This window comes from Electrophorus electricus, unplaced genomic scaffold, assembly GCF_041902795.1.
Source record: "Electrophorus electricus isolate QZ-2024a unplaced genomic scaffold, ASM4190279v1 Scaffold51, whole genome shotgun sequence".
Classification (NCBI taxonomy): Eukaryota; Metazoa; Chordata; class Actinopteri; order Gymnotiformes; family Gymnotidae; genus Electrophorus; species Electrophorus electricus.
In genome coordinates this window covers 438,218-1,014,933 of record NW_027658769.1, presented here as the reverse complement: position 1 = coordinate 1,014,933, position 576,716 = coordinate 438,218, and the positions used below count along the sequence as shown (strand labels likewise).

The 576,716-nt window shown below is 39.4% G+C and overlaps 1 non-coding gene across 1 annotated transcript; it reads right to left on the bottom strand.

Annotated features, from left to right (window-relative positions):
* Window positions 1-558,134: 558,134 nt before the first annotated feature.
* Window positions 558,135-558,208, bottom strand: trnai-aau (transfer RNA isoleucine (anticodon AAU)). The gene has a single exon. It is a non-coding gene; the product is annotated as a tRNA-Ile (tRNA).
* Window positions 558,209-576,716: the final 18,508 nt, after the last annotated feature.

The window sequence follows — 576,716 nt, the reverse complement described above, 5'->3', positions numbered from 1 at the left end:
AGGCTTATATTCACATGCACGGAAGCCTCTATTAACAAACAGCAGCTGGACTTACAATAAATAGCAACAAGACTAAACTAAAACAGGGCTTAAAAACATGGTCAAATGAGCATTAAACCAGACACAAGTGCAAATTATGAGGGGTGCAGAAAACGAAACGAAGGAATGGAACCACAACAAGGGAGTAAATCAAAATAAAGACACTAGACAGGGAAACCGTGGAGACATGAACGCTAGGAGGGTGGTCAGTGGTGACAGGAAGCTTGTTTCAGTCATGGATGTCTTTGGCAAAATGAATGCAACTAAAATGCTTTCCTCATGTGTTCTAATAACCAAATAATAACCAAGTTCTTCTTTATTTCTAAATAATATGCCTTTCGGAAATTGTATAACTGCTTGTGTTATATTACTTTCTTTTATTCAGAAACACAGGAGACTCAGGTGAAAAGTGTGATGGAAATTATACACTTATTATTATATCCTAAAACTTGTCTCACCTAATCGTAGTCATCAGTTTATTAGATAAATGCATACCTATTTTTATGTTTGTGTTTCACATGTTCCATCCCTTTTCTCTTCTTTGAAAGAAAAATTCCTTAACTTAATCAAAGACTAGGATTAAAAAAATAAAATAAAATAAAATCATAGACAGGTCAGCTGAGCCCACTCCCTTGTCGTAATGTCCCCATATTGACAGTTAAATACCACATATTAAATACAATAGAGACTGGAGTGTCTTGTTTTTCTCTGAACATTCCACAGTGCATCTAGAATTTTAATAGTTGTTTATTTCTGCTCAGTTTTTCTGCTCTTATTTGAATTTGTTTTTGTCTTAAGGAGAAAAAAAAGGCGACAAACGAGACCTGTGACCCCAGGGGGAAATCATGGATCAGATGCCTCACACCAAGTCACTGTGCAAACAACACCAGGTTCATGTTTTAGTGTGAGGAATGAGTGCAGGAGTGTTTTGAAAGAGCAAATACAAACACTAACAAGAAGAGAACAAAGAAAACAGGAAGGAGAAGCTCCTTTCCTTTTTGAGTTACTTACTGAGATCATTCTCATAGCAAGTTCATTACACCTTGTGTACTTGTTGTAGTGCAGTTTGCTGTTTCTATATTGGCTGAGAGAAGGAGCAGACCTGTTCCATTTACATTTAAACAACAGAATCTTGTCAGTGGAGGATGTACTTTCTCAAACCTTTTTAACTGGTATCTCGCCTCTGTGTCTCTCTGTGTTCGCAGGACAGGGACCACTGCACGCCTCGCACCAGAACACCTTTCCAGTGATGACTCCCCTCGTGTGGAATTAGTTCACAGCTGTTTAGTCTTATACTTATCCACAACTAGGATTAGTCCATTTACTATTTCTTACAAGTGGGGATCAAGAACATTGGAAGATGTGAGTAGTTTTTTGGAGCAATACAGATCAATACATAAAAACAGGCAAATGACCTGGTTATACTCAAATACATCCATAAACATATCAAACAAAGTAATGCTTAGGTATGAATTTTCTTGACTTCGTGACCTATTATGAAGCTTAACTTGTTATGAACTGACACGTGATAATGTTCACACATTTAGCTGCAATTCTTTGTTTAACTTCAGAGGGTTAAATGGAGCTCACCCAGATGATGGTGTTGACTGCTTCAAGGATTTTCACTAGAAGTTATATAACTGCAAGTTATATTACCGATGTCTAAGTGTATGCAGCGCAGAATTCTTTATTCGTAATGTAATACATGTCCTATTTAATTCTACAAGATAAACAGGTTGGAAAATATTTGTGTAAAATAGATTATGATTATTTTTGGAACATAAAGCCATGCAAACATTGTAAGTGGACATCAAGGAAAAATATAAAATAAAAGAATAGTATAGCATACAGTTACAGGGTATGCCTGTTTTCATTGATTACTAGGGAAGCTCTTTGTCTCCCTCTTGTGGCCATGGTTGTCTTAGCCAACAACCATATCAGCATAAGTGACATGAAGTTACAGAAATTAATTAAAACTAAAACGTATTTTTATAAACACGATTTGACAGTGTGTTTTACATATTCTGGTTGAATATGACATTTATGTGTACAAGATTATAAAAAACACAATCATACATTTACCTGATACTTATATCCAAAGTGACTTACGAGTGAGTATAACTTGAGCAATTGAGGGTTAAGGGCCTTGCTCAGAGAACCAACAGTGGCAACTTGGCAGCAGTAGGGCTGGAACTGGTAAGCTTCTGACTACATGTCAAGTATCTTAACCACTGAGCTACCACTGATCACTGCTGGGGGTAACCATAAATGTTAGAATTTAAAATGTTGGATACAAAACTATTTAAAAAAACATTTTGGAACATTTATTTATTTCATTTCCCCTAACCTTTGACAGCACAGCTAGTCCAGACCTCTGTATATGCATCTTCTTACCCCTTCTCTCTGCACACAAAAAATAAAACGCATTGAGAAGAGACTAATTGCCCAAAGGATAAAAAATAAAATGACATATATAATGATAAAAGGAAAAGGTAAATAGATAACAGTAGATGTGTTAATATAAAATCAAAAGTCATCTAAACAGAACTCAATGCAATAAGTGTGTTTTGAGATGTTTTTGTTTTGCTGTTTTTTTTTGTTTTTTTTTTGCTTTCAAGTGCTAATGCCATCATGAGTTGCTAGACCATGAAGACATTTAAAGACATTTAAAGAATAATAAAATAATTTGATTTTGCTGTAAAAGACAGATGCCATGTTCACACTGCACAACTGCACTGCTTAATGTGAGCAGACATCTGGCAGACACGCTTATCTATAGCAACTTACAGTTTCAACTATATTACAGAGCTAGGTCCATATAGCGGTAGGAGTTTGATTCAGTTCAGTTCAGCTCACTCAGGCTTTCATTTCTGTTTTCTTGTCTTCAGGTTTTGTTTCATTGTCCCTAATAGGTCCAACTTGTGCTTGTCTACTCATGTCTCACTGTCCTCCTTTGCTTGATGTCACAACTTCATTGATACCTAAAGTGAATGTTGGAAATATCACATGTTCTTTGAGTAGGAATCAAACATCATTGCGCTAATACACTGGACTGATAGTGGACTCTGCCGAGGTACACCTACCCCTGATGTTGTGATGTTACTGAGCCTCATCCTGTCTCAGATGCCTTGGCTACTCCCATCATCCCCTGATGTCCCCTGTTGTAGGCCACACCACCTCCTCCCCAACCAGCTACTCTCTGTTGCCCTTAATGGACGTTCTCTTGCGACTTGGGTCTCAGACACATGCACACAAGTCTAGAACCTCCAGAAAGTTGGACTAAACATTAAATGCTTATTTCATTTTTTAATTTATGTCTCTCTTTAAACAGCCAGAGGAGGATGGGACCCCCTTTGAGTCTTGGTTCCTCTCGACGTTTCTTCCTCATGCTCTAGGGAGCTTTTCCTTGCCACTGTCACCCTTGGCTTGCTTACTGGGGGCTTGGACTTGGACATTTGAAAAGCTGCTTTGTAATAGCACCTGTTGTAAATAAAATAAAATAAAATAAAATTTTAAAAAGTACTTTATAAATAAATTTTGAGTATTTGAGTATTATATGTAATCTTAAAATGTATAAGATAACTAAAATTTGTTTTTTAATCATTACATTTTTTCACTTAAAACAAAAATATAATTTGGATAGTCCCAATAATCTAGAAAAATCAAATCTCATCATTACAGTGCCAACAACACATCAACATCACCAGACTTCAAAGCACTTGTCTGAGAGGAAGATTTGTATGCCTGTAATTCTGTTGTTGAAGAGCCTATAAAATCAAAATAGGCTTTTAAATTTGAAATTTTAAACTCAAATAAATACAGCCTTATTTTAAATGCCTAAACACACACACACACACAGTTACCTCACAGTGTGAATATTGTTGTTGGTGGAGAAAGTATCATAGATCCTCTTTGCTGACACATCAGTGATGTCATTGTGACTGAGGTTGAAATTAGATGGATTATAATTACCACATTGTTCAGGATTCCCAAACACACCTCCCTCTACTAAATCACCGTGTAGTAGTACAAACACCTGTAGATTTATAGATCAATGAATTAAAGTAATGAACGAATGAATTAATAAACGAATGATTGAATTAGCAAATGAATGAATAAGCAAAGCAATAAATAGTATATTTGTGTCAGTGGACCTGAGTCATTAATGGCCAGATAATTATGCATTTTGACATTTTAAACAAAATATCATTTCTTTCAGTTCTTGTACACATGACTTGTTATCTATCAGGCATGAAACTGTAAATCATAAAGAGTCTGTTATGCCTTATTTCTCTTTTTAATGAGAACATGTGTTTCTACAAGCAGTCTGGATATTCTGTAGACCACAGAGATCCATCCTGCCAAGTACAGGCAGTGATCAGTGATCCAGGCAGCCAGTGAGAGAGGTCGTCATTTCCAAATAAAATCACCAAGAAAATCAAGCTTTTTGCTGTTTGCTTTTGAAAAATAAAGTCCTTGAAGGAACACAGGATATGACTGAATGAGCAAAGTTACATTTATATAGAGCCTTTCAAGGAACATACAATGCTTTACAATGAACACACACAGCTTCTACATTCAGTCACCCTGCCGGATTTTGTGTTAAATTGTGAGAAAAAGAGTAAAATGTGTTATATCTATGTTAGTGTTCACTGTGCACTCAACAATCAAGACTCTCTACACATCCCTCCTCCCGCTTGTCCACTCACTGCAGGATGTGGGCTTTGTGCTGGTGTGCGAACAGCAGCTGCAGGCAGTGGTCAGTGAGCTGACAGTGGCTAAGGTCCATTTCTGAAAGCCCTTCAGAATGTTCCAGAAACAGTGCCAGTGACCTACAGGCCTGGTCCAGCCGGGTCTGACTGAGGATCACCATCTTACCCAGAGCCCGGGAGAGAACCACAGCGCGTCTCACACACTCCACATCAGTCCCCACACAGACAAGAGACAGGAACTGGAGCAGCATGGCTTTATTGCAGCTGAACACAATCAACGTTCACCAACATGTAGAGTCACAAAACACTAACACACTCACATAACTACTAACATTAATGCTATTTACACACATTTTGTTTCAAATGATAAAATTATTTTCCTTTTTCCAGAATGTTTCCCTACTTTGTGTGGTGTTGAGTCAGTGGCTTACTGAAGGGTGACTGTGTGTAAAATGGGGAAGAGTTGCCCTCACAGCCGTGTAGAGTGAGATGTGTGTGTGTGTGTGTGTGTGTGTGTGTGTGTGTGTGTGTGTGTGTGTGTGTGTGTGTGTGTGTGTGTGTGTGTGAGAGCTCGCTCTCTGGATGACCATGGAGACGACTCTGCAGTCCTCAGTGCTCAGAGTCAGTGTGTGTTTCTGTGTGTCTGCTGTGAAGTCCAGAGCAGAGCAGCAGGAGAAATCCAGTCTGTGCTGCAGAGCGAAGAGCAGATCTGCTGCTGCTGCCCCCTGCTGTAGTTCAGAGACACTGTAGCAGTGGAGCAGCCTCAGCAACAGCAGCCTGTCAACATGGAGAAAACAAAACACACACAGACAGTGGCAGGGCAGTTAATTTCAGGTTAATATAAATATTTCACCTAAATTTAACAATTTCCTCCAGAAAGTCATTTTATTCTGAAGTAAATATTCATGGATATTGCTGATTACCTGACAGGAGTCTCAGTAAAACCTAAGTGATGCTGGCACAAAATGACTTTTGAGGAAACTCGTGAAAAACACATAAACGTACATAAACGTTTATATAACACTCCCTAAACAGACCAGTTCTGTGTTAAAATTCTGATTGTGAGAAAAGTTCAAGCCTGAGACGGGAGACGTGTTAGAGCAGTGGCTCAATGCTCTCCAGCTCCGCCTTTGGTATGGAGGTGAAAAGCAGGCTGAGAGAGACTGCTGTGCAGTGCTGGAGGGTGAAGCGCAGGGCAGCACAGTGGACAGAGTCCAGCTCTCTGCTGTTCAGGTTGATGCAGTTCTCTGCTGAATTCAACAAGCTGGACACACAGTGAGCAGAGCCAGTCTGATAGATCTCTCTGATGATGGACAGTACAAAGCTGGAGCACAGCCTGGGGAGAAGGCACACACACACACACACACAAAAAAAAACACAGACACAGACACACATTTCCAGGTCTCATACTGTACAGTATAATTAAAGTGTTTGGACTGTTACTAACTGTGTGAACAATCTGAGCCACACAACACATGAATGTATTCTCTAACCTTCTGATCTGAAGTCTGGCCAGTACAGGAAGAAGGTCTCTGGGATTTTGTTACTTAATGTTGGGGATGTGTAGTGGTCCCATGAGCTGGTGGAAGCTCGTCTACTTTGCCGTAACGTCACCCTTTCGCCTTGCTGTCTGGATGCGTACTGTCTGTCAGACTAGCAATTCATCTACACTTCTCACAGATAAAACTGCCACTAATGACGAAGAATAAACATGCTGCATTCAGTGCTCTGAAGCAGAACATAAGTCATGATGAAAAAGCATAATGTTAACATTACTTATGTTTGTGGTAGTTCCTTAGATATAGTTTGTGATGATAAAATAGTTTTCCATGGAAGTTGCCAGTTTCCAGGTAGAAAGTAGTTAAATCCAACAAAACATTTGTTAAACAGATAGAGAGCAGTAAGAGCTAGTATGCTGAAACTACCTGTTTCAAAAACAGGAAGCTTCCTTATGAAGGAAAGAGGTTCTTATGAACCTCAGCATTTTGACAGCAAGTATTAACCATGGCTATAAAACCATGTGAATAATTCAGTTATGGGATTAATCCACAAAATAGAACATCAAATCTAATTATTTGGCCAGTACAGGGTTATGCAATATTCCTTCATCTCAGCAAAATGGAATAGCTTGACTTCCTTAACTGATTAATAATTTAAAAATATCTTTCTTGACTATAAGAATATAGCTTACCCATTAGAAAGATTAAACATCCAGTCAGTTTGTATCCTGGCATGTTAATGTAAAAGGCAGCTCCTACTGGATTTGGGGAAAGATTAGTAAAAGATTTCAAGTATCTGCAAAGCAGAAAACTGCCTATTCAACAGGCATGAATGATCTGCTACCGAAGTAGTTGTGTTATTTGCATAGCCTAATTAATATCATTAGATCATGTTCTATATTACCTATATAGTTATATTAAAATTTTGCTATTGCTTTTTTGCTTCACAATTGTTACACATAATTGCTGCACCTGATACAAGGATAGGAATTTCAATTTATTCATACTGGATATAAGAATCATTAATGGCTGCTGAGTGAAGCACTTTCATTGAAAATTCATCCACCAATTTTTTTTTTTTTTTTTTTTTTGGAACTAGAAACAGGGCACATCAACCAGGAATACATTCCAGGTCTGTTTTAGAACACTGGCTGTGATTCATTACATTTTGGCAATTGTGAAAAGAAACTGGATGATACTTCTAAAAGTAATTGTGTTTGCAGTTTATTTGCACAGTTACATGAACAACACTGGTAGTATAGTCAACAGGCTTGATGGTTTTCCAGTGCACGACACTGTGATACCAGGGCTGGCCCAAGCCTGTTTGGGGCCCTATGCAGAAATCTGAGCTGCCACTGACATAACATAGGTAAAAAACAAATAGAAATAAATACATGGTCTTTGGCACCCTCTTGGCGGCCTTAGCAGGCTCTCATTTTGCTTATACGGCGGGACAATTGTTCTGCTGTTATCCTAGCTATTGAGCAGTCCTACCTAGATTTAATGTACTTATGTACATTACCCTTAGTCCAGGTTTCTGGTGTTTATTTTAGATGGATTTTTGGTTGTATATATTATAATTAGGCTACTGTGGACAATTGTATACCGTATAGCTACAGCACCTGTACTTCACACACATGTAGTAATTGGAACTAGAAAGTTGCCAACCCTATTAAAATATTAGGTTTATAGTATAATATTTGAATTAAACAGACAAAGCATTAATCACAATAATTTGCATGATGATTAAATCTTGAACCAAAAATGTATCAGAGAGCTGTAGTGTTTTTTACAGTCACACACCCAATAAAACTGTGCTTGACCATTTCTTGCCCTCTATATCATTCTCTGCAGTTTACTGAGAAAGACCTGACACTGGGTAATGCCATTGTCTATTCGAAGGCCAAAACAACAACAATCTTGGTTATCAAAGACTCACTCCACCCTGACCACAGCCTCTTCTTTTAGAAGCCATGAGAAGACCACCATCGCAGCTTGAGAGCACAAATGTAGCCTCTTAAGAGGTGTTATGTTCCACAGGCAGATCGATATCTCAATGAGGTCCACATGAAAGCAATTTTCTTTCCATGAGTGCAAATTGCACTTTTAATGCCTGATATTTCAGCCACTCATTTCTCTCACTACATGACAAAACTCTCGAAACTTTTCTCCAAAAGCACTGAATGTTATTCTAACCATTTATGGCCTTTCTCCAATCATGTACACAAAGTCCAGTATGATTCCAAATGTCATCAAAAGATATATCTGTTTGTAGCTGAACAACTTATACAATACGATCTTTCTTTTTTGTGTCAAATGAAATTAACAATTGAAATATCCAAAACTGGCTGTGTTTCTTGCCAACATACTGGTGTTTGGACATGTGGGATTACTTGCATGTCGCTTTCAATAACTCAGTTGGTAGAGTAGAAGTTAAAACTGTCATCCTTAGGCTGTCGGCTCAACTCCAACTCACACAAACTTTATGTTTTAATGCAGAATCTGTCATTTTATATGAGCATAAAAAAAGGCTTTTTCCTGACCGGGAATCGAACCCGGGCTGCAGCGATGAAAGCTCCGAATCCTAACCAGACAACCAGGGACAAAGCTACTGAGTTTATATGACAAGACCATTTTTCAAAGTCTGCACTCCTACTATTCTGACAATGTTTGGATGCATACTGGACTTGGTATGCATGAGTGGAAAAAGGCCATAAAGCGAGTTATTCATCTTTCTCTTTGTTCTACAAAAAAATGAAGTTTGCAAGAGTCAGGGCTCTTTTTTACCATCTGGGAAAAGAGGGAACGCTGGTATCACTAACACATGGAAAGAGCTGTTATATATTCCCCATTTGTCTCCTTAAAGCTTCTGACATTTTAGCCACTCATTTCTCTCTCTACATGAAAACACTCTAGAAAATTTTCTCCAAAAAATACGGAATGTTATTCTAACTACTCAGAAAATAGTATTTTCCTCCCCCTTCTGACGCGTGAACTTATAGACGCCCTTGATTGCACGGTGTCTCTGTAATTGACAGGGGAGAGAGCGTATGCCACTCCCTCTCTCCCTAAGAGTACAGCCAATTATGCTCTTCTAGACTCTTGGCCACAAATGGCTGTGACACCATCAGTTTCAAAGTTAAACACAACTCCTATAGTACTAATAAAAGCTTCACACTCAGCTCAGCTGGGGCATGGCAGACACTGAAGGAAACTCCTCACTTCACTCTCTTCATCTGACCAGTCATTAAGCTCCACTGGTTTCTTCACTGTTTGGAGTTTCAGCACTTCTAGCACTTGTAATATTAGAATAGAATCCCTTTATTTACTAAAGGTACACAGAAATGTACACCGGTACACAGAAACTTACTGTATGTAAGAGTGCAATAGTTCAAAGCTGTATTAGTGCAGATAAATACAACTACAGTGCCATTGCAGCTTTTAATGCTGTTTCAGTATCAGGGTCTTCAGGAAGGCTCCACCTGGCAACCCTGAAGTGCCTTGCTATGCTTAAAACTACACACACACACACACACACACACACACACACACACACACAAACACAAACACTTAACAAGGTGAGTTCTGCTTATTTGTTATTGGAGATTTGTTAAGAAGGCTGATCGCCATTTAAAATTAGGTTTCACAAACTGTAATTGTTACACTGGTGAGTTTGAGGTAGAGATGCACTTTCATTAATACTGCTTACACTTTGTTTCTTTACAACACGCATGGACGTGTTGAAGCATCTCATAAGCATGGAACACTAATACTCAGAGGTTGAAAACAGAAGCTATCTGGCTCACACAATGTTTTAAATGTGCCAAGGGAAATTCCAAGTGTGGCCATCCTTGAGTGGAGTCGAAGATAAATATGTTTTTTTTGTATTTCAAAGCGGCTGTAAGAGTATAACAGGCAGTTTAGAACATGTCAGTCCCTCCATGTAATTTGAGAGAAAATATCCTATGAAGATTGGACCAAGATTCCTGCAGAGTATTTTCAGCACATAGTGGAAACTATGCCAGAAAGAATTGCTGCAGTTCTGGAGGCCAAAGAAGGTCCAACATGCTATTAAATGGGTGTACTTAAGCCCACTGTGTCCTATAATAGGATGTTGCTGGAATGTATGTGGATGTTGTTGGAATGGCCGCAGAGTTGCGGCAGCAGTACAGGTAGTCTGTGATCCTTTCCCCCATCCGAGTGAGTTTGCCCTATTGCACGGGGTCGAGTTATGATGTGAATGTTTAATTACACAGGATGGATTGTGGGCGACAGAAACGAACAGCCTTCAGGATTCAAGTAGAGAAAGGTGAAACTTCTCCAGCCTTTGAGTTAATCACAGGACTATTGCATAGCAATTAGAGATAACAGAACAGCTTTCGGGGGGGTTTGGGTGGGTTGCCTTATCCGCCCCTTTAACAGAGTAGTCACAATTCAAATTTCCCTTGTTCCATTGTTTACAAGGCATTATACATGTGGTTTATTTATAGTGCACGGAGTAATATGCAGCGAGTCTGGTCTGTCTGCTTTGGAAGAGAAACATTTGGCCAAAAGAGCAAGACACAGCCAGGAGGATGATTGCTAAGAGCACATCATAATATGCACCTTAAAGCTGTGCTCTACAGCTAGGTCCTGTTCCATGACTGCATATATAAATTTACTACTGACATTGCCATTTATATCTGGCCATTTACAGTGCACTCTTGCTCAGTGCAGCACTTGAAGCTGATTTTCCATTGTGTAGTTATTATGTTCAAGAGATGTTTGACCCGGTCAGGGTGACACACTTTAGTGAGGGCAGCAGTATCCTAGAGGACACTACAGACAGTGACGGAGACATCTCAGAGCGCGAGGTGAGAGGTTGAGTTTTTTGTTACTCTCTCTACGACATACTTTTCATGCCAGGTACTATTGTCCAGTTCAGCCAAATTTAATTTACTGCCTTGTATTATCATATATAAATTGCTGAACATCTTATCACTCAGTTTCAAACATCCCCTCAGCTGTTTTAAGCCATTTCGGTTATTCAGAAGTACTGCTAAATGGATGTGGTGGGAAAATGAGAGCACATCAAACACAGACAGCTTTATGCATTGAGTAGTAAAGAGTAAAATTTTTTTTGAGTTCTGTCCCCTGTATAACAGAGTAAAAGGACTGACGCGCAGTACGGTCCCCCTCCCCTTATACAGAGAACAGAAGAAAGAGAAAAAAAAGAAAAACGACTCCTACAGAGTATCGGCTAATTCATGTTTTGGTTAGCCTGAGCGCTGAAGGCTTCTTCTATCTCTATGGTTAGAACGGTATGTGAGCAGCTGGTGTACCTGACTCACATGCTTATCTGCAGACTGTTATGCTGTGACTATAGAAACATAAAGCAAAGTAAAATAAAGCAAAGTAAATTTCCACAAAATGAAGTAAGGTAAAGTAAGGTAAATTCCCACAACATTTCCCCCCTTTATTCTATATCACACATTATCACACATTTATTCAGCAAATAGCACTACGATGTCTTCATGTGGATCACCAGCACCGCCCATCTTGGGGAGCAGAATGTCTTCACTGAGCTGCGGTTGGTCATTGGCATGGCCGCTGAGTGCTGGCATGGTGAACACACTAGAAAGACGTCTGACACGCAATGACAAAAAAGGAGGTAAACACAGAAGAAGAAGAAAAAGAAGAAGAATGAGTAGCAGAATGGGCAACGCTACAGCCGCTACTGGAACTGTAGGCTGCGGAGTGAAGGCAGATCACATAAGATTCATATAATCAGTAATATTAGTGCTGAGATCTGGAATGTAAAAACAGCAGGAAGTGTTAATCATTTTGCACACTCCTCCTTCCTTCATGGTTAGGAGATCTAATACCATTCTATGTTGAAGCACTGCTGCCCTTATCACTTGTTGTTCTATCTTTAAGGCACCTATTGCTGCTAAGGTGTCATTAACTACTTGCAGTAACTGATTAGCTAAGCCAATGATCTTTTGCAGGGCTGCTACTGTGCCACCGCCCAGGAAAAGGGACCAACCAATGGTTTCACCCAGAGTGGTCCATGGGTCCCTCAGAATTCTACCACAATAGTCTGTGCTGGTTATGTCTCTCCTCACCCTGTGCTGTTTGGCATGGGGAAGTGTATACACCTGCGTCCTTGGGCGCACTACAGCTGGATAACAACAACCAGTCCAGTTCTGTGGCAATTCACCATAGGCCACCGAACCACCGACCCACATTACATTCCAATACCCCTGCAGGGTTGTCATGGAGCAATTCCACAGGGAACTGCTATTGGAGTCACTGCAAGTGCCATTGCTGTGTACCTGCACATAATCGATGCATCTGGACCAGACTTCCGGCACCTGCTGCTTCATCTGCTATACAAATATCTCACCCTTACTAGCTGCCACATGCAGCATCATTTTCGGTGGTGCGGGGTTAGTGGGACTGGGACAGTTTGAGGTCTGGTTAATAACCTGGCACATAGAGATTGTCATATTCACTTCTCCTTCGTCTGCGTTTTTCAGAGGGATTACAGTCCTTGGAACACTGGTGTGCTGGCACACCAGGTACTCTTGCTCGATATGTTGGGCATGCACAAGGGCTGACATACACGCTGTATTTTGTTGGCATTTAGCTGCTAATCATTCTGCTTCAGTGGCGTTGGGACCCTGAAATGGTAACAAGTCTTCTCATAAGTCATGGGATTCTTCATCCATATTAATATTCAGTCTATGTTCTGACTGTGTTAGCTGTGTCTGATTTTCTCTACCGTCTCTTGACGGTTCCGAGTGTCGAAAGGGTAGGCCTTGCCTTTAACACCCTACTCAACACAGTTCCGACCTAGTCTGTTGGGTGCTGCTGCTTGGAGTTGGGGCTGGTGTCGGAGCCTTCTTACAGTGTGTGTGATGTACCCAGGTTCCTCGTCCTTCTATTTTGACAGCAGTGTGGGTTGTTAACAGGAGGTTCTAGTTGTCTCCACCTGGTGCCTTCAGTGGCGGTAGCCCCTGACTGAATTTCCCGTAATGTGGCCTGCGGGGTAGCAGCGGTTTCCTGTATTGCTTGCACAGCGGTTTTAGTTGCAGCTGCCTTTGCTACTCTATCTGCAAAAGTATTCCCCTTGCTGATTTGGTCTTCTGTAGTCCTGTGAGCTGCACACTTAACAACTGCAATTGTCTTTGGCAGCGAAATGGCTTCTAGCAAGATGGTGATGTCTAATATATTTACCCGAGCTTGTCAGGAATTGCCTATGTTTCCATATGGCTCCAAAATCATTAACAGTTTTGTCTGCAGCTAGTTTGCATGCTTCCGTCAGTGCTACTAGTTCAGCAGCCTGTGCTGAATAGGAGGATGGTAATACTTCTGTTTTAAGTATTTCATGATCTGTTACTACCGCGTATGCTTCCCTATTGACCCCTGTGTCGTCCCTGCATGCTGACCCATCCACATAGAGGCATAGGTCTGGGTTACTTATGGCTTCTTCAAAGAGATCAACCCGCGGTATATATACTTCAGCTAAGACTGCTGTGCAGTCTTGTGGATCTCCATCCTCCTCCGTAGGAAGGAGTGTATCTGGGTTCAGTGTTATACACCTTTTGACAGTTATATTAGGCATATCTAAGAGGGTGGTGTGGTATCTCAGCTACCACTGGGCTGATAAGTGTGACACTCTTTGGTCCTGCAGTATTCGGTGTAATGCGTGTGGGACTAAAACAGTAAGAGGGGAGTATGCCACTATGGTTTAGGTAGCGAAATTATGGCTTGTGGTCGGTTTTGAGACAGCTTGTGTGTATTTCCCCCTTTAATGATATGCCGCAAGAACGTCACTTCCTCCTTACAATTCTGTAATTTTGCTCTACTAGGTCAGTTACATGTATGTTACATCTGAAATATTTCCATGAGCTTTTATGCAACATACTAAACAAAGGTTAGGAACAGGCTAAGCCAAATCAGGCTAACTCTCAGCAGGTCAAAAGTACTTCAGACTGCAAACTATGATCTAGTATTTTATCAAATTTTATCATAATTGTAACGCAGGGAGGTCTGGCAGGATACAAAAGAGGAGCAATGATGCATACAACGATGTTTATTTAGAGACATGGAAGACAACGTAGCACTAAGGCTATCGTGGGATCAAACACTGACAACGTTAACGTTTACACAAAGGACTTATATACGCAAACAATAACAACACAATGAAGGGCAGCCGTGAAACACAAGGGAGCATGGCCACACGGATGAACACACACACACACACACACACAAGCAAACACACACGGGGAGACGTTTAGGGGGGGGCGTACCGTGACAAGAATATGTTCACACATGCTCGCTCGCTTGCTCTCTCTCTCTCTCTCTCCCCATCCTTTCAGCCTTTGGGTTTCAATAATACCCCCAGGGCAGACAGAGCCACTATTCAAGCAATGTAATATTCTGTAATATTCTACTCTGGCTCCTCCTACCTCTGCAATGACATCCTCAGCTTTTATTTCAGTGGGTGGCGTGTGATGTCATAATGCAGCCGCATCAATTAAGCGATTATGATGTAGTCAAAGAACAGATTTTTCAAATGAACAATTTCTGTGACCCATTTTTAGACTACAGATCACAGATAACAGGTACACTAAATTTATTATGGGTCAGTGCGGTAGTTACAATTGCAATCCAAGACGCAAGGAACATGTTCCTTCTGAGATATATGAAAAGGAAAAGCACGGGATATTTGGTAAATATGGGAAAAAGAAAAACGAAAAAACACGAGCCCAGATCCCTTCCAGAATAGAGGATGACTTCTTGGATGAACTGTGTGTGTGTGTGTGTCTGTCTGAGAGAGAGAGATCTACGTCGAAGTGTTCTAAGTATCTATACAACGCTAATAAGACATTTTCTGTTACTTTTTAAACAGATACTAGACCAAAGCGTTTAATGAAGAAGGACTTCACTACCGAGAGAACTCAATCAGCCATAGTAAGTAAAGTAGAACCAAGACAAATGATTTAAAGCCATACTGTGGCAATGGACAAAAGCCACAAAAAATGGAAAAACAGCTATGGTGAACAGTGATGCTAATTGAATGCTTGTATTTAAGTACACTGAAATGTCTCTGAATATAAATTACAAATGCATTTCAACAAATGTTCGAGAAATTAATTAAAAACACTAATGTAAATGTATTTAGAATATATTTAGGACACATACATTTAGCATATGCAATCTTTGTCAGTTACAGGAAAAAAAAATACTGTTGGTGGGTTTTTTGTTTGTTTGTTTTACATTCTCCTTACTATAGAATTAACAGTCGACTGTTCGGTGACTTTGCATGCTGAGTTGTAACACTGATTATTAGTATAATTGTGGCAAGAATCAAAATCAACACTAGCTAAAATGACTGAATGCATTGGAATTTATTATTCCAACAGCACAGTTTGAATGGGTCTACGGTACCTTAGTGTGTCAGGTCGTGTTATTTCTGTTGAACATTTGATGTTTGAGGGCACATTTTTACATCATTAGACCTGCAGGCTATGTGATAACGGCTATGCGATAAAAATTGTATTTGTTTCCTTTCCAGTCCAATACAAATTATAAATTACAAATGTATCAAAATGTAATTAAAGTCATATTTCAATTAAATGTATTTAAATACTGTTCAACAATATTTCTACTCATATCTACAGGTGGAACCTAAAGATATGAATATCATTGAGAGGGATAAGTGTATTGAGGACCTGGAAGCCGTGTTTGCTAAAGTGAGAAAGTCTGCAGTGGAGCAGAGCAATCCTAATGCTTGTTTTCCATAAATTCTCACAATGCTATGAACTATGCATTTCAAGTAGATGTAATTAAATATTGCTTAACACTGTTTCTCTTCATAGTTGGAGGTGAAATTGAATTATTTCATAAAGATGCAGTATGATACCTGTGAACATGATATGGGCCAACTGATTGAGGAAATGGAATCCACAGTTGTTAGAGTGAGAAAGTCTGCAATGCAGCAGAGCAATCCTAACACTTGTTTTCCATAAATACTAACAATGCAATTAAATATGCATTTCAAGTAGATGTAATTAAATATTGCTCAACACGGTATTTGTGTCTGCAGGTATTAGACGCCGTACTTGCTAGGGAGGATATGGCTGCATAACCTCTGACGACAGCAATAAACAGCATTAAAAATACTCTGACATTTTTCAGTCTAATCCTTGCCTATGTTGTCTGCAACACAGTCAATTATACCATGGATAGTAATTATATGTTATTTTTTTTGTCTCAGAAACATTCTGAATGTAACATTTCCTACAGCCTTTAAGATACAATCACCATACTTGGCACCCACACTATTTTTTCCCTCGATGTCCACTTACATCTGTGTGGCTTAACAATCACAATTCATTTTTACACAACCAATTTCCAACTTCTATATATATATATCGCTCGGAATTCAACAGACACCTGTTGCTACTGCACCTTTGAGACGGATGTAGGATAAATGAGCTCCTTTATGATTGGCTGCCCTGTATTGTGCTTCATTCAAAAGGTACTCAGAGCTGAAATGCCTGAGAAAGGCAATTTAAGTGGGTGTGCTAAACCTCTATAGGCTGAATAGGCAGAGATACGTAAATAAAGTGTTCTTGTGACATTAGAAATACAAATTTCAAAAGGGGCATTTTTGGCAGCTTAACTGACATAGTTAAGAATTTTAACATTTAAAATATATATATTAAAAGGAGAATGTTACTTATTTCACTCTGACTGTAAAACAGTGCATATTTTGTTAAATGGGATTTCCATCCCATGTTTTTAAGGCTGCCTTATGTATAAATAAATATGCAAGAATGCAGAGCATGAATAGGTCAGTCTTCCATTCTGTATCACATACCTACCCTTGATAACACCGTGGTAACTGGAAAAAAAACAACCCTTTTTACTCAGTTGTCACTACTTCCAATAGACTTCACGCTAATCTCATAGAAGTCCGCCCCTTTCCGTGTCCTCCGGAAACAGCACTACCGTTGTGTTGTGACGGGATTTGTTCCTGAAGTTGTATGCGTTTTCTGAATTTGCACCGCATTTCTAAAGTGTGTTACCACTTTGATGAATATGCTTTGTGTATTTGCAGCACGATGGGTTTTCCAGGACACCGTAATTTATGCATGTTTAATTCCATCTTTTATTCACGTACTAAGCCCAACCCTATAGGCTAATATTTATAAAACCGAGATAACCATAGAAACGTCTTCATCTGTGCTTGATACTTTCACGGAAAAACGGAACTGCTGCTTGTCAAGCTTGTTTCATCAGGTTTTATATCATCTGTAGTCATAACACTGGGTTTCTCTCTGTGCTCAGTTGTCTTATTCCTATGCCAGTAACATGTTAGCGATATTGCAGTAGTGTGAATTTTTATGTTGCCCGTGATGAAAGGTGACAGCGAATAAAAATCCAAACATTTTTTTGGTTCAGGTCTTTTTAACGGTCATAACCGACATATTTATCTAACAAAAAAATCAGGTTCGTCTAAATGTGTGGAAGAACTGCTGTGTATATTTTTGTTTCCAGTGGCCTGAGTACCTAAAATATGTCACCATTTTAGGAAGCAGGAAAGCACGGCTGCTTACAAACATGACATTAGTAAATTATTTTTGGGATATTTTCATTTATGATTTTCCCCTTTTTGTTGTTTGTTTGCTTTTTTACTTTCATTTTTTGTAGGGACTGTGATATATATTTTGTTATTCGAATGCATAATATAGCTTTGGGGCTCCCACAGACACTTGTGTATATACACATATTAGGGGAGATTTTTTCATTGGTTTGTATATGTTTGTGAAGGAATGCCCATAGTTCTTATGTTTGAGCCACTTTAAAGATATTTTTTGACTTGTATCAGAAAGGAATGCAAGCATTTATTCATATCAACATTTTCCTTGCAGAGTCATTTCAAAGACGATGCAACAGAATAGTTTTGCTTTTCTATTCTGTACTTTGTTTATTGACAGGTAATTCCACCCTCAACTTTTTAGGGGAATATAAATATTCCCCTGCCTGAGCTCCTGAAATTACTACAGCTTATTAAAAAAAAAACCTAATGAAATATGCAATTGCTTATAGTAGATTGTTCAGCCTTTTATATTCCGTTATTCATGACTGGCTAGGCACCCCTGTATGCAATGATATCCGTATTTCAATGATTGTGCTCATTTTTGAGTATCATGTGAGCAAGTAACATCTCAGCAAAAGAAAGGATTCCAAATACGCATTAGTCTTTACAGTAACCTAAGACAACCCTTTTGCATGAAGGGAACTGGTAACTATGCACACCCTCCATAACGTTCAGAAGATATTTAAAGTGCATGACAGTCGAAGCATTATGTGTGCGTGTGCGTGATGTTATTACCGTGACAGTAAAAGCTTACCATTTTTAAACGGGGGCTGATCGACTTTCCATAGGTTCATAGGTGACTAGCTTTTATAATGTCATGTGTAATTTGAGCATAATGGTGGAAACTACAAAGAACAATATGGAAAAAAAGGAGGGTTGTTTCCATAATTGCCCTTGAAAAAATTTATAAGAATTAAACTCTTGTGTACCCCTTAGACGTTCTCCGGAGGGTCCGCGCATTGGGCTGCATTGGGCTCCGGAGGGCTGCGCATTGTGGACCGCTACGTGACACTGACAGAATGGCAGAAGCAAAGCTTCCTCATTCCAGGCACCGTGGTCTTTCTCTTCATGCTGTGCCGTGACATCATTTCAGCTGAGGTGGCCGCCAAGGAGGAGCTGCAGGCCGTGCTGCTCACATGCTTGTACGTGTCTTGCTCCTACATGTGTGAGGAGATCAGTTACCCAGCCAAAGCTTTCCTGGTGGAGGAAAACAAAGGGGCCTTCTGGGCCCGATCCCTGGACATTGCTAACCGCATGAGTGGCAAGATGCTGCAGATTAACAATGACCCGCAGTATTTTTGGCAGGTCTTCACTGACCTGAAGAACATGATGGTTCATTAAAGGATTAAAGAATAAAAGATTTTATTAATTAAACATTTTGTTAAAATGTAATTTAATTTTAGTTAAAAAAAACAAACAAACACATAACTGCAAAGTCAGTTGTTATAATGTGTGATGTAATTTCTCCCCACCTAGTGTTATTACATCTCCTAATCTTACCAAAAATGTGCCACTAGATTTAGTTAGGTTAACTTGATATCAAAGATGTCAAAAGCAGCTTTTAATGTCAGCTGATGCTTGTTGGCATAAGCATTTATAAATGTTCAAGTATGTTTATGTCAATTGTCATTAAGGGCTTATGTGGGAGTCATCTAGCACTCTGAACAGTGCCCTTCAGTAATGTTACCCAAATTTCTTATCTGCACCATCAAATGAGCTCCACTAGACCTAATCTATATGACAGCACTCAAACACAGCCAGTTTGAAGTGGTTCTGCTGTGCCCCACAACTCTAGATATGTCTCCCTATTCTGAGGGAAAACATTTATTTTCACAAAATGAATTCTATACTCAGCTCAGCAGTGAGAATACTGTGAAGTAAGAACTGAAGCCTGAACCAGGCCTAAAAGCTATTTAACTTTGTGGTTCAAGGTGAAGATGCACTGACATGCAAAACAGCTCTCTGATGTATTGTGGTTGGGTGGAATGAGTCTTTGATAACTAAGATTGTAAATAAGATTGAAACTGCTCACTGCACTACAACAAGTACACAAGGTGTAATGAACTTGCTATGAGAATGATCTCAGTAAATAACTCAACAAGGATAGGCTCATCATGAGGCATTAGCTAACATTCGGCACTCATACACAAGGGTGAATGTTCAATTTTCATTCAAGCATCTCATGGTCACAGTCTGTAGTGTGTACAAAAGGAATCTAAAGGAAAGGTGTGAGCAAGTGCATCTTCCACTGATAAGAGATGTAAATTAAGACTCAAATTGTAACGTTAGAAAAAAGATGTACAGTTCTATCAATTTATTTAAGATGCCACACCTTAAACATTTAAAGTTATTGTTATTTACAGTAAATTTATTATAATGCAAAATAATTTTAAAATGTTATTACAATGACATCTCATGAACTATTACACAATTATTTTACAAGGGACAGACTGATTGACTAAATTTAAAATTAAGAAAAGCTTAAACAAATTTTAAACAATACAGAAACTCTACATATAGAATATAAATAGTTAATAACACCAAACACAATAATAAGAAGAATAATAGTAGTAATACAAACAAGGATGACAATAACAATCACAATAATAATAATAAAGTCAGTGTCTTCGGCTTTTCTTCTTAGGCTGTTCAGGCATGGGTTCTCCACTCATGTCCACTTCAAAGTGCGGCACGAAGCTGTTGAAAGTTGGAGTAGAGAAGCTCTCAGTCACGTCGAACTGTCCATCAGGCTTCACTTCCTCTCGCAGAGTCGGACAGAAGAGCGCTTCCCACAGGCGCTGCTTGATCCTGCGGCCCAGTACAAGGCTGTAGGGCTTGGCCTGTCTGGTGGGACTTTAAGTTCAAGTTCAATTTCAAGAGGTTTTATTGTCATTTCAGCTATATACAAGTACACAACAAAAACGAGACAATGTTCCTCCAGGACCATGGTGCAACCTGAAAACAACAGTGCAACAGACAACATGCTACACAAGTGCAAACAGTCCAATATAGTGCAAAATATCATTAAATAAACATTAAATAAACAATAATAAACACAGGACAGGACAAATAAAAAATAGAAAATGAGTAGACAGTGCAATTTAGTACAGTACACAGTACTGGGCATATGTAAAGCGAGTTGTGCATAGCAATCAGTGATATGCTACAGTGAACATAGCAGTCACCGGTAGCAGCCAGAACAGTTCAGAGTACAGTGCTGGTTTAGTACAGTACTCTAGCAGCAAGTAGGATAATGTGCAAGACTGCAACAGGAGTGCATAGTTTATCTGTGTGACGTTTGACTTCAGCACTAGTCCAATGAAAAACAATGTGTGAGTGTGTGTATAGATATGTATTTATGTATGTATGTATGTATGTACGTGTGTGTGTGTGTGTGTGTGTGTGTGTGTGTGAGTGTGAGTGACTGTCTATAAGCATGTATAAAAGTGCCCATTTTGGAATCTGAATTGGAATTGGAGTTAGCCAGAGTTCAGGAGTCTAATGGCTTCTGGGAAGAAGCTGTTGCACAGTCTGGAGGTGCGGGACTGGATGCTGCGGTACCTTCTTCCAGATGGCAAAAGGGTGAACAGTTCATGTGAGGGGTTTGTGGGGTCTTTCACAATGTTGGTGGCTTTCCGGATGCAGCGTGTTAGGTAGATGTTCGTGATGGAGGGAAGAGAGACCTCAATGATCTTCTCAGCTGTTCTCACTATTCTTTGGAGGGTCTTGCGGTCAAAGGTGGTGCAGTTCCCAAACCAGGTAATGATGTAGCTGCTTTTGGCCAATGTTTTTTTAAAAAGAGATAAGGAGATACCAGAACAAAATAGAAAAGCAAATAATAGAGGAAGATGGCATGGGATGGAGGGATGGAGGGATGATAAAAGACAGGGGTAGCAACGGATAATTTATTCTATTCCCTCAGCTATTTAACTAATTCTGAAGTCTGCATTTTTATTTTCTATTTGAATGTTAACTTCACGACTAGCTGATTGGGGATTTAGGAGTGACACTGATTTTGATTCTAGCCACAGTTCTAGTAATAAGCAGAGTTACAACTCTGCATGCAAAGTCACTGAACTTTTGACTGTTAATTCTGTAGTAAGCATAATGCAAAAAATACAACAACATATTTTGTTGTGATTGAAAAACTTACATGTCCTAAATGCATGTGTCGTAAATACATTTACATTAGTATTTTTAATTAATTTCTAACATTCAGAGACATTCAGAGGTGTTTCTATTAGGCCCAGAGTCAGCTAGGTCCCCACTCTCTAATTACTCAATGAACCTCAATGGTCTCCCAATCACATCTTATCTAACGGTTAAAGATCTTGGAGTTATGTATCCCTCCCTCTCGTTCGAAGCTCACGTAAATAAATAATGTTTCTAGGACCACCTTTCTCCATTTTTAAATTGACTTTATTAAGAAAATTCAATTCAATTCAATACAAACACTCCATCACAAAAACCTCACAAACAATATCTACCAGAGGACACAGACTACCTTCACTCTATACATTAATAATTAACAACACAATTTACATCTGTAAATTAGGTATACATCATCCATTTATATGTCCAAAAGAGTCCAGGGAATTTTTCCTCTCATATCAAACGTCTTTAACCTTTTTAACTCACATACAATCTGTTTAAAAACTATTTCTGCAGGTATTATACATTGCTCAATAATCATCTTACATCGTGTTTTCCAAATCTTCGAATTTGTCACATTTGTCCTTCACATTCTCAGTCAAATTCTTATTAAACACTCCATACCTAATACTTTTCCTGTTACGATCCCATTTAAACCCAATACCTTTCATTTTCTCCCAAATTTCAATAGTCCTTGTGCACTGCAGTAATAAATGTTCTATCGTTTCATCGGCTATGCAATTATACATCGGACATTCCTTTGTTGTAACAAAACAACTCCATTTGACAATACATCGTACAGGCAGTCTTCCAACAGATATAAGCCATGCAGTATCTCGAACATTTTCCGAGGTTTCACACATTTTTAACACAGGTTTCACATTCTGTCACTGTCAGACCCTTATAATTGACATTCCCCCAAAATCACGGTCTTGTATTGTTTTACCTATCATTTTATTTGGGGACTTATTCCAATCAATATTAAGATGCCTATATTTAAACAAAAAATCTCCATATACTAATTTAAAATAAGGAGCATGTTTCCTTGACTTGCCTCTTTTCTTTCCACTGATTTACATCTCCTACCCAAATTGCTTTCCGAAATATAGCTTTCGTTACAATTTTGCAAAAGGCATTTTCTAATTTCCGAGTTAACTCAACTCCCCCTAATCCGCCTTTATCTTTCGACTTGTACATAATTTCCCGTTCTGTCACTTCTCTGTTATTTCCCCAAATAAAACGAACACACATTTTATTCAACCTCTTAATACATTTCTCATTCGGAGGGAAAACCGTAGTCAAAAACAACAATTTTGACAAAACAAAGGTCTTAACCTCCTGTTTTCTAGTCTTATAGTTTGACACCCTCCATTTTCCCAATTCTAGTTTAATTTCACACTCCTTCTTCTCCCAATTCCATTCGCTAAATCTACCATTTACTACCATCAAACCTAATATTTTAATTTCAGTTTTTATTTCTACATTTATTGGTACAGGTTGTCCAGCTCCTATCCATACCCCTTCACTTTTACTTTCATTTAATTTCGCTTCAGCCACAACTTCATACTTTTCGAAGTGTCTCTTAACTATATGAAACTCATTTTGATTCTTGACATAAACCGTCACATCATCTGCGTACGCAGATATTTTCCATCTTTCCATAACTAACATTTGAACACCTTGTAATTGCTGATCATTTTTAATTTTATATAATAGTGGGCTAATAGCGATGACATATAATGCAGCAAGACATATAATGCAGACATATAATCCTTCAGTAACCAAACTCCTTATTACTCCTAAACTATCCCACATGTATCTTCCTCTATGATATCATTCAATATTTCTGACATCCTATTAACAATGTGTAGTATAATGTACTCTGTATTATTTTGTACAGAATGCATTGTAGGTTAGTGTTGCTGTCATGTGGTAATGATTATTACACATTTTAATCCAAACTGCGGCGTCGGGGGCTGGTAATAAATCTTCCTCCCATTGTCTCGATGGGAGGGTAACTGTGAGATTTGATTTCACTATTATTTTGTATATCTTAGATTAGGTTTTTTGTATTAAGAATGTTTGTTTATAAATTCTGATATGGATGTAGGTATCGGAATTGATTTTTGAACACATAGGTGATCTTAGCTGATGGTATTATAGGAACTGGGTGCTTTCTATAGCATATTTTGGGGCTAGTTGTGGGCGTGACATGAAAGAAGGCTTATGATAAATATGTTTAAGGTGTGTAATGCCCTTTTCTATCCAAGATGTAAAGTTTAATATTTTTGTTCATGGTAAAGCCTGGATTGTTCCAAATGGGAGAATGACTAGTTTGTGTGAGTGTGGAGTTTGATATCTTGTGGAATTTCCACCAGACTGTTAGTGTCATGGCCACCTTCAAACTGTTGAAACATGGATATTTTTGAATATGAGTCTGGGCACATTTGAAACACCTGCCGCAAACATTACTGACATTATATCTTGTTTATGTGATTGACTGTGTTCATCTAGCCACAAGTACTTTTTGATTTATTTATTTTTTAATTTGGTAATTTTATATATAACAGCAACAACTGACATCTTAAGTTTTATGACAAAATGTGCAAACAAGCTGGCCTGAGAGGTGTGTAGCGGGATATGACTCAGTGCATCTCTGGTGCTGCTTTTGATGAGTACAGTGTCATAAGTGTGTCTGTCCAGCAGCGCAAAGAGGGGATACAGCTTCTTCTCCCAGAGGTTTCCGATAAATATGTAGATATGTTAGTATGTAATAGAAAGACAGCTGTCCATCCTCATAGTCTAGGTACATGCCCACATTCCTGGGCAGTTGTGTCAGGGGCAGAGGGGTCTCAGGCATGGTGCAGGTGTACAACTTCTGGGTGTTCCTCCAGAGCACCCAGAAACCCTCACAGTGGCTTTCTCAACTTGCTCAGACTCAAATCTGAATATCGGCGTCCGAAAGGTCTTAGAGAAGAACAAAAAACACAACACATTTGATTAAATCGTTCCAGTATAAATATGGTTATCAAACATGCTTTTAAAAATATACTTCCATGGAGATGGTGCCCTACAGGGTAGTGTCATGTTGTGGCCCCGCCCCCTCCTCAAAGATCTTGGTGTGTGTGTGTTCGTCTGTGTTGCCACACCCTCTCGTGTCGTTCGCCTGTTCTCTGTTATGTGTAATCAGCTTGGGTGTATATATGTCTCGTGTGTCATAGTACGTGTGTTGGTGTTTGAGATGTGCATAGTGTTTGAGCTTTGTTGTATGTTTTGCATGTTTGCAAAAATAAAAGTGCGTTTCATCGTGCCTCGTCCCCGCATCCTGCTTATCCTCGCAACGTCACAACTGGACCACTTTAGATGTAACTTAGAACCTCCAATGACCTCTGTATGTGTTTCTTTAGTTGTATGAGCTCCCCTGGAGGACTCTGAATAGTTGACAATGGAAGAGGGGTATATCAGATTCACCCCTTCTGCCTCGGTGTGACAGATTAACACACTGCAATAACGTTTAGAAATAAAAACATATGGTAAACACAGTCTAGAAAATATTACCTTGTAACAATTCATTCAGTATATGAACTGTTTTCTGTGTCCTTATGTCTATAAATTAAAAGTAATAAAACATTTAAATGATAAATAAATTACAATAAATGTATAAATGTTCACAAATAAGAAACTACATTGGTCTGCACTTTTCTCCACAGATTCAAGGAACTCATGAAAGTTGGAAGCTATAGAAACACATAATACAGAATTATAGACTGACTGATGTGTGAGCAGAAAGATCACTGTGATGTTCTCATATCTAAAGCACTCAAAGCATTGATGTTATGTAAATGAACTGTGATCTGATTGGTTTAAGGAAATAGATTCACCTACTTTGAAGTTCAAGTTTTTATCAAAAGGTTAGAACTGGTTGACTATACTTTGTCTGTCCTGCAACAGGAAATTTAAACATTTATATCCAAAATATTACGCGATAGAAATCAGTTCAAGACTACCCGTTATTGACCGCTAGATGGGGAAAGATACGAAGAAATAAATGAGTCCAGCTCCTCCTGCCCGACTTTACGGTGAGACTCTACTTTTACGTCATTAAAACGCTAAAGAAAAAAGGCCGCCATATTTGTAGTTCCAAACGTGAAAAGGCGTCATTTTGTATGCCGAAGAATGAATAAACACCATGCCATGAAGACGACGAAATTGCAATTTATTTAGCTAGCCATAAGAATAAGAATAGCTGTTTAATTTACATAATCACAAATATATTGCATGTACATACAGCTACATTTCAGTCGATCAAAAATGTTTCACGTATTTATAACCGCAACTTTATGTTACAGTGGTCATATCAGAGATTTACCAATATAAAACGCAACAGGTGTCGTGTTCTGTAATAGACCATTTTAACATTTATATCCATATTACACATAACCAAGGTGTAATATAACCATATGTACTGAACAGACATAAACAGCCTGTGTATTGTGAAAATACATGTATGTGTCTTCTACAGCAATTACTGTGCCGTGCACACTTTAAGTTTAGCATGAAGTGTTTGCTTTTTCCAAAGCAAGTAATATTAAATTATTCTCATAGAATAAATTTCACAAAGACATGGGCTTCTCGGGTGACCGTAGAAATATGTTTTTTTTTTGTATTTAATTTCTTTAATGCTAATCGTATGTAGGTTACCACTGCTAAGCTTCACCAATGTCAAGGTAAGACCTCGAAAGGACGCAGAAAATTATTTTAATAACAGCTTCTGCTGATTTATTCAATAACTGTATGACACCGTTTGAGTGTACGTACCGACTGAAAACAAACTCAAATTATTAGGGACACTCTTACTGCGTCTCCACATTGAAACATATCAGTTAGTTAGCTAGGCTGGCTAACTAGCTTAGCTTTATTAGCTAGCTAAGCTAATGGCGAAGAGGATTACGTTAAAGAACCCCCGGTCTACAGTTGTGCACATACAGGAAAATTAATGAATAGCATGGTAATACACGCATTTATTTGAACAGTTATGTAGCTAATATGCATTTGTAGTATGTGCGCCTGGCGTAGAAATGAGTCTTTGTTAGCCCATTAAGGCTATCTTAGCTAGGCTAGTCCGAGCAAGCTAAGTGCTGGTTGCTATGACAACGGGCTTGGTGTATTTTGCGAGCTTGTCAGCTACATAAGACAAGTGTTTATCGCTTTACTGCTGCGGTGAACTGTTATTATTGTAACACTCTGCTAATGCCAGATGTGTAGAATAACTCACTAGTGATGTTTACTTCGAGACTTTGGCAGTTTTAAGATGGATAGAAAGCGAATGAGCCAGCTAGCTGTCCTAGCTAACATGCAACCTTCTGTACATCCCGGGTACTCCCAGCCCTTATCAGGACCTCACAGTTCCCTTTGAGAACTCCCTGGTATCACGATCATAACTTTGGACAACCAGTTGTCATTCTCAACTCATGTTTCAGATTTCCCCTTTGTAACATACGAAGGATTCGGCCCTTTCTTTCGCAGGAAGCTACCCGGGTGCTTGTGTGGTCTCTTGTGATCTCAAAGCTAAACTACTGCAACTTACTACTTGCTGGTCTAGTAGTACTCTAGTACTTATTGTTTATTGCACTTATCAATGTTTAAGGTAGACTTTATGTATTTTGTACTTCTTGTTAGGAACTGGTTCAAAGTGACAAGTCCTTCAGTTTCGATCTCCTCCAAGTTACCCTCTGCCCTCTGTCCTCTGTAGCTGGATCTGGGGAAGTCAAGAGACACTGACACCAAGGTAGTGAATGAAGAGAGTTCAACTTTATTGAGGAAAGCACAGAGTATATATGTGTCCTATATCTACTATCTAAATCTACAGAATGACGGGGAAAAGTGAGGCATGTTCTAAGGGTCTGTGTAGAAAGGAAAGAGACAAGGTTATTAAAAATTAGATGTTCTTGGCATGAACGACCCACGAGCTGTTCCCGTACCCGCCATGAGGTACTCCTGTGCTTAAAGAGAGACAGGGAGAGAAAGAAAGAGAAAGGGAGGGGTAAAGGAGACAAGAAGAAGGAGTGGAAGACCTCAGGCGACCAGCTCGCGGTCAAGCCGCCATGTCATGGCTGATAGGCAGAGACCTTTTGTTGGATGCCTGAAGACAGAAAGGCTCCAGTATCTAACAATAATAATAATAACAATAGATGTAATATATATATATATATATATATATATATATATATATATATATATATACACAAATAAAATGTTTCTCTCATACTCAAGGTCACAGAAACCCTAGAGACAGGAGTCACTGCTGAATAAAAACAAACCATAGAGGGCATGAGTTCATGCTGGATTTATATTTATGGCATTTAGCTGACACATTTTTATCCAAAGCAACTTACAATTATGACTGAGTACAACTTGAGCAATTGAGGGTTAAGAGCCTTACTCAGGGGCCCAGCAGTGGTAAGTTGGCAGTGGGGGGGCTTGAAGCAGCAGCCTTCTGATACCTTAACCACTGAGCTACCACTGGAGAAAAAAAAAAAAGAAAAAAAAAAAAAAGCTAACCCTAGCAGACCAGCTGTACTGTCCATCCTGCTCTCCAATGTCTGTTCCCTGGTCAACAGGTCAACTCTAGCATAGCACCCAACGCGAGTGTAGAGACTGTTGTGCTTTAGTTTTCATAGAACTGTGGCTCAGTGACAGAATTCCTGACACTGAGGTAACAAAATGAAATTATTTATGTAATAACATGATGGAAGGAAGTGTAAAAGACCAAATTAGGCTGCATGTAGACATCTGAAAATCAGTAAGCAGGTAATTGTTTTATTCCTAAGAAATGTTATCTCGAAAAATGTACTGTACTTTAAGAATATTGGATGTTATAAAGTGATTTATTTGAGTATGCCAGTGTGGATTCTCCCGCGGGCCCGCTAGGGGGCGAAGTGCAGCATAAAGTTGGCCCTAAGATGCAGTAACCGTTAGTGAGCAAAGATAGCCATCAAGCTAGGATAGCTAACGTTAGCTAGTTAACTATTCATCCCATTAAATCACGCTTTTAATACTGTAAATGCTGTAATAATGTAAATAATTGTATATTTCCTCATTTATACATTTTGTAGCAGAATTATGATCGTAGCTAGTCCATGCTAGAAGCCACTGAAGCAACGCTTAGCTTCCAGCGCATAGCTGCCCCCAAACAACTCCACACACACATCAGCTAAAATAAGCCTCTTTTATTCCATGATGTCTAAAGGTATCGGCGATCAAATCATTTATATGGCTGCATAAGTTTCACCAAACGGCGTCAAACTATCTGCCTAACGGAAACGCAGTTTGACAGTTCAGACCTTTAAATGGTTAAAGGGTCTAACCTAGGTTAGCTATTTTAGCTACCTAACGAGGTAAGATAAGGAACGGGGTGTTTGCAGTTGTTCATTTTTAGACCTTCCTGTGTGGTCCGTTTTCAGATATTACAGTTACGTTAACAATATTGTGAAAATTGTAAAGGATACTTTATTCATGTCCTCATTGTTAAAAATTGTATCGCTTTATCACAGCGATAAGCTGGTTAGCTAGCTAATAGTTGAGGTCAGTGAGTGTCTAACTCGGGGCTATAAACCCTTCCTTGTGGAACCATTTCATTGTTCATCTTTCAACTTTGATCGTTTAGGTGCTGGTAGTTTGTTAGCTAGCTAACTGTTCAGCAATAGAAAACCTACTTTTGTATGATTTAGAGACCCAAATTCACAAACCTGTGGGTTTTCAAATTTATCGTTCTCTCTAAATAAGCAAAATGAGGTAAGCCATTACTACAGCTATCGGACTGTTTGAACTACAATATTCGACTGACATTTATTGTTAGTTAGATTAAATTAACTTTCATAAATATTCTTAATTAATAGAATGTAGTTTTTAATGACTGATTAACTGTATATTTAACAGGAAGCTATTTATATAAAGTTTCAAGTTTGGTTTATTTGTCACATACATTTATTTGTCACTTTCATTTTTAGGCTGTAAAATGAAAGATCCTTGCTCACAATCATTGCTACAGTTTGATCAAATTCAGTTATATATATAAACTCCCTATTCAATAGGAAGAAACCAGTTCATGTCATTGTGAATTGCTTTTTCTGTAATCAAAACACTGAGGTTCCATATGGGAACAGAAACTGCTGGGACTGTCCATTCTGTGTGCAGTACAATGGCTTCTAAGAGGTATTGCTGTATTTGAGACATGGTGAGGACATATTTTAGTGAAAGTCTTCCAATGATGCACCCTTAACTGAACCATTTTATGCTGTTGCTGCTGTTAAAAAATGCGGAATGGTGATTATAACGAACCGATCCTTGCACAATATATGGAGCACCTCAACCATGGGGTATCAGCTGGTGTCCCTGTGCTTGATGCATCCAAGACTCAACCAGACACTGAAGATCAAGCAGCTGGCTTCCTTCACTCCCAGAGAGGAAGTAGGTTTTCCATTTGAACTGTTGCCTTCTTAGTTAAGACGTATGCATTGTTGATTGCAGTGCCAGAGCTGTGAAACTGTGCAAGGTAATGCATGTCCAGTGCTGGAATTAAGATAATAGCTCTAAATAGTCTCTGACTTGGGCAGAGATTGTGAGTGGGTCTTCAAGGGCAAACAGGATCTGATGGCCCACATGTAGTTTGATGTTATTCCTAAATAACTAAGTTGACTAAGTTTACATGGCTATTTGAAAGAAGCTGATCATGTAAGCAGCAAAGACAGAATATCATTCTCTGACTAAGGATTTAGTTGACTCATGTTTAGCCCAACTAAACTGTGGTCCTGGCTGATTTTAGTTGGACTATTGAGCCACTGACTCATGCACAGAGTTCTCTGAGTATTTTGCAGTTTCTTAGTCTACTGAGTTCTTACTGAGTATAACGCCAACTTTGATGCATTTGTTTTCTTTTTTCTTGCAGTGTTAGGAGGTCATAACTGCTGATCAGAACTTTGGACAAGAGGGCTTATCCTCATAGCTGACTGACTTTCATGTACAACAAACAATCTTTTCTTATTTATTTTTTTCCAGTTGTAACAAACCGTTCTGCTGTTTTTTAACTTCTGTCAAATTTTTAATGGTTGTATAGGACAATTACGATGGAAATTGAGGTGTACAAGCACCACCTTGAACAGACCTACGAGTTGTGCGTGCCTGTCAGACCGCTGAGCAGTATGACATCCAGCACCAGAACTGACAGCTGCGGGCCCTGCTTTTCAACCACCAGCTCAGATGCAGCCAAGATGCGGACAAAGCATTCATTAAGGTGAGTAATTATTGTCAATGGTTGTCTTAGAATGGTGCTAAAGTGCTTAAGATACTTTTTGGCGATTCCATAGCCAAGAATTCTCAAGGTCACAACTAGCTGCATTCCTGTTGGGTGTGAATGACAGTTGCTCCTTCCCGGTTGATACAAAGTCACGATAGAAAAAAAGGCGTACACAGAACTGCAGTGAACACTGTCCTTCAAGTGCATACAGTGTTTGAGCCTGCAATCCAGTTCATTACCCTGTCCAACAGCCTCCCAGGTTCCCCTCCACATCTTCCTTGTCAGAGATGAAAATTGATATAAAAAAAATGGGGAACAGTTGAAATGACTGAGCCAATACACTGCACATTTCATCTTGAATACTTTTGGTTACTTTTTTGTTCCTGGGTACCATGCTTTTTAAAGCATTGATTATTTCAAACATTGATTTATCTAAGATAAGCAAAGACCTGTTCTCTCTTGCTGCATTTTGTGGGGGTTTTTTTTTGTTTTTTTTTGTTTTGTTTTCTTTCCAAATGAAGCTGTTGTTTTCATTTTTGGTGGGTTTCATACTATCCACACCAGCTTCCAGGTTTCTGTCCTTTTACATACCAAGCAATCAGCTTCCTTTCTCTTTGCTACAGAGCACCTCTTTTCTGTCCACACCTGCTTGGCTGGTAGCTCTCAGAAGCCTTGCCTTCCTCACCTGTGCTTTTCTGGTTGCGCTGGCCATATGTGGGTCTGGATGTGACTCTTTCCCACACAGTTCACATGAGTCTTGATTCGTCCTGCTGGTTCTTCATGTCTGTGAATGTGAAAAATCTAACTTTTTTGCTTGGCTTCAAGCAGTGATCCTTTGATTGTATCATTCATGATTCATTTAGGATTACAACCAAGTGGTTCAATATCCAGCTAGAGGTGTACTCAAGTGAGGTAATAAAATGAAATTATTAATGTAATAATATGATGGCAGGAATTGTAAAAGACCAAATTAGGCTTCAGAAGTAAGCAGGAAGTGAGAATGACCAAATATGGCCTCTGTGGCAAGTCCAGGATTGAGGCCAGGATACCACCTAAAGGTACAATTTAAAAAAAAAATGGTTTTGTAACTTGATGAAAATGTATAAATATTGAACCCACCTGAGACTGTTAGACATTCTGTGGTCAATACCTCGTCTGTATGCAACATTGAGCTCAGAATAAAGATGGCACCGGCTATTCCCTTCAATTAATTACTTTATTTTCTATTTAAAGTGTACTTGAGAAAAGGACTGGAATGTGGGAAAAATCTAGGAACCACACAAGAATGTCTGGAGATAAAAATTCATGGCTGCATAGCCATACCTTAATGTGAGAGATCCTCCATTTCAGAGTCTGCTGTGTGAGAGTCCTGTGCCTTTTTTCTCTAGCTTGGAATAGGACTGTTGCTTCTGCTTCTTAAAGTTTTCAATCAACAAGGACGGTGGCTCCACCTGCAATGAACCATGAGCTTGTTATATTGAACTGCACAAGACAGTAAATTAACTCTTGTATTCATTCTGTATGAAGTGCGCCTCACTTGAGATGTCAGCCAAAGTTTAGCAGTAAATATGGTTATCTGCAGTTAAGTGTGTTGCTATTGATAGACATCTTCAGCTAAAAATAAGTCTTCCTTGACCCTAATCCACCAAGCCCAGATACAACACAGACATGCATGTGCTGTAGTTGGCTTCAAAACATTCAATGAACTTGTCAGCAACATGGTCCAGATTCCTGCAGCATGTGACATGCGTCTGCACGCATCCTGCCCCCACAGTCTCTGCCTGGCTCCCCCCACCCTCCTCCACCCCCAGTTTGCTCTCTCATCCTGCCCACCAGCAGCTAATGTCCGCCGCCGCAGCGCAGCACCTCCCACTGTATGCTGCATGCTCCTCTGTGTGCCTGTGGTAAAACCTCGCCAAGTTTAGTGTTCTAGCCACTGCACTCCCCTCCCCAACTCACACATCAATCTCAGAGGCAGATGGATTCCTGTCTCCCAGCCGCATCCCAACTTTTTGACCTGTACACATACTTGGATAAATGTTCTCTGTGAATACAAAACAGCAAAATTTGTCTAGTGTACCGGAGACCGCTTGGAAGTTTTGTAGACAGATGAGGCCGGGCTGTGCTAGCTGAGAGAGACGATATTTGAGCTTGAATCTGACTAGCACATGCACAGAAGCATAGGGTATTATGAAGGCTCTGCATGATATCGTGACCCAAGGTTGAGCTTACAGTAGGTGGCCATATTGCCTCATATCAAGGGCAGTGTACGTTGGAAGACCATAGCAGAGACGTGTGACCGAACTATGTGCACGAGCGCATAACATGCCGCATTCCTTGTTTTCTCCCATTTTTGAGTGAAGCTAATTGATAGTGCCATCTGCCATCTCCTTTTAGAAAGGCAGTGCAGTGCCTTGGCTGTTGATGTGAGTTGTTTTGTCAAAGGAAAGAATTGAAAATGTGAGCGGTGATCTCCATGTAATACTTAGGCTTTAATGCCCTTTACCACTCATTCAGTGCTTGTCTGTGTTTATGTTTTCAGTGTTACAGTGTGATTTTATTTAGGTGAAATTTGTTTTCAGTCTATCTGCAGTAGTGCACTTAAAGGGCCAGGAAGGTTAGTGGAACACATTTGCTCTGCCTCTGACCTCACAATTCCACTGTAACAACAGTGTTCAATTCCATCATTTAAAAAAAAAACAAAACTTGGTTTGGTTTAAATTTGTTTAAAGATTTGTTTAAATTGTGTGTGCCAGTGTATGTGAGCGTGTTACAGTCTCTCTGACCCTCCACACCCATTAGTGCGTTATTCCACTAGCTTCTCTCTCGTTCCTGCTTCAATATTCAAGGGAGGATTGAGATCCATTCAGGTAATTTTGCAGTCTTCAAAAAATGCATTGAAAGACATTCCAGTAGCTCAGTGGTGCACCTGCGCTCCACTCTGCTCCCCAGTTCGGAGGATGCCAGCACCTATGCTTAGTCTTTTATGTTTAGTCTTTTTTAGTCTGTTTCTCTATATTTCCTTTGGACTCCAGTGCTTTTTAATAATCTGTTTTGGACATGGTATGGCTGCTCCATTACCCAGGAGCCCATACAAAGGTTCATTTCTGCCTGCCTGCATAACTGCTGGAGGGAGGATTTTATGTCCAGAAAATGTTAAGATGGCAACAGCTCGGTGGGAGACAGTATGTGAGAATCACCTCTTAGGCTCATTTTACTGTTTCTCATGTAGAAGGAATTCCCTCACTATGTTCCCATTCTGAGCATCAAAGCCAACTGGGATGGGGGTTTGTCACATTCTGAATTCTAGCTCATGTCATATTTTGTCAGCATTGGCTTTGATAGACTCAGGTTATCGGTACAAATTTACATTCAAGATTAGTTGTCTTTTACATATATATCCCCTCTCCTGCAATCATGGCTAATTAGCTGCATCCATCATTGTAATTGTTTAATTTTTCATGCTAGTTCATTCACCCTTGTATTAGTGCCATGCATGTGAAACAGACTCTTGAAAGATTTTTCTTTTTGTATCTTGCATGCCTAGCATAACAGGACATTCAAAATCCCTTGAAAATGTTAAACTTTTTTTTTTATGTATATATCTCCTCAAAATTCCCAGTACAACTGCTGTAGAGTCCACGACTCAACTCTTGACTAAAGTCTTCACTCCGAGCGTCTGAGCCGGCTGCTGCGGCATACGCCACGCTGCTCTGTGACCCTCACTCTCCACTCCTCTCCTCTCCCAGCTTTTCCAGATCCCTCAGATGCGGACAGCCCAGCCTGCCATTCCAATTAACAGCGCTTCCTTTCGACCCGTGTCCGGCCAGCCCATCATGATGTTCCTGACGCCCATGCCCTTCACCTCATCCCAGACCGGCCAGTACTACGTACTCCAGTACTATGTGCCTCAGGTACCCAGAGCAGAGAAAAACGCCTGTGCAAATATGTACACAGTGTAGCAAATGGGTTGAAAATCTGTCTATAAACAGGTTGGCCAGCAATAAATAAACTGCTTCTAAAATGTGTAGATAAAAATATGTTTTATCTTGGAAGCAGAAATGAGAAGTTCTAGTTTAGTTTTTTTTCAGTGTAAAAACTAAATGTTTTTGTATTTTTTGTTTGTTTACTGCTTTGAATATCTCTTTTAGGAGTGTCCTATATGAATGGCCATGTCTGGTGCTAGGCCCTTTACCTCTGCTGTTCTGTTTCATTCTCAGTATCACCACAGTGGCCTTCCTTACGTGGGACATCCCCAGCAGTACTCCGTCCAGCCCACAGGACCCAGTACATTCTACCCTGGGCTCTTTCCTGCAGACTGCCCACTAGCATATGGTGAGTTTGGACTTCGCTTTCTCTACCCCCACCTGGGAAACCTACATGCGTGCTCTCACTGATAAAGAGACCTTTCTTCTGGGTATTCCTGCTGGCTGAAACTGGTTTTTCTTTTGCTCTCTAACTGAAACCAGTGCTTTTTTTTGGTCACCACTAGTGGCAGGGCCTTCATACTATCCTGGCCAGATCATATACACCAAATCTCCATCCATAATAGTGCATACAGCTCAGCAGCCTCCACCCACTAAGAGGGTAAAGAAAACAGTGAGTATTCCCCATGCCTCAGATGTGAAATTAATTTAATTGTGGATTGACTAGATGCAAATAACTTGCTGTTCGCTAAGATCCGTATCCGAGACCCTAACCAGGATGGCAAGGATATCACAGAGGAGATCATGTCAGGAGTAGGCATTAGCCAGAACACAAGCCCACCAGTGGGACGTCCCTGCACTACCCCTACTGCTCCACAGGTAAGCCGTTCAGTCCCACAGCCCGAGCCCCTGATCGGCTGCAGGCCGCTGCTTCGCGTCATCCACTCCACAGGTCAAAGTTCTCTCTCATCTAGTCCTCCCTCATAATAAGCTCTGAGCTGATTGTTTGGTTGTTTGGCTGGCTTTCATTGTCTTGTCCTATTAAAAGCATACATTTAGCATATGCAATCTTTGTCAGTTACAGGAAAAAAAAATACTGTTGGTGGGTTTTTTGTTTGTTTGTTTTACATTCTCCTTACTATAGAATTAACAGTCGACTGTTCGGTGACTTTGCATGCTGAGTTGTAACACTGATTATTAGTATAATTGTGGCAAGAATCAAAATCAACACTAGCTAAAATGACTGAATGCATTGGAATTTATTATTCCAATAGCACAATTTGAATGGGTCTACGGTACCTTAGTGTGTCAGGTCCTGTTATTTCTGTTGAACATTTGATGTTTGGGGGCACATTTTTACATCATTAGGCCTGCAGGCTATGTGGTAACGGCTATGCGATAAAAATTGTATTTGTTTCCTTTCCAGTCCAATACAAATTATAAATTACAAATGTATCAAAATGTAATTAAAGTCATATTTCAATTAAATGTATTTAAATACTGTTCAACAATATTTCTACTCATATCTACAGGTGGAACCTAAAGATATGAATGTCAATGAGAGGGATAAGTGTATTGAGGACCTGGAAGCCGTGTTTGCTAAAGTGAGAAAGTCTGCAGTGGAGCAGAGCAATCCTAACGCTTGTTTTCCATAAATTCTCACAATGCTATGAACTATGCATTTCAAGTAGATGTAATTAAATATTGCTTAACACTGTTTCTCTTCATAGTTGGAGGTGAAACTGAATTCTATTATAAAGATGGAATATGGTTCCTGTGAACATGATATGGGCCAACTGATTGAGGAGATGGAATCCACAGTTGCTAGAGTGAGAAAGTCTGCAATGCAGCAGAGCAATCCTAACACTTGTTTTCCATAAATACTAACAATGCAATTAAATATGCATTTCAAGTAGATGTAATTAAATATTGCTCAACACGGTATTTGTGTCTGCAGGCGGCCAAACTGTTAGGATTAGAAGCCGTACTTGCTCGGGAGGATATGGCTGCATAACCTCTGATGACAGCAATAAAGAAATACTCTGACATTTTTCAGTCTAATCCCTGCCTATGTTGTCTGCAACACAGTCAATTATACCATGGATAGTAATTATATCTTATTTTTTTTTGTCTCACAAACATTCTGAATGTAACATTTCCTACAGCTTTAAAAATACAATCACCATACTTGGCACCCACACTATTTTTTCATGTCCACTTACATCTATGTAACTTAACAATCACAATTCATTTTTAGACAACCAATTTCCAACCTCTATATATATATCGCTCGGAATTCAACAGACACCTGACTCAAGTATTTTTATTTTAATTTCCTCCATGTTGTTTATAATAGGCCTACAGTAAGAAATCCTTTTAAAGGTGATCGCCATTTCTACCACTGTATACTGTTGAAGCATACAAGTTTTTATTCATTGAGAGATATGTCATTTATGGGGATTAGGTACAGCGTGTTTTGTTCAGGACATTCACGACGATATATGTTCTAAATGGGATTGTAAAATAACTAGCTAGCTAGCCATGTATTTAGACAGAACCTGAATTGTGTTACATGGGGATTTTTATCCTATGTTTTTAAGGCTGCATTATGTACAGCCTAGCATAAATAAATACGCAAGAATGCAGAGCACAAATAGTCCATAGTTTATTTTCCCTTCTATATAAGCCCGCAGGTTCATAGGTGACTAGCTTTTATAATGTCATGTGTAATTTGAGCATAATGGTGGAAACTTCAAAGAACAATATGGAAAAAAAAGGAGGGTTGTTTACATAATTGCCCTTGAAAAAGTTTATAAGAATTAAACTCTTGTGTACCCCTCAGACATTCTCCAGAGGGTCCCTCAAAAGCATGTTTATATTTAAGTTGCAATAAAGGACAGGACCAGCTATTCTCTTCAACTAATTCTGATATCAAGTGGAAACAAGTTGTCAGGTTCTGGTCCGCACCGAACCAGGAACGCAGACATAGACACGTACACACATATCCGCACAAATCACCTACCACGACCACTGCTCGGTTCACAATCACACACTTATCAACCATCACGATCACCTGCTTCTAATTAACTCTCTCCCTATTTAAACCCCTCATGTACCATCCTCCAGTGTTTCCCATTTAGCATACTGTGGACTAAAGCTGAGCCTGTCTTCATGAGCTTCCCCACATCTGTGTTTTTAAAACTTTTTGGCAGTGCTTTGTGTGACTAATATCCTGCCTTTTTATCCCTCACCCATGTCTTGCTCAGGTGTCAATATGTCACATAACTAAATTAGTGTTCTATTATTTTCTTAGTTTGTACAAGAAGTACAAATATGTAGCTATCTAACATTTATAATGTGTATTGTATCTTATTTTGTTAACATTAAAATGTAAAACCAAGTGAAAACATTTAAATGTAAAAACAGGTTTGACACTGCTTTGGATCTAGTGAAAATACTAGAAGCTGTCAAAACCATGACCTGAGCAGTTTGCATTTAACACATAGAGAGAGAGACAGAGACGATGTACGACAACAACCAAAGGTATTCAGATCTTAAGGGAATCCTTTCACTTAGTCTTCAATTATGCACTCCATAGATGTCATGAGGGACAGCCTCACAAGAAAGGAGGCCTGGTGCATGGCATGCAGTGGTGCCTATCATGCGAACACAGAGAGAGACAGAGACAAGGTAGCAGACAACAACCAAACGTGTTCAACTGCTGTCAGGTCTTTCTCAGTAAACTTCAGAGAATGAAGTACAGGGCAAGCACTTGAACATGCGCATGTTCTTCCCTGGATACAGACACTTTGCCTCAAAGACAGTTGCCTCACAGGTTTGTTCCAAAATGACTTCCCTTGTCCCTTATTCCCTTATGCAACAGGAATTGAAAAGAAAGGTGTGAGCAAGTATACCCTCCACTGACAAGCTCCTGTTGTTTAAGTGTGAATGGATTCTGTGACTTGAACAAGTCTGCTCCTTCTCTCATCCAATATAGAAATTGCTCACCGAACTACAATGAGTGAACAAGGTCTAATGAACTTGCTGTGAGAATGATCTCAGTAATTAACTCAAAAAGGATAGGCTCAGAAGTGATTTTTTTTTTTTTTAAGTAGGAAGGATTTTGATATTTCAAGCTTGCCAGCAGAACTAGCTAGCCTAACCTGGGATGACAGCCAATGCACAGCATCACAGCTGGGGGAAACGGATGTGAAATGTCAGTTTAATCGGCAAGGCTCAAGGCAACAGGGTCCTGTCCCTTGACTGAGGTTGATCTAGAGGTATTTCAAGAAACTTATCAAGCGCACTTTAGTGGCAAAGAACAATATTTTCACTTGAACAGGGACCACAGATTAAAAGTCTGATGCTCTACTGACTGAGCTATTCAGGAGAGAAGCAATATCAGAAACATTACAAGTGCAATGTACATGTATGCAAAGAAAATTGAGTTCATGTGTATCGCATTAAGATGTCAATCTGCCTATGGAACATAACACCTCTTACGAGGCTCGATTTTTGCTCTCAAGCTGCGATGGTTTTGTCATGTTGTCTAAGAGAAGAGGCTTTGGTCGGTGGAGTGAGTCTTTGATAACTAAGATTGTAACTAAGATTGAAACTGCTCACCGCACTACATCGAGTACACAAGGTGTAATGAACTTGCTATGAGAATGATCTCAGTAAGTAACTCAAAAAGGATAGGCTCATCATGATGCATTAGCTAACAATCGGCACTCATACACAAGTGTGAATGTTCAACATTCATTCAAGCATCTCGAGGTCACAGTCTGTAGTGTGTACAAAAGGAATCTAAAGAAAAGGTTTGAGCAAGTGCATCCTCCACTGATAAGAGATATAACTTTAGACTCCAATTGTAACATTAGAAAAAAGATGTACATACAGTCCATTTGTTTAAAATGTTCTTTGATGTGAAGCTTATATTATTTTGCCCCCACTTACGCAGAACTTGATTGTTGGAAGAATACAACAGGGGAACTTTCAGTTGTACTTCACATGACTGACACTGTGTAGACTTTAACTAATGTACAGTTGTGTAGCTTTAGAGTTGTGTACAATTGGAGCAAGTGACCTAAGCAACATGTATTGCATACACAGTTTGCCTTAACAAACCTATCACTTCATCATGGTCAGAATATTTGTTATAGATACATGTAATGCTTCAGCATTGCTACTAGTTCTAATACACTCAAACTAGTGCACCAGAGTGGGTGATGGTAATGGTACTGTTAGAAGCAAACCTATATGACTGGGGTTGGGCTTCCACACACTGTCCCTTTCTCCCAATTCACAGAGCGGAAACGACTCGTTTTCAGCCTGTTTTTTTTTTTTTTTACACAACCAATTTCCAACCTCTCTATATATATCGCTTGGAATTCAACAGGCACCTGTTGCTACTGCACCTTTAAGACGGATGTAAGATAAATGAGCTCCTTTATGATTGGCTGCCCTGTATTGTGCTTCATTCAAAAGGTACTCAGAGCTGAAATGCCTGAGAAAGGCAATTTAAGTGGGTGTGCTAAACCTCTATAGGCTGAATAGGCAGAGATAGGTCAATAAAGTGTTCTTGTGACATTAGAAATACAAATTTCAAAAGGGGCATTTTTGGCAGCTTAACTGACATAGTTAAGAATTTTAACATTTAAAATATATATATTAAAAGGAGAATGTTACTTATTTCACTCTGACTGTAAAACAGTGCATATTTTGTTAAATGGGATTTCCATCCCATGTTTTTAAGGCTGCCTTATGTATAAATAAATATGCAAGAATGCAGAGCATGAATAGGTCAGTCTTCCATTCTGTATCACATACCTACCCTTGATAACACCGTGGTAACTGGAAAAAAAACAACCCTTTTTACTCAGTTGTCACTACTTCCAATAGACTTCACGCTAATCTCATAGAAGTCCGCCCCTTTCCGTGTCCTCCGGAAACTGCACTTCCGTTGTGTTGTGACAGGATTTGTTCCTGAAGTTGTATGCGTTTTCTAAATTTGTACCGCATTTCTAAAGTGTGTTACCACTTTGATGAATATGCTTTGTGTATTTGCAGCACGATGGGTTTTCCAGGACACCGTAATTTATGCATGTTTAATTCCATCTTTTATTCACGTACTAAGCCCAACTCTATAGGCTAATATTTATGAAACCGAGATAACCATAGAAACGTCTTCATCTGTGCTTGATAGTTTCACGGAAAAACGGAACTGCTGCTTGTCAAGCTTGTTTCATCAGGTTTTATATCATCGTCATGACGTGTTTGAATTGATCCCAGGCATATGCAGTCCTCATCAAAATCCATGCATGTCCTAGGCTGTGAGTAAGGTATGTTCTCTCTCTGGTCACAGTTGGCAAATAAATTATGCATATAGATTGTGGGGAAAACACTTTAGCACGTGTTCTCCAAAGAAGTGTCTTAATATGAGCTATCTAGCTAGTTCCAATGTCAACTGTAATCATAACACTGGGTTTCTCTCTGTGCTCAGGTGTCTTATTCGCATGCCAGTAACATGTTAGCGATATTGCAGTAGTGTGAATTTTTATGTTGCCCGTGATGAAAGGTGACAGCGAATAAAAATCCAAACATTTTTTTTTGTTCAGGTCTTTTTAACGGTCATAACCGACACATATTTATCTAACAAAAAATCAGGTTCCTCTAAATGTGTGGAGGAACTGCTGTGTATATTTTTGTTTCCAGTGGCCTGAGTACCTAAAATATGTCACCATTTTAGGAAGCAGGAAAGCAGGGCTGCTTACAAACATGACATTAGTAAATTATTTTTGGGATATTTTCATTTATGATTTTCCCCTTTTTGTTGTTTGTTAGCTTTTTTACTTTCATTTTTTGTAGGGACTGTGATATATATTTTGTTATTTGAATGCATAATATAGCTTTGGGGCTCCCACAGACACTTGTGTATATACACATATTAGGGGAGATTTTTTCATTGGTTTGTATATGTTTTTGAAGGAATGCACATAGTTCTTATGTTTGAGCCACTTTAAAGATATTTTTTGACTTGTATCAGAAAGGAATGCAAGCATTTATTCATATCAACATTTTCCTTGCAGAGTCATTTCAAAGACGATGCAACAGAATAGTTTTGCTTTTCTATTCTGTACTTTGTTTATTGACAGGTAATTCCACCCTCAACTTTTTAGGGTGCCTCCCCATAATTGCTCAGCTCTTCTGTGTAATAAAAGCAGGATTGGTTTGTATATCACATTGGTGTAGGTCATTTTCACTTGTTATATAAAGAACATTCTAATGGCTTTGGGGGAGACAAACCAAATTAGTCCTTTATAATTGTAATTATATATTACTTTGCTTCATTAGAAGTTTGTGATTATTCCTGTTATTCATCAACTTAGATACCGTGATTTACTGGGGTAGGTCAAATTAAAAGATAATTGCCTGCTTATATTAGGTAAAGAAAGTTTTTTATGTCATAGTTTTCACTTACTATGATTGGGACAATACATCTTTTACATGAGGATGGATTTTATCAAAGCATGCTACATTTGTTACTGTTTTCACTTGAACAAGGAAAATCATACTCAAAACAGATATATAAGTGGACAGTCAGGGTGAAATAAGTAACATTCTCCTTTTAATGTTATATTTTAAAAAAATATTAAAGGTCTTAAGTATGTCAGTGTTTTCGTTAGTCTTTTGGCCAATGTTTTTTTTAAAAAGAGATAAGGAGATACCAGAACAAAATAGAAAAGCAAATAATAGAGGAAGATGGCATGGGATGGAGGGATGGAGGGATGATAAAAGACAGGGGTAGTAACGGATAATTTATTCTATTCTCTCAGCTATTCTCTTTAACTAATTCTGAAGTCTGCATCTTTATTTTCTATTTGAATGTTAACTTTACGACTAGCTGATTGGGGATTTAGGAACGACACTAGCGTTGATTTTGATTCTAGCCACAGTTCTAGTAATAAGCAGTGTTACAACTCTGCATGCAAAGTCACTGAACAGTTGACTGTTAATTCTGTAGTAAGCATAATGCAAAAAATACAACAACATATTTTGTTGTGATTGAAAAAATTACGTCCTAAATACATGCGTTGTAAATACATTGACATTAGTATTTTTAATTAATTTCTAACATTCAGAGACATTCAGAGGTATTTCTATTAAGCCCAGAGTCAGCTACGTCTCCACTCTCTAATTACTCAATGAACCTCAATGGTCTCCCAATCACATCTTCTCTAACAGTTAAAGATCTTGGAGTTATGGATCCCAGTCTCTCGTTCGAAGCTCACGTAAATAAATAATGTTTCTAGGACCCCCTTTCTCCACCTTAGAAACATTTCAAAAATTAGGAGCATGCTCTCCACACATAATGCAGAAAAGGTAGTCCATGCATTTATTGCTTCAATATTGGACTACTGTAATCCCTTACTATCTAGCTGTGCTATTAAGTGCCTAAAGTGCCTAGCGAGTTCAAAATGCAGCAGCCATAGTTCTTAATAGAGCTAGAAAATTTGATCACATCAATCATATCTTAGCTACTTTACTTTGGCTCCCAGTAAAATTTCGTATTGATTATAAACTACTTTTAATAATTCCAAATGTGCATTAGACTTTACAGTAACCTAAGACAACCCTTTTGCATGAAGGGAACTGGTAACTATGCTCACACTCCATAATGTGCAAAAGATATTTAAAGTGTTGGACAGTCGAAGCATTATGTGTGCGTGTGCGTGATGTTATTAACGTGACAGTAAAAGCTTACCATTTTTAAATGGGGGCTGATCGACTTTCCACTTATGCAAGACTTATGTCAAGAGTACATGTCAAAAATTAGAGACGAAATGAGGTGCTAAATGCCGCAATTAGGCATACAGCAGTCAAAGGCAATTTGGAAACACACTTAGAAAACAAAGATCATGATCTTTGATCATGATCAAACTTTCAAAAAGCTTATCAACGTGACGAGAATGTGAGGTTTAGGTTCATCTATAGTGTTACAGTATCAATGTGAAATATGGATATCGAGGTCAGCATCACGTAAGAATGTATGTGTGAAACATCTTTGTCGCCATAAATGTTGTGTTGTTACATAATTAAGCAGTCCATCCAGTTTCATTTACTTGATTTATTAGCAACCTGTGTCCACTGTCTAACTCAAGTATTTTTATTTTTATTTCCTCCATGTTGTTTATAATAGGCCTACAGTAAGAAATCCTTTTAACTGATTAATAATTAAAAAATATCTTTCTTGACTATAAGAATATAGCTTAACCACTAGAAAGATTAAACATCCAGTGAGTGTAATCCTGGCATGTTAATGTAAAAGGCAGCTCCTACTGGATTTGGGGAAAGATTAGTAAAAGATTTCAAGTATCTGCAAAGCAGAAAACTGCCTATTCAACAGGCATAAATGATGTGCTACCGAAGTAGTTGTGTTATTTGCATAGTCTAATTAATATCATTAGATCAAGTTCTATATTACCTATATTGTTATATTACAATTTTGCTTTTGCTTTTTTGCTTCACAATTGTTACACATAATTGCTGCACCTGATACGAGTATAGGAATTTCAATTTATTCATACTGGATATAAGAATCATTAATGGCTGCTGAGTGAAGCACTTTCATTGAAAATTCATCCACCAATTTTTTTTTTAATTTTTTTTTATTTTTTTATATAACCAGAAACAGGGCACATCAGCCAGGAATACATTCCAGCTCTGTTTTAGAACACTGGCTGTGATTCATTACATTTTGGCAATTGTGAAAACAAACTGGATGATACTTCTAAAAGTAATTGTGTTTGCAGTTTATTTGCATTTAAATCTTATTTAAATCTTGAACCAAAAATGTATCAGAGAGCTCTAGTGTTTTTCACAGACACACACCCAATTAAACTGTGCTTGACCATTTCTTGCCCTCTATATCATTCTCTGCAGTTTACTGAGAAAGACCTGACACTGGGTAATGCCATTGTCTATTCGAAGGCCAAAACAACAACAATCTTGGTTATCAAAGATTCACTCCACCCTGACCACAGCCTCTTCTTTTAGAAGCTATGAAAAAACCACCATCGCAGCTTGTGAGCACAAATCTAGCCTCTTAAAAATACTCGCCTGGAATTAAACCTAGTAGAGTTCCACAACGAGGTGCAATTTGTAAAAGGACGTCTTTTTCTCTCAGAGTTAGAAATCTGCAGAAATAAATACATCAGTTAAATTTTTAAATATGTAGGTTAGAAATCCAAGTATAAAGAGCAGATATATTATCTGTGCTAATTAATAAATGTATTTAAAGTATACATTTAGTAGGCCTAAAAATATAACTCGTATGTAAATCATATCTAAATATTTTTATTTAGAGTAAATTACATGCGACATTTTGAAGATTTTGATTTTTTGGCCTGCTACCACCACACCGCCTCATCGGGAACTGTTAGACTTTATTTTTTATTTATTTTTATTTATAACTTAAAAATAATCACCTGGAATGTAAACCTAGCCGAGGTCCACAACGAGGTGCAATTTGTAAAAGGACGTTTTTTTTCTCTCAGAGTTAGAAATCTGGAGAAATAAATATATGAATTTATTACCCCCCATCAGTGGACCTTTAGAGCTTTATTATTAAAAATAAGACAGACAGATGAACAGACAAACGCAAAATGTATATATAATATTTTTAAGTATTCGCCATCTGCACCATTACAGGAATAATGTGTGTGTGTGTGTGTGTGTGTGTTTGTGTGTTGTGTGTGTGTGTGTGTGTGTGTGTGTGTGTGTGTGTGTGTGTGTATGTATGTATGTATATATCTATGTATATGGTTATGTGTTTGTACATGTATGTTGGATTGTATATGTACACGTATTAGAATGTGATATTTATCGTTTATGGATTGGCTCTGTATGGATTTTATCAAAGGTGTCCAGTCTAGATTATTGGTTCTGTTATTGATTAATTCTGAGAATTATTCTATTGATATATATACTCTATCAATAGATTTTTCTATTGGGTGACACTAATATTATTTTTTGTTTTCCAGTTCATGAGTATGTTTTTTTGTTTGTTGTTTTTTTGCAAGAATATTTTTATTATATCAATATAATAATGTTATACATAGTATCCTGTCATATTGGTTGATGATATGTCTCCTAGGAGACATAAAGATGGTGTTGGATGGATATGGTTATTTAAAGCATGGGATATGTTGGTGATGCACTATATTGGACTGTTTGCACTTGTGTAGCATGTTGTCTGTTGCACTGTTGTTTTTATGTTGCACCATGGCCCTGGAGGAACGTTGTCTCGTTTTTGTTGTGTACTTGTATATATACCTGAAATGACAATAAAACCACTTGAACTTGAACTCGAACTTGATGACGACTTGCCAAAATTGCTTGATAGGTGTGCTCTGCCACGTGGCGTGAATGTAATCGTCAACTGTGATTTGAGTAAAGTATGTACAGATTGCTGAGCTTGTGAAACCAATTTTAAACATCCAATGTGTAGTATAATGTACTCTGTATTATTTTGTACTGAATGCATTGTAGGTTAGTGTTGCTGTCATGTGGTAATTATTATTACACATTTTAATCCAAACTGCAGCGTCGGGGGCTAGTAATAAATGTTCCTCCTATTGTCTCGATGGGAGAGTAACTGTGAGATTTGATTTCACTATTATTTTGTATATCTTAGATAATAGGTTTTTTGTATTAAGAATGCTTGTTTATAAATTCTGATAAGGATGTAGGTATCGGAATTGATTTTTGAACACATAGGTGATCTTAGCTGATGGTATTGTAGGAACTGGGGGCTTTCTATAGCATATTTTGGGGCTAGTTGTGGGCGTGACATGAAACAAGTCTTAGGATAAATATGTTTAAGGTTTGTAATGCCTTTTTCTATCCAAGATGTAAAGTTTAATATTTTTGTTCATGGTAAAACCTGGATTGTTCCAAATGGGAGAATGAATAGTTCGTGTGAGTGTGGAGTTTGATATCTTGTGGAATTTCCACCAAACTGTTAGTGTCATGGCCACCTTCAAACTGTTGAAACATGGATATTTTTGAATATGAGTCTGGGCACATTTGAAACACCTGCCGCAAACATTACTGACATTATATCTTGTTTATGTGATTGGCTGTGCTTCTCTAGCCACAAGTACTTTTTGATTTATTTATTTTTTAATTTGGTAATTTTATATATAACAGCAACAAATGACATCTTAAGTTTTATGACAAAATGTGCAAACAAGCTGGTCTGAGAGGTGTGTAGCGGGATATGACTCAGTGCATCTCTGGTGCTGCTTTTGATGAGTACAGTGTCATAAGTGTGTCTGTCCAGCAGCGCAAAGAGGGGATACAGCTTCTTCTCCCAGAGGTTTCCGATAAATATGTAGATATGTTAGTATGTAATAGAAAGACAGCTGTCCATCCTCATAGTCTAGGTACATGCCCACATTCCTGGGCAATTGTGTCAGGGGCAGAGGGGTCTCAGGCATGGTGCAGGTGTACGACTTCTGGGTGCTCCTCCAGAGCACCCAGAAACCCTCACAGTGGGTTTCTCAACTTGCTCAGACTCAAATCTCAATATCGGCATCCGAACCGTCTTAGAGAGGAACAAAAAACACAACTCATTTGATTAAATTGTTCCAGTATAAATATGGTTATCAAACATGCTTTTAAAAATATACTTCCATGGAGATGGTGCCCTACAGGGTAGTGTTGGAACAGTGTGTACAGGCTTAGTGTCATGTTGTGGCCCCGCCCCCTCCTCAAACATCTTGGTGTGTGTGTGTTCGTCTGTGTTGCCACACCCTCTCGTGCCGTTCACCTGTTCTCTGTTATGTGTAATCGGCTTGGGTGTATATATGTCTCGTGTGTCATAGTACGTGTGTTGGTGTTTGAGATGTGCATAGTATTTGAGCTTTGTTGTATGTTTTGCATGTTTGCAAAAATAAAAGTGCGTTTCATCGTGCCTCGTCCCCGCATCCTGCTTATCCTCGCAACGTCACTACTAGACCACTTTAGATGTAACTTAGAACCTCCAGTGACCTCTGTATGTGTTTCTTTAGTTGTATGAGCTCCACTGGAGGACTCTGAATAGTTGACAATGGAAGAGGGGTATATCAGATTCACCCCTTCTGCCTCGGTATGACAGATTAACACACTGCATTAACGTTTAGAAATAAAAACATATGGTAAACACAGTCTAGAAAATATTACCTTGTAACAATTCATTCAGTATATGAACTGTTTTCTGTGTCCTTATGTCTATAAAGTAAAAGTGATAAAACATTTAAATGATAAATAAATTACAATAAATGTATAAATGTTCACAAATAAGAAACTACATTGGTCTGCACTTTTCTCCACAGATTCAAGGAACTCATGAAAGTTAGAAGCTATAGAAACACATAATACAGAATTATAGACTGACTGATGTGTGAGCAGAAAGATCACTGTGATGTTCTCATATCTAAAGCACTCAAAGCATTGATGTTATGTAAATGAACTGTGATCTGATTGGTTTAAGGAAATAGATTCACCTACTTTGAAGTTCAAGTTTTGATCAAAAGGTTAGAACTGGTTGACTATACTTTGTCTGTTCTGCAACAGGAAATTTAAACATTTATATCCAAAGTATTACGCGATATAAATCAAGTCAAGACTACCCGTTATTGACCGCTAGATGGCGGAAGATACGAAGAAATAAATGAGTCCAGATCCTCCTGCCCGACTGTACGGTGAGACTCTGCTTTTACGTCATTAAAACGCTAAAGAAAAAAGGCCGCCATATTTGTAGTTCCACAACGTGAAAAGGCGTCATTTTGTATGCCAACGAATGAATAAACACCATGCCATGCCTTGAAGACGACGAAATTGCAATCTATTTAGCTAGCCATAAGAATAAGAATAGCTGTTTGATTTACATTCTCACAAATATATTGCATGTACATACATCTACATTTCAGTCGATCAAAATGTTTCACGTACTTAGAACCGCAACTTTATGCTACAGTGGTCATATCAGAGATATAATATAAAATATAAAACGCAATAGGTGTCGTGTTCTGTAATAGAACATTTTAACATTTATATCCATATTACACTGCAGAAATCAATTCAAGACTGTAGAGTCGTCGTACCAAATGACGTAAACTCAATATAAACCGCTGACTTAATTTAATGAACAGTATTAAGATAATGAGTGAGTACAGCGAGTATTGTCTTACTGATGCCTGTTCTAACTGAACATAGGCAGACTCCTGCGGGACCTAGGCATCGGCTGCCAGATCGAACATAGCTCACATTTTATAGTGTTTGCATAGCATATCAGAATTTGGTATGATCTCCTAGAGAATTGCCATTCCACTGTGTCTTCAGCTTTTGTCCGATCTGCAAACAAGTCCCACTCTAGGAGAACTAGCTCAAGTGGTAGAGTGCTCTTTTAGTATGTGAGTGTTACTGGGATTGATGCTCACATTCTCAAGTCTAGAATTTGTAGTTTTTTTCTATGATGAAATCATTTCTGATAGCAAATGTTTTTGGGACCTGCTGATATGCTTATGCCATGCACACATTACGTGACTTTCAAATTTTCAAATTGATGTATGGCTCACACTGCACAACTCTATGTCTTGGAATCTGGAGTCCTTAATTTGTGGTATCTCAGTGGCAGGCATAATCAGTGATAAACCACTGATTTGTCAACTGGTCTTAACACAGACAGATTTAACTTACTCTGTGGAGACTGTGTCTAACTTAAACCTTTCCTTCAAATAGAAGAGATCCTTGTTGCAGAGGTAATGTTTTTACCTTTATATGGTTTTTCCACTCATAGTCATGCAACACACACAAATGCAAACCTCTCACAGACTGTCTCACACACATCCAGTTATTCATCTGAACACATGATGTTTCTGTCTCTGTACCGCTATTAGTTATGCAATGGTTCGTCAATACTAGCACTAACTGAACAGCGTTCTGTATAAATATGATCTTTATAACAGCTGCCATAACAGCAAAAATGTAATGTCTGATTCTGTGAGCCAAGGAATTATTATTGATATTGTGAATATTTAATAACCTCCAATGCCAGCAAATTAAATTTTCACAATATTGTGAAAATTGTAAAGGATACTTTATTCATGTCCTCATTGTTAAAAATTGTATCGCTTTATCACAGCGATAAGCTGGTTAGCTAGCTAATAGTTGAGGTCAGTGAGTGTCTAACTCGGGGCTATAAACCCTTCCTTGTGGAACCATTTCATTGTTCATCTTTCAACTTTGATCGTTTAGGTGCTGGTAGTTTGTTAGCTAGCTAACTGTTCAGCAATAGAAAACCTACTTTTGTATGATTTAGAGACCCAAATTCACAAACCTGTGGGTTTTCAAATTTATCGTTCTCTCTAAATAAGCAAAATGAGGTAAGCCATTACTACAGCTATCGGACTGTTTGAACTACAATATTCGACTGACATTTATTGTTAGTTAGATTAAATTAACTTTCATAAATATTCTTAATTAATAGAATGTAGTTTTTAATGACTGATTAACTGTATATTTAACAGGAAGCTATTTATATAAAGTTTCAAGTTTGGTTTATTTGTCACATACATTTATTTGTCACTTTCATTTTTAGGCTGTAAAATGAAAGATCCTTGCTCACAATCATTGCTACAGTTTGATCAAATTCAGTTATATATATAAACTCCCTATTCAATAGGAAGAAACCAGTTCATGTCATTGTGAATTGCTTTTTCTGTAATCAAAACACTGAGGTTCCATATGGGAACAGAAACTGCTGGGACTGTCCATTCTGTGTGCAGTACAATGGCTTCTAAGAGGTATTGCTGTATTTGAGACATGGTGAGGACATATTTTAGTGAAAGTCTTCCAATGATGCACCCTTAACTGAACCATTTTATGCTGTTGCTGCTGTTAAAAAATGCGGAATGGTGATTATAACGAACCGATCCTTGCACAATATATGGAGCACCTCAACCATGGGGTATCAGCTGGTGTCCCTGTGCTTGATGCATCCAAGACTCAACCAGACACTGAAGATCAAGCAGCTGGCTTCCTTCACTCCCAGAGAGGAAGTAGGTTTTCCATTTGAACTGTTGCCTTCTTAGTTAAGACGTATGCATTGTTGATTGCAGTGCCAGAGCTGTGAAACTGTGCAAGGTAATGCATGTCCAGTGCTGGAATTAAGATAATAGCTCTAAATAGTCTCTGACTTGGGCAGAGATTGTGAGTGGGTCTTCAAGGGCAAACAGGATCTGATGGCCCACATGTAGTTTGATGTTATTCCTAAATAACTAAGTTGACTAAGTTTACATGGCTATTTGAAAGAAGCTGATCATGTAAGCAGCAAAGACAGAATATCATTCTCTGACTAAGGATTTAGTTGACTCATGTTTAGCCCAACTAAACTGTGGTCCTGACTGATTTTAGTTGGACTATTGAGCCACTGACTCATGCACAGAGTTCTCTGAGTATTTTGCAGTTTCTTAGTCTACTGAGTTCTTACTGAGTATAACGCCAACTTTGATGCATTTGTTTTCTTTTTTCTTGCAGTGTTAGGAGGTCATAACTGCTGATCAGAACTTTGGACAAGAGGGCTTATCCTCATAGCTGACTGACTTTCATGTACAACAAACAATCTTTTCTTATTTATTTTTTTCCAGTTGTAACAAACCGTTCTGCTGTTTTTTAACTTCTGTCAAATTTTTAATGGTTGTATAGGACAATTACGATGGAAATTGAGGTGTACAAGCACCACCTTGAACAGACCTACGAGTTGTGCGTGCCTGTCAGACCGCTGAGCAGTATGACATCCAGCACCAGAACTGACAGCTGCGGGCCCTGCTTTTCAACCACCAGCTCAGATGCAGCCAAGATGCGGACAAAGCATTCATTAAGGTGAGTAATTATTGTCAATGGTTGTCTTAGAATGGTGCTAAAGTGCTTAAGATACTTTTTGGCGATTCCATAGCCAAGAATTCTCAAGGTCACAACTAGCTGCATTCCTGTTGGGTGTGAATGACAGTTGCTCCTTCCCGGTTGATACAAAGTCACGATAGAAAAAAAGGCGTACACAGAACTGCAGTGAACACTGTCCTTCAAGTGCATACAGTGTTTGAGCCTGCAATCCAGTTCATTACCCTGTCCAACAGCCTCCCAGGTTCCCCTCCACATCTTCCTTGTCAGAGATGAAAATTGATATAAAAAAAATGGGGAACAGTTGAAATGACTGAGCCAATACACTGCACATTTCATCTTGAATACTTTTGGTTACTTTTTTGTTCCTGGGTACCATGCTTTTTAAAGCATTGATTATTTCAAACATTGATTTATCTAAGATAAGCAAAGACCTGTTCTCTCTTGCTGCATTTTGTGGGGTTTTTTTTTTGTTTTTTTTTGTTTTGTTTTCTTTCCAAATGAAGCTGTTGTTTTCATTTTTGGTGGGTTTCATACTATCCACACCAGCTTCCAGGTTTCTGTCCTTTTACATACCAAGCAATCAGCTTCCTTTCTCTTTGCTACAGAGCACCTCTTTTCTGTCCACACCTGCTTGGCTGGTAGCTCTCAGAAGCCTTGCCTTCCTCACCTGTGCTTTTCTGGTTGCGCTGGCCATATGTGGGTCTGGATGTGACTCTTTCCCACACAGTTCACATGAGTCTTGATTCGTCCTGCTGGTTCTTCATGTCTGTGAATGTGAAAAATCTAACTTTTTTGCTTGGCTTCAAGCAGTGATCCTTTGATTGTATCATTCATGATTCATTTAGGATTACAACCAAGTGGTTCAATATCCAGCTAGAGGTGTACTCAAGTGAGGTAATAAAATGAAATTATTAATGTAATAATATGATGGCAGGAATTGTAAAAGACCAAATTAGGCTTCAGAAGTAAGCAGGAAGTGAGAATGACCAAATATGGCCTCTGTGGCAAGTCCAGGATTGAGGCCAGGATACCACCTAAAGGTACAATTTAAAAAAAAAATGGTTTTGTAACTTGATGAAAATGTATAAATATTGAACCCACCTGAGACTGTTAGACATTCTGTGGTCAATACCTCGTCTGTATGCAACATTGAGCTCAGAATAAAGATGGCACCGGCTATTCCCTTCAATTAATTACTTTATTTTCTATTTAAAGTGTACTTGAGAAAAGGACTGGAATGTGGGAAAAATCTAGGAACCACACAAGAATGTCTGGAGATAAAAATTCATGGCTGCATAGCCATACCTTAATGTGAGAGATCCTCCATTTCAGAGTCTGCTGTGTGAGAGTCCTGTGCCTTTTTTCTCTAGCTTGGAATAGGACTGTTGCTTCTGCTTCTTAAAGTTTTCAATCAACAAGGACGGTGGCTCCACCTGCAATGAACCATGAGCTTGTTATATTGAACTGCACAAGACAGTAAATTAACTCTTGTATTCATTCTGTATGAAGTGCGCCTCACTTGAGATGTCAGCCAAAGTTTAGCAGTAAATATGGTTATCTGCAGTTAAGTGTGTTGCTATTGATAGACATCTTCAGCTAAAAATAAGTCTTCCTTGACCCTAATCCACCAAGCCCAGATACAACACAGACATGCATGTGCTGTAGTTGGCTTCAAAACATTCAATGAACTTGTCAGCAACATGGTCCAGATTCCTGCAGCATGTGACATGCGTCTGCACGCATCCTGCCCCCACAGTCTCTGCCTGGCTCCCCCCACCCTCCTCCACCCCCAGTTTGCTCTCTCATCCTGCCCACCAGCAGCTAATGTCCGCCGCCGCAGCGCAGCACCTCCCACTGTATGCTGCATGCTCCTCTGTGTGCCTGTGGTAAAACCTCGCCAAGTTTAGTGTTCTAGCCACTGCACTCCCCTCCCCAACTCACACATCAATCTCAGAGGCAGATGGATTCCTGTCTCCCAGCCGCATCCCAACTTTTTGACCTGTACACATACTTGGATAAATGTTCTCTGTGAATACAAAACAGCAACATTTGTCTAGTGTACCGGAGACCGCTTGGAAGTTTTGTAGACAGATGAGGCCGGGCTGTGCTAGCTGAGAGAGACGATATTTGAGCTTGAATCTGACTAGCACATGCACAGAAGCATAGGGTATTATGAAGGCTCTGCATGATATCGTGACCCAAGGTTGAGCTTACAGTAGGTGGCCATATTGCCTCATATCAAGGGCAGTGTACGTTGGAAGACCATAGCAGAGACGTGTGACCGAACTATGTGCACGAGCGCATAACATGCCGCATTCCTTGTTTTCTCCCATTTTTGAGTGAAGCTAATTGATAGTGCCATCTGCCATCTCCTTTTAGAAAGGCAGTGCAGTGCCTTGGCTGTTGATGTGAGTTGTTTTGTCAAAGGAAAGAATTGAAAATGTGAGCGGTGATCTCCATGTAATACTTAGGCTTTAATGCCCTTTACCACTCATTCAGTGCTTGTCTGTGTTTATGTTTTCAGTGTTACAGTGTGATTTTATTTAGGTGAAATTTGTTTTCAGTCTATCTGCAGTAGTGCACTTAAAGGGCCAGGAAGGTTAGTGGAACACATTTGCTCTGCCTCTGACCTCACAATTCCACTGTAACAACAGTGTTCAATTCCATCATTTAAAAAAAAAACAAAACTTGGTTTGGTTTAAATTTGTTTAAAGATTTGTTTAAATTGTGTGTGCCAGTGTATGTGAGCGTGTTACAGTCTCTCTGACCCTCCACACCCATTAGTGCGTTATTCCACTAGCTTCTCTCTCGTTCCTGCTTCAATATTCAAGGGAGGATTGAGATCCATTCAGGTAATTTTGCAGTCTTCAAAAAATGCATTGAAAGACATTCCAGTAGCTCAGTGGTGCACCTGCGCTCCACTCTGCTCCCCAGTTCGGAGGATGCCAGCACCTATGCTTAGTCTTTTATGTTTAGTCTTTTTTAGTCTGTTTCTCTATATTTCCTTTGGACTCCAGTGCTTTTTAATAATCTGTTTTGGACATGGTATGGCTGCTCCATTACCCAGGAGCCCATACAAAGGTTCATTTCTGCCTGCCTGCATAACTGCTGGAGGGAGGATTTTATGTCCAGAAAATGTTAAGATGGCAACAGCTCGGTGGGAGACAGTATGTGAGAATCACCTCTTAGGCTCATTTTACTGTTTCTCATGTAGAAGGAATTCCCTCACTATGTTCCCATTCTGAGCATCAAAGCCAACTGGGATGGGGGTTTGTCACATTCTGAATTCTAGCTCATGTCATATTTTGTCAGCATTGGCTTTGATAGACTCAGGTTATCGGTACAAATTTACATTCAAGATTAGTTGTCTTTTACATATATATCCCCTCTCCTGCAATCATGGCTAATTAGCTGCATCCATCATTGTAATTGTTTAATTTTTCATGCTAGTTCATTCACCCTTGTATTAGTGCCATGCATGTGAAACAGACTCTTGAAAGATTTTTCTTTTTGTATCTTGCATGCCTAGCATAACAGGACATTCAAAATCCCTTGAAAATGTTAAACTTTTTTTTTTATGTATATATCTCCTCAAAATTCCCAGTACAACTGCTGTAGAGTCCACGACTCAACTCTTGACTAAAGTCTTCACTCCGAGCGTCTGAGCCGGCTGCTGCGGCATACGCCACGCTGCTCTGTGACCCTCACTCTCCACTCCTCTCCTCTCCCAGCTTTTCCAGATCCCTCAGATGCGGACAGCCCAGCCTGCCATTCCAATTAACAGCGCTTCCTTTCGACCCGTGTCCGGCCAGCCCATCATGATGTTCCTGACGCCCATGCCCTTCACCTCATCCCAGACCGGCCAGTACTACGTACTCCAGTACTATGTGCCTCAGGTACCCAGAGCAGAGAAAAACGCCTGTGCAAATATGTACACAGTGTAGCAAATGGGTTGAAAATCTGTCTATAAACAGGTTGGCCAGCAATAAATAAACTGCTTCTAAAATGTGTAGATAAAAATATGTTTTATCTTGGAAGCAGAAATGAGAAGTTCTAGTTTAGTTTTTTTTCAGTGTAAAAACTAAATGTTTTTGTATTTTTTGTTTGTTTACTGCTTTGAATATCTCTTTTAGGAGTGTCCTATATGAATGGCCATGTCTGGTGCTAGGCCCTTTACCTCTGCTGTTCTGTTTCATTCTCAGTATCACCACAGTGGCCTTCCTTACGTGGGACATCCCCAGCAGTACTCCGTCCAGCCCACAGGACCCAGTACATTCTACCCTGGGCTCTTTCCTGCAGACTGCCCACTAGCATATGGTGAGTTTGGACTTCGCTTTCTCTACCCCCACCTGGGAAACCTACATGCGTGCTCTCACTGATAAAGAGACCTTTCTTCTGGGTATTCCTGCTGGCTGAAACTGGTTTTTCTTTTGCTCTCTAACTGAAACCAGTGCTTTTTTTTGGTCACCACTAGTGGCAGGGCCTTCATACTATCCTGGCCAGATCATATACACCAAATCTCCATCCATAATAGTGCATACAGCTCAGCAGCCTCCACCCACTAAGAGGGTAAAGAAAACAGTGAGTATTCCCCATGCCTCAGATGTGAAATTAATTTAATTGTGGATTGACTAGATGCAAATAACTTGCTGTTCGCTAAGATCCGTATCCGAGACCCTAACCAGGATGGCAAGGATATCACAGAGGAGATCATGTCAGGAGTAGGCATTAGCCAGAACACAAGCCCACCAGTGGGACGTCCCTGCACTACCCCTACTGCTCCACAGGTAAGCCGTTCAGTCCCACAGCCCGAGCCCCTGATCGGCTGCAGGCCGCTGCTTCGCGTCATCCACTCCACAGGTCAAAGTTCTCTCTCATCTAGTCCTCCCTCATAATAAGCTCTGAGCTGATTGTTTGGTTGTTTGGCTGGCTTTCATTGTCTTGTCCTATTAAAAGCATACATTTAGCATATGCAATCTTTGTCAGTTACAGGAAAAAAAAATACTGTTGGTGGGTTTTTTGTTTGTTTGTTTTACATTCTCCTTACTATAGAATTAACAGTCGACTGTTCGGTGACTTTGCATGCTGAGTTGTAACACTGATTATTAGTATAATTGTGGCAAGAATCAAAATCAACACTAGCTAAAATGACTGAATGCATTGGAATTTATTATTCCAATAGCACAATTTGAATGGGTCTACGGTACCTTAGTGTGTCAGGTCCTGTTATTTCTGTTGAACATTTGATGTTTGGGGGCACATTTTTACATCATTAGGCCTGCAGGCTATGTGGTAACGGCTATGCGATAAAAATTGTATTTGTTTCCTTTCCAGTCCAATACAAATTATAAATTACAAATGTATCAAAATGTAATTAAAGTCATATTTCAATTAAATGTATTTAAATACTGTTCAACAATATTTCTACTCATATCTACAGGTGGAACCTAAAGATATGAATGTCAATGAGAGGGATAAGTGTATTGAGGACCTGGAAGCCGTGTTTGCTAAAGTGAGAAAGTCTGCAGTGGAGCAGAGCAATCCTAACGCTTGTTTTCCATAAATTCTCACAATGCTATGAACTATGCATTTCAAGTAGATGTAATTAAATATTGCTTAACACTGTTTCTCTTCATAGTTGGAGGTGAAACTGAATTCTATTATAAAGATGGAATATGGTTCCTGTGAACATGATATGGGCCAACTGATTGAGGAGATGGAATCCACAGTTGCTAGAGTGAGAAAGTCTGCAATGCAGCAGAGCAATCCTAACACTTGTTTTCCATAAATACTAACAATGCAATTAAATATGCATTTCAAGTAGATGTAATTAAATATTGCTCAACACGGTATTTGTGTCTGCAGGCGGCCAAACTGTTAGGATTAGAAGCCGTACTTGCTCGGGAGGATATGGCTGCATAACCTCTGATGACAGCAATAAAGAAATACTCTGACATTTTTCAGTCTAATCCCTGCCTATGTTGTCTGCAACACAGTCAATTATACCATGGATAGTAATTATATCTTATTTTTTTTTGTCTCACAAACATTCTGAATGTAACATTTCCTACAGCTTTAAAAATACAATCACCATACTTGGCACCCACACTATTTTTTCATGTCCACTTACATCTATGTAACTTAACAATCACAATTCATTTTTAGACAACCAATTTCCAACCTCTATATATATATCGCTCGGAATTCAACAGACACCTGACTCAAGTATTTTTATTTTAATTTCCTCCATGTTGTTTATAATAGACCTACAGTAAGAAATCCTTTTAAAGGTGATCGCCATTTCTACCACTGTATACTGTTGAAGCATACAAGTTTTTATTCATTGAGAGATATGTCATTTATGGGGATTAGGTACAGCGTGTTTTGTTCAGGACATTCACGACGATATATGTTCTAAATGGGATTGTAAAATAACTAGCTAGCTAGCCATGTATTTAGACAGAACCTGAATTGTGTTACATGGGGATTTTTATCCTATGTTTTTAAGGCTGCATTATGTACAGCCTAGCATAAATAAATACGCAAGAATGCAGAGCACAAATAGTCCATAGTTTATTTTCCCTTCTATATAAGCCCGCAGGTTCATAGGTGACTAGCTTTTATAATGTCATGTGTAATTTGAGCATAATGGTGGAAACTTCAAAGAACAATATGGAAAAAAAAGGAGGGTTGTTTACATAATTGCCCTTGAAAAAGTTTATAAGAATTAAACTCTTGTGTACCCCTCAGACATTCTCCAGAGGGTCCCTCAAAAGCATGTTTATATTTAAGTTGCAATAAAGGACAGGACCAGCTATTCTCTTCAACTAATTCTGATATCAAGTGGAAACAAGTTGTCAGGTTCTGGTCCGCACCGAACCAGGAACGCAGACATAGACACGTACACACATATCCGCACAAATCACCTACCACGACCACTGCTCGGTTCACAATCACACACTTATCAACCATCACGATCACCTGCTTCTAATTAACTCTCTCCCTATTTAAACCCCTCATGTACCATCCTCCAGTGTTTCCCATTTAGCATACTGTGGACTAAAGCTGAGCCTGTCTTCATGAGCTTCCCCACATCTGTGTTTTTAAAACTTTTTGGCAGTGCTTTGTGTGACTAATATCCTGCCTTTTTATCCCTCACCCATGTCTTGCTCAGGTGTCAATATGTCACATAACTAAATTAGTGTTCTATTATTTTCTTAGTTTGTACAAGAAGTACAAATATGTAGCTATCTAACATTTATAATGTGTATTGTATCTTATTTTGTTAACATTAAAATGTAAAACCAAGTGAAAACATTTAAATGTAAAAACAGGTTTGACACTGCTTTGGATCTAGTGAAAATACTAGAAGCTGTCAAAACCATGACCTGAGCAGTTTGCATTTAACACATAGAGAGAGAGACAGAGACGATGTACGACAACAACCAAAGGTATTCAGATCTTAAGGGAATCCTTTCACTTAGTCTTCAATTATGCACTCCATAGATGTCATGAGGGACAGCCTCACAAGAAAGGAGGCCTGGTGCATGGCATGCAGTGGTGCCTATCATGCGAACACAGAGAGAGACAGAGACAAGGTAGCAGACAACAACCAAACGTGTTCAACTGCTGTCAGGTCTTTCTCAGTAAACTTCAGAGAATGAAGTACAGGGCAAGCACTTGAACATGCGCATGTTCTTCCCTGGATACAGACACTTTGCCTCAAAGACAGTTGCCTCACAGGTTTGTTCCAAAATGACTTCCCTTGTCCCTTATTCCCTTATGCAACAGGAATTGAAAAGAAAGGTGTGAGCAAGTATACCCTCCACTGACAAGCTCCTGTTGTTTAAGTGTGAATGGATTCTGTGACTTGAACAAGTCTGCTCCTTCTCTCATCCAATATAGAAATTGCTCACCGAACTACAATGAGTGAACAAGGTCTAATGAACTTGCTGTGAGAATGATCTCAGTAATTAACTCAAAAAGGATAGGCTCAGAAGTGATTTTTTTTTTTTTTAAGTAGGAAGGATTTTGATATTTCAAGCTTGCCAGCAGAACTAGCTAGCCTAACCTGGGATGACAGCCAATGCACAGCATCACAGCTGGGGGAAACGGATGTGAAATGTCAGTTTAATCGGCAAGGCTCAAGGCAACAGGGTCCTGTCCCTTGACTGAGGTTGATCTAGAGGTATTTCAAGAAACTTATCAAGCGCACTTTAGTGGCAAAGAACAATATTTTCACTTGAACAGGGACCACAGATTAAAAGTCTGATGCTCTACTGACTGAGCTATTCAGGAGAGAAGCAATATCAGAAACATTACAAGTGCAATGTACATGTATGCAAAGAAAATTGAGTTCATGTGTATCGCATTAAGATGTCAATCTGCCTATGGAACATAACACCTCTTACGAGGCTCGATTTTTGCTCTCAAGCTGCGATGGTTTTGTCATGTTGTCTAAGAGAAGAGGCTTTGGTCGGTGGAGTGAGTCTTTGATAACTAAGATTGTAACTAAGATTGAAACTGCTCACCGCACTACATCGAGTACACAAGGTGTAATGAACTTGCTATGAGAATGATCTCAGTAAGTAACTCAAAAAGGATAGGCTCATCATGATGCATTAGCTAACAATCGGCACTCATACACAAGTGTGAATGTTCAACATTCATTCAAGCATCTCGAGGTCACAGTCTGTAGTGTGTACAAAAGGAATCTAAAGAAAAGGTTTGAGCAAGTGCATCCTCCACTGATAAGAGATATAACTTTAGACTCCAATTGTAACATTAGAAAAAAGATGTACATACAGTCCATTTGTTTAAAATGTTCTTTGATGTGAAGCTCATATTATTTTGCCCCCACTTACGCAGAACTTGATTGTTGGAAGAATACAACAGGGGAACTTTCAGTTGTACTTCACATGACTGACACTGTGTAGACTTTAACTAATGTACAGTTGTGTAGCTTTAGAGTTGTGTACAATTGGAGCAAGTGACCTAAGCAACATGTATTGCATACATAGTTTGCCTTAACAAACCTATCACTTCATCATGGTCAGAATATTTGTTATAGATACATGTAATGCTTCAGCATTGCTACTAGTTCTAATACACTCAAACTAGTGCACCAGAGTGGGTGATGGTAATGGTACTGTTAGAAGCAAACCTATATGACTGGGGTTGGGCTTCCACACACTGTCCCTTTCTCCCAATTCACAGAGCGGAAACGACTCGTTTTCAGCCTGTTTTTTTTTTTTTTTACACAACCAATTTCCAACCTCTCTATATATATCGCTTGGAATTCAACAGGCACCTGTTGCTACTGCACCTTTAAGACGGATGTAAGATAAATGAGCTCCTTTATGATTGGCTGCCCTGTATTGTGCTTCATTCAAAAGGTACTCAGAGCTGAAATGCCTGAGAAAGGCAATTTAAGTGGGTGTGCTAAACCTCTATAGGCTGAATAGGCAGAGATAGGTCAATAAAGTGTTCTTGTGACATTAGAAATACAAATTTCAAAAGGGGCATTTTTGGCAGCTTAACTGACATAGTTAAGAATTTTAACATTTAAAATATATATATTAAAAGGAGAATGTTACTTATTTCACTCTGACTGTAAAACAGTGCATATTTTGTTAAATGGGATTTCCATCCCATGTTTTTAAGGCTGCCTTATGTATAAATAAATATGCAAGAATGCAGAGCATGAATAGGTCAGTCTTCCATTCTGTATCACATACCTACCCTTGATAACACCGTGGTAACTGGAAAAAAAACAACCCTTTTTACTCAGTTGTCACTACTTCCAATAGACTTCACGCTAATCTCATAGAAGTCCGCCCCTTTCCGTGTCCTCCGGAAACTGCACTTCCGTTGTGTTGTGACAGGATTTGTTCCTGAAGTTGTATGCGTTTTCTAAATTTGTACCGCATTTCTAAAGTGTGTTACCACTTTGATGAATATGCTTTGTGTATTTGCAGCACGATGGGTTTTCCAGGACACCGTAATTTATGCATGTTTAATTCCATCTTTTATTCACGTACTAAGCCCAACTCTATAGGCTAATATTTATGAAACCGAGATAACCATAGAAACGTCTTCATCTGTGCTTGATAGTTTCACGGAAAAACGGAACTGCTGCTTGTCAAGCTTGTTTCATCAGGTTTTATATCATCGTCATGACGTGTTTGAATTGATCCCAGGCATATGCAGTCCTCATCAAAATCCATGCATGTCCTAGGCTGTGAGTAAGGTATGTTCTCTCTCTGGTCACAGTTGGCAAATAAATTATGCATATAGATTGTGGGGAAAACACTTTAGCACGTGTTCTCCAAAGAAGTGTCTTAATATGAGCTATCTAGCTAGTTCCAATGTCAACTGTAATCATAACACTGGGTTTCTCTCTGTGCTCAGGTGTCTTATTCGCATGCCAGTAACATGTTAGCGATATTGCAGTAGTGTGAATTTTTATGTTGCCCGTGATGAAAGGTGACAGCGAATAAAAATCCAAACATTTTTTTTTGTTCAGGTCTTTTTAACGGTCATAACCGACACATATTTATCTAACAAAAAATCAGGTTCCTCTAAATGTGTGGAGGAACTGCTGTGTATATTTTTGTTTCCAGTGGCCTGAGTACCTAAAATATGTCACCATTTTAGGAAGCAGGAAAGCAGGGCTGCTTACAAACATGACATTAGTAAATTATTTTTGGGATATTTTCATTTATGATTTTCCCCTTTTTGTTGTTTGTTAGCTTTTTTACTTTCATTTTTTGTAGGGACTGTGATATATATTTTGTTATTTGAATGCATAATATAGCTTTGGGGCTCCCACAGACACTTGTGTATATACACATATTAGGGGAGATTTTTTCATTGGTTTGTATATGTTTTTGAAGGAATGCACATAGTTCTTATGTTTGAGCCACTTTAAAGATATTTTTTGACTTGTATCAGAAAGGAATGCAAGCATTTATTCATATCAACATTTTCCTTGCAGAGTCATTTCAAAGACGATGCAACAGAATAGTTTTGCTTTTCTATTCTGTACTTTGTTTATTGACAGGTAATTCCACCCTCAACTTTTTAGGGTGCCTCCCCATAATTGCTCAGCTCTTCTGTGTAATAAAAGCAGGATTGGTTTGTATATCACATTGGTGTAGGTCATTTTCACTTGTTATATAAAGAACATTCTAATGGCTTTGGGGGAGACAAACCAAATTAGTCCTTTATAATTGTAATTATATATTACTTTGCTTCATTAGAAGTTTGTGATTATTCCTGTTATTCATCAACTTAGATACCGTGATTTACTGGGGTAGGTCAAATTAAAAGATAATTGCCTGCTTATATTAGGTAAAGAAAGTTTTTTATGTCATAGTTTTCACTTACTATGATTGGGACAATACATCTTTTACATGAGGATGGATTTTATCAAAGCATGCTACATTTGTTACTGTTTTCACTTGAACAAGGAAAATCATACTCAAAACAGATATATAAGTGGACAGTCAGGGTGAAATAAGTAACATTCTCCTTTTAATGTTATATTTTAAAAAAATATTAAAGGTCTTAAGTATGTCAGTGTTTTCGTTAGTCTTTTGGCCAATGTTTTTTTTAAAAAGAGATAAGGAGATACCAGAACAAAATAGAAAAGCAAATAATAGAGGAAGATGGCATGGGATGGAGGGATGGAGGGATGATAAAAGACAGGGGTAGTAACGGATAATTTATTCTATTCTCTCAGCTATTCTCTTTAACTAATTCTGAAGTCTGCATCTTTATTTTCTATTTGAATGTTAACTTTACGACTAGCTGATTGGGGATTTAGGAACGACACTAGCGTTGATTTTGATTCTAGCCACAGTTCTAGTAATAAGCAGTGTTACAACTCTGCATGCAAAGTCACTGAACAGTTGACTGTTAATTCTGTAGTAAGCATAATGCAAAAAATACAACAACATATTTTGTTGTGATTGAAAAAATTACGTCCTAAATACATGCGTTGTAAATACATTGACATTAGTATTTTTAATTAATTTCTAACATTCAGAGACATTCAGAGGTATTTCTATTAAGCCCAGAGTCAGCTACGTCTCCACTCTCTAATTACTCAATGAACCTCAATGGTCTCCCAATCACATCTTCTCTAACAGTTAAAGATCTTGGAGTTATGGATCCCAGTCTCTCGTTCGAAGCTCACGTAAATAAATAATGTTTCTAGGACCCCCTTTCTCCACCTTAGAAACATTTCAAAAATTAGGAGCATGCTCTCCACACATAATGCAGAAAAGGTAGTCCATGCATTTATTGCTTCAATATTGGACTACTGTAATCCCTTACTATCTAGCTGTGCTATTAAGTGCCTAAAGTGCCTAGCGAGTTCAAAATGCAGCAGCCATAGTTCTTAATAGAGCTAGAAAATTTGATCACATCAATCATATCTTAGCTACTTTACTTTGGCTCCCAGTAAAATTTCGTATTGATTATAAACTACTTTTAATAATTCCAAATGTGCATTAGACTTTACAGTAACCTAAGACAACCCTTTTGCATGAAGGGAACTGGTAACTATGCTCACACTCCATAATGTGCAAAAGATATTTAAAGTGTTGGACAGTCGAAGCATTATGTGTGCGTGTGCGTGATGTTATTAACGTGACAGTAAAAGCTTACCATTTTTAAATGGGGGCTGATCGACTTTCCACTTATGCAAGACTTATGTCAAGAGTACATGTCAAAAATTAGAGACGAAATGAGGTGCTAAATGCCGCAATTAGGCATACAGCAGTCAAAGGCAATTTGGAAACACACTTAGAAAACAAAGATCATGATCTTTGATCATGATCAAACTTTCAAAAAGCTTATCAACGTGACGAGAATGTGAGGTTTAGGTTCATCTATAGTGTTACAGTATCAATGTGAAATATGGATATCGAGGTCAGCATCACGTAAGAATGTATGTGTGAAACATCTTTGTCGCCATAAATGTTGTGTTGTTACATAATTAAGCAGTCCATCCAGTTTCATTTACTTGATTTATTAGCAACCTGTGTCCACTGTCTAACTCAAGTATTTTTATTTTTATTTCCTCCATGTTGTTTATAATAGGCCTACAGTAAGAAATCCTTTTAACTGATTAATAATTAAAAAATATCTTTCTTGACTATAAGAATATAGCTTAACCACTAGAAAGATTAAACATCCAGTGAGTGTGTATCCTGGCATGTTAATGTAAAAGGCAGCTCCTACTGGATTTGGGGAAAGATTAGTAAAAGATTTCAAGTATCTGCAAAGCAGAAAACTGCCTATTCAACAGGCATAAATGATGTGCTACCGAAGTAGTTGTGTTATTTGCATAGTCTAATTAATATCATTAGATCAAGTTCTATATTACCTATATTGTTATATTACAATTTTGCTTTTGCTTTTTTGCTTCACAATTGTTACACATAATTGCTGCACCTGATACGAGTATAGGAATTTCAATTTATTCATACTGGATATAAGAATCATTAATGGCTGCTGAGTGAAGCACTTTCATTGAAAATTCATCCACCAATTTTTTTTTTAATTTTTTTTTATTTTTTTATATAACCAGAAACAGGGCACATCAGCCAGGAATACATTCCAGCTCTGTTTTAGAACACTGGCTGTGATTCATTACATTTTGGCAATTGTGAAAACAAACTGGATGATACTTCTAAAAGTAATTGTGTTTGCAGTTTATTTGCATTTAAATCTTATTTAAATCTTGAACCAAAAATGTATCAGAGAGCTCTAGTGTTTTTCACAGACACACACCCAATTAAACTGTGCTTGACCATTTCTTGCCCTCTATATCATTCTCTGCAGTTTACTGAGAAAGACCTGACACTGGGTAATGCCATTGTCTATTCGAAGGCCAAAACAACAACAATCTTGGTTATCAAAGATTCACTCCACCCTGACCACAGCCTCTTCTTTTAGAAGCTATGAAAAAACCACCATCGCAGCTTGTGAGCACAAATCTAGCCTCTTAAAAATACTCGCCTGGAATTAAACCTAGTAGAGTTCCACAACGAGGTGCAATTTGTAAAAGGACGTCTTTTTCTCTCAGAGTTAGAAATCTGCAGAAATAAATACATCAGTTAAATTTTTAAATATGTAGGTTAGAAATCCAAGTATAAAGAGCAGATATATTATCTGTGCTAATTAATAAATGTATTTAAAGTATACATTTAGTAGGCCTAAAAATATAACTCGTATGTAAATCATATCTAAATATTTTTATTTAGAGTAAATTACATGCGACATTTTGAAGATTTTGATTTTTTGGCCTGCTACCACCACACCGCCTCATCGGGAACTGTTAGACTTTATTTTTTATTTATTTTTATTTATAACTTAAAAATAATCACCTGGAATGTAAACCTAGCCGAGGTCCACAACGAGGTGCAATTTGTAAAAGGACGTTTTTTTTCTCTCAGAGTTAGAAATCTGGAGAAATAAATATATGAATTTATTACCCCCCATCAGTGGACCTTTAGAGCTTTATTATTAAAAATAAGACAGACAGATGAACAGACAAACGCAAAATGTATATATAATATTTTTAAGTATTCGCCATCTGCACCATTACAGGAATAATGTGTGTGTGTGTGTGTGTGTGTGTTTGTGTGTTTGTGTGTGTGTGTGTGTGTGTGTGTGTGTGTGTGTGTGTGTGTGTGTATGTATGTATGTATATATCTATGTATATGGTTATGTGTTTGTACATGTATGTTGGATTGTATATGTACACGTATTAGAATGTGATATTTATCGTTTATGGATTGGCTCTGTATGGATTTTATCAAAGGTGTCCAGTCTAGATTATTGGTTCTGTTATTGATTAATTCTGAGAATTATTCTATTGATATATATACTCTATCAATAGATTTTTCTATTGGGTGACACTAATATTATTTTTTGTTTTCCAGTTCATGAGTATGTTTTTTTGTTTGTTGTTTTTTTGCAAGAATATTTTTATTATATCAATATAATAATGTTATACATAGTATCCTGTCATATTGGTTGATGATATGTCTCCTAGGAGACATAAAGATGGTGTTGGATGGATATGGTTATTTAAAGCATGGGATATGTTGGTGATGCACTATATTGGACTGTTTGCACTTGTGTAGCATGTTGTCTGTTGCACTGTTGTTTTTATGTTGCACCATGGCCCTGGAGGAACGTTGTCTCGTTTTTGTTGTGTACTTGTATATATACCTGAAATGACAATAAAACCACTTGAACTTGAACTCGAACTTGATGACGACTTGCCAAAATTGCTTGATAGGTGTGCTCTGCCACGTGGCGTGAATGTAATCGTCAACTGTGATTTGAGTAAAGTATGTACAGATTGCTGAGCTTGTGAAACCAATTTTAAACATCCAATGTGTAGTATAATGTACTCTGTATTATTTTGTACTGAATGCATTGTAGGTTAGTGTTGCTGTCATGTGGTAATTATTATTACACATTTTAATCCAAACTGCAGCGTCGGGGGCTAGTAATAAATGTTCCTCCTATTGTCTCGATGGGAGAGTAACTGTGAGATTTGATTTCACTATTATTTTGTATATCTTAGATAATAGGTTTTTTGTATTAAGAATGCTTGTTTATAAATTCTGATAAGGATGTAGGTATCGGAATTGATTTTTGAACACATAGGTGATCTTAGCTGATGGTATTGTAGGAACTGGGGGCTTTCTATAGCATATTTTGGGGCTAGTTGTGGGCGTGACATGAAACAAGTCTTAGGATAAATATGTTTAAGGTTTGTAATGCCTTTTTCTATCCAAGATGTAAAGTTTAATATTTTTGTTCATGGTAAAACCTGGATTGTTCCAAATGGGAGAATGAATAGTTCGTGTGAGTGTGGAGTTTGATATCTTGTGGAATTTCCACCAAACTGTTAGTGTCATGGCCACCTTCAAACTGTTGAAACATGGATATTTTTGAATATGAGTCTGGGCACATTTGAAACACCTGCCGCAAACATTACTGACATTATATCTTGTTTATGTGATTGGCTGTGCTTCTCTAGCCACAAGTACTTTTTGATTTATTTATTTTTTAATTTGGTAATTTTATATATAACAGCAACAAATGACATCTTAAGTTTTATGACAAAATGTGCAAACAAGCTGGTCTGAGAGGTGTGTAGCGGGATATGACTCAGTGCATCTCTGGTGCTGCTTTTGATGAGTACAGTGTCATAAGTGTGTCTGTCCAGCAGCGCAAAGAGGGGATACAGCTTCTTCTCCCAGAGGTTTCCGATAAATATGTAGATATGTTAGTATGTAATAGAAAGACAGCTGTCCATCCTCATAGTCTAGGTACATGCCCACATTCCTGGGCAATTGTGTCAGGGGCAGAGGGGTCTCAGGCATGGTGCAGGTGTACGACTTCTGGGTGCTCCTCCAGAGCACCCAGAAACCCTCACAGTGGGTTTCTCAACTTGCTCAGACTCAAATCTCAATATCGGCATCCGAACCGTCTTAGAGAGGAACAAAAAACACAACTCATTTGATTAAATTGTTCCAGTATAAATATGGTTATCAAACATGCTTTTAAAAATATACTTCCATGGAGATGGTGCCCTACAGGGTAGTGTTGGAACAGTGTGTACAGGCTTAGTGTCATGTTGTGGCCCCGCCCCCTCCTCAAACATCTTGGTGTGTGTGTGTTCGTCTGTGTTGCCACACCCTCTCGTGCCGTTCACCTGTTCTCTGTTATGTGTAATCGGCTTGGGTGTATATATGTCTCGTGTGTCATAGTACGTGTGTTGGTGTTTGAGATGTGCATAGTATTTGAGCTTTGTTGTATGTTTTGCATGTTTGCAAAAATAAAAGTGCGTTTCATCGTGCCTCGTCCCCGCATCCTGCTTATCCTCGCAACGTCACTACTAGACCACTTTAGATGTAACTTAGAACCTCCAGTGACCTCTGTATGTGTTTCTTTAGTTGTATGAGCTCCACTGGAGGACTCTGAATAGTTGACAATGGAAGAGGGGTATATCAGATTCACCCCTTCTGCCTCGGTATGACAGATTAACACACTGCATTAACGTTTAGAAATAAAAACATATGGTAAACACAGTCTAGAAAATATTACCTTGTAACAATTCATTCAGTATATGAACTGTTTTCTGTGTCCTTATGTCTATAAAGTAAAAGTGATAAAACATTTAAATGATAAATAAATTACAATAAATGTATAAATGTTCACAAATAAGAAACTACATTGGTCTGCACTTTTCTCCACAGATTCAAGGAACTCATGAAAGTTAGAAGCTATAGAAACACATAATACAGAATTATAGACTGACTGATGTGTGAGCAGAAAGATCACTGTGATGTTCTCATATCTAAAGCACTCAAAGCATTGATGTTATGTAAATGAACTGTGATCTGATTGGTTTAAGGAAATAGATTCACCTACTTTGAAGTTCAAGTTTTGATCAAAAGGTTAGAACTGGTTGACTATACTTTGTCTGTTCTGCAACAGGAAATTTAAACATTTATATCCAAAGTATTACGCGATATAAATCAAGTCAAGACTACCCGTTATTGACCGCTAGATGGCGGAAGATACGAAGAAATAAATGAGTCCAGATCCTCCTGCCCGACTGTACGGTGAGACTCTGCTTTTACGTCATTAAAACGCTAAAGAAAAAAGGCCGCCATATTTGTAGTTCCACAACGTGAAAAGGCGTCATTTTGTATGCCAACGAATGAATAAACACCATGCCATGCCTTGAAGACGACGAAATTGCAATCTATTTAGCTAGCCATAAGAATAAGAATAGCTGTTTGATTTACATTCTCACAAATATATTGCATGTACATACATCTACATTTCAGTCGATCAAAATGTTTCACGTACTTAGAACCGCAACTTTATGCTACAGTGGTCATATCAGAGATATAATATAAAATATAAAACGCAATAGGTGTCGTGTTCTGTAATAGAACATTTTAACATTTATATCCATATTACACTGCAGAAATCAATTCAAGACTGTAGAGTCGTCGTACCAAATGACGTAAACTCAATATAAACCGCTGACTTAATTTAATGAACAGTATTAAGATAATGAGTGAGTACAGCGAGTATTGTCTTACTGATGCCTGTTCTAACTGAACATAGGCAGACTCCTGCGGGACCTAGGCATCGGCTGCCAGATCGAACATAGCTCACATTTTATAGTGTTTGCATAGCATATCAGAATTTGGTATGATCTCCTAGAGAATTGCCATTCCACTGTGTCTTCAGCTTTTGTCCGATCTGCAAACAAGTCCCACTCTAGGAGAACTAGCTCAAGTGGTAGAGTGCTCTTTTAGTATGTGAGTGTTACTGGGATTGATGCTCACATTCTCAAGTCTAGAATTTGTAGTTTTTTTCTATGATGAAATCATTTCTGATAGCAAATGTTTTTGGGACCTGCTGATATGCTTATGCCATGCACACATTACGTGACTTTCAAATTTTCAAATTGATGTATGGCTCACACTGCACAACTCTATGTCTTGGAATCTGGAGTCCTTAATTTGTGGTATCTCAGTGGCAGGCATAATCAGTGATAAACCACTGATATGTCAACTGGTCTTAACACAGACAGATTTAACTTACTCTGTGGAGACTGTGTCTAACTTAAACCTTTCCTTCAAATAGAAGAGATCCTTGTTGCAGAGGTAATGTTTTTACCTTTATATGGTTTTTCCACTCATAGTCATGCAACACACACAAATGCAAACCTCTCACAGACTGTCTCACACACATCCAGTTATTCATCTGAACACATGATGTTTCTGTCTCTGTACCGCTATTAGTTATGCAATGGTTCGTCAATACTAGCACTAACTGAACAGCGTTCTGTATAAATATGATCTTTATAACAGCTGCCATAACAGCAAAAATGTAATGTCTGATTCTGTGAGCCAAGGAATTATTATTGATATTGTGAATATTTAATAACCTCCAATGCCAGCAAATTAAATTTTCACAATATTGTGAAAATTGTAAAGGATACTTTATTCATGTCCTCATTGTTAAAAATTGTATCGCTTTATCACAGCGATAAGCTGGTTAGCTAGCTAATAGTTGAGGTCAGCGAGTGTCTAACTCGGGGCTATAAACCCTTCCTTGTGGAACCATTTCATTGTTCATCTTTCAACTTTGATCGTTTAGGTGCTGGTAGTTTGTTAGCTAGCTAACTGTTCAGCAATAGAAAACCTACTTTTGTATGATTTAGAGACCCAAATTCACAAACCTGTGGGTTTTCAAATTTATCGTTCTCTCTAAATAAGCAAAATGAGGTAAGCCATTACTACAGCTATCGGACTGTTTGAACTACAATATTCGACTGTTCATTTATTGTTAGTTAGATTAAATTAACTTTCATAAATATTCTTAATTAATAGAATGTAGTTTTTAATGACTGATTAACTGTATATTTAACAGGAAGCTATTTATATAAAGTTTCAAGTTTGGTTTATTTGTCACATACATTTATTTGTCACTTTCATTTTTAGGCTGTAAAATGAAAGATCCTTGCTCACAATCATTGCTACAGTTTGATCAAATTCAGTTATATATATAAACTCCCTATTCAATAGGAAGAAACCAGTTCATGTCATTGTGAATTGCTTTTTCTGTAATCAAAACACTGAGGTTCCATATGGGAACAGAAACTGCTGGGACTGTCCATTCTGTGTGCAGTACAATGGCTTCTAAGAGGTATTGCTGTATTTGAGACATGGTGAGGACATATTTTAGTGAAAGTCTTCCAATGATGCACCCTTAACTGAACCATTTTATGCTGTTGCTGCTGTTAAAAAATGCGGAATGGTGATTATAACGAACCGATCCTTGCACAATATATGGAGCACCTCAACCATGGGGTATCAGCTGGTGTCCCTGTGCTTGATGCATCCAAGACTCAACCAGACACTGAAGATCAAGCAGCTGGCTTCCTTCACTCCCAGAGAGGAAGTAGGTTTTCCATTTGAACTGTTGCCTTCTTAGTTAAGACGTATGCATTGTTGATTGCAGTGCCAGAGCTGTGAAACTGTGCAAGGTAATGCATGTCCAGTGCTGGAATTAAGATAATAGCTCTAAATAGTCTCTGACTTGGGCAGAGATTGTGAGTGGGTCTTCAAGGGCAAACAGGATCTGATGGCCCACATGTAGTTTGATGTTATTCCTAAATAACTAAGTTGACTAAGTTTACATGGCTATTTGAAAGAAGCTGATCATGTAAGCAGCAAAGACAGAATATCATTCTCTGACTAAGGATTTAGTTGACTCATGTTTAGCCCAACTAAACTGTGGTCCTGGCTGATTTTAGTTGGACTATTGAGCCACTGACTCATGCACAGAGTTCTCTGAGTATTTTGCAGTTTCTTAGTCTACTGAGTTCTTACTGAGTATAACGCCAACTTTGATGCATTTGTTTTCTTTTTTCTTGCAGTGTTAGGAGGTCATAACTGCTGATCAGAACTTTGGACAAGAGGGCTTATCCTCATAGCTGACTGACTTTCATGTACAACAAACAATCTTTTCTTATTTATTTTTTTCCAGTTGTAACAAACCGTTCTGCTGTTTTTTAACTTCTGTCAAATTTTTAATGGTTGTATAGGACAATTACGATGGAAATTGAGGTGTACAAGCACCACCTTGAACAGACCTACGAGTTGTGCGTGCCTGTCAGACCGCTGAGCAGTATGACATCCAGCACCAGAACTGACAGCTGCGGGCCCTGCTTTTCAACCACCAGCTCAGATGCAGCCAAGATGCGGACAAAGCATTCATTAAGGTGAGTAATTATTGTCAATGGTTGTCTTAGAATGGTGCTAAAGTGCTTAAGATACTTTTTGGCGATTCCATAGCCAAGAATTCTCAAGGTCACAACTAGCTGCATTCCTGTTGGGTGTGAATGACAGTTGCTCCTTCCCGGTTGATACAAAGTCACGATAGAAAAAAAGGCGTACACAGAACTGCAGTGAACACTGTCCTTCAAGTGCATACAGTGTTTGAGCCTGCAATCCAGTTCATTACCCTGTCCAACAGCCTCCCAGGTTCCCCTCCACATCTTCCTTGTCAGAGATGAAAATTGATATAAAAAAAATGGGGAACAGTTGAAATGACTGAGCCAATACACTGCACATTTCATCTTGAATACTTTTGGTTACTTTTTTGTTCCTGGGTACCATGCTTTTTAAAGCATTGATTATTTCAAACATTGATTTATCTAAGATAAGCAAAGACCTGTTCTCTCTTGCTGCATTTTGTGGGGTTTTTTTTTTGTTTTTTTTTGTTTTGTTTTCTTTCCAAATGAAGCTGTTGTTTTCATTTTTGGTGGGTTTCATACTATCCACACCAGCTTCCAGGTTTCTGTCCTTTTACATACCAAGCAATCAGCTTCCTTTCTCTTTGCTACAGAGCACCTCTTTTCTGTCCACACCTGCTTGGCTGGTAGCTCTCAGAAGCCTTGCCTTCCTCACCTGTGCTTTTCTGGTTGCGCTGGCCATATGTGGGTCTGGATGTGACTCTTTCCCACACAGTTCACATGAGTCTTGATTCGTCCTGCTGGTTCTTCATGTCTGTGAATGTGAAAAATCTAACTTTTTTGCTTGGCTTCAAGCAGTGATCCTTTGATTGTATCATTCATGATTCATTTAGGATTACAACCAAGTGGTTCAATATCCAGCTAGAGGTGTACTCAAGTGAGGTAATAAAATGAAATTATTAATGTAATAATATGATGGCAGGAATTGTAAAAGACCAAATTAGGCTTCAGAAGTAAGCAGGAAGTGAGAATGACCAAATATGGCCTCTGTGGCAAGTCCAGGATTGAGGCCAGGATACCACCTAAAGGTACAATTTAAAAAAAAAATGGTTTTGTAACTTGATGAAAATGTATAAATATTGAACCCACCTGAGACTGTTAGACATTCTGTGGTCAATACCTCGTCTGTATGCAACATTGAGCTCAGAATAAAGATGGCACCGGCTATTCCCTTCAATTAATTACTTTATTTTCTATTTAAAGTGTACTTGAGAAAAGGACTGGAATGTGGGAAAAATCTAGGAACCACACAAGAATGTCTGGAGATAAAAATTCATGGCTGCATAGCCATACCTTAATGTGAGAGATCCTCCATTTCAGAGTCTGCTGTGTGAGAGTCCTGTGCCTTTTTTCTCTAGCTTGGAATAGGACTGTTGCTTCTGCTTCTTAAAGTTTTCAATCAACAAGGACGGTGGCTCCACCTGCAATGAACCATGAGCTTGTTATATTGAACTGCACAAGACAGTAAATTAACTCTTGTATTCATTCTGTATGAAGTGCGCCTCACTTGAGATGTCAGCCAAAGTTTAGCAGTAAATATGGTTATCTGCAGTTAAGTGTGTTGCTATTGATAGACATCTTCAGCTAAAAATAAGTCTTCCTTGACCCTAATCCACCAAGCCCAGATACAACACAGACATGCATGTGCTGTAGTTGGCTTCAAAACATTCAATGAACTTGTCAGCAACATGGTCCAGATTCCTGCAGCATGTGACATGCGTCTGCACGCATCCTGCCCCCACAGTCTCTGCCTGGCTCCCCCCACCCTCCTCCACCCCCAGTTTGCTCTCTCATCCTGCCCACCAGCAGCTAATGTCCGCCGCCGCAGCGCAGCACCTCCCACTGTATGCTGCATGCTCCTCTGTGTGCCTGTGGTAAAACCTCGCCAAGTTTAGTGTTCTAGCCACTGCACTCCCCTCCCCAACTCACACATCAATCTCAGAGGCAGATGGATTCCTGTCTCCCAGCCGCATCCCAACTTTTTGACCTGTACACATACTTGGATAAATGTTCTCTGTGAATACAAAACAGCAAAATTTGTCTAGTGTACCGGAGACCGCTTGGAAGTTTTGTAGACAGATGAGGCCGGGCTGTGCTAGCTGAGAGAGACGATATTTGAGCTTGAATCTGACTAGCACATGCACAGAAGCATAGGGTATTATGAAGGCTCTGCATGATATCGTGACCCAAGGTTGAGCTTACAGTAGGTGGCCATATTGCCTCATATCAAGGGCAGTGTACGTTGGAAGACCATAGCAGAGACGTGTGACCGAACTATGTGCACGAGCGCATAACATGCCGCATTCCTTGTTTTCTCCCATTTTTGAGTGAAGCTAATTGATAGTGCCATCTGCCATCTCCTTTTAGAAAGGCAGTGCAGTGCCTTGGCTGTTGATGTGAGTTGTTTTGTCAAAGGAAAGAATTGAAAATGTGAGCGGTGATCTCCATGTAATACTTAGGCTTTAATGCCCTTTACCACTCATTCAGTGCTTGTCTGTGTTTATGTTTTCAGTGTTACAGTGTGATTTTATTTAGGTGAAATTTGTTTTCAGTCTATCTGCAGTAGTGCACTTAAAGGGCCAGGAAGGTTAGTGGAACACATTTGCTCTGCCTCTGACCTCACAATTCCACTGTAACAACAGTGTTCAATTCCATCATTTAAAAAAAAAACAAAACTTGGTTTGGTTTAAATTTGTTTAAAGATTTGTTTAAATTGTGTGTGCCAGTGTATGTGAGCGTGTTACAGTCTCTCTGACCCTCCACACCCATTAGTGCGTTATTCCACTAGCTTCTCTCTCGTTCCTGCTTCAATATTCAAGGGAGGATTGAGATCCATTCAGGTAATTTTGCAGTCTTCAAAAAATGCATTGAAAGACATTCCAGTAGCTCAGTGGTGCACCTGCGCTCCACTCTGCTCCCCAGTTCGGAGGATGCCAGCACCTATGCTTAGTCTTTTATGTTTAGTCTTTTTTAGTCTGTTTCTCTATATTTCCTTTGGACTCCAGTGCTTTTTAATAATCTGTTTTGGACATGGTATGGCTGCTCCATTACCCAGGAGCCCATACAAAGGTTCATTTCTGCCTGCCTGCATAACTGCTGGAGGGAGGATTTTATGTCCAGAAAATGTTAAGATGGCAACAGCTCGGTGGGAGACAGTATGTGAGAATCACCTCTTAGGCTCATTTTACTGTTTCTCATGTAGAAGGAATTCCCTCACTATGTTCCCATTCTGAGCATCAAAGCCAACTGGGATGGGGGTTTGTCACATTCTGAATTCTAGCTCATGTCATATTTTGTCAGCATTGGCTTTGATAGACTCAGGTTATCGGTACAAATTTACATTCAAGATTAGTTGTCTTTTACATATATATCCCCTCTCCTGCAATCATGGCTAATTAGCTGCATCCATCATTGTAATTGTTTAATTTTTCATGCTAGTTCATTCACCCTTGTATTAGTGCCATGCATGTGAAACAGACTCTTGAAAGATTTTTCTTTTTGTATCTTGCATGCCTAGCATAACAGGACATTCAAAATCCCTTGAAAATGTTAAACTTTTTTTTTTATGTATATATCTCCTCAAAATTCCCAGTACAACTGCTGTAGAGTCCACGACTCAACTCTTGACTAAAGTTTTCACTCCGAGCGTCTGAGTCGGCTGCTGCGGCATACGCCACGCTGCTCTGTGACCCTCACTCTCCACTCCTCTCCTCTCCCAGCTTTTCCAGATCCCTCAGATGCAGACAGCCCAGCCTGCCATTCCAATTAACAGCGCTTCCTTTCGACCCGTGTCCGGCCAGCCCATCATGATGTTCCTGACGCCCATGCCCTTCACCTCATCCCAGACCGGCCAGTACTACGTACTCCAGTACTACGTGCCTCAGGTACCCAGAGCAGAGAAAAACGCCTGTGCAAATATGTACACAGTGTAGCAAATGGGTTGAAAATCTGTCTATAAACAGGTTGGCCAGCAATAAATAAACTGCTTCTAAAATGTGTAGATAAAAATATGTTTTATCTTGGAAGCAGAAATGAGAAGTTCTAGTTTAGTTTTTTTTCAGTGTAAAAACTAAATGTTTTTGTATTTTTTGTTTGTTTACTGCTTTGAATATCTCTTTTAGGAGTGTCCTATATGAATGGCCATGTCTGGTGCTAGGCCCTTTACCTCTGCTGTTCTGTTTCATTCTCAGTATCACCACAGTGGCCTTCCTTACGTGGGACATCCCCAGCAGTACTCCGTCCAGCCCACAGGACCCAGTACATTCTACCCTGGGCTCTTTCCTGCAGACTGCCCACTAGCATATGGTGAGTTTGGACTTCGCTTTCTCTACCCCCACCTGGGAAACCTACATGCGTGCTCTCACTGATAAAGAGACCTTTCTTCTGGGTATTCCTGCTGGCTGAAACTGGTTTTTCTTTTGCTCTCTAACTGAAACCAGTGCTTTTTTTTGGTCACCACTAGTGGCAGGGCCTTCATACTATCCTGGCCAGATCATATACACCAAATCTCCATCCATAATAGTGCATACAGCTCAGCAGCCTCCACCCACTAAGAGGGTAAAGAAAACAGTGAGTATTCCCCATGCCTCAGATGTGAAATTAATTTAATTGTGGATTGACTAGATGCAAATAACTTGCTGTTCGCTAAGATCCGTATCCGAGACCCTAACCAGGATGGCAAGGATATCACAGAGGAGATCATGTCAGGAGTAGGCATTAGCCAGAACACAAGCCCACCAGTGGGACGTCCCTGCACTACCCCTACTGCTCCACAGGTAAGCCGTTCAGTCCCACAGCCCGAGCCCCTGATCGGCTGCAGGCCGCTGCTTCGCGTCATCCACTCCACAGGTCAAAGTTCTCTCTCATCTAGTCCTCCCTCATAATAAGCTCTGAGCTGATTGTTTGGTTGTTTGGCTGGCTTTCATTGTCTTGTCCTATTAAAAGCATACATTTAGCATATGCAATCTTTGTCAGTTACAGGAAAAAAAAATACTGTTGGTGGGTTTTTTGTTTGTTTGTTTTACATTCTCCTTACTATAGAATTAACAGTCGACTGTTCGGTGACTTTGCATGCTGAGTTGTAACACTGATTATTAGTATAATTGTGGCAAGAATCAAAATCAACACTAGCTAAAATGACTGAATGCATTGGAATTTATTATTCCAATAGCACAATTTGAATGGGTCTACGGTACCTTAGTGTGTCAGGTCCTGTTATTTCTGTTGAACATTTGATGTTTGGGGGCACATTTTTACATCATTAGGCCTGCAGGCTATGTGGTAACGGCTATGCGATAAAAATTGTATTTGTTTCCTTTCCAGTCCAATACAAATTATAAATTACAAATGTATCAAAATGTAATTAAAGTCATATTTCAATTAAATGTATTTAAATACTGTTCAACAATATTTCTACTCATATCTACAGGTGGAACCTAAAGATATGAATGTCAATGAGAGGGATAAGTGTATTGAGGACCTGGAAGCCGTGTTTGCTAAAGTGAGAAAGTCTGCAGTGGAGCAGAGCAATCCTAACGCTTGTTTTCCATAAATTCTCACAATGCTATGAACTATGCATTTCAAGTAGATGTAATTAAATATTGCTTAACACTGTTTCTCTTCATAGTTGGAGGTGAAACTGAATTCTATTATAAAGATGGAATATGGTTCCTGTGAACATGATATGGGCCAACTGATTGAGGAGATGGAATCCACAGTTGCTAGAGTGAGAAAGTCTGCAATGCAGCAGAGCAATCCTAACACTTGTTTTCCATAAATACTAACAATGCAATTAAATATGCATTTCAAGTAGATGTAATTAAATATTGCTCAACACGGTATTTGTGTCTGCAGGCGGCCAAACTGTTAGGATTAGAAGCCGTACTTGCTCGGGAGGATATGGCTGCATAACCTCTGATGACAGCAATAAAGAAATACTCTGACATTTTTCAGTCTAATCCCTGCCTATGTTGTCTGCAACACAGTCAATTATACCATGGATAGTAATTATATCTTATTTTTTTTTGTCTCACAAACATTCTGAATGTAACATTTCCTACAGCTTTAAAAATACAATCACCATACTTGGCACCCACACTATTTTTTCATGTCCACTTACATCTATGTAACTTAACAATCACAATTCATTTTTAGACAACCAATTTCCAACCTCTATATATATATCGCTCGGAATTCAACAGACACCTGACTCAAGTATTTTTATTTTAATTTCCTCCATGTTGTTTATAATAGGCCTACAGTAAGAAATCCTTTTAAAGGTGATCGCCATTTCTACCACTGTATACTGTTGAAGCATACAAGTTTTTATTCATTGAGAGATATGTCATTTATGGGGATTAGGTACAGCGTGTTTTGTTCAGGACATTCACGACGATATATGTTCTAAATGGGATTGTAAAATAACTAGCTAGCTAGCCATGTATTTAGACAGAACCTGAATTGTGTTACATGGGGATTTTTATCCTATGTTTTTAAGGCTGCATTATGTACAGCCTAGCATAAATAAATACGCAAGAATGCAGAGCACAAATAGTCCATAGTTTATTTTCCCTTCTATATAAGCCCGCAGGTTCATAGGTGACTAGCTTTTATAATGTCATGTGTAATTTGAGCATAATGGTGGAAACTTCAAAGAACAATATGGAAAAAAAAGGAGGGTTGTTTACATAATTGCCCTTGAAAAAGTTTATAAGAATTAAACTCTTGTGTACCCCTCAGACATTCTCCAGAGGGTCCCTCAAAAGCATGTTTATATTTAAGTTGCAATAAAGGACAGGACCAGCTATTCTCTTCAACTAATTCTGATATCAAGTGGAAACAAGTTGTCAGGTTCTGGTCCGCACCGAACCAGGAACGCAGACATAGACACGTACACACATATCCGCACAAATCACCTACCACGACCACTGCTCGGTTCACAATCACACACTTATCAACCATCACGATCACCTGCTTCTAATTAACTCTCTCCCTATTTAAACCCCTCATGTACCATCCTCCAGTGTTTCCCATTTAGCATACTGTGGACTAAAGCTGAGCCTGTCTTCATGAGCTTCCCCACATCTGTGTTTTTAAAACTTTTTGGCAGTGCTTTGTGTGACTAATATCCTGCCTTTTTATCCCTCACCCATGTCTTGCTCAGGTGTCAATATGTCACATAACTAAATTAGTGTTCTATTATTTTCTTAGTTTGTACAAGAAGTACAAATATGTAGCTATCTAACATTTATAATGTGTATTGTATCTTATTTTGTTAACATTAAAATGTAAAACCAAGTGAAAACATTTAAATGTAAAAACAGGTTTGACACTGCTTTGGATCTAGTGAAAATACTAGAAGCTGTCAAAACCATGACCTGAGCAGTTTGCATTTAACACATAGAGAGAGAGACAGAGACGATGTACGACAACAACCAAAGGTATTCAGATCTTAAGGGAATCCTTTCACTTAGTCTTCAATTATGCACTCCATAGATGTCATGAGGGACAGCCTCACAAGAAAGGAGGCCTGGTGCATGGCATGCAGTGGTGCCTATCATGCGAACACAGAGAGAGACAGAGACAAGGTAGCAGACAACAACCAAACGTGTTCAACTGCTGTCAGGTCTTTCTCAGTAAACTTCAGAGAATGAAGTACAGGGCAAGCACTTGAACATGCGCATGTTCTTCCCTGGATACAGACACTTTGCCTCAAAGACAGTTGCCTCACAGGTTTGTTCCAAAATGACTTCCCTTGTCCCTTATTCCCTTATGCAACAGGAATTGAAAAGAAAGGTGTGAGCAAGTATACCCTCCACTGACAAGCTCCTGTTGTTTAAGTGTGAATGGATTCTGTGACTTGAACAAGTCTGCTCCTTCTCTCATCCAATATAGAAATTGCTCACCGAACTACAATGAGTGAACAAGGTCTAATGAACTTGCTGTGAGAATGATCTCAGTAATTAACTCAAAAAGGATAGGCTCAGAAGTGATTTTTTTTTTTTTTAAGTAGGAAGGATTTTGATATTTCAAGCTTGCCAGCAGAACTAGCTAGCCTAACCTGGGATGACAGCCAATGCACAGCATCACAGCTGGGGGAAACGGATGTGAAATGTCAGTTTAATCGGCAAGGCTCAAGGCAACAGGGTCCTGTCCCTTGACTGAGGTTGATCTAGAGGTATTTCAAGAAACTTATCAAGCGCACTTTAGTGGCAAAGAACAATATTTTCACTTGAACAGGGACCACAGATTAAAAGTCTGATGCTCTACTGACTGAGCTATTCAGGAGAGAAGCAATATCAGAAACATTACAAGTGCAATGTACATGTATGCAAAGAAAATTGAGTTCATGTGTATCGCATTAAGATGTCAATCTGCCTATGGAACATAACACCTCTTACGAGGCTCGATTTTTGCTCTCAAGCTGCGATGGTTTTGTCATGTCTAAGAGAAGAGGCTTTGGTCGGTGGAGTGAGTCTTTGATAACTAAGATTGTAACTAAGATTGAAACTGCTCACCGCACTACATCGAGTACACAAGGTGTAATGAACTTGCTATGAGAATGATCTCAGTAAGTAACTCAAAAAGGATAGGCTCATCATGATGCATTAGCTAACAATCGGCACTCATACACAAGTGTGAATGTTCAACATTCATTCAAGCATCTCGAGGTCACAGTCTGTAGTGTGTACAAAAGGAATCTAAAGAAAAGGTTTGAGCAAGTGCATCCTCCACTGATAAGAGATATAACTTTAGACTCCAATTGTAACATTAGAAAAAAGATGTACATACAGTCCATTTGTTTAAAATGTTCTTTGATGTGAAGCTCATATTATTTTGCCCCCACTTACGCAGAACTTGATTGTTGGAAGAATACAACAGGGGAACTTTCAGTTGTACTTCACATGACTGACACTGTGTAGACTTTAACTAATGTACAGTTGTGTAGCTTTAGAGTTGTGTACAATTGGAGCAAGTGACCTCAGTTTGCCTTAACAAACCTATCACTTCATCATGGTCAGAATATTTGTTATAGATACATGTAATGCTTCAGCATTGCTACTAGTTCTAATACACTCAAACTAGTGCACCAGAGTGGGTGATGGTAATGGTACTGTTAGAAGCAAACCTATATGACTGGGGTTGGGCTTCCACACACTGTCCCTTTCTCCCAATTCACAGAGCGGAAACGACTCGTTTTCAGCCTGTTTTTTTTTTTTTTTACACAACCAATTTCCAACCTCTCTATATATATCGCTTGGAATTCAACAGGCACCTGTTGCTACTGCACCTTTAAGACGGATGTAAGATAAATGAGCTCCTTTATGATTGGCTGCCCTGTATTGTGCTTCATTCAAAAGGTACTCAGAGCTGAAATGCCTGAGAAAGGCAATTTAAGTGGGTGTGCTAAACCTCTATAGGCTGAATAGGCAGAGATAGGTCAATAAAGTGTTCTTGTGACATTAGAAATACAAATTTCAAAAGGGGCATTTTTGGCAGCTTAACTGACATAGTTAAGAATTTTAACATTTAAAATATATATATTAAAAGGAGAATGTTACTTATTTCACTCTGACTGTAAAACAGTGCATATTTTGTTAAATGGGATTTCCATCCCATGTTTTTAAGGCTGCCTTATGTATAAATAAATATGCAAGAATGCAGAGCATGAATAGGTCAGTCTTCCATTCTGTATCACATACCTACCCTTGATAACACCGTGGTAACTGGAAAAAAAACAACCCTTTTTACTCAGTTGTCACTACTTCCAATAGACTTCACGCTAATCTCATAGAAGTCCGCCCCTTTCCGTGTCCTCCGGAAACTGCACTTCCGTTGTGTTGTGACAGGATTTGTTCCTGAAGTTGTATGCGTTTTCTAAATTTGTACCGCATTTCTAAAGTGTGTTACCACTTTGATGAATATGCTTTGTGTATTTGCAGCACGATGGGTTTTCCAGGACACCGTAATTTATGCATGTTTAATTCCATCTTTTATTCACGTACTAAGCCCAACTCTATAGGCTAATATTTATGAAACCGAGATAACCATAGAAACGTCTTCATCTGTGCTTGATAGTTTCACGGAAAAACGGAACTGCTGCTTGTCAAGCTTGTTTCATCAGGTTTTATATCATCGTCATGACGTGTTTGAATTGATCCCAGGCATATGCAGTCCTCATCAAAATCCATGCATGTCCTAGGCTGTGAGTAAGGTATGTTCTCTCTCTGGTCACAGTTGGCAAATAAATTATGCATATAGATTGTGGGGAAAACACTTTAGCACGTGTTCTCCAAAGAAGTGTCTTAATATGAGCTATCTAGCTAGTTCCAATGTCAACTGTAGTCATAACACTGGGTTTCTCTCTGTGCTCAGGTGTCTTATTCGCATGCCAGTAACATGTTAGCGATATTGCAGTAGTGTGAATTTTTATGTTGCCCGTGATGAAAGGTGACAGCGAATAAAAATCCAAACATTTTTTTTTGTTCAGGTCTTTTTAACGGTCATAACCGACACATATTTATCTAACAAAAAATCAGGTTCCTCTAAATGTGTGGAGGAACTGCTGTGTATATTTTTGTTTCCAGTGGCCTGAGTACCTAAAATATGTCACCATTTTAGGAAGCAGGAAAGCAGGGCTGCTTACAAACATGACATTAGTAAATTATTTTTGGGATATTTTCATTTATGATTTTCCCCTTTTTGTTGTTTGTTAGCTTTTTTACTTTCATTTTTTGTAGGGACTGTGATATATATTTTGTTATTTGAATGCATAATATAGCTTTGGGGCTCCCACAGACACTTGTGTATATACACATATTAGGGGAGATTTTTTCATTGGTTTGTATATGTTTTTGAAGGAATGCACATAGTTCTTATGTTTGAGCCACTTTAAAGATATTTTTTGACTTGTATCAGAAAGGAATGCAAGCATTTATTCATATCAACATTTTCCTTGCAGAGTCATTTCAAAGACGATGCAACAGAATAGTTTTGCTTTTCTATTCTGTACTTTGTTTATTGACAGGTAATTCCACCCTCAACTTTTTAGGGTGCCTCCCCATAATTGCTCAGCTCTTCTGTGTAATAAAAGCAGGATTGGTTTGTATATCACATTGGTGTAGGTCATTTTCACTTGTTATATAAAGAACATTCTAATGGCTTTGGGGGAGACAAACCAAATTAGTCCTTTATAATTGTAATTATATATTACTTTGCTTCATTAGAAGTTTGTGATTATTCCTGTTATTCATCAACTTAGATACCGTGATTTACTGGGGTAGGTCAAATTAAAAGATAATTGCCTGCTTATATTAGGTAAAGAAAGTTTTTTATGTCATAGTTTTCACTTACTATGATTGGGACAATACATCTTTTACATGAGGATGGATTTTATCAAAGCATGCTACATTTGTTACTGTTTTCACTTGAACAAGGAAAATCATACTCAAAACAGATATATAAGTGGACAGTCAGGGTGAAATAAGTAACATTCTCCTTTTAATGTTATATTTTAAAAAAATATTAAAGGTCTTAAGTATGTCAGTGTTTTCGTTAGTCTTTTGGCCAATGTTTTTTTTAAAAAGAGATAAGGAGATACCAGAACAAAATAGAAAAGCAAATAATAGAGGAAGATGGCATGGGATGGAGGGATGGAGGGATGATAAAAGACAGGGGTAGTAACGGATAATTTATTCTATTCTCTCAGCTATTCTCTTTAACTAATTCTGAAGTCTGCATCTTTATTTTCTATTTGAATGTTAACTTTACGACTAGCTGATTGGGGATTTAGGAACGACACTAGCGTTGATTTTGATTCTAGCCACAGTTCTAGTAATAAGCAGTGTTACAACTCTGCATGCAAAGTCACTGAACAGTTGACTGTTAATTCTGTAGTAAGCATAATGCAAAAAATACAACAACATATTTTGTTGTGATTGAAAAAATTACGTCCTAAATACATGCGTTGTAAATACATTGACATTAGTATTTTTAATTAATTTCTAACATTCAGAGACATTCAGAGGTATTTCTATTAAGCCCAGAGTCAGCTACGTCTCCACTCTCTAATTACTCAATGAACCTCAATGGTCTCCCAATCACATCTTCTCTAACAGTTAAAGATCTTGGAGTTATGGATCCCAGTCTCTCGTTCGAAGCTCACGTAAATAAATAATGTTTCTAGGACCCCCTTTCTCCACCTTAGAAACATTTCAAAAATTAGGAGCATGCTCTCCACACATAATGCAGAAAAGGTAGTCCATGCATTTATTGCTTCAATATTGGACTACTGTAATCCCTTACTATCTAGCTGTGCTATTAAGTGCCTAAAGTGCCTAGCGAGTTCAAAATGCAGCAGCCATAGTTCTTAATAGAGCTAGAAAATTTGATCACATCAATCATATCTTAGCTACTTTACTTTGGCTCCCAGTAAAATTTCGTATTGATTATAAACTACTTTTAATAATTCCAAATGTGCATTAGACTTTACAGTAACCTAAGACAACCCTTTTGCATGAAGGGAACTGGTAACTATGCTCACACTCCATAATGTGCAAAAGATATTTAAAGTGTTGGACAGTCGAAGCATTATGTGTGCGTGTGCGTGATGTTATTAACGTGACAGTAAAAGCTTACCATTTTTAAATGGGGGCTGATCGACTTTCCACTTATGCAAGACTTATGTCAAGAGTACATGTCAAAAATTAGAGACGAAATGAGGTGCTAAATGCCGCAATTAGGCATACAGCAGTCAAAGGCAATTTGGAAACACACTTAGAAAACAAAGATCATGATCTTTGATCATGATCAAACTTTCAAAAAGCTTATCAACGTGACGAGAATGTGAGGTTTAGGTTCATCTATAGTGTTACAGTATCAATGTGAAATATGGATATCGAGGTCAGCATCACGTAAGAATGTATGTGTGAAACATCTTTGTCGCCATAAATGTTGTGTTGTTACATAATTAAGCAGTCCATCCAGTTTCATTTACTTGATTTATTAGCAACCTGTGTCCACTGTCTAACTCAAGTATTTTTATTTTTATTTCCTCCATGTTGTTTATAATAGGCCTACAGTAAGAAATCCTTTTAACTGATTAATAATTAAAAAATATCTTTCTTGACTATAAGAATATAGCTTAACCACTAGAAAGATTAAACATCCAGTGAGTGTGTATCCTGGCATGTTAATGTAAAAGGCAGCTCCTACTGGATTTGGGGAAAGATTAGTAAAAGATTTCAAGTATCTGCAAAGCAGAAAACTGCCTATTCAACAGGCATAAATGATGTGCTACCGAAGTAGTTGTGTTATTTGCATAGTCTAATTAATATCATTAGATCAAGTTCTATATTACCTATATTGTTATATTACAATTTTGCTTTTGCTTTTTTGCTTCACAATTGTTACACATAATTGCTGCACCTGATACGAGTATAGGAATTTCAATTTATTCATACTGGATATAAGAATCATTAATGGCTGCTGAGTGAAGCACTTTCATTGAAAATTCATCCACCAATTTTTTTTTTAATTTTTTTTTATTTTTTTATATAACCAGAAACAGGGCACATCAGCCAGGAATACATTCCAGCTCTGTTTTAGAACACTGGCTGTGATTCATTACATTTTGGCAATTGTGAAAACAAACTGGATGATACTTCTAAAAGTAATTGTGTTTGCAGTTTATTTGCATTTAAATCTTATTTAAATCTTGAACCAAAAATGTATCAGAGAGCTCTAGTGTTTTTCACAGACACACACCCAATTAAACTGTGCTTGACCATTTCTTGCCCTCTATATCATTCTCTGCAGTTTACTGAGAAAGACCTGACACTGGGTAATGCCATTGTCTATTCGAAGGCCAAAACAACAACAATCTTGGTTATCAAAGATTCACTCCACCCTGACCACAGCCTCTTCTTTTAGAAGCTATGAAAAAACCACCATCGCAGCTTGTGAGCACAAATCTAGCCTCTTAAAAATACTCGCCTGGAATTAAACCTAGTAGAGTTCCACAACGAGGTGCAATTTGTAAAAGGACGTCTTTTTCTCTCAGAGTTAGAAATCTGCAGAAATAAATACATCAGTTAAATTTTTAAATATGTAGGTTAGAAATCCAAGTATAAAGAGCAGATATATTATCTGTGCTAATTAATAAATGTATTTAAAGTATACATTTAGTAGGCCTAAAAATATAACTCGTATGTAAATCATATCTAAATATTTTTATTTAGAGTAAATTACATGCGACATTTTGAAGATTTTGATTTTTTGGCCTGCTACCACCACACCGCCTCATCGGGAACTGTTAGACTTTATTTTTTATTTATTTTTATTTATAACTTAAAAATAATCACCTGGAATGTAAACCTAGCCGAGGTCCACAACGAGGTGCAATTTGTAAAAGGACGTTTTTTTTCTCTCAGAGTTAGAAATCTGGAGAAATAAATATATGAATTTATTACCCCCCATCAGTGGACCTTTAGAGCTTTATTATTAAAAATAAGACAGACAGATGAACAGACAAACGCAAAATGTATATATAATATTTTTAAGTATTCGCCATCTGCACCATTACAGGAATAATGTGTGTGTGTGTGTGTGTGTGTGTTTGTGTGTTTGTGTGTGTGTGTGTGTGTGTGTGTGTGTGTGTGTGTGTGTATGTATGTATGTATATATCTATGTATATGGTTATGTGTTTGTACATGTATGTTGGATTGTATATGTACACGTATTAGAATGTGATATTTATCGTTTATGGATTGGCTCTGTATGGATTTTATCAAAGGTGTCCAGTCTAGATTATTGGTTCTGTTATTGATTAATTCTGAGAATTATTCTATTGATATATATACTCTATCAATAGATTTTTCTATTGGGTGACACTAATATTATTTTTTGTTTTCCAGTTCATGAGTATGTTTTTTTGTTTGTTGTTTTTTTGCAAGAATATTTTTATTATATCAATATAATAATGTTATACATAGTATCCTGTCATATTGGTTGATGATATGTCTCCTAGGAGACATAAAGATGGTGTTGGATGGATATGGTTATTTAAAGCATGGGATATGTTGGTGATGCACTATATTGGACTGTTTGCACTTGTGTAGCATGTTGTCTGTTGCACTGTTGTTTTTATGTTGCACCATGGCCCTGGAGGAACGTTGTCTCGTTTTTGTTGTGTACTTGTATATATACCTGAAATGACAATAAAACCACTTGAACTTGAACTCGAACTTGATGACGACTTGCCAAAATTGCTTGATAGGTGTGCTCTGCCACGTGGCGTGAATGTAATCGTCAACTGTGATTTGAGTAAAGTATGTACAGATTGCTGAGCTTGTGAAACCAATTTTAAACATCCAATGTGTAGTATAATGTACTCTGTATTATTTTGTACTGAATGCATTGTAGGTTAGTGTTGCTGTCATGTGGTAATTATTATTACACATTTTAATCCAAACTGCAGCGTCGGGGGCTAGTAATAAATGTTCCTCCTATTGTCTCGATGGGAGAGTAACTGTGAGATTTGATTTCACTATTATTTTGTATATCTTAGATAATAGGTTTTTTGTATTAAGAATGCTTGTTTATAAATTCTGATAAGGATGTAGGTATCGGAATTGATTTTTGAACACATAGGTGATCTTAGCTGATGGTATTGTAGGAACTGGGGGCTTTCTATAGCATATTTTGGGGCTAGTTGTGGGCGTGACATGAAACAAGTCTTAGGATAAATATGTTTAAGGTTTGTAATGCCTTTTTCTATCCAAGATGTAAAGTTTAATATTTTTGTTCATGGTAAAACCTGGATTGTTCCAAATGGGAGAATGAATAGTTCGTGTGAGTGTGGAGTTTGATATCTTGTGGAATTTCCACCAAACTGTTAGTGTCATGGCCACCTTCAAACTGTTGAAACATGGATATTTTTGAATATGAGTCTGGGCACATTTGAAACACCTGCCGCAAACATTACTGACATTATATCTTGTTTATGTGATTGGCTGTGCTTCTCTAGCCACAAGTACTTTTTGATTTATTTATTTTTTAATTTGGTAATTTTATATATAACAGCAACAAATGACATCTTAAGTTTTATGACAAAATGTGCAAACAAGCTGGTCTGAGAGGTGTGTAGCGGGATATGACTCAGTGCATCTCTGGTGCTGCTTTTGATGAGTACAGTGTCATAAGTGTGTCTGTCCAGCAGCGCAAAGAGGGGATACAGCTTCTTCTCCCAGAGGTTTCCGATAAATATGTAGATATGTTAGTATGTAATAGAAAGACAGCTGTCCATCCTCATAGTCTAGGTACATGCCCACATTCCTGGGCAATTGTGTCAGGGGCAGAGGGGTCTCAGGCATGGTGCAGGTGTACGACTTCTGGGTGCTCCTCCAGAGCACCCAGAAACCCTCACAGTGGGTTTCTCAACTTGCTCAGACTCAAATCTCAATATCGGCATCCGAACCGTCTTAGAGAGGAACAAAAAACACAACTCATTTGATTAAATTGTTCCAGTATAAATATGGTTATCAAACATGCTTTTAAAAATATACTTCCATGGAGATGGTGCCCTACAGGGTAGTGTTGGAACAGTGTGTACAGGCTTAGTGTCATGTTGTGGCCCCGCCCCCTCCTCAAACATCTTGGTGTGTGTGTGTTCGTCTGTGTTGCCACACCCTCTCGTGCCGTTCACCTGTTCTCTGTTATGTGTAATCGGCTTGGGTGTATATATGTCTCGTGTGTCATAGTACGTGTGTTGGTGTTTGAGATGTGCATAGTATTTGAGCTTTGTTGTATGTTTTGCATGTTTGCAAAAATAAAAGTGCGTTTCATCGTGCCTCGTCCCCGCATCCTGCTTATCCTCGCAACGTCACTACTAGACCACTTTAGATGTAACTTAGAACCTCCAGTGACCTCTGTATGTGTTTCTTTAGTTGTATGAGCTCCACTGGAGGACTCTGAATAGTTGACAATGGAAGAGGGGTATATCAGATTCACCCCTTCTGCCTCGGTATGACAGATTAACACACTGCATTAACGTTTAGAAATAAAAACATATGGTAAACACAGTCTAGAAAATATTACCTTGTAACAATTCATTCAGTATATGAACTGTTTTCTGTGTCCTTATGTCTATAAAGTAAAAGTGATAAAACATTTAAATGATAAATAAATTACAATAAATGTATAAATGTTCACAAATAAGAAACTACATTGGTCTGCACTTTTCTCCACAGATTCAAGGAACTCATGAAAGTTAGAAGCTATAGAAACACATAATACAGAATTATAGACTGACTGATGTGTGAGCAGAAAGATCACTGTGATGTTCTCATATCTAAAGCACTCAAAGCATTGATGTTATGTAAATGAACTGTGATCTGATTGGTTTAAGGAAATAGATTCACCTACTTTGAAGTTCAAGTTTTGATCAAAAGGTTAGAACTGGTTGACTATACTTTGTCTGTTCTGCAACAGGAAATTTAAACATTTATATCCAAAGTATTACGCGATATAAATCAAGTCAAGACTACCCGTTATTGACCGCTAGATGGCGGAAGATACGAAGAAATAAATGAGTCCAGATCCTCCTGCCCGACTGTACGGTGAGACTCTGCTTTTACGTCATTAAAACGCTAAAGAAAAAAGGCCGCCATATTTGTAGTTCCACAACGTGAAAAGGCGTCATTTTGTATGCCAACGAATGAATAAACACCATGCCATGCCTTGAAGACGACGAAATTGCAATCTATTTAGCTAGCCATAAGAATAAGAATAGCTGTTTGATTTACATTCTCACAAATATATTGCATGTACATACATCTACATTTCAGTCGATCAAAATGTTTCACGTACTTAGAACCGCAACTTTATGCTACAGTGGTCATATCAGAGATATAATATAAAATATAAAACGCAATAGGTGTCGTGTTCTGTAATAGAACATTTTAACATTTATATCCATATTACACTGCAGAAATCAATTCAAGACTGTAGAGTCGTCGTACCAAATGACGTAAACTCAATATAAACCGCTGACTTAATTTAATGAACAGTATTAAGATAATGAGTGAGTACAGCGAGTATTGTCTTACTGATGCCTGTTCTAACTGAACATAGGCAGACTCCTGCGGGACCTAGGCATCGGCTGCCAGATCGAACATAGCTCACATTTTATAGTGTTTGCATAGCATATCAGAATTTGGTATGATCTCCTAGAGAATTGCCATTCCACTGTGTCTTCAGCTTTTGTCCGATCTGCAAACAAGTCCCACTCTAGGAGAACTAGCTCAAGTGGTAGAGTGCTCTTTTAGTATGTGAGTGTTACTGGGATTGATGCTCACATTCTCAAGTCTAGAATTTGTAGTTTTTTTCTATGATGAAATCATTTCTGATAGCAAATGTTTTTGGGACCTGCTGATATGCTTATGCCATGCACACATTACGTGACTTTCAAATTTTCAAATTGATGTATGGCTCACACTGCACAACTCTATGTCTTGGAATCTGGAGTCCTTAATTTGTGGTATCTCAGTGGCAGGCATAATCAGTGATAAACCACTGATATGTCAACTGGTCTTAACACAGACAGATTTAACTTACTCTGTGGAGACTGTGTCTAACTTAAACCTTTCCTTCAAATAGAAGAGATCCTTGTTGCAGAGGTAATGTTTTTACCTTTATATGGTTTTTCCACTCATAGTCATGCAACACACACAAATGCAAACCTCTCACAGACTGTCTCACACACATCCAGTTATTCATCTGAACACATGATGTTTCTGTCTCTGTACCGCTATTAGTTATGCAATGGTTCGTCAATACTAGCACTAACTGAACAGCGTTCTGTATAAATATGATCTTTATAACAGCTGCCATAACAGCAAAAATGTAATGTCTGATTCTGTGAGCCAAGGAATTATTATTGATATTGTGAATATTTAATAACCTCCAATGCCAGCAAATTAAATTTTCACAATATTGTGAAAATTGTAAAGGATACTTTATTCATGTCCTCATTGTTAAAAATTGTATCGCTTTATCACAGCGATAAGCTGGTTAGCTAGCTAATAGTTGAGGTCAGTGAGTGTCTAACTCGGGGCTATAAACCCTTCCTTGTGGAACCATTTCATTGTTCATCTTTCAACTTTGATCGTTTAGGTGCTGGTAGTTTGTTAGCTAGCTAACTGTTCAGCAATAGAAAACCTACTTTTGTATGATTTAGAGACCCAAATTCACAAACCTGTGGGTTTTCAAATTTATCGTTCTCTCTAAATAAGCAAAATGAGGTAAGCCATTACTACAGCTATCGGACTGTTTGAACTACAATATTCGACTGACATTTATTGTTAGTTAGATTAAATTAACTTTCATAAATATTCTTAATTAATAGAATGTAGTTTTTAATGACTGATTAACTGTATATTTAACAGGAAGCTATTTATATAAAGTTTCAAGTTTGGTTTATTTGTCACATACATTTATTTGTCACTTTCATTTTTAGGCTGTAAAATGAAAGATCCTTGCTCACAATCATTGCTACAGTTTGATCAAATTCAGTTATATATATAAACTCCCTATTCAATAGGAAGAAACCAGTTCATGTCATTGTGAATTGCTTTTTCTGTAATCAAAACACTGAGGTTCCATATGGGAACAGAAACTGCTGGGACTGTCCATTCTGTGTGCAGTACAATGGCTTCTAAGAGGTATTGCTGTATTTGAGACATGGTGAGGACATATTTTAGTGAAAGTCTTCCAATGATGCACCCTTAACTGAACCATTTTATGCTGTTGCTGCTGTTAAAAAATGCGGAATGGTGATTATAACGAACCGATCCTTGCACAATATATGGAGCACCTCAACCATGGGGTATCAGCTGGTGTCCCTGTGCTTGATGCATCCAAGACTCAACCAGACACTGAAGATCAAGCAGCTGGCTTCCTTCACTCCCAGAGAGGAAGTAGGTTTTCCATTTGAACTGTTGCCTTCTTAGTTAAGACGTATGCATTGTTGATTGCAGTGCCAGAGCTGTGAAACTGTGCAAGGTAATGCATGTCCAGTGCTGGAATTAAGATAATAGCTCTAAATAGTCTCTGACTTGGGCAGAGATTGTGAGTGGGTCTTCAAGGGCAAACAGGATCTGATGGCCCACATGTAGTTTGATGTTATTCCTAAATAACTAAGTTGACTAAGTTTACATGGCTATTTGAAAGAAGCTGATCATGTAAGCAGCAAAGACAGAATATCATTCTCTGACTAAGGATTTAGTTGACTCATGTTTAGCCCAACTAAACTGTGGTCCTGACTGATTTTAGTTGGACTATTGAGCCACTGACTCATGCACAGAGTTCTCTGAGTATTTTGCAGTTTCTTAGTCTACTGAGTTCTTACTGAGTATAACGCCAACTTTGATGCATTTGTTTTCTTTTTTCTTGCAGTGTTAGGAGGTCATAACTGCTGATCAGAACTTTGGACAAGAGGGCTTATCCTCATAGCTGACTGACTTTCATGTACAACAAACAATCTTTTCTTATTTATTTTTTTCCAGTTGTAACAAACCGTTCTGCTGTTTTTTAACTTCTGTCAAATTTTTAATGGTTGTATAGGACAATTACGATGGAAATTGAGGTGTACAAGCACCACCTTGAACAGACCTACGAGTTGTGCGTGCCTGTCAGACCGCTGAGCAGTATGACATCCAGCACCAGAACTGACAGCTGCGGGCCCTGCTTTTCAACCACCAGCTCAGATGCAGCCAAGATGCGGACAAAGCATTCATTAAGGTGAGTAATTATTGTCAATGGTTGTCTTAGAATGGTGCTAAAGTGCTTAAGATACTTTTTGGCGATTCCATAGCCAAGAATTCTCAAGGTCACAACTAGCTGCATTCCTGTTGGGTGTGAATGACAGTTGCTCCTTCCCGGTTGATACAAAGTCACGATAGAAAAAAAGGCGTACACAGAACTGCAGTGAACACTGTCCTTCAAGTGCATACAGTGTTTGAGCCTGCAATCCAGTTCATTACCCTGTCCAACAGGCTCCCAGGTTCCCCTCCACATCTTCCTTGTCAGAGATGAAAATTGATATAAAAAAAATGGGGAACAGTTGAAATGACTGAGCCAATACACTGCACATTTCACCTTGAATACTTTTGGTTACTTTTTTGTTCCTGGCTACCTTGCTTTTTTAAGCATTGATTATATCAAACACTGATTTATCTAAGATGAGCAAAGACCTGTTCTCTCTTGCTGCATTTTGTTGGGTTTTTTGTTTTTTTTTCCAAATGAAGCTGTTGTTTTCATTTTTGGTGGGTTTCATACTATCCACACCAGCTTCCAGGTTTCTGTCCTTTTACATACCAAGCAATCAGCTTCCTTTCTCTTTGCTACAGAGCACCTCTTTTCTGTCCACACCTGCTTGGCTGGTAGCTCTCAGAAGCCTTATCTTCCTCACCTGTGCTTTTCTGGTTGCGGTGGCCATATGTGGGTCTGGATGTGACTCTGGAGACACATCCTCTCTCCACAACAGCCCGCACACTCTCAGCGGGGGAATCATCCCATCCAAAGAAGCCCACCAAAGTGACACTGAAGCCAAAGCAAAGAGCATCACCAAAACTATGCAAATGTGGAATGACCTGGTGGGTCTTCTGCCAGAGAGAGGCAATAGAGAATATCAAGCTGATCTGGTAGTCTGGAAGCAACCACCAGATGGCTGTTGCTTCTGTTGGCCTTTTGACTTCCATCAACATCTACTCAGGCAGTAAAAAGAAATGGTGTACTGGGAGGTAGTAAATCTTGCTAATCAGTACTTGTTTTTGGCCTGTGAAAATACAAACAAACAATACACATATTCAAACACTTCTGAACTACAATTGCTTATCAGGATTTACACAGGCTTATGTTCTTAATACCTCTTTGCTTACAACTTCATCAAAGCGGTTTTGTTCTACAGTATGTGCAAAGTCTACTTTCCCACACAGTTCACATCAGTCTTGGTTCGTCCTGCTGGTTCTTCATGTCTGTGAATGTGAAAAATCAAACTTTTTTGCTTGGCTTCAAGCAGTGATCCTTTGATTGCATCATTCATGATTCATTTAGGATTACAACCAAGTGGTTCAAAATCCAGCCAGAGGTGTACTCAAGTGAGGTAATAAAATGAAATTATTAATGTAATAATATGATGGCAGGAATTGTAAAAGACCAAATTAGGCTTCAGAAGTAAGCAGGAAGTGATAATGACCAAATATGGCCTCTGTGGCAAGTCCGGGATTGAGGCCAGGATACCACCTAAAGATACAATTTTAATAAAAAATGGTTTTGTAACTTGATGAAAATGTATAAAGATTGAACCCACCTGAGACTGTTAGACATTCTGTGGACAATACCTCGTCTGTATGCAACATTGAGCTCAGAATAAAGATGGCACCGGCTATTCCCTTCAATTAATTACTTTATTTTCTATTTAAAGTGTACTTGAGAAAAGGACTGGAATGTGGGAAAAATCTAGGAACCACACAAGAATGTCTGGAGATAAAAATTCAAGGCTGCATAGCCATACCTTAATGTGAGAGATCTTCCATTTCAGAGTCTGCTGTGTGAGAGTCCTGTGCCTTTTTTCTCTAGCTTGGAATAGGACTGTTGCTTCTGCTTCTTAAGGTTTTCAATCAACAAGGACGGTGGCTCCACCTGCAATGAACCATGAGCTTGTTATATTGAACTGCACAAGACAGTAAATTAACTCTTGTATTCATTCTGTATGAAGTGCGCCTCACTTGAGATGTCAGCCAAAGTTTAGCAGTAAATATGGTTATCTGCAGTTAAGTGTGTTGCTATTGATAGACATCTTCAGCTAAAAATAAGTCTTCCTTGACCCTAATCCACCAAGCCCAGATTCAACACAGACATGCATGTGCTGTAGTTGGCTTCAAAACATTCAATGAACTTGTCAGCAACATGGTCCAGATTCCTGCAGCATGTGACATGCGTCTGCACGCATCCTGCCCCCACAGTCTCTGCCTGGCTCCCCCCACCCTCCTCCACCCCCAGTTTGCTCTCTCATCCTGCCCACCAGCAGCTAATGTCCACCGCCGCAGCGCAGCACCTCCCACTGTATGCTGCATGCTCCTCTGTGTGCCTGTGGTAAAACCTCGCCAAGTTTAGTGTTCTAGCCACTGCACTCCCCTCCCCAACTCACACATCAATCTCAGAGGCAGATGGATTCCTGTCTCCCAGCCGCATCCCAACTTTTTGATCTGTACACATACTTGGATAAATGTTCTCTGTGAATACAAAACAGCAACATTTGTCTAGTGTACCGGAGACCTCTTGTAAGTTTTGTAGACAGATGAGGTCAGGCTGTGCTAGCTGAGAGAGACGATATTTGAGCTTGAATCTGACTAGCACATGCACAGAAGCATAGGGTATTATGAAGGCTCTGCATGATATCGTGACCCAAGGTTGAGCTTACAGTAGGTTGCCATATTGCCTCATATCAAGGGCAGTGTACGTTGGAAGACCATAGCAGAGACGTGTGACCGAACTATGTGCACGAGCGCATAACATGCCGCATTCCTTGTTTTCTCCCATTTTTGAGTGAAGCTAATTGATAGTGCCATCTGCCATCTCCTTTTAGAAAGCCAGTGCAGTGCCTTGGCTGTTGATGTGAGTTGTTTTGTCAAAGGAAAGAATTGAAAATGTGAGCGGTGATCTCCATGTAATACTTAGGCTTTAATGCCCTTTACCACTCATTCAGTGCTTGTCTGTGTTTATGTTTTCAGTGTTACAGTGTGATTTTATTTAGGTGAAATTTGTTTTCAGTCTATCTGCAGTAGTGCACTTAAAGGGCCAGGAAGGTTAGTGGAACACATTTGCTCTGCCTCTGACCTCACAATTCCACTGTAACAACAGTGTTCAATTCCATCATTTAAAAAAAAACAAAACTTGGTTTGGTTTAAATTTGTTTAAAGATTTGTTTAAATTGTGTGTGCCAGTGTATCTGAGCGTGTTACAGTCTCTCTGACCCTCTACACCCATTAGTGCGTTCTTCCACTAGCTTCTCTCTCGTTCCTGCTTCAATATTCAAGGGAGGATTGAGATCCATTCAGGTAATTTTGCAGTCTTCAAAAAATGCATTGAAAGACATTCCAGTAGCTCAGTGGTGCACCTGCGCTCCACTCTGCTCCCCAGTTCGGAGGATGCCAGCACCTATGTTTAGTCTTTTATGTTTAGTCTTTTTTAGTCTGTTTCTTTTTATTTCCTTTGGACTCCAGTGCTTTTTAATAATCTGTTTTGGACATGGTATGGCTGCTCCATTACCCAGGAGCCCATACAAAGGTTCATTTCTGCCTGCCTGCATAACTGCTGGAGGGAGGATTTTATGTCCAGAAAATGTTAAGATGGCAACAGCTCGGTGGGAGACAGTATGTGAGAATCACGTCTTAGGCTCATTTTACTGTTTCTCATGTAGAAGGAATTCCCTCACTGTGTTCCCATTCTGAGCATCAAAGCCAACTGGGATGGGGGTTTTGTCACATTCTGAATTCTAGCTCATGTCATATTTTGTCAGCATTGGCTTTGATAGACTCAGGTTATCGGTACAAATTTACATTCAAGATTAGTTGTTTTTTACATATATATCCCCTCTCCTGCAATCATGGCTAATTAGCTGCATCCGTCATTGTAATTGTTTAATTTTTCATGCTAATTCATTCACCCTTGTATTAGTGCCATGCATGTGAAACAGACTCTTGAAAGGTTTTCTTTTTGTATCTTGCATGCCTAGCATAATAGGACATTCAAAATCCCTTAAATTTTAAACTTTTTTTTTTTATGTATATATCTCCTCAACATTCCCAGTACAACTGCTGTAGAGTCCACGACTCAACTCTTGACTAAAGTCTTCACTCCGAGCGTCTGAGCCGGCTGCTGCGGCATACGCCACGCTGCTCTGTGACCCTCACTCTCCACTCCTCTCCTCTCCCAGCTTTTCCAGATCCCTCAGATGCAGACAGCCCAGCCTGCCATTCCAATTAACAGCGCTTCCTTTCGACCCGTGTCCGGCCAGCCCATCATGATGTTCCTGACGCCCATGCCCTTCACCTCATCCCAGACCGCCCAGTACTACGTACTCCAGTACTACGTGCCTCAGGTACCCAGAGCAGAGAAAAGCGCCTGTGCAAATATGTACACAGTGTAGCAAATGGGTTGAAAATCTGTCTATAAACAGGTTGGCCAGCAATAAATAAACCGCTCCTAAAATGTGTAGATAGAAATATGTTTTATCTTGGAAGCAGAAATGAGAAATTCTAGTTTAGTTTTTTTCAGTGTAAAAACTAAATGTTTTTGTATTTTTTGTTTGTTTACTGCTTCGAATATCTCTTTTAGGAGTGTCCTATATGAATGGCCATGTCTGGTGCTAGGCCCTTTACTTCTGCTGTTCTGTTTCATTCTCAGTATCACCACAGTGGCCTTCCCTACGTGGGACATCCCCAGCAGTACTCCGTCCAGCCCACAGGACCCAGTACATTCTACCCTGGGCTCTTTCCTGCAGACTGCCCACTAGCATATGGTGAGTTTGGACTTCCCTTTCTCTACCCCCACCTGGGAAACCCACACGCGTGCTCTCACCGATAAAGAGACCTTTCTTCTGGGTATTCCCGCTGGCTGAAACTGCTTTTTCGTTTGCTCTCTAACTGAAACCAGTGCTTTTTTTTGGTCACCACTAATGGCAGGGCCTTCATACTATCCTGGCCAGACCATATACACCAAATCTCCATCCATAATATTGCATACAGCTCAGCAGCCTCCACCCACTAAGAGGGTAAAGAAAACAGTGAGTATTCCCCCTGCCTCAGAGGTGAAATTAATTTAATTGTGGATTGACTTAATAGATGCAAATAACTTGCTGTTCGCTAAGATCCGTATCCGAGACCCTAACCAGGATGGCAAGGATATCACAGAGGAGATCATGTCAGGAGTAGGCATTAGCCAGAACACAAGCCCACCAGTGGGACGTCCCTGCACTACCCCTACTGCTCCACAGGTAAGCCATTCAGTCCCGCAGCCCGAGCCCCTGATCGGCTGCAGGCCGCTGCTTCGCGTGATCCACTCCACAGGTTAAAGTACTCTCTCATCTAGTCCTCCCTCATAATAAGCTCTGAGCTGATTGTTTGGTTGTTTGGCTGGCTTTCATTCTCTTGTCCTATTAAAAGCATCATACAATCAGCAACAAAATCTGATGGTGTAGTTTGATTTCCGGCCATTCTCTCTTCCTTCTTCAGTGATTCGGTCACACCGTTGACCCTCCTCCGTCATATTTGACTGGTTCCAGTAGCTTGTGTGATTGTGGCTGTTCTGATTTAAGAAGGCTTCTCAGATGTGTTTTGATGTTCCGACTTGCCGTGCCTATTCTTTCGTCTGCCTCCATCTTAGTTCTCCCTCACAGCCACTCGAATCCTCCTGATCTTCCCTCGTGTTCCCTCAACACAGACAGCCCACGTAAAGGCCCTGTAAGAAGGATTCAGCCAAACCCTGAGCACCTCAGCTCCTCTGAGGAAAGGCTTCTCTGTAAAGGGAACACTCACTACTGCGCCGTTGCACTTACTTTGTGTCCTCTTTCCCTAAATGTTAACAGTGTTCCTCTTTCCTCTCTTTCTCTATTTCTCCTGCCCATTTATTTAAGCACCCCATGCTTGTCTGCTATCTCTTGCTGTCTTTGTGTCTTCACCCCCCCCCCCCCACCTCCACACACACACACATTTTGTGCCTTTGCGGCTGGATCTTTTGCCCTCTTGTGCTTTCTCATTTCATCTCTCTCTCTCTTTGCCTCTTTCTCTTCTCACTTCTCTAATTATGCTGTGCTGTGCTGTGCTGTGCTGTGCTCACCCCCCCCCCCTCATTGCCATTCCCCTTCTTCTGCATGTGTGTGCAGTATCTCTCTCTCTCTTTCTCTCTCCCTCTCTCTCTCCATCTTTTCCGTCTTTTGCTAGTTTTTATGTCCACACCCTCATTATCCTCGCATTTTCTACCTCAAATCCCAGCAGCTGAACAGCCAGGTAGCAGAGCAGGGGAATGTCAATGTCGGCCTGGCCCTGGAGGCCCACTGTCCGGCGAAGGCTGCAAGTCCAGCAGCCGGAGAGGCGGTTGCCTCAGGCACGCTGACGCCCTCGTTGCCTTCCAGCACTGCTGCTCCTTCAGGCCTCACTCTCCCAGGCCAGGCTGTTATAGAGGCAGTCCAGGCCTGTGGAGCCTCCACTGGGGCAGAGCTGAAAGAGACTGGGAAGGAGCCAGAGGTCTTGCTGGAGGATAAAGTGGAGCCCATTTTACAGTCCAATCTTAGGCAAAGCTTGAGTCAAGGTAAATAACCACATGCATGACATGCTATGTTAGGACACTAAAAAGACACCAGACTGATTTGTTATGATTTACAGCTATTAGTTTATCCAACACCTGGAAGAAGCCAAAAGAGGACACTCCTGTGGGGCAGGCCCAGTGTCCTGACAGAGAGGTGATTCCTCTCTCCAGGTGCTCACTGTACCCCTCTCTGCATGCAGAGCCAGAGCTGAAGGATGGGAAGAGGCAGTATGATAGAGACTTCCTGTTGGCCTTCCAGTTCATGCCTGCGTGCATGCAGAAGCCAGAGGGGCTTCCTCCCATCTCTGATGTGGTACTGGACAAGGTAAGCCTGCTAAAACATTGGCCTTAGGGGACCTTTAAAACCATTCCATGGAGAGGGGCTGATGGACTTCGACTTGACTCTGTTGTTTTCTAGATCAAACAAAACAAGCTGCCCCTGCAGCAGGTGGGCCCTCGCATTATCGCCAGAGACCCAGGCTTCAACCCAGCCTCTGCAGACTTCAGCAGGGCAATTCCTGGAGGCAGGGGTGCACCGGTGGGTCTCTCCGCTCATCCCTTCTCTTCTGTCACAAATGAATGAGCGCCTGGTCATCTTATGTGACCGAGGTCTTTGTGACATTGTTACCGCCCATAATAAAGAGCACCCATTCGTTGCTTCAGCTGCTCAGTGTAGGCCCGAGACGGCTGCCTCCCCGCAAGATCATTACCAACGTGTCCGTGAATGACGAGGTGCAGCTGAAGAAGGCTGAGAATGCCTGGAAACCTGGCAGGAAAAGGGAGAACACCCAGAACCCCGAGACCCAGAAAACTCAGGTCAGCACCTCACTCCGCTGTGCCCTGTTTTCAGATTTCAGAGTCACAGCCTGTTATGGTGGTCTTGAAAGCTACTTAATTTTTTTTGCGATATGCTCTTCAAGAATTGGATATTTAAATTATAGAGTCGTTGTTTAATTGGGTGGGTGTGCGGGGAGTGTGCACGAATGTAGCTATGCAGGGGGACATTGGTTTCTAGTGTAAACAGGGGGTGTGATGATACTGAGGACCAGATCTTGTGTGCTTGTTGTTCCTTGTGTTGATTGTGGTGTTGATTTTGGTGAGAGAGTATTGTAGATATTGTAGTGTATTCTGTGGATGATCTTGTATATATTATAGGTTAACACCCAGTGGTTGTGTTAAAAATATTCTTGCAAATTTGTGTGCAATTCAGCATTTGGAGAGATTGACAGATCTTCATTGCATTGTCTGGTCGGTAGGGTTATTATTGGATCAGATTTGGTTATTATGTATATATTTTTTTTGTTTGTAGGAGTTATATATTGATTAAATCTAAAATTCTTGTAGCTGGTTCTAATGGGTTTTCTTTTAATTTGAATTTGGAGCACATGAGGGGTTTTAGTTGATAAGATTTGATAAACTGTTTGCTGCCAGTGCTACACTTCTCGGAAAGTGTGATTGATGTATGATGCCTTTATCGGTCTATATAGCAAAGTTGAGTGATTTTTGTTCATGAGGAAGTTCCAAATGGCAGAGTAAATATTTGGTGAAAGTGAGGAGTTAGTCATTATGTGGAAGAACTGCTGAATTTAACAAAAGATTGGGATCTTTGTAATGGAAAGCTTAGTCGGTAGTCTGTTTTCCTCTCCAGGAGCTTTTCCAGAAGGTGCGCAGTATCCTGAACAAACTGACACCGCAGATGTTTAACCAGCTGATGAAGCAGGTGATGGACCTCACCATCGACACAGAGGAGCGCCTCAAAGGCGTGGTTGATCTGGTTTTTGAAAAAGCCATCGATGAGCCCAGCTTCTCTATGGTCTATGGCAATATGTGCAGCTGCCTGGCTATGGTGAGTAACATGTTCCCATACATTGCTGCTGAAGTTCCATACAAAGGCAAATGCCACACAGAAGTGAACTCTGTTTGAACCACTCTAAACTGACATGGAGCTTTAATCAGCTTCTATTTAGTAACAGAACTCTCAACACTGTCTTATACCCAAGTGTTTCTCCTACATGTCTTTCCTGTGTAGTTAAAAGTGCCCATGGCAGACAAGCCCACCAGCACTGTGGGTTTCCAAAAGCTGCTGCTGAACCGCTGTCAGAAGGAGTTTGAGAAGGACAAGGTCAACGATGATGTTTTGGAGAAGCTGCGGCACCAGCTGGAAGCGGCCACTTCAGTAAGCAGCACTCCTGTCTAGTTTACCCGACTCACCAACCCACAGATCAGGAGAAAGGGGACTGAAATCGGCAGCAGTGCTGGGAGGCGGCCTGGTCGTTATCGGGTCCAAACGCGCTGTTTCTTGCTTTTGTCTTTGTTCTGGTTACTCCTCGCAAGGCCAGCGAGCGGGAGAGGCTGGAGGAGGATCTGGAGGAGGCGAAGGACAAGGCCCACAGGAGGTCCATCGGTAACATCAAGTTCATCGGGGAGCTGTTCAAGCTGCACATGCTGTCAGAGGCCATCATGCACGACTGTGTGGTCAAGCTGTTCATGAACCACAGCGAGGAGAGCCTGGAGCGTCTGTGCCACCTCCTCACAGCCATCGGCAAAGACCTGGACTTGGAGAAGGCCAGGGTAAGCAGGCCGCGGGCCTGGTCTGGGTTGATTTAATATTCTCAGCAGATGCTCAGCACTTGCATCGGTTTATCTTTAATATGTCATGTAAAGGTTTACGGCGCATGTGTAGATGAGTGCTAGTGTGCAGTGCAGCGGCTGTGCGGATTTTGTCCAGATTTGGTCTGTGTTGCGTTTTTCACAACAAGTACTTTACACATCGAAACTGGATGAAGAAGTTTTGGATATTGTATATTGACTGTCAATTTTGTCTCTAGTAGGAATGGCAGTTGTGATGTTGACAGTTCAGTCACCAACTAGTGTGACAGTTATTTGTGTTCAAGTTTCTTGTTCTTTTTTATTTTGTTTTTTTTTCCATGCACGCTTTTAACCAAAAAACAAGCATGTTGAAATGTTGTTTATAAAAGTTTTGCCGTCAGTGTTTTCTGTTGCTTGCCTGTTGCCTGCACTCTGACTACAGGGTAGCCAACTAATTAGGATCATCATCTATAGTGCGACTAGCATGCTGTGCTGATATCAGTGTATTATTAGGCCTTGGCAATGATTTTGAAAGTGTCCAAGTTCATGTTGTTTAGTGAAGTTGTTAGTGTGGTTGTTAGCTCTGCTCCTACTACAGCTGACAAAATGAAAGGCTTTTATTGAGGACTGGTCAGCTGTTAGAAGGTTTTGCTCTCACAGCCTCCTCCACGTTTGCCGCCTCCTGCTGCTGCACCCTGGATTCCCCAAAGCCAAGCGCAGCTGATGACAGCACAGCTACACCCACAGTGGCAGTGAACTGCTTTACAGCACTGACCAACGTGCAAGGCAGCAGGGTTTACATAAGAGTCATAAACGTCTTGCGACATGAGTTCAGCTGAGAGCACACCTGATCGAATCGAAAGGTGAAGAATATCTGAAATTTGTCGACGTTTCTCTTACACTCTCTCTCTCTCTCTCTCTCTCTCTCTCTCTCTCTCAGCCAAAAATGGATCATTACTTTAAATATATAGAAAAGACAGTGAAGGAGAGGAGGGGTTCTTCACGCATTCGGTTCCTGCTCCAGGACGTCATTGACCTGCGACTGGTTAGAGACTCTGCCTGTGTTTGTGTTTGCCATTCCAGCGCATGGTGATGCAAAAGTATGCATCTGCTGATTTTGCTTTTCTAGAATAACTGGGTGTCGCGGCGAGCTGACCACGGGCCCAAGACCATCGAGCAGATTCATAAGGAGGCCAAACTTGAGGAGCAGGAGGAGCAGAGGAAGGTGCACCAGCAGCTGCTGTCCAAGCACAACAAGAGGCAAAGGTGTGGCCCTCAATTCCGTGACAGCCTTTTTCACCTGGCTGTGTGAGGCCGAGGACAAGTCCAAGGACAATCGACAAGAGGATGGACACATTTGCCAACGTGTGCTAAAAGACAATGCAATAATTCAAAAAAAATAATAAAACTGTGTGACAAAGAAACAAGTTCTGACTCTAATGTATTTTTGCTTTTTCCTTTATGAACTGCAGACAAAACTATATTTAACATTTGCAGATGTTCAAAAGAAAAGACAGAGGTGAATATAGAAATAATATTATTTATTTTTTATTTTATTCTTCCTTGGCTTCTCGTGAATTCAGATAGGCTCTGCCCATTAGATTTCACTTTTTTGTTTGTTTGTTTTTTAATTTCTTTTTGCTAATTTCAAACCTGTCCTAGGATTTTCACACAATCTGAGTGAAATTGGTGTCAAAATATTTGCAAGAGTCTGAATCTCAATAATTATTTAAACAAAAACCTGACATAAAAAATACAGTTGTCCTATTCCAGTCTAATATTAGTAGTACAAATTAGTAGTACAAAGGTCAGGCTTTAACTTTAACTTTAACTAGCTGTCACTCCTGAAGGACATGTTCAGATTTCATGAAATTTAAAAGACTTATACCAGTATTGACTTTGAGGTAGCTTACCAAATGTAGCAGTTTTGTCAATATGGGGCATTATAATATTGCAAATAACTGTTTCTCAACGACTGCTCTTCTGATCAAGATGAAATTTTGCATACTGCTTCTGTAAGCAAGCTGAAGGATTCCTAAGGATGACTCAAACATTGGCTAATGTTTTTCAAGTAATTGGCTAATCATAGAACTGGCTTCAGTGGACTGCTATAACGTTGATTCTTGTAGAAATTACTTTAAATTTAAATATCCTACTACTTTTTATGTTGCTGATGAACTGTAACACACTAGTCGTAGGACCTTTCTCCAATCTTCACAAATTTGGTATCAAAATATTGATGAGACTGAAACATGTTGATATTTGTATGGTATATGGCCCCTACATACCTATCAATCCTTCCAAGGTGTACTGATTCATTCAAAACAGCTGAAAAAAAATTAAGACTTCTTTGAGTAATTCTTATGAAACTTGACATGAGTATTGATTTATGGACTTTGAGCTAGCATGGCAATTATAGGACATTTTTGCCAACAGCCCCTCTGACATATGAAAAGGTATTTAAAAAAAGAAAAATGAGTCAATCCCATTGTGTACCAATTGTGCATGAGAAATGCAGTTTATACAGTGCAATACTTTGTGACTATTTCATAAAAAAAGTTCAATACGTTTTGTAAATCTTTTTTTAGCCTGATTTTTGATACCTAAATTAGTTGGGCAAATGCACCTTTCAAACAAGTCAGTGACCTTTTGATCTAGAGATACCTTTTAAATGTAAAAAATGCAGATCTTCTTGTAAATAATGATCAAAAATATGTGTATTTAACTATCAATCCCCAAGAGCAGGATTTTTATTAATAGGCTAAAACTTAGCCATAGAGTGTTAGATTATCACCAAACTTCAATGGTGTATATGAACATACTGTGAATGCAAGTACATTTGGGGTGAACTGACATTGTGGGGGAACTATATTTCTTAGTCATGTCGAATCAGAAAAATAATGTTTATATAAAGCAGTTCAGCAGAGAAAATTGAGAGATTGGTTTCAAAATACAACATTCCTGGAAACAAAATGTCAAAACCAACCACAAAGGCTGGTGAACTTAATATGGCATGTCATCAGCAACCAAGTTGTGCAGATGTGATAAAATGATTGGACCCTTTAATTGCCACCTGCAGCTATAATAAATGTAATTCTAATGTATGTCATGAATTCCCTAGATGAAGGAATTTAGACATTTCAATAGCAACACACCTCCCTTGATGGAATGACTGGGTACAGAAATTAGTTGACCAGAAAGGCCAGAAAAATAGCACAACCACAGCCTTCAAACCAGACAACAAAGCTGCTTAATGCTGACAGTTTTATTTTTTTTTCAAATACAAAATACAGACTCACTCTCAATAAATAACCATTTGATGAACTAATGCAGAATATAAATTAAGACACTGACACAAGCTTTACTGTAGTTACTAAGCATTTAGGTTTGGGTGTTTTTAGGACTTGGTGGGATGGTTACGAGAAAATATTGGCATATTAGATAAGCAGAAAAATACTATGGATGGGTTCAACACATGATGTGCGTACGAGAATTATGGAAATCGGGTCAGCTTTGGAATAGAGAGGAGCGTTAGGCACATACTAATAATATTAATACATTTTCAGAGACACACAATATCCATCCTGCCAAGGACAGGCAGTGATCAGTGAACCAGGCAGCCAGTAAGAGAAATAAAATCACCAAGAAAGTCAGGCTTTTTGCTGTTTGTTTTCAAAAAAATGTCCTTGACAGAACACAAGATATGACTGAATGAGCAAAGTTACATTTATATAGAGCCTTTCAAAGAACATACAATGCTTGAACTAATAACAGACACCTGTTCATTTCAACACAATGGGAGAAATTACTCTGCTCACAGAGCTTAGTAACGCCTTAGAGGAAAATTGGCTGCTGCACTTTAAAACACTGAGCGTTATTCTTAAAACACATAAAAGGTGCAAGATCACACGTTGTCGTGTGAGCACCTCAGTCGTAAAAAGGGCTGAGTTGTCATGAATACGCTATGATCAGGAGTAGTCGGCCGTACTGCTGCGGCATCCGGTCAAATCAACCGTCCTCTAAGAATCAGCGCAGTACTAGTTTTGGTAATAGCAGCATCTATGGACATAAACGGCGGCGAAACGGATGGTTTCTTTCTCGTCAACTTTATAGTCCATCACACCTGCTCCTATAGATCGGGATAAAATCTCCATACCAAAACCTCTGTGCATTGGCATGATGAAAATTTAGAGCGCGCAAATCCTTCACTTCTGAAACAGCAGAAATTATGTAATTTTACGCAGATTAAAAAAAAAAACCTCAACGCTAAAGACTGCTGTTGACGGAGTTTTAATGTAAATATAGTAGGTTGGGGAAGTGTAACGATGAGCAGTGTGTGGAAAAGAGTGAGATTTATTAGGGGCAAATCCAAAGTCCAGGGTCAAATTATTAACATGGAGAGTCCGAGAATTCATGATAAACTAAAGTAAAGAAAAGTGCACGAAGACAAACCAGGGATGCAGGCTATAACATTGGGGCGAGGATAAACATTCAGGCTTATATTCACATGCACGGAAGCCTCGATTAACAAACAGCAGCTGGACTTACAATAAATAGCAACAAGACTAAACTAAAACAGGGCTTAAAAACATGGTCACATGAGCATTAAACCAGACACAAGTGCAAATTATGAGGGGTGCAGAAAACGAAACGAAGGAATGGAACCACAACAAGGGAGTAAATCAAAATAAAGACACTAGACAGGGAAACCGTGGAGACATGAACGCTAGGAGGGTGGTCAGTGGTGACAGGAAGCTTGTTTCAGTCATGGATGTCTTTGGCTAAATGAATGCAACTAAAATGCTTTCCTCATGTGTCCTAATAACCAAATAATAACCAAGTTCTTCTTTATTTCTAAATAATATGGCTTTCAGAAATTGTATAACTGCTTGTGTTATATTACTTTCTTTTATTCAGAAACACAGGAGACTCAGGTGAAAAGTGTGATGGAAATTATACACTTATTATTATATCCTAAAACTTGTCTCACCTAATCGTAGTCATTAGTTTATTAGATAAATGCATACCTATTTTTCTGTTTGTGTTTCAGATGTTCCATTCCTTTTCTTTTCTTTGAAAGAAAAATTCCTTAACTTAATCAAAGACTAGGATTAAAAATAATAATAATAATAAAATCATAGACAGGTCAGCTGAGCCCACTCCCTTGTCGTAATGTCCCCATATTGACAGTTAAATACCACATATTAAATACAATAGAGACTGGAGTGTCTTGTTTTTCTCTGAACATTCCACAGTGCATCTAGAATTTTAATAGTTGTTTATTTCTGCTCAGTTTTTCTGCTCTTATTTTAATTTGTTTTTGTCTTAAGGAGAAAAAAAAGGCGACAAACGAGACCTGTGACCCCAGGGGGAAATCGTGGATCAGATGCCTCACACCAAGTCACTGTGTAAACAACACCAGGTTCATGTTTTAGTGTGAGGAATGAGTGCAGGAGTGTTTTGAAAGAGCAAATACAAACACTAACAAGAAGAGAACAAAGAAAACAGGAAGGAGAAGCTCCTTTCCTTTTTGAGTTACTTACTGAGTTCATTCTCATAGCAAGTTCATTACACCTTGTGTACTTGTTGTAGTGCAGTTAGCTGTTTCTATATTGGCTGAGAGAAGGAGCAGACCTGTTCCATTTACATTTAAACAACAGAATCTTGTCAGTGGAGGATGTACTTTCTCAAACCTTTTTAACTGGTATCTCGCCTCTGTGTCTCTCTGTGTTCGCAGGACAGGGACCACTGCACGCCTCGCACCAGAACACCTTTCCAGTGATGACTCCCCTCGTGTGGAATTAGTTCACAGCTGTTTAGTCTTATACTTATCCACAACTAGGATTAGTCCATTTACTATTTCTTAGAAGTGGGGATCAAGAACATTGGAAGACGTGAGTAGTTTTTTGGAGCAATACAGATCAATACATAAAAACAGGCAAATGACCTGGTTATACCCAAATACATCCATAAACATATCAAACAAAGTAATGCTTAGGTATGAATTTTCTTGACTTCGTGACCTATTATGAAGCTTAACTTGTTATGAAGTGACACATGTGATAATGTTCACACATTTAGCTGCAATTCTTTGTTTAACTTCAGAGGGTTAAATGGAGCTCACTCAGATGATGGTGTTGACTGCTTCAAGGATTTTCACTAGAAGTTATATAACTGCAAGTTATATTACCGATGTCTAAGTGTATGCAGCGCAGAATTCTTTATTCGTCATGTAATACATGTCCTATTTAATTCTACAAGATAAACAGGTTGGAAAATATTTGTGTAAAATAGATTATGATTATTTTTGGAACATAAAGCCATGCAAACATTGTAAGTGGACATCAAGGAAAAATATAAAATAAAAGAATAGTATAGCATACAGTTACAGGGTATTCCTGTTTTCATTGATTACTAGGGAAGCTCTTTGTCTCCCTCTTGTGGCCATTGTTGTCTGAGCCAACAACCATATCAACATAAGTGACATGAAGTTATAGAAAGTTATAGAAAATTAAAACTAAAACGTATTTTTATAAACACGATTTGACAGTGTGTTTTACATATTCTGGTTGAATATGACATTTATGTGTACAAGATTATAAAAAACACAATCATACATTTACCTGATACTTATATCCAAAGTGACTTACGAGTGAGTATATCTTGAGCAATTGAGGGTTAAGGGCCTTGCTCAGTGAACCAACAGTGGCAACTTGGCAGCAGTAGGGCTGGAACTGGTAAGCTTCTGACTACATGTCAAGTATCTTAACCACTGAGCTACCACTGATCACTGCTGGGGGTAACCATAAATGTTAGAATTTAAAATGTTGGATACTAAACTATTTAAAAAAACATTTTGGAACATTTATTTATTTCATTTCCCCTAACCTTTGACAGCACGGCTAGTCCAGACCTCTGTATATGCATCTTCTTACCCCTTCTCTCTGCACACAAAAAATAAAACGCATTGAGAAGAGACTAATTGCCCAAAGGATAAAAAATAAAATGACATATATAATGATAAAAGGAAAAGGTAAATAGATAACAGTAGATGTGTTAATATAAAATCAAAAGTCATCTAAACAGAACTCAATGCAATAAGTGTGTTTTGAGATGTTTTTGTTTTGCTGTTGTTTTTTTTTTTTTTTTTTTTTTTTGCTTTCAAGTGCTAATGCCATTATGAGTTGCTAGACCATGAAGACATTTAAAGACATTTAAAGAATAATAAAATAATTAGATTTTGCTGTAAAAGACAGATGTCATGTTCACACTGCACAACTGCACTGCTTAATGTGAGCAGACATCTGGCAGACACGCTTATCTATAGCAACTTACAGTTTCAACTATATTACAGAGCTAGGTCCATATAGCAGTAGGAGTTTGATTCAGTTCAGTTTAGCTCACTCAGGCTTTCATTTCTGTTGTCTTGTCTTCAGGTTTTGTTTCATTGTCCCTAATAAGTCCAACTTGTGCTTGTCTACTCATGTCTCACTGTCCTTCTTTGCTTGATGTCACAACTTCATTGATACCTAAAGTGAATGTTGGAAATATCACATGTTCTTTGAGTAGGAACCAAACATCATTGCTCTAATACACTGGACTGATAGTGGACTCTGCTGAGGTACACCTACCCCTGATGTCGTGATGTTACTGAGCCTCATCCTGTCTCAGATGCCTTGGCTATTCCCATCATCCCCTGATGTCCCCTGTTGTAGCCCACACCACCTCCACCCCAACCAACTACTCTCTGTTGCCCTTAATGGACGTTCTCTTGCGACTTGGGTCTCAGACACATGCACACTATCGGGACAAGACTAGAACCTCCAGAAAGTTGGACTAAACATTAAATGCTTATTTCATTTTTTAATTTATGTCTCTCTTTAAACAGCCAGAGGAGGATGGGACCCCCTTTGAGTCTTGGTTCCTCTTGACGTTTCTTCCTCATGCTCTAGGGAGCTTTTCCTTGCCACTGTCACCCTTGGCTTGCTTACTGGGGGCTTGGACTTGGACATTTGAAAAGCTGCTTTGTAATAGCACCTGTTGTAAATAAAATAAAATAAAATACAATTTTAAAAAGTACTTTATAAATAAATTTTGAGTATTTGATTTTTATATGTAATCTTAAAATTCATAAGATAACTAAAATTTGTTTTTTAATCATTCCATTTTTTTCACGTAAAACAAAAATATAATTTGGATAGTCCCAATAATCTAGTAAAATCAAATCTCATCATTACAGTGCCAACAACACATCAACATCACCAGACTTCAAAGCACTTGTCTGAGAGGAAGATTTGTATGCCTGTAATTCTGTTGTTGAAGAGCCTATAAAATCAAAATAGGCTTTTAAATTTGAAATTTTAAACTCAAATAAATACAGCCTTATTTTAAATGCCTAAACACACACACACACAGTTACCTCACAGTGTGAATATTGTTGTTGGTGGAGACAGTATCATAGATCCTCTTTGCTGACACATCAATGATGTCATTGTGACTGAGGCTGAAATTAGATGGATTATAATTACCACATTGTTCAGGATTCCCAAACACACCTCCCTCTACTAAATCACCGTGTAGCAGTACAAACACCTGTAGATTTATATATCAATGAATTAAATTAATGAACGAATGAATGAATAAACGAATGACTGAATTAGCAAATGAATGAATAAGCAAAGCAATAAATAGTATATTTGTGTCAGTGGACCTGAGTCATTAATGGCCAGATAATTATGCATTTTGACATTTTAAACAAAATATCAATTCTTTCATTTCTTGTACAAATGACTTGTTATTTATCAAGCATGAAACTGTAAATCATAAAGAGTCTGTTATGCCTTATTTCTCTTTTTAATGAGAACATGTGTTTCTACAAGCAGTCTGGATATTCTGTAGACCACAGAGGTCCATCCTGCCAAGTACAGGCAGTGATCAGTGAACCAGGCAGCCAGTGAGAGAGGTCGTCATTTCCAAATAAAATCACCAAGAAAATCAGGCTTTTTGCTGTTTGCTTTTGAAAAATTAAGTCCTTGAAGGAACACAGGATATGACTGAATGAGCAAAGTTACATTTATATAGAGCCTTTCAAGGAACATACAATGCTTTACAATGAACACACACAGCTTCTATGTTCAGTCACCCTGCCGGATTTTGTGTTAAATTGTGAGAAAAAGAATAAAATGTGTTATGTTCTATGTTAGTGTTCACTGTGCACTCAACAATCAAGACTCTCTACACATCCCTCCTCCCGCTTGTCCACTCACTCCAGGATGTGGGCTTTGTGCTGGTGTGGGAACAGCATCTGCAGGCAGTGGTCAGTGAGCTGACAGTGGCTAAGGTCCAGTTCTGACAGCCCTTCAGAATGTTCCAGAAACAGTGCCAGTGACCTACAGGCCTGGTCCAGCCGGGTCTGACTGAGGATCACCATCTTACCCAGAGCCCAGGAGAGAGCCACAGCGCATCTCACTCACTCCACATCAGTCCCCACACAGACAAGAGACAGGAACTGGAGCAGCATGGCTTTATTGCTGCTGAACACACTCAACATTCTCCAACATGTAGAGTCACAAAACACTAACACACTCACATAACTACTAACATTAATGCTATTTACACACATTTTGTTTCAAATGATAAAATTATTTTCCTTTTTCCAGAATGTTTCCCTAGTTTGTGTGGTGTTGAGTCAGTGGCTTACTGAAGGGTGACTGTGTGTAAAATGGGGAAGAGTTGCCCTCACAGCCGTGTAGAGTGAGCTGTGTGTGTGTGTGTGTGTGTGTGTGTGTGTGTGTGTGTGTGTGTGTGTGTGTGTGTGTGTGTGTGTGTGTGTGTGTGAGAGCTCGCTCTCTGGATGACCATGGAGACGACTCTGCAGTCCTCAGTGCTCAGAGTCAGTGTGTGTTTCTGTGTGTCTGCTGTGAGGTCCAGAGCAGAACAGCAGGAGAAATCCAGTCTGTGCTGCAGAGCGAAGAGCAGATCTGCTGCTGCTGCCCCCTGCTGTAGTTCAGAGACACTGTAGCAGTGGAGCAGCCTCAGCAACAGCAGCCTGTCAACACGGAGAAAACAAAACACACACAGACAGTGGCAGGGCAATTAATTTCAGGTTAATATAAATATTTCACCTAAATTTAACAATTTCCTCCAGAAAGTCATTTTATTCTGAAGTAAATATCCATGGATATTGCTGATTACCTGACAGGAGTCTCAATAAAACCTAAATGATGCTGGCACAAAATGACTTTTGAGGAAACTCGTGAAAAACACATAAACGTACATAAACGTTTATATAACACTCCCTAAACAGACCAGTTCTGTGTTAAAATTCTGATTGTGAGAAAAGTTCAAGCCTGAGACGGGAGACGTGTTAGAGCAGTGGCTCAATGCTCTCCAGCTCCGCCTTTGGTATGGAGGTGAAAAGCAGGCTGAGAGAGACTGCTGTGCAGTGCTGGAGGGTGAAGCGCAGGGCAGCACAGTGGACAGAGTCCAGCTCTCTGCTGTTCAGGTTGATGCAGTTCTCTGCTGAACTCAGCAAGCTGGACACACAGTGACCAGAGCCAGTCTGATAGATCTCTCTGAAGATGGACAGTACAAAGCTGGAGCTCAGCCTGGGGAGAACACACACACACACAGACACACATTTCCAGGTCTCATGCTGTACAGTATAATTAAAGTGTTTGGACTGTTACTAACTGTGTGAACAATCTGAGCCACACAACACATGACTGTATTTTCTGATCTGAAGTCTGGCCAGTACAGGCAGAAGGTCTCTGGGGTTTTGCTACTTAATGTTGGGGATGTGTAGTGATCCGATGAGCTGGTTGAAGCTCGTCTACTTTGCCGTAACGTCACCCATTCGCCTTGCTGTCTGGATGCGTACTTCTAGTGCTAGAGTCTTCTCTGTCAGACTAACAATTCATCTACACTTCTCACAGATAAAACTGCTACTAATGACGAAGAATAAACATGCTGCATTCAGTGCTCTGAACCAGAACATAAGTCATGATGAAAAGCAAAATGTTAACATTACTTATGTTTGTGGTAGTTCCTTAGATATAGTTTGTGATGATAAAGTAGCTTTCCATGGAATTTACCAGTTTCCAGGTAGAAAGTAATTAAATACAACGAAAAATTTGTTAAACAGATAGAGAGCAGTAAGAGCTAGTATGCTGAAACAGTTTCAAAAACAGGAAGCTTCCTTATGAAGGAAAGAGGTTGTTATGAACCTCACCATTTTGACAGCGAGTATTAACCATGGCTATAAAACCATGTGAATAATTCAGTTATGGGATTAATCCACAAAATAGCACATCAAATCTAATTATTTGGCCAGTACAGGGTTATGCAATATTCCTTCATCTCAGCAAAATGCAATAGCTTGACTTCCTTAACTGATTAATAATTAAAAAATATCTTTCTTGACTATAAGAATATATCTTACCCATTAGACAGATTAAACATCCAGTGAGTGTGTATCCTGGCATGTTAATGTAAAAGGCAGCTCCTACTGGATTTGGGGAAAGATTAGTAAAAGATTTCAAGTATCTGCAAAGCAGAAAACTGCCTATTCAACAGGCATGAATGATGTGCTACCGAAGTAGTTGTGTTATTTGCATAGCCTAATTAATATGCATGCAGATCATGTTCTATAGAACCTATATTGTTATATTAAAATTTCACTATTGCTTTTTTGCTTCACAATTGTTACACATAATTGCTGCACCCGATACAAGGATAGGAATTCCAATTTATTCATACTGGACAGAAGAATCATTAATGGCTGCTGAGTGAAGCACTTTCATTGAAAATTCATCCACCAATTTAATTTTTTTTTTATTTTTTTATTTTTTGTAACCACATCAGCCAGGAATACATTCCAGCTCTGTTTTAGAACACTGGCTGTGATTCATTACATTTTGGCAATTGTGAAAAGAAACTGGATGATACTTCTAAAAGTAATTGTGTTTGCAGTTTATTTGCACAGTTACATAAACAACACTGGTAGCATAGTCAACTGGCTTGATGGTTTTCCAGTGCACGACACTATGTTACCAGGGCTGGCCCAAGCCTGTGTGGGGCCCTATGCAGAAATCTTAGCTGCCACTGACATAACACAGGTAAAAAATCAAATAGAAATAAATACATGGTCTTTGGCACCCTCTTGGTGGCTTTAGCAGGCTCTTGTTTTGCTTATATGGCAGGACAATTGTTCTGCTGTTATCCTACCTATAGAGCAGTCCTATTTAGATTTAATGCATATATGTACATCAGCGTTAGCCCAGGTTTCTGGTGTTTATTTTAGATGCATTTTTGGTTGTATATATTATAATTAGGCTACTGTGGACAATTTAATACCATATAGCTACAGCACCTGTACTTCACACACATGTAGTAATCGGATCTAGAAAGTTGCCAACCCTATTAAAATATTAGGTTTATAGTATAATATTTGAATTAAACAGACAAAGCGTTAATCACAATCATTTGCATGATGATTAAATCTTGAACCAAAAATGTATCAGAGAGCTCTAGTTTTTTTTACAGACACACACCCAATTAAACTGTGCTTGACCATTTCTTGCCCTCTATATCATTCTCTGCAGTTTACTGAGAAAGACCTGACACTGGGTAATTCCATTGTCTATTCGAAGGCCAAAACAACAACAATCTTGCTTATCAAAGACTCACTCCACCCTGACCACAGCCTCTTCTTTTAGAAGCCATGAGAAAACCACCATTGCAGCTTGAGAGCACAAATCAAGCCTCTTAAGAGGTGTTATGTTCCACAGGCAGATCGATATCTCAATGCGGTCCACATGAAAGCAATTTTCTTTCCATGAGTGCAAATTGCACTTTTAATGCCTGATATTTCAGCCACTCATTTCTCTCACTACATGACAAAACTCTCGAAACTTTTCTCCAAAAGCACTGAATGTTATTCTAACCATTTATGGCCTTTCTCCATTCATGTACACAAAGTCCAGTATGATTCCAAATGTCATCAAAAGATATATCTGTTTGTAGCTGAACAACTTATACAATGCGATCTTTCTTCTTTGTGTCAAATGAACTTAACAATTGAAACATCCAAAACTGGCTGTGTTTCTTGCCAACATACTGGTGTTTGGACATGTGGGATTACTTGCATGTCGCTTTCAATAACTCAGTTGGTAGAGTAGAAGTTAAAACTGTCATCCTTAGGCTGTCGGCTCAACTCCAACTCACACAAACTTTATGTTTTAATGCAGAATCTGTCATTTTATATGAGCATAAAAAGAGGTTTTTCCCTGACCAGGAATCGAACCGGGTCCGCGGGGGTGAACACGCCGAATCCTAACCACTAGACAACCAGGGACAAAGCTACTGAGTTTACATGACAAGATCATTTTTCAAAGTCTGCACTCCTACTATTCTGACAATGTTTGGATGCATAGTGGACTTGGTATGCATGAGTGGAAAAAGGCCATAAAGCGAGTTATTTATCTTTCTCTTTGTTCTACAAAAAAATGAAGTTTGCAAGAGTCAGGGCTCTTTTTTACCATCTGGGAAAAGAGGGAACGCTGGTGTCACTAACACATGGAAAGAGCTGTTATAGTATTCCCCATTTGTCTCCTTAATGTTTCTGACATTTTAGCCACTCATTTCTCTCTCTACATGAAAACACTCTAGAAAACTTTCTCCAAAAAATACGGAATGTTATTCTAAGTACTCAGAAAATAGTCTTTTCCTCCCCCTTCTGACGCGTGAACTTATAGACGCCCTTGATTGCACGGTGTCTCTGTAATTGACAGGGGAGAGAGCGTATGCCACTCCCTCTCTCCCTAAGAGTACAGCCAATTATGCTCTTCTAGACTTCCGGCCACAAATGGCTGTGACACCATCAGTTTCAAAGTTAAACAAAACTCCTATAGTACTAATAAAAGCTTCACACTCACCTCAGCTGGGACATGGCAGACACTGAAGGAAACTCCTCACTTCATTCTCTTCATCTGACCAGTCATTAAGCTCCACTGGTTTCTTCACTGTTTGGAGTTTCAGCACTTCTAGCACTTGTAATATTAGAATAGAATCCCTTTATTTACTAAAGGTACACAGAAATGTACACCGGTACACAGAAACTTACTGTATGTAAGAGTGCAATAGTTCAAAGCTGTATTAGTGCAGATAAATACAACTACAGTGCCATTGCAGCTTTTAATGCTGTTTCAGTATCAGGGTCTTCAGGAAGGCTCCACCTGGCAACCCTGAAGTGCCTTGCTATGCTTAAAACTACACACACACACACACACACACACACACACACACAAACAAACACAAACACTTAACAAGGTGAGTTCTGCTTATTTGTTATTGGAGATTTGTTAAGAAGGCTGATCGCCATTTAAAATTAGGTTTCACAAACTGTAATTGTTACACTGGTGAGTTTGAGGTAGAGATGCACTTTCATTAATACTGCTTACACTTTGTTTCTTTACAACACGCATGGACGTGTTGAAGCATCTCATAAGCATGGAACACTAATACTCAGAGCACTGGAAGGTTGAAAACAGAAGCTATCTGGCTCACACAATGTTTTAAATGTGCCAAGGGAAATTCCAAGTGTGGCCATCCTTGAGTGGAGTGGAAGATAAATATGTTTTTTTTGTATTTCAAAGCGGCTGTAAGAGTATAACAGGCAGTTTAGAACATGTCAGTCCCTCCATGTAATTTGAGAGAAAATATCCTATGAAGATTGGACCAAGATTCCTGCAGAGTATTTTCAGCACATAGTGGAAACTATGCCAGAAAGAATTGCTGCAGTTCTGGAGGCCAAAGAAGGTCCAACATGCTATTAAATGGGTGTACTTAAGCCCACTGTGTCCTATAATAGGATATTGCTGGAATGTATGTGGATGTTGTTGGAATGGCCGCAGAGTTGCGGCAGCAGTACAGGTAGTCTGTGATCCTTTCCCCATCCGAGTGAGTTTGCCCTATTGCACGGGGTCGAGTTGTGATGTGAATGTTTAATTACACAGGATGGATTGTGGGCGACAGAACCGAACAGCCTTCAGGATTCAAGTAGAGAAAGGGGAAACTTCTCCAGCCTTTGAGTTAATCACAGGACTATTGCATAGCAATTAGGGATAACAGAACAGCTTTCGGGGGGGTTTGGGTGGGTTGCCTTATCCGCCCCTTTAACAGAGTAGTCACAATTCAAATTTCCCTTCTTCCATTGTTTACAAGGCATTATACATGTGGTTTATTTATAGTGCACGGAGTAATATGCAGCAAGTCTGGTCTGTCTGCTTTGGAAGAGAAACATTTGGCCAAAAGAGCAAGACACAGCCAGGAGGATGATTGCTAAGAGCACATCATAATATGCACCTTAAAGCTGTGCTCTACAGCTAGGTCCTGTTCCATGACTGCATATATAAATTTACTACTGACATTGCCATTTATATCTGGCCATTTACAGTGCACTCTTGCTCAGTGCAGCACTTGAAGCTGATTTTCCATTGTGTAGTTATTATGTTCAAGAGATGTTTGACCCGGTCAGGGTGACACACTTTAGTGAGGGCAGCAGTATCCTAGAGGACACTACAGACAGTGACGGAGACATTTCAGAGCGCGAGGTGAGAGGTTGAGTTTTTTGTTACTCTCTCTACGACATACTACATACTGTTATGCTGTGACTATAGAAACATAAAGCAAAGTAAAATAAAGCAAAGTAAATTTCCACAAAATGAAGTAAGGTAAATTCCCACAACATTTCCCCCCTTTATTCTATATCACACATTATCACACATTTATTCAGCAAATAGCACTACGATGTCTTCGTGTGGATCACCAGCACCGCCCATCTTGGGGAGCAGAATGTCTTCACTGAGCTGCGGTTGGTCATTGGCATGGCCGCTGAGTGCTGGCATGGTGAACACACTAGAAAGATGTCTGACACGCAATGACAAAAAAGGAGGTAAACACAGAAGAAGAAGAAAAAGAAGAAGAATGAGTAGCAGAATGGGCAACGCTACAGCCGCTACTGGAACTGTAGGCTGCGGAGTGAAGGCAGATCACATATGATTCATATAATCAGTAATATTAGCGCTGAGATCTGGAATGTAAAAACAGCAGGAAGTGTTAATCATTTTGCACACTCCTCCTTCCTTCATGGTTAGGAGATTTAATACCATTCTATGTTGAAGCACTGCTGCCCTTATCACTTGTTGTTCTATCTTTAAGGCACTTATTGCTGCTAAGGTGTCATTAACTACTTGCAGTAACTGATAAGCTAAGCCATTGATCTTTTGCAGGGCTGCTACTGTGCCACCGCCCAGGAAAAGGGACCAACCAATGGTTTCACCCGGAGTGGTCCATGGGTCCCTCAGAATTCTACCACAATAGTCTGTGCTGGTTATGTCTCTCCTCACCCTGTGCTGCTTGGCATGGGGAAGTGTATACACCTGCATCCTTGGGCGCACTACAGCTGGATAACAACAACCAGTCCAGTTCTGTGGCAATTCACCATAGGCCACCGAACCACCGACCCACATTACATTCCAATACCCCTGCAGGGTTGTCATGGAGCAATTCCACAGGGAACTGCTATTGGAGTCACTGCAAGTGCCATTGCTGTGCACCTGCACATAATCGATGCATCTGGACCAGACTTCCGGCACCTGCTGCTTCATCTGCTATACAAATATCTCACCCTTACTAGCTGCCACATGCAGCATCATTTTCGGTGGTGCGGGGTTAGTGGGACTGGGACAGTTTGAGGTCTGGTTAATAACCTGGCACATAGAGATTGTCATATTCACTTCTCCTACGTCTGCGTTTTTCAGAGGGATCACAGTCCTTGGAACACTGGTGTGCTGGCACACCAGGTACTCTTGCTCGATATGTTGGGCATGCACAATGGCTGACATACACGCTGTATTTTGTTGGCATTTAGCTGCTAATCATTCTGCTTCAGTGGCGTTGGGACCCTGAAATGGTAACAAGTCTTCTCATAAGTCATGGGATTCTTCATCCATATTAATATTCAGTCTATGTTCTGACTGTGTTAGCTGTGTCTGATTTTCTCTACCGTCTCTTGACGGTTCCGAGTGTCGAAAGGGTAGGCCTTGCCGTTAACACCCTACTCAACACAGTTCCGACCTAGTCTGTTTGGGTGCTGCTGCTTGGAGTTGGGGCTGGTGTCGGAGCCTTCTTACAGTGTGTATGATGTACCCAGGTTCCTCGTCCTTCTATTTTGACAGCAGTGTGGGTTGTTAACAGGAGGTTCTAGTTGTCTCCACCTGGTGCCTTCAGTGGCGGTAGCCCCTGACTGAATTTCCCGTAATGTGGCCTGCGGGGTAGCAGCGGTTTCCTGTATTGCTTGCACAGCGGTTTTAGTTGCAGCTGCCTTTGCTACTCTATCTGCAAAAGTATTCCCCTTACTGATTTGGTCTTCTGTAGTCCTGTGAGCTGCACACTTAACAACTGCAATTGTCTTTGGCAGCGAAATGGCTTCTAGCAAGATGGTGATGTCTAATATATTTACCCGAGCTTGTCAGGAATTGCCTATGTTTCCATATGGCTCCAAAATCATTAACAGTTTTGTCTGCAGCTAGTTTGCATGCTTCCGTCAGTGCTACTAGTTCAGCAGCCTGCGCTGAATAGGAGGATGGTAATACTTCTGTTTTAAGTATTTCATGATCTGTTACTACCGCGTATGCTCCCTATTGACCCCTGTGTCATCCCTGCATGCTGACCCATCCACATAGAGGCATAGGTCTGGGTTACTTATGGCTTCTTCAAAGAGATCAACCCGCGGTATATATACTTCAGCTAAGACTGCTGTGCAGTCTTGTGGATCTCCATCCTCCTCCGTAGGAAGGAGTGTAGCTGGGTTCAGTGTTATACACCTTTTGACAGTTATATTAGGCATATCTAAGAGGGTGGTGTGGTATCTCAGCTACCACTGGGCTGATAAGTGTGACACTCTTTGGTCCTGCAGTATTCGGTGTAATGCGTGTGGGACTAAAACAGTAAGAGGGGAGTATGCCACTATGGTTTAGGTAGCGAAATTATGGCTTGTGGTCGGTTTTGAGTTAGCTTGTGTGTATTTCCCCCTTTAATGATATGCCCCAAGAACGTCACTTCCTCCTTACAATTCTGTAATTTTGCTCTACTAGGTCAGTTACATGTATGTTACATCTGAAATATTTCCATGAGCTTTTATGCAACATACTAAACAAAGGTTAGGAACAGGCTAAGTCAAATCAGGCCAACTCTCAGCAGGTCAAAAGTACTTAAGACTGCAATCTATGATCTAGTATTTTATCAAATTTTATCATAATTGTAACACAGGGAGGCTTGGCAGGATACAAAAGAGGAGCAATGATGCATACAACGATGTTTATTTAGAGACATGGAAGACAACGTAGCACTAAGGCTATCGTGGGATCAAACACTGACAACGTTAACGTTTACACAAAGGACTTATATGCGCAAACAATAACAACACAATGAAGGGCAGCCGTGAAACACAAGGGACCATGGCCACACGGATGAACACACACACACACACACACACACAAGCAAACACACGGGGAGACGTTTGGGGGGGGGGGGGGGGGGCGTACCGTGACAAGAATATGTTCACACATGCTCGCTCGCTCGCTCTCTCTCTCTCTCTCTCCCCATCCTTTCAGCCTTTGGGTTTCAATAATACCCCCAGGGCAGACAGAGCCACTATTCAAGCAATGTAATATTCTTTAATATTCTACTCTGGCTCCTCCTACCTCTGCAATGACATCCTCAGCTTTTATTTCAGTGGGTGGCGTGTGATGTCATAATGCAGCCGCATCAATTAAGCGATTATGATGTAGTCAAAGAGCAGATTTTTCAAATGAACAATTTCTGTGACCCATTTTTAGACTACAGATCACAGATAACGGGTACACTAAATTTATTATGGGTCAGTGCGGTAGTTACAATTGCAATCCAAGACGCAAGGAACATGTTCCTTCTGAGAAATATGAAAAGGAAAAGCACGGGATATTTGGTAAATATGGGAAAAAGAAAAACAAAAAAACACGAGCCCAGATCCCTGCCAGAATAGAGGATGACTTCTTGGATGAACTGTGTGTGTGTGTGTGTGTGTTTGTCTGAGAGAGAGAGATCTACGTAGAAGTGTTCTAAGTATCTATACAACGCTAATAAGACATTTTCTGTTACTTTTTAAACAGATACTAGACCAAAGTATTTATTGAAAAATGACTTGCCTACTGAGAGAACTGAATCAGCCATGGTAAGTAAAGTAGAACCAAGACAAATGATTTAAAGCCATACTGAGGCAAGGGACAAAAGCCACAAAAAATGGAAAAACAGCTATGGTGAACAGTGATGCTAATTTAATGCTTGTACTTAAGTACACTGAAATGTCTCTGAATATAAATTACAAATGCATTTCAACAAATGTTGGAGAAATTAATTAAAAACACTAATGTCAATTTATTTAGAATATATTTAGGACACATACATTTAGCATATGCAATCTTTGTCAATTACAGGAAAAAAAAATACTGTTGGTGGGTTTTTTGTTTGTTTGTTTTACATTCTCCTTACTATAGAATTAACAGTCGACTGTTCGGTGACTTTGCATGCTGAATTGTAACACTGATTATTAGTATAATTGTGGCGAGAATCAAAATCAACACTAGCTAAAATGACTGAATGCATTGGAATTTATTATTCCAATAGCACAATTTGAATGGGTCTACGGTACCTTAGTGTGTCAGGTCCTGTTATTTCTGTTGAACATTTGATGTTTGGGGGCACATTTTTACATCATTAGGCCTGCAGGCTATGTGATTACGGCTATGCGATAAAAATTGTATTTGTTTCCTTTCCAGTCCAATACAAACTATAAATTCCAAATGCATCAAAATGTAATTAAAGTCATATTTCAATTAAATGTATTTAAATACTGTTCAACAATATTTCTACTTATATCTACAGGTGGAACTGAAGTCTTTCAAAAAGATAGAACCTCCAGATATGAATTTCAAGATGATGCTTCCTGAAAAGACTCCTTTGAATCAGATTTACGATGACAATGACTGGGATGAATGTATTGAGGACCTGGAAGCCATGTTTGCTAGAGTGAGAAAGTCTGCAGTGGAGCAGAGCAATCCTAACACTTGTTTTCCATAAATTCTCACAATGCTATGAACTATGCATTTCAAGTAGATGTAATTAAATATTGCTTAACACTGTTTCTCTTCATAGTTGGAACTGAAACTGAATTCTTTCATAAAGATGCAATATGATTTCTGTGAACATGATATGGGCCAACTGATTGAGGAGATGGAATCCACAGTTGTTAGAGTGAGAAAGTCTGCAATGCAGCAGAGCAATCCTAACACTTGTTTTCCATAAATACTAACAATGCAATTAAATATGCATTTCAAGTAGATGTAATTAAATATTGCTCAACACGGTATTTGTGTCTGCAGGTATTAGACGCCGTACTTGCTAGGGAGGATATGGATGCATAATCTCTGACGACAGCAATAAACAGCATTAAAAATACTCTGACATTTTTCAGTCTAATCCTTGCCTATCTTGTCTGCAACACAGTCAATTATACCATGGATAGTAATTATATGTTATTTTTTTTGTCTCAGAAACATTCTGAATGTAATATTTCCTACAGCCTTTAAGATACAATCACCATACTTGGCACCCACACTATTTTTTCCCTCGATGTCCACTTACATCTGTGTGGCTTAACAATCACAATTCATTTTTACACAACCAATTTCCAACTTCTATATATATATATCGCTCGGAATTCAACAGACACCTGTTGCTACTGCACCTTTGAGACGGATGTAAGATAAATGAGCTCCTTTATGATTGGCTGCCCTGTATTGTGCTTCATTCAAAAGGTACTCAGAGCTGAAATGCCTGAGAAAGGCAATTTAAGTGGGTGTGCTAAACCTCTATAGGCTGAATAGGCAGAGATAGGTCAATAAAGTGTTCTTGTGACATTAGAAATACAAATTTCAAAAGGGGCATTTTTGGCAGCTTAACTGACATAGTTAAGAATTTTAACATTTAAAATATATATATTAAAAGGAGAATGTTACTTATTTCACTCTGACTGTAAAACAGTGCATATTGTGTTAAATGGGATTTCCATCCCATGTTTTTAAGGCTGCCTTATGTATAAATAAATAGGCAAGAGTAGGTCAGTCTTCCATTCTGTATCACATACCTACCCTTGATAACACCGTGGTAACTGGAAAAAAAACAACCCTTTTTACTCAGTTGTCACTACTTCCAATAGACTTCACGCTAATCTCATAGAAGTCCACCCCTTTCCGTGTCCTCCGGAAACAGCACTACCGTTGTGTTGTGACAGGATTTGTTCCTGAAGTTGTATGCATTTTCTAAATTTGCACCGCATTTCTAAAGTGTGTTACCACTTTGATGAATATGCTTTGTGTATTTGCAGCACGATGGGTTTTTCAGGACACCGTAATTTATGCATGTTTAATTCCATCTTTTATTCACGTACTAAGCCCAACTCTATATAAAAAATTATTTTTGGGATATTTTCATTTATGATTTTCCCCTTTTTGTTGTTTGTTTGCTTTTTTACTTTCATTTTTTGTAGGGTAGCTTTGGGGCTCCCACAGACACTTGTGTATATAAACATATTAGGGGAGATTTTTTCATTGGTTTGTATATGTTTGTGAAGGAATGCACATAGTTCTTATGTTTGAACCACTTTAAAGATATTTTTTGACTTGTATCAAAAAGGAATGCAAGCATTTATTCATATCAACATTTTCCTTGCAGAATCAATTCAAAGACGATGCAACAAAATAGTTTTGCTTTTCTATTCTGTACTTTGTTTATTGACAGGTAATTCAAGCCTCAACTTTTTAGGGTGCCTCCCCATAATTGCTCAGCTCTTCTGTGTAATAAAAGCAGGATTGGTTTGTATATCACATTGGTGTAGGTCGTTTTCACCTGTTATATAAAGAACATTCTAATGTCTTTGGGGGAAACGAACCAAATTAGTCCTTTATAATTGTAATTATATATTACTTTGCTTCATTAGAAGTTTGTGATTATTCCTGTTTTTCATCAACTTAGGTACCGTGATTTACTGGGGTAGGTCAAATTAAAAGATAATTGCCTGCTTATATTAGGTAAGCAAAGTTTTTTATGTCATAGTTTTCACTTACTATGATTGGGACAATACATCTTTTACATGAGGATGGATTTTATCAAAGCTTATATGGATCTGTATGCCATGCATAGGACGCTTATGCTTTATTTAGTTCACTAAATACAAGCAGTTCATTTTTGTTTTAAATGTTGATGTTCCACCTGCTCCATCAGACCCTCTGCTTTGACACTATGTCCACCTGGTGTACATCAGTAAGCACAGCCTATAACAAGGTATGTCTTAGCCACTTGTAATCTTCTAAGCATTAACTTTCACAACATTTTTATGACAATGTTAGTCTTTATAGTTTCCATAACTAGGTGCTTCACTGAAATCAGCTCCAGTGTTTCATGTTGATGTCTTTCATTTTTCATACATAGTCATGTATATATTTGTGACATGCTACATTTGTTACTGTTTTCACTTGAACAAGGAAAATCATACTCAAAACAGATATATAAGTGGACAGTCAGGGTGAAATAAGTAACATTCTCCTTTTAATGTTATATTTAAAAATAATATTAAAGGTCTTAAGTATGTCAGTGTTTTCGTTAGTCTTTTGGCCAATGTTTTTTTTAAAAAGAGATAAGGAGATACCAGAACAAAATAGAAAAGCAAATAATAGAGGAAGATGGCATGGGATGGAGGGATGGAGGGATGATAAAAGACAGGGGTAGTAACGGATAATTTATTCTATTCTCTCAGCTATTCTCTTTAACTAATTCTGAAGTCTGCATCTTTATTTTCTATTTGAATGTTAACTTTACGACTAGCTGATTGGGGTTTAGGAACGACACTAGCGTTGATTTTGATTCTAGCCACAGTTCTAGTAATAAGCAGTGTTACAACTCTACATGCAAAGTCACTGAACAGTTGACTGTTAATTCTGTAGTAAGCATAATGCAAAAAATACAACAACATATTTTGTTGTGATTGAAAAAATTACGTCCTAAATACATGCGTTGTAAATACATTGACATTAGTATTTTTAATTAATTTCTAACATTCAGAGACATTCAGAGGTGTTTCTATTAAGCCCAGAGTCAGCTAGGTCTCCACTCTCTAATTACTCAATGAACCTCAATGGTCTCCCAATCACATCTTCTCTAACAGTTAAAGATCTTGGAGTTATGGATCCCAGTCTCTCGTTCGAAGCTCACGTAAATAAATAATGTTTCTAGGACCCCCTTTCTCCACCTTAGAAACATTTCAAAGATTAGGAGCATGCTCTCCACACATAATGCAGAAAAGGTAGTCCATGCATTTATTACTTCAATATTGGACTACTGTAATCCCTTATTATCTAGCTGTGCTATTAAGTGCCTAAAGTGCCTAGCGAGTTCAAAATGCAGCAGCCATAGTTCTTAATAGAGCTAGAAAATTTGATCACATCAATCATATCTTAGCTACTTTAATTTGGCTCCCAGTAAAATTTCGTATTGATTATAAACTACTTTTAATCATTCCAAATGTGCATTAGACTTTACAGTAACCTAAGACAACCCTTTTGCATGAAGGGAACTGGTAACTATGCTCACCCTCCATAATGTGCAAAAGATATTTAAAGTGTAGGACAGTCGAAGCATTATGTGTGCGTGTGCGTGATGTTATTAACGTGACAGTAAAAGCTTACCATTTTTAAACGGGGGCTGATCGACTTTCCACTTATGCAAGACTTATGTCAAGAGTACATGTCAAAAATTAGAGACAAAATGAGGTGCTAAATGCCGCAATTAGGCATACAGCAGTCAAAGGCAATTTGGAAACACACTTAGAAAACAAAGATCATGATCTTTGATCATGATCAAACTTTCAAAAAGCTTATCAACGTGACGAGAATGTGAGGTTTAGGTTCATCTATAGTGTTACAGTATCAATGTGAAATATGGATATCGAGGTCAGCAGCACGTAAGAATGTATATGTGTGAAACATCTTCGTCGCCATAAATGTTGTGTTGTTACATAATTAAGCAGTCCATCCAGTTTCATTTACTTGATTTATTAGCAACCTGTGTCCACTGTCTAACTCAAGTATTTTTATTTTTATTTCCTCCATGTTGTTTATAATAGGCCTACAGTAAGAAATCCTTTTAACTGATTAATAATTAAAAAATATCTTTCTTGACTATAAGAATATAGCTTAACCACTAGAAAGATTAAACATCCAGTGAGTGTGTATCCTGGCATGTTAATGTAAAAGGCAGCTCCTACTGGATTTGGGGAAAGATTAGTAAAAGATTTCAAGTATCTGCAAAGCAGAAAACTGCCTATTCAACAGGCATAAATGATGTGCTACCGAAGTAGTTGTGTTATTTGCATAGCCTAATTAATATCATTAGATCAAGTTCTATATTACCTATATTGTTATATTACAATTTTGCTTTTGCTTTTTTGCTTCACAATTGTTACACATAATTGCTGCACCTGATACAAGGATAGGAATTTCAATTTATTCATACTGGATATAGGAATCATTAATGGCTGCTGAGTGAAGCACTTTCATTGAAAATTCATCCATCAATTTTTTTTTTTTTTTTTTTTTTTTTTTTTGTAACCAGAAAAAGGGCACATCAGCCAGGAATACATTCCAGCTCTGTTTTAGAACACTGGCTGTGATTCATTACATTTTGGCAATTGTGAAAAGAAACTGGATGATACTTCTAAAAGTAATTGTGTTTGCAGTTTATTTGCACAGTTACATGAACAACACTGGTAGCATAGTCAACAGGCTTGATGGTTTTCCAGTGCACGACACCATGATACCAGGGCTGGCCCAAGCCTGTGTGGGGCCCTATGCAGAAATCTGAGCTGCCACTGACATAACATTGGTAAAAAACAAATAGAAATAAATACATGGTCTTTGGCACCCTCTTGGCGGCCTTAGCAGGCTCTCATTTTGCTTATATGGTGGGACAATTGTTCTGCTGTTATCCTACCTATTGAGCAGTCCTACCTAGATTTAATGCACTTATGTACATCACCCTTAGTCCAGGTTTCTGGTGTTTATTTTAGATGCATTTTTAGTTGTATATATTATAATTAGGCTACTGTGGACAATTGTATACCGTATAGCTACAGCACCTGTACTTCACACACATGAAGTAATCGGATCTAGAAGGTTGCAAACCCTATTAAAATATTAGGTTTATAGTATAATATTTGAATCAAACAGACAAAGCATTAATCACAATCATTTGCATGATGATTAAATCTTGAACCAAAAATGTATCAGAGAGCTGTAGTGTTTTTCACAGACACACACCCAATTAAACTGTGCTTGACCATTTCTTGCTCTCTATATCATTCTCTGCAGTTTACTGAGAAAGACCTGACACTGGGTAATGCCATTGTCTATTCGAAGGCCAAAACAACAACAATCTTGGTTATCAAAGATTCACTCCACCCTGACCACAGCCTCTTCTTTTAGAAGCTATGAAAAAACCACCATCGCAGCTTGTGAGTACAAATCTAGCCTCTTAAAAATACTCGCCTGGAATTAAACCTAGTAGAGTTCCACAACGAGGTGCAATTTGTAAAAGGACGTCTTTTTCTCTCAGAGTTAGAAATCTGCAGAAATAAATACATCAGTTAAATTTTTAAATATGTAGGTTAGAAATCCAAGTATAAAGAGCAGATATATTATCTGTGCTAATTAATGAATGTATTTAAAGTATACATTTAGTAGGCCTAAAAATAGAACTTGTATGTAAATCATATCTAAATATTTTTATTTAGAGTAAATTACATGCGACATATTGAAGATTTTGATTTTTTTGGCCCGCTACCACCACACCGCCTCATCGGGAACTGTTACACTTTATTTTTTATTTATTTTTATTTATAACTTAAAAATAATCACCTGGAATGTAAACTTAGCCGAGGTCCACAACGAGGTGCAATTTGTAAAAGGACGTTTTTTTTCTCTCAGAGTTAGAAATCTGGAGAAATAAATATATGAATTTATTACCCCCCATCAGTGGACCTTTAGAGCTTTATTATTAAAAATAAGACAGACAGATGAACAGACAAACGCAAAATGTATATATAATATTTTTAAGTATTCGCCATCTGCACCATTACAGGAATGATGTGTGTGTGTGTGTGTGTGTGTGTGTGTGTGTGTGTGTGTGTGTGTGTGTGTGTGTGTGTGTATGTATGTATGTATGTATCTATGTATATGGTTATGTGTGAGTACATGTATGTTGGATTGTATATGTACACGTATTAGAGTGTGATATTTATCGTTTATGGATTGGCTCTGTATGGATTTTATCAAAGGTGTCCACTCTAGATTATTGTTTCTGTTATTGATTAATTCTGAGAATTATTCTATTGATATATATAATCTATCAATAGATTTTTCTATTGGGTGACACTAATATTATTTTTTGTTTTCCAGTTCATGAATATGTTTTTTTGTTTGTTGTTTTTTTGCAAGAATATTTTTATTATATCAATATAATAATGTTATACATAGTATCCTGTCATATTGGTTGATGATATGTCTCCTAGGAGACATAAAGATGGTGTTGGATGGATATGGTTATTTAAAGCATGGGATATGTTGGTGATGCACTATATTGGACTGTTTGCACTTGTGTAGCATTTTGTCTGTTGCACTGTTGTTTTTATGTTGCACCATGGCCCTGGAGGAACGTTGTCTCGTTTTTGTTGTGTACTTGTATATATACCTGAAATGACAATAAAACCACTTGAACTTGAACTCGAACTTGATGACGACTTGCCAAAATTGCTTGATAGGTGTGCTCTGCCACGTGGCATGAATGTAATTGTCAACTTTGATTTGAGTAAAGTATGCACAGATTGCTGAGCTTGTGAAACCAATTTTAAACATCCAATGTGTAGTATAATGTACTCTGTATTATTTTGTACTGAATGCATTGTAGGTCAGTGTTGCTGTCATGTGGTAATTATTGTTACACATTTTAATCCAAACTGCAGCGTCATGGGCTAGTAATAAATGTTCCTCCTATTGTCTCAATGGGAGAGTAACTGTGAGATTTGATTTCACTATTATTTTGTATATCTTAGATAATAGGTTTTTTGTATTAAGAATGTTTGTTTATAAATTCTGATATGGATGTAGGTATCGGAATTGATTTTTGAACACATAGGTGATCTTAGCTGATGGTATTGTAGGAACTGGGGGCTTTCTATAGCATATTTTGGGGCTAGTTGTGGGCGTGACATGAAACAAGTCTTAGGATAAATATGTTTAAGGTTTGTAATGCCTTTTTCTATCCAAGATGTAAAGTTTAATATTTTTGTTCATGGTAAAGCCTGGATTGTTCCAAATGGGAGAATGAATAGCTCGTGTGAGTGTGGAGTTTGATATCTTGTGGAATTTCCACCAAACTGTTAGTGTCATGGCCACCTTCAAACTGTTGAAACATGGATATTTTTGAATATGAGTCTGGGCACATTTGAAACACCTGCCGCAAACATTACTGACATTATATCTTGTTTATGTGATTGGCTGTGCTTCTCTAGCCACAAGTACTTTTTGATTTATTTATTTTTTAATTTGGTAATTTTATATATAACAGCAACAAATGACATCTTAAGTTTTATGACAAAATGTGCAAACAAGCTGGTCTGAGAGGTGTGTAGCGGGATATGACTCAGTGCATCTCTGGTGCTGCTTTTGATGAGTACAGTGTCATAAGTGTGTCTGTCCAGCAGCGCAAAGAGGAGATACAGCTTCTTCTCCCGGAGGTTTCCGATAAATATGTAGTTATGTTAGTATGTAATAGAAAGACAGCTGCCGATCCTCATAGTCTAGGTACATGCCCGCATTCCTGGGCAATTGTGTCAGGGGCAGAGGGTTCTCAGGCTTGGTGCAGGTGTACGACTTCTGGGTGCTCCTCCAGAGCACCCAGAAACCCTCACAGTGGGTTTCTCAACTTGCTCAGACTCAAATCTCAATATCGGCATCTGAACCGTCTTAGAGAGGAACAAAAAACACAACTCATTTGATTAAATTGTTCCAGTATAAATATGGTTATCAAACATGCTTTTAAAAATATACTTCCATGGAGATGGTGCCCTACAGGGTAGTGTTGGAACAGTGTGTACAGGCTTAGTGTCATGTTGTGGCCCCGCCCCCTCCTCAAAGATCTTGGTGTGTGTGTGTTCGTCTGTGTTGCCACACCCTCTCGTGCCGTTCACCTGTTCTCTGTTATGTGTAATCGGCTTGGGTGTATATATGTCTCGTGTGTCATAGTACGTGTGTTGGTGTTTGAGATGTGCATAGTATTTGAGCTTTGTTGTATGTTTTGCATGTTTGCAAAAATAAAAGTGCGTTTCATCGTGCCTCATCCCCGCATCCTGCTTATCCTCGCAACGTCACAACTAGACCACTTTAGATGTAACTTAGAACCTCCAGTGACCTCTGTATGTGTTTCTTTAGTTGTATGAGCTCCAATGGAGGACTCTGAATAGTTGACAATGGAAGAGGGGTATATCAGATTCACCCCTTCTGCCTCGGTGTGACAGATTAACACACTGCATTAACGTTTAGAAATAAAAACATATGGTAAACACAGTCTAGAAAATATTACCTTGTAACAATTCATTCAGTATATGAACTGTTTTCTGTGTCCTTATGTCTATAAATTAAAAGTAATAAAACATTTAAATGATAAATAAATTAAAATGAATGTATAAATGTTCACAAATAAGAAACTACATTGGTCTGCACTTTTCTCCACAGATTCAAGGAACTCATGAAAGTTGGAAGCTATAAAAACACATAATACAGAATTATAGACTGACTGATGTGTGAGCAGAAAGATCACTGTGATGTTCTCATATCTAAAGCACTCAAAGCATTGATGTTATGTAAATTAACTGTGATCTGATTGGTTTAAGGAAATAGATTCACCTACTTTGAAGTTCAAGTTTTTATCAAAAGGTTAGAACTGGTTGACTATACTTTGTCTGTCCTGCAACAGGAAATTTAAACATTTATATCCAAAGTATTACGCGATAGAAATCAATTCAAGACTACCCGTTATTGACCGCTAGATGGGGAAAGATACGAAGAAATAAATGAGTCCAGATCCTCCTGCCCGACTTTACGGTGAGACTCTGCTTTTACGTCATTAAAACGCTAAAGAAAAAAGGCCGCCATATTTGTAGTTCCAGAACGTGAAAAGGCGTCATTTTGTATGCCGAAGAAAGAATAAATACCATGCCATGCCTTGAAGACGACGAAATTGCAATTTATTTAGCTAGCCATAAGAATAAGAATAGCTGTTTAATTTACATAATCACAAATATATTGCATGTACATACAGCTACATTTCAGTCGATCAAAAATGTTTCACGTATTTATAACCGCAACTTTATGTTACAGTGGTCATATCAGAGATTTACCAATATAAAACGCAACAGGTGTCGTGTTCTGTAATAGAACATTTTAACATTTATATCCATATTACACATAACCAAGGTGTAATATAACCATATGTACTGAACAGACATAAACAGCCTGTGTATTGTGAAAATACATGTATGTGTCTTCTACAGCAATTACTGTGCCGTGCACACCTTAAGTTTGGCATGAAGTGTTTGCTTTTTCCAAAGCAAGTAGTATTAAATTATTCTCATAGAATAAATTTCACAAAGACATGGACTTCTCAGTTGACCGTAGAAAGATGGTTTTCTTTTTGTATTTAATTTCTTTAATGCGAATCATATGTAGGTTACCACTGCTAAGCTTCACCACTGTCAAGATAAGACCTCGAAAAGACGCAGAAATTTATTTTAATAACAGCTTCTGCTGATTTATTCAATAACTGTATGACACCGTTTGAGTGTACGTACCGACTGAAAACAAACTCAAATTATTAGAGACACTCTTACTGCGTCTCCACATTGAAACATATCAGTTAATTAGCTAGGCTGGCTAACTAGCTTAGCTTTATTAGCTAGCTAAGCTAATGGCGAAGAGGATTACGTTAAAGAACCCCCGGTCTACAGTTGTGCACATACAGGAAAATTAATGAATAGCATGGTAATACACGCATTTATTGGAACAGTTATGTAGCTAATATGCATTTGTAGTATGTGCGCCTGGCGTAGAAATGAGTCTTTGTTAGCCCATTAAGGCTAGCTTAGCTAGGCTAGTTCGAGCAAGCTATTGTTGGTTGCTATGACAACGGGCTTGGTGTATTTTGCGAGCTTGTCGGCTACATAAGACAAGTGTTTATCGCTTTGCTACTGCGATGAAATGTTATTATTGTAACACTCTGCCAATGCCAGATGTGTAGAATAATTCACTAGTGATGTTTACTTCGAGACTTTGACAGTTTTAAGATGGATAGAAAGCGAATGAGCCAGCTAGCTGTCCAAGCTAACATGCAACCTTCTGTACATCCTGGGTACTCCCAGCCCTTATCAGGACCTCACAGTTCCCTTTGAGAACTCCCTGGTATCACGATCATAACTTTGGACAACCAGTTGTCATTCTCAACTCATGTTTCAAATCATGTTTCAGATTTCTCCCTTGTAACATACGAAGGATTTGGCCCTTTCTTTCGCAGGAAGCTACCCAGGTGTTTTTGCGGTCTCTTGTGATCTCAAAGCTAAACTACTGCAACTTACTACTTGCTGGTCTAGTAGTACTCTAGTACTTATTGTTTATTGCACTTATCAATGTTTAAGGTAGACCTTATGTATTTTGTACTTCTTGTTAGGAACTGGTTCAAAGTGACAAGTCCTTCAGGTTCAATCTCCTCCAAGTTACCCTCTGCCCTCCGTCCTCTGTAGCCGGATCCGGGGAAGTCAAGAGATACTGACACCAAGGTAGTGAATCAAGAGAGTTCCACTTTATTGAGGAAAGCACAGAGTATATATGTGTCCTATATCTACTATCTAAATCTACAGGATGATGGAGAAAAGTGAGGCATGTTCTAAGGGTCTACGTAGAAAGGAAAGGGACAAGGTTATTAAAGATTAGATGTTCTCTGCATGAACGAGCCACGAGCTGTTCCCTTGCCCGCCATTAGCCACTCCTGTCCTTAAAGAGAGACGGAGAGAGAGAAAGAGAAAGGGAGGGGTAAAGGAGACAGGAAGAGGGAGCGGATGACCTAGGGCGACCAGCTTGTGGTCAAGCCGCCATGTCATGGCTGATAGGCAGAGACCTTGCGTTGGGTGCCTGAATAGAGAAAGGCTCCAGTATCTAACACTTCTAGGCATCAGCAGTAATCCCTGTATTTCTACAGTATTCTAGATCATTGCTATATTGGACTCTAACCTATTGGACTGGCTAGGATGTATTCTATGAATAAATAACAAAGCACTTTTGTAAGTCGCTCTGGATAAGAGTGTCTGCTAAATGGAGTAAATGTAAATGTCCAAGGAAAGCCGACACTAGCAGGCAAACCGAGCATTGCACAGGCCATATTTGAAATTCCCACAATGCTTTTCTCACCGAGCGTATGTCCGGGCAATAACGTCAGTTGGTCCTATTATCAGCATGAGGAGAGTCTTTCATATCAATAAATTCTGACAACACTTTGAAAGTGATAAGCAGTGGTTAGCTCGAAAGTTATTCATAAACAAGCACGTTGAAAATTACGAAACAAGAGACTTAGATCAGCTGTTGTCTCTATCGATGGTGTGGGTGACCCATGTGTTCTTAGGATGCAGGTAGGGTCTAACGCCTTCTGTGCTGAGTTGCTGTTTCCATATTTTAAAAATAGAACGCATTGTTAAACGGCATCTGTAATAGTTAAGGAAAGTGCGTTATAAGTATAAAGTGTTACAGTAAGTGTTTTGGCCCCTGACTGCCATTAGGACAAGCCAAGACAACCACTCACTACGTTAGCTTATCTACTTGTTAAATCAGCCTGAAATTAAGATACAGATAAAAGTGTTGATTTTTATATTAACATTTTAACAACTTCAGCCAAAGTATTCAGAATGTAAATGTTTGGCCTAGCAGGTATGTCCCACAACTGATGCAGAGAGTGCATGTCATGGCAGAGGGGATTCATGTTGGCAAAATGCCCTCCTACAAATTAGTCTCAAATACTGAAGCAAAAAAGAGGCCAAATTCATCTGATGGAAGTAAGTCTAAAAGGGCTTCTTGATGATGTTACCCTGGTGACTTGCATTCTTTCCAGATGCTCAACAACCACTAAAAGTAGTGCATTGCTAAAAACTTCTACTTGTTGTGCTGGAGGTGTTGAAAATATGGTTTCCTTGTCATTGTCAGTCTGATTTTATAAGGTTCTACGTGGGTATCGATAGGAGCTGAAACTGTGCATGTGTTGCCCCTCTGAGGAGATGAGCCAATGAGGAAGATGCCCGTGTTCAAATTTGGCTCTAGACCACGCTTTGAGCTGGTGCACTTTGTCAGCGGTTGAAGTTGCAGCAGCATTGGCGGAGTGGGACGCAATGGTGAGAAGGAGAACGAGAAGGATCTCAGCAGTGAGAAGCTGAACAACGGCAAGCAGCGGGAGGCCGGAGACAAAGCCTCTCCTCTCCCTTCTCTGACACAAACACAGTCACGTGTTATATACTCACATAATCCAAAATCTAGCATCTTTTATTTGCTGTTAGCTGGCGAAGAGTAATCAGTATAGTCAGATTCCTTTAATGTAAACACTTGGGAAAATTCCTGGCATGAGATCACTTTGGACACAGGGAAGATCTGATAGTAAATATTATGACAGGGTGAGGTCATGACTGCTTAGAAAAGTTTATAATGAAGGTCATGAAAGGTCAGTTTTGACTAATTGCAAAAAACGCCATGTAAACATTAGAATGGGAAAATCAAGCGGTCTGAGCGAAGCTAACTGCGAACGAGGCATGGAACAGACTAGCCAGGACCAATATTTTGAAAGGGATCAGAAGAGGATGACATCAAGAATCATTCTGATGATCATGTGGCGCATGGTCAAGCAAATTGCAGCCAGATACAATGCTGTTGCTCCAACTAACATGTCTGAAGGCACACCATGGGTCCTCTGAAATCAGTAGATGTTTGAACAGAAGGGCTTACCTATGTATTGTGACCAAGTGCATCCCTTCATGCAGCTGCTTAAACTATGGCAGAAGGACACTTTCAACAAGACAAGAAACCCTGCCGCAAGGGTTGTATAATCACGGATTTGTTCCAGTATCAAGACAGCAAATTTTCAATGTTTCCCTGGCCTTCACAGTCCCCAGATCTTAATCCTATAGAACATCCCTGGGTAAAGGTATAACAGGCAGTTTAGAACATGTCAGTCCCTCCAAGTAATTTAAGAGAAAATATCCTATGAAGATTGGACCAAGATTCCTGCAGAGCATTTTCAGCATATAGTGGAAACTATGCCAGAAAGAATTGCTGCAGTTCTGGAGGCCAAAGAAGGTCCAACATGCTATTAAATGGGTGTACTTAAGCCAGATACACTGTGTCCTATAATAGGATGTTGCTGGAATGTATGTGGATGTTGTTGGAATGGCCGCAGAGTTGCAGCAGCAGTACAGGTAGTCTGTGATCCTTTCCCCCATCCGAGTGAGTTTGCCCTTTTACACGGGGTCGAGTTATGATGTGAATGTTTAATTACACAGGATGGATTGTGGGTGACAGAACCGAACAGCCTTCAGGATTCAAATAGAGAAAGGTGAAACTTCTCCAGCCTTTGAGTTAATCACAGGACTATTGCATAGCAATTAGGGATAACAGAACAGCTTTCGGGGGGGTTTGGGTGGGTTGCCTTATCCGCCCCTTTAACAGAGTAGTCACAATTCAAATTTCCCTTCTTCCATTGTTTACAAGGCATTATACATGTGGTTTATTTATAGTGCACGGAGTAATATGCAGCGAGTCTGGTCTGTCTGCTTTGGAAGAGAAACATTTGGCCAAAAGAGCAAGACACAGCCAGGAGGATGATTGGTAAGAGCACATCATAATATGCACCTTAAAGCTGTGCTCTACAGCTAGGTCCTGTTCCATGACTGCATATATAAATTTACTACTGACATTGTCATTTATATCTGGCCATTTACAGTGCACTCTTGCTCAATGCAGCACTTGAAGCTGATTTTCCATTGTGTAGTTATTATGTTCAAGAGATGTTTGACCCGGTCAGGGTGACACACTTTAGTGAGGGCAGCAGTATCCTAGAGGACACTACAGACAGTGACGGAGACATCTCAGAGCGCGAGGTGAGAGGTTGAGTTTTTTGTTACTCTCTCTACGACATACTTTTCATGCCAGGTACTATTGTCCAGTTCAGCCCAATTTAATTTACTGCCTTGTATTATCATATATAAATTGCTGAACATCTTATCACTCAGTTTCAAACATCCCCTCAGCTGTTTTAAGCCATTTCGGTTATTCAGAAGTACTGCTAAATGGATGTGGTGGGAAAATGAGAGCACATCAAACACAGACAGCTTTATGCATTGAGTAGTAAAGAGTAAAAGTTTATTGAGTTTGTAAAGGGAAAGAAATGTGAGTTCCACCTTCCAACTATAACTTTTCTAGGATACGTGATCAGCCATGGTGAAATCACTACGGATGATAAGAAGATCAAAGCCATCTTCCAGTGGCCCATTACTATTATAGTTAAAAAACTCCAGAGATTCTTGGGATTTGCAAACTTTTACCGATGCTCTCACAGCCCTCCTGAAAGGAGCAATGACCAAGCTACTTTGGAATCAGGAGGCTGATCAAGCATTCAGGAAACTGAAAGAAGCTTTTACCACGACTAGCATACGTCGTCATCCTGATCCTTCCATTCCATTTGTCGTGGAAGCTGATGCTGCTGTACTTTCACAACGATACGACAAGTCCAAGTTACAATAGATGATTAAATAGACAAGTGTATATAAAATAGATGATGGAATAAACAAGCCATACAAGACACAGTCATCCCAATGGAATGTCTGTCGGGAAAACATTACCTACCTTGTGCTGTGACCATCTGTTGAAGTGGGCTCATTCTTCGCTGGTTCAGGGCTATGACAAGCGATATTTATAAGTATGTTTCTTCATGTTCAATTTGCAGTCAAAGCAAGATGCCTAAGACCCTACCCACAGGAAAGCTCATGCTTCTTCCCGTACCAGAAAGTCCTTGGTCTCACATCACCTTAGATTGCGTTACTGACCTCTCTGTCCTCACTGTAGTTGATGGATTCTCCAGGGGTGTGTGGTTCATTGTGTTTCCGAGTATGCCTACAGCCTGCCAAACTGTGGAAGCCTTGTTTAACCAGGTGTTCCGTATATTTGGCATCCCAGAGGACATAATATCATATTGGGGACATCAATTCACATCTCGAGTTTGGGCTTCCTATATTGAACACATCGGGGTAGCTATTAGTTTTACATCCACAGTCAAATGGCCAATTCCTACATTGTTTTTATATGAACAATCCATCAGACCGGTCCAAGTTCCTCTTATTGGCAGAAATGGCCCAAAATTCACTTACTAGTTCATCCACTGGCTTGACTCCTTTTTATTGTATTTTAGGTTATCAGCCTCAAATGTCCCATGGACTTCCATATCAGCTGGTTTCCCCGCTGTGGATGAGTGGATGCAGCGGAGCGAAAGGGTATGGGAGGAAACAGATCAGTGTATTGTATGAGTTCTCTGAACGTATAAGGAAATTGCGGACAGGCACAGAGGGGAGAACCCGATATACCAACCTGGTGACAGAGTGTGGCTCTCTACACAGGACTACCGCAAGCCGGGGTCATGTCGCAGGTTAGGTCCCAAGTATATCGGTCCATATGAAATTACCAAGCACATTAATGAAGTCACATATCAACTCAACTTACCTGCTCACTTTTGTGTTTTGAGGTCATTTCATGTGTCCCTGTTGTTCCTGTTGTGGCCTTTGGATGAGATCACCCCTGAGGTCACTCCTGTATTAAGTATGTTGGTTGCTGTCATTAGAGTGTATTGTTTCTGAAGGTTTTTTTGCATTATGCAATGCCTCTTCGCAGAGTGTGATTTTCAAGAACTTTAGTAAGCAGATGACTTATTTGCATCACCTTTTTTGGTAGGACAAAGCCCATCCATGAGCCAAAGGAAGCTGAGGTAGGCCCCATTCCATGAAAACACAGGGAGTGTGTGAACCAGGATACCAACACAAGCATACATGCAAGCTGACACCTACCCTCCCCTTGGCCAGTGGTTTGGCCAGTAGACAACTAATGAAAAACATTTCAAAAGCGTTTATACAGAAGCCAATGTTCAAATGGCTCTCTGTGCAGTGAGGAAACATATCATAAGGAAGTGCAAATTCCACTAAAGTTTAAGTAGGATCACTGAATTCAAAGTCTAGAGCACTATTACACTATGACTTCTAACAATAGCGTAAAAACAGTAATGTCATTCGTTTTTAGGAAAGGAATGTAAAAGTTTATGAAATATTCTTAAAAAGAGGACAGTTTGACGAGGAGCTTGGTCTTGCACAGCTACCAAAACCCAGGACTGAACTAGGAGTCTTTTGATATTCAATCTAACACTCACCCAGCTGAGCTATTTCAGCTAGTGACTAAATACTTTTGCCTGGTTTCGATCAAAATGTTACCAATGAATGTAGCTCATGTTCATGTCAGAGGAAACTGTCACCTTTATCCCTGGTGAGCTAGTGGCTAGGATTCTCTTTCAAACTTAATTTTTATGTGGAATAAAAAGAAATATGAATACCTCTCTTTATGACCTCCTAATGCTCATGCATACCAAGTCCAGTATGCATACAAACATCGTCAGTATACTAGGAATACAGAGTTTGAAAAATGTTTGTCAGAAGCATCTGAGCTTTATTGCTGGTGGGTGAGTGGCTAGGATTCAACACTTTCACCACTGCGACTTGGGCTTGATTCCTGGTCGGGACGCTCTTTTTGCTCACTTAAAAAAGAAGCTTGTATGTGAAAAAACAAACTTCCTTTGAGTCAGATTTTAACTGACAGACTAAGGATAACAGTTTTAAATTCTACAGTCCTCCACTCTACCAACTAAGCTATTGAAGGCAACAGACATGTAATCCCATAAATCCAAACACCAGTATGTTGGCAAGAAACACGGCCAGTTATGGATGTTTGAATTGTTAAGTTCATTTGACACAATGTGTACAATCAATAACTACTGGTGCTAACTCAAAGTATGTTTCCCCCTTCAGTTTTATTTTATGCCAGAATAAAGACTTTCTGTCTTTAGAATTCTACATGACTCAAACTGAGATGCAGCAGATCACTTAGCTAGAACAAAGGGTCTTGTACTACAATAATGACTTTTGCTTTATTGCCCATAAGGTCCACCTCTTTTTTCTTTAACCCTCAGATCATCCCGTAGATGTTAGAATTATTCTAATTAAATTATAATTAACATTTAAAAAAATTCCTTAACATCACTCTTAAAATAACTTTTACCTTACAAATGATTTCTTTACCAGCAAATTTGAGTTGGTATGAATTTATCTATTAATTTTTCGTTATTATTTCATTAAATACATCCCCCCCCTGCCCCCTAAAAAAAGAATAACAGTCCAAATGAAAGGTCTAAATGAATCTTTGCAGTAACAACAGTCTTTTATGCTCTTCCAACCACCCCACCTCCCCCCAGTGGACACACCATGCTCCAGTACATGATTTTGGAGTGCTGTGCTATCTGTGCTCCCCACTAACTCTTCCTACCTGCTGGGGTTTCTCCTTCCTGGACCTGCCTTAAAATGCTTAAAATGACAGCACCTTGCCCTCCATTTACCTGCAACATTCTGCACTGTCACAAGCAATATTTATGTGCAGATTAGCAGATGAACCTCACCTGGATGATCCACATTTCATTTCTTTGTACTGTTATAATAATGAGTTACTGTATTTCTACCCAGGTGTTCTATCCAGGTGAACTGTGCTGTTTCTATCTCCTATGATGTCTTTGTGTAGGAATGCTGTAGTGTATCTTTCATGCTTACAATTTGTCAGCCATCCTCTATCCAACTCATCTTTGCCCAGGTTTATCCAGGGTTAACCGAAGGAGGATGAGTTCCCTTTTGAGTCTGACACCTTCCAAGTCCCTTCCACCATTCCAGTGAGTTTTTCCTACTGTCACCCTTGCCAATGTCATTTGGCTTATTTATCAGTTGTCACAAGGTGTTAACGTTATTATGCACATGTATATAAAATGTGTATATACATAAATATATATATATATATATATATATATATATATATATATATATATATATATATATATATATATATATATATATATATATATATATATATATTATATATTGCATTATTCTCTGCACCTTACATGTTATTTGCAGTTTGGATTGGATTATAAAGTGAATTTCATTGGTGAGTACTATATTTTTTGGTGACAAACTATAATCTTATCTTTACAAAGCAGTGACCAGAAAGGAGACCTTTGGTCTCCATGATAGTTAGAGACACACAGCCATTTAGCTTAGTTGAGGATAAAAGCTTCAGGGACTTGGTAGCAAAATTGGATTCAACTTATATTCTCCCAACTAGGAAGGTATGTGTGGTGACATGGATACATTATGAGAGTAGTATTAAAAATATATATAATTATTTTCTTCCTTCCCTTTAGACTGTAAAGGCCATGGTTGAGGCCAAATGTCAACAAGAGAAAGAGAAGGCCAAAGCTGAGGTCCAGAAAGTTCTTGCAATGAGTTTGACAGCAGACATGTGGACATCTCTTAATGTGGATGCCTTCTTGGCTGTGACCTGCCATTTTATAGATGACAACACATTTCTGAAGTCTACACTACTTGGTGTTGTGAAATTCCTGCAGGCGCATACGGCTGAAAATTTGGCCTGTGTGAAATCCTCTTTTATGGAAGAATGGGGAATAAAATAAAGTCACATGGTTACTGATGGCACATCTAATATGATTGCCTGTGGCAAATAGCTGAAGCTGCCTCATGCACTCTGCATTGCTCACACCCTGAATATAGTTGTTTAAAAGGCTCTTGAACTAACCCCAGTACTATCTGCCATTTGTACAAAGTCAAGGAAGCTGGTGGGCTATTTTAGAAGCAGCACAACTGCCAAAGTTAGTAACATTATTTTCACATTGTTTACATATTGTTTTATATTGCTACATGTGTAACGTTTACTGTTTTATTGTTAAAGGAGATGTGGGACCTTGTTCAAGAGCATATGGGAAAAAAAAAAAAAAAACTGAGGTTGAAACAAGGTGTTGGAGCGATTAGTAGAACTCAGGGAGCCTGTGGGGGCAGATTTGGCAAGCTTACAAACTGACATTCCTGCGCTGACCTCTGATGTGTACAGTAATGTTTGTGGGTGCCTTTCTATACTGTATTCTTTTCACAAGGCCACTGTGCAGCTGTCAGAAGAGAAAAAGGTATCTGGTTCAAAGTGGTGCCATTATTGAAAATGGTTTAAAAAATCTTTCTGGAAGAGGCACAGGGCACATATGGAGATCAAACCCATGACCATGGCATTATTAGCACCCCACTCTGACCAACTGAGCTAATCGGCCTTTCTCAGTTCCTTTTGCAGTTCTCGGTGCAGCAGGGAAGGGAACCTTTCCATGAAATTGTAGACTTGGTGTCAACAAGATTACGGCCACTTTTCGACCGAGCATAGGTGAAAGTTGACACATATTGTTCCCTCTGACAAATGGTTATTCTGCAGCCAACTTTTGAATTAAACTTCAAAAGCAAATGTGCAGAAGCTTTTGTTAAAGAGCAATTCAATGCAGTTGTACACAGTGACGAAATCATCAATTGCAAAGTCCACTGAGCTTTATTGTTGCGAGTTACATAGTGCTGTCTATAACACCATGAAATCTGCCATAACAACAAAAATGTAATGTCTGATTCTGTGAGCCAAGGAATATAAACCTTTTAGGGGCATATTTAAAATATCAGATTTTCTGCCTGAGCACAGAGTAGGCATTTTTTTCTAGCTTTAACCATACGTCCTCTTTCTTTGGAAATCTGGGTCATTGCTGCATGAATAAGCAGAAAGATTTTGAGCAATTTTTTTGTCTGGGTCTAAGGGGCAATTTATTCAAACCAAAAGATGCTATTTTAGCTAGTTTGTCAAATGAACATGTCAAACCTACAGAGACAATGTGTCTAACTACAGAGCTCTGCACTGTTTAATTCTTGGAAGTATTTGAAGCCATAGAAAGTTATTCTGTAAGCATTGCTTAACTCATTAAAAAGAGACAGTTAGAGCCAACGGCTGCCAGATCGAACATAGCTCACATTTTATAGTGTTTGCATAGCATATCAGAATCTGCAAGAACTATTCCTGTCATTTCAGGAATAAGCTTTTTTGACTTCACAGCTAGATGAAATATTTAGGGTGGACACAGGATTTGGTATGATCTCCTAGAGAATTGCCATTCCACTGTGTCTTCAGCTTTTGTCTGATCTGCAAACAAGTCCCACTCTAGGAGAACTAGCTCAAGTGGTAGAGTGCTCTTTTAGTATGTGAGTGTTAGAGGGATTGATGCTCACATTCTCAAGTCTAGAATTTGTAGTTTTTTTCTATGATGAAATCATTTCTGATAGCAAATGTTTTCAGGACCTGCAGATATGCTTATGCCATGCACACATTACGTGACTTTTGAAGTTTTCAAATTGATGGATGGCTCACACTGCACAACTGTATGTCTTGGAATCTGGAGTGCTTAATTTGTGGTATCTCAGTGGCAGGCATAATCAGTGATAAACCACTGATATGTCAACTGGTCTTAACACAGACAGATTTAACTTACTCTGTGGAGACTGTGTCTAACTTAAACCTTTCCTTCAAATAGAAGAGATCCTTGTTGCAGAGGTAATGTTTTTACCTTTATATGGTTTTTCCACTCATAGTCATGCAACACACACAAATGCAAACCTCTCACAGACTGTCTCACACACATCCAGTTATTCATCTGAACACATGATGTTTCTGTCTCTGTACCGCTATTAGTTATGCAATGTTTCGTCAATACTAGCACTAACTGAACAGCGTTCTGTATAAATATGATCTTTATAACAGCTGCCATAACAGCAAAAATGTAATGTCTGATTCTGTGAGCCAAGGAAGTATTATTGATATTGTGAATATTTAATAACCTCCAATGCCAGCAAATTAAATTTTCACAATATTGTGAAAATTGTAAAGGATACTTTATTCATGTCCTCATTGCTAAAGATTGTATCGCTTTATCACAGCGATAAGCTAGTTAGCTAGCTAATAGTTGAGGTCAGCGAGTGTCAAACTCGGGGCTATAAACCATTCCTTGTGGAACCATTTCATTGTTCAGCTTTCAACTTTGATCGTTTAGGTGCTGGTAGTTTGTTAGCTAGCTAACTGTTCAGCAATAGAAAACCTACTTTTGTATGATTTAGAGACCCAAATTCACAAACCTGTGGGTTTTCAAATTGATCGTTCTCTCTAAATAAGCAAAATGAGTTAAGCCATTACTACAGCTATTGGACTGTTTGAACTACAATATTCGACTGTTCATTTATTGTTAATTAGATTAAATTAACTTTCATAAACATTCTGTATTAATAGAAAGTAGTTTTTAATGACTGATTAACTGTGTATATTCAACATGAAGCTATTCATATAAAGTTTCAAGTTTGGTTTATTTGTAACATACATTTATTTGTCACTTTCATTTTTAGGCTGTAAAATGAAAGATCCTTGCTCACAATTTTATATATATATATATATATTACACATACACACTCCCTATTCAATGGGAAGAAACCAGTTCATGTCATTGTGAATTGCTGGTTCTGTAATCAAAACACTGAGGTTCCATATGGGAACAGAAACTGCTGGGACTGTCCATTCTGTGTGCAGTACAATGGCTTCTAAGAGGTATTGCTGTATTTGAGACATGGTGAGGACATATTTTAGTGAAAGTCTTCCAATGATGCACCCTTAACTGAACCATTTTATGCTGTTGCTGCTGTTAAAAAATGCAGAATGGTGATTATAACGAACCGATCCTTGCACAATATATGGAGCACCTCAACCATGGGGTCTCAGCTGGTGTCCCTGTGCTTGATGCTCCCAAGACTCAACCAGACACTGAAGATCAAGCAGCTGGCTTCCTTCACTCCCAGAAAGGAAGTAGGTTTTCCATTTGAACTGTTGCCTTCTTAGTTAAGACGTATGCAGGGTTTATTGCAACGCCAGAGTTGTGAAACTGTGCAAGGTAATGCATGTCCAGTGCTGGAATTAAGATAATAGCTCTAAATAGTCTCTGATTTGGGCAGAGATTGTGAGTGGGTCTTCAAGGGCAAACAGGATCTGATGGCCCACATGTAGTTTGATATTATTCCTAAATAACTAAGTTGACTAAGTTTACATGGCTATTTGAAAGAAGCTGATCATGTAAGCAGCAAAGACAGAATATCATTCTCTGACTAAGGATTTAGTTGACTCATGTTTAGCCCAACTAAACTTTGGTCCTGGCTGATTTTAGTTGGACTATTGAGCCACTGACTCATGCACAGAGTTCTCTGAGTATTTTGCAGTTTCTTACTCTACTGAGTTCTTACTGAGTATAACGCCAACTTTGATGCATTTGTTTTCTTTTCACCGAACAAAGCCTTCAACTTTGACTGTGGTGACATGAATTCCAGATCTGCAGTGTATTTTTTTAGTAATGCATCTTTTGCCCGTGCATTTTGATTGCAGTGTTAGGAGGTCATAACTGCTGATCAGAACTTTGGACAAGAGGGCTTATCCTCATGGCTCACTGACTTTCATGTACAACAAACAATCTTTTCTTATTTATTTTTTTCCAGTTGTAACAAACCGTTCTGCTGTTTTTTAACTTCTGTCAAGTTTTTAATGGTTGTATAGGACAATTACGATGGAAATTGAGGTGTACAAGCGCCACCTTGAACAGACCTACGAGTTGTGCGTGCCTGTCAGACCGCTGAGCAGTATGACATCCAGCACCAGAACCGACAGCTGCGGGCCCTGCTTTTCAACCACCAGCTCAGATGCAGCCAAGATGCGGACAAAGCATTCATTAAGGTGAGTAATTATTGTCAATGGTTGTCTTAGAATGGTGCTAAAGTGCTTAAGATACTTTTTGGCGATTCCATAGCCAAGAATTCTCAAGGTCACAACTAGCTGCATTCCTGTTGGGTGTGAATGACAGTTGCTCCTTCCCGGTTGATACAAAGTCACGATAGAAAAAAAGGCGTACACAGAACTGCAGTGAACACTGTCCTTCAAGTGCATACAGTGTTTGAGCCTGCAATCCAGTTCATTACCCTGTCCAACAGGCTCCCAGGTTCCCCTCCACATCTTCCTTGTCAGAGATGAAAATTGATATAAAACAAATGGGGAACAGTTGAAATGACTGAGCCAATACACTGCACATTTCACCTTGAATACTTTTGGTTACTTTTTTGTTCCTGGCTACCATGCTTTTTTAAGCATTGATTATCTCAAACATTGATTTATCTAAGATAAGCAAAGACCTGTTCTCTCTTGCTGCATTTTGTGGGTTTTTTTGTTTTTTTTTGTTTTGTTTTCTTTCCAAATGAAGCAGTTGTTTTCATTTTTGGTGGGTTTCATACTATCCACACCAGCTTCCAGGTTTCTGTCCTTTTACATACCAAGCAATCAGCTTCCTTTCTCTTTGCTACAGAGCACCTCTTTTCTGTCCACACCTGCTTGGCTGGTAGCTCTCAGAAGCCTTGCCTTCCTCACCTGTGCTTTTCTGGTTGCGGTGGCCATATGTGGGTCTGGATGTGACTCTGGAGACACATCCTCTCTCCACAACAGCCCGCACACTCTCAGCGGGGGAATCATCCCACCCAAAGAAGCCCACCAAAGTGACACTGAAGCCAAAGCAAAGAGCATCACCAAAACTATGCAAATGTGGAATGACCTGGTGGGTCTTCTGCCAGAGAGAGGCAATAGAGAATATCAAGCTGATCTGGTAGTCTGGAAGCAACCACCAGATGGCTGTTGCTTCTGTTGGCCTTTTGACTTCCATCAACATCTACTCAGGCAGTAAAAAGAAATGGGGTACTGGGAGGTAGTAAATCTTGCTAATCAGTACTTGTTTTTGGCCTGTGAAAATACAAACAAACAATACACATATTCAAACACTTCTGAACTACAATTGCTTATCAGGATTTACACAGGCTTATGTTCTTAATAGCTCTTTGCTTACAACTTCATCAAAGCGGTTTTGTTCTACAGTATGTGAAAAGTCTACTTTCCCACACAGTTCACATGAGTCTTGATTCGTCCTGCTGGTTCTTCATGTCTGTGAATGTGAAAAATCTAACTTTTTTGCTTGGCTTCAAGCAGTGATCCTTTGATTGTATCATTCTTGATTCATTTAGGATTACAACCAAGTGGTTCAATATCCAGCTAGAGGTGTACTCAAGTGAGGTAATAAAATGAAATTATTAATGTAATAATATGATGGCAGGAATTGTAAAACACCAAATTAGGCTTCAGAAGTAAGCAGGAAGTGAGAATGACCAAATATGGCCTCTGTGGCAAGTCCAGGATTGAGGCCAGGATACCACCTAAAGATACAATTAAAAAAAAAAAAAATGGTTTTGTAACTTGATGAAAATGTATAAATATTGAACCCACCTGAGACTGTTAGACATTCTGTGGTCAATACCTCGTCTGTATGCAACATTGAGCTCAGAATAAAGATGGCACCGGCTATTCCCTTCAATTAATTACTTTATTTTCTATTTAAAGTGTACTTGAGAAAAGGACTGGAATGTGGGAAAAATCTAGGAACCACACAAGAATGTCTGGAGATAAAAATTCAAGGCTGCATAGCCATACCTTAATGTGAGAGATCCTCCATTTCAGAGTCTGCTGTGTGAGAGTCCTGTGCCTTTTTTCTCTAGCTTGGAATAGGACTGTTGCTTCTGCTTCTTAAGGTTTTCAATCAACAAGGACGGTGGCTCCACCTGCAATGAACCATGAGCTTGTTATATTGAACTGCACAAGACAGTAAATTAACTCTTGTATTCATTCTGTATGAAGTGCGCCTCACTTGAGATGTCAGCCAAAGTTTAGCAGTAAATATGGTTATCTGCAGTTAAGTGTGTTGCTATTGATAGACATCTTCAGGTAAAAATAAGTCTTCCTTGACCCTAATCCACCAAGCCCAGATACAACACAGACATGCATGTGCTGTAGTTGGCTTCAAAACATTCAATGAACTTGTCAGCAACATGGTCCAGATTCCTGCAGCATGTGACATGCGTCTGCACTCATCCTGCCCCGACAGTCTCTGCCTGGCTCCCCCCACCCTCCTCCACCCCCAGTTTGCTCTCTCATCCTGCCCACCAGCAGCTAATGTCCACCGCTGCAGCGCAGCACCTCCCACTGTATGCTGCATGCTCCTCTGTGTGCCTGTGGTAAAACCTCGCCAAGTTTAGTGTTCTAGCCACTTCCCTCCCCAACTCACACATCAATCTCAGAGGCAGATGGATTCCTGTCTCCCAGCCGCATCCCAACTTTTTGACCAGTACACATACTTGGATAAATGTTCTCTGTGAATACAAAACAGCAACATTTGTCTAGTGTACCGGAGACCTCTTGGAAGTTTTGTAGACAGATGAGGCCGGGCTGTGCTAGCTGAGAGAGACGATATTTGAGCTTGAATCTGACTAGCACATGCACAGAAGCATAGGGTATTATGAAGGCTCTGCATGATATCGTGACCCAAGGTTGAGCTTACAGTAGGTGGCCATATTGCCTCATATCAAGGGCAGTGTACGTTGGAAGACCATAGCAGAGACGTATGACCGAACTATGTGCACGAGCGCATAACATGCCGCATTCCTTGTTTTCTCCCATTTTTGAGTGAAGCTAATTGATAGTGCCATCTGCCATCTCCTTTTAGAAAGCCAGTGCAGTGCCTTGGCTGTTGATGTGAGTTGTTTTGTCAAAGGAAAGAATTGAAAATGTGAGCGGTGATCTCCATGTAATACTTAGGCTTTAATGCCCTTTACCACTCATTCAGTGCTTGTCTGTGTTTATGTTTTCAGTGTTACAGTGTGATTTTATTTAGGTGAAATTTGTTTTCAGTCTATCTGCAGTAGTGCACTTAAAGGGCCAGGAAGGTTAGTGGAACACATTTGCTCTGCCTCTGACCTCACAATTCCACTGTAACAACAGTGTTCAATTCCGTCATTTAAAAAAAAACAAAACTTGGTTTGGTTTAAATTTGTTTAAAGATTTGTTTAAATTGTGTGTGCCAGTGTATGTGAGCGTGTTGAAGTCTCTCTGACCCTCCACACCCATTAGTGCGTTCTTCCACTAGCTTCTCTCTCGTTCCTGCTTCAATATTCAAGGGAGGATTGAGATCCATTCAGGTAATTTTGCAGTCTTCAAAAAATGCATTGAAAGACATTCCAGTAGCTCAGTGGTGCACCTGCGCGCCACTCTGCTCCCCAGTTCGGAGGATGCCAGCACCTATGTTTAGTCTTTTATGTTTTGTCTTTTTTAGTCTGTTTCTCTTTATTTCCTTTGGACTCCAGTGCTTTTTAATAATCTGTTTTGGACATGGCATGGCTGCTCCATTACCCAGGAGCCCATACAAAGGTTCATTTCTGCCTGCCTGCATAACTGCTGGAGGGAGGATTTTATGTCCAGAAAATGTTAAGATGGCAACAGCTCGGTGGGAGACAGTATGTGAGAATCACGTCTTAGGCTCATTTTACTGTTTCTCATGTAGAAGGAATTCCCTCACTATGTTCCCATTCTGAGCATCAAAGCCAACTGGGATGGGGGTTTGTCACATTCTGAATTCTAGCTCATGTCATATTTTGTCAGCAGTGGCATTGATAGACTCAGGTTATCAGTACAAATTTACATTCAAGATAAGTTGTCTTTTACATATATATCCCCTCTCCTGCAATCATGGCTAATTAGCTGTATCCGTCATTATAATTGTTTAATTTTTCATGCTAGTTCAGTCACCCTTGTATTAGTGCCATGCATGTGAAACAGACTCTTGAAAGGTTTTCTTTTTGTATCTTGCATGCCTAGCATAATAGGACATTCAAAATCCCTTGAAAATTTTAAACTTTTTTTTTTTATGTATATATCTCCTCAACATTCCCAGTACAACTGCTGTAGAGTCCACGACTCAACTCTTGACTAAAGTCTTCACTCCGAGCGTCTGAGCCGGCTGCTGCGGCATACGCCACGCTGCTCTGTGACCCTCACTCTCCACTCCTCTCCTCTCCCAGCTTTTCCAGATCCCTCAGATGCAGACAGCCCAGCCTGCCATTCCAAGTAACAGCGCTTCCTTTCGACCCGTGTCCAGCCAGCCCATCATGATGTTCCTGACACCCATGCCCTTCACCTCATCCCAGACCGCCCAGTACTACGTACTCCAGTACTACGTGCCTCAGGTACCCAGAGCAGAGAAAAGCGCCTGTGCAAATATGTACACAGTGTAGCAAATGGGTTGAAAATCTGTCTATAAACAGGTTGGCCAGCAATAAATAAACTGCTCCTAAAATGTGTAGATAAAAATATGTTTTATCTTGGAAGCAGAAATGAGAAGTTCTAGTTTAGTTTTTTTTCAGTGTAAAAACTAAATGTTTTTGTATTTTTTGTTTGTTTACTGCTTTGAATATCTCTTTTAGGAGTGTCCTATATGAATGGCCATGTCTGGTGCTAGGCCCTTTACCTCTGCTGTTCTGTTTCATTCTCAGTATCACCACAGTGGCCTTCCTTACGTGGGACATCCCCAGCAGTACTCCGTCCAGCCCACAGGACCCAGTACATTCTACCCTGGGCTCTTTCCTGCAGACTGCCCACTAGCATATGGTGAGTTTGGACTTCGCTTTCTCTACCCCCACCTGGGAAACCTACATGCGTGCTCTCACTGATAAAGAGACCTTTCTTCTGGGTATTCCTGCTGGCTGAAACTGGTTTTTCTTTTGCTCTCTAACTGAAACCAGTGCTTTTTTTTGGTCACCACTAGTGGCAGGGCCTTCATACTATCCTGGCCAGATCATATACACCAAATCTCCATCCATAATAGTGCATACAGCTCAGCAGCCTCCACCCACTAAGAGGGTAAAGAAAACAGTGAGTATTCCCCATGCCTCAGAGGTGAAATTAATTTAATTGTGGATTGACTAGATGCAAATAACTTGCTGTTCGCTAAGATCCGTATCCGAGACCCTAACCAGGATGGCAAGGATATCACAGAGGAGATCATGTCAGGAGTAGGCATTAGCCAGAACACAAGCCCACCAGTGGGACGTCCCGGCACTACCCCTACTGCTCCACAGGTAAGCCATTCAGTCCCACAGCCCGAGCCCCTGATCGGCTGCAGGCCGCTGCTTCGCGTCATCCACTCCACAGGTCAAAGTTCTCTCTCATCTAGTCCTCCCTCATAATAAGCTCTGAGCTGATTGTTTGGTTGTTTGGCTGGCTTTCATTGTCTTGTCCTATTAAAAGCATACATTTAGCATATGCAATCTTTGTCAGTTACAGGAAAAAAAAATACTGTTGGTGGGTTTTTTGTTTGTTTGTTTTACATTCTCCTTACTATAGAATTAACAGTCGACTGTTCGGTGACTTTGCATGCTGAGTTGTAACACTGATTATTAGTATAATTGTGGCAAGAATCAAAATCAACACTAGCTAAAATGACTGAATGCATTGGAATTTATTATTCCAATAGCACAATTTGAATGGGTCTACGGTACCTTAGTGTGTCAGGTCCTGTTATTTCTGTTGAACATTTGATGTTTGGGGGCACATTTTTACATCATTAGGCCTGCAGGCTATGTGATAACGGCTATGCGATAAAAATTGTATTTGTTTCCTTTCCAGTCCAATACAAATTATAAATTACAAATGTATCAAAATGTAATTAAAGTCATATTTCAATTAAATGTATTTAAATACTGTTCAACAATATTTCTACTCATATCTACAGGTGGAACCTAAAGATATGAATGTCAATGAGAGGGATAAGTGTATTGAGGACCTGGAAGCCGTGTTTGCTAAAGTGAGAAAGTCTGCAGTGGAGCAGAGCAATCCTAACGCTTGTTTTCCATAAATTCTCACAATGCTATGAACTATGCATTTCAAGTAGATGTAATTAAATATTGCTTAACACTGTTTCTCTTCATAGTTGGAGGTGAAACTGATTTCTATTATAAAGATGGAATATGGTTCCTGTGAACATGATATGGGCCAACTGATTGAGGAGATGGAATCCACAGTTGCTAGAGTGAGAAAGTCTGCAATGGAGCAGAGCAATCCTAACACTTGTTTTCCATAAATACTAACAATGCAATTAAATATGCATTTCAAGTAGATGTAATTAAATATTGCTCAACACGGTATTTGTGTCTGCAGGCGGCCAAACTGTTAGGATTAGAAGCCGTACTTGCTCGGGAGGATATGGCTGCATAACCACTGATGACAGCAATAAAGAGCATTAAAAATACTCTGACATTTTTCAGTCTAATCCCTGCCTATGTTGTCTGCAACACAGTCAATTATACCATGGATAGTAATTATATCTTATTTTTTTTTGTCTCACAAACATTCTGAATGTAACATTTCCTACAGCTTTAAAAATACAATCACCATACTTGGCACCCACACTATTTTTTCCCTTCATGTCCACTTACATCTATGTAACTTAACAATCACAATTCATTTTTAGACAACCAATTTCCAACCTCTATATATATATCGCTCGGAATTCAACAGACACCTGACTCAAGTATTTTTATTTAAATTTCCTCCATGTTGTTTATAATAGGCCTACAGTAAGAAATCCTTTTAAAGGTGATCGCCATTTCTACCACTGTATACTGTTGAAGCATACAAGTTTTTATTCATTGAGAGATATGTCATTTATGGGGATTAGGTACAGCGTGTTTTGTTCAGGACATTCACGACGATATATGTTCTAAATGGGATTGTAAAATAACTAGCTAGCTAGCCATGTATTTAGACAGAACCTGAATTGTGTTACATGGGGATTTTTATCCTATGTTTTTAAGGCTGCATTATGTACAGCCTAGCATAAATAAATACGCAAGAATGCAGAGCACAAATAGTCCATAGTTTATTTTCCCTTCTATATAAGCCCGCAGGTTCATAGGTGACTAGCTTTTATAATGTCATGTGTAATTTGAGCATAATGGTGGAAACTTCAAAGAACAATATGGAAAAAAAGGAGGGTTGTTTACATAATTGCCCTTGAAAAAGTTTATAAGAATTAAACTCTTGTGTACCCCTCAGACATTCTCCAGAGGGTCCCTCAAAAGCATGTTTATATTTAAGTTGCAATAAAGGACAGGACCAGCTATTCTCTTCAACTAATTCTGATATCAAGTGGAAACAAGTTGTCAGGTTCTGGTCCGCACCGAACCAGGAACGCAGACACAGACACGTACACACATATCCGCACAAATCACCTACCACGACCACTGCTCGGTTCACAATCACACACTTATCAACCATCACGATCACCTGCTTCTAATTAACTCTCTCCCTATTTAAACCCCTCATGTACCATCCTCCAGTGTTTCCCATTTAGCATACTGTGGACTAAAGCTGAGCCTGCCTTCATGAGCTTCCCCACATCTGTGTTTTTAAAACTTTTTGGCAGTGCTTTGTGTGACTAATATCCTGCCTTTTTATCCCTCACCCATGTCTTGCTCAGGTGTCAATATGTCACATAACTAAATTAGTGTTCTATTATTTTCTTAGTTTGTACAAGAAGTACAAATATGTAGCTATCTAACATTTATAATGTGTATTGTTTCTTATTTTGTTAACATTAAAATGTAAAACCAAGTGAAAACATTTAAATGTAAAAACAGGTTTGACACTGCTTTGGATCTAGTGAAAATACTAGAAGCTGTCAAAACCATGACCTGAGCAGTTTGCATTTAACACATAGAGAGAGAGACAGAGACGATGTACGACAACAACCAAAGGTATTCAGATCTTAAGGGAATCCTTTCACTTAGTCTTCAATTATGCACTCCATAGATGTCATGAGGGACAGCCTCACAAGAAAGGAGGCCTGGTGCATGGCATGCAGTGGTGCCTATCATGCGAACACAGAGAGAGACAGAGACAAGGTAGCAGACAACAACCAAACGTGTTCAACTGCTGTCAGGTCTTTCTCAGTAAACTTCAGAGAATGAAGTACAGGGCAAGCACTTGAACATGCGCATGTTCTTCCCTGGATACAGACACTTTGCCTCAAAGACAGTTGCCTCACAGGTTTGTTCCAAAATGACTTCCCTTGTCCCTTATTCCCTTATGCAACAGGAATTGAAAAGAAAGGTGTGAGCAAGTATACCCTCCACTGACAAGCTCCTGTTGTTTAAGTGTGAATGGATTCTGTGACTTGAACAAGTCTGCTCCTTCTCTCATCCAATATAGAAACTGCTCACCGAACTACAATAAGTGAACAAGGTGTAATGAACTTGCTGTGAGAATGATCTCAGTAATTAACTCAAAAATGATAGGCTCAGAAGTGTTGATTTTTTTTAAAGTCGGAAGGATTTTGATATTTCAACCTTGCCAGGAGAACTAGCTAGCCTAACCTGGGGGAAACGGATGTGAAATGTCAGTTTAATCGGCAAGGCTCAAGGCAACAGGGTCCTGTCCCTTGACTTAGGTTGATCTAGAGGTATTTCAAGAAACTTCTCAAGCACACTTTAGTGGCAAAAAACAATATTTTCACTTGAACAGGGACCTCTGATTAAAAGTCTGATGCTCTACTGACTGAGCTATTCAGGATAGAAGCAAAGCTTCCTAGCTACTTCAGGAAGGATTCAGGACACGAAAAATAAGTCTCAAGCTTTGATATGGTGTCTGTGTGCCAGTCTTCTCAAGCGACACAAAGGCCCAAATGGTCTGGTTTGGTCATCCTCCCCAATCCAGGACATCGTAACTGACATGACATGTTAAGAGCTTTCCAACAGTGAACTCCTTCAGTGAACGGGGAATGATGACACATCTGTCAGCTAACTCCTTTGGCAGTGTAGTGTTAAAGCATGCTAAGTATCATGTGAGATCCAGTCAGTTTGCATATAATGAATGTTCTTCCTCCTCTTAAAACTCTTTAGCTCTGATGGCAACATCCTATTACAAAGGCCCACTTTGTCTGGTGGTCTGCCTGATCAGGACAAGTGGGAGATGCTAAAACATTTCTAAAATATCACATTGGCAGCAGGCTGTTGTGTTACATTTGCGATCCAGCCATATATATATATATATATATATATATATATATATATATATATATATATATATATAATGTGTGTGTGTGTGTGTGTGTGTGTGTGTGTGTGTGTGTGTGTGTGTGTGTGTGTATAATGGAATGCCATCCCCACCCTCTTGAAACTCTGAAGTTATCATGCCAACAGCACCTAACCCCTTTATTTCTGCCTGAAGATTTGTCCCTGTGTGTACAAGAAATGCCAATAATGGCTCTTTCCATGTTTTAGTGACACTAGCATTCCCACTTTTCTTGAGTGATTCCAGAGGGTAAAAAAATTCCTGACTCTTAAAAACTTCATCTTTTTTGTAAAACAAAAAGAAAGATGAATAACTCGTTTAATGGCCCGTTTCCTCTCATGCATACCCAGTCCAGTATGCATCCAAATGTCATCAGTATAGTAGGACTGCAGACTTTGAAAAATGTTTGTGTCAGGAGAAACATGCAGCTTTGTTCCTGGTGGTCTTGTGGCTAGGATTCAGCGGTCTGACCGCTGCGGCTGATTCGATTCCAGGTCCTGGAAAGTCCTCTTCTTTCGCTCATGTAAAATTGAAGATTTTAGGTGAAAACACAAACTTCCTTCGAGCCGCATTTGAACGGGCAGACCAAGGATTACAGTCTTAACTTCTGCAGTTCTCTGCTGTACCAAATGAGCTATCAGAGGTAACATGAAAGTACTTCCATGGGTCCAAACACCAGTATTTTTTGGATGTTTCAATATTTAAGTTCATTTGACACAAAGAAGAAACATCACATTGTACAAGTTGGAGATGTTCAGCTACCAACAGATATCTCTTTTGATGACATTTCGATACATACTGGACTTTGTGTACATGAATGGAGAAAAGCTATAACTGTTCAGAATAACATTCAGTGCTTTTGGAAGAAATGTCTACAGTGTTGTCATGTAAAGAGAGAAATGAAAGGCTGAAATATCAGAAACATTACAAGTGCAATATACATGTATGCAAAGAAAATTGAGTTCATGTGAACCGCATTAAGATGTCAATCTGCCTGTGGAACATAACACCTCTTAAGAGGCTCGATTTTTGCTCTCAAGCTGCGATGGTTTTGTCATGTTGTCTAAGAGAAGAGGCTTTGGTCGGTGGAGTGAGTCTTTGATAACTAAGATTGTAACTAAGATTGAAACTGCTCACCGCACTACAACGAGTACACAAGGTGTAATGAACTTGCTATGAGAATGATCTCAGTAAGTAACTCAAAAAGGATAGGCTCATCATGATGCATTAGCTAACAGTCAGCACTCATACACAAGTGTGAATGTTCAACATTCATTCAAGAACCTCGAGGTCACAGTCTGAAGTGTGTACAAAAGGAATCTAAAGTAAAGGTGTGAGCAAGTACATCCTCCACTGATAAGAGATGTAAATTAAGACTCGAATTGTAACATTAGAAAAAAGATGTACAGTTCTAACAATTTATTTAAAATGCCACACCTTAAACATGTAAAGTTATTGTTATTTACAATAAATGTATTATAATGCAAAAATAATTAAAAAATATTATTACAATGACATGTCATGAACTATTACACAATTATTTAACAAGGGACAGACTAAATGACTAAATTTAAAATTAAGAAAAGCTTAAACAAATTTTAAACAATACAGAAACTCTACATATAGAATATAAAAAGTTAATAACAACAATCACAATAATAATAATAATCACAATAATAATAATAATCACAACAACAATAATATAGATATTGATAGAACAAGAATAATAAGAATAATAGTAAAAATACAAACAAGGATGACAATAACAATCACAATAATAATAATAAAGTCAGTATCTTCGCCTTTTCTTCTTAGGCTGTTCAGGCATGGGTTCTTCACTTATGTCCACTTCAAAGTGCGGCACGAAGCTGTTGAAAACTGGAGTGGAGAAGCTTTCAGTCACGTGGAACTGTCCATCAGGCTTCACTTCCTCGTGCAGAGTCGGACAGTGGAGCGCCTCCCACAGGCGCTGCTTGATCCTGCGGCCCAGTTCCAGGCTGTAGGGCTTGGCCTGACCGGAGGAACTTCTGAGCATAGGCTCCACCACAGAGTTGTAAATTTTCTGGTACTCCTGCTCTCTGTGACCGTGGATCAGCAGGGGTTCGTCCTTGCTTAGCTGCCCACTGTTGCAGTCAGACACAAGCGTCTCAGAGACAGGCTTAGGGCCCACCCTCATCTGAGGAGTTTTCATGGACTTGGAGGTGCAGCTGTAAGTGTGGTCCAGTCTGGAGCTAAGCACCTGTACTGAGAACTCTGTGCCTACATTCTCAGTACCTTTACATGTTGATGCTAAAACTCCCCCCACCAAGTAATCCCTCAGTCGCTCTGAAGGTATTATGTCCCTTCGGAGGCCATATGGACCTGTAGAGGTACGTTTCCTATTGTTCTGAGACAACAGATTAAACATCACTTCTTAGGCTCATGAACCAAAGAACATTTTACAATTTTTTCATGCTGTCACACTTTAAATCATTAACCTACATCAAAAGTTCTGTATCCTAAGAAAAACATTACCATTTCTGAAGATGGTTTTAGAAGAATGTTTTTGTAGCAAAGTTCTGAAACCACGATTGATATCTTGTTGAAAATTGCCTGATGTTTTGTTTACAGTTGGTTGCTGTTACCAATATTCTGCTGAATGCTGGTAAACATTCTAGAATAGCATTAAACCAATCATAAGGCCCTGCAGAATGAGTCAAAATTTCAAACGTATACATAGCTACAATATGTCCTGGAAATAAAACACTGGCAAATTGAATGTTTATCTTATTTAAATGTACACAAAACCAGTTTCCACTGGACTGATTAAAGCATCAATATACAGATAGATCATTTCACTTTACCTTTAGAGTTATCCCAGTAGTAACCTGTTGGCACGTCACGGCCCCGCCCCCTCCTCATGTTTTCGTGTGTGTTCGTCTCTGTGGCCACGCCCTCTCGTGTCGTTCACCTGTTCTGTGTTAGGTGTAATCATCTTGTGTGTATATATGTCTCCTGTGTTGTAGTGCGTGTTGTTGGTGTTTGAGTTGCGAGGTTGTCGTATGTGTTGCGTGTTAGTAAGAGAAATAAAACTGTTTCATCGTGCCTCGTCCCATCTTAAATAATCATTTAAGAGGATTCGAAAGCCTGCTAGATAGTAGACTAAACCACAGGATATTACTAGCCTAATATTAACACACACAGTTAACATAAAAAATGAATATTGATCGTATACAGCTTTTATATATATATATATATATATATATATATATATATATATATATATATATATATATATATATATATATATATATATAAAATTTTTATTTCATTTTATTTTTTAATGTTTAGTCGTTAGTCATGCTAAACATTGTGTGAAACTTTGTGCACTTTCACTTGCTACTTACAATTGGTCACTTGCTGACACCAGACACGCGCAGAGCAACATAAATGTAGCCAATCAGCGTCCTGAATCTGAAGCCTAATGGCGCTTCATTGATCCACCCAAGAGAACTTTGGTGAACTGCCCTTTACTGTGGAGCTTCCTGAGGTGGCCGCGTAGCTAGCTAGTCAAGTTGTGTACTGTGTATTTTGTGTTAGTTTTTCATTTATAGTACCAATGAATTAGTTAAGATAGTGACTAATAGATAGTGCTAGTTAACGTTTAGCTAACGTTAACTTAGTTCTCTAGCTAACCTGGTGGTTTAGATTAGTGGTTCTAGTGAATTGAAGTGGCGAGCGTTCGCTAATTGTTAGCTCGCTATCTTGTTTAGCTAGTAGCTTGTGAACGTTAGCTAGCTAGCTAACCAGCTGTGTGTTTTAGTGGCGGTTCTGGCGAACTGGCTAGATAATAAAAGGCCATTGCATTAACTTTTAAAATGCAAGCCATCTTTTGCAGTAAACAAAAGATTCAAATATTTTTCTAATTATGCATACTGTCCCTTCTATCAGAACAAATTAGAGCTGCAACTAGAGATAATTGTCTTTTATTATTCTGTTGATTTTTAATGCAAATTAAATAATGATTGGCTCTTTCACAGACCCCTAGTAGTATGTGTTAGGTTGTATTGGAATGATTGCAGAAAATGACAACAGTCATACGCAGTACATTTTTTTAGCAGCCTCCACTGGTTAGTGCATCTTCTTTCTTTCACTAATAAAAATAAATATAAGAGAAATAAATACATTTACATGGTTCATCAATATCCTTTTACAATATTCTTTTACTGTATGAAAGACTTCACCAGACCTTGCAGGGGCAGTACGCTTGTACAGAGAAAGTACTCCACACTCATGCATCAGGGAAATCACTGCATTTGCATGTTGAGACCAAGAAATGGTTCTGGTCAGTTTTTATAAAGCAGACACCATAGATGGGTAAGTTCTCAGCAAAGCAGACTTAAAGGTTGCAGTGCTTTGTAGCTTTCATTTGTATTTAAATATATTAAATGCAGTCTGTCATGAAGTTAGAAGAACAGATATAAACTCACTTTTAGGCAGATGTTTTTCTGTTGCTGATTACTGTATCTTCCTATGTTTTCCTTCATAAAAACAGATGAGATCATCAAAAAATCAGCAACTTGAATGTCGGTTGTTGCAATATGTGCATTAAAATATCCTTACAAATGTAAAGGGGGGGGGGGGGGGTATCTTCTTTTTCCTGAAGATCTGTGTAAGTGATTGCACTGCTTCTTTGGATTTATTTTTGTTTTAGGCACAGGAAGTTTACTAACCACAACATGAACTGTGCTTTTCCTTTTCTCATCTCCACTAGTCATAATGAAGCAGGTGTACTAGCATGTAATTTTTAAGTTTTTTATTTAAATTTAAATGAATCCTTTAAGTTCTCCTTAGTATTATTAGATTTTACATCTATGTCATGACATCCAGCCTAGTGAGAATTGCAAGGGACCCAAGAGATGGCCAATGTGCTGTTTCATTGTTGTAGTCTTAATAAAGTCTTGGTCTATGTTTTCCTTTATTCAGGTTCTACATAGAAGCACCAGGCACTTCACTATAAAGAAGCATCAGACCAACTACAAGAATCACTGTGCGTAATATAGCACTGTTCCTCAGCTCTAGATTTGAATTAGATAATGCTAAATCTTATTCTTTTTGTCTAGTGATATTATTTACAGGGCACCGATCTCCAAATTTATAATGTACAATTTTCATACATATGGAACATTGTAACTTTGTCTGCCCATTCTCCCTCATTCATCGTTGAGGGATATGGCTTGGCATGTAGATTCTCTTTGTATTTTTATTTTTTTTAACTGAAGTGCAAAGTCATGTAAGAACATCAGCCTACTATCTAATGTAATCTCAATATTATGGTTTCAAGATACAGTCTGAAGTATTCTTATTGAGGTACAGCACTGGTAGTATTATACCCCTAATGAGCGGGTTTAAAAACAAAAATGATGACCACTGCTGGTAGAGGAACAGATATCTGAACTCTTCTAATTTAAGAATATATATTTTTGAAGTTGCTCTTTTAAATTCAGCTAAAACAGGGTACAGTTGTTTGCAAGTGTTTAGTGGCTAGGCAGTGGCTTAAAAAATTTCAGACATGTCTCAGTTTTTCTTCATTTCAAAAAGCACGCTATCATTAAGATGCCTCTTTAGTCTGTGCACCTCAACCTCACTGTTTCCTTCCCTTTATAGGCTTATAGACTACCACACCACTGTGGAACTCACAATAACTCAGGGGACTTTTAACGGTGCGACTTCCTCTTTACATTTTACACAATCAATATTCTTATGTGTTTCACTACTTTGGCACAGGTGTCTGTTTTTGAATGGTGAGTATTGTGTGAGTAATGGTGAGTATTTTTGAATTGTGTGTTTTTGTTCTGCATTTTGTTCATCAGGATGTGCAGTTCTTAAACATTCTGTTGAATATCTGGAATGTTCGTAACTACATTATGACCCATTGCATGTAAATATGCAGTCTTAAGACACTGACAAAGTGCTGTTGTAGTAGCAGAGTTGCAAAATGTACCTACAATCTAAGCTCCTGCTGGATTTAATTTCAGCCCTAACCAAATAGGTAGTCTAGTTCTACTGGGGTCCTTTAATGTTAAACTCTCAGCACTTTTGTTATGAACATGTCTAGCATACATATAACTGGCAGTTCATAATGGACTAGACAATGACATTGTATTGGTGTTTTAGCTTTATGCTCTTTAACATTAGAATATAGATGAAACGGTAAATACCAGGTCAAGTATAGAATGTCAGTCTTAATTGGAGTGTATATAGAACTCTCGCTATACTGGGTAAGCCATATAGTCATCAGTCCATTTGTTTAAAATGTTCTTTGATGTGAAGCTCATATTATTTTGCCCCCACTTACGCAGAACTTGATTGTGAAAATGTGCATTGGAAGAATACAACAGGGGAACTCTCAGTTGTACTTCACATGACTGACACTGTGTAGACTTTAACTAATGTACAGTTGTGTAGATTTAGAGTTGTGTACAATTAGAGCAAGTGACCTAAGCAACATGTATTGCATACACAGTTTGCCTTAACAAACCTATCACTTCATCATGGTCAGAATATTTGTTATAGATACATGTAATGCTTCAGCATTGCTACTAGTTCTAATACACTCAAACTAGTGCACCAGAGTGGGTGATGGTAATGGTACTGTTAGAAGCAAACCTATATGACGGGGGTTGGGCTTCCACACACTGTCCCTTTCTCCCAATTCACAGAGCAGAAATGACTCCTTTTCAGCCTGTTTTTTTTTTTTTTTTACACAACCAATTTCCAACCTCTATATATATATCACTTGGAATTCAACAGGCACCTGTTGCTACTGCACCTTTAAGACGGATGTAAGATAAATGAGCTCCTTTATGATTGGCTGCCCTGTATTGTGCTTCATTCAAAAGGTACTCAGAGCTGAAATGCCTGAGAAAGGCAATTTAAGTGGGTGTGCTAAACCTCTATAGGCGGAATAGGCAGAGATAGGTCAGTAAAGTGTTCTTGTGACATTAGAAATACAAATTTCAATATGGGGGCATTTTTGCAGCTAACTAAAACACTGATATAGTTAAGAATTTTAACATTTAAAATATATATATTAAAAGGAGAATGTTACTTATTTCACTGACTGTAAAACAGTGCATATTGTGTTAAATGGGATTTCCATCCCATGTTAAGGCATGTTATAAAATATAAAATATGCAAGAATGCAGAGCATGAATAGGTCAGTCTTCCATTCTGTATCACATACCTATCCTTGATAACACCGTGGTAACTGGAAAAAAAACAACCCTTTTTACTCAGTTGTCACTACTTCCAATAGACTTCACGCTAATCTCATAGAAGTCCACCCCTTTCCGTGTCCTCCGGAAACTGCACTTCCGTTGTGTTGTGACAGGATTTGTTCCTGAAGTTGTATGCATTTTCTGAATTTGCACCGCATTTCTAAAGTGTGTTACCACTTTGATGAATATGCTTTGTGTATTTGCAGCACGATGGGTTTTGCAGGACACCGTAATTTATGCATGTTTAATTCCATCTTTTATTCACGTACTAAGCCCAACTCTATAGACTAATATTTATAAAACTGAGATAACCATAGAAACGTCTTCATCTGTGCTTGATACTTTCACGGAAAAACGGAACTGCTGCTTGTCAAGCTTGTTTCATCAGGTTTTATATCATCTGTAGTCATAACACTGGGTTTCTCTCTGTGCTCAGTTGTCTTATTCCTATGCCAGTAACATGTTAGCGATATTGCAGTAGTGTGAATTTTTATGTTGCCCGTGATGAAAGGTGACAGCGAATAAAAATCCAAACATTTTTTTGGTTCAGGTCTTTTTAACGGTCATAACCGACATATTTATCTAACAAAAAAATCAGGTTCCTCTAAATGTGTGGAAGAACTGCTGTGTATATTTTTGTTTCCAGTGGCCTGAGTACCTAAAATATGTCACCATTTTAGGAAGCAGGAAAGCACGGCTGCTTACAAACATGACATTAGTAAATTATTTTTGGGATATTTTCATTTATGATTTTCCCCTTTTTGTTGTTTGTTTGCTTTTTTACTTTCATTTTTTGTAGGGACTGTGATATATATTTTGTTATTCGAATGCATAATATAGCTTTGGGGCTCCCACAGACACTTGTGTATATACACATATTAGGGGAGATTTTTTCATTGGTTTGTATATGTTTGTGAAGGAATGCCCATAGTTCTTATGTTTGAGCCACTTTAAAGATATTTTTTGACTTGTATCAGAAAGGAATGCAAGCATTTATTCATATCAACATTTTCCTTGCAGAGTCATTTCAAAGACGATGCAACAGAATAGTTTTGCTTTTCTATTCTGTACTTTGTTTATTGACAGGTAATTCCACCCTCAACTTTTTAGGGGAATATAAATATTCCCCTGCCTGAGCTCCTGAAATTACTACAGCTTATTAAAAAAAAAACCTAATGAAATATGCAATTGCTTATAGTAGATTGTTCAGCCTTTTATATTCCGTTATTCATGACTGGCTAGGCACCCCTGTATGCAATGATATCCGTATTTCAATGATTGTGCTCATTTTTGAGTATCATGTGAGCAAGTAACATCTCAGCAAAAGAAAGGATTCCAAATACGCATTAGTCTTTACAGTAACCTAAGACAACCCTTTTGCATGAAGGGAACTGGTAACTATGCACACCCTCCATAACGTTCAGAAGATATTTAAAGTGCATGACAGTCGAAGCATTATGTGTGCGTGTGCGTGATGTTATTACCGTGACAGTAAAAGCTTACCATTTTTAAACGGGGGCTGATCGACTTTCCATAGGTTCATAGGTGACTAGCTTTTATAATGTCATGTGTAATTTGAGCATAATGGTGGAAACTACAAAGAACAATATGGAAAAAAAGGAGGGTTGTTTCCATAATTGCCCTTGAAAAAATTTATAAGAATTAAACTCTTGTGTACCCCTTAGACGTTCTCCGGAGGGTCCGCGCATTGGGCTGCATTGGGCTCCGGAGGGCTGCGCATTGTGGACCGCTACGTGACACTGACAGAATGGCAGAAGCAAAGCTTCCTCATTCCAGGCACCGTGGTCTTTCTCTTCATGCTGTGCCGTGACATCATTTCAGCTGAGGTGGCCGCCAAGGAGGAGCTGCAGGCCGTGCTGCTCACATGCTTGTACGTGTCTTGCTCCTACATGTGTGAGGAGATCAGCTACCCAGCCAAAGCTTTCCTGGTGGAGGAAAACAAAGGGGCCTTCTGGGCCCGATCCCTGGACATTGCTAACCGCATGAGTGGCAAGATGCTGCAGATTAACAATGACCCGCAGTATTTTTGGCAGGTCTTCACTGACCTGAAGAACATGATGGTTCATTAAAGGATTAAAGAATAAAAGATTTTATTAATTAAACATTTTGTTAAAATGTAATTTAATTTTAGTTAAAAAAAACAAACAAACACATAACTGCAAAGTCAGTTGTTATAATGTGTGATGTAATTTCTCCCCACCTAGTGTTATTACATCTCCTAATCTTACCAAAAATGTGCCACTAGATTTAGTTAGGTTAACTTGATATCAAAGATGTCAAAAGCAGCTTTTAATGTCAGCTGATGCTTGTTGGCATAAGCATTTATAAATGTTCAAGTATGTTTATGTCAATTGTCATTAAGGGCTTATGTGGGAGTCATCTAGCACTCTGAACAGTGCCCTTCAGTAATGTTACCCAAATTTCTTATCTGCACCATCAAATGAGCTCCACTAGACCTAATCTATATGACAGCACTCAAACACAGCCAGTTTGAAGTGGTTCTGCTGTGCCCCACAACTCTAGATATGTCTCCCTATTCTGAGGGAAAACATTTATTTTCACAAAATGAATTCTATACTCAGCTCAGCAGTGAGAATACTGTGAAGTAAGAACTGAAGCCTGAACCAGGCCTAAAAGCTATTTAACTTTGTGGTTCAAGGTGAAGATGCACTGACATGCAAAACAGCTCTCTGATGTATTGTGGTTGGGTGGAATGAGTCTTTGATAACTAAGATTGTAAATAAGATTGAAACTGCTCACTGCACTACAACAAGTACACAAGGTGTAATGAACTTGCTATGAGAATGATCTCAGTAAATAACTCAACAAGGATAGGCTCATCATGAGGCATTAGCTAACATTCGGCACTCATACACAAGGGTGAATGTTCAATTTTCATTCAAGCATCTCATGGTCACAGTCTGTAGTGTGTACAAAAGGAATCTAAAGGAAAGGTGTGAGCAAGTGCATCTTCCACTGATAAGAGATGTAAATTAAGACTCAAATTGTAACGTTAGAAAAAAGATGTACAGTTCTATCAATTTATTTAAGATGCCACACCTTAAACATTTAAAGTTATTGTTATTTACAGTAAATTTATTATAATGCAAAATAATTTTAAAATGTTATTACAATGACATCTCATGAACTATTACACAATTATTTTACAAGGGACAGACTGATTGACTAAATTTAAAATTAAGAAAAGCTTAAACAAATTTTAAACAATACAGAAACTCTACATATAGAATATAAATAGTTAATAACAGCAAACACAATAATAAGAAGAATAATAGTAGTAATACAAACAAGGATGACAATAACAATCACAATAATAATAATAAAGTCAGTGTCTTCGGCTTTTCTTCTTAGGCTGTTCAGGCATGGGTTCTCCACTCATGTCCACTTCAAAGTGCGGCACGAAGCTGTTGAAAGTTGGAGTAGAGAAGCTCTCAGTCACGTCGAACTGTCCATCAGGCTTCACTTCCTCTCGCAGAGTCGGACAGAAGAGCGCTTCCCACAGGCGCTGCTTGATCCTGCGGCCCAGTACAAGGCTGTAGGGCTTGGCCTGTCTGGTGGGACTTTAAGTTCAAGTTCAATTTCAAGAGGTTTTATTGTCATTTCAGCTATATACAAGTACACAACAAAAACGAGACAATGTTCCTCCAGGACCATGGTGCAACCTGAAAACAACAGTGCAACAGACAACATGCTACACAAGTGCAAACAGTCCAATATAGTGCAAAATATCATTAAATAAACATTAAATAAACAATAATAAACACAGGACAGGACAAATAAAAAATAGAAAATGAGTAGACAGTGCAATTTAGTACAGTACACAGTACTGGGCATATGTAAAGCGAGTTGTGCATAGCAATCAGTGATATGCTACAGTGAACATAGCAGTCACCGGTAGCAGCCAGAACAGTTCAGAGTACAGTGCTGGTTTAGTACAGTACTCTAGCAGCAAGTAGGATAATGTGCAAGACTGCAACAGGAGTGCATAGTTTATCTGTGTGACGTTTGACTTCAGCACTAGTCCAATGAAAAACAATGTGTGAGTGTGTGTATAGATATGTATTTATGTATGTATGTATGTATGTACGTGTGTGTGTGTGTGTGTGTGTGTGTGTGTGTGAGTGTGAGTGACTGTCTATAAGCATGTATAAAAGTGCCCATTTTGGAATCTGAATTGGAATTGGAGTTAGCCAGAGTTCAGGAGTCTAATGGCTTCTGGGAAGAAGCTGTTGCACAGTCTGGAGGTGCGGGACTGGATGCTGCGGTACCTTCTTCCAGATGGCAAAAGGGTGAACAGTTCATGTGAGGGGTTTGTGGGGTCTTTCACAATGTTGGTGGCTTTCCGGATGCAGCGTGTTAGGTAGATGTTCGTGATGGAGGGAAGAGAGACCTCAATGATCTTCTCAGCTGTTCTCACTATTCTTTGGAGGGTCTTGCGGTCAAAGGTGGTGCAGTTCCCAAACCAGGTAATGATGTAGCTGCTTTTGGCCAATGTTTTTTTAAAAAGAGATAAGGAGATACCAGAACAAAATAGAAAAGCAAATAATAGAGGAAGATGGCATGGGATGGAGGGATGGAGGGATGATAAAAGACAGGGGTAGCAACGGATAATTTATTCTATTCCCTCAGCTATTTAACTAATTCTGAAGTCTGCATTTTTATTTTCTATTTGAATGTTAACTTCACGACTAGCTGATTGGGGATTTAGGAGTGACACTGATTTTGATTCTAGCCACAGTTCTAGTAATAAGCAGAGTTACAACTCTGCATGCAAAGTCACTGAACTTTTGACTGTTAATTCTGTAGTAAGCATAATGCAAAAAATACAACAACATATTTTGTTGTGATTGAAAAACTTACATGTCCTAAATGCATGTGTCGTAAATACATTTACATTAGTATTTTTAATTAATTTCTAACATTCAGAGACATTCAGAGGTGTTTCTATTAGGCCCAGAGTCAGCTAGGTCCCCACTCTCTAATTACTCAATGAACCTCAATGGTCTCCCAATCACATCTTATCTAACGGTTAAAGATCTTGGAGTTATGTATCCCTCCCTCTCGTTCGAAGCTCACGTAAATAAATAATGTTTCTAGGACCACCTTTCTCCATTTTTAAATTGACTTTATTAAGAAAATTCAATTCAATTCAATACAAACACTCCATCACAAAAACCTCACAAACAATATCTACCAGAGGACACAGACTACCTTCACTCTATACATTAATAATTAACAACACAATTTACATCTGTAAATTAGGTATACATCATCCATTTATATGTCCAAAAGAGTCCAGGGAATTTTTCCTCTCATATCAAACGTCTTTAACCTTTTTAACTCACATACAATCTGTTTAAAAACTATTTCTGCAGGTATTATACATTGCTCAATAATCATCTTACATCGTGTTTTCCAAATCTTCGAATTTGTCACATTTGTCCTTCACATTCTCAGTCAAATTCTTATTAAACACTCCATACCTAATACTTTTCCTGTTACGATCCCATTTAAACCCAATACCTTTCATTTTCTCCCAAATTTCAATAGTCCTTGTGCACTGCAGTAATAAATGTTCTATCGTTTCATCGGCTATGCAATTATACATCGGACATTCCTTTGTTGTAACAAAACAACTCCATTTGACAATACATCGTACAGGCAGTCTTCCAACAGATATAAGCCATGCAGTATCTCGAACATTTTCCGAGGTTTCACACATTTTTAACACAGGTTTCACATTCTGTCACTGTCAGACCCTTATAATTGACATTCCCCCAAAATCACGGTCTTGTATTGTTTTACCTATCATTTTATTTGGGGACTTATTCCAATCAATATTAAGATGCCTATATTTAAACAAAAAATCTCCATATACTAATTTAAAATAAGGAGCATGTTTCCTTGACTTGCCTCTTTTCTTTCCACTGATTTACATCTCCTACCCAAATTGCTTTCCGAAATATAGCTTTCGTTACAATTTTGCAAAAGGCATTTTCTAATTTCCGAGTTAACTCAACTCCCCCTAATCCGCCTTTATCTTTCGACTTGTACATAATTTCCCGTTCTGTCACTTCTCTGTTATTTCCCCAAATAAAACGAACACACATTTTATTCAACCTCTTAATACATTTCTCATTCGGAGGGAAAACCGTAGTCAAAAACAACAATTTTGACAAAACAAAGGTCTTAACCTCCTGTTTTCTAGTCTTATAGTTTGACACCCTCCATTTTCCCAATTCTAGTTTAATTTCACACTCCTTCTTCTCCCAATTCCATTCGCTAAATCTACCATTTACTACCATCAAACCTAATATTTTAATTTCAGTTTTTATTTCTACATTTATTGGTACAGGTTGTCCAGCTCCTATCCATACCCCTTCACTTTTACTTTCATTTAATTTCGCTTCAGCCACAACTTCATACTTTTCGAAGTGTCTCTTAACTATATGAAACTCATTTTGATTCTTGACATAAACCGTCACATCATCTGCGTACGCAGATATTTTCCATCTTTCCATAACTAACATTTGAACACCTTGTAATTGCTGATCATTTTTAATTTTATATAATAGTGGGCTAATAGCGATGACATATAATGCAGCAAGACATATAATGCAGACATATAATCCTTCAGTAACCAAACTCCTTATTACTCCTAAACTATCCCACATGTATCTTCCTCTATGATATCATTCAATATTTCTGACATCCTATTAACAATTATTTTTGCACAAATTTTGTACTCCAAGTTCAATAGGCTGACCTGTCTCCAATTATCCAACTTACAAGGATCTCCTTTTTTATATATCACACTATGATAAAATGAATCATGCAATTGCCCCCCATCTAATGCTTCATTAAAAACATCAGCTAGAAGATCAGCAATTTCACTAACGCACACGTTATGAAATTTAGCAGGTAAACCATTGGCTCCTGGAGTCTTGCGTATGTTTAATTCCTCTATTGCTCTGATAACTTCTTTTTTCCTAATTAATTCCTCCAACTCCTGCAGCTCCTCCCCTTGAATTCTAAAATAATCACCTGGAATGTAAACCTAGCCGAGGTCCACAACGAGGTGCAATTTGTAAAAGGACATTTTTTTTTCTCTCAGAGATAGAAATCTGGAGAAATAAATATATTAATTTATTACCCCCCATCAGAGGACCTTTAGAGCTTTATTATTAAAAATAAGACAGACAGATGAACAGACAAACGCAAAATGTTTATAGAATATTTTTAAGTATTCGCCATCTGCACCATTACAGGAATGATTTGTGTGTGTGTGCGTGTGTGTGTATGTATGTATGTATATATATATATATATATATATATGTGTGTGTGTAGTTATGTGTGAATACATGTATGTTGGATTGTATATGTACACGTATTAGAGTGTGATATTTATCGTTTATGGATTCGCTCTGTATGGATTTTATCAAAGGTGTCCAGTCTAGATTATTGGTTCTGTTATTGATTAATTCTGAGAATTATTCTATTGATATATAGTCTATCAATAGATTTTTCTATTGGGTGACACTAACATTATTTTTTGTTTTCCAGTTCATGAGTATGTTTTTTTTGTTTGTTGTTTTTTTGCAATAATGTTTTTATTATATCAATATAATAATGTTATACATAGTATCCTGTCATATTGGTTGATGATATGTCTCCTAGGAGACATAAAGATGGTGTTGGATGGATATGGTTATTTAAAGCATGGGATATGTTGGTGATGATGACTTGCCAAAATTGCTTGATAGGTGTGCTCTGCCGAGTGGTGTGAATGTAATCGTCAGCTGTGTTTTGAGTAAAGTATGTACAGATTGCTGAGTTTGTGAAACCAATTTTAAAGATCCAATGTGTAGTATAATGTACTCTGTATTATTTTGTACAGAATGCATTGTAGGTTAGTGTTGCTGTCATGTGGTAATGATTATTACACATTTTAATCCAAACTGCGGCGTCGGGGGCTGGTAATAAATCTTCCTCCCATTGTCTCGATGGGAGGGTAACTGTGAGATTTGATTTCACTATTATTTTGTATATCTTAGATTAGGTTTTTTGTATTAAGAATGTTTGTTTATAAATTCTGATATGGATGTAGGTATCGGAATTGATTTTTGAACACATAGGTGATCTTAGCTGATGGTATTATAGGAACTGGGTGCTTTCTATAGCATATTTTGGGGCTAGTTGTGGGCGTGACATGAAAGAAGGCTTATGATAAATATGTTTAAGGTGTGTAATGCCCTTTTCTATCCAAGATGTAAAGTTTAATATTTTTGTTCATGGTAAAGCCTGGATTGTTCCAAATGGGAGAATGACTAGTTTGTGTGAGTGTGGAGTTTGATATCTTGTGGAATTTCCACCAGACTGTTAGTGTCATGGCCACCTTCAAACTGTTGAAACATGGATATTTTTGAATATGAGTCTGGGCACATTTGAAACACCTGCCGCAAACATTACTGACATTATATCTTGTTTATGTGATTGACTGTGTTCATCTAGCCACAAGTACTTTTTGATTTATTTATTTTTTAATTTGGTAATTTTATATATAACAGCAACAACTGACATCTTAAGTTTTATGACAAAATGTGCAAACAAGCTGGCCTGAGAGGTGTGTAGCGGGATATGACTCAGTGCATCTCTGGTGCTGCTTTTGATGAGTACAGTGTCATAAGTGTGTCTGTCCAGCAGCGCAAAGAGGGGATACAGCTTCTTCTCCCGGAGGTTTCCGATAAATATGTAGATATGTTAGTATGTAATAGAAAGACAGCTGTCCATCCTCATAGTCTAGGTACATGCCCACATTCCTGGGCAGTTGTGTCAGGGGCAGAGGGGTCTCAGGCATGGTGCAGGTGTACAACTTCTGGGTGTTCCTCCAGAGCACCCAGAAACCCTCACAGTGGCTTTCTCAACTTGCTCAGACTCAAATCTGAATATCGGCGTCCGAAAGGTCTTAGAGAAGAACAAAAAACACAACACATTTGATTAAATCGTTCCAGTATAAATATGGTTATCAAACATGCTTTTAAAAATATACTTCCATGGAGATGGTGCCCTACAGGGTAGTGTCATGTTGTGGCCCCGCCCCCTCCTCAAAGATCTTGGTGTGTGTGTGTTCGTCTGTGTTGCCACACCCTCTCGTGTCGTTCGCCTGTTCTCTGTTATGTGTAATCAGCTTGGGTGTATATATGTCTCGTGTGTCATAGTACGTGTGTTGGTGTTTGAGATGTGCATAGTGTTTGAGCTTTGTTGTATGTTTTGCATGTTTGCAAAAATAAAAGTGCGTTTCATCGTGCCTCGTCCCCGCATCCTGCTTATCCTCGCAACGTCACAACTAGACCACTTTAGATGTAACTTAGAACCTCCAATGACCTCTGTATGTGTTTCTTTAGTTGTATGAGCTCCCCTGGAGGACTCTGAATAGTTGACAATGGAAGAGGGGTATATCAGATTCACCCCTTCTGCCTCGGTGTGACAGATTAACACACTGCAATAACGTTTAGAAATAAAAACATATGGTAAACACAGTCTAGAAAATATTACCTTGTAACAATTCATTCAGTATATGAACTGTTTTCTGTGTCCTTATGTCTATAAATTAAAAGTAATAAAACATTTAAATGATAAATAAATTACAATAAATGTATAAATGTTCACAAATAAGAAACTACATTGGTCTGCACTTTTCTCCACAGATTCAAGGAACTCATGAAAGTTGGAAGCTATAGAAACACATAATACAGAATTATAGACTGACTGATGTGTGAGCAGAAAGATCACTGTGATGTTCTCATATCTAAAGCACTCAAAGCATTGATGTTATGTAAATGAACTGTGATCTGATTGGTTTAAGGAAATAGATTCACCTACTTTGAAGTTCAAGTTTTTATCAAAAGGTTAGAACTGGTTGACTATACTTTGTCTGTCCTGCAACAGGAAATTTAAACATTTATATCCAAAATATTACGCGATAGAAATCAATTCAAGACTACCCGTTATTGACCGCTAGATGGGGAAAGATACGAAGAAATAAATGAGTCCAGCTCCTCCTGCCCGACTTTACGGTGAGACTCTACTTTTACGTCATTAAAACGCTAAAGAAAAAAGGCCGCCATATTTGTAGTTCCAAACGTGAAAAGGCGTCATTTTGTATGCCGAAGAATGAATAAACACCATGCCATGAAGACGACGAAATTGCAATTTATTTAGCTAGCCATAAGAATAAGAATAGCTGTTTAATTTACATAATCACAAATATATTGCATGTACATACAGCTACATTTCAGTCGATCAAAAATGTTTCACGTATTTATAACCGCAACTTTATGTTACAGTGGTCATATCAGAGATTTACCAATATAAAACGCAACAGGTGTCGTGTTCTGTAATAGACCATTTTAACATTTATATCCATATTACACATAACCAAGGTGTAATATAACCATATGTACTGAACAGACATAAACAGCCTGTGTATTGTGAAAATACATGTATGTGTCTTCTACAGCAATTACTGTGCCGTGCACACTTTAAGTTTAGCATGAAGTGTTTGCTTTTTCCAAAGCAAGTAATATTAAATTATTCTCATAGAATAAATTTCACAAAGACATGGGCTTCTCGGGTGACCGTAGAAATATGTTTTTTTTTTGTATTTAATTTCTTTAATGCTAATCGTATGTAGGTTACCACTGCTAAGCTTCACCAATGTCAAGGTAAGACCTCGAAAGGACGCAGAAAATTATTTTAATAACAGCTTCTGCTGATTTATTCAATAACTGTATGACACCGTTTGAGTGTACGTACCGACTGAAAACAAACTCAAATTATTAGGGACACTCTTACTGCGTCTCCACATTGAAACATATCAGTTAGTTAGCTAGGCTGGCTAACTAGCTTAGCTTTATTAGCTAGCTAAGCTAATGGCGAAGAGGATTACGTTAAAGAACCCCCGGTCTACAGTTGTGCACATACAGGAAAATTAATGAATAGCATGGTAATACACGCATTTATTTGAACAGTTATGTAGCTAATATGCATTTGTAGTATGTGCGCCTGGCGTAGAAATGAGTCTTTGTTAGCCCATTAAGGCTATCTTAGCTAGGCTAGTCCGAGCAAGCTAAGTGCTGGTTGCTATGACAACGGGCTTGGTGTATTTTGCGAGCTTGTCAGCTACATAAGACAAGTGTTTATCGCTTTACTGCTGCGGTGAACTGTTATTATTGTAACACTCTGCTAATGCCAGATGTGTAGAATAACTCACTAGTGATGTTTACTTCGAGACTTTGGCAGTTTTAAGATGGATAGAAAGCGAATGAGCCAGCTAGCTGTCCTAGCTAACATGCAACCTTCTGTACATCCCGGGTACTCCCAGCCCTTATCAGGACCTCACAGTTCCCTTTGAGAACTCCCTGGTATCACGATCATAACTTTGGACAACCAGTTGTCATTCTCAACTCATGTTTCAGATTTCCCCTTTGTAACATACGAAGGATTCGGCCCTTTCTTTCGCAGGAAGCTACCCGGGTGCTTGTGTGGTCTCTTGTGATCTCAAAGCTAAACTACTGCAACTTACTACTTGCTGGTCTAGTAGTACTCTAGTACTTATTGTTTATTGCACTTATCAATGTTTAAGGTAGACTTTATGTATTTTGTACTTCTTGTTAGGAACTGGTTCAAAGTGACAAGTCCTTCAGTTTCGATCTCCTCCAAGTTACCCTCTGCCCTCTGTCCTCTGTAGCTGGATCTGGGGAAGTCAAGAGACACTGACACCAAGGTAGTGAATGAAGAGAGTTCAACTTTATTGAGGAAAGCACAGAGTATATATGTGTCCTATATCTACTATCTAAATCTACAGAATGACGGGGAAAAGTGAGGCATGTTCTAAGGGTCTGTGTAGAAAGGAAAGAGACAAGGTTATTAAAAATTAGATGTTCTTGGCATGAACGACCCACGAGCTGTTCCCGTACCCGCCATGAGGTACTCCTGTGCTTAAAGAGAGACAGGGAGAGAAAGAAAGAGAAAGGGAGGGGTAAAGGAGACAAGAAGAAGGAGTGGAAGACCTCAGGCGACCAGCTCGCGGTCAAGCCGCCATGTCATGGCTGATAGGCAGAGACCTTTTGTTGGATGCCTGAAGACAGAAAGGCTCCAGTATCTAACAATAATAATAATAACAATAGATGTAATATATATATATATATATATATATATATACACAAATAAAATGTTTCTCTCATACTCAAGGTCACAGAAACCCTAGAGACAGGAGTCACTGCTGAATAAAAACAAACCATAGAGGGCATGAGTTCATGCTGGATTTATATTTATGGCATTTAGCTGACACATTTTTATCCAAAGCAACTTACAATTATGACTGAGTACAACTTGAGCAATTGAGGGTTAAGAGCCTTACTCAGGGGCCCAGCAGTGGTAAGTTGGCAGTGGGGGGGCTTGAAGCAGCAGCCTTCTGATACCTTAACCACTGAGCTACCACTGGAGAAAAAAAAAAAAAAAAAAAAAAAAGCTAACCCTAGCAGACCAGCTGTACTGTCCATCCTGCTCTCCAATGTCTGTTCCCTGGTCAACAGGTCAACTCTAGCATAGCACCCAACGCGAGTGTAGAGACTGTTGTGCTTTAGTTTTCATAGAACTGTGGCTCAGTGACAGAATTCCTGACACTGAGGTAACAAAATGAAATTATTTATGTAATAACATGATGGAAGGAAGTGTAAAAGACCAAATTAGGCTGCATGTAGACATCTGAAAATCAGTAAGCAGGTAATTGTTTTATTCCTAAGAAATGTTATCTCGAAAAATGTACTGTACTTTAAGAATATTGGATGTTATAAAGTGATTTATTTGAGTATGCCAGTGTGGATTCTCCCGCGGGCCCGCTAGGGGGCGAAGTGCAGCATAAAGTTGGCCCTAAGATGCAGTAACCGTTAGTGAGCAAAGATAGCCATCAAGCTAGGATAGCTAACGTTAGCTAGTTAACTATTCATCCCATTAAATCACGCTTTTAATACTGTAAATGCTGTAATAATGTAAATAATTGTATATTTCCTCATTTATACATTTTGTAGCAGAATTATGATCGTAGCTAGTCCATGCTAGAAGCCACTGAAGCAACGCTTAGCTTCCAGCGCATAGCTGCCCCCAAACAACTCCACACACACATCAGCTAAAATAAGCCTCTTTTATTCCATGATGTCTAAAGGTATCGGCGATCAAATCATTTATATGGCTGCATAAGTTTCACCAAACGGCGTCAAACTATCTGCCTAACGGAAACGCAGTTTGACAGTTCAGACCTTTAAATGGTTAAAGGGTCTAACCTAGGTTAGCTATTTTAGCTACCTAACGAGGTAAGATAAGGAACGGGGTGTTTGCAGTTGTTCATTTTTAGACCTTCCTGTGTGGTCCGTTTTCAGATATTACAGTTACGTTAACAATATTGTGAAAATTGTAAAGGATACTTTATTCATGTCCTCATTGTTAAAAATTGTATCGCTTTATCACAGCGATAAGCTGGTTAGCTAGCTAATAGTTGAGGTCAGCGAGTGTCTAACTCGGGCTATAAACCATTCCTTGTGGAACCATTTCATTGTTCATCTTTCAACTTTGATCGTTTAGGTGCTGGTAGTTTGTTAGCTAGCTAACTGTTCAGAAATAGAAAACCTACTTTTGTATGATTTAGAGACCCAAATTCACAAACCTGTGGGTTTTCAAATTTATCGTTCTCTCTAAATAAGCAAAATGAGGTAAGCCATTACTACAGCTATCGGACTGTTTGAACTACAATATTCGACTGTTCATTTATTGTTAGTTAGATTAAATTAACTTTCATAAACATTCTTAATTAATAGAATGTAGTTTTTAATGACTGATTAACTGTGTATATTTAACAGGAAGCTATTTATATAAAGTTTCAAGTTTGGTTTATTTGTCACATACATTTATTTGTCACTTTCATTTTTAGGCTGTAAAATGAAAGATCCTTGCTCACAATCATTGCTACAGTTTGATCAAATTCAGTTATATATATAAACTCCCTATTCAATAGGAAGAAACCAGTTCATGTCATTGTGAATTGCTTTTTCTGTAATCAAAACACTGAGGTTCCATATGGGAACAGAAACTGCTGGGACTGTCCATTCTGTGTGCAGTACAATGGCTTCTAAGAGGTATTGCTGTATTTGAGACATGGTGAGGACATATTTTAGTGAAAGTCTTCCAATGATGCACCCTTAACTGAACCATTTTATGCTGTTGCTGCTGTTAAAAAAATGCAGAATGGTGATTATAACGAACCGATCCTTGCACAATATATGGAGCACCTCAACCATGGGGTATCAGCTGGTGTCCCTGTGCTTGATGCATCCAAGACTCAACCAGACACTGAAGATCAAGCAGCTGGCTTCCTTCACTCCCAGAGAGGAAGTAGGTTTTCCATTTGAACTGTTGCCTTCTTAGTTAAGACGTATGCATTGTTGATTGCAGTGCCAGAGCTGTGAAACTGTGCAAGGTAATGCATGTCCAGTGCTGGAATTAAGATAATAGCTCTAAATAGTCTCTGACTTGGGCAGAGATTGTGAGTGGGTCTTCAAGGGCAAACAGGATCTGATGGCCCACATGTAGTTTGATATTATTCCTAAATAACTAAGTTGACTAAGTTTACATGGCTATTTGAAAGAAGCTGATCATGTAAGCAGCAAAGACAGAATATCATTCTCTGACTAAGGATTTAGTTGACTCATGTTTAGCCCAACTAAACTGTGGTCCTGGCTGATTTTAGTTGGACTATTGAGCCACTGACTCATGCACAGAGTTCTCTGAGTATTTTGCAGTTTCTTAGTCTACTGAGTTCTTACTGAGTATAACGCCAACTTTGATGCATTTGTTTTCTTTTTTCTTGCAGTGTTAGGAGGTCATAACTGCTGATCAGAACTTTGGACAAGAGGGCTTATCCTCATGGCTGACTGACTTTCATGTACAACAAACAATCTTTTCTTATTTATTTTTTTCCAGTTGTAACAAACCGTTCTGCTGTTTTTTAACTTCTGTCAAATTTTTAATGGTTGTATAGGACAATTACGATGGAAATTGAGGTGTACAAGCACCACCTTGAACAGACCTACGAGTTGTGCGTGCCTGTCAGACCGCTGAGCAGTATGACATCCAGCACCAGAACCGACAGCTGCGGGCCCTGCTTTTCAACCACCAGCTCAGATGCAGCCAAGATGCGGACAAAGCATTCATTAAGGTGAGTAATTATTGTCAATGGTTGTCTTAGAATGGTGCTAAAGTGCTTAAGATACTTTTTGGCGATTCCATAGCCAAGAATTCTCAAGGTCACAACTAGCTGCATTCCTGTTGGGTGTGAATGACAGTTGCTCCTTCCCGGTTGATACAAAGTCACGATAGAAAAAAAGGCGTACACAGAACTGCAGTGAACACTGTCCTTCAAGTGCATACAGTGTTTGAGCCTGCAATCCAGTTCATTACCCTGTCCAACAGCCTCCCAGGTTCCCCTCCACATCTTCCTTGTCAGAGATGAAAATTGATATAAAAAAAATGGGGAACAGTTGAAATGACTGAGCCAATACACTGCACATTTCACCTTGAATACTTTTGGTTACTTTTTTGTTCCTGGCTACCTTGCTTTTTTAAGCATTGATTATATCAAACACTGATTTATCTAAGATGAGCAAAGACCTGTTCTCTCTTGCTGCATTTTGTTGGGTTTTTTGTTTTTTTTTCCAAATGAAGCTGTTGTTTTCATTTTTGGTGGGTTTCATACTATCCACACCAGCTTCCAGGTTTCTGTCCTTTTACATACCAAGCAATCAGCTTCCTTTCTCTTTGCTACAGAGCACCTCTTTTCTGTCCACACCTGCTTGGCTGGTAGCTCTCAGAAGCCTTGCCTTCCTCGCCTGTGCTTTTCTGGTTGCGATGGCCATATGTGGGTCTGGATGTGACTCTGGAGACACATCCTCTCTCCACAACAGCCCGCACACTCTCAGCGGGGGAATCATCCCATCCAAAGAAGCCCACCAAAGTGACACTGAAGCCAAAGCAAAGAGCATCACCAAAACTATGCAAATGTGGAATGACCTGGTGGGTCTTCTGCCAGAGAGAGGCAATAGAGAATATCAAGCTGATCTGGTAGTCTGGAAGCAACCACCAGATGGCTGTTGCTTCTGTTGGCCTTTTGACTTCCATCAACATCTACTCAGGCAGTAAAAAGAAATGGTGTACTGGGAGGTAGTAAATCTTGCTAATCAGTACTTGTTTTTGGCCTGTGAAAATACAAACAAACAATACACATATTCAAACACTTCTGAACTACAATTGCTTATCAGGATTTACACAGGCTTATGTTCTTAATACCTCTTTGCTTACAACTTCATCAAAGCGGTTTTGTTCTACAGTATGTGCAAAGTCTACTTTCCCACACAGTTCACATCAGTCTTGGTTCGTCCTGCTGGCTCTTCATGTCTGTGAATGTGAAAAATCAAACTTTTTTGCTTGGCTTCAAGCAGTGATCCTTTGATTGCATCATTCATGATTCATTTAGGATTACAACCAAGTGGTTCAAAATCCAGCCAGAGGTGTACTCAAGTGAGGTAATAAAATGAAATTATTAATGTAATAATATGATGGCAGGAATTGTAAAAGACCAAATTAGGCTTTGGAAGTAAGCAGGATGTGAGAATGACCAAATATGGCCTCTGTGGCAAGTCCGGGATTGAGGCCAGGATACCACCTAAAGATACAATTTTAATAAAAAATGGTTTTGTAACTTGATGAAAATGTATAAAGATTGAACCCACCTGAGACTGTTAGACATTCTGTGGACAATACCTCGTCTGTATGCAACATTGAGCTCAGAATAAAGATGGCACCGGCTATTCCCTTCAATTAATTACTTTATTTTCTATTTAAAGTGTACTTGAGAAAAGGACTGGAATGTGGGAAAAATCTAGGAACCACACAAGAATGTCTGGAGATAAAAATTCAAGGCTGCATAGCCATACCTTAATGTGAGAGATCTTCCATTTCAGAGTCTGCTGTGTGAGAGTCCTGTGCCTTTTTTCTCTAGCTTGGAATAGGACTGTTGCTTCTGCTTCTTAAGGTTTTCAATCAACAAGGACGGTGGCTTCACCTGCAATGAACCATGAGCTTGTTATATTGAATTGCACAAGACAGTAAATTAACTCTTGTATTCATTCTGTATGAAGTGCGCCTCACTTGAGATGTCAGCCAAAGTTTAGCAGTAAATATGGTTATCTGCAGTTAAGTGTGTTGCTATTGATAGACGTCTTCAGCTAAAAATAAGTCTTCCTTGACCCTACTACACCAAGCCCAGATACAACACAGACATGCATGTGCTATAGTTGGCTTCAAAACATTCAATGAACTTGTCAGCAACATGGTCCAGATTCCTGCAGCATGTGACATGCGTCTGCACGCATCCTGCCCCCACAGTCTCTGCCTGGCTCCCCCCACCCTCCTCCACCCCCAGTTTGCTCTCTCATCCTGCCCACCAGCAGCTAATGTCCACCGCCGCAGCGCAGCACCTCCCACTGTATGCTGCATGCTCCTCTGTGTGCCTGTGGTAAAACCTCGCCAAGTTTAGTGTTCTAGCCACTGCACTCCCTTCCCCAACTCACACATCAATCTCAGAGGCAGATGGATTCCTGTCTCCCAGCCGCATCCCAACTTTTTGACCAGTACACATACTTGGATAAATGTTCTCTGTGAATACAAAACAGCAACATTTGTCTAGTGTACCGGAGACCTCTTGGAAGTTTTGTAGACAGATGAGGCCGGGCTGTGCTAGCTGAGAGAGACGATATTTGAGCTTGAATCTGACTAGCACATGCACAGAAGCATAGGGTATTATGAAGGCTCTGCATGATATCGTGACCCAAGGTTGAGCTTACAGTAGGTGGCCATATTGCCTCATATCAAGGGCAGTGTACGTTGGAAGACCATAGCAGAGACGTGTGACCGAACTATGTGCACGAGCGCATAACATGCCGCATTCCTTGTTTTCTCCCATTTTTGAGTGAAGCTAATTGATAGTGCCATCTGCCATCTCCTTTTAGAAAGCCAGTGCAGTGCCTTGGCTGTTGATGTGAGTTGTTTTGTCAAAGGAAAGAATTGAAAATGTGAGCGGTGATCTCCATGTAATACTTAGGCTTTAATGCCCTTTACCACTCATTCAGTGCTTGTCTGTGTTTATGTTTTCAGTGTTACAGTGTGATTTTATTTAGGTGAAATTTGTTTTCAGTCTATCTGCAGTAGTGCACTTAAAGGGCCAGGAAGGTTAGTGGAACACATTTGCTCTGCCTCTGACCTCACAATTCCACTGTAACAACAGTGTTCAATTCCGTCATTTAAAAAAAAACAAAACTTGGTTTGGTTTAAATTTGTTTAAAGATTTGTTTAAATTGTGTGTGCCAGTGTATGTGAGCGTGTTGAAGTCTCTCTGACCCTCCACACCCATTAGTGCGTTCTTCCACTAGCTTCTCTCTCGTTCCTGCTTCAATATTCAAGGGAGGATTGAGATCCATTCAGGTAATTTTGCAGTCTTCAAAAAATGCATTGAAAGACATTCCAGTAGCTCAGTGGTGCACCTGCGCGCCACTCTGCTCCCCAGTTCGGAGGATGCCAGCACCTATGTTTAGTCTTTTATGTTTAGTCTTTTTTAGTCTGTTTCTCTTTATTTCCTTTGGACTCCAGTGCTTTTTAATAATCTGTTTTGGACATGGTATGGCTGCTCCATTACCCAGGAGCCCATACAAAGGTTCATTTCTGCCTGCCTGCATAACTGCTGGAGGGAGGATTTTATGTCCAGAAAATGTTAAGATGGCAACAGCTCGGTGGGAGACAGTATGTGAGAATCACTTCTTAGGCTCATTTTACTGTTTCTCATGTAGAAGGAATTCCCTCACTATGTTCCCATTCTGAGCATCAAAGCCAACTGGGATGGGGGTTTTGTCACATTCTGAATTCTAGCTCATGTCATATTTTGTCAGCATTGGCTTTGATAGACTCAGGTTATCGGTACAAATTTACATTCAAGATTAGTTGTTTTTTACATATATATCCCCTCTCCTGCAATCATGGCTAATTAGCTGCATCCATCATTGTAATTGTTTAATTTTTCATGCTAGTTCATTCACCCTTGTATTAGTGCCATGCATGTGAAACAGACTCTTGAAAGGTTTTCTTTTTGTATCTTGCATGCCTAGCATAATAGGACATTCAAAATCCCTTGAAAATTTTAAACTTTTTTTTTTTTTTATGTATATATCTCCTCAACATTCCCAGTACAACTGCTGTAGAGTCCACGACTCAACTCTTGACTAAAGTCTTCACTCCGAGCGTCTGAGCCGGCTGCTGCGGCATACGCCACGCTGCTCTGTGACCCTCACTCTCCACTCCTCTCCTCTCCCAGCTTTTCCAGATCCCTCAGATGCAGACAGCCCAGCCTGCCATTCCAATTAACAGCGCTTCCTTTCGACCCGTGTCCGGCCAGCCCATCATGATGTTCCTGACACCCATGCCCTTCACCTCATCCCAGACCGGCCAGTACTACGTACTCCAGTACTACGTGCCTCAGGTACCCAGAGCAGAGAAAAGCGCCTGTGCAAATATGTACACAGTGTAGCAAATGGGTTGAAAATCTGTCTATAAACAGGTTGGCCAGCAATAAATAAACTGCTCCTAAAATGTGTAGATAAAAATATGTTTTATCTTGGAAGCAGAAATGAGAAGTTCTAGTTTAGTTTTTTTTCAGTGTAAAAACTAAATGTTTTTGTATTTTTTGTTTGTTTACTGCTTTGAATATCTCTTTTAGGAGTGTCCTATATGAATGGCCATGTCTGGTGCTAGGCCCTTTACCTCTGCTGTTCTGTTTCATTCTCAGTATCACCACAGTGGCCTTCCTTACGTGGGACATCCCCAGCAGTACTCCGTCCAGCCCACAGGACCCAGTACATTCTACCCTGGGCTCTTTCCTGCAGACTGCCCACTAGCATATGGTGAGTTTGGACTTCCCTTTCTCTACCCCCACCTGGGAAACCCACATGCGTGCTCTCACCGATAAAGAGACCTTTCTTCTGGGTATTCCCGCTGGCTGAAACTGGTTTTTCGTTTGCTCTCTAACTGAAACCAGTGCTTTTTTTTGGTCACCACTAGTGGCAGGGCCTTCATACTATCCTGGCCAGACCATATACACCAAATCTCCATCCATAATAGTGCATACAGCTCAGCAGCCTCCACCCACTAAGAGAGTAAAGAAAACAGTGAGTATTCCCCCTGCCTCAGAGGTGAAATTAATTTAATTGTGGATTGACTTAATAGATGCAAATAACTTGCTGTTCGCTAAGATCCGTATCCGAGACCCTAACCAGGATGGCAAGGATATCACAGAGGAGATCATGTCAGGAGTAGCCATTAGCCAGAACACAAGCCCACCAGTGGGACGTCCCTGCACTACCCCTACTGCTCCACAGGTAAGCCATTCAGTCCCACAGCCCGAGCCCCTGATCGGCTGCAGGCCGCTGCTTCGCGTGATCCACTCCACAGGTCAAAGTACTCTCTCATCTAGTCCTCCCTCATAATAAGCTCTGAGCTGATTGTTTGGTTGTTTGGCTGGCTTTCATTGTCTTGTCTTATTAAAAGCATCATACAATCAGCAACAAAATCTGATGGTGTAGTTTGATTTCCGGCCATTCTCTCTTCCTTCTTCAGTGATTCGGTCACACCGTTGACCCTCCTCCGTCATATTTGACTGGTTGCAGTAGCTTGTGTGATTGTGGCTGTTCTGATTTAAGAAGGCTTCTCAGATGTGTTTTGATGTTCCGACTTGCCGTGCCTATTCTTTCGTCTGCCTCCATCTTAGTTCTCCCTCACAGCCACTCGAATCCTCCTGATCTTCCCTCGTGTTCCCTCTACACAGACAGCCCACGTAAAGGCCCTGTAAGAAGGATTCAGCCAAACCCTGAGCACCTCAGCTCCTCTGAGGAAAGGCCTCTCTGTAAAGGGAACACTCACTACTGCGCTGTTGCACTTACTTTGTGTCCTCTTTCCCTAAATGTTAACAGTGTTCCTCTTTCCTCTCTTTCTCTATTTCTCCTGCCCATTTATTTAAGCACCCCATGCTTGTCTGCTGTCTCTTGCTGTCTTTGTGTCTTCACCCCCCCCCCCCCCCCACCTCCACACACACACACATTTTGTGCCTTTGCGGCTGGATCTTTTGCCCTCTTGTGCTTTTTCTTTGCCTCTTTCTCTACTCACTTCTCTAATTATGCTGTGCTGTGCTGTGCTGTGCTGTGCTGTGCTGTGCTCACCCCCCCACCCTCATTGCCATTCCCCTTCTTCTGCATGTGTGTGCAGTATCTCTCTCTCTCTCTCTCTCTCTCTCTCTTTCTCTCTCTCTCTCTATCTCTCTCTCTCTCCATCTTTTCTGTCTTTTGCTAGTTTTTATGTCCACACCCTCATTATCCTCGCATTTTCTACCTCAAATCCCAGCAGCTGAACAGCCAGGTAGCAGAGCAGGGGAATGTCAATGTCGGCCTGGCCCTGGAGGCCCACTGTCCGGCGAAGGCTGCAAGTCCAGCAGCCGGAGAGGCGGTTGCCTCAGGCACGCTGACGCCCTCGTTGCCTTCCAGCACTGCTGCTCCTTCAGGCCTCACTCTCCCAGGCCAGGCTGTTATAGAGGCAGTCCAGGCCTGTGGAGCCTCCACTGGGGCAGAGCTGAAAGAGACTGGCGAGGAGCCAGAGGTCTTGCTGGAGGATAAAGTGGAGCCCATTTTACAGTCCAATCTTAGGCAAAGCTTGAGTCAAGGTAAATAACCACATGCATGACATGCTATGTTAGGACACTAAAAAGACACCAGACTGATTTGTTATGATTTACAGCTATTAGTTTATCCAACACCTGGAAGAAGCCAAAAGAGGACACTCCTGTGGGGCAGGCCCAGTGTCCTGACAGAGAGGTGATTCCTCTCTCCAGGTGCTCACTGTACCCCTCTCTGCATGCAGAGCCAGAGCTGAAGGATGGGAAGAGGCAGTATGATAGAGACTTCCTGTTGGCCTTCCAGTTCATGCCTGCCTGCATGCAGAAGCCAGAGGGGCTTCCTCCCATCTCTGATGTGGTACTGGACAAGGTAAGCCTGCTAAAACATTGGCCTTAGGGGACCTTTAAAACCATTCCATGGAGAGGGGCTGATGGACTTCGACTTGACTCTGTTGTTTTCTAGATCAAACAAAACAAGCTGCCCCTGCAGCAGGTGGGCCCTCGCATTATCGCCAGAGACCCAGGCTTCAACCCAGCCTCTGCAGACTTCAGCAGGGCAATTCCTGGAGGCAGGGGTGCACCGGTGGGTCTCTCCGCTCATCCCTTCTCTTCTGTCACAAATGAATGAGCGCCTGGTCATCTTATGTGACCGAGGTCTTTGTGACATTGTTACCGCCCATAATAAAGAGCACCCATTCGTTGCTTCAGCTGCTCAGTGTAGGCCCGAGACGGCTGCCTCCCCGCAAGATCATTACCAACGTGTCCGTGAATGACGAGGTGCAGCTGAAGAAGGCTGAGAATGCCTGGAAACCTGGCAGGAAAAGGGAGAACACCCAGAACCCCGAGACCCAGAAAACTCAGGTCAGCACCTCACTCCGCTGTGCCCTGTTTTCAGATTTCAGAGTCACAGCCTGTTATGGTGATCTTGAAAGCTACTTAATTTTTTTTGCGATATGCTCTTCAAGAATTGGATATTTAAATTATAGAGTCGTTGTTTAATTGGGTGGGTGTGCGGGGAGTGTGCACGAATGTAGCTATGCAGGGGGACATTGGTTTCTAGTGTAAACAGGGGGTGTGATGATACTGAGGACCAGATCTTGTGTGCTTGTTGTTCCTTGTGTTGATTGTGGTGTTGATTTTGGTGAGAGAGTATTGTAGATATTGTAGTGTATTCTGTGGATGATCTTGTATATATTATAGGTTAACACCCAGTGGTTGTGTTAAAAATATTCTTGCAAATTTGTGTGCAATTCAGCATTTGGAGAGATTGACAGATCTTCATTGCATTGTCTGGTCGGTAGGGTTATTATTGGATCAGATTTGGTTATTATGTATATATTTTTTTTGTTTGTAGGAGTTATATATTGATTAAATCTAAAATTCTTGTAGCTGGTTCTAATGGGTTTTCTTTTAATTTGAATTTGGAGCACATGAGGGGTTTTAGTTGATAAGATTTGATAAACTGTTTGCTGCCAGTGCTACACTTCTCGGAAAGTGTGATTGATGTATGATGCCTTTATCGGTCTATATAGCAAAGTTGAGTGATTTTTGTTCATGAGGAAGTTCCAAATGGCAGAGTAAATATTTGGTGAAAGTGAGGAGTTAGTCATTATGTGGAAGAACTGCTGAATTTAACAAAAGATTGGGATCTTTGTAATGGAAAGCTTAGTCGGTAGTCTGTTTTCCTCTCCAGGAGCTTTTCCAGAAGGTGCGCAGTATCCTGAACAAACTGACACCGCAGATGTTTAACCAGCTGATGAAGCAGGTGATGGACCTCACCATCGACACAGAGGAGCGCCTCAAAGGCGTGGTTGATCTGGTTTTTGAAAAAGCCATCGATGAGCCCAGCTTCTCTATGGTCTATGGCAATATGTGCAGCTGCCTGGCTATGGTGAGTAACATGTTCCCATACATTGCTGCTGAAGTTCCATACAAAGGCAAATGCCACACAGAAGTGAACTCTGTTTGAACCACTCTAAACTGACATGGAGCTTTAATCAGCTTCTATTTAGTAACAGAACTCTCAACACTGTCTTATACCCAAGTGTTTCTCCTACATGTCTTTCCTGTGTAGTTAAAAGTGCCCATGGCAGACAAGCCCACCAGCACTGTGGGTTTCCAAAAGCTGCTGCTGAACCGCTGTCAGAAGGAGTTTGAGAAGGACAAGGTCAACGATGATGTTTTGGAGAAGCTGCGGCACCAGCTGGAAGCGGCCACTTCAGTAAGCAGCACTCCTGTCTAGTTTACCCGACTCACCAACCCACAGATCAGGAGAAAGGGGACTGAAATCGGCAGCAGTGCTGGGAGGCGGCCTGGTCGTTATCGGGTCCAAACGCGCTGTTTCTTGCTTTTGTCTTTGTTCTGGTTACTCCTCGCAAGGCCAGCGAGCGGGAGAGGCTGGAGGAGGATCTGGAGGAGGCGAAGGACAAGGCCCACAGGAGGTCCATCGGTAACATCAAGTTCATCGGGGAGCTGTTCAAGCTGCACATGCTGTCAGAGGCCATCATGCACGACTGTGTGGTCAAGCTGTTCATGAACCACAGCGAGGAGAGCCTGGAGCGTCTGTGCCACCTCCTCACAGCCATCGGCAAAGACCTGGACTTGGAGAAGGCCAGGGTAAGCAGGCCGCGGGCCTGGTCTGGGTTGATTTAATATTCTCAGCAGATGCTCAGCACTTGCATCGGTTTATCTTTAATATGTCATGTAAAGGTTTACGGCGCATGTGTAGATGAGTGCTAGTGTGCAGTGCAGCGACTGTGCGGATTTTGTCCAGATTTGGTCTGTGTTGCGTTTTTCACAACAAGTACTTTACACATCGAAACTGGATGAAGAAGTTTTGGATATTGTATATTGACTGTCAATTTTGTCTCTAGTAGGAATGGCAGTTGTGATGTTGACAGTTCAGTCACCAACTAGTGTGACAGTTATTTGTGTTCAAGTTTCCTGGTCTTTTTTATTGTGTTTTTTTTTTCCCATGCACGCTTTTAACCAAAAAACAAGCATGTTGAAATGTTGTTTATAAAAGTTTTGCCGTCAGTGTTTTCTGTTGCTTGCCTGTTGCCTGCACTCTGACTACAGGGTAGCCAACTAATTAGGATCATCATCTATAGTGCGACTAGCATGCTGTGCTGATATCAGTGTATTATTAGGCCTTGGCAATGATTTTGAAAGTGTCCAAGTTCATGTTGTTAGTGAAGTTGTTAGTGTGGTTGTTAGCTCTGCTCCTACTGCAGCTGACAAAATGAAAGGCTTTTATTCAGGACTGGTCAGCTGTTAGAAGGTTTTGCTCTCACAGCCTCCTCCACGTTTGCCGCCTCCTGCTGCTGCACCCTGGATTCCCCAAAGCCAAGTGCAGCTGATGACAGCACAGCTACACCCACAGTGGCAGTGAACTGCTTTACAGCACTGACCAACGTGCAAGGCAGCAGGGTTTACATAAGAGTCATAAACATCTTGTGACATGAGTTCAGCTGAGAGCACACCTGATCGAATCGAAAGGTGAAGAATATCTGAAATTTGTCGACGTTTCTCTTACACTCTCTCTCTCTCTCTCTCTCTCTCTCTCTCTCAGCCAAAAATGGATCATTACTTTAAATATATAAAAAAGACAGTGAAGGAGAGGAGGGGTTCCTCACGCATTCGGTTCCTGCTCCAGGACGTCATCGACCTGCGACTGGTTAGAGACTCTGCCTGTGTTTGTGTGTTTGTGTTTGCCATTCCAGCGCATGGTGATGCAAAAGTATGCATCTGCTGATTTTGCTTTTCTAGAATAACTGGGTGTCGCGGCGAGCTGACCACGGGCCCAAGACCATTGAGCAGATTCATAAGGAGGCCAAACTTGAGGAGCAGGAGGAGCAGAGGAAGGTGCACCAGCAGCTGCTGTCCAAGCACAACAAGAGGCAAAGGTGTGGCCCTCAATTCCGTGACAGCCTTTTTCACCTGGCTGTGTGAGGCCGAGGACAAGTCCAAGGACAATCGACAGGAGGATGGACACATTTGCCAATGTGTGCTAAAAGACAATACAAGAATTCAAAAAAATAATAAAACTGTGTGACAAAGAAACAAAAGTTCTGACTCTAATGTATTTTTGCTTTTTCCTTTATGAACTGCAGACAAAACTATATTTAACATTTGCAGATGTTCAAAAGAAAAGACGGAGGTGAATATAGAAATAATATTATTTATTTTTTATTTAATTCTTCCTTGGCTTCTCCTGAATTCAGATAGGCTCTGCCCATTAGATTTCACTTTTTTGTTTGTTTGTTTTTTTATTTTTTTGCTAATTTCAAACCAGTCCTAGGATTTTCACACAATCTGAATGAAATTGGTGTCAAAATATTTGCAAGAGTCTGAATCTCAATAATTATTTAAACAAAAAACCTGACATAAAAAATACAGCTGTCCTATTCCAGTCTAATATTAGTAGTACAAATTAGTAGTACAAAGGTCAGGCTTTAACTTTAACTTTAACTAGCTGTCACTCCTGAACGACATGTTCAGATTTCATGAAATTTAAAAGACTTATACCAGTATTGACTTTGAGGTAGCTTACCAAATGTAGCAGTTTTGTCAATATGGGGCATTATAATATGCAAATAACTGTTTCTCAATGACTGCTCTTGTGATCAAGATGAAATTTTGCATACTGCTTCTGTAAGCAAGCTGAAGGATTCCTAAGGATGACTCAAACATTGGCTAATGTTTTTCAGGTAATGGGCTAATCATAGAACTGGCTTCAGTGGACTTCTATAACGTTGATTCTTGTAGAAATTACTTTAAATTTAAATATCCTACTACTTTTTATGTTGCTGATGAACTGTAGCACACTAGTCGTAGGACCTTTCTCCAATCTTCCCAAATTTGGTATCAAAATGTTGATGAGACTGAAACATGTTGATATTTGTATGGTATATGGCACTTACATACCTATCAATCCTTCCAAGGTGTACTGATTCATTCAAAATAGCTGAAAAAAAATTAAGACTTCTTTGAGTAATTCTTATGAAACTTGACATGAGTATTGATTTATGGACTTTGAGCTAGCATGGGAATTATAGGACATTTTTGCCAACAGAGCCCCTCTGACATATGAAAAGGTATTTAAAAAAAGAAAAATGAGTCAATCCCATTGTGTACCAATTGTGCATGAGAAATGCAGTTTATACAGTGCAATACTTTGTGACTATTTCATAAAAAAAGTTCAATACGTTTCGTAAACCTTTTTTTTGCCTGATTTTTGATACCTAAATTAGTTGGGCAAATGCACCTTTCAAACAAGTCAGTGACCTTTTGATCTAGAGATACCTTTTAAATGTAAAAAATGCAGATCTTCTTGTAAATAATGATCAAAAATATGTGTATTTAACTATCAATCCCCAAGAGCAGGATTTTTATTAATAGGCTAAAACTTAGCCATAGAGTGTTAGATTATCACCAAACTTCAATGGTGTATATGAACATACTGTGAATGCAAGTACATTTGGGGTGAACTGACCTTCTGGGGGAACTATATTTCTTAGTCATGTCGAATCAGAAAAATAATATTTATATAAAGCAATTCAGCAGAGAAAATTGAGAGATTGGTTTCAAAATACAACATTCCTGGAAACAAAACCTCAAAACCAACCACAAAGGCTGGTGAACTTTATATGGGATGTCATCAGCAACCAAGTTGTGCAGATGTGATAAAATGATTGGACCCTTTACTTGCCACCTGCAGCTATAATAAATGTAATTCTAATGTATGTCATGAATTCCCTAGATGAAGGAAGTTAGACATTTCAATAGCAACACACCTCCCTTGATGGAATGACTGGGTACAGAAATTAGTTGACCAGAAAGGCCAGAAAAATAGCACAACCACAGCCTTCAAACCTGACAACAAACCTGCTTAATGCTGACAGTTTTATTTTTTTTCAAATACAAAATACAGACTCACTCTCAATAAATAACCATTTGATGAACTAATGCAGAATATAAATTAAGACACTGACACAAGCTTTACTTTAGTTACTAAGCATTTAGGTTTGGGTGTTTTTCGTACTTGGTGGGATGGTTACGAGAAAATATTGGCATATTAGATAAGCAGAAAAATACTATGGATGGGTTCAACACATGATGTGCGTACTCGTTTGACTTTGGATCTATTGGATCACGCCAATAACTGTTGAAAAGAAAAATGACCACCTGAATGCTAAAACATATAATGGAAATAAATGTCTTATGCAATACGAGAATTATGAAAATTTAGAGCACGCAAATCCTTCACTTCTGAAACAGCAGAAATTATGTAATTTTACACAGATTAAAAAAACCCTCAACGCTAAAGACTGCTGTTGACGGAGTTTTAATGTAAATATAGTAGGTTGGGGAAGTGTAACGATGAGCAGTGTGTGGAAAAGAGTGAGATTTATTAGGGGCAAATCCAAAGTCCAGGGTCAAATTATTAACATGGAGAGTCCGAGAATTCATGATAAACTAAAGTAAAGAAAAGTGCACGAAGACAAACCAGGGATGCAGGCTATAACATTGGGGCGAGGATAAACATTCAGGCTTATATTCACATGCACGGAAGCCTCGATTAACAAACAGCAGCTGGACTTACAATAAATAGCAACAAGACTAAACTAAAACCGGGCTTAAAAACATGGTCAAATGAGCATTAAACCAGACACAAGTGCAAATTATGAGGGGTGCAGAAAACGAAACGAAGGAATGGAACCACAACAAGGGAGTAAATCAAAATAAAGACACTAGACAGGGAAACCGTGGAGACATGAACGCTAGGAGGGTGGTCAGTGGTGACAGGAAGCTTGTTTCAGTCATGGATGTCTTTGGCTAAATGAATGCAACTGAAATTCTTTCCTCATGTGTCCTAATAACCAAATAATAACCAAGTTCTTCTTTATTTCTAAATAATATGCCTAAATATTATTCTAAATAATATCCTAAAACTTGTCTCACCTAATCGTAGTCATCAGTTTATTAGATAAATGCATACCTATTTTTCTGTTTGTGTTTCACATGTTCCATTCCTTTTCTTTTCTTTGAAAGAAAAATGCCTTAACTTAATCAAAGACTAGGATTAAAAAAAAAATAATAATAAAATCATAGACAGGTCAGCTGAGCCCACTCCCTTGTCGTAATGTCCCCATATTGACAGTTAAATACCACATATTAAATACAATAGAGACTGGAGTGTCTTGTTTTTCTCTGAACATTCCACAGTGCATCTAGAATTTTAATAGTTGTTTATTTCTGCTCAGTTTTTCTGCTCTTATTTTAATTTGTTTTTGTCTTAAGGAGTAAAAAAAGGGCGACAAACGAGACCTGTGACCCCAGGGGGAAATCATGGATCAGATGCCTCACACCAAGTCACTGTGTAAACAACACCAGGTTCATGTTTTAGTGTGAGGAATGAGTGCAGGAGTGTTTTGAAAGAGCAAATACAAACACTAACAAGAAGAGAACAAAGAAAACAGGAAGGAGAAGCTCCTTTCCTTTCTGAGTTACTTACTGAGATCATTCTCATAGCAAGTTCATTACACCTTGTGTACTTGTTGTAGTGCAGTTTGCTGTTTCTATATTGGCTGAGAGAAGGAGCAGACCTGTTCAAGTCACAGAACCATTTACATTTAAACAACAGAATCTGGTCAGTGGAGGATGTACTTTCTCAAACCTTTTTAACTGGTATCTCACCTCTGTGTCTCTCTGTGTTCGCAGGACAGGGACCACTGCACACCTCGCACCAGGACACCTTTCCAGTGATGACTCCCCTCGTGTGGAATTAGTTCACAGCTGTTTAGTCTTATACTTATCCACAACTAGGATTAGTCCATTTACTATTTCTTAGAAGTGGGGATCAAGAACATTGGAAGACGTGAGTAGTTTTTTGGAGCAATAAAGATCAATACATAAAAACAGGCAAATGACCTGGTTATACCCAAATACATCAATAAACACATCAAACAAGGTAATGCTTAGGTATGAATTGTCTTGACTTCGTGACTTATTATGAAGCTTAACTTGTTATGAAGTGACACATGTGATAATGTTCACACATTTAGCTGCAATTCTTTGTTTAACTTCAGAGGGTTAAATGGAGCTCACTCAGATGATGGTGTTGACTGCTTCAAGGATTTTCACTAGAAGTTATATAACTGCAAGTTATATTACCGATGTCTAAGTGTATGCAGCGCAGAATTCTTTATTCGTAATGTAATACATGTCCTATTTAATTCTACAAGATAAACAGGTTGGAAAATATTTGTGTAAAATAGATTATGATTATTTTTGGAACATAAAGCCATGCAAACATTGTAAGTGGACATCAAGGAAAAATATAAAATAAAAGAATAGTATAGCATACAGTTACAGGGTATTCCTGTTTTCATTGATTACTAGGGAAGCTCTTTGTCTCCCTCTTGTGGCCATTGTTGTCTGAGCCAACAACCATATCAACATAAGTGAAGTTATAGAAATTAATTAAAACTAAAACGTATTTTTATAAACACGATTTGACAGTGTGTTTTACATATTCTGGTTGAATATGACATTTATGTGTACAAGATTATAAAAAACACAATCATACATTTACCTGATACTTATATCCAAAGTGACTTACGAGTGAGTATATCTTGAGCAATTGAGGGTTAAGGGCCTTGCTCAGCAAACCAACAGTGGCAACTTGACAGCAGTAGGGCTGGAACCAGTAAGCTTCTGACTACATGTCAAGTATCTTAACCACTGAGCTACCACTGATCACTGCTGGGGGTAACCATAAATGTTAGAATTTAAAATGTTGGATACTAAACTATTTAAAAAAACATTTTGGAACATTTATTTATTTCATTTCCCCTAACCTTTGACAGCACGGCTAGTCCAGACCTCTGTATATGCATCTTCTTACCCCTTCTCTCTGCACACAAAAAATAAAACGCATTGAGAAGAGACTAATTGCCCAAAGGATAAAAAATAAAATGACATATATAATGATAAAAGGAAAAGGTAAATAGATAACAGTAGATGTGTTAATATAAAATCAAAAGTCATCTAAACAGAACTCAATGCAATAAGTGTGTTTTGAGATGTTTTTGTTTTGCTGTTGGTTTTTTTTTTTTTCTGTTTTTTTGCTTTCAAGTGCTAATGCCATTATGAGTTGCTAGACCATGAAGACATTTAAAGAATAATAAAATTATCTGATTTTGCTGTAAAAGACAGATGTCATGTTCACACTGCACAACTTCACTGCTTAATGTGATCTCCTGTTTACATCTGGCAGACACGCTTATCTATAGCAACTTACAGTTTCAACTATATTACAGAGCTAGGTCCATATAGCGGTAGGAGTTTGACTCAGTTCAGTTCAGCTCACTCAGGCTTTCATTTCTGTTTTCTTGTCTTCAGGTTTTGTTTCATTGTCCCTAATAGGTCCAACTTGTGCTTGTCTACTCATGTCTCACTGTCCTCCTTTGCTTGATGTCACAACTTCATTGATACCTAAAGTGAATGTTGGAAATATCACATGTTCTTTGAGTAGGAATCAAACATCATTGCTCTAATACACTGGACTGATAGTGGACTCTGCCGAGGTACACCTACCCCTGATGTTGTGATGTTACTGAGCCTCATCCTGTCTCAGATGCCTTGGCTACTCCCATCATCCCCTGATGTCCCCTGTTGTAGCCCACACCACCTCCTCCCCAACCAGCTACTCTCTTTTGCCCTTAATGGACGTTCTTTTGCGACTTGGGTCTCGGACACATGCACACAAGTCTAGAACCTCCAGAAAGTTGGACTAAACATTAAATGCTTATTTCATTTTTTAATTTATGTCTCTCTTTAAACAGCCAGAGGAGGATGGGACCCCCTTTGAGTCTTGGTTCCTCTCGACGTTTCTTCTTCATGCTCTAGGGAGCTTTTCCTTGCCACTGTCACCCTTGGCTTGCTTACTGGGGGCTTGGACTTGGACATTTGAAAAGCTGCTTTGTAATAGCACCTGCTGTAAATAAAATAAAATAAAATACAATTTTAAAAAGTACTTTATAAATACATTTTGAGTATTTGATTTTTATATGTAATCTTAAAATGTATAAGATAACTAAAATTTGTTTTTTAATCATTAAATTTTTTCACTTAAAACAAAAATATAATTTGGATAGTCCCAATAATCTAGAAAAATCAAATCTCATCATTACAGTGCCAACAACACATCAACATCACCAGACTTCAAAGCACTTGTCTGAGAGGAAGATTTGTATGCCTGTAATTCTGTTGTTGAAGAGCCTATAAAATCAAAATAGGCTTTTAAATTTGAAATTTTAAACTCAAATAAATACAGCCTTATTTTAAATGCCTAAACACACACACACACACACACACACACACACACACACACACACACACACACACACACACAGTTACCTCACAGTGTGAATATTGTTGTTGGTGGAGAAAGTATCATAGATCCTCCTTGCTGACACATCAGTGATGTCATTGTGACTGAGGTTGAAATTAGATGGATTATAATTACCACATTGTTCAGGATTCCCAAACACACCTCCCTCTACTAAATCACCGTGTAGTAGTACAAACACCTGTAGATTTATATATCAATGAATTAAATGAATAAACGAATGACTGAATTAGCAAATGAATGAATAAGCAAAGAAATAAATAGTATATTTGTGTCAGTGGACCTGAGTCATTAATGGCCAGATAATTATGCATTTTGACATTTTAAACAAAATATCATTTATTTCAGTTCTTGTACACATGACTTGTTATCTATCAGGCATGAAACTGTAAATGATAGAGTCTGTTATGTCATATTTCTCTTTTTAATGAGAACATGTGTTTCAACAAGCAGTCTGGATATTTTGTAGACCACAGAGGTCCATGTTGCCAAGTACAGGCAGTGATCAGTGATCCAGGCAGCCAGTGAGAGAGGTCGTCATTTCCAAATAAAATCACCAAGAAAATCAAGCTTTTTGCTGTTTGCTTTTGAGAAAAATAAGTCCTTGAAGGAACAAAGGATATGACTGAATGAGCAAAGTTACATTTATATAGAGCCTTTCAAGGAACATACAATGCTTTACAATGAACAAACACAGCTTCTATGTTCAGTCACCCTTCCAAATTTTATGCTAAATTGTGAGAAAAAGAGTAAAATGTGTTATATCTATGTTAGTGTTCACTGTGCACTCAACAATCAAGACTCTCTACACATTCCTCCTCCCGCTTGTCCACTCACTCCAGGATGTGGGCTTTGTGCTGGTGTGGGAACAGCAGCTGCAGGCAGTAGTCAGTGAGCTGACAGTGGTTAAGGTCCAGTTCTGACAGCCCTTCAGAATGTTCCAGAAACAGCGCCAGTGACCAACAGGCCATATCAGTCCCCACACAGAGAAGAGACAGGAACTGGAGCAGCATGGCTTTATTGCAGCTGAACACACTCAACATTCTCCAACATGTAGAGTCACAAAACACTAACACACTCACATAACTACTAACATTAATGCTATTTACACACATTTTGTTTCAAATGATAAAATTATTTTCCCTTTTCCAGAATGTTTCCCTAGTTTGTGTGGTGTTGAGTCAGTGGCTTACTGAAGGGTGACTGTGTGTAAAATGGGGAATATAAATATTTCACCTAAATTTAACAATTTCCTCCAGAAAGTCATTTTATTCTGAAGTAAATATTCATGGATATTGCTGATTACCTGACAGGAGTCTCAGTAAAACCTAAGTGATGCTGGCACAAAATGACTTTTGAGGAAACTCGTGAAAAACACATAAACGTACATAAACGTTTATATAACACTCCCTAAACAGACCAGTTCTGTGTTAAAATTCTGATTGTGAGAAAAGTTCAAGCCTGAGACGGGAGACGTGTTAGAGCAGTGGCTCAATGCTCTCCAGCTCCGCCTTTGGTATGGAGGTGAAAAGCAGGCTGAGAGAGACTGCTGTGCAGTGCTGGAGGGTGAAGCGCAGGGCAGCACAGTGGACAGAGTCCAGCTCTCTGCTGTTCAGGTTGATGCAGTTCTCTGCTGAATTCAACAAGCTGGACACACAGTGAGCAGAGCCAGTCTGATAGATCTCTCTGATGATGGACAGTACAAAGCTGGAGCTCAGCCTGGGGAGAAGGCACACACACACACACACACACACACACACACAAAAACACAGACACAGACACACATTTCCAGGTCTCATACTGTACAGTATAATTAAAGTGTTTGGACTGTTACTAACTGTGTGAACAATCTGAGCCACACAACACATGACTGTATTCTCTCACCTTCTGATCTGAAGTCTGGCCAGCACAGGCAGAAGGTCTCTGGGATTTTGTTACTTAATGTTGGGGATGTGTAGTGGTCCCATGAGCTGGTGGAAGCTCGTCTACTTTGCCGTAACGTCACCCTTTCGCCTTGCTGTCTGGATGCGTACTGTCTGTCAGACTAGCAATTCATCTACACTTCTCACAGATAAAACTGCCACTAATGACGAAGAATAAACATGCTGCATTCAGTGCTCTGAAGCAGAACATAAGTCATGATGAAAAAGCAAAATGTTAACATTACTTATGTTTGTGGTAGTTCCTTAGATATAGTTTGTGATGATAAAATAGTTTTCCATGGAAGTTGCCAGTTTCCAGGTAGAAAGTAGTTAAATCCAACAAAACATTTGTTAAACAGATAGAGAGCAGTAAGAGCTAGTATGCTGAAACTACCTGTTTCAAAAACAGGAAGCTTCCTTATGAAGGAAAGAGGTTCTTATGAACCTCAGCATTTTGACAGCAAGTATTAACCATGGCTATAAAACCATGTGAATAATTCAGTTATGGGATTAATCCACAAAATAGAACATCAAATCTAATTATTTGGCCAGTACAGGGTTATGCAATATTCCTTCATCTCAGCAAAATGCAATAGCTTGACTTCCTTAACTGATTAATAATTAAAAAATATCTTTCTTGACTATAAGAATATAGCTTAACCACTAGAAAGATTAAACATCCAGTGAGTGTGTATCCTGGCATGTTAATGTAAAAGGCAGCAACTACTGGATTTGGGGAAAGATTAGTAAAAGATTTCAAGTATCTGCAAAGCAGAAAACTGCCTATTCAACAGGCATGAATGATGTGCTACCGAAGTAATTGTTTTATTTGCATAGCCTAATTAATATCATTAGATCAAGTTCTATATTACCTATATTGTTATATTACAATTTTGCTTTTGCTTTTTTGCTTCACAATTGTTACACATAATTGCTGCACCTGATACAAGGATAGGAATTTCAATTTATTCATACTGGATATAAGAATCATTAATGGCTGCTGAGTGAAACACTTTCATTGAAAATTCATCCACCAATTTTTTTTTTTTTTTTTTTTTTTTTGTAACCAGAAACAGGGCACATCAGCCAGGAATACATTCCAGCTCTGTTTTAGAACACTGGCTGTGATTCATTACATTTTGGCAATTGTGAAAAGAAACTGGATGATACTTCTAAAAGTAATTGTGTTTGCAGTTTATTTGCACAGTTACATGAACAACACTGGTAGCATAGTCAACAGGCTTGATGGTTTTCCAGTGCACGACACCGTGATACCAGGGCTGGCCCAAGCCTGTGTGGGGCCCTATGCAGAAATCTGAGCTGCCACTGACATAACATCGGTAAAAAACAAATAGAAATAAATACATGGTCTTTGGCACCCTCTTGGCGGCCTTAGCAGGCTCTCATTTTGCTTATATGGTGGGACAATTGTTCTGCTGTTATCCTACCTATTGAGCAGTCCTACCTAGATTTAATGCACTTATGTACATCACCCTTAGTCCAGGTTTCTGGTGTTTATTTTAGATGCATTTTTAGTTGTATATATTATAATTAGGCTACTGTGGACAATTGTATACCGTATAGCTACAGCACCTGTACTTCACACACATGTAGTAATCGGATCTAGAAAGTTGCCAACCCTATTAAAATATTAGGTTTATAGTATAATATTTGAATCAAACAGACAAAGCATTAATCACAATCATTTGCATGATGATTAAATCTTGAACCAAAAATGTATCAGAGAGCTGTAGTCTTTTTCACAGACACACACCCAATTAAACTGTGCTTGACCATTTCTTGCTCTCTATATCATTCTCTGCAGTTTACTGAGAAAGACCTGACACTGGGTAATGCCATTGTCTATTTGAAGGCCAAAACAACAACAATCTTGGTTATCAAAGATTCACTCCACCCTGACCACAGCCTCTTCTTTTAGAAGCTATGAAAAAACCACCATCGCAGCTTGTGAGTACAAATCTAGCCTCTTAAAAATACTCGCCTGGAATTAAACCTAGTAGAGTTCCACAACGAGGTGCAATTTGTAAAAGGACGTCTTTTTCTCTCAGAGTTAGAAATCTGCAGAAATAAATACATCAGTTAAATTTTTAAATATGTAGGTTAGAAATCCAAGTATAAAGAGCAGATATATTATCTGTGCTAATTAATGAATGTATTTAAAGTATACATTTAGTAGGCCTAAAAATAGAACTCGTATGTAAATCATATCTAAATATTTTTATTTAGAGTAAATTACATGCGACATATTGAAGATTTTGATTTTTTTGGCCTGCTATCACCACACCGCCTCATCGGGAACTGTTACACTTTATTTTTTATTTATTTTTATTTATAACTTAAAAATAATCACCTGGAATGTAAACTTAGCCGAGGTCCACAACGAGGTGCAATTTGTAAAAGGACGTTTTTTTTCTCTCAGAGATAGAAATCTGGAGAAATAAATATATGAATTTATTACCCCCCATCAGTGGACCTTTAGAGCTTTATTATTAAAAATAAGACAGACAGATGAACAGACAAACGCAAAATGTATATATAATATTTTTAAGTATTCGCCATCTGCACCATTACAGGAATGATGTGAGTGTGTGTGTGTGTGTGTGTGTGTGTGTGTGTGTGTGTGTATGTATGTATGTATGTATGTATCTATGTATATGGTTATGTGTGAGTACATGTATGTTGGATTGTATATGTACACGTATTAGAGTGTGATATTTATCGTTTATGGATTGGCTCTGTATGGATTTTATCAAAGGTGTCCACTCTAGATTATTGGTTCTGTTATTGATTAATTCTGAGAATTATTCTATTGATATATATACTCTATCAATAGATTTTTCTATTGGGTGACACTAATATTATTTTTTGTTTTCCAGTTCATGAATATGTTTTTTGTTTGTTGTTTTTTTGCAAGAATATTTTTATTATATCAATATAATAATGTTATACATAGTATCCTGTCATATTGGTTGATGATATGTCTCCTAGGAGACATAAAGAGGGTGTTGGATGGATATGGTTATTTAAAGCATGGGATATGTTGGTGATGCACTATATTGGACTGTTTGCACTTGTGTAGCATGTTGTCTGTTGCACTGTTGTTTTTATGTTGCACCATGGCCCTGGAGGAACGTTGTCTCGTTTTTGTTGTGTACTTGTATATATAGCTGAAATGACAATAAAACCACTTGAACTTGAACTCGAACTTGATGACGACTTGCCAAAATTGCTTGATAGGTGTGCTCTGCCACGTGGCGTGAATGTAATCGTCAACTGTGATTTGAGTAAAGTATGTACAGATTGCTGAGCTTGTGAAACCAATTTTAAACATCCAATGTGTAGTATAATGTACTCTGTATTATTTTGTACTGAATGCATTGTAGGTCAGTGTTGCTGTCATGTGGTAATTATTGTTACACATTTTAATCCAAACTGCAGCGTCATGGGCTAGTAATAAATGTTCCTCCTATTGTCTCAATGGGAGAGTAACTGTGAGATTTGATTTCACTATTATTTTGTATATCTTAGATAATAGGTTTTTTGTATTAAGAATGTTTGTTTATAAATTCTGATATGGATGTAGGTATCGGAATTGATTTTTGAACACATAGGTGATCTTAGCTGATGGTATTGTAGGAACTGGGGGCTTTCTATAGCATATTTTGGGGCTAGTTGTGGGCGTGACATGAAACAAGTCTTAGGATAAATATGTTTAAGGTTTGTAATGCCTTTTTCTGTCCAAGATGTAAAGTTTAATATTTTTGTTCATGGTAAAGCCTGGATTGTTCCAAATGGGAGAATGAATAGTTCGTGTGAGTGTGGAGTTTGATATCTTGTGGAATTTCCACCAAACTGTTAGTGTCATGGCCACCTTCAAACTGTTGAAACATGGATATTTTTGAATATGAGTCTGGGCACATTTGAAACACCTGCCGCAAACATTACTGACATTATATCTTGTTTATGTGATTGGCTGTGCTTCTCTAGCCACAAGTACTTTTTGATTTATTTATTTTTTAATTTGGTAATTTTATATATAACAGCAACAAATGACAGCTTAAGTTTTATGACAAAATGTGCAAACAAGCTGGCCTGAGAGGTGTGTAGCGGGATATGACTCAGTGCATCTCTGGTGCTGCTTTTGATGAGTACAGTGTCATAAGTGTGTCTGTCCAGCAGCGCAAAGAGGAGATACAGCTTCTTCTCCCGGAGGTTTCCGATAAATATGTAGATATGTTAGTATGTAATAGAAAGACAGCTGTCCATCCTCATAGTCTAGGTACATGCCCGCATTCCTGGGCAATTGTGTCAGGGGCAGAGGGGTCTCAGGCTTGGTGCAGGTGTACGACTTCTGGGTGCTCCTCCAGAGCACCCAGAAACCCTCACAGTGGGTTTCTCAACTTGCTCAGACTCAAATCTCAATATCGGCATCCGAACCGTCTTAGAGAGGAACAAAAAACACAACTCATTTGATTAAATTGTTCCAGTATAAATATGGTTATCAAACATGCTTTTAAAAATATACTTCCATGGAGATGGTGCCCTACAGGGTAGTGTTGGAACAGTGTGTACAGGTTGTACAGGCTTAGTGTCATGTTGTGGCCCCGCCCCCTCCTCAAACATCTTGGTGTGTGTGTGTTCGTCTGTGTTGCCACACCCTCTCGTGTCGTTCACCTGTTCTCTGTTATGTGTAATCGGCTTGGGTGTATATATGTCTCGTGTGTCATAGTACGTGTGTTGGTGTTTGAGATGTGCATAGTATTTGAGCTTTGTTGTATGTTTTGCATGTTTGCAAAAATAAAAGTGCGTTTCATCGTGCCTCGTCCCCGCATCCTGCTTATCCTCGCAACGTCACAACTAGACCACTTTAGATGTAACTTAGAACCTCCAGTGACCTCTGTATGTGTTTCTTTAGTTGTATGAGCTCCACTGGAGGACTCTGAATAGTTGACAGTGGAAGAGGGGTATATCAGATTCACCCCTTCTGCCTCGGTGTGACAGATTAACACACTGCATTAACGTTTAGAAATAAAAACATATGGTAAACACAATCTAGAAAATATTACCTTGTAACAATTCATTCAGTATATGAACTGTTTTCTGTGTCCTTATGTCTATAAATTAAAAGTAATAAAACATTTAAATGATAAATAAATTACAATGAATGTATAAATGTTCACAAATAAGAAACTACATTGGTCTGCACTTTTCTCCACAGATTCAAGGAACTCATGAAAGTTGGAAGCTATAAAAACACATAATACAGAATTAGAGACTGACTGATGTTTGAGCAGAAAGATCACTGTGATGTTCTCATATCTAAAGCACTCAAAGCATTGATGTTATGTAAATGAACTGTGATCTGATTGGTTTAAGGAAATAGATTCACCTACTTTGAAGTTCAAGTTTTTATCAAAAGGTTAGAACTGGTTGACTATACTTTGTCTGTCCTGCAACAGGAAATTTAAACATTTATATCCAAAGTATTACGCGATAGAAATCAATTCAAGACTACCCGTTATTGACCGCTAGATGGGGAAAGATACGAAGAAATAAATGAGTCCAGCTCCTCCTGCCCGACTTTACGGTGAGACTCTGCTTTTACGTCATTAAAACGCTAAAGAAAAAAGGCCGCCATATTTGTAGTTCCACAACGTGAAAAGGCGTCATTTTGTATGCCGAAGAATGAATAAACACCATGCCATGCCTTGAAGACGACGAAATTGCAATTTATTTAGCTAGCCATAAGAATAAGAATAGCTGTTTAATTTACATAATCACAAATATATTGCATGTACATACAGCTACATTTCAGTCGATCAAAAATGTTTCACGTATTTATAACCGCAACTTTATGTTACAGTGGTCATATCAGAGATTTACCAATATAAAACGCAACAGGTGTCGTGTTCTGTAATAGAACATTTTAACATTTATATCCATATTACACATAACCAAGGTGTAATATAACCACATGTACTGAACAGACATGAACAGCCTGTGTATTGTGAAAATACATGTATGTGTCTTCTACAGCAATTACTGTGCCGTGCACACCTTAAGTTTGGCATGAAGTGTTTGCTTTTTCCAAAGCAAGTAGTATTAAATTATTCTCATAGAATAAATTTCACAAAGACATGGACTTCTCAGTTGACCGTAGAAAGATGTTTGTGTTTTTTTTGTATTTAATTTATTTAATGCGAATCGTATGTAGGTTACCACTGCTAAGCTTCACCACTGTCAAGATAAGACCTCGAAAAGACGCAGAAATTTATTTTAATAACAGCTTCTGCTGATTTATTCAATAACTGTATGACACCGTTTGAGCGTACGTACCGACTGAAAACAAACTCAAATTATTAGAGACACTCTTACTGCGTCTCCACATTGAAACATATCAGTTAGTTAGCTAGGCTGGCTAACTAGCTTAGCTTTATTAGCTAGCTAAGCTAATTGCGAAGAGGATTACGTTAAAGAACCCCCGGTCTACAGTTGTGCACATACAGGAAAATTAATGAATAGCATGGTAATACACGCATTTATTGGAACAGTTATGTAGCTAATATGCATTTGTAGTATGTGCGCCTGGCGTAGAAATGAGTCTTTGTTAGCCCATTAAGGCTATCTTAGCTAGGCTAGTCCGAGCAAGCTAAGTGCTGGTTGCTATGACAACGGGCTTGGTGTATTTTGCGAGCTTGTCGGCTACCGACAAGGCTCAAGGCAACAGGGTCCTGTCCCTTGACTTAGGTTGATCTAGAGGTATTTCAAGAAACTTCTCAAGCGCACTTTAGTGGCAAAGAACAATATTTTCACTTGAACAGGGACCTCAGATTAAAAGTCTGATGCTCTACTGACTGAGCTATTCAGGATAGAAGCAATATCAGAAACATTACAAGTGCAATGTCCATGTATGCAAAGAAAATTGAGTTCATGTGTATTGCATTAAGATGTCAATCTGCCTATGGAACATAACACCTCTTACAAGGCTCGATTTTTGCTCTCAAGCTGCAATGGTTTTGTCATGTTGTCTAAGAGAAGAGGCTTTGGTCGGTGGAGTGAGTCTTTGATAACTAAGATTGTAACTAAGATTGAAACTGCTCACCGCACTACATCGAGTACACAAGGTGTAATGAACTCGCTATGAGAATGATCTCAATAAGTAACTCAAAAAGGATAGGCTCATCATGATGCATTAGCTAACAGTCGGCACTCATACACAAGTGTGAATGTTCAACATTCATTCAAGCATCTCGAGGTCACAGTCTGTAGTGTGTACAAAAGGAATCTAAAGGAAAGGCTTGAGCAAGTGCATCCTCCACTGATAAGAGATATAACTTTAGACTTCAATTGTAACATTAGAAAAAAGATGTACATACAGTCCATTTGTTTAAAATGTTCTTTGATGTGAAGCTCATATTATTTTGCCCCAACTTACGCAGAACTTGATTGTTGGAAGAATACAACAGGGGAACTTTCAGTTGTACTTCACATGACTGACACTGTGTAGACTTTAACTAATGTACAGTTGTGTAGCTTTAGAGTTGTGTACAATTAGAGCAAGTGACCTAAGCAACATGTATTGCATACACAGTTTGCCTTAACAAACCTATCACTTCATCATGGTCAGAATATTTGTTATACATACATGTAATGCTTCAGCATTGCTACTAGTTCTAATACACTCAAACTAGTGCACCAGAGTGGGTGATGGTAATGGTACTGTTAGAAGCAAACCTATATGACTGGGGTTGGGCTTCCACACACTGTCCCTTTCTCCCAATTCACAGAGCGGAAACGACTCGTTTTCAGCCTGGTTTTTTTTTTTTTTTTGCACAACCAATTTCCAACCTCTCTATATATATCGCTTGGAATTCAACAGTTGCTACTGCACCTTTAAGACGGATGTAAGATAAATGAGCTCCTTTATGATTGGCTGCCCTGTATTGTGCTTCATTCAAAAGGTACTCAGAGCTGAAATGCCTGAGAAAGGCAATTTAAGTGGGTGTGCTAAACCTCTATAGGCTGAATAGGCAGAGATAGGTCAATAAAGTGTTCTTGTGACATTAGAAATACAAATTTCAAAAGGGGCATTTTTGGCAGCTTAACTGACATAGTTAAGAATTTTAACATTTAAAATATATATATTAAAAGGAGAATGTTACTCATTTCACTCTGACTGTAAAACAGTGCATATTGTGTTAAATGGGATTTCCATCCCATGTTTTTAAGGCTGCCTTATATATAAATAAATATGCAAGAATGCAGAGCATGAATAGGTCAGTCTTCAATTCTGTATCACATACCTACCCTTGATAACACCGTGGTAACTGGAAAAAAACAACCCTTTTTACTCAGTTGTCACTACTTCCAATAGACTTCACGCTAATCTCATAGAAGTCCACCCCTTTCCATGTCCTCCGGAAACAGCACTTCCGTTATGTTGTGACAGGATTTGTTCCTGAAGTTGTATGCGTTTTCTAAATTTGCACCGCATTTCTAAAGTGTGTTACCACTTTGATGAATATGCTTTGTTTATTTGCAGCACGATGGGTTTTCCAGGACACCGTAATTTATGCATGTTTAATTCCATCTTTTATTCACGTACTAAGCCCAACTCTATAGGCTAATATTTATAAAACCGAGATAACCATAGAAACGTCTTCATCTGTGCTTGATACTTTGTTCCTGAAGTTGTATGCGTTTTCTAAATTTGCAGCGCATTTCGAAAGTGTAGAGATGCACTGTTGAGGTAGAGATGCACTTTCATTACTACTGCTTACACTGTGTTTCTTTACAACACGCATGGACGTGTTGAAGCAACTCATATGCATGGAACACTAATACTCAGAGCATTGGAAGGTTGAAATCAGAAGCTATCTGGCTCACACAATGTTTTAAATGTGCCAAGGGAAATTCCAAGTGTGGCCATCCTTGAGTGGAGTGGAAGATAAATATGTTTTTTTTGTATTTCAAAGCGGCTGTAAGAGTATAACAGGCAGTTTAGAACATGTCAGTCCCTCCATGTAATTTGAGAGAAAATATCCTATGAAGATTGGACCAAGATTCCTGCAGAGTATTTTCAGCACATAGTGGAAACTATGCCAGAAAGAATTTCTGCAGTTCTGGAGGCCAAAGAAGGTCCAACATGCTATTAAATGGGTGTACTTAAGCCCACTGTGTCCTATAATAGGATGTTGCTGGAATGTATGTGGATGTTGTTGGAATGGCCGCAGAGTTGCGGCAGCAGTACAGGTAGTCTGTGATCCTTTCCCCCATCCGAGTGAGTTTGCCCTATTGCACGGGGTCGAGTTATGATGTGAATGTTTAATTACACAGGATGGATTGTGGGCTACAGAACCAAACAGCCTTCAGGATTCAAGTAGAGAAAGGTGAAACTTCTCCAGCCTTTGAGTTAATCACAGGACTATTGCATAGCAATTAGGGATAACAGAACAGCTTTCGGGGGGTTTGGGTGGGGTGCCTTATCCGCCCCTTTAACAAAGTAGTCACAATTCAAATTTCCCTTCTTCCATTGTTTACAAGGCATTATACATGTGGTTTATTTATAGTGCACGGAGTAATATGCAGCGAGTCTGGTCTGTCTGCTTTGGAAGAGAAACATTTGGCCAAAAGAGCAAGACACAGCCAGGAGGATGATTGCTAAGAGCACATCATAATATGCACCTTAAAGCTGTGCTCTACAGCTAGGTCCTGTTCCATGACTGCATATATAAATTTACTACTGACATTGCCATTTATATCTGGCCATTTACAGTGCACTCTTGCTCAGTGCAGCACTTGAAGCTGATTTTCCATTGTGTAGTTATTATGTTCAAGAGATGTTTGACCCGGTCAGGGTGACACACTTTAGTGAGGGCAGCAGTATCCTAGAGGACACTACAGACAGTGACGGAGACATCTCAGAGCGCGAGGTGAGAGGTTGAGTTTTTTGTTACTCTCTCTACGACATACTTTTCATGCCAGGTACTATTGTCCAGTTCAGCCCAATTTAATTTACTGCCTTGTATTATCATATATAAATTGCTGAACATCTTATCACTCAGTTTCAAACATCCCCTCAGCTGTTTTAAGCCATTTCGGTTATTCAGAAGTACTGCTAAATGGATGTGGTGGGAAAATGAGAGCACATCAAACACAGACAGCTTTATGCATTGAGTAGTAAAGAGTAAAAGTTTATTGAGTTTGTAAAGGGAAAGAAATGTGAGTTCCACCTTCCAACTATAACTTTTCTAGGATACGTGATCAGCCATGGTGAAATCACTACGGATGATAAGAAGATCAAAGCCATCTTCCAGTGGCCCATTACTATTATAGTTAAAAAACTCCAGAGATTCTTGGGATTTGCAAACTTTTACCGATGCTTCATATGGAATTTTAGCAGCATTGCAGCTCCTCTCACAGCCCTCCTGAAAGGAGCAATGACCAAGCTACTTTGGAATCAGGAGGCTGATCAAGCATTCAGGAAACCGAAAGAAGCTTTTACCACGACTAGCATACGTCGACATCCTGATCCTTCCATTCCATTTGTCGTGGAAGCTGATGCTGCTAACATCGGGGTAGGAGCTGTACTTTCACAACGATACGACAAGTCCAAGTTACAATAGATGATTAAATAGACAAGTGTATATAAAATAGATGATGGAATAAACAAGCCATACAAGACACAGTCATCCCAATGGAATGTCTGTCGGGAAAACATTACCTACCTTGTGCTGTGACCATCTGTTGAAGTGGGCTCATTCTTCGCTGGTTCAGGGCTATGACAAGCGATATTTATAAGTATGTTTCTTCATGTTCAATTTGCAGTCAAAGCAAGATGCCTAAGACCCTACCCACAGGAAAGCTCATGCTTCTTCCCGTACCAGAAAGTCCTTGGTCTCACATCACCTTAGATTGCGTTACTGACCTCTCTGTCCTCACTGTAGTTGATGGATTCTCCAGGGGTGTGTGGTTCATTGTGTTTCCGAGTATGCCTACAGCCTGCCAAACTGTGGAAGCCTTGTTTAACCAGGTGTTCCGTATATTTGGCATCCCAGAGGACATAATATCATATTGGGGACATCAATTCACATCTCGAGTTTGGGCTTCCTATATTGAACACATCGGGGTAGCTATTAGTTTTACATCCACAGTCAAATGGCCAATTCCTACATTGTTTTTATATGAACAATCCATCAGACCGGTCCAAGTTCCTCTTATTGGCAGAAATGGCCCAAAATTCACTTACTAGTTCATCCACTGGCTTGACTCCTTTTTATTGTATTTTAGGTTATCAGCCTCAAATGTCCCATGGACTTCCATATCAGCTGGTTTCCCCGCTGTGGATGAGTGGATGCAGCGGAGCGAAAGGGTATGGGAGGAAACAGATCAGTGTATTGTATGAGTTCTCTGAACGTATAAGGAAATTGCGGACAGGCACAGAGGGGAGAACCCGATATACCAACCTGGTGACAGAGTGTGGCTCTCTACACAGGACTACCGCAAGCCGGGGTCATGTCGCAGGTTAGGTCCCAAGTATATCGGTCCATATGAAATGACCAAGCACATTAATGAAGTCACATATCAACTCAACTTACCTGCTCACTTTTGTGTTTTGAGGTCATTTCATGTGTCCCTTCTTAAGCCTGTTGTTCCTGTTGTGGCCTTTGGATGAGATCACCCCTGAGGTCACTCCTGTATTAAGTATGTTGGTTGCTGTCATTAGAGTGTATTGTTTCTGAAGGTTTTTTTGCATTATGCAATGCCTCTTCGCAGAGTGTGATTTTCAAGAACTTTAGTAAGCAGATGACTTATTTGCATCACCTTTTTTGGTAGGACAAAGCCCATCCATGAGCCAAAGGAAGCTGAGGTAGGCCCCATTCCATGAAAACACAGGGAGTGTGTGAACCAGGATACCAACACAAGCATACATGCAAGCTGACACCTACCCTCCCCTTGTCCAGTGGTTTGGCCAGTAGACAACTAATGAAAAACATTTCAAAAGCGTTTATACAGAAGCCAATGTTCAAATGGCTCTCTGTGCAGTGAGGAAACATATCATAAGGAAGTGCAAATTCCACTAAAGTTTAAGTAGGATCACTGAATTCAAAGTCTAGAGCACTATTACACTATGACTTCTAACAATAGCGTAAAAACAGTAATGTCATTCGTTTTTAGGAAAGGAATGTAAAAGTTTATGAAATATTCTTAAAAAGAGGACAGTTTGATGAGGAGCTTGGTCTTGCACAGCTACCAAAACCCAGGACTGAACTAGGAGTCTTTTGATATTCAATCTAACACTCACCCAGCTGAGCTATTTCAGCTAGTGACTAAATACTTTTGCCTGGTTTCGATCAAAATGTTACCAATGAATGTAGGTCATGTTCATGTCAGAGGAAACTGTCACCTTTATCCCTGGTGAGCTAGTGGCTAGGATTCTCTTTCAAACTTAATTTTTATGTGGAATAAAAAGAAATATGAATACCTCTCTTTATGACCTCCTAATGCTCATGCATACCAAGTCCAGTATGCATACAAACATCGTCAGTATACTAGGAATACAGAGTTTGAAAAATGTTTGTCAGAAGCATCTGAGCTTTATTGCTGGTGGGTGAGTGGCTAGGATTCAACACTTTCACCACTGCGACTTGTGCTTGATTCCTGGTCAGGGGACGCTCTTTTTGCTCACTTAAAAAAGAAGCTTGTATGTGAAAAAACAAACTTCCTTTGAGTCAGATTTTAACTGACAGACTAAGGATAACAGTTTTAAATTCTACAGTCCTCCACTCTACCAACTAAGCTATTGAAGGCAACAGACATGTAATCCCATAAGTCCAAACACCAGTATGTTGGCAAGAAACACGGCCAGTTATGGATGTTTGAATTGTTAAGTTCATTTGACACAAAGAAGAAACATTGCATTGTACGAGTTGGAGATGTTCAGCTACCAACAGATATCTCTTGATTACATTTGGATGCATACTGGACTTTGTGTACAATCAATAACTACTGGTACTAACTCAAAGTATGTTTCCCCCTTCAGTTTTATTTTATGCCAGAATAAAGACTTTCTGTCTTTAGAATTCTACATGACTCAAACTGAGATGCAGCAGATCACTTAGCTAGAACAAAGGGTCTTGTACTACAATAACGACTTTTGCTTTATTGCCCATAAGGTCCACCTCTTTTTTCTTTAACCCTCAGATCATCCCGTAGATGTTAGAATTATTCTAATGAAATTATAATTAACATTTAAAAAAATTCCTTAACATCACTCTTAAAATAACTTTTACCTTACAAATGATTTCTTTACCAGCAAATTTGAGTTGGTATGAATTCATCTATTAATTTTTCGTTATTATTTCATTAAATACATGCCCCCCCCCCCGCCCCCTAAAAAAAGAATAACAGTCCAAATGAAAGGTCTAAATGAATCTTTGCAGTAACAACAGTCTTTTATGCTCTTCCAACCACCCCACCTCCTCCCAGTGGACACACCATGCTCCAGTACATGATTCTGGAGTGCTGTGCTATCTGTGCTCCCCACTAACTCTTCCTACCTGCTGGGGTTTCTCCTTCCTGGACCTGCCTTAAAATGCTTAAAATGACAGCACCTTGCCCTCCATTTACCTGCAACATTCTGCACTGTCACAAACAATATTTATGTGCAGATTAGCAGATGAACCTCACCTGGATGATCCACATTTCATTTCTTTGTACTGTTATAATAATGAGTTACTGTATTTCTACCCAGGTGTTCTATCCAGGTGAACTGTGCTCTGTTTCTATCTCCTATGATGTCTTTGTGTAGGAATGCTGTAGTGTATCTTTCATGCTTACAATTTGTCAGCCATCCTCTACCCAACTCATCTTTGCCCAGGTTTATCCAGGGTTAACCGAAGGAGGATGAGTTCCCTTTTGAGTCTGACACCTTCCAAGTCCCCTCCAGTGAGTTTTTCCTACTGTCACCCTTGCCAATGTCATTTGGCTTATTTATCAGTTGTCACAAGGTGTTAACGTTATTATGCACATGTATATAAAATGTGTATATATATATATATATATATATATATATATATATATATATATATATATATATATATGATGTTATTTGCAGTTTGGATTGGATTATAAAGTGAATTTCATTGGTGAGTACTATATTTTTTGGTGACAAAGTATAATCTAATCTTTACAAAGCAGTGACCAGAAAGGAAGAGCTGGATGAGGCTTTGGTCCCCATGATAGTTAGAGACACACAGCCATTTAGCTTAGTTGAGGATAAAAGCTTCAGGGACTTGGTAGCAAAATTGGATTCAACTTATATTCTCCCAACTAGGAAGGTATGTGTGGTGACATGGATACATTATGAGAGTAGTATTAAAAATATATATAATTATTTTCTTCCTTCCCTTTAGACTGTAAAGGCCATGGTTGAGGCCAAATGTCAACAAGAGAAAGAGAAGGCCAAAGCTGAGGTCCAGAAAGTTCTTGCAATGAGTTTGACAGCAGACATGTGGACATCTCTTAATGTGGATGCCTTCTTGGCTGTGACCTGCCATTTTATAGATGACAACACATTTCTGAAGTCTACACTACTTGGTGTTGTGAAATTCCTGCAGGCGCATACGGCTGAAAATTTGGCCTGTGTGAAATCCTCTTTTATGGAAGAATGGGGAATAAAATAAAGTCACATGGTTACTGATGGCACATCTAATATGATTGCCTGTGGCAAATAGCTGAAGCTGCCTCATGCACTCTGCATTGCTCACACCCTGAATATAGTTGTTTAAAAGGCTCTTGAACTAACCCCAGTGCTATCTGCCATTTGTACAAAGTCAAGGAAGCTGGTGGGCTATTTTAGAAGCAGCACAACTGCCAAAGTTAGTAACATTATTTTCACATTGTTTACATATTGTTTTATATTGGTACATGTGTAATGTTTACTGTTTTATTGTTAAAGGAGATGTGGGACCTTGTTCAAGAGCATATGGGAAAATTTAAAAAAAAGAAACTGAGGTTGAAACAAGGTGTTGGAGCGATTAGTAGAACTCAGGGAGCCTGTGGGGGCAGATTTGGCAGGCTTACAAACTGACATTCCTGTGCTGACCTCTGATGTGTACAGTAATGTTTGTGGGTGCCTTTCTATACTGTATTCTTTTCACAAGGCCACTGTGCAGCTGTCAGAAGAGAAAAAGGTATCTGGTTCAAAGTGGTGCCATTATTGAAAATGGTTTAAAAAATCTTCCTGGAAGAGGCACAGGGCACATATGGAGATCAAACCCATGGCATTATTAGCACCCCACTCTGACCAACTGAGCTAATCGGCCTTTCTCAATTCCTTTTGCAGTTCTCGGTGCAGCAGTGAAGGGAACCTTTCCATGAAATTGTAGACTTGGTGTCAACAAGATTACGGCCACTTTTCGACCGAGCATAGGTGAAAGTTGACACATATTGTTCCCTCTGACAAATGGTTATTCTGCAGCCAACTTTTGAATTAAACTTCAAAAGCAAATGTGCAGAAGCTTTTGTTAAAGAGCAGTTCAGTGCAGTTGTACACAGTGACGAAATCATCAATTGCAAAGTCCACTGAGCTTTATTGCTGCGAGTTACATAGTGCTGTCTATTACACCATGAAATCTGCCATAACAACAAAAATGTAATGTCTGATTCTGTGAGCCAAGGAATATAAACCTTTTAGGGACATATTTAAAATATCAGATTTTCTGCCTGAGCACAGAGTAGGCATTTGTTTCTAGCTTTAACCATACGTCCTCTTTCTTTGGAAATCTGGGTCATTGCTGCATGAATAAGCAGAAAGATTTTGAGCAATTTTTTTGTCTGGGTCTAAGGGGCAATTTATTCAAACCAAAAGATGCTATTTTAGCTAGTTTGTCAAATGAACATGTCAAACCCACAGAGGCAATGTGTCTAGCTACAGAGCTCTGCAAGGTTTAATTCTTGGAAGTATTTGAAGCCATAGAAAGTTATTCTGTAAGCATTGCTTAACTCATTAAAAAGAGACAGTTAGAGCCAATGGCTGCCAGATCGAACATAGCTCACATTTTATAGTGTTTGCATAGCATATCAGAATCTGCAAGAACTATTCCTGTCAATTCAGGAATAAGCTTTTTTGACTTCACAGCTAGATTAAATATTTAGGGTGGATACAGGATTTGGTATGATCTCCTAGAGAATTGCCATTCCACTGTGTCTTCAGCTTTTGTCCGATCTGCAAACAAGTCCCACTCTAGGAGAACTTTGCTCAAGTGGTAGAGTGCTCTTTTAGTATGTGAGTGTTAGTGGGATTGATGCTCACATTCTCAAGTCTAGAATTTGTAGTTTTTTTTTTATGATGAAATCATTTCTGATAGCAAATGTTTTTGGGACCTGCTGATATGCTTATGCCATGCACACATTACGTGACTTTTGAAGTTTTCAAATTGATGTATCGCTCACACTGCACAACTCTATGTCTTGGAATCTGGAGTCCTTAATTTGTGGTATCTCAGTGGCAGGCATAATCAGTGATAAACCACTGATATGTCAACTGGTCTTAACACAGACAGATTTAACTTACTCTGTGGAGACTGTGTCTAACTTAAACCTTTCCTTCAAATAGAAGAGATCCTTGTTGCAGAGGTAATGTTTTTACCTTTATATGGTTTTTCCACTCATAGTCATGCAACACACACAAATGCAAACCTCTCACAGACTGTCTCACACACATCCAGTTATTCATCTGAACACATGATGTTTCTGTCTCTGTACCGCTATTAGTTATGCAATGGTTCCTCAATACTAGCACTAACTGAACAGGGTTCTGTATAAATATGATCTTTATAACAGCTGCCATAACAGCAAAAATGTAATGTCTGATTCTGTGAGCCAAGGAATTATTATTGATATTGTGAATATTTAATAACCTCCAATGCCAGCAAATTAAATTTTCACAATATTGTGAAAATTGTAAAGGATACTTTATTCATGTCCTCATTGCTAAAGATTGTATCGCTTTATCACAGCGATAAGCTAGTTAGCTAGCTAACAGTTGAGGTCAGCGAGTGTGAAACTCGGGGCTATAAACCATTCCTTGTGGAACCATTTCATTGTTCAGCTTTCAACTTTGATCGTTTAGGTGCTGGTAGTTTGTTAGCTAGCTAACTGTTCAGCAATAGAAAACCTACTTTTGCATGATTTAGAGACCCAAATTCACAAACCTGTGGGTTTTCAAATTTATCGTTCTCTCTAAATAAGCAAAATGAGTTAAGCCATTACTACAGCTATTGGACTGTTTGAACTACAATATTCGACTGTTCATTTATTGTTAATTAGATTAAATTAACTTTCATAAACATTCTGTATGAATAGAATGTAGTTTTTAATGACTGATTAACTGTGTATATTCAACATGAAGCTATTCATATAAAGTTTCAAGTTTGGTTTATTTGTAACATACATTTATTTGTCACTTTCATTTTTAGGCTGTAAAATGAAAGATCCTTGCTCACAATCATTGCTACAGTTTGATCAAATTCAGTTATATATATAAACTCCCTATTCAATAGGAAGAAACCAGTTCATGTCATTGTGAATTGCTTTTTCTGTAATCAAAACACTGAGGTTCCATATGGGAACAGAAACTGCTGGGACTGTCCATTCTGTGTGCAGTACAATGGCTTCTAAGAGGTATTGCTGTATTTGAGACATGGTGAGGACATATTTTAGTGAAAGTCTTCCAATGATGCACCCTTAACTGAACCATTTTATGCTGTTGCTGCTGTTAAAAAATGCAGAATGGTGATTATAACGAACCGATCCTTGCACAATATATGGAGCACCTCAACCATGGGGTATCAGCTGGTGTCCCTGTGCTTGATGCATCCAAGACTCAACCAGACACTGAAGATCAAGCAGCTGGCTTCCTTCACTCCCAGAGAGGAAGTAGGTTTTCCATTTGAACTGTTGCCTTCTTAGTTAAGACGTATGCATTGTTGATTGCAGTGCCAGAGCTGTGAAACTGTGCAAGGTATTGCATGTCCAGTGCTGGAATTAAGATAATAGCTCTAAATAGTCTCTGACTTGGGCAGAGATTGTGAGTGGGTCTTCAAGGGCAAACAGGATCTGATGGCCCACATGTAGTTTGATATTATTCCTAAATAACTAAGTTGACTAAGTTTACATGGCTATTTGAAAGAAGCTGATCATGTAAGCAGCAAAGACAGAATATCATTCTCTGACTAAGGATTTAGTTGACTCATGTTTAGCCCAACTAAACTGTGGTCCTGGCTGATTTTAGTTGGACTATTGAGCCACTGACTCATGCACAGAGTTCTCTGAGTATTTTGCAGTTTCTTAGTCTACTGAGTTCTTACTGAGTATAACACCAACTTTGATGCATTTGTTTTCTTTTCACCGAACAAAGCCTTCAACTTTGACTGTGGTGACATGAATTCCAGATCTGCAGAGTGTTTTTTCAGTAACGCATCTTCTGCCCGTGCATTTTGATTGCAGTGTTAGGAGGTCATAACTGCTGATCAGAACTTTGGACAAGAGGGCTTATCCTCATGGCTCACTGACTTTCATGTACAACAAACAATCTTTTCTTATTTATTTTTTTCCAGTTGTAACAAACCGTTCTGCTGTTTTTTAACTTCTGTCAAGTTTTTAATGGTTGTATAGGACAATTACGATGGAAATTGAGGTGTACAAGCACCACCTTGAACAGACCTACGAGTTGTGCGTGCCTGTCAGACCGCTGAGCAGTATGACATCCAGCACCAGAACCGACAGCTGCGGGCCCTGCTTTTCAACCACCAGCTCAGATGCAGCCAAGATGCGGACAAAGCATTCATTAAGGTGAGTAATTATTGTCAATGGTTGTCTTAGAATAGTGCTAAAGTGCTTAAGATACTTTTTGGCGATTCCATAGCCAAGAATTCTCAAGGTCACAACTAGCTGCATTCCTGTTGGATGTGAATGACAGTTGCTCCTTCCCGGTTGATACAAAGTCACGATAGAAAAAAAGGCGTACACAGAACTGCAGTGAACACTGTCCTTCAAGTGCATACAGTGTTTGAGCCTGCAATCCAGTTCATTACCCTGTCCAACAGGCTCCCAGGTTCCCCTCCACATCTTCCTTATCAGAGATGAAAATTGATATAAAAAAAATGGGGAACAGTTGAAATGACTGAGCCAATACACTGCACATTTCACCTTGAATACTTTTGGTTACTTTTTTGTTCCTGGCTACCATGCTTTTTTAAGCATTGATTATATCAAACACTGATTTATCTAAGATAAGCAAAGACCTGTTCTCTCTTGCTGCATTTTGTTGGGTTTTTTGTTTTTTTTTCCAAATGAAGCTGTTGTTTTCCTTTTTGGTGGGTTTCATACTATCCACACCAGCTTCCAGGTTTCTCTCCTTTTAAATACCAAGCAATCAGCTTCCTTTCTCTTTGCTACAGAGCACCTCTTTTCTGTCCACACCTGCTTGGCTGGTAGCTCTCAGAAGCCTTGCCTTCCTCACCTGTGCTTTTCTGGTTGCGGTGGCCATATGTGGGTCTGGAGAGAGGATGTGTCTCCAGAGTCACATCCTCTCTCTACAACAGCCCGCACACTCTCAGCGGGGGAATCATCCCACCCAAAGAAGCCCACCAAAGTGACATTGAAGCCAAAGCAAAGAGCATCACCAAAACTATGCAAATGTGGAATGACCTGGTGGGTCTTCTGCCAGAGAGAGGCAATAGAGAATATCAAGCTGATCTGGTAGTCTGGAAGCAACCACCAGATGGCTGTTGCTTCTGTTGGCCTTTTGACTTCCATCAACATCTACTCAGGCAGTAAAAAGAAATGGTGTACTGGGAGGTAGTAAATCTTGCTAATCAGTACTTGTTTTTGGCCTGTGAAAATACAAACAAACAATACACATATTCAAACACTTCTGAACTACAGTTGCTTATCAGGATTTACACAGGCTTATGTTCTTAATAGCTCTTTGCTTACAACTTCATCAAAGCGGTTTTGTTCTACAGTATGTGAAAAGTCTACTTTCCCACACAGTTCACATCAGTCTTGGTTCGTCCTGCTGGTTCTTCATGTCTGTGAATGTGAAAAATCAAACTTTTTTGCTTGGCTTCAAGCAGTGATCCTTTGATTGCGTCATTCATGATTCATTTAGGATTACAACCAAGTGGTTCAATATCCAGCTAGAGGTGTACTCAAGTGAGGTAATAAAATGAAATTATTAATGTAATAATATGATGGCAGGAATTGTAAAAGACCAAATTAGGCTTTTGAAGTAAGCAGGAAGTGAGAATGACCAAATATGGCCTCTGTGGCAAGTCCCGCATTGAGGCCAGGATACCACCTAAAGATACAATTTTAATAAAAAAATGGTTTTGTAACTTGATGAAAATGTATAAAGATTGAACCCACCTGAGACTGTTAGACATTCTGTGGACAATACCTCGTCTGTATGCAACATTGAGCTCAGAATAAAGATGGCACCAGCTATTCTCTTCAATTAATTACTGCATCTATATCTTTATTTACTTGAGAAAATTAATGGAATGTGGGAAAAATCTAGTAACCACACAAGAATGTCTGGAGGTAAAAAGTCAAGGCGGCATAGCCATACCTTAATGTGAGAGATCCTCCATTTCAGAGTCTACTGTGTGATAGTCCTGTGCCTTTTTTCTCTAGCTTGGAATAGGACTGTTGCTTCTGCTTCTTAAGGTTTTCAATCAACAAGGACGGTGGCTCCACCTGCAATGAACCATGAGCTTGTTATATTGACTTGCACAAGACACTAAATTAACTCTTGTATTCTTTCTCAAGTTTCAAGTTTCAAGTTTGGTTTATTTGTCACATACACAGTACAACACGCAGTGAAATGGTGGAGAGTGCTCTGTCCAAACTGAGGAAGAGAACCAGGGGTGCATAGAGAAAAATATATATATATACAGATAAATATATATTCTATGTATGTACAAAAATATATTAACAATGTATGTACAATATATGTATATTATGATTATATACACAATGTACAATGTATATGGTTGAGTATATATGTACACAATCTACAGAATGTACAGATCCATTGTATAGTACCATATCTACAGTTGTTGTAACAGGTTAATTGAGTATAAATCTAAATCTATATATACAGATGTACAGATATACAGTCATGTTACGTGGTGGTGGTCCCCACAGTTTATCAGTTTCCCTGATTCAGGGCCCGAATGGCCTGTGGGAAGAAGCTCCTCTTCAGCCTCTCTGTCTTGGCCTTCAGGGAGCGGAAGCGCCTCCCTGACCTCAACAGAGAGAAGAGTCTATTGTTGGGATGGGTGGGGTCCTTCACAATTTTCCTGGCCTTGGTTTGGCACCGCTTGTAGTAGGTGGTCTGCAGGTCAGGAAGTTCCGAGTGAGTGATGCGCTCTGCTGAACGCACTACCCTTTGTAGAGCTTGTCTGTCCTGCTTGGTGCTATTTCCAAACCAGACTGTGATGTTCCCCGTGAGGATGCTCTCGATAGTGCAGGTGTAGAAGTTCCGCAGTACCTTGGAGGGCAGTCTGAAGTCCCTTAGGCGTCTGAGGTGGTAAAGACGCTGACGAGCCTTCTTTGCCAGGGAGCTGGTATGGCGGGACCAGGACAGGTCCTGCGAGATGTGAACACCAAGGTACCTGAAACTATCTACTCTCTCCACCGTGGTTCCACTGATCGTCACAGGTTGGTAGTGCCGCTCCTGCTTCTTGCTGCAATCCACGATCAGCTCCTTTGTCTTACTGACGTTTAGGAGGAGATTATTTTCCTGGCATTCTGTATGAAGTGCGCCTCACTTGAGATGTCAGCCAAAGTTTAGCAGTAAATATGGTTATCTGCAGTTGTGTTGCTATTGATAGACATCTTCAGCTAAAAATAAGTCTTTCTTGACCCTAATCCACCAAGCCCAGATACAACACAGACATGCATGTGCTGTAGTTGGCTTCAAAACATTCAATGAACTTGTCAGCAACATGGTCCAGATTCCTGCAGCATGTGACATGCGTCTGCACGCATCCTGCCCCCACAGTCTCTGTCTGGCTCCCCCCACCCTCCTCCACCCCCAGTTTGCTCTCTCATCCTGCCCACCAGCAGCTAATGTCCGCCGCCGCAGCGCAGCACCTCCCACTGTATGCTGCATGCTCCTCTGTGTGCCTGTGGTAAAACCTCGCCAAGTTTAGTGTTCTAGCCACTGCACTCCCCTCCCCAACTCACACATCAATCTCAGAGGCAGATGGATTCCTGTCTCCCAGCCGCATCCCAACCTTTTGACCAGTACACATACTTGGATAAATGTTCTCTGTGAATACAAAACAGCAACATTTGTCTAGTGTACCGGAGACCTCTTGGAAGTTTTGTAGACAGATGAGGCCGGGCTGTGCTAGCTGAGAGAGACGATATTTGAGCTTGAATCTGACTAGCACATGCACAGAAGCATAGGGTATTATGAAGGCTCTGCATGATATCGTGACCCAAGTTTGAGCTTACAGTAGGTGGCCATATTGCCTCACATCAAGGGCAGTGTACATTGGAAGACCATAGCAGAGATGTGTGACCGAACTATGTGCACGAGCGCATAACATGCCGCATTCCTTGTTTTCTCCCATTTTTGAGTGAAGCTAATTGATAGTGCCATCTGCCATCTCCTTTTAGAAAGCCAGTGCAGTGCCTTGGCTGCTGATGTGAGTTGTTTTGTCAAAGGAAAGAATTGAAAATGTGAGCAGTGATCTCCATGTAATACTTAGGCTTTAATGCCCTTTACCACTCATTCAGTGCTTGTCTGTGTTTATGTTTTCAGTGTTACAGTGTGATTTTATTTAGGTGAAATTTGTTTTCAGTCTATCTGCAGTAGTGCACTTAAAGGGCCAGGAAGGTTAGTGGAACACATTTGCTCTGCCTCTGACCTCACAATTCCACTGTAACAACAGTGTTCAATTCCGTCATTTAAAAAAAACAAACAAACTTGTTTTGGTTTAAATTTGTTTAAAGATTTGTTTAAATTGTGTGTGCCAGTGTATCTGAGCGTGTTACAGTCTCTCTGACCCTTTACACCCATTAGTGCGTTCTTCCACTAGCTTCTCTCTCGTTCCTGCTTCAATATTCAAGGGAGGATTGAGATCCATTCAGGTAATTTTGCAGTCTTCAAAAAAAGCATTGAAAGACATTCCAGTAGCTCAGTGGTGCACCTGCGCTCCACTCTGCTCCCCAGTTCGGAGGATGCCAGCACCTATGTTTAGTCTTTTATGTTTAGTCTTTTTTAGTCTGTTTCTTTTTATTTCCTTTGGACTCCAGTGCTTTTTAATAATCTGTTTTGGACATGGTATGGCTGCTCCATTACCCAGGAGCCCATACAAAGGTTCATTTCTGCCTGCATGCATAACTGCTGGAGGGAGGATTTTATGTCCAGAAAATGTTAAGATGGCAACAGCTCGGTGGGAGACAGTATGTGAGAATCACCTCTTAGGCTCATTTTACTGTTTCTCATGTAGAAGGAATTCCCTCACTATGTTCCCATTCTGAGCATCAAAGCCAACTGGGATGGGGGTTTGTCACATTCTGAATTCTAGCTCATGTCATATTTTGTCAGCATTGGCTTTGATAGACTCAGGTTATCGGTACAAATTTACATTCAAGATTAGTTGTCTTTTACATATATATCCTCTCTCCTGCAATAATGGCTAATTAGCTGCATCCATCATTGTAATTGTTTAATTTTTCATGCTAGTTCATTCACCCTTGTATTAGTGCCATGCATGTGAAACAGACTCTTGAAAGATTTTCTTTTTGTATCTTGCATGCCTAGCATAATAGGACATTCAAAATCCCTTGAAAATTTTAAACTTTTTTTTTTTATGTATATATCTCCTCAACATTCCCAGTACAACTGCTGTAGAGTCCACGACTCAACTCTTGACTAAAGTCTTCACTCCGAGCGTCTGAGTCGGCTGCTGCGGCATACGCCACGCTGCTCTGTGACCCTCACTCTCCACTCCTCTCCTCTCCCAGCTTTTCCAGATCCCTCAGATGCAGACAGCCCAGCCTGCCATTCCAAGTAACAGCGCTTCCTTTCGACCCGTGTCCAGCCAGCCCATCATGATGTTCCTGACACCCATGCCCTTCACCTCATCCCAGACCGGCCAGTACTACGTACTCCAGTACTACGTGCCTCAGGTACCCAGAGCAGAGAAAAGCGCCTGTGCAAATATGTACACAGTGTAGCAAATGGGTTGAAAATCTGTCTATAAACAGGTTGGCCAGCAATAAATAAACTGCTCCTAAAATGTGTAGATAAAAATATGTTTTATCTTGGAAGCAGAAATGAGAAGTTCTAGTTTAGTTTTTTTTCAGTGTAAAAACTAAATGTTTTTGTATTTTTTGTTTGTTTACTGCTTCGAATATCTCTTTTAGGAGTGTCCTATATGAATGGCCATGTCTGGTGCTAGGCCCTTTACTTCTGCTGTTCTGTTTCATTCTCAGTATCACCACAGTGGCCTTCCCTACGTGGGACATCCCCAGCAGTACTCCGTCCAGCCCACAGGACCCAGTACATTCTACCCTGGGCTCTTTCCTGCAGACTGCCCACTAGCATATGGTGAGTTTGGACTTCCCTTTCTCTACCCCCACCTGGGAAACCCACATGCGTGCTCTCACCGATAAAGAGACCTTTCTTCTGGGTATTCCCGCTGGCTGAAACTGGTTTTTCGTTTGCTCTCTAACTGAAACCAGTGCTTTTTTTTGGTCACCACTAGTGGCAGGGCCTTCATACTATCCTGGCCAGACCATATACACCAAATCTCCATCCATAATAGTGCATACAGCTCAGCAGCCTCCACCCACTAAGAGGGTAAAGAAAACAGTGAGTATTCCCCCTGCCTCAGAGGTGAAATTAATTTAATTGTAGATTGACTTAATAGATGCAAATAACTTACTGTTCGCTAAGATCCGTATCCGAGACCCTAACCAGGATGGCAAGGATATCACAGAGGAGATCATGTCTGGAGTAGGCATTAGCCAGAACACAAGCCCACCAGTGGGACGTCCCTGCACTACCCCTACTGCTCCACAGGTAAGCCATTCAGTCCCGCAGCCTGAGCCCCTGATCGGCTGCAGGCCGCTGCTTCGCGTGATCCACTCCACAGGTCAAAGTACTCTCTCATCTAGTCCTCCCTCATAATGAGCTCTGAGCTGATTGTTTGGTTGTTTGGCTGGCTTTCATTGTCTTGTCCTATTAAAAGCATCATACAATCAGCAACAAAATCTGATGGTGTAGTTTGATTTCTGGCCATTCTCTCTTCCTTCTTCAGTGATTCGGTCACACCGTTGACCCTCCTCCGTCATATTTGACTGGTTCCAGTAGCTTGTGTGATTGTGGCTGTTCTGATTTAAGAAGGCTTCTCAGATGTGTTTTGATGTTCCGACTTGCCGTGCCTATTCTTTCGTCTGCCTCCATCTTAGTTCTCCCTCACAGCCACTCAAATCCTCCTGATCTTCCCTCGTGTTCCCTCTACACAGACAGCCCACATAAAGGCCCTGTAAGAAGGATTCAGCCAAACCCTGAGCACCTCAGCTCCTCTGAGGAAAGGCTTCTCTGTAAAGGGAACACTCACTGCTGCGCTGTTGCACTTACTTTGTGTCCTCTTTCCCTAAATGTTAACAGTGTTCCTCTTTTCTCTCTTTCTCTATTTCTCCTGCCCATTTATTTAAGCACCCCATGCTTGTCTGCTGTCTCTTGCTGGCTTTGTGTCTTCACCCCCCCCCCCCCCCCCACCTCCACACACACACACATTTTGTGCCTTTGCGGCTGGATCTTTTGCCCTCTTGTGCTTTTTCTTTGCCTCTTTCTCTACTCACTTCTCTAATTATGCTGTGCTGTGCTGTGCTGTGCTGTGCTCACCCCCCCACCCTCATTGCCATTCCCCTTCTTCTGCATGTGTGTGCAGTATCTCTCTCTCTCTCTCTCTCTTTCTCTCTCTCTCTCTATCTCTCTCTCTCTCCATCTTTTCTGTCTTTTGCTAGTTTTTATGTCCACACCCTCATTATCCTCGCATTTTCTACCTCAAATCCCAGCAGCTGAACAGCCAGGTAGCAGAGCAGGGGAATGTCAATGTCGGCCTGGCCCTGGAGGCCCACTGTCCGGCGAAGGCTGCAAGTCCAGCAGCCGGAGAGGCGGTTGCCTCAGGCACGCTGACGCCCTCATTGCCTTCCAGCACTGCTGCTCCTTCAGGCCTCACTCTCCCAGGCCAGGCTGTTATAGAGGCAGTCCAGGCCTGTGGAGCCTCCACTGGGGCAGAGCTGAAAGAGACTGGGAAGGAGCCAGAGGTCTTGCTGGAGGATAAAGTGGAGTCCATCTTACAGTCCAAGCTTAGGCAAAGCTTGAGTCAAGGTAAATAACCACATGCATGACATGCTATGTTAGGACACTAAAAAGACACCAGACCGATTTGTTATGTTTTACAGCTATTAGTTTATCCAACACCTGGAAGAAGCCAAAAGAGGACACTCCTGTGGGGCAGGCCCAGTGTCCTGACAGAGAGGTGATTCCTCTCTCCAGGTGCTCACTGTACCCCTCTCTGCATGCAGAGCCAGAGCTGAAGGATGGGAAGAGGCAGTATGATAGAGACTTCCTGTTGGCCTTCCAGTTCATGCCTGCCTGCATGCAGAAGCCAGAGGGGCTTCCTCCCATCTCTGATGTGGTACTGGACAAGGTAAGCCTGCTAAAACATTGGCCTTAGGGGAGCTTTAAAACCATTCCATGGAGAGGGGCTGATGGACTTCGACTTGACTCTGTTCTTTTCTAGATCAAACAAAACAAGCTGCCCCTGCAGCAGGTGGGCCCTCGCCTTATCGCCAGAGACCCAGGCTTCAACCCAGCCTCTGCAGACTTCAGCAGGGCAATTCCTGGAGGCAGGGGTGCACCGGTGGGTCTCTCCGCTCATCCCTTCTCTTCTGTCACAAATAAATGAGCGCCTGGTCATCTTTTGTGACCGAGGTCTTTGTGACAATGTTACCGCCCATAATAAAGAGCACCCATTTGTTGCTTCAGCTGCTCAGTGTAGGCCCGAGACGGCTGCCTCCCCGCAAGATCATCACCAACGTGTCCATGAACGACGAGGTGCAGCTGAAGAAGGCCGAGAATGCCTGGAAGCCTGGCATGAAAAGGGAGAACACCCAGAACCCCGAGACCCAGAAAACTCAGGTCAGCACCTCACTCCGCCATGCCCTGTTTTCAGATTTCAGAGTCACAGCCTGTTATGGTTGGCTTGAAAGCTACTTAATTTTATTTGCGATATGCTCTTCAAGAATTGGATATTTAAATTATAGAGTCGTTGTTTAATTGGGTGGGTGTGCGGGGAGTGTGCACGAATGTAGCTATGCAGGGGGACATGGGTTTCTAGTGTAAATAGGGGGTGTGATGATACTGAGGACCAGATATTGTGTGCTTGTTGTTCCTTGTGTTGATTGTGGTGTTGATTTTGGTGAGAGAGTATTGTAGATATTGTAGTGTATTCTGTGGATGATCTTGTATATATTATAGGTTAACACCCAATGGTTGTGTTAAAAATATTCTTGCAAATTTGTGTGCAATTCAGCATTTGGAGAGATTGACAGATCTTCATTGCATTGTCTGGTCGGTAGGGTTATTATTGGATCAGATTTGGTTATTATGTATATATATATATTTTTTTTTTTGTAGGAGTTATATGTTGATTAAATCTTAAATTCTTGTAGCTGGTTCTAATGGGTTTTCTTTTAATTTGAATTTGGAGCACATGAGGGGTTTTAGTTGATAAGATTTGATAAACTGTTTGCTGCCAGTGCTACACTTCTCGGAAAGTGTGATTGATGTATGATGCCTTTATCGGTCTATATAGCAAAGTTGAGTGATTTTTGTTCATGACGAAGTTCCAAATGGCAGAGTAAATATTTGGTGAAAGTGAGGAGTTAGTCATTATGTGGAAGAACTGCTGAATTTAACAAAAGATTGGGATCTTTGTAATGGAAAGCTTAGTCGGTAGTCTGTTTTCCTCTCCAGGAGCTTTTCCAGAAGGTGCGCAGTATCCTGAACAAACTGACACCGCAGATGTTTAACCAGCTGATGAAGCAGGTGATGGACCTCACCATCGACACGGAGGAGCGCCTCAAAGGCGTGGTTGATCTGGTTTTTGAAAAAGCCATCGATGAGCCCAGCTTCTCTATGGTCTATGGCAATATGTGCAGCTGCCTGGCTATGGTGAGTAACATGTTCCCATACATTGCTGCTGAAGTTCCATACAAAGGCAAATGCCACACAGAAGTGAACTCTGTTTGAACCACTCTAAACTGACATGGAGCTTTAATCAGCTTCTATTTAGTAACAGAACTCTCAACACTGTCTTATACCCAAGTGTTTCTCCTACATGTCTTTCCTGTGTAGTTAAAAGTGCCCATGGCAGACAAGCCCACCAGCACTGTGGGTTTCCAAAAGCTGCTGCTGAACCGCTGTCAGAAGGAGTTTGAGAAGGACAAGGTCAACGATGATGTTTTGGAGAAGCTGCGGCACCAGCTGGAAGCGGCCACTTCAGTAAGCAGCACTCCTGTCTAGTTTACCCGACTCACCAACCCACAGATCAGGAGAAAGGGGACTGAAATCGGCAGCAGTGCTGGGAGGCGGCCTGGTCGTTATCGGGTCCAAACGCGCTGTTTCTTGCTTTTGTCTTTGTTCTGGTTACTCCTCGCAAGGCCAGCGAGCGGGAGAGGCTGGAGGAGGATCTGGAGGAGGCGAAGGACAAGGCCCACAGGAGGTCCATCGGTAACATCAAGTTCATCGGGGAGCTGTTCAAGCTGCACATGCTGTCAGAGGCCATCATGCACGACTGTGTGGTCAAGCTGTTCATGAACCACAGCGAGGAGAGCCTGGAGCGTCTGTGCCACCTCCTCACAGCCATCGGCAAAGACCTGGACTTGGAGAAGGCCAGGGTAAGCAGGCCGCGGGCCTGGTCTGGGTTGATTTAATATTCTCAGCAGATGCTCAGCACTTGCATCGGTTTATCTTTAATATGTCATGTAAAGGTTTACGGCGCATGTGTAGATGAGTGCTAGTGTGCAGTGCAGCGGCTGTGCGGATTTTGTCCAGATTTGGTCTGTGTTGCGTTTTTCACAACAAGTACTTTACACATCGAAACTGGATGAAGAAGTTTTGGATATTGTATATTGACTGTCAATTTTGTCTCTAGTAGGAATGGCAGTTGTGATGTTGACAGTTCAGTCACCAACTAGTGTGACAGTTATTTGTGTTCAAGTTTCCTGGTCTTTTTTATTGTGTTTTTTTTTTTCCATGCACGCTTTTAACCAAAAAACAAGCATGTTGAAATGTTGTTTATAAAAGTTTTGCCGTCAGTGTTTTCTGTTGCTTGCCTGTTGCCTGCACTCTGACTACAGGGTAGCCAACTAATTAGGATCATCATCTATAGTGCGACTAGCATGCTGTGCTGATATCAGTGTATTATTAGGCCTTGGCAATGATTTTAAAAGTGTCCAAGTTCATATTGTTTAGAGAAGTTGTTAGTGTGGTTGTTAGCTCTGCTCCTACTGCAGCTGACAAAATGAAAGGCTTTTATTCAGGACTGGTCAGCTGTTAGAAGGTTTTGCTCTCACAGCCTCCTCCACGTTTGCCACCTCCTGCTGCTGCACCCTGGATTCCCCAAAGCCAAGTGCAGCTGATGACAGCACAGCTACACCCACAATGGCAGTGAACTGCTTTACAGCACTGACCAACGTGCAAGGCAGCAGGGTTTACATAAGAGTCATAAACGTCTTGTGACATGAGTTCAGCTGAGAGCACACCTGATCGAATCGAAAGGTGAAGAATATCTGAAATTTGTCGACGTTTCTCTTACACTCTCTCTCTCTCTCTCTCTCTCTCTCTCTCTCTCTCAGCCAAAAATGGATCATTACTTTAAATATATAAAAAAGACAGTGAAGGAGAGGAGGGGTTCCTCACGCATTCGGTTCCTGCTCCAGGACGTCATCGACCTGCGACTGGTTAGAGACTCTGCCTGTGTTTGTGTGTTTGTGTTTGCCATTCCAGCGCATGGTGATGCAAAAGTATGCATCTGCTGATTTTGCTTTTCTAGAATAACTGGGTGTCGCGGCGAGCTGACCACGGGCCCAAGACCATTGAGCAGATTCATAAGGAGGCCAAACTTGAGGAGCAGGAGGAACAGAGGAAGGTGCACCAGCAGCTGCTGTCCAAGCACAACAAGAGGCAAAGGTGTGGCCCTCAATTCCGTGACAGCCTTTTTCACCTGCCTGTGTGAGGCCGAGGACAAGTCCAAGGACAATCGACAGGAGGATGGACACATTTGCCAATGTGTGCTAAAAGACAATACAAGAATTCAAAAAAATAATAAAACTGTGTGACAAAGAAACAAAAGTTCTGACTCTAATGTATTTTTGCTTTTTCCTTTATGAACTGCAGACAAAACTATATTTAACATTTGCAGATGTTCAAAAGAAAAGACGGAGGTGAATATAGAAATAATATTATTTATTTTTTATTTAATTCTTCCTTGGCTTCTCCTGAATTCAGATAGGCTCTGCCCATTAGATTTCACTTTTTTGTTTGTTTGTTTTTTTATTTTTTTGCTAATTTCAAACCAGTCCTAGGATTTTCACACAATCTGAATGAAATTGGTGTCAAAATATTTGCAAGAGTCTGAATCTCAATAATTATTTAAACAAAAAACCTGACATAAAAAATACAGCTGTCCTATTCCAGTCTAATATTAGTAGTACAAATTAGTAGTACAAAGGTCAGGCTTTAACTTTAACTTTAACTAGCTGTCACTCCTGAACGACATGTTCAGATTTCATGAAATTTAAAAGACTTATACCAGTATTGACTTTGAGGTAGCTTACCAAATGTAGCAGTTTTGTCAATATGGGGCATTATAATATGCAAATAACTGTTTCTCAATGACTGCTCTTGTGATCAAGATGAAATTTTGCATACTGCTTCTGTAAGCAAGCTGAAGGATTCCTAAGGATGACTCAAACATTGGCTAATGTTTTTCAGGTAATGGGCTAATCATAGAACTGGCTTCAGTGGACTTCTATAACGTTGATTCTTGTAGAAATTACTTTAAATTTAAATATCCTACTACTTTTTATGTTGCTGATGAACTGTAACACACTAGTCGTAGGACCTTTCTCCAATCTTCCCAAATTTGGTATCAAAATGTTGATGAGACTGAAACATGTTGATATTTGTATGGTATATGGCACTTACATACCTATCAATCCTTCCAAGGTGTACTGATTCATTCAAAACAGCTGAAAAAAAATGAAGACTTCTTTGAGTAATTCTTATGAAACTTGACATGAGTATTGATTTATGGACTTTGAGCTAGCATGGCAATTAAAGGACATTTTTGCCAACAGAGCCCCTCTGACATATGAAAAGGTATTTAAAAAAAGAAAAATGAGTCAATCCCATTGTGTACCAATTGTGCATGAGAAATGCAGTTTATACAGTGCAATACTTTGTGACTATTTCATAAAAAAAGTTCAATACGTTTCGTAAACCTTTTTTTTGCCTGATTTTTGATACCTAAATTAGTTGGGCAAATGCACCTTTCAAACAAGTCAGTGACCTTTTGATCTAGAGATACCTTTTAAATGTAAAAAATGCAGATCTTCTTGTAAATAATGATCAAAAATATGTGTATTTAACTATCAATCCCCAAGAGCAGGATTTTTATTAATAGGCTAAAACTTAGCCATAGAGTGTTAGATTATCACCAAACTTCAATGGTGTATATGAACATACTGTGAATGCAAGTACATTTGGGGTGAACTGACCTTCTGGGGGAACTATATTTCTTAGTCATGTCGAATCAGAAAAATAATATTTATATAAAGCAATTCAGCAGAGAAAATTGAGAGATTGGTTTCAAAATACAACATTCCTGGAAACAAAACCTCAAAACCAACCACAAAGGCTGGTGAACTTTATATGGGATGTCATCAGCAACCAAGTTGTGCAGATGTGATAAAATGATTGGACCCTTTACTTGCCACCTGCAGCTATAATAAATGTAATTCTAATGTATGTCATGAATTCCCTAGATGAAGGAAGTTAGACATTTCAATAGCAACACACCTCCCTTGATGGAATGACTGGGTACAGAAATTAGTTGACCAGAAAGGCCAGAAAAATAGCACAACCACAGCCTTCAAACCTGACAACAAACCTGCTTAATGCTGACAGTTTTATTTTTTTTCAAATACAAAATACAGACTCACTCTCAATAAATAACCATTTGATGAACTAATGCAGAATATAAATTAAGACACTGACACAAGCTTTACTTTAGTTACTAAGCATTTAGGTTTGGGTGTTTTTCGTACTTGGTGGGATGGTTACGAGAAAATATTGGCATATTAGATAAGCAGAAAAATACTATGGATGGGTTCAACACATGATGTGCGTACTCGTTTGACTTTGGATCTATTGGATCACGCCAATAACTGTTGAAAAGAAAAATGACCACCTGAATGCTAAAACATATAATGGAAATAAATGTCTTATGCAATACGAGAATTATGAAAATTTAGAGCACGCAAATCCTTCACTTCTGAAACAGCAGAAATTATGTAATTTTACACAGATTAAAAAAACCCTCAACGCTAAAGACTGCTGTTGACGGAGTTTTAATGTAAATATAGTAGGTTGGGGAAGTGTAACGATGAGCAGTGTGTGGAAAAGAGTGAGATTTATTAGGGGCAAATCCAAAGTCCAGGGTCAAATTATTAACATGGAGAGTCCGAGAATTCATGATAAACTAAAGTAAAGAAAAGTGCACGAAGACAAACCAGGGATGCAGGCTATAACATTGGGGCGAGGATAAACATTCAGGCTTATATTCACATGCACGGAAGCCTCGATTAACAAACAGCAGCTGGACTTACAATAAATAGCAACAAGACTAAACTAAAACAGGGCTTAAAAACATGGTCAAATGAGCATTAAACCAGACACAAGTGCAAATTATGAGGGGTGCAGAAAACGAAACGAAGGAATGGAACCACAACAAGGGAGTAAATCAAAATAAAGACACTAGACAGGGAAACCGTGGAGACATGAACGCTAGGAGGGTGGTCAGTGGTGACAGGAAGCTTGTTTCAGTCATGGATGTCTTTGGCTAAATGAATGCAACTGAAATTCTTTCCTCATGTGTCCTAATAACCAAATAATAACCAAGTTCTTCTTTATTTCTAAATAATATGCCTTTCGGAAATTGTATAACTGCGTGTGTTATATTACTTTCTTTTATTCAGAAACACAGGAGACTCAGGTGAAAAGTGTGATGGAAATTATACACTTATTATTATATCCTAAAACTTGTCTCACCTAATCGTAGTCATCAGTTTATTAGATAAATGCATACCTATTTTTCTGTTTGTGTTTCACATGTTCCATTCCTTTTCTTTTCTTTGAAAGAAAAATGCCTTAACTTAATCAAAGACTAGGATTAAAAAAAAAATAATAATAAAATCATAGACAGGTCAGCTGAGCCCACTCCCTTGTCGTAATGTCCCCATATTGACAGTTAAATACCACATATTAAATACAATAGAGACTGGAGTGTCTTGTTTTTCTCTGAACATTCCACAGTGCATCTAGAATTTTAATAGTTGTTTATTTCTGCTCAGTTTTTCTGCTCTTATTTTAATTTGTTTTTGTCTTAAGGAGAAAAAAAAGGGCGACAAACGAGACCTGTGACCCCAGGGGGAAATCATGGATCAGATGCCTCACACCAAGTCACTGTGTAAACAACACCAGGTTCATGTTTTAGTGTGAGGAATGAGTGCAGGAGTGTTTTGAAAGAGCAAATACAAACACTAACAAGAAGAGAACAAAGAAAACAGGAAGGAGAAGCTCCTTTCCTTTCTGAGTTACTTACTGAGATCATTCTCATAGCAAGTTCATTACACCTTGTGTACTTGTTGTAGTGCAGTTTGCTGTTTCTATATTGGCTGAGAGAAGGAGCAGACCTGTTCCATTTACATTTAAACAACAGAATCTTGTCAGTGGAGGATGTACTTTCTCAAACCTTTTTAACTGGTATCTCACCTCTGTGTCTCTCTGTGTTCGCAGGACAGGGACCACTGCACGCCTCGCACCAGGACACCTTTCCAGTGATGACTCCCCTCGTGTGGAATTAGTTCACAGCTGTTTAGTCTTATACTTATCCACAACTACGATTAGTCCATTTACTATTTCTTAGAAGTGGGGATCAAGAACATTGGAAGACGTGAGTAGTTTTTTGGAGCAATAAAGATCAATACATAAAAACAGGCAAATGACCTGGTTATACCCAAATACATCCATAAACATATCAAACAAAGTAATGCTTAGGTATGAATTTTCTTGACTTCGTGACCTATTATGAAGCTTAACTTGTTATGAACTGACACATGTGATAATGTTCACACATTTAGCTGCAATTCTTTGTTTAACTTCAGAGGGTTAAATGGAGCTCACTGTTGACTGCTTCAAGGATTTTCACTAGAAGTTATATAACTGCAAGTTATATTACCGATGTCTAAGTGTATGCAGCGCAGAATTCTTTATTCCTAATGTAATACATGTCCTATTTAATTCTACAAGATAAACAGGTTGGAAAATATTTGTGTGAAATAGATTATGATTATTTTTGGAACATAAAGCCATGCAAACATTGTAAGTGGACATCAAGGAAAAATATAAAATAAAAGAATAGTATAGCATACAGTTACAGGGTATTCCTGTTTTCATTGATTACTAGAGAAGCTCTTTGTCTCCCTCTTGTGGCCATTGTTGTCTGAGCGAATTGTTGTCTTGAGGGTTAAGGGCCTTGCTCAGAGAACCAACAGTGGCAACTTGGCAGCAGTAGGGCTGGAACTGGTAAGCTTCTGACTACATGTCAAGTATCTTAACCACTGAGCCACCACTGATCACTGCTGGGGGTAACCATAAATGTTAGAATTTAAAATGTTGGATACTAAACTATTTAAAAAAACATTTTGGAACATTTATTTATTTCATTTCCCCTAACCTTTGACAGCACAGCTAGTCCAGACCTCTGTATATGCATCTTCTTACCCCTTCTCTCTGCACACAAAAAATAAAACGCATTGAGAAGAGACTAATTGCCCAAAGGATAAAAAATAAAATGACATATATAATGATAAAAGGAAAAGGTAAATAGATAACAGTAGATGTGTTAATATAAAATCAAAAGTCATCTAAACAGAACTCAATGCAATAAGTGTGTTTTGAGATGTTTTTGTTTTGCTGTTGGGTTTTTTTTTTTGGTTTTTTTTTTTGCTTTCAAGTGCTAATGCCATTATGAGTTGCTAGACCATGAAGACATTTAAAGACATTTAAAGAATAATAAAATAATTAGATTTTGCTGTAAAAGACAGATGTCATGTTCACACTGCACAACTGCACTGCTTAATGTGAGCAGACATCCGGCAGACACGCTTATCTATAGCAACTTACAGTTTCAACTATATTACAGAGCTAGGTCCATATACCGGTAGGAGTTTGATTCAGTTCAGTTCAGCTCACTCAGGCTTTCATTTCTGTTTTCTTGTCTTCAGGTTTTGTTTCATTGTCCCTAATAAGTCCAACTTGTGCTTGTCTACTCATGTCTCACTGTCCTCCTTTGCTTGATGTCACAACTTCATTGATACCTAAAGTGAATGTTGGAAATATCACATGTTCTTCGAGTAGGAATCAAACATCATTGCACTAATACACTGGACTGATAGTGGACTCTGCTGAGGTACACCTACCCGTGATGTCGTGATGTTACTCAGCCTCATCTTGTCTAAGATTGGCTACTCACATCATCCCCTGATGTCCCCTGTTGTAGCCCACACCACCTCCACCCCAACCAACTACTCTCTGTTGCCCTTAATGGACGTTCTCTTGCGACTTGGGTCTCAGACACATGCACACTATTGGGACAAGACTAGAACCTCCAGAAAGTTGGTCTAAACATTAAATGCTTATTTCATTTTTTAATTTAGGTCTCTCTTTAAACAGCCAGAGGAGGATGGGGCCCCTTTGAGTCTTGGTTCCTCTTGACGTTTCTTCCTCATGCTCTAGGGAGCTTTTCCTTGCCACTGTCACCCTTGGCTTGCTTACTGGGGGCTTGGACTTGGACATTTGAAAAGCTGCTTTGTAATAGCACCTGTTGTAAATAAAATAAAATAAAATAAAATACAATTTTAAAAAGTACTTTATAAATAAATTTTGAGTATTTGATTTTTATATGTAATCTTAAAATGTATAAGATAACTAAAATTTGTTTTTTAATCATTACATTTTTTCACTTAAAACAAAAATATAATTTGGATAGTCCCAATAATCTAGAAAAATCAAATCTCATCATTACAGTGCCAACAACACATCAACATCACCAGACTTCAAAGCACTTGTCTGAGAGGAAGATTTGTATGCCTGTAATTCTGTTGTTGAAGAGCCTATAAAATCAAAATAGGCTTTTAAATTTGAAATTTTAAACTCAAATAAATACAGCCTTATTTTACATGCCTAAACACACACACACACAGTTACCTCACAGTGTGAATATTGTTGTTGGTGGAGAAAGTATCGTAGATCCTCTTTGCTGACACATCAGTGATGTCATTGTGACTGAGGCTGAAATTAGATGGATTATAATTACCACATTGTTCAGGATTCCCAAACACACCTCCCTCTACTAAATCACCGCGTAGTAGTACAAACACCTGTAGATTTATATATCAATGAATTAAATTAATGAACGAATGAATGAATAAACGAATGACTGAATTAGCAAATGAATGAATAAGCAAAGAAATAAATAGTATATTTGTGTCAGTGGACCTGAGTCATTAATGGCCAGATAATTATGCATTCTGACATTTTAAACAAAATATCATTTCTTTCAGTTCCTGTACACATGACTTGTTATCTATCAGGCATGAAACTGTAAATCATAAAGAGTCTGTTATGCCTTATTTCTCTTTTTAATGAGAACATGTGTTTCTACAAGCAGTCTGGATATTTTGTAGACCACAGAGGTCCATCTTGCCAAGTACAGGAAGTGATCAGTGAACCAGGCAGCCAGTGAGAGAGGTCGTCATTTCCAAATAAAATCACCAAGAAAATCAAGCTTTTTGCTGTTTGCTTTTGAAAAAAATAAGTCCTTGAAGGAACACAGGATATGACTGAATGAGCAAAGTTACATTTATATAGAGCCTTTCAAGGAACATACAATGCTTTACAATGAACACACACAGCTTCTATGTTCAGTCACATGCCAGATTTTGTGTTAAATTGTGAGAAAAAGAGTAAAATGTGTTATATCTATGTTAGTGTTCACTGTGCACTCAACAATCAAGACTCTCTACACATTCCTCCTCCCGCTTGTCCACTCACTCCAGGATGTGGGCTTTGTGCTGGTGTGCGAACAGCATCTGCAGGCAGTGGTTAGTGAGCTGACAATGGCTAAGGTCCAGTTCTGACAGCCCTTCAGAATGTTCCAGAAACAGCGCCAGTGACCTACAGGCCATATCAGTCCCCACACAGAGAAGAGACAGGAACTGGAGCAGCATGGCTTTATTGCAGCTGAACACTCTCAACATTCACCAACATGTAGAGTCACAAAACACTAACACACTCACATAACTACTAACATTAATGCTATTTACACACATTTTGTTTCAAATGATAAAATTATTTTCCCTTTTCCAGAATGTTTCCCTAGTTTGTGTGGTGTTGAGTCATTGGCTTACTGGGCAGTTAATTTTGGATTAATATAAATATTTCACTTAAATTTACCAATTTCCTCCAGAAAGTCATTTTATTCTAGGTAAATATCCATGGATATTGCTGATTACCTGACAGGAGTCTCAATAAAACCTAAATGATGCTGGCACAAAATGACTTTTGAGGAAACTCGTGAAAAACACATAAACGTACATAAACGTTTATATAACACTCCCTAAACAGACCAGTTCTGTGTTAAAATTCTGATTGTGAGAAAAGTTCAAGCCTGAGACGGGAGACATGTTAGAGCAGTGGCTCAATGTTCTCCAACTCCGCCTTTGGTATGGAGGTGAAAAGCAGGCTGAGAGAGACTGCTGTGCAGTGCTGGAGGATGAAGCGCAGGGCAGCACAGTGGACAGAGTCCAGCTCTCTGCTGTTCAGGTTGATGCAGTTCTCTGCTGAACTCAACAAGCTGGACACACAGTGAGCAGAGCCAGTCTGATAGATCTCTCTGATGATGGACATTACAAAGCTGGAGCTCAGCCTGGGGAGAAGACACACATACACACATTTCCAGGTCTCATGCTGTACAGTATAATTAAAGTGTTTGGACTGTTACTAACTGTGTGAACAATCTGAGCCACACAACACATGACTGTATTCTCTCACCTTCTGATCTGAAGTCTGGCCAGTACAGGCAGAAGGTCTCTGGGATTTTGTTACTTAATGTTGGGGATGTGTAGTGCTCCCATGAGCTGGTGGAAGCTCGTCTTCTTTGTCGTAACGTCACTTATGCAAGACTTATGTCAAGAGTACATGTCAAAAATTAGAGACGAAATGAGGTGCTAAATGCCGCAATTAGGCATACAGCAGTCAAAGGCAATTTGGAAACACACTTAGAAAACAAAGATCATGATCTTTGATCATGATCAAACTTTCAAAAAGCTTATCAACGTGACGAGAATGTGAAGTTTAGGTTCATCTATAGTGTTACAGTATCAATGTGAAATATGGATATCGAGGTCAGCAGCACGTAAGAATGTATATGTGTGAAACATCTTCGTCGCCATAAATGTTGTGTTGTTACATAATTAAGCAGTCCATCCAGTTTCATTTACTTGATTTATGAGCAACCTGTGTCCACTGTCTAACTCAAGTATTTTTATTTTAATTTCCTCCATGTTGTTTATAATAGGCCTACAGTAAGAAATCCTTTTAACTGATTAATAATTAAAAAATATCTTTCTTGACTATAAGAATATAGCTTACCCATTAGAAAGATTAAACATCCAGTCAGCGTGTATCCTGGCATGTTAATGTAAAAGGCAGCTCCTACTGGATTTGGGGAAAGATTAGTAAAAGATTTCAAGTATCTGCAAAGCAGAAAACTGCCTATTCAACAGGCATGAATGATCTGCTACCGAAGTAGTTGTGTTATTTGCATAGCCTAATTAATATCATTAGATCATGTTCTATATTACCTATATAGTTATATTAAAATTTTGCTATTGCTTTTTTGCTTCACAATTGTTACACATAATTGCTGCACCTGATACAAGGATAGGAATTTCAATTTATTCATACTGGATATAAGAATCATTAATGGCTGCTGAGTGAAGCACTTTCATTGAAAATTCATCCACCAATTTTTTTTTTTTTTTTTTTTTTTTTGGAACTAGAAACAGGGCACATCAACCAGGAATACATTCCAGCTCTGTTTTAGAACACTGGCTGTGATTCATTACATTTTGGCAATTGTGAAAACAAACTGGATGATACTTCTAAAAGTAATTGTGTTTGCAGTTTATTTGCACAGTTACATCAACAACACTGGTAGCATAGTCAACAGGCTTGATGGTTTTCCAGTGCACGACACTGTGATACCAGGGCTGGCCCAAGCCTGTTTGGGGCCCTATGCAGAAATCTGAGCTGCCACTGACATAACATAGGTAAAAAACAAATAGAAATAAATACATGGTCTTTGGCACCCTCTTGGCGGCCTTAGCAGGCTCTCATTTTGCTTATACGGCGGGACAATTGTTCTGCTGTTATCCTAGCTATTGAGCAGTCCTACCTAGATTTAATGTACTTATGTACATTACCCTTAGTCCAGGTTTCTGGTGTTTATTTTAGATGGATTTTTGGTTGTATATATTATAATTAGGCTACTGTGGACAATTGTATACCGTATAGCTACAGCACCTGTACTTCACACACATGTAGTAATCGGAACTAGAAAGTTGCCAACCCTATTAAAATATTAGGTTTATAGTATAATATTTGAATTAAACAGACAAAGCATTAATCACAATCATTTGCATGATGATTAAATCTTGAACCAAAAATGTATCAGAGAGCTGTAGTGTTTTTTACAGATACACACCCAATAAAACTGTGCTTGATCATTTCTTGCCCTCTATATCATTCTCTGCAGTTTACTGAGAAAGACCTGACACTGGGTAATGCCATTGTCTATTCGAAGGCCAAAACAACAACAATCTTGGTTATCAAAGACTCACTCCACCCTGACCACAGCCTCTTCTTTTAGAAGCCATGAGAAAACCACCATCGCAGCTTGAGAGCACAAATCTAGCCTCTTTAGAGGTGTTATGTTCCACAGGCAGATCGATATCTCAATGCGGTCCACATGAAAGCAATTTTCTTTCCGTGAGTGCAAAATGAACTTTTAATGCCTGATATTTCAGCCACTCATTTCTCTCACTACATGACAAAACTCTCGAAACTTTTCTCCAAAAGCACTGAATGTTATTCTAACCATTTATGGCCTTTCTCCAATCATGTACACAAAGTCCAGTATGATTCCAAATGTCATCAAAAGATATATCTGTTTGTAGCTGAACAACTTATACAATGCAATCTTTCTTCTTTGTGTCAAATGAACTTAACAATTGAAACATCCAAAACTGGCTGTGTTACTTGCCAACATACTGGTGTTTGGACATGTGGGATTACTTGCACGTCACTTTCAATAGCTCGGTTGGTAGAGTAGAAGTTAAAACTGTCATCCTTAGGCTGTCGGTTCAACTCCGACTCCCACAAACTTTATGTTTTAATGCAGAATCTGTCATTTTATATGAGCCAAAGAAGAGGTTTTTCCCTGACCAGGAATCCAACCCGGGCCGCGGCAGTGAGAGCGCCAAATCCTAACGACTAGACAACCAAGGACAAAGCTGCATAGCTTGCCTGACACGACCATTTTTCAAAGTCTGCACTCCTACTATTCTGACAATGTTTGGATGCATACTGGACTTAGTATGCATGAGTGGAAAAAGGCCATAAAGAGAGTTATTTATCTTTCTCTTTGTCCTACAAAAAAATGAAGTTTGCAAGAGTCAGGGCTTTTCTTTGTATTTTCTTTGTATTTTCTTTGTATTTTTCTTTGTATTTCAAAGCGGCTGTAAGAGTATAACAGGCAGTTTAGAACATGTCAGTCCCTCCATGTAATTTGAGAGAAAATATCCTATGAAGATTGGACCAAGATTCCTGCAGAGTATTTTCAGCAAATAGTGGAAACTATGCCAGAAAGAATTGCTGCAGTTCTGGAGGCCAAAGAAGGTCCAACATGCTATTAAATGGGTGTACTTAAGCCCACTGTGTCCTATAATAGGATGTTGCTGGAATGTATGTGGATGTTGTTGGAATGGCCGCAGTTGCGGCAGCAGTACAGGTAGTCTGTGATCCTTTCCCCCATCCGAGTGAGTTTGCCCTATTGCACGGGGTCGAGTTATGATGTGAATGTTTAATTACACAGGATGGATTGTGGGTGACAGAACCGAACAGCCTTCAGGATTCAAGTAGAGAAAGGTGAAACTTCTCCAGCCTTTGAGTTAATCACAGGACTATTGCATAGCAATTAGGGATAACAGAACAGCTTTCGGGGGGGTTTGGGTGGGTTGCCTTATCCGCCCCTTTAACAGAGTAGTCACAATTCAAATTTCCCTTGTTCCATTGTTTACAAGGCATTATACATGTGGTTTATTTATAGTGCACGGAGTAATATGCAGCAAGTCTGGTCTGTCTGCTTTGGAAGAGAAACATTTGGCCAAAAGAGCAAGACACAGCCAGGAGGATGATTGCTAAGAGCACATCATAATATGCACCTTAAAGCTGTGCTCTACAGCTAGGTCCTGTTCCATGACTGCATATATAAATTTACTACTGACATTGCCATTTATATCTGGCCATTTACAGTGCACTCTTGCTCAGTGCAGCACTTGAAGCTGATTTTCCATTGTGTAGTTATTATGTTCAAGAGATGTTTGACCCGGTCAGGGTGACACACTTTAGTGAGGGCAGCAGTATCCTAGAGGACACTACAGACAGTGACGGAGACATCTCAGAGCGCGAGGTGAGAGGTTGAGTTTTTTGTTACTCTCTCTACGACATACTTTTCATGCCAGGTACTATTGTCCAGTTCAGCCCAATTTAATTTACTGCCTTGTATTATCATATATAAATTGCTGAACATCTTATTACTCAGTTTCAAACATCCCCTCAGCTGTTTTAAGCCATTTTGGTTATTCAGAAGTACTGATAAATGGATGTGGTGGGAAAATGAGAGCACATCAAACACAGACAGCTTTATGCATTGAGTAGTAAAGAGTAAAATTTTATTGAGTTCTGTCCCCTGTATAACAGAGTAAGAGGACTGACGCGCAGTACGGTCCCCCTCCCCTTATACAGAGAACAGAAGAAAGAGAAAAAAAAGAAAAACGACTCCTACAGAGTATCAGCTAATTCATGTTTTGGTCAGCCTGAGCGCTGAAGGCTTCTTCTATCACTATGGTTAGAACGGTATGTGAGCAGCTGGTGTACCTGACTCACATGCTTATCTGCAGACTGTTATGCTGTGACTATAGAAACATAAAGCAAAGTAAAATAAAGCAAAGTACATTTCCACAAAATGAAGTAAGGTAAATTTCCACAACATTTGCCCCCTTTATTCTATATCACACATTATCACACATTTATTCAGCAAATAGCACTACGATGTCTTCATGTGGATCACCAGCACCGCCCATCTTGGGGAGCAGAATGTCTTCACTGAGCTGCGGTTGGTCATTGGCATGGCCGCTGAGCGCTGGCATGGTGAACACACTAGAAAGACGTCTGACACGCAATGACAAAAAAGGAGGTAAACACAGAAGAAGAAGAAAAAGAAGAAGAATGAGTAGCAGAATGGGCAACGCTACAGCCGCTACTGGAACTGTAGGCTGTGGAGTGAAGGCAGATCACATATGATTCATATAATCAGTAATATTAGCACTGAGATCTGGAATGTAAAAACAGCAGGAAGTGTTAATCATTTTGCACACTCCTCCTTCCTTCATGGTTAGGAGATTTAATACCATTCTATGTTGAAGCACTGCTGCCCTTATCACTTGTTGTTCTATCTTTAAGGCACCTATTGCTGCTAAGGTGTCATTAACTACTTGCAGTAACTGATAAGCTAAGCCATTGATCTTTTGCAGGGTTGCTACTGTGCCACCGCCCAGGAAAAGGGACCAACCAATGGTTTCACCCGGAGTGGTCCATGGGTCCCTCAGAATTCTACCACAATAGTCTGTGCTGGTTATGTCTCTCCTCACCCTGTGCTGCTTGGCATGGGGAAGTGTATACACCTGCGTCCTTGGGCGCACTACAGCTGGATAACAACAACCAGTCCAGTTCTGTGGCAATTCACCATAGGCCACCGAACCACCGACCCACATTACATTCCAATACCCCTGCAGGGTTGTCATGGAGCAATTCCACAGGGAACTGCTATTGGAGTCACTGCAAGTGCCATTGCTGTGCACCTGCACATAATCGATGCATCTGGACCAGACTTCCGGCACCTGCTGCTTCATCTGCTATACAAATATCTCACCCTTACTAGCTGCCACATGCAGCATCATTTTCGGTGGTGCGGGGTTAGTGGGACTGGGACAGTTTGAGGTCTGGTTAATAACCTGGCACATAGAGATTGTCATATTCACTTCTCCTACGTCTGCGTTTTTCAGAGGGATCACAGTCCTTGGAACACTGGTGTGCTGGCACACCAGGTACTCTTGTTCGATATGTTGGGCATGCACAATGGCTGACATACACGCTGTATTTTGTTGGCATTTAGCTGCTAATCATTCTGCTTCAGTGGCGTTGGGACCCTGAAATGGTAACAAGTCTTCTCATAAGTCATGGGATTCTTCATCCATATTAATATTCAGTCTATGTTCTGACTGTGTTAGCTGTGTCTGATTTTCTCTACCGTCTCTTGACGGTTCCGAGTGTCGAAAGGGTAGGCCTTGCCTTTAACACCCTACTCAACACAGTTCCGACCTAGTCTGTTTGGGTGCTGCTGCTTGGAGTTGGGGCTGGTGTCGGAGCCTTCTTACGGTGTGTGTGATGTACCCAGGTTCCTCGTCCTTCTATTTTGACAGCAGCGTGGGTTGTTAACAGGAGGTTCTAGTTGTCTCCACCTGGTGCCTTCAGTGGCGGTAGCCCCTGACTGAATTTCCCGTAATGTGGCCTGCGGGGTAGCAGCGGTTTCCTGTATTGCTTGCACAGCGGTTTTAGTTGCAGCTGCCTTTGCTACTCTATCTGCAAAAGTATTCCCCTTGCTGATTTGGTCTTCTGTAGTCCTGTGAGCTGCACACTTAACAACTGCAATTGTCTTTGGCAGCGAAATGGCTTCTAGCAAGATGGTGATGTCTAATATATTTACCCGAGCTTGTCAGGAATTGCCTATGTTTCCATATGGCTCCAAAATCATTAACAGTTTTGTCTGCAGCTAGTTTGCATGCTTCCGTCAGTGCTACTAGTTCAGCAGCCTGCGCTGAATAGGAGGATGGTAATACTTCTGTTTTAAGTATTTCATGATCTGTTACTACCGCGTATGCTTCCCTATTGACCCCTGTGTCGTCCCTGCATGCTGACCCATCCACATAGAGGCATAGGTCTGGGTTACTTATGGCTTCTTCAAAGAGATCAACCCGCGGTATATATACTTCAGCTAAGACTGCTGTGCAGTCTTGTGGATCTCCATCCTCCTCCGTAGGAAGGAGTGTAGCTGGGTTCAGTGTTATACACCTTTTGACAGTTATATTAGGCATATCTAAGAGGGTGGTGTGGTATCTCAGCTACCACTGGGCTGATAAGTGTGACACTCTTTGGTCCTGCAGTATTCGGTGTAATGCGTGTGGGACTAAAACAGTAAGAGGGGAGTATGCCACTATGGTTTAGGTAGCGAAATTATGGCTTGTGCTCGGTTTTGAGACAGCTTGTGTGTATTTCCCCCTTTAATGATATGCCCCAAGAACGTCACTTCCTCCTTACAATTCTGTAATTTTGCTCTACTAGGTCAGTTACATGTATGTTACATCTGAAATATTTCCATGAGCTTTTATGCAACATACTAAACAAAGGTTAGGAACAGGCTAAGTCAAATCAGGCTAACTCTCAGCAGGTCAAAAGTACTTCAGACTGCAAACTATGATCTAGTATTTTATCAAATTTTATCATAATTGTAACGCAGGGAGGCTTGGCAGGATACAAAAGAGGAGCAATGATGCGTACAACGATGTTTATTTAGAGACATGGAAGACAACGTAGCACTAAGGCTATCGTGGGATCAAACACTGACAACGTTAACGTTGACACAAAGGACTTATATACGGAAACAATAACAACACAATGAAGGGCAGCCGTGAAACACAAGGGAGCATGGCCACACGGATGAACACACACACACACACACAAGCAAACACACACGGGGAGACGTTTGGGGGGGGCGTACCGTGACAAGAATATGTTCACACATGCTCGCTCGCTCCCTCTCTCTCTCTCTCTCCCCATCCTTTCAGCCTTTGGGTTTCAATAATACCCCCAGGGCAGACAGAGCCACTATTCAAGCAATGTAATATTCTGTAATATTCTACTCTGGCTCCTCCTACCTTTGCAATGACATCCTCAGCTTTTATTTCAGTGGGTGGCGTGTGATGTCATAATGCAGCCGCATCAATTAAGCGATTATGATGTAGTCAAAGAACAGATTTTTCAAATGAACAATTTCTGTGACCCATTTTTAGACTACAGATCACAGATAACGGGTACACTAAATTTATTATGGGTCAGTGCGGTAGTTACAATTGCAATCCAAGACGCAAGGAACATGTTCCTTCTGAGAAATATGAAAAGGAAAAGCACGGGATATTTGGTAAATATGGGAAAAAGAAAAACGGAAAAAACACGAGCCCAGATCCCTGCCAGAATAGAGGATGACTTCTTGGATGAACTGTGTGTGTGTGTGTGTTTGTCTGAGAGAGAGAGATCTACGTCGAAGTGTTCTAAGTATCTATACAACGCTAATAAGACATTTTCTGTTACTTTTTAAACAGATACTAGAACAAAGCGTTTAATGAAGAAGGACTTCACTACTCAGAGAACTCAATCAGCCATAGTAAGTAAAGTAGAACCAAAACGAATGATTTAAAGCCATACTGTGGCAATGGACAAAAGCCACAAAAAATGGAAAAACAGCTATGGTGAACAGTGATGCTAATTGAATGCTTGTACTTAAGTACACTGAAATGTCTCTGAATATAAATTACAAATGCATTTCAACAAATGTTCGAGAAATTAATTAAAAACACTAATGTAAATGTATTTAGAATATATTTAGGACACATACATTTAGCATATGCAATCTTTGTCAGTTACAGGAAAAAAAAATACTGTTGGTGGGTTTTTTGTTTGTTTGTTTTACATTCTCCTTACTATAGAATTAACAGTCGACTGTTCGGTGACTTTGCATGCTGAGTTGTAACACTGATTATTAGTATAATTGTGGCAAGAATCAAAATCAACACTAGCTAAAATGACTGAATGCATTGGAATTTATTATTCCAATAGCACAATTTGAATGGGTCTACGGTACCTTAGTGTGTCAGGTCCTGTTATTTCTGTTGAACATTTGATGTTTGGGGGCACATTTTTACATCATTAGGCCTGCAGGCTGTGTGATAACGGCTATGCGATAAAAATTGTATTTGTTTCCTTTCCAGTCCAATTCAAATTATAAATTCCAAATGTATCAAAATGTAATTAAAGTCATATTTCAATTAAATGTATTTAAATACTGTTCAACAATATTTCTACTCATATCTACAGGTGGAACCTAAAGATATGAATGTCATTGAGAGAGATAAATGCATTGAGGACCTGGAAGCCGTGTTTGCTAAAGTGAGAAAGTCTGCAGTGGAGCAGAGCAATCCTAACGCTTGTTTTCCATAAATTCTCACAATGCTATGAACTATGCATTTCAAGTAGATGTAATTAAATATTGCTTAACACTGTTTCTCTTCATAGTTGGAGGTGAAATTGAATTATTTCATAAAGATGCAGTATGATACCTGTGAACATGATATGGGCCAACTGATTGAGGAGATGGAATCCACAGTTGTTAGAGTGAGAAAGTCTGCAATGCAGCAGAGCAATCCTAACACTTGTTTTCCATAAATACTAACAATGCAATTAAATATGCATTTCAAGTAGATGTAATTAAATATTGCTCAACACGGTATTTGTGTCTGCAGGTATTAGACGCCGTACTTGCTAGGGAGGATATGGCTGCATAACCTCTGACGACAGCAATAAACAGCATTAAAAATACTCTGACATTTTTCAGTCTAATCCTTGCCTATGTTGTCTGCAACACAGTCAATTATACCATGGATAGTAATTATATGTTATTTTTTTTGTCTCAGAAACATTCTGAATGTAACATTTCCTACAGCCTTTAAGATACAATCACCATACTTGGCACCCACACTATTTTTTCCCTCGATGTCCACTTACATCTGTGTGACTTAACAATCACAATTCATTTTTACACAACCAATTTCCAACTTCTATATATATATATTGCTCGAAATTCAACAGACACCTGACTCAAGTATTTTTATTTTAATTTCCTCCATGTTGTTTATAATAGGCCTACAGTAAGAAATCCTTTTAAAGGTGATCGCCATTTCTACCACTGTATACTGTTGAAGCATACAAGTTTTTATTCAGTGACAGATATGTCATTTTTGGGGATTAGGTACAGCGCATTTTGTTCAGGACATTCGCGACGATATATGTTCTAAATGGGATTATAAAATAACTAGCTAGCTAGCCATGCATTTAGACAGAACCTGAATTGTGTTAAATGGGGATTTTTATCCCATGTTTTTTAGGCTGCGTTATGTACCACCTAGTATAAATAAATACGCAAGAATGCAGAGCACGAATAGTCCATAGTTTATTTTCCCTTCTATATAAGCCCGCAGGTTCATAGGTGACTAGCTTTTATAATGTCATGTGTAATTTGAGCATAATGGTGGAAACTTCAAAGAACAATATGGAAAAAAAAGGAGGGTTGTTTACATAATTGCCCTTGAAAAAGTTTATAAGAATTAAACTCTTGTGTACCCCTCAGGCATTCTCCAGAGGGTCCCTCAAAAGCATGTTTATATTTAAGTTGCAATAAAGGACAGGACCAGCTATTCTCTTCAACTAATTCTGATATCAAGTGGAAACAAGTTGTCAGGTTCTGGTCCGCACCCAACCAGGAACGCACACACAGACACGTACACACATATCCGCACAAATCACCTACCACGACCACTGCTCAGTTCACAATCACACACTTATCAACCATCACGATGACCTGCTACTAATTAACTCTCTCCCTATTTAAACCCCTCACGTACCATCCTCCAGTGTTTCCCATTTAGCATACTGTGGACTAAAGCTGAGCCTGTCTTCATGAGCTTCCCCACATCTGTGTTTTTAAAACTTTTTGGCAGTGCTTTGTGTGACTAATATCCTGCCTTTTTATCCCTCACTCATGTCTTGCTCAGGTGTCAATATGTCACACAACTAAATTAGTGTTCTATTATTTTCTTAGTTTATACAAGAAGTACAAATATGTAGCTACCTAATGTTTATAATGTGTATTGTTTCTTATATTGTTAACATTAAAATGTAAAACCAAGTGAAAACATTTAAATGTAAAAACAGGTTTGACACTGCTTTGGATCTAGTGAAAATACTAGAAGCTGTCAACACCATGACCTGAGCAGACTGCATTTAACACAGAGAGAGCCAGAGACGATGTACGACAACAACCAAGGGTATTCAGATCTTAAGGGAATCCTTTTACTTAGTCTTCAATTATGCACTCCATAGATGTCATGAGGGACAGCCTCACAAGAAAGGAGGCCTGGTGCATGGCATGCAGTGGTGCCTATCATGCGAACACAGAGAGAGACAGAGACAAGGTAGCAGACAACAACCAAAGGTGTTCAACTGCTGTCAGGTCTTTCTCAGTAAACTTCAGAGAATGAAGTACAGGGCAAGCACTTGAACATGCACATGTTCTTGCCTGGATACAGACACTTTGCCTCAAAGACAGTTGCCTCACAGGTTTGTTCCAAAATGACTTACCTTGTCCCTTATTCCCTTATGCAACAGGAATCGAAAAGAAAGGTGTGAGCAAGTACACCCTCCACTGACAAGCTCCTGTTTTTTAAGTGTAAATGGATTCTGTGACTTGAACAAGTCTGCTCCTTCTCTCATCCAATATAGAAATTGCTCAACGAACTACAATAAGTGAACAAGGTGTAATGAACTTGCTGTGAGAATGATCTCAGTAATTAACTCAAAAATGATAGGCTCAGAAGTGTTGATTTTTTTTAAAGTAGGAAGGATTTTGATATTTCAACCTTGCCAGGAGAACTAGCTAGCCTAACCAACCTGGGGGAAACGGATGTGAAATGTCAGTTTAATCGGCAAGGCTCAAGGCAACAGGGTCCTGTCCCTTGACTTAGGTTGATCTAGAGGTATTTCAAGAAACTTCTCAAGCACACTTTAGTGGCAAAAAACAATATTTTCACTTGAACAGGGACCTCTGATTAAAAGTCTGATGCTCTACTGACTGAGCTATTCAGGATAGAAGCAAAGCTTCCTAGCTACTTCAGGAAGGATTCAGGACACGAAAAATAAGTCTCAAGCTTTGATATGGTGTCTGTGTGCCAGTCTTCTCAAGCGACACAAAGGCCCAAATGGTCTGGTTTGGTCATCCTCCCCAATCCAGGACATCGTAACTGACATGACATGTTAAGAGCTTTCCAACAGTGAACTCCTTCAGTGAACGGGGAATGATGACACATCTGTCAGCTAACTCCTTTGGCAGTGTAGTGTTAAAGCATGCTAAGTATCATGTGAGATCCAGTCAGTTTGCATATAATTCTTCCTCTCCTCTTAAAACTCTTTAGCTCTGATGGCAACATCCTATTACAAAGGCCCACTTTGTCTGGTGGTCTGCCTGATCAGGACAAGTGGGAGATGCTAAAACATTTCTAAAATATCACATTGGCAGCAGGCTGTTGTGTTACATTTGCGATCCAGCCATATATATATATATATATATATATATATATATATATATATATATATATATATATATATATATATATATATATATATATATATAAGTGTGTGTGTGTGTGTGTGTGTGTGTGTGTGTGTGTGTGTGTGTATAATGGAATGCCATCCCCACCCTCTTGAAACTCTGAAGTTATCATGCCAACAGCACCTAACCCCTTTATTTCTGCCTGAAGATTTGTCCCTGTGTGTACAAGAAATGCCAATAATGGCTCTTTCCATGTTTTAGTGACACTAGCATTCCCACTTTTCTTGAGTGATTCCATAGGGTAAAAAAATTCCTGACTCTTACAAACTTCATCTTTTTTGTAAAACAAAAAGAAAGATGAATAACTCGCTTAATGGCCCATTTCCTCTCATGCATACCCAGTCCAGTATGCATCCAAATGTCATCAGTATAGTAGGACTGCAGACTTTGAAAAATGTTTGTGTCAGGAGAAACATGCAGCTTTGTTCCTGGTGGTCTTGTGGCTAGGATTCAGCGGTCTGACCGCTGCGGCTGATTCGATTCCAGGTCCTGGAAAGTCCTCTTCTTTCGCTCATGTAAAATGGAAGATTTTAGGTGAAAACACAAACTTCCTTCGAGCCGCATTTGAACGGGCAGACCAAGGATTACAGTCTTAACTTCTGCAGTTCTCTGCTGTACCAAATGAGCTATCAGAGGTAACATGAAAGTACTTCCATTGGTCCAAACACCAGTATTTTTTGGATGTTTCAATATTTAAGTTCATTTGACACAAAGAAGAAACATCACATTGTACAAGTTGGAGATGTTCAGCTACCAATAGATATCTCTTTTGATGACATTTCGATACATACTGGACTTTGTGTACATGAATGGAGAAAAGCTATAACTGTTCAGAATAACATTCAGTGCTTTTGGAAGAAATGTCTACAGTGTTGTCATGTAAAGAGAGAAATGAAAGGCTGAAATATCAGAAACATTACAAGTGCAATATACATGTATGCAAAGAAAATTGAGTTCATGTGAACCGCATTAAGATGTCAATCTGCCTGTGGAACATAACACCTCTTAAGAGGCTCGATTTTTGCTCTCAAGCTGCGATGGTTTTGTCATGTTGTCTAAGAGAAGAGGCTTTGGTCGGTGGAGTGAGTCTTTGATAACTAAGATTGTAACTAAGATTGAAACTGCTCACCGCACTACAACGAGTACACAAGCTGTAATGAACTTGCTATGAGAATGATCTCAGTAAGTAACTCAAAAAGGATAGGCTCATCATGATGCATTAGCTAACAGTCAGCACTCATACACAAGTGTGAATGTTCAACATTCATTCAAGAACCTCGAGGTCACAGTCTGAAGTGTGTACAAAAGGAATCTAAAGTAAAGGTGTGAGCAAGTACATCCTCCACTGATAAGAGATGTAAATTAAGACTCGAATTGTAACATTAGAAAAAAGATGTACAGTTCTAACAATTTATTTAAAATGCCACACCTTAAACATGTAAAGTTATTGTTATTTACAATAAATGTATTATAATGCAAAATAATTAAAAAATATTATTACAATGACATGTCATGAACTATTACACAATTATTTAACAAGGGACAGACTGAATGACTAAATTTAAAATTAAGAAAAGCTTAAACAAATTTTAAACAATACAGAAACTCTACATATAGAATATAAAAAGTTAATAACAACAATCACAATAATAATAATCACAATAATAATAATAATCACAACAACAATAATATAGATATTGATAGAACAAGAATAATAAGAATAATAGTAAAAATACAAACAAGGATGACAATAACAATCACAATAATAATAATAAAGTCAGTATCTTCGCCTTTTCTTCTTAGGCTGTTCAGGCATGGGTTCTTCACTTATGTCCACTTCAAAGTGTGGCACGAAGCTGTTGAAAACTGGAGTGGAGAAGCTTTCAGTCACGTGGAACTGTCCATCAGGCTTCACTTCCTCGTGCAGAGTCGGACAGTGGAGCGCCTCCCACAGGCGCTGCTTGATCCTGCGGCCCAGTTCCAGGCTGTAGGGCTTGGCCTGACCGGAGGAACTTCTGAGCATAGGCTCCACCACAGAGTTGTAAATTTTCTGGTAGTCCTGCTCTCTGTGACCGTGGATCAGCAGGGGTTCGTCCTTGCTTAGCTGCCCACTGTTGCAGTCAGACACAAGCGTCTCAGAGACAGGCTTAGGGCCCACCCTCATCTGAGGAGTTTTCATGGACTTGGAGGTGCAGCTGTAAGTGTGGTCCAGTCTGGAGCTAAGCACCTGTACTGAGAACTCTGTGCCTACATTCTCAGTACCTTTACATGTTGATGCTAAAACTCCCCCCACCAAGTAATCCCTCAGTCGCTCTGAAGGTATTATGTCCCTTCGGAGGCCATATGGACCTGTAGAGGTACGTTTCCTATTGTTCTGAGACAACAGATTAAACATCACTTCTTAGGCTCATGAACCAAAGAACATTTTAAAATTTTTTCATGCTGTCACACTTTAAATCATTAACCTACATCAAAAGTTCTGTATCCTAAGAAAAACATTACCATTTCTGAAGATGGTTTTAGAAGAATGTTTTTGTAGCAAAGTTCTGAAACCACGATTGATATCTTGTTGAAAATTGCCTGATGTTTTGTTTACAGTTGGTTGCTGTTACCAATATTCTGCTGAATGCTGGTAAACATTCTAGAATAGCATTAAACCAATCATAAGGCCCTGCAGAATGAGTCAAAATTTCAAACGTATACATAGCTACAATATGTCCTGGAAATAAAACACTGGCAAATTGAATGTTTATCTTATTTAAATGTACACAAAACCAGTTTCCACTGGACTGATTAAAGCATCAATATACAGATAGATCATTTCACTTTACCTTTAGAGTTATCCCAGTAGTAACCTGTTGGCACGTCACGGCCCCGCCCCCTCCTCAAATGTTTTCGTGTGTGTTCGTCTCTGTGGCCACGGCCTCTCGTGTCGTTCACCTGTTCTGTGTTAGGTGTAATCATCTTGTGTGTATATATGTCTCCTGTGTTGTAGTGCGTGTTGTTGGTGTTTGAGTTGTGAGGTTGTCGTATGTGTTGCGTGTTAGTAAGAGAAATAAAACTGTTTCATCGTGCCTCGTCCCATCTTAAATGATCATTTAAGAGGATTCGAAAGCCTGCTAGATAGTAGACTAAACCACAGGATATTACTAGCCTAATATTAACACACACAGTTAACATAAAAATTGAATATTGATCGTATACAGCTTTTATATATATATATATATATATATATATATATATATATATATATATATATATATATAAAATTTTTATTTCATTTTATTTTTTAATGTTTAGTCGTTAGTCATGCTAAACATTGTGTGAAACTTTGTGCACTTTCACTTGCTACTTACAATTGGTCACTTGCTGACACCAGACACGCGCAGAGCAACATAAATGTAGCCAATCAGCGTCCTGAATCTGAAGCCTAATGGCGCTTCATTGATCCACCCAAGAGAACTTTGGTGAACTGCCCTTTACTGTGGAGCTTCCTGAGGTGGCCGCGTAGCTAGCTAGTCAAGTTGTGTACTGTGTATTTTGTGTTAGTTTTTGATTTATAGTACCAATGAATTAGTTAAGATAGTGACTAATAGGTAGTGCTAGTTAACGTTTAGCTAACGTTAACTTAGTTCTCTAGCTAACCTGGTGGTTTAGATTAGTGGTTCTAGTGAATTGAACTGGCGAGCGTTCGCTAATTGTTAGCTCGATATCTTGTTTAGCTAGTAGCTTGTGAACGTTAGCTAGCTAGCTAACTAGCTGTGTTTTAGTTGTGGTTCTGGCGAACTGAGCTACGTTGAGCTCGCTTTTCAGTTATGAAGTCTAAGCAGTTGTAATGTGTAATTTTTGATACCCAATGTATAGCTAGATAATAACAGGCCATTGCATTAACTTTTAAAATGCAAGCCATCTTTTGCAGTAAACAAAAGATTCAAATATTTTTCTAATTATGCATACTGTCCCTTCTATCAGAAGAAATTAGAGCTGCAACTAGAGATAATTGTCTTTTATTATTCTGTTGATTTTTAATGCAAATTAAATAATGATTGGCTCTTTCACAGACCCCTAGTAGTATGTGTTAGGTTGTATTGGAATGATTGCAGAAAATGACAACAGTCATACGCAGTACATTTTTTTAGCAGCCTCCACTGGTTAGTGCATCTTCTTTCTTTCACTAATAAAAATAAATATAAAAGAAATAAATACATTTACATGGTTCATCAATATCCTTTTACAACATTCTTTTACTGTATGAAAGACTTCACCAGACCTTGCAGGGGCAGTACGCTTGTACAGAGAAAGTACTCCACACTCATGCATCAGGGAAATCACTGCATTTGCATGTTGAGACCAAGAAATGGTTCTGGTCAGTTTTTATAAAGCAGACACCATAGATGGGTAAGTTCTCAGCAAAGCAGACTTAAAGGTTGCAGTGCTTTGTAGCTTTCATTTGTATTTAAATATATTAAATGCAGTCTGTCATGAAGTTAGAAGAACAGATATAAACTCACTTTTAGGCAGATGTTTTTCTGTTGCTGATTACTGTATCTTCCTATGTTTTCCTTCATAAAAACATGAGATCATCAAAAAATCAGCAACTTGAATGTCGGTTGTTGCAATATGTGCATTAAAATATCCTTACAAATGTAAAGGGGGGGGGGGGGGGGGAATCTTCTTTTTCCTGAAGATCTGTGTAAGTGATTGCACTGCTTCTTTGGATTTATTTTGTTTTAGGCACAGGAAGTTTACTAACCACAACATGAACTGTGCTTTTCCTTTTCTCATCTCCACTAGTCATAATGAAGCAGGTGTACTAGCATGTAATTTTTAAGTTTTTTATTTAAATTTAAATGAATCCTTTAAGTTCTCCTTAGTATTATTAGATTTTACATTTATGTCATGACATCCAGCCTAGTGAGAATTGCAAGGGACCCAAGAGATGGCCAATGTGCTGTTTCATTGTTGTAGTCTTAATAAAGTCTTGGTCTATGTTTTCCTTTATTCAGGTTCTACATAGAAGCACCAGGCACTTCACTATAAAGAAGCATCAGACAAACTACAAGAATCACTGTGCGTAATATAGCACTGTTCCTCAGCTCTAGATTTGAATTAGATAATGCTAAATCTTAATCTTTTTGTCCAGTGATATTATTTACAGGGCACCGATCTCCAAATTTATAATGTACAATTTTCATACATATGGAACATTGTAACTTTGTCTGTCCATTCTCCCTCATTCATCGTTGAGGGATATGGCTTGGCATGTAGATTCTCTTTGTATTTTTATTTTTTTTAACTGAAGTGCAAAGTCATGTAAGAACATCAGCCTACTATCTAATGTAATCTCAATATTATGGTTTCAAGATACAGTCTGAAGTATTCTTATTGAGGTACAGCACTCGTAGTATTATACCCCTAATGAGCGGGTTTAAAAACAAAAATGATGGCCACTGCTGGTAGAGGAACAGATATCTGAACTCTTCTAATTTAAGAATGTATATTTTTGAAGTTGCTCTTTTAAATTCAGCTAAAACAGGGTACAGGTGTTTGCAAGTGTTTAGTGGCTAGGCAGTGGCCTAAAAAATTTCAGACATAAGTCTCAGTTTTTCTTCATTTCAAAAAGCACGCTATCATTAAGATGCCTCTTTAGTCTGTGCACCTCACTGTTTCCTTCCGTTTATAGGCTTATAGACTAACACACCGCTGTGGAACTCACAATAACTCAGGGGGCTTTTAACAGTGCGACTTCCTCTTTAAATTTTACACAATCAATATTATTATGTGTTTCCCTACTTTGGCACAGGTGTCTGTTTTTGAATGGTGAGTATTGTGTGAGTAATGGTGAGTATTTTGAATTGTGTGTTTTTGCTCTGCATTTTGTTCATCAGGATGTGCAGTTCTTAAACATGCCGTTGAATATTTGCAATATTCGTAACTCTATTATTAGCCATTGCTTGTAAATATACAGTCTTAAGACACTGACAAAGTGCTGTTGTAGTAGCAGAGTTGCAAAATGTACCTACAATCTAAGCTCCTGCTGGATTTAATTTCAACCCTAACCAAATAGGTAGTCTAGTTCTACTGGGGTCCTTTAATGTTAAACTGTCAGCACATTTGTTATAAACATGTCTAGCATACATATAACTGGCAGTTCATAATGGACTAGACAATGACATTGTATTGGTGTTTTAGCTTTATGCTCTTTAACATTAGAATATAGATGAAGCGGTAAATACCAGGTCAAGTATAGAATGTCAGTTTTAATCGGAGTGTATATAGAACTCTCGCTATACTGGGTAAGCCATACAGTCATCGGTCCATTTGTTTAAAATGTTCTTTGATGTGAAGCTCATATTATTTTGCCCCCACTTACGGAGAACTTGATTGTTGGAAGAATACAACAGGGGAACTTTCAGTTGTACTTCACATGACTGACACTGTGTAGACTTTAACTAATGTACAGTTGTGTAGCTTTAGAGTTGTGTACAATTGGAGCAAGTGACCTAAGCAACATGTATTGCATACACAGTTTGCCTTAACAAACCTATCACTTCATCATGGTCAGAATATTTGTTATAGATACATGTAATGCTTCAGCATTGCTACTAGTTCTAATACACTCAAACTAGTGCACCAGAGTGGGTGATGGTAATGGTACTGTTAGAAGCAAACCTATATGACTGGGGTTGGGCTTCCACACACTGTCCCTTTCTCCCAATTCACAGAGCGGAAACGACTCGTTTTCAGCCTGTTTTTTTTTTACACAACCAATTTCCAACCTCTATAGATATCGCTAGGAATTCAACAGACACCTGTTGCTACTGCACCTTTAAGACGGATGTAAGATAAATGAGCTCCTTTATGATTGGCTGCCCTGTATTGTGCTTCATTCAAAAGGTACTCAGAGCTGAAATGCCTGAGAAAGGCAATTTAAGTGGGTGTGCTAAACGTCTATAGGCTGACTAGGCAGAGATAGGTTAATAAAGTGTTCTTGTGACATTAGAAATACAAATTTCAAAAGGGGCATTTTTGGCAGCTTAACTGACATAGTTAAGAATTTTAACATTTAAAATATATATATTAAAAGGAGAATGTTACTTATTTCACTCTGACTGTAAAACAGTGCATATTGTGTTTTTAAGGCTGCCTTATGTATAAATAAATATGCAAGAATGCAGAGCATGAATAGGTCAGTCTTCCATTCTGTATCACATACCTACCCTTGATAACACCGTGTTAACTGGAAAAAACAACAACCCTTTTTACTCAGTTGTCAGTACTTCCAATAGACTTCACGCTAATCTCATAGAAGTCCACCCCTTTCCGTGTCCTCCGGAAACAGCACTTCCGTTGTGTTGTGACAGGATTTGTTCCTGAAGTTGTATGCGTTTTCTAAATTTGCACCGCATTTCTAAAGTGTGTTACCACTTTGATGAATATGCTTTGTGTATTTGCAGCACGATGGGTTTTCCAGGACACCGTAATTTATGCATGTTTAATTCCATCTTTTATTTACGTACTAAGCCCAACTCTATAGGCTAATATTTCTAAAACCGAGATAACCATAGAAGCGTCTTCATCTGTGCTTGATACTTTCACGGAAAAACGGAACTGCTGCTTGTCAAGCTTGTTTCATCAGGTTTTATATCATCGTCATGACGTGTTTGAATTGATCCCAGGCATATGCAGTCCTCATCAAAATCCATGCATGTCCTAGGCTGTGAGTAAGGTAGCTAGCTATGTTCTCTCTCTGGTCACAGTTAGCAAATAAATTGTGCATATAGATTGTGGGGAAAACACTTTAGCACGTGTTCTCCAAAGAAGTGTCTTAATATGAGCTATCTAGCTAGTTCCAATGTCAACTGTAATCATAACACTGGGTTTCTCTCTGTGCTCAGGTGTCTTATTCGCATGCCAGTAACATGTTAGCGATATTGCAGTAGTGTGAATTTTTATGTTGCCCTTGATGAAAGGTGACAGCGAATAAAAATCCAAACATTTTTTTTGTTCAGGTCTTTTTAACGGTCATAACCGACACATATTTATCTAACAAAAAAATCAGGTTCCTCTAAATGTGTGGAAGAACTGCTGTGTATATTTTTGTTTCCAGTGGCCTGAGTACCTAAAATATGTCACCATTTTAGGAAGCAGGAAAGCAGGGCTGCTTACAAACATGACATTAGTAAATTATTTTTGGGATATTTTAATTTATGATTTTCCCCTTTTTGTTGTTTGTTTGCTTTTTTACTTTCATTTTTTGTAGGGACTGTGATATATATTTTGTTATTTGAATGCATAATATAGCTTTGGGGCTCCCACAGACACTTGTGTATATAAACATATTAGGGGAGATTTTTTCATTGATTTGTATATGTTTGTGAAGGAATGCACATAGTTCTCATGTTTGAGCCACTTTAAAGATATTTTTTGACTTGTATCAGAAAGGAATACAAGCATTTATTCATATCAACATTTTCCTTGCAGAGTCATTTCAAAGATGATGCAACAGAATAGTTTTGCTTATCTGTTCTTTACTTTGTTTATTGACAGGTAATTCCACCCTCAACTTTTTAGGGTGCCTCCCCATAATTGCTCAGCTCTTCTGTGTAATAAAAGCAGGATTGGTTTGTATATCACATTGGTGTAGGTCGTTTTCACCTGTTATATAAAGAACATTCTAATGCCTTTGGGGGAGACGAACCAAATTAGTCCTTTATAATTGTAATTATATATTACTTTGCTTCATTAGAAGTTTGTGATTATTCCTGTTATTCATCAACTTAGGTACCGTGGTTTACTGGGGTAGGTCAAATTAAAAGATAATTGCCTGCTTGTATTAGGTAAGGAAAGTTTTTTATGTCATAGTTTTCACTTACTATGATTGGGACAATACATCTTTTACATGAGGATGGATTTTATCAAAGCTTATATGGATCTGTATGCCATGCATAGGACGCTTATGCTTTATTTAGTTCACTAAATACAAGCAGTTCATTTTTGTTTTAAATGTTGATGTTCCACCTGCTCCATCAGACCCTCTGCTTTGACACTATGTCCACCTGGTGTACATCAGTAAGCACAGCCTATAACAAGGTATGTCTTAGCCACTTGTAATCTTCTAAGCATTAACTTTCACAACATTTTTATGACAATGTTAGTCTTTATAGTTTCCATAACTAGGTGCTTAACTGAAATCAGCTCCAGTGTTTCATGTTGATGTCTTTCATTTTTCATACATAGTCATGTATATATTTGTGACATGCTACATTTGTTACTGTTTTCACTTGAACAAGGAAAATCATACTCAAAACATATATAAGTGGACAGTCAGGGTGAAATAAGTAACATTCTCCTTTTAATGTTATATTTTATAAAAATATTAAAGGTCTTAAGTATGTCAGTGTTTTAGTTAGTCTTTTGGCCAATGTCTTTTTTAAAAAGAGATAAGGAGATACCAGAACAAAATAGACAAGCAAATAATAGAGGAAGATGGCATGGGATGGAGGGATGGAAGGATGATAAAAGACAGGGGTAGTAACGGATAATTTATTCTATTCTCTCAGCTATTCTCTTTAACTAATTCTGAAGTCTGCATCTTTATTTTCTATTTGAATGTTAACTTTACGACTAGCTGATTGGAGATTTAGGAACGACACTAGCGTTGATTTTGATTCTAGCCACAGTTCTAGTAATAAGCAGTGTTACAACTCTACATGCAGTCACTGAACAGTTGACTGTTAATTCTGTAGTAAGCATAATGCAAAAAATACAACAACATATTTTGTTGTGATTGAAAAAATTACTTCCTAAATACATGCGTTGTAAATACATTGACATTAGTATTTTTAATTAATTTCTAACATTCAGAGACATTCAGAGGTTTTTCTATTAAGCCCAGAGTCAGCTAGGTCTCCACTCTCTAATTACTCAATGAACCTCAATGGTCTCCCAATCACATCTTCTCTAACAGTTAAAGATCTTGGAGTTATGGATCCCAGTCTCTCGTTCGAAGCTCACGTAAATAAATAATGTTTCTAGGACCCCCTTTCTCCACCTTAGAAACATTTCAAAGATTAGGAACATGCTCTCCACACACAATGCAGAAAAGGTAGTCCATGCATTTATTACTTCAATATTGGACTACTGTAATCCCTTACTATCTAGCTGTGCTATTAAGTGCCTAAAGTGCCTAGCGAGTTCAAAATGCAGCAGCCATAGTTCTTAATAGAGCTAGAAAATTTGATCACATCAATCATATCTTAGCTACTTTACTTTGGCTCCCAGTAAAATTTCGTATTGATTATAAACTACTTTTAATAATTCCAAATGTGCATTAGACTTTACAGTAACCTAAGACAACCCTTTTGCATGAAGGGAACTGGTAACTATGCTCACCCTCCATAATGTGCAAAAGATATTTAAAGTGTAGGACAGTCGAAGCATTATGTGTGCGTGTGCGTGATGTTATTAACGTGACAGTAAAAGCTTACCATTTTTAAACGGGGGCTGATCGACTTTCCACTTATGCAAGACTTATGTCAAGAGTACATGTCAAAAATTAGAGACGAAATGAGGTGCTAAATGCCGCAATTAGGCATACAGCAGTCAAAGGCAATTTGGAAACACACTTAGAAAACAAAGATCATGATCTTTGATCATGATCAAACTTTCAAAAAGCTTATCAACGTGACGAGAATGTGAGGTTTAGGTTCATCTATAGTGTTACAGTATCAATGTGAAATATGGATATCGAGGTCAGCATCACGTAAGAATGTATATGTGTGAAACATCTTCGTCGCCATAAATGTTGTGTTGTTACATAATTAAGCAGTCCATCCAGTTTCATTTACTTGATTTATTAGCAACCTGTGTCCACTGTCTAACTCAAGTATTTTTATTTTAATTTCCTCCATGTTGTTTATAATAGGCCTACAGTAAGAAATCCTTTTAACTGATTAATAATTAAAAAAATATCTTTCTTGACTATAAGAATATAGCTTAACCACTAGAAAGATTAAACATCCAGTGAGTGTGTATCCTGGCATGTTAATGTAAAAGGCAGCTCCTACTGGATTTGGGGAAAGATTAGTAAAAGATTTCAAGTATCTGCAAAGCAGAAAACTGCCTATTCTACAGGCATAAATGATGTGCTACCGAAGTAGTTGTGTTATTTGCATAGCCTAATTAATATCATTAGATCAAGTTCTGTATTACCTATATTGTTATATTACAATTTTGCTTTTGCTTTTTTGCTTCACAATTGTTACACATAATTGCTGCACCTGATACAAGGATAGGAATTTCAATTTATTCATACTGGATATAAGAATCATTAATGGCTGCTGAGTGAAGCACTTTCACTGAAAATTCATCCACCAATTTTTGTTTTTTATTATTATTTTTATTATTTTTATTTTTTTTTATATATATAACCAGAAACAGGGCACATCAACCAGGAATACATTCCAGCTCTGTTTTAGAACACTGGCTGTGATTCATTACATTTTGGCAATTGTGAAAACAAACTGGATGATACTTCTAAAAGTAATTGTGTTTGCAGTTTATTTGCACAGTTACATGAACACATGTAGTAATCGGATCTAGAAAGTTGCCAACCCTATTAAAATATTAGGTTTATAGTATAATATTTGAATTAAACAGACAAAGCATTAATCACAATCATTTGCATGATGATTAAATCTTGAACCAAAAATGTATCAGAGAGCTTTAGTGTTTTTCACAAACACACACCCAATTAAACTGTGCGTGACCATTTCTTGCCCTCTATATCATTCTCTGCAGTTTACTGAGAAAGACCTGACACTGGGTAATGCCATTGTCTATTCGAAGGCCAAAACAACAACAATCTTGGTTATCAAAGATTCACTCCACCCTGACCACAGCCTCTTCTTTTAGAAGCTATGAAAAAACCACCATCGCAGCTTGTGAGCACAAATCTAGCCTCTTAAAAATACTCGCCTGGAATTAAACCTAGTAGAGTTCCACAACGAGGTGCAATTTGTAAAAGGACGTCTTTTTCTCTCAGAGTTAGAAATCTGCAGAAATAAATACATCAGTTAAATTTTTAAATATGTAGGTTAGAAATCCAAGTATAAAGAACAGATATATTATCTGTGCTAATTAATAAATGTATTTAAAGTATACATTTAGTAGGCCTAAAAATATAACTGTAAATGTAAATCAGATATGTAAATCATATCTAAATATTTTTATTTAGAGTAAATTACATGCGACATATTGAAGATTTTGATTTTTTTGGCCCGCTACCACCATACCGCCTCATCGGGAACTGTTACACTTTATTTTTTATTTATTTTTATTTATAACTTAAAAATAATCACCTGGAATGTAAACCTAGCCGAGGTCCACAACGAGGTGCAATTTGTAAAAGGACGTTTTTTTTCTCTCAGAGTTAGAAATCTGGAGAAATAAATATATGAATTTATTACCCCCCCATCAGTGGACCTTTAGAGCTTTATTATTAAAAATGAGACAGACAGATGAACAGACAAACGCAAAATGTATATATAATATTTTTAAGTATTCGCCATCTGCACCATTACGGGACTAATGTGTGTGTGTGTGTGTGTGTGTGTGTGTGTGTGTGTGTGTGTGTGTGTGTGTGTGTGTGTGTATCTATGTATATGGTTATGTGTGAGTACATGTATGTTGGATTGTATATGTACACGTATTAGACTGTGATATTTATCGTTTATGGATTGGCTCTGTATGGATTTTATCAAAGGTGTCCAGTCTAGATTATTGGTTCTGTTATTGATTAATTCTGAGAATTATTCTATTGATATATATACTCTATCAATAGATTTTTCTATTGGGTGACACTAATATTATTTTTTGTTTTCCAGTTCATGAGTATGTTTTTTTGTTTGTTGTTTTTTTGCAAGAATATTTTTATTATATCAATATAATAATGTTATACATAGTATCCTGTCATATTGGTATACCTGAAATGACAATAAAACCACTTGAACTTGAACTCGAACTTGATGACGACTTGCCAAAATTGCTTGATAGGTGTGCTATGCCACGTGGCGTAAATGTAATCGTCACCTGTGATTTGAGTAAAGTATGTACAGATTGCTGAGCTTGTGAAACCAATTTTAAACATCCAATGTGTAGTATAATGTACTCTGTATTATTTTGTACTGAATGCATTGTAGGTTAGTGTTGCTGTCATGTGGTAATTATTATTACACATTTTAATCCAAACTGCAGCGTCGGGGGCTAGTAATAAATGTTCCTCCTATTGTCTCGATGGGAGAGTAACTGTGAGATTTGATTTCACTATTATTTTGTATATCTTAGATAATAGGTTTTTTGTATTAAGAATGCTTGTTTATAAATTCTGATATGGATGTAGGTATCGGAATTGATTTTTGAACACATAGGTGATCTTAGCTGATGGTATTGTAGGAACTGGGGGCTTTCTATAGCATATTTTGGGGCTAGTTGTGGGCGTGACATGAAACAAGTCTTAGGATAAATATGTTTAAGGTTTGTAATGCCTTTTTCTATCCAAGATGTAAAGTTTAATATTTTTGTTCATGGTAAAGCCTGGATTGTTCCAAATGGGAGAATGAATAGTTCGTGTGAGTGTGGAGTTTGATATCTTGTGGAATTTCCACCAGACTGTTAGTGTCATGGCCACCTTCAAACTGTGGAAACATGGATATTTTTGAATATGAGTCTGGGCACATTTGAAACACCTGCCGCAAACATTACTGACATTATATCTTGTTTATGTGATTGGCTGTGCAAACAAGCTGGCCTGAGAGGTGTGTAGCGGGATATGACTCAGTGCATCTCTGGTGCAGCTTTTGATGAGTACAGTGTCATGATTGTGTCTGTCCAGCAGCACAAAAAGGGGATACAGCTTCTTCTACCGGAGGTTTCCGATAAATATTTAGATATGTTAGTATGTAATAGAAAGACAGCTGTCCATCCTCATAGTCTAGGTACATGCCCACATTCCTGGGCAATTGTGTCAGGGGCAGAGGGGTCTCAGGCATGGTGCAGGTGTACGACTTCTGGTTGCTCCTCCAGAGCACCCAGAAACCCTCACAGTGGGTTTCTCAACTTGCTCAGACTCAAATCTCAATATCGGCATCCGAACCGTCTTAGAGAGGAACAAAAAACACAACTCATTTGATTAAATTGTTCCAGTATAAATATGGTTATCAAACATGCTTTTAAAAATATACTTCCATGGAGATGGTGCCCTACAGGGTAGTGTTGGAACAGTGTGTACAGGCTTAGTGTCATGTTGTGGCCCCGCCCCCTCCTCAAACATCTTGGTGTGTGTGTGTTCGTCTGTGTTGCCACACCCTCTCGTGCCGTTCACCTGTTCTCTGTTATGTGTAATCGGCTTGGGTGTATATATGTCTCGTGTGTCATAGTACGTGTGTTGGTGTTTGAGATGTGCATAGTATTTGAGCTTTGTTGTATGTTTTGCATGTTTGCAAAAATAAAAGTGCGTTTCATCGTGCCTCGTCCCCGCATCCTGCTTATCCTCGCAGCGTCACTACTAGACCACTTTAGATGTAACTTAGAACCTCCAGTGACCTCTGTATGTGTTTCTTTAGTTGTATGAGCTCCACTGGAGGACTCTGAATAGTTGACAATGGAAGAGGGGTATATCAGATTCACCCCTTCTGCCTCGGTATGACAGATTAACACACTGCATTAACATTTAGAAATAAAAACATATGGTAAACACAGTCTAGAAAATATTACCTTGTAACAATTCATTCAGTATATGAACTGTTTTCTGTGTCCTTATGTCTATAAATTAAAAGTAATAAAACATTTAAATGATAAATAAATTACAATGAATGTATAAATGTTCACAAATAAGAAACTACATTGGTCTGCACTTTTCTCCACAGATTCAAGGAACTCATGAAAGTTGGAAGCTATAGAAACACATAATACAGAATTATAGACTGATGTGTGAGCAGAAAGATCACTGTGATGTTCTCATATCTAAAGCACTCAAAGCATTGATGTTATGTAAATGAACTGTGATCTGATTGGTTTAAGGAAATAGATTCACCTACTTTGAAGTTCAAGTTTTTATCAAAAGGTTAGAACTGGTTGACTATACTTTGTCTGTCCTGCAACAGGAAATTTAAACATTTATATCCAAAGTATTACGCGATAGAAATCAATTCAAGACTACCCGTTATTGACCGCTAGAGGGCGGGAGATACGAAGAAATAAATGAGTCCAGATCCTCCTGCCCGACTTTACGGTGAGACTCTGCTTTTACGTCATTAAAACGCTAAAGAAAAAAGGCCGCCATATTTGTAGTTCCACAACGTGAAAAGGCGTCATTTTGTATGCCGAAGAATGAATAAACACCATGCCATGCCTTGAAGACGACGAAATTGCAATCTATTTAGCTAGCCATAAGAATAAGAATAGCTGTTTAATTTACATAATCACAAATATATTGCATGTACATACATCTACATTTCAGTCGATCAAAATGTTTCACGTATTTATAACCGCAACTTTGTTACAGTGGTCATATCAGAGATTTACCAATATAAAACGCAACAGGTGTCGTGTTCTGTAATAGAACATTTTAACATTTATATCCATATTACACATAACCAAGGTGTAATATAACCATATGTACTGAACAGACATGAACAGCCTGTGTATTGTGAAAATACATGTATGTGTCTTCTACAGCAGATTACTGTGCCGTGCACACTACGTTTGGCATGAAGTGTTTGCTTTTTCCAAAGCAAGTAATATTAAATTATTCTCATAGAATAAATTTCACAAAGACATGGACATGTTTTTTTGTATTTAATTTATTTAATGCGAATCGTATGTAGGTTACCACTGCTAAGCTTCACCACTGTCAAGGTAAGACCTCGAAAGGACGCAGAAAATTATTTTAATAACAGCTTCTGCTGATTTATTCAATAACTGTATGACACCGTTTGAGTGTACGTACCGACTGAAAACAAACTCAAATTATTAGAGACACTCTTACTGCGTCTCCACATTGAAACATATCAGTTAGTTAGCTAGGCTGGCTAACTAGCTTTGCTTTATTAGCTAGCTAAGCTAATGGCGAAGAGGATTACGTTAAAGAACCCCCGGTCTACAGTTGTGCACATACAGGAAAATTAATGAATAGCATGGTAATACACGCATTTATTGGAACAGTTATGTAGCTAATATGCATTTGTAGTATGTGCGCCTGGCGTAGAAATGAGTCTGTTAGCCCATTAAGGCTATCTTAGCTAGGCTAGTTCGAGCAAGCTAAGTGCTGGTTGCTATGACAACGGGCTTGGTGTATTGTGCGAGCTTGTCGGCTACATAAGACAAGTGTTTATTGCTTTACTGCTGCGGTGAACTGTTATTATTGTAACACTCTGCTAATGCCAGATGTGTAGAATAACTCACTAGTGATGTTTACTTCGAGACTTTGGCAGTTTTAAGATGGCTAGAAAGCGAATGAGCCAGCTAGCTGTCCAAGCTAACATGCAACCTTCTGTACATCCCGGGTACTCCCAGCCCTTATCAGGACCTCACAGTTCCCTTTGAGAACTCCCTGGTATCACGATCATAACTTTGGACAACCAGTTGTCATTCTCAACTCATGTTTCAGATTTCCCCTTTGTAACATACGAAGGATTCGGCCCCTTCTCTCGCAGGAAGCTACTCGGGTGCTTGTGCGGTTTCTTATGATCTTAAAGCTGAACTACTGCAACTTACTACTTGCTGGTCTAGTACTACTCTAGTACTTATTCTTTATTGCACTTATCAATGTTTAAGGTAGACCTTATGTATTTCGTACTTCTTGTTAGGAACTGGTTCAAAGTGACAAGTCCTTCAGTTTCGATCTCCTCGAAGTTACCCTCTGCCCTCCGTCCTCTGTAGCCGGATCTGGGGAAGTCAAGAGACACTGACACCAAGGTAGTGAATGAAGAGAGTTCAACTTTATTGAGGAAAGCACAGAGTATATATGTGTCCTATATCTACTATCTAAATCTACAGGATGACAGGGAAAAGTGAGGCATGTTCTGAGGGTCTATGTAGAAAGGAAAGAGACAAGGTTATTAAAAATTAGATGTTCTTGGCATGAACGACCCACGAGCTGTTCCCGTACCCGCCATGAGGTACTCCTGTGCTTAAAGAGAGACAGGGAGAGAAAGAAAGAGAAAGGGAGGGGTAAAGGAGACAAGAAGAAGGAGTGGAAGACCTCGGGCGACCAGCTCGCGGTCAAGCCGCCATGTCATGGCTGATAGGCAGAGACCTTGTGTTGGGTGCCTGAAGACAGAAAGGCTCCAGTATCTAACAATAATAATAATAACAATAGATGTAATATATATAAATAAAATGTTTCTGTCATACTCAAGGTCGCTTCACATAATTCATACGACATAGAACAGTTAACAAATGAAAAAACAGAAACCCTAGAGACATGAGTCACTGCTGAATAAAAACAAACTATAGAGGGCATGAGTTCATGCTGGATTTACATTTAGCTGACACATTTTTATCCAAAGCAACTTACAATTATGACTGAGTACAACTTGAGCAATTGAGGGTTAAGAGCCTTACTCAGGGGCCCAGCAGTGGTAAGCTGGCAGTGGGGGGGCTTGAAGCAGCAGCCTTCTGATACCTTAACCACTGAGCTACCACTGGGGAAAAAAAAAAAGCTAACCCTAGCAGACCAGCTGTACTGTCCATCCTGCTCTTCAATGTCTGTTCCCTGGTCAACAGGTCAACTCTAGCATAGCACCCAACGCGAGTGTAGAGACTGTTGTGCTTTAGTTTTCACAGAACTGTGGCTCAGTGAGAATTCCTGACACTGAGGTAACAAAATGAAATTATTTATGTAATAACATGATGGCAGGAAGTGTAAAAGACCAAATTAGGCTGCATGTAGACATCTGAAAATCGGTAAGCAGGTAATTGTTTTATTCCTAAGAAATGTTATCTCGAAAAATGTACTGTACTTTAAGAATATTGGATGTTATAAAGTGATTTATTTGAGTATGCCAGTGTGGATTCTCCCGCGGGCCCGCTAGGGGGCGAAGTGCAGCATAAAGTTGGCCCTAAGATGCAGTAACCGTTAGTGAGCAAAGATAGCCATCAAGCTAGGATAGCTAACGTTAGCTAGTTAACTATTCATCCCATTAAATCACGCTTTTAATACTGTAAATGCTGTAATAATGTAAATAATTGTATATTTCCTCATTTATACATTTTGTAGCAGAATTATGATCGTAGCTAGTCCATGCTAGAAGCCACTGAAGCAACGCTTAGCTTCCAGCTCATAGCTGCCCCCAAACAACTCCACACACACATCAGCTAAAATAAGCCTCTTTTATTCCATGATGTCTAAAGGTATCGGCGATCAAATCATTTATATGGCTGCATAAGTTTCACCAACCGGCGTCAAACTATTTATCTGCCTAACGGAAACGCAGTTTGACAGTTCAGACCTTTAAATGGTTAAAGGGTCTAACCTAGGTTAGCTATTTTAGCTACCTAACGAGGTAAGATAAGGAACGGGGTGTTTGCAGTTGTTCATTTTTACACCTTCCTGTGTGGTCCGTTTTCAGATATTATAGTTACGTTAACAATATTGTGAAAATTGTAAAGGATACTTTATTCATGTCCTCATTGTTAAAAATTGTATCGCTTTATCAGCGATAAGCTAGTTAGCTAGCTAATAGTTGAGGTCAGCGAGTGTCTAACTCGGGGCTATAAACCATTCCTTGTGGAACCATTTCATTGTTCATCTTTCAACTTTGATCGTTTAGGTGCTGGTAGTTTGTTAGCTAGCTAACTGTTCAGAAATAGGAAACCTACTTTTGTATGATTTAGAGACCCAAATTCACAAACCTGTGGGTTTTCAAATTTATCGTTCTCTCTAAATAAGCAAAATGAGGTAAGCCATTACTACAGCTATCGGACTGTTTGAACTACAATATTCGACTGTTCATTTATTGTTAGTTAGATTAAATTAACTTTCATAAACATTCTTAATTAATAGAATGTGTTTTTTTAATGACTGATTAACTGTATATTTAACAGGAAGCTATTCATATAAAGTTTGAAGTTTGGTTTATTTGTCACATATATTTATTTGTCACTTTCATTTTTAGGCTGCAAAATGAAAGATCCTTGCTCACAATTATATAATATATATATATATATATATATATATATATATATATATATATATATATATATATATATATATATAATTACACACACACACTCCCTATTCAATGGGAAGAAACCAGTTCATGTCATTGTGAATTGCTGGTTCTGTAATCAAAACACTGAGGTTCCATATGGGAACAGAAACTGCTGGGACTGTCCATTCTGTGTGCAGTACAATGGCTTCTAAGAGGTATTGCTGTATTTGAGACATGGTGAGGACATATTTTAGTGAAAGTCTTCCAATGATGCACCCTTAACTGAACCATTTTATGCTGTTGCTGCTGTTAAAAAAATGCAGAATGGTGATTATAACGAACCGATCCTTGCACAATATATGGAGCACCTCAACCATGGGGTATCAGCTGGTGTCCCTGTGCTTGATGCATCCAAGACTCAACCAGACACTGAAGATCAAGCAGCTGGCTTCCTTCACTCCCAGAAAGGAAGTAGGTTTTCCATTTGAACTGTTGCCTTCTTAGTTAAGACATATGCAGGGTTGATTGCAGTGCCAGAGTTGTGAAACTATGCAAGGTAATGCATGTCCAGTGCTGGAATTAAGATCATAGCTGTAAATAGTCTCTGACTTGGGCAGAGATTGTGAGTGGGTCTTCAAGGGCAAACAGGATCTGATGGCCCACATGTACTTTGATATTATTCCTAAATAACTAAGTTGACTGAGTTGACATGGCTATTTGAAAGAAGCTGATCATGTAAGCAGCAAAGACAGAATATCATTCTCTGACTAAGGATTTAGTTGACTCATGTTTAGCCCAACTAAACTGTGGTCCTGGCTGATTTTAGTTGGACTATTGAGCCACTGACTCATGCACAGAGTTCTCTGAGTATTTTGCAGTTTCTTACTGTACTGAGTTCTTACTGAGTATAACGTCAACTTTGATGCATTTGTTTTCTTTTCACTGAACAAAGCCTTCAACTTTGACTGTGGTGACATGAATTCCAGATCTGCAGAGTGTTTTTTTCAGTAATGCATCTTTTGCCCGTGCATTTTGATTGCAGTGTTAGGAGGTGATAACTGCTAATCAGAACTTTGGACAAGAGGGCTTATCCTCATGGCTCACTGACATTCATGTACAACAACAATCAATCTTTTCTTATTTATTTTTTTCCAGTTGTAACAAACCGTTCTGCTGTTTTTTAACTTCTGTCAAATTTTTAATGGTTGTACAGGACAATTACGATGGAAATTGAGGTGTACAAGCACCACCTTGAACAGACCTACGAGTTGTGCGTGCCTGTCAGACCGCTGAGCAGTATGACATCCAGCCCCAGAACCAGCAGCTGCGGGCCCTGCTTTTCAACCACCAGCTCAGATGCAGCCAAGGTGCGGACAAAGCATTCATTAAGGTGAGTAATTATTGTCAATGGTTGTCTTAGAATGGTGCTGAAGTGCTTAAGATACTTTTTGGCGCCCCAACTCACACATCAATCTCAGAGGCAGATGGATTCCTGTCTCCCAGCCGCATCCCAACTTTTTGACCAGTACACATACTTGGATAAATGTTCTCTGTGAATACAAAACAGCAACATTTGTCTAGTGTACCGGAGACCTCTTGGAAGTTTTGTAGACAGATGAGGCCGGGCTGTGCTAGCTGAGAGAGACGATATTTGAGCTTGAACCTGACTAGCACATGCACAGAAGCATAGGGTATTATGAAGGCTCTGCATGATATCGTGACCCAAGGTTGAGCTTACAGTAGGTGGCCATATTGCCTCATATCAAGGGCAGTGTACGTTGGAAGACCATAGCAGAGACGTGTGACCGAACTATGTGCACGAGCGCATAACATGCCGCATTCCTTGTTTTCTCCCATTTTTGAGTGAAGCTAATTGATAGTGCCATCTGCCATCTCCTTTTAGAAAGCCAGTGCAGTGCCTTGGCTGTTGATGTGAGTTGTTTTGTCAAAGGAAAGAATTGAAAATGTGAGCGGTGATCTCCATGTAATACTTAGGCTTTAATGCCCTTTACCACTCATTCAGTGCTTGTCTGTGTTTATGTTTTCAGTGTTACAGTGTGATTTTATTTAGGTGAAATTTGTTTTCAGTCTATCTGCAGTAGTGCACTTAAAGGGCCAGGAAGGTTAGTGGAACACATTTGCTCTGCCTCTGACCTCACAATTCCACTGTAACAACAGTGTTCAATTCCGTCATTTAAAAAAAAACAAAACTTGGTTTGGTTTAAATTTGTTTAAAGATTTGTTTAAATTGTGTGTGCCAGTGTATGTGAGCGTGTTGAAGTCTCTCTGACCCTCCACACCCATTAGTGCGTTCTTCCACTAGCTTCTCTCTCGTTCCTGCTTCAATATTCAAGGGAGGATTGAGATCCATTCAGGTAATTTTGCAGTCTTCAAAAAATGCATTGAAAGACATTCCAGTAGCTCAGTGGTGCACCTGCGCGCCACTCTGCTCCCCAGTTCGGAGGATGCCAGCACCTATGTTTAGTCTTTTATGTTTAGTCTTTTTTAGTCTGTTTCTCTTTATTTCCTTTGGACTCCAGTGCTTTTTAATAATCTGTTTTGGACATGGTATGGCTGCTCCATTACCCAGGAGCCCATACAAAGGTTCATTTCTGCCTGCCTGCATAACTGCTGGAGGGAGGATTTTATGTCCAGAAAATGTTAAGATGGCAACAGCTCGGTGGGAGACAGTATGTGAGAATCACCTCTTAGGCTCATTTTACTGTTTCTCATGTAGAAGGAATTCCCTCACTATGTTCCCATTCTGAGCATCAAAGCCAACTGGGATGGGGGTTTGTCACATTCTGAATTCTAGCTCATGTCATATTTTGTCAGCATTGGCTTTGATAGACTCAGGTTATCGGTACAAATTTACATTCAAGATTAGTTGTCTTTTACATATATATCCTCTCTCCTGCAATAATGGCTAATTAGCTGCATCCATCATTGTAATTTGTTTAATTTTTCATGCTAGTTCATTCACCCTTGTACTCCTCCACCTTATGGATTCCCATTTGGAACATACAGAGACATATGACCCAGCAATGTGTATTCGGTCCCTAGAGATCTTCAGCCGACAAAGATTATATATATATATATATATATAGTTATTCTGTTCTTCTCTGCGTTCTTTCTTTCTTTTTCAATCTGAGATGTTGCAGAGCCTCATTCTAATCCCTAAAAGGCAATCTCTATCTAAAAAGGGCTCATATCAAAATTTAAAGTGGTGTGTTAGTTGTAACAGTCGCCAGCTGTGTTGATAACTCACTCTACGATGCGCTGACACGGTGGAATCTTCCAGCTGCTTACCGTCCTCCTACAAAACAGAAACCTGCTTAACACACTGATATCCAGCTCAACAGGAGGATGTCTTACAATGTAGGTCGGCTCTAAAGTGGGAGAATTGCTGCAACTAACTTCAAAAGGATGAACGCTGTTCTGCCAAAAATGCATCTCACTTTTGTAATCGTATCTTTTTTTAAATGTTTCTACTACTGTTTGTCTTGTTTATTCTGACTAGCAGTTGCTATCACACCACGCGACTAGAATGTTATACGTATGACGCCGCATGGTTACAGAATTCAAAAGATTACAGCTCGGACGATATTGAACGCGCGTTAAAATACGCTCATGAATGAGTTTAACAGACACCTGTTCATTTCAACACAATGGGAGAAATTACTCTGCTCACAGAGCTTAGTAACGCCTTAGAGGAAAATTCGCTGCTGCACTTTAAAACACTGAGCGTTTTTCTTAAAACACATAAAAGGTGCAAGATCACGCGTTGTCGTGTGAGCACCTCAGTCGTAAAAAGGGCTGAGTTGTCATGAATACGTTATGATCAGGAGTAGTCGGCCGTACTGCTGCGACATCCGGTCAAATCAACTGTCCTCTAAGAATCAGCGCAGTACTAGTTTTGGTAATAGCAGCATCTATGGACATAAACGGCGGCGAAACGGATGGTTTCTTTCTCGTCAACTTTATAGTCCATTACACCTGCTCCTATAGATCGGGATAAAATCTCCATACCAAAACCTCTGTGCATTGGCATGATGAAAATTTAGAGCACGCAAATCCTTCACTTCTGAAACAGCAGAAATTATGTAATTTTACGCAGATTAAAAAAAACCTCAACGCTAAAGACTGCTGTTGACGGAGTTTTAATGTAAATATAGCAGGTTGGGGAAGTGTAACGATGAGCGGTAAGGAGGCGGACGCATTGTGTGGAAAAGAGTGAGATTTATTAGGGGCAAATCCAAAGTCCAGGGTCAAATTATTAACATGGAAAGTCCGAGAATTCATGATAAACTAAAGTAAAGAAAAGTGCACGAAGACAAACCAGGGATGCAGGCTATAACATTGGGGCGAGGATAAACATTCAGGCTTATATTCACATGCACGGAAGCCTCGATTAACAAACAGCAGCTGGACTTACAATAAATAGCAACAAGACTAAACTAAAACAGGGCTTAAAAACATGGTCACATGAGCATTAAACCAGACACAAGTGCAAATTATGAGGGGTGCAGAAAACGAAACGAAGGAATGGAACCACAACAAGGGAGTAAATCAAAATAAAGACACTAGACAGGGAAACCGTGGAGACATGAACGCTAGGAGGGTGGTCAGTGGTCTTATGCAATACGAGAATTATGGAAATCGGGTCAGCTTTGGAATAGAGAGGAGCGTTAGGCACATACTAATAATATTAATACATTTTCAGAGACACACAATATCCATCCTGCCAAGGACAGGCAGTGATCAGTGAACCAGGCAGCCAGTAAGAGAAATAAAATCACCAAGAAAGTCAGGCTTTTTGCTGTTTTTTTTTCAAAAAAATGTCCTTGACAGAACACAAGATATGACTGAATGAGCAAAGTTACATTTATATAGAGCCTTTCAAAGAACATACAATGCTTTCCAATGAACACACACAGCTTCTACATTCAGTCACATGCTGGATATTGTGTTAAATTGTTTGTCAGTGGCTTACTGCAGGGTGACTGTGTGTAAAATGGGGAAGAGTAACTCCACTCCAGCCTCCTCTATCTCACAGTCATGCAGAGTGAGCTGTGTGTGTGTGTGTGTGTGTGTGTGTGTGTGTGTGTGTGTGTGTGTGTGTGTGTGTGTGTGTGTAGGTATGTATGTGTGAGCTCTCTGGATGACCATGGAGACGACTGTGCAGTCCTCGGTGCTCAGAGTCAGAGTGTGTGTCTGTGTGTTTGCTGTCAGGTCCAGAGCAGAGCTGCAGGAGAAGTCCAGTGTGCTGCAGAGCAGAGAGCAGATCTGCTGCTGCTGCCCCCTGCTGGAGGTCAGAGACACTGTAGCAGTGGAGCAGCCTCAGCAGCAGCCTGTCAACACTGAGAAAACAAAACACACACACACACACACACACACACACACACACACACACACACACAAACACACACACAGTGGCAGGGCAGTTAATTTCAGATTAATATAAATATTTCACCCGAATTTACCAATTACCATGGACTGTAATATGTTGATTACCTGACACAGGAGTCTCAATAAAACCTAAACAATGCTGGCACAAAATGACATCTTGGAAACTTTCCAAAACACACATAAATGAATATATAAGTGTATGTAAATGTATATAAGTTTTTATAACACGCCCAGTTTCCTGCTTATTTTCAGCCACTTTTTGGTAACTGCATTTATATTATGTCAAATGAGATTTTAATGCTTTAATTTTTGTGTATTAAGAAATGGTACTTGATCAATTTATGTTATTTATCCTCATATGGAAAGATTTGCTTCCATATTTTCCATATTTCAAATTTTGTCGGAAAAAGATGTCTGGAGATTTTACAGTCTCTTATAGCCTGCAAGTTATAGGACAGTGCCAGACCTGTGAAACAGTGCCACTTCATCCAGTGTTTAGACGACGTTTGATGCTTAGACCTCATTAGTCATATGCTAATAGTAACTTTGATACAATCTTCAATACAGTGTTGAATCAATGTGCTTTGCAATAGTGAGCTTTGATGCCTCAGTATCTAACATCCCATCACTACACTGGAGTTCTACCATATGTATTCTTTCTCTGCCTGTTCGTTTTCCATATTGTTCTCCGTTCCCGTGTTCTTAATATCTGTGTTATCTTACTTTTACCTCTATGTTTTCTTCTTCCTGGTTAGCCTCACTTTGTTTTTTGTTTATCATGTATTCTGGTAACCTGCTCTTGGATAATGTTTCTGCTCCTCCTAATAAACAAAGTTCGACAACACGCTTGTGTCTTGCCCTGCCTGTCTCAGCATTACAGCTAATCTAAAGGTCAAAGCATAAACTTCACTGGCAGATACACCTATATTTAAACATTACCACGTATGTACACAGTTTTCTAATTACATTAACATATTAACAAATAAGCAGACATCTAGTTTCTGGACATCTGAATATTTTCAAAAATTTGATTCTTTAAAAGGTGGGTTTAAATGATACAGCACTACAAAAAGCATGCCAACCATAGGCAACAAGCAATCCTTGAATTAGAATAAATTAATATTTCTGTATGTGGGCAAAATAATAATATGATTCTTAGTCCACGTAATATTTAGGCTCCATGCATGTAAATATATCTTTTATTTAAAAATGAACACATTGTCTATTTTCACCATTAGTCGCTTTGAAACCATTTAAGCCCACTACACTCCATTTAAGATGACCTTAGAGTGTTTTAATGAGGAGTTCCTTCAAGTACAAACTTGCATCAGTTTTCACTGTACTGGCTGCAAGTAAGAAATTATGATATGCAAAATAAATGCTGTTTGATGGAATAAATGAATGACAAATATGAAGTTACGATGTGATCATAAAATGGCTTAGGCTAATGTGTCCATGTGTTCTTACAATCCTGGCAGGTCATGTGTGACTGGGGTTGGAGCTTTACTGAAACAGATGTTTTACATCTTGTTCTGGATTATAATCTGGCTAGTGGAATTGAGAGCCCTTTCCCCAATGGGAGAAAATGATTTTATTGTTTTATGTGAGATCATCCTGAGCAGACCATTCACAAATCAGAACAGTTTCCTGTGGCTACAGTGAGGACCTCAGCTGATACTGGAATATTCACCCACTGCTTTGATATGCTTATCTCACAGATTTCACAACAAAACCCCAGAATATCTACAATGTAGATGAGACAGGATTTGTCACTGTTCCATGACAAATCCTGTAAGATTATGTAGCAGACTACAGGTGGAATTGGGAGGGAACAGATAACCGTCCACATCACTGGGAATGTTGTTGGGCAGATTCATCATCTACAAAGGGAAACGGTTGTACGATTCTTGGTGTCAAGGAGGTCCAGACCGCAACCCCATTTTTGTGACAGAACATGGACGGTTGGACAAATATCTTCCTTAAACTATTCACTCAGATCTCAGACTGAACATTTCTCAGGGTTTTAATATTTGATGGTTAAACCTCGCATGTGACTCTGGGACTGGGGGACTAGGGGGCTTCTTAACATTTTTTCTACTCCTGAACCTCTTACTGAATAAATGTTGAGCTGTTAATCCTTCCAAAACTATACATTTTTAATATTTTGTCAATAAATCATGACATGATCTTACTTGGAACTTAAATGGACTTAAATGATGCAACTGTACCTATTAAGATGATGCCAGACTTTGCACCTATTTAAGAAAATATCTTTATTTACATTATAAAACAGACATGAACTAATAAGCACATTTTGAAATGAGAAGTTAGACATTCATATTATAAATCAATTAAATATCTATGAAAAATGCCTGGAAAATTATTTTGGCAGGCTTATTGCATGCAGTAAAGGAGTAAAGTTATGTTAATATGGAAAGGACATGAAATTCTATACCATACAGCTATTTTTGAAAGAAAGACTTAATTCCTTTAAATCCTTTCCATACAATCCTAATTCGAAATCTCTTCTTCTCACATGTTCTTGCTTCCGAGGCTCCATTCGCTTCTTTCGATGTCTGCTCTATGTCTTTTTGATGACGTTTCAGTTTCTTCTTCCCATGTGTCTTTTTCTCCTTGAACTGTTTCTCCTGTGCATTTGGTGCTGGCCTCACATCTGAGTGAGGCAGTAGTGGACGGCAAGGCCTGTAGGGTCTGGATGATGGGGCTTCTTGGAACCAGTGGGGCTCACCAGGTGCAAATCTGGTAGGCTGTCTGAGGGAGAGTGAGGGAAACCTGTTGTCTCGTGGTTTGGGAGACTCCAGGGGGAAACTGGGCCTTGGGCTTTCCAACTGTGAAAAAGCATTTAATTTAGCATCACTATTAAATACATGCATGTGCACACACTTTGATATACTATCAAAAATATAATGTAAGTGATATTGTAGTGCCATAGGCAATCCATTTGTTGATATGCCCTAACACATTTATGCTCACTATTTACCTGGACTTTAATTATAGTTGCTTATTTCAATCTAAAACCATCTGCTGTGTATAGCAGAACATTGCTTCATTGGATGTGCACTGCAGTGTAACTAAGTGTTTCTCTTTTCCTACTTTCTCAAGCTGTGCTCTCAGCCTTCTCAGTTCAGCTTTGATCTCCACATTCTCCCTCTGCAGTTCTCGCACTGCTAGCTCGAGGTCTAGACCTCCAAGACACCGCCCTACACGTGCAGCCTTCCGTCGGTTGTCCTCCAATGTCTTTCTCCGACATTCACCCAGGGTCTCTTTGCTCAACTCCTCCTCCACCTTATGGATTCCCATTTGGAACATACAGAGACATATGACCCAGCAATGTGTATTCGGTCCCTAGAGATCTTCAGCCGACAAAGATTATATATATATATATATATATAGTTATTCTGTTCTTCTCTGCGTTCTTTCTTTCTTTTTCAATCTGAGATGTTGCAGAGCCTCATTCTAATCCCTAAAAGGCAATCTCTATCTAAAAAGGGCTCATATCAAAATTTAAAGTGGTGTGTTAGTTGTAACAGTCGCCAGCTGTGTTGATAACTCACTCTACGATGCGCTGACACGGTGGAATCTTCCAGCTGCTTACCGTCCTCCTACAAAACAGAAACCTGCTTAACACACTGATATCCAGCTCAACAGGAGGATGTCTTACAATGTAGGTCGGCTCTAAAGTGGGAGAATTGCTGCAACTAACTTCAAAAGGATGAACGCTGTTCTGCCAAAAATGCATCTCACTTTTGTAATCGTATCTTTTTTTAAATGTTTCTACTACTGTTTGTCTTGTTTATTCTGACTAGCAGTTGCTATCACACCACGCGACTAGAATGTTATACGTATGACGCCGCATGGTTACAGAATTCAAAAGATTACAGCTCGGACGATATTGAACGCGCGTTAAAATACGCTCATGAATGAGTTTAACAGACACCTGTTCATTTCAACACAATGGGAGAAATTACTCTGCTCACAGAGCTTAGTAACGCGTTAGAGGAAAATTCGCTGCTGCACTTTAAAACACTGAGCGTTTTTCTTAAAACACATAAAAGGTGCAAGATCACGCGTTGTCGTGTGAGCACCTCAGTCGTAAAAAGGGCTGAGTTGTCATGAATACGTTATGATCAGGAGTAGTCGGCCGTACTGCTGCGACATCCGGTCAAATCAACTGTCCTCTAAGAATCAGCGCAGTACTAGTTTTGGTAATAGCAGCATCTATGGACATGAACGGCGGCGAAACGGATGGTTTCTTTCTCGTCAACTTTATAGTCCATCACACCTGCTCCTATAGATCGGGATAAAATCTCCATACCAAAACCTCTGTGCATTGGCATGATGAAAATTTAGAGCACGCAAATCCTTCACTTCTGAAACAGCAGAAATTATGTAATTTTACGCAGATTAAAAAAAACCTCAACGCTAAAGACTGCTGTTGACGGAGTTTTAATGTAAATATAGCAGGTTGGGGAAGTGTAACGATGAGCGGTAAGGAGGCGGACGCATTGTGTGGAAAAGAGTGAGATTTATTAGGGGCAAATCCAAAGTCCAGGGTCAAATTATTAACATGGAAAGTCCGAGAATTCATGATAAACTAAAGTAAAGAAAAGTGCACGAAGACAAACCAGGGATGCAGGCTATAACATTGGGGCGAGGATAAACATTCAGGCTTATATTCACATGCACGGAAGCCTCGATTAACAAACAGCAGCTGGACTTACAATAAATAGCAACAAGACTAAACTAAAACAGGGCTTAAAAACATGGTCACATGAGCATTAAACCAGACACAAGTGCAAATTATGAGGGGTGCAGAAAACGAAACGAAGGAATGGAACCACAACAAGGGAGTAAATCAAAATAAAGACACTAGACAGGGAAACCGTGGAGACATGAACGCTAGGAGGGTGGTCAGTGGTGACAGGAAGCTTGTTTCAGTCATGGATGTCTTTGGCTAAATGAATGCAACTAAAATGCTTTCCTCATGTGTCCTAATAAACAAATAATAACCAAGTTCTTCTTTATTTCTAAATAATATAGCTTTCGGAAATTGTATAACTGCTTGTGTTATATTACTTTCTTTTATTCAGAAACACAGGAGACTCAGGTGAAAAGTGTGATGGAAATTATACACTTATTATTATATCCTAAAACTTGTCTCACCTAATCGTAGTCATCAGTTTATTAGATAAATGCATACCTATTTTTCTGTTTGTGTTTCAGATGTTCCATTCCTTTTCTTTTCTTTGAAAGAAAAATGCCTTAACTTAATCAAAGACTAGGATTAAAAAAATAAAATAAAATTAAATCATAGACAGGTCAGCTGAGCCCACTCCCTTGTCGTAATGTCCCCATATTGACAGTTAAATACCACATATTAAATACAATAGAGACTGGAGTGTCTTGTTTTTCTCTGAACATTCCACAGTGCATCTAGAATTTTAATAGTTGTTTATTTCTGCTCAGTTTTTCTGCTCTTATTTTAATTTGTTTTTGTCTTAAGGAGAAAAAAAAGGGCGACAAACGAGACCTGTGACCCCAGGGGGAAATCATGGATCAGATGCCTCACACCAAGTCACTGTGTAAACAACACCAGGTTCATGTTTTAGTGTGAGGAATGAGTGCAGGAGTGTTTTGAAAGAGCAAATACAAACACTAACAAGAAGAGAACAAAGAAAACAGGAAGGAGAAGCTCCTTTCCTTTTTGAGTTACATACTGAGATCATTCTCATAGCAAGTTCATTACACCTTGTGTACTTGTTGTAGTGCAGTTTGCTGTTTCTATATTGGCTGAGAGAAGGAGCAGACCTGTTCCATTTACATTTAAACAACAGAATCTTGTCAGTGGAGGATGTACTTTCTCAAACCTTTTTAACTGGTATCTCGCCTCTGTGTCTCTCTGTGTTCACAGGACAGGGACCACTGCACGCCTCGCACCAGAACACCTTTCCAGTGATGACTCCCCTCGTGTGGAATTAGTTCACAGCTGTTTAGTCTTATACTTATCCACAACTAGGATTAGTCCATTTACTATTTCTTACAAGTGGGGATCAAGAACATTGGAAGACGTGAGTAGTTTTTTGGAGCAATACAGATCAATACATAAAAACAGGCAAATGAGCTGGTTATACTCAAATACATCCATAAACATATCAAACAAAGTAATGCTTAGGTATGAATTTTCTTGACTTCGTGACCTATTATGAAGCTTAACTTGTTATGAACTGACACGTGATAATGTTCACACATTTAGCTGCAATTCTTTGTTTAACTTCAGAGGGTTAAATGGAGCTCACCCAGATGATGGTGTTGACTGCTTCAAGGATTTTCACTAGAAGTTATATAACTGCAAGTTATATTACCGATGTCTAAGTGTATGCAGCGCAGAATTCTTTATTCGTAATGTAATACATGTCCTATTTAATTCTACAAGATAAACAGGTTGGAAAATATTTGTGTAAAATAGATTATGATTATTTTTGGAACATAAAGCCATGCAAACATTGTAAGTGGACATCAAGGAAAAATATAAAATAAAAGAATAGTATAGCATACAGTTACAGGGTATGCCTGTTTTCATTGATTACTAGGGAAGCTCTTTGTCTCCCTCTTGTGGCCATGGTTGTCTTAGCCAACAACCATATCAGTATAAGTGACATGAAGTTACAGAAATTAATTAAAACTAAAACGTATTTTTATAAACACGATTTGACAGTGTGTTTTACATATTCTGGTTGAATATGACATTTATGTGTACAAGATTATAAAAAACACAATCATACATTTACCTGATACTTATATCCAAAGTGACTTACGAGTGAGTATAACTTGAGCAATTGAGGGTTAAGGGCCTTGCTCAGAGAACCAACAGTGGCAACTTGGCAGCAGTAGGGCTGGAACAGGTAAGCTTCTGACTACATGTCAAGTATCTTAACCACTGAGCTACCACTGATCACTGCTGGGGGTAACCATAAATGTTAGAATTTAAAATGTTGGATACTAAACTATTTAAAAAACATTTTGGAACATTTATTTATTTCATTTCCCCTAACCTTTGACAGCACGGCTAGTCCAGACCTCTGTATATGCATCTTCTTACCCCTTCTCTCTGCACACAAAAAATAAAACGCATTGAGAAGAGACTAATTGCCCAAAGGATAAAAAATAAAATGACATATATAATGATAAAAGGAAAAGGTAAATAGATAACAGTAGATGTGTTAATATAAAATCAAAAGTCATCTAAACAGAACTCAATGCAATAAGTGTGTTTTGAGATGTTTTTGTTTTGCTGGTTTTTTTTGTTTGTTTTTTTTGCTTTCAAGTGCTAATGCCATCATGAGTTGCTAGACCATGAAGACATTTAAAGACATTTAAAGAATAATAAAATAATTTGATTTTGCTGTAAAAGACAGATGCCATGTTCACACTGCACAACTGCACTGCTTAATGTGAGCAGACATCTGGCAGACACGCTTATCTATAGCAACTTACAGTTTCAACTATATTACAGAGCTAGGTCCATATAGCGGTAGGAGTTTGATTCAGTTCAGTTCAGCTCACTCAGGCTTTCATTTCTGTTTTCTTGTCTTCAGGTTTTGTTTCATTGTCCCTAATAGGTCCAACTTGTGCTTGTCTACTCATGTCTCACTGTCCTCCTTTGCTTGATGTCACAACTTCATTGATACCTAAAGTGAATGTTGGAAATATCACATGTTCTTTGAGTAGGAATCAAACATCATTGCTCTAATACACTGGACTGATAGTGGACTCTGCCGAGGTACACCTACCCCTGATGTTGTGATGTTACTGAGCCTCATCCTGTCTCAGATGCCTTGGCTACTCCCATCATCCCCTGATGTCCCCTGTTGTAGCCCACACCACCTCCTCCCCAACCAGCTACTCTCTGTTGCCCTTAATGGACGTTCTCTTGCGACTTGGGTCTCAGACACATGCACACAAGTCTAGAACCTCCAGAAAGTTGGACTAAACATTAAATGCTTATTTCATTTTTTAATTTATGTCTCTCTTTAAACAGCCAGAGGAGGATGGGACCCCCTTTGAGTCTTGGTTCCTCTCGACGTTTCTTCCTCATGCTCTAGGGAGCTTTTCCTTGCCACTGTCACCCTTGGCTTGCTTACTGGGGGCTTGGACTTGGACAATTGAAAAGCTGCTTTGTAATAGCACCTGTTGTAAATAAAATAAAATAAAATACAATTTTAAAAAGTACTTTATAAATAAATTTTGAGTATTTGATTTTTATATGTAATCTTAAAATGTATAAGATAACTAAAATTTGTTTTTTAATCATTACATTTTTTCACTTAAAACAAAAATATAATTTGGATAGTCCCAATAATCTAGAAAAATGAAATCTCATCATTACAGTGCCAACAACACATCAACATCACCAGACTTCAAAGCACTTGTCTGAGAGGAAGATTTGTATGCCTGTAATTCTGTTGTTGAAGAGCCTATAAAATCAAAATAGGCTTTTAAATTTGAAATTTTAAACTCAAATAAATACAGCCTTATTTTAAATGCCTAAACACACACACACACAGTTACCTCACAGTGTGAATATTGTTGTTGGTGGAGAAAGTATCATAGATCCTCTTTGCTGACACATCAGTGATGTCATTGTGACTGAGGTTGAAATTAGATGGATTATAATTACCACATTGTTCAGGATTCCCAAACACACCTCCCTCTACTAAATCACCGTGTAGTAGTACAAACACCTGTAGATTTATAGATCAATGAATTAAAGTAATGAACGAATGAATTAATAAACGAATGATTGAATTAGCAAATGAATGAATAAGCAAAGCAATAAATAGTATATTTGTGTCAGTGGACCTGAGTCATTAATGGCCAGATAATTATGCATTTTGACATTTTAAACAAAATATCATTTCTTTCAGTTCTTGTACACATGACTTGTTATCTATCAGGCATGAAACTGTAAATCATAAAGAGTCTGTTATGCCTTATTTCTCTTTTTAATGAGAACATGTGTTTCTACAAGCAGTCTGGATATTCTGTAGACCACAGAGATCCATCCTGCCAAGTACAGGCAGTGATCAGTGATCCAGGCAGCCAGTGAGAGAGGTCGTCATTTCCAAATAAAATCACCAAGAAAATCAAGCTTTTTGCTGTTTGCTTTTGAAAAATAAAGTCCTTGAAGGAACACAGGATATGACTGAATGAGCAAAGTTACATTTATATAAAGCCTTTCAAGGAACTTACAATGCTTTACAATGAACACACACAGCTTCTACATTCAGTCACCCTGCTGGATTTTGTGTTAAATTGTGAGAAAAAGAGTAAAATGTGTTATATCTATGTTAGTGTTCACTGTGCACTCAACAATCAAGACTCTCTACACATCCCTCCTCCCGCTTGTCCACTCACTGCAGGATGTGGGCTTTGTGCTGGTGTGCGAACAGCAGCTGCAGGCAGTGGTCAGTGAGCTGACAGTGGCTAAGGTCCAGTTCTGAAAGCCCTTCAGAATGTTCCAGAAACAGTGCCAGTGACCTACAGGCCTGGTCCAGCCGGGTCTGACTGAGGATCACCATCTTACCCAGAGCCCGGGAGAGAGCCACAGCGCGTCTCACACACTCCACATCAGTCCCCACACAGACAAGAGACAGGAACTGGAGCAGCATGGCTTTATTGCAGCTGAACACAATCAACGTTCACCAACATGTAGAGTCACAAAACACTAACACACTCACATAACTACTAACATTAATGCTATTTACACACATTTTGTTTCAAATGATAAAATTATTTTCCTTTTTCCAGAATGTTTCCCTACTTTGTGTGGTGTTGAGTCAGTGGCTTACTGAAGGGTGACTGTGTGTAAAATGGGGAAGAGTTGCCCTCACAGCCGTGTAGAGTGAGCTGTGTGTGTGTGTGTGTGTGTGTGTGTGTGTGTGTGTGTGTGTGTGTGTGTGTGTGTGTGTGTGTGTGTGTGTGTGTGTGTGTGTGTGTGTGTGTGTGTGAGAGCTCGCTCTCTGGATGACCATGGAGACGACTCTGCAGTCCTCAGTGCTCAGAGTCAGTGTGTGTTTCTGTGTGTCTGCTGTGAGGTCCAGAGCAGAGCAGCAGGAGAAATCCAGTCTGTGCTGCAGAGCGAAGAGCAGATCTGTTGCTGCTGCCCCCTGCTGTAGTTCAGAGACACTGTAGCCGTGGAGCAGCCTCAGCAACAGCAGCCTGTCAACACGGAGAAAACAAAACACACACAGACAGTGGCAGGGCAGTTAATTTCAGGTTAATATAAATATTTCACCTAAATTTAACAATTTCCTCCAGAAAGTCATTTTATTCTGAAGTAAATATTCATGGATATTGCTGATTACCTGACAGGAGTCTCAGTAAAATCTAAGTGATGCTGGCACAAAATGACTTTTGAGGAAACTCGTGAAAAACACATAAACGTACATAAACGTTTATATAACACTCCCTAAACAGAGCAGTTCTGTGTTAAAATTCTGATTGTGAGAAAAGTTCAAGCCTGAGACGGGAGACGTGTTAGAGCAGTGGCTCAATGCTCTCCAGCTCCGCCTTTGGTATGGAGGTGAAAAGCAGGCTGAGAGAGACTGCTGTGCAGTGCTGGAGGGTGAAGCGCAGGGCAGCACAGTGGACAGAGTCCAGCTCTGTGCTGTTCAGGTTGATGCAGTTCTCTGCTGAATTCAACAAGCTGGACACACAGTGAGCAGAGCCAGTCTGATAGATCTCTCTGATGATGGACAGTACAAAGCTGGAGCTCAGCCTGGGGAGAAGGCACACACACACACACACACACACACACACACACACACACAAAAACACAGACACAGACACACATTTCCAGGTCTCATACTGTACAGTATAATTAAAGTGTTTGGACTGTTACTAACTGTGTGAACAATCTGAGCCACACAACACATGACTGTATTCTCTCACCTTCTGATCTGAAGTCTGGCCAGTACAGGCAGAAGGTCTCTGGGGTTTTGCTACTTAATGTTGGGGATGTGTAGTGATCCGATGAGCTGGTTGAAGCTCGTCTACTTTGCCGTAACGTCACCCATTCGCCTTGCTGTCTGAATGCGTACTTCTAGTGCTAGAGTCTTCTCTGTCAGACTAACAATTCATCTACACTTCTCACAGATAAAACTGCTACTAATGACGAAGAATAAACATGCTGCATTCAGTGCTCTGAAACAGAACATAAGTCATGATGAAAAGCAAAATGTTAACATTACTTATGTTTGTGGTAGTTCCTTAGATATAGTTTGTGATGATAAAGTAGCTTTCCATGGAATTTACCAGTTTCCAGGTAGAAAGTAATTAAATACAACGAAAAATTTGTTAAACAGATAGAGAGCAGTAAGAGCTAGTATGCTGAAACAGTTTCAAAAACAGGAAGTTTCCTTATGAAGGAAAGAGGTTGTTATGAACCTCACCATTTTGACAGCGAGTATTAACCATGGCTATAAAACCATGTGAATAATTCAGTTATGGGATTAATCCACAAAATAGCACATCAAATCTAATTATTTGGCCAGTACAGGGTTATGCAATATTCCTTCATCTCAGCAAAATGCAATAGCTTGACTTCCTTAACTGATTAATAATTAAAAAATATCTTTCTTGACTATAAGAATATATCTTACCCATTAGACAGATTAAACATCCAGTGAGTGTGTATCCTGGCATGTTAATGTAAAAGGCAGCTCCTACTGGATTTGGGGAAAGATTAGTAAAAGATTTCAAGTATCTGCAAAGCAGAAAACTGCCTATTCAACAGGCATGAATGATGTGCTACCGAAGTAGTTGTGTTATTTGCATAGCCTAATTAATATGCATGCAGATCATGTTCTATAGAACCTATATTGTTATATTAAAATTTCACTATTGCTTTTTTGCTTCACAATTGTTACACATAATTGCTGCACCCGATACAAGGATAGGAATTCCAATTTATTCATACTGGACAGAAGAATCATTAATGGCTGCTGAGTGAAGCACTTTCATTGAAAATTCATCCACCAATTAAAATTTTTATTTATTTTTTTATTTTTTGTAACCACATCAGCCAGGAATACATTCCAGCTCTGTTTTAGAACACTGGCTGTGATTCATTACATTTTGGCAATTGTGAAAACAAACTGGATGATACTTCTAAAAGTAATTGTGTTTGCAGTTTATTTGCACAGTTACATAAACAACACTGGTAGCATAGTCAACTGGCTTGATGGTTTTCCAGTGCACGACACTGTGTTACCAGGGCTGGCCCAAGCCTGTGTGGGGCCCTATGCAGAAATCTTAGCTGCCACTGACATAACACAGGTAAAAAATCAAATAGAAATAAATACATGGTCTTTGGCACCCTCTTGGTGGCTTTAGCAGGCTCTTGTTTTGCTTATATGGCAGGACAATTGTTCTGCTGTTATCCTACCTATAGAGCAGTCCTATTTAGATTTAATGCATATATGTACATCAGCGTTAGCCCAGGTTTCTGGTGTTTATTTTAGATGCATTTTTGGTTGTATATATTATAATTAGGCTACTGTGGACAATTTAATACCATATAGCTACAGCACCTGTACTTCACACACATGTAGTAATCGGATCTAGAAAGTTGCCAACCCTATTAAAATATTAGGTTTATAGTATAATATTTGAATTAAACAGACAAAGCGTTAATCACAATCATTTGCATGATGATTAAATCTTGAACCAAAAATGTATCAGAGAGCTCTAGTTTTTTTTACAGACACACACCCAATAAAACTGTGCTTGACCATTTCTTGCCCTCTATATCATTCTCTGCAGTTTACTGAGAAAGACCTGACACTGGGTAATGCCATTGTCTATTCGAAGGCCAAAACAACAACAATCTTGGTTATCAAAGACTCACTCCACCCTGACCACAGCCTCTTCTTTTAGAAGCCATGAGAAAACCACCATTGCAGCTTGAGAGCACAAATCAAGCCTCTTAAGAGGTGTTATGTTCCACAGGCAGATCGATATCTCAATGCGGTCCACATGAAAGCAATTTTCTTTCCATGAGTGCAAATTGCACTTTTAATGCCTGATATTTCAGCCACTCATTTCTCTCACTACATGACAAAACTCTCGAAACTTTTCTCCAAAAGCACTGAATGATATTCTAACCATTTATGGCCTTTCTCCATTCATGTACACAAAGTCCAGTATGATTCCAAATGTCATCAAAAGATATATCTGTTTGTAGCTGAACAACTTATACAATGCGATCTTTCTTCTTTGTGTCAAATGAACTTAACAATTGAAACATCCAAAACTGGCTGTGTTTCTTGCCAACATACTGGTGTTTGGACATGTGGGATTACTTGCATGTCGCTTTCAATAAGTCAGTTGGTAGAGTAGAAGTTAAAACTGTCATCCTTAGGCTGTCGGCTCAACTCCAACTCACACAAACTTTATGTTTTAATGCAGAATCTGTCATTTTATATGAGCATAAAAAGAGGTTTTTCCCTGACCAGGCATCGAACCGGGGCCGCGGGGGTGAACACGTCGAATCCTAACCACTAGACAACCAGGGACAAAGCTACTGAGTTTACATGACAAGATCATTTTTCAAAGTCTGCACTCCTACTATTCTGACAATGTTTGGATGCATAGTGGACTTGGTATGCATGAGTGGAAAAAGGCCATAAAGCGAGTTATTTATCTTTCTCTTTGTTCTACAAAAAAATGAAGTTTGCAAGAGTCAGGGCTCTTTTTTACCATCTGGGAAAAGAGGGAACGCTGGTGTCACTAACACATGGAAAGAGCTGTTATAGTATTCCCCATTTGTCTCCTTAATGTTTCTGACATTTTAGCCACTCATTTCTCTCTCTACATGAAAACACTCTAGAAAACTTTCTCCAAAAAATACGGAATGTTATTCTAAGTACTCAGAAAATAGTCTTTTCCTCCCCCTTCTGACGCGTGAACTTATAGACGCCCTTGATTGCACGGTGTCTCTGTAATTGACAGGGGAGAGAGCGTATGCCACTCCCTCTCTCCCTAAGAGTACAGCCAATTATGCTCTTCTAGACTCCCGGCCACAAATGGCTGTGACACCATCAGTTTCAAAGTTAAACAAAACTCCTATAGTACTAATAAAAGCTTCACACTCACCTCAGCTGGGACATGGCAGACACTGAAGGAAACTCCTCACTTCACTCTCTTCATCTGACCAGTCATTAAGCTCCACTGGTTTCTTCACTGTTTGGAGTTTCAGCACTTCTAGCACTTGTAATATTAGAATAGAATCCCTTTATTTACTAAAGGTACACAGAAATGTACACCGGTACACAGAAACTTACTGTATGTAAGAGTGCAATAGTTCAAAGCTGTATTAGTGCAGATAAATACAACTACAGTGCCATTGCAGCTTTTAATGCTGTTTCAGTATCAGGGTCTTCAGGAAGGCTCCACCTGGCAACCCTGAAGGGCCTTGCTATGCTTAAAACTGCACACACACACACACACACACACACACACACACACACACACACACACACACACACAAACAAACACAAACACTTAACAAGGTGAGTTCTGCTTATTTGTTATTGGAGATTTGTTATGAAGGCTGATCGCCATTTAAAATTAGGTTTCACAAACTGTAATTGTTACACTGGTGAGTTTGAGGTAGAGATGCACTTTCATTAATACTGCTTACACTTTGTTTCTTTACAACACGCATGGACGTGTTGAAGCATCTCATAAGCATGGAACACTAATACTCAGAGGTTGAAAACAGAAGCTATCTGGCTCACACAATGTTTTAAATGTGCCAAGGGAAATTCCAAGTGTGGCCATCCTTGAGTGGAGTGGAAGATAAATATGTTTTTTTTGTATTTCAAAGCGGCTGTAAGAGTATAACAGGCAGTTTAGAACATGTCAGTCCCTCCATGTAATTTGAGAGAAAATATCCTATGAAGATTGGACCAAGATTCCTGCAGAGTATTTTCAGCACATAGTGGAAACTATGCCAGAAAGAATTGCTGCAGTTCTGGAGGCCAAAGAAGGTCCAACATGCTATTAAATGGGTGTACTTAAGCCCACTGTGTCTTATAATAGGATGTTGCTGGAATGTATGTGGATGTTGTTGGAATGGCCGTAGAGTTGCGGCAGCAGTACAGGTAGTCTGTGATCCTTTCCCCCATCCGAGTGAGTTTGCCCTATTGCACGGGGTCGAGTTATGATGTGAATGTTTAATTACACAGGATGGATTGTGGGCGACAGAACCGAACAGCCTTCAGGATTCAAGTAGAGAAAGGTGAAACTTCTCCAGCCTTTGAGTTAATCACAGGACTATTGCATAGCAATTAGAGATAACAGAACAGCTTTCGGGGGGGTTTGGGTGGGTTGCCTTATCCGCCCCTTTAACAGAGTAGTCACAATTCAAATTTCCCTTGTTCCATTGTTTACAAGGCATTATACATGTGGTTTATTTATAGTGCACGGAGTAATATGCAGCAAGTCTGGTCTGTCTGCTTTGGAAGAGAAACATTTGGCCAAAAGAGCAAGACACAGCCAGGAGGATGATTGCTAAGAGCACATCATAATATGCACCTTAAAGCTGTGCTCTACAGCTAGGTCCTGTTCCATGACTGCATATATAAATTTACTACTGACATTGCCATTTATATCTGGCCATTTACAGTGCACTCTTGCTCAGTGCAGCACTTGAAGCTGATTTTCCATTGTGTAGTTATTATGTTCAAGAGATGTTTGACCCGGTCAGGGTGACACACTTTAGTGAGGGCAGCAGTATCCTAGAGGACACTACAGACAGTGACGGAGACATCTCAGAGCGCGAGGTGAGAGGTTGAGTTTTTTGTTACTCTCTCTACGACATACTTTTCATGCCAGGTACTATTGTCCAGTTCAGCCAAATTTAATTTACTGCCTTGTATTATCATATATAAATTGCTGAACATCTTATCACTCAGTTTCAAACATCCCCTCAGCTGTTTTAAGCCATTTCGGTTATTCAGAAGTACTGCTAAATGGATGTGGTGGGAAAATGAGAGCACATCAAACACAGACAGCTTTATGCATTGAGTAGTAAAGAGTAAAATTTTATTGAGTTCTGTCCCCTGTATAACAGAGTAAGAGGACTGACGCGCAGTACGGTCCCCCTCCCCTTATACAGAGAACAGAAGAAAGAGAAAAAAAAGAAAAACGACTCCTACAGAGTATCAGCTAATTCATGTTTTGGTTAGCCTGAGCGCTGAAGGCTTCTTCTATCGCTATGGTTAGAACGGTATGTGAGCAGCTGGTGTACCTGACTCACATGCTTATCTGCAGACTGTTATGCTGTGACTATAGAAACATAAAGCAAAGTAAAATAAAGCAAAATAAATTTCCACAAAATGAAGTAAGGTACATTTCCACAACATTTCCCCCCTATATCACACATTATCACACATTTATTCAGCAAATAGCACTACGATGTCTTCATGTGGATCACCAGCTCCGCCCATCTTGCGGAGCAGAATGTCTTCAAAGAGCTGGGGTTGGTCATTGGCATGGCCGCTGAGCGCTGGCATGGTGAACACACTAGAAAGACGTCTGACACGCAATGACAAAAAAGGAGGTAAACACAGAAGAAGAAGAAAAAGAAGAAGAATGAGTAGCAGAATGGGCAACGCTACAGCCGCTACTGGAACTGTAGGCTGCGGAGTGAAGGCAGATCACATAAGATTCATATAATCAGTAATATTAGCGCTGAGATCTGGAATGTAAAAACAGCAGGAAGTGTTAATCATTTTGCACACTCCTCCTTCCTTCATGGTTAGGAGATTTAATACCATTCTATGTTGAAGCACTGCTGCCCTTATCACTTGTTGTTCTATCTTTAAGGCACCTATTGCTGCTAAGGTGTCATTAACTACTTGCAGTAACTGATAAGCTAAGCCATTGATCTTTTGCAGGGCTGCTACTGTGCCACCGCCCAGGAAAAGGGACCAACCAATGGTTTCACCCGGAGTGGTCCATGGGTCCCTCAGAATTCTACCACAATAGTCTGTGCTGGTTATGTCTCTCCTCACCCTGTGCTGCTTGGCATGGGGAAGTGTATACACCTGCGTCCTTGGGCGCACTACAGCTGGATAACAACAACCAGTCCAGTTCTGTGGCAATTCACCATAGGCCACCGAACCACCGACCCACATTACATTCCAATACCCCTGCAGGGTTGTCATGGAGCAATTCCACAGGGAACTGCTATTGGAGTCACTGCAAGTGCCATTGCTGTGCACCTGCACATAATCGATGCATCTGGACCAGACTTCCGGCACCTGCTGCTTCATCTGCTATACAAATATCTCACCCTTACTAGCTGCCACATGCAGCATCATTTTCGGTGGTGCGGGGTTAGTGGGACTGGGACAGTTTGAGGTCTGGTTAATAACCTGGCACATAGAGATTGTCATATTCACTTCTCCTACGTCTGCGTTTTTCAGAGGGATTACAGTCCTTGGAACACTGGTGTGCTGGCACACCAGGTACTCTTGCTCGATATGTTGGGCATGCACAATGGCTGACATACACGCTGTATTTTGTTGGCATTTAGCTGCTAATCATTCTGCTTCAGTGGCGTTGGGACCCTGAAATGGTAACAAGTCTTCTCATAAGTCATGGGATTCTTCATCCATATTAATATTCAGTCTATGTTCTGACTGTGTTAGCTGTGTCTGATTTTCTCTACCGTCTCTTGACGGTTCCGAGTGTCGAAAGGGTAGGCCTTGCCTTTAACACCCTACTCAACACAGTTCTGACCTAGTCTGTTTGGGTGCTGCTGCTTGGAGTTGGGGCTGGTGTCGGAGCCTTCTTACGGTGTGTGTGATGTACCCAGGTTCCTCGTCCTTCTATTTTGACAGCAGCGTGGGTTGTTAACAGGAGGTTCTAGTTGTCTCCACCTGGTGCCTTCAGTGGCGGTAGCCCCTGACTGAATTTCCCGTTATGTGGCCTGCGGGGTAGCAGCGGTTTCCTGTATTGCTTGCACAGCGGTTTTAATTGCAGCTGCCTTTGCTACTCTATCTGCAAAAGTATTCCCCTTGCTGATTTGGTCTTCTGTAGTCCTGTGAGCTGCACACTTAACAACTGCAATTGTCTTTGGCAGCGAAATGGCTTCTAGCAAGATGGTGATGTCTAATATATTTACCCGAGCTTGTCAGGAATTGCCTATGTTTCCATATGGCTCCAAAATCATTAACAGTTTTGTCTGCAGCTAGTTTGCATGCTTCCGTCAGTGCTACTAGTTCAGCAGCCTGCGCTGAATAGGAGGATGGTAATACTTCTGTTTTAAGTATTTCATGATCTGTTACTACCGCGTATGCTTCCCTATTGACCCCTGTGTCGTCCCTGCATGCTGACCCATCCACATAGAGGCATAGGTCTGGGTTACTTATGGCTTCTTCAAAGAGATCAACCCGCGGTATATATACTTGTGGATCTCCATCCTCCTCCCTAGGAAGGAGTGTAGCTGGGTTCAGTGTTATACACCTTTTGACAGTTATATTAGGCATATCTAAGAGGGTGGTGTGGTATCTCAGCTACCACTGGGCTGATAAGTGTGACACTCTTTGGTCCTGCAGTATTCGATGTAATGCGTGTGGGACTAAAACAGTAAGAGGGGAGTATGCCACTATGGTTTAGGTAGCGAAATTATGGCTTGTGGTCGGTTTTGAGACAGCTTGTGTGTATTTCCCCCTTTAATGATATGCCCCAAGAACGTCACTTCCTCCTTACAATTCTGTAATTTTGCTCTACTAGGTCAGTTACATGTATATTACATCTGAAATATTTCCATGAGCTTTTATGCAACATACTAAACAAAGGTTAGGAACAGGCTAAGTCAAATCAGGCTAACTCTCAGCAGGTCAAAAGTACTTCAGACTGCAATCTATGATCTAGTATTTTATCCAATTTTATCATAATTGTAACACAGGGAGGCTTGGCAGGATACAAAAGAGGAGCAATGATGCATATAACGATGTTTATTTAGAGACATGGAAGACAACGTAGCACTAAGGCTATCGTGGGATCAAACACTGACAACGTTAACGTTTACACAAAGGACTTATATACGCAAACAATAACAACACAATGAAGGGCAGCCGTGAAACACAAGGGAGCATGGCCACACGGATGAACACACACACACACACACAAGCAAACACACACGGGGAGACGTTTGGGGGGGGGGGGCGTACCGTGACAAGAATATGTTCACACATGCTCGCTCGCTCGCTCTCTCTCTCTCTCTCTCCCCATCCTTTCAGCCTTTGGGTTTCAATAATACCCCCAGGGCAGACAGAGCCACTATTCAAGCAATGTAATATTCTGTAATATTCTACTCTGGCTCCTCCTACCTCTGCAATGACATCCTCAGCTTTTATTTCAGTGGGTGGCGTGTGATGTCATAATGCAGCCGCATCAATTAAGCGAATATGATGTAGTCAAAGAACAGATTTTTCAAATGAACAATTTCTGTGACCCATTTTTAGACTACAGATCACAGATAACGGGTACACTAAATTTATTATGGGTCAGTGCGGTAGTTACAATTGCAATCCAAGACGCAAGGAACATGTTCCTTCTGAGAAATATGAAAAGGAAAAGCACGGGATATTTGGTAAATATGGGAAAAAGAAAAACGAAAAAACACGAGCCCAGAACCCTTCCAGAATAGAGGATGACTTCTTGGATGAACTGTGTGTGTGTGTGTGTGTGTCTGTCTGAGAGAGAGAGATCTACGTAGCAGTGTTCTAAGTATCTATACAACGCTAATAAGACATTTTCTGTTACTTTTTAAACAGATACTAGACCAAAGCGTTTAATGAAGAAGGACTTCACTACTCAGAGAACTCAATCAGCCATAGTAAGTAAAGTAGAACCAAGACAAATGATTTAAAGCCATACTGTGGCAATGGACAAAAGCCACAAAAAATGGAAAAACAGCTATGGTGAACAGTGATGCTAATTGAATGCTTGTACTTAAGTACACTGAATGTCTCTGAATATAAATTACAAATGCATTTCAACAAATGTTCGAGAAATTAATTAAAAACACTAATGTAAATGTATTTAGAATATATTTAGGACACATACATTTAGCATATGCAATCTTTGTCAGTTACAGGAAAAAAAAAAATACTGTTGGTGGGTTTTTTGTTTGTTTGTTTTACATTCTCCTTACTATAGAATTAACAGTCGACTGTTCGGTGACTTTGCATGCTGAGTTGTAACACTGATTATTAGTATAATTGTGGCGAGAATCAAAATCAACACTAGCTAAAATGACTGAATGCATTGGAATTTATTATTCCAATAGCACAATTTGAATGGGTCTACGGTACCTTAGTGTGTCAGGTCCTGTTATTTCTGCTGAACATTTGATGTTTGGGGGCACATTTTTACATCATTAGGCCTGCAGGCTATGTGATTATGGCTATGCGATAAAAATTGTATTTGTTTCCTTTCCAGTCCAATACAAATTATAAATTACAAATGTATCAAAATGTAATTAAAGTCATATTTCAATTAAATGTATTTAAATACTGTTCAACAATATTTCTACTCATATCTACAGGTGGAACCTAAAGATATGAATGTCAGCGAGAGGGATAAGTGTATTGAGGACCTGGAAGCCGTGTTTGCTAAAGTGAGAAAGTCTGCAGTGGAGCAGAGCAATCCTAACGCTTGTTTTCCATAAATTCTCACAATGCTATGAACTATGCATTTCAAGTAGATGTAATTAAATATTGCTTAACACTGTTTCTCTTCATAGTTGGAGGTGAAACTGAATTCTTTTATAAAGATGGAATATGGTTCCTGTGAATATGATATGGGCCAACTGATTGAGGAGATGGAATCCACAGTTGCTAGAGTGAGAAAGTCTGCAATGGAGCAGAGCAATCCTAACACTTGTTTTCCATAAATACTAACAATGCAATTAAATATGCATTTCAAGTAGATGTAATTAAATATTGCTCAACACTTTATTTGTGTCTGCAGGCGGCCAAACTGTTAGGATTAGAAGCCGTACTTGCTCGGGAGGATATGGCTGCATAACCTCTGATGACAGCAATAAAGAACATTAAAAATACTCTGACATTTTTCAGTCTAATCCCTGCCTATGTTGTCTGCAACACAGTCAATTATACCATGGATAGTAATTATATCTTTTTTTTTTTTTTGTCTCACAAACATTCTGAATGTAACATTTCCTACAGCTTTAAAAATACAATCACCATACTTGGCACCCACACTATTTTTTCCCTTCATGTCCACTTACATCTATGTGACTTAACAATCACAATTCATTTTTAGACAACCAATTTCCAACCTCTATATATATATCGCTCGGAATTCAACAGACACCTGACTCAAGTATTTTTATTTTAATTTCCTCCATGTTGTTTATAATAGGCCTACAGTAAGAAATCCTTTTAAAGGTGATCACCATTTCTACCACTGTATACTGTTGAAGCATACAAGTTTTTATTCAGTGAGAGATATGTCATTTATGGGGATTAGGTACAGCGTGTTTTGTTCAGGACATTCACGACGATATATGTTCTAAATGGGATTGTTAAATAACTAGCTAGCTAGCCATGTATTTAGACAGAACCTGAATTGTGTTACATGGGGATTTTTATCCTATGTTTTTAAGGCTGCATTATGTACAGCCTAGCATAAATAAATACGCAAGAATGCAGAGCACAAATAGTCCATAGTTTATTTTCCCTTCTATATAAGCCCGCAGGTTCATAGGTGACTAGCTTTTATAATGTCATGTGTAATTTGAGCATAATGGTGGAAACTTCAAAGAACAATATGGAAAAAAAGGAGGGTTGTTTACATAATTGCCCTTGAAAAAGTTTATAAGAATTAAACTCTTGTGTACCCCTCAGACATTCTCCAGAGGGTCCCTCAAAAGCATGTTTATATTTAAGTTGCAATAAAGGACAGGACCAGCTATTCTCTTCAACTAATTCTGATATCAAGTGGAAACAAGTTGTCAGGTTCTGGTCCGCACCGAACCAGGAACGCACACACAGACACGTACACACATATCCGCACAAATCACCTACCACGACCACTGCTCGGTTCACAATCACACACTTATCAACCATCACGATCACCTGCTTCTAATTAACTCTCTCCCTATTTAAACCCCTCATGTACCATCCTCCAGTGTTTCCCATTTAGCATACTGTGGACTAAAGCTGAACCTGTCTTCATGAGCTTCCCCACATCTGTGTTTTTAAAACTTTTTGGCAGTGCTTTGTGTGACTAATATCCTGCCTTTTTATCCCTCATTCATGTCTTGCTCAGGTGTCAATATGTCACAGAACTAAATTAGTGTTCTATTATTTTCTTAGTTTGTACAAGAAGTACAAATATGTAGCTATCTAACATTTATAATGTGTATTGTTTCTTATTTTGTTAACATTAAAATGTAAAACCAAGTGAAAACATTTAAATGTAAAAACAGGTTTGACACTGCTTTGGATCTAGTGAAAATACTAGAAGCTGTCAACACCATGACCTGAGCAGTCTGCATTTAACACATAGAGAGAGAGAGACAGAGACGATGTACGACAACAACCAAAGGTATTCAGATCTTAAGGGAATCCTTTCACTTAGTCTTCAATTATGCACTCCATAGATGTCATGAGGGACAGCCTCACAAGAAAGGAGGCCTGGTGCATGGCATGCAGTGGTGCCTATCATGCGAACACAGAGAGAGACAGAGACAAGGTAGCAGACAACAACCAAACGTGTTCAACTGCTGTCAGGTCTTTCTCAGTAAACTTCAGAGAATGAAGTACAGGGCAAGCACTTGAACATGCACATGTTCTTCCCTGGATACAGACACTTTGCCTCAAAGACAGTTGCCTCACAGGTTTGTTCCAAAATGACTTCCCTTGTCCCTTATTCCCTTATGCAACAGGAATTGAAAAGAAAGGTGTGAGCAAGTATACCCTCCACTGACAAGCTCCTGTTGTTTAAGTTTGAATGGATTCTGTGACTTGAACAAGTCTGCTCCTTCTCTCATCCAATATAGAAATTGCTCACCGAACTACAATGAGTGAACAAGGTCTAATGAACTTGCTGTGAGAATGATCTCAGTAATTAACTCAAAAAGGATAGGCTCAGAAGTGATTTTTTTTTTTTTTAAGTAGGAAGGATTTTGATATTTCAAGCTTGCCATCAGAACTAGCTAGCCTAACCTGGGATGACAGCCAATGCACAGCATCACAGCTGGGGGAAACGGATGTGAAATGTCAGTTTAATCGGCAAGGCTCAAGGCAACAGGGTCCTGTCCCTTGACTGAGGTTGATCTAGAGGTATTTCAAGAAACTTATCAAGCGCACTTTAGTGGCAAAGAACAATATTTTCACTTGAACAGGGACCACAGATTAAAAGTCTGATGCTCTACTGACTGAGCTATTCAGGAGAGAAGCAATATCAGAAACATTACAAGTGCAATGTACATGTATGCAAAGAAAATTCATGTGTATCGCATTAAGATGTCAATCTGCCTATGGAACATAACACCTCTTACGAGGCTCGATTTTTGCTCTCAAGCTGCGATGGTTTTGTCATGTTGTCTAAGAGAAGAGGCTTTGGTCGGTGGAGTGAGTCTTTGATAACTAAGATTGTAACTAAGATTGAAACTGCTCACCGCACTACATCGAGTACACAAGGTGTAATGAACTTGCTATGAGAATGATCTCAGTAAGTAACTCAAAAAGGATAGGCTCATCATGATGCATTAGCTAACAATCGGCACTCATACACAAGTGTGAATGTTCAACATTCATTCAAGCATCTCGAGGTCACAGTCTGTAGTGTGTACAAAAGGAATCTAAAGGAAAGGTTTGACCAAGTGCTATAGAGCAAGAGATATAACTTTAGACTCCATTTGTAACATTAGAAAAAAGATGTACATACAGTCCATTTGTTTAAAATGTTCTTTGATGTGAAGGTCATATTATTTTGCCCCCACTTACGCAGAACTTGATTGTTGGAAGAATACAACAGGGGAACTTTCAGTTGTACTTCACATGACTGACACTGTGTAGACTTTAACTAATGTACAGTTGTGTAGCTTTAGAGTTGTGTACAATTGGAGCAAGTGACCTAAGCAACATGTATTGCATACACAGTTTGCCTTAACAAACCTATCACTTCATCATGGTCAGAATATGTGTTATAGATACATGTAATGCTTCAGCATTGCTACTAGTTCTAATACACTCAAACTAGTGCACCAGAGTGGGTGATGGTAATGGTACTGTTAGAAGCAAACCTATATGACTGGGGTTGGGCTTCCACACACTGTCCCTTTCTCCCAATTCACAGAGCGGAAACGACTCGTTTTCAGCCTGTTTTTTTTTTTTTTTTACACAACCAATTTCCAACCTCTATAGATATCGCTTGGAATTCAACAGGCACCTGTTGCTACTGCACCTTTGAGACGGATGTAAGATAAATGAGCTCCTTTATGATTGGCTGCCCTGTATTGTGCTTCATTCAAAAGGTACTCAGAGCTGAAATGCCCGAGAAAGGCAATTTAAGTGGGTGTGCTAAACCTCTATAGGCTGAATAGGCAGAGATAGGTCAATAAAGTGTTCTTGTGACATTAGAAATACAAATTTCAAAAGGGGCATTTTTGGCAGCTTAACTGACATAGTTAAGAATTTTAACATTTAAAATATATATATTAAAAGGAGAATGTTACTTATTTCACTCTGACTGTAAAACAGTGCATATTTTGTTAAATGGGATTTCCATCCCATGTTTTTTAAGGCTGCCTTATGTATAAATAAATATGCAAGAATGCAGAGCATGAATAGGTCAGTCTTCCATTCTGTATCACATACCTACCCTTGATAACACCGTGGTAACTGGAAAAAAAACCAACCCTTTTTACTCAGTTGTCACTACTTCCAATAGACTTCACGCTAATCTCATAGAAGTCCACCCCTTTCCGTGTCCTCCGGAAACTGCACTTCCGTTGTGTTGTGACAGGATTTGTTCCTGAAGTTGTATGCGTTTTCTAAATTTGCACCGCATTTCTAAAGTGTGTTACCACTTTGATGAATATGCTTTGTGTATTTGCAGCACGATGGGTTTTCCAGGACACCGTAATTTATGCATGTTTAATTCCATCTTTTATTCACGTACTAAGCCCAACTCTATAGGCTAATATTTATAAAACCGAGATAACCATAGAAACGTCTTCATCTGTGCTTGATACTTTCACGGAAATACGGAACTGCTGCTTGTCAAGCTTGTTTCATCAGGTTTTATATCATCGTCATGACGTGTTTGAATTGATCCCAGGCATATGCAGTCCTCATCAAAATCCATGCATGTCCTAGGCTGTGAGTAAGGTATGTTCTCTCTCTGGTCACAGTTGGCAAATAAATTATGCATATAGATTGTGGGGAAAACACTTTAGCACGTGTTCTCCAAAGAAGTGTCTTAATATGAGCTATCTAGCTAGTTCCAATGTCAACTGTACTCATAACACTGGGTTTCTCTCTGTGCTCAGGTGTCTTATTCGCATGCCAGTAACATGTTAGCGATATTGCAGTAGTGTGAATTTTTATGTTGCCCGTGATGAAAGGTGACAGCGAATAAAAATCCAAACATTTTTTTTGTTCAGGTCTTTTTAACGGTCATAACCGACACATATTTATCTAACAAAAAAATCAGGTTCCTCTAAATGTGTGGAAGAACTGTTGTGTATATTTTTGTTTCCAATGGCCTGAGTACCTAAAATATGTCATCATTTTAGGAAGCAGGAAAGCAGGGCTGCTTACAAACATGACATTAGTATATTATTTTTGGGATATTTTTATTTATGATTTTCCCCTTTTTGTTGTTTGTTTGCTTTTTTACTTTCATTTTTTGTAGGGACTGTGATATATATTTTGTTATTTGAATGCATAATATAGCTTTGGGGCTCCCACAGACACTTGTGTATATAAACATATTAGGGGAGATTTTTTCATTGATTTGTATATGTTTGTGAAGGAATGCACATAGTTCTCATGTTTGACCCACTTTAAAGATATTTTTTGACTTGTATCAGAAAGGAATACAAGCATTTATTCATATCAACATTTTCCTTGCAGAGTCATTTCAAAGATGATGCAACAGAATAGTTTTGCTTATCTATTCTGTACTTTGTTTATTGACAGGTAATTCCACCCTCAACTTTTTAGGGTGCCTCCCCATAATTGCTCAGCTCTTCTGTGTAATAAAAGCAGGATTGGTTTGTATATCACATTGGTGTAGGTCATTTTCACCTGTTATATAAAGAACATTCTAATGGCTTTGGGGGAGACAAACCAAATTAGTCCTTTATAATTGTAATTATATATTACTTTGCTTCATTAGAAGTTTGTGATTATTCCTGTTATTCATCAACTTAGGTACCGTGATTTACTGGGGTAGGTCAAATTAAAAGATAATTGCCTGCTTATATTAGGTAAAGAAAGTTTTTTATGTCATAGTTTTCACTTACTATGATTGGGACAATACATCTTTTACATGAGGATGGATTTTATCAAAGCTTATAGGGATCTGTATGCCATGCATAGGACGCTTATGCTTTATTTAGTTCACTAAATACAAGCAGTTCATTTTTGTTTTAAATGTTGATGTTCCACCTGCTCCATCAGACCCTCTGCTTTGACACTATGTCCACCTGGTGTACATCAGTAAGCACAGCCTATAACAAGGTATGTCTTAGCCACTTGTAATCTTCTAAGCATTAACTTTCACAACATTTTTATGACAATGTTAGTCTTTATAGTTTCCATAATTAGGTGCTTAACTGAAATCAGCTCCAGTGTTTCATGTTGATGTCTTTCATTTTTCATACATAGTCATGTATATATTTGTGACATGCTACATTTGTTACTGTTTTCACTTGAACAAGGAAAATCATACTCAAAACAGATATATAAGTGGACAGTCAGGGTGAAATAAGTAACATTCTCCTTTTAATGTTATATTTTAAAAAAATATTAAAGGTCTTAAGTATGTCAGTGTTTTCGTTAGTCTTTTGGCCAATGTTTTTTTTAAAAAGAGATAAGGAGATACCAGAACAAAATAGAAAAGCAAATAATAGAGGAAGATGGCATGGGATGGAGGGATGGAGGGATGATAAAAGACAGGGGTAGTAACGGATAATTTATTCTATTCTCTCAGCTATTCTCTTTAACTAATTCTGAAGTCTGCATCTTTATTTTCTATTTGAATGTTAACTTTACGACTAGCTGATTGGGGATTTAGGAACGACACTAGCGTTGATTTTGATTCTAGCCACAGTTCTAGTAATAAGCAGTGTTACAACTCTGCATGCAAAGTCACTGAACAGTTGACTGTTAATTCTGTAGTAAGCATAATGCAAAAAATACAACAACATATTTTGTTGTGATTGAAAAAATTACGTCCTAAATACATGCGTTGTAAATACATTGACATTAGTATTTTTAATTAATTTCTAACATTCAGAGACATTCAGAGGTGTTTCTATTAAGCCCAGAGTCAGCTAGGTCTCCACTCTCTAATTACTCAATGAACCTCAATGGTTTCCCAATCACATCTTCTCTAACAGTTAAAGATCTTGGGAGTTATGGATCCCAGTCTCTCGTTCGAAGCTCACGTAAATAAATAATGTTTCTAGGACCCCCTTTCTCCACCTTAGAAACATTTCAAAGATTAGGAGCATGCTCTCCACACATAATACAGAAAAGGTAGTCCATGCATTTATTGCTTCAATATTGGACTACTGTAATCCCTTACTATCTAGCTGTGCTATTAAGTGCCTAAAGTGCCTAGCGAGTTCAAAATGCAGCAGCCATAGTTTTTAATAGAGCTAGAAAATTTGATCACATCAATCATATCTTAGCTACTTTACTTTGGCTCCCAGTAAAATTTCGTATTGATTATAAACTACTTTTAATAATTCCAAATGTGCATTAGACTTTACAGTAACCTAAGACAACCCTTTTGCATGAAGGGAACTGGTAACTATGCTCACCCTCCATAATGTACAAAAGATATTTAAAGTGTAGGACAGTCGAAGCATTATGCATGCGTGTGCGTGATGTTATTAACATGACAGTAAAAGCTTATCATTTTTAAACGGGGGCTGATCGACTTTCCACTTATGCAAGACTTATGTCAAGAGTACATGTCAAAAATTAGAGACGAAATGAGGTGCTAAATGCCGCAATTAGGCATACAGCAGTCAAAGGCAATTTGGAAACACACTTAGAAAACAAAGATCATGATCTTTGATCATGATCAAACTTTCAAAAAGCTTATCAACGTGACGAGAATGTGAAGTTTAGGTTCATCTATAGTGTTACAGTATCAATGTGAAATATGGATATCGAGGTCAGCAGCACGTAAGAATGTATATGTGTGAAACATCTTCGTCGCCATAAATGTTGTGTTGTTACATAATTAAGCAGTCCATCCAGTTTCATTTACTTGATTTATGAGCAACCTGTGTCCACTGTCTAACTCAAGTATTTTTATTTTAATTTCCTCCATGTTGTTTATAATAGGCCTACAGTAAGAAATCCTTTTAACTGATTAATAATTAAAAAATATCTTTCTTGACTATAAGAATATAGCTTAACCACTAGAAAGATTAAACATCCAGTGAGTGTGTATCCTGGCATGTTAATGTAAAAGGCAGCTCCTACTGGATTTGGGGAAAGATTAGTAAAAGATTTCAAGTATCTGCAAAGCAGAAAACTGCCTATTCAACAGGCAGAAATTATGTGCTACCGAAGTAGTTGTGCTATTTGCATCGCCTAATTAATATCATTAGATCAAGTTCTATATTACCTATATTGTTATATTACAATTTTGCTTTTGCTTTTTTGCTTCACAATTGTTACACATAATTGCTGCACCTGATACAAGGATAGGAATTTAAATTTATTCATACTGGATATAAGAATCATTAATGGCTGCTGAGTGAAGCACTTTCATTGAAAATTCATCCACCAATTTTTTTTTTTTTTTTTTGTAACCAGAAACAGGGCGCATCAACCAGGAATACATTCCAGCTCTGTTTTAGAACACTGGCTGTGATTCATTACATTTTGGCAATTGTGAAAACAAACTGGATGATACTTCTAAAAGTAATTGTGTTTGCAGTTTATTTGCACAGTTACATCAACAACACTGGTAGCATAGTCAACAGGCTTGATGGTTTTCCAGTGCACGACACCGTGATACCAGGGCTGGCCCAAGCCTGTGTGGGGCCCTATGCAGAAATCTGAGCTGCCACTGTCATAACATCGGTAAAAAACAAATAGAAATAAATGGTCTTTGGCACCCTCTTGGCGGCCTTAGCAGGCTCTCATTTTGCTTATATGGTGGGACAATTGTTCTGCTGTTATCCTACCTATTGAGCAGTCCTACCTAGATTTAATGCACTTATGTACATCACCCTTAGTCCAGGTTTCTGGTGTTTATTTTAGATGCATTTTTTGTTGTATATATTATAATTAGGCTACTGTGGACAATTGTATACCGTATAGCTACAGCACCTGTACTTCACACACATGTAGTAATCGGATCTAGAAAGTTGCCAACCCTATTAAAATATTAGGTTTATAGTATAATATTTGAATTAAACAGACAAAGCATTAATCACAATCATTTGCATGATGATTAAATCTTGAACCAAAAATGTATCAGAGAGCTGTAGTGTTTTTTACAGACACACACCCAATAAAACTTTGCTTGACCATTTCTTGCCCTCTATATCATTCTCTGCAGTTTACTGAGAAAGACCTGACACTGGGTAATGCCATTGTCTATTCGAAGGCCAAAACAACAACAATCTTGGTTATCAAAGACTCACTCCACCCTGACCACAGCCTCTTCTTTTAGAAGCCATGAGAAAACCACCATCGCAGCTTGAGAGCACAAATCTAGCCTCTTAAGAGGTGTTATGTTCCACAGGCAGATCGATATCTCAATGCGGTCCACATGAAAGCAATTTTCTTTCCATGAGTGCAAATTGCACTTTTAATGCCTGATATTTCAGCCACTCATTTCTCTCACTACATGACAAAACTCTCAAAACTTTTCTCCAAAAGCACTGAATGTTATTCTAACCATTTATGGCCTTTCTCCATTCATGTACACAAAGTCCAGTATGATTCCAAATGTCATCAAAAGATATATCTGTTTGTAGCTGAACAACTTATACAATGCGATCTTTCTTCTTTGTGTCAAATGAACTTAACAATTGAAACATCCAAAACTGGCTGTGTTTCTTGCCAACATACTGGTGTTTGGACATGTGGGATTACTTGCATGTCGCTTTCAATAACTCAGTTGGTAGAGTAGAAGTTAAAACTGTCATCCTTAGGCTGTCGGCTCAACTCCAACTCACACAAACTTTATGTTTTAATGCAGAATCTGTCGTTTTATATGAGCATAAAAAGAGGTTTTTCCCTGATCAGGAATCGAACCCGGGCCGCGACGGTGAAAGCGCCGAAGCCTAACCACTAGACAACCAGGGACAAAGCTGCTGAGTTTACATGACAAGACCATTTTTCAAAGTCTGCACTCCTACTATTCTGACAATGTTTGGATGCATACTGGACTTGGTATGCATGAGTGGAAAAAGGCCATAAAGCGAGTTATTTATCTTTCTCTTTGTTCTACAAAAAAATGAAGTTTGCAAGAGTCAGGGCTCTTTTTTACCATCTGGGAAAAGAGGGAACGCTGGTGTCACTAACACATGGAAAGAGCTGTTATAGTATTCCCCATTTGTCTCCTTAAAGCTTCTGACATTTTAGCCACTCATTTCTCTCTCTACATGAAAACACTCTAGAAAATGTTCTCCAACAAATACGGAATGTTATTCTAAGTACTCAGAAAATAGTCTTTTCCTCCCCCTTCTGACGCGTGAACTTATAGACGCCCTTGATTGCACGGTGTCTCTGTAATTGACAGGGGAGAGAGCGTATGCCACTCCCTCTCTCCCTAAGAGTACAGCCAATTATGCTCTTCTAGACTCTCGGCCACAAATGGCTGTGACACCATCAGTTTCAAAGTTAAACACAACTCCTATAGTACTAATAAAAGCTTCACACTCACCTCAGCTGGGACATGGCAGACACTGAAGGAAACTCCTCACTTCACTCTCTTCATCTGACCAGTCATTAAGCTCCACTGGTTTCTTCACTGTTTGGAGTTTCAGCACTTCTAACACTTGTAATATTAGAATAGAATCCCTTTATTTACTAAAGGTACACAGAAATGTACACCGGTACACAGAAACTTACTGTATGTAAGAGTGCAATAGTTCAAAGCTGTATTAGTGCAGATAAATACAACTACAGTGCCATTGCAGCTTTTAATGCTGTTTCAGTATCAGGGTCTTCAGGAAGGCTCCACCTGGCAACCCTGAAGGGCCTTGCTATGCTTAAAACTACACACACACACACACACACACACACACACACACACACACACAAACACTTAACAAGGTGAGTTCTGCTTATTTGTTATTGGAGATTTGTTAAGAAGGCTGATCGCCATTTAAAATTAGATTTCACAAACTGTAATTGTTACACTGGTGAGTTTGAGGTAGAGATGCACTTTCATTAATACTGCTTACACTGTGTTTCTTTACAACACGCATGGACGTGTTGAAGCATCTCATATGCATGGAACACTAATACTCAGAGCATTGGAAGGTTGAAAACAGAAGCTATCTGGCTCACACAATGTTTTAAATGTGCCAAGGGAAATTCCAAGTGTGGCCATCCTTGAGTGGAGTGGAAGATAAATATGTTTTTTTTTGTATTTCAAAGCGGCTGTAAGAGTATAACAGGCAGTTTAGAACATGTCAGTCCCTCCATGTAATTTGAGAGAAAATATCCTATGAAGATTGGACCAAAATTCCTGCAGAGTATTTTCAGCACATAGTGGAAACTATGCCAGAAAGAATTGCTGCAGTTCTGGAGGCCAAAGAAGGTCCAAGATGCTATTAAATGGGTGTACTTAAGCCCACTTTGTCCTATAATAGGATGTTGCTGGAATGTATGTGGATGTTGTTGGAATGGCCGCAGAGTTGCGGCAGCAGTACAGGTTAGTCTGTAATCCTTTCCCCCATCCGAGTGAGTTTGCCCTATTGCACGGGGTCGAGTTATGATGTGAATGTTTAATTACACAGGATGGATTGTGGGCGACAGAACCGAACAGCCTTCAGGATTCAAGTAGAGAAAGGTGAAACTTCTCCAGCCTTTGAGTTAATCACAGGACTATTGCATAGCAATTAGAGATAACAGAACAGCTTTCGGGGGGGTTTGGGTGGGTTGCCTTATCCGCCCCTTTAACAGAGTAGTCACAATTCAAATTTCCCTTGTTCCATTGTTTACAAGGCATTATACATGTGGTTTGTTTATAGTGCACGGAGTAATATGCAGCAAGTCTGGTCTGTCTGCTTTGGAAGAGAAACATTTGGCCAAAAGAGCAAGACACAGCCAGGAGGATGATTGGTAAGAGCACATCATAATATGCACCTTAAAGCTGTGCTCTACAGATAGGACCTGTTCCATGACTGCATATATAAATTTACTACTGACATTGCCATTTATATCTGGCCATTTACAGTGCACTCTTGCTCAGTGCAGCACTTGAAGCTGATTTTCCATTATGTTCAAGAGATGTTTGACCCGCTCAGGGTGACACACTTTAGTGAGGGCAGCAGTATCCTAGAGGACACTACAGACAGTGACGGAGACATCTCAGAGCGCGAGGTGAGAGGTTGAGTTTTTTGTTACTCTCTCTACGACATACTTTTCATGCCAGGTACTATTGTCCAGTTCAGCCCAATTTAATTTACTGCCTTGTATTATCATATATAAATTGCTGAACATCTTATCACTCAGTTTCAAACATCCCCTCAGCTGTTTTAAGCCATTTCGGTTATTCAGAAGTACTGCTAAATGGATGTGGTGGGAAAATGAGAGCACATCAAACACAGACAGCTTTATGCATTGAGTAGTAAAGAGTAAAAGTTTATTGAGTTTGTAAAGGGAAAGAAATGTGAGTTCCACCTTCCAACTATAACTTTTCTAGGATACGTGATCAGCCATGGTGAAATCACTACGGATGATAAGAAGATCAAAGCCATCTTCCAGTGGCCCATTACTATTATAGTTAAAAAACTCCAGAGATTCTTGGGATTTGCAAACTTTTACCGATGCTTCATATGGAATTTTAGCAGCATTGCAGCTCCTCTCACAGCCCTCCTGAAAGGAGCAATGACCAAGCTACTTTGGAATCAGGAGGCTGATCAAGCATTCAGGAAACTGAAAGAAGCTTTTACCACGACTAGCATACGTCGACATCCTGATCCTTCCATTCCATTTGTCGTGGAAGCTGATGCTGCTAACATCGGGGTAGGAGCTGTACTTTCACAACGATACGACAAGTCCAAGTTACAATAGATGATTAAATAGACAAGTGTATATAAAATAGATGATGGAATAAACAAGCCATACAAGACACAGTCATCCCAATGGAATGTCTGTCGGGAAAACATTACCTACCTTGTGCTGTGACCATCTGTTGAAGTGGGCTCATTCTTCGCTGGTTCAGGGCTATGACAAGCGATATTTATAAGTATGTTTCTTCATGTTCAATTTGCAGTCAAAGCAAGATGCCTAAGACCCTACCCACAGGAAAGCTCATGCTTCTTCCCGTACCAGAAAGTCCTTGGTCTCACATCACCTTAGATTGCGTTACTGACCTCTCTGTCCTCACTGTAGTTGATGGATTCTCCAGGGGTGTGTGGTTCATTGTGTTTCCGAGTATGCCTACAGCCTGCCAAACTGTGGAAGCCTTGTTTAACCAGATGTTCCGTATATTTGCCATCCCAGAGGACATAATATCATATTGGGGACATCAATTCACATCTCGAGTTTGGGCTTCCTATATTGAACACATCGGGGTAGCTATTAGTTTTACATCCACAGTCAAATGGCCAATTCCTATATTGTTTTTATATGAACAATCCATCAGACCGGTCCAAGTTCCTCTTATTGGCAGAAATGGCCCAAAATTCACTTACTAGTTCATCCACTGGCTTGACTCCTTTTTATTGTATTTTAGGTTATCAGCCTCAAATGTCCCATGGACTTCCATATCAGCTGGTTTCCCCACTGTGGATGAGTGGATGCAGCGGAGCGAAAGGGTATGGGAGGAAACAGATCAGTGTATTGTATGAGCTCTCTGAATGTATAAGGAAATTGCGTACAGGCACAGAGGGGAGAACCCGATATACCAACCTGGTGACAGAGTGTGGCTCTCTACACAGGACTTCCGCAAGCCGGGGTCATGTCGCAGGTTAGGTCCCAAGTATATCGGTCCATATGAAATTACCAAGCACATTAATGAAGTCACATATCAACTCAACTGACCTGCTCACTTTGTGTTTTGAGGTCATTTCATGTGTCCCTTCTTAAGCCTGTTGTTCCTGTTGTGGCCTTTGGATGAGGTCACCCCTGAGGTCACTCCTGTATTAAGTATGTTGGTTGCTGTCATTAGAGTGTATTGTTTCTGAAGGTTTTTTTGCATTATGCAATGCCTCTTCGCAGAGTGTGATTTTCAAGAACTTTAGTAAGCAGATGACTTATTTGCATCACCTTTTTTGGTAGGACAAAGCCCATCCATGAGCCAAAGGAAGCTGAGGTAGGCCCCATTCCATGAAAACACAGGGAGTGTGTGAACCAGGATACCAACACAAGCATACATGCAAGCTGACACCTACCCTCCCCTTGTCCAGTGGTTTGGCCAGTAGACAACTAAAGAAAAACATTTCAAAAGCGTTTATACAGAAGCCAGTGTTCAAATGGCTCTCTGTGCAGTGAGGAAACATATCATAAGGAAGTGCAAATTCCACTAAAGTTTAAGTAGGATCACTGAATTCAAAGTCTAGAGCACTATTACACTATGACTTCTAACAATAGCGTAAAAACAGTAATGTCTTATTCGTTTTTAGAAAGGAATGTAAAAGTATATGAAATATTCTTAAAAAGAGGACAATTTGATAAGGAGCTTGGTCTTGTACAGCTACCAAAACCCAGGACTGAACTAGGAGTCTTTTGATATTCAATCTAACACTCACCCAGCTGAGCTATTTCAGCTAGTGACTAAATACTTTTGCCTGGTTTCATTCAAAATGTTACCAATGAATGTAGGTCATGTTCATGTCAGAGGAAACTGTCACCTTTATCCCTGGTGAGCTAGTGGCTAGGATTCTCTTTCAAACTTAATTTTTATGTAGATTAAAAAGAAATATGAATACCTCTCTTTATGACCTCCTAATGCTCATGCATACCAAGTCTAGTATGCATACAAACATCGTCAGTATACTAGGAATACAGAGTTTGAAAAATGTTTGTCAGAAGCATCTGAGCTTTATTGCTGGTGGGTGAGTGGCTAGGATTCAACACTTTCACCACTGCGACTTAGGCTTGATTCCTGGTCAGGGAACGCTCTTTGTATTTGCTCACTTAAAAAAGAAGCTTGTATGTGAAAAAACAAACTTCCTTTGAGTCAGATTTTAACTGACAGACTAAGGATAACAGTTTTAAATTCTACAGTCCTCCACTCTACCAACTAAGCTATTGAAGGCAACAGACATGTAATCCCATAAGTCCAAACACCAGTATGTTGGCAAGAAACACGGCCAGTTATGGATGTTTGAATTGTTAAGTTCATTTGACACAAAGAAGAAACATTGCATTGTACGAGTTGGAGATGTTCAGCTACCAACAGATATCTCTTGATTACATTTGGATGCATACTGGACTTTGTGTACAATCAATAACTACTGGTACTAACTCAAAGTATGTTTCCCCCTTCAGTTTTATTTTATGCCAGAATAAAGACTTTCTGTCTTTAGAATTCTACATGACTCAAACTGAGATGCAGCAGATCACTTAGCTAGAACAAAGGGTCTTGTACTACAATAATGACTTTTGCTTTATTGCCCATAAGGTCCACCTCTTTTTTCTTTAACCCTCAGATCATCCCGTAAATGTTAGAATTATTCTAATGAAATTATAATTAACATTTTAAAAAATTCCCTAACATCACTCTTAAAATAACTTTTACCTTACAAATTATTTCTTTACCAGCAAATTTGAGTTGGTATGAATTCATCTATTAATTTTTCGTTATTATTTCATTAAATACATGCCCCCCCGCCCCCTAAAAAAAGAATAACAGTCCAAATGAAAGGTCTAAATGAATCTTTGCAGTAACAACAGTCTTTTATGCTCTTCCAACCACCCCACCTCCCCCCAGTGGACACACCATGCTCCAGTACATGATTCTGGAGTGCTGTGCTATCTGTGCTCCCCACTAACTCTTCCTACCTGCTGGGGTTTCTCCTTCCTGGACCTGCCTTAAAATGCTTAAAATGACAGCACCTTGCCCTCCATTTACCTGCAACATTCTGCACTGTCACAAACAATATTTATGTGCAGATTAGCAGATGAACCTCACCTGGATGATCCACATTTCATTTCTTTGTACTGTTATAATAATGAGTTACTGTATTTCTACCCAGGTGTTCTATCCAGGTGAACTGTGCTCTGTTTCTATCTCCTATGATGTCTTTGTGTAGGAATGCTGTAGTGTATCTTTCATGCTTACAATTTGTCAGCCATCCTCTACCCAACTCATCTTTGCCCAGGTTTATCCAGGGTTAACCGAAGGAGGATGAGTTCCCTTTTGAGTCTGACACCTTCCAAGTCCCCTCCAGTGAGTTTTTCCTACTGTCACCCTTGCCAATGTCATTTGGCTTATTTATCAGTTGTCACAAGGTGTTAACGTTATTATGCACATGTATATAAAATGTGTATATACTCTATATACATAAATATATATATATATATATTGCATTATTCTCTGCACCTTACATGTTATTTGCAGTTTGGATTGGATTATAAAGTGAATTTCATTGGTGAGTACTATATTTTTTGGTGACAAAGTATAATCTAATCTTTACAAAGCAGTGACCAGAAAGGAAGAGCTGGATGAGGCTTTGGTCCCCATGATAGTTAGAGACACATAGCCATTTAGCTTAGTTGAGGATAAAAGCTTCAGGGACTTGGTAGCAAAATTGGATTCAACTTATATTCTCCCAACTAGGAAGGTATGTGTGGTGACATGGATACATTATGAGAGTAGTATTAAAAATATATATAATTATTTTCTTCCTTCCCTTTAGACTGTAAAGGCCATGGTTGAGGCCAAATGTCAACAAGAGAAAGAGAAGGCCAAAGCTGAGGTCCAGAAAGTTCTTGCAATGAGTTTGACAGCAGACATGTGGACATCTCTTAATGTGGATGCCTTCTTGGCTGTGACCTGCCATTTTATAGATGACAACACATTTCTGAAGTCTACACTACTTGGTGTTGTGAAATTCCTGCAGGCGCATACGGCTGAAAATTTGGCCTGTGTGAAATCCTCTTTTATGGAAGAATGGGGAATAAAATAAAGTCACATGGTTACTGATGGCACATCTAATATGATTGCCTGTGGCAAATAGCTGAAGCTGCCTCATGCACTCTGCATTGCTCACACCCTGAATATAGTTGTTTAAAAGGCTCTTGAACTAACCCCAGTGCTATCTGCCATTTGTACAAAGTCAAGGAAGCTGGTGGGCTATTTTAGAAGCAGCACAACTGCCAAAGTTAGTAACATTATTTTCACATTGTTTACATATTGTTTTATATTGGTACATGTGTAATGTTTACTGTTTTATTGTTAAAGGAGATGTGGGACCTTGTTCAAGAGCATATGGGAAAATTTAAAAAAAAGAAACTGAGGTTGAAACAAGGTGTTGGAGCGATTAGTAGAACTCAGGGAGCCTGTGGGGGCAGATTTGGCAGGCTTACAAACTGACATTCCTGTGCTGACCTCTGATGTGTACAGTAATGTTTGTGGGTGCCTTTCTATACTGTATTCTTTTCACAAGGCCACTGTGCAGCTGTCAGAAGAGAAAAAGGTATCTGGTTCAAAGTGGTGCCATTATTGAAAATGGTTTAAAAAATCTTCCTGGAAGAGGCACAGGGCACATATGGAGATCAAACCCATGGCATTATTAGCACCCCACTCTGACCAACTGAGCTAATCGGCCTTTCTCAATTCCTTTTGCAGTTCTCGGTGCAGCAGTGAAGGGAACCTTTCCATGAAATTGTAGACTTGGTGTCAACAAGATTACGGCCACTTTTCGACCGAGCATAGGTGAAAGTTGACACATATTGTTCCCTCTGACAAATGGTTATTCTGCAGCCAACTTTTGAATTAAACTTCAAAAGCAAATGTGCAGAAGCTTTTGTTAAAGAGCAGTTCAGTGCAGTTGTACACAGTGACGAAATCATCAATTGCAAAGTCCACTGAGCTTTATTGCTGCGAGTTACATAGTGCTGTCTATTACACCATGAAATCTGCCATAACAACAAAAATGTAATGTCTGATTCTGTGAGCCAAGGAATATAAACCTTTTAGGGACATATTTAAAATATCAGATTTTCTGCCTGAGCACAGAGTAGGCATTTGTTTCTAGCTTTAACCATACGTCCTCTTTCTTTGGAAATCTGGGTCATTGCTGCATGAATAAGCAGAAAGATTTTGAGCAATTTTTTTGTCTGGGTCTAAGGGGCAATTTATTCAAACCAAAAGATGCTATTTTAGCTAGTTTGTCAAATGAACATGTCAAACCCACAGAGGCAATGTGTCTAGCTACAGAGCTCTGCAAGGTTTAATTCTTGGAAGTATTTGAAGCCATAGAAAGTTATTCTGTAAGCATTGCTTAACTCATTAAAAAGAGACAGTTAGAGCCAATGGCTGCCAGATCGAACATAGCTCACATTTTATAGTGTTTGCATAGCATATCAGAATCTGCAAGAACTATTCCTGTCAATTCAGGAATAAGCTTTTTTGACTTCACAGCTAGATTAAATATTTAGGGTGGATACAGGATTTGGTATGATCTCCTAGAGAATTGCCATTCCACTGTGTCTTCAGCTTTTGTCCGATCTGCAAACAAGTCCCACTCTAGGAGAACTTTGCTCAAGTGGTAGAGTGCTCTTTTAGTATGTGAGTGTTAGTGGGATTGATGCTCACATTCTCAAGTCTAGAATTTGTAGTTTTTTTTTTATGATGAAATCATTTCTGATAGCAAATGTTTTTGGGACCTGCTGATATGCTTATGCCATGCACACATTACGTGACTTTTGAAGTTTTCAAATTGATGTATCGCTCACACTGCACAACTCTATGTCTTGGAATCTGGAGTCCTTAATTTGTGGTATCTCAGTGGCAGGCATAATCAGTGATAAACCACTGATATGTCAACTGGTCTTAACACAGACAGATTTAACTTACTCTGTGGAGACTGTGTCTAACTTAAACCTTTCCTTCAAATAGAAGAGATCCTTGTTGCAGAGGTAATGTTTTTACCTTTATATGGTTTTTCCACTCATAGTCATGCAACACACACAAATGCAAACCTCTCACAGACTGTCTCACACACATCCAGTTATTCATCTGAACACATGATGTTTCTGTCTCTGTACCGCTATTAGTTATGCAATGGTTCCTCAATACTAGCACTAACTGAACAGGGTTCTGTATAAATATGATCTTTATAACAGCTGCCATAACAGCAAAAATGTAATGTCTGATTCTGTGAGCCAAGGAATTATTATTGATATTGTGAATATTTAATAACCTCCAATGCCAGCAAATTAAATTTTCACAATATTGTGAAAATTGTAAAGGATACTTTATTCATGTCCTCATTGCTAAAGATTGTATCGCTTTATCACAGCGATAAGCTAGTTAGCTAGCTAACAGTTGAGGTCAGCGAGTGTGAAACTCGGGGCTATAAACCATTCCTTGTGGAACCATTTCATTGTTCAGCTTTCAACTTTGATCGTTTAGGTGCTGGTAGTTTATTAGCTAGCTAACTGTTCAGCAATAGAAAACCTACTTTTGTATGATTTAGAGACCCAAATTCACAAACCTGTGGGTTTTCAAATTTATCGTTCTCTCTAAATAAGCAAAATGAGTTAAGCCATTACTACAGCTATTGGTCTGTTTGAACTACAATATTCGACTGTTCATTTATTGTTAATTAGATTAAATTAACTTTCATAAACATTCTGTATGAATAGAATGTAGTTTTTAATGACTGATTAACTGTGTATATTCAACATGAAGCTATTCATATAAAGTTTCAAGTTTGGTTTATTTGTAACATACATTTATTTGTCACTTTCATTTTTAGGCTGTAAAATGAAAGATCCTTGCTCACAATCATTGCTACAGTTTGATCAAATTCAGTTATATATATAAACTCCCTATTCAATAGGAAGAAACCAGTTCATGTCATTGTGAATTGCTTTTTCTGTAATCAAAACACTGAGGTTCCATATGGGAACAGAAACTGCTGGGACTGTCCATTCTGTGTGCAGTACAATGGCTTCTAAGAGGTATTGCTGTATTTGAGACATGGTGAGGACATATTTTAGTGAAAGTCTTCCAATGATGCACCCTTAACTGAACCATTTTATGCTGTTGCTGCTGTTAAAAAATGCAGAATGGTGATTATAACGAACCGATCCTTGCACAATATATGGAGCACCTCAACCATGGGGTATCAGCTGGTGTCCCTGTGCTTGATGCATCCAAGACTCAACCAGACACTGAAGATCAAGCAGCTGGCTTCCTTCACTCCCAGAGAGGAAGTAGGTGCCTTCTTAGTTAAGACGTATGCATTGTTGATTGCAGTGCCAGAGCTGTGAAACTGTGCAAGGTAATGCATGTCCAGTGCTGGAATTAAGATCATAGCTCTAAATAGTCTCTGACTTGGGCAGAGATTGTGAGTGGGTCTTCAAGGGCAAACAGGATCTGATGGCCCACATGTAGTTTGATATTATTCCTAAATAACTAAGTTGACTAAGTTTACATGGCTATTTGAAAGAAGCTGATCATGTAAGCAGCAAAGACAGAATATCATTCTCTGACTAAGGATTTAGTTGAATCATGTTTAACCCAACTAAACTGTGGTCCTGGCTGATTTTAGTTGGACTATTGAGCCACTGACTCATGCACAGAGTTTTCTGAGTATTTTGCAGTTTCTTACTGTACTGAGTTCTTACTGAGTATAACGCCAACTTTGATACATTTGTTTTCTTTTCACCGAACAAAGCCTTCAACTTTGACTGTGGTGACATGAATTCCAGATCTGCAGAGTGTTTTTTCAGTAACGCATCTTTTGCCCGTGCATTTTGATTGCAGTGTTAGGAGGTCATAACTGCTGATCAGAACTTTGGACAAGAGGGCTTATCCTCATGGCTCTCTGACTTTCATGTACAACAACAAACAATATTTTCTTATTTATTTTTTTCCAGTTGTAACAAACCGTTCTGCTGTTTTTTAACTTCTGTCAAATTTTTTAATGGTTGTACAGGACAATTACGATGGAAATTGAGGTGTACAAGTGCCACCTTGAACAGACCTACGAGTTGTGCGGGCCTGTCAGACAGCTAAGCAGTATGACATCCAGCACCAGAACCGACAGCTGCGGGCCCTGCTTTTCAACCACCAGCTCAGATGCAGCCAAGATGCAGACAAAGAATTCATTAAGGTGAGTAATTATTGTCAATGGTTGTCTTAGAATGGTGCTAAAGTGCTTAAGATAGTTTTTGGCGATTCTATAGCCAAGAATTCTCAAGATCACATCTAGCTGCATTCCTGTTGGGTGTGAATGACAGTTGCTCCTTCCCAGTTGATGCAAAGTGACGATAGAAAAAAAGGCGTACACGGAACTGGTAGTGAACACTGTCCTTCAAGTGCATATAAGTGCATACAGTGTTTGAGCCTGCAATCCAGTTCATTACCCTGTCCAACAGGCTCCCAGGTTCCCCTCCACATCTTCCTTGTCAGAGATAAAAATTGATATAAAAAAATGGATACTTGAATACTTTTGGTTACTTTTTTGTTCCTGGCTACCATGCTTTTTAAAGCATTGATTATTTCAAACATTGATTTATCTAAGATAAGCAAAGACCTGTTCTCTCTTGCTGCATTTTGTGGGTTTTTTTGGTTTTTTTTTGTTTTGTTTTCTTTCCAAATGAAGCTGTTGTTTTCATTTTTGGTGGGTTTCATACTATCCACACCAGCTTCCAGGTTTCTGTCCTTTTACATACCAAGCAATCAGCTTCCTTTCTCTTTGCTACAGAGCACCTCTTTTCTGTCCACACCTGCTTGGCTGGTAGCTCTCAGAAGCCTTGCCTTCCTCGCCTGTGCTTTTCTGGTTGCGGTGGCCATATGTGGGTCTGGATGTGACTCTGGAGACACATCCTCTCTCCACAACAGCCCGCACACTCTCAGCGGGGGAATCATCCCACCCAAAGAAGCCCACCAAAATGACACTGAAGCCAAAGCAAAGAGCATCACCAAAACTGCAAATGTGGAATGACCTGGTGGGTATTCTGCCAGAGAGAGGCAATAGAGAATATCAAGCTGATCTGGTAGTCTGGAAGCAACCACCAGATGGCTGTTGCTTCTGTTGCCCTTTTGACTTCCATCAACATCTACTCAGGCAGTAAAAAGAAATGGTGTACTGGGAGGTAGTAAATCTTGCTAATCAGTACTTGTTTTTGGCCTGTGAAAATACAAACAAACAATACACATATTCAAACACTTCTGAACTACAATTGCTTATCAGGATTTACACAGGCTTATGTTCTTAATAGCTCTTTGCTTACAACTTCATCAAAGCGGTTTTGTTCTACAGTATGTGCAAAGTCTACTTTCCCACACAGTTCACATGAGTCTTGATTCGTCCTGCTGGTTCTTCATGTCTGTGAATGTGAAAAATCAAACTTTTTTGCTTGGCTTCAAGCAGTGATCCTTTGATTGTATCATTCATGATTCATTTAGGATTACAACCAAGTGGTTCAATATCCAGCCAGAGGTGTACTCAAGTGAGGTAATAAAATGAAATTATTAATGTAAATAATATGATGGCAGGAATTGTAAAAGACCAAATTAGGCTTCAGAAGTAAGCAGGAAGTGAGAATGACCAAATATGGCCTCTGTGGCAAGTCCAGGATTGAGGCCAGGATACCACCTAAAGATACAATTTTAATAAAAAATGGTTTTGTAACTTGATGAAAATGTATAAATATTGAACCCACCTGAGACTGTTAGACATTCTGTGGTCAATACCTCGTCTGTATGCAACATTGAGCTCAGAATAAAGATGGCACCGGCTATTCCCTTCAATTAATTACTTTATTTTCTATTTAAAGTGTACTTGAGAAAAGGACTGGAAAGTGGGAAAAATCTAGGAACCACACAAGAATGTCTGGAGATAAAAATTCAAGGCTGCATAGCCATACCTTAATGTGAGAGATCCTCCATTTCAGAGTCTGCTGTGTGAGAGTCCTGTGCCTTTTTTCTCTAGCTTGGAATAGGACTGTTGCTTCTGCTTCTTAAGGTTTTCAATCAACAAGGACGGTGGCTCCACCTGCAATGAACCATGAGCTTGTTATATTGAACTGCACAAGACAGTAAATTAACTCTTGTATTCATTCTGTATGAAGTGCGCCTCACTTGAGATGTCAGCCAAAGTTTAGCAGTAAATATGGTTATCTGCAGTTAAGTGTGTTGCTATTGAAAGACATCTTCAGCTAAAAATAAGTCTTCCTTGACCCTAATCCACCAAGCCCAGATACAACACAGACATGCATGTGCTGTAGTTGGCTTCAAAACATTCAATGAACTTGTCAGCAACATGGTCCAGATTCCTGCAGCATGTGACATGCGTCTGCACGCATCCTGCCCCCACAGTCTCTGCCTGGCTCCCCCCACCCTCCTCCACCCCCAGTTTGCTCTCTCATCCTGCCCACCAGCAGCTAATGTCCGCCGCCGCAGCGCAGCACCTCCCACTGTATGCTGCATGCTCCTCTGTGTGCCTGTGGTAAAACCTCGCCAAGTTTAGTGTTCTAGCCACTGCACTCCCCTCCCCAACTCACACATCAATCTCAGAGGCAGATGGATTCCTGTCTCCCAGCCGCATCCCAACTTTTTGACCTGTACACATACTTGGATAAATGTTCTCTGTGAATACAAAACAGCAACATTTGTCTAGTGTACCGGAGACCTCTTGGAAGTTTTGTAGACAGATGAGGCCGGGCTGTGCTAGCTGAGAGAGACGATATTTGAGCTTGAATCCGACTAGCACATGCACAGAAGCATAGGGTATTATGAAGGCTCTGCATGATATCGTGACCCAAGGTTGAGCTTACAGTAGGTGGCCATATTGCCTCATATCAAGGGCAGTGTACGTTGGAAGACCATAGCAGAGACGTGTGACCGAACTATGTGCACGAGCGCATAACATGCCGCATTCCTTGTTTTCTCCTATTTTTGAGTGAAGCTAATTGATAGTGCCATCTGCCATCTCCTTTTAGAAAGCCAGTGCAGTGCCTTGGCTGCTGATGTGAGTTGTTTTGTCAAAGGAAAGAATTTAAAATGTGAGCGGTGATCTCCATGTAATACTTAGGCTTTAATGCCCTTTACCACTCATTCAGTGCTTGTCTGTGTTTATGTTTTCAGTGTTACAGTGTGATTTTATTTAGGTGAAATTTGTTTTCAGTCTATCTGCAGTAGTGCACTTAAAGGGCCAGGAAGGTTAGTGGAACACATTTGCTCTGCCTCTGACCTCACAATTCCACTGTAACAACAGTGTTCAATTCCGTCATTTAAAAAAAACAAACAAACTTGTTTTGGTTTAAATTTGTTTAAAGATTTGTTTAAATTGTGTGTGCCAGTGTATCTGAGCGTGTTACAGTCTCTCTGACCCTTTACACCCATTAGTGCGTTCTTCCACTAGCTTCTCTCTCGTTCCTGCTTCAATATTCAAGGGAGGATTGAGATCCATTCAGGTAATTTTGCAGTCTTCAAAAAATGCATTGAAAGACATTCCAGTAGCTCAGTGGTGCACCTGCGCTCCACTCTGCTCCCCAGTTCGGAGGATGCCAGCACCTATGTTTAGTCTTTTATGTTTAGTCTTTTTTAGTCTGTTTCTTTTTATTTCCTTTGGACTCCAGTGCTTTTTAATAATCTGTTTTGGACATGGTATGGCTGCTCCATTACCCAGGAGCCCATACAAAGGTTCATTTCTGCCTGCATGCATAACTGCTGGAGGGAGGATTTTATGTCCAGAAAATGTTAAGATGGCAACAGCTCGGTGGGAGACAGTATGTGAGAATCACCTCTTAGGCTCATTTTACTGTTTCTCATGTAGAAGGAATTCCCTCACTATGTTCCCATTCTGAGCATCAAAGCCAACTGGGATGGGGGTTTTGTCACATTCTGAATTCTAGCTCATGTCATATTTTGTCAGCAGTGGCATTGATAGACTCAGGTTATCAGTACAAATTTACATTCAAGATAAGTTGTCTTTTACATATATATCCTCTCTCCTGCAATAATGGCTAATTAGCTGCATCCATCATTGTAATTGTTTAATTTTTCATGCTAGTTCATTCACCCTTGTATTAGTGCCATGCATGTGAAACAGACTCTTGAAAGATTTTCTTTTTGTATCTTGCATGCCTAGCATAATAGGACATTCAAAATCCCTTGAAAATTTTAATCTTTTTTTTTTTATGTATATATCTCCTCAACATTCCCAGTACAACTGCTGTAGAGTCCACGACTCAACTCTTGACTAAAGTCTTCACTCCGAGCGTCTGAGCCGGCTGCTGCGGCATACGCCACGCTGCTCTGTGACCCTCACTCTCCACTCCTCTCCTCTCCCAGCTTTTCCAGATCCCTCAGATGCAGACAGCCCAGCCTGCCATTCCAAGTAACAGCGCTTCCTTTCGACCCGTGTCCAGCCAGCCCATCATGATGTTCCTGACACCCATGCCCTTCACCTCATCCCAGACCGGCCAGTACTACGTACTCCAGTACTACGTGCCTCAGGTACCCAGAGCAGAGAAAAGCGCCTGTGCAAATATGTACACAGTGTAGCAAATGGGTTGAAAATCTGTCTATAAACAGGTTGGCCAGCAATAAATAAACTGCTCCTAAAATGTGTAGATAAAAATATGTTTTATCTTGGAAGCAGAAATGAGAAGTTCTAGTTTAGTTTTTTTTCAGTGTAAAAACTAAATGTTTTTGTATTTTTTGTTTGTTTACTGCTTCGAATATCTCTTTTAGGAGTGTCCTATATGAATGGCCATGTCTGGTGCTAGGCCCTTTACTTCTGCTGTTCTGTTTCATTCTCAGTATCACCACAGTGGCCTTCCCTACGTGGGACATCCCCAGCAGTACTCCGTCCAGCCCACAGGACCCAGTACATTCTACCCTGGGCTCTTTCCTGCAGACTGCCCACTAGCATATGGTGAGTTTGGACTTCCCTTTCTCTACCCCCACCTGGGAAACCCACATGCGTGCTCTCACCGATAAAGAGACCTTTCTTCTGGGTATTCCCGCTGGCTGAAACTGGTTTTTCGTTTGCTCTCTAACTGAAACCAGTGCTTTTTTTTGGTCACCACTAGTGGCAGGGCCTTCATACTATCCTGGCCAGACCATATACACCAAATCTCCATCCATAATAGTGCATACAGCTCAGCAGCCTCCACCCACTAAGAGGGTAAAGAAAACAGTGAGTATTCCCCCTGCCTCAGAGGTGAAATTAATTTAATTGTAGATTGACTTAATAGATGCAAATAACTTACTGTTCGCTAAGATCCGTATCCGAGACCCTAACCAGGATGGCAAGGATATCACAGAGGAGATCATGTCTGGAGTAGGCATTAGCCAGAACACAAGCCCACCAGTGGGACGTCCCTGCACTACCCCTACTGCTCCACAGGTAAGCCATTCAGTCCCGCAGCCTGAGCCCCTGATCGGCTGCAGGCCGCTGCTTCGCGTGATCCACTCCACAGGTCAAAGTACTCTCTCATCTAGTCCTCCCTCATAATGAGCTCTGAGCTGATTGTTTGGTTGTTTCGCTGGCTTTCATTGTCTTGTCCTATTAAAAGCATCATACAATCAGCAACAAAATCTGATGGTGTAGTTTGATTTCTGGCCATTCTCTCTTCCTTCTTTAGTGATTCGGTCACACCGTTGACCCTCCTCCGTCATATTTGACTGGTTCCAGTAGCTTGTGTGATTGTGGCTGTTCTGATTTAAGAAGGCTTCTCAGATGTGTTTTGATGTTCCGACTTGCCGTGCCTATTCTTTCGTCTGCCTCCATCTTAGTTCTCCCTCACAGCCACTCAAATCCTCCTGATCTTCCCTCGTGTTCCCTCTACACAGACAGCCCACATAAAGGCCCTGTAAGAAGGATTCAGCCAAACCCTGAGCACCTCAGCTCCTCTGAGGAAAGGCCTCTCTGTAAAGGGAACACTCACTACTGCGCTGTTGCACTTACTTTGTGTCCTCTTTCCCTAAATGTTAACAGTGTTCCTCTTTCCTCTCTTTCTCTATTTCTCCTGCCCATTTATTTAAGCACCCCATGCTTGTCTGCTGTCTCTTGCTGTCTTTGTGTCTTCCCCCCCCACCTCAACACACACACACACACATTTTGTGCCTTTGCGGCTGGATCTTTTGCCCTCTTGTGCTTTCTCATTTCCTCTCTCTCTCTCTTTGTCTCTTTCTCTACTCACTTCTCTAATTATGCTGTGCTGTGCTGTGCTGTGCTGTGCTGTGCTCACCCCCCACCCTCATTGCCATTCCCCTTCTTCTGCATGTGTGTGCAGTATCTCTCTCTCTCTCTCTCTTTCTTTCTCTCTCTCTCTCTATCTCTCTCTCTCCATCTTTTCTGTCTTTTGCTAGTTTTTATGTCCACACCCTCATTATCCTCGCATTTTCTACCTCAAATCCCAGCAGCTGAACAGCCAGGTAGCAGAGCAGGGGAATGTCAGTGTTGGCCTGGCCCTGGAGGCCCACTGTCCGGCGAAGGCTGTAAGTCCAGCAGCCGGAGAGGCGGTTGCCTCAGGCACGCTGACGCCCTCATTGCCTTCCAGCACTGCTGCTCTTTCAGGCCTCACTCTCCCAGGCCAGGCTGTTATAGAGGCAGTCCAGGCCTGTGGAGCCTCCACTGGGGCAGAGCTGAAAGAGACTGGGAAGGAGCCAGAGGTCTTGCTGGAGGATAAAGTGGAGTCCATCTTACAGTCCAAGCTTAGGCAAAGCTTGAGTCAAGGTAAATAACCACATGCATGACATGCTATGTTAGGACACTAAAAAGACACCAGACCGATTTGTTATGTTTTACAGCTATTAGTTTATCCAACACCTGGAAGAAGCCAAAAGAGGACACTCCTGTGGGGCAGGCCCAGTGTCCTGACAGAGAGGTGATTCCTCTCTCCAGGTGCTCACTGTACCCCTCTCTGCATGCAGAGCCAGAGCTGAAGGATGGGAAGAGGCAGTATGATAGAGACTTCCTGTTGGCCTTCCAGTTCATGCCTGCCTGCATGCAGAAGCCAGAGGGGCTTCCTCCCATCTCTGATGTGGTACTGGACAAGGTAAGCCTGCTAAAACATTGGCCTTAGGGGAGCTTTAAAACCATTCCATGGAGAGGGGCTGATGGACTTCGACTTGACTCTGTTCTTTTCTAGATCAAACAAAACAAGCTGCCCCTGCAGCAGGTGGGCCCTCGCCTTATCGCCAGAGACCCAGGCTTCAACCCAGCCTCTGCAGACTTCAGCAGGGCAATTCCTGGAGGCAGGGGTGCACCGGTGGGTCTCTCCGCTCATCCCTTCTCTTCTGTCACAAATAAATGAGCGCCTGGTCATCTTTTGTGACCGAGGTCTTTGTGACAATGTTACCGCCCATAATAAAGAGCACCCATTTGTTGCTTCAGCTGCTCAGTGTAGGCCCGAGACGGCTGCCTCCCCGCAAGATCATCACCAACGTGTCCATGAACGACGAGGTGCAGCTGAAGAAGGCCGAGAATGCCTGGAAGCCTGGCATGAAAAGGGAGAACACCCAGAACCCCGAGACCCAGAAAACTCAGGTCAGCACCTCACTCCGCCATGCCCTGTTTTCAGATTTCAGAGTCACAGCCTGTTATGGTTGGCTTGAAAGCTACTTAATTTTATTTGCGATATGCTCTTCAAGAATTGGATATTTAAATTATAGAGTCGTTGTTTAATTGGGTGGGTGTGCGGGGAGTGTGCACGAATGTAGCTATGCAGGGGGACATGGGTTTCTAGTGTAAATAGGGGGTGTGATGATACTGAGGACCAGATATTGTGTGCTTGTTGTTCCTTGTGTTGATTGTGGTGTTGATTTTGGTGAGAGAGTATTGTAGATATTGTAGTGTATTCTGTGGATGATCTTGTATATATTATAGGTTAACACCCAATGGTTGTGTTAAAAATATTCTTGCAAATTTGTGTGCAATTCAGCATTTGGAGAGATTGACAGATCTTCATTGCATTGTCTGGTCGGTAGGGTTATTATTGGATCAGATTTGGTTATTATGTATATATTTTTTTTGTTTGTAGGAGTTATATATTGATTAAATCTAAAATTCTTGTAGCTGGTTCTAATGGGTTTTCTTTTAATTTGAATTTGGAGCACATGAGGGGTTTTAGTTGATAAGATTTGATAAACTGTTTGCTGCCAGTGCTACACTTCTCGGAAAGTGTGATTGATGTATGATGCCTTTATCGGTCTATATAGCAAAGTTGAGTGATTTTTGTTCATGAGGAAGTTCCAAATGGCAGAGTAAATATTTGGTGAAAGTGAGGAGTTAGTCATTATGTGGAAGAACTGCTGAATTTAACAAAAGATTGGGATCTTTGTAATGGAAAGCTTAGTCGGTAGTCTGTTTTCCTCTCCAGGAGCTTTTCCAGAAGGTGCGCAGTATCCTGAACAAACTGACACCGCAGATGTTTAACCAGCTGATGAAGCAGGTGATGGACCTCACCATCGACACAGAGGAGCGCCTCAAAGGCGTGGTTGATCTGGTTTTTGAAAAAGCCATCGATGAGCCCAGCTTCTCTATGGTCTATGGCAATATGTGCAGCTGCCTGGCTATGGTGAGTAACATGTTCCCATACATTGCTGCTGAAGTTCCATACAAAGGCAAATGCCACACAGAAGTGAACTCTGTTTGAACCACTCTAAACTGACATGGAGCTTTAATCAGCTTCTATTTAGTAACAGAACTCTCAACACTGTCTTATACCCAAGTGTTTCTCCTACATGTCTTTCCTGTGTAGTTAAAAGTGCCCATGGCAGACAAGCCCACCAGCACTGTGGGTTTCCAAAAGCTGCTGCTGAACCGCTGTCAGAAGGAGTTTGAGAAGGACAAGGTCAACGATGATGTTTTGGAGAAGCTGCGGCACCAGCTGGAAGCGGCCACTTCAGTAAGCAGCACTCCTGTCTAGTTTACCCGACTCACCAACCCACAGATCAGGAGAAAGGGGACTGAAATCGGCAGCAGTGCTGGGAGGCGGCCTGGTCGTTATCGGGTCCAAACGCGCTGTTTCTTGCTTTTGTCTTTGTTCTGGTTACTCCTCGCAAGGCCAGCGAGCGGGAGAGGCTGGAGGAGGATCTGGAGGAGGCGAAGGACAAGGCCCACAGGAGGTCCATCGGTAACATCAAGTTCATCGGGGAGCTGTTCAAGCTGCACATGCTGTCAGAGGCCATCATGCACGACTGTGTGGTCAAGCTGTTCATGAACCACAGCGAGGAGAGCCTGGAGCGTCTGTGCCACCTCCTCACAGCCATCGGCAAAGACCTGGACTTGGAGAAGGCCAGGGTAAGCAGGCCGCGGGCCTGGTCTGGGTTGATTTAATATTCTCAGCAGATGCTCAGCACTTGCATCGGTTTATCTTTAATATGTCATGTAAAGGTTTACGGCGCATGTGTAGATGAGTGCTAGTGTGCAGTGCAGCGACTGTGCGGATTTTGTCCAGATTTGGTCTGTGTTGCGTTTTTCACAACAAGTACTTTACACATCGAAACTGGATGAAGAAGTTTTGGATATTGTATATTGACTGTCAATTTTGTCTCTAGTAGGAATGGCAGTTGTGATGTTGACAGTTCAGTCACCAACTAGTGTGACAGTTATTTGTGTTCAAGTTTCCTGGTCTTTTTTATTGTGTTTTTTTTTTTCCATGCACGCTTTTAACCAAAAAACAAGCATGTTGAAATGTTGTTTATAAAAGTTTTGCCGTCAGTGTTTTCTGTTGCTTGCCTGTTGCCTGCACTCTGACTACAGGGTAGCCAACTAATTAGGATCATCATCTATAGTGCGACTAGCATGCTGTGCTGATATCAGTGTATTATTAGGCCTTGGCAATGATTTTGAAAGTGTCCAAGTTCATGTTGTTTAGTGAAGTTGTTAGTGTGGTTGTTAGCTCTGCTCCTACTACAGCTGACAAAATGAAAGGCTTTTATTGAGGACTGGTCAGCTGTTAGAAGGTTTTGCTCTCACAGCCTCCTCCACGTTTGCCGCCTCCTGCTGCTGCACCCTGGATTCCCCAAAGCCAAGCGCAGCTGATGACAGCACAGCTACACCCACAGTGGCAGTGAACTGCTTTACAGCACTGACCAACGTGCAAGGCAGCAGGGTTTACATAAGAGTCATAAACGTCTTGCGACATGAGTTCAGCTGAGAGCACACCTGATCGAATCGAAAGGTGAAGAATATCTGAAATTTGTCGACGTTTCTCTTACACTCTCTCTCTCTCTCTCTCTCTCTCTCTCTCAGCCAAAAATGGATCATTACTTTAAATATATAGAAAAGACAGTGAAGGAGAGGAGGGGTTCTTCACGCATTCGGTTCCTGCTCCAGGACATCATTGACCTGCGACTGGTTAGAGACTCTGCCTGTGTTTGTGTTTGCCATTCCAGCGCATGGTGATGCAAAAGTATGCATCTGCTGATTTTGCTTTTCTAGAATAACTGGGTGTCGCGGCGAGCTGACCACGGGCCCAAGACCATTGAGCAGATTCATAAGGAGGCCAAACTTGAGGAGCAGGAGGAGCAGAGGAAGGTGCACCAGCAGCTGCTGTCCAAGCACAACAAGAGGCAAAGGTGTGGCCCTCAATTCCGTGACAGCCTTTTTCACCTGGCTGTGTGAGGCCGAGGACAAGTCCAAGGACAATCGACAAGAGGATGGACACATTTGCCAACGTGTGCTAAAAGACAATGCAATAATTCAAAAAAAATAATAAAACTGTGTGACAAAGAAACAAGTTCTGACTCTAATGTATTTTTGCTTTTTCCTTTATGAACTGCAGACAAAACTATATTTAACATTTGCAGATGTTCAAAAGAAAAGACAGAGGTGAATATAGAAATAATATTATTTATTTTTTATTTTATTCTTCCTTGGCTTCTCGTGAATTCAGATAGGCTCTGCCCATTAGATTTCACTTTTTTGTTTGTTTGTTTTTTAATTTCTTTTTGCTAATTTCAAACCTGTCCTAGGATTTTCACACAATCTGAGTGAAATTGGTGTCAAAATATTTGCAAGAGTCTGAATCTCAATAATTATTTAAACAAAAACCTGACATAAAAAATACAGTTGTCCTATTCCAGTCTAATATTAGTAGTACAAATTAGTAGTACAAAGGTCAGGCTTTAACTTTAACTTTAACTAGCTGTCACTCCTGAAGGACATGTTCAGATTTCATGAAATTTAAAAGACTTATACCAGTATTGACTTTGAGGTAGCTTACCAAATGTAGCAGTTTTGTCAATATGGGGCATTATAATATTGCAAATAACTGTTTCTCAACGACTGCTCTTCTGATCAAGATGAAATTTTGCATACTGCTTCTGTAAGCAAGCTGAAGGATTCCTAAGGATGACTCAAACATTGGCTAATGTTTTTCAAGTAATTGGCTAATCATAGAACTGGCTTCAGTGGACTGCTATAACGTTGATTCTTGTAGAAATTACTTTAAATTTAAATATCCTACTACTTTTTATGTTGCTGATGAACTGTAACACACTAGTCGTAGGACCTTTCTCCAATCTTCACAAATTTGGTATCAAAATATTGATGAGACTGAAACATGTTGATATTTGTATGGTATATGGCCCCTACATACCTATCAATCCTTCCAAGGTGTACTGATTCATTCAAAACAGCTGAAAAAAAATTAAGACTTCTTTGAGTAATTCTTATGAAACTTGACATGAGTATTGATTTATGGACTTTGAGCTAGCATGGCAATTATAGGACATTTTTGCCAACAGCCCCTCTGACATATGAAAAGGTATTTAAAAAAAGAAAAATGAGTCAATCCCATTGTGTACCAATTGTGCATGAGAAATGCAGTTTATACAGTGCAATACTTTGTGACTATTTCATAAAAAAAGTTCAATACGTTTTGTAAATCTTTTTTTAGCCTGATTTTTGATACCTAAATTAGTTGGGCAAATGCACCTTTCAAACAAGTCAGTGACCTTTTGATCTAGAGATACCTTTTAAATGTAAAAAATGCAGATCTTCTTGTAAATAATGATCAAAAATATGTGTATTTAACTATCAATCCCCAAGAGCAGGATTTTTATTAATAGGCTAAAACTTAGCCATAGAGTGTTAGATTATCACCAAACTTCAATGGTGTATATGAACATACTGTGAATGCAAGTACATTTGGGGTGAACTGACCTTGTGGGGGAACTATATTTCTTAGTCATGTCGAATCAGAAAAATAATGTTTATATAAAGCAGTTCAGCAGAGAAAATTGAGAGATTGGTTTCAAAATACAACATTCCTGGAAACAAAATGTCAAAACCAACCACAAAGGCTGGTGAACTTAATATGGCATGTCATCAGCAACCAAGTTGTGCAGATGTGATAAAATGATTGGACCCTTTAATTGCCACCTGCAGCTATAATAAATGTAATTCTAATGTATGTCATGAATTCCCTAGATGAAGGAATTTAGACATTTCAATAGCAACACACCTCCCTTGATGGAATGACTGGGTACAGAAATTAGTTGACCAGAAAGGCCAGAAAAATAGCACAACCACAGCCTTCAAACCAGACAACAAAGCTGCTTAATGCTGACAGTTTTATTTTTTTTTCAAATACAAAATACAGACTCACTCTCAATAAATAACCATTTGATGAACTAATGCAGAATATAAATTAAGACACTGACACAAGCTTTACTGTAGTTACTAAGCATTTAGGTTTGGGTGTTTTTAGGACTTGGTGGGATGGTTACGAGAAAATATTGGCATATTAGATAAGCAGAAAAATACTATGGATGGGTTCAACACATGATGTGCGTACGAGAATTATGGAAATCGGGTCAGCTTTGGAATAGAGAGGAGCGTTAGGCACATACTAATAATATTAATACATTTTCAGAGACACACAATATCCATCCTGCCAAGGACAGGCAGTGATCAGTGAACCAGGCAGCCAGTAAGAGAAATAAAATCACCAAGAAAGTCAGGCTTTTTGCTGTTTGTTTTCAAAAAAATGTCCTTGACAGAACACAAGATATGACTGAATGAGCAAAGTTACATTTATATAGAGCCTTTCAAAGAACATACAATGCTTGAACTAATAACAGACACCTGTTCATTTCAACACAATGGGAGAAATTACTCTGCTCACAGAGCTTAGTAACGCCTTAGAGGAAAATTGGCTGCTGCACTTTAAAACACTGAGCGTTATTCTTAAAACACATAAAAGGTGCAAGATCACACGTTGTCGTGTGAGCACCTCAGTCGTAAAAAGGGCTGAGTTGTCATGAATACGCTATGATCAGGAGTAGTCGGCCGTACTGCTGCGGCATCCGGTCAAATCAACCGTCCTCTAAGAATCAGCGCAGTACTAGTTTTGGTAATAGCAGCATCTATGGACATAAACGGCGGCGAAACGGATGGTTTCTTTCTCGTCAACTTTATAGTCCATCACACCTGCTCCTATAGATCGGGATAAAATCTCCATACCAAAACCTCTGTGCATTGGCATGATGAAAATTTAGAGCGCGCAAATCCTTCACTTCTGAAACAGCAGAAATTATGTAATTTTACGCAGATTAAAAAAAAAAACCTCAACGCTAAAGACTGCTGTTGACGGAGTTTTAATGTAAATATAGTAGGTTGGGGAAGTGTAACGATGAGCAGTGTGTGGAAAAGAGTGAGATTTATTAGGGGCAAATCCAAAGTCCAGGGTCAAATTATTAACATGGAGAGTCCGAGAATTCATGATAAACTAAAGTAAAGAAAAGTGCACGAAGACAAACCAGGGATGCAGGCTATAACATTGGGGCGAGGATAAACATTCAGGCTTATATTCACATGCACGGAAGCCTCGATTAACAAACAGCAGCTGGACTTACAATAAATAGCAGGGCTTCAAAACATGGTCACATGAGCATTAAACCAGACACAAGTGCAAATTATGAGGGGTGCAGAAAACGAAACGAAGGAATGGAACCACAACAAGGGAGTAAATCAAAATAAAGACACTAGACAGGGAAACCGTGGAGACATGAACGCTAGGAGGGTGGTCAGTGGTGACAGGAAGCTTGTTTCAGTCATGGATGTCTTTGGCAAAATGAATGCAACTAAAATGCTTTCCTCATGTGTCCTAATAACCAAATAATAACCAAGTTCTTCTTTATTTCTAAATAATATGCCTTTCGGAAATTGTATAACTGCTTGTGTTATATTACTTTCTTTTATTCAGAAACACAGGAGACTCAGGTGAAAAGTGTGATGGAAATTATACACTTATTATTATATCCTAAAACTTGTCTCACCTAATCGTAGTCATCAGTTTATTAGATAAATGCATACCTATTTTTCTGTTTGTGTTTCACATGTTCCATCCCTTTTCTCTTCTTTGAAAGAAAAATTCCTTAACTTAATCAAAGACTAGGATTAAAAAAATAAAATAAAATAAAATCATAGACAGGTCAGCTGAGCCCACTCCCTTGTCGTAATGTCCCCATATTGACAGTTAAATACCACATATTAAATACAATAGACACTGGAGTGTCTTGTTTTTCTCTGAACATTCCACAGTGCGTCTAGAATTTTAATAGTTGTTTATTTCTGCTGTTTTTCTGCTCTTATTTGAATTTGTTTTTGTCTTAAGGAGAAAAAAAAGGCGTCAAACGAGACCTGTGACCCCAGGGGGAAATCGTGGATCAGATGCTTCACACCAAGTCACTGTGTAAACAACACCAGGTTCATGTTTTAGTGTGAGGAATGAGTGCAGGAGTGTTTTGAAAGAGCAAATACAAACACTAACAAGAAGAGAACAAAGAAAACAGGAAGGAGAAGCTCCTATCCTTTTTGAGTTACTTACTGAGTTCATTCTCATAGCAAGTTCATTACACCTTGTGTACTTGTTGTAGTGAATTTTGCTGTTTCTATATTGGCTGAGAGAAGGAGCAGACCTGTTCCATTTACATTTAAACAACAGAATCTTGTCAGTGGAGGATGTACTTTCTCAAACCTTTTTAACTGGTATCTCGCCTCTGTGTCTCTCTGTGTTCGCAGGACAGGGACCACTGCACGCCTCGCACCAGAACACCTTTCCAGTGATGACTCCCCTCGTGTGGAATTAGTTCACAGCTGTTTAGTCTTATACTTATCCACAACTAGGATTAGTCCATTTACTATTTCTTAGAAGTGGGGATCAAGAACATTGGAAGACGTGAGTAGTTTTTTGGAGCAATACAGATCAATACATAAAAACAGGCAAATGACCTGGTTATACCCAAATACATCCATAAACATATCAAACAAAGTAATGCTTAGGTATGAATTTTCTTGACTTCGTGACCTATTATGAAGCTTAACTTGTTATGAAGTGACACATGTGATAATGTTCACACATTTAGCTGCAATTCTTTGTTTAACTTCAGAGGGTTAAATGGAGCTCACTCAGATGATGGTGTTGACTGCTTCAAGGATTTTCACTAGAAGTTATATAACTGCAAGTTATATTACCAATGTCTAAGTGTATGCAGCGCAGAATTCTTTATTCGTCATGTAATACATGTCCTATTTAATTCTACAAGATAAACAGGTTGGAAAATATTTGTGTAAAATAGATTATGATTATTTTTGGAACATAAAGCCATGCAAACATTGTAAGTGGACATCAAGGAAAAATATAAAATAAAAGAATAGTATAGCATACAGTTACAGGGTATTCCTGTTTTCATTGATTACTAGGGAAGCTCTTTGTCTCCCTCTTGTGGCCATTGTTGTCTGAGCCAACAACCATATCAACATAAGTGACATGAAGTTATAGAAAGTTATAGAAAATTAAAACTAAAACGTATTTTTATAAACACGATTTGACAGTGTGTTTTACATATTCTGGTTGAATATGACATTTATGTGTACAAGATTATAAAAAACACAATCATACATTTACCTGATACTTATATCCAAAGTGACTTACGAGTGAGTATATCTTGAGCAATTGAGGGTTAAGGGCCTTGCTCAGTGAACCAACAGTGGCAACTTGGCAGCAGTAGGGCTGGAACTGGTAAGCTTCTGACTACATGTCAAGTATCTTAACCACTGAGCTACCACTGATCACTGCTGGGGGTAACCATAAATGTTAGAATTTAAAATGTTGGATACTAAACTATTTAAAAAAACATTTTGGAACATTTATTTATTTCATTTCCCCTAACCTTTGACAGCACGGCTAGTCCAGACCTCTGTATATGCATCTTCTTACCCCTTCTCTCTGCACACAAAAAATAAAACGCATTGAGAAGAGACTAATTGCCCAAAGGATAAAAAATAAAATGACATATATAATGATAAAAGGAAAAGGTAAATAGATAACAGTAGATGTGTTAATATAAAATCAAAAGTCATCTAAACAGAACTCAATGCAATAAGTGTGTTTTGAGATGTTTTTGTTTTGCTGTTGTTTTTTTTTTTTTTTTTTTTTTTTTGCTTTCAAGTGCTAATGCCATTATGAGTTGCTAGACCATGAAGACATTTAAAGACATTTAAAGAATAATAAAATAATTAGATTTTGCTGTAAAAGACAGATGTCATGTTCACACTGCACAACTGCACTGCTTAATGTGAGCAGACATCTGGCAGACACGCTTATCTATAGCAACTTACAGTTTCAACTATATTACAGAGCTAGGTCCATATAGCAGTAGGAGTTTGATTCAGTTCAGTTTAGCTCACTCAGGCTTTCATTTCTGTTGTCTTGTCTTCAGGTTTTGTTTCATTGTCCCTAATAAGTCCAACTTGTGCTTGTCTACTCATGTCTCACTGTCCTTCTTTGCTTGATGTCACAACTTCATTGATACCTAAAGTGAATGTTGGAAATATCACATGTTCTTTGAGTAGGAACCAAACATCATTGCTCTAATACACTGGACTGATAGTGGACTCTGCTGAGGTACACCTACCCCTGATGTCGTGATGTTACTGAGCCTCATCCTGTCTCAGATGCCTTGGCTATTCCCATCATCCCCTGATGTCCCCTGTTGTAGCCCACACCACCTCCACCCCAACCAACTACTCTCTGTTGCCCTTAATGGACGTTCTCTTGCGACTTGGGTCTCAGACACATGCACACTATCGGGACAAGACTAGAACCTCCAGAAAGTTGGACTAAACATTAAATGCTTATTTCATTTTTTAATTTATGTCTCTCTTTAAACAGCCAGAGGAGGATGGGACCCCCTTTGAGTCTTGGTTCCTCTTGACGTTTCTTCCTCATGCTCTAGGGAGCTTTTCCTTGCCACTGTCACCCTTGGCTTGCTTACTGGGGGCTTGGACTTGGACATTTGAAAAGCTGCTTTGTAATAGCACCTGTTGTAAATAAAATAAAATAAAATACAATTTTAAAAAGTACTTTATAAATAAATTTTGAGTATTTGATTTTTATATGTAATCTTAAAATTCATAAGATAACTAAAATTTGTTTTTTAATCATTCCATTTTTTTCACGTAAAACAAAAATATAATTTGGATAGTCCCAATAATCTAGTAAAATCAAATCTCATCATTACAGTGCCAACAACACATCAACATCACCAGACTTCAAAGCACTTGTCTGAGAGGAAGATTTGTATGCCTGTAATTCTGTTGTTGAAGAGCCTATAAAATCAAAATAGGCTTTTAAATTTGAAATTTTAAACTCAAATAAATACAGCCTTATTTTAAATGCCTAAACACACACACACACAGTTACCTCACAGTGTGAATATTGTTGTTGGTGGAGACAGTATCATAGATCCTCTTTGCTGACACATCAATGATGTCATTGTGACTGAGGCTGAAATTAGATGGATTATAATTACCACATTGTTCAGGATTCCCAAACACACCTCCCTCTACTAAATCACCGTGTAGCAGTACAAACACCTGTAGATTTATATATCAATGAATTAAATTAATGAACGAATGAATGAATAAACGAATGACTGAATTAGCAAATGAATGAATAAGCAAAGCAATAAATAGTATATTTGTGTCAGTGGACCTGAGTCATTAATGGCCAGATAATTATGCATTTTGACATTTTAAACAAAATATCAATTCTTTCATTTCTTGTACAAATGACTTGTTATTTATCAAGCATGAAACTGTAAATCATAAAGAGTCTGTTATGCCTTATTTCTCTTTTTAATGAGAACATGTGTTTCTACAAGCAGTCTGGATATTCTGTAGACCACAGAGGTCCATCCTGCCAAGTACAGGCAGTGATCAGTGAACCAGGCAGCCAGTGAGAGAGGTCGTCATTTCCAAATAAAATCACCAAGAAAATCAGGCTTTTTGCTGTTTGCTTTTGAAAAATTAAGTCCTTGAAGGAACACAGGATATGACTGAATGAGCAAAGTTACATTTATATAGAGCCTTTCAAGGAACATACAATGCTTTACAATGAACACACACAGCTTCTATGTTCAGTCACCCTGCCGGATTTTGTGTTAAATTGTGAGAAAAAGAATAAAATGTGTTATGTTCTATGTTAGTGTTCACTGTGCACTCAACAATCAAGACTCTCTACACATCCCTCCTCCCGCTTGTCCACTCACTCCAGGATGTGGGCTTTGTGCTGGTGTGGGAACAGCATCTGCAGGCAGTGGTCAGTGAGCTGACAGTGGCTAAGGTCCAGTTCTGACAGCCCTTCAGAATGTTCCAGAAACAGTGCCAGTGACCTACAGGCCTGGTCCAGCCGGGTCTGACTGAGGATCACCATCTTACCCAGAGCCCAGGAGAGAGCCACAGCGCGTCTCACTCACTCCACATCAGTCCCCACACAGACAAGAGACAGGAACTGGAGCAGCATGGCTTTATTGCTGCTGAACACACTCAACATTCTCCAACATGTAGAGTCACAAAACACTAACACACTCACATAACTACTAACATTAATGCTATTTACACACATTTTGTTTCAAATGATAAAATTATTTTCCTTTTTCCAGAATGTTTCCCTAGTTTGTGTGGTGTTGAGTCAGTGGCTTACTGAAGGGTGACTGTGTGTAAAATGGGGAAGAGTTGCCCTCACAGCCGTGTAGAGTGAGCTGTGTGTGTGTGTGTGTGTGTGTGTGTGTGTGTGTGTGTGTGTGTGTGTGTGTGTGTGTGTGTGTGTGTGTGTGTGTGTGTGAGAGCTCGCTCTCTGGATGACCATGGAGACGACTCTGCAGTCCTCAGTGCTCAGAGTCAGTGTGTGTTTCTGTGTGTCTGCTGTGAGGTCCAGAGCAGAACAGCAGGAGAAATCCAGTCTGTGCTGCAGAGCGAAGAGCAGATCTGCTGCTGCTGCCCCCTGCTGTAGTTCAGAGACACTGTAGCAGTGGAGCAGCCTCAGCAACAGCAGCCTGTCAACACGGAGAAAACAAAACACACACAGACAGTGGCAGGGCAATTAATTTCAGGTTAATATAAATATTTCACCTAAATTTAACAATTTCCTCCAGAAAGTCATTTTATTCTGAAGTAAATATCCATGGATATTGCTGATTACCTGACAGGAGTCTCAATAAAACCTAAATGATGCTGGCACAAAATGACTTTTGAGGAAACTCGTGAAAAACACATAAACGTACATAAACGTTTATATAACACTCCCTAAACAGACCAGTTCTGTGTTAAAATTCTGATTGTGAGAAAAGTTCAAGCCTGAGACGGGAGACGTGTTAGAGCAGTGGCTCAATGCTCTCCAGCTCCGCCTTTGGTATGGAGGTGAAAAGCAGGCTGAGAGAGACTGCTGTGCAGTGCTGGAGGGTGAAGCGCAGGGCAGCACAGTGGACAGAGTCCAGCTCTCTGCTGTTCAGGTTGATGCAGTTCTCTGCTGAACTCAGCAAGCTGGACACACAGTGATCAGAGCCAGTCTGATAGATCTCTCTGAAGATGGACAGTACAAAGCTGGAGCTCAGCCTGGGGAGAACACACACACACACAGACACACATTTCCAGGTCTCATGCTGTACAGTATAATTAAAGTGTTTGGACTGTTACTAACTGTGTGAACAATCTGAGCCACACAACACATGACTGTATTTTCTGATCTGAAGTCTGGCCAGTACAGGCAGAAGGTCTCTGGGGTTTTGCTACTTAATGTTGGGGATGTGTAGTGATCCGATGAGCTGGTTGAAGCTCGTCTACTTTGCCGTAACGTCACCCATTCGCCTTGCTGTCTGGATGCGTACTTCTAGTGCTAGAGTCTTCTCTGTCAGACTAACAATTCATCTACACTTCTCACAGATAAAACTGCTACTAATGACGAAGAATAAACATGCTGCATTCAGTGCTCTGAACCAGAACATAAGTCATGATGAAAAGCAAAATGTTAACATTACTTATGTTTGTGGTAGTTCCTTAGATATAGTTTGTGATGATAAAGTAGCTTTCCATGGAATTTACCAGTTTCCAGGTAGAAAGTAATTAAATACAACGAAAAATTTGTTAAACAGATAGAGAGCAGTAAGAGCTAGTATGCTGAAACAGTTTCAAAAACAGGAAGCTTCCTTATGAAGGAAAGAGGTTGTTATGAACCTCACCATTTTGACAGCGAGTATTAACCATGGCTATAAAACCATGTGAATAATTCAGTTATGGGATTAATCCACAAAATAGCACATCAAATCTAATTATTTGGCCAGTACAGGGTTATGCAATATTCCTTCATCTCAGCAAAATGCAATAGCTTGACTTCCTTAACTGATTAATAATTAAAAAATATCTTTCTTGACTATAAGAATATATCTTACCCATTAGACAGATTAAACATCCAGTGAGTGTGTATCCTGGCATGTTAATGTAAAAGGCAGCTCCTACTGGATTTGGGGAAAGATTAGTAAAAGATTTCAAGTATCTGCAAAGCAGAAAACTGCCTATTCAACAGGCATGAATGATGTGCTACCGAAGTAGTTGTGTTATTTGCATAGCCTAATTAATATGCATGCAGATCATGTTCTATAGAACCTATATTGTTATATTAAAATTTCACTATTGCTTTTTTGCTTCACAATTGTTACACATAATTGCTGCACCCGATACAAGGATAGGAATTCCAATTTATTCATACTGGACAGAAGAATCATTAATGGCTGCTGAGTGAAGCACTTTCATTGAAAATTCATCCACCAATTTAAATTTTTTTTTATTTTTTTATTTTTTGTAACCACATCAGCCAGGAATACATTCCAGCTCTGTTTTAGAACACTGGCTGTGATTCATTACATTTTGGCAATTGTGAAAAGAAACTGGATGATACTTCTAAAAGTAATTGTGTTTGCAGTTTATTTGCACAGTTACATAAACAACACTGGTAGCATAGTCAACTGGCTTGATGGTTTTCCAGTGCACGACACTATGTTACCAGGGCTGGCCCAAGCCTGTGTGGGGCCCTATGCAGAAATCTTAGCTGCCACTGACATAACACAGGTAAAAAATCAAATAGAAATAAATACATGGTCTTTGGCACCCTCTTGGTGGCTTTAGCAGGCTCTTGTTTTGCTTATATGGCAGGACAATTGTTCTGCTGTTATCCTACCTATAGAGCAGTCCTATTTAGATTTAATGCATATATGTACATCAGCGTTAGCCCAGGTTTCTGGTGTTTATTTTAGATGCATTTTTGGTTGTATATATTATAATTAGGCTACTGTGGACAATTTAATACCATATAGCTACAGCACCTGTACTTCACACACATGTAGTAATCGGATCTAGAAAGTTGCCAACCCTATTAAAATATTAGGTTTATAGTATAATATTTGAATTAAACAGACAAAGCGTTAATCACAATCATTTGCATGATGATTAAATCTTGAACCAAAAATGTATCAGAGAGCTCTAGTTTTTTTTACAGACACACACCCAATAAAACTGTGCTTGACCATTTCTTGCCCTCTATATCATTCTCTGCAGTTTACTGAGAAAGACCTGACACTGGGTAATGCCATTGTCTATTCGAAGGCCAAAACAACAACAATCTTGCTTATCAAAGACTCACTCCACCCTGACCACAGCCTCTTCTTTTAGAAGCCATGAGAAAACCACCATTGCAGCTTGAGAGCACAAATCAAGCCTCTTAAGAGGTGTTATGTTCCACAGGCAGATCGATATCTCAATGCGGTCCACATGAAAGCAATTTTCTTTCCATGAGTGCAAATTGCACTTTTAATGCCTGATATTTCAGCCACTCATTTCTCTCACTACATGACAAAACTCTCGAAACTTTTCTCCAAAAGCACTGAATGTTATTCTAACCATTTATGGCCTTTCTCCATTCATGTACACAAAGTCCAGTATGATTCCAAATGTCATCAAAAGATATATCTGTTTGTAGCTGAACAACTTATACAATGCGATCTTTCTTCTTTGTGTCAAATGAACTTAACAATTGAAACATCCAAAACTGGCTGTGTTTCTTGCCAACATACTGGTGTTTGGACATGTGGGATTACTTGCATGTCGCTTTCAATAACTCAGTTGGTAGAGTAGAAGTTAAAACTGTCATCCTTAGGCTGTCGGCTCAACTCCAACTCACACAAACTTTATGTTTTAATGCAGAATCTGTCATTTTATATGAGCATAAAAAGAGGTTTTTCCCTGACCAGGAATCGAACCGGGTCCGCGGGGGTGAACACGCCGAATCCTAACCACTAGACAACCAGGGACAAAGCTACTGAGTTTACATGACAAGATCATTTTTCAAAGTCTGCACTCCTACTATTCTGACAATGTTTGGATGCATAGTGGACTTGGTATGCATGAGTGGAAAAAGGCCATAAAGCGAGTTATTTATCTTTCTCTTTGTTCTACAAAAAAATGAAGTTTGCAAGAGTCAGGGCTCTTTTTTACCATCTGGGAAAAGAGGGAACGCTGGTGTCACTAACACATGGAAAGAGCTGTTATAGTATTCCCCATTTGTCTCCTTAATGTTTCTGACATTTTAGCCACTCATTTCTCTCTCTACATGAAAACACTCTAGAAAACTTTCTCCAAAAAATACGGAATGTTATTCTAAGTACTCAGAAAATAGTCTTTTCCTCCCCCTTCTGACGCGTGAACTTATAGACGCCCTTGATTGCACGGTGTCTCTGTAATTGACAGGGGAGAGAGCGTATGCCACTCCCTCTCTCCCTAAGAGTACAGCCAATTATGCTCTTCTAGACTTCCGGCCACAAATGGCTGTGACACCATCAGTTTCAAAGTTAAACAAAACTCCTATAGTACTAATAAAAGCTTCACACTCACCTCAGCTGGGACATGGCAGACACTGAAGGAAACTCCTCACTTCATTCTCTTCATCTGACCAGTCATTAAGCTCCACTGGTTTCTTCACTGTTTGGAGTTTCAGCACTTCTAGCACTTGTAATATTAGAATAGAATCCCTTTATTTACTAAAGGTACACAGAAATGTACACCGGTACACAGAAACTTACTGTATGTAAGAGTGCAATAGTTCAAAGCTGTATTAGTGCAGATAAATACAACTACAGTGCCATTGCAGCTTTTAATGCTGTTTCAGTATCAGGGTCTTCAGGAAGGCTCCACCTGGCAACCCTGAAGTGCCTTGCTATGCTTAAAACCACACACACACACACACACACACACACACACACAAACAAACACAAACACTTAACAAGGTGAGTTCTGCTTATTTGTTATTGGAGATTTGTTAAGAAGGCTGATCGCCATTTAAAATTAGGTTTCACAAACTGTAATTGTTACACTGGTGAGTTTGAGGTAGAGATGCACTTTCATTAATACTGCTTACACTTTGTTTCTTTACAACACGCATGGACGTGTTGAAGCATCTCATAAGCATGGAACACTAATACTCAGAGCACTGGAAGGTTGAAAACAGAAGCTATCTGGCTCACACAATGTTTTAAATGTGCCAAGGGAAATTCCAAGTGTGGCCATCCTTGAGTGGAGTGGAAGATAAATATGTTTTTTTTGTATTTCAAAGCGGCTGTAAGAGTATAACAGGCAGTTTAGAACATGTCAGTCCCTCCATGTAATTTGAGAGAAAATATCCTATGAAGATTGGACCAAGATTCCTGCAGAGTATTTTCAGCACATAGTGGAAACTATGCCAGAAAGAATTGCTGCAGTTCTGGAGGCCAAAGAAGGTCCAACATGCTATTAAATGGGTGTACTTAAGCCCACTGTGTCCTATAATAGGATATTGCTGGAATGTATGTGGATGTTGTTGGAATGGCCGCAGAGTTGCGGCAGCAGTACAGGTAGTCTGTGATCCTTTCCCCATCCGAGTGAGTTTGCCCTATTGCACGGGGTCGAGTTGTGATGTGAATGTTTAATTACACAGGATGGATTGTGGGCGACAGAACCGAACAGCCTTCAGGATTCAAGTAGAGAAAGGGGAAACTTCTCCAGCCTTTGAGTTAATCACAGGACTATTGCATAGCAATTAGGGATAACAGAACAGCTTTCGGGGGGGGTTTGGGTGGGTTGCCTTATCCGCCCCTTTAACAGAGTAGTCACAATTCAAATTTCCCTTGTTCCATTGTTTACAAGGCATTATACATGTGGTTTATTTATAGTGCACGGAGTAATATGCAGCAAGTCTGGTCTGTCTGCTTTGGAAGAGAAACATTTGGCCAAAAGAGCAAGACACAGCCAGGAGGATGATTGCTAAGAGCACATCATAATATGCACCTTAAAGCTGTGCTCTACAGCTAGGTCCTGTTCCATGACTGCATATATAAATTTACTACTGACATTGCCATTTATATCTGGCCATTTACAGTGCACTCTTGCTCAGTGCAGCACTTGAAGCTGATTTTCCATTGTGTAGTTATTATGTTCAAGAGATGTTTGACCCGGTCAGGGTGACACACTTTAGTGAGGGCAGCAGTATCCTAGAGGACACTACAGACAGTGACGGAGACATTTCAGAGCGCGAGGTGAGAGGTTGAGTTTTTTGTTACTCTCTCTACGACATACTACATACTGTTATGCTGTGACTATAGAAACATAAAGCAAAGTAAAATAAAGCAAAGTAAATTTCCACAAAATGAAGTAAGGTAAATTCCCACAACATTTCCCCCCTTTATTCTATATCACACATTATCACACATTTATTCAGCAAATAGCACTACGATGTCTTCGTGTGGATCACCAGCACCGCCCATCTTGGGGAGCAGAATGTCTTCACTGAGCTGCGGTTGGTCATTGGCATGGCCGCTGAGTGCTGGCATGGTGAACACACTAGAAAGATGTCTGACACGCAATGACAAAAAAGGAGGTAAACACAGAAGAAGAAGAAAAAGAAGAAGAATGAGTAGCAGAATGGGCAACGCTACAGCCGCTACTGGAACTGTAGGCTGCGGAGTGAAGGCAGATCACATATGATTCATATAATCAGTAATATTAGCGCTGAGATCTGGAATGTAAAAACAGCAGGAAGTGTTAATCATTTTGCACACTCCTCCTTCCTTCATGGTTAGGAGATTTAATACCATTCTATGTTGAAGCACTGCTGCCCTTATCACTTGTTGTTCTATCTTTAAGGCACTTATTGCTGCTAAGGTGTCATTAACTACTTGCAGTAACTGATAAGCTAAGCCATTGATCTTTTGCAGGGCTGCTACTGTGCCACCGCCCAGGAAAAGGGACCAACCAATGGTTTCACCCGGAGTGGTCCATGGGTCCCTCAGAATTCTACCACAATAGTCTGTGCTGGTTATGTCTCTCCTCACCCTGTGCTGCTTGGCATGGGGAAGTGTATACACCTGCATCCTTGGGCGCACTACAGCTGGATAACAACAACCAGTCCAGTTCTGTGGCAATTCACCATAGGCCACCGAACCACCGACCCACATTACATTCCAATACCCCTGCAGGGTTGTCATGGAGCAATTCCACAGGGAACTGCTATTGGAGTCACTGCAAGTGCCATTGCTGTGCACCTGCACATAATCGATGCATCTGGACCAGACTTCCGGCACCTGCTGCTTCATCTGCTATACAAATATCTCACCCTTACTAGCTGCCACATGCAGCATCATTTTCGGTGGTGCGGGGTTAGTGGGACTGGGACAGTTTGAGGTCTGGTTAATAACCTGGCACATAGAGATTGTCATATTCACTTCTCCTACGTCTGCGTTTTTCAGAGGGATCACAGTCCTTGGAACACTGGTGTGCTGGCACACCAGGTACTCTTGCTCGATATGTTGGGCATGCACAATGGCTGACATACACGCTGTATTTTGTTGGCATTTAGCTGCTAATCATTCTGCTTCAGTGGCGTTGGGACCCTGAAATGGTAACAAGTCTTCTCATAAGTCATGGGATTCTTCATCCATATTAATATTCAGTCTATGTTCTGACTGTGTTAGCTGTGTCTGATTTTCTCTACCGTCTCTTGACGGTTCCGAGTGTCGAAAGGGTAGGCGTTGCCGTTAACACCCTACTCAACACAGTTCCGACCTAGTCTGTTTGGGTGCTGCTGCTTGGAGTTGGGGCTGGTGTCGGAGCCTTCTTACAGTGTGTATGATGTACCCAGGTTCCTCGTCCTTCTATTTTGACAGCAGTGTGGGTTGTTAACAGGAGGTTCTAGTTGTCTCCACCTGGTGCCTTCAGTGGCGGTAGCCCCTGACTGAATTTCCCGTAATGTGGCCTGCGGGGTAGCAGCGGTTTCCTGTATTGCTTGCACAGCGGTTTTAGTTGCAGCTGCCTTTGCTACTCTATCTGCAAAAGTATTCCCCTTACTGATTTGGTCTTCTGTAGTCCTGTGAGCTGCACACTTAACAACTGCAATTGTCTTTGGCAGCGAAATGGCTTCTAGCAAGATGGTGATGTCTAATATATTTACCCGAGCTTGTCAGGAATTGCCTATGTTTCCATATGGCTCCAAAATCATTAACAGTTTTGTCTGCAGCTAGTTTGCATGCTTCCGTCAGTGCTACTAGTTCAGCAGCCTGCGCTGAATAGGAGGATGGTAATACTTCTGTTTTAAGTATTTCATGATCTGTTACTACCGCGTATGCTCCCTATTGACCCCTGTGTCATCCCTGCATGCTGACCCATCCACATAGAGGCATAGGTCTGGGTTACTTATGGCTTCTTCAAAGAGATCAACCCGCGGTATATATACTTCAGCTAAGACTGCTGTGCAGTCTTGTGGATCTCCATCCTCCTCCGTAGGAAGGAGTGTAGCTGGGTTCAGTGTTATACACCTTTTGACAGTTATATTAGGCATATCTAAGAGGGTGGTGTGGTATCTCAGCTACCACTGGGCTGATAAGTGTGACACTCTTTGGTCCTGCAGTATTCGGTGTAATGCGTGTGGGACTAAAACAGTAAGAGGGGAGTATGCCACTATGGTTTAGGTAGCGAAATTATGGCTTGTGGTCGGTTTTGAGTTAGCTTGTGTGTATTTCCCCCTTTAATGATATGCCCCAAGAACGTCACTTCCTCCTTACAATTCTGTAATTTTGCTCTACTAGGTCAGTTACATGTATGTTACATCTGAAATATTTCCATGAGCTTTTATGCAACATACTAAACAAAGGTTAGGAACAGGCTAAGTCAAATCAGGCCAACTCTCAGCAGGTCAAAAGTACTTAAGACTGCAATCTATGATCTAGTATTTTATCAAATTTTATCATAATTGTAACACAGGGAGGCTTGGCAGGATACAAAAGAGGAGCAATGATGCATACAACGATGTTTATTTAGAGACATGGAAGACAACGTAGCACTAAGGCTATCGTGGGATCAAACACTGACAACGTTAACGTTTACACAAAGGACTTATATACGCAAACAATAACAACACAATGAAGGGCAGCCGTGAAACACAAGGGACCATGGCCACACGGATGAACACACACACACACACACACACACAAGCAAACACACGGGGAGACGTTTGGGGGGGGGGGGGGGGGGGGGGGCGTACCGTGACAAGAATATGTTCACACATGCTCGCTCGCTCGCTCTCTCTCTCTCTCTCTCCCCATCCTTTCAGCCTTTGGGTTTCAATAATACCCCCAGGGCAGACAGAGCCACTATTCAAGCAATGTAATATTCTTTAATATTCTACTCTGGCTCCTCCTACCTCTGCAATGACATCCTCAGCTTTTATTTCAGTGGGTGGCGTGTGATGTCATAATGCAGCCGCATCAATTAAGCGATTATGATGTAGTCAAAGAGCAGATTTTTCAAATGAACAATTTCTGTGACCCATTTTTAGACTACAGATCACAGATAACGGGTACACTAAATTTATTATGGGTCAGTGCGGTAGTTACAATTGCAATCCAAGACGCAAGGAACATGTTCCTTCTGAGAAATATGAAAAGGAAAAGCACGGGATATTTGGTAAATATGGGAAAAAGAAAAACAAAAAAACACGAGCCCAGATCCCTGCCAGAATAGAGGATGACTTCTTGGATGAACTGTGTGTGTGTGTGTGTGTGTTTGTCTGAGAGAGAGAGATCTACGTAGAAGTGTTCTAAGTATCTATACAACGCTAATAAGACATTTTCTGTTACTTTTTAAACAGATACTAGACCAAAGTATTTATTGAAAAATGACTTGCCTACTGAGAGAACTGAATCAGCCATGGTAAGTAAAGTAGAACCAAGACAAATGATTTAAAGCCATACTGAGGCAAGGGACAAAAGCCACAAAAAATGGAAAAACAGCTATGGTGAACAGTGATGCTAATTTAATGCTTGTACTTAAGTACACTGAAATGTCTCTGAATATAAATTACAAATGCATTTCAACAAATGTTGGAGAAATTAATTAAAAACACTAATGTCAATTTATTTAGAATATATTTAGGACACATACATTTAGCATATGCAATCTTTGTCAATTACAGGGAAAAAAAATACTGTTGGTGGGTTTTTTGTTTGTTTGTTTTACATTCTCCTTACTATAGAATTAACAGTCGACTGTTCGGTGACTTTGCATGCTGAATTGTAACACTGATTATTAGTATAATTGTGGCGAGAATCAAAATCAACACTAGCTAAAATGACTGAATGCATTGGAATTTATTATTCCAATAGCACAATTTGAATGGGTCTACGGTACCTTAGTGTGTCAGGTCCTGTTATTTCTGTTGAACATTTGATGTTTGGGGGCACATTTTTACATCATTAGGCCTGCAGGCTATGTGATTACGGCTATGCGATAAAAATTGTATTTGTTTCCTTTCCAGTCCAATACAAACTATAAATTCCAAATGCATCAAAATGTAATTAAAGTCATATTTCAATTAAATGTATTTAAATACTGTTCAACAATATTTCTACTTATATCTACAGGTGGAACTGAAGTCTTTCAAAAAGATAGAACCTCCAGATATGAATTTCAAGATGATGCTTCCTGAAAAGACTCCTTTGAATCAGATTTACGATGACAATGACTGGGATGAATGTATTGAGGACCTGGAAGCCATGTTTGCTAGAGTGAGAAAGTCTGCAGTGGAGCAGAGCAATCCTAACACTTGTTTTCCATAAATTCTCACAATGCTATGAACTATGCATTTCAAGTAGATGTAATTAAATATTGCTTAACACTGTTTCTCTTCATAGTTGGAACTGAAACTGAATTCTTTCATAAAGATGCAATATGATTTCTGTGAACATGATATGGGCCAACTGATTGAGGAGATGGAATCCACAGTTGTTAGAGTGAGAAAGTCTGCAATGCAGCAGAGCAATCCTAACACTTGTTTTCCATAAATACTAACAATGCAATTAAATATGCATTTCAAGTAGATGTAATTAAATATTGCTCAACACGGTATTTGTGTCTGCAGGTATTAGACGCCGTACTTGCTAGGGAGGATATGGATGCATAATCTCTGACGACAGCAATAAACAGCATTAAAAATACTCTGACATTTTTCAGTCTAATCCTTGCCTATCTTGTCTGCAACACAGTCAATTATACCATGGATAGTAATTATATGTTATTTTTTTTGTCTCAGAAACATTCTGAATGTAATATTTCCTACAGCCTTTAAGATACAATCACCATACTTGGCACCCACACTATTTTTTCCCTCGATGTCCACTTACATCTGTGTGGCTTAACAATCACAATTCATTTTTACACAACCAATTTCCAACTTCTATATATATATATCGCTCGGAATTCAACAGACACCTGTTGCTACTGCACCTTTGAGACGGATGTAAGATAAATGAGCTCCTTTATGATTGGCTGCCCTGTATTGTGCTTCATTCAAAAGGTACTCAGAGCTGAAATGCCTGAGAAAGGCAATTTAAGTGGGTGTGCTAAACCTCTATAGGCTGAATAGGCAGAGATAGGTCAATAAAGTGTTCTTGTGACATTAGAAATACAAATTTCAAAAGGGGCATTTTTGGCAGCTTAACTGACATAGTTAAGAATTTTAACATTTAAAATATATATATTAAAAGGAGAATGTTACTTATTTCACTCTGACTGTAAAACAGTGCATATTGTGTTAAATGGGATTTCCATCCCATGTTTTTAAGGCTGCCTTATGTATAAATAAATAGGCAAGAGTAGGTCAGTCTTCCATTCTGTATCACATACCTACCCTTGATAACACCGTGGTAACTGGAAAAAAAACAACCCTTTTTACTCAGTTGTCACTACTTCCAATAGACTTCACGCTGATCTCATAGAAGTCCACCCCTTTCCGTGTCCTCCGGAAACAGCACTACCGTTGTGTTGTGACAGGATTTGTTCCTGAAGTTGTATGCATTTTCTAAATTTGCACCGCATTTCTAAAGTGTGTTACCACTTTGATGAATATGCTTTGTGTATTTGCAGCACGATGGGTTTTTCAGGACACCGTAATTTATGCATGTTTAATTCCATCTTTTATTCACGTACTAAGCCCAACTCTATATAAAAAATTATTTTTGGGATATTTTCATTTATGATTTTCCCCTTTTTGTTGTTTGTTTGCTTTTTTACTTTCATTTTTTGTAGGGTAGCTTTGGGGCTCCCACAGACACTTGTGTATATAAACATATTAGGGGAGATTTTTTCATTGGTTTGTATATGTTTGTGAAGGAATGCACATAGTTCTTATGTTTGAACCACTTTAAAGATATTTTTTGACTTGTATCAAAAAGGAATGCAAGCATTTATTCATATCAACATTTTCCTTGCAGAATCAATTCAAAGACGATGCAACAAAATAGTTTTGCTTTTCTATTCTGTACTTTGTTTATTGACAGGTAATTCAAGCCTCAACTTTTTAGGGTGCCTCCCCATAATTGCTCAGCTCTTCTGTGTAATAAAAGCAGGATTGGTTTGTATATCACATTGGTGTAGGTCGTTTTCACCTGTTATATAAAGAACATTCTAATGTCTTTGGGGGAAACGAACCAAATTAGTCCTTTATAATTGTAATTATATATTACTTTGCTTCATTAGAAGTTTGTGATTATTCCTGTTTTTCATCAACTTAGGTACCGTGATTTACTGGGGTAGGTCAAATTAAAAGATAATTGCCTGCTTATATTAGGTAAGCAAAGTTTTTTATGTCATAGTTTTCACTTACTATGATTGGGACAATACATCTTTTACATGAGGATGGATTTTATCAAAGCTTATATGGATCTGTATGCCATGCATAGGACGCTTATGCTTTATTTAGTTCACTAAATACAAGCAGTTCATTTTTGTTTTAAATGTTGATGTTCCACCTGCTCCATCAGACCCTCTGCTTTGACACTATGTCCACCTGGTGTACATCAGTAAGCACAGCCTATAACAAGGTATGTCTTAGCCACTTGTAATCTTCTAAGCATTAACTTTCACAACATTTTTATGACAATGTTAGTCTTTATAGTTTCCATAACTAGGTGCTTCACTGAAATCAGCTCCAGTGTTTCATGTTGATGTCTTTCATTTTTCATACATAGTCATGTATATATTTGTGACATGCTACATTTGTTACTGTTTTCACTTGAACAAGGAAAATCATACTCAAAACAGATATATAAGTGGACAGTCAGGGTGAAATAAGTAACATTCTCCTTTTAATGTTATATTTAAAAATAATATTAAAGGTCTTAAGTATGTCAGTGTTTTCGTTAGTCTTTTGGCCAATGTTTTTTTTAAAAAGAGATAAGGAGATACCAGAACAAAATAGAAAAGCAAATAATAGAGGAAGATGGCATGGGATGGAGGGATGGAGGGATGATAAAAGACAGGGGTAGTAACGGATAATTTATTCTATTCTCTCAGCTATTCTCTTTAACTAATTCTGAAGTCTGCATCTTTATTTTCTATTTGAATGTTAACTTTACGACTAGCTGATTGGGGTTTAGGAACGACACTAGCGTTGATTTTGATTCTAGCCACAGTTCTAGTAATAAGCAGTGTTACAACTCTACATGCAAAGTCACTGAACAGTTGACTGTTAATTCTGTAGTAAGCATAATGCAAAAAATACAACAACATATTTTGTTGTGATTGAAAAAATTACGTCCTAAATACATGCGTTGTAAATACATTGACATTAGTATTTTTAATTAATTTCTAACATTCAGAGACATTCAGAGGTGTTTCTATTAAGCCCAGAGTCAGCTAGGTCTCCACTCTCTAATTACTCAATGAACCTCAATGGTCTCCCAATCACATCTTCTCTAACAGTTAAAGATCTTGGAGTTATGGATCCCAGTCTCTCGTTCGAAGCTCACGTAAATAAATAATGTTTCTAGGACCCCCTTTCTCCACCTTAGAAACATTTCAAAGATTAGGAGCATGCTCTCCACACATAATGCAGAAAAGGTAGTCCATGCATTTATTACTTCAATATTGGACTACTGTAATCCCTTATTATCTAGCTGTGCTATTAAGTGCCTAAAGTGCCTAGCGAGTTCAAAATGCAGCAGCCATAGTTTTTAATAGAGCTAGAAAATTTGATCACATCAATCATATCTTAGCTACTTTAATTTGGCTCCCAGTAAAATTTCGTATTGATTATAAACTACTTTTAATCATTCCAAATGTGCATTAGACTTTACAGTAACCTAAGACAACCCTTTTGCATGAAGGGAACTGGTAACTATGCTCACCCTCCATAATGTGCAAAAGATATTTAAAGTGTAGGACAGTCGAAGCATTATGTGTGCGTGTGCGTGATGTTATTAACGTGACAGTAAAAGCTTACCATTTTTAAACGGGGGCTGATCGACTTTCCACTTATGCAAGACTTATGTCAAGAGTACATGTCAAAAATTAGAGACGAAATGAGGTGCTAAATGCCGCAATTAGGCATACAGCAGTCAAAGGCAATTTGGAAACACACTTAGAAAACAAAGATCATGATCTTTGATCATGATCAAACTTTCAAAAAGCTTATCAACGTGACGAGAATGTGAGGTTTAGGTTCATCTATAGTGTTACAGTATCAATGTGAAATATGGATATCGAGGTCAGCAGCACGTAAGAATGTATATGTGTGAAACATCTTCGTCGCCATAAATGTTGTGTTGTTACATAATTAAGCAGTCCATCCAGTTTCATTTACTTGATTTATTAGCAACCTGTGTCCACTGTCTAACTCAAGTATTTTTATTTTTATTTCCTCCATGTTGTTTATAATAGGCCTACAGTAAGAAATCCTTTTAACTGATTAATAATTAAAAAATATCTTTCTTGACTATAAGAATATAGCTTAACCACTAGAAAGATTAAACATCCAGTGAGTGTGTATCCTGGCATGTTAATGTAAAAGGCAGCTCCTACTGGATTTGGGGAAAGATTAGTAAAAGATTTCAAGTATCTGCAAAGCAGAAAACTGCCTATTCAACAGGCATAAATGATGTGCTACCGAAGTAGTTGTGTTATTTGCATAGCCTAATTAATATCATTAGATCAAGTTCTATATTACCTATATTGTTATATTACAATTTTGCTTTTGCTTTTTTGCTTCACAATTGTTACACATAATTGCTGCACCTGATACAAGGATAGGAATTTCAATTTATTCATACTGGATATAGGAATCATTAATGGCTGCTGAGTGAAGCACTTTCATTGAAAATTCATCCATCAATTTTTTTTTTTTTTTTTTTTTTTTTTTTTTGTAACCAGAAAAAGGGCACATCAGCCAGGAATACATTCCAGCTCTGTTTTAGAACACTGGCTGTGATTCATTACATTTTGGCAATTGTGAAAAGAAACTGGATGATACTTCTAAAAGTAATTGTGTTTGCAGTTTATTTGCACAGTTACATGAACAACACTGGTAGCATAGTCAACAGGCTTGATGGTTTTCCAGTGCACGACACCATGATACCAGGGCTGGCCCAAGCCTGTGTGGGGCCCTATGCAGAAATCTGAGCTGCCACTGACATAACATTGGTAAAAAACAAATAGAAATAAATACATGGTCTTTGGCACCCTCTTGGCGGCCTTAGCAGGCTCTCATTTTGCTTATATGGTGGGACAATTGTTCTGCTGTTATCCTACCTATTGAGCAGTCCTACCTAGATTTAATGCACTTATGTACATCACCCTTAGTCCAGGTTTCTGGTGTTTATTTTAGATGCATTTTTAGTTGTATATATTATAATTAGGCTACTGTGGACAATTGTATACCGTATAGCTACAGCACCTGTACTTCACACACATGAAGTAATCGGATCTAGAAGGTTGCAAACCCTATTAAAATATTAGGTTTATAGTATAATATTTGAATCAAACAGACAAAGCATTAATCACAATCATTTGCATGATGATTAAATCTTGAACCAAAAATGTATCAGAGAGCTGTAGTGTTTTTCACAGACACACACCCAATTAAACTGTGCTTGACCATTTCTTGCTCTCTATATCATTCTCTGCAGTTTACTGAGAAAGACCTGACACTGGGTAATGCCATTGTCTATTCGAAGGCCAAAACAACAACAATCTTGGTTATCAAAGATTCACTCCACCCTGACCACAGCCTCTTCTTTTAGAAGCTATGAAAAAACCACCATCGCAGCTTGTGAGTACAAATCTAGCCTCTTAAAAATACTCGCCTGGAATTAAACCTAGTAGAGTTCCACAACGAGGTGCAATTTGTAAAAGGACGTCTTTTTCTCTCAGAGTTAGAAATCTGCAGAAATAAATACATCAGTTAAATTTTTAAATATGTAGGTTAGAAATCCAAGTATAAAGAGCAGATATATTATCTGTGCTAATTAATGAATGTATTTAAAGTATACATTTAGTAGGCCTAAAAATAGAACTTGTATGTAAATCATATCTAAATATTTTTATTTAGAGTAAATTACATGCGACATATTGAAGATTTTGATTTTTTTGGCCCGCTACCACCACACCGCCTCATCGGGAACTGTTACACTTTATTTTTTATTTATTTTTATTTATAACTTAAAAATAATCACCTGGAATGTAAACTTAGCCGAGGTCCACAACGAGGTGCAATTTGTAAAAGGACGTTTTTTTTCTCTCAGAGTTAGAAATCTGGAGAAATAAATATATGAATTTATTACCCCCCATCAGTGGACCTTTAGAGCTTTATTATTAAAAATAAGACAGACAGATGAACAGACAAACGCAAAATGTATATATAATATTTTTAAGTATTCGCCATCTGCACCATTACAGGAATGATGTGTGTGTGTGTGTGTGTGTGTGTGTGTGTGTGTGTGTGTGTGTGTATGTATGTATGTATGTATCTATGTATATGGTTATGTGTGAGTACATGTATGTTGGATTGTATATGTACACGTATTAGAGTGTGATATTTATCGTTTATGGATTGGCTCTGTATGGATTTTATCAAAGGTGTCCACTCTAGATTATTGTTTCTGTTATTGATTAATTCTGAGAATTATTCTATTGATATATATAATCTATAAATAGATTTTTCTATTGGGTGACACTAATATTATTTTTTGTTTTCCAGTTCATGAATATGTTTTTTTGTTTGTTGTTTTTTTGCAAGAATATTTTTATTATATCAATATAATAATGTTATACATAGTATCCTGTCATATTGGTTGATGATATGTCTCCTAGGAGACATAAAGATGGTGTTGGATGGATATGGTTATTTAAAGCATGGGATATGTTGGTGATGCACTATATTGGACTGTTTGCACTTGTGTAGCATTTTGTCTGTTGCACTGTTGTTTTTATGTTGCACCATGGCCCTGGAGGAACGTTGTCTCGTTTTTGTTGTGTACTTGTATATATACCTGAAATGACAATAAAACCACTTGAACTTGAACTCGAACTTGATGACGACTTGCCAAAATTGCTTGATAGGTGTGCTCTGCCACGTGGCATGAATGTAATTGTCAACTTTGATTTGAGTAAAGTATGCACAGATTGCTGAGCTTGTGAAACCAATTTTAAACATCCAATGTGTAGTATAATGTACTCTGTATTATTTTGTACTGAATGCATTGTAGGTCAGTGTTGCTGTCATGTGGTAATTATTGTTACACATTTTAATCCAAACTGCAGCGTCATGGGCTAGTAATAAATGTTCCTCCTATTGTCTCAATGGGAGAGTAACTGTGAGATTTGATTTCACTATTATTTTGTATATCTTAGATAATAGGTTTTTTGTATTAAGAATGTTTGTTTATAAATTCTGATATGGATGTAGGTATCGGAATTGATTTTTGAACACATAGGTGATCTTAGCTGATGGTATTGTAGGAACTGGGGGCTTTCTATAGCATATTTTGGGGCTAGTTGTGGGCGTGACATGAAACAAGTCTTAGGATAAATATGTTTAAGGTTTGTAATGCCTTTTTCTATCCAAGATGTAAAGTTTAATATTTTTGTTCATGGTAAAGCCTGGATTGTTCCAAATGGGAGAATGAATAGTTCGTGTGAGTGTGGAGTTTGATATCTTGTGGAATTTCCACCAAACTGTTAGTGTCATGGCCACCTTCAAACTGTTGAAACATGGATATTTTTGAATATGAGTCTGGGCACATTTGAAACACCTGCCGCAAACATTACTGACATTATATCTTGTTTATGTGATTGGCTGTGCTTCTCTAGCCACAAGTACTTTTTGATTTATTTATTTTTTAATTTGGTAATTTTATATATAACAGCAACAAATGACATCTTAAGTTTTATGACAAAATGTGCAAACAAGCTGGTCTGAGAGGTGTGTAGCGGGATATGACTCAGTGCATCTCTGGTGCTGCTTTTGATGAGTACAGTGTCATAAGTGTGTCTGTCCAGCAGCGCAAAGAGGAGATACAGCTTCTTCTCCCGGAGGTTTCCGATAAATATGTAGTTATGTTAGTATGTAATAGAAAGACAGCTGCCGATCCTCATAGTCTAGGTACATGCCCGCATTCCTGGGCAATTGTGTCAGGGGCAGAGGGTTCTCAGGCTTGGTGCAGGTGTACGACTTCTGGGTGCTCCTCCAGAGCACCCAGAAACCCTCACAGTGGGTTTCTCAACTTGCTCAGACTCAAATCTCAATATCGGCATCTGAACCGTCTTAGAGAGGAACAAAAAACACAACTCATTTGATTAAATTGTTCCAGTATAAATATGGTTATCAAACATGCTTTTAAAAATATACTTCCATGGAGATGGTGCCCTACAGGGTAGTGTTGGAACAGTGTGTACAGGCTTAGTGTCATGTTGTGGCCCCGCCCCCTCCTCAAAGATCTTGGTGTGTGTGTGTTCGTCTGTGTTGCCACACCCTCTCGTGCCGTTCACCTGTTCTCTGTTATGTGTAATCGGCTTGGGTGTATATATGTCTCGTGTGTCATAGTACGTGTGTTGGTGTTTGAGATGTGCATAGTATTTGAGCTTTGTTGTATGTTTTGCATGTTTGCAAAAATAAAAGTGCGTTTCATCGTGCCTCATCCCCGCATCCTGCTTATCCTCGCAACGTCACAACTAGACCACTTTAGATGTAACTTAGAACCTCCAGTGACCTCTGTATGTGTTTCTTTAGTTGTATGAGCTCCAATGGAGGACTCTGAATAGTTGACAATGGAAGAGGGGTATATCAGATTCACCCCTTCTGCCTCGGTGTGACAGATTAACACACTGCATTAACGTTTAGAAATAAAAACATATGGTAAACACAGTCTAGAAAATATTACCTTGTAACAATTCATTCAGTATATGAACTGTTTTCTGTGTCCTTATGTCTATAAATTAAAAGTAATAAAACATTTAAATGATAAATAAATTAAAATGAATGTATAAATGTTCACAAATAAGAAACTACATTGGTCTGCACTTTTCTCCACAGATTCAAGGAACTCATGAAAGTTGGAAGCTATAAAAACACATAATACAGAATTATAGACTGACTGATGTGTGAGCAGAAAGATCACTGTGATGTTCTCATATCTAAAGCACTCAAAGCATTGATGTTATGTAAATTAACTGTGATCTGATTGGTTTAAGGAAATAGATTCACCTACTTTGAAGTTCAAGTTTTTATCAAAAGGTTAGAACTGGTTGACTATACTTTGTCTGTCCTGCAACAGGAAATTTAAACATTTATATCCAAAGTATTACGCGATAGAAATCAATTCAAGACTACCCGTTATTGACCGCTAGATGGGGAAAGATACGAAGAAATAAATGAGTCCAGATCCTCCTGCCCGACTTTACGGTGAGACTCTGCTTTTACGTCATTAAAACGCTAAAGAAAAAAGGCCGCCATATTTGTAGTTCCAGAACGTGAAAAGGCGTCATTTTGTATGCCGAAGAAAGAATAAATACCATGCCATGCCTTGAAGACGACGAAATTGCAATTTATTTAGCTAGCCATAAGAATAAGAATAGCTGTTTAATTTACATAATCACAAATATATTGCATGTACATACAGCTACATTTCAGTCGATCAAAAATGTTTCACGTATTTATAACCGCAACTTTATGTTACAGTGGTCATATCAGAGATTTACCAATATAAAACGCAACAGGTGTCGTGTTCTGTAATAGAACATTTTAACATTTATATCCATATTACACATAACCAAGGTGTAATATAACCATATGTACTGAACAGACATAAACAGCCTGTGTATTGTGAAAATACATGTATGTGTCTTCTACAGCAATTACTGTGCCGTGCACACCTTAAGTTTGGCATGAAGTGTTTGCTTTTTCCAAAGCAAGTAGTATTAAATTATTCTCATAGAATAAATTTCACAAAGACATGGACTTCTCAGTTGACCGTAGAAAGATGGTTTTCTTTTTGTATTTAATTTCTTTAATGCGAATCATATGTAGGTTACCACTGCTAAGCTTCACCACTGTCAAGATAAGACCTCGAAAAGACGCAGAAATTTATTTTAATAACAGCTTCTGCTGATTTATTCAATAACTGTATGACACCGTTTGAGTGTACGTACCGACTGAAAACAAACTCAAATTATTAGAGACACTCTTACTGCGTCTCCACATTGAAACATATCAGTTAATTAGCTAGGCTGGCTAACTAGCTTAGCTTTATTAGCTAGCTAAGCTAATGGCGAAGAGGATTACGTTAAAGAACCCCCGGTCTACAGTTGTGCACATACAGGAAAATTAATGAATAGCATGGTAATACACGCATTTATTGGAACAGTTATGTAGCTAATATGCATTTGTAGTATGTGCGCCTGGCGTAGAAATGAGTCTTTGTTAGCCCATTAAGGCTAGCTTAGCTAGGCTAGTTCGAGCAAGCTATTGTTGGTTGCTATGACAACGGGCTTGGTGTATTTTGCGAGCTTGTCGGCTACATAAGACAAGTGTTTATCGCTTTGCTACTGCGATGAAATGTTATTATTGTAACACTCTGCCAATGCCAGATGTGTAGAATAATTCACTAGTGATGTTTACTTCGAGACTTTGACAGTTTTAAGATGGATAGAAAGCGAATGAGCCAGCTAGCTGTCCAAGCTAACATGCAACCTTCTGTACATCCTGGGTACTCCCAGCCCTTATCAGGACCCCACAGTTCCCTTTGAGAACTCCCTGGTATCACGATCATAACTTTGGACAACCAGTTGTCATTCTCAACTCATGTTTCAAATCATGTTTCAGATTTCTCCCTTGTAACATACGAAGGATTTGGCCCTTTCTTTCGCAGGAAGCTACCCAGGTGTTTTTGCGGTCTCTTGTGATCTCAAAGCTAAACTACTGCAACTTACTACTTGCTGGTCTAGTAGTACTCTAGTACTTATTGTTTATTGCACTTATCAATGTTTAAGGTAGACCTTATGTATTTTGTACTTCTTGTTAGGAACTGGTTCAAAGTGACAAGTCCTTCAGGTTCAATCTCCTCCAAGTTACCCTCTGCCCTCCGTCCTCTGTAGCCGGATCCGGGGAAGTCAAGAGATACTGACACCAAGGTAGTGAATCAAGAGAGTTCCACTTTATTGAGGAAAGCACAGAGTATATATGTGTCCTATATCTACTATCTAAATCTACAGGATGATGGAGAAAAGTGAGGCATGTTCTAAGGGTCTACGTAGAAAGGAAAGGGACAAGGTTATTAAAGATTAGATGTTCTCTGCATGAACGAGCCACGAGCTGTTCCCTTGCCCGCCATTAGCCACTCCTGTCCTTAAAGAGAGACGGAGAGAGAGAAAGAGAAAGGGAGGGGTAAAGGAGACAGGAAGAGGGAGCGGATGACCTAGGGCGACCAGCTTGTGGTCAAGCCGCCATGTCATGGCTGATAGGCAGAGACCTTGCGTTGGGTGCCTGAATAGAGAAAGGCTCCAGTATCTAACACTTCTAGGCATCAGCAGTAATCCCTGTATTTCTACAGTATTCTAGATCATTGCTATATTGGACTCTAACCTATTGGACTGGCTAGGATGTATTCTATGAATAAATAACAAAGCACTTTTGTAAGTCGCTCTGGATAAGAGTGTCTGCTAAATGGAGTAAATGTAAATGTCCAAGGAAAGCCGACACTAGCAGGCAAACCGAGCATTGCACAGGCCATATTTGAAATTCCCACAATGCTTTTCTCACCGAGCGTATGTCCGGGCAATAACGTCAGTTGGTCCTATTATCAGCATGAGGAGAGTCTTTCATATCAATAAATTCTGACAACACTTTGAAAGTGATAAGCAGTGGTTAGCTCGAAAGTTATTCATAAACAAGCACGTTGAAAATTACGAAACAAGAGACTTAGATCAGCTGTTGTCTCTATCGATGGTGTGGGTGACCCATGTGTTCTTAGGATGCAGGTAGGGTCTAACGCCTTCTGTGCTGAGTTGCTGTTTCCATATTTTAAAAATAGAACGCATTGTTAAACGGCATCTGTAATAGTTAAGGAAAGTGCGTTATAAGTATAAAGTGTTACAGTAAGTGTTTTGGCCCCTGACTGCCATTAGGACAAGCCAAGACAACCACTCACTACGTTAGCTTATCTACTTGTTAAATCAGCCTGAAATTAAGATACAGATAAAAGTGTTGATTTTTATATTAACATTTTAACAACTTCAGCCAAAGTATTCAGAATGTAAATGTTTGGCCTAGCAGGTATGTCCCACAACTGATGCAGAGAGTGCATGTCATGGCAGAGGGGATTCATGTTGGCAAAATGCCCTCCTACAAATTAGTCTCAAATACTGAAGCAAAAAAGAGGCCAAATTCATCTGATGGAAGTAAGTCTAAAAGGGCTTCTTGATGATGTTACCCTGGTGACTTGCATTCTTTCCAGATGCTCAACAACCACTAAAAGTAGTGCATTGCTAAAAACTTCTACTTGTTGTGCTGGAGGTGTTGAAAATATGGTTTCCTTGTCATTGTCAGTCTGATTTTATAAGGTTCTACGTGGGTATCGATAGGAGCTGAAACTGTGCATGTGTTGCCCCTCTGAGGAGATGAGCCAATGAGGAAGATGCCCGTGTTCAAATTTGGCTCTAGACCACGCTTTGAGCTGGTGCACTTTGTCAGCGGTTGAAGTTGCAGCAGCATTGGCGGAGTGGGACGCAATGGTGAGAAGGAGAACGAGAAGGATCTCAGCAGTGAGAAGCTGAACAACGGCAAGCAGCGGGAGGCCGGAGACAAAGCCTCTCCTCTCCCTTCTCTGACACAAACACAGTCACGTGTTATATACTCACATAATCCAAAATCTAGCATCTTTTATTTGCTGTTAGCTGGCGAAGAGTAATCAGTATAGTCAGATTCCTTTAATGTAAACACTTGGGAAAATTCCTGGCATGAGATCACTTTGGACACAGGGAAGATCTGATAGTAAATATTATGACAGGGTGAGGTCATGACTGCTTAGAAAAGTTTATAATGAAGGTCATGAAAGGTCAGTTTTGACTAATTGCAAAAAACGCCATGTAAACATTAGAATGGGAAAATCAAGCGGTCTGAGCGAAGCGAACTGCGAACGAGGCATGGAACAGACTAGCCAGGACCAATATTTTGAAAGGGATCAGAAGAGGATGACATCAAGAATCATTCTGATGATCATGTGGCGCACGGTCAAGCAAATTGCAGCCAGATACAATGCTGTTGCTCCAACTAACATGTCTGAAGGCACACCATGGGTCCTCTGAAATCAGTAGATGTTTGAACAGAAGGGCTTACCTATGTATTGTGACCAAGTGCATCCCTTCATGCAGCTGCTTAAACTATGGCAGAAGGACACTTTCAACAAGACAAGAAACCCTGCCGCAAGGGTTGTATAATCACGGATTTGTTCCAGTATCAAGACAGCAAATTTTCAATGTTTCCCTGGCCTTCACAGTCCCCAGATCTTAATCCTATAGAACATCCCTGGGTAAAGGTATAACAGGCAGTTTAGAACATGTCAGTCCCTCCAAGTAATTTAAGAGAAAATATCCTATGAAGATTGGACCAAGATTCCTGCAGAGCATTTTCAGCATATAGTGGAAACTATGCCAGAAAGAATTGCTGCAGTTCTGGAGGCCAAAGAAGGTCCAACATGCTATTAAATGGGTGTACTTAAGCCAGATACACTGTGTCCTATAATAGGATGTTGCTGGAATGTATGTGGATGTTGTTGGAATGGCCGCAGAGTTGCAGCAGCAGTACAGGTAGTCTGTGATCCTTTCCCCCATCCGAGTGAGTTTGCCCTTTTACACGGGGTCGAGTTATGATGTGAATGTTTAATTACACAGGATGGATTGTGGGTGACAGAACCGAACAGCCTTCAGGATTCAAATAGAGAAAGGTGAAACTTCTCCAGCCTTTGAGTTAATCACAGGACTATTGCATAGCAATTAGGGATAACAGAACAGCTTTCGGGGGGGTTTGGGTGGGTTGCCTTATCCGCCCCTTTAACAGAGTAGTCACAATTCAAATTTCCCTTCTTCCATTGTTTACAAGGCATTATACATGTGGTTTATTTATAGTGCACGGAGTAATATGCAGCGAGTCTGGTCTGTCTGCTTTGGAAGAGAAACATTTGGCCAAAAGAGCAAGACACAGCCAGGAGGATGATTGGTAAGAGCACATCATAATATGCACCTTAAAGCTGTGCTCTACAGCTAGGTCCTGTTCCATGACTGCATATATAAATTTACTACTGACATTGTCATTTATATCTGGCCATTTACAGTGCACTCTTGCTCAATGCAGCACTTGAAGCTGATTTTCCATTGTGTAGTTATTATGTTCAAGAGATGTTTGACCCGGTCAGGGTGACACACTTTAGTGAGGGCAGCAGTATCCTAGAGGACACTACAGACAGTGACGGAGACATCTCAGAGCGCGAGGTGAGAGGTTGAGTTTTTTGTTACTCTCTCTACGACATACTTTTCATGCCAGGTACTATTGTCCAGTTCAGCCCAATTTAATTTACTGCCTTGTATTATCATATATAAATTGCTGAACATCTTATCACTCAGTTTCAAACATCCCCTCAGCTGTTTTAAGCCATTTCGGTTATTCAGAAGTACTGCTAAATGGATGTGGTGGGAAAATGAGAGCACATCAAACACAGACAGCTTTATGCATTGAGTAGTAAAGAGTAAAAGTTTATTGAGTTTGTAAAGGGAAAGAAATGTGAGTTCCACCTTCCAACTATAACTTTTCTAGGATACGTGATCAGCCATGGTGAAATCACTACGGATGATAAGAAGATCAAAGCCATCTTCCAGTGGCCCATTACTATTATAGTTAAAAAACTCCAGAGATTCTTGGGATTTGCAAACTTTTACCGATGCTCTCACAGCCCTCCTGAAAGGAGCAATGACCAAGCTACTTTGGAATCAGGAGGCTGATCAAGCATTCAGGAAACTGAAAGAAGCTTTTACCACGACTAGCATACGTCGTCATCCTGATCCTTCCATTCCATTTGTCGTGGAAGCTGATGCTGCTGTACTTTCACAACGATACGACAAGTCCAAGTTACAATAGATGATTAAATAGACAAGTGTATATAAAATAGATGATGGAATAAACAAGCCATACAAGACACAGTCATCCCAATGGAATGTCTGTCGGGAAAACATTACCTACCTTGTGCTGTGACCATCTGTTGAAGTGGGCTCATTCTTCGCTGGTTCAGGGCTATGACAAGCGATATTTATAAGTATGTTTCTTCATGTTCAATTTGCAGTCAAAGCAAGATGCCTAAGACCCTACCCACAGGAAAGCTCATGCTTCTTCCCGTACCAGAAAGTCCTTGGTCTCACATCACCTTAGATTGCGTTACTGACCTCTCTGTCCTCACTGTAGTTGATGGATTCTCCAGGGGTGTGTGGTTCATTGTGTTTCCGAGTATGCCTACAGCCTGCCAAACTGTGGAAGCCTTGTTTAACCAGGTGTTCCGTATATTTGGCATCCCAGAGGACATAATATCATATTGGGGACATCAATTCACATCTCGAGTTTGGGCTTCCTATATTGAACACATCGGGGTAGCTATTAGTTTTACATCCACAGTCAAATGGCCAATTCCTACATTGTTTTTATATGAACAATCCATCAGACCGGTCCAAGTTCCTCTTATTGGCAGAAATGGCCCAAAATTCACTTACTAGTTCATCCACTGGCTTGACTCCTTTTTATTGTATTTTAGGTTATCAGCCTCAAATGTCCCATGGACTTCCATATCAGCTGGTTTCCCCGCTGTGGATGAGTGGATGCAGCGGAGCGAAAGGGTATGGGAGGAAACAGATCAGTGTATTGTATGAGTTCTCTGAACGTATAAGGAAATTGCGGACAGGCACAGAGGGGAGAACCCGATATACCAACCTGGTGACAGAGTGTGGCTCTCTACACAGGACTACCGCAAGCCGGGGTCATGTCGCAGGTTAGGTCCCAAGTATATCGGTCCATATGAAATTACCAAGCACATTAATGAAGTCACATATCAACTCAACTTACCTGCTCACTTTTGTGTTTTGAGGTCATTTCATGTGTCCCTGTTGTTCCTGTTGTGGCCTTTGGATGAGATCACCCCTGAGGTCACTCCTGTATTAAGTATGTTGGTTGCTGTCATTAGAGTGTATTGTTTCTGAAGGTTTTTTTGCATTATGCAATGCCTCTTCGCAGAGTGTGATTTTCAAGAACTTTAGTAAGCAGATGACTTATTTGCATCACCTTTTTTGGTAGGACAAAGCCCATCCATGAGCCAAAGGAAGCTGAGGTAGGCCCCATTCCATGAAAACACAGGGAGTGTGTGAACCAGGATACCAACACAAGCATACATGCAAGCTGACACCTACCCTCCCCTTGGCCAGTGGTTTGGCCAGTAGACAACTAATGAAAAACATTTCAAAAGCGTTTATACAGAAGCCAATGTTCAAATGGCTCTCTGTGCAGTGAGGAAACATATCATAAGGAAGTGCAAATTCCACTAAAGTTTAAGTAGGATCACTGAATTCAAAGTCTAGAGCACTATTACACTATGACTTCTAACAATAGCGTAAAAACAGTAATGTCATTCGTTTTTAGGAAAGGAATGTAAAAGTTTATGAAATATTCTTAAAAAGAGGACAGTTTGACGAGGAGCTTGGTCTTGCACAGCTACCAAAACCCAGGACTGAACTAGGAGTCTTTTGATATTCAATCTAACACTCACCCAGCTGAGCTATTTCAGCTAGTGACTAAATACTTTTGCCTGGTTTCGATCAAAATGTTACCAATGAATGTAGCTCATGTTCATGTCAGAGGAAACTGTCACCTTTATCCCTGGTGAGCTAGTGGCTAGGATTCTCTTTCAAACTTAATTTTTATGTGGAATAAAAAGAAATATGAATACCTCTCTTTATGACCTCCTAATGCTCATGCATACCAAGTCCAGTATGCATACAAACATCGTCAGTATACTAGGAATACAGAGTTTGAAAAATGTTTGTCAGAAGCATCTGAGCTTTATTGCTGGTGGGTGAGTGGCTAGGATTCAACACTTTCACCACTGCGACTTGGGCTTGATTCCTGGTCGGGACGCTCTTTTTGCTCACTTAAAAAAGAAGCTTGTATGTGAAAAAACAAACTTCCTTTGAGTCAGATTTTAACTGACAGACTAAGGATAACAGTTTTAAATTCTACAGTCCTCCACTCTACCAACTAAGCTATTGAAGGCAACAGACATGTAATCCCATAAATCCAAACACCAGTATGTTGGCAAGAAACACGGCCAGTTATGGATGTTTGAATTGTTAAGTTCATTTGACACAATGTGTACAATCAATAACTACTGGTGCTAACTCAAAGTATGTTTCCCCCTTCAGTTTTATTTTATGCCAGAATAAAGACTTTCTGTCTTTAGAATTCTACATGACTCAAACTGAGATGCAGCAGATCACTTAGCTAGAACAAAGGGTCTTGTACTACAATAATGACTTTTGCTTTATTGCCCATAAGGTCCACCTCTTTTTTCTTTAACCCTCAGATCATCCCGTAGATGTTAGAATTATTCTAATTAAATTATAATTAACATTTAAAAAAATTCCTTAACATCACTCTTAAAATAACTTTTACCTTACAAATGATTTCTTTACCAGCAAATTTGAGTTGGTATGAATTTATCTATTAATTTTTCGTTATTATTTCATTAAATACATCCCCCCCCTGCCCCCTAAAAAAAGAATAACAGTCCAAATGAAAGGTCTAAATGAATCTTTGCAGTAACAACAGTCTTTTATGCTCTTCCAACCACCCCACCTCCCCCCAGTGGACACACCATGCTCCAGTACATGATTTTGGAGTGCTGTGCTATCTGTGCTCCCCACTAACTCTTCCTACCTGCTGGGGTTTCTCCTTCCTGGACCTGCCTTAAAATGCTTAAAATGACAGCACCTTGCCCTCCATTTACCTGCAACATTCTGCACTGTCACAAGCAATATTTATGTGCAGATTAGCAGATGAACCTCACCTGGATGATCCACATTTCATTTCTTTGTACTGTTATAATAATGAGTTACTGTATTTCTACCCAGGTGTTCTATCCAGGTGAACTGTGCTGTTTCTATCTCCTATGATGTCTTTGTGTAGGAATGCTGTAGTGTATCTTTCATGCTTACAATTTGTCAGCCATCCTCTATCCAACTCATCTTTGCCCAGGTTTATCCAGGGTTAACCGAAGGAGGATGAGTTCCCTTTTGAGTCTGACACCTTCCAAGTCCCTTCCACCATTCCAGTGAGTTTTTCCTACTGTCACCCTTGCCAATGTCATTTGGCTTATTTATCAGTTGTCACAAGGTGTTAACGTTATTATGCACATGTATATAAAATGTGTATATACTCTATATACATAAATATATATATATATATATGTATATAAAATGTGTATATACATAAATATATATATATATATATATATATATATATATATATATATATATATATATATATATATATATATTATATATTGCATTATTCTCTGCACCTTACATGTTATTTGCAGTTTGGATTGGATTATAAAGTGAATTTCATTGGTGAGTACTATATTTTTTGGTGACAAACTATAATCTTATCTTTACAAAGCAGTGACCAGAAAGGAGACCTTTGGTCTCCATGATAGTTAGAGACACACAGCCATTTAGCTTAGTTGAGGATAAAAGCTTCAGGGACTTGGTAGCAAAATTGGATTCAACTTATATTCTCCCAACTAGGAAGGTATGTGTGGTGACATGGATACATTATGAGAGTAGTATTAAAAATATATATAATTATTTTCTTCCTTCCCTTTAGACTGTAAAGGCCATGGTTGAGGCCAAATGTCAACAAGAGAAAGAGAAGGCCAAAGCTGAGGTCCAGAAAGTTCTTGCAATGAGTTTGACAGCAGACATGTGGACATCTCTTAATGTGGATGCCTTCTTGGCTGTGACCTGCCATTTTATAGATGACAACACATTTCTGAAGTCTACACTACTTGGTGTTGTGAAATTCCTGCAGGCGCATACGGCTGAAAATTTGGCCTGTGTGAAATCCTCTTTTATGGAAGAATGGGGAATAAAATAAAGTCACATGGTTACTGATGGCACATCTAATATGATTGCCTGTGGCAAATAGCTGAAGCTGCCTCATGCACTCTGCATTGCTCACACCCTGAATATAGTTGTTTAAAAGGCTCTTGAACTAACCCCAGTACTATCTGCCATTTGTACAAAGTCAAGGAAGCTGGTGGGCTATTTTAGAAGCAGCACAACTGCCAAAGTTAGTAACATTATTTTCACATTGTTTACATATTGTTTTATATTGCTACATGTGTAACGTTTACTGTTTTATTGTTAAAGGAGATGTGGGACCTTGTTCAAGAGCATATGGGAAAAAAAAAAAAAAAACTGAGGTTGAAACAAGGTGTTGGAGCGATTAGTAGAACTCAGGGAGCCTGTGGGGGCAGATTTGGCAAGCTTACAAACTGACATTCCTGCGCTGACCTCTGATGTGTACAGTAATGTTTGTGGGTGCCTTTCTATACTGTATTCTTTTCACAAGGCCACTGTGCAGCTGTCAGAAGAGAAAAAGGTATCTGGTTCAAAGTGGTGCCATTATTGAAAATGGTTTAAAAAATCTTTCTGGAAGAGGCACAGGGCACATATGGAGATCAAACCCATGACCATGGCATTATTAGCACCCCACTCTGACCAACTGAGCTAATCGGCCTTTCTCAGTTCCTTTTGCAGTTCTCGGTGCAGCAGGGAAGGGAACCTTTCCATGAAATTGTAGACTTGGTGTCAACAAGATTACGGCCACTTTTCGACCGAGCATAGGTGAAAGTTGACACATATTGTTCCCTCTGACAAATGGTTATTCTGCAGCCAACTTTTGAATTAAACTTCAAAAGCAAATGTGCAGAAGCTTTTGTTAAAGAGCAATTCAGTGCAGTTGTACACAGTGACGAAATCATCAATTGCAAAGTCCACTGAGCTTTATTGTTGCGAGTTACATAGTGCTGTCTATAACACCATGAAATCTGCCATAACAACAAAAATGTAATGTCTGATTCTGTGAGCCAAGGAATATAAACCTTTTAGGGGCATATTTAAAATATCAGATTTTCTGCCTGAGCACAGAGTAGGCATTTTTTTCTAGCTTTAACCATACGTCCTCTTTCTTTGGAAATCTGGGTCATTGCTGCATGAATAAGCAGAAAGATTTTGAGCAATTTTTTTGTCTGGGTCTAAGGGGCAATTTATTCAAACCAAAAGATGCTATTTTAGCTAGTTTGTCAAATGAACATGTCAAACCTACAGAGACAATGTGTCTAACTACAGAGCTCTGCACTGTTTAATTCTTGGAAGTATTTGAAGCCATAGAAAGTTATTCTGTAAGCATTGCTTAACTCATTAAAAAGAGACAGTTAGAGCCAACGGCTGCCAGATCGAACATAGCTCACATTTTATAGTGTTTGCATAGCATATCAGAATCTGCAAGAACTATTCCTGTCATTTCAGGAATAAGCTTTTTTGACTTCACAGCTAGATGAAATATTTAGGGTGGACACAGGATTTGGTATGATCTCCTAGAGAATTGCCATTCCACTGTGTCTTCAGCTTTTGTCTGATCTGCAAACAAGTCCCACTCTAGGAGAACTAGCTCAAGTGGTAGAGTGCTCTTTTAGTATGTGAGTGTTAGAGGGATTGATGCTCACATTCTCAAGTCTAGAATTTGTAGTTTTTTTCTATGATGAAATCATTTCTGATAGCAAATGTTTTCAGGACCTGCAGATATGCTTATGCCATGCACACATTACGTGACTTTTGAAGTTTTCAAATTGATGGATGGCTCACACTGCACAACTGTATGTCTTGGAATCTGGAGTGCTTAATTTGTGGTATCTCAGTGGCAGGCATAATCAGTGATAAACCACTGATATGTCAACTGGTCTTAACACAGACAGATTTAACTTACTCTGTGGAGACTGTGTCTAACTTAAACCTTTCCTTCAAATAGAAGAGATCCTTGTTGCAGAGGTAATGTTTTTACCTTTATATGGTTTTTCCACTCATAGTCATGCAACACACACAAATGCAAACCTCTCACAGACTGTCTCACACACATCCAGTTATTCATCTGAACACATGATGTTTCTGTCTCTGTACCGCTATTAGTTATGCAATGTTTCGTCAATACTAGCACTAACTGAACAGCGTTCTGTATAAATATGATCTTTATAACAGCTGCCATAACAGCAAAAATGTAATGTCTGATTCTGTGAGCCAAGGAAGTATTATTGATATTGTGAATATTTAATAACCTCCAATGCCAGCAAATTAAATTTTCACAATATTGTGAAAATTGTAAAGGATACTTTATTCATGTCCTCATTGCTAAAGATTGTATCGCTTTATCACAGCGATAAGCTAGTTAGCTAGCTAATAGTTGAGGTCAGCGAGTGTCAAACTCGGGGCTATAAACCATTCCTTGTGGAACCATTTCATTGTTCAGCTTTCAACTTTGATCGTTTAGGTGCTGGTAGTTTGTTAGCTAGCTAACTGTTCAGCAATAGAAAACCTACTTTTGTATGATTTAGAGACCCAAATTCACAAACCTGTGGGTTTTCAAATTGATCGTTCTCTCTAAATAAGCAAAATGAGTTAAGCCATTACTACAGCTATTGGACTGTTTGAACTACAATATTCGACTGTTCATTTATTGTTAATTAGATTAAATTAACTTTCAGAAACATTCTGTATTAATAGAAAGTAGTTTTTAATGACTGATTAACTGTGTATATTCAACATGAAGCTATTCATATAAAGTTTCAAGTTTGGTTTATTTGTAACATACATTTATTTGTCACTTTCATTTTTAGGCTGTAAAATGAAAGATCCTTGCTCACAATTTTATATATATATATATATATATTACACACACACACTCCCTATTCAATGGGAAGAAACCAGTTCATGTCATTGTGAATTGCTGGTTCTGTAATCAAAACACTGAGGTTCCATATGGGAACAGAAACTGCTGGGACTGTCCATTCTGTGTGCAGTACAATGGCTTCTAAGAGGTATTGCTGTATTTGAGACATGGTGAGGACATATTTTAGTGAAAGTCTTCCAATGATGCACCCTTAACTGAACCATTTTATGCTGTTGCTGCTGTTAAAAAATGCAGAATGGTGATTATAACGAACCGATCCTTGCACAATATATGGAGCACCTCAACCATGGGGTCTCAGCTGGTGTCCCTGTGCTTGATGCTCCCAAGACTCAACCAGACACTGAAGATCAAGCAGCTGGCTTCCTTCACTCCCAGAAAGGAAGTAGGTTTTCCATTTGAACTGTTGCCTTCTTAGTTAAGACGTATGCAGGGTTTATTGCAACGCCAGAGTTGTGAAACTGTGCAAGGTAATGCATGTCCAGTGCTGGAATTAAGATAATAGCTCTAAATAGTCTCTGACTTGGGCAGAGATTGTGAGTGGGTCTTCAAGGGCAAACAGGATCTGATGGCCCACATGTAGTTTGATATTATTCCTAAATAACTAAGTTGACTAAGTTTACATGGCTATTTGAAAGAAGCTGATCATGTAAGCAGCAAAGACAGAATATCATTCTCTGACTAAGGATTTAGTTGACTCATGTTTAGCCCAACTAAACTTTGGTCCTGGCTGATTTTAGTTGGACTATTGAGCCACTGACTCATGCACAGAGTTCTCTGAGTATTTTGCAGTTTCTTACTCTACTGAGTTCTTACTGAGTATAACGCCAACTTTGATGCATTTGTTTTCTTTTCACCGAACAAAGCCTTCAACTTTGACTGTGGTGACATGAATTCCAGATCTGCAGTGTATTTTTTTAGTAATGCATCTTTTGCCCGTGCATTTTGATTGCAGTGTTAGGAGGTCATAACTGCTGATCAGAACTTTGGACAAGAGGGCTTATCCTCATGGCTCACTGACTTTCATGTACAACAAACAATCTTTTCTTATTTATTTTTTTCCAGTTGTAACAAACCGTTCTGCTGTTTTTTAACTTCTGTCAAGTTTTTAATGGTTGTATAGGACAATTACGATGGAAATTGAGGTGTACAAGCGCCACCTTGAACAGACCTACGAGTTGTGCGTGCCTGTCAGACCGCTGAGCAGTATGACATCCAGCACCAGAACCGACAGCTGCGGGCCCTGCTTTTCAACCACCAGCTCAGATGCAGCCAAGATGCGGACAAAGCATTCATTAAGGTGAGTAATTATTGTCAATGGTTGTCTTAGAATGGTGCTAAAGTGCTTAAGATACTTTTTGGCGATTCCATAGCCAAGAATTCTCAAGGTCACAACTAGCTGCATTCCTGTTGGGTGTGAATGACAGTTGCTCCTTCCCGGTTGATACAAAGTCACGATAGAAAAAAAGGCGTACACAGAACTGCAGTGAACACTGTCCTTCAAGTGCATACAGTGTTTGAGCCTGCAATCCAGTTCATTACCCTGTCCAACAGGCTCCCAGGTTCCCCTCCACATCTTCCTTGTCAGAGATGAAAATTGATATAAAACAAATGGGGAACAGTTGAAATGACTGAGCCAATACACTGCACATTTCACCTTGAATACTTTTGGTTACTTTTTTGTTCCTGGCTACCATGCTTTTTTAAGCATTGATTATCTCAAACATTGATTTATCTAAGATAAGCAAAGACCTGTTCTCTCTTGCTGCATTTTGTGGGTTTTTTTGTTTTTTTTTGTTTTGTTTTCTTTCCAAATGAAGCAGTTGTTTTCATTTTTGGTGGGTTTCATACTATCCACACCAGCTTCCAGGTTTCTGTCCTTTTACATACCAAGCAATCAGCTTCCTTTCTCTTTGCTACAGAGCACCTCTTTTCTGTCCACACCTGCTTGGCTGGTAGCTCTCAGAAGCCTTGCCTTCCTCACCTGTGCTTTTCTGGTTGCGGTGGCCATATGTGGGTCTGGATGTGACTCTGGAGACACATCCTCTCTCCACAACAGCCCGCACACTCTCAGCGGGGGAATCATCCCACCCAAAGAAGCCCACCAAAGTGACACTGAAGCCAAAGCAAAGAGCATCACCAAAACTATGCAAATGTGGAATGACCTGGTGGGTCTTCTGCCAGAGAGAGGCAATAGAGAATATCAAGCTGATCTGGTAGTCTGGAAGCAACCACCAGATGGCTGTTGCTTCTGTTGGCCTTTTGACTTCCATCAACATCTACTCAGGCAGTAAAAAGAAATGGGGTACTGGGAGGTAGTAAATCTTGCTAATCAGTACTTGTTTTTGGCCTGTGAAAATACAAACAAACAATACACATATTCAAACACTTCTGAACTACAATTGCTTATCAGGATTTACACAGGCTTATGTTCTTAATAGCTCTTTGCTTACAACTTCATCAAAGCGGTTTTGTTCTACAGTATGTGAAAAGTCTACTTTCCCACACAGTTCACATGAGTCTTGATTCGTCCTGCTGGTTCTTCATGTCTGTGAATGTGAAAAATCTAACTTTTTTGCTTGGCTTCAAGCAGTGATCCTTTGATTGTATCATTCTTGATTCATTTAGGATTACAACCAAGTGGTTCAATATCCAGCTAGAGGTGTACTCAAGTGAGGTAATAAAATGAAATTATTAATGTAATAATATGATGGCAGGAATTGTAAAACACCAAATTAGGCTTCAGAAGTAAGCAGGAAGTGAGAATGACCAAATATGGCCTCTGTGGCAAGTCCAGGATTGAGGCCAGGATACCACCTAAAGATACAATTAAAAAAAAAAAAAATGGTTTTGTAACTTGATGAAAATGTATAAATATTGAACCCACCTGAGACTGTTAGACATTCTGTGGTCAATACCTCGTCTGTATGCAACATTGAGCTCAGAATAAAGATGGCACCGGCTATTCCCTTCAATTAATTACTTTATTTTCTATTTAAAGTGTACTTGAGAAAAGGACTGGAATGTGGGAAAAATCTAGGAACCACACAAGAATGTCTGGAGATAAAAATTCAAGGCTGCATAGCCATACCTTAATGTGAGAGATCCTCCATTTCAGAGTCTGCTGTGTGAGAGTCCTGTGCCTTTTTTCTCTAGCTTGGAATAGGACTGTTGCTTCTGCTTCTTAAGGTTTTCAATCAACAAGGACGGTGGCTCCACCTGCAATGAACCATGAGCTTGTTATATTGAACTGCACAAGACAGTAAATTAACTCTTGTATTCATTCTGTATGAAGTGCGCCTCACTTGAGATGTCAGCCAAAGTTTAGCAGTAAATATGGTTATCTGCAGTTAAGTGTGTTGCTATTGATAGACATCTTCAGCTAAAAATAAGTCTTCCTTGACCCTAATCCACCAAGCCCAGATACAACACAGACATGCATGTGCTGTAGTTGGCTTCAAAACATTCAATGAACTTGTCAGCAACATGGTCCAGATTCCTGCAGCATGTGACATGCGTCTGCACTCATCCTGCCCCGACAGTCTCTGCCTGGCTCCCCCCACCCTCCTCCACCCCCAGTTTGCTCTCTCATCCTGCCCACCAGCAGCTAATGTCCACCGCTGCAGCGCAGCACCTCCCACTGTATGCTGCATGCTCCTCTGTGTGCCTGTGGTAAAACCTCGCCAAGTTTAGTGTTCTAGCCACTTCCCTCCCCAACTCACACATCAATCTCAGAGGCAGATGGATTCCTGTCTCCCAGCCGCATCCCAACTTTTTGACCAGTACACATACTTGGATAAATGTTCTCTGTGAATACAAAACAGCAACATTTGTCTAGTGTACCGGAGACCTCTTGGAAGTTTTGTAGACAGATGAGGCCGGGCTGTGCTAGCTGAGAGAGACGATATTTGAGCTTGAATCTGACTAGCACATGCACAGAAGCATAGGGTATTATGAAGGCTCTGCATGATATCGTGACCCAAGGTTGAGCTTACAGTAGGTGGCCATATTGCCTCATATCAAGGGCAGTGTACGTTGGAAGACCATAGCAGAGACGTATGACCGAACTATGTGCACGAGCGCATAACATGCCGCATTCCTTGTTTTCTCCCATTTTTGAGTGAAGCTAATTGATAGTGCCATCTGCCATCTCCTTTTAGAAAGCCAGTGCAGTGCCTTGGCTGTTGATGTGAGTTGTTTTGTCAAAGGAAAGAATTGAAAATGTGAGCGGTGATCTCCATGTAATACTTAGGCTTTAATGCCCTTTACCACTCATTCAGTGCTTGTCTGTGTTTATGTTTTCAGTGTTACAGTGTGATTTTATTTAGGTGAAATTTGTTTTCAGTCTATCTGCAGTAGTGCACTTAAAGGGCCAGGAAGGTTAGTGGAACACATTTGCTCTGCCTCTGACCTCACAATTCCACTGTAACAACAGTGTTCAATTCCGTCATTTAAAAAAAAACAAAACTTGGTTTGGTTTAAATTTGTTTAAAGATTTGTTTAAATTGTGTGTGCCAGTGTATGTGAGCGTGTTGAAGTCTCTCTGACCCTCCACACCCATTAGTGCGTTCTTCCACTAGCTTCTCTCTCGTTCCTGCTTCAATATTCAAGGGAGGATTGAGATCCATTCAGGTAATTTTGCAGTCTTCAAAAAATGCATTGAAAGACATTCCAGTAGCTCAGTGGTGCACCTGCGCTCCACTCTGCTCCCCAGTTCGGAGGATGCCAGCACCTATGTTTAGTCTTTTATGTTTTGTCTTTTTTAGTCTGTTTCTCTTTATTTCCTTTGGACTCCAGTGCTTTTTAATAATCTGTTTTGGACATGGCATGGCTGCTCCATTACCCAGGAGCCCATACAAAGGTTCATTTCTGCCTGCCTGCATAACTGCTGGAGGGAGGATTTTATGTCCAGAAAATGTTAAGATGGCAACAGCTCGGTGGGAGACAGTATGTGAGAATCACGTCTTAGGCTCATTTTACTGTTTCTCATGTAGAAGGAATTCCCTCACTATGTTCCCATTCTGAGCATCAAAGCCAACTGGGATGGGGGTTTTGTCACATTCTGAATTCTAGCTCATGTCATATTTTGTCAGCAGTGGCATTGATAGACTCAGGTTATCAGTACAAATTTACATTCAAGATAAGTTGTCTTTTACATATATATCCCCTCTCCTGCAATCATGGCTAATTAGCTGTATCCGTCATTATAATTGTTTAATTTTTCATGCTAGTTCATTCACCCTTGTATTAGTGCCATGCATGTGAAACAGACTCTTGAAAGGTTTTCTTTTTGTATCTTGCATGCCTAGCATAATAGGACATTCAAAATCCCTTGAAAATTTTAAACTTTTTTTTTTTATGTATATATCTCCTCAACATTCCCAGTACAACTGCTGTAGAGTCCACGACTCAACTCTTGACTAAAGTCTTCACTCCGAGCGTCTGAGCCGGCTGCTGTGGCATACGCCACGCTGCTCTGTGACCCTCACTCTCCACTCCTCTCCTCTCCCAGCTTTTCCAGAGCCCTCAGATGCAGACAGCCCAGCCTGCCATTCCAATTAACAGCGCTTCCTTTCGACCCGTGTCCGGCCAGCCCATCATGATGTTCCTGACACCCATGCCCTTCACCTCATCCCAGACCGCACAGTACTACGTACTCCAGTACTATGTGCCTCAGGTACCCAGAGCAGAGAAAAGCGCCTGTGCAAATATGTACACAGTGTAGCAAATGGGTTGAAAATCTGTCTATAAACAGGTTGGCCAGCAATAAATAAACTGCTCCTAAAATGTGTAGATAAAAATATGTTTTATCTTGGAAGCAGAAATGAGAAGTTCTAGTTTAGTTTTTTTTCAGTGTAAAAACTAAATGTTTTTGTATTTTTTGTTTGTTTACTGCTTTGAATATCTCTTTTAGGAGTGTCCTATATGAATGGCCATGTCTGGTGCTAGGCCCTTTACCTCTGCTGTTCTGTTTCATTCTCAGTATCACCACAGTGGCCTTCCTTACGTGGGACATCCCCAGCAGTACTCCGTCCAGCCCACAGGACCCAGTACATTCTACCCTGGGCTCTTTCCTGCAGACTGCCCACTAGCATATGGTGAGTTTGGACTTCGCTTTCTCTACCCCCACCTGGGAAACCTACATGCGTGCTCTCACTGATAAAGAGACCTTTCTTCTGGGTATTCCTGCTGGCTGAAACTGGTTTTTCTTTTGCTCTCTAACTGAAACCAGTGCTTTTTTTTGGTCACCACTAGTGGCAGGGCCTTCATACTATCCTGGCCAGATCATATACACCAAATCTCCATCCATAATAGTGCATACAGCTCAGCAGCCTCCACCCACTAAGAGGGTAAAGAAAACAGTGAGTATTCCCCATGCCTCAGAGGTGAAATTAATTTAATTGTGGATTGACTAGATGCAAATAACTTGCTGTTCGCTAAGATCCGTATCCGAGACCCTAACCAGGATGGCAAGGATATCACAGAGGAGATCATGTCAGGAGTAGGCATTAGCCAGAACACAAGCCCACCAGTGGGACGTCCCTGCACTACCCCTACTGCTCCACAGGTAAGCCATTCAGTCCCACAGCCCGAGCCCCTGATCGGCTGCAGGCCGCTGCTTCGCGTCATCCACTCCACAGGTCAAAGTTCTCTCTCATCTAGTCCTCCCTCATAATAAGCTCTGAGCTGATTGTTTGGTTGTTTGGCTGGCTTTCATTGTCTTGTCCTATTAAAAGCATACATTTAGCATATGCAATCTTTGTCAGTTACAGGAAAAAAAAATACTGTTGGTGGGTTTTTTGTTTGTTTGTTTTACATTCTCCTTACTATAGAATTAACAGTCGACTGTTCGGTGACTTTGCATGCTGAGTTGTAACACTGATTATTAGTATAATTGTGGCAAGAATCAAAATCAACACTAGCTAAAATGACTGAATGCATTGGAATTTATTATTCCAATAGCACAATTTGAATGGGTCTACGGTACCTTAGTGTGTCAGGTCCTGTTATTTCTGTTGAACATTTGATGTTTGGGGGCACATTTTTACATCATTAGGCCTGCAGGCTATGTGATAACGGCTATGCGATAAAAATTGTATTTGTTTCCTTTCCAGTCCAATACAAATTATAAATTACAAATGTATCAAAATGTAATTAAAGTCATATTTCAATTAAATGTATTTAAATACTGTTCAACAATATTTCTACTCATATCTACAGGTGGAACCTAAAGATATGAATGTCAATGAGAGGGATAAGTGTATTGAGGACCTGGAAGCCGTGTTTGCTAAAGTGAGAAAGTCTGCAGTGGAGCAGAGCAATCCTAACGCTTGTTTTCCATAAATTCTCACAATGCTATGAACTATGCATTTCAAGTAGATGTAATTAAATATTGCTTAACACTGTTTCTCTTCATAGTTGGAGGTGAAACTGATTTCTATTATAAAGATGGAATATGGTTCCTGTGAACATGATATGGGCCAACTGATTGAGGAGATGGAATCCACAGTTGCTAGAGTGAGAAAGTCTGCAATGGAGCAGAGCAATCCTAACACTTGTTTTCCATAAATACTAACAATGCAATTAAATATGCATTTCAAGTAGATGTAATTAAATATTGCTCAACACGGTATTTGTGTCTGCAGGCGGCCAAACTGTTAGGATTAGAAGCCGTACTTGCTCGGGAGGATATGGCTGCATAACCACTGATGACAGCAATAAAGAGCATTAAAAATACTCTGACATTTTTCAGTCTAATCCCTGCCTATGTTGTCTGCAACACAGTCAATTATACCATGGATAGTAATTATATCTTATTTTTTTTTGTCTCACAAACATTCTGAATGTAACATTTCCTACAGCTTTAAAAATACAATCACCATACTTGGCACCCACACTATTTTTTCCCTTCATGTCCACTTACATCTATGTAACTTAACAATCACAATTCATTTTTAGACAACCAATTTCCAACCTCTATATATATATCGCTCGGAATTCAACAGACACCTGACTCAAGTATTTTTATTTAAATTTCCTCCATGTTGTTTATAATAGGCCTACAGTAAGAAATCCTTTTAAAGGTGATCGCCATTTCTACCACTGTATACTGTTGAAGCATACAAGTTTTTATTCATTGAGAGATATGTCATTTATGGGGATTAGGTACAGCGTGTTTTGTTCAGGACATTCACGACGGTATATGTTCTAAATGGGATTGTAAAATAACTAGCTAGCTAGCCATGTATTTAGACAGAACCTGAATTGTGTTACATGGGGATTTTTATCCTATGTTTTTAAGGCTGCATTATGTACAGCCTAGCATAAATAAATACGCAAGAATGCAGAGCACAAATAGTCCATAGTTTATTTTCCCTTCTATATAAGCCCGCAGGTTCATAGGTGACTAGCTTTTATAATGTCATGTGTAATTTGAGCATAATGGTGGAAACTTCAAAGAACAATATGGAAAAAAAGGAGGGTTGTTTACATAATTGCCCTTGAAAAAGTTTATAAGAATTAAACTCTTGTGTACCCCTCAGACATTCTCCAGAGGGTCCCTCAAAAGCATGTTTATATTTAAGTTGCAATAAAGGACAGGACCAGCTATTCTCTTCAACTAATTCTGATATCAAGTGGAAACAAGTTGTCAGGTTCTGGTCCGCACCGAACCAGGAACGCAGACACAGACACGTACACACATATCCGCACAAATCACCTACCACGACCACTGCTCGGTTCACAATCACACACTTATCAACCATCACGATCACCTGCTTCTAATTAACTCTCTCCCTATTTAAACCCCTCATGTACCATCCTCCAGTGTTTCCCATTTAGCATACTGTGGACTAAAGCTGAGCCTGTCTTCATGAGCTTCCCCACATCTGTGTTTTTAAAACTTTTTGGCAGTGCTTTGTGTGACTAATATCCTGCCTTTTTATCCCTCACCCATGTCTTGCTCAGGTGTCAATATGTCACATAACTAAATTAGTGTTCTATTATTTTCTTAGTTTGTACAAGAAGTACAAATATGTAGCTATCTAACATTTATAATGTGTATTGTTTCTTATTTTGTTAACATTAAAATGTAAAACCAAGTGAAAACATTTAAATGTAAAAACAGGTTTGACACTGCTTTGGATCTAGTGAAAATACTAGAAGCTGTCAAAACCATGACCTGAGCAGTTTGCATTTAACACATAGAGAGAGAGACAGAGACGATGTACGACAACAACCAAAGGTATTCAGATCTTAAGGGAATCCTTTCACTTAGTCTTCAATTATGCACTCCATAGATGTCATGAGGGACAGCCTCACAAGAAAGGAGGCCTGGTGCATGGCATGCAGTGGTGCCTATCATGCGAACACAGAGAGAGACAGAGACAAGGTAGCAGACAACAACCAAACGTGTTCAACTGCTGTCAGGTCTTTCTCAGTAAACTTCAGAGAATGAAGTACAGGGCAAGCACTTGAACATGCGCATGTTCTTCCCTGGATACAGACACTTTGCCTCAAAGACAGTTGCCTCACAGGTTTGTTCCAAAATGACTTCCCTTGTCCCTTATTCCCTTATGCAACAGGAATTGAAAAGAAAGGTGTGAGCAAGTATACCCTCCACTGACAAGCTCCTGTTGTTTAAGTGTGAATGGATTCTGTGACTTGAACAAGTCTGCTCCTTCTCTCATCCAATATAGCAACTGCTCACCGAACTACAATAAGTGAACAAGGTGTAATGAACTTGCTGTGAGAATGATCTCAGTAATTAACTCAAAAATGATAGGCTCAGAAGTGTTGATTTTTTTTAAAGTCGGAAGGATTTTGATATTTCAACCTTGCCAGGAGAACTAGCTAGCCTAACCTGGGGGAAACGGATGTGAAATGTCAGTTTAATCGGCAAGGCTCAAGGCAACAGGGTCCTGTCCCTTGACTTAGGTTGATCTAGAGGTATTTCAAGAAACTTCTCAAGCACACTTTAGTGGCAAAAAACAATATTTTCACTTGAACAGGGACCTCTGATTAAAAGTCTGATGCTCTACTGACTGAGCTATTCAGGATAGAAGCAAAGCTTCCTAGCTACTTCAGGAAGGATTCAGGACACGAAAAATAAGTCTCAAGCTTTGATATGGTGTCTGTGTGCCAGTCTTCTCAAGCGACACAAAGGCCCAAATGGTCTGGTTTGGTCATCCTCCCCAATCCAGGACATCGTAACTGACATGACATGTTAAGAGCTTTCCAACAGTGAACTCCTTCAGTGAACGGGGAATGATGACACATCTGTCAGCTAACTCCTTTGGCAGTGTAGTGTTAAAGCATGCTAAGTATCATGTGAGATCCAGTCAGTTTGCATATAATGAATGTTCTTCCTCCTCTTAAAACTCTTTAGCTCTGATGGCAACATCCTATTACAAAGGCCCACTTTGTCTGGTGGTCTGCCTGATCAGGACAAGTGGGAGATGCTAAAACATTTCTAAAATATCACATTGGCAGCAGGCTGTTGTGTTACATTTGCGATCCAGCCATATATATATATATATATATATATATATATATATATATATATATATATATATATATATATATATATATATATATATATATAAATGTGTGTGTGTGTGTGTGTGTGTGTGTGTGTGTGTATAATGGAATGCCATCCCCACCCTCTTGAAACTCTGAAGTTATCATGCCAACAGCACCTAACCCCTTTATTTCTGCCTGAAGATTTGTCCCTGTGTGTACAAGAAATGCCAATAATGGCTCTTTCCATGTTTTAGTGACACTAGCATTCCCACTTTTCTTGAGTGATTCCAGAGGGTAAAAAAATTCCTGACTCTTAAAAACTTCATCTTTTTTGTAAAACAAAAAGAAAGATGAATAACTCGTTTAATGGCCCGTTTCCTCTCATGCATACCCAGTCCAGTATGCATCCAAATGTCATCAGTATAGTAGGACTGCAGACTTTGAAAAATGTTTGTGTCAGGAGAAACATGCAGCTTTGTTCCTGGTGGTCTTGTGGCTAGGATTCAGCGGTCTGACCGCTGCGGCTGATTCGATTCCAGGTCCTGGAAAGTCCTCTTCTTTCGCTCATGTAAAATTGAAGATTTTAGGTGAAAACACAAACTTCCTTCGAGCCGCATTTGAACGGGCAGACCAAGGATTACAGTCTTAACTTCTGCAGTTCTCTGCTGTACCAAATGAGCTATCAGAGGTAACATGAAAGTACTTCCATGGGTCCAAACACCAGTATTTTTTGGATGTTTCAATATTTAAGTTCATTTGACACAAAGAAGAAACATCACATTGTACAAGTTGGAGATGTTCAGCTACCAACAGATATCTCTTTTGATGACATTTCGATACATACTGGACTTTGTGTACATGAATGGAGAAAAGCTATAACTGTTCAGAATAACATTCAGTGCTTTTGGAAGAAATGTCTACAGTGTTGTCATGTAAAGAGAGAAATGAAAGGCTGAAATATCAGAAACATTACAAGTGCAATATACATGTATGCAAAGAAAATTGAGTTCATGTGAACCGCATTAAGATGTCAATCTGCCTGTGGAACATAACACCTCTTAAGAGGCTCGATTTTTGCTCTCAAGCTGCGATGGTTTTGTCATGTTGTCTAAGAGAAGAGGCTTTGGTCGGTGGAGTGAGTCTTTGATAACTAAGATTGTAACTAAGATTGAAACTGCTCACCGCACTACAACGAGTACACAAGGTGTAATGAACTTGCTATGAGAATGATCTCAGTAAGTAACTCAAAAAGGATAGGCTCATCATGATGCATTAGCTAACAGTCAGCACTCATACACAAGTGTGAATGTTCAACATTCATTCAAGAACCTCGAGGTCACAGTCTGAAGTGTGTACAAAAGGAATCTAAAGTAAAGGTGTGAGCAAGTACATCCTCCACTGATAAGAGATGTAAATTAAGACTCGAATTGTAACATTAGAAAAAAGATGTACAGTTCTAACAATTTATTTAAAATGCCACACCTTAAACATGTAAAGTTATTGTTATTTACAATAAATGTATTATAATGCAAAAATAATTAAAAAATATTATTACAATGACATGTCATGAACTATTACACAATTATTTAACAAGGGACAGACTAAATGACTAAATTTAAAATTAAGAAAAGCTTAAACAAATTTTAAACAATACAGAAACTCTACATATAGAATATAAAAAGTTAATAACAACAATCACAATAATAATAATAATCACAATAATAATAATAATCACAACAACAATAATATAGATATTGATAGAACAAGAATAATAAGAATAATAGTAAAAATACAAACAAGGATGACAATAACAATCACAATAATAATAATAAAGTCAGTATCTTCGCCTTTTCTTCTTAGGCTGTTCAGGCATGGGTTCTTCACTTATGTCCACTTCAAAGTGCGGCACGAAGCTGTTGAAAACTGGAGTGGAGAAGCTTTCAGTCACGTGGAACTGTCCATCAGGCTTCACTTCCTCGTGCAGAGTCGGACAGTGGAGCGCCTCCCACAGGCGCTGCTTGATCCTGCGGCCCAGTTCCAGGCTGTAGGGCTTGGCCTGACCGGAGGAACTTCTGAGCATAGGCTCCACCACAGAGTTGTAAATTTTCTGGTACTCCTGCTCTCTGTGACCGTGGATCAGCAGGGGTTCGTCCTTGCTTAGCTGCCCACTGTTGCAGTCAGACACAAGCGTCTCAGAGACAGGCTTAGGGCCCACCCTCATCTGAGGAGTTTTCATGGACTTGGAGGTGCAGCTGTAAGTGTGGTCCAGTCTGGAGCTAAGCACCTGTACTGAGAACTCTGTGCCTACATTCTCAGTACCTTTACATGTTGATGCTAAAACTCCCCCCACCAAGTAATCCCTCAGTCGCTCTGAAGGTATTATGTCCCTTCGGAGGCCATATGGACCTGTAGAGGTACGTTTCCTATTGTTCTGAGACAACAGATTAAACATCACTTCTTAGGCTCATGAACCAAAGAACATTTTACAATTTTTTCATGCTGTCACACTTTAAATCATTAACCTACATCAAAAGTTCTGTATCCTAAGAAAAACATTACCATTTCTGAAGATGGTTTTAGAAGAATGTTTTTGTAGCAAAGTTCTGAAACCACGATTGATATCTTGTTGAAAATTGCCTGATGTTTTGTTTACAGTTGGTTACTGTTACCAATATTCTGCTGAATGCTGGTAAACATTCTAGAATAGCATTAAACCAATCATAAGGCCCTGCAGAATGAGTCAAAATTTCAAACGTATACATAGCTACAATATGTCCTGGAAATAAAACACTGGCAAATTGAATGTTTATCTTATTTAAATGTACACAAAACCAGTTTCCACTGGACTGATTAAAACATCAATATACAGATAGATCATTTCACTTTACCTTTAGAGTTATCCCAGTAGTAACCTGTTGGCACGTCACGGCCCCGCCCCCTCCTCATGTTTTCGTGTGTGTTCGTCTCTGTGGCCACGCCCTCTCGTGTCGTTCACCTGTTCTGTGTTAGGTGTAATCATCTTGTGTGTATATATGTCTCCTGTGTTGTAGTGCGTGTTGTTGGTGTTTGAGTTGCGAGGTTGTCGTATGTGTTGCGTGTTAGTAAGAGAAATAAAACTGTTTCATCGTGCCTCGTCCCATCTTAAATAATCATTTAAGAGGATTCGAAAGCCTGCTAGATAGTAGACTAAACCACAGGATATTACTAGCCTAATATTAACACACACAGTTAACATAAAAAATGAATATTGATCGTATACAGCTTTTATATATATATATATATATATATATATATATATATATAATTTTTATTTCATTTTATTTTTTAATGTTTAGTCGTTGGTCATGCTAAACATTGTGTGAAACTTTGTGCACTTTCACTTGCTACTTACAATTGGTCACTTGCTGACACCAGACACGCGCAGAGCAACATAAATGTAGCCAATCAGCGTCCTGAATCTGAAGCCTAATGGCGCTTCATTGATCCACCCAAGAGAACTTTGGTGAACTGCCCTTTACTGTGGAGCTTCCTGAGGTGGCCGCGTAGCTAGCTAGTCAAGTTGTGTACTGTGTATTTTGTGTTAGTTTTTCATTTATAGTACCAATGAATTAGTTAAGATAGTGACTAATAGATAGTGCTAGTTAACGTTTAGCTAACGTTAACTTAGTTCTCTAGCTAACCTGGTGGTTTAGATTAGTGGTTCTAGTGAATTGAAGTGGCGAGCGTTCGCTAATTGTTAGCTCGCTATCTTGTTTAGCTAGTAGCTTGTGAACGTTAGCTAGCTAGCTAACCAGCTGTGTGTTTTAGTGGCGGTTCTGGCGAACTGGCTAGATAATAAAAGGCCATTGCATTAACTTTTAAAATGCAAGCCATCTTTTGCAGTAAACAAAAGATTCAAATATTTTTCTAATTATGCATACTGTCCCTTCTATCAGAACAAATTAGAGCTGCAACTAGAGATAATTGTCTTTTATTATTCTGTTGATTTTTAATGCAAATTAAATAATGATTGGCTCTTTCACAGACCCCTAGTAGTATGTGTTAGGTTGTATTGGAATGATTGCAGAAAATGACAACAGTCATACGCAGTACATTTTTTTAGCAGCCTCCACTGGTTAGTGCATCTTCTTTCTTTCACTAATAAAAATAAATATAAGAGAAATAAATACATTTACATGGTTCATCAATATCCTTTTACAATATTCTTTTACTGTATGAAAGACTTCACCAGACCTTGCAGGGGCAGTACGCTTGTACAGAGAAAGTACTCCACACTCATGCATCAGGGAAATCACTGCATTTGCATGTTGAGACCAAGAAATGGTTCTGGTCAGTTTTTATAAAGCAGACACCATAGATGGGTAAGTTCTCAGCAAAGCAGACTTAAAGGTTGCAGTGCTTTGTAGCTTTCATTTGTATTTAAATATATTAAATGCAGTCTGTCATGAAGTTAGAAGAACAGATATAAACTCACTTTTAGGCAGATGTTTTTCTGTTGCTGATTACTGTATCTTCCTATGTTTTCCTTCATAAAAACAGATGAGATCATCAAAAAATCAGCAACTTGAATGTCGGTTGTTGCAATATGTGCATTAAAATATCCTTACAAATGTAAAGGGGGGGGGGGGGGGGTATCTTCTTTTTCCTGAAGATCTGTGTAAGTGATTGCACTGCTTCTTTGGATTTATTTTTGTTTTAGGCACAGGAAGTTTACTAACCACAACATGAACTGTGCTTTTCCTTTTCTCATCTCCACTAGTCATAATGAAGCAGGTGTACTAGCATGTAATTTTTAAGTTTTTTATTTAAATTTAAATGAATCCTTTAAGTTCTCCTTAGTATTATTAGATTTTACATCTATGTCATGACATCCAGCCTAGTGAGAATTGCAAGGGACCCAAGAGATGGCCAATGTGCTGTTTCATTGTTGTAGTCTTAATAAAGTCTTGGTCTATGTTTTCCTTTATTCAGGTTCTACATAGAAGCACCAGGCACTTCACTATAAAGAAGCATCAGACCAACTACAAGAATCACTGTGCGTAATATAGCACTGTTCCTCAGCTCTAGATTTGAATTAGATAATGCTAAATCTTATTCTTTTTGTCTAGTGATATTATTTACAGGGCACCGATCTCCAAATTTATAATGTACAATTTTCATACATATGGAACATTGTAACTTTGTCTGCCCATTCTCCCTCATTCATCGTTGAGGGATATGGCTTGGCATGTAGATTCTCTTTGTATTTTTATTTTTTTTAACTGAAGTGCAAAGTCATGTAAGAACATCAGCCTACTATCTAATGTAATCTCAATATTATGGTTTCAAGATACAGTCTGAAGTATTCTTATTGAGGTACAGCACTGGTAGTATTATACCCCTAATGAGCGGGTTTAAAAACAAAAATGATGACCACTGCTGGTAGAGGAACAGATATCTGAACTCTTCTAATTTAAGAATATATATTTTTGAAGTTGCTCTTTTAAATTCAGCTAAAACAGGGTACAGTTGTTTGCAAGTGTTTAGTGGCTAGGCAGTGGCTTAAAAAATTTCAGACATGTCTCAGTTTTTCTTCATTTCAAAAAGCACGCTATCATTAAGATGCCTCTTTAGTCTGTGCACCTCAACCTCACTGTTTCCTTCCCTTTATAGGCTTATAGACTACCACACCACTGTGGAACTCACAATAACTCAGGGGACTTTTAACGGTGCGACTTCCTCTTTACATTTTACACAATCAATATTCTTATGTGTTTCACTACTTTGGCACAGGTGTCTGTTTTTGAATGGTGAGTATTGTGTGAGTAATGGTGAGTATTTTTGAATTGTGTGTTTTTGTTCTGCATTTTGTTCATCAGGATGTGCAGTTCTTAAACATTCTGTTGAATATCTGGAATGTTCGTAACTACATTATGACCCATTGCATGTAAATATGCAGTCTTAAGACACTGACAAAGTGCTGTTGTAGTAGCAGAGTTGCAAAATGTACCTACAATCTAAGCTCCTGCTGGATTTAATTTCAGCCCTAACCAAATAGGTAGTCTAGTTCTACTGGGGTCCTTTAATGTTAAACTCTCAGCACTTTTGTTATAAACATGTCTAGCATACATATAACTGGCAGTTCATAATGGACTAGACAATGACATTGTATTGGTGTTTTAGCTTTATGCTCTTTAACATTAGAATATAGATGAAACGGTAAATACCAGGTCAAGTATAGAATGTCAGTCTTAATTGGAGTGTATATAGAACTCTCGCTATACTGGGTAAGCCATATAGTCATCAGTCCATTTGTTTAAAATGTTCTTTGATGTGAAGCTCATATTATTTTGCCCCCACTTACGCAGAACTTGATTGTGAAAATGTGCATTGGAAGAATACAACAGGGGAACTCTCAGTTGTACTTCACATGACTGACACTGTGTAGACTTTAACTAATGTACAGTTGTGTAGATTTAGAGTTGTGTACAATTAGAGCAAGTGACCTAAGCAACATGTATTGCATACACAGTTTGCCTTAACAAACCTATCACTTCATCATGGTCAGAATATTTGTTATAGATACATGTAATGCTTCAGCATTGCTACTAGTTCTAATACACTCAAACTAGTGCACCAGAGTGGGTGATGGTAATGGTACTGTTAGAAGCAAACCTATATGACGGGGGTTGGGCTTCCACACACTGTCCCTTTCTCCCAATTCACAGAGCAGAAATGAGTCCTTTTCAGCCTGTTTTTTTTTTTTTTTACACAACCAATTTCCAACCTCTATATATATATCACTTGGAATTCAACAGGCACCTGTTGCTACTGCACCTTTAAGACGGATGTAAGATAAATGAGCTCCTTTATGATTGGCTGCCCTGTATTGTGCTTCATTCAAAAGGTACTCAGAGCTGAAATGCCTGAGAAAGGCAATTTAAGTGGGTGTGCTAAACCTCTATAGGCTGAATAGGCAGAGATAGGTCAGTAAAGTGTTCTTGTGACATTAGAAATACAAATTTCAATATGGGGGCATTTTTGCAGCTAACTAAAACACTGATATAGTTAAGAATTTTAACATTTAAAATATATATATTAAAAGGAGAATGTTACTTATTTCACTGACTGTAAAACAGTGCATATTGTGTTAAATGGGATTTCCATCCCATGTTAAGGCATGTTATAAAATATAAAATATGCAAGAATGCAGAGCATGAATAGGTCAGTCTTCCATTCTGTATCACATACCTATCCTTGATAACACCGTGGTAACTGGAAAAAAAACAACCCTTTTTACTCAGTTGTCACTACTTCCAATAGACTTCACGCTAATCTCATAGAAGTCCACCCCTTTCCGTGTCCTCCGGAAACTGCACTTCCGTTGTGTTGTGACAGGATTTGTTCCTGAAGTTGTATGCATTTTCTGAATTTGCACCGCATTTCTAAAGTGTGTTACCACTTTGATGAATATGCTTTGTGTATTTGCAGCACGATGGGTTTTCCAGGACACCGTAATTTATGCATGTTTAATTCCATCTTTTATTCACGTACTAAGCCCAACTCTATAGACTAATATTTATAAAACTGAGATAACCATAGAAACGTCTTCATCTGTGCTTGATACTTTCACGGAAAAACGGAACTGCTGCTTGTCAAGCTTGTTTCATCAGGTTTTATATCATCTGTAGTCATAACACTGGGTTTCTCTCTGTGCTCAGTTGTCTTATTCCTATGCCAGTAACATGTTAGCGATATTGCAGTAGTGTGAATTTTTATGTTGCCCGTGATGAAAGGTGACAGCGAATAAAAATCCAAACATTTTTTTGGTTCAGGTCTTTTTAACGGTCATAACCGACATATTTATCTAACAAAAAAATCAGGTTCCTCTAAATGTGTGGAAGAACTGCTGTGTATATTTTTGTTTCCAGTGGCCTGAGTACCTAAAATATGTCACCATTTTAGGAAGCAGGAAAGCACGGCTGCTTACAAACATGACATTAGTAAATTATTTTTGGGATATTTTCATTTATGATTTTCCCCTTTTTGTTGTTTGTTTGCTTTTTTACTTTCATTTTTTGTAGGGACTGTGATATATATTTTGTTATTCGAATGCATAATATAGCTTTGGGGCTCCCACAGACACTTGTGTATATACACATATTAGGGGAGATTTTTTCATTGGTTTGTAAATGTTTGTGAAGGAATGCCCATAGTTCTTATGTTTGAGCCACTTTAAAGATATTTTTTGACTTGTATCAGAAAGGAATGCAAGCATTTATTCATATCAACATTTTCCTTGCAGAGTCATTTCAAAGACGATGCAACAGAATAGTTTTGCTTTTCTATTCTGTACTTTGTTTATTGACAGGTAATTCCACCCTCAACTTTTTAGGGGAATATAAATATTCCCCTGCCTGAGCTCCTGAAATTACTACAGCTTATTAAAAAAAAAACCTAATGAAATATGCAATTGCTTATAGTAGATTGTTCAGCCTTTTATATTCCGTTATTCATGACTGGCTAGGCACCCCTGTATGCAATGATATCCGTATTTCAATGATTGTGCTCATTTTTGAGTATCATGTGAGCAAGTAACATCTCAGCAAAAGAAAGGATTCCAAATACGCATTAGTCTTTACAGTAACCTAAGACAACCCTTTTGCATGAAGGGAACTGGTAACTATGCACACCCTCCATAACGTTCAGAAGATATTTAAAGTGCATGACAGTCGAAGCATTATGTGTGCGTGTGCGTGATGTTATTACCGTGACAGTAAAAGCTTACCATTTTTAAACGGGGGCTGATCGACTTTCCATAGGTTCATAGGTGACTAGCTTTTATAATGTCATGTGTAATTTGAGCATAATGGTGGAAACTACAAAGAACAATATGGAAAAAAAGGAGGGTTGTTTCCATAATTGCCCTTGAAAAAATTTATAAGAATTAAACTCTTGTGTACCCCTTAGACGTTCTCCGGAGGGTCCGCGCATTGGGCTGCATTGGGCTCCGGAGGGCTGCGCATTGTGGACCGCTACGTGACACTGACAGAATGGCAGAAGCAAAGCTTCCTCATTCCAGGCACCGTGGTCTTTCTCTTCATGCTGTGCCGTGACATCATTTCAGCTGAGGTGGCCGCCAAGGAGGAGCTGCAGGCCGTGCTGCTCACATGCTTGTACGTGTCTTGCTCCTACATGTGTGAGGAGATCAGTTACCCAGCCAAAGCTTTCCTGGTGGAGGAAAACAAAGGGGCCTTCTGGGCCCGATCCCTGGACATTGCTAACCGCATGAGTGGCAAGATGCTGCAGATTAACAATGACCCGCAGTATTTTTGGCAGGTCTTCACTGACCTGAAGAACATGATGGTTCATTAAAGGATTAAAGAATAAAAGATTTTATTAATTAAACATTTTGTTAAAATGTAATTTAATTTTAGTTAAAAAAAACAAACAAACACATAACTGCAAAGTCAGTTGTTATAATGTGTGATGTAATTTCTCCCCACCTAGTGTTATTACATCTCCTAATCTTACCAAAAATGTGCCACTAGATTTAGTTAGGTTAACTTGATATCAAAGATGTCAAAAGCAGCTTTTAATGTCAGCTGATGCTTGTTGGCATAAGCATTTATAAATGTTCAAGTATGTTTATGTCAATTGTCATTAAGGGCTTATGTGGGAGTCATCTAGCACTCTGAACAGTGCCCTTCAGTAATGTTACCCAAATTTCTTATCTGCACCATCAAATGAGCTCCACTAGACCTAATCTATATGACAGCACTCAAACACAGCCAGTTTGAAGTGGTTCTGCTGTGCCCCACAACTCTAGATATGTCTCCCTATTCTGAGGGAAAACATTTATTTTCACAAAATGAATTCTATACTCAGCTCAGCAGTGAGAATACTGTGAAGTAAGAACTGAAGCCTGAACCAGGCCTAAAAGCTATTTAACTTTGTGGTTCAAGGTGAAGATGCACTGACATGCAAAACAGCTCTCTGATGTATTGTGGTTGGGTGGAATGAGTCTTTGATAACTAAGATTGTAAATAAGATTGAAACTGCTCACTGCACTACAACAAGTACACAAGGTGTAATGAACTTGCTATGAGAATGATCTCAGTAAATAACTCAACAAGGATAGGCTCATCATGAGGCATTAGCTAACATTCGGCACTCATACACAAGGGTGAATGTTCAATTTTCATTCAAGCATCTCATGGTCACAGTCTGTAGTGTGTACAAAAGGAATCTAAAGGAAAGGTGTGAGCAAGTGCATCTTCCACTGATAAGAGATGTAAATTAAGACTCAAATTGTAACGTTAGAAAAAAGATGTACAGTTCTATCAATTTATTTAAGATGCCACACCTTAAACATTTAAAGTTATTGTTATTTACAGTAAATTTATTATAATGCAAAATAATTTTAAAATGTTATTACAATGACATCTCATGAACTATTACACAATTATTTTACAAGGGACAGACTGATTGACTAAATTTAAAATTAAGAAAAGCTTAAACAAATTTTAAACAATACAGAAACTCTACATATAGAATATAAATAGTTAATAACAGCAAACACAATAATAAGAAGAATAATAGTAGTAATACAAACAAGGATGACAATAACAATCACAATAATAATAATAAAGTCAGTGTCTTCGGCTTTTCTTCTTAGGCTGTTCAGGCATGGGTTCTCCACTCATGTCCACTTCAAAGTGCGGCACGAAGCTGTTGAAAGTTGGAGTAGAGAAGCTCTCAGTCACGTCGAACTGTCCATCAGGCTTCACTTCCTCTCGCAGAGTCGGACAGAAGAGCGCTTCCCACAGGCGCTGCTTGATCCTGCGGCCCAGTACAAGGCTGTAGGGCTTGGCCTGTCTGGTGGGACTTTAAGTTCAAGTTCAATTTCAAGAGGTTTTATTGTCATTTCAGCTATATACAAGTACACAACAAAAACGAGACAATGTTCCTCCAGGACCATGGTGCAACCTGAAAACAACAGTGCAACAGACAACATGCTACACAAGTGCAAACAGTCCAATATAGTGCAAAATATCATTAAATAAACATTAAATAAACAATAATAAACACAGGACAGGACAAATAAAAAATAGAAAATGAGTAGACAGTGCAATTTAGTACAGTACACAGTACTGGGCATATGTAAAGCGAGTTGTGCATAGCAATCAGTGATATGCTACAGTGAACATAGCAGTCACCGGTAGCAGCCAGAACAGTTCAGAGTACAGTGCTGGTTTAGTACAGTACTCTAGCAGCAAGTAGGATAATGTGCAAGACTGCAACAGGAGTGCATAGTTTATCTGTGTGACGTTTGACTTCAGCACTAGTCCAATGAAAAACAATGTGTGAGTGTGTGTATAGATATGTATTTATGTATGTATGTATGTATGTACGTGTGTGTGTGTGTGTGTGTGTGTGTGTGAGTGTGAGTGACTGTCTATAAGCATGTATAAAAGTGCCCATTTTGGAATCTGAATTGGAATTGGAGTTAGCCAGAGTTCAGGAGTCTAATGGCTTCTGGGAAGAAGCTGTTGCACAGTCTGGAGGTGCGGGACTGGATGCTGCGGTACCTTCTTCCAGATGGCAAAAGGGTGAACAGTTCATGTGAGGGGTTTGTGGGGTCTTTCACAATGTTGGTGGCTTTCCGGATGCAGCGTGTTAGGTAGATGTTCGTGATGGAGGGAAGAGAGACCTCAATGATCTTCTCAGCTGTTCTCACTATTCTTTGGAGGGTCTTGCGGTCAAAGGTGGTGCAGTTCCCAAACCAGGTAATGATGTAGCTGCTTTTGGCCAATGTTTTTTTAAAAAGAGATAAGGAGATACCAGAACAAAATAGAAAAGCAAATAATAGAGGAAGATGGCATGGGATGGAGGGATGGAGGGATGATAAAAGACAGGGGTAGCAACGGATAATTTATTCTATTCCCTCAGCTATTTAACTAATTCTGAAGTCTGCATTTTTATTTTCTATTTGAATGTTAACTTCACGACTAGCTGATTGGGGATTTAGGAGTGACACTGATTTTGATTCTAGCCACAGTTCTAGTAATAAGCAGAGTTACAACTCTGCATGCAAAGTCACTGAACTTTTGACTGTTAATTCTGTAGTAAGCATAATGCAAAAAATACAACAACATATTTTGTTGTGATTGAAAAACTTACATGTCCTAAATGCATGTGTCGTAAATACATTTACATTAGTATTTTTAATTAATTTCTAACATTCAGAGACATTCAGAGGTGTTTCTATTAGGCCCAGAGTCAGCTAGGTCCCCACTCTCTAATTACTCAATGAACCTCAATGGTCTCCCAATCACATCTTATCTAACGGTTAAAGATCTTGGAGTTATGTATCCCTCCCTCTCGTTCGAAGCTCACGTAAATAAATAATGTTTCTAGGACCACCTTTCTCCATTTTTAAATTGACTTTATTAAGAAAATTCAATTCAATTCAATACAAACACTCCATCACAAAAACCTCACAAACAATATCTACCAGAGGACACAGACTACCTTCACTCTATACATTAATAATTAACAACACAATTTACATCTGTAAATTAGGTATACATCATCCATTTATATGTCCAAAAGAGTCCAGGGAATTTTTCCTCTCATATCAAACGTCTTTAACCTTTTTAACTCACATACAATCTGTTTAAAAACTATTTCTGCAGGTATTATACATTGCTCAATAATCATCTTACATCGTGTTTTCCAAATCTTCGAATTTGTCACATTTGTCCTTCACATTCTCAGTCAAATTCTTATTAAACACTCCATACCTAATACTTTTCCTGTTACGATCCCATTTAAACCCAATACCTTTCATTTTCTCCCAAATTTCAATAGTCCTTGTGCACTGCAGTAATAAATGTTCTATCGTTTCATCGGCTATGCAATTATACATCGGACATTCCTTTGTTGTAACAAAACAACTCCATTTGACAATACATCGTACAGGCAGTCTTCCAACAGATATAAGCCATGCAGTATCTCGAACATTTTCCGAGGTTTCACACATTTTTAACACAGGTTTCACATTCTGTCACTGTCAGACCCTTATAATTGACATTCCCCCAAAATCACGGTCTTGTATTGTTTTACCTATCATTTTATTTGGGGACTTATTCCAATCAATATTAAGATGCCTATATTTAAACAAAAAATCTCCATATACTAATTTAAAATAAGGAGCATGTTTCCTTGACTTGCCTCTTTTCTTTCCACTGATTTACATCTCCTACCCAAATTGCTTTCCGAAATATAGCTTTCGTTACAATTTTGCAAAAGGCATTTTCTAATTTCCGAGTTAACTCAACTCCCCCTAATCCGCCTTTATCTTTCGACTTGTACATAATTTCCCGTTCTGTCACTTCTCTGTTATTTCCCCAAATAAAACGAACACACATTTTATTCAACCTCTTAATACATTTCTCATTCGGAGGGAAAACCGTAGTCAAAAACAACAATTTTGACAAAACAAAGGTCTTAACCTCCTGTTTTCTAGTCTTATAGTTTGACACCCTCCATTTTCCCAATTCTAGTTTAATTTCACACTCCTTCTTCTCCCAATTCCATTCGCTAAATCTACCATTTACTACCATCAAACCTAATATTTTAATTTCAGTTTTTATTTCTACATTTATTGGTACAGGTTGTCCAGCTCCTATCCATACCCCTTCACTTTTACTTTCATTTAATTTCGCTTCAGCCACAACTTCATACTTTTCGAAGTGTCTCTTAACTATATGAAACTCATTTTGATTCTTGACATAAACCGTCACATCATCTGCGTACGCAGATATTTTCCATCTTTCCATAACTAACATTTGAACACCTTGTAATTGCTGATCATTTTTAATTTTATATAATAGTGGGCTAATAGCGATGACATATAATGCAGCAAGACATATAATGCAGACATATAATCCTTCAGTAACCAAACTCCTTATTACTCCTAAACTATCCCACATGTATCTTCCTCTATGATATCATTCAATATTTCTGACATCCTATTAACAATGTGTAGTATAATGTACTCTGTATTATTTTGTACAGAATGCATTGTAGGTTAGTGTTGCTGTCATGTGGTAATGATTATTACACATTTTAATCCAAACTGCGGCGTCGGGGGCTGGTAATAAATCTTCCTCCCATTGTCTCGATGGGAGGGTAACTGTGAGATTTGATTTCACTATTATTTTGTATATCTTAGATTAGGTTTTTTGTATTAAGAATGTTTGTTTATAAATTCTGATATGGATGTAGGTATCGGAATTGATTTTTGAACACATAGGTGATCTTAGCTGATGGTATTATAGGAACTGGGTGCTTTCTATAGCATATTTTGGGGCTAGTTGTGGGCGTGACATGAAAGAAGGCTTATGATAAATATGTTTAAGGTGTGTAATGCCCTTTTCTATCCAAGATGTAAAGTTTAATATTTTTGTTCATGGTAAAGCCTGGATTGTTCCAAATGGGAGAATGACTAGTTTGTGTGAGTGTGGAGTTTGATATCTTGTGGAATTTCCACCAGACTGTTAGTGTCATGGCCACCTTCAAACTGTTGAAACATGGATATTTTTGAATATGAGTCTGGGCACATTTGAAACACCTGCCGCAAACATTACTGACATTATATCTTGTTTATGTGATTGACTGTGTTCATCTAGCCACAAGTACTTTTTGATTTATTTATTTTTTAATTTGGTAATTTTATATATAACAGCAACAACTGACATCTTAAGTTTTATGACAAAATGTGCAAACAAGCTGGCCTGAGAGGTGTGTAGCGGGATATGACTCAGTGCATCTCTGGTGCTGCTTTTGATGAGTACAGTGTCATAAGTGTGTCTGTCCAGCAGCGCAAAGAGGGGATACAGCTTCTTCTCCCAGAGGTTTCCGATAAATATGTAGATATGTTAGTATGTAATAGAAAGACAGCTGTCCATCCTCATAGTCTAGGTACATGCCCACATTCCTGGGCAGTTGTGTCAGGGGCAGAGGGGTCTCAGGCATGGTGCAGGTGTACAACTTCTGGGTGTTCCTCCAGAGCACCCAGAAACCCTCACAGTGGCTTTCTCAACTTGCTCAGACTCAAATCTGAATATCGGCGTCCGAAAGGTCTTAGAGAAGAACAAAAAACACAACACATTTGATTAAATCGTTCCAGTATAAATATGGTTATCAAACATGCTTTTAAAAATATACTTCCATGGAGATGGTGCCCTACAGGGTAGTGTCATGTTGTGGCCCCGCCCCCTCCTCAAAGATCTTGGTGTGTGTGTGTTCGTCTGTGTTGCCACACCCTCTCGTGTCGTTCGCCTGTTCTCTGTTATGTGTAATCAGCTTGGGTGTATATATGTCTCGTGTGTCATAGTACGTGTGTTGGTGTTTGAGATGTGCATAGTGTTTGAGCTTTGTTGTATGTTTTGCATGTTTGCAAAAATAAAAGTGCGTTTCATCGTGCCTCGTCCCCGCATCCTGCTTATCCTCGCAACGTCACAACTAGACCACTTTAGATGTAACTTAGAACCTCCAATGACCTCTGTATGTGTTTCTTTAGTTGTATGAGCTCCCCTGGAGGACTCTGAATAGTTGACAATGGAAGAGGGGTATATCAGATTCACCCCTTCTGCCTCGGTGTGACAGATTAACACACTGCAATAACGTTTAGAAATAAAAACATATGGTAAACACAGTCTAGAAAATATTACCTTGTAACAATTCATTCAGTATATGAACTGTTTTCTGTGTCCTTATGTCTATAAATTAAAAGTAATAAAACATTTAAATGATAAATAAATTACAATAAATGTATAAATGTTCACAAATAAGAAACTACATTGGTCTGCACTTTTCTCCACAGATTCAAGGAACTCATGAAAGTTGGAAGCTATAGAAACACATAATACAGAATTATAGACTGACTGATGTGTGAGCAGAAAGATCACTGTGATGTTCTCATATCTAAAGCACTCAAAGCATTGATGTTATGTAAATGAACTGTGATCTGATTGGTTTAAGGAAATAGATTCACCTACTTTGAAGTTCAAGTTTTTATCAAAAGGTTAGAACTGGTTGACTATACTTTGTCTGTCCTGCAACAGGAAATTTAAACATTTATATCCAAAATATTACGCGATAGAAATCAATTCAAGACTACCCGTTATTGACCGCTAGATGGGGAAAGATACGAAGAAATAAATGAGTCCAGCTCCTCCTGCCCGACTTTACGGTGAGACTCTACTTTTACGTCATTAAAACGCTAAAGAAAAAAGGCCGCCATATTTGTAGTTCCAAACGTGAAAAGGCGTCATTTTGTATGCCGAAGAATGAATAAACACCATGCCATGAAGACGACGAAATTGCAATTTATTTAGCTAGCCATAAGAATAAGAATAGCTGTTTAATTTACATAATCACAAATATATTGCATGTACATACAGCTACATTTCAGTCGATCAAAAATGTTTCACGTATTTATAACCGCAACTTTATGTTACAGTGGTCATATCAGAGATTTACCAATATAAAACGCAACAGGTGTCGTGTTCTGTAATAGACCATTTTAACATTTATATCCATATTACACATAACCAAGGTGTAATATAACCATATGTACTGAACAGACATAAACAGCCTGTGTATTGTGAAAATACATGTATGTGTCTTCTACAGCAATTACTGTGCCGTGCACACTTTAAGTTTAGCATGAAGTGTTTGCTTTTTCCAAAGCAAGTAATATTAAATTATTCTCATAGAATAAATTTCACAAAGACATGGGCTTCTCGGGTGACCGTAGAAATATGTTTTTTTTTTGTATTTAATTTCTTTAATGCTAATCGTATGTAGGTTACCACTGCTAAGCTTCACCAATGTCAAGGTAAGACCTCGAAAGGACGCAGAAAATTATTTTAATAACAGCTTCTGCTGATTTATTCAATAACTGTATGACACCGTTTGAGTGTACGTACCGACTGAAAACAAACTCAAATTATTAGGGACACTCTTACTGCGTCTCCACATTGAAACATATCAGTTAGTTAGCTAGGCTGGCTAACTAGCTTAGCTTTATTAGCTAGCTAAGCTAATGGCGAAGAGGATTACGTTAAAGAACCCCCGGTCTACAGTTGTGCACATACAGGAAAATTAATGAATAGCATGGTAATACACGCATTTATTTGAACAGTTATGTAGCTAATATGCATTTGTAGTATGTGCGCCTGGCGTAGAAATGAGTCTTTGTTAGCCCATTAAGGCTATCTTAGCTAGGCTAGTCCGAGCAAGCTAAGTGCTGGTTGCTATGACAACGGGCTTGGTGTATTTTGCGAGCTTGTCAGCTACATAAGACAAGTGTTTATCGCTTTACTGCTGCGGTGAACTGTTATTATTGTAACACTCTGCTAATGCCAGATGTGTAGAATAACTCACTAGTGATGTTTACTTCGAGACTTTGGCAGTTTTAAGATGGATAGAAAGCGAATGAGCCAGCTAGCTGTCCTAGCTAACATGCAACCTTCTGTACATCCCGGGTACTCCCAGCCCTTATCAGGACCTCACAGTTCCCTTTGAGAACTCCCTGGTATCACGATCATAACTTTGGACAACCAGTTGTCATTCTCAACTCATGTTTCAGATTTCCCCTTTGTAACATACGAAGGATTCGGCCCTTTCTTTCGCAGGAAGCTACCCGGGTGCTTGTGTGGTCTCTTGTGATCTCAAAGCTAAACTACTGCAACTTACTACTTGCTGGTCTAGTAGTACTCTAGTACTTATTGTTTATTGCACTTATCAATGTTTAAGGTAGACTTTATGTATTTTGTACTTCTTGTTAGGAACTGGTTCAAAGTGACAAGTCCTTCAGTTTCGATCTCCTCCAAGTTACCCTCTGCCCTCTGTCCTCTGTAGCTGGATCTGGGGAAGTCAAGAGACACTGACACCAAGGTAGTGAATGAAGAGAGTTCAACTTTATTGAGGAAAGCACAGAGTATATATGTGTCCTATATCTACTATCTAAATCTACAGAATGACGGGGAAAAGTGAGGCATGTTCTAAGGGTCTGTGTAGAAAGGAAAGAGACAAGGTTATTAAAAATTAGATGTTCTTGGCATGAACGACCCACGAGCTGTTCCCGTACCCGCCATGAGGTACTCCTGTGCTTAAAGAGAGACAGGGAGAGAAAGAAAGAGAAAGGGAGGGGTAAAGGAGACAAGAAGAAGGAGTGGAAGACCTCAGGCGACCAGCTCGCGGTCAAGCCGCCATGTCATGGCTGATAGGCAGAGACCTTTTGTTGGATGCCTGAAGACAGAAAGGCTCCAGTATCTAACAATAATAATAATAACAATAGATGTAATATATATATATATATATATATATATATATATATATATATATATACACAAATAAAATGTTTCTCTCATACTCAAGGTCACAGAAACCCTAGAGACAGGAGTCACTGCTGAATAAAAACAAACCATAGAGGGCATGAGTTCATGCTGGATTTATATTTATGGCATTTAGCTGACACATTTTTATCCAAAGCAACTTACAATTATGACTGAGTACAACTTGAGCAATTGAGGGTTAAGAGCCTTACTCAGGGGCCCAGCAGTGGTAAGTTGGCAGTGGGGGGGCTTGAAGCAGCAGCCTTCTGATACCTTAACCACTGAGCTACCACTGGAGAAAAAAAAAAAAAAAAAAAAAAAAAGCTAACCCTAGCAGACCAGCTGTACTGTCCATCCTGCTCTCCAATGTCTGTTCCCTGGTCAACAGGTCAACTCTAGCATAGCACCCAACGCGAGTGTAGAGACTGTTGTGCTTTAGTTTTCATAGAACTGTGGCTCAGTGACAGAATTCCTGACACTGAGGTAACAAAATGAAATTATTTATGTAATAACATGATGGAAGGAAGTGTAAAAGACCAAATTAGGCTGCATGTAGACATCTGAAAATCAGTAAGCAGGTAATTGTTTTATTCCTAAGAAATGTTATCTCGAAAAATGTACTGTACTTTAAGAATATTGGATGTTATAAAGTGATTTATTTGAGTATGCCAGTGTGGATTCTCCCGCGGGCCCGCTAGGGGGCGAAGTGCAGCATAAAGTTGGCCCTAAGATGCAGTAACCGTTAGTGAGCAAAGATAGCCATCAAGCTAGGATAGCTAACGTTAGCTAGTTAACTATTCATCCCATTAAATCACGCTTTTAATACTGTAAATGCTGTAATAATGTAAATAATTGTATATTTCCTCATTTATACATTTTGTAGCAGAATTATGATCGTAGCTAGTCCATGCTAGAAGCCACTGAAGCAACGCTTAGCTTCCAGCGCATAGCTGCCCCCAAACAACTCCACACACACATCAGCTAAAATAAGCCTCTTTTATTCCATGATGTCTAAAGGTATCGGCGATCAAATCATTTATATGGCTGCATAAGTTTCACCAAACGGCGTCAAACTATCTGCCTAACGGAAACGCAGTTTGACAGTTCAGACCTTTAAATGGTTAAAGGGTCTAACCTAGGTTAGCTATTTTAGCTACCTAACGAGGTAAGATAAGGAACGGGGTGTTTGCAGTTGTTCATTTTTAGACCTTCCTGTGTGGTCCGTTTTCAGATATTACAGTTACGTTAACAATATTGTGAAAATTGTAAAGGATACTTTATTCATGTCCTCATTGTTAAAAATTGTATCGCTTTATCACAGCGATAAGCTGGTTAGCTAGCTAATAGTTGAGGTCAGCGAGTGTCTAACTCGGGCTATAAACCATTCCTTGTGGAACCATTTCATTGTTCATCTTTCAACTTTGATCGTTTAGGTGCTGGTAGTTTGTTAGCTAGCTAACTGTTCAGAAATAGAAAACCTACTTTTGTATGATTTAGAGACCCAAATTCACAAACCTGTGGGTTTTCAAATTTATCGTTCTCTCTAAATAAGCAAAATGAGGTAAGCCATTACTACAGCTATCGGACTGTTTGAACTACAATATTCGACTGTTCATTTATTGTTAGTTAGATTAAATTAACTTTCATAAACATTCTTAATTAATAGAATGTAGTTTTTAATGACTGATTAACTGTGTATATTTAACAGGAAGCTATTTATATAAAGTTTCAAGTTTGGTTTATTTGTCACATACATTTATTTGTCACTTTCATTTTTAGGCTGTAAAATGAAAGATCCTTGCTCACAATCATTGCTACAGTTTGATCAAATTCAGTTATATATATAAACTCCCTATTCAATAGGAAGAAACCAGTTCATGTCATTGTGAATTGCTTTTTCTGTAATCAAAACACTGAGGTTCCATATGGGAACAGAAACTGCTGGGACTGTCCATTCTGTGTGCAGTACAATGGCTTCTAAGAGGTATTGCTGTATTTGAGACATGGTGAGGACATATTTTAGTGAAAGTCTTCCAATGATGCACCCTTAACTGAACCATTTTATGCTGTTGCTGCTGTTAAAAAAATGCAGAATGGTGATTATAACGAACCGATCCTTGCACAATATATGGAGCACCTCAACCATGGGGTATCAGCTGGTGTCCCTGTGCTTGATGCATCCAAGACTCAACCAGACACTGAAGATCAAGCAGCTGGCTTCCTTCACTCCCAGAGAGGAAGTAGGTTTTCCATTTGAACTGTTGCCTTCTTAGTTAAGATGTATGCATTGTTGATTGCAGTGCCAGAGCTGTGAAACTGTGCAAGGTAATGCATGTCCAGTGCTGGAATTAAGATAATAGCTCTAAATAGTCTCTGACTTGGGCAGAGATTGTGAGTGGGTCTTCAAGGGCAAACAGGATCTGATGGCCCACATGTAGTTTGATATTATTCCTAAATAACTAAGTTGACTAAGTTTACATGGCTATTTGAAAGAAGCTGATCATGTAAGCAGCAAAGACAGAATATCATTCTCTGACTAAGGATTTAGTTGACTCATGTTTAGCCCAACTAAACTGTGGTCCTGGCTGATTTTAGTTGGACTATTGAGCCACTGACTCATGCACAGAGTTCTCTGAGTATTTTGCAGTTTCTTAGTCTACTGAGTTCTTACTGAGTATAACGCCAACTTTGATGCATTTGTTTTCTTTTTTCTTGCAGTGTTAGGAGGTCATAACTGCTGATCAGAACTTTGGACAAGAGGGCTTATCCTCATGGCTGACTGACTTTCATGTACAACAAACAATCTTTTCTTATTTATTTTTTTCCAGTTGTAACAAACCGTTCTGCTGTTTTTTAACTTCTGTCAAATTTTTAATGGTTGTATAGGACAATTACGATGGAAATTGAGGTGTACAAGCACCACCTTGAACAGACCTACGAGTTGTGCGTGCCTGTCAGACCGCTGAGCAGTATGACATCCAGCACCAGAACCGACAGCTGCGGGCCCTGCTTTTCAACCACCAGCTCAGATGCAGCCAAGATGCGGACAAAGCATTCATTAAGGTGAGTAATTATTGTCAATGGTTGTCTTAGAATGGTGCTAAAGTGCTTAAGATACTTTTTGGCGATTCCATAGCCAAGAATTCTCAAGGTCACAACTAGCTGCATTCCTGTTGGGTGTGAATGACAGTTGCTCCTTCCCGGTTGATACAAAGTCACGATAGAAAAAAAGGCATACACAGAACTGCAGTGAACACTGTCCTTCAAGTGCATACAGTGTTTGAGCCTGCAATCCAGTTCATTACCCTGTCCAACAGCCTCCCAGGTTCCCCTCCACATCTTCCTTGTCAGAGATGAAAATTGATATAAAAAAAATGGGGAACAGTTGAAATGACTGAGCCAATACACTGCACATTTCACCTTGAATACTTTTGGTTACTTTTTTGTTCCTGGCTACCTTGCTTTTTTAAGCATTGATTATATCAAACACTGATTTATCTAAGATGAGCAAAGACCTGTTCTCTCTTGCTGCATTTTGTTGGGTTTTTTGTTTTTTTTTCCAAATGAAGCTGTTGTTTTCATTTTTGGTGGGTTTCATACTATCCACACCAGCTTCCAGGTTTCTGTCCTTTTACATACCAAGCAATCAGCTTCCTTTCTCTTTGCTACAGAGCACCGATTTTCTGTCCACACCTGCTTGGCTGGTAGCTCTCAGAAGCCTTACCTTCCTCACCTGTGCTTTTCTGGTTGCGATGGCCATATGTGGGTCTGGATGTGACTCTGGAGACACATCCTCTCTCCACAACAGCCCGCACACTCTCAGCGGGGGAATCATCCCATCCAAAGAAGCCCACCAAAGTGACACTGAAGCCAAAGCAAAGAGCATCACCAAAACTATGCAAATGTGGAATGACCTGGTGGGTCTTCTGCCAGAGAGAGGCAATAGAGAATATCAAGCTGATCTGGTAGTCTGGAAGCAACCACCAGATGGCTGTTGCTTCTGTTGGCCTTTTGACTTCCATCAACATCTACTCAGGCAGTAAAAAGAAATGGTGTACTGGGAGGTAGTAAATCTTGCTAATCAGTACTTGTTTTTGGCCTGTGAAAATACAAACAAACAATACACATATTCAAACACTTCTGAACTACAATTGCTTATCAGGATTTACACAGGCTTATGTTCTTAATACCTCTTTGCTTACAACTTCATCAAAGCGGTTTTGTTCTACAGTATGTGCAAAGTCTACTTTCCCACACAGTTCACATCAGTCTTGGTTCGTCCTGCTGGCTCTTCATGTCTGTGAATGTGAAAAATCAAACTTTTTTGCTTGGCTTCAAGCAGTGATCCTTTGATTGCATCATTCATGATTCATTTAGGATTACAAGTGGTTCAAAATCCAGCCAGAGGTGTACTCAAGTGAGGTAATAAAATGAAATTATTAATGTAATAATATGATGGCAGGAATTGTAAAAGACCAAATTAGGCTTTGGAAGTAAGCAGGATGTGAGAATGACCAAATATGGCCTCTGTGGCAATTCCGGGATTGAGGCCAGGATACCACCTAAAGATACAATTTTAATAAAAAATGGTTTTGTAACTTGATGAAAATGTATAAAGATTGAACCCACCTGAGACTGTTAGACATTCTGTGGACAATACCTCGTCTGTATGCAACATTGAGCTCAGAATAAAGATGGCACCGGCTATTCCCTTCAATTAATTACTTTATTTTCTATTTAAAGTGTACTTGAGAAAAGGACTGGAATGTAGGAAAAATCTAGGAACCACACAAGAATGTCTGGAGATAAAAATTCAAGGCTGCATAGCCATACCTTAATGTGAGAGATCTTCCATTTCAGAGTCTGCTGTGTGAGAGTCCTGTGCCTTTTTTCTCTAGCTTGGAATAGGACTGTTGCTTCTGCTTCTTAAGGTTTTCAATCAACAAGGACGGTGGCTCCACCTGCAATGAACCATGAGCTTGTTATATTGAATTGCACAAGACAGTAAATTAACTCTTGTATTCATTCTGTATGAAGTGCGCCTCACTTGAGATGTCAGCCAAAGTTTAGCAGTAAATATGGTTATCTGCAGTTAAGTGTGTTGCTATTGATAGACGTCTTCAGCTAAAAATAAGTCTTCCTTGACCCTACTACACCAAGCCCAGATACAACACAGACATGCATGTGCTGTAGTTGGCTTCAAAACATTCAATGAACTTGTCAGCAACATGGTCCAGATTCCTGCAGCATGTGACATGCGTCTGCACGCATCCTGCCCCCACAGTCTCTGCCTGGCTCCCCCCACCCTCCTCCACCCCCAGTTTGCTCTCTCATCCTGCCCACCAGCAGCTAATGTCCACCGCCGCAGCGCAGCACCTCCCACTGTATGCTGCATGCTCCTCTGTGTGCCTGTGGTAAAACCTCGCCAAGTTTAGTGTTCTAGCCACTGCACTCCCTTCCCCAACTCACACATCAATCTCAGAGGCAGATGGATTCCTGTCTCCCAGCCGCATCCCAACTTTTTGACCAGTACACATACTTGGATAAATGTTCTCTGTGAATACAAAACAGCAACATTTGTCTAGTGTACCGGAGACCTCTTGGAAGTTTTGTAGACAGATGAGGCCGGGCTGTGCTAGCTGAGAGAGACGATATTTGAGCTTGAATCTGACTAGCACATGCACAGAAGCATAGGGTATTATGAAGGCTCTGCATGATATCGTGACCCAAGGTTGAGCTTACAGTAGGTGGCCATATTGCCTCATATCAAGGGCAGTGTACGTTGGAAGACCATAGCAGAGACGTGTGACCGAACTATGTGCACGAGCGCATAACATGCCGCATTCCTTGTTTTCTCCCATTTTTGAGTGAAGCTAATTGATAGTGCCATCTGCCATCTCCTTTTAGAAAGCCAGTGCAGTGCCTTGGCTGTTGATGTGAGTTGTTTTGTCAAAGGAAAGAATTGAAAATGTGAGCGGTGATCTCCATGTAATACTTAGGCTTTAATGCCCTTTACCACTCATTCAGTGCTTGTCTGTGTTTATGTTTTCAGTGTTACAGTGTGATTTTATTTAGGTGAAATTTGTTTTCAGTCTATCTGCAGTAGTGCACTTAAAGGGCCAGGAAGGTTAGTGGAACACATTTGCTCTGCCTCTGACCTCACAATTCCACTGTAACAACAGTGTTCAATTCCGTCATTTAAAAAAAAACAAAACTTGGTTTGGTTTAAATTTGTTTAAAGATTTGTTTAAATTGTGTGTGCCAGTGTATGTGAGCGTGTTGAAGTCTCTCTGACCCTCCACACCCATTAGTGCGTTCTTCCACTAGCTTCTCTCTCGTTCCTGCTTCAATATTCAAGGGAGGATTGAGATCCATTCAGGTAATTTTGCAGTCTTCAAAAAATGCATTGAAAGACATTCCAGTAGCTCAGTGGTGCACCTGCGCGCCACTCTGCTCCCCAGTTCGGAGGATGCCAGCACCTATGTTTAGTCTTTTATGTTTAGTCTTTTTTAGTCTGTTTCTCTTTATTTCCTTTGGACTCCAGTGCTTTTTAATAATCTGTTTTGGACATGGTATGGCTGCTCCATTACCCAGGAGCCCATACAAAGGTTCATTTCTGCCTGCCTGCATAACTGCTGGAGGGAGGATTTTATGTCCAGAAAATGTTAAGATGGCAACAGCTCGGTGGGAGACAGTATGTGAGAATCACCTCTTAGGCTCATTTTACTGTTTCTCATGTAGAAGGAATTCCCTCACTATGTTCCCATTCTGAGCATCAAAGCCAACTGGGATGGGGGTTTTGTCACATTCTGAATTCTAGCTCATGTCATATTTTGTCAGCATTGGCTTTGATAGACTCAGGTTATCGGTACAAATTTACATTCAAGATTAGTTGTTTTTTACATATATATCCCCTCTCCTGCAATCATGGCTAATTAGCTGCATCCATCATTGTAATTGTTTAATTTTTCATGCTAGTTCATTCACCCTTGTATTAGTGCCATGCATGTGAAACAGACTCTTGAAAGGTTTTCTTTTTGTATCTTGCATGCCTAGCATAATAGGACATTCAAAATCCCTTGAAAATTTTAAACTTTTTTTTTTTTTTATGTATATATCTCCTCAACATTCCCAGTACAACTGCTGTAGAGTCCACGACTCAACTCTTGACTAAAGTCTTCACTCCGAGCGTCTGAGCCGGCTGCTGCGGCATACGCCACGCTGCTCTGTGACCCTCACTCTCCACTCCTCTCCTCTCCCAGCTTTTCCAGATCCCTCAGATGCAGACAGCCCAGCCTGCCATTCCAATTAACAGCGCTTCCTTTCGACCCGTGTCCAGCCAGCCCATCATGATGTTCCTGACGCCCATGCCCTTCACCTCATCCCAGACCGCCCAGTACTACGTACTCCAGTACTACGTGCCTCAGGTACCCAGAGCAGAGAAAAGCGCCTGTGCAAATATGTACACAGTGTAGCAAATGGGTTGAAAATCTGTCTATAAACAGGTTGGCCAGCAATAAATAAACTGCTCCTAAAATGTGTAGATAAAAATATGTTTTATCTTGGAAGCAGAAATGAGAAGTTCTAGTTTAGTTTTTTTTCAGTGTAAAAACTAAATGTTTTTGTATTTTTTGTTTGTTTACTGCTTCGAATATCTCTTTTAGGAGTGTCCTATATGAATGGCCATGTCTGGTGCTAGGCCCTTTACTTCTGCTGTTCTGTTTCATTCTCAGTATCACCACAGTGGCCTTCCCTACGTGGGACATCCCCAGCAGTACTCCGTCCAGCCCACAGGACCCAGTACATTCTACCCTGGGCTCTTTCCTGCAGACTGCCCACTAGCATATGGTGAGTTTGGACTTCCCTTTCTCTACCCCCACCTGGGAAACCCACACGCGTGCTCTCACCGATAAAGAGACCTTTCTTCTGGGTATTCCCGCTGGCTGAAACTGCTTTTTCGTTTGCTCTCTAACTGAAACCAGTGCTTTTTTTTGGTCACCACTAGTGGCAGGGCCTTCATACTATCCTGGCCAGACCATATACACCAAATCTCCATCCATAATATTGCATACAGCTCAGCAGCCTCCACCCACTAAGAGGGTAAAGAAAACAGTGAGTATTCCCCCTGCCTCAGAGGTGAAATTAATTTAATTGTGGATTGACTTAATAGATGCAAATAACTTGCTGTTCGCTAAGATCCGTATCCGAGACCCTAACCAGGATGGCAAGGATATCACAGAGGAGATCATGTCAGGAGTAGGCATTAGCCAGAACACAAGCCCACCAGTGGGACGTCCCTGCACTACCCCTACTGCTCCACAGGTAAGCCATTCAGTCCCGCAGCCCGAGCCCCTGATCGGCTGCAGGCCGCTGCTTCGCGTGATCCACTCCACAGGTTAAAGTACTCTCTCATCTAGTCCTCCCTCATAATAAGCTCTGAGCTGATTGTTTGGTTGTTTGGCTGGCTTTCATTCTCTTGTCCTATTAAAAGCATCATACAATCAGCAACAAAATCTGATGGTGTAGTTTGATTTCCGGCCATTCTCTCTTCCTTCTTCAGTGATTCGGTCACACCGTTGACCCTCCTCCGTCATATTTGACTGGTTCCAGTAGCTTGTGTGATTGTGGCTGTTCTGATTTAAGAAGGCTTCTCAGATGTGTTTTGATGTTCCGACTTGCCGTGCCTATTCTTTCGTCTGCCTCCATCTTAGTTCTCCCTCACAGCCACTCGAATCCTCCTGATCTTCCCTCGTGTTCCCTCTACACAGACAGCCCACGTAAAGGCCCTGTAAGAAGGATTCAGCCAAACCCTGAGCACCTCAGCTCCTCTGAGGAAAGGCTTCTCTGTAAAGGGAACACTCACTACTGCGCCGTTGCACTTACTTTGTGTCCTCTTTCCCTAAATGTTAACAGTGTTCCTCTTTCCTCTCTTTCTCTATTTCTCCTGCCCATTTATTTAAGCACCCCATGCTTGTCTGCTATCTCTTGCTGTCTTTGTGTCTTCACCCCCCCCCCACCTCCACACACACACACATTTTGTGCCTTTGCGGCTGGATCTTTTGCCCTCTTGTGCTTTCTCATTTCATCTCTCTCTCTCTTTGCCTCTTTCTCTACTCACTTCTCTAATTATGCTGTGCTGTGCTGTGCTGTGCTGTGCTGTGCTGTGCTGTGCTGTGCTCACCCCCCCACCCTCATTGCCATTCCCCTTCTTCTGCATGTGTGTGCAGTATCTCTCTCTCTCTCTCTCTCTCTCTCCCTCTCTCTCTCCATCTTTTCCGTCTTTTGCTAGTTTTTATGTCCACACCCTCATTATCCTCGCATTTTCTACCTCAAATCCCAGCAGCTGAACAGCCAGGTAGCAGAGCAGGGGAATGTCAATGTCGGCCTGGCCCTGGAGGCCCACTGTCCGGCGAAGGCTGCAAGTCCAGCAGCCGGAGAGGCGGTTGCCTCAGGCACGCTGACGCCCTCGTTGCCTTCCAGCACTGCTGCTCCTTCAGGCCTCACTCTCCCAGGCCAGGCTGTTATAGAGGCAGTCCAGGCCTGTGGAGCCTCCACTGGGGCAGAGCTGAAAGAGACTGGGAAGGAGCCAGAGGTCTTGCTGGAGGATAAAGTGGAGCCCATTTTACAGTCCAATCTTAGGCAAAGCTTGAGTCAAGGTAAATAACCACATGCATGACATGCTATGTTAGGACACTAAAAAGACACCAGACCGATTTGTTATGATTTACAGCTATTAGTTTATCCAACACCTGGAAGAAGCCAAAAGAGGACACTCCTGTGGGGCAGGCCCAGTGTCCTGACAGAGAGGTGATTCCTCTCTCCAGGTGCTCACTGTACCCCTCTCTGCATGCAGAGCCAGAGCTGAAGGATGGGAAGAGGCAGTATGATAGAGACTTCCTGTTGGCCTTCCAGTTCATGCCTGCGTGCATGCAGAAGCCAGAGGGGCTTCCTCCCATCTCTGATGTGGTACTGGACAAGGTAAGCCTGCTAAAACATTGGCCTTAGGGGACCTTTAAAACCATTCCATGGAGAGGGGCTGATGGACTTCGACTTGACTCTGTTGTTTTCTAGATCAAACAAAACAAGCTGCCCCTGCAGCAGGTGGGCCCTCGCATTATCGCCAGAGACCCAGGCTTCAACCCAGCCTCTGCAGACTTCAGCAGGGCAATTCCTGGAGGCAGGGGTGCACCGGTGGGTCTCTCCGCTCATCCCTTCTCTTCTGTCACAAATGAATGAGCGCCTGGTCATCTTATGTGACCGAGGTCTTTGTGACATTGTTACCGCCCATAATAAAGAGCACCCATTCGTTGCTTCAGCTGCTCAGTGTAGGCCCGAGACGGCTGCCTCCCCGCAAGATCATTACCAACGTGTCCGTGAACGACGAGGTGCAGCTGAAGAAGGCTGAGAATGCCTGGAAACCTGGCAGGAAAAGGGAGAACACCCAGAACCCCGAGACCCAGAAAACTCAGGTCAGCACCTCACTCCGCTGTGCCCTGTTTTCAGATTTCAGAGTCACAGCCTGTTATGGTGGTCTTGAAAGCTACTTAATTTTTTTTGCGATATGCTCTTCAAGAATTGGATATTTAAATTATAGAGTCGTTGTTTAATTGGGTGGGTGTGCGGGGAGTGTGCACGAATGTAGCTATGCAGGGGGACATTGGTTTCTAGTGTAAACAGGGGGGTGTGATGATACTGAGGACCAGATCTTGTGTGCTTGTTGTTCCTTGTGTTGATTGTGGTGTTGATTTTGGTGAGAGAGTATTGTAGATATTGTAGTGTATTCTGTGGATGATCTTGTATATATTATAGGTTAACACCCAGTGGTTGTGTTCAAAATATTCTTGCAAATTTGTGTGCAATTCAGCATTTGGAGAGATTGACAGATCTTCATTGCATTGTCTGGTCGGTAGGGTTATTATTGGATCAGATTTGGTTATTATGTATATATTTTTTTTGTTTGTAGGAGTTATATATTGATTAAATCTAAAATTCTTGTAGCTGGTTCTAATGGGTTTTCTTTTAATTTGAATTTGGAGCACATGAGGGGTTTTAGTTGATAAGATTTGATAAACTGTTTGCTGCCAGTGCTACACTTCTCGGAAAGTGTGATTGATGTATGATGCCTTTATCGGTCTATATAGCAAAGTTGAGTGATTTTTGTTCATGACGAAGTTCCAAATGGCAGAGTAAATATTTGGTGAAAGTGAGGAGTTAGTCATTATGTGGAAGAACTGCTGAATTTAACAAAAGATTGGGATCTTTGTAATGGAAAGCTTAGTCGGTAGTCTGTTTTCCTCTCCAGGAGCTTTTCCAGAAGGTGCGCAGTATCCTGAACAAACTGACACCGCAGATGTTTAACCAGCTGATGAAGCAGGTGATGGACCTCACCATCGACACAGAGGAGTGCCTCAAAGGCGTGGTTGATCTGGTTTTTGAAAAAGCCATCGATGAGCCCAGCTTCTCTATGGTCTATGGCAATATGTGCAGCTGCCTGGCTATGGTGAGTAACATGTTCCCATACATTACTGCTGAAGTTCCATACAAAGGCAAATGCCACACAGAAGTGAACTCCGTTTGAACCACTCTAAACTGACATGGAGCTTTAATCAGCTTCTATTTAGTAACAGAACTCTCAACACTGTCTTATACCCAAGTGTTTCTCCTACATGTCTTTCCTGTGTAGTTAAAAGTGCCCATGGCAGACAAGCCCACCAGCACTGTGGGTTTCCAAAAGCTGCTGCTGAACCGCTGTCAGAAGGAGTTTGAGAAGGACAAGGTCAACGATGATGTTTTGGAGAAGCTGCGGCACCAGCTGGAAGCGGCCACTTCAGTAAGCAGCACTCCTGTCTAGTTTACCCGACTCACCAACCCACAGATCAGGAGAAAGGGGACTGAAATCGGCAGCAGTGCTGGGAGGCGGCCTGGTCGTTATCGGGTCCAAACGCGCTGTTTCTTGCTTTTGTCTTTGTTCTGGTTACTCCTCGCAAGGCCAGCGAGCGGGAGAGGCTGGAGGAGGATCTGGAGGAGGCGAAGGACAAGGCCCACAGGAGGTCCATCGGTAACATCAAGTTCATCGGGGAGCTGTTCAAGCTGCACATGCTGTCGGAGGCCATCATGCACGACTGTGTGGTCAAGCTGTTCATGAACCACAGCGAGGAGAGCCTGGAGCGTCTGTGCCACCTCCTCACAGCCATCGGCAAAGACCTGGACTTGGAGAAGGCCAGGGTAAGCAGGCCGCGGGCCTGGTCTGGGTTGATTTAATATTCTCAGCAGATGCTCAGCACTTGCATCGGTTTATCTTTAATATGTCATGTAAAGGTTTACGGCGCATGTGTACATGAGTGCTAGTGTGCAGTGCAGCGGCTGTGCGGATTTTGTCCAGATTTGGTCTGTGTTGCATTTTTCACAACAAGTACTTTACACATCGAAACTGGATGAAGAAGTTTTGGATATTGTATATTCACTGTCAATTTTGTCTCTAGTAGGAATGGCAGTTGTGATGTTGACAGTTCAGTCACCAACTAGTGTGACAGTTATTTGTGTTCAAGTTTCCTGGTCTTTTTTATTGTATTTTTTTTTCTCCATGCACGTTTTTAACCAAAAAACAAGCATGTTGAAATGTTGTTTATAAAAGTTTATAAAAGCCTGCACTCTGACTACAGGGTGGCCAACTAATTAGGATCATCATCTATAGTGCGACTAGCATGCTGTGCTGATATCAGTGTATTATTAGGCCTTGGCAATGATTTTAAAAGTGTCCAAGTTCATGTTGTTTAGTGAAGTTGTTAGTGTGGTTGTTAGCTCTGCTCCTACTGCAGCTGACAAAATGAAAGGCTTTTATTGAGGACTGGTCAGCTGTTAGAAGGTTTTGCTCTCACAGCCTCCTCCACGTTTGCCGCCTCCTGCTGCTGCACCCTGGATTCCCCAAAGCCAAGTGCAGCTGATGACAGCACAGCTACACCCACAGTGGCAGTGAACTGCTTTACAGCACTGACCAACGTGCAAGGCAGCAGGGTTTACATAAGAGTCATAAACGTCTTGTGACATGAGTTCAGCTGAGAGCACACCTGATCGAATCGAAAGGTGAAGAATATCTGAAATTTGTCGACGTTTCTCTTACACTCTCTCTCTCTCTCTCTCTCTCTCTCTCTCAGCCAAAAATGGATCATTACTTTAAATATATAGAAAAGACAGTGAAGGAGAGGAGGGGTTCCTCACGCATTCGGTTCCTGCTCCAGGACGTCATCGACCTGCGACTGGTTAGAGACTCTGCCTGTGTTTGTGTGTTTGTGTTTGCCATTCCAGCGCATGGTGATGCAAAAGTATGCATCTGCTGATTTTGCTTTTCTAGAATAACTGGGTGTCGCGGCAAGCTGACCACGGGCCCAAGACCATTGAGCAGATTCATAAGGAGGCCAAACTTGAGGAGCAGGAGGAGCAGAGGAAGGTGCACCAGCAGCTGCTGTCCAAGCACAACAAGAGGCAAAGGTGTGGCCCTCAATTCCGTGACAGCCTTTTTCACCTGGCTGTGTGAGGCCGAGGACAAGTCCAAGGACAATCGACAGGAGGATGGACACATTTGCCAATGTGTGCTAAAAGACAATGCAAGAATTCAAAAAAATAATAAAACTGTGTGACAAAGAAACAAAAGTTCTGACTCTAATGTATTTTTGCTTTTTCCTTTATGAACTGCAGACAAAACTATATTTAACATTTGCAGATGTTCAAAAGAAAAGACAGAGGTGAATATAGAAATAATATTATTTATTTTTTATTTTATTCTTCCTTGGCTTCTCCTGAATTCAGATAGGCTCTGCCCATTAGATTTCACTTTTTTGTTTGTTTGTTTTTTTATTTTTTTGCTAATTTCAAACCAGTCCTAGGATTTTCACACAATCTGAGTGAAATTGGTGTCAAAATATTTGCAAGAGTCTGAATCTCAATAATTATTTAAACAAAAACCTGACATAAAAAATACAGCTGTCCTATTCCAGTCTAATATTAGTAGTACAAATTAGTAGTACAAAGGTCAGGCTTTAACTTTAACTTTAACTAGCTGTCACTCCTGAAGGACATGTTCAGATTTCATGAAATTTAAAAGACTTATACCAGTATTGACTTTGAGGTAGCTTACCAAATGTAGCAGTTTTGTCAATATGGGGCATTATAATATGCAAATAACTTTCTCAATGACTGCTCTTCTGATCAAGATGAAATTTTGCATACTGCTTCTGTAAGCAAGCTGAAGGATTCCTAAGGATGACTCAAACATTGGCTAATGTTTTTCAGGTAATGGGCTAATCATAGAACTGGCTTCAGTGGACTTCTATAACGTTGATTCTTGTAGAAATAACTTTAAATTTAAATATCCTACTACTTTTTATGTTGCTGATGAACTGTAACACACTAGTCGTAGGACCTTTCTCCAATCTTCCCAAATTTGGTATCAAAATGTTGATGAGACTGAAACATGTTGATATTTGTATGGTATATGGCACTTACATACCTATCAATCCTTCCAAGGTGTACTGATTCATTCAAAACAGCTGAAAAAAAATTAAGACTTCTTTGAGTAATTCTTATGAAACTTGACATAAGTATTGATTTATGGACTTTGAGCTAGCATGGGAATTATAGGACATTTTTGCCAACAGAGCCCCTCTGACATATGAAAAGGTATTTAAAAAAAGAAAAATGAGTCAATCCCATTGTGTACCAATTGTGCATGAGAAATGCAGTTTATACAGTGCAATACTTTGTGACTATTTCATAAAAAAAGTTCAATACGTTTCGTAAACCTTTTTTTAGCCTGATTTTTGATACCTAAATTAGTTGGGCAAATGCACCTTTCAAACAAGTCAGTGACCTTTTGATCTAGAGATACCTTTTAAATATAAAAAATGCAGATCTTCTTGTAAATAATGATCAAAAATATGTGTATTTAACTATCAATCCCCAAGAGCAGGATTTTTATTAATAGGCTAAAACTTAGCCATAGAGTGTTAGATTATCACCAAACTTCAATGGTGTATATGAACATACTGTGAATGCAAGTACATTTGGGGTGAACTGACCTTCTGGGGAAACTATATTTCTTAGTCATGTCGAATCAGAAAAATAATATTTATATAAAGCAATTCAGCAGAGAAAATTGAGAGATTGGTTTCAAAATACAACATTCCTGGAAACAAAACCTCAAAACCAACCACAAAGGCTGGTGAACTTTATATGGGATGTCATCAGCAACCAAGTTGTGCAGATGTGATAAAATGATTGGACCCTTTACTTGCCACCTGCAGCTATAATAAATGTAATTCTAATGTATATCATGAATTCCCTAGATGAAGGAAGTTAGACATTTCAATAGCAACACACCTCCCTTGATGAAATGACTGGGTACAGAAATTAGTTGACCAGAAAGGCCAGAAAAATAGCACAACCACAGCCTTCAAACCTGACAACAAACCTGCTTAATGCTGACAGTTTTATTTTTTTTCAAATACAAAATACAGACTCACTCTCAATAAATAACCATTTGATGAACTAATGCAGAATATAAATTAAGACACTGACACAAGCTTTACTTTAGTTACTAAGCATTTAGGTTTGGGTGTTTTTAGTACTTGGTGGGATGGTTACGAGAAAATATTGGCATATTAGATAAGCAGAAAAATACTATGGATGGGTTCAACACATGATGTGCGTACTCGTTTGACTTTGGATCTATTGGATCACGCCAATAACTGTTGAAAAGAAAAATGACCACCTGAATGCTAAAACATATAATGGAAATAAATGTCTTATGCAATACGAGAATTATGGAAATCGGGTCAGCTTTGGAATAGAGAGGAGCGTTAGGCACATACTAATAATATTAATACATTTTCAGAGACACACAATATCCATCCTGCCAAGGACAGGCAGTGATCAGTGAACCAGGCAGCCAGTAAGAGAAATAAAATCACCAAGAAAGTCAAGCTTTTTGCTGTTTGTTTTCAAAAAAATGTCCTTGACAGAACACAAGATGTGACTGAATGAGCAAAGTTACATTTATATAGAGCCTTTCAAAGAACATGCAATGCTTTCCAATGAACACACACAGCTTCTACATTCAGTCACGTGCTGGATATTGTGTTAAATTGTTAGTCAGTGGCTTACTGCAGGGTGACTGTGTGTAAAATGGGGAAGAGTAACTCCACTCCAGCCTCCTCTATCTCACAGTCATGCAGAGTGAGCTGTGTGTGTGTGTGTGTGTGTGTGTGTGTGTGTGTGTGTGTGTGTGTGTGTGTGTGTGTGTGTGTGTGTGTGTGTATGTATGTATGTATGTATGTATGTATGTATGTGTGAGCTCTCTGGATGACCATGGAGACGACTGTGCAGTCCTCAGTGCTCAGAGTCAGAGTGTGTGTCTGTGTGTTTGCTGTCAGGTCCAGAGCAGAGCTGCAGGAGAAGTCCAGTCTGTGCCGCAGAGCAGAGAGCAGATCTGCTGCTGCTGCCCCCTGCTGGAGGTCAGAGACACTGTAGCAGTGGAGCAGCCTCAGCAGCAGCTTGTCAACACTGAGAAAACAAAACACACACACACACACACACACACACACACACACACACACACACACACACACAAACACACACACAGTGGCAGGGCAGTTAATTTCAGATTAATATAAATATTTCACCCGAATTTACCAATTACCATGGACTGTAATATGTTGATTACCTGACACAGGAGTCTCAATAAAACCTAAACAATGCTGGCACAAAATGACATCTTGGAAACTTTCCAAAACACACATAAATGAATATATAAGTGTATGTAAATGTATATAAGTTTTTATAACACGCCCAGTTTCCTGCTTATTTTCAGCCACTTTTTGGTAACTGCATTTATATTATGTCAAATGAGATTTTAATGCTTTAATTTCTGTGTATTAAGAAATGGTACTTGATCAATTTATGTTATTTATCCTCATATGGAAAGATTTGCTTCCATATTTTCCATATTTCAAATTTTGTGGGAAAAAGATGTCTGGAGATTTTACAGTCTCTTATAGCCTGCAAGTTATAGGACAGTGCCAGACCTGTGAAACAGTGCCACTTCATCCAGTGTTTAGATGACGTTTGATGCTTAGACCTCATTAGTCATATGCTAATAGTAACTTTGATACAATCTTCAATACAGTGTTGAATCAATGTGCTTTGCAATAGTGAGCTTTGATGCCTCAGTATCTAACATCCCATCACTACACTGCAGTTCTACCATATGTATTCTTTCTCTGCCTGTTCGTTTTCCATATTGTTCTCCGTTCCCGTGTTCTTAATATCTGTGTTATCTTACTTTTACCTCTATGTTTTCTTCTTTCTGGTTAGCCTCACTTTGTTTTTTTGTTTATCATGTATTCTGGTAACCTGCTCTTGGATAATGTTTCTGCTCCTCCTAATAAACAAAGTTCGACAACACGCTTGTGTCTTGCCCTGCCTGTCTCAGCATTACAGCTAATCTAAAGGTCAAAGCATAAAGTTCACTGGCAGATACACCTATATTTAAACATTACCACGTATGTACACCGTTTTCTAATTACATTTACATATTAACAAATAAGCAGACATCTAGTTTCTGGACATCTGAATATTTTCAAAAATTTGATTCTTTAAAAGGTGGGTTTAAATGATACAGCACTACAAAAAGCACGCCAACCATAGGCAACAAGCAATCCTTGAATTAGAATAAATTAATATTTCTGTATGTGGGCAAAATAATAATATGATTCTTAGTCCACGTAATATTTAGGCTCCATGCATGTAAATATATCTTTTATTTAAAAATGAACACATTGCCTTTTTTCACCATTAGTCGCTTTGAAACCATTTAAGCCCACTACACTCCATTTAAGATGACCTTAGAGTGTTTTAATGAGGAGTTCCTTCAAGTACAAACTTGCATCAGTTTTCACTGTACTGGCTGCAAGTAAGAAATTATGATATGCAAAATAAATGCTGTTTGATGGAATAAATGAATGACAAATATGAAGTTACGATGTGATCATAAAATGGCTTAGGCTAATGTGTCCATGTGTTCTTACAATCCTGGCAGGTCATGTGTGACTGGGGTTGGAGCTTTACTGAAACAGATGTTTTACATCTTGTTCTGGATTATAATCTGGCTAGTGGAATTGAGAGCCCTTTCCCCAATGGGAGAAAATGATTTTATTGCTTTATGTGAGATCATCCTGAGCAGACCATTCACAAATCAGAACAGTTTCCTGTGGCTACAGTGAGGACCTCAGCTGATACTGGAATTTTCACCCACTGCTTTGATATGCTTATCTCACAGATTTCACAACAAAACCCCAGAATATCTACAATGTAGATGAGACAGGATTTGTCACTGGTCCATGACAAATCCTGTAAGATTATGTAGCAGACTACAGGTGGAATTGGGAGGGAACAGATAACCGTCCACATCACTGGGAATGTTGTTGGGCAGATTCATCATCTACAAAGGGAAACGGTTGTACGATTCTTGGTGTCAAGGAGGTCCAGACCGCAACCCCATTTTTGTGACAGAACATGGACGGTTGGACAAATATCTTCCTTAAACTATTCACTCAGATCTCAGACTGAACATTTCTCAGGGTTTTAATATTTGATGGTTAAACCTCGCATGTGACTCTGGGACTGGTGGACTAGGGGGCTTCTTAACATTTTTTTCTACTCCTGAACCTCTTACTGAATAAATGTTGAGCTGTTAATCCTTTCAAAACTATACATTTTTAATATTTTGTCAATAAATCATGACATGATCTTACTTGGAACTTAAATGGACTTAAATGATGCAACTGTACCTATTAAGATGATGCCAGACTTTGCACCTATTTAAGAAAATATCTTTATTTACATTATAAAACAGACATGAACTAATAAGCACATTTTGAAATGAGAAGTTAGACATTCATATTATAAATCAATTAAATATCTATGAAAAATGCCTGGAAAATTATTTTGGCAGGCTTATTGCATGCAGTAAAGGAGTAAAGTTATGTTAATATGGAAAGGACATGAAATTCTATACCATACAGCTATTTTTGAAAGAAAGACTTAATTCCTTTAAATCCTTTCCATACAATCCTAATTCGAAATCTCTTCTTCTCACATGTTCTTGCTTCCGAGGCTCCATTCGCTTCTTTCGATGTCTGCTCTATGTCTTTTTGATGACGTTTCAGTTTCTTCTTCCCATGTGTCTTTTTCTCCTTGAACTGTTTCTCCTGTGCATTTGGTGCTGGCCTCACATCTGAGTGAGGCAGTAGTGGACGGCAAGGCCTGTAGGGTCTGGATGATGGGGCTTCTTGGAACCAGTGGGGCTCACCAGGTGCAAATCTGGTAGGCTGTCTGAGGGAGAGTGAGGGAAACCTGTTGTCTCGTGGTTTGGGAGACTCCAGGGGGAAACTGGGCCTTGGGCTTTCCAACTGTGAAAAAGCATTTAATTTAGCATCACTATTAAATACATGCATGTGCACACACTTTGATATACTATCAAAAATATAATGTAAGTGATATTGTAGTGCCATAGGCAATCCATTTGTTGATATGCCCTAACACATTTATGCTCACTATTTACCTGGACTTTAATTATAGTTGCTTATTTCAATCTAAAACCATCTGCTGTGTATAGCAGAACATTGCTTCATTGGATGTGCACTGCAGTGTAACTAAGTGTTTCTCTTTTCCTACTTTCTCAAGCTGTGCTCTCAGCCTTCTCAGTTCAGCTTTGATCTCCACATTCTCCCTCTGCAGTTCTCGCACTGCTAGCTCGAGGTCTAGACCTCCAAGACACCGCCCTACACGTGCAGCCTTCCGTCGGTTGTCCTCCAATGTCTTTCTCCGACATTCACCCAGGGTCTCTTTGCTCAACTCCTCCTCCACCTTATGGATTCCCATTTGGAACATACAGAGACATATGACCCAGCAATGTGTATTCGGTCCCTAGAGATCTTCAGCCGACAAAGATTATATATATATATATATATATATATATATATATATATATATATATATATATATATATATATATATATATATATATAGTTATAGTTATTCTGTTCTTCTCTGCGTTCTTTCTTTCTTTTTCAATCTGAGATGTTGCAGAGCCTCATTCTAATCCCTAAAAGGCAATCTCTATCTAAAAAGGGCTCATATCAAAATTTAAAGTGGTGTGTTAGTTGTAACAGTCGCCAGCTGTGTTGATAACTCACTCTACGATGCGCTGACACGGTGGAATCTTCCAGCTGCTTACCGTCCTCCTACAAAACAGAAACCTGCTTAACACACTGATATCCAGCTCAACAGGAGGATGTCTTACAATGTAGGTCGGCTCTAAAGTGGGAGAATTGCTGCAACTAACTTCAAAAGGATGAACGCTGTTCTGCCAAAAATGCATCTCACTTTTGTAATCGTATCTTTTTTTAAATGTTTCTACTACTGTTTGTCTTGTTTATTCTGACTAGCAGTTGCTATCACACCACGCGACTAGAATGTTATACGTATGACGCCGCATGGTTACAGAATTCAAAAGATTACAGCTCGGACGATATTGAACGCGCGTTAAAATACGCTCATGAATGAGTTTAACAGACACCTGTTCATTTCAACACAATGGGAGAAATTACTCTGCTCACAGAGCTTAGTAACGCGTTAGAGGAAAATTCGCTGCTGCACTTTAAAACACTGAGCGTTTTTCTTAAAACACATAAAAGGTGCAAGATCACGCGTTGTCGTGTGAGCACCTCAGTCGTAAAAAGGGCTGAGTTGTCATGAATACGTTATGATCAGGAGTAGTCGGCCGTACTGCTGCGACATCCGGTCAAATCAACTGTCCTCTAAGAATCAGCGCAGTACTAGTTTTGGTAATAGCAGCATCTATGGACATGAACGGCGGCGAAACGGATGGTTTCTTTCTCGTCAACTTTATAGTCCATCACACCTGCTCCTATAGATCGGGATAAAATCTCCATACCAAAACCTCTGTGCATTGGCATGATGAAAATTTAGAGCACGCAAATCCTTCACTTCTGAAACAGCAGAAATTATGTAATTTTACGCAGATTAAAAAAAACCTCAACGCTAAAGACTGCTGTTGACGGAGTTTTAATGTAAATATAGCAGGTTGGGGAAGTGTAACGATGAGCGGTAAGGAGGCGGACGCATTGTGTGGAAAAGAGTGAGATTTATTAGGGGCAAATCCAAAGTCCAGGGTCAAATTATTAACATGGAAAGTCCGAGAATTCATGATAAACTAAAGTAAAGAAAAGTGCACGAAGACAAACCAGGGATGCAGGCTATAACATTGGGGCGAGGATAAACATTCAGGCTTATATTCACATGCACGGAAGCCTCGATTAACAAACAGCAGCTGGACTTACAATAAATAGCAACAAGACTAAACTAAAACAGGGCTTAAAAACATGGTCACATGAGCATTAAACCAGACACAAGTGCAAATTATGAGGGGTGCAGAAAACGAAACGAAGGAATGGAACCACAACAAGGGAGTAAATCAAAATAAAGACACTAGACAGGGAAACCGTGGAGACATGAACGCTAGGAGGGTGGTCAGTGGTCTTATGCAATACGAGAATTATGGAAATCGGGTCAGCTTTGGAATAGAGAGGAGCGTTAGGCACATACTAATAATATTAATACATTTTCAGAGACACACAATATCCATCCTGCCAAGGACAGGCAGTGATCAGTGAACCAGGCAGCCAGTAAGAGAAATAAAATCACCAAGAAAGTCAGGCTTTTTGCTGTTTTTTTTCAAAAAAATGTCCTTGACAGAACACAAGATATGACTGAATGAGCAAAGTTACATTTATATAGAGCCTTTCAAAGAACATACAATGCTTTCCAATGAACACACACAGCTTCTACATTCAGTCACATGCTGGATATTGTGTTAAATTGTTTGTCAGTGGCTTACTGCAGGGTGACTGTGTGTAAAATGGGGAAGAGTAACTCCACTCCAGCCTCCTCTATCTCACAGTCATGCAGAGTGAGCTGTGTGTGTGTGTGTGTGTGTGTGTGTGTGTGTGTGTGTATGTAGGTATGTATGTGTGAGCTCTCTGGATGACCATGGAGACGACTGTGCAGTCCTCGGTGCTCAGAGTCAGAGTGTGTGTCTGTGTGTTTGCTGTCAGGTCCAGAGCAGAGCTGCAGGAGAAGTCCAGTGTGCTGCAGAGCAGAGAGCAGATCTGCTGCTGCTGCCCCCTGCTGGAGGTCAGAGACACTGTAGCAGTGGAGCAGCCTCAGCAGCAGCCTGTCAACACTGAGAAAACAAAACACACACACACACACACACACACACACACACACACACACACACACACACACACACACACACACACACACACACACACAAACAAACACACACACAGTGGCAGGGCAGTTAATTTCAGATTAATATAAATATTTCACCCGAATTTACCAATTACCATGGACTGTAATATGTTGATTACCTGACACAGGAGTCTCAATAAAACCTAAACAATGCTGGCACAAAATGACATCTTGGAAACTTTCCAAAACACACATAAATGAATATATAAGTGTATGTAAATGTATATAAGTTTTTATAACACGCCCAGTTTCCTGCTTATTTTCAGCCACTTTTTGGTAACTGCATTTATATTATGTCAAATGAGATTTTAATGCTTTAATTTTTGTGTATTAAGAAATGGTACTTGATCAATTTATGTTATTTATCCTCATATGGAAAGATTTGCTTCCATATTTTCCATATTTCAAATTTTGTGGGAAAAAGATGTCTGGAGATTTTACAGTCTCTTATAGCCTGCAAGTTATAGGACAGTGCCAGACCTGTGAAACAGTGCCACTTCATCCAGTGTTTAGACGACGTTTGATGCTTAGACCTCATTAGTCATATGCTAATAGTAACTTTGATACAATCTTCAATACAGTGTTGAATCAATGTGCTTTGCAATAGTGAGCTTTGATGCCTCAGTATCTAACATCCCATCACTACACTCTAGTTCTACCATATGTATTCTTTCTCTGCCTGTTCGTTTTCCATATTGTTCTCCGTTCCCGTGTTCTTAATATCTGTGTTATCTTACTTTTACCTCTATGTTTTCTTCTTCCTGGTTAGCCTCACTTTGTTTTTTGTTTATCATGTATTCTGGTAACCTGCTCTTGGATAATGTTTCTGCTCCTCCTAATAAACAAAGTTCGACAACACGCTTGTGTCTTGCCCTGCCTGTCTCAGCATTACAGCTAATCTAAATGTCAAAGCATAAACTTCACTGGCAGATACACCTATATTTAAACATTACCACGTATGTACACAGTTTTCTAATTACATTAACATATTAACAAATAAGCAGACATCTAGTTTCTGGACATCTGAATATTTTCAAAAATTTGATTCTTTAAAAGGTGGGTTTAAATGATACAGCACTACAAAAAGCATGCCAACCATAGGCAACAAGCAATCCTTGAATTAGAATAAATTAATATTTCTGTATGTGGGCAAAATAATAATATGATTCTTAGTCCACGTAATATTTAGGCTCCATGCATGTAAATATATCTTTTATTTAAAAATGAACACATTGTCTTTTTTCACCATTAGTCGCTTTGAAACCATTTAAGCCCACTACACTCCATTTAAGATGACCTTAGAGTGTTTTAATGAGGAGTTCCTTCAAGTACAAACTTGCATCAGTTTTCACTGTACTGGCTGCAAGTAAGAAATTATGATATGCAAAATAAATGCTGTTTGATGGAATAAATGAATGACAAATATGAAGTTACGATGTGATCATAAAATGGCTTAGGCTAATGTGTCCATGTGTTCTTACAATCCTGGCAGGTCATGTGTGACTGGGGTTGGAGCTTTACTGAAACAGATGTTTTACATCTTGTTCTGGATTATAATCTGGCTAGTGGAATTGAGAGCCCTTTCCCCAATGGGAGAAAATGATTTTATTGTTTTATGTGAGATCATCCTGAGCAGACCATTCACAAATCAGAACAGTTTCCTGTGGCTACAGTGAGGACCTCAGCTGATACTGGAATATTCACCCACTGCTTTGATATGCTTATCTCACAGATTTCACAACAAAACCCCAGAATATCTACAATGTAGATGAGACAGGATTTGTCACTGTTCCATGACAAATCCTGTAAGATTAAGTAGCAGACTACAGGTGGAATTGGGAGGGAACAGATAACCGTCCACATCACTGGGAATGTTGTTGGGCAGATTCATCATCTACAAAGGGAAACGGTTGTACGATTCTTGGTGTCAAGGAGGTCCAGACCGCAACCCCATTTTTGTGACAGAACATGGACGGTTGGACAAATATCTTCCTTAAACTATTCACTCAGATCTCAGACTGAACATTTCTCAGGGTTTTAATATTTGATGGTTAAACCTCGCATGTGACTCTGGGACTGGGGGACTAGGGGGCTTCTTAACATTTTTTCTACTCCTGAACCTCTTACTGAATAAATGTTGAGCTGTTAATCCTTCCAAAACTATACATTTTTAATATTTTGTCAATAAATCATGACATGATCTTACTTGGAACTTAAATGGACTTAAATGATGCAACTGTACCTATTAAGATGATGCCAGACTTTGCACCTATTTAAGAAAATATCTTTATTTACATTATAAAACAGACATGAACTAATAAGCACATTTTGAAATGAGAAGTTAGACATTCATATTATAAATCAATTAAATATCTATGAAAAATGCCTGGAAAATTATTTTGGCAGGCTTATTGCATGCAGTAAAGGAGTAAAGTTATGTTAATATGGAAAGGACATGAAATTCTATACCATACAGCTATTTTTGAAAGAAAGACTTAATTCCTTTAAATCCTTTCCATACAATCCTAATTCGAAATCTCTTCTTCTCACATGTTCTTGCTTCCGAGGCTCCATTCGCTTCTTTCGATGTCTGCTCTATGTCTTTTTGATGACGTTTCAGTTTCTTCTTCCCATGTGTCTTTTTCTCCTTGAACTGTTTCTCCTGTGCATTTGGTGCTGGCCTCACATCTGAGTGAGGCAGTAGTGGACGGCAAGGCCTGTAGGGTCTGGATGATGGGGCTTCTTGGAACCAGTGGGGCTCACCAGGTGCAAATCTGGTAGGCTGTCTGAGGGAGAGTGAGGGAAACCTGTTGTCTCGTGGTTTGGGAGACTCCAGGGGGAAACTGGGCCTTGGGCTTTCCAACTGTGAAAAAGCATTTAATTTAGCATCACTATTAAATACATGCATGTGCACACACTTTGATATACTATCAAAAATATAATGTAAGTGATATTGTAGTGCCATAGGCAATCCATTTGTTGATATGCCCTAACACATTTATGCTCACTATTTACCTGGACTTTAATTATAGTTGCTTATTTCAATCTAAAACCATCTGCTGTGTATAGCAGAACATTGCTTCATTGGATGTGCACTGCAGTGTAACTAAGTGTTTCTCTTTTCCTACTTTCTCAAGCTGTGCTCTCAGCCTTCTCAGTTCAGCTTTGATCTCCACATTCTCCCTCTGCAGTTCTCGCACTGCTAGCTCGAGGTCTAGACCTCCAAGACACCGCCCTACACGTGCAGCCTTCCGTCGGTTGTCCTCCAATGTCTTTCTCCGACATTCACCCAGGGTCTCTTTGCTCAACTCCTCCTCCACCTTATGGATTCCCATTTGGAACATACAGAGACATATGACCCAGCAATGTGTATTCGGTCCCTAGAGATCTTCAGCCGACAAAGATTATATATATATATATATATATATATATATATATATATATATATATATATATATATATATATATATATATATATATAGTTATAGTTATTCTGTTCTTCTCTGCGTTCTTTCTTTCTTTTTCAATCTGAGATGTTGCAGAGCCTCATTCTAATCCCTAAAAGGCAATCTCTATCTAAAAAGGGCTCATATCAAAATTTAAAGTGGTGTGTTAGTTGTAACAGTCGCCAGCTGTGTTGATAACTCACTCTACGATGCGCTGACACGGTGGAATCTTCCAGCTGCTTACCGTCCTCCTACAAAACAGAAACCTGCTTAACACACTGATATCCAGCTCAACAGGAGGATGTCTTACAATGTAGGTCGGCTCTAAAGTGGGAGAATTGCTGCAACTAACTTCAAAAGGATGAACGCTGTTCTGCCAAAAATGCATCTCACTTTTGTAATCGTATCTTTTTTTAAATGTTTCTACTACTGTTTGTCTTGTTTATTCTGACTAGCAGTTGCTATCACACCACGCGACTAGAATGTTATACGTATGACGCCGCATGGTTACAGAATTCAAAAGATTACAGCTCGGACGATATTGAACGCGCGTTAAAATACGCTCATGAATGAGTTTAACAGACACCTGTTCATTTCAACACAATGGGAGAAATTACTCTGCTCACAGAGCTTAGTAACGCGTTAGAGGAAAATTCGCTGCTGCACTTTAAAACACTGAGCGTTTTTCTTAAAACACATAAAAGGTGCAAGATCACGCGTTGTCGTGTGAGCACCTCAGTCGTAAAAAGGGCTGAGTTGTCATGAATACGTTATGATCAGGAGTAGTCGGCCGTACTGCTGCGACATCCGGTCAAATCAACTGTCCTCTAAGAATCAGCGCAGTACTAGTTTTGGTAATAGCAGCATCTATGGACATGAACGGCGGCGAAACGGATGGTTTCTTTCTCGTCAACTTTATAGTCCATCACACCTGCTCCTATAGATCGGGATAAAATCTCCATACCAAAACCTCTGTGCATTGGCATGATGAAAATTTAGAGCACGCAAATCCTTCACTTCTGAAACAGCAGAAATTATGTAATTTTACGCAGATTAAAAAAAACCTCAACGCTAAAGACTGCTGTTGACGGAGTTTTAATGTAAATATAGCAGGTTGGGGAAGTGTAACGATGAGCGGTAAGGAGGCGGACGCATTGTGTGGAAAAGAGTGAGATTTATTAGGGGCAAATCCAAAGTCCAGGGTCAAATTATTAACATGGAAAGTCCGAGAATTCATGATAAACTAAAGTAAAGAAAAGTGCACGAAGACAAACCAGGGATGCAGGCTATAACATTGGGGCGAGGATAAACATTCAGGCTTATATTCACATGCACGGAAGCCTCGATTAACAAACAGCAGCTGGACTTACAATAAATAGCAACAAGACTAAACTAAAACAGGGCTTAAAAACATGGTCACATGAGCATTAAACCAGACACAAGTGCAAATTATGAGGGGTGCAGAAAACGAAACGAAGGAATGGAACCACAACAAGGGAGTAAATCAAAATAAAGACACTAGACAGGGAAACCGTGGAGACGTGAACGCTAGGAGGGTGGTCAGTGGTCTTATGCAATACGAGAATTATGGAAATCGGGTCAGCTTTGGAATAGAGAGGAGCGTTAGGCACATACTAATAATATTAATACATTTTCAGAGACACACAATATCCATCCTGCCAAGGACAGGCAGTGATCAGTGAACCAGGCAGCCAGTAAGAGAAATAAAATCACCAAGAAAGTCAGGCTTTTTGCTGTTTTTTTTCAAAAAAATGTCCTTGACAGAACACAAGATATGACTGAATGAGCAAAGTTACATTTATATAGAGCCTTTCAAAGAACATACAATGCTTTCCAATGAACACACACAGCTTCTACATTCAGTCACATGCTGGATATTGTGTTAAATTGTTTGTCAGTGGCTTACTGCAGGGTGACTGTGTGTAAAATGGGGAAGAGTAACTCCACTCCAGCCTCCTCTATCTCACAGTCATGCAGAGTGAGCTGTGTGTGTGTGTGTGTGTGTGTGTGTGTGTGTGTATGTAGGTATGTATGTGTGAGCTCTCTGGATGACCATGGAGACGACTGTGCAGTCCTCGGTGCTCAGAGTCAGAGTGTGTGTCTGTGTGTTTGCTGTCAGGTCCAGAGCAGAGCTGCAGGAGAAGTCCAGTGTGCTGCAGAGCAGAGAGCAGATCTGCTGCTGCTGCCCCCTGCTGGAGGTCAGAGACACTGTAGCAGTGGAGCAGCCTCAGCAGCAGCCTGTCAACACTGAGAAAACAAAACACACACACACACACACACACACACACACACACACACACACACACACACACACACACACACACACACACACACACAAACAAACACACACACAGTGGCAGGGCAGTTAATTTCAGATTAATATAAATATTTCACCCGAATTTACCAATTACCATGGACTGTAATATGTTGATTACCTGACACAGGAGTCTCAATAAAACCTAAACAATGCTGGCACAAAATGACATCTTGGAAACTTTCCAAAACACACATAAATGAATATATAAGTGTATGTAAATGTATATAAGTTTTTATAACACGCCCAGTTTCCTGCTTATTTTCAGCCACTTTTTGGTAACTGCATTTATATTATGTCAAATGAGATTTTAATGCTTTAATTTTTGTGTATTAAGAAATGGTACTTGATCAATTTATGTTATTTATCCTCATATGGAAAGATTTGCTTCCATATTTTCCATATTTCAAATTTTGTGGGAAAAAGATGTCTGGAGATTTTACAGTCTCTTATAGCCTGCAAGTTATAGGACAGTGCCAGACCTGTGAAACAGTGCCACTTCATCCAGTGTTTAGACGACGTTTGATGCTTAGACCTCATTAGTCATATGCTAATAGTAACTTTGATACAATCTTCAATACAGTGTTGAATCAATGTGCTTTGCAATAGTGAGCTTTGATGCCTCAGTATCTAACATCCCATCACTACACTCTAGTTCTACCATATGTATTCTTTCTCTGCCTGTTCGTTTTCCATATTGTTCTCCGTTCCCGTGTTCTTAATATCTGTGTTATCTTACTTTTACCTCTATGTTTTCTTCTTCCTGGTTAGCCTCACTTTGTTTTTTGTTTATCATGTATTCTGGTAACCTGCTCTTGGATAATGTTTCTGCTCCTCCTAATAAACAAAGTTCGACAACACGCTTGTGTCTTGCCCTGCCTGTCTCAGCATTACAGCTAATCTAAATGTCAAAGCATAAACTTCACTGGCAGATACACCTATATTTAAACATTACCACGTATGTACACAGTTTTCTAATTACATTAACATATTAACAAATAAGCAGACATCTAGTTTCTGGACATCTGAATATTTTCAAAAATTTGATTCTTTAAAAGGTGGGTTTAAATGATACAGCACTACAAAAAGCATGCCAACCATAGGCAACAAGCAATCCTTGAATTAGAATAAATTAATATTTCTGTATGTGGGCAAAATAATAATATGATTCTTAGTCCACGTAATATTTAGGCTCCATGCATGTAAATATATCTTTTATTTAAAAATGAACACATTGTCTTTTTTCACCATTAGTCGCTTTGAAACCATTTAAGCCCACTACACTCCATTTAAGATGACCTTAGAGTGTTTTAATGAGGAGTTCCTTCAAGTACAAACTTGCATCAGTTTTCACTGTACTGGCTGCAAGTAAGAAATTATGATATGCAAAATAAATGCTGTTTGATGGAATAAATGAATGACAAATATGAAGTTACGATGTGATCATAAAATGGCTTAGGCTAATGTGTCCATGTGTTCTTACAATCCTGGCAGGTCATGTGTGACTGGGGTTGGAGCTTTACTGAAACAGATGTTTTACATCTTGTTCTGGATTATAATCTGGCTAGTGGAATTGAGAGCCCTTTCCCCAATGGGAGAAAATGATTTTATTGTTTTATGTGAGATCATCCTGAGCAGACCATTCACAAATCAGAACAGTTTCCTGTGGCTACAGTGAGGACCTCAGCTGATACTGGAATATTCACCCACTGCTTTGATATGCTTATCTCACAGATTTCACAACAAAACCCCAGAATATCTACAATGTAGATGAGACAGGATTTGTCACTGTTCCATGACAAATCCTGTAAGATTAAGTAGCAGACTACAGGTGGAATTGGGAGGGAACAGATAACCGTCCACATCACTGGGAATGTTGTTGGGCAGATTCATCATCTACAAAGGGAAACGGTTGTACGATTCTTGGTGTCAAGGAGGTCCAGACCGCAACCCCATTTTTGTGACAGAACATGGACGGTTGGACAAATATCTTCCTTAAACTATTCACTCAGATCTCAGACTGAACATTTCTCAGGGTTTTAATATTTGATGGTTAAACCTCGCATGTGACTCTGGGACTGGGGGACTAGGGGGCTTCTTAACATTTTTTCTACTCCTGAACCTCTTACTGAATAAATGTTGAGCTGTTAATCCTTCCAAAACTATACATTTTTAATATTTTGTCAATAAATCATGACATGATCTTACTTGGAACTTAAATGGACTTAAATGATGCAACTGTACCTATTAAGATGATGCCAGACTTTGCACCTATTTAAGAAAATATCTTTATTTACATTATAAAACAGACATGAACTAATAAGCACATTTTGAAATGAGAAGTTAGACATTCATATTATAAATCAATTAAATATCTATGAAAAATGCCTGGAAAATTATTTTGGCAGGCTTATTGCATGCAGTAAAGGAGTAAAGTTATGTTAATATGGAAAGGACATGAAATTCTATACCATACAGCTATTTTTGAAAGAAAGACTTAATTCCTTTAAATCCTTTCCATACAATCCTAATTCGAAATCTCTTCTTCTCACATGTTCTTGCTTCCGAGGCTCCATTCGCTTCTTTCGATGTCTGCTCTATGTCTTTTTGATGACGTTTCAGTTTCTTCTTCCCATGTGTCTTTTTCTCCTTGAACTGTTTCTCCTGTGCATTTGGTGCTGGCCTCACATCTGAGTGAGGCAGTAGTGGACGGCAAGGCCTGTAGGGTCTGGATGATGGGGCTTCTTGGAACCAGTGGGGCTCACCAGGTGCAAATCTGGTAGGCTGTCTGAGGGAGAGTGAGGGAAACCTGTTGTCTCGTGGTTTGGGAGACTCCAGGGGGAAACTGGGCCTTGGGCTTTCCAACTGTGAAAAAGCATTTAATTTAGCATCACTATTAAATACATGCATGTGCACACACTTTGATATACTATCAAAAATATAATGTAAGTGATATTGTAGTGCCATAGGCAATCCATTTGTTGATATGCCCTAACACATTTATGCTCACTATTTACCTGGACTTTAATTATAGTTGCTTATTTCAATCTAAAACCATCTGCTGTGTATAGCAGAACATTGCTTCATTGGATGTGCACTGCAGTGTAACTAAGTGTTTCTCTTTTCCTACTTTCTCAAGCTGTGCTCTCAGCCTTCTCAGTTCAGCTTTGATCTCCACATTCTCCCTCTGCAGTTCTCGCACTGCTAGCTCGAGGTCTAGACCTCCAAGACACCGCCCTACACGTGCAGCCTTCCGTCGGTTGTCCTCCAATGTCTTTCTCCGACATTCACCCAGGGTCTCTTTGCTCAACTCCTCCTCCACCTTATGGATTCCCATTTGGAACATACAGAGACATATGACCCAGCAATGTGTATTCGGTCCCTAGAGATCTTCAGCCGACAAAGATTATATATATATATATATATATATATATATATATATATATATATATATATATATATATATAGTTATAGTTATTCTGTTCTTCTCTGCGTTCTTTCTTTCTTTTTCAATCTGAGATGTTGCAGAGCCTCATTCTAATCCCTAAAAGGCAATCTCTATCTAAAAAGGGCTCATATCAAAATTTAAAGTGGTGTGTTAGTTGTAACAGTCGCCAGCTGTGTTGATAACTCACTCTACGATGCGCTGACACGGTGGAATCTTCCAGCTGCTTACCGTCCTCCTACAAAACAGAAACCTGCTTAACACACTGATATCCAGCTCAACAGGAGGATGTCTTACAATGTAGGTCGGCTCTAAAGTGGGAGAATTGCTGCAACTAACTTCAAAAGGATGAACGCTGTTCTGCCAAAAATGCATCTCACTTTTGTAATCGTATCTTTTTTTAAATGTTTCTACTACTGTTTGTCTTGTTTATTCTGACTAGCAGTTGCTATCACACCACGCGACTAGAATGTTATACGTATGACGCCGCATGGTTACAGAATTCAAAAGATTACAGCTCGGACGATATTGAACGCGCGTTAAAATACGCTCATGAATGAGTTTAACAGACACCTGTTCATTTCAACACAATGGGAGAAATTACTCTGCTCACAGAGCTTAGTAACGCGTTAGAGGAAAATTCGCTGCTGCACTTTAAAACACTGAGCGTTTTTCTTAAAACACATAAAAGGTGCAAGATCACGCGTTGTCGTGTGAGCACCTCAGTCGTAAAAAGGGCTGAGTTGTCATGAATACGTTATGATCAGGAGTAGTCGGCCGTACTGCTGCGACATCCGGTCAAATCAACTGTCCTCTAAGAATCAGCGCAGTACTAGTTTTGGTAATAGCAGCATCTATGGACATGAACGGCGGCGAAACGGATGGTTTCTTTCTCGTCAACTTTATAGTCCATCACACCTGCTCCTATAGATCGGGATAAAATCTCCATACCAAAACCTCTGTGCATTGGCATGATGAAAATTTAGAGCACGCAAATCCTTCACTTCTGAAACAGCAGAAATTATGTAATTTTACGCAGATTAAAAAAAACCTCAACGCTAAAGACTGCTGTTGACGGAGTTTTAATGTAAATATAGCAGGTTGGGGAAGTGTAACGATGAGCGGTAAGGAGGCGGACGCATTGTGTGGAAAAGAGTGAGATTTATTAGGGGCAAATCCAAAGTCCAGGGTCAAATTATTAACATGGAAAGTCCGAGAATTCATGATAAACTAAAGTAAAGAAAAGTGCACGAAGACAAACCAGGGATGCAGGCTATAACATTGGGGCGAGGATAAACATTCAGGCTTATATTCACATGCACGGAAGCCTCGATTAACAAACAGCAGCTGGACTTACAATAAATAGCAACAAGACTAAACTAAAACAGGGCTTAAAAACATGGTCACATGAGCATTAAACCAGACACAAGTGCAAATTATGAGGGGTGCAGAAAACGAAACGAAGGAATGGAACCACAACAAGGGAGTAAATCAAAATAAAGACACTAGACAGGGAAACCGTGGAGACATGAACGCTAGGAGGGTGGTCAGTGGTCTTATGCAATACGAGAATTATGGAAATCGGGTCAGCTTTGGAATAGAGAGGAGCGTTAGGCACATACTAATAATATTAATACATTTTCAGAGACACACAATATCCATCCTGCCAAGGACAGGCAGTGATCAGTGAACCAGGCAGCCAGTAAGAGAAATAAAATCACCAAGAAAGTCAGGCTTTTTGCTGTTTTTTTTCAAAAAAATGTCCTTGACAGAACACAAGATATGACTGAATGAGCAAAGTTACATTTATATAGAGCCTTTCAAAGAACATACAATGCTTTCCAATGAACACACACAGCTTCTACATTCAGTCACATGCTGGATATTGTGTTAAATTGTTTGTCAGTGGCTTACTGCAGGGTGACTGTGTGTAAAATGGGGAAGAGTAACTCCACTCCAGCCTCCTCTATCTCACAGTCATGCAGAGTGAGCTGTGTGTGTGTGTGTGTGTGTGTGTGTGTGTGTGTATGTAGGTATGTATGTGTGAGCTCTCTGGATGACCATGGAGACGACTGTGCAGTCCTCGGTGCTCAGAGTCAGAGTGTGTGTCTGTGTGTTTGCTGTCAGGTCCAGAGCAGAGCTGCAGGAGAAGTCCAGTGTGCTGCAGAGCAGAGAGCAGATCTGCTGCTGCTGCCCCCTGCTGGAGGTCAGAGACACTGTAGCAGTGGAGCAGCCTCAGCAGCAGCCTGTCAACACTGAGAAAACAAAACACACACACACACACACACACACACACACACACACACACACACACACACACACACACACACACACACACACACACACACACACACAAACACACACACAGTGGCAGGGCAGTTAATTTCAGATTAATATAAATATTTCACCCGAATTTACCAATTACCATGGACTGTAATATGTTGATTACCTGACACAGGAGTCTCAATAAAACCTAAACAATGCTGGCACAAAATGACATCTTGGAAACTTTCCAAAACACACATAAATGAATATATAAGTGTATGTAAATGTATATAAGTTTTTATAACACGCCCAGTTTCCTGCTTATTTTCAGCCACTTTTTGGTAACTGCATTTATATTATGTCAAATGAGATTTTAATGCTTTAATTTTTGTGTATTAAGAAATGGTACTTGATCAATTTATGTTATTTATCCTCATATGGAAAGATTTGCTTCCATATTTTCCATATTTCAAATTTTGTGGGAAAAAGATGTCTGGAGATTTTACAGTCTCTTATAGCCTGCAAGTTATAGGACAGTGCCAGACCTGTGAAACAGTGCCACTTCATCCAGTGTTTAGACGACGTTTGATGCTTAGACCTCATTAGTCATATGCTAATAGTAACTTTGATACAATCTTCAATACAGTGTTGAATCAATGTGCTTTGCAATAGTGAGCTTTGATGCCTCAGTATCTAACATCCCATCACTACACTCTAGTTCTACCATATGTATTCTTTCTCTGCCTGTTCGTTTTCCATATTGTTCTCCGTTCCCGTGTTCTTAATATCTGTGTTATCTTACTTTTACCTCTATGTTTTCTTCTTCCTGGTTAGCCTCACTTTGTTTTTTGTTTATCATGTATTCTGGTAACCTGCTCTTGGATAATGTTTCTGCTCCTCCTAATAAACAAAGTTCGACAACACGCTTGTGTCTTGCCCTGCCTGTCTCAGCATTACAGCTAATCTAAAGGTCAAAGCATAAACTTCACTGGCAGATACACCTATATTTAAACATTACCACGTATGTACACAGTTTTCTAATTACATTAACATATTAACAAATAAGCAGACATCTAGTTTCTGGACATCTGAATATTTTCAAAAATTTGATTCTTTAAAAGGTGGGTTTAAATGATACAGCACTACAAAAAGCATGCCAACCATAGGCAACAAGCAATCCTTGAATTAGAATAAATTAATATTTCTGTATGTGGGCAAAATAATAATATGATTCTTAGTCCACGTAATATTTAGGCTCCATGCATGTAAATATATCTTTTATTTAAAAATGAACACATTGTCTTTTTTCACCATTAGTCGCTTTGAAACCATTTAAGCCCACTACACTCCATTTAAGATGACCTTAGAGTGTTTTAATGAGGAGTTCCTTCAAGTACAAACTTGCATCAGTTTTCACTGTACTGGCTGCAAGTAAGAAATTATGATATGCAAAATAAATGCTGTTTGATGGAATAAATGAATGACAAATATGAAGTTACGATGTGATCATAAAATGGCTTAGGCTAATGTGTCCATGTGTTCTTACAATCCTGGCAGGTCATGTGTGACTGGGGTTGGAGCTTTACTGAAACAGATGTTTTACATCTTGTTCTGGATTATAATCTGGCTAGTGGAATTGAGAGCCCTTTCCCCAATGGGAGAAAATGATTTTATTGTTTTATGTGAGATCATCCTGAGCAGACCATTCACAAATCAGAACAGTTTCCTGTGGCTACAGTGAGGACCTCAGCTGATACTGGAATATTCACCCACTGCTTTGATATGCTTATCTCACAGATTTCACAACAAAACCCCAGAATATCTACAATGTAGATGAGACAGGATTTGTCACTGTTCCATGACAAATCCTGTAAGATTAAGTAGCAGACTACAGGTGGAATTGGGAGGGAACAGATAACCGTCCACATCACTGGGAATGTTGTTGGGCAGATTCATCATCTACAAAGGGAAACGGTTGTACGATTCTTGGTGTCAAGGAGGTCCAGACCGCAACCCCATTTTTGTGACAGAACATGGACGGTTGGACAAATATCTTCCTTAAACTATTCACTCAGATCTCAGACTGAACATTTCTCAGGGTTTTAATATTTGATGGTTAAACCTCGCATGTGACTCTGGGACTGGGGGACTAGGGGGCTTCTTAACATTTTTTCTACTCCTGAACCTCTTACTGAATAAATGTTGAGCTGTTAATCCTTCCAAAACTATACATTTTTAATATTTTGTCAATAAATCATGACATGATCTTACTTGGAACTTAAATGGACTTAAATGATGCAACTGTACCTATTAAGATGATGCCAGACTTTGCACCTATTTAAGAAAATATCTTTATTTACATTATAAAACAGACATGAACTAATAAGCACATTTTGAAATGAGAAGTTAGACATTCATATTATAAATCAATTAAATATCTATGAAAAATGCCTGGAAAATTATTTTGGCAGGCTTATTGCATGCAGTAAAGGAGTAAAGTTATGTTAATATGGAAAGGACATGAAATTCTATACCATACAGCTATTTTTGAAAGAAAGACTTAATTCCTTTAAATCCTTTCCATACAATCCTAATTCGAAATCTCTTCTTCTCACATGTTCTTGCTTCCGAGGCTCCATTCGCTTCTTTCGATGTCTGCTCTATGTCTTTTTGATGACGTTTCAGTTTCTTCTTCCCATGTGTCTTTTTCTCCTTGAACTGTTTCTCCTGTGCATTTGGTGCTGGCCTCACATCTGAGTGAGGCAGTAGTGGACGGCAAGGCCTGTAGGGTCTGGATGATGGGGCTTCTTGGAACCAGTGGGGCTCACCAGGTGCAAATCTGGTAGGCTGTCTGAGGGAGAGTGAGGGAAACCTGTTGTCTCGTGGTTTGGGAGACTCCAGGGGGAAACTGGGCCTTGGGCTTTCCAACTGTGAAAAAGCATTTAATTTAGCATCACTATTAAATACATGCATGTGCACACACTTTGATATACTATCAAAAATATAATGTAAGTGATATTGTAGTGCCATAGGCAATCCATTTGTTGATATGCCCTAACACATTTATGCTCACTATTTACCTGGACTTTAATTATAGTTGCTTATTTCAATCTAAAACCATCTGCTGTGTATAGCAGAACATTGCTTCATTGGATGTGCACTGCAGTGTAACTAAGTGTTTCTCTTTTCCTACTTTCTCAAGCTGTGCTCTCAGCCTTCTCAGTTCAGCTTTGATCTCCACATTCTCCCTCTGCAGTTCTCGCACTGCTAGCTCGAGGTCTAGACCTCCAAGACACCGCCCTACACGTGCAGCCTTCCGTCGGTTGTCCTCCAATGTCTTTCTCCGACATTCACCCAGGGTCTCTTTGCTCAACTCCTCCTCCACCTTATGGATTCCCATTTGGAACATACAGAGACATATGACCCAGCAATGTGTATTCGGTCCCTAGAGATCTTCAGCCGACAAAGATTATATATATATATATATATATATATATATATATATATATATATATATATATATATATAGTTATAGTTATTCTGTTCTTCTCTGCGTTCTTTCTTTCTTTTTCAATCTGAGATGTTGCAGAGCCTCATTCTAATCCCTAAAAGGCAATCTCTATCTAAAAAGGGCTCATATCAAAATTTAAAGTGGTGTGTTAGTTGTAACAGTCGCCAGCTGTGTTGATAACTCACTCTACGATGCGCTGACACGGTGGAATCTTCCAGCTGCTTACCGTCCTCCTACAAAACAGAAACCTGCTTAACACACTGATATCCAGCTCAACAGGAGGATGTCTTACAATGTAGGTCGGCTCTAAAGTGGGAGAATTGCTGCAACTAACTTCAAAAGGATGAACGCTGTTCTGCCAAAAATGCATCTCACTTTTGTAATCGTATCTTTTTTTAAATGTTTCTACTACTGTTTGTCTTGTTTATTCTGACTAGCAGTTGCTATCACACCACGCGACTAGAATGTTATACGTATGACGCCGCATGGTTACAGAATTCAAAAGATTACAGCTCGGACGATATTGAACGCGCGTTAAAATACGCTCATGAATGAGTTTAACAGACACCTGTTCATTTCAACACAATGGGAGAAATTACTCTGCTCACAGAGCTTAGTAACGCGTTAGAGGAAAATTCGCTGCTGCACTTTAAAACACTGAGCGTTTTTCTTAAAACACATAAAAGGTGCAAGATCACGCGTTGTCGTGTGAGCACCTCAGTCGTAAAAAGGGCTGAGTTGTCATGAATACGTTATGATCAGGAGTAGTCGGCCGTACTGCTGCGACATCCGGTCAAATCAACTGTCCTCTAAGAATCAGCGCAGTACTAGTTTTGGTAATAGCAGCATCTATGGACATGAACGGCGGCGAAACGGATGGTTTCTTTCTCGTCAACTTTATAGTCCATCACACCTGCTCCTATAGATCGGGATAAAATCTCCATACCAAAACCTCTGTGCATTGGCATGATGAAAATTTAGAGCACGCAAATCCTTCACTTCTGAAACAGCAGAAATTATGTAATTTTACGCAGATTAAAAAAAACCTCAACGCTAAAGACTGCTGTTGACGGAGTTTTAATGTAAATATAGCAGGTTGGGGAAGTGTAACGATGAGCGGTAAGGAGGCGGACGCATTGTGTGGAAAAGAGTGAGATTTATTAGGGGCAAATCCAAAGTCCAGGGTCAAATTATTAACATGGAAAGTCCGAGAATTCATGATAAACTAAAGTAAAGAAAAGTGCACGAAGACAAACCAGGGATGCAGGCTATAACATTGGGGCGAGGATAAACATTCAGGCTTATATTCACATGCACGGAAGCCTCGATTAACAAACAGCAGCTGGACTTACAATAAATAGCAACAAGACTAAACTAAAACAGGGCTTAAAAACATGGTCACATGAGCATTAAACCAGACACAAGTGCAAATTATGAGGGGTGCAGAAAACGAAACGAAGGAATGGAACCACAACAAGGGAGTAAATCAAAATAAAGACACTAGACAGGGAAACCGTGGAGACATGAACGCTAGGAGGGTGGTCAGTGGTCTTATGCAATACGAGAATTATGGAAATCGGGTCAGCTTTGGAATAGAGAGGAGCGTTAGGCACATACTAATAATATTAATACATTTTCAGAGACACACAATATCCATCCTGCCAAGGACAGGCAGTGATCAGTGAACCAGGCAGCCAGTAAGAGAAATAAAATCACCAAGAAAGTCAGGCTTTTTGCTGTTTTTTTTCAAAAAAATGTCCTTGACAGAACACAAGATATGACTGAATGAGCAAAGTTACATTTATATAGAGCCTTTCAAAGAACATACAATGCTTTCCAATGAACACACACAGCTTCTACATTCAGTCACATGCTGGATATTGTGTTAAATTGTTTGTCAGTGGCTTACTGCAGGGTGACTGTGTGTAAAATGGGGAAGAGTAACTCCACTCCAGCCTCCTCTATCTCACAGTCATGCAGAGTGAGCTGTGTGTGTGTGTGTGTGTGTGTGTGTGTGTGTGTGTGTGTGTGTGTGTGTGTGTGTGTGTATGTAGGTATGTATGTGTGAGCTCTCTGGATGACCATGGAGACGACTGTGCAGTCCTCGGTGCTCAGAGTCAGAGTGTGTGTCTGTGTGTTTGCTGTCAGGTCCAGAGCAGAGCTGCAGGAGAAGTCCAGTGTGCTGCAGAGCAGAGAGCAGATCTGCTGCTGCTGCCCCCTGCTGGAGGTCAGAGACACTGTAGCAGTGGAGCAGCCTCAGCAGCAGCCTGTCAACACTGAGAAAACAAAACACACACACACACACACACACACACACACACACACACACACACACACACACACAAACACACACACAGTGGCAGGGCAGTTAATTTCAGATTAATATAAATATTTCACCCGAATTTACCAATTACCATGGACTGTAATATGTTGATTACCTGACACAGGAGTCTCAATAAAACCTAAACAATGCTGGCACAAAATGACATCTTGGAAACTTTCCAAAACACACATAAATGAATATATAAGTGTATGTAAATGTATATAAGTTTTTATAACACGCCCAGTTTCCTGCTTATTTTCAGCCACTTTTTGGTAACTGCATTTATATTATGTCAAATGAGATTTTAATGCTTTAATTTTTGTGTATTAAGAAATGGTACTTGATCAATTTATGTTATTTATCCTCATATGGAAAGATTTGCTTCCATATTTTCCATATTTCAAATTTTGTGGGAAAAAGATGTCTGGAGATTTTACAGTCTCTTATAGCCTGCAAGTTATAGGACAGTGCCAGACCTGTGAAACAGTGCCACTTCATCCAGTGTTTAGACGACGTTTGATGCTTAGACCTCATTAGTCATATGCTAATAGTAACTTTGATACAATCTTCAATACAGTGTTGAATCAATGTGCTTTGCAATAGTGAGCTTTGATGCCTCAGTATCTAACATCCCATCACTACACTCTAGTTCTACCATATGTATTCTTTCTCTGCCTGTTCGTTTTCCATATTGTTCTCCGTTCCCGTGTTCTTAATATCTGTGTTATCTTACTTTTACCTCTATGTTTTCTTCTTCCTGGTTAGCCTCACTTTGTTTTTTGTTTATCATGTATTCTGGTAACCTGCTCTTGGATAATGTTTCTGCTCCTCCTAATAAACAAAGTTCGACAACACGCTTGTGTCTTGCCCTGCCTGTCTCAGCATTACAGCTAATCTAAAGGTCAAAGCATAAACTTCACTGGCAGATACACCTATATTTAAACATTACCACGTATGTACACAGTTTTCTAATTACATTAACATATTAACAAATAAGCAGACATCTAGTTTCTGGACATCTGAATATTTTCAAAAATTTGATTCTTTAAAAGGTGGGTTTAAATGATACAGCACTACAAAAAGCATGCCAACCATAGGCAACAAGCAATCCTTGAATTAGAATAAATTAATATTTCTGTATGTGGGCAAAATAATAATATGATTCTTAGTCCACGTAATATTTAGGCTCCATGCATGTAAATATATCTTTTATTTAAAAATGAACACATTGTCTTTTTTCACCATTAGTCGCTTTGAAACCATTTAAGCCCACTACACTCCATTTAAGATGACCTTAGAGTGTTTTAATGAGGAGTTCCTTCAAGTACAAACTTGCATCAGTTTTCACTGTACTGGCTGCAAGTAAGAAATTATGATATGCAAAATAAATGCTGTTTGATGGAATAAATGAATGACAAATATGAAGTTACGATGTGATCATAAAATGGCTTAGGCTAATGTGTCCATGTGTTCTTACAATCCTGGCAGGTCATGTGTGACTGGGGTTGGAGCTTTACTGAAACAGATGTTTTACATCTTGTTCTGGATTATAATCTGGCTAGTGGAATTGAGAGCCCTTTCCCCAATGGGAGAAAATGATTTTATTGTTTTATGTGAGATCATCCTGAGCAGACCATTCACAAATCAGAACAGTTTCCTGTGGCTACAGTGAGGACCTCAGCTGATACTGGAATATTCACCCACTGCTTTGATATGCTTATCTCACAGATTTCACAACAAAACCCCAGAATATCTACAATGTAGATGAGACAGGATTTGTCACTGTTCCATGACAAATCCTGTAAGATTAAGTAGCAGACTACAGGTGGAATTGGGAGGGAACAGATAACCGTCCACATCACTGGGAATGTTGTTGGGCAGATTCATCATCTACAAAGGGAAACGGTTGTACGATTCTTGGTGTCAAGGAGGTCCAGACCGCAACCCCATTTTTGTGACAGAACATGGACGGTTGGACAAATATCTTCCTTAAACTATTCACTCAGATCTCAGACTGAACATTTCTCAGGGTTTTAATATTTGATGGTTAAACCTCGCATGTGACTCTGGGACTGGGGGACTAGGGGGCTTCTTAACATTTTTTCTACTCCTGAACCTCTTACTGAATAAATGTTGAGCTGTTAATCCTTCCAAAACTATACATTTTTAATATTTTGTCAATAAATCATGACATGATCTTACTTGGAACTTAAATGGACTTAAATGATGCAACTGTACCTATTAAGATGATGCCAGACTTTGCACCTATTTAAGAAAATATCTTTATTTACATTATAAAACAGACATGAACTAATAAGCACATTTTGAAATGAGAAGTTAGACATTCATATTATAAATCAATTAAATATCTATGAAAAATGCCTGGAAAATTATTTTGGCAGGCTTATTGCATGCAGTAAAGGAGTAAAGTTATGTTAATATGGAAAGGACATGAAATTCTATACCATACAGCTATTTTTGAAAGAAAGACTTAATTCCTTTAAATCCTTTCCATACAATCCTAATTCGAAATCTCTTCTTCTCACATGTTCTTGCTTCCGAGGCTCCATTCGCTTCTTTCGATGTCTGCTCTATGTCTTTTTGATGACGTTTCAGTTTCTTCTTCCCATGTGTCTTTTTCTCCTTGAACTGTTTCTCCTGTGCATTTGGTGCTGGCCTCACATCTGAGTGAGGCAGTAGTGGACGGCAAGGCCTGTAGGGTCTGGATGATGGGGCTTCTTGGAACCAGTGGGGCTCACCAGGTGCAAATCTGGTAGGCTGTCTGAGGGAGAGTGAGGGAAACCTGTTGTCTCGTGGTTTGGGAGACTCCAGGGGGAAACTGGGCCTTGGGCTTTCCAACTGTGAAAAAGCATTTAATTTAGCATCACTATTAAATACATGCATGTGCACACACTTTGATATACTATCAAAAATATAATGTAAGTGATATTGTAGTGCCATAGGCAATCCATTTGTTGATATGCCCTAACACATTTATGCTCACTATTTACCTGGACTTTAATTATAGTTGCTTATTTCAATCTAAAACCATCTGCTGTGTATAGCAGAACATTGCTTCATTGGATGTGCACTGCAGTGTAACTAAGTGTTTCTCTTTTCCTACTTTCTCAAGCTGTGCTCTCAGCCTTCTCAGTTCAGCTTTGATCTCCACATTCTCCCTCTGCAGTTCTCGCACTGCTAGCTCGAGGTCTAGACCTCCAAGACACCGCCCTACACGTGCAGCCTTCCGTCGGTTGTCCTCCAATGTCTTTCTCCGACATTCACCCAGGGTCTCTTTGCTCAACTCCTCCTCCACCTTATGGATTCCCATTTGGAACATACAGAGACATATGACCCAGCAATGTGTATTCGGTCCCTAGAGATCTTCAGCCGACAAAGATTATATATATATATATATATATATATATATATATATATATATATATATATATATATATAGTTATAGTTATTCTGTTCTTCTCTGTGTTCTTTCTTTCTTTTTCAATCTGAGATGTTGCAGAGCCTCATTCTAATCCCTAAAAGGCAATCTCTATCTAAAAAGGGCTCATATCAAAATTTAAAGTGGTGTGTTAGTTGTAACAGTCGCCAGCTGTGTTGATAACTCACTCTACGATGCGCTGACACGGTGGAATCTTCCAGCTGCTTACCGTCCTCCTACAAAACAGAAACCTGCTTAACACACTGATATCCAACTCAACAGGAGGATGTCTTACAATGTAGGTCGGCTCTAAAGTGGGAGAATTGCTGCAACTAACTTCAAAAGGATGAACGCTGTTCTGCCAAAAATGCATCTCACTTTTGTAATCGTATCTTTTTTTAAATGTTTCTACTACTGTTTGTCTTGTTTATTCTGACTAGCAGTTGCTATCACACCACGCGACTAGAATGTTATACGTATGACGCCGCATGGTTACAGAATTCAAAAGATTACAGCTCGGACGATATTGAACGCGCGTTAAAATACGCTCATGAATGAGTTTAACAGACACCTGTTCATTTCAACACAATGGGAGAAATTACTCTGCTCACAGAGCTTAGTAACGCGTTAGAGGAAAATTCGCTGCTGCACTTTAAAACACTGAGCGTTTTTCTTAAAACACATAAAAGGTGCAAGATCACGCGTTGTCGTGTGAGCACCTCAGTCGTAAAAAGGGCTGAGTTGTCATGAATACGTTATGATCAGGAGTAGTCGGCCGTACTGCTGCGACATCCGGTCAAATCAACTGTCCTCTAAGAATCAGCGCAGTACTAGTTTTGGTAATAGCAGCATCTATGGACATGAACGGCGGCGAAACGGATGGTTTCTTTCTCGTCAACTTTATAGTCCATCACACCTGCTCCTATAGATCGGGATAAAATCTCCATACCAAAACCTCTGTGCATTGGCATGATGAAAATTTAGAGCACGCAAATCCTTCACTTCTGAAACAGCAGAAATTATGTAATTTTACGCAGATTAAAAAAAACCTCAACGCTAAAGACTGCTGTTGACGGAGTTTTAATGTAAATATAGCAGGTTGGGGAAGTGTAACGATGAGCGGTAAGGAGGCGGACGCATTGTGTGGAAAAGAGTGAGATTTATTAGGGGCAAATCCAAAGTCCAGGGTCAAATTATTAACATGGAAAGTCCGAGAATTCATGATAAACTAAAGTAAAGAAAAGTGCACGAAGACAAACCAGGGATGCAGGCTATAACATTGGGGCGAGGATAAACATTCAGGCTTATATTCACATGCACGGAAGCCTCGATTAACAAACAGCAGCTGGACTTACAATAAATAGCAACAAGACTAAACTAAAACAGGGCTTAAAAACATGGTCACATGAGCATTAAACCAGACACAAGTGCAAATTATGAGGGGTGCAGAAAACGAAACGAAGGAATGGAACCACAACAAGGGAGTAAATCAAAATAAAGACACTAGACAGGGAAACCGTGGAGACATGAACGCTAGGAGGGTGGTCAGTGGTCTTATGCAATACGAGAATTATGGAAATCGGGTCAGCTTTGGAATAGAGAGGAGCGTTAGGCACATACTAATAATATTAATACATTTTCAGAGACACACAATATCCATCCTGCCAAGGACAGGCAGTGATCAGTGAACCAGGCAGCCAGTAAGAGAAATAAAATCACCAAGAAAGTCAGGCTTTTTGCTGTTTTTTTTCAAAAAAATGTCCTTGACAGAACACAAGATATGACTGAATGAGCAAAGTTACATTTATATAGAGCCTTTCAAAGAACATACAATGCTTTCCAATGAACACACACAGCTTCTACATTCAGTCACATGCTGGATATTGTGTTAAATTGTTTGTCAGTGGCTTACTGCAGGGTGACTGTGTGTAAAATGGGGAAGAGTAACTCCACTCCAGCCTCCTCTATCTCACAGTCATGCAGAGTGAGCTGTGTGTGTGTGTGTGTGTGTGTGTGTGTGTGTGTGTGTGTGTGTGTGTGTGTGTATGTAGGTATGTATGTGTGAGCTCTCTGGATGACCATGGAGACGACTGTGCAGTCCTCGGTGCTCAGAGTCAGAGTGTGTGTCTGTGTGTTTGCTGTCAGGTCCAGAGCAGAGCTGCAGGAGAAGTCCAGTGTGCTGCAGAGCAGAGAGCAGATCTGCTGCTGCTGCCCCCTGCTGGAGGTCAGAGACACTGTAGCAGTGGAGCAGCCTCAGCAGCAGCCTGTCAACACTGAGAAAACAAAACACACACACACACACACACACACACACACACACACACACACACACACACAAACACACACACAGTGGCAGGGCAGTTAATTTCAGATTAATATAAATATTTCACCCGAATTTACCAATTACCATGGACTGTAATATGTTGATTACCTGACACAGGAGTCTCAATAAAACCTAAACAATGCTGGCACAAAATGACATCTTGGAAACTTTCCAAAACACACATAAATGAATATATAAGTGTATGTAAATGTATATAAGTTTTTATAACACGCCCAGTTTCCTGCTTATTTTCAGCCACTTTTTGGTAACTGCATTTATATTATGTCAAATGAGATTTTAATGCTTTAATTTTTGTGTATTAAGAAATGGTACTTGATCAATTTATGTTATTTATCCTCATATGGAAAGATTTGCTTCCATATTTTCCATATTTCAAATTTTGTGGGAAAAAGATGTCTGGAGATTTTACAGTCTCTTATAGCCTGCAAGTTATAGGACAGTGCCAGACCTGTGAAACAGTGCCACTTCATCCAGTGTTTAGACGACGTTTGATGCTTAGACCTCATTAGTCATATGCTAATAGTAACTTTGATACAATCTTCAATACAGTGTTGAATCAATGTGCTTTGCAATAGTGAGCTTTGATGCCTCAGTATCTAACATCCCATCACTACACTGGAGTTCTACCATATGTATTCTTTCTCTGCCTGTTCGTTTTCCATATTGTTCTCCGTTCCCGTGTTCTTAATATCTGTGTTATCTTACTTTTACCTCTATGTTTTCTTCTTCCTGGTTAGCCTCACTTTGTTTTTTGTTTATCATGTATTCTGGTAACCTGCTCTTGGATAATGTTTCTGCTCCTCCTAATAAACAAAGTTCGACAACACGCTTGTGTCTTGCCCTGCCTGTCTCAGCATTACAGCTAATCTAAAGGTCAAAGCATAAACTTCACTGGCAGATACACCTATATTTAAACATTACCACGTATGTACACAGTTTTCTAATTACATTAACATATTAACAAATAAGCAGACATCTAGTTTCTGGACATCTGAATATTTTCAAAAATTTGATTCTTTAAAAGGTGGGTTTAAATGATACAGCACTACAAAAAGCATGCCAACCATAGGCAACAAGCAATCCTTGCTTTAGAATAAATTAATATTTCTGTATGTGGGCAAAATAATAATATGATTCTTAGTCCACGTAATATTTAGGCTCCATGCATGTAAATATATCTTTTATTTAAAAATGAACACATTGTCTTTTTTCACCATTAGTCGCTTTGAAACCATTTAAGCCCACTACACTCCATTTAAGATGACCTTAGAGTGTTTTAATGAGGAGTTCCTTCAAGTACAAACTTGCATCAGTTTTCACTGTACTGGCTGCAAGTAAGAAATTATGATATGCAAAATAAATGCTGTTTGATGGAATAAATGAATGACAAATATGAAGTTACGATGTGATCATAAAATGGCTTAGGCTAATGTGTCCATGTGTTCTTACAATCCTGGCAGGTCATGTGTGACTGGGGTTGGAGCTTTACTGAAACAGATGTTTTACATCTTGTTCTGGATTATAATCTGGCTAGTGGAATTGAGAGCCCTTTCCCCAATGGGAGAAAATGATTTTATTGTTTTATGTGAGATCATCCTGAGCAGACCATTCACAAATCAGAACAGTTTCCTGTGGCTACAGTGAGGACCTCAGCTGATACTGGAATATTCACCCACTGCTTTGATATGCTTATCTCACAGATTTCACAACAAAACCCCAGAATATCTACAATGTAGATGAGACAGGATTTGTCACTGTTCCATGACAAATCCTGTAAGATTATGTAGCAGACTACAGGTGGAATTGGGAGGGAACAGATAACCGTCCACATCACTGGGAATGTTGTTGGGCAGATTCATCATCTACAAAGGGAAACGGTTGTACGATTCTTGGTGTCAAGGAGGTCCAGACCGCAACCCCATTTTTGTGACAGAACATGGACGGTTGGACAAATATCTTCCTTAAACTATTCACTCAGATCTCAGACTGAACATTTCTCAGGGTTTTAATATTTGATGGTTAAACCTCGCATGTGACTCTGGGACTGGGGGACTAGGGGGCTTCTTAACATTTTTTCTACTCCTGAACCTCTTACTGAATAAATGTTGAGCTGTTAATCCTTCCAAAACTATACATTTTTAATATTTTGTCAATAAATCATGACATGATCTTACTTGGAACTTAAATGGACTTAAATGATGCAACTGTACCTATTAAGATGATGCCAGACTTTGCACCTATTTAAGAAAATATCTTTATTTACATTATAAAACAGACATGAACTAATAAGCACATTTTGAAATGAGAAGTTAGACATTCATATTATAAATCAATTAAATATCTATGAAAAATGCCTGGAAAATTATTTTGGCAGGCTTATTGCATGCAGTAAAGGAGTAAAGTTATGTTAATATGGAAAGGACATGAAATTCTATACCATACAGCTATTTTTGAAAGAAAGACTTAATTCCTTTAAATCCTTTCCATACAATCCTAATTCGAAATCTCTTCTTCTCACATGTTCTTGCTTCCGAGGCTCCATTCGCTTCTTTCGATGTCTGCTCTATGTCTTTTTGATGACGTTTCAGTTTCTTCTTCCCATGTGTCTTTTTCTCCTTGAACTGTTTCTCCTGTGCATTTGGTGCTGGCCTCACATCTGAGTGAGGCAGTAGTGGACGGCAAGGCCTGTAGGGTCTGGATGATGGGGCTTCTTGGAACCAGTGGGGCTCACCAGGTGCAAATCTGGTAGGCTGTCTGAGGGAGAGTGAGGGAAACCTGTTGTCTCGTGGTTTGGGAGACTCCAGGGGGAAACTGGGCCTTGGGCTTTCCAACTGTGAAAAAGCATTTAATTTAGCATCACTATTAAATACATGCATGTGCACACACTTTGATATACTATCAAAAATATAATGTAAGTGATATTGTAGTGCCATAGGCAATCCATTTGTTGATATGCCCTAACACATTTATGCTCACTATTTACCTGGACTTTAATTATAGTTGCTTATTTCAATCTAAAACCATCTGCTGTGTATAGCAGAACATTGCTTCATTGGATGTGCACTGCAGTGTAACTAAGTGTTTCTCTTTTCCTACTTTCTCAAGCTGTGCTCTCAGCCTTCTCAGTTCAGCTTTGATCTCCACATTCTCCCTCTGCAGTTCTCGCACTGCTAGCTCGAGGTCTAGACCTCCAAGACACCGCCCTACACGTGCAGCCTTCCGTCGGTTGTCCTCCAATGTCTTTCTCCGACATTCACCCAGGGTCTCTTTGCTCAACTCCTCCTCCACCTTATGGATTCCCATTTGGAACATACAGAGACATATGACCCAGCAATGTGTATTCGGTCCCTAGAGATCTTCAGCCGACAAAGATTATATATATATATATATATATATATATATATATATATATATATATATATATATATATATATATATATATATATATATATATATATAGTTATAGTTATAGTTATTCTGTTCTTCTCTGCGTTCTTTCTTTCTTTTTCAATCTGAGATGTTGCAGAGCCTCATTCTAATCCCTAAAAGGCAATCTCTATCTAAAAAGGGCTCATATCAAAATTTAAAGTGGTGTGTTAGTTGTAACAGTCGCCAGCTGTGTTGATAACTCACTCTACGATGCGCTGACACGGTGGAATCTTCCAGCTGCTTACCGTCCTCCTACAAAACAGAAACCTGCTTAACACACTGATATCCAGCTCAACAGGAGGATGTCTTACAATGTAGGTCGGCTCTAAAGTGGGAGAATTGCTGCAACTAACTTCAAAAGGATGAACGCTGTTCTGCCAAAAATGCATCTCACTTTTGTAATCGTATCTTTTTTTAAATGTTTCTACTACTGTTTGTCTTGTTTATTCTGACTAGCAGTTGCTATCACACCACGCGACTAGAATGTTATACGTATGACGCCGCATGGTTACAGAATTCAAAAGATTACAGCTCGGACGATATTGAACGCGCGTTAAAATACGCTCATGAATGAGTTTAACAGACACCTGTTCATTTCAACACAATGGGAGAAATTACTCTGCTCACAGAGCTTAGTAACGCGTTAGAGGAAAATTCGCTGCTGCACTTTAAAACACTGAGCGTTTTTCTTAAAACACATAAAAGGTGCAAGATCACGCGTTGTCGTGTGAGCACCTCAGTCGTAAAAAGGGCTGAGTTGTCATGAATACGTTATGATCAGGAGTAGTCGGCCGTACTGCTGCGACATCCGGTCAAATCAACTGTCCTCTAAGAATCAGCGCAGTACTAGTTTTGGTAATAGCAGCATCTATGGACATGAACGGCGGCGAAACGGATGGTTTCTTTCTCGTCAACTTTATAGTCCATCACACCTGCTCCTATAGATCGGGATAAAATCTCCATACCAAAACCTCTGTGCATTGGCATGATGAAAATTTAGAGCACGCAAATCCTTCACTTCTGAAACAGCAGAAATTATGTAATTTTACGAAGATTAAAAAAAACCTCAACGCTAAAGACTGCTGTTGACGGAGTTTTAATGTAAATATAGCAGGTTGGGGAAGTGTAACGATGAGCGGTAAGGAGGCGGACGCATTGTGTGGAAAAGAGTGAGATTTATTAGGGGCAAATCCAAAGTCCAGGGTCAAATTATTAACATGGAAAGTCCGAGAATTCATGATAAACTAAAGTAAAGAAAAGTGCACGAAGACAAACCAGGGATGCAGGCTATAACATTGGGGCGAGGATAAACATTCAGGCTTATATTCACATGCACGGAAGCCTCGATTAACAAACAGCAGCTGGACTTACAATAAATAGCAACAAGACTAAACTAAAACAGGGCTTAAAAACATGGTCACATGAGCATTAAACCAGACACAAGTGCAAATTATGAGGGGTGCAGAAAACGAAACGAAGGAATGGAACCACAACAAGGGAGTAAATCAAAATAAAGACACTAGACAGGGAAACCGTGGAGACATGAACGCTAGGAGGGTGGTCAGTGGTCTTATGCAATACGAGAATTATGGAAATCGGGTCAGCTTTGGAATAGAGAGGAGCGTTAGGCACATACTAATAATATTAATACATTTTCAGAGACACACAATATCCATCCTGCCAAGGACAGGCAGTGATCAGTGAACCAGGCAGCCAGTAAGAGAAATAAAATCACCAAGAAAGTCAGGCTTTTTGCTGTTTTTTTTCAAAAAAATGTCCTTGACAGAACACAAGATATGACTGAATGAGCAAAGTTACATTTATATAGAGCCTTTCAAAGAACATACAATGCTTTCCAATGAACACACACAGCTTCTACATTCAGTCACATGCTGGATATTGTGTTAAATTGTTTGTCAGTGGCTTACTGCAGGGTGACTGTGTGTAAAATGGGGAAGAGTAACTCCACTCCAGCCTCCTCTATCTCACAGTCATGCAGAGTGAGCTGTGTGTGTGTGTGTGTGTGTGTGTGTGTGTGTGTGTGTGTGTGTGTGTGTGTGTGTGTGTATGTAGGTATGTATGTGTGAGCTCTCTGGATGACCATGGAGACGACTGTGCAGTCCTCGGTGCTCAGAGTCAGAGTGTGTGTCTGTGTGTTTGCTGTCAGGTCCAGAGCAGAGCTGCAGGAGAAGTCCAGTGTGCTGCAGAGCAGAGAGCAGATCTGCTGCTGCTGCCCCCTGCTGGAGGTCAGAGACACTGTAGCAGTGGAGCAGCCTCAGCAGCAGCCTGTCAACACTGAGAAAACAAAACACACACACACACACACACACACACACACACACACACACACACACACAAACACACACACAGTGGCAGGGCAGTTAATTTCAGATTAATATAAATATTTCACCCGAATTTACCAATTACCATGGACTGTAATATGTTGATTACCTGACACAGGAGTCTCAATAAAACCTAAACAATGCTGGCACAAAATGACATCTTGGAAACTTTCCAAAACACACATAAATGAATATATAAGTGTATGTAAATGTATATAAGTTTTTATAACACGCCCAGTTTCCTGCTTATTTTCAGCCACTTTTTGGTAACTGCATTTATATTATGTCAAATGAGATTTTAATGCTTTAATTTTGTGTATTAAGAAATGGTACTTGATCAATTTATGTTATTTATCCTCATATGGAAAGATTTGCTTCCATATTTTCCATATTTCAAATTTTGTGGGAAAAAGATGTCTGGAGATTTTACAGTCTCTTATAGCCTGCAAGTTATAGGACAGTGCCAGACCTGTGAAACAGTGCCACTTCATCCAGTGTTTAGACGACGTTTGATGCTTAGACCTCATTAGTCATATGCTAATAGTAACTTTGATACAATCTTCAATACAGTGTTGAATCAATGTGCTTTGCAATAGTGAGCTTTGATGCCTCAGTATCTAACATCCCATCACTACACTGGAGTTCTACCATATGTATTCTTTCTCTGCCTGTTCGTTTTCCATATTGTTCTCCGTTCCCGTGTTCTTAATATCTGTGTTATCTTACTTTTACCTCTATGTTTTCTTCTTCCTGGTTAGCCTCACTTTGTTTTTTGTTTATCATGTATTCTGGTAACCTGCTCTTGGATAATGTTTCTGCTCCTCCTAATAAACAAAGTTCGACAACACGCTTGTGTCTTGCCCTGCCTGTCTCAGCATTACAGCTAATCTAAAGGTCAAAGCATAAACTTCACTGGCAGATACACCTATATTTAAACATTACCACGTATGTACACAGTTTTCTAATTACATTAACATATTAACAAATAAGCAGACATCTAGTTTCTGGACATCTGAATATTTTCAAAAATTTGATTCTTTAAAAGGTGGGTTTAAATGATACAGCACTACAAAAAGCATGCCAACCATAGGCAACAAGCAATCCTTGAATTAGAATAAATTAATATTTCTGTATGTGGGCAAAATAATAATATGATTCTTAGTCCACGTAATATTTAGGCTCCATGCATGTAAATATATCTTTTATTTAAAAATGAACACATTGTCTTTTTTCACCATTAGTCGCTTTGAAACCATTTAAGCCCACTACACTCCATTTAAGATGACCTTAGAGTGTTTTAATGAGGAGTTCCTTCAAGTACAAACTTGCATCAGTTTTCACTGTACTGGCTGCAAGTAAGAAATTATGATATGCAAAATAAATGCTGTTTGATGGAATAAATGAATGACAAATATGAAGTTACGATGTGATCATAAAATGGCTTAGGCTAATGTGTCCATGTGTTCTTACAATCCTGGCAGGTCATGTGTGACTGGGGTTGGAGCTTTACTGAAACAGATGTTTTACATCTTGTTCTGGATTATAATCTGGCTAGTGGAATTGAGAGCCCTTTCCCCAATGGGAGAAAATGATTTTATTGTTTTATGTGAGATCATCCTGAGCAGACCATTCACAAATCAGAACAGTTTCCTGTGGCTACAGTGAGGACCTCAGCTGATACTGGAATATTCACCCACTGCTTTGATATGCTTATCTCACAGATTTCACAACAAAACCCCAGAATATCTACAATGTAGATGAGACAGGATTTGTCACTGTTCCATGACAAATCCTGTAAGATTATGTAGCAGACTACAGGTGGAATTGGGAGGGAACAGATAACCGTCCACATCACTGGGAATGTTGTTGGGCAGATTCATCATCTACAAAGGGAAACGGTTGTACGATTCTTGGTGTCAAGGAGGTCCAGACCGCAACCCCATTTTTGTGACAGAACATGGACGGTTGGACAAATATCTTCCTTAAACTATTCACTCAGATCTCAGACTGAACATTTCTCAGGGTTTTAATATTTGATGGTTAAACCTCGCATGTGACTCTGGGACTGGGGGACTAGGGGGCTTCTTAACATTTTTTCTACTCCTGAACCTCTTACTGAATAAATGTTGAGCTGTTAATCCTTCCAAAACTATACATTTTTAATATTTTGTCAATAAATCATGACATGATCTTACTTGGAACTTAAATGGACTTAAATGATGCAACTGTACCTATTAAGATGATGCCAGACTTTGCACCTATTTAAGAAAATATCTTTATTTACATTATAAAACAGACATGAACTAATAAGCACATTTTGAAATGAGAAGTTAGACATTCATATTATAAATCAATTAAATATCTATGAAAAATGCCTGGAAAATTATTTTGGCAGGCTTATTGCATGCAGTAAAGGAGTAAAGTTATGTTAATATGGAAAGGACATGAAATTCTATACCATACAGCTATTTTTGAAAGAAAGACTTAATTCCTTTAAATCCTTTCCATACAATCCTAATTCGAAATCTCTTCTTCTCACATGTTCTTGCTTCCGAGGCTCCATTCGCTTCTTTCGATGTCTGCTCTATGTCTTTTTGATGACGTTTCAGTTTCTTCTTCCCATGTGTCTTTTTCTCCTTGAACTGTTTCTCCTGTGCATTTGGTGCTGGCCTCACATCTGAGTGAGGCAGTAGTGGACGGCAAGGCCTGTAGGGTCTGGATGATGGGGCTTCTTGGAACCAGTGGGGCTCACCAGGTGCAAATCTGGTAGGCTGTCTGAGGGAGAGTGAGGGAAACCTGTTGTCTCGTGGTTTGGGAGACTCCAGGGGGAAACTGGGCCTTGGGCTTTCCAACTGTGAAAAAGCATTTAATTTAGCATCACTATTAAATACATGCATGTGCACACACTTTGATATACTATCAAAAATATAATGTAAGTGATATTGTAGTGCCATAGGCAATCCATTTGTTGATATGCCCTAACACATTTATGCTCACTATTTACCTGGACTTTAATTATAGTTGCTTATTTCAATCTAAAACCATCTGCTGTGTATAGCAGAACATTGCTTCATTGGATGTGCACTGCAGTGTAACTAAGTGTTTCTCTTTTCCTACTTTCTCAAGCTGTGCTCTCAGCCTTCTCAGTTCAGCTTTGATCTCCACATTCTCCCTCTGCAGTTCTCGCACTGCTAGCTCGAGGTCTAGACCTCCAAGACGCCGCCCCACACGTGCAGCCTTCCGTCGGTTGTCCTCCCATGTCTTTCTCCGACATTCACCCAGGGTCTCTTTGCTCAACTCCTCCTCCACCTTATGGATTCCCATTTGGAACATACAGAGACATATGACCCAGCAATGTGTATTCGGTCCCTAGAGATCTTCAGCCGACAAAGATTATATATATATATATATATATATAGTTATTCTGTTGTTCTCTGCGTTCTTTCTTTCTTTTTCAATCTGAGATGTTGCAGAGCCTCATTCTAATCCCTAAAAGGCAATCTCTATCTAAAAAGGGCTCATATCAAAATTTAAAGTGGTGTGTTAGTTGTAACAGTCGCCAGCTGTGTTGATAACTCACTCTACGATGCGCTGACACGGTGGAATCTTCCAGCTGCTTACCGTCCTCCTACAAAACAGAAACCTGCTTAACACACTGATATCCAGCTCAACAGGAGGATGTCTTACAATGTAGGTCGGCTCTAAAGTGGGAGAATTGCTGCAACTAACTTCAAAAGGATGAACGCTGTTCTGCCAAAAATGCATCTCACTTTTGTAATCGTATCTTTTTTTAAATGTTTCTACTACTGTTTGTCTTGTTTATTCTGACTAGCAGTTGCTATCACACCACGCGACTAGAATGTTATACGTATGACGCCGCATGGTTACAGAATTCAAAAGATTACAGCTCGGACGATATTGAACGCGCGTTAAAATACGCTCATGAATGAGTTTAACAGACACCTGTTCATTTCAACACAATGGGAGAAATTACTCTGCTCACAGAGCTTAGTAACGCGTTAGAGGAAAATTCGCTGCTGCACTTTAAAACACTGAGCGTTTTTCTTAAAACACATAAAAGGTGCAAGATCACGCGTTGTCGTGTGAGCACCTCAGTCGTAAAAAGGGCTGAGTTGTCATGAATACGTTATGATCAGGAGTAGTCGGCCGTACTGCTGCGACATCCGGTCAAATCAACTGTCCTCTAAGAATCAGCGCAGTACTAGTTTTGGTAATAGCAGCATCTATGGACATGAACGGCGGCGAAACGGATGGTTTCTTTCTCGTCAACTTTATAGTCCATCACACCTGCTCCTATAGATCGGGATAAAATCTCCATACCAAAACCTCTGTGCATTGGCATGATGAAAATTTAGAGCACGCAAATCCTTCACTTCTGAAACAGCAGAAATTATGTAATTTTACGCAGATTAAAAAAAACCTCAACGCTAAAGACTGCTGTTGACGGAGTTTTAATGTAAATATAGCAGGTTGGGGAAGTGTAACGATGAGCGGTAAGGAGGAGGACGCATTGTGTGGAAAAGAGTGAGATTTATTAGGGGCAAATCCAAAGTCCAGGGTCAAATTATTAACATGGAAAGTCCGAGAATTCATGATAAACTAAAGTAAAGAAAAGTGCACGAAGACAAACCAGGGATGCAGGCTATAACATTGGGGCGAGGATAAACATTCAGGCTTATATTCACATGCACGGAAGCCACGATTAACAAACAGCAGCTGGACTTACAATAAATAGCAACAAGACTAAACTAAAACAGGGCTTAAAAACATGGTCACATGAGCATTAAACCAGACACAAGTGCAAATTATGAGGGGTGCAGAAAACGAAACGAAGGAATGGAACCACAACAAGGGAGTAAATCAAAATAAAGACACTAGACAGGGAAACCGTGGAGACATGAACGCTAGGAGGGTGGTCAGTGGTCTTATGCAATACGAGAATTATGGAAATCGGGTCAGCTTTGGAATAGAGAGGAGCGTTAGGCACATACTAATAATATTAATACATTTTCAGAAACACACAATATCCATCCTGCCAAGGACAGGCAGTGATCAGTGAACCAGGCAGCCAGTAAGAGAAATAAAATCACCAAGAAAGTCAGGCTTTTTGCTGTTTTTTTTCAAAAAAATGTCCTTGACAGAACACAAGATATGACTGAATGAGCAAAGTTACATTTATATAGAGCCTTTCAAAGAACATACAATGCTTTCCAATGAACACACAGCTTCTACATTCAGTCACATGCTGGATATTGTGTTAAATTGTTTGTCAGTGGCTTACTGCAGGGTGACTGTGTGTAAAATGGGGAAGAGTAACTCCACTCCAGCCTCCTCTATCTCACAGTCATGCAGAGTGAGCTGTGTGTGTGTGTGTGTGTGTGTGTGTGTGTGTGTGTGTGTGTGTGTGTATGTAGGTATGTATGTGTGAGCTCTCTGGATGACCATGGAGACGACTGTGCAGTCCTCGGTGCTCAGAGTCAGAGTGTGTGTCTGTGTGTTTGCTGTCAGGTCCAGAGCAGAGCTGCAGGAGAAGTCCAGTGTGCTGCAGAGCAGAGAGCAGATCTGCTGCTGCTCCCCCCTGCTGGAGGTCAGAGACACTGTAGCAGTGGAGCAGCCTCAGCAGCAGCCTGTCAACACTGAGAAAACAAAACACACACACACACACACACACACACACACACACACACACACACACACACAAACACACACACAGTGGCAGGGCAGTTAATTTCAGATTAATATAAATATTTCACCCGAATTTACCAATTACCATGGACTGTAATATGTTGATTACCTGACACAGGAGTCTCAATAAAACCTAAACAATGCTGGCACAAAATGACATCTTGGAAACTTTCCAAAACACACATAAATGAATATATAAGTGTATGTAAATGTATATAAGTTTTTATAACACGCCCAGTTTCCTGCTTATTTTCAGCCACTTTTTGGTAACTGCATTTATATTATGTCAAATGAGATTTTAATGCTTTAATTTTTGTGTATTAAGAAATGGTACTTGATCAATTTATGTTATTTATCCTCATATGGAAAGATTTGCTTCCATATTTTCCATATTTCAAATTTTGTGGGAAAAAGATGTCTGGAGATTTTACAGTCTCTTATAGCCTGCAAGTTATAGGACAGTGCCAGACCTGTGAAACAGTGCCACTTCATCCAGTGTTTAGACGACGTTTGATGCTTAGACCTCATTAGTCATATGCTAATAGTAACTTTGATACAATCTTCAATACAGTGTTGAATCAATGTGCTTTGCAATAGTGAGCTTTGATGCCTCAGTATCTAACATCCCATCACTACACTGGAGTTCTACCATATGTATTCTTTCTCTGCCTGTTCGTTTTCCATATTGTTCTCCGTTCCCGTGTTCTTAATATCTGTGTTATCTTACTTTTACCTCTATGTTTTCTTCTTCCTGGTTAGCCTCACTTTGTTTTTTGTTTATCATGTATTCTGGTAACCTGCTCTTGGATAATGTTTCTGCTCCTCCTAATAAACAAAGTTCGACAACACGCTTGTGTCTTGCCCTGCCTGTCTCAGCATTACAGCTAATCTAAAGGTCAAAGCATAAACTTCACTGGCAGATACACCTATATTTAAACATTACCACGTATGTACACAGTTTTCTAATTACATTAACATATTAACAAATAAGCAGACATCTAGTTTCTGGACATCTGAATATTTTCAAAAATTTGATTCTTTAAAAGGTGGGTTTAAATGATACAGCACTACAAAAAGCATGCCAACCATAGGCAACAAGCAATCCTTGAATTAGAATAAATTAATATTTCTGTATGTGGGCAAAATAATAATATGATTCTTAGTCCACGTAATATTTAGGCTCCATGCATGTAAATATATCTTTTATTTAAAAATGAACACATTGTCTTTTTTCACCATTAGTCGCTTTGAAACCATTTAAGCCCACTACACTCCATTTAAGATGACCTTAGAGTGTTTTAATGAGGAGTTCCTTCAAGTACAAACTTGCATCCGTTTTCACTGTACTGGCTGCAAGTAAGAAATTATGATATGCAAAATAAATGCTGTTTGATGGAATAAATGAATGACAAATATGAAGTTACGATGTGATCATAAAATGGCTTAGGCTAATGTGTCCATGTGTTCTTACAATCCTGGCAGGTCATGTGTGACTGGGGTTGGAGCTTTACTGAAACAGATGTTTTACATCTTGTTCTGGATTATAATCTGGCTAGTGGAATTGAGAGCCCTTTCCCCAATGGGAGAAAATGATTTTATTGTTTTATGTGAGATCATCCTGAGCAGACCATTCACAAATCAGAACAGTTTCCTGTGGCTACAGTGAGGACCTCAGCTGATACTGGAATATTCACCCACTGCTTTGATATGCTTATCTCACAGATTTCACAACAAAACCCCAGAATATCTACAATGTAGATGAGACAGGATTTGTCACTGTTCCATGACAAATCCTGTAAGATTATGTAGCAGACTACAGGTGGAATTGGGAGGGAACAGATAACCGTCCACATCACTGGGAATGTTGTTGGGCAGATTCATCATCTACAAAGGGAAACGGTTGTACGATTCTTGGTGTCAAGGAGGTCCAGACCGCAACCCCATTTTTGTGACAGAACATGGACGGTTGGACAAATATCTTCCTTAAACTATTCACTCAGATCTCAGACTGAACATTTCTCAGGGTTTTAATATTTGATGGTTAAACCTCGCATGTGACTCTGGGACTGGGGGACTAGGGGGCTTCTTAACATTTTTTCTACTCCTGAACCTCTTACTGAATAAATGTTGAGCTGTTAATCCTTCCAAAACTATACATTTTTAATATTTTGTCAATAAATCATGACATGATCTTACTTGGAACTTAAATGGACTTAAATGATGCAACTGTACCTATTAAGATGATGCCAGACTTTGCACCTATTTAAGAAAATATCTTTATTTACATTATAAAACAGACATGAACTAATAAGCACATTTTGAAATGAGAAGTTAGACATTCATATTATAAATCAATTAAATATCTATGAAAAATGCCTGGAAAATTATTTTGGCAGGCTTATTGCATGCAGTAAAGGAGTAAAGTTATGTTAATATGGAAAGGACATGAAATTCTATACCATACAGCTATTTTTGAAAGAAAGACTTAATTCCTTTAAATCCTTTCCATACAATCCTAATTCGAAATCTCTTCTTCTCACATGTTCTTGCTTCCGAGGCTCCATTCGCTTCTTTCGATGTCTGCTCTATGTCTTTTTGATGACGTTTCAGTTTCTTCTTCCCATGTGTCTTTTTCTCCTTGAACTGTTTCTCCTGTGCATTTGGTGCTGGCCTCACATCTGAGTGAGGCAGTAGTGGACGGCAAGGCCTGTAGGGTCTGGATGATGGGGCTTCTTGGAACCAGTGGGGCTCACCAGGTGCAAATCTGGTAGGCTGTCTGAGGGAGAGTGAGGGAAACCTGTTGTCTCGTGGTTTGGGAGACTCCAGGGGGAAACTGGGCCTTGGGCTTTCCAACTGTGAAAAAGCATTTAATTTAGCATCACTATTAAATACATGCATGTGCACACACTTTGATATACTATCAAAAATATAATGTAAGTGATATTGTAGTGCCATAGGCAATCCATTTGTTGATATGCCCTAACACATTTATGCTCACTATTTACCTGGACTTTAATTATAGTTGCTTATTTCAATCTAAAACCATCTGCTGTGTATAGCAGAACATTGCTTCATTGGATGTGCACTGCAGTGTAACTAAGTGTTTCTCTTTTCCTACTTTCTCAAGCTGTGCTCTCAGCCTTCTCAGTTCAGCTTTGATCTCCACATTCTCCCTCTGCAGTTCTCGCACTGCTAGCTCGAGGTCTAGACCTCCAAGACACCGCCCTACACGTGCAGCCTTCCGTCGGTTGTCCTCCAATGTCTTTCTCCGACATTCACCCAGGGTCTCTTTGCTCAACTCCTCCTCCACCTTATGGATTCCCATTTGGAACATACAGAGACATATGACCCAGCAATGTGTATTCGGTCCCTAGAGATCTTCAGCCGACAAAGATTATATATATATATATATATATATATATATATATATATATATATATATATATATATATATATATATATATATAGTTATAGTTATTCTGTTCTTCTCTGCGTTCTTTCTTTCTTTTTCAATCTGAGATGTTGCAGAGCCTCATTCTAATCCCTAAAAGGCAATCTCTATCTAAAAAGGGCTCATATCAAAATTTAAAGTGGTGTGTTAGTTGTAACAGTCGCCAGCTGTGTTGATAACTCACTCTACGATGCGCTGACACGGTGGAATCTTCCAGCTGCTTACCGTCCTCCTACAAAACAGAAACCTGCTTAACACACTGATATCCAGCTCAACAGGAGGATGTCTTACAATGTAGGTCGGCTCTAAAGTGGGAGAATTGCTGCAACTAACTTCAAAAGGATGAACGCTGTTCTGCCAAAAATGCATCTCACTTTTGTAATCGTATCTTTTTTTAAATGTTTCTACTACTGTTTGTCTTGTTTATTCTGACTAGCAGTTGCTATCACACCACGCGACTAGAATGTTATACGTATGACGCCGCATGGTTACAGAATTCAAAAGATTACAGCTCGGACGATATTGAACGCGCGTTAAAATACGCTCATGAATGAGTTTAACAGACACCTGTTCATTTCAACACAATGGGAGAAATTACTCTGCTCACAGAGCTTAGTAACGCGTTAGAGGAAAATTCGCTGCTGCACTTTAAAACACTGAGCGTTTTTCTTAAAACACATAAAAGGTGCAAGATCACGCGTTGTCGTGTGAGCACCTCAGTCGTAAAAAGGGCTGAGTTGTCATGAATACGTTATGATCAGGAGTAGTCGGCCGTACTGCTGCGACATCCGGTCAAATCAACTGTCCTCTAAGAATCAGCGCAGTACTAGTTTTGGTAATAGCAGCATCTATGGACATGAACGGCGGCGAAACGGATGGTTTCTTTCTCGTCAACTTTATAGTCCATCACACCTGCTCCTATAGATCGGGATAAAATCTCCATACCAAAACCTCTGTGCATTGGCATGATGAAAATTTAGAGCACGCAAATCCTTCACTTCTGAAACAGCAGAAATTATGTAATTTTACGCAGATTAAAAAAAACCTCAACGCTAAAGACTGCTGTTGACGGAGTTTTAATGTAAATATAGCAGGTTGGGGAAGTGTAACGATGAGCGGTAAGGAGGCGGACGCATTGTGTGGAAAAGAGTGAGATTTATTAGGGGCAAATCGAAAGTCCAGGGTCAAATTATTAACATGGAAAGTCCGAGAATTCATGATAAACTAAAGTAAAGAAAAGTGCACGAAGACAAACCAGGGATGCAGGCTATAACATTGGGGCGAGGATAAACATTCAGGCTTATATTCACATGCACGGAAGCCTCGATTAACAAACAGCAGCTGGACTTACAATAAATAGCAACAAGACTAAACTAAAACAGGGCTTAAAAACATGGTCACATGAGCATTAAACCAGACACAAGTGCAAATTATGAGGGGTGCAGAAAACGAAACGAAGGAATGGAACCACAACAAGGGAGTAAATCAAAATAAAGACACTAGACAGGGAAACCGTGGAGACATGAACGCTAGGAGGGTGGTCAGTGGTCTTATGCAATACGAGAATTATGGAAATCGGGTCAGCTTTGGAATAGAGAGGAGCGTTAGGCACATACTAATAATATTAATACATTTTCAGAGACACACAATATCCATCCTGCCAAGGACAGGCAGTGATCAGTGAACCAGGCAGCCAGTAAGAGAAATAAAATCACCAAGAAAGTCAGGCTTTTTGCTGTTTTTTTTCAAAAAAATGTCCTTGACAGAACACAAGATATGACTGAATGAGCAAAGTTACATTTATATAGAGCCTTTCAAAGAACATACAATGCTTTCCAATGAACACACACAGCTTCTACATTCAGTCACATGCTGGATATTGTGTTAAATTGTTTGTCAGTGGCTTACTGCAGGGTGACTGTGTGTAAAATGGGGAAGAGTAACTCCACTCCAGCCTCCTCTATCTCACAGTCATGCAGAGTGAGCTGTGTGTGTGTGTGTGTGTGTGTGTGTGTGTGTGTGTGTGTGTGTGTGTGTGTGTGTGTATGTAGGTATGTATGTGTGAGCTCTCTGGATGACCATGGAGACGACTGTGCAGTCCTCGGTGCTCAGAGTCAGAGTGTGTGTCTGTGTGTTTGCTGTCAGGTCCAGAGCAGAGCTGCAGGAGAAGTCCAGTGTGCTGCAGAGCAGAGAGCAGATCTGCTGCTGCTGCCCCCTGCTGGAGGTCAGAGACACTGTAGCAGTGGAGCAGCCTCAGCAGCAGCCTGTCAACACTGAGAAAACAAAACACACACACACACACACACACACACACACACACACACACAAACACACACACAGTGGCAGGGCAGTTAATTTCAGATTAATATAAATATTTCACCCGAATTTACCAATTACCATGGACTGTAATATGTTGATTACCTGACACAGGAGTCTCAATAAAACCTAAACAATGCTGGCACAAAATGACATCTTGGAAACTTTCCAAAACACACATAAATGAATATATAAGTGTATGTAAATGTATATAAGTTTTTATAACACGCCCAGTTTCCTGCTTATTTTCAGCCACTTTTTGGTAACTGCATTTATATTATGTCAAATGAGATTTTAATGCTTTAATTTTTGTGTATTAAGAAATGGTACTTGATCAATTTATGTTATTTATCCTCATATGGAAAGATTTGCTTCCATATTTTCCATATTTCAAATTTTGTGGGAAAAAGATGTCTGGAGATTTTACAGTCTCTTATAGCCTGCAAGTTATAGGACAGTGCCAGACCTGTGAAACAGTGCCACTTCATCCAGTGTTTAGACGACGTTTGATGCTTAGACCTCATTAGTCATATGCTAATAGTAACTTTGATACAATCTTCAATACAGTGTTGAATCAATGTGCTTTGCAATAGTGAGCTTTGATGCCTCAGTATCTAACATCCCATCACTACACTCTAGTTCTACCATATGTATTCTTTCTCTGCCTGTTCGTTTTCCATATTGTTCTCCGTTCCCGTGTTCTTAATATCTGTGTTATCTTACTTTTACCTCTATGTTTTCTTCTTCCTGGTTAGCCTCACTTTGTTTTTTGTTTATCATGTATTCTGGTAACCTGCTCTTGGATAATGTTTCTGCTCCTCCTAATAAACAAAGTTCGACAACACGCTTGTGTCTTGCCCTGCCTGTCTCAGCATTACAGCTAATCTAAAGGTCAAAGCATAAACTTCACTGGCAGATACACCTATATTTAAACATTACCACGTATGTACACAGTTTTCTAATTACATTAACATATTAACAAATAAGCAGACATCTAGTTTCTGGACATCTGAATATTTTCAAAAATTTGATTCTTTAAAAGGTGGGTTTAAATGATACAGCACTACAAAAAGCATGCCAACCATAGGCAACAAGCAATCCTTGAATTAGAATAAATTAATATTTCTGTATGTGGGCAAAATAATAATATGATTCTTAGTCCACGTAATATTTAGGCTCCATGCATGTAAATATATCTTTTATTTAAAAATGAACACATTGTCTTTTTTCACCATTAGTCGCTTTGAAACCATTTAAGCCCACTACACTCCATTTAAGATGACCTTAGAGTGTTTTAATGAGGAGTTCCTTCAAGTACAAACTTGCATCAGTTTTCACTGTACTGGCTGCAAGTAAGAAATTATGATATGCAAAATAAATGCTGTTTGATGGAATAAATGAATGACAAATATGAAGTTACGATGTGATCATAAAATGGCTTAGGCTAATGTGTCCATGTGTTCTTACAATCCTGGCAGGTCATGTGTGACTGGGGTTGGAGCTTTACTGAAACAGATGTTTTACATCTTGTTCTGGATTATAATCTGGCTAGTGGAATTGAGAGCCCTTTCCCCAATGGGAGAAAATGATTTTATTGTTTTATGTGAGATCATCCTGAGCAGACCATTCACAAATCAGAACAGTTTCCTGTGGCTACAGTGAGGACCTCAGCTGATACTGGAATATTCACCCACTGCTTTGATATGCTTATCTCACAGATTTCACAACAAAACCCCAGAATATCTACAATGTAGATGAGACAGGATTTGTCACTGTTCCATGACAAATCCTGTAAGATTATGTAGCAGACTACAGGTGGAATTGGGAGGGAACAGATAACCGTCCACATCACTGGGAATGTTGTTGGGCAGATTCATCATCTACAAAGGGAAACGGTTGTACGATTCTTGGTGTCAAGGAGGTCCAGACCGCAACCCCATTTTTGTGACAGAACATGGACGGTTGGACAAATATCTTCCTTAAACTATTCACTCAGATCTCAGACTGAACATTTCTCAGGGTTTTAATATTTGATGGTTAAACCTCGCATGTGACTCTGGGACTGGGGGACTAGGGGGCTTCTTAACATTTTTTCTACTCCTGAACCTCTTACTGAATAAATGTTGAGCTGTTAATCCTTCCAAAACTATACATTTTTAATATTTTGTCAATAAATCATGACATGATCTTACTTGGAACTTAAATGGACTTAAATGATGCAACTGTACCTATTAAGATGATGCCAGACTTTGCACCTATTTAAGAAAATATCTTTATTTACATTATAAAACAGACATGAACTAATAAGCACATTTTGAAATGAGAAGTTAGACATTCATATTATAAATCAATTAAATATCTATGAAAAATGCCTGGAAAATTATTTTGGCAGGCTTATTGCATGCAGTAAAGGAGTAAAGTTATGTTAATATGGAAAGGACATGAAATTCTATACCATACAGCTATTTTTGAAAGAAAGACTTAATTCCTTTAAATCCTTTCCATACAATCCTAATTCGAAATCTCTTCTTCTCACATGTTCTTGCTTCCGAGGCTCCATTCGCTTCTTTCGATGTCTGCTCTATGTCTTTTTGATGACGTTTCAGTTTCTTCTTCCCATGTGTCTTTTTCTCCTTGAACTGTTTCTCCTGTGCATTTGGTGCTGGCCTCACATCTGAGTGAGGCAGTAGTGGACGGCAAGGCCTGTAGGGTCTGGATGATGGGGCTTCTTGGAACCAGTGGGGCTCACCAGGTGCAAATCTGGTAGGCTGTCTGAGGGAGAGTGAGGGAAACCTGTTGTCTCGTGGTTTGGGAGACTCCAGGGGGAAACTGGGCCTTGGGCTTTCCAACTGTGAAAAAGCATTTAATTTAGCATCACTATTAAATACATGCATGTGCACACACTTTGATATACTATCAAAAATATAATGTAAGTGATATTGTAGTGCCATAGGCAATCCATTTGTTGATATGCCCTAACACATTTATGCTCACTATTTACCTGGACTTTAATTATAGTTGCTTATTTCAATCTAAAACCATCTGCTGTGTATAGCAGAACATTGCTTCATTGGATGTGCACTGCAGTGTAACTAAGTGTTTCTCTTTTCCTACTTTCTCAAGCTGTGCTCTCAGCCTTCTCAGTTCAGCTTTGATCTCCACATTCTCCCTCTGCAGTTCTCGCACTGCTAGCTCGAGGTCTAGACCTCCAAGACACCGCCCTACACGTGCAGCCTTCCGTCGGTTGTCCTCCAATGTCTTTCTCCGACATTCACCCAGGGTCTCTTTGCTCAACTCCTCCTCCACCTTATGGATTCCCATTTGGAACATACAGAGACATATGACCCAGCAATGTGTATTCGGTCCCTAGAGATCTTCAGCCGACAAAGATTATATATATATATATATATATATATATATATATATATATATATATATATATATATATATATATATATATATATATATAGTTATAGTTATTCTGTTCTTCTCTGCGTTCTTTCTTTCTTTTTCAATCTGAGATGTTGCAGAGCCTCATTCTAATCCCTAAAAGGCAATCTCTATCTAAAAAGGGCTCATATCAAAATTTAAAGTGGTGTGTTAGTTGTAACAGTCGCCAGCTGTGTTGATAACTCACTCTACGATGCGCTGACACGGTGGAATCTTCCAGCTGCTTACCGTCCTCCTACAAAACAGAAACCTGCTTAACACACTGATATCCAGCTCAACAGGAGGATGTCTTACAATGTAGGTCGGCTCTAAAGTGGGAGAATTGCTGCAACTAACTTCAAAAGGATGAACGCTGTTCTGCCAAAAATGCATCTCACTTTTGTAATCGTATCTTTTTTTAAATGTTTCTACTACTGTTTGTCTTGTTTATTCTGACTAGCAGTTGCTATCACACCACGCGACTAGAATGTTATACGTATGACGCCGCATGGTTACAGAATTCAAAAGATTACAGCTCGGACGATATTGAACGCGCGTTAAAATACGCTCATGAATGAGTTTAACAGACACCTGTTCATTTCAACACAATGGGAGAAATTACTCTGCTCACAGAGCTTAGTAACGCGTTAGAGGAAAATTCGCTGCTGCACTTTAAAACACTGAGCGTTTTTCTTAAAACACATAAAAGGTGCAAGATCACGCGTTGTCGTGTGAGCACCTCAGTCGTAAAAAGGGCTGAGTTGTCATGAATACGTTATGATCAGGAGTAGTCGGCCGTACTGCTGCGACATCCGGTCAAATCAACTGTCCTCTAAGAATCAGCGCAGTACTAGTTTTGGTAATAGCAGCATCTATGGACATGAACGGCGGCGAAACGGATGGTTTCTTTCTCGTCAACTTTATAGTCCATCACACCTGCTCCTATAGATCGGGATAAAATCTCCATACCAAAACCTCTGTGCATTGGCATGATGAAAATTTAGAGCACGCAAATCCTTCACTTCTGAAACAGCAGAAATTATGTAATTTTACGCAGATTAAAAAAAACCTCAACGCTAAAGACTGCTGTTGACGGAGTTTTAATGTAAATATAGCAGGTTGGGGAAGTGTAACGATGAGCGGTAAGGAGGCGGACGCATTGTGTGGAAAAGAGTGAGATTTATTAGGGGCAAATCCAAAGTCCAGGGTCAAATTATTAACATGGAAAGTCCGAGAATTCATGATAAACTAAAGTAAAGAAAAGTGCACGAAGACAAACCAGGGATGCAGGCTATAACATTGGGGCGAGGATAAACATTCAGGCTTATATTCACATGCACGGAAGCCTCGATTAACAAACAGCAGCTGGACTTACAATAAATAGCAACAAGACTAAACTAAAACAGGGCTTAAAAACATGGTCACATGAGCATTAAACCAGACACAAGTGCAAATTATGAGGGGTGCAGAAAACGAAACGAAGGAATGGAACCACAACAAGGGAGTAAATCAAAATAAAGACACTAGACAGGGAAACCGTGGAGACATGAACGCTAGGAGGGTGGTCAGTGGTCTTATGCAATACGAGAATTATGGAAATCGGGTCAGCTTTGGAATAGAGAGGAGCGTTAGGCACATACTAATAATATTAATACATTTTCAGAGACACACAATATCCATCCTGCCAAGGACAGGCAGTGATCAGTGAACCAGGCAGCCAGTAAGAGAAATAAAATCACCAAGAAAGTCAGGCTTTTTGCTGTTTTTTTTCAAAAAAATGTCCTTGACAGAACACAAGATATGACTGAATGAGCAAAGTTACATTTATATAGAGCCTTTCAAAGAACATACAATGCTTTCCAATGAACACACACAGCTTCTACATTCAGTCACATGCTGGATATTGTGTTAAATTGTTTGTCAGTGGCTTACTGCAGGGTGACTGTGTGTAAAATGGGGAAGAGTAACTCCACTCCAGCCTCCTCTATCTCACAGTCATGCAGAGTGAGCTGTGTGTGTGTGTGTGTGTGTGTGTGTGTGTGTGTGTGTGTGTGTGTATGTAGGTATGTATGTGTGAGCTCTCTGGATGACCATGGAGACGACTGTGCAGTCCTCGGTGCTCAGAGTCAGAGTGTGTGTCTGTGTGTTTGCTGTCAGGTCCAGAGCAGAGCTGCAGGAGAAGTCCAGTGTGCTGCAGAGCAGAGAGCAGATCTGCTGCTGCTGCCCCCTGCTGGAGGTCAGAGACACTGTAGCAGTGGAGCAGCCTCAGCAGCAGCCTGTCAACACTGAGAAAACAAAACACACACACACACACACACACACACACACACACACACACACACACACACACACACACACACACACACAAACACACACACAGTGGCAGGGCAGTTAATTTCAGATTAATATAAATATTTCACCCGAATTTACCAATTACCATGGACTGTAATATGTTGATTACCTGACACAGGAGTCTCAATAAAACCTAAACAATGCTGGCACAAAATGACATCTTGGAAACTTTCCAAAACACACATAAATGAATATATAAGTGTATGTAAATGTATATAAGTTTTTATAACACGCCCAGTTTCCTGCTTACTTTCAGCCACTTTTTGGTAACTGCATTTATATTATGTCAAATGAGATTTTAATGCTTTAATTTTTGTGTATTAAGAAATGGTACTTGATCAATTTATGTTATTTATCCTCATATGGAAAGATTTGCTTCCATATTTTCCATATTTCAAATTTTGTGGGAAAAAGATGTCTGGAGATTTTACAGTCTCTTATAGCCTGCAAGTTATAGGACAGTGCCAGACCTGTGAAACAGTGCCACTTCATCCAGTGTTTAGACGACGTTTGATGCTTAGACCTCATTAGTCATATGCTAATAGTAACTTTGATACAATCTTCAATACAGTGTTGAATCAATGTGCTTTGCAATAGTGAGCTTTGATGCCTCAGTATCTAACATCCCATCACTACACTCTAGTTCTACCATATGTATTCTTTCTCTGCCTGTTCGTTTTCCATATTGTTCTCCGTTCCCGTGTTCTTAATATCTGTGTTATCTTACTTTTACCTCTATGTTTTCTTCTTCCTGGTTAGCCTCACTTTGTTTTTTGTTTATCATGTATTCTGGTAACCTGCTCTTGGATAATGTTTCTGCTCCTCCTAATAAACAAAGTTCGACAACACGCTTGTGTCTTGCCCTGCCTGTCTCAGCATTACAGCTAATCTAAAGGTCAAAGCATAAACTTCACTGGCAGATACACCTATATTTAAACATTACCACGTATGTACACAGTTTTCTAATTACATTAACATATTAACAAATAAGCAGACATCTAGTTTCTGGACATCTGAATATTTTCAAAAATTTGATTCTTTAAAAGGTGGGTTTAAATGATACAGCACTACAAAAAGCATGCCAACCATAGGCAACAAGCAATCCTTGAATTAGAATAAATTAATATTTCTGTATGTGGGCAAAATAATAATATGATTCTTAGTCCACGTAATATTTAGGCTCCATGCATGTAAATATATCTTTTATTTAAAAATGAACACATTGTCTTTTTTCACCATTAGTCGCTTTGAAACCATTTAAGCCCACTACACTCCATTTAAGATGACCTTAGAGTGTTTTAATGAGGAGTTCCTTCAAGTACAAACTTGCATCAGTTTTCACTGTACTGGCTGCAAGTAAGAAATTATGATATGCAAAATAAATGCTGTTTGATGGAATAAATGAATGACAAATATGAAGTTACGATGTGATCATAAAATGGCTTAGGCTAATGTGTCCATGTGTTCTTACAATCCTGGCAGGTCATGTGTGACTGGGGTTGGAGCTTTACTGAAACAGATGTTTTACATCTTGTTCTGGATTATAATCTGGCTAGTGGAATTGAGAGCCCTTTCCCCAATGGGAGAAAATGATTTTATTGTTTTATGTGAGATCATCCTGAGCAGACCATTCACAAATCAGAACAGTTTCCTGTGGCTACAGTGAGGACCTCAGCTGATACTGGAATATTCACCCACTGCTTTGATATGCTTATCTCACAGATTTCACAACAAAACCCCAGAATATCTACAATGTAGATGAGACAGGATTTGTCACTGTTCCATGACAAATCCTGTAAGATTATGTAGCAGACTACAGGTGGAATTGGGAGGGAACAGATAACCGTCCACATCACTGGGAATGTTGTTGGGCAGATTCATCATCTACAAAGGGAAACGGTTGTACGATTCTTGGTGTCAAGGAGGTCCAGACCGCAACCCCATTTTTGTGACAGAACATGGACGGTTGGACAAATATCTTCCTTAAACTATTCACTCAGATCTCAGACTGAACATTTCTCAGGGTTTTAATATTTGATGGTTAAACCTCGCATGTGACTCTGGGACTGGGGGACTAGGGGGCTTCTTAACATTTTTTCTACTCCTGAACCTCTTACTGAATAAATGTTGAGCTGTTAATCCTTCCAAAACTATACATTTTTAATATTTTGTCAATAAATCATGACATGATCTTACTTGGAACTTAAATGGACTTAAATGATGCAACTGTACCTATTAAGATGATGCCAGACTTTGCACCTATTTAAGAAAATATCTTTATTTACATTATAAAACAGACATGAACTAATAAGCACATTTTGAAATGAGAAGTTAGACATTCATATTATAAATCAATTAAATATCTATGAAAAATGCCTGGAAAATTATTTTGGCAGGCTTATTGCATGCAGTAAAGGAGTAAAGTTATGTTAATATGGAAAGGACATGAAATTCTATACCATACAGCTATTTTTGAAAGAAAGACTTAATTCCTTTAAATCCTTTCCATACAATCCTAATTCGAAATCTCTTCTTCTCACATGTTCTTGCTTCCGAGGCTCCATTCGCTTCTTTCGATGTCTGCTCTATGTCTTTTTGATGACGTTTCAGTTTCTTCTTCCCATGTGTCTTTTTCTCCTTGAACTGTTTCTCCTGTGCATTTGGTGCTGGCCTCACATCTGAGTGAGGCAGTAGTGGACGGCAAGGCCTGTAGGGTCTGGATGATGGGGCTTCTTGGAACCAGTGGGGCTCACCAGGTGCAAATCTGGTAGGCTGTCTGAGGGAGAGTGAGGGAAACCTGTTGTCTCGTGGTTTGGGAGACTCCAGGGGGAAACTGGGCCTTGGGCTTTCCAACTGTGAAAAAGCATTTAATTTAGCATCACTATTAAATACATGCATGTGCACACACTTTGATATACTATCAAAAATATAATGTAAGTGATATTGTAGTGCCATAGGCAATCCATTTGTTGATATGCCCTAACACATTTATGCTCACTATTTACCTGGACTTTAATTATAGTTGCTTATTTCAATCTAAAACCATCTGCTGTGTATAGCAGAACATTGCTTCATTGGATGTGCACTGCAGTGTAACTAAGTGTTTCTCTTTTCCTACTTTCTCAAGCTGTGCTCTCAGCCTTCTCAGTTCAGCTTTGATCTCCACATTCTCCCTCTGCAGTTCTCGCACTGCTAGCTCGAGGTCTAGACCTCCAAGACACCGCCCTACACGTGCAGCCTTCCGTCGGTTGTCCTCCAATGTCTTTCTCCGACATTCACCCAGGGTCTCTTTGCTCAACTCCTCCTCCACCTTATGGATTCCCATTTGGAACATACAGAGACATATGACCCAGCAATGTGTATTCGGTCCCTAGAGATCTTCAGCCGACAAAGATTATATATATATATATATATATATATATATATATATAGTTATAGTTATTCTGTTCTTCTCTGCTTTCTTTCTTTCTTTTTCAATCTGAGATGTTGCAGAGCCTCATTCTAATCCCTAAAAGGCAATCTCTATCTAAAAAGGGCTCATATCAAAATTTAAAGTGGTGTGTTAGTTGTAACAGTCGCCAGCTGTGTTGATAACTCACTCTACGATGCGCTGACACGGTGGAATCTTCCAGCTGCTTACCGTCCTCCTACAAAACAGAAACCTGCTTAACACACTGATATCCAGCTCAACAGGAGGATGTCTTACAATGTAGGTCGGCTCTAAAGTGGGAGAATTGCTGCAACTAACTTCAAAAGGATGAACGCTGTTCTGCCAAAAATGCATCTCACTTTTGTAATCGTATCTTTTTTTAAATGTTTCTACTACTGTTTGTCTTGTTTATTCTGACTAGCAGTTGCTATCACACCACGCGACTAGAATGTTATACGTATGACGCCGCATGGTTACAGAATTCAAAAGATTACAGCTCGGACGATATTGAACGCGCGTTAAAATACGCTCATGAATGAGTTTAACAGACACCTGTTCATTTCAACACAATGGGAGAAATTACTCTGCTCACAGAGCTTAGTAACGCGTTAGAGGAAAATTCGCTGCTGCACTTTAAAACACTGAGCGTTTTTCTTAAAACACATAAAAGGTGCAAGATCACGCGTTGTCGTGTGAGCACCTCAGTCGTAAAAAGGGCTGAGTTGTCATGAATACGTTATGATCAGGAGTAGTCGGCCGTACTGCTGCGACATCCGGTCAAATCAACTGTCCTCTAAGAATCAGCGCAGTACTAGTTTTGGTAATAGCAGCATCTATGGACATGAACGGCGGCGAAACGGATGGTTTCTTTCTCGTCAACTTTATAGTCCATCACACCTGCTCCTATAGATCGGGATAAAATCTCCATACCAAAACCTCTGTGCATTGGCATGATGAAAATTTAGAGCACGCAAATCCTTCACTTCTGAAACAGCAGAAATTATGTAATTTTACGCAGATTAAAAAAAACCTCAACGCTAAAGACTGCTGTTGACGGAGTTTTAATGTAAATATAGCAGGTTGGGGAAGTGTAACGATGAGCGGTAAGGAGGCGGACGCATTGTGTGGAAAAGAGTGAGATTTATTAGGGGCAAATCCAAAGTCCAGGGTCAAATTATTAACATGGAAAGTCCGAGAATTCATGATAAACTAAAGTAAAGAAAAGTGCACGAAGACAAACCAGGGATGCAGGCTATAACATTGGGGCGAGGATAAACATTCAGGCTTATATTCACATGCACGGAAGCCTCGATTAACAAACAGCAGCTGGACTTACAATAAATAGCAACAAGACTAAACTAAAACAGGGCTTAAAAACATGGTCACATGAGCATTAAACCAGACACAAGTGCAAATTATGAGGGGTGCAGAAAACGAAACGAAGGAATGGAACCACAACAAGGGAGTAAATCAAAATAAAGACACTAGACAGGGAAACCGTGGAGACATGAACGCTAGGAGGGTGGTCAGTGGTCTTATGCAATACGAGAATTATGGAAATCGGGTCAGCTTTGGAATAGAGAGGAGCGTTAGGCACATACTAATAATATTAATACATTTTCAGAGACACACAATATCCATCCTGCCAAGGACAGGCAGTGATCAGTGAACCAGGCAGCCAGTAAGAGAAATAAAATCACCAAGAAAGTCAGGCTTTTTGCTGTTTTTTTTCAAAAAAATGTCCTTGACAGAACACAAGATATGACTGAATGAGCAAAGTTACATTTATATAGAGCCTTTCAAAGAACATACAATGCTTTCCAATGAACACACACAGCTTCTACATTCAGTCACATGCTGGATATTGTGTTAAATTGTTTGTCAGTGGCTTACTGCAGGGTGACTGTGTGTAAAATGGGGAAGAGTAACTCCACTCCAGCCTCCTCTATCTCACAGTCATGCAGAGTGAGCTGTGTGTGTGTGTGTGTGTGTGTGTGTGTGTGTGTGTGTGTGTGTGTGTGTGTATGTAGGTATGTATGTGTGAGCTCTCTGGATGACCATGGAGACGACTGTGCAGTCCTCGGTGCTCAGAGTCAGAGTGTGTGTCTGTGTGTTTGCTGTCAGGTCCAGAGCAGAGCTGCAGGAGAAGTCCAGTGTGCTGCAGAGCAGAGAGCAGATCTGCTGCTGCTGCCCCCTGCTGGAGGTCAGAGACACTGTAGCAGTGGAGCAGCCTCAGCAGCAGCCTGTCAACACTGAGAAAACAAAACACACACACACACACACACACACACACACACACACACACACACACACACACACACACACACACACACAAACACACACACAGTGGCAGGGCAGTTAATTTCAGATTAATATAAATATTTCACCCGAATTTACCAATTACCATGGACTGTAATATGTTGATTACCTGACACAGGAGTCTCAATAAAACCTAAACAATGCTGGCACAAAATGACATCTTGGAAACTTTCCAAAACACACATAAATGAATATATAAGTGTATGTAAATGTATATAAGTTTTTATAACACGCCCAGTTTCCTGCTTATTTTCAGCCACTTTTTGGTAACTGCATTTATATTATGTCAAATGAGATTTTAATGCTTTAATTTTTGTGTATTAAGAAATGGTACTTGATCAATTTATGTTATTTATCCTCATATGGAAAGATTTGCTTCCATATTTTCCATATTTCAAATTTTGTGGGAAAAAGATGTCTGGAGATTTTACAGTCTCTTATAGCCTGCAAGTTATAGGACAGTGCCAGACCTGTGAAACAGTGCCACTTCATCCAGTGTTTAGACGACGTTTGATGCTTAGACCTCATTAGTCATATGCTAATAGTAACTTTGATACAATCTTCAATACAGTGTTGAATCAATGTGCTTTGCAATAGTGAGCTTTGATGCCTCAGTATCTAACATCCCATCACTACACTGGAGTTCTACCATATGTATTCTTTCTCTGCCTGTTCGTTTTCCATATTGTTCTCCGTTCCCGTGTTCTTAATATCTGTGTTATCTTACTTTTACCTCTATGTTTTCTTCTTCCTGGTTAGCCTCACTTTGTTTTTTGTTTATCATGTATTCTGGTAACCTGCTCTTGGATAATGTTTCTGCTCCTCCTAATAAACAAAGTTCGACAACACGCTTGTGTCTTGCCCTGCCTGTCTCAGCATTACAGCTAATCTAAAGGTCAAAGCATAAACTTCACTGGCAGATACACCTATATTTAAACATTACCACGTATGTACACAGTTTTCTAATTACATTAACATATTAACAAATAAGCAGACATCTAGTTTCTGGACATCTGAATATTTTCAAAAATTTGATTCTTTAAAAGGTGGGTTTAAATGATACAGCACTACAAAAAGCATGCCAACCATAGGCAACAAGCAATCCTTGAATTAGAATAAATTAATATTTCTGTATGTGGGCAAAATAATAATATGATTCTTAGTCCACGTAATATTTAGGCTCCATGCATGTAAATATATCTTTTATTTAAAAATGAACACATTGTCTTTTTTCACCATTAGTCGCTTTGAAACCATTTAAGCCCACTACACTCCATTTAAGATGACCTTAGAGTGTTTTAATGAGGAGTTCCTTCAAGTACAAACTTGCATCAGTTTTCACTGTACTGGCTGCAAGTAAGAAATTATGATATGCAAAATAAATGCTGTTTGATGGAATAAATGAATGACAAATATGAAGTTACGATGTGATCATAAAATGGCTTAGGCTAATGTGTCCATGTGTTCTTACAATCCTGGCAGGTCATGTGTGACTGGGGTTGGAGCTTTACTGAAACAGATGTTTTACATCTTGTTCTGGATTATAATCTGGCTAGTGGAATTGAGAGCCCTTTCCCCAATGGGAGAAAATGATTTTATTGTTTTATGTGAGATCATCCTGAGCAGACCATTCACAAATCAGAACAGTTTCCTGTGGCTACAGTGAGGACCTCAGCTGATACTGGAATATTCACCCACTGCTTTGATATGCTTATCTCACAGATTTCACAACAAAACCCCAGAATATCTACAATGTAGATGAGACAGGATTTGTCACTGTTCCATGACAAATCCTGTAAGATTATGTAGCAGACTACAGGTGGAATTGGGAGGGAACAGATAACCGTCCACATCACTGGGAATGTTGTTGGGCAGATTCATCATCTACAAAGGGAAACGGTTGTACGATTCTTGGTGTCAAGGAGGTCCAGACCGCAACCCCATTTTTGTGACAGAACATGGACGGTTGGACAAATATCTTCCTTAAACTATTCACTCAGATCTCAGACTGAACATTTCTCAGGGTTTTAATATTTGATGGTTAAACCTCGCATGTGACTCTGGGACTGGGGGACTAGGGGGCTTCTTAACATTTTTTCTACTCCTGAACCTCTTACTGAATAAATGTTGAGCTGTTAATCCTTCCAAAACTATACATTTTTAATATTTTGTCAATAAATCATGACATGATCTTACTTGGAACTTAAATGGACTTAAATGATGCAACTGTACCTATTAAGATGATGCCAGACTTTGCACCTATTTAAGAAAATATCTTTATTTACATTATAAAACAGACATGAACTAATAAGCACATTTTGAAATGAGAAGTTAGACATTCATATTATAAATCAATTAAATATCTATGAAAAATGCCTGGAAAATTATTTTGGCAGGCTTATTGCATGCAGTAAAGGAGTAAAGTTATGTTAATATGGAAAGGACATGAAATTCTATACCATACAGCTATTTTTGAAAGAAAGACTTAATTCCTTTAAATCCTTTCCATACAATCCTAATTCGAAATCTCTTCTTCTCACATGTTCTTGCTTCCGAGGCTCCATTCGCTTCTTTCGATGTCTGCTCTATGTCTTTTTGATGACGTTTCAGTTTCTTCTTCCCATGTGTCTTTTTCTCCTTGAACTGTTTCTCCTGTGCATTTGGTGCTGGCCTCACATCTGAGTGAGGCAGTAGTGGACGGCAAGGCCTGTAGGGTCTGGATGATGGGGCTTCTTGGAACCAGTGGGGCTCACCAGGTGCAAATCTGGTAGGCTGTCTGAGGGAGAGTGAGGGAAACCTGTTGTCTCGTGGTTTGGGAGACTCCAGGGGGAAACTGGGCCTTGGGCTTTCCAACTGTGAAAAAGCATTTAATTTAGCATCACTATTAAATACATGCATGTGCACACACTTTGATATACTATCAAAAATATAATGTAAGTGATATTGTAGTGCCATAGGCAATCCATTTGTTGATATGCCCTAACACATTTATGCTCACTATTTACCTGGACTTTAATTATAGTTGCTTATTTCAATCTAAAACCATCTGCTGTGTATAGCAGAACATTGCTTCATTGGATGTGCACTGCAGTGTAACTAAGTGTTTCTCTTTTCCTACTTTCTCAAGCTGTGCTCTCAGCCTTCTCAGTTCAGCTTTGATCTCCACATTCTCCCTCTGCAGTTCTCGCACTGCTAGCTCGAGGTCTAGACCTCCAAGACACCGCCCTACACGTGCAGCCTTCCGTCGGTTGTCCTCCAATGTCTTTCTCCGACATTCACCCAGGGTCTCTTTGCTCAACTCCTCCTCCACCTTATGGATTCCCATTTGGAACATACAGAGACATATGACCCAGCAATGTGTATTCGGTCCCTAGAGATCTTCAGCCGACAAAGATTATATATATATATATATATATATATATATATATATATATATATATATATATATATATATATATATATATATATATATATATAGTTATAGTTATTCTGTTCTTCTCTGCGTTCTTTCTTTCTTTTTCAATCTGAGATGTTGCAGAGCCTCATTCTAATCCCTAAAAGGCAATCTCTATCTAAAAAGGGCTCATATCAAAATTTAAAGTGGTGTGTTAGTTGTAACAGTCGCCAGCTGTGTTGATAACTCACTCTACGATGCGCTGACACGGTGGAATCTTCCAGCTGCTTACCGTCCTCCTACAAAACAGAAACCTGCTTAACACACTGATATCCAGCTCAACAGGAGGATGTCTTACAATGTAGGTCGGCTCTAAAGTGGGAGAATTGCTGCAACTAACTTCAAAAGGATGAACGCTGTTCTGCCAAAAATGCATCTCACTTTTGTAATCGTATCTTTTTTTAAATGTTTCTACTACTGTTTGTCTTGTTTATTCTGACTAGCAGTTGCTATCACACCACGCGACTAGAATGTTATACGTATGACGCCGCATGGTTACAGAATTCAAAAGATTACAGCTCGGACGATATTGAACGCGCGTTAAAATACGCTCATGAATGAGTTTAACAGACACCTGTTCATTTCAACACAATGGGAGAAATTACTCTGCTCACAGAGCTTAGTAACGCGTTAGAGGAAAATTCGCTGCTGCACTTTAAAACACTGAGCGTTTTTCTTAAAACACATAAAAGGTGCAAGATCACGCGTTGTCGTGTGAGCACCTCAGTCGTAAAAAGGGCTGAGTTGTCATGAATACGTTATGATCAGGAGTAGTCGGCCGTACTGCTGCGACATCCGGTCAAATCAACTGTCCTCTAAGAATCAGCGCAGTACTAGTTTTGGTAATAGCAGCATCTATGGACATGAACGGCGGCGAAACGGATGGTTTCTTTCTCGTCAACTTTATAGTCCATCACACCTGCTCCTATAGATCGGGATAAAATCTCCATACCAAAACCTCTGTGCATTGGCATGATGAAAATTTAGAGCACGCAAATCCTTCACTTATGAAACAGCAGAAATTATGTAATTTTACGCAGATTAAAAAAAACCTCAACGCTAAAGACTGCTGTTGACGGAGTTTTAATGTAAATATAGCAGGTTGGGGAAGTGTAACGATGAGCGGTAAGGAGGCGGACGCATTGTGTGGAAAAGAGTGAGATTTATTAGGGGCAAATCCAAAGTCCAGGGTCAAATTATTAACATGGAAAGTCCGAGAATTCATGATAAACTAAAGTAAAGAAAAGTGCACGAAGACAAACCAGGGATGCAGGCTATAACATTGGGGCGAGGATAAACATTCAGGCTTATATTCACATGCACGGAAGCCTCGATTAACAAACAGCAGCTGGACTTACAATAAATAGCAACAAGACTAAACTAAAACAGGGCTTAAAAACATGGTCACATGAGCATTAAACCAGACACAAGTGCAAATTATGAGGGGTGCAGAAAACGAAACGAAGGAATGGAACCACAACAAGGGAGTAAATCAAAATAAAGACACTAGACAGGGAAACCGTGGAGACATGAACGCTAGGAGGGTGGTCAGTGGTCTTATGCAATACGAGAATTATGGAAATCGGGTCAGCTTTGGAATAGAGAGGAGCGTTAGGCACATACTAATAATATTAATACATTTTCAGAGACACACAATATCCATCCTGCCAAGGACAGGCAGTGATCAGTGAACCAGGCAGCCAGTAAGAGAAATAAAATCACCAAGAAAGTCAGGCTTTTTGCTGTTTTTTTTCAAAAAAATGTCCTTGACAGAACACAAGATATGACTGAATGAGCAAAGTTACATTTATATAGAGCCTTTCAAAGAACATACAATGCTTTCCAATGAACACACACAGCTTCTACATTCAGTCACATGCTGGATATTGTGTTAAATTGTTTGTCAGTGGCTTACTGCAGGGTGACTGTGTGTAAAATGGGGAAGAGTAACTCCACTCCAGCCTCCTCTATCTCACAGTCATGCAGAGTGAGCTGTGTGTGTGTGTGTGTGTGTGTGTGTGTGTGTGTGTATGTAGGTATGTATGTGTGAGCTCTCTGGATGACCATGGAGACGACTGTGCAGTCCTCGGTGCTCAGAGTCAGAGTGTGTGTCTGTGTGTTTGCTGTCAGGTCCAGAGCAGAGCTGCAGGAGAAGTCCAGTGTGCTGCAGAGCAGAGAGCAGATCTGCTGCTGCTGCCCCCTGCTGGAGGTCAGAGACACTGTAGCAGTGGAGCAGCCTCAGCAGCAGCCTGTCAACACTGAGAAAACAAAACACACACACACACACACACACACACACACACACACACACACACACACACACACACACACACACACACACACACACACACAAACACACACACAGTGGCAGGGCAGTTAATTTCAGATTAATATAAATATTTCACCCGAATTTACCAATTACCATGGACTGTAATATGTTGATTACCTGACACAGGAGTCTCAATAAAACCTAAACAATGCTGGCACAAAATGACATCTTGGAAACTTTCCAAAACACACATAAATGAATATATAAGTGTATGTAAATGTATATAAGTTTTTATAACACGCCCAGTTTCCTGCTTATTTTCAGCCACTTTTTGGTAACTGCATTTATATTATGTCAAATGAGATTTTAATGCTTTAATTTTTGTGTATTAAGAAATGGTACTTGATCAATTTATGTTATTTATCCTCATATGGAAAGATTTGCTTCCATATTTTCCATATTTCAAATTTTGTGGGAAAAAGATGTCTGGAGATTTTACAGTCTCTTATAGCCTGCAAGTTATAGGACAGTGCCAGACCTGTGAAACAGTGCCACTTCATCCAGTGTTTAGACGACGTTTGATGCTTAGACCTCATTAGTCATATGCTAATAGTAACTTTGATACAATCTTCAATACAGTGTTGAATCAATGTGCTTTGCAATAGTGAGCTTTGATGCCTCAGTATCTAACATCCCATCACTACACTGGAGTTCTACCATATGTATTCTTTCTCTGCCTGTTCGTTTTCCATATTGTTCTCCGTTCCCGTGTTCTTAATATCTGTGTTATCTTACTTTTACCTCTATGTTTTCTTCTTCCTGGTTAGCCTCACTTTGTTTTTTGTTTATCATGTATTCTGGTAACCTGCTCTTGGATAATGTTTCTGCTCCTCCTAATAAACAAAGTTCGACAACACGCTTGTGTCTTGCCCTGCCTGTCTCAGCATTACAGCTAATCTAAAGGTCAAAGCATAAACTTCACTGGCAGATACACCTATATTTAAACATTACCACGTATGTACACAGTTTTCTAATTACATTAACATATTAACAAATAAGCAGACATCTAGTTTCTGGACATCTGAATATTTTCAAAAATTTGATTCTTTAAAAGGTGGGTTTAAATGATACAGCACTACAAAAAGCATGCCAACCATAGGCAACAAGCAATCCTTGAATTAGAATAAATTAATATTTCTGTATGTGGGCAAAATAATAATATGATTCTTAGTCCACGTAATATTTAGGCTCCATGCATGTAAATATATCTTTTATTTAAAAATTAACACATTGTCTTTTTTCACCATTAGTCGCTTTGAAACCATTTAAGCCCACTACACTCCATTTAAGATGACCTTAGAGTGTTTTAATGAGGAGTTCCTTCAAGTACAAACTTGCATCAGTTTTCACTGTACTGGCTGCAAGTAAGAAATTATGATATGCAAAATAAATGCTGTTTGATGGAATAAATGAATGACAAATATGAAGTTACGATGTGATCATAAAATGGCTTAGGCTAATGTGTCCATGTGTTCTTACAATCCTGGCAGGTCATGTGTGACTGGGGTTGGAGCTTTACTGAAACAGATGTTTTACATCTTGTTCTGGATTATAATCTGGCTAGTGGAATTGAGAGCCCTTTCCCCAATGGGAGAAAATGATTTTATTGTTTTATGTGAGATCATCCTGAGCAGACCATTCACAAATCAGAACAGTTTCCTGTGGCTACAGTGAGGACCTCAGCTGATACTGGAATATTCACCCACTGCTTTGATATGCTTATCTCACAGATTTCACAACAAAACCCCAGAATATCTACAATGTAGATGAGACAGGATTTGTCACTGTTCCATGACAAATCCTGTAAGATTATGTAGCAGACTACAGGTGGAATTGGGAGGGAACAGATAACCGTCCACATCACTGGGAATGTTGTTGGGCAGATTCATCATCTACAAAGGGAAACGGTTGTACGATTCTTGGTGTCAAGGAGGTCCAGACCGCAACCCCATTTTTGTGACAGAACATGGACGGTTGGACAAATATCTTCCTTAAACTATTCACTCAGATCTCAGACTGAACATTTCTCAGGGTTTTAATATTTGATGGTTAAACCTCGCATGTGACTCTGGGACTGGGGGACTAGGGGGCTTCTTAACATTTTTTCTACTCCTGAACCTCTTACTGAATAAATGTTGAGCTGTTAATCCTTCCAAAACTATACATTTTTAATATTTTGTCAATAAATCATGACATGATCTTACTTGGAACTTAAATGGACTTAAATGATGCAACTGTACCTATTAAGATGATGCCAGACTTTGCACCTATTTAAGAAAATATCTTTATTTACATTATAAAATAGACATGAACTAATAAGCACATTTTGAAATGAGAAGTTAGACATTCATATTATAAATCAATTAAATATCTATGAAAAATGCCTGGAAAATTATTTTGGCAGGCTTATTGCATGCAGTAAAGGAGTAAAGTTATGTTAATATGGAAAGGACATGAAATTCTATACCATACAGCTATTTTTGAAAGAAAGACTTAATTCCTTTAAATCCTTTCCATACAATCCTAATTCGAAATCTCTTCTTCTCACATGTTCTTGCTTCCGAGGCTCTATTCGCTTCTTTCGATGTCTGCTCTATGTCTTTTTGATGACGTTTCAGTTTCTTCTTCCCATGTGTCTTTTTCTCCTTGAACTGTTTCTCCTGTGCATTTGGTGCTGGCCTCACATCTGAGTGAGGCAGTAGTGGACGGCAAGGCCTGTAGGGTCTGGATGATGGGGCTTCTTGGAACCAGTGGGGCTCACCAGGTGCAAATCTGGTAGGCTGTCTGAGGGAGAGTGAGGGAAACCTGTTGTCTCGTGGTTTGGGAGACTCCAGGGGGAAACTGGGCCTTGGGCTTTCCAACTGTGAAAAAGCATTTAATTTAGCATCACTATTAAATACATGCATGTGCACACACTTTGATATACTATCAAAAATATAATGTAAGTGATATTGTAGTGCCATAGGCAATCCATTTGTTGATATGCCCTAACACATTTATGCTCACTATTTACCTGGACTTTAATTATAGTTGCTTATTTCAATCTAAAACCATCTGCTGTGTATAGCAGAACATTGCTTCATTGGATGTGCACTGCAGTGTAACTAAGTGTTTCTCTTTTCCTACTTTCTCAAGCTGTGCTCTCAGCCTTCTCAGTTCAGCTTTGATCTCCACATTCTCCCTCTGCAGTTCTCGCACTGCTAGCTCGAGGTCTAGACCTCCAAGACACCGCCCTACACGTGCAGCCTTCCGTCGGTTGTCCTCCAATGTCTTTCTCCGACATTCACCCAGGGTCTCTTTGCTCAACTCCTCCTCCACCTTATGGATTCCCATTTGGAACATACAGAGACATATGACCCAGCAATGTGTATTCGGTCCCTAGAGATCTTCAGCCGACAAAGATTATATATATATATATATATATATATATATATATATATATATATATATATATAGTTATAGTTATTCTGTTCTTCTCTGCGTTCTTTCTTTCTTTTTCAATCTGAGATGTTGCAGAGCCTCATTCTAATCCCTAAAAGGCAATCTCTATCTAAAAAGGGCTCATATCAAAATTTAAAGTGGTGTGTTAGTTGTAACAGTCGCCAGCTGTGTTGATAACTCACTCTACGATGCGCTGACACGGTGGAATCTTCCAGCTGCTTACCGTCCTCCTACAAAACAGAAACCTGCTTAACACACTGATATCCAGCTCAACAGGAGGATGTCTTACAATGTAGGTCGGCTCTAAAGTGGGAGAATTGCTGCAACTAACTTCAAAAGGATGAACGCTGTTCTGCCAAAAATGCATCTCACTTTTGTAATCGTATCTTTTTTTAAATGTTTCTACTACTGTTTGTCTTGTTTATTCTGACTAGCAGTTGCTATCACACCACGCGACTAGAATGTTATACGTATGACGCCGCATGGTTACAGAATTCAAAAGATTACAGCTCGGACGATATTGAACGCGCGTTAAAATACGCTCATGAATGAGTTTAACAGACACCTGTTCATTTCAACACAATGGGAGAAATTACTCTGCTCACAGAGCTTAGTAACGCGTTAGAGGAAAATTCGCTGCTGCACTTTAAAACACTGAGCGTTTTTCTTAAAACACATAAAAGGTGCAAGATCACGCGTTGTCGTGTGAGCACCTCAGTCGTAAAAAGGGCTGAGTTGTCATGAATACGTTATGATCAGGAGTAGTCGGCCGTACTGCTGCGACATCCGGTCAAATCAACTGTCCTCTAAGAATCAGCGCAGTACTAGTTTTGGTAATAGCAGCATCTATGGACATGAACGGCGGCGAAACGGATGGTTTCTTTCTCGTCAACTTTATAGTCCATCACACCTGCTCCTATAGATCGGGATAAAATCTCCATACCAAAACCTCTGTGCATTGGCATGATGAAAATTTAGAGCACGCAAATCCTTCACTTCTGAAACAGCAGAAATTATGTAATTTTACGCAGATTAAAAAAAACCTCAACGCTAAAGACTGCTGTTGACGGAGTTTTAATGTAAATATAGCAGGTTGGGGAAGTGTAACGATGAGCGGTAAGGAGGCGGACGCATTGTGTGGAAAAGAGTGAGATTTATTAGGGGCAAATCCAAAGTCCAGGGTCAAATTATTAACATGGAAAGTCCGAGAATTCATGATAAACTAAAGTAAAGAAAAGTGCACGAAGACAAACCAGGGATGCAGGCTATAACATTGGGGCGAGGATAAACATTCAGGCTTATATTCACATGCACGGAAGCCTCGATTAACAAACAGCAGCTGGACTTACAATAAATAGCAACAAGACTAAACTAAAACAGGGCTTAAAAACATGGTCACATGAGCATTAAACCAGACACAAGTGCAAATTATGAGGGGTGCAGAAAACGAAACGAAGGAATGGAACCACAACAAGGGAGTAAATCAAAATAAAGACACTAGACAGGGAAACCGTGGAGACATGAACGCTAGGAGGGTGGTCAGTGGTCTTATGCAATACGAGAATTATGGAAATCGGGTCAGCTTTGGAATAGAGAGGAGCGTTAGGCACATACTAATAATATTAATACATTTTCAGAGACACACAATATCCATCCTGCCAAGGACAGGCAGTGATCAGTGAACCAGGCAGCCAGTAAGAGAAATAAAATCACCAAGAAAGTCAGGCTTTTTGCTGTTTTTTTTCAAAAAAATGTCCTTGACAGAACACAAGATATGACTGAATGAGCAAAGTTACATTTATATAGAGCCTTTCAAAGAACATACAATGCTTTCCAATGAACACACACAGCTTCTACATTCAGTCACATGCTGGATATTGTGTTAAATTGTTTGTCAGTGGCTTACTGCAGGGTGACTGTGTGTAAAATGGGGAAGAGTAACTCCACTCCAGCCTCCTCTATCTCACAGTCATGCAGAGTGAGCTGTGTGTGTGTGTGTGTGTGTGTGTGTGTGTGTGTGTGTGTGTGTGTGTGTGTGTGTGTATGTAGGTATGTATGTGTGAGCTCTCTGGATGACCATGGAGACGACTGTGCAGTCCTCGGTGCTCAGAGTCAGAGTGTGTGTCTGTGTGTTTGCTGTCAGGTCCAGAGCAGAGCTGCAGGAGAAGTCCAGTGTGCTGCAGAGCAGAGAGCAGATCTGCTGCTGCTGCCCCCTGCTGGAGGTCAGAGACACTGTAGCAGTGGAGCAGCCTCAGCAGCAGCCTGTCAACACTGAGAAAACAAAACACACACACACACACACACACACACACACACACACACACACACAAACACACACACAGTGGCAGGGCAGTTAATTTCAGATTAATATAAATATTTCACCCGAATTTACCAATTACCATGGACTGTAATATGTTGATTACCTGACACAGGAGTCTCAATAAAACCTAAACAATGCTGGCACAAAATGACATCTTGGAAACTTTCCAAAACACACATAAATGAATATATAAGTGTATGTAAATGTATATAAGTTTTTATAACACGCCCAGTTTCCTGCTTATTTTCAGCCACTTTTTGGTAACTGCATTTATATTATGTCAAATGAGATTTTAATGCTTTAATTTTTGTGTATTAAGAAATGGTACTTGATCAATTTATGTTATTTATCCTCATATGGAAAGATTTGCTTCCATATTTTCCATATTTCAAATTTTGTGGGAAAAAGATGTCTGGAGATTTTACAGTCTCTTATAGCCTGCAAGTTATAGGACAGTGCCAGACCTGTGAAACAGTGCCACTTCATCCAGTGTTTAGACGACGTTTGATGCTTAGACCTCATTAGTCATATGCTAATAGTAACTTTGATACAATCTTCAATACAGTGTTGAATCAATGTGCTTTGCAATAGTGAGCTTTGATGCCTCAGTATCTAACATCCCATCACTACACTGGAGTTCTACCATATGTATTCTTTCTCTGCCTGTTCGTTTTCCATATTGTTCTCCGTTCCCGTGTTCTTAATATCTGTGTTATCTTACTTTTACCTCTATGTTTTCTTCTTCCTGGTTAGCCTCACTTTGTTTTTTGTTTATCATGTATTCTGGTAACCTGCTCTTGGATAATGTTTCTGCTCCTCCTAATAAACAAAGTTCGACAACACGCTTGTGTCTTGCCCTGCCTGTCTCAGCATTACAGCTAATCTAAAGGTCAAAGCATAAACTTCACTGGCAGATACACCTATATTTAAACATTACCACGTATGTACACAGTTTTCTAATTACATTAACATATTAACAAATAAGCAGACATCTAGTTTCTGGACATCTGAATATTTTCAAAAATTTGATTCTTTAAAAGGTGGGTTTAAATGATACAGCACTACAAAAAGCATGCCAACCATAGGCAACAAGCAATCCTTGAATTAGAATAAATTAATATTTCTGTATGTGGGCAAAATAATAATATGATTCTTAGTCCACGTAATATTTAGGCTCCATGCATGTAAATATATCTTTTATTTAAAAATGAACACATTGTCTTTTTTCACCATTAGTCGCTTTGAAACCATTTAAGCCCACTACACTCCATTTAAGATGACCTTAGAGTGTTTTAATGAGGAGTTCCTTCAAGTACAAACTTGCATCAGTTTTCACTGTACTGGCTGCAAGTAAGAAATTATGATATGCAAAATAAATGCTGTTTGATGGAATAAATGAATGACAAATATGAACTTACGATGTGATCATAAAATGGCTTAGGCTAATGTGTCCATGTGTTCTTACAATCCTGGCAGGTCATGTGTGACTGGGGTTGGAGCTTTACTGAAACAGATGTTTTACATCTTGTTCTGGATTATAATCTGGCTAGTGGAATTGAGAGCCCTTTCCCCAATGGGAGAAAATGATTTTATTGTTTTATGTGAGATCATCCTGAGCAGACCATTCACAAATCAGAACAGTTTCCTGTGGCTACAGTGAGGACCTCAGCTGATACTGGAATATTCACCCACTGCTTTGATATGCTTATCTCACAGATTTCACAACAAAACCCCAGAATATCTACAATGTAGATGAGACAGGATTTGTCACTGTTCCATGACAAATCCTGTAAGATTATGTAGCAGACTACAGGTGGAATTGGGAGGGAACAGATAACCGTCCACATCACTGGGAATGTTGTTGGGCAGATTCATCATCTACAAAGGGAAACGGTTGTACGATTCTTGGTGTCAAGGAGGTCCAGACCGCAACCCCATTTTTGTGACAGAACATGGACGGTTGGACAAATATCTTCCTTAAACTATTCACTCAGATCTCAGACTGAACATTTCTCAGGGTTTTAATATTTGATGGTTAAACCTCGCATGTGACTCTGGGACTGGGGGACTAGGGGGCTTCTTAACATTTTTTCTACTCCTGAACCTCTTACTGAATAAATGTTGAGCTGTTAATCCTTCCAAAACTATACATTTTTAATATTTTGTCAATAAATCATGACATGATCTTACTTGGAACTTAAATGGACTTAAATGATGCAACTGTACCTATTAAGATGATGCCAGACTTTGCACCTATTTAAGAAAATATCTTTATTTACATTATAAAACAGGCATGAACTAATAAGCACATTTTGAAATGAGAAGTTAGACATTCATATTATAAATCAATTAAATATCTATGAAAAATGCCTGGAAAATTATTTTGGCAGGCTTATTGCATGCAGTAAAGGAGTAAAGTTATGTTAATATGGAAAGGACATGAAATTCTATACCATACAGCTATTTTTGAAAGAAAGACTTAATTCCTTTAAATCCTTTCCATACAATCCTAATTCGAAATCTCTTCTTCTCACATGTTCTTGCTTCCGAGGCTCCATTCGCTTCTTTCGATGTCTGCTCTATGTCTTTTTGATGACGTTTCAGTTTCTTCTTCCCATGTGTCTTTTTCTCCTTGAACTGTTTCTCCTGTGCATTTGGTGCTGGCCTCACATCTGAGTGAGGCAGTAGTGGACGGCAAGGCCTGTAGGGTCTGGATGATGGGGCTTCTTGGAACCAGTGGGGCTCACCAGGTGCAAATCTGGTAGGCTGTCTGAGGGAGAGTGAGGGAAACCTGTTGTCTCGTGGTTTGGGAGACTCCAGGGGGAAACTGGGCCTTGGGCTTTCCAACTGTGAAAAAGCATTTAATTTAGCATCACTATTAAATACATGCATGTGCACACACTTTGATATACTATCAAAAATATAATGTAAGTGATATTGTAGTGCCATAGGCAATCCATTTGTTGATATGCCCTAACACATTTATGCTCACTATTTACCTGGACTTTAATTATAGTTGCTTATTTCAATCTAAAACCATCTGCTGTGTATAGCAGAACATTGCTTCATTGGATGTGCACTGCAGTGTAACTAAGTGTTTCTCTTTTCCTACTTTCTCAAGCTGTGCTCTCAGCCTTCTCAGTTCAGCTTTGATCTCCACATTCTCCCTCTGCAGTTCTCGCACTGCTAGCTCGAGGTCTAGACCTCCAAGACACCGCCCTACACGTGCAGCCTTCCGTCGGTTGTCCTCCAATGTCTTTCTCCGACATTCACCCAGGGTCTCTTTGCTCAACTCCTCCTCCACCTTATGGATTCCCATTTGGAACATACAGAGACATATGACCCAGCAATGTGTATTCGGTCCCTAGAGATCTTCAGCCGACAAAGATTATATATATATATATATATATATATATATATATATATATATATATATATATATATATATATATATATATATATATATATATATATATATATATATATATAGTTATAGTTATTCTGTTCTTCTCTGTGTTCTTTCTTTCTTTTTCAATCTGAGATGTTGCAGAGCCTCATTCTAATCCCTAAAAGGCAATCTCTATCTAAAAAGGGCTCATATCAAAATTTAAAGTGGTGTGTTAGTTGTAACAGTCGCCAGCTGTGTTGATAACTCACTCTACGATGCGCTGACACGGTGGAATCTTCCAGCTGCTTACCGTCCTCCTACAAAACAGAAACCTGCTTAACACACTGATATCCAACTCAACAGGAGGATGTCTTACAATGTAGGTCGGCTCTAAAGTGGGAGAATTGCTGCAACTAACTTCAAAAGGATGAACGCTGTTCTGCCAAAAATGCATCTCACTTTTGTAATCGTATCTTTTTTTAAATGTTTCTACTACTGTTTGTCTTGTTTATTCTGACTAGCAGTTGCTATCACACCACGCGACTAGAATGTTATACGTATGACGCCGCATGGTTACAGAATTCAAAAGATTACAGCTCGGACGATATTGAACGCGCGTTAAAATACGCTCATGAATGAGTTTAACAGACACCTGTTCATTTCAACACAATGGGAGAAATTACTCTGCTCACAGAGCTTAGTAACGCGTTAGAGGAAAATTCGCTGCTGCACTTTAAAACACTGAGCGTTTTTCTTAAAACACATAAAAGGTGCAAGATCACGCGTTGTCGTGTGAGCACCTCAGTCGTAAAAAGGGCTGAGTTGTCATGAATACGTTATGATCAGGAGTAGTCGGCCGTACTGCTGCGACATCCGGTCAAATCAACTGTCCTCTAAGAATCAGCGCAGTACTAGTTTTGGTAATAGCAGCATCTATGGACATGAACGGCGGCGAAACGGATGGTTTCTTTCTCGTCAACTTTATAGTCCATCACACCTGCTCCTATAGATCGGGATAAAATCTCCATACCAAAACCTCTGTGCATTGGCATGATGAAAATTTAGAGCACGCAAATCCTTCACTTCTGAAACAGCAGAAATTATGTAATTTTACGCAGATTAAAAAAAACCTCAACGCTAAAGACTGCTGTTGACGGAGTTTTAATGTAAATATAGTAGGTTGGGGAAGTGTAACGATGAGCAGTGTGTGGAAAAGAGTGAGATTTATTAGGGGCAAATCCAAAGTCCAGGGTCAAATTATTAACATGGAGAGTCCGAGAATTCACGATAAACTAAAGTAAAGAAAAGTGCACGAAGACAAACCAGGGATGCAGGCTATAACATTGGGGCGAGGATAAACATTCAGGCTTATATTCACATGCACGGAAGCCTCGATTAACAAACAGCAGCTGGACTTACAATAAATAGCAACAAGACTAAACTAAAACAGGGCTTAAAAACATGGTCACATGAGCATTAAACCAGACACAAGTGCAAATTATGAGGGGTGCAGAAAACGAAACGAAGGAATGGAACCACAACAAGGGAGTAAATCAAAATAAAGACACTAGACAGGGAAACCGTGGAGACATGAACGCTAGGAGGGTGGTCAGTGGTGACAGGAAGCTTGTTTCAGTCATGGATGTTTTTGGCAAAATGAATGCAACTAAAATGCTTTCCTCATGTGTCCTAATAACCAAATAATAACCAAGTTCTTCTTTATTTCTAAATAATATGCCTTTCGGAAATTGTATAACTGCTTGTGTTATATTACTTTCTTTTATTCAGAAACACAGGAGACTCAGGTGAAAAGTGTGATGGAAATTATACACTTATTATTATATCCTAAAACTTGTCTCACCTAATCGTAGTCATCAGTTTATTAGATAAATGCATACCTATTTTTATGTTTGTGTTTCACATGTTCCATCCCTTTTCTCTTCTTTGAAAGAAAAATTCCTTAACTTAATCAAAGACTAGGATTAAAAATAATAATAATAATAAAATCATAGACAGGTCAGCTGAGCCCACTCCCTTGTCGTAATGTCCCCATATTGACAGTTAAATACCACATATTAAATACAATAGACACTGGAGTGTCTTGTTTTTCTCTGAACATTCCACAGTGCATCTAGAATTTTAATAGTTGTTTATTTCTGCTCAGTTTTTCTGCTCTTATTTTAATTTGTTTTTGTCTTAAGGAGAAAAAAAAGGCGACAAACGAGACCTGTGACCCCAGGGGGAAATCATGGATCAGATGCCTCACACCACGTCACTGTGTAAACAACACCAGGTTCATGTTTTAGTGTGAGGAATGAGTGCAGGAGTGTTTTGAAAGAGCAAATACAAACACTAACAAGAAGAGAACAAAGAAAACAGGAAGGAGAAGCTCCTTTCCTTTTTGAGTTACTTACTGAGATCATTCTCATAGCAAGTTCATTACACCTTGTGTACTTGTTGTAGTGCAGTTTGCTGTTTCTATATTGGCTGAGAGAAGGAGCAGACCTGTTCCATTTACATTTAAACAACAGAATCTTGTCAGTGGAGGATGTACTTTCTCAAACCTTTTTAACTGGTATCTCGCCTCTGTGTCTCTCTGTGTTCGCAGGAGAGGGACCACTGCACGCCTCGCACCAGAACACCTTTCCAGTGATGACTCCCCTCGTGTGGAATTAGTTCACAGCTGTTTAGTCTTATACTTATCCACAACTAGGATTAGTCCATTTACTATTTCTTACAAGTGGGGATCAAGAACATTGGAAGACGTGAGTAGTTTTTTGGAGCAATACAGATCAATACATAAAAACAGGCAAATGACCTGGTTATACTCAAATACATCCATAAACATATCAAACAAAGTAATGCTTAGGTATGAATTTTCTTGACTTCGTGACCTATTATGAAGCTTAACTTGTTATGAACTGACACGTGATAATGTTCACACATTTAGCTGCAATTCTTTGTTTAACTTCAGAGGGTTAAATGGAGCTCACCCAGATGATGGTGTTGACTGCTTCAAGGATTTTCACTAGAAGTTATATAACTGCAAGTTATATTACCGATGTCTAAGTGTATGCAGCGCAGAATTCTTTATTCGTAATGTAATACATGTCCTATTTAATTCTACAAGATAAACAGGTTGGAAAATATTTGTGTAAAATAGATTATGATTATTTTTGGAACATAAAGCCATGCAAACATTGTAAGTGGACATCAAGGAAAAATATAAAATAAAAGAATAGTATAGCATACAGTTACAGGGTATGCCTGTTTTCATTGATTACTAGGGAAGCTCTTTGTCTCCCTCTTGTGGCCATGGTTGTCTTAGCCAACAACCATATCAGCATAAGTGACATGAAGTTACAGAAATTAATTAAAACTAAAACGTATTTTTATAAACACGATTTGACAGTGTGTTTTACATATTCTGGTTGAATATGACATTTATGTGTACAAGATTATAAAAAACACAATCATACATTTACCTGATACTTATATCCAAAGTGACTTACGAGTGAGTATAACTTGAGCAATTGAGGGTTAAGGGCCTTGCTCAGAGAACCAACAGTGGCAACTTGGCAGCAGTAGGGCTGGAACAGGTAAGCTTCTGACTACATGTCAAGTATCTTAACCACTGAGCTACCACTGATCACTGCTGGGGGTAACCATAAATGTTAGAATTTAAAATGTTGGATACTAAACTATTTAAAAAACATTTTGGAACATTTATTTATTTCATTTCCCCTAACCTTTGACAGCACGGCTAGTCCAGACCTCTGTATATGCATCTTCTTACCCCTTCTCTCTGCACACAAAAAATAAAATGCATTGAGAAGAGACTAATTGCCCAAAGGATAAAAAATAAAATGACATATATAATGATAAAAGGAAAAGGTAAATAGATAACAGTAGATGTGTTAATATAAAATCAAAAGTCATCTAAACAGAACTCAATGCAATAAGTGTGTTTTGAGATGTTTTTGTTTTGCTGTTTTTTTTTGTTTGTTTTTTTTGCTTTCAAGTGCTAATGCCATCATGAGTTGCTAGACCATGAAGACATTTAAAGACATTTAAAGAATAATAAAATAATTTGATTTTGCTGTAAAAGACAGATGCCATGTTCACACTGCACAACTGCACTGCTTAATGTGAGCAGACATCTGGCAGACACGCTTATCTATAGCAACTTACAGTTTCAACTATATTACAGAGCTAGGTCCATATAGTGGTAGGAGTTTGATTCAGTTCAGTTCAGCTCACTCAGGCTTTCATTTCTGTTTTCTTGTCTTCAGGTTTTGTTTCATTGTCCCTAATAGGTCCAACTTGTGCTTGTCTACTCATGTCTCACTGTCCTCCTTTGCTTGATGTCACAACTTCATTGATACCTAAAGTGAATGTTGGAAATATCACATGTTCTTTGAGTAGGAATCAAACATCATTGCTCTAATACACTGGACTGATAGTGGACTCTGCCGAGGTACACCTACCCCTGATGTTGTGATGTTACTGAGCCTCATCCTGTCTCAGATGCCTTGGCTACTCCCATCATCCCCTGATGTCCCCTGTTGTAGCCCACACCACCTCCTCCCCAACCAGCTACTCTCTGTTGCCCTTAATGGACGTTCTCTTGCGACTTGGGTCTCGGACACATGCACACAAGTCTAGAACCTCCAGAAAGTTGGACTAAACATTAAATGCTTATTTCATTTTTTAATTTATGTCTCTCTTTAAACAGCCAGAAGAGGATGGGACCCCCTTTGAGTCTTGGTTCCTCTCGACGTTTCTTCCTCATGCTCTAGGGAGCTTTTCCTTGCCACTGTCACCCTTGGCTTGCTTACTGGGGGCTTGGACTTGGACATTTGAAAAGCTGCTTTGTAATAGCACCTGTTGTAAATAAAATAAAATAAAATAAAATTTTAAAAAGTACTTTATAAATAAATTTTGAGTATTTGATTTTTATATGTAATCTTAAAATGTATAAGATAACTAAAATTTGTTTTTTAATCATTAAATTTTTTCACTTAAAACAAAAATATAATTTGGATAGTCCCAATAATCTAGAAAAATCAAATCTCATCATTACAGTGCCAACAACACATCAACATCACCAGACTTCAAAGCACTTGTCTGAGAGGAAGATTTGTATGCCTGTAATTTTGTTGTTGAAGAGCCTATAAAATCAAAATAGGCTTTTAAATTTGAAATTTTAAACTCAAATAAATACAGCCTTATTTTAAATGCCTAAACACACACACACACACAGTTACCTCACAGTGTGAATATTGTTGTTGGTGGAGAAAGTATCATAGATCCTCTTTGCTGACACATCAGTGATGTCATTGTGACTGAGGTTGAAATTAGATGGATTATAATTACCACATTGTTCAGGATTCCCAAACACACCTCCCTCTACTAAATCACCGTGTAGTAGTACAAACACCTGTAGATTTATAGATCAATGAATTAAAGTAATGAACGAATGAATTAATAAACGAATGATTGAATTAGCAAATGAATGAATAAGCAAAGCAATAAATAGTATATTTGTGTCAGTGGACCTGAGTCATTAATGGCCAGATAATTATGCATTTTGACATTTTAAACAAAATATCATTTCTTTCAGTTCTTGTACACATGACTTGTTATCTATCAGGCACGAAACTGTAAATCATAAAGAGTCTGTTATGCCTTATTTCTCTTTTTAATGAGAACATGTGTTTCTACAAGCAGTCTGGATATTCTGTAGAACACAGAGATCCATCCTGCCAAGTACAGGCAGTGATCAGTGATCCAGGCAGCCAGTGAGAGAGGTCGTCATTTCCAAATAAAATCACCAAGAAAATCAAGCTTTTTGCTGTTTGCTTTTGAAAAATAAAGTCCTTGAAGGAACACAGGATATGACTGAATGAGCAAAGTTACATTTATATAGAGCCTTTCAAGGAACATACAATGCTTTACAATGAACACACACAGCTTCTACATTCAGTCACCCTGCCGGATTTTGTGTTAAATTGTGAGAAAAAGAGTAAAATGTGTTATATCTATGTTAGTGTTCACTGTGCACTCAACAATCAAGACTCTCTACACATCCCTCCTCCCGCTTGTCCACTCACTGCAGGATGTGGGCTTTGTGCTGGTGTGCGAACAGCAGCTGCAGGCAGTGGTCAGTGAGCTGACAGTGGCTAAGGTCCAGTTCTGAAAGCCCTTCAGAATGTTCCAGAAACAGTGCCAGTGACCTACAGGCCTGGTCCAGCCGGGTCTGACTGAGGATCACCATCTTACCCAGAGCCCGGGAGAGAACCACAGCGCGTCTCACACACTCCACATCAGTCCCCACACAGACAAGAGACAGGAACTGGAGCAGCATGGCTTTATTGCAGCTGAACACAATCAACGTTCACCAACATGTAGAGTCACAAAACACTAACACACTCACATAACTACTAACATTAATGCTATTTACACACATTTTGTTTCAAATGATAAAATTATTTTCCTTTTTCCAGAATGTTTCCCTACTTTGTGTGGTGTTGAGTCAGTGGCTTACTGAAGGGTGACTGTGTGTAAAATGGGGAAGAGTTGCCCTCACAGCCGTGTAGAGTGAGATGTGTGTGTGTGTGTGTGTGTGTGTGTGTGTGTGTGTGTGTGTGTGTGTGTGTGTGTGTGTGTGTGTGTGTGTGTGAGAGAGTGAGCTCTCTGGATGACCATGGAGACGACTCTGCAGTCCTCAGTGCTCAGAGTCAGTGTGTGTTTCTGTGTGTCTGCTGTGAAGTCCAGAGCAGAGCAGCAGGAGAAATCCAGTCTGTGCTGCAGAGCGAAGAGCAGATCTGTTGCTGCTGCCCCCTGCTGTAGTTCAGAGACACTGTAGCAGTGGAGCAGCCTCAGCAACAGCAGCCTGTCAACACGGAGAAAACAAAACACACACAGACAGTGGCAGGGCAGTTAATTTCAGGTTAATATAAATATTTCACCTAAATTTAACAATTTCCTCCAGAAAGTCATTTTATTCTGAAGTAAATATTCATGGATATTGCTGATTACCTGACAGGAGTCTCAATAAAACCTAAGTGATGCTGGCACAAAATGACTTTTGAGGAAACTCGTGAAAAACACATAAACGTACATAAACGTTTATATAACACTCCCTAAACAGATCAGTTCTGTGTTAAAATTCTGATTGTGAGAAAAGTTCAAGCCTGAGACGAGAGACGTGTTAGAGCAGTGGCTCAATGCTCTCCAGCTCCGCCTTTGGTATGGAGGTGAAAAGCAGGCTGAGAGAGACTGCTGTGCAGTGCTGGAGGGTGAAGCGCAGGGCAGCACAGTGGACAGAGTCCAGCTCTCTGCTGTTCAGGTTGATGCAGTTCTCTGCTGAATTCAACAAGCTGGACACACAGTGAGCAGAGCCAGTCTGATAGATCTCTCTGATGATGGACAGTACAAAGCTGGAGCACAGCCTGGGGAGAAGGCACACACACACACACATACAAAAACACAGACACAGACACACATTTCCAGGTCTCATACTGTACAGTATAATTAAAGTGTTTGGACTGTTACTAACTGTGTGAACAATCTGAGCCACACAACACATGAATGTATTCTCTAACCTTCTGATCTGAAGTCTGGCCAGTACAGGCAGAAGGTCTCTGGGATTTTGTTACTTAATGTTGGGGATGTGTAGTGGTCCCATGAGCTGGTGGAAGCTCGTCTACTTTGCCGTAACGTCACCCTTTCGCCTTGCTGTCTGGATGCGTACTGTCTGTCAGACTAGCAATTCATCTACACTTCTCACAGATAAAACTGCCACTAATGACGAAGAATAAACATGCTGCATTCAGTGCTCTGAAGCAGAACATAAGTCATGATGAAAAAGCATAATGTTAACATTACTTATGTTTGTGGTAGTTCCTTAGATATAGTTTGTGATGATAAAATAGTTTTCCATGGAAGTTGCCAGTTTCCAGGTAGAAAGTAGTTAAATCCAACAAAACATTTGTTAAACAGATAGAGAGCAGTAAGAGCTAGTATGCTGAAACTACCTGTTTCAAAAACAGGAAGCTTCCTTATGAAGGAAAGAGGTTCTTATGAACCTCAGCATTTTGACAGCAAGTATTAACCATGGCTATAAAACCATGTGAATAATTCAGTTATGGGATTAATCCCCAAAATAGAACGTCAAATCTAATTATTTGGCCAGTACAGGGTTATGCAATATTCCTTCATCTCAGCAAAATGGAATAGCTTGACTTCCTTAACTGATTAATAATTAAAAAATATCTTTCTTGACTATAAGAATATAGCTTAACCACTAGAAAGATTAAACATCCAGTGAGTGTGTATCCTGGCATGTTAATGTAAAAGGCAGCTCCTACTGGATTTGGGGAAAGATTAGTAAAAGATTTCAAGTATCTGCAAAGCAGAAAACTGCCTATTCAACAGGCATGAATGATGTGCTACCGAAGTAATTGTTTTATTTGCATAGCCTAATTAATATCATTAGATCAAGTTCTATATTACCTATATTGTTATATTACAATTTTGCTTTTGCTTTTTTGCTTCACAATTGTTACACATAATTGCTGCACCTGATACAAGGATAGGAATTTCAATTTATTCATACTGGATATAAGAATCATTAATGGCTGCTGAGTGAAGCACTTTCATTGAAAATTCATCCACCAATTTTTTATTTTTTTTTTTAACCAGAAACAGGGCACATCAACCAGTAATACATTCCAGCTCTGTTTTAGAACACTGGCTGTGATTCATTACATTTTGGCAATTGTGAAAACAAAGTGGATGATACTTCTAAAAGTAATTGTGTTTGCAGTTTATTTGCACAGTTACATGAACAACACATGTAGCAATCGGATCTAGAAAGTTGCCAACCCTATTAAAATATTAGGTTTATAGTATAATATTTGAATTAAACAGACAAAGCATTAATCACAATCATTTGCATGATGATTAAATCTTGAACCAAAAATGTATCAGAGAGCTCTAGTGTTTTTCACAGACACACACCCAATTAAACTGTGCTTGACCATTTCTTGCCCTCTATATCATTCTCTGCAGTTTACTGAGAAAGACCTGACACTGGGTAATGCCATTGTCTATTCGAAGGCCAAAACAACAACAATCTTGGTTATCAAAGATTCACTCCACCCTGACCACAGCCTCTTCTTTTAGAAATCTGCAGAAATAAATATATGAATTTATTACCCCCCATCAGTGGACCTTTAGAGCTTTATTATTCAAAATAAGACAGACAGATGAACAGACAAACGCAAAATGTATATATAATATTTTTAAGTATTCGCCATCTGCACCATTACAGGAATAGTGTGTGTGTGTGTGTGTGTGTGTGTGTGTGTGTGTGTGTGTATGTATGTATGTATGTATCTATGTATATGGTTATGTGTGAGTACATGTATGTTGGATTGTATATGTACACGTATTAGAGTGTGATATTTATCGTTTATGGATTGGCTCTGTATGGATTTTATCAAAGGTGTCCAGTCTAGATTATTGGTTCTGTTATTGATTAATTCTGAGAATTATTCTATTGATATATAGTCTATCAATAGATTTTTCTACTGGGTGACACTAATATTATTTTTTGTTTTCCAGTTCATGAGTATGTTTTTTTGTTTGTTGTTTTTTTGCAATAATATTTTTATTATATCAATATAATAATGTTATCCATAGTATCCTGTCATATTGGATGATGATATGTCTCCTAGGAGACATAAAGATGGTGTTGGATGGATATGGTTATTTAAAGTATGGGATATGTTGGTGATGCACTATATTGGACTGTTTGCACTTGTGTAGCATGTTGTCTGTTGCACTGTTGTTTTTATGTTGCACCATGGCCCTGGAGGAACATTGTCTCGTTTTTGTTGTGTACTTGTATATAGCTGAAATGACAATAAAACCTCTTGAATTTGAACTCGAACTTGATGATGACTTGCCAAAATTGCTTGATAGGTGTGCTCTGCCACGTGGCGTGAATGTAATCGTCAACTGTGTTTTGAGTAAAGTATGTACAGATTGCTGAGCTTGTGAAACCAATTTTAAACATCCAATGTGTAGTATAATGTACTCTGTATTATTTTGTACTGAATGCATTGTAGGTTAGTATTGCTGTCATGTGGTAATGATTATTACACATTTTAATCCAAACTGCGGCGTCGGGGGCTGGTAATGAATCTTCCTCCCATTGTCTCGATGGGAGAGTAACTGTGAGATTTGATTTCACTATTATTTTGTATATCTTAGATAATATGTTTTTTGTATTAAGAATGTTTGTTTATAAATTCTGATATGGATGTAGGTATCGGAATTGATTTTTGAACACATAGGTGATCTTAGCTGATGTTATTGTAGGAACTGGGTGCTCTTTATACCGTATTTTGGGGCTAGTTGTGGGCGTGACATGAAAGAAGTCTTATGATAAATATGTTTAAGGTGTGTAATGCCCTTTTCTATCCAAGATGTAAAGTTTAATATTTTTGTTCATGGTAAAGTCTGGATTGTTCCAAATGGGAGAATGAATAGTTTGTGTGAGTGTGGAGTTTGATATCTTGTGGAATTTCCACCAGACTGTTAGTGTCATGGCCACCTTCAAACTGTTGAAACATGGATATTTTTGAATATGAGTCTGGGCACATTTGAAACACCTGCCGCAAACATTACTGACATTATATCTTGTTTATGTGATTGGCTGTTTGTCTAGCCACAAGTACTTTTTGATTTATATATTTTTTAATTTGGCAATTTTATATATAACAGCAACAAATGACATCTTAAGTTTTATGACAAAATGTGCAAACAAGCTGGCCTGAGAGGTGTGTAGCGGGATATGACTCAGTGCATCTCTGGTGCTGCTTTTGATGAGTACAGTGTCATAAGTGTGTCTGTCCAGCAGCGCAAACAGGGGATACAGCTTCTTCTCCCGGAGGTTTCCGATAAATATGTAGATATGTTACTATGTAATAGAAAGACAGCTGCCCATCCTCATAGTCTAGGTACATGCCCACAATTCCTGGGCAATTGTGTCAGGGGCAGAGGGGTCTCAGGCTTGGTGCAGGTGTACGACTTCTGGATGCTCCTCCAGAGCACCCAGAAACCCTCATAGTGGGTTTCTCAACTTGCTCAGACTCAAATCTGAATATCGACGTCCGAAAGGTCTTAGAGAGGAACAAAAAACATAATTCATTTGATTAAATTGTTCCAGTATAAATATGGTTACCAAACATGCTTTTAAAAATATACTTCCATGTAGATGGTACCCTACAGGGTAGTGTTGGAACAGTGTGTATAGGCTTAGCGTCATGTTGTGGCCCCGCCCCCTCCTCAAATATCTTGGTGTTTGTGCGTTCGTCTTTGTTGCCACACCCTCTCGTGTCGTTCACCTGTTCTCTGTTATGTGTAATCGGCTTGGGTGTATATATGTCTCGTGTGTCATAGTACATGTGTTGGTGTTTGAGATGTGCATAGTGTTTGAGCTTTGTTGTATGTTTTGCATGTTTGCAAAAATAAAAGTGCGTTTCATCGTGCCTCGTCCCTGCATCCTGCTTATCCTCGCAACGTCACAACTAGACCACATTAGATGTAACTTAGAACCTCCAGTGACCTCTGTATGTGTTTCTTTAGTTGTATGAGCTCCACTGGAGGACTCTGAATAGTTGACAATGGAAGAGGGGTATATCAGATTCACCCCTTCTGCGTCGGTGTGACAGATTAACACACTGCATTAACGTTTAGAAATAAAAACATATGGTAAACACAGTCTAGAAAATATTACCTTGTAACAATTCATTCAGTATATGAACTGTTTTCTGTGTCCTTATGTCTATAAATTAAAAGTAATAAAACATTTAAATGATAAATAAATTACAATGAATGTATAAATGTTCACAAATAAGAAACTACATTGGTCTGCACTTTTCTCCACAGATTCAAGGAACTCATGAAAGTTGGAAGCTATAAAAACACATAATACAGAATTATAGACTGACTGATGTGTGAGCAGAAAGATCACTGTGATGTTCTCATATCTAAAGCACTCAAAGCATTGTTGTTGTGTAAATGAACTGTGATCTGATTGGTTTAAGGAAATAGATTCACCTACTTTGAAGTTCAAGTTTTTATCAAAAGGTTAGAACTGGTTGACTATACTTTGTCTGTCCTGCAACAGGAATTTTAAACATTTATATCCAAAGTATTACGCGATAGAAATCAATTCGACTACCCGTTATTGACCGCTAGATGGCGGAAGATACGAAGAAATAAATGAGTCCAGAGCCTCCTGCCCGACTTTACGGTGAGACTCTGCTTTTACGTCATTAAAACGCTAAAGAAAAAAGGCCGCCATATTTGTAGTTCCACAACGTGAAAAGGCGTCATTTTGTATGCCGAAGAATGAATAAACACCATGCCATGCCTTGAAGACGACGAAATTGCAATTTATTTAGCTAGCCATAAGAATAAGAATAGCTGTTTAATTTACATAATCACAAATATATTGCATGTACATACAGCTACATTTCAGTCGATCAAAAATGTTTCACGTATTTATAACCGCAACTTTATGTTACAGTGGTCATATCAGAGATTTACCAATATAAAACGCAACAGGTGTCGTGTTCTGTAATAGAACATTTTAACATTTATATCCATATTACACATAACCAAGGTGTAATATAACCATATGTACTGAACAGACATGAACAGCCTGTGTATTGTGAAAATACATGTATGTGTCTTCTACAGCAATTACTGTGCCCTGCACACTTTAAGTTTGGCATGAAGTGTTTGCTTTTTCCAAAGCAAGTAATATTAAATTATTCTCATAGAATAAATTTCACAAAGACATGGACTTCTCGGTTGACCGTAGAAATATGTTGGGTTTTTTTTTTGTATTTAATTTATTTAATGCGAATCGTATGTAGGTTACCACTGCTAAGCTTCACCAATTGTCAAGGTAAGACCTCGAAAGGACGCAGAAAATTATTTTAATAACAGCTTCTGCTGATTTATTCAATAACTGTATGACACCGTTTGAGTGTACGTACCGACTGAAAACAAACTCAAATTATTAGAGACACTCTTACTGCGTCTCCACATTGAAACATATCAGTTAGTTAGCTAGGCTGGCTAACTAGCTTAGCTTTATTAGCTAGCTAAGCTAATGGCGAAGAGGATTACGTTAAAGACCCCCGGTCTACAGTTGTGCACATAAAGGAAAATTAATGAATAGCATGGTAATACACGCATTTATTGGAACAGTTATGTAGCTAATATGCATTTGTAGTATGTGCGCCTGGCGTAGAAATGAGTCTTTGTTAGCCCATTAAGGCTATCTTAGCTAGGCTAGTTCGAGCAAGCTAAGTGCTGGTTGCTATGACAACGGGCTTGGTGTATTTTGCGAGCTTGTCGGCTACATAAGATAAGTGTTTATTGCTTTACTGCTGCGGTGAACTGTTATTATTGTAACACTCTGCTAATGCCAGATGTGTAGAATAACTCACTAGTGATGTTTACTTCGAGACTTTGGCAGTTTTAAGATGGCTAGAAAGCGAATGAGCCAGCTAGCTGTCCAAGCTAACATGCAACCTTCTGTACATCCCGGGTACTCCCAGCCCTTATCAGGACCCCACAGTTCCCTTTGAGAACTCCCTGGTATCACGATCATAACTTTGGACAACCAGTTGTCATTCTCAACTCATGTTTCAGATTTCCCCTTTGTAACATACGAAGGATTCAGCCCCTTCTCTCGCAGGAAGCTTACCCGGGTGCTTGTGCGGTCTCTTATGATCTTAAAGCTGAACTACTGCAACTTACTACTTGCTGGTCTATTACTACTCTAGTACTTATTGTTTATTGCACTTATCAATGTTTAAGGTAGACCTTATGTATTTCGTACTTCTTGTTAGGAACTGGTTCAAAGTGACAAGTCCTTCAGGTTCAATCTCCTCCAAGTTACCCTCTGCCCTCCGTCCTCTGTAGCCGGATCCGGGGAAGTCAAGAGATACTGACAACAAGGTAGTGAATCAAGAGAGTTCCACTTTATTGAGGAAAGCACAGAGTATAAATGTGTCCTATATCTACTATCTAAATCTACAGGATGATGGAGAAAAGTGAGGCATGTTCTAAGGGTCTACGTAGAAAGGAAAGGGACAAGGTTATTAAAGATTAGATGTTCTCTGCATGAACGAGCCACGAGCTGTTCCCTTGTCCGCCATTAGCCACTCCTGTGCTTAAAGAGAGACGGAGAGAGAGAAAGGGAGGGGTAAAGGAGACAAGAAGAGGGAGCGGATGACCTAGGGCGACCAGCTTGTGGTCAAGCCGCCATGTCATGGCTGATAGGCAGAGACCTTGCGTTGGGTGCCTGAATAGAGAAAGGCTCCAGTATCTAACACTTCTAGGCATCAGCAGTAATCCCTGTATTTCTACAGTATTCTAGATCATTGCTATATTGGACTCTAACCTATTGGACTGGCTAGGATGTATTCTATGAATAAATAACAAAGCACTTTTGTAAGTCGCTCTGGATAAGAGTGTCTGCTAAATGCAGTAAATGTAAATGTCCAAGGAAAGCCGACACTAGCAGGCAAACCGAGCATTGCACAGGCCATATTTGAAATTCCCACAATGCTTTTCTCACCGAGCGTATGTCCGGGCAATAACGTCAGTTGGTCCTACCAGACAATTATCACCATGACGAGAGTCTTTCATATCAATAAATTCTGACAACACTTTGAAAGTGATAAGCAGTGGTTAGCTCGAAAGTTATTCATAAACAAGCACGTTGAAAATTACGAAACAAGAGACTTAGATCAGCTGTTGTCTCTATCGATGGTGTGGGTGACCCATGTGTTCTTAGGATGCAGGTAGGGTCTAACGCCTTCTGTGCTGAGTTGCTGTTTCCATATTTTAAAAATAGAACGCATTGTTAAACGGCATCTGTAATAGTTAAGGAAAGTGCATTATAAGTATAAAGTGTTACAGTAAGTGTTTTGGCCCCTGACTGCCATTAGGACAAGCCAAGACAACCACTCACTACATTAGCTTATCTACTTGTTAAATCAGCCTGAAATTAAGATACAGATAAAAGTGTTGATTTTTGTACTAACATTTTAACAACTTCAGCCAAAGTATTCAGAATGTAAATGTTTGGTCTAGCAGGTATGTCCCACAACTGATGCAGAGAGTGCATGTCATGGCAGAGGGGATTCATGTTGGCAAAATGCCCTCCTACAAATTAGTCTCAAATACTGAAGCAAAAAAGAGGCCAAATTCATCTGATGGAAGTAAGTCTAAAAGGGCTTCTTGATGATGTTACCCTGGTGACTTGCATTCTTTCCAGATGCTCAACAACCACTAAAAGTAGTGCATTGCTAAAAACTTCTACTTGTTGTGCTGGAGGTGTTGAAAATATGGTTTCCTTGTCATTGTCATTCTGATTTTATAAGGTTCTACGTGGGTATCGATAGGAGCTGAAACTGTGCATGTGTTGCCCCTCTGAGGAGATGAGCCAATGAGGAAGATGCCCGTGTTCAAATTTGGCTCTAGACCACGCTTTGAGCTGGTGCACTTTGTCAGCGGTTGAAGTTGCAGCAGCATTGGCGGAGTGGGACGCATTGGTGAGAAGGAGAACGAGAAGGATCTCAGCAGTGAGAAGCTGAACAGCGGCAAGCAGCGGGAGGCCGGAGACAAAGCCTCTCCTCTCCCTTCTCTGACACAAACACAGTCACGTGTTATATACTCACATAATCCAAAATCTAGCATCTTTTATTTGCTGTTAGCTGGCGAAGAGTAATCAGTATAGTCAGATTCCTTTAATGTAAACACTTGGGAAAATTCCTGCCATGATACCACTTTGGACACAGGGAAGATCTGATAGTAAATATTCTGGCAGGGACAGGCCATGACGGCTTAGGAAAGTTTATAATGAAGGTTAATTACACAATTCCATAAAATATAGATTCAGTTAAAATGATCAAACTTTTAAGTCATTCACTTTTATTTTTATGTAGCTAACCCTTTCTTACCAACTTAGTACAATGACAGGAGTTAATCAGAAATGCTCTCATTGGCATTTCTGCTTGAATTGGCTTGACTTGGAAATGGTTGGCTGGAAAATTCCTGCCATGAGATCACTTTGGACACAGGGAAGATCTGATAGTAAATATTATGACAGGGTGAGGTCATGACTGCTTAGAAAAGTTTATAATGAAGGTCATGAAAGGTCAGTTTTGACTAATTGCAAAAAACGCCATGTAAACATTAGAATGGGAAAGTCAAGCGGTCTGAGCGAAGCGAACTGCGAACGAGGCATGGAACAGACTAGCCAGGACCAATATTTTGAAAGGGATCAGAAGAGGATGACATCAAGAATCATTCTGATGATCAAGTGGCGCACGGTCAAGCAAATTGCAGCCAGATACAATGCTGTTGCTCCAACTAACATGTCTGAAGGCACAACATGGGTCCTCTGAAATCAGTAGATGTTTGAACAGAAGGGCTTACCTATGTATTGTGACCAAGTGCATCCCTTCATGCAGCTGCTTAAACTATGGCAGAAGGACACTAAACAAGACAAGAAACCCTGCCGCAAGGGTTGTATAATCACGGATTTGTTCCAGTATCAAGACAGCAAATTTTCAATGTTTCCCTGGCCTTCACATTCCCCAGATCTTAATCCTATAGAACATCCCTGGGTAAAGGTATAACAGGCAGTTTAGAACATGTCAGTCCCTCCATGTAATTTGAGAGAAAATATCCTATGAAGATTGGACCAAAAGGAAAAGCACATTTGGTAAATATGGGAAAAAGAAAAACGAAAAGACGAGCCCAGATCCCTGCCAGAATATTCACGCAGCTTGTGCTATTGTTCACTTGCTGCTGTCGGAAGGGTGTTAAGAGAAGGAACACGACCTCAGAGGATGACTTCTTTAAGGGTAAGTTCTGACCACAGCCACCACTTGGATGAACTGTGTGTGTGTGTGTGTGTGTGTGTGTGTGTGTGTGGGTGTGTGTGTGTGTGTGTGGGTGTGTGTGTGTGTGTGTGTGTGTGTCTGAGAGAGAGAGATCTACGTAGAAGTGTTCTAAGTATCTATACAACGCTAATAAGACATTTTCTGTTACTTTTTAAACAGATACTAGAACAAAGTATTTAATGAAGAATTACTTGACTACTGAGGGAACTGAATCAGCCATAGTAAGTAAAGTAGAACCAAGACAAATGATTTAAAGCCAAACTGAGGCAGGGGACAAAAGCCACAAAAAATGGAAAAACAGCTATGGTGAACAGTGATGCTAATTGAATGCTTGTATTTAAGTACACTGAATGTCTCTGAATATAAATTACAAATGCATTTCAACAAATGTTCGAGAAATTAATTAAAAACACTAATGTAAATGTATTTAGAATATATTTAGGACACATACATTTAGCATATGCAATCTTTGTCAGTTACAGGAAAAAATACTGTTGGTGGGTTTTTTGTTTGTTTGTTTTACATTCTCCTTACTATAGAATTAACAGTCGACTGTTCGGTGACTTTGCATGCTGAGTTGTAACACTGATTATTAGTATAATTGTGGCGAGAATCAAAATCAACACTAGCTAAAATGACTGAATGCATTGGAATTTATTATTCCAATAGCACAATTTGAATGGGTCTACGGTACCTTAGTGTGTCAGGTCCTGTTATTTCTGTTGAACATTTGATGCTTGGGGGCACATTTTTACATCATTAGGCTTGCAGGCTATGTGATAACGGCTATGCGATAAAAAATTGTATTTGTTTCCTTTCCAGTCCAATTCAAATTATAAATTACAAATGTATCAAAATGTAATTAAAGTCATATTTCAATTAAATGTATTTAAATACTGTTCAACAATATTTCTACTCATATCTACAGGTGGAACCTAAAGATATGAATTTCAATGAGAGGGATAAATGTATTGAGGACCTGGAAGCCATGTTTGCTAAAGTGAGAAAGTCTGCAGTGGAGCAGAGCAATCCTAACGCTTGTTTTCCATAAATTCTCACAATGCTATGAACTATGCATTTCAAGTAGATGTAATTAAATATTGCTTAACACTGTTTCTCTTCATAGTTGGAGGCGAAACTGAATTCTTTCATAAAGATGCAGTATGATACCTGTGAACATAATATGGGCCAACTGATTGAGGAGATGGAATCCACAGTTGCTAGAGTGAGAAAGTCTGCAATTCAGCAGAGCAATCCTAACACTTGTTTTCCATAAATACTAACAATGCAATTAAATATGCATTTCAAGTAGATGTAATTAAATATTGCTCAACACGGTATTTGTGTCTGCAGGCGGCCAAACTGTTAGGATTCGACGCCATACTTGCTAGGGAGAATATGGCTGCATAACCTCTGACAACAGCAATAAACAGCATTAAAAATACTCTGACATTTTTCAGTCTAATCCCTGCCTATGTTGCCTGCAACACAGTCAATTAAACCATGGATAGTAATTATATCTTATTTTTTTGTCTCACAAACATTCTGAATGTAACATTTCCTACAGCTTTAAAGATACAATCACCATACTTGGCACCCACACTATTTTTTTCCTTGATGTCCACTTACATCTATGTGGCTTAACAATCACAATTCATTTTTACACAATCAATTTCCAACCTCTATATATATCGCTCGGAATTCAACAGACACCTGACTCAAGTATTTTTATTTTAATTTCCTCCATGTTGTTTATAATAGGCCTACAGTAAGAAATCCTTTTAAAGGTGATCGCCATTTCTACCACTGTATACTGTTGAAGCATACAAGTTTTTATTCAGTGTCAGATATGTCATTTTTGGGGATTAGGTACAGCGCATTTTGTTCAGGACATTCGCTGATATATGTTCTAAATGGGATTATAAAATAACTAGCTAGCTAGCCATGCATTTAGACAGAACCTGAATTGTGTTAAATGGGGATTTTTATCCCATGTTTTTTAGGCTGCGATATGTACCGCCTAGTATAAATAAATACGCAAGAATGCAGAGCACGAATAGTCCATAGTTTATTTTCCCTTCTATATAAGCCCGCAGGTTCATAGGTGACTAGCTTTTATAATGTCATGTGTAATTTGAGCATAATGGTGCAAACTTCAAAGAACAATATGGAAAAAAAGGAGGGTTGTTTACATAATTGCCCTTGAAAAAGTTTATAAGAATTAAACTCTTGTGTACCCCTCAGACATTCTCCAGAGGGTCCCTCAAAAGCATGTTTATATTTAAGTTGCAATAAAGGACAGGACCAGCTATTCTCTTCAACTAATTCTGATATCAAGTGGAAACAAGTTGTCAGGTTCTGGTCCGCACCGAACCAGGAACGCAGACACAGACACGTACACACATATCCGCACAAATCACCTACCACGACCACTGCTCGGTTCAAAATCACACACTTATCAACCATCACGATCACCTGCTTCTAATTAACTCTCTCCCTATTTAAACCCCTCATGTACCATCCTCCAGTGTTTCCCATTTAGCATACTGTGGACTAAAGCTGAGCCTGTCTTCATGAGCTTCCCCACATCTGTGTTTTTAAAACTTTTTGGCAATGCTTTGTGTGACTAATATCCTGCCTTTTTATCCCTCACCCATGTCTTGCTCAGGTGTCAATATGTCACATAACTAAATTAGTGTTCTATTATTTTCTTAGTTTGTACAAGAAGTACAAATATGTAGCTATCTAACATTTATAATGTGTATTGTTTCTTATTTTGTTAACATTAAAATGTAAAACCAAGTGAAAACATTTAAATGTAAAAACTGGTTTGACACTGCTTTGGATCTAGTGAAAATACTAGAAGCTGTCAACACCATGACCTGAGCAGTCTGCATTTAACACATAGAGAGAGAGACAGAGACGATGTACGACAACAACCAAAGGTATTCAGATCTTAAGGGAATCCTTTCACTTAGTCTTCAATTATGCACTCCATAGATGTCATGAGGGACAGCCTCACAAGAAAGGAGGCCTGGTGCATGGCATGCAGTGGTGCCTATCATGCGAACACAGAGAGAGACAGAGACAAGGTAGCAGACAACAACCAAACGTGTTCAACTGCTGTCAGGTCTTTCTCAGTAAACTTCAGAGAATGAAGTACAGGGCAAGCACTTGAACATGCACATGTTCTTCCCTGGATACAGACACTTTGCCTCAAAGACAGTTGCCTCACAGGTTTGTTCCAAAATGACTTCCCTTGTCCCTTATTCCCTTATGCAACAGGAATTGAAAAGAAAGGTGTGAGCAAGTATACCCTCCACTGACAAGCTCCTGTTGTTTAAGTGTGAATGGATTCTGTGACTTGAACAAGTCTGCTCCTTCTCTCATCCAATATAGAAATTGCTCACCGAACTACAATGAGTGAACAAGGTCTAATGAACTTGCTGTGAGAATGATCTCAGTAATTAACTCAAAAAGGATAGGCTCAGAAGTGATTTTTTTTTTTTTTAAGTAGGAGGATTTTGATATTTCAAGCTTGCCAGCAGAACTAGCTAGCCTAACCTGGGATGACAGCCAATGCACAGCATCACAGCTGGGGGAAACGGATGTGAAATGTCAGTTTAATCGGCAAGGCTCAAGGCAACAGGGTCCTGTCCCTTGACTTAGGTTGATCTAGAGGTATTTCAAGAAACTTCTCAAGCGCACTTTAGTGGCAAAGAACAATATTTTCACTTGAACAGGGACCTCAGATTAAAAGTCTGATGCTCTACTGACTGAGCTATTCAGGATAGAAGCAATATCAGAAACATTACAAGTGCAATGTCCATGTATGCAAAGAAAATTGAGTTCATGTGTATTGCATTAAGATGTCAATCTGCCTATGGAACATAACACCTCTTACGAGGCTCGATTTTTGCTCTCAAGCTGCGATGGTTTTGTTATGTTGTCTAAGAGAAGAGGCTTTGGTCGGTGGAGTGAGTCTTTGATAACTAAGATTGTAACCAAGATTGAAACTGCTCACCGCACTACATCGAGTACACAAGGTGTAATGAACTTGCTATGAGAATGATCTCAATAAGTAACTCAAAAAGGATAGGCTCATCATGATGCATTAGCTAACAGTCGGCACTCATACACAAGTGTGAATGTTCAACATTCATTCAAGCATCTCGAGGTCACAGTCTGTAGTGTGTACAAAAGGAATCTAAAGGAAAGGTTTGAGCAAGTGCATCCTCCACTGATAAGAGATATGACTTTAGACTTCAATTGTAACATTAGAAAAAAGATGTACATACAGTCCATTTGTTTAAAATGTTCTTTGATGTGAAGGTCATATTATTTTGCCCCAACTTACGCAGAACTTGATTGTTGGAAGAATACAACAGGGGAACTTTCAGTTGTACTTCACATGACTGACACTGTGTAGACTTTAACTAATGTACAGTTGTGTAGCTTTAGAGTTGTGTACAATTAGAGCAAGTGACCTAAGCAACATGTATTGCATACACAGTTTGCCTTAACAAACCTATCACTTCATCATGGTCAGTATATTTGTTATAGATACATGTAATGCTTCAGCATTGCTACTAGTTCTAATACACTCAAACTAGTGCACCAGAGTGGGTGATGGTAATGGTACGGTTAGAAGCAAACCTATATGACTGGGGTTGGGCTTCCACACACTGTCCCTTTCTCCCAATTCACAGAGCGGAAACGACTCGTTTTCAGCCTGTTTTTTTTTTTTTTTTACACAACCAATTTCCAACCTCTATATATATATCGCTTGGAATTCAACAGGCACCTGTTGCTACTGAACCTTTAAGACGGATGTAAGATAAATGAGCTCCTTTATGATTGGCTGCCCTGTATTGTGCTTCATTCAAAAGGTACTCAGAGCTGAAATGCCTGAGAAAGGCAATTTAAGTGGGTGTGCTAAACCTCTATAGGCTGAATAGGCAGAGATAGGTCAATAAAGTGTTCTTGTGACATTAGAAATACAAATTTCAAAAGGGGCATTTTTGGCAGCTAAACGGACATAGTTAAGAATTTTAACATTTAAAATATATATATTAAAAGGAGAATGTTACTTATTTCACTCTGACTGTAAAACAGTGCATATTGTGTTAAATGGGATTTCCATCCCATGTTTTTAAGGCTGCCTTATGTATAAATAAATATGCAAGAATGCAGAGCATGAATAGGTCAGTCTTCCATTCTGTATCACATACCTACCCTTGATAACACAGTGGTAACTGGAAAAAAACAACCCTTTTTACTCAGTTGTCACTACTTCCAATAGACTTCACGCTAATCTCATAGAAGTCCACCCGTTTCCGTGTCCTCCGGAAACAGCACTTCCGTTGTGTTGTGACAGGATTTGTTCCTGAAGTTGTATGCGTTTTCTAAATTTGCACCGCATTTCTAAAGTGTGTTACCACTTTGATGAATATGCTTTGTTTATTTGCAGCACGGTGGGTTTTCCAGGACACCGTAATTTATGCATGTTTAATTCCATCTTTTATTCACGTACTAAGCCCAACTCTATAGGCTAATATTTATAAAACCGAGATAACCATAGAAACGTCTTCATCTGTGCTTGATACTTTCAAGGAAAAACGGAACTGCTGCTTGTCAAGCTTGTTTCATCAGGTTTTATATCATCGTCATGACGTGTTTGAATTGATCCCAGGCATATGCAGTCCTCATCAAAATCCATGCATGTCCTAGGCTGTGAGTAAGGTATGTTCTCTCTCTGGTCACAGTTGGCAAATAAATTATGCATATAGATTGTGGGGAAAACACTTTAGCACGTGTTCTCCAAAGAAGTGTCTTAATATGAGCTATCTAGCTAGTTCCAATGTCAACTGTAATCATAACACTGGGTTTCTCTCTGTGCTCAGGTGTCTTATTCGCATGCCAGTAACATGTTAGCGATATTGCAGTAGTGTGAATTTTTATGTTGCCCGTGATGAAAGGTGACAGCGAATAAAAATCCAAACATTTTTTTTTGTTCAGGTCTTTTTAACGGTCATAACCGACACATATTTATCTAACAAAAAATCAGGTTCCTCTAAATGTGTGGAAGAACTGCTGTGTATATTTTTGTTTCCAGTGGCCTGAGTACCTAAAATATGTCACCATTTTAGGAAGCAGGAAAGCAGGGCTGCTTACAAACATGACATTAGTAAATTATTTTTGGGATATTTTCATTTATGATTTTCCCCTTTTTGTTGTTTGTTAGCTTTTTTACTTTCATTTTTTGTAGGGACTGTGATATATATTTTGTTATTTGAATGCATAATATAGCTTTGGGGCTCCCACAGACACTTGTGTATATACACATATTAGGGGAGATTTTTTCATTGGTTTGTATATGTTTTTGAAGGAATGCACATAGTTCTTATGTTTGAGCCACTTTAAAGATATTTTTTGACTTGTATCAGAAAGGAATGCAAGCATTTATTCATATCAACATTTTCATATCACATTGGTGTAGGTCATTTTCACTTGTTATATAAAGAACATTCTAATGGCTTTGGGGGAGACAAACCAAATTAGTCCTTTATAATTGTAATTATATATTACTTTGCTTCATTAGAAGTTTGTGATTATTCCTGTTATTCATCAACTTAGATACCGTGATTTACTGGGGTAGGTCAAATTAAAAGATAATTGCCTGCTTATATTAGGTAAAGAAAGTTTTTTATGTCATAGTTTTCACTTACTATGATTGGGACAATACATCTTTTACATGAGGATGGATTTTATCAAAGCTTATAGGGATCTGTATGCCATGCATAGGACGCTTATGCCTTATTTAGTTCACTAAATACAAGCAGTTCATTTTTGTTTTAAATGTTGATGTTCCACCTGCTCCATCAGACCCTCTGCTTTGACACTATGTCCACCTGGTGTACATCAGTAAGCACAGCCTATAACAAGGTATGTCTTAGCCACTTGTAATCTTCTAAGCATTAACTTTCACAACATTTTTATGACAATGTTAGTCTTTATAGTTTCCATAACTAGGTGCTTAACTGAAATCAGGTCCAGTGTTTCATGTTGATGTCTTTCATTTTTCATACATAGTCATGTATATATTTGTGACATGCTACATTTGTTACTGTTTTCACTTGAACAAGGAAAATCATACTCAAACCAGATATATAAGTGGACAGTCAGGGTGAAATAAGTAACATTCTCCTTTTAATGTTATATTTAAAAAAAATATTAAAGGTCTTAAGTATGTCAGTGTTTTTGTTAGTCTTTTGGCCAATGTTTTTTTTTAAAAGAGATAAGGAGATACCAGAACAAAATAGAAAAGCAAATAATAGAGGAAGATGGCATGGGATGGAGGGATGGAGGGATGATAAAAGACAGGGGTAGTAACGGATAATTTATTCTATTCTCTCAGCTATTCTCTTTAACTAATTCTGAAGTCTGCATCTTTATTTTCTATTTGAATGTTAACTTTACGACTAGCTGATTGGGGTTTAGGAATGACACTAGCGTTGATTTTGATTCTAGCCACAGTTCTAGTAATAAGCAGTGTTACAACTCTACATGCAAAGTCACTGAACAGTTGACTGTTAATTCTGTAGTAAGCATAATGCAAAAAATACAACAACATATTTTGTTGTGATTGAAAAAATTACGTCCTAAATACATGCATTGTAAATACATTGACATTAGTATTTTTAATTAATTTCTAACATTCAGAGACATTCAGAGGTATTTCTATTAAGCCCAGAGTCAGCTAGGTCTCCGCTCTCTAATTACTCAATGAACCTCAATGGTCTCCCAATCACATCTTCTCTAACAGTTAAAGATCTTGGAGTTATGGATCCCAGTCTCTCGTTCGAAGCTCACGTAAATAAATAATGTTTCTAGGACCCCCTTTCTCCACCTTAGAAACATTTCAAAGATTAGGAACATGCTCTCCACACATAATGCAGAAAAGGTAGTCCATGCATTTATTACTTCAATATTGGACTACTGTAATCCCTTACTATCTAGCTGTGCTATTAAGTGCCTAAAGTGCCTAGCGAATTCAAAATGCAGCAGCCATAGTTCTTAATAGAGCTAGAAAATTTGATCACATCAATCATATCTTAGCTACTTTACTTTGGCTCCCAGTAAAATTTTGTATTGATTATAAACTACTTTTAATAATTCCAAATGTGCATTAGACTTTACAGTAACCTAAGACAACCCTTTTGCATGAAGGGAACTGGTAACTATGCTCACCCTCCATAATGTGCAAAAGATATTTAAAGTGTAGGACAGTCGAAGCATTATGTGTGCGTGTGCGTGATGTTATTAACGTGACAGTAAAAGCTTACCATTTTTAAATGGGGGCTGATCGACTTTCCACTTATGCAAGACTTATGTCAAGAGTACATGTCAAAAATTAGAGACGAAATGAGGTGCTAAATGCCGCAATTAGGCATACAGCAGTCAAAGGCAATTTGGAAACACACTTAGAAAACAAAGATCATGATCTTTGATCATGATCAAACTTTCAAAAAGCTTATCAACGTGACGAGAATGTGAGGTTTAGTTTCATCTATAGTGTTACAGTATCAATGTGAAATATGGATATCGAGGTCAGCATCACGTAAGAATGTATATGTGTGAAACATCTTCGTCGCCATAAATGTTGTGTTGTTACATAATTAAGCAGTCCATCCAGTTTCATTTACTTGATTTATTAGCAACCTGTGTCCACTGTCTAACTCAAGTATTTTTATTTTTATTTCCTCCATGTTGTTTATAATAGGCCTACAGTAAGAAATCCTTTTAACTGATTAATAATTAAAAAATATCTTTCTTGACTATAAGAATATAGCTTAACCACTAGAAAGATTAAACATCCAGTGAGTGTGTATCCTGGCATGTTAATGTAAAAGGCAGCTCCTACTGGATTTGGGGAAAGATTAGTAAAAGATTTCAAGTATCTGCAAAGCAGAAAACTGCCTATTCAACAGGCATAAATGATGTGCTACCGAAGTAGTTGTGTTATTTGCATAGCCTAATTAATATCATTAGATCAAGTTCTATATTACCTATATTGTTATATTACAATTTTGCTTTTGCTTTTTTGCTTCACAATTGTTACACACAATTGCTGCACCTGATACAAGGATAGGAATTTCAATTTATTCATACTGGATATAAGAATCATTAATGGCTGCTGAGTGAAGCACTTTCATTGAAAATTCATCCACCAATTTTTTTTTATTTTTTTTTTAACCAGAAACAGGGCACATCAACCAGGAATACATTCCAGCTCTGTTTTAGAACACTGGCTGTGATTCATTACATTTTGGCAATTGTGAAAACAAACTGGATGATACTTCTAAAAGTAATTGTGTTTGCAGTTTATTTGCACAGTTACATGAACAACACGTAGTAATCGGATCTAGAAAGTTGCCAACCCTATTAAAATATTAGGTTTATAGTATAATATTTGAATTAAACAGACAAAACATTAATCACAATCATTTGCATGATGATTAAATCTTGAAACAAAAATGTATCAGAGAGCTGTAGTGTTTTTCACAGACACACACCCAGTTAAACTGTGCTTGACCATTTCTTGCCCTCTATATCATTCTCTGCAGTTTACTGAGAAAGACCTGACACTGGGTAATGCCATTGTCTATTCGAAGGCCAAAACAACAACAATCTTGGTTATCAAAGATTCACTCCACCCTGACCACAGCCTCTTCTTTTAGAAATCTGCAGAAATAAATATATGAATTTATTACCCCCCATCAGTGGACCTTTAGAGCTTTATTATTCAAAATAAGACAGACAGATGAACAGACAAACGCAAAATGTATATATAATATTTTTAAGTATTCGCCATCTGCACCATTACAGGAATAATGTGTGTGTGTGTGTCTGTGTGTATGTATGTATGTATGTATGTATGTATGTATGTATCTATGTATATGGTTATGTGTGAGTACATGTATGTTGGATTGTATATGTACACGTATTAGAGTGTGATATTTATCGTTTATGGATTGGCTCTGTATGGATTTTATCAAAGGTGTCCACTCTAGATTATTGGTTCTGTTATTGATTAATTCTGAGAATTATTCTATTGATATATATACTCTATCAATAGATTTTTCTATTGGGTGACACTAATATTATTTTTTGTTTTCCAGTTCATGAATATGTTTTTTTGTTTGTTGTTTTTTTGCAAGAATATTTTTATTATATCAATATAATAATGTTATACATAGTATCCTGTCATATTGGTTGATGATATGTCTCCTAGGAGACATAAAGATGGTGTTGGATGGATATGGTTATTTAAAGCATGGGATATGTTGGTGATGCACTATATTGGACTGTTTGCACTTGTGTAGCATGTTGTCTGTTGCACTGTTGTTTTTATGTTGCACCATGGCCCTGGAGGAACGTTGTTTCGTTTTTGTTGTGTACTTGTATATATACCTGAAATGACAATAAAACCACTTGAACTTGAACTCGAACTTGATGACGACTTGCCAAAATTGCTTGATAGGTGTGCTCTGCCATGTGGCGTGAATGTAATCGTCAACTGTGATTTGAGTAAAGTATGTACAGATTGCTGAGCTTGTGAAACCAATTTTAAACATCCAATGTGTAGTATAATGTACTCTGTATTATTTTGTACTGAATGCATTGTAGGTTAGTGTTGCTGTCATGTGGTAATTATTATTACACATTTTAATCCAAACTGCAGCGTCGGGGGCTAGTAATAAATGTTCCTCCTATTGTCTCGATGGGAGAGTAACTGTGAGATTTGATTTCACTATTATTTTGTATATCTTAGATAATAGGTTTTTTGTATTAAGAATGCTTGTTTATAAATTCTGATATGGATGTAGGTATCGGAATTGATTTTTGAACACATAGGTGATCTTAGCTGATGGTATTGTAGGAACTGGGGGCTTTCTATAGCATATTTTGGGGCTAGTTGTGGGCGTGACATGAAACAAGTCTTAGGATAAATATGTTTAAGGTTTGTAATGCCTTTTTCTATCCAAGATGTAAAGTTTAATATTTTTGTTCATGGTAAAGCCTGGATTGTTCCAAATGGGAGAATGAATAGTTCGTGTGAGTGTGGAGTTTGATATCTTGTGGAATTTCCACCAAACTGTTAGTGTCATGGCCACCTTCAAACTGTTGAAACATGGATATTTTTGAATATGAGTCTGGGCACATTTTAAACACCTGCCGCAAACATTACTGACATTATATCTTGTTTATGTGATTGGCTGTGCTTCTCTAGCCACAAGTACTTTTTGATTTATTTATTTTTTAATTTGGTAATTTTATATATAACAGCAACAAATGACATCTTAAGTTTTATGACAAAATGTGCAAACAAGCTGGTCTGACCGGTGTGTAGCGGGATATGACTCAGTGCATCTCTGGTGCTGCTTTTGATGAGTACAGTGTCATAAGTGTGTCTGTCCAGCAGCGCAAAGAGGAGATACAGCTTCTTCTCCCGGAGGTTTCCGATAAATATGTAGATATGTTAGTATGTAATAGAAAGACAGCTGTCCATCCTCATAGTCTAGGTACATGCCCGCATTCCTGGGCAATTGTGTCAGGGGCAGAGGGGTCTCAGGCTTGGTGCAGGTGTACAACTTCTGGATGCTCCTCCAGAGCACCCAGAAACCCTCACAGTGGGTTTCTCAACTTGCTCAGACTCAAATCTCAATATCGGCATCCGAACCGTCTTAGAGAGGAACAAAAAACACAACTCATTTGATTAAATTGTTCCAGTATAAATATGGTTATCAAACATGCTTTTAAAAATATACTTCCATGGAGATGGTGCCCTACAGGGTAGTGTTGGAACAGTGTGTACAGGCTTAGTGTCATGTTGTGGCCCCGCCCCCTCCTCAAACATCTTGGTGTGTGTGTGTTCGTCTGTGTTGCCACACACTCTCGTGCCGTTCACCTGTTCTCTGTTATGTGTAATCGGCTTGGGTGTATATATGTCTCGTGTTTCATAGTACGTGTGTTGGTGTTTGAGATGTGCATAGTATTTGAGCTTTGTTGTATGTTTTGCATGTTTGCAAAAATAAAAGTGCGTTTCATCGTGCCTCGTCCCCGCATCCTGCTTATCCTCACAACGTCAGAACTAGACCACTTTAGATGTAACTTAGAACCTCCAGTGACCTCTGTATGTGTTTCTTTAGTTGTATGAGCTCCACTGGAGGACTCTGAATAGTTGACAATGGAAGAGGGGTATATCAGATTCACCCCTTCTGCCTCGGTGTGACAGATTAACACACTGCATTAACGTTTAGAAATAAAAACATATGGTAAACACAGTCTAGAAAATATTACCTTGTAACAATTCAGTCAGTTTTCTGTGTCCTTATGTCTATAAATTAAAAGTAATAAAACATTTAAATGATAAATAAATTAAAATGAATGTATAAATGTTCACAAATAAGAAACTACATTGGTCTGCACTTTTCTCCACAGATTCAAGGAACTCATGAAAGTTGGAAGCTATAGAAACACATAATACAGAATTATAGACTGACTGATGTGTGAGCAGAAAGATCACTGTGATGTTCTCATATCTAAAGCACTCAAAGCATTGATGTTATGTAAATTAACTGTGATCTGATTGGTTTAAGGAAATAGATTCACCTACTTTGAAGTTCAAGTTTTTATCAAAAGGTTAGAACTGGTTGACTATACTTTGTCTGTCCTGCAACAGGAAATTTAAACATTTATATCCAAAGTATTACGCGATAGAAATCAATTCAAGACTACCCGTTATTGACCGCTAGATGGCGGAAGATACGAAGAAATAAATGAGTCCAGATCCTCCTGCCCGACTTTACGGTGAGACTCTGCTTTTACGTCATTAAAACGCTAAAGAAAAAAGGCCGCCATATTTGTAGTTCCACAACGTGAAAAGGCGTCATTTTGTATGCCGAAGAATGAATAAACACCATGCCATACCTTGAAGACGACGAAATTGCAATTTATTTAGCTAGCCATAAGAATAAGAATAGCTGTTTAATTTACATAATCACAAATATATTGCATGTACATACAGCTACATTTCAGTCGATCAAAATGTTTCACGTATTTATAACCGCAACTTTGTTACAGTGGTCATATCAGAGATTTACCAATATAAAACGCAACAGGTGTCGTGTTCTGTAATAGCACATTTTAACATTTATATCCATATTACACATAACCAAGGTGTAATATAACCATATGTACTGAACAGACATGAACAGCCTGTGTATTGTGAAAATACATGTATGTGTCTTCTACAGCAATTACTGTGCCCTGCACACTTTAAGTTTGGCATGAAGTGTTTGCTTTTTCCAAAGCAAGTAATATTAAATTATTCTCATAGAATAAATTTCACAAAGACATGGACATGTTTTTTTGTATTTAATTTATTTAATGCGAATCGTATGTAGGTTACCACTGCTAAGCTTCACCACTGTCAAGGTAAGACCTCGAAAGGACGCAGAAAATTATTTTAATAACAGCTTCTGCTGATTTATTCAATAACTGTATGACACCGTTTGAGTGTACGTACCGACTGAAAACAAACTCAAATTATTAGAGACACTCTTACTGCGTCTCCACATTGAAACATATCAGTTAGTTAGCTAGGCTGGCTAACTAGCTTAGCTTTATTAGCTAGCTAAGCTAATGGCGAAGAGGATTACGTTAAAGAACCCCCGGTCTACAGTTGTGCACATACAGGAAAATTAATGAATAGCATGGTAATACACGCATTTATTGGAACAGTTATGTAGCTAATATGCATTTGTAGTATGTGCGCCTGGCGTAGAAATGAGTCTTTGTTAGCCCATTAAGGCTATCTTAGCTAGGCTAGTTCGAGCAAGCGAAGTGCTGGTTGCTATGACAACGGGCTTGGTGTATTTTGCGAGCTTGTCAGCTACATAAGACAAGTGTTTATCGCTTTACTGCTGCGGTGAACTGTTATTATTGTAACACTCTGCTAATGCCAGATGTGTAGAATAACTCACTAGTGATGTTTACTTCGAGACTTTGGCAGTTTTAAGATGGATAGAAAGCGAATGAGCCAGCTAGCTGTCCTAGCTAACATGCAACCTTCTGTACATCCCGGGTACTCCCAGCCCTTATCAGGACCTCACAGTTCCCTTTGAGAACTCCCTGGTATCACGATCATAACTTTGGACAACCAGTTGTCATTCTCAACTCATGTTTCAGATTTCTCCTTTGTAACATACGAAGGATTCGGCCCTTTCTTTCGCAGGAAGCTACCCAGGTGCTTGTGTGGTCTCTTGTGATCTCAAAGCTAAACTACTGCAACTTACTACTTGCTGGTCTAGTAGTACTCTAGTACTTATTGTTTATTGCACTTATCAATGTTTAAGGTAGACTTTATGTATTTTGTACTTCTTGTTAGGAACTGGTTCAAAGTGACAAGTCCTTCAGTTTCGATCTCCTCCAAGTTACCCTCTGCCCTCCGTCCTCTGTAGCCGGATCTGGGGAAGTCAAGAGACACTGACACCAAGGTAGTGAATGAAGAGAGTTCAACTTTATTGAGGAAAGCACAGAGTATATATGTGTCCTATATCTACTATCTAAATCTACAGGATGACGGGGAAAAGTGAGGCATGTTCTGAGGGTCTATGTAGAAAGGAAAGAGACAAGGTTATTAAAAATTAGATGTTCTTGGCATGAACGACCCACGAGCTGTTCCCGTACCCGCCATGAGGTACTCCTGTGCTTAAAGAGAGACAGGGAGAGAAAGAAAGAGAAAGGGAGGGGTAAAGGAGACAAGAAGAAGGAGTGGAAGACCTCGGGCGACCAGCTCGCGGTCAAGCCGCCATGTCATGGCTGATAGGCAGAGACCTTGTGTTGGGTGCCTGAAGACAGAAAGGCTCCAGTATCTAACAATAATAATAATAACAATAGATGTAATATATATATATATATATACACAAATAAAATGTTTCTCTCATACTCAAGGTCACAGAAACCCTAGAGACAGGAGTCACTGCTGAATAAAAACAAACCATAGAGGGCATGAGTTCATGCTGGATTTATATTTATGGCATTTAGCTGACACATTTTTATCCAAAGCAACTTACAATTATGACTGAGTACAACTTGAGCAATTGAGGGTTAAGAGCCTTACTCAGGGGCCCAGCAGTGGTAAGTTGGCAGTGGGGGGGCTTGAAGCAGCAGCCTTCTGATACCTTAACCACTGAGCTACCACTGGAGAAAAAAAAAAAAAAAAAAAAAAAGCTAACCCTAGCAGACCAGCTGTACTGTCCATCCTGCTCTCCAATGTCTGTTCCCTGGTCAACAGGTCAACTCTAGCATAGCACCCAACGCGAGTGTAGAGACTGTTGTGCTTTAGTTTTCATAGAACTGTGGCTCAGTGACAGAATTCCTGACACTGAGGTAACAAAATGAAATTATTTATGTAATAACATGATGGAAGGAAGTGTAAAAGACCAAATTAGGCTGCATGTAGACATCTGAAAATCAGTAAGCAGGTAATTGTTTTATTCCTAAGAAATGTTATCTCGAAGAATGTACTGTACTTTAAGAATATTGGATGTTATAAAGTGATTTATTTGAGTATGCCAGTGTGGATTCTCCCGCGGGCCCGCTAGGGGGCGAAGTGCAGCATAAAGTTGGCCCCAAGATGCAGTAACCGTTAGTGAGCAAAGATAGCCATCAAGCTAGGATAGCTAACGTTAGCTAGTTAACTATTCATCCCATTAAATCACGCTTTTAATACTGTAAATGCTGTAATAATGTAAATAATTGTATATTTCCTCATTTATACATTTTGTAGCAGAATTATGATCGTAGCTAGTCCATGCTAGAAGCCACTGAAGCAACGCTTAGCTTCCAGCTCATAGCTGCCCCCAAACAACTCCACACACACATCAGCTAAAATAAGCCTCTTTTATTCCATGATGTCTAAAGGTATCGGCGATCAAATCATTTATATGGCTGCATAAGTTTCACCAAACGGCGTCAAACTATTTATCTGCCTAACGGAAACGCAGTTTGACAGTTCAGACCTTTAAATGGTTAAAGGGTCTAACCTAGGTTAGCTATCTTAGCTACCTAACGAGGTAAGATAAGGAACGGGGTGTTTGCAGTTGTTCATTTTTACACCTTCCTGTGTGGTCCGTTTTCAGATATTACAGTTACGTTAACAATATTGTGAAAATTGTAAAGGATACTTTATTCATGTCCTCATTGTTAAAAATTGTATCGCTTTATCACAGCGATAAGCTGGTTAGCTAGCTAATAGTTGAGGTCAGCGAGTGTCTAACTCGGGGCTATAAACCATTCCTTGTGGAACCATTTCATAGTTCATCTTTCAACTTAGATCGTTTAGGTGCTGGTAGTTTGTTAGCTAGCTAACTGTTCAGAAATAGAAAACCTACTTTTGTATGATTTAGAGACCCAAATTCACAAACCTGTGGGTTTTCAAATTTATCGTTCTCTCTAAATAAGCAAAATGAGGTAAGCCATTACTACAGCTATCGGACTGTTTGAACTACAATATTCGACTGTTCATTTATTGTTAGTTAGATTAAATTAACTTTCATAAACATTCTTAATTAATAGAATGTAGTTTTTAATGACTGATTAACTGTGTATATTTAACAGGAAGCTATTTATATAAAGTTTCAAGTTTGGTTTATTTGTCACATACATTTATTTGTCACTTTCATTTTTAGGCTGTAAAATGAAAGATCCTTGCTCACAATCATTGCTACAGTTTGATCAAATTCAGTTATATATATAAACTCCCTATTCAATAGGAAGAAACCAGTTCATGTCATTGTGAATTGCTTTTTCTGTAATCAAAACACTGAGGTTCCATATGGGAACAGAAACTGCTGGGACTGTCCATTCTGTGTGCAGTACAATGGCTTCTAAGAGGTATTGCTGTATTTGAGACATGGTGAGGACATATTTTAGTGAAAGTCTTCCAATGATGCACCCTTAACTGAACCATTTTATGCTGTTGCTGCTGTTAAAAAATGCAGAATGGTGATTATAACGAACCGATCCTTGCACAATATATGGAGCACCTCAACCATGGGGTATCAGCTGGTGTCCCTGTGCTTGATGCATCCAAGACTCAACCAGACACTGAAGATCAAGCAGCTGGCTTCCTTCACTCCCAGAGAGGAAGTAGGTTTTCCATTTGAACTGTTGCCTTCTTAGTTAAGACGTATGCATTGTTGATTGCAGTGCCAGAGCTGTGAAACTGTGCAAGGTAATGCATGTCCAGTGCTGGAATTAAGATAATAGCTCTAAATAGTCTCTGACTTGGGCAGAGATTGTGAGTGGGTCTTCAAGGGCAAACAGGATCTGATGGCCCACATGTAGTTTGATATTATTCCTAAATAACTAAGTTGACTAAGTTTACATGGCTATTTGAAAGAAGCTGATCATGTAAGCAGCAAAGACAGAATATCATTCTCTGACTAAGGATTTAGTTGACTCATGTTTAGCCCAACTAAACTGTGGTCCTGGCTGATTTTAGTTGGACTATTGAGCCACTGACTCATGCACAGAGTTCTCTGAGTATTTTGCAGTTTCTTAGTCTACTGAGTTCTTACTGAGTATAACGCCAACTTTGATGCATTTGTTTTCTTTTTTCTTGCAGTGTTAGGAGGTCATAACTGCTGATCAGAACTTTGGACAAGAGGGCTTATCCTCATGGCTGACTGACTTTCATGTACAACAAACAATCTTTTCTTATTTATTTTTTTCCAGTTGTAACAAACCGTTCTGCTGTTTTTTAACTTCTGTCAAATTTTTAATGGTTGTATAGGACAATTACGATGGAAATTGAGGTGTACAAGCACCACCTTGAACAGACCTACGAGTTGTGCGTGCCTGTCAGACCGCTGAGCAGTATGACATCCAGCACCAGAACCGACAGCTGCGGGCCCTGCTTTTCAACCACCAGCTCAGATGCAGCCAAGATGCGGACAAAGCATTCATTAAGGTGAGTAATTATTGTCAATGGTTGTCTTAGAATGGTGCTAAAGTGCTTAAGATACTTTTTGGCGATTCCATAGCCAAGAATTCTCAAGGTCACAACTAGCTGCATTCCTGTTGGGTGTGAATGACAGTTGCTCCTTCCCGGTTGATACAAAGTCACGATAGAAAAAAAGGCGTACACAGAACTGCAGTGAACACTGTCCTTCAAGTGCATACAGTGTTTGAGCCTGCAATCCAGTTCATTACCCTGTCCAACAGCCTCCCAGGTTCCCCTCCACATCTTCCTTGTCAGAGATGAAAATTGATATAAAAAAAATGGGGAACAGTTGAAATGACTGAGCCAATACACTGCACATTTCACCTTGAATACTTTTGGTTACTTTTTTGTTCCTGGCTACCTTGCTTTTTTAAGCATTGATTATATCAAACACTGATTTATCTAAGATGAGCAAAGACCTGTTCTCTCTTGCTGCATTTTGTTGGGTTTTTTGTTTTTTTTTCCAAATGAAGCTGTTGTTTTCATTTTTGGTGGGTTTCATACTATCCACACCAGCTTCCAGGTTTCTGTCCTTTTACATACCAAGCAATCAGCTTCCTTTCTCTTTGCTACAGAGCACCTCTTTTCTGTCCACACCTGCTTGGCTGGTAGCTCTCAGAAGCCTTACCTTCCTCACCTGTGCTTTTCTGGTTGCGGTGGCCATATGTGGGTCTGGATGTGACTCTGGAGACACATCCTCTCTCCACAACAGCCCGCACACTCTCAGCGGGGGAATCATCCCATCCAAAGAAGCCCACCAAAGTGACACTGAAGCCAAAGCAAAGAGCATCACCAAAACTATGCAAATGTGGAATGACCTGGTGGGTCTTCTGCCAGAGAGAGGCAATAGAGAATATCAAGCTGACCTGGTAGTCTGGAAGCAACCACCAGATGGTTGTTGCTTCTGTTGGCCTTTTGACTTCCATCAACATCTACTCAGGCAGTAAAAAGAAATGGTGTACTGGGAGGTAGTAAATCTTGCTAATCAGTACTTGTTTTTGGCCTGTGAAAATACAAACAAACAATACACATATTCAAACACTTCTGAACTACAATTGCTTATCAGGATTTACACAGGCTTATGTTCTTAATACCTCTTTGCTTACAACTTCATCAAAGCGGTTTTGTTCTACAGTATGTGCAAAGTCTACTTTCCCACACAGTTCACATCAGTCTTGGTTCGTCCTGCTGGTTCTTCATGTCTGTGAATGTGAAAAATCAAACTTTTTTGCTTGGCTTCAAGCAGTGATCCTTTGATTGCATCATTCATGATTCATTTAGGATTACAACCAAGTGGTTCAAAATCCAGCCAGAGGTGTACTCAAGTGAGGTAATAAAATGAAATTATTAATGTAATAATATGATGGCAGGAATTGTAAAAGACCAAATTAGGCTTCAGAAGTAAGCAGGAAGTGAGAATGACCAAATATGGCCTCTGTGGCAAGTCCGGGATTGAGGCCAGGATACCACCTAAAGATACAATTTTAATAAAAAATGGTTTTGTAACTTGATGAAAATGTATAAAGATTGAACCCACCTGAGACTGTTAGACATTCTGTGGACAATACCTCGTCTGTATGCAACATTGAGCTCAGAATAAAGATGGCACCGGCTATTCCCTTCAATTAATTACTTTATTTTCTATTTAAAGTGTACTTGAGAAAAGGATTGGAATGTGGGAAAAATCTAGGAACCACACAAGAATGTCTGGAGATAAAAATTCAAGGCTGCATAGCCATACCTTAATGTGAGAGATCTTCCATTTCAGAGTCTGCTGTGTGAGAGTCCTGTGCCTTTTTTCTCTAGCTTGGAATAGGACTGTTGCTTCTGCTTCTTAAGGTTTTCAATCAACAAGGACGGTGGCTCCACCTGCAATGAACCATGAGCTTGTTATATTGAATTGCACAAGACAGTAAATTAACTCTTGTATTCATTCTGTATGAAGTGCGCCTCACTTGAGATGTCAGCCAAAGTTTAGCAGTAAATATGGTTATCTGCAGTTAAGTGTGTTGCACTTATAGATAGACGTCTTCAGCTAAAAATAAGTCTTCCTTGACCCTACTACACCAAGCCCAGATACAACACAGACATGCATGTGCTGTAGTTGGCTTCAAAACATTCAATGAACTTGTCAGCAACATGGTCCAGATTCCTGCAGCATGTGACATGCGTCTGCACGCATCCTGCCCCCACAGTCTCTGCCTGGCTCCCCCCACCCTCCTCCACCCCCAGTTTGCTCTCTCATGTCCACCGCCGCAGCGCAGCACCTCCCACTGTATGCTGCATGCTCCTCTGTGTGCCTGTGGTAAAACCTCGCCAAGTTTAGTGTTCTAGCCACTGCACTCCCTTCCCCAACTCACACATCAATCTCAGAGGCAGATGGATTCCTGTCTCCCAGCCGCATCCCAACTTTTTGACCAGTACACATACTTGGATAAATGTTCTCTGTGAATACAAAACAGCAACATTTGTCTAGTGTACCGGAGACCTCTTGGAAGTTTTGTAGACAGATGAGGCCGGGCTGTGCTAGCTGAGAGAGACGATATTTGAGCTTGAATCTGACTAGCACATGCACAGAAGCATAGGGTATTATGAAGGCTCTGCATGATATCGTGACCCAAGGTTGAGCTTACAGTAGGTGGCCATATTGCCTCATATCAAGGGCAGTGTACGTTGGAAGACCATAGCAGAGACGTGTGACCGAACTATGTGCACGAGCGCATAACATGCCGCATTCCTTGTTTTCTCCCATTTTTGAGTGAAGCTAATTGATAGTGCCATCTGCCATCTCCTTTTAGAAAGCCAGTGCAGTGCCTTGGCTGTTGATGTGAGTTGTTTTGTCAAAGGAAAGAATTGAAAATGTGAGCGGTGATCTCCATGTAATACTTAGGCTTTAATGCCCTTTACCACTCATTCAGTGCTTGTCTGTGTTTATGTTTTCAGTGTTACAGTGTGATTTTATTTAGGTGAAATTTGTTTTCAGTCTATCTGCAGTAGTGCACTTAAAGGGCCAGGAAGGTTAGTGGAACACATTTGCTCTGCCTCTGACCTCACAATTCCACTGTAACAACAGTGTTCAATTCCGTCATTTAAAAAAAAACAAAACTTGGTTTGGTTTAAATTTGTTTAAAGATTTGTTTAAATTGTGTGTGCCAGTGTATGTGAGCGTGTTGAAGTCTCTCTGACCCTCCACACCCATTAGTGCGTTCTTCCACTAGCTTCTCTCTCGTTCCTGCTTCAATATTCAAGGGAGGATTGAGATCCATTCAGGTAATTTTGCAGTCTTCAAAAAATGCATTGAAAGACATTCCAGTAGCTCAGTGGTGCACCTGCGCGCCACTCTGCTCCCCAGTTCGGAGGATGCCAGCACCTATGTTTAGTCTTTTATGTTTAGTCTTTTTTAGTCTGTTTCTCTTTATTTCCTTTGGACTCCAGTGCTTTTTAATAATCTGTTTTGGACATGGTATGGCTGCTCCATTACCCAGGAGCCCATACAAAGGTTCATTTCTGCCTGCCTGCATAACTGCTGGAGGGAGGATTTTATGTCCAGAAAATGTTAAGATGGCAACAGCTCGGTGGGAGACAGTATGTGAGAATCACCTCTTAGGCTCATTTTACTGTTTCTCATGTAGAAGGAATTCCCTCACTATGTTCCCATTCTGAGCATCAAAGCCAACTGGGATGGGGTTTTGTCACATTCTGAATTCTAGCTCATGTCATATTTTGTCAGCATTGGCTTTGATAGACTCAGGTTATCGGTACAAATTTACATTCAAGATTAGTTGTTTTTTACATATATATCCCCTCTCCTGCAATCATGGCTAATTAGCTGCATCCATCATTGTAATTGTTTAATTTTTCATGCTAATTCATTCACCCTTGTATTAGTGCCATGCATGTGAAACAGACTCTTGAAAGGTTTTCTTTTTGTATCTTGCATGCCTAGCATAATAGGACATTCAAAATCCCTTGAAAATTTTAAACTTTTTTTTTTTTTATGTATATATCTCCTCAACATTCCCAGTACAACTGCTGTAGAGTCCACGACTCAACTCTTGACTAAAGTCTTCACTCCGAGCGTCTGAGCCGGCTGCTGCGGCATACGCCACGCTGCTCTGTGACCCTCACTCTCCACTCCTCTCCTCTCCCAGCTTTTCCAGATCCCTCAGATGCAGACAGCCCAGCCTGCCGTTCCAATTAACAGCGCTTCCTTTCGACCCGTGTCCGGCCAGCCCATCATGATGTTCCTGACACCCATGCCCTTCACCTCATCCCAGACTGGCCAGTACTACGTACTCCAGTACTACGTGCCTCAGGTACCCAGAGCAGAGAAAAGCGCCTGTGCAAATATGTACACAGTGTAGCAAATGGGTTGAAAATCTGTCTATAAACAGGTTGGCCAGCAATAAATAAACCGCTCCTAAAATGTGTAGATAGAAATATGTTTTATCTTGGAAGCAGAAATGAGAAATTCTAGTTTAGTTTTTTTCAGTGTAAAAACTAAATGTTTTTGTATTTTTTGTTTGTTTACTGCTTCGAATATCTCTTTTAGGAGTGTCCTATATGAATGGCCATGTCTGGTGCTAGGCCCTTTACTTCTGCTGTTCTGTTTCATTCTCAGTATCACCACAGTGGCCTTCCCTACGTGGGACATCCCCAGCAGTACTCCGTCCAGCCCACAGGACCCAGTACATTCTACCCTGGGCTCTTTCCTGCAGACTGCCCACTAGCATATGGTGAGTTTGGACTTCCCTTTCTCTACCCCCACCTGGGAAACCCACACGCGTGCTCTCACCGATAAAGAGACCTTTCTTCTGGGTATTCCCGCTGGCTGAAACTGCTTTTTCGTTTGCTCTCTAACTGAAACCAGTGCTTTTTTTTGGTCACCACTAGTGGCAGGGCCTTCATACTATCCTGGCCAGACCATATACACCAAATCTCCATCCATAATATTGCATACAGCTCAGCAGCCTCCACCCACTAAGAGGGTAAAGAAAACAGTGAGTATTCCCCCTGCCTCAGAGGTGAAATTAATTTAATTGTGGATTGACTTAATAGATGCAAATAACTTGCTGTTCGCTAAGATCCGTATCCGAGACCCTAACCAGGATGGCAAGGATATCACAGAGGAGATCATGTCAGGAGTAGGCATTAGCCAGAACACAAGCCCACCAGTGGGACGTCCCTGCACTACCCCTACTGCTCCACAGGTAAGCCATTCAGTCCCGCAGCCCGAGCCCCTGATCGGCTGCAGGCCGCTGCTTCGCGTGATCCACTCCACAGGTTAAAGTACTCTCTCATCTAGTCCTCCCTCATAATAAGCTCTGAGCTGATTGTTTGGTTGTTTGGCTGGCTTTCATTCTCTTGTCCTATTAAAAGCATCATACAATCAGCAACAAAATCTGATGGTGTAGTTTGATTTCCGGCCATTCTCTCTTCCTTCTTCAGTGATTCGGTCACACCGTTGACCCTCCTCCGTCATATTTGACTGGTTCCAGTAGCTTGTGTGATTGTGGCTGTTCTGATTTAAGAAGGCTTCTCAGATGTGTTTTGATGTTCCGACTTGCCGTGCCTATTCTTTCGTCTGCCTCCATCTTAGTTCTCCCTCACAGCCACTCGAATCCTCCTGATCTTCCCTCGTGTTCCCTCTACACAGACAGCCCACGTAAAGGCCCTGTAAGAAGGATTCAGCCAAACCCTGAGCACCTCAGCTCCTCTGAGGAAAGGCTTCTCTGTAAAGGGAACACTCACTACTGCGCCGTTGCACTTACTTTGTGTCCTCTTTCCCTAAATGTTAACAGTGTTCCTCTTTCCTCTCTTTCTCTATTTCTCCTGCCCATTTATTTAAGCACCCCATGCTTGTCTGCTATCTCTTGCTGTCTTTGTGTCTTCACCCCCCCCCCCCACCTCCACACACACACACATTTTGTGCCTTTGCGGCTGGATCTTTTGCCCTCTTGTGCTTTCTCATTTCATCTCTCTCTCTCTTTGCCTCTTTCTCTTCTCACTTCTCTAATTATGCTGTGCTGTGCTGTGCTGTGCTCACCCCCCCACCCTCATTGCCATTCCCCTTCTTCTGCATGTGTGTGCAGTATCTCTCTCTCTCTTTCTCTCTCCCTCTCTCTCTCCATCTTTTCCGTCTTTTGCTAGTTTTTATGTCCACACCCTCATTATCCTCGCATTTTCTACCTCAAATCCCAGCAGCTGAACAGCCAGGTAGCAGAGCAGGGGAATGTCAATGTCGGCCTGGCCCTGGAGGCCCACTGTCCGGCGAAGGCTGCAAGTCCAGCAGCCGGAGAGGCGGTTGCCTCAGGCACGCTGACGCCCTCATTGCCTTCCAGCACTGCTGCTCCTTCAGGCCTCACTCTCCCAGGCCAGGCTGTTATAGAGGCAGTCCAGGCCTGTGGAGCCTCCACTGGGGCAGAGCTGAAAGAGACTGGGAAGGAGCCAGAGGTCTTGCTGGAGGATAAAGTGGAGCCCATTTTACAGTCCAATCTTAGGCAAAGCTTGAGTCAAGGTAAATAACCACATGCATGACATGCTATGTTAGGACACTAAAAAGACACCAGACTGATTTGTTATGATTTACAGCTATTAGTTTATCCAACACCTGGAAGAAGCCAAAAGAGGACACTCCTGTGGGGCAGGCCCAGTGTCCTGACAGAGAGGTGATTCCTCTCTCCAGGTGCTCACTGTACCCCTCTCTGCATGCAGAGCCAGAGCTGAAGGATGGGAAGAGGCAGTATGATAGAGACTTCCTGTTGGCCTTCCAGTTCATGCCTGCGTGCATGCAGAAGCCAGAGGGGCTTCCTCCCATCTCTGATGTGGTACTGGACAAGGTAAGCCTGCTAAAACATTGGCCTTAGGGGACCTTTAAAACCATTCCATGGAGAGGGGCTGATGGACTTCGACTTGACTCTGTTGTTTTCTAGATCAAACAAAACAAGCTGCCCCTGCAGCAGGTGGGCCCTCGCATTATCGCCAGAGACCCAGGCTTCAACCCAGCCTCTGCAGACTTCAGCAGGGCAATTCCTGGAGGCAGGGGTGCACCGGTGGGTCTCTCCGCTCATCCCTTCTCTTCTGTCACAAATGAATGAGCGCCTGGTCATCTTATGTGACCGAGGTCTTTGTGACATTGTTACCGCCCATAATAAAGAGCACCCATTCGTTGCTTCAGCTGCTCAGTGTAGGCCCGAGACGGCTGCCTCCCCGCAAGATCATTACCAACGTGTCCGTGAATGACGAGGTGCAGCTGAAGAAGGCTGAGAATGCCTGGAAACCTGGCAGGAAAAGGGAGAACACCCAGAACCCCGAGACCCAGAAAACTCAGGTCAGCACCTCACTCCGCTGTGCCCTGTTTTCAGATTTCAGAGTCACAGCCTGTTATGGTGGTCTTGAAAGCTACTTAATTTTTTTTGCGATATGCTCTTCAAGAATTGGATATTTAAATTATAGAGTCGTTGTTTAATTGGGTGGGTGTGCGGGGAGTGTGCACGAATGTAGCTATGCAGGGGGACATTGGTTTCTAGTGTAAACAGGGGGTGTGATGATACTGAGGACCAGATCTTGTGTGCTTGTTGTTCCTTGTGTTGATTGTGGTGTTGATTTTGGTGAGAGAGTATTGTAGATATTGTAGTGTATTCTGTGGATGATCTTGTATATATTATAGGTTAACACCCAGTGGTTGTGTTAAAAATATTCTTGCAAATTTGTGTGCAATTCAGCATTTGGAGAGATTGACAGATCTTCATTGCATTGTCTGGTCGGTAGGGTTATTATTGGATCAGATTTGGTTATTATGTATATATTTTTTTTGTTTGTAGGAGTTATATATTGATTAAATCTAAAATTCTTGTAGCTGGTTCTAATGGGTTTTCTTTTAATTTGAATTTGGAGCACATGAGGGGTTTTAGTTGATAAGATTTGATAAACTGTTTGCTGCCAGTGCTACACTTCTCGGAAAGTGTGATTGATGTATGATGCCTTTATCGGTCTATATAGCAAAGTTGAGTGATTTTTGTTCATGAGGAAGTTCCAAATGGCAGAGTAAATATTTGGTGAAAGTGAGGAGTTAGTCATTATGTGGAAGAACTGCTGAATTTAACAAAAGATTGGGATCTTTGTAATGGAAAGCTTAGTCGGTAGTCTGTTTTCCTCTCCAGGAGCTTTTCCAGAAGGTGCGCAGTATCCTGAACAAACTGACACCGCAGATGTTTAACCAGCTGATGAAGCAGGTGATGGACCTCACCATCGACACAGAGGAGCGCCTCAAAGGCGTGGTTGATCTGGTTTTTGAAAAAGCCATCGATGAGCCCAGCTTCTCTATGGTCTATGGCAATATGTGCAGCTGCCTGGCTATGGTGAGTAACATGTTCCCATACATTGCTGCTGAAGTTCCATACAAAGGCAAATGCCACACAGAAGTGAACTCTGTTTGAACCACTCTAAACTGACATGGAGCTTTAATCAGCTTCTATTTAGTAACAGAACTCTCAACACTGTCTTATACCCAAGTGTTTCTCCTACATGTCTTTCCTGTGTAGTTAAAAGTGCCCATGGCAGACAAGCCCACCAGCACTGTGGGTTTCCAAAAGCTGCTGCTGAACCGCTGTCAGAAGGAGTTTGAGAAGGACAAGGTCAACGATGATGTTTTGGAGAAGCTGCGGCACCAGCTGGAAGCGGCCACTTCAGTAAGCAGCACTCCTGTCTAGTTTACCCGACTCACCAACCCACAGATCAGGAGAAAGGGGACTGAAATCGGCAGCAGTGCTGGGAGGCGGCCTGGTCGTTATCGGGTCCAAACGCGCTGTTTCTTGCTTTTGTCTTTGTTCTGGTTACTCCTCGCAAGGCCAGCGAGCGGGAGAGGCTGGAGGAGGATCTGGAGGAGGCGAAGGACAAGGCCCACAGGAGGTCCATTGGTAACATCAAGTTCATCGGGGAGCTGTTCAAGCTGCACATGCTGTCAGAGGCCATCATGCACGACTGTGTGGTCAAGCTGTTCATGAACCACAGCGAGGAGAGCCTGGAGCGTCTGTGCCACCTCCTCACAGCCATCGGCAAAGACCTGGACTTGGAGAAGGCCAGGGTAAGCAGGCCGCGGGCCTGGTCTGGGTTGATTTAATATTCTCAGCAGATGCTCAGCACTTGCATCGGTTTATCTTTAATATGTCATGTAAAGGTTTACGGCGCATGTGTAGATGAGTGCTAGTGTGCAGTGCAGCGGCTGTGCGGATTTTGTCCAGATTTGGTCTGTGTTGCGTTTTTCACAACAAGTACTTTACACATCGAAACTGGATGAAGAAGTTTTGGATATTGTATATTGACTGTCAATTTTGTCTCTAGTAGGAATGGCAGTTGTGATGTTGACAGTTCAGTCACCAACTAGTGTGACAGTTATTTGTGTTCAAGTTTCTTGTTCTTTTTTATTTTGTTTTTTTTTCCATGCACGCTTTTAACCAAAAAACAAGCATGTTGAAATGTTGTTTATAAAAGTTTTGCCGTCAGTGTTTTCTGTTGCTTGCCTGTTGCCTGCACTCTGACTACAGGGTAGCCAACTAATTAGGATCATCATCTATAGTGCGACTAGCATGCTGTGCTGATATCAGTGTATTATTAGGCCTTGGCAATGATTTTGAAAGTGTCCAAGTTCATGTTGTTTAGTGAAGTTGTTAGTGTGGTTGTTAGCTCTGCTCCTACTACAGCTGACAAAATGAAAGGCTTTTATTGAGGACTGGTCAGCTGTTAGAAGGTTTTGCTCTCACAGCCTCCTCCACGTTTGCCGCCTCCTGCTGCTGCACCCTGGATTCCCCAAAGCCAAGCGCAGCTGATGACAGGACAGCTACACCCACAGTGGCAGTGAACTGCTTTACAGCACTGACCAACGTGCAAGGCAGCAGGGTTTACATAAGAGTCATAAACGTCTTGCGACATGAGTTCAGCTGAGAGCACACCTGATCGAATCGAAAGGTGAAGAATATCTGAAATTTGTCGACGTTTCTCTTACACTCTCTCTCTCTCTCTCTCTCTCTCTCTCTCTCAGCCAAAAATGGATCATTACTTTAAATATATAGAAAAGACAGTGAAGGAGAGGAGGGGTTCTTCACGCATTCGGTTCCTGCTCCAGGACGTCATTGACCTGCGACTGGTTAGAGACTCTGCCTGTGTTTGTGTTTGCCATTCCAGCGCATGGTGATGCAAAAGTATGCATCTGCTGATTTTGCTTTTCTAGAATAACTGGGTGTCGCGGCGAGCTGACCACGGGCCCAAGACCATTGAGCAGATTCATAAGGAGGCCAAACTTGAGGAGCAGGAGGAGCAGAGGAAGGTGCACCAGCAGCTGCTGTCCAAGCACAACAAGAGGCAAAGGTGTGGCCCTCAATTCCGTGACAGCCTTTTTCACCTGGCTGTGTGAGGCCGAGGACAAGTCCAAGGACAATCGACAAGAGGATGGACACATTTGCCAACGTGTGCTAAAAGACAATGCAATAATTCAAAAAAAATAATAAAACTGTGTGACAAAGAAACAAGTTCTGACTCTAATGTATTTTTGCTTTTTCCTTTATGAACTGCAGACAAAACTATATTTAACATTTGCAGATGTTCAAAAGAAAAGACAGAGGTGAATATAGAAATAATATTATTTATTTTTTATTTTATTCTTCCTTGGCTTCTCGTGAATTCAGATAGGCTCTGCCCATTAGATTTCACTTTTTTGTTTGTTTGTTTTTTAATTTCTTTTTGCTAATTTCAAACCTGTCCTAGGATTTTCACACAATCTGAGTGAAATTGGTGTCAAAATATTTGCAAGAGTCTGAATCTCAATAATTATTTAAACAAAAACCTGACATAAAAAATACAGTTGTCCTATTCCAGTCTAATATTAGTAGTACAAATTAGTAGTACAAAGGTCAGGCTTTAACTTTAACTTTAACTAGCTGTCACTCCTGAAGGACATGTTCAGATTTCATGAAATTTAAAAGACTTATACCAGTATTGACTTTGAGGTAGCTTACCAAATGTAGCAGTTTTGTCAATATGGGGCATTATAATATTGCAAATAACTGTTTCTCAACGACTGCTCTTCTGATCAAGATGAAATTTTGCATACTGCTTCTGTAAGCAAGCTGAAGGATTCCTAAGGATGACTCAAACATTGGCTAATGTTTTTCAAGTAATTGGCTAATCATAGAACTGGCTTCAGTGGACTGCTATAACGTTGATTCTTGTAGAAATTACTTTAAATTTAAATATCCTACTACTTTTTATGTTGCTGATGAACTGTAACACACTAGTCGTAGGACCTTTCTCCAATCTTCACAAATTTGGTATCAAAATATTGATGAGACTGAAACATGTTGATATTTGTATGGTATATGGCCCCTACATACCTATCAATCCTTCCAAGGTGTACTGATTCATTCAAAACAGCTGAAAAAAAATTAAGACTTCTTTGAGTAATTCTTATGAAACTTGACATGAGTATTGATTTATGGACTTTGAGCTAGCATGGCAATTATAGGACATTTTTGCCAACAGCCCCTCTGACATATGAAAAGGTATTTAAAAAAAGAAAAATGAGTCAATCCCATTGTGTACCAATTGTGCATGAGAAATGCAGTTTATACAGTGCAATACTTTGTGACTATTTCATTAAAAAAGTTCAATACGTTTTGTAAATCTTTTTTTAGCCTGATTTTTGATACCTAAATTAGTTGGGCAAATGCACCTTTCAAACAAGTCAGTGACCTTTTGATCTAGAGATACCTTTTAAATGTAAAAAATGCAGATCTTCTTGTAAATAATGATCAAAAATATGTGTATTTAACTATCAATCCCCAAGAGCAGGATTTTTATTAATAGGCTAAAACTTAGCCATAGAGTGTTAGATTATCACCAAACTTCAATGGTGTATATGAACATACTGTGAATGCAAGTACATTTGGGGTGAACTGACCTTGTGGGGGAACTATATTTCTTAATCATGTCGAATCAGAAAAATAATGTTTATATAAAGCAATTCAGCAGAGAAAATTGAGAGATTGGTTTCAAAATACAACATTCCTGGAAACAAAATGTCAAAACCAACCACAAAGGCTGGTGAACTTAATATGGCATGTCATCAGCAACCAAGTTGTGCAGATGTGATAAAATGATTGGACCCTTTAATTGCCACCTGCAGCTATAATAAATGTAATTCTAATGTATGTCATGAATTCCCTAGATGAAGGAATTTAGACATTTCAATAGCAACACACCTCCCTTGATGGAATGACTGGGTACAGAAATTAGTTGACCAGAAAGGCCAGAAAAATAGCACAACCACAGCCTTCAAACCAGACAACAAAGCTGCTTAATGCTGACAGTTTTATTTTTTTTTCAAATACAAAATACAGACTCACTCTCAATAAATAACCATTTGATGAACTAATGCAGAATATAAATTAAGACACTGACACAAGCTTTACTGTAGTTACTAAGCATTTAGGTTTGGGTGTTCTTAGGACTTGGTGGGATGGTTACAAGCAAATATTGGCATATTAGATAAGCAGAAAAATACTATGGATGGGTTCAACACATGATGTGCGTACTCGTTTGACTTTGGATCTATTGGATCCCGCCAATAACTGTTGAAAAGAAAAATGACCACCTGATTGCTAAAACATATAATGGAAATAAATGTCTTATGCAATACGAGAATTATGGAAATCGGGTCAGCTTTGGAATAGAGAGGAGCGTTAGGCACATACTAATAATATTAATACATTTTCAGAGACACACAATATCCATCCTGCCAAGGACAGGCAGTGATCAGTGAACCAGGCAGCCAGTAAGAGAAATAAAATCACCAAGAAAGTCAGGCTTTTTGCTGTTTTTTTTCAAAAAAATGTCCTTGACAGAACACAAGATATGACTGAATGAGCAAAGTTACATTTATATAGAGCCTTTCAAAGAACATACAATGCTTTCCAATGAACACAAACAGTTTCTACATTCAGTCACATGCTGGATATTGTGTTAAATTGTTTGTCAGTGGCTTACTGCAGGGTGACTGTGTGTAAAATGGGGAAGAGTAACTCCACTCCAGCCTCCTCTATCTCACAGTCATGCAGAGTGAGCTGTGTGTGTGTGTGTGTGTGTGTATGTAGGTATGTATGTGTGAGCTCTCTGGATGACCATGGAGACGACTGCGCAGTCCTCAGTGCTCAGAGTCAGAGTGTGTGTCTGTGTGTTTGCTGTCAGGTCCAGAGCAGAGCTGCAGAAGAAGTCCAGTGTGCTGCAGAGCAGAGAGCAGATCTGCTGCTGCTGCCCCCTGCTGGAGGTCAGAGACACTGTAGCAGTGGAGCAGCCTCAGCAGCAGCCTGTCAACACTGAGAAAACAAAACACACACACACACACACACACACACACACACACACACACACACACACAAACACACACACAGTGGCAGGGCAGTTAATTTCAGATTAATATAAATATTTCACCCGAATTTACCAATTACCATGGACTGTAATATGTTGATTACCTGACACAGGAGTCTCAATAAAACCTAAACAATGCTGGCACAAAATGACATCTTGGAAACTTTCCAAAACACACATAAATGAATATATAAGTGTATGTAAATGTATATAAGTTTTTATAACACGCCCAGTTTCCTGCTTATTTTCAGCCACTTTTTGGTAACTGCATTTATATTATGTCAAATGAGATTTTAATGCTTTAATTTTTGTGTATTAAGAAATGGTACTTGATCAATTTATGTTATTTATCCTCATATGGAAAGATTTGCTTCCATATTTTCCATATTTCAAATTTTGTGGGAAAAAGATGTCTGGAGATTTTACAGTCTCTTATAGCCTGCAAGTTATAGGACAGTGCCAGACCTGTGAAACAGTGCCACTTCATCCAGTGTTTAGACGACGTTTGATGCTTAGACCTCATTAGTCATATGCTAATAGTAACTTTGATACAATCTTCAATACAGTGTTGAATCAATGTGCTTTGCAATAGTGAGCTTTGATGCCTCAGTATCTAACATCCCATCACTACACTGGAGTTCTACCATATGTATTCTTTCTCTGCCTGTTCGTTTTCCATATTGTTCTCCGTTCCCGTGTTCTTAATATCTGTGTTATCTTACTTTTACCTCTATGTTTTCTTCTTCCTGGTTAGCCTCACTTTGTTTTTTGTTTATCATGTATTCTGGTAACATGCTCTTGGATAATGTTTCTGCTCCTCCTAATAAACAAAGTTCGACAACACGCTTGTGTCTTGCCCTGCCTGTCTCAGCATTACAGCTAATCTAAAGGTCAAAGCATAAACTTCACTGGCAGATACACCTATATTTAAACATTACCACGTGTGTACACAGTTTTCTAATTACATTAACATATTAACAAATAAGCAGACATCTAGTTTCTGGACATCTGAATATTTTCAAAAATTTGATTCTTTAAAAGGTGGGTTTAAATGATACAGCACTACAAAAAGCATGCCAACCATAGGCAACAAGCAATCCTTGAATTAGAATAAATTAATATTTCTGTATGTGGGCAAAATAATAATATGATTCTTAGTCCACGTAATATTTAGGCTCCATGCATGTAAATATATCTTTTATTTAAAAATGAACACATTGTCTATTTTCACCATTAGTCGCTTTGAAACCATTTAAGCCCACTACACTCCATTTAAGATGACCTTAGAGTGTTTTAATGAGGAGTTCCTTCAAGTACAAACTTGCATCAGTTTTCACTGTACTGGCTGCAAGTAAGAAATTATGATATGCAAAATAAATGCTGTTTGATGGAATAAATGAATGACAAATATGAAGTTACGATGTGATCATAAAATGGCTTAGGCAAATGTGTCCATGTGTTCTTACAATCCTGGCAGGTCATGTGTGACTGGGGTTGGAGCTTTACTGAAACAGATGTTTTACATCTTGTTCTGGATTATAATCTGGCTAGTGGAATTGAGAGCCCTTTCCCCAATGGGAGAAAATGATTTTATTATTTTATGTGAGATCATCCTGAGCAGACCATTCACAAATCAGAACAGTTTCCTGTGGCTACAGTGAGGACCTCATCTGATACTGGAATATTCACCCACTGCTTTGATATGCTTATCTCACAGATTTCACAACAAAACCCCAGAATATCTACAATGTAGATGAGACAGGATTTGTCACTGTTCCATGACAAATCCTGTAAGATTATGTAGCAGACTACAGGTGGAATTGGGAGGGAACAGATAACCGTCCACATCACTGGGAATGTTGTTGGGCAGATTCATCATCTACAAAGGGAAACGGTTGTACGATTCTTGGTGTCAAGGAGGTCCAGACCGCAACCCCATTTTTGTGACAGAACATGGACGGTTGGACAAATATCTTCCTTAAACTATTCATTCAGATCTCAGACTGAACATTTCTCAGGGTTTTAATATTTGATGGTTAAACCTCGCATGTGACTCTGGGACTGGGGGACTAGGGGGCTTCTTAACATTTTTTCTACTCCTGAACCTCTTACTGAATAAATGTTGAGCTGTTAATCCTTTCAAAACTATACATTTTTAATATTTTGTCAATAAATCATGACATGATCTTACTTGGAACTTAAATGGACTTAAATGATGCAACTGTACCTATTAAGATGATGCCAGACTTTGCACCTATTTAAGAAAATATCTTTATTTACATTATAAAACAGACATGAACTAATAAGCACATTTTGAAATGAGAAGTTAGACATTCATATTATAAATCAATTAAATATCTATGAAAAATGCCTGGAAAATTATTTTGGCAGGCTTATTGCATGCAGTAAAGGAGTAAAGTTATGTTAATATGGAAAGGACATGAAATTCTATACCATACAGCTATTTTTGAAAGAAAGACTTAATTCCTTTAAATCCTTTCCATACAATCCTAATTCGAAATCTCTTCTTCTCACATGTTCTTGCTTCCGAGGCTCCATTCGCTTCTTTCGATGTCTGCTCTATGTCTTTTTGATGACGTTTCAGTTTCTTCTTCCCATGTGTCTTTTTCTCCTTGAACTGTTTCTCCTGTGCATTTGGTGCTGGCCTCACATCTGAGTGAGGCAGTAGTGGACGGCAAGGCCTGTAGGGTCTGGATGATGGGGCTTCTTGGAACCAGTGGGGCTCACCAGGTGCAAATCTGGTAGGCTGTCTGAGGGAGAGTGAGGGAAACCTGTTGTCTCGTGGTTTGGGAGACTCCAGGGGGAAACTGGGCCTTGGGCTTTCCAACTGTGAAAAAGCATTTAATTTAGCATCACTATTAAATACATGCATGTGCACACACTTTGATACACTATCAAAAATATAATGTAAGTGATATTGTAGTGCCATAGGCAATCCATTTGTTGATATGCCCTAATACATTTATGCTCACTATTTACCTGGACTTTAATTATAGTTCCTTATTTCAGTCTAAAACCATCTGCTGTGTATAGCAGAACATTGCTTCATTGGATGTGCACTGCAGTGTAACTAAGTGTTTCTCTTTTCCTACTTTCTCAAGCTGTGCTCTCAGCCTTCTCAGTTCAGCTTTGATCTCCACATTCTCCCTCTGCAGTTCTCGCACTGCTAGCTCGAGGTCTAGACCTCCAAGACACCGCCCCACACGTGCAGCCTTCCGTCGGTTGTCCTCCCATGTCTTTCTCCGACATTCACCCAGGGTCTCTTTGCTCAACTCCTCCTCCACCTTATGGATTCCCATTTGGAACATACAGAGACATATGACCCAGCAATGTGTATTCGGTATCTTCAGCCGACAAAGAGTATATATATATATATATATATATATATATATATATATATATATATATATATATATATATATATATATATATATATATATATATATATAGTTATTGTTCTTCTCTGCGTTCTTTCTTTCTTTTTCAATCTGAGATGTTGCAGAGCCTCATTCCAATCCCTAAAAGGCAATCTCTATCTAAAAAGGGCTCATATCAAAATTTAAAGTGGTGTGTTAGTTGTAACAGTCGCCAGCTGTGTTGATAACTCACTCTACGATGCGCTGACACGGTGGAATCTTCCAGCTGCTTACCGTCCTCCTACAAAACAGAAACCTGCTTAACACACTGATATCCAGCTCAACAGGAGGATGTCTTACAATGTAGGTCGGCTCTAAAGTGGGAGAATTGCTGCAACTAACTTCAAAAGGATGAACGCTGTTCTGCCAAAAATGCATCTCACTTTTTTAATCGTATCTTTTTTAAATGTTTCTACTACTGTTTGTCTTGTTTATTCTGACTAGCAGTTGCTATCACACCACGCGACTAGAATGTTATACGTATGACGCCGCATGGTTACAGAATTCAAAAGATTACAGCTCGGACGATATTGAACGCGCGTTAAAATACGCTCATGAATGAGTTTAACAGACACCTGTTCATTTCAACACACTGGGAGAAATTACTCTGCTCACAGAGCTTAGTAACGCGTTAGAGGAAAATTCGCTGCTGCACTTTAAAACACTGAGCGTTTTTCTTAAAACACATAAAAGGTGCAAGATCACGCGTTGTCGTGTGAGCACCTCAGTCGTAAAAAGGGCTGAGTTGTCATGAATACGTTATGATCAGGAGTAGTCGGCCGTACTGCTGCGACATCCGGTCAAATCAACCGTCCTCTAAGAATCAGCGCAGTACTAGTTTTGGTAATAGCAGCATCTATGGACATAAACGGCGGGGAAACGGATGGTTTCTTTCTCGTCAACGTTATAGTCCATCACACTTGCTCCTATAGATCGGGATAAAATCTCCATACCAAAACCTCTGTGCATTGGCATGATGAAAATTTAGAGCACGCAAATCCTTCACTTCTGAAACAGCAGAAATTATGTAATTTTACACAGATTAAAAAACCCCTCAACGTTAAAGACTGCTGTTGACGGAGTTTTAATGTAAATATAGCAGGTTGGGGAAGTGTAACGATGAGCGGTAAGGAGGCGGACGCATTGTGTGGAAAAGAGTGAGATTTATTAGGGGCAAATCCAAAGTCCAGGGTCAAATTATTAACATGGAGAGTCCGAGAATTCACGATAAACTAAAGTAAAGAAAAGTGCACGAAGACAAACCAGGGATGCAGGCTATAACATTGGGGCGAGGATAAACATTCAGGCTTATATTCACATGCACGGAAGCCTCGATTAACAAACAGCAGCTGGACTTACAATAAATAGCAACAAGACTAAACTAAAACAGGGCTTAAAAACATGGTCACATGAGCATTAAACCAGACACAAGTGCAAATTATGAGGGGTGCAGAAAACGAAACGAAGGAATGGAACCACAACAAGGGAGTAAATCAAAATAAAGACACTAGACAGGGAAACCGTGGAGACATGAACGCTAGGAGGGTGGTCAGTGGTGACAGGAAGCTTGTTTCAGTCATGGATGTCTTTGGCAAAATGAATGCAACTAAAATGCTTTCCTCATGTGTCCTAATAACCAAATAATAACCAAGTTGTTCTTTATTTCTAAATAATATGCCTTTCGGAAATTGTATAACTGCTTGTGTTATATTACTTTCTTTTATTCAGAAACACAGGAGACTCAGGTGAAAAGTGTGATGGAAATTATACACTTATTATTATATCCTAAAACTTGTCTCACCTAATCGTAGTCATCAGTTTATTAGATAAATGCATACCTATTTTTCTGTTTGTGTTTCACATGTTCCATCCCTTTTCTCTTCTTTGAAAGAAAAATTCCTTAACTTAATCAAAGACTAGGATTAAAAAAATAAAATAAAATAAAATCATAGACAGGTCAGCTGAGCCCACTCCCTTGTCGTAATGTCCCCATATTGACAGTTAAATACCACATATTAAATACAATAGACACTGGAGTGTCTTGTTTTTCTCTGAACATTCCACAGTGCGTCTAGAATTTTAATAGTTGTTTATTTCTGCTGTTTTTCTGCTCTTATTTGAATTTGTTTTTGTCTTAAGGAGAAAAAAAAGGCGTCAAACGAGACCTGTGACCCCAGGGGGAAATCGTGGATCAGATGCTTCACACCAAGTCACTGTGTAAACAACACCAGGTTCATGTTTTAGTGTGAGGAATGAGTGCAGGAGTGTTTTGAAAGAGCAAATACAAACACTAACAAGAAGAGAACAAAGAAAACAGGAAGGAGAAGCTCCTATCCTTTTTGAGTTACTTACTGAGTTCATTCTCATAGCAAGTTCATTACACCTTGTGTACTTGTTGTAGTGAATTTTGCTGTTTCTATATTGGCTGAGAGAAGGAGCAGACCTGTTCCATTTACATTTAAACAACAGAATCTTGTCAGTGGAGGATGTACTTTCTCAAACCTTTTTAACTGGTATCTTGCCTCTGTGTCTCTCTGTGTTCGCAGGACAGGGACCACTGCACGCCTCGCACCAGAACACCTTTCCAGTGATGACTCCCCTCGTGTGGAATTAGTTCACAGCTGTTTAGTCTTATACTTATCCACAACTAGGATTAGTCCATTTACTATTTCTTAGAAGTGGGGATCAAGAACATTGGAAGACGTGAGTAGTTTTTTGGAGCAATACAGATCAATACATAAAAACAGGCAAATGACCTGGTTATACTCAAATACATCCATAAACTTATCAAACAAAGTAATGCTTAGGTATGAGTTTTCTTGACTTCGTGACTTATTATGAAGCTTAACTTGTTATGAACTGACACATGTGATAATGTTCACACATTTAGCTGCAATTCTTTGTTTAACTTCAGAGGGTTAAATGGAGCTCACTCAGATGATGGTGTTGACTGCTTCAAGGATTTTCACTAGAAGTTATATAACTGCAAGTTATATTACCGATGTCTAAGTGTATGCAGCGCAGAATTCTTTATTCGTAATGTAATACACGTCCTATTTAATTCTACAAGATAAACAGGTTGGAAAATATTTGTGTCAAATAGATTAGACATAAAGCCATGCAGACATTGTAAGTGGACATCAAGGAAAAATATAAAATAACAGAATAGTATAGCATACAGTTACAGGGTATGCCTGTTTTCATTGATTACTAGGGAAGCTCTTTGTCTCCCTCTTGTGGCCATTGTTGTCTGAGCCAACAACCATATCAACATAAGTGACATGAAGTTATAGAAATTAATTAAAACTGAAACGTATTTTTATAAACACGATTTGACAGTGTGTTTTACATATTCTGGTTGAATATGACATTTGTGTCGACAAGATTATAAAAAACATAACCATACCTTTACCTGATACTTATATCCAAAGTGACTTACGAGTGAGTATAACTTGAGCAATTGAGGGTTAAGGGCCTTGCTCAGATAACCAACAGTGGCAACTTGGCAGCAGTAGGGCTGGAACCGGTAAGCTTCTGACTACATGTCAAGTATCTTAACCACTGAGCTACCACTGATCACTGCTGGGGGTCACCATAAATGTTAGAATTTAAAATGTTGGATACTAAACTATTTAAAAAAAACATTTTGGGACATTTATTTATTTAATTTCCCCTAACCTTTGACAGCACGGCTAGTACAGACCTCTGTATATCCATCTTCTTACCCCTTCTCTCTGCACACAAAAAATAAAACACATTGAGAAGAGACTAATTGCCCAAAGGATAAAAAATAAAATGACATATATAATGATAAAAGGAAAAGGTAACTAGATAACAGTAGATGTGTTAATATAAAATCAAAAGTCATCTAAACAGAACTCAATGCAATAAGTGTGTTTTGAGATGTTTTTGTTTTGCTGTTGTTTTTGTTTTGTTTTTTTTGTTTTTTTTTGCCTTCAAGTGCTAATGCCATTATGAGTTGCTAGACCATGAAGACATTTAAAGACATTTAAAGAATAATAAAATAATTAGATTTTGCTGTAAAAGACAGATGTCATGTTCACACTGCACAACTGCACTGCTTAATGTGAGCAGACATCTGGCAGACACGCTTATCTATAGCAACTTACAGTTTCAACTATATTACAGAGCTAGGTCCATATAGCGGTAGGAGTTTGATTCAGTTCAGTTCAGCTCACTCAGGCTTTCATTTCTGTTTTCTTGTCTTCAGGTTTTGTTTCATTGTCCCTAATAGGTCCAACTTGTGCTTGTCTACTCATGTCTCACTGTCCTCCTTTGCTTGATGTCACAACTTCATTGATACCTAAAGTGAATGTTGGAAATATCACATGTTCTTTGAGTAGGAATCAAACATCATTGCTCTAATACACTGGACTGATAGTGGACTCTGCCGAGGTACACCTACCCCTGATGTTGTGATGTTACTGAGCCTCATCCTGTCTCAGATGCCTTGGCTACTCCCATCATCCCCTGATGTCCCCTGTTGTAGCCCACACCACCTCCACTCCAACCAGCTACTCTCTGTTGCCCTTAATGGACGTTCTCTTGCGACTTGGGTCTCGGACACATGCACACAAGTCTAGAACCTCCAGAAAGTTGGACTAAACATTAAATGCTTATTTCATTTTTTTATTTATGTCTCTCTTTAAACAGCCAGAGGAGGATGGGACCCCCTTTGAGTCTTGGTTCCTCTCGATGTTTCTTCCTCATGCTCTAGGGAGCTTTTCCTTGCCACTGTCACCCTTGGCTTGCTTACTGGGGGCTTGGACTTGGACATTTGAAAAGCTGCTTTGTAATAGCACCTGTTGTAAATAAAATAAAATAAAATACAATTTTAAAAAGTACTTTATAAATAAATTTTGGGTATTTGATTTTTATATGTAATCTTAAAATGTATAAGATAACTAAAATTTGTTTTTTAATCATTACATTTTTTCACTTAAAACAAAAATATAATTTGGATAGTCCCAATAATCTAGAAAAATCAAATCTCATCATTACAGTGCCAACAACACATCAACATCACCAGACTTCAAAGCACTTGTCTGAGAGGAAGATTTGTATGCCTGTAAATCTGTTGTTGAAGAGCCTATAAAATCAAAATAGGCGTTTAAATTTGAAATTTTAAACTAAAATAAATACAGCCTTATTTTACATGCCTAAACACACACACACAGTTACCTCACAGTGTGAATATTGTTGTTGGTGGAGAAAGTATCATAGATCCTCTTTGCTGACACATCAGTGATGTCATAAATCACCGCCTAGTAGTACAAACACCTGTAGATTTATATATCAATGAATTAAATTAATGAACGAATGAATGAATAAACGAATGACTGAATTAGCAAATGAATGAATAAGCAAAGAAATAAATAGTATATTTGTGTCAGTGGACCTGAGTCATTAATGGCCAGATAATTATGCATTCTGACATTTTAAACAAAATATCATTTCTTTCAGTTCTTGTACACATGACTTGTTATCTATCAGGCATGAAACTGTAAATCATAAAGAGTCTGTTATGCCTTATTTCTCTTTTTAATGAGAACATGTGTTTCTACAAGCAGTCTGGATATTTTGTAGACCACAGAGGTCCATCTTGCCAAGTACAGGAAGTGATCAGTGAACCAGGCAGCCAGTGAGAGAGGTCGTCATTTCCAAATAAAATCACCAAGAAAATCAAGCTTTTTGCTGTTTGCTTTTGAAAAAAATAAGTCCTTGAAGGAACAAAGGATATGACTGAATGAGCAAAGTTACATTTATATAGAGCCTTTCAAGGAATGCTTTACAATGCTTTACAATGAACACACACAGCTTCTATGTTCAGTCACATGCCGGATTTTGTGTTAAATTGTGAGAAAAAGAGTAAAATGTGTTATATCTATGTTAGTGTTCGCTGTGCACTCAACAATCAAGACTCTCTACACATCCCTCCTCCCGCTTGTCCACTCACTCCAGGATGTGGGCTTTGTGCTGGTGTGCGAACAGCATCTGCAGGCAGTGGTTAGTGAGCTGACAATGGCTAAGGTCCAGTTCTGACAGCCGTTCAGAATGTTCCAGAAACAGTGCCAGTGACCTACAGGCCTGCTGGTCCAGCCGGGTCTGACGGAGGATCACCATCTTACCCAGAGCCCGGGAGAGAGCCACAGCGCGTCTCACACACTCCACATCAGTCCCCACACAGAGAAGAGACAGGAACTGGAGCAGCATGGCTTTATTGCTGCTGAACACACTCAACATTCTCCAACATGTAGAGTCACAAAACACTAACACACTCACATAACTACTAACATTAATGCTATTTACACACATTTTGTTTCAAATGATAAAATTATTTTCCCTTTTCCAGAATGTTTCCCTAGTTTGTGTGGTGTGGAGTCAGTGGCTTACTGAAGGGTGACTGTGTGTAAAATGGGGAAGAGTTGCCCTCACAGCCGTGTAGAGTGAGCTGTGTGTGTGTGTGTGTGTGTGTGTGTGAGAGAGAGAGAGAGCTCTCTGGATGACCATGGAGACGACTCTGCAGTCCTCAGTGCTCAGAGTCAGTGTGTGTTTCTGTGTGTCTGCTGTGAGGTCCAGAGCAGAGCAGCAGGAGAAATCCAGTCTGTGCTGCAGAGCAAAGAGCAGATCTGTTGCTGCTGCCCCCTGCTGTAGTTCAGAGACACTGTAGCAGTGGAGCAGCCTCAGCAACAGCAGCCTGTCAACACGGAGAAAACAAAACACACACAGACAGTGGCAGGGCAGTTAATTTCAGGTTAATATAAATATTTCACCTAAATTTAACAATTTCCTCCAGAAAGTCATTTTATTCTGAAGTAAATATCCATGGATATTGCTGATTACCTGACAGGAGTCTCAATAAAACCTAAATGATGCTGGCACAAAATGACTTTTGAGGAAACTCGTGAAAAACACATAAACGTACATAAACATTTATATAACACTCCCTAAACAGACCAGTTCTGTGTTAAAATTCTGATTGTGAGAAAAGTTCAAGCCTGAGACGGGAGACGTGTTAGAGCAGTGGCTCAATGCTCTCCAGCTCCGCCTTTGGTATGGAGGTGAAAAGCAGGCTGAGAGAGACTGCTGTGCAGTGCTGGAGGGTGAAGCGCAGGGCAGCACAGTGGACAGAGTCCAGCTCTCTGCTGTTCAGGTTGATGCAGTTCTCTGCTGAATTCAACAAGCTGGACACACAGTGAGCAGAGCCAGTCTGATAGATCTCTCTGATGATGGACAGTACAAAGCTGGAGCTCAGCCTGGGGAGAAGACACACACACACACAAAAACACAGACACACATTTCCAGGTCTCATGCTGTACAGTATAATTAAAGTGTTTGGACTGTTACTAACTGTGTGAACAATCTGAGCCACACAACACATGACTGTATTCTCTCACCTTCTGATCTGAAGTCTGGCCAGTACAGGCAGAAGGTCTCTGGGATTTTGTTACTTAATGTTGGGGATGTGTAGTGGTCTCATGAGCTGGTGGAAGCTCGTCTACTTTGTCGTAACGTCACCCTTTCGCCTTGCTGTCTGGATGTGTACTGTCTGTCAGACTAGCAATTCATCTACACTTCTCACAGATAAAACTGCCACTAATGACGAAGAATAAACATGCTGCATTCAGTGCTCTGAAGCAGAACATAAGTCATGATGAAAAAGCAAAATGTTAACATTACTCATGTTTGTGGTAGTTCCTTAGATATAGTTTGTGATGATAAAATAGTTTTCCATGGAAGTTGCCAGTTTCCAGGTAGAAAGTAGTTAAATCCAACAAAACATTTGTTAAACAGATAGAGAGCAGTAAGAGCTAGTATGCTGAAACTACCTGTTTCAAAAACAGGAAGCTTCCTTATGAAGGAAAGAGGTTCTTATGAACCTCAGCATTTTGACAGCAAGTATTAACCATGGCTATAAAACCATGTGAATAATTCAGTTATGGGATTAATCCACAAAATAGAACATCAAATCTAATTATTTGGCCAGTACAGGGTTATGCAATATTCCTTCATCTCAGCAAAATGCAATAGCTTGACTTCCTTAACTGATTAATAATTAAAAAATATCTTTCTTGACTATAAGAATATAGCTTACCCATTAGAAAGATTAAACATCCAGTCAGCGTGTATCCTGGCATGTTAATGTAAAAGGCAGCTCCTACTGGATTTGGGGAAAGATTAGTAAAAGATTTCAAGTATCTGCAAAGCAGAAAATTGCCTATTCAACAGGCATGAATGATCTGCTACCGAAGTAGTTGTGTTATTTCCATAACCTAATTAATATCATTAGATCATGTTCTATATTACCTATATTGTTATATTAAAATGTTCCTATTGCTTTTTTGCTTCACAATTGTTACACATAGTTGCTGCACCTGATACAAGGATAGGAATTTCAATTTATTCATACTGGATATAAGAATCATTAATGGCTGCTGAGTGAAGCACTTTCATTGAAAATTCATCCACCAATTTTTTTTTTTTTTTTTTTTTTTTTGTAACCGGAAACAGGGCACATCAGCCAGGAATACATTCCAGCTCTGTTTTAGAACACTGGCTGTGATTCATTACATTTTGGCAATTGTGAAAACAAACTGGATGATACTTCTAAAAGTAATTGTGTTTGCAGTTTATTTGCACAGTTACATGAACAACACTGGTAGCATAGTCAACAGGCTTGATGGTTTTCCAGTGCACGACACCGTGATACCTGGGCTGGCCCAAGCCTGTGTGGGGCCCTATGCAGAAATCTGAGCTGCCACTGACATAACATTGGTAAAAAACAAATAGAAATAAATACATGGTCTTTGGCACCCTCTTGGCGGCCTTAGCAGGCTCTCATTTTGCTTATATGGTGGGACAATTGTTCTGCTGTTATCCTACCTATTGAGCAGTCCTACCTAGATTTAATGCACTTATGTACATCACCCTTAGTCCAGGTTTCTGGTGTTTATTTTAGATGCATTTTTGGTTGTATATATTATAATTAGGCTACTGTGGACAATTGTATACCGTATAGCTACAGCACCTGTACTTCACACACATGTAGTAATCGGATCTAGAAAGTTGCCAACCCTATTAAAATATTAAGTTTATAGTATAATATTTGAATCAAACAGACAAAGCATTAATCACAATCATTTGCATGATGATTAAATCTTGAACCAAAAATGTATCAGAGAGCTGTAGTGTTTTTCACAGACACACACCCAATAAAACTGTGCTTGACCATTTCTTGCCCTCTATATCATTCTCTGCAGTTTACTGAGAAAGACCTGACACTGGGTAATGCCATTGTCTATTCGAAGGCCAAAACAACAACAATCTTGGTTATCAAAGATTCACTCCACCCTGACCACAGCCTGTTCTTTTAGAAGCTATGCAAAAACCACCATCGCAGCTTGTGAGTACAAATCTAGCCTCTTAAAAATACTCGCCTGGAATTAAACCTAGCCGAGGTCCACAACGAGGTGCAATTTGTAAAAGGACGTTTTTTTTCTCTCAGAGTTAGAAATCTGGAGAAATAAATATATGAATTTATTACCCCCCATCAGTGGACCTTTAGAGCTTTATTATTAAAAATAAGACAGACAGATGAACAGACAAACGCAAAATGTATATATAATATTTTTAAGTATTCGCCATCTGCACCATTACAGGAATGATGTGTGTGTGTGTGTGTGTGTGTGTGTGTGTGTGTGTGTGTGTGTGTGTGTGTGTATGTATGTATGTATGTATGTATGTATGTATCTATGTATATGATTATGTGTGAGTACATGTATGTTGGATTGTATATGTACACGTATTAGAGTGTGATATTTATCGTTTATGGATTGGCTCTGTATGGATTTTATCAAAGGTGTCCACTCTAGATTATTGGTTCTGTTATTGATTAATTCTGAGAATTATTCGATTGATATATATACTCTATCAATAGATTTTTCTATTGGGTGACACTAATATTATTTTTTGTTTTCCAGTTCATGAATATGTTTTTTTGTTTGTTGTTTTTTTGCAAGAATATTTTTATTATATCAATATAATAATGTTATACATAGTATCCTGTCATATTGGTTGATGATATGTCTCCTAGGAGACATAAAGATGGTGTTGGATGGATATGGTTATTTAAAGCATGGGATATGTTGGTGATGCACTATATTGGACTGTTTGCACTTGTGTAGCATGTTGTCTGTTGCACTGTTGTTTTTATGTTGCACCATGGCCCTGGAGGAACGTTGTCTCGTTTTTGTTGTGTACTTGTATATATAGCTGAAATGACAATAAAACCACTTGAACTTGAACTCGAACTTGATGACGACTTGCCAAAATTGCTTGATAGGTGTGCTCTGCCACGTGGCGTGAATGTAATCGTCAACTGTGTTTTGAGTAAAGTATGTACAGATTGCTGAGCTTGTGAAACCAATTTTAAACATCCAATGTGTAGTATAATGTACTCTGTATTATTTTGTACTGAATGCATTGTAGGTTAGTGTTGCTGTCATGTGGTAATTATTATTACACATTTTAATTCAAACTGCAGCGTCGGGGGCTAGTAATAAATGTTCCTCCTATTGTCTCGATGGGAGAGTAACTGTGAGATTTGATTTCACTATTATTCTGTATATCTTAGATAATAGGTTTTTTGTATTAAGAATGCTTGTTTATAAATTCTGATATGGATGTAGGTATCGGAATTGATTTTTGAACACATAGGTGATCTTAGCTGATGGTATTGTAGGAACTGGGGGCTTTCTATAGCATATTTTGGGGCTAGTTGTGGGCGTGACATGAAACAAGTCTTAGGATAAATATGTTTAAGGTTTGTAATGCCTTTTTCTATCCAAGATGTAAAGTTTAATATTTTTGTTCATGGTAAAGCCTGGATTGTTCCAAATGGGAGAATGAATAGTTCGTGTGAGTGTGGAGTTTGATATCTTGTGGAATTTCCACCAAACTGTTAGTGTCATGGCCACCTTCAAACTGTTGAAACATGGATATTTTTGAATATGAGTCTGGGCACATTTGAAACACCTGCCGCAAACATTACTGACATTATATCTTGTTTATGTGATTGGCTGTGCTTCTCTAGCCACAAGTACTTTTTGATTTATTTATTTTTTAATTTGGTAATTTTATATATAACAGCAACAACTGACATCTTAAGTTTTATGACAAAATGTGCAAACAAGCTGGTCTGAGAGGTGTGTAGCGGGATATGACTCAGTGCATCTCTGGTGCTGCTTTTGATGAGTACAGTGTCATAAGTGTGTCTGTCCAGCAGCGCAAAGAGGGGATACAGCTTCTTCTCCCGGAGGTTTCCGATAAATATGTAGATATGTTAGTATGTAATAGAAAGACAGCTGTCCATCCTCATAGTCTAGGTACATGCCCACATTCCTGGGCAATTGTGTCAGGGGCAGAGGGGTCTCAGGCATGGTGCAGGTGTACGACTTCTGGGTGCTCCTCCAGAGCACCCAGAAACCCTCACAGTGGGTTTCTCAACTTGCTCAGACTCAAATCTCAATATCGGCATCCGAACCGTCTTAGAGAGGAACAAAAAACACAACTCATTTGATTAAATTGTTCCAGTATAAATATGGTTATCAAACATGCTTTTAAAAATATACTTCCATGGAGATGGTGCCCTACAGGGTAGTGTTGGAACAGTGTGTACAGGCTTAGTGTCATGTTGTAGCCCCGCCCCCTCCTCAAAGATCTTGGTGTGTCTGTGTTCGTCTGTGTTGCCACACCCTCTCGTGCCGTTCACCTGTTCTCTGTTATGTGTAATCGGCTTGGATGTATATATGTCTCGTGTGTCATAGTACGTGTGTTGGTGTTTGAGATGTGCATAGTATTTGAGCTTTGTTGTATGTTTTGCATGTTTGCAAAAATAAAAGTGCGTTTCATCGTGCCTCGTCCCCGCATCCTGCTTATCCTCGCAACGTCACAACTAGACCACTTTAGATGTAACTTAGAACCTCCAGTGACCTCTGTATGTGTTTCTTTAGTTGTATGAGCTCCACTGGAGGACTCTGAATAGTTGACAATGGAAGAGGGGTATATCAGATTCACCCCTTCTGCCTCGGTGTGACAGATTAACACACTGCATTAACGTTTAGAAATAAAAACATATGGTAAACACAGTCTAGAAAATATTACCTAGTAACAATTCATTCAGTATATGAACTGTTTTCTGTGTCCTTATGTCTATAAATTAAAAGTAATAAAACATTTAAATGATAAATAAATTACAATGAATGTATAAATGTTCACAAATAAGAAACTACATTGGTCTGCACTTTTCTCCACAGATTCAAGGAACTCATGAAAGTTGGAAGCTATAAAAACACATAATACAGAATTATAGACTGACTGATGTGTGAGCAGAAAGATCACTGTGATGTTCTCATATCTAAAGCACTCAAAGCATTGATGTTGTGTAAATGAACTGTGATCTGATTGGTTTAAGGAAATAGATTCACCTACTTTGAAGTTCAAGTTTTTATCAAAAGGTTAGAACTGGTTGACTATACTTTGTCTGTCCTGCAACAGGAAATTTAAACATTTATATCCAAAGTATTACGCGATAGAAATCAATTCAAGACTACCCGTTATTGACCGCTAGATGGCGGAAGATACGAAGAAATAAATGAGTCCAGAGCCTCCTGCCCGACTTTACGGTGAGACTCTGCTTTTACGTCATTAAAACGCTAAAGAAAAAAGGCCGCCATATTTGTAGTTCCACAACGTGAAAAGGCGTCATTTTGTATGCCGAAGAATGAATAAACACCATGCCATACCTTGAAGACGACGAAATTGCAATTTATTTAGCTAGCCATAAGAATAAGAATAGCTGTTTAATTTACATAATCACAAATATATTGCATGTACATACAGCTACATTTCAGTCGATCAAAAATGTTTCACGTATTTATAACCGCAACTTTATGTTACAGTGGTCATATCAGAGATTTACCAATATAAAACGCAACAGGTGTCGTGTTCTGTAATAGAACATTTTAACATTTATATCCATATTACACATAACCAAGGTGTAATATAACCATATGTACTGAACAGACATGAACAGCCTGTGTATTGTGAAAATACATGTATGTGTCTTCTACAGCAATTACTGTGCCCTGCACACTTTATGTTTGGCATGAAGTGTTTGCTTTTTCCAAAGCAAGTAATATTAAATTATTCTCATAGAATAAATTTTACAAAGACATGGACTTCTCGGTTGACCGTAGAAATATGTGGGGTTTTTTTGTATTTAATTTATTTAATGCGAATCGTATGTAGGTTACCACTGCTAAGCTTCACCAATGTCAAGGTAAGACCTCGAAAGGACGCAGAAAATTATTTTAATAACAGCTTCTGCTGATTTATTCAATAACTGTATGACACCGTTTGAGTGTACGTACCGACTGAAAACAAACTCAAATTATTAGAGACACTCTTACTGCGTCTCCACATTGAAACATATCAGTTAGTTAGCTAGGCTGGCTAACTAGCTTAGCTTTATTAGCTAGCTAAGCTAATGGCGAAGAGGATTACGTTAAAGAACCCCCGGTCTACAGTTGTGCACATACAGGAAAATTAATGAATAGCATGGTAATACACGCATTTATTGGAACAGTTATGTAGCTAATATGCATTTGTAGTATGTGCGCCTGGCGTAGAAATGAGTCTTTGTTAGCCCATTAAGGCTATCTTAGCTAGGCTAGTTCGAGCAAGCTAAGTGCTGGTTGCTATGACAACGGGCTTGGTGTATTTTGCGAGCTTGTCAGCTACATGAGACAAGTGTTTATCGCTTTACTGCTGCGGTGAACTGTTATTATTGTAACACTCTGCTAATGCCAGATGTGTAGAATAACTCACTAGTGATGTTTACTTCGAGACTTTGGCAGTTTTAAGATGGCTAGAGAGCGAATGAGCCAGCTAGCTGTCCAAGCTAACATGCAACCTTCTGTACATCCCGGGTACTCCCAGCCCTTATCAGGACCCCACAGTTCCCTTTGAGAACTCCCTGGTATCACGATCATAACTTTGGACAACCAGTTGTCATTCTCAACTCATGTTTCAGATTTCCCCTTTGTAACATACGAAGGATTCGGCCCCTTCTCTCGCAGGAAGCTACCCGGGTGCTTGTGCGGTCTCTTATGATCTTAAAGCTGAACTACTGCAACTTACTACTTGCTGGTCTAGTACTACTCTAGTACTTATTGTTTATTGCACTTATCAATGTTTAAGGTAGACCTTATGTATTTCGTACTTCTTGTTAGGAACTGGTTCAAAGTGACAAGTCCTTCAGTTTCGATCTCCTCCAAGTTACCCTCTGCCCTCCGTCCTCTGTAGCCGGATCCGGGGAAGTCAAGAGATACTGACACCAAGGTAGTGAATCAAGAGAGTTCCACTTTATTGAGGAAAGCACAGAGTATATATGTGTCCTATATCTACTATCTAAATCTACAGGATGATGGGGAAAAGTGAGGCATGTTCTAAGGGTCTACGTAGAAAGGAAAGGGACAAGGTTATTAAAGATTAGATGTTCTCTGCATGAACGAGCCACGAGCTGTTCTCTTGCCCGCCATTAGCCACTCCTGTCCTTAAAGAGAGACGGAGAGAGAGAAAGAGAAAGGGAGGGGTAAAGGAGACAAGAAGAGGGAGCGGATGACCTAGGGCGACCAGCTTGTGGTCAAGCCGCCATGTCATGGCTGATAGGCAGAGACCTTGCGTTGGGTGCCTGAATAGAGAAAGGCTCCAGTATCTAACACTTCTAGGCATCAGCAGTAATCCCTGTATTTCTACAGTATTCTAGATCATTGCTATATTGGACTCTAACCTATTGGACTGGCTAGGATGTATTCTATGAATAAATAACAAAGCACTTTTGTAAGTCGCTCTGGATAAGAGTGTCTGCTAAATGCAGTAAATGTAAATGTCCAAGGAAAGCCGACACTAGCAGGCAAACCGAGCATTGCACAGGCCATATTTGAAATTCCCACAATGCTTTTCTCACCGAGCGTATGTCGGGGCAATAACATCAGTTGGTCCTACCAGACAATTATCAGCATGACGAGAGTCTTTCATATCAATAAATTCTGACAACACTTTGAAAGTGATAAGCAGTGGTTAGCTCGAAAGTTATTCATAAACAAGCACGTTGAAAATTACGAAACAAGAGACTTAGATCAGCTGTTGTCTCTATCGATGGTGTGGGTGACCCATGTGTTCTTAGGATGCAGGTAGGGTCTAACGCCTTCTGTGCTGAGTTGCTGTTTCCATATTTTAAAAATAGAACATTGTTAAACGGCATCTGTAATAGTTAAGGAAAATGTGTTATAAGTATAAAGTGTTACAGTAAGTGTTTTGGCCCCTGACTGCCATTAGGACAAGACAAGACAACTGCACACTACGTTATCTTATCTACTTGTTAAATCAGCCTGAAATTAAGATACAGATAAAAGTGTTGATTTTTATACTAACATTATAACAACTTCAGCCAAAGTATTCAGAATGTAAATGTTTGGTCTAGCAGATATGGCCCACAACTGATGCAGAGAGTGCATGACATGGCAGAGGGGATTCATGTTGGCAAAATGCCCTCCTACGAATTAGTCCCAAATACTGAAGCAAAAAAGAGGCCGAATTCATCTGATGGAAGTAAGTCTAAAAGGGCTTCTTGATGATGTTACCCTGGTGACTTGCATTCTTTCCAGATGCTCAACAACCATTAAAAGTAGTGCATTGCTAAAAACTACTACTTGTTGTGCTGGAGGTGTTGAAAATATGGTTTCCTTGTCATTGTCAGTTTGATTTTATAAGGTTCTACGTGGGTATCGATAGGAGCTGAAACTGTGCATGTGTTGCCCCTCTGAGGAGATGAGCCAATGAGGAAGATGCCCGTGTTCAAATTTGACTCTAGACCACGCTTTGAGCCGGTGCACTTTATCAGCGGTTGAAGTTGCAGCAGCATTGGCGGAGTGGGACGCAATGGTGAGAAGGAGAACGAGAAGGATCTCAGGAGTGAGAAGCTGAACAGCGGCAAGCAGCGGGAGGCTGGAGACAAAGCCTCTCCTCTCCCTTCTCTGACACAAACACAGTCACGTGTTATATACTCACATAATCCAAAATCTAGCATCTTTTATTTGCTGTTAGCTGGCGAAGAGTAATCAGTATAGTCAGATTCCTTTAATGTAAACACTTGGGGAAATTCCTGCCATGAGATCACTTTGGACACAGGGAAGATCTGATAGTAAATATTATGACAGGGTGAGGTCATGACTGCTTAGAAAAGTTTATAATGAAGGTCATGAAAGGTCAGTTTTGACTAATTGCAAAAAACGCCATGTAAACATTAGAATGGGAAAGTCAAGCGGTCTGAGCGAAGCGAACTGCGAACGAGACATGGAACAGACTAGCCAGGACCAATATTTTGAAAGGGATCAGAAGAGGATGACATCAAGAATCATTCTGATGATCATGTGGCGCACAGTCAAGCAAATTGCAGCCAGATACAATGCTGCTGCTCCAACTAACATGTCTGAAGGCACACCATGGGTCCTCTGAAATCAGTAGATGTTTGAACAGAAGGGCTTACCTATGTATTGTGACCAAGTGCATCCCTTCATGCAGCTGCTTAAACTATGGCAGAAGGACACTTTCAACAAGACAAGAAACCCTGCCGCAAGGGTTGTATAATCACGGATTTGTTCCAGTATCAAGACAGCAAATTTTCAATGTTTCCCTGGCCTTCACAGTCCCCAGATCTTAATCCTATAGAACATCCCTGGGTAAAGGTATAACAGGCAGTTTAGAACATGTCAGTCCCTCCAAGTAATTTAAGAGAAAATATCCTATGAAGATTGGACCAAGATTCCTGCAGAGTATTTTCAGCATATAGTGGAAACTATGCCAGAAAGAATTGCTGCAGTTCTGGAGGCCAAAGAAGGTCCAACATGCAATTAAATGGGTGTACTTAAGCCAGATACACTGTGTCCTATAATAGGATGTTGCTGGAATGTATGTGGATGTTGTTGGAATGGCCGCAGAGTTGCGGCAGCAGTACAGGTAGTCTGTGATCCTTTCCCCCATCCGAGTGAGTTTGCCCTTTTACACGGGGTCGAGTTATGATGTGAATGTTTAATTACACAGGATGGATTGTGGGTGACAGAACCGAACAGCCTTCAGGATTCAAATAGAGAAAGGTGAAACTTCTCCAGCCTTTGAGTTAATCACAGGACTATTGCATAGCAATTAGAGATAACAGAACAGCTTTCGGGGAGGTTTGGGTGGGTTGCCTTATCCGTCCCTTTAACAGAGTAGTCACAATTCAAATTTCCCTTGTTCCATTGTTTACAAGGCATTATACATGTGGTTTGTTTATAGTGCACGGAGTAATATGCAGCGAGTCTGGTCTGTCTGCTTTGGAAGAGAAACATTTGGCCAAAAGAGCAAGACACAGCCAGGAGGATGATTGGTAAGAGCACATCATAATATGCACCTTAAAGCTGTGCTCTACAGCTAGGTCCTGTTCCATGACTGCATATATAAATTTACTACTGACATTGCCATTTATATCTGGCCATTTACAGTGCACTCTTGCTCAATGCAGCACTTGAAGCTGATTTTCCATTGTGTAGTTATTATGTTCAAGAGATGTTTGACCCGGTCAGGGTGACACACTTTAGTGAGGGCAGCAGTATCCTAGAGGACACTACAGACAGTGACGGAGACATCTCAGAGCGCGAGGTGAGAGGTTGAGTTTTTTGTTACTCTCTCTACGACATACTTTTTATGCCAGGGACTATTGTCCAGTTCAGCCCAATTTAATTTACTGCCTTGTATTATCATATATAAATTGCTGAACATCTTATCACTCAGTTTCAAACATCCCCTCAGCTGTTTTAAGCCATTTCGGTTATTCAGAAGTACTGCTAAATGGATGTGGTGGGAAAATGAGAGCACATCAAACACAGACAGCTTTATGCATTGAGTAGTAAAGAGTAAAAGTTTATTGAGTTTGTAAAGGGAAAGAAATGTGAGTTCCACCTTCCAACTATAACTTTTCTAGGATACGTGATCAGCCATGGTGAAATCACTACGGATGATAAGAAGATCAAAGCCATCTTCCAGTGGCCCATTACTATTATAGTTAAAAAACTCCAGAGATTCTTGGGATTTGCAAACTTTTACCGATGCTTCATATGGAATTTTAGCAGCATTGCAGCTCCTCTCACAGCCCTCCTGAAAGGAGCAATGACCAAGCTACTTTGGAATCAGGAGGCTGATCAAGCTTTCAGGAAACTGAAAGAAGCTTTTACCACGGCTAGCATACGTCGACATCCTGATCCTTCCATTCCATTTGTCGTGGAAGCTGATGCTGCTAACATCGTGGTAGGAGCTGTACTTTCACAACGATACGACAAGTCCAAGTTACAATAGATGATTAAATAGACAAGTGTATATAAAATAGATGATGGAATAAACAAGCCATACAAGACACAGTCATCCCAATGGAATGTCTGTCGGGAAAACATTACCTACCTTGTGCTGTGACCATCTGTTGAAGTGGGCTCATTCTTCGCTGGTTCAGGGCTATGACAAGCGATATTTATAAGTATGTTTCTTCATGTTCAATTTGCAGTCAAAGCAAGATGTCTAAGACCCTACCCACAGGAAAGCTCATGCTTCTTCCCGTACCAGAAAGTCCTTGGTCTCACATCACCTTAGATTGCGTTACTGACCTCTCTGTCCTCACTGTAGTTGATGGATTCTCCAGGGGTGTGTGGTTCATTGTGTTTCCGAGTATGCCTACAGCCTGCCAAACTGTGGAAGCCTTGTTTAACCAGGTGTTCCGTATATTTGGCATCCCAGAGGACATAATATCATATTGGGGACGTCAATTCACATCTCGAGTTTGGGCTTCCTATATTGAACACATCGGGGTAGCTATTAGTTTTACATCCACAGTCAAATGGCCAATTCCTACATTGTTTTTATATGAACAATCCATCAGACCGGTCCAAGTTCCTCTTATTGGCAGAAATGGCCCAAAATTCACTTACTAGTTCATCCACTGGCTTGACTCCTTTTTATTGTATTTTAGGTTATCAACCTCAAATGTCCCATGGACTTCCATATCAGCTGGTTTCCCCGCTGTGGATGAGTGGATGCAGCGGAGCGAAAGGGTATGGGAGGAAACAGATCAGTGTATTGTATGAGCTCTCTGAATGTATAAGGAAATTGCGGACAGGCACAGAGGGGAGAACCCGATATACCAACCTGGTGACAGAGTGTGGCTCTCTACACAGGACTTCCGCAAGCCGGGGTCATGTCGCAGGTTAGGTCCCAAGTATATCGGTCCATATGAAATTACCAAGCACATTAATGAAGTCACATATCAACTCATCTTACCTGCTCACTTTTGTGTTTTGAGGTCATTTCATGTGTCCCTTCTTAAGCCTGTTGTTCCTGTTGTGGCCTTTGGATGAGGTCACCCCTGAGGTCACTCCTGTATTAGGTATGTTGGTTGCTGTCATTAGAGTGTATTGTTTCTGAAGGTTTTTTTGCATTATGCAATGCCTCTTCGCAGAGTGTGATTTTCAAGAACTTTAGTAAGCAGATGACTTATTTGCATCACCTTTTTTGGTAGGACAAAGCCCATCCATGAGCCAAAGGAAGCTGAGGTAGGCCCCATTCCATGAAAACACAGGGAGTGTGTGAACCAGGATACCAACACAAGCATACATGCAAGCTGACGCCTACCCTTCCTTTGTCCAGTTGTTTGGCCAGTAGACAACTAATGAAAAACATTTCAAAAGGGTTTATACAGAAGCCAATGTTCAAATGGCTCTCTGTGCAGTGAGGAAACATATCATAAGGAAGTGCAAATTCCACTAAAGTTTAAGTAGGATCACTGAATTCAAAGTCTAGAGCACTATTACACTATGACTTCTAACAATAGCGTAAAAACAATAATGTCTTATTCGTTTTTAGAAAGGAATGTAAAAGTTTATGAAATATTCTTAAAAAGAGGACAATTTGATAAGGAGCTTGGTCTTGCACAGCTACCAAAACCCAGGACTGAACTAGGAGTCTTTTGATATTCAATCTAACACTCACCCAGCTGAGCTATTTCAGCTAGTGACTAAATACTTTTGCCTGGTTTCGTTCAAAATGTTACCAATGAATGTAGGTCATGTTCATGTCAGAGGAAACTGTCACCTTTATCCCTGGTGAGCTAGTGGCTAGGATTCTCTTTCAAACTTAATTTTTATGTGGATTAAAAAGAAATATGAATACCTCTCTTTATGACCTCCTAATGCTCATGCATACCAAGTCTAGTATGCATACAAACATCGTCAGTATACTAGGAATACAGAATTTGAAAAATGTTTGTCAAGCATCTGAGCTTTATTGCTGGTGGGTGAGTGGCTAGGATTCAACACTTTCACCACTGCGACTTGGGCTTGATTCCTGGTCAGGGCACGCTCTTTTTGCTCAATTAAAAAAGAAGCTTGTATGTGAAAAAACAAACTTCCTTTGAGTCAGATTTTAACTGACAGACTAAGGATAACAGTTTTAAATTCTACAGTCCTCCACTCTACCAACTAAGCTATTGAAGGCAACAGACATGTAATCCCATAGGTCCAAACACCAGTATGTTGGCAAGAAACACGGCCAGTTATGAATGTTTGAATTGTTAAGTTCATTTGACACGAAGAAACATTGCATTGTACGAGTTGGAGATGTTCAGCTACCAACAGATATCTCTTGATTACATTTGGATGCATACTGGACTTTGTGTACAATCAATAACTACTGGTACTAACTCAAAGTATGTTTCCCCCTTCAGTTTTATTTTATGCCAGAATAAAGACTTTCTGTCTTTAGAATTCTACATGACTCAAACTGAGATGCAGCAGATCACTTAGCTAGAACAAAGGGTCTTGTACTACAATAATGACTTTTGCATTATTGCCCATAAGGTCCACCTCTTTTTTCTTTAACCCTCAGATCATCCCGTAGATGTTAGAATTATTCTAATGAAATTATAATTAACATTTTAAAAAATTCATTAACATCACTCTTAAAATAACTTTTACCTTACAAATTATTTCTTTACCAGCAAATTTGAGTTGGTATGAATTAATCTATTAATTTTTCGTTATTATTTCATTAAATACATGCCCCCCCGCCCCCTACAAAAAGAATAACAGTCCAAATGAAAGGTCTAAATGAATCTTTGCAGTAACAACAGTCTTTTATGCTCTTCCAACCACCCCACCTCCCCCCAGTGGACACACCATGCTCCAGTACATGATTCTGGAGTGCTGCGCTATCTGTGCTCCCCACTAACTCTTCCTACCTGCTGGGGTTTCTCCTTCCTGGACCTGCCTTAAAATGCTTAAAATGACAGCACCTTGCCCTCCATTTACCTGCAACATTCTGCACTGTCACAAACAATATTTATGTGCAGATTAGCAGATGAACCTCACCTGGATGATCCACATTTCATTTCTTTGTACTGTTATAATAATGAGTTACTGTATTTCTACCCAGGTGTTCTATTCAGGTGAACTGTGCTCTGTTTCTATCTCCTATGATGTCTTTGTGTAGGAATGCTGTAGTGTATCTTTCATGCTTACAATTTGTCAGCCATCCTCTACCCAACTCATCTCTGGCCAGGTTTATCCAGGGTTAACCGAAGGAGGATGAGTTCCCTTTTGAGTCTGACACCTTCCAAGTCCCTTCCACCATTCCAGTGAGTTTTTCCTACTGTCACCCTTGCCAATGTCATTTGGCTTATTTATCAGTTGTCACAAGGTGTTAACGTTATTATGCACATGTATATAAAATGTGTATATACTCTATATACATAAATATATATATATATATATATATATATATATATATATATATATATATATATATATATATATATATATATTGCAGTTTGGATTGGATTATAAAGTGAATTTCATTGGTGAGTACTATATTTTTTGGTGACAAAGTATAATCTAATCTTTACAAAGCAGTGACCAGAAAGGAAGAGCTGGATGAGGCTTTGGTCCCCATGATAGTTAGAGACACACAGCCATTTAGCTTAGTTGAGGATAAAAGCTTCAGGGACTTGGTAGCAAAATTGGATTCAACTTATATTCTCCTAACTAGGAAGGTATGTGTGGTGACATGGATACATTATGAGAGTAGTATTAAAAATATATATAATTATTTTCTTCCTTCCCTTTAGACTGTAAAGGCCATGGTTGAGGCCAAATGTCAATAAGAGAAAGAGAAGGCCAAAGCTGAGGTCCAGAAAATTCCTGCAATGAGTTTGTCAGCAGATATGTGGACATCTCTTAATGTAGATGCCTTCTTGGCTGTGACCTGCCATTTTATAGATGACAACACATTTCTGAAGTCTACACTACTTGGTGTTGTGAAATTCCTGCAGGCGCATACGGCTGAAAATTTGGCCTGTGTGAAATCCTCTCTTATGGAAGAATGGGGAATAAAATAAAGTCACATGTCTGGTTACTGATGGCACATCTAATATGATTGCCTGTGGAAATAGCTGAAGCTGCCTCATGTGCTTCAAAAAAAAAGAAACTGAGGTTGAAACAATGTGTTGGAGCGATTAGTAGAACTCAGGGAGCCTGTGGGGGCAGATTTGGCGGGTTTACAAACTGATATTCCTGCGCTGATCTCTGATGTGTACAGTAATGTATGTGGGTGCCGGTCTATACTGTATTCTTTTCACAAGGCAACTGTGGAGCTGTCAGACCTCAGTGGCAGGCATAATCATATCCCAACACATTTCAGACTAAAGGATTTGAACTCCCTGGCACTGCCAGACACCTAACTGGCTATAATTTGATGGGGAGGATGCAGGTTGTCTGCATGCCTCTGGAATGACTTCTTTGACCTATTCACACAGCGATCGAGAGCCTTACACTAATGCCAGAGTCCCTCTGATTTCATACTTTTCTCTGCATTGTCCAAGAACAATGCAGAGAAACAAGCACAAAACCATGGGTAAAGTTTTGTAATCAAGAACACACTCTCATGTACTTGGAACATGTCTTAGCAGATTGTGAATTACAAGCAATGTTATAAGCAACACAAGTTCAAAGAGGTGCCCTGTTTGCAACAGGTGGTTTGTTGACAAGGGGTCATTCATCAGACAAAACCCACATGGCCCATATGGGGATTGAACCCATGACCTTGGCGTTATTAGCACCACGCTCTGACCAGCTGAGCTAATTGGCCTTTCTCTGTTCATTTTGCACTTTTTGGTGCAGCACTGAAGGGAACCTTTACATGAAATTGTAGACTTGGTGTCAACGAGATTACGGCCACTTTTTCGACCGAGCATAGGTGAAAGTTGACACTTATTGTTCCCTCTGACAAATGGTTATTCTGCAGCCAACTTTTGAATTAAACTTCAAAAGCAAATGTGGAGAAGCTTTTGTTAAAGAGCAATTCAGTGCAGTTGTACACAGTGACGAAATCATCAATTGCAAAGTCCACTGAGCTTTATTGCTGCGAGTTACATAGTGCTGTCTATTACACCATGAAATCTGCCATAACAACAAAAATGTAATGTCTGATTCTGTGAGCCAAGGAATATAAACCTTTTAGGGACATATTTAAAATATCAGATTTTCTGCCTGAGCACAGAGTAGGCATTTTTTTCTAGCTTTAACCATACGTCCTCTTTCTTTGGAAATCTGTGTCATTGCTGCATGAATAAGCAGAAAGATTTTGAGCAATTTTTTGTCTGGGTCTAAGGGGCAATTTATTCAAACCAAAAGATGCTATTTTAGCTAGTTTGTCAAATGAACATGTCAAACCTACAGAGACAATGTGTCTAGCTACAGAGCTCTGCAAGGTTTAATTCTTGGAAGTATTTGAAGCCATAGAAAGTTATTCTGTAAGCATTGCTTAACTCAATAATAAGAGACAGTTAGAGCCAATGGCTGCCAGATCTAACATAGCTCACATTTTATAGTGTTTGCATAGCATATCAGAATCTGCAAGAACTATTCCTGTCATTTCAGGAATAAGCTTTTTTGACTTCACAGCTAGATGAAATATTTAGGGTGGATGCAGGATTTGGTATGATCTCCTAGAGAATTGCCATTCCACTGTGTCTTCAGCTTTTGTCCGATCTGCAAACAAGTCCCACTCTAGGAGAACTAGGTCAAGTGGTAGAGTGCTCTTTTAGTATGTGAGTGTTAGTGGGATTGATGCTCACATTCTCAAGTCTAGAATTTGTAGTTTTTTTCTATGATGAAATCCTTTCTGATAGCAAATGTTTTCGGGGCCTGCTAATACGCTTATGCCATGCACACATTACGTGACTTTGGAAGTTTTCAAATTGATGTATGGCTCACACTGCACAACTGTATGTCTTGGAATCTGGAAAGCTTAATTTGTGGTATCTCAGTGGCAGACATAATCAGTGATAAACCACTGATATGTCAACTGGTCTTAACACAGACAGATTTAACTTACTCTGTTGAGACTGTGTCTAACTTAAACCTTTCCTTCAAATAGAAGAGATCCTTGTTGCAGATGTAATGTTTTTACCTTTATATGGTTTTCCCACTCATAGTCATGCAACACACAAATGCAAACCTCTCACAGACTGTCTCACACACATCCAGTTATTCATCTGAACACATGATGTTTCTGTCTCTGTACCGCTATTAGTTATGCAATGGTTCCTCAATACTAGCACTAACTGAACAGGGTTCTGTATAAATATGATCTTTATAACAGCTGCCATAACAGCAAAAATGTAATGTCTGATTCTGTGAGCCAAGGAATTATTATTGATATTGTGAATATTTAATAACCTCCAATGCCAGCAAATTAAATTTCACAATATTGTGAAAATTGTAAAGGATACTTTATTCATGTCCTCATTGCTAAAGATTGTATCGCTTTATCACAGCGATACGCTAGTTAGCTAGCTAACAGTTGAGGTCAGCAAGTGTCAAACTCGGGGCTATAAACCATTCCTTGTGGAACCATTTCATTGTTCAGCTTTCAACTTTGATCGTTTAGGTGCTGGTAGTTTGTTAGCTAGCTAACTGTTCAGCAATAGAAAACCTACTTTTGTATGATTTAGAGACCCAAATTCACAAACCTGTGGGTTTTCAAATGTATCGTTCTCTCTAAATAAGCAAAATGAATTAAGCCATTACTACAGCTATTGGACTGTTTGAACTACAATATTCGACTGTTCATTTATTGTTAGATTAAATTAACTTTCATAAACATTCTGTATTAATAGAATGTAGTTTTTAATGAGTGATTAACTGTGTATATTCAACATGAAGCTATTCATATAACGTTTCAAGTTTGGTTTATTTGTAACATACATTTATTTGCCACTTTCATTTTTAGGCTGTAGAATGAAAGCTCCTTGCTCACAATCATTGCTACAGTTTGATCAAATTCAGTTATATATATAAACTCCCTATTCAATGGGAAGAAACCAGTTCATGTCATTGTGAATTGCTGGTTCTGTAATCAAAACACTGAGGTTCCATATGGGAACAGAAACTGCTGGGACTGTCCATTCTGTGTGCAGTACAATGGCTTCTAAGAGGTATTGCTGTATTTGAGACATGGTGAGGACATATTTTAGTGAAAGCCTTCCAATGATGCACCCTTAACTGAACCATTTTATGCTGTTGCTGCTGTTAAAAAATGCAGAATGGTGATTATAACGAACCGATCCTTGCACAATATATGGAGCACCTCAACCATGGGGTATCAGCTGGTGTCCCTGTGCTTGATGCATCCAAGACTCAACCAGACACTGAAGATCAAGCAGCTGGCTTCCTTCACTCCCAGAGAGGAAGTAGGTTTTCCATTTGAACTGTTGCCTTCTTAGTTAAGACGTATGCAGGGTTTATTGCAGTGCCAGAGCTGTGAAACTGCAAGGTAATGCATGTCCAGTGCTGGACTTGGGCAAAGATTGTGAGTGGGTCTTCACGGGCAAACAGGATCTGATGGCCCACATGTAGTTTGATATTATTCCTAAATAACTAAGTTTACATGGCTATTTGAAAGAAGCTGATCATGTAAGCAGCAAAGACAGAATATAATTCTCTGACTAAGGATTTAGTTGACTCATGTTTAACCCAACTAAACTGTGGTCCTGGCTGATTTTAGTTGGACTATTGAGCCACTGACTCATGCACAGAGTTTTCTGAGTATTTTGCAGTTTCTTACTGTACTGAGTTCTTACTGAGTATAACGTCAACTTTGATGCATTTGTTTTCTTTTCACCGAACAAAGCCTTCAACTTTGACTGTGGTGACATGAAATCCAGATGTGCAGAGTGTTTTTTCAGTAATGCATCTTTTGCCCGTGCATTTTGATTGCAGTGTTAGGAGGTCATAACTGCTGATCAGAACTTTGGACAAGAGGGCTTATCCTCATGGCTCTCTGACTTTCATGTACATCAACAAACAATATTTTCTTATTTATTTTTTTCCAGTTGTAACAAACCGTTCTGCTGTTTTTTAACTTCTGTCAAATTTTTAATGGTTGTACAGGACAATTACGATGGAAATTGAGGTGTACAAGTGCTACCTTGAACAGACCTACGAGTTGTGCGTGCCTGTCAGACAGCTAAGCAGTATGACATCCAGCACCAGAACCGACAGCTGCGGGCCCTGCTTTTCAACCACCAGCTCAGATGCAGCCAAGATGCAGACAAAGCATTCATTAAGGTGAGGTCTTCTATAGCCAAGGCGATTCTATAGCCAAGAATTCTCAAGATCACATCTAGCTGCATTCCTGTTGGGTGTGAATGACAGTTGCTCCTTCCCAGTTGATACAAAGTGACGATAGAAAAAAAGGCGTACACGGAACTGGTAGTGAACACTGTCCTTAAAGTGCATATAAGTGCATACAGTGTTTGAGCCTGCAATCCAGTTCATTACCCTGTCCAACAGCCTCCCAGGTTCCCCTCCACATCTTCCTTGTCAGAGATGAAAATTTATATAAAAAAATGGATACTTGAATACTTTTGGTTACTTTTTTGTTCCTGGCTACCATGCTTTTTAAAGCATTAATTATTTCAAACATTGATTTATCTAAGATAAGCAAAGACCTGTTCTCTCTTGCTGCATTTTGTGGGGTTTTTTTGGGTTTTTTTGTTTTGTTTTCTTTCCAAATGAAGCTGTTGTTTTCATTTTTGGTGGGTTTCATACTATCCACACCAGCTTCCAGGTTTCTCTCCTTTTACATACCAAGCAATCAGTTTCCTTTCTCTTTGCTACAGAGCACCTCTTTTCTGTCCACACCTGCTTGGCTGGTAGCTCTCAGAAGCCTTACCTTCCTCACCTGTGCTTTTCTAGTTGCGGTGGCCATATGTGGGTCTGGATGTGACTCTGGAGACACATCCTCTCTCCACAACAGCCCGCACACTCTCAGCAGGGGAATCATCCCACCCAAAGAAGCCCACCAAAGTGACACTGAAGCCAAAGCAAAGAGCATCACCAACACTATGCAAATGTGGAATGACCTGGTGGGTATTCTGCCAGAGAGAGGCAATAGAGAATATCAAGCTGATCTGGTAGTCTGGAAGCAACCACCAGATGGCTGTTGCTTCTGTTGGCCTTTTGACTTCCATCAACATCTACTCAGGCAGTAAAAAGAAATGGTGTACTGGGAGGTAGTAAATCTTGCTAATCAGTACTTGTTTTTGGCCTGTGAAAATACAAACAAACAATACACATATTCAAACACTTCTGAACTACAATTGCTTATCAGGATTTACACAGGCTTATGTTCTTAATAGCTCTTTGCTTACAACTTCATCAAAGCGGTTTTGTTCTACAGTATGTGCAAAGTCTACTTTCCCACACAGTTCACATGAGTCTTGATTCGTCCTGCTGGTTCTTCATGTCTGTGAATGTGAAAAATCAAACTTTTTTGCTTGGCTTCAAGCAGTGATCCTTTGATTGTATCATTCATGATTCATTTAGGATTACAACCAAATGGTTCAATATCCAGCTAGAGGTGTACTCAAGTGAGGTAATAAAATGAAATTATTAATGTAATAATATGATGGCAGGAATTGTAAAAGACCAAATTAGGCTTTGGAAGTAAGCAGGATGTGAGAATGACCAAATATGGCCTCTGTGGCAAGTCTGGGATTGAGGCCAGGATACCACCTAAAGATACAATTTTAATAAAAAATGGTTTTGTAACTTGATGAAAATATATAAAGATCGAACCCACCTGAGACTGTTAGACATTCTGTGGACAATGCCTCGTCTGTATGCAACATTGAGCTCAGAATAAAGATGGCACCGGCTATTCTCTTCAATGAATTACTGCATCTATATCTTTATTTTCTATTTAAAGTGTACTTGAGAAAATGAATGGAATGTGGGAAAAATCTAGGAACCACACAAGAATGTCTGGAGGTAAAAAGTCAAGCCTTAATGTGAGAGAGCCTCCATTTCAGAGTCTGCTGTGTGAGAGTCCTGTGCCTTTCTTCTCTAGCTTGGAATAGGACTGTTGCTTCTGCTTCTTAAGGTTTTCAATCAACAAGGACGGTGGCTCCACCTGCAATGAACCATGAACTTGTTATATTAAACTGCACAAGACAGTAAATTTACACTTGTATTCATTCAGTATGAAGTGCGCCTCACAAACACAGTGCTTGTCTGTGTTTATGTTTTCAGTGTTACAGTGTGATTTTATTTAGGTGAAATTTGTTTTCAGTCTATCTGCAGTAGTGCACTTAAAGGGCCAGGAAGGTTAGTGGAACACATTTGCTCTGCCTCTGACCTCACAATTCCACTGTAACAACAGTGTTCAATTCCGTCATTTAAAAAAAAACAAAACTTGGTTTGGTTTAAATTTGTTTAAAGATTTGTTTAAATTGTGTGTGCCAGTGTATCTGAGCGTGTTACAGTCTCTCTGACCCTCTACACCCATTAGTGCGTTCTTCCACTAGCTTCTCTCTCGTTCCTGCTTCAATATTCAAGGGAGGATTGAGATCCATTCAGGTAATTTTGCAGTCTTCAAAAAATGCATTGAAAGACATTCCAGTAGCTCAGTGGTGCACCTGCGCTCCACTCTGCTCCCCAGTTCGGAGGATGCCAGCACCTATGTTTAGTCTTTTATGTTTAGTCTTTTTTAGTCTGTTTCTTTTTATTTCCTTTGGACTCCAGTGCTTTTTAATAATCTGTTTTGGACATGGTATGGCTGCTCCATTACCCAGGAGCCCATACAAAGGTTCATTTCTGCCTGCCTGCATAACTGCTGGAGGGAGGATTTTATGTCCAGAAAATGTTAAGATGGCAACAGCTCGGTGGGAGACAGTATGTGAGAATCACCTCTTAGGCTCATTTTACTGTTTCTCATGTAGAAGGAATTCCCTCACTATGTTCCCATTCTGAGCATCAAAGCCAACTGGGATGGGGGTTTGTCACATTCTGAATTCTAGCTCATGTCATATTTTGTCAGCATTGGCTTTGATAGACTCAGGTTATCGGTACAAATTTACATTCAAGATTAGTTGTCTTTTACATATATATCCCCTCTCCTGCAATCATGGCTAATTAGCTGCATCCATCATTGTAATTGTTTAATTTTTCATGCTAGTTCATTCACCCTTGTATTAGTGCCATGCATGTGAAACAGACTCTTGAAAGATTTTTCTTTTTGTATCTTGCATGCCTAGCATAACAGGACATTCAAAATCCCTTGAAAATGTTAAACTTTTTTTTTTATGTATATATCTCCTCAAAATTCCCAGTACAACTGCTGTAGAGTCCACGACTCAGCTCTTGACTAAAGTCTTCACTCCGAGCGTCTGAGTCGGCTGCTGCGGCATACGCCACGCTGCTCTGTGACCCTCACTCTCCACTCCTCTCCTCTCCCAGCTTTTCCAGATCCCTCAGATGCAGACAGCCCAGCCTGCCGTTCCAAGTAACAGCGCTTCCTTTCGACCCGTGTCCAGCCAGCCCATCATGATGTTCCTGACACCCATGCCCTTCACCTCATCCCAGACCGGCCAGTACTACGTACTCCAGTACTACGTGCCTCAGGTACCCAGAGCAGAGAAAAGCGCCTGTGCAAATATGTACACAGTGTAGCAAATGGGTTGAAAATCTGTCTATAAACAGGTTGGCCAGCAATAAATAAACCGCTCCTAAAATGTGTAGATAGAAATATGTTTTATCTTGGAAGCAGAAATGAGAAATTCTAGTTTAGTTTTTTTCAGTGTAAAAACTAAATGTTTTTGTATTTTTTGTTTGTTTACTGCTTCGAATATCTCTTTTAGGAGTGTCCTATATGAATGGCCATGTCTGGTGCTAGGCCCTTTACTTCTGCTGTTCTGTTTCATTCTCAGTATCACCACAGTGGCCTTCCCTACGTGGGACATCCCCAGCAGTACTCCGTCCAGCCCACAGGACCCAGTACATTCTACCCTGGGCTCTTTCCTGCAGACTGCCCACTAGCATATGGTGAGTTTGGACTTCCCTTTCTCTACCCCCACCTGGGAAACCCACACGCGTGCTCTCACCGATAAAGAGACCTTTCTTCTGGGTATTCCCGCTGGCTGAAACTGCTTTTTCGTTTGCTCTCTAACTGAAACCAGTGCTTTTTTTTGGTCACCACTAATGGCAGGGCCTTCATACTATCCTGGCCAGACCATATACACCAAATCTCCATCCATAATATTGCATACAGCTCAGCAGCCTCCACCCACTAAGAGGGTAAAGAAAACAGTGAGTATTCCCCCTGCCTCAGAGGTGAAATTAATTTAATTGTGGATTGACTTAATAGATGCAAATAACTTGCTGTTCGCTAAGATCCGTATCCGAGACCCTAACCAGGATGGCAAGGATATCACAGAGGAGATCATGTCAGGAGTAGGCATTAGCCAGAACACAAGCCCACCAGTGGGACGTCCCTGCACTACCCCTACTGCTCCACAGGTAAGCCATTCAGTCCCGCAGCCCGAGCCCCTGATCGGCTGCAGGCCGCTGCTTCGCGTGATCCACTCCACAGGTTAAAGTACTCTCTCATCTAGTCCTCCCTCATAATAAGCTCTGAGCTGATTGTTTGGTTGTTTGGCTGGCTTTCATTCTCTTGTCCTATTAAAAGCATCATACAATCAGCAACAAAATCTGATGGTGTAGTTTGATTTCCGGCCATTCTCTCTTCCTTCTTCAGTGATTCGGTCACACCGTTGACCCTCCTCCGTCATATTTGACTGGTTCCAGTAGCTTGTGTGATTGTGGCTGTTCTGATTTAAGAAGGCTTCTCAGATGTGTTTTGATGTTCCGACTTGCCGTGCCTATTCTTTCGTCTGCCTCCATCTTAGTTCTCCCTCACAGCCACTCGAATCCTCCTGATCTTCCCTCGTGTTCCCTCAACACAGACAGCCCACGTAAAGGCCCTGTAAGAAGGATTCAGCCAAACCCTGAGCACCTCAGCTCCTCTGAGGAAAGGCTTCTCTGTAAAGGGAACACTCACTACTGCGCCGTTGCACTTACTTTGTGTCCTCTTTCCCTAAATGTTAACAGTGTTCCTCTTTCCTCTCTTTCTCTATTTCTCCTGCCCATTTATTTAAGCACCCCATGCTTGTCTGCTATCTCTTGCTGTCTTTGTGTCTTCACCCCCCCCCCCACCTCCACACACACACACATTTTGTGCCTTTGCGGCTGGATCTTTTGCCCTCTTGTGCTTTCTCATTTCATCTCTCTCTCTCTTTGCCTCTTTCTCTTCTCACTTCTCTAATTATGCTGTGCTGTGCTGTGCTGTGCTCACCCCCCCACCCTCATTGCCATTCCCCTTCTTCTGCATGTGTGTGCAGTATCTCTCTCTCTCTTTCTCTCTCCCTCTCTCTCTCCATCTTTTCCGTCTTTTGCTAGTTTTTATGTCCACACCCTCATTATCCTCGCATTTTCTACCTCAAATCCCAGCAGCTGAACAGCCAGGTAGCAGAGCAGGGGAATGTCAATGTCGGCCTGGCCCTGGAGGCCCACTGTCCGGCGAAGGCTGCAAGTCCAGCAGCCGGAGAGGCGGTTGCCTCAGGCACGCTGACGCCCTCGTTGCCTTCCAGCACTGCTGCTCCTTCAGGCCTCACTCTCCCAGGCCAGGCTGTTATAGAGGCAGTCCAGGCCTGTGGAGCCTCCACTGGGGCAGAGCTGAAAGAGACTGGGAAGGAGCCAGAGGTCTTGCTGGAGGATAAAGTGGAGCCCATTTTACAGTCCAATCTTAGGCAAAGCTTGAGTCAAGGTAAATAACCACATGCATGACATGCTATGTTAGGACACTAAAAAGACACCAGACTGATTTGTTATGATTTACAGCTATTAGTTTATCCAACACCTGGAAGAAGCCAAAAGAGGACACTCCTGTGGGGCAGGCCCAGTGTCCTGACAGAGAGGTGATTCCTCTCTCCAGGTGCTCACTGTACCCCTCTCTGCATGCAGAGCCAGAGCTGAAGGATGGGAAGAGGCAGTATGATAGAGACTTCCTGTTGGCCTTCCAGTTCATGCCTGCGTGCATGCAGAAGCCAGAGGGGCTTCCTCCCATCTCTGATGTGGTACTGGACAAGGTAAGCCTGCTAAAACATTGGCCTTAGGGGACCTTTAAAACCATTCCATGGAGAGGGGCTGATGGACTTCGACTTGACTCTGTTGTTTTCTAGATCAAACAAAACAAGCTGCCCCTGCAGCAGGTGGGCCCTCGCATTATCGCCAGAGACCCAGGCTTCAACCCAGCCTCTGCAGACTTCAGCAGGGCAATTCCTGGAGGCAGGGGTGCACCGGTGGGTCTCTCCGCTCATCCCTTCTCTTCTGTCACAAATGAATGAGCGCCTGGTCATCTTATGTGACCGAGGTCTTTGTGACATTGTTACCGCCCATAATAAAGAGCACCCATTCGTTGCTTCAGCTGCTCAGTGTAGGCCCGAGACGGCTGCCTCCCCGCAAGATCATTACCAACGTGTCCGTGAATGACGAGGTGCAGCTGAAGAAGGCTGAGAATGCCTGGAAACCTGGCAGGAAAAGGGAGAACACCCAGAACCCCGAGACCCAGAAAACTCAGGTCAGCACCTCACTCCGCTGTGCCCTGTTTTCAGATTTCAGAGTCACAGCCTGTTATGGTGGTCTTGAAAGCTACTTAATTTTTTTTGCGATATGCTCTTCAAGAATTGGATATTTAAATTATAGAGTCGTTGTTTAATTGGGTGGGTGTGCGGGGAGTGTGCACGAATGTAGCTATGCAGGGGGACATTGGTTTCTAGTGTAAACAGGGGGTGTGATGATACTGAGGACCAGATCTTGTGTGCTTGTTGTTCCTTGTGTTGATTGTGGTGTTGATTTTGGTGAGAGAGTATTGTAGATATTGTAGTGTATTCTGTGGATGATCTTGTATATATTATAGGTTAACACCCAGTGGTTGTGTTAAAAATATTCTTGCAAATTTGTGTGCAATTCAGCATTTGGAGAGATTGACAGATCTTCATTGCATTGTCTGGTCGGTAGGGTTATTATTGGATCAGATTTGGTTATTATGTATATATTTTTTTTGTTTGTAGGAGTTATATATTGATTAAATCTAAAATTCTTGTAGCTGGTTCTAATGGGTTTTCTTTTAATTTGAATTTGGAGCACATGAGGGGTTTTAGTTGATAAGATTTGATAAACTGTTTGCTGCCAGTGCTACACTTCTCGGAAAGTGTGATTGATGTATGATGCCTTTATCGGTCTATATAGCAAAGTTGAGTGATTTTTGTTCATGAGGAAGTTCCAAATGGCAGAGTAAATATTTGGTGAAAGTGAGGAGTTAGTCATTATGTGGAAGAACTGCTGAATTTAACAAAAGATTGGGATCTTTGTAATGGAAAGCTTAGTCGGTAGTCTGTTTTCCTCTCCAGGAGCTTTTCCAGAAGGTGCGCAGTATCCTGAACAAACTGACACCGCAGATGTTTAACCAGCTGATGAAGCAGGTGATGGACCTCACCATCGACACAGAGGAGCGCCTCAAAGGCGTGGTTGATCTGGTTTTTGAAAAAGCCATCGATGAGCCCAGCTTCTCTATGGTCTATGGCAATATGTGCAGCTGCCTGGCTATGGTGAGTAACATGTTCCCATACATTGCTGCTGAAGTTCCATACAAAGGCAAATGCCACACAGAAGTGAACTCTGTTTGAACCACTCTAAACTGACATGGAGCTTTAATCAGCTTCTATTTAGTAACAGAACTCTCAACACTGTCTTATACCCAAGTGTTTCTCCTACATGTCTTTCCTGTGTAGTTAAAAGTGCCCATGGCAGACAAGCCCACCAGCACTGTGGGTTTCCAAAAGCTGCTGCTGAACCGCTGTCAGAAGGAGTTTGAGAAGGACAAGGTCAACGATGATGTTTTGGAGAAGCTGCGGCACCAGCTGGAAGCGGCCACTTCAGTAAGCAGCACTCCTGTCTAGTTTACCCGACTCACCAACCCACAGATCAGGAGAAAGGGGACTGAAATCGGCAGCAGTGCTGGGAGGCGGCCTGGTCGTTATCGGGTCCAAACGCGCTGTTTCTTGCTTTTGTCTTTGTTCTGGTTACTCCTCGCAAGGCCAGCGAGCGGGAGAGGCTGGAGGAGGATCTGGAGGAGGCGAAGGACAAGGCCCACAGGAGGTCCATCGGTAACATCAAGTTCATCGGGGAGCTGTTCAAGCTGCACATGCTGTCAGAGGCCATCATGCACGACTGTGTGGTCAAGCTGTTCATGAACCACAGCGAGGAGAGCCTGGAGCGTCTGTGCCACCTCCTCACAGCCATCGGCAAAGACCTGGACTTGGAGAAGGCCAGGGTAAGCAGGCCGCGGGCCTGGTCTGGGTTGATTTAATATTCTCAGCAGATGCTCAGCACTTGCATCGGTTTATCTTTAATATGTCATGTAAAGGTTTACGGCGCATGTGTAGATGAGTGCTAGTGTGCAGTGCAGCGGCTGTGCGGATTTTGTCCAGATTTGGTCTGTGTTGCGTTTTTCACAACAAGTACTTTACACATCGAAACTGGATGAAGAAGTTTTGGATATTGTATATTGACTGTCAATTTTGTCTCTAGTAGGAATGGCAGTTGTGATGTTGACAGTTCAGTCACCAACTAGTGTGACAGTTATTTGTGTTCAAGTTTCTTGTTCTTTTTTATTTTGTTTTTTTTTCCATGCACGCTTTTAACCAAAAAACAAGCATGTTGAAATGTTGTTTATAAAAGTTTTGCCGTCAGTGTTTTCTGTTGCTTGCCTGTTGCCTGCACTCTGACTACAGGGTAGCCAACTAATTAGGATCATCATCTATAGTGCGACTAGCATGCTGTGCTGATATCAGTGTATTATTAGGCCTTGGCAATGATTTTGAAAGTGTCCAAGTTCATGTTGTTTAGTGAAGTTGTTAGTGTGGTTGTTAGCTCTGCTCCTACTACAGCTGACAAAATGAAAGGCTTTTATTGAGGACTGGTCAGCTGTTAGAAGGTTTTGCTCTCACAGCCTCCTCCACGTTTGCCGCCTCCTGCTGCTGCACCCTGGATTCCCCAAAGCCAAGCGCAGCTGATGACAGCACAGCTACACCCACAGTGGCAGTGAACTGCTTTACAGCACTGACCAACGTGCAAGGCAGCAGGGTTTACATAAGAGTCATAAACGTCTTGCGACATGAGTTCAGCTGAGAGCACACCTGATCGAATCGAAAGGTGAAGAATATCTGAAATTTGTCGACGTTTCTCTTACACTCTCTCTCTCTCTCTCTCTCTCTCTCTCTCTCAGCCAAAAATGGATCATTACTTTAAATATATAGAAAAGACAGTGAAGGAGAGGAGGGGTTCTTCACGCATTCGGTTCCTGCTCCAGGACGTCATTGACCTGCGACTGGTTAGAGACTCTGCCTGTGTTTGTGTTTGCCATTCCAGCGCATGGTGATGCAAAAGTATGCATCTGCTGATTTTGCTTTTCTAGAATAACTGGGTGTCGCGGCGAGCTGACCACGGGCCCAAGACCATCGAGCAGATTCATAAGGAGGCCAAACTTGAGGAGCAGGAGGAGCAGAGGAAGGTGCACCAGCAGCTGCTGTCCAAGCACAACAAGAGGCAAAGGTGTGGCCCTCAATTCCGTGACAGCCTTTTTCACCTGGCTGTGTGAGGCCGAGGACAAGTCCAAGGACAATCGACAAGAGGATGGACACATTTGCCAACGTGTGCTAAAAGACAATGCAATAATTCAAAAAAAATAATAAAACTGTGTGACAAAGAAACAAGTTCTGACTCTAATGTATTTTTGCTTTTTCCTTTATGAACTGCAGACAAAACTATATTTAACATTTGCAGATGTTCAAAAGAAAAGACAGAGGTGAATATAGAAATAATATTATTTATTTTTTATTTTATTCTTCCTTGGCTTCTCGTGAATTCAGATAGGCTCTGCCCATTAGATTTCACTTTTTTGTTTGTTTGTTTTTTAATTTCTTTTTGCTAATTTCAAACCTGTCCTAGGATTTTCACACAATCTGAGTGAAATTGGTGTCAAAATATTTGCAAGAGTCTGAATCTCAATAATTATTTAAACAAAAACCTGACATAAAAAATACAGTTGTCCTATTCCAGTCTAATATTAGTAGTACAAATTAGTAGTACAAAGGTCAGGCTTTAACTTTAACTTTAACTAGCTGTCACTCCTGAAGGACATGTTCAGATTTCATGAAATTTAAAAGACTTATACCAGTATTGACTTTGAGGTAGCTTACCAAATGTAGCAGTTTTGTCAATATGGGGCATTATAATATTGCAAATAACTGTTTCTCAACGACTGCTCTTCTGATCAAGATGAAATTTTGCATACTGCTTCTGTAAGCAAGCTGAAGGATTCCTAAGGATGACTCAAACATTGGCTAATGTTTTTCAAGTAATTGGCTAATCATAGAACTGGCTTCAGTGGACTGCTATAACGTTGATTCTTGTAGAAATTACTTTAAATTTAAATATCCTACTACTTTTTATGTTGCTGATGAACTGTAACACACTAGTCGTAGGACCTTTCTCCAATCTTCACAAATTTGGTATCAAAATATTGATGAGACTGAAACATGTTGATATTTGTATGGTATATGGCCCCTACATACCTATCAATCCTTCCAAGGTGTACTGATTCATTCAAAACAGCTGAAAAAAAATTAAGACTTCTTTGAGTAATTCTTATGAAACTTGACATGAGTATTGATTTATGGACTTTGAGCTAGCATGGCAATTATAGGACATTTTTGCCAACAGCCCCTCTGACATATGAAAAGGTATTTAAAAAAAGAAAAATGAGTCAATCCCATTGTGTACCAATTGTGCATGAGAAATGCAGTTTATACAGTGCAATACTTTGTGACTATTTCATAAAAAAAGTTCAATACGTTTTGTAAATCTTTTTTTAGCCTGATTTTTGATACCTAAATTAGTTGGGCAAATGCACCTTTCAAACAAGTCAGTGACCTTTTGATCTAGAGATACCTTTTAAATGTAAAAAATGCAGATCTTCTTGTAAATAATGATCAAAAATATGTGTATTTAACTATCAATCCCCAAGAGCAGGATTTTTATTAATAGGCTAAAACTTAGCCATAGAGTGTTAGATTATCACCAAACTTCAATGGTGTATATGAACATACTGTGAATGCAAGTACATTTGGGGTGAACTGACCTTGTGGGGGAACTATATTTCTTAGTCATGTCGAATCAGAAAAATAATGTTTATATAAAGCAGTTCAGCAGAGAAAATTGAGAGATTGGTTTCAAAATACAACATTCCTGGAAACAAAATGTCAAAACCAACCACAAAGGCTGGTGAACTTAATATGGCATGTCATCAGCAACCAAGTTGTGCAGATGTGATAAAATGATTGGACCCTTTAATTGCCACCTGCAGCTATAATAAATGTAATTCTAATGTATGTCATGAATTCCCTAGATGAAGGAATTTAGACATTTCAATAGCAACACACCTCCCTTGATGGAATGACTGGGTACAGAAATTAGTTGACCAGAAAGGCCAGAAAAATAGCACAACCACAGCCTTCAAACCAGACAACAAAGCTGCTTAATGCTGACAGTTTTATTTTTTTTTCAAATACAAAATACAGACTCACTCTCAATAAATAACCATTTGATGAACTAATGCAGAATATAAATTAAGACACTGACACAAGCTTTACTGTAGTTACTAAGCATTTAGGTTTGGGTGTTTTTAGGACTTGGTGGGATGGTTACGAGAAAATATTGGCATATTAGATAAGCAGAAAAATACTATGGATGGGTTCAACACATGATGTGCGTACGAGAATTATGGAAATCGGGTCAGCTTTGGAATAGAGAGGAGCGTTAGGCACATACTAATAATATTAATACATTTTCAGAGACACACAATATCCATCCTGCCAAGGACAGGCAGTGATCAGTGAACCAGGCAGCCAGTAAGAGAAATAAAATCACCAAGAAAGTCAGGCTTTTTGCTGTTTGTTTTCAAAAAAATGTCCTTGACAGAACACAAGATATGACTGAATGAGCAAAGTTACATTTATATAGAGCCTTTCAAAGAACATACAATGCTTGAACTAATAACAGACACCTGTTCATTTCAACACAATGGGAGAAATTACTCTGCTCACAGAGCTTAGTAACGCCTTAGAGGAAAATTGGCTGCTGCACTTTAAAACACTGAGCGTTATTCTTAAAACACATAAAAGGTGCAAGATCACACGTTGTCGTGTGAGCACCTCAGTCGTAAAAAGGGCTGAGTTGTCATGAATACGCTATGATCAGGAGTAGTCGGCCGTACTGCTGCGGCATCCGGTCAAATCAACCGTCCTCTAAGAATCAGCGCAGTACTAGTTTTGGTAATAGCAGCATCTATGGACATAAACGGCGGCGAAACGGATGGTTTCTTTCTCGTCAACTTTATAGTCCATCACACCTGCTCCTATAGATCGGGATAAAATCTCCATACCAAAACCTCTGTGCATTGGCATGATGAAAATTTAGAGCGCGCAAATCCTTCACTTCTGAAACAGCAGAAATTATGTAATTTTACGCAGATTAAAAAAAAAAACCTCAACGCTAAAGACTGCTGTTGACGGAGTTTTAATGTAAATATAGTAGGTTGGGGAAGTGTAACGATGAGCAGTGTGTGGAAAAGAGTGAGATTTATTAGGGGCAAATCCAAAGTCCAGGGTCAAATTATTAACATGGAGAGTCCGAGAATTCATGATAAACTAAAGTAAAGAAAAGTGCACGAAGACAAACCAGGGATGCAGGCTATAACATTGGGGCGAGGATAAACATTCAGGCTTATATTCACATGCACGGAAGCCTCGATTAACAAACAGCAGCTGGACTTACAATAAATAGCAACAAGACTAAACTAAAACAGGGCTTCAAAACATGGTCACATGAGCATTAAACCAGACACAAGTGCAAATTATGAGGGGTGCAGAAAACGAAACGAAGGAATGGAACCACAACAAGGGAGTAAATCAAAATAAAGACACTAGACAGGGAAACCGTGGAGACATGAACGCTAGGAGGGTGGTCAGTGGTGACAGGAAGCTTGTTTCAGTCATGGATGTCTTTGGCTAAATGAATGCAACTAAAATGCTTTCCTCATGTGTCCTAATAACCAAATAATAACCAAGTTCTTCTTTATTTCTAAATAATATGGCTTTCAGAAATTGTATAACTGCTTGTGTTATATTACTTTCTTTTATTCAGAAACACAGGAGACTCAGGTGAAAAGTGTGATGGAAATTATACACTTATTATTATATCCTAAAACTTGTCTCACCTAATCGTAGTCATTAGTTTATTAGATAAATGCATACCTATTTTTCTGTTTGTGTTTCAGATGTTCCATTCCTTTTCTTTTCTTTGAAAGAAAAATTCCTTAACTTAATCAAAGACTAGGATTAAAAATAATAATAATAATAAAATCATAGACAGGTCAGCTGAGCCCACTCCCTTGTCGTAATGTCCCCATATTGACAGTTAAATACCACATATTAAATACAATAGAGACTGGAGTGTCTTGTTTTTCTCTGAACATTCCACAGTGCATCTAGAATTTTAATAGTTGTTTATTTCTGCTCAGTTTTTCTGCTCTTATTTTAATTTGTTTTTGTCTTAAGGAGAAAAAAAAGGCGACAAACGAGACCTGTGACCCCAGGGGGAAATCGTGGATCAGATGCCTCACACCAAGTCACTGTGTAAACAACACCAGGTTCATGTTTTAGTGTGAGGAATGAGTGCAGGAGTGTTTTGAAAGAGCAAATACAAACACTAACAAGAAGAGAACAAAGAAAACAGGAAGGAGAAGCTCCTTTCCTTTTTGAGTTACTTACTGAGTTCATTCTCATAGCAAGTTCATTACACCTTGTGTACTTGTTGTAGTGCAGTTAGCTGTTTCTATATTGGCTGAGAGAAGGAGCAGACCTGTTCCATTTACATTTAAACAACAGAATCTTGTCAGTGGAGGATGTACTTTCTCAAACCTTTTTAACTGGTATCTCGCCTCTGTGTCTCTCTGTGTTCGCAGGACAGGGACCACTGCACGCCTCGCACCAGAACACCTTTCCAGTGATGACTCCCCTCGTGTGGAATTAGTTCACAGCTGTTTAGTCTTATACTTATCCACAACTAGGATTAGTCCATTTACTATTTCTTAGAAGTGGGGATCAAGAACATTGGAAGACGTGAGTAGTTTTTTGGAGCAATACAGATCAATACATAAAAACAGGCAAATGACCTGGTTATACCCAAATACATCCATAAACATATCAAACAAAGTAATGCTTAGGTATGAATTTTCTTGACTTCGTGACCTATTATGAAGCTTAACTTGTTATGAAGTGACACATGTGATAATGTTCACACATTTAGCTGCAATTCTTTGTTTAACTTCAGAGGGTTAAATGGAGCTCACTCAGATGATGGTGTTGACTGCTTCAAGGATTTTCACTAGAAGTTATATAACTGCAAGTTATATTACCAATGTCTAAGTGTATGCAGCGCAGAATTCTTTATTCGTCATGTAATACATGTCCTATTTAATTCTACAAGATAAACAGGTTGGAAAATATTTGTGTAAAATAGATTATGATTATTTTTGGAACATAAAGCCATGCAAACATTGTAAGTGGACATCAAGGAAAAATATAAAATAAAAGAATAGTATAGCATACAGTTACAGGGTATTCCTGTTTTCATTGATTACTAGGGAAGCTCTTTGTCTCCCTCTTGTGGCCATTGTTGTCTGAGCCAACAACCATATCAACATAAGTGACATGAAGTTATAGAAAGTTATAGAAAATTAAAACTAAAACGTATTTTTATAAACACGATTTGACAGTGTGTTTTACATATTCTGGTTGAATATGACATTTATGTGTACAAGATTATAAAAAACACAATCATACATTTACCTGATACTTATATCCAAAGTGACTTACGAGTGAGTATATCTTGAGCAATTGAGGGTTAAGGGCCTTGCTCAGTGAACCAACAGTGGCAACTTGGCAGCAGTAGGGCTGGAACTGGTAAGCTTCTGACTACATGTCAAGTATCTTAACCACTGAGCTACCACTGATCACTGCTGGGGGTAACCATAAATGTTAGAATTTAAAATGTTGGATACTAAACTATTTAAAAAAACATTTTGGAACATTTATTTATTTCATTTCCCCTAACCTTTGACAGCACGGCTAGTC